The 557,566-nt window shown below is 44.2% G+C and overlaps 17 protein-coding genes and 1 long non-coding RNA gene across 36 annotated transcripts; 7 read left to right on the plus strand and 11 right to left on the minus strand.

Annotated features, from left to right (window-relative positions):
• Positions 1-13,981: 13,981 nt before the first annotated feature.
• GP1BB (glycoprotein Ib platelet subunit beta) lies at positions 13,982-17,880 on the minus strand. The gene has a single exon (XM_063416299.1). The coding sequence runs from the start codon at positions 15,446-15,448 to the stop codon at positions 14,849-14,851; it is 600 nt and encodes a 199-aa protein (XP_063272369.1). The 5' UTR covers positions 15,449-17,880; the 3' UTR covers positions 13,982-14,848.
• A 3,323-nt stretch (positions 17,881-21,203) lies between these two features.
• Positions 21,204-60,439, minus strand: SEPTIN5 (septin 5). Of its 6 annotated transcripts, none has more exons than XM_063416293.1 (12): positions 60,139-60,439; positions 39,663-39,726; positions 28,557-28,653; positions 27,992-28,078; positions 27,322-27,445; positions 27,083-27,217; positions 26,292-26,409; positions 25,858-25,959; positions 24,866-24,962; positions 23,464-23,599; positions 21,822-21,924; positions 21,204-21,524 (listed from the first exon to the last, which is right to left on the minus strand). In XM_063416293.1, exons 2-12 carry the CDS (start codon positions 39,675-39,677, stop codon positions 21,468-21,470), a joined length of 1,071 nt encoding a protein of 356 aa, XP_063272363.1. In that variant the 5' UTR covers positions 39,678-39,726; positions 60,139-60,439; the 3' UTR covers positions 21,204-21,467. The 6 variants fall into 6 exon arrangements, with proteins under 6 accessions (XP_063272363.1, XP_063272362.1, XP_063272364.1 ...); XM_063416292.1 differs by lacking the exon at positions 60,139-60,439 and adding an exon at positions 59,995-60,013; XM_063416294.1 differs by lacking the exon at positions 39,663-39,726 and having other exon boundaries at positions 60,139-60,438.
• Positions 60,440-63,082: 2,643 nt separating this feature from the next.
• Positions 63,083-96,652, minus strand: LOC134560370 (septin-2). Of its 2 annotated transcripts, none has more exons than XM_063416297.1 (13): positions 96,555-96,652; positions 91,694-91,745; positions 90,515-90,614; positions 88,978-89,064; positions 88,260-88,383; positions 83,708-83,842; positions 83,170-83,287; positions 79,892-79,993; positions 78,927-79,072; positions 77,847-77,930; positions 76,863-76,920; positions 70,365-70,458; positions 63,083-63,876 (listed from the first exon to the last, which is right to left on the minus strand). In XM_063416297.1, the coding sequence occupies exons 2-12, from the start codon at positions 91,718-91,720 to the stop codon at positions 70,390-70,392; spliced, it is 1,050 nt and encodes a 349-aa protein (XP_063272367.1). In that variant the 5' UTR covers positions 91,721-91,745; positions 96,555-96,652; the 3' UTR covers positions 63,083-63,876; positions 70,365-70,389. The 2 variants fall into 2 exon arrangements, with proteins under 2 accessions (XP_063272367.1, XP_063272368.1); XM_063416298.1 differs by having other exon boundaries at positions 63,083-63,879.
• Positions 96,653-105,389: 8,737 nt separating this feature from the next.
• On the plus strand, positions 105,390-106,274 carry CLDN5 (claudin 5). The gene has a single exon (XM_063415937.1). The coding sequence runs from the start codon at positions 105,488-105,490 to the stop codon at positions 106,136-106,138; it is 651 nt and encodes a 216-aa protein (XP_063272007.1). The 5' UTR covers positions 105,390-105,487; the 3' UTR covers positions 106,139-106,274.
• Positions 106,275-122,327: 16,053 nt separating this feature from the next.
• Positions 122,328-134,734, minus strand: CDC45 (cell division cycle 45). The gene is made up of 19 exons (XM_063415788.1): positions 134,555-134,734; positions 133,245-133,304; positions 132,855-132,947; positions 132,270-132,407; positions 131,561-131,704; positions 130,578-130,633; positions 129,934-129,982; positions 129,262-129,323; positions 128,822-128,872; positions 128,052-128,171; positions 127,548-127,679; positions 127,055-127,153; positions 126,645-126,806; positions 126,291-126,429; positions 125,839-125,922; positions 125,255-125,373; positions 124,759-124,835; positions 123,979-124,045; positions 122,328-123,317 (listed from the first exon to the last, which is right to left on the minus strand). The coding sequence occupies exons 1-18, from the start codon at positions 134,603-134,605 to the stop codon at positions 123,981-123,983; spliced, it is 1,701 nt and encodes a 566-aa protein (XP_063271858.1). The 5' UTR covers positions 134,606-134,734; the 3' UTR covers positions 122,328-123,317; positions 123,979-123,980.
• Positions 134,735-135,078: 344 nt separating this feature from the next.
• Positions 135,079-141,293, plus strand: UFD1 (ubiquitin recognition factor in ER associated degradation 1). Of its 2 annotated transcripts, none has more exons than XM_063415789.1 (12): positions 135,079-135,226; positions 135,367-135,499; positions 136,210-136,242; positions 136,652-136,773; positions 137,064-137,194; positions 137,599-137,671; positions 138,162-138,230; positions 138,755-138,820; positions 139,107-139,154; positions 139,542-139,630; positions 140,006-140,087; positions 140,499-141,293. In XM_063415789.1, the coding sequence occupies exons 1-12, from the start codon at positions 135,224-135,226 to the stop codon at positions 140,571-140,573; spliced, it is 924 nt and encodes a 307-aa protein (XP_063271859.1). In that variant the 5' UTR covers positions 135,079-135,223; the 3' UTR covers positions 140,574-141,293. The 2 variants fall into 2 exon arrangements, with proteins under 2 accessions (XP_063271859.1, XP_063271860.1); XM_063415790.1 differs by having other exon boundaries at positions 135,198-135,226; positions 135,367-135,473.
• A 37-nt stretch (positions 141,294-141,330) lies between these two features.
• On the plus strand, positions 141,331-142,537 carry C19H22orf39 (chromosome 19 C22orf39 homolog). Its single transcript, XM_063415792.1, has 3 exons — positions 141,331-141,510; positions 141,609-141,776; positions 142,361-142,537. The coding sequence occupies exons 1-3, from the start codon at positions 141,484-141,486 to the stop codon at positions 142,484-142,486; spliced, it is 321 nt and encodes a 106-aa protein (XP_063271862.1). The 5' UTR covers positions 141,331-141,483; the 3' UTR covers positions 142,487-142,537.
• Positions 142,538-143,182: 645 nt separating this feature from the next.
• MRPL40 (mitochondrial ribosomal protein L40) lies at positions 143,183-145,993 on the minus strand. Its single transcript, XM_063415791.1, has 4 exons — positions 145,838-145,993; positions 145,154-145,237; positions 143,961-144,116; positions 143,183-143,607 (listed from the first exon to the last, which is right to left on the minus strand). The coding sequence occupies exons 1-4, from the start codon at positions 145,888-145,890 to the stop codon at positions 143,298-143,300; spliced, it is 603 nt and encodes a 200-aa protein (XP_063271861.1). The 5' UTR covers positions 145,891-145,993; the 3' UTR covers positions 143,183-143,297.
• Positions 145,994-146,077: 84 nt separating this feature from the next.
• Positions 146,078-178,213, plus strand: LOC134560186 (protein HIRA). 4 transcript variants are annotated; one of them, XM_063415894.1, is made up of 25 exons: positions 146,078-146,461; positions 153,250-153,312; positions 154,062-154,172; positions 154,971-155,061; positions 155,525-155,619; positions 156,443-156,538; positions 157,354-157,514; positions 158,407-158,574; positions 159,102-159,215; positions 160,717-160,787; positions 162,688-162,793; positions 163,367-163,585; positions 164,195-164,280; positions 164,735-164,929; positions 166,281-166,451; positions 168,389-168,608; positions 169,365-169,469; positions 170,267-170,415; positions 171,137-171,298; positions 172,045-172,103; positions 173,059-173,164; positions 174,319-174,441; positions 175,397-175,560; positions 177,230-177,318; positions 177,802-178,213. In XM_063415894.1, exons 1-25 carry the CDS (start codon positions 146,356-146,358, stop codon positions 177,916-177,918), a joined length of 3,147 nt encoding a protein of 1,048 aa, XP_063271964.1. In that variant the 5' UTR covers positions 146,078-146,355; the 3' UTR covers positions 177,919-178,213. The 4 variants fall into 4 exon arrangements, with proteins under 4 accessions (XP_063271964.1, XP_063271965.1, XP_063271966.1 ...); XM_063415895.1 differs by having other exon boundaries at positions 168,404-168,608; XM_063415896.1 differs by having other exon boundaries at positions 146,079-146,392.
• Positions 178,214-180,080: 1,867 nt separating this feature from the next.
• Positions 180,081-248,220, plus strand: PPIL2 (peptidylprolyl isomerase like 2). The gene is made up of 20 exons (XM_063415822.1): positions 180,081-180,198; positions 180,278-180,327; positions 180,725-180,770; positions 181,336-181,398; positions 181,560-181,611; positions 194,710-194,761; positions 197,422-197,513; positions 198,949-199,038; positions 207,228-207,303; positions 208,095-208,255; positions 209,795-209,870; positions 211,049-211,155; positions 222,657-222,746; positions 224,078-224,111; positions 232,112-232,229; positions 234,785-234,841; positions 244,323-244,395; positions 244,533-244,595; positions 245,079-245,218; positions 246,882-248,220. The coding sequence occupies exons 1-20, from the start codon at positions 180,167-180,169 to the stop codon at positions 246,973-246,975; spliced, it is 1,566 nt and encodes a 521-aa protein (XP_063271892.1). The 5' UTR covers positions 180,081-180,166; the 3' UTR covers positions 246,976-248,220.
• A 16,062-nt stretch (positions 248,221-264,282) lies between these two features.
• On the minus strand, positions 264,283-285,876 carry YPEL1 (yippee like 1). Of its 3 annotated transcripts, none has more exons than XM_063415754.1 (5): positions 285,427-285,876; positions 281,578-281,860; positions 271,164-271,207; positions 269,637-269,745; positions 264,283-268,710 (listed from the first exon to the last, which is right to left on the minus strand). In XM_063415754.1, the coding sequence occupies exons 2-5, from the start codon at positions 281,692-281,694 to the stop codon at positions 268,621-268,623; spliced, it is 360 nt and encodes a 119-aa protein (XP_063271824.1). In that variant the 5' UTR covers positions 281,695-281,860; positions 285,427-285,876; the 3' UTR covers positions 264,283-268,620. The 3 variants fall into 3 exon arrangements, with proteins under 3 accessions (XP_063271824.1, XP_063271827.1, XP_063271826.1); XM_063415757.1 differs by lacking the exon at positions 285,427-285,876 and adding an exon at positions 284,840-285,028; XM_063415756.1 differs by lacking the exon at positions 285,427-285,876 and adding an exon at positions 284,303-284,439.
• Positions 285,877-286,078: 202 nt separating this feature from the next.
• Positions 286,079-318,678, plus strand: LOC134560120 (uncharacterized). The gene is made up of 3 exons (XR_010082675.1): positions 286,079-286,278; positions 317,841-317,960; positions 318,458-318,678. It is a non-coding gene; the product is annotated as an uncharacterized LOC134560120 (long non-coding RNA).
• MAPK1 (mitogen-activated protein kinase 1) lies at positions 302,478-337,408 on the minus strand. The gene is made up of 9 exons (XM_063415758.1): positions 337,018-337,408; positions 320,422-320,604; positions 319,206-319,395; positions 314,948-315,064; positions 313,196-313,310; positions 312,522-312,653; positions 310,367-310,476; positions 309,510-309,637; positions 302,478-307,320 (listed from the first exon to the last, which is right to left on the minus strand). Exons 1-8 carry the CDS (start codon positions 337,158-337,160, stop codon positions 309,521-309,523), a joined length of 1,107 nt encoding a protein of 368 aa, XP_063271828.1. The 5' UTR covers positions 337,161-337,408; the 3' UTR covers positions 302,478-307,320; positions 309,510-309,520.
• Positions 337,409-356,584: 19,176 nt separating this feature from the next.
• On the minus strand, positions 356,585-382,619 carry PPM1F (protein phosphatase, Mg2+/Mn2+ dependent 1F). 6 transcript variants are annotated; one of them, XR_010082679.1, is made up of 9 exons: positions 382,398-382,619; positions 372,808-372,941; positions 369,075-369,274; positions 367,784-367,972; positions 366,500-366,643; positions 365,528-365,621; positions 363,739-364,413; positions 362,923-362,995; positions 356,585-357,670 (listed from the first exon to the last, which is right to left on the minus strand). XR_010082679.1 is itself a non-coding variant. In XM_063415760.1 (7 exons), exons 1-7 carry the CDS (start codon positions 382,571-382,573, stop codon positions 364,040-364,042), a joined length of 1,308 nt encoding a protein of 435 aa, XP_063271830.1. In that variant the 5' UTR covers positions 382,574-382,619; the 3' UTR covers positions 356,585-364,039. The 6 variants fall into 6 exon arrangements, 2 of the variants coding, with proteins under 2 accessions (XP_063271830.1, XP_063271829.1); XR_010082678.1 differs by lacking the exon at positions 362,923-362,995; XR_010082676.1 differs by having other exon boundaries at positions 356,585-362,995.
• A 2,253-nt stretch (positions 382,620-384,872) lies between these two features.
• On the minus strand, positions 384,873-396,409 carry TOP3B (DNA topoisomerase III beta). The gene is made up of 17 exons (XM_063415955.1): positions 396,054-396,409; positions 395,251-395,382; positions 394,918-395,024; positions 394,423-394,497; positions 393,311-393,507; positions 392,522-392,678; positions 391,656-391,769; positions 390,663-390,753; positions 390,208-390,362; positions 389,906-390,011; positions 389,426-389,572; positions 388,870-389,043; positions 387,546-387,674; positions 387,213-387,362; positions 386,690-386,790; positions 386,250-386,451; positions 384,873-385,389 (listed from the first exon to the last, which is right to left on the minus strand). The coding sequence occupies exons 1-17, from the start codon at positions 396,121-396,123 to the stop codon at positions 384,908-384,910; spliced, it is 2,589 nt and encodes an 862-aa protein (XP_063272025.1). The 5' UTR covers positions 396,124-396,409; the 3' UTR covers positions 384,873-384,907.
• Positions 396,410-469,307: 72,898 nt separating this feature from the next.
• Positions 469,308-472,410, minus strand: SDF2L1 (stromal cell derived factor 2 like 1). The gene is made up of 3 exons (XM_063415953.1): positions 472,141-472,410; positions 471,201-471,397; positions 469,308-469,982 (listed from the first exon to the last, which is right to left on the minus strand). Exons 1-3 carry the CDS (start codon positions 472,307-472,309, stop codon positions 469,704-469,706), a joined length of 645 nt encoding a protein of 214 aa, XP_063272023.1. The 5' UTR covers positions 472,310-472,410; the 3' UTR covers positions 469,308-469,703.
• A 7,780-nt stretch (positions 472,411-480,190) lies between these two features.
• YDJC (YdjC chitooligosaccharide deacetylase homolog) lies at positions 480,191-493,903 on the plus strand. Of its 2 annotated transcripts, none has more exons than XM_063416415.1 (6): positions 480,191-480,420; positions 481,032-481,204; positions 488,964-489,123; positions 489,807-489,906; positions 490,901-491,078; positions 492,505-493,903. In XM_063416415.1, exons 2-6 carry the CDS (start codon positions 481,047-481,049, stop codon positions 492,812-492,814), a joined length of 906 nt encoding a protein of 301 aa, XP_063272485.1. In that variant the 5' UTR covers positions 480,191-480,420; positions 481,032-481,046; the 3' UTR covers positions 492,815-493,903. The 2 variants fall into 2 exon arrangements, with proteins under 2 accessions (XP_063272485.1, XP_063272486.1); XM_063416416.1 differs by lacking the exon at positions 480,191-480,420 and adding an exon at positions 480,504-480,948.
• An 872-nt stretch (positions 493,904-494,775) lies between these two features.
• Positions 494,776-512,334, minus strand: UBE2L3 (ubiquitin conjugating enzyme E2 L3). Its single transcript, XM_063416417.1, has 4 exons — positions 512,265-512,334; positions 503,890-503,985; positions 500,436-500,622; positions 494,776-497,398 (listed from the first exon to the last, which is right to left on the minus strand). The coding sequence occupies exons 1-4, from the start codon at positions 512,289-512,291 to the stop codon at positions 497,244-497,246; spliced, it is 465 nt and encodes a 154-aa protein (XP_063272487.1). The 5' UTR covers positions 512,292-512,334; the 3' UTR covers positions 494,776-497,243.
• Positions 512,335-557,566: the final 45,232 nt, after the last annotated feature.

The raw sequence follows: 557,566 nt of genomic DNA on the forward strand, positions 1-557,566 counted from the left end.
CCCTTGTAGCTCATAATCCAGCCCCAGGGAGTGTCTAACTCATAAAAAGACTGTTTGCTTGGAGCTAAATCCTCTGCACATTATCGTTAAGAAATGGTGAGGCAACTGTAGCCTGTTTTCATTAGCAGAGGGTCAAAAGCCTGTTCAGAACTGAGCTGCTCCTTGCATTAGGGAGTGAGTGACCATATGTGCACACACCCACAGTGGAATGAGAAGGGTTAAAATCCTTAGGTCTATCCTTTTGTGGCCACTCTTTCTGTGTTATTGTTGGTTCAAAAAGAAGTGCTCATTCAGGGAAGCAGGTGAGACATCTTTAGAGTCATGAGATGGATCAGAAGATACAGAAAAAAAGAGTTCAAGAGAAGAAGAAAAAGCTGAAGGGGACTGAAATCTTCATTCAGGTCTTTGTCCCTCTCTATAAATGGGGAACTGTGACAATGCTCCTGTAGTTTGTCCAGTTAATTATAGAACAAAACGAGGACCTGGGCTGTGATGGATTGGTGATTTACAAGATAGGAGTGTGAGAGCAGAGAATGGCAATTACACCAGCGCTTCCACACTGCCTGTATGGCAGTGTTTGACTAAGGAACAGAATCCCTCCTATCTGCCTTCCCCTGATGATAACAGCTGAATGCCTCACAGGCCCAGGTAAACAACAGTTTGGCTTCACTCAGTTTGGATGGGGTGCCCGTTATCCTTCCCCCCTGCTCCTGGAGAGGCACCTAGGGAGAAGGTGCAGCCCTGGCAACTGCTCACCTTTCCTGCAGGAGTGGATGCCCAGCACCGAGATAAGAATCACTGAGGTAAGGCCACAGGCAGTGGACAATGGCAGGGCTTGGGCCACAAAGCCATCCATCACCTGGGAAACAAAGCTGTTGTCAGCAGGGGCGGCTGCATCCTCCAGGCATGTCACTTGTCGAGTGAGTTGGATGACAGGCACCAAGAACTGAGGAGGCCTCCAGGGAGATGCCAGGAGGAGGAGAAAGACCATAGAGTGATTGTCACTACTCCAAACCAGTGCCAGGAAAGGCCACACTGCTTCACAGATTCCTTCCAGGTGAAGAAAGCATAAATCTCTTGGTATCAGTTTTGATTTTTCTTACCTGAAGTATTTCTCCAGTAGCTGAGGATGCAGCATTTTTCCTTGGCACAAGGGAGTATTGTAACTGCACAAATTAAGGCCCTTCATATTTTCTAACCAAAAAATCCAGGCTCAAAATATTCAGGGAATTTTCTTTCCTCTTTTCTGAATAGTGTGAATTCTCCCTGTAGTCTCTGAGTACCCACACAAGAATCCACACCTGCCTGCAGCTCTGATATAAGTTTGCTCCAGTTACCCCATCACAAAACAGAGGAACATTGGAGAGCAGAGATGGCTCCACAGAGGGGTTGCAGGGGAAGCGAGCTGTAAGGTGGTGTACACATCTCCTTCACACTTCATGCATATCCCCACCATTACTTAGAGCTTGCCTGAGTTTATCTGTTATCAGTTTATCTGATGAGCCCCTTCAATGATTACTCTTATTTCAGCTCAGTTTGACTTTCCAACTCACTCATGCCTGATTGCCCCATGCAGACAAGCCCTTGCACAAGCAGCTTGGTGTATCTGTAGTTCCACCAAATGATCCACCTTGAGGGAAGAAGCAAATTTCCAGCAGGTCTGGCTTCCACATGAAAGTGATACAAGAAGAGTCTTTCCGAGTTCAGTACTGGCCAGAAGACAAGAATGAAACACATGTTTCTGATCATTTCAGAAGCTCTAAAAGAGGTCTGGTTCAGAGAATGGGCAAGAGTTCGAAGGGGAAGAGGGGAAACGTGTCCTGTTTGAAGTGTAAGGTCTCATTTTTTTATTAAGCCATCTTAGTCACTCTTAACACATGCACATGAAGTGTCAGCCCAGGGCAACATGCAGAGTAGTTCATAGATGCAAATATTAGAAGTTAAGACATCCCAGAGCTTGGAAAGTGCTGAATTCATCAATGTGGTCTGAGCTCATTGTAAAGTAAGATAAAAATGAAGATGAGAGTCTGAACTTGGACTCACAAGTACCAGGGCTTAGAGCAGGGCACATCTCAAGTTATAGGCTGGTCTCTCTCCTTTCTTTCTCCTTGTTGCAGCTCCCAGGACTTGCCTTCTCTGTGTCATGTTCGGTGACTTTTTGCTTATTTTTCTGCAGTCGGGAGAGATGCCACAAACCTGGAGCTGGGCCCTTCCACCCATTAATCAAAAGCTACAAGTGCTCTGCAGGGAGACAAAACCTCTGTGTGTTTTCTCTGATATTTCTGGAGCAAGGCATGGAGGGCAGGGGGCTGGGCCAAGGACCCCTAGTTAGATTAACATTTTATTCAGAGACCTATTAATCAAAGTCAGAAGTGGCGTGAAGCAGCACCAAGGGAGAAAAATAGCTGGACAATCAAGGCCCTTTCAAAAAAAAACCCCAACCAACCACCCAACAAAAAAAACCCTCAGTTTGTCCTGATTTACTGCAACTCACTCACAGAACTAGGTGGGAAAGGGGGGATTTGCAGCCTCTATCCAAACAGGACTGGACCATGCAGGTAAATTCTGGCTTTTTTCACTTTAAGCAAACAACTCTCTGTATCCTGCCCTCAGCACCAGTCAAAAAGGTCCCTATCTTTCTTTCTCCAGAGCATAACGTGCTTTCATGCAAGCTTATACTTTTTAATTATTATTTTTGGAAGACTGCACAATTACACTCCTTTTTCTTACAAGGAAAGACAGGCACAGTTAACGGGAACAGGTCTGGCCAGGGCTCTGCAGGGCCTTTTGGGGGGGAGATAAATGACCTTAACAGCACAACACGGACAGGAGTCAGATACTCTTGTGCTGGGAGCCTGAACAACGCCGAGTTTGTTCCCTCTGGCACCAGCATTAACTCACCGTGAGACGAAGCACAGGGGCACAGGTGGTACAGGCCTGAAAACACAGAGATGCACTGGGCACACTGCAAAAGGGCCACTTTGTTCTGAGACAGAGATCAGCCAGGGAAGAATTCAACCCTCAGCTCTACAGTTTTCCTCAAGAGCAGCCACTGAAGCTCTGCATGTCTCAGTGAGAGTCCAGTCCATCCCTGACTGCTGTCTCCTCAGGCTGCTGGAGGATGGTACCTCAAGAGCCTCTGAAACCTCAGGGCACTGAAGGGAATTAGGCCCCACGACCCCAAAGGGTGATGGCATTAAGAACATTATTCTGTAGGGGCTCAGCCAGTAGAACCACACAAATTAAACAGTTCCCAGAGAAAAACCTTGTGCTTTCCTCTGAAAGTGGGGCAAGCCTCCTGGAAGACAGAGGGCAAGGACCAAGCTGGACAGCAATAATATAACCATGTGAGGCAGTTTGTGAGAAGCTATAGCAGCTGCCTTATACAAAGGCAACTTTGCCTTATACAAAGACAAGGAAGAGGCGATGGGGAAAACTGTATCCATGCATTCTCTGCCCAGGAAAAACCAAGGCATCTCCAGCAGCTTTGGGTTGGTTTTCTCCCATGGCAAGTTCCTGGCAGCTGATGACAGCAAGAAAACTTAGGGAACTTGATCCCTTCTCTCTTCCTCAGGCTTCTGCCTGCTCCAACCCCAAAACACAAATATATGGAGGAAGAAACAGATTTTCCCTGTACAGATACACAAGACGCCAGGCAAAGAGAGGCTTGTGGAATGCACAGCCCAATGGATCTGGTTTCCCAGAAAGACTGGCCTGGCCTTAGCAGAGGGTTAATTAACTCTGGCAGCTCAGGGCTGGAAAACGTCCACTTCATGCACTGCAGTGCCTGGCCACGGGTGAAGAGAGGGCCAGGCAAACCAGGGGGGCAAAGGTCCATTGCAAACACATACAAAAGCTTGGCTGGGCTTGTGCCTGGGCCCTGCGGGAGGAACACAAGGAAGATTTAGCCAATTGCTTCAGCCAGTGCAGGGTCTTGTGGGTGCAAGGGGAGAGCAGCAAAACCACAAAAGAGCTAGAAAAACACAGCCATGCCAGGCGTAGGTGGAGATGCATTATCACATGAGGCAGCCGTGCACTCTGCCCTCCCTTCTCTGGGCATCTTTGTACCTCAGCCCCCAGAAATAATGGCTGAGGGCTTGATGGGGCTTAGAGACACATTCCTCAGTGGCTGTTGGGGTGCACAAGCAGGGAAGCCAAGTGCATCACTGCGGCATAACAAAGAAATGAAGGTACTCCAAGGCCATGCAGAGCTGATGAAAGCAGGATTTGGCTTCCCTTGCACACTCTGAAAGAGAACACTGTCCCATATCTCTGTGCACGCTTGAGTGAAGTGTGTTCAGGACAGGAGACCTCTGTTCCCATTGCTAGTTTTGCACACTGCCAGACTGCAGGATACATTTCATGGTCAACAAGAGCAAAGTCAGAGAGATCTTTTCCCAGTGTAGCAGCTCCCAGCTGCATCACACGTGAAAAAATGCCCTTGTTCCCTCTAGCATCTAGGATCTGAGTACTTTGAGAAGACTCCTGGCAGCATTTCACAAGACTGCTGTGAGGTGGCAGCAGCTGCCTACGTAAGCCCAGGTCTGGAGACAGACACTGCTTCCCAGACCCTGGTGTCAGCCTGTAACACCAACTCTTCCATCCTCTGGCTTACTGAAACCTAGAGGGAGCTTGGCAATTACCTTATCCATGAAGAGCAGGAGAGCATGGAGCCTCTTCTGCAGTGTGCCAGCTATTGGGAAGGAGGCAAGGAGGAACTACATGCAAAAAATACATCCTGGGCTGTGCATCCTTCCCTCTCAGTTCTGAGGAAGGTGGTGCAAAATGCAGGGGAGTTCAGTCCCAGCTTTGCTGCGGATGTGTTCTGGGACAGCAGGCTCCCTTCCCCTGCTTCAGTTTCTCCATCTTTGCAATAGGTGTAACAACTGGTATCCAGATTGGCAAAGCCCTCCAAGACCCACTGATGAGAAGGACCAATGAGACAGCTGGAATTATTTACTAATTGTGTTCCTCACACTTCCTAAAACAGCAGGTTCATCACAAGGTAGGAAGAGAAGGAACAGCACCTGGAGCTATTTTAAAGTGTCCCACCATCCAAAAGATAAGAGACTAATCCTTTATGCTGTGTTAGGACAGAGCAAGGAGCAAGTTGGAAGCTCATCCATCTGCCCAGGAAAGCCACTGTGCAGCAAAAGGAGAGTGAGAAATTAACACAGAATTTCTGTGATTCCTTGGCTTGCTACTCAAGATGAGTATCACAGCCTTAAATATTTGAGGGAAATACTAAACCTAAACAAAGGAAAGTAAAGTTCAAATGGAATTGTTTGCAAAGAATAGGGAAGAAAAAGAGAATGAACGCAGGCCAGGAGGTATTGGACAAGCCAAGGAAAACACTTGGAGAACACCATGCCACTTAGTACAGTCAAATGTATTTCAAAAGCAAAGAAATAGCTTTTCAGAAGTTACTGCAGAGCCCAGCTGTAGGCAGGAGGTATCTGTTGTCCCTGCTTTGAACCAGACATATCCTCTCCTTCTGCCCAGCATTTTTCACTCACAATTTTCAAAGCACTTGCAGATGTTCAAACTTAGCATACTTCCGAGATTAACTTTCTAGATTAGGTTTCTTGATAACTCTACTCAATAAAATAGATTTCAACGTTTTCCTTCTGCTTACAAAGGTCTGCAAAAGCTGCTTTGCTATGAAGTATTCATGGCAACCCTCAAGTTCTACTGCTTTCATCTCCATTGCAAGTGCAGCAGCTCAAATATATTTCCTATTTTATGTACAACTTGGCAAAGACTGGCTTGGGTGTAGTGACTCCCACAGAAGAGCCTTCCTCTCCTGTGCTCTGAAATAGGGCTGGATTAGCCAGAAAGGTAGGAGGGCAGGGCAAGAGGAGAGAAAGCGAGCACCAAGACAGCCAAGGGAATCCTGGCATTCCTCTCTGAGCCTGTAACCAGATCCTCCCTCCTCTGTTATTCTTGCCACTCATTCTCCATCTGTAGATATTGCTGAGGAGACAACCAGGCCAGCTCAGCAGGCACTGATTCAGCATTTGTAAATGCTCAGTAATCGGCCCAGATCAAGCTCTTGCTGCTGGGAAACTGCCCACAGCTCTGCTTCTTCATTCTGCTCACTGCCGTCTTCTCGTGGTTGTGTGCACAGACTTCATCCTGAGGGCTGTTTGCTGTCAGCTCTGCAGTGAGGCTCTTCCTCAGCTGAGCAAGGAAAGCTTTTCCAGGCAGCTCACAGTGGCAAACAAACAGCCAGCAGGGAATGCTTCCACAGACCTGCCAGGGACCCCTTCATCTTTGCAGAGCTCAGGGCAGAGCTTCCTGGCTCAGGAAAGCCGAGGGGAAGCTGCCAGGTGGAGAGCAACCACTTCATCCCATATGAGGATCATGGGGGAAGCCACTGGTGGCCCAAGCATTCTGGGGACTGGTCTCAGAAGACAGTGCCCCATGGCCTGGGCCACCTCCCTCAGCAGCAGGCCATGAGCACTACCAGAGACCATGTACCCCATCCTCCTCTTCCTGCTCACTCTCACCACACACAGTCAAAGACACTTCAGCACACAGAGCCTTCTGGCTGTGCAAGATACAGAGCTGCTGGAAATAATTCCATGAACGGTTTTTTAATACAAAACCCTCAGCTTGGCGTGACCAAGGAACAGTTGGTATATGCATCTATTTTTAAGACACAGATTGAAAAACATATAAATCAGCAGACCTGTTTAGATGTCTGTTTTCCACTTAATATGAAGCTCCAATTTTTGGATTAGAGTTATTTTTCACTTAGAAAGTCAAGTGTGTTGCTAATAGGCAGGCGAGTGAGCATGAAGATCAATGCACCAATTGTATGCTCCAGGTTTCAACTGAATTGCTTCCAAGACAGATTTTTTTTCCTCTAAGATGGGAAACATCCGAGATAATTTCCCATCCCACATGGATTTCACAATTTCCCATCCCTGGGAACACAGAGTGCCTAGTACATGGGGCCCTACAGACAGCTATAGATAAAGGCAAGGCAAGGTAGGAATGCTGGAAACTCACAGACAAACAAGGATTGAAATTACATGCTAATTTTTCCACAGCTAATTAATCACTGGAACAAGTTTAGGGAATACAGTGCCCAGCCTTCATCCCAATTTTCTTTCATTTTGACAGGACTCAGATGCTTTCTGTGGTTTTAGGAATACTTGCCTTACTGTACCTAACTAACATTACACTACCAAGACGTGCACAACGCAGTGCTCCTGCCCCACTGCTGGCCCCCCTGCACTGGATCTTCTGGAGGAGATTCCTCTTGGCAGTTTGTGTGCACAGCCCAGCACACACTCCAGAGGCTGAGCCCTGCCTTACTGAAGTCAGTGGCACAACAGAGCAGGGCTACGATTTCACTCCACTGCCTTCAGCTTTCACATCTTTCCAGCAGCTGCATCTCCAAATTATTTTTTTCCTGCACATCTGGAACACAAAGTAGGGCGCTGGATTATTGCAACACAGAACAACTTACCCACAGCTGACTTCTTCCAGAGCATGAACACCACCACAGAGTTCTGCACTTACTGAGGAGCTTTCTTTCAGATATACACACAGGAAAACACATCTCATGATGTATTTTCAAATTACAGACAATACAATGCCCTCTCTCCATCTCTACCTGATGTAAGCATATCTCTTTATTCCTCTCAACACAGAAACTGAAAGCAATGCAGTATTTTTTCTTTTTTTTTTGCTCAAATCCAGCAATGGACAGAATATAAAACATTACCTGATGTGCTGTAGGAAACTCATGGGAATTAGCACACTGAAATTCACACGCAGCACTTGGAGAGAGCTTCCCTTCATTTAGGCAGTACAGAAATGACAATGCTGCTTCTTGTGCTCTTTGAAGTCTCAGGAAAAAAGGAAAAGAAGCAAAGGGATCATTAAAATGCCGTTTTTGATGGATAGTGGCGAGAGGGGATGACAGGAGAGGAAGTAATCAAGAACACCAAGGTCTTGCTTTCAATGCCTCCTGCACTGGATGATCAAATGGATAAGTTTGGTGAGTTTGCTGCAGCTCAGCCACCAGAGAGCCAAACACAGGAAAGCACCAAGCTGTATTTCATGTACAGCTCGGGAAATGCCAACAGCAGCGGGAAGGGCGTGGAAGAGCAGGTACCAACAGAACAGGCAGCAGCTCACAGCAGAGCTGAGGATGAGACAAGAAGGACAACAGCACTTTTGGCTGGAAATGGGCAGCCAGCCCAGGCAGGAGGCTTTGGGCTGGACCTAGAAGTGTCTAAAGGCAGAAAAACACATACAACTGCACAGGGAGATTGCCCTCCACTTTGTAGGTGTTAATAGTGACAAATTCCCTCCAGCACATGGGGATTTATGGAAACTAAACATAAAGGCCGAGTCCCACTGACTGTCATTTTGTCTCAGTCCCTACAGAAAAAAGATTTCATGTTTTACTTCCCTTCTCTCTCCCTGCAGGAATCAAGGCAGCTGACCTAATATGAAGATTCACCTGTGAGAAGTACAAAACAGCCCGGGGAAAAGCCTTCATTTCACCAGCAGGTTCATTCAGAGAGATCACGACACAGCACATAAGAGGGCCATTGTTTCTGGAATAAAATCTCCATTTGAGCTCTCTTCTTTGGCCATGATCAATGGGAGGGAATTAAAGTCTCAACCTGGGAAAAAACCAGCTTGCTAACACTGTGTTGAAAGATCAGGTAATGGAGATGCAGAGCAAGTGTGGGCATCCACATAATCCTTTGGTGAGCTTGAGAATACTGGAAGTAAAAGCTCCTGGTGAAAAAAGCTCCCCAAATACAGGCACATCCCTTATCATACCCTATGAGAGACAACCAAGTGAAGGACTAGGAGTCCTAACAGGAGTTGTTAGTATTTCACAGTCCTTTGATCCAGATTTCAGCTCCCCACAGCTCTTCCCAGTGCAGGGGCATTTAAATTCAACAGGTGCTTACACAGCTGCCTGCTCAGCCTCTGCATTTTCTGTCCCACAGATGCACAGAGCCAACCCCAATAATTCTGAGCCCTCTGTCCTTCATAGTCCTGGGGTATTCTGAGAGCACTTGACCTTCCACCCATACTCCAGGCACCCTCCCATCTCCAGCAGGCAAGTGAAAACCCACTGCTCCTACCACTCAGTGATGATGGCAAGGGCTTTTTCTACCACCTGCCAAAAGATGGATTTCCACCCTCTAAAGCTCATCAGACTAAACACCCTCGGAGAACCAACCCTATTTCCATCACAGCCACAATATCAGAATGACCACCTCCTCCCCCTCTCTGTTTCATGCTGATGCTTTAAACAACAACCAGAAAATGAGCTTTTAACCTAGTAGTTACTGGTTCAAAAAGCAATGTCTGCTGCTTGGTCAACTAAGTCTGCAGCATCCCTGTCAGCCTCTGGGCAGACACATCACGCTTGCCTTCACCCTCTCCCAGGCCCAGTTATCCCATGTGTATTTCACCAGTCAAAGCAAACAGGAGATTAAAGGGGATTTGCTGCCCTCTCCCGAGCGAGCCCCGGCGGCTGTCAGTACTGCGGTGCCTCTGGAGACAGGCTCTGCTGCAGCGAGCACAGCTGCCCGGCAGAAGGAATGGCACTGATGTGGCACCCAGCTGCTGTGACAGGGCAGGTCAGCAGTGATCCTCGGCTGTGACAGAGGCGGGTGGCACATCAGCCTCACAGCCTGAACCATTTGGCACCCACAGAGGGCATTCCTGGCGTTTGGTTTTGTAACTCTCAGGGTAACCTTCCTCTGGGGAAATACAAATACCTTCCAGCATATTCTGTTCTCAGTAGTCACTGACATTTCAGAGCAGAAGCAGAACATGAGATATATAAAGAAATAGGAAAAAAAAATTACTTGTAGACTTTATTTGTAGGGTAATTGAAGGGGTTTTTTTGGACTAAACCCACTTAAATCTTTTATGTTCTCTGGTAGTGCTCTATCCTGTCCTTCCAGGGAGCATGTAACTTTAGCTAGACATACAGTATGTGCACACACACTATCTTCAGAACAAATCACTGCAACCTGCTGCTTTCAATCCACATCCCCAAGATACCTAATCTTTTGCAGAAACCTGTTAAATTAATTGTGCTCTCCATTAATGCCCTCCAAAATAAGGGCTATGAACCTGAGGGGGCCTTTGTTTTCATATGCAAATATACACATTTAAAAAAAGCAAAAGCCACTTCTAAGCATTTCTAAAATACTTGTTTTCCCATGTACCCAGGACAGATTATCTGTCCCATGATGTGGAATCCACACTGTTTTCTTGGCACTCTCTCTGGGATGCCCTTCATGCTTCAGTGCTGAAGGGAAATGAGGGGTTTAGAGAAGGCCAGATAGCCTCATGTTCATAACCAAGAAAAATGCCTCTTACAATTTGTGAACGATGCAACAAATCCCAGACCAGGCTGCCACCAAGGCATCCACAGAAAGTTCTCCCTCGGGCACAGGCACAGCTCTGACCTCAGGAGAGGGATGTGCCTGCCTCTCCAGCTCTTTCCTCTGCACTGTCTCCAAGCACAGCCTAATCTCCAGGTGCTGCCTGGGACTGGCCTGGCCCAGTGAGCAAGCCCTGCAGTGGGTGGTAACGAGTTGTTGTCTGTGTGTGACAATGTGATATTTCCATTGCACACCTGAGGGTGCAGAACCCACAGAAGTGTAAGCAGAAGAGCAGGGAGAGGTTCCCAAGGGTCACATGGATCCAGGCAATCTATGAACAAAGGCCTGCAGTGATCTTGAAGCAAAATAGAACCACTATCACCATGTGGTACAGGGACTGGGGAATTACGGGTTACAATTCTCAAAGCTCCAAAATCAGCTTGCTTTGCTTTCAAGCCTTCTTTTTCTCTGCAAAACATGCAGAAGTCACCATGAAGATAACTGTGAAACAAGGCATTTGGAAGAAGAAAAAAGCAGTGTGCCTTCCCCAATGTCATCTACCAACCATTTGGTCCTTCACTTAAGGAGTGCTGACCAATCTTTTAGACACCTCAGGTTTGGAGATCTGCATCATAGAGGCTGCAAACACCTTGGTCTGGTCTCCCAGGCTTCTTTAACCTGGTAACTTTCAGAGAAAGGAGCTCTTTGGAAGCATCTGAACCTTTGGGAAGGCGTAGACTGTCCAGCAGGCCTGGCAGTCCAACCCTGCATGCCATGGGTTTGGACTGGCCTTGATACTAGAAAATTATTTGCAAAGCAGCTTAATAGCTTGTGTTTATCTTTGCCATATTTCACTGCTACTTCCCCTTCAAAACATCTGTGCATTCTTGGGCAGTGTCTCCCTTCAGAATGAAAGCCAGTTCTCCTTTCAACAACATCCCAGCAGATCCTCCACTGGGTAGCAGAGCAAGAAAGCATCTGTGACATGCAGACTCCTGAGCCAGGAGAAGGCAAGATATGCAGGCTCTAGATTTATGGGTTGGACATGCTGCCATAGCACACAAATCACTCTGCATCCAGTGCAACTCATTATCACAGTGCCGTGGTTGGTCACAGGTGCAAACAATACCAAAAAGGCTTTTTAACTTCCATGTGCCAAGACTTAAAGGTGCAGAGTCAGGAGTCCTCCTGCCTGCTCAGGAAAGCAAAACCAAAGCCAGCAGTTGTTCTGTCTCTCTGGACACACTGAGCCCTGAAGGTTTTCCAGCACCCCGTGGCAGTGTTAACAGACTAAGCAGTCACAGGGCTGGGATTGTGCCTGCTCCCAGTCCAGCCTCTCCCAGCAGCTGAAGCTGTGCCTGTCAGCACTGCCCACATGCACCAGCAGGGGTCTCTAACCCAGGTAAATTCAGCAAAAAATCTGCGGGCAAACCTGGGGATTCATTCTGTCACACCAGTACACTCTGCAAAGTCTTGGGCAAGGAAAGGGTCTTCTACATCCCTTACATGTACTAATAAAGGAAAAGGACTTCAACAACATGCATAAAATACTAAAATAACAGTATAACTGTCCAATAGGAATGAGAAGGAAGGTGTGAGGAGACAACAGTGGCTTGTGCTACTTCCTTACACAGCTGCATCTTGATTCTGGAGAAAGGAGTACGGGGACAAAAAACTCAGAAAATGGGCTTATTATTCCCGTGGAAAGTTAGTTCCTCAGGGGTAAAAAATAATTTTAAGAATACAACACTACTTGAAAATCAGATTTGAGGGCATTGCAGCACCAATTTGGATCTCTCCACAGAGGAGACTCCTGGGTGGACCTGTGTCCCTCCTTGGAGGTCATGGTTACGGTGGTATCGCAGGGGATAGTGGTGCAAGGGGTGCATTGGGTAAAGTCCAGCATCGTGCAATCCCCAGAAGAAAAATAAATCTGAGCTGGGCCCCCATTTCCTTGGGTGCCTCACTGCCACACCAGTCAGGCCAATGCCACAGGGGTTAGTGCTGGAGGGACACGGGGCACAGCAAGGAAACAGCAGCAGGAGATCCCCAGGGCAGAGCCCCGTGTCCGTCAGGCTGGCCCCGGCACACAGAGCACGGGGAACGTCCTTCTCAGCCATCGGTCCCGCCCGTGCGCCCGTGAGGGAACCGCAGCCCTCCATCGGCCCCAGCCGTGAGGGAACCACGGCCCTCCATCGGCCCCACCCGTGAGGGAACCGCAGCCCTCCATCGGCCCCAGCCATGAGGGAACCACAGCCCTCCATCGGCCCCACCCGTGAGGGAACCACAGCCCTCCATCGGCCCCACCCGTGAGGGGAACCACAGCCCTCCATCGGCCCCACCCGTGAGGGGAACCACAGCCCTCCATCGGCCCCACCCGTGAGAAGAACCACAACCCTCCATCGGCCCCACCCGTGAGGGGAACCACAACCCTCCATCGGCCCCACCCGTGAGGGAACCACAGCCCTCCATCGGCCCCACCCGTGAGAGGAACCACAGCCCTCCATCGGCCCCACCCGTGCCCGTGAGGGGAACCACAGCCCTCCATCGGCCCCACCCGTGCCCGTGAGGGGAACCACGGCCCTCCATCGGCCCCACCCGTGAGGGGAACCACAGCCCTCCATCGGCCCCACCCGTGAGGGAACCACAGCCCTCCATCGGCCCCACCCGTGAGGGAACCACAGCCCTCCATCGGCCCCACCCGTGCCCGTGAGGGGAACCACAGCCCTCCATCGGCCCCACCCGTGCCCGTGAGGGAACCACAGCCCTCCATCGGCCCCACCCGTGCCCGTGAGGGAACCACAGCCCTCCATCGGCCCCGCCCGTGCCCGTGAGGGAACCACAGCCCTCCATCGGCCCCGCCCGTGCCCGTGAGGGAACCACGGCCCTTCATGGCCCCAGCTCCATCGTCCCCGCCCGTGAGGGGAACCACAGACCTCCACCGGCCCCGCCCGTGTGCCTGTGAGGGGAACCACAGGCGTCCATCGGCCCAGCTCCGTCGGCCCCGCCGCGCTGAGGGCCGGCCTGTGCTCCGCCACTGCCCCGGGTCCCGCCGCTGTCCCTGCCTGTCCCGTGTCCCGCTGTCCTCACCTGTGCCGTGTCCCCTTCTTCCCCCGCTGTTCGGTCGCTGTCCCGGCCTGCCCCGTCAGCAGCACTGCCCGCAGCCCCCGGGCACAGGGCTCTCCTCGCGGCCGAGCTCCGCTCGTGTGTGAGCTGAGAGGGGAATGGAGCCCGCCTGATTTGGGTTTGGGGGCTGAAGGGCGCAGCTCGATCACCTGCTGGTCTCCCCTCAGCCTGCCGGCCCCACCAAACCTGACCGGCCCTCTCCATCCCAGCTGCCTCACAAAATAAGCAGCCACGCAGTGGCTTTAGAAGAAACTCCTGTTTCTCCTGGTCCATGGTAGAAGCCCACAGCTGCCAGAGTGTAACCCTACTGTGCACTCCACTAATTTCTCCACCCACCCTCAGGATTTGTTTTGCTTGGCACAAAGTCTGAGGGTGAGGAACTCCAGGGAGTACAACAGCATGCAAGACACCCAGTGAAGAATAGAAAAAAAAAAGAAAAAAAAAGAAAAAAAAAAGAAAAAAAATAAAAAGGAAAGCCATTTGCATCATCATGCATCATTTTATTTCAATTTTGTTTTAGTTAAAAATAATTAAAGGACACCATAAACAGCAGTAGCACATCAGTGGGGGTTGCAGGATGAGTCTCTCAAGACCAGATCTCTTGTACCAGGTGCCAGGTGCCACACAGGCACAGTCAATTCTTGTCTTCAGGATGAACTTCTCATAAAGATTCAGGGCCCCAGTCTCACTCATTTAAGTCAGTATTAAAACTAAAGTAGATTAAAAGGAATGCAGATAAGGTAAAATGAGTGGGCTTCTAGACATGTCCTCCCTCCCCCAGAAGAACATTGGAAAAGATGCATCAAGCAAGAAGAGATTTCCTTTTCCTTTTACTTGGGAAACCAAGGCAGGAGAAGATTAAACCCATAGTCCAAAGCTCTTAATGTTGTCTGTGGTGGCAGAAGGAAACTATTTCTCCATTGTCCTAGCTCAGTACTCAAACAGTTTGCTGTCCACCTCTGTCCTCACCTGCCCCAGCACAGCAGAAAGATCCTGGGAAATATGGCTGGAATACTGTAGGAGGGGAGGGATCGAGCACTGGAGCCCCTGGGAGCTTATGAACTGTTTGAGTCAGTCCTGGTCACTGCAGTTTATGACTTCCTTAGTCCACTGAACCACTTCCAGCCCAGACAAGTAGTCAAGTTCATTGACTAAAGAATTTAAAGCATTGAAAAAATACAAGATTGATTCTTTATGAATGCAGCAAGTGTCTGATCGGTTCAAGTTCTGCTTCAGACTACAGTCAGGATTAGATGCTATACTGAATTGTCCCCTCTGGGTATCACAAACTACAGAACTTTGGCACAGCATCCCCCAAAGGGAGGAGGGTCTTCTGTCTTGTGATGTTAATTATTTATTGAAGAAGATACCCAAGGGTCTACCTGCTGGTTTAGTTCTCGGGTGGTGCTCCGGACTTCAGCTGTCATTCTCCGAAATTTCTGCAGGTAGACAATGATGAAGATAACCAAGATACCCTGAAGGAAAAGGAGGATGAAGAGAGAGAGCTGAGAGAGGAGAGCCAGGCTGCAGTACCAGTGCTGGCACGTGGAGACGATCTCATCTTCTGTCAGGTAGGCAATGATCCGGCCCTGCAGGTGCTTGGGGGAGCTGCATCTCACATCCCTGTACAGGCTGCGGTTCTGCTGCCACTGCAGCCAGGAGCGCAGGTAAAGGATGTCACAGCTGCAGTCCCAAGGGTTGCCCTGCAGGTAGACCACCTGGAGGCTCCTCAGGTTGTCAAAGAGCCCGCTGGGGATAGAGGTGAGCCTGTTGGAACCGAGGTGGATGATTTCAGCCGAAGGACGGAAAGCAGTGGGCAGGTTTTCTACAGTCAGGTTTTTTGAGGAGCAGTCAGTAATGTTGGTGGTGCACTTGCAGGGCACAGGGCATATGGGTGTCACGAGTGGGAGGAAGCCAAGGAGGGACAAAAGAATTCCACTGTTCATTTTCACCTGCAAACACTTCCCTGGTGAGACTGGGTGAGGTGGACACCAGACACCACGCACTCTAGGACTGACACCACAGCCAAGGACTTTTGTTGTTTTGTTCTGAGGATGAGTTTCTAAAGTTGAGTGAATTTGGTGTCCTCCACTGGAGTTCTGAAAAGAACAGAATTAAAAGAGAGCAAATTCTTGATCTCTCGCTATAGGAGAAGGAATTTTAATGGTCTTCCAACCCTGGATTTGAGGAGGGATAGGAATACATGGCTACTGGAAGGCTTAGCTGCAGCCATCAAATACATTTTCACTAGTCCTCAGAAGTGTACAAGAGCTGCTTGTGTTTTCAGCATTACTGGAGGTGCATTATTAGGGTAGCCAAGAAAGTTTCTGCCAAGGAATCAAAAACTAGAATATGAAATTTCTCATGCCTTATCATAGCTCTAGATTACATCTGTAAGCAAAGCTTCGTTCATGCAAACTGCAGGAGAAGATTCAGAAATAAATTTACTGTTACCACAAGTAAAAAATAGCCTTTCCAGCCTTGAAAAGGAGTGATTAACAGTCTTTGGCTGCAGAGAGAGTGCAGACCACTGAGGATGGAGGCCAGTGGAGTTTTTCATGTTAGACACTGCTCCAGCAGGTGAATAATCACCTGTGCTGGGAGACATGGTCAATGAGGTTTTTCATATTACAGTCTCATGCCACTGCTGGACAGGAGCTGCTGTAACTTCTGCAGGAGAACAACACATACCTGCAACAGGGCAGCATTTTTCTGTGCTTGACAAACTGTAATTGTCAATCAGTTAAAAATAAAAAAAGAGTAGAAGGTAGCATTGTTGACTTACCAGAGTAGCTCAATCCTTGTTTTCTCGCTGCCTTTACAACACAAGAGAAAGGTCTCGAGGCAGTCCAGGCAGTGCAGGAGTGTGTGCATAGCTGCGTTCCCGGATCACCCCTTGCAGCTGGCTGGCAAGATAAGGGCAGGCTCATCCCAGGGACACCTCCCACATGAGGCCTTCCTGCAAGCCTGCTGCATGCCAGCGGAAACTGAGGCTTCACTGAGCAAGCCTTCCAAGAAACGGGAGCTGATGCTGCCCACAAGAACTTGTTTGCTGGGAGAGATGCTGCCCGGACTGGTAACTGTGATTCTGGGCCCGCAGGCTCAGCCCAACAGAAATGTTACAAAGTCTCAGTGGCATAATAACTCAAAATGCACTTCAGGCTGGAAGGTGATGTTACTGGTTTGTGCCATACTCCCTGAGCACTGGGACCTTTGGTTTCCCATCTCATCAGGAAAACTTGGCAGAGTGGTGACACCTAGCACTTTCTGGGTGCTGACCCTCAGGTTTCCCTTGGAGCAGGGACACAAATCTACTACTTATTAGTGAAAGATCTGCTGGTAGACTTGGTCTTCCAGTCCATCCATCTTTCCAGAGAAAGATGTTTCAGACATTTGCACCCTCTCATGATCGGTATAGGGGTGAAATATAACTCTTGGCATTTCACTGTCTACATCAAAAAAAGCTAGTTGGATTCACAGGGAGGCCAACAGACTGGGATAGACATTCCTCTGAGGAGCTGCTCTTCAGGCTGCCAAGTGAGCCCACAGCCCCTGACAAGAGCAGTTTCTGAGACAGACTGACCACATGCTTTATTCAGAAGCTGCATTACATGAATATTTTAACAGGTAAGTCCAAGGGTCAAAACTACATTCAGGCAGAATCACGTCTTCTCACGGCCATGGCATCTGCACAGACATTGCTCTGCCATCAGCCTGACCAGGCACACACTACACTCCTTAGCCTAAGGCCACCAGAATCACGGTGTGAAACTGTTGCCCCATTGAACTCAACTCTTTTACATGGTACTGTGGACATTTTGGAGAACAGGAATGATGAATGCCCTGAATATGCTCATGTTAAGAGAACTGAGGGTACAAAAATGGCAGAATGTGGCCCTAACTAAGGGAAATTCTTTATGCTCTAAAGAAAACAAATTTTAAATTTCTACAAAATTGGAGCAGACAATTCCAGTTGTTTCACCGTGGTGGCCATGCAGAGTGGGGAAGAGATCTTAGGCTAACAAAGTAACCCAGTTTTTCCTGCAGGGCCTGCTTTCCACTTGGGAGCAGCTCGGCTAGTGCAGGGTGAGTTTGTTCAGCAAACTGACCTCGTCTCAGGTGTTTGGTGCTGTGTTTATTCACAGGCAGGTGTTCAGGCCAGGTGTGGCACGGAGCTGATCTAGAGCCAGGCCCATTGTGGCTCTGCATGCAGCATGGACTTGGCAATGCTCTCCTGGCTGCTTACAGACTGCATTTCCTGGGGCTGGGCCTTGTCCAGCTGACCACTGATGATTTAAGACACCACTCCCAGGGGAAGCTTGAATATAGAAAAACCTTCAAGATCATCTTGCTAGCTTCTGGAATAAACAGGCCAGAAATTCCATGCAGGAAACCTGCCTGAAACCTGCTCTGACTGAAATAGATAAAATGAGAAATAGGGTCAGTTTTGCTCTCTCCTGCCCATAATGTATCACCAATGTTGCTCAAGGGGGCTGAAAATTAAACAGAGAGGTTGGATTTTTGAATGTATTTATTTCACTGATCAATTCAGGTAGTAAACATTAATAATAATAACAATAATCATTTAATAAAATGGATATGTTTAAAAGGTTTTGTTTTCTTTGTTCACAATGACAAAATGTTCAAACAGAAATTTACAAAAAAATATAATTATAATAACCCAACAGATGGACAGGAAACATAGAGCCTAGGAATGGAGCAGGGGGTGAGGAAGGTGCATGGCAGGAGCAAGCCAGCATTAAAGCACAGCAGAGTTTGTGAGGAAGAGCAGGGAATGCCACTGCAGAGCACGAGGAGTGGGAGCCCCTCCTTTGAGGGGAGGCATGCAAGGAGGCAGCACGGACTGCACAGGCAGGACCAGCACAGCAGCAGCACACAAGGAGTTCATGCCATGGATCCATCCTGTCAGGCACAGGGGCCAAGATGTACCAACAGCCCCAGCTGCAGCCTGGGGTAGCTGTGGAGTGGGACACCATCCCTGCAGCCCCTCACTCAGCAGGGCAAAGCTTGGCAGAGGCATGGGAATGTGCCAGGGGGTACAGGGATTGCATGTGAGGTTGTGGAGGGTTGCATAAGGGGAGGTGGTAATTTACTTTCCTGTCCACACTTCTCACTGCCAGAGCCACATGGACAAGCTCTGTGTGCTCAGAAGCCTCTTCTCCACTTACTGTGAGAATTGATGCCACAGTACAACACACTCCTTAAATAAACAGATTCCACATTCCAGGCCAGAATCTGAACCCCTGATGTCCCCTAAAATCAGTCTCTAATCCCTTTCCAAGCAGTCCCTAAATTCTGGCACTCAGGGCAGGAAACCTCCTACACAGAGACACGATTTCAGTGGAACCATCATCCCTCTGCAGAAGCCATCTGTGGTGCCTCACTCCTGTGTGTTTTTTCCTAAATGCAGCTTGAACCATCTTTGCCAGCTGGTAGCCAAAGGCTTCAGCTCTCTGTAGAGGACAGGCTTGTGACCACTGACTTGAGGCACGTGCACCGAGCTGATGGAGACTCCCCAGCTGGAGGGATGGGCAGATCCACCCTCAGCAACCCTGCCTGCCTGTGACCAGTGCACCCTGTGCTTTCACCAGCACACAGCACCTCTGGGCACAGCCCAGCATGAAAGGTCAGCTGCTGCTCTATGTCCATGCTAAAGGGAAAAGGTCTCCTTTATCTTCGAGGAATGAATCTGAAAGAGGAAGATCTCCAGGTGGACAGGGCTCATTTGCAACAGAACATCCTCCTCACCAAGATTAGTGTAAGAAAACAGGGGGCAGGTACTTCAAGATGTTTCCTTTTATGCTAGCACAGACAAAACCAAGAACTCAGCTGTCCATCTTTTTGGAAAACCTGGAGGAAGCTCCTGTTTCAGGCTACTCCAGTGCTCAAGTAAGCACATCATGCAAAGAAAGGTTACACTTCCCCTCAGGTGCCTGGTCCTTCGTGTTACTGAAGTCAAGCTGTGTCCCTCTGCTCTCCTAGGATGGCACTGCCACTTATGAGCCCAAAACGGGAGCATGAAAAAAAAAACCCAAACATTGTTGAACACTGCTCTTACCCAGCTTGCACAGTTCTGCCAAAGGGCTTCTTTCCTTACTTACATGGTGCCAGGGTCTCTCCCCTGCCCCTACAGCCTATGCTCTGGCTAAGCAGAGGCTCTGTACAGTGAATAACTGGAACCAGCCAACCTACTCACCACCTGCACAAAGCCTGACTGGGACTCTAAAGGCCCGGGGAGGAACCAGACAAATGCAGTGCCCAGTGACAGAAGGGAGGGCCTGGCTATTCCTGGCCAACACTGTGCTTCCACCCAGGGAGATCTGCTGGGGAGAGCCAGAGATGGAGAAGCGGATACAAAAGGGGAAAGGGGACAGAGGAGTCAGCCAAGGAGCAGAAGGGCCCAGCCCATGGCTGCACTCCCTGGAGTCAGAGGGAAGAGCCAAGTGTCTCTCCCTCCAACAGCCCTGACTCCTGTGAGCGTGGCAGTGTTGCTGGCGAGCCCTGCCCAGCACATCACACTGCAGGGCTCTGCTCCGGCTGGACTCAAGTTAAAAATACTGCAGGAAGCAAGAACAGGACAGGAGCTGCTGCCCAAAGAGTGCTTTTATCTCTGCCCAGCAGACCCACCAGCCTTCCCAGCACTAAGGCAGGAAGAGCCAAGAAATAAGGAGGGGGAGAAGGGCTGAGTGCCTGGGGGAAAGGCAGGAGAGCAAGAGCCAAGCCTGCTGGGCTGTGCTCAGCCCCACTCAGTGACAGTCCTGCACGTGCCCATACAGACTGCCTGCAGATCTTGGAAATGAGCCTACAAAAACTGCCCCTTCCCCCAGGAGAAGTTTGGAGCCAGCCATGGGCTCATGGGACTGCAAAGCCTGGGGCAGGGGATAGTCTGCACTTGGGGTTGGATTTCAGCCCTAGGGTTTCTACCCCCTCCAAAGCAGTCTTGGCCAAGTGCTCTGGATGCCACAGTGCTTTTCAGAGCAGACACTAAAGACACTGCAGCTGCTGACAAGTGCTAAACCAATGAAACACCCTCACCCAGCTACTGCAAGGCCTTAGGGTTCCTCTACCAGCCTGCCGTGGGAGGAAACCATGGCACAGAAGGTGCTCACTCCCATCACCTCCTTGCAGGCAATATCTACAACACAACCTCTCTGCCAGAAAGATGTAACTGAGAACAGTTTTCTTCTAACCAGCCTTGAGGCACTCAGTCTTTTGCTGCTCAGCACAAATATCCTGGAGTTTTCTTGACAGAAAGAACAAAACCAACCAACTAAACAAAAAACCCAGAAACACCTGGACAGGATACCAGGCAATCGTCAGGACTCCTGAGCAGGTCAGTGCACAGAGAAACTCCCAGCCCCAGCTCTCTGGGCCAGCACTGTCCCCAGGCTGAGAAGCCCAAGCAGTGCAGGTCAGAGACACAGGAGGGTATGGCTGCCTTTACAATGCTTGTGCTGGCCCCACACAAGGGGAACAGGGACAGGAGCACAGCACCTCAGCTGGGAGTAAACACTTACGTGCATTGACATGGATACTTTATAGGTTTGTACACCAGAGAAACCAGGACTTGAAACACCAGAGCATTCCCAAACAAGAGATTAGTACATAGGAAAAGGGGATCTTTTTCTTTTCTTATTTTTTAGGATGCCTTAGAGATGTCCCAGGCTAGTTTCTTAAAAAAAAAAAAAAAAAAGGAGAAAAAAAAGAAATGAAAGAATAATTATTTAAAAAGAAATACACATCAGTAAACTGTTAAGTGAACAGCCTCCTCCATGATCCAGCTGGCCGAAAAGCCAGCACTGCTGCTAATAAATTAGAGGGTGCGGGTGCAGCTCTTGCCCACAAGTCTCTATACAATAGGAAACCTTTTCTAAACCTTCACAGCTCTTGCCAGGTCTCAGATGGTCACCGGGGGATCCCCTCTGCCCTCTGGGTACCTGCCTCTCACTGATCCTGCATCTGCTGCTGCATCTTCTGCAGCATCTCTTGCATCCGTCGTAACTGCAGGAGACACAGAAGAGAGAGTCAGAAAGGGACCAGTGGATCCATGCTGAGGCAGCCCCTTGGAGCTGACAGGGCGATCTCAGGGAGTATGAACTCCTGCCTGAGCACACAGGCACCTGTGTCTGGGGCTGTGTTTCCCTGACAGAGGAAGCCAGAGCTTTCACACCCTGTCCTCCACCCCAGGAGCCTACCAGGGGACACAGGACGGGGAAGCCTCAGGATTGCCTCTATGGGGCAACCTTGGAGAAACTCCTGGGATTTCAGCTCCAAGACCCAGGCAGAAATGGCACTCACCTCCTCATCCTTCATCTTAATCAGCTTCTCTGTCTCAGTATCTGGTGTTGGGAGAGGCAGGATAGGAATGGGGCTTTCTATCCTGTTGTCCTGAGTCAGCTTGCTAGAGAGATGGAGAGAGGGGGTAAGAGCAGTCACTCGGGGTTCAGGATGACTGGATTTGGTGTCACCACACAATGACTGTCACTCCCCAAGGCAGAGCCACCAGCAATGCAGCATCACACACCCAACCAGGCGGAGGGGCCGTAGGGCAATACATTCCAGAGCTGTGGCATGCACTTGGATGGAGAATGAGACCTCCTGTTAGGAGGTGGGAGGCATGGGACAGGCACAGCACAGCAGCATTGCTCTGAGGGCTGGGTGCCCATGATTGCAGGTAGGGGACACAGGAAGGAGGTGATTTTCTTTCAAAGGACAGGAGCTGTCAGTACATGAGGAGGGAATGGCAGTAGCCAAAGAAGGCTGGGCTGAAACTGGACCTTCAACATGCCACTTGCACGTGTTCACCACTTGGAGTCACCACTGGCTCATTACTGAGACAACTCCAGCCTTGGAGCTCAGGATCTCCTACCAAAATGACTCTCTAGAAATGGCCCTGTGCTGGTTTCATGAAACTTGTTCTCTGGCAAGGAACTAATCATGGCGTGAGGAATGGTACCAAACTGAAGCTTTCTCTAGGCGTAGCAACCACTTTTTCACTGTGCTCTTCTTTTAATAGACACACAGCCTACCTAAATAGCAGCTGTGACACTGCTCACCCAGCTCTAGCATTTAACATAGTTATTTTGGGACTCCATATACTTGCTGCTGAAAAAAACAGGCTTGTCTGCTATGCAAAAGGACTGGGATACGCTGTGTGTCAGGAGAATGTGCCAACCTGCACGTCAGCACACATGCAGGACTGCTCCTTGCTGAAGCACGGCCATTCTGCTGTGCAACGTGGCAGCACAGAGCCACCCAGCCAGGGCTGGCAGGAAGTGAAGGGAATGGTTCACAACAGAGGAGCCAAGACCTCCTTAAACCCAAATTTTTTCACCAGTGTATCAGCCATGGAAGGGAGAAGGATAAATAGAGGTCTCGAATGAGAAGCCTGTGAGCGCTCTCTCTTCTGTTTTCTGATCATTCTGACTAAAACCACAGAGCATCAAATGCAAAGGGAAGACAATGCAGAGAAATCTTTGGAGATGTGTTGTCTTACCAGTTCCCTGGGCCCCATTGTCTGAGAAACAGCAGCATCCCAAGGGTCATGTTATTATTTAGACATAACTGCAGACCACTGAATGCATTCCTTTTCAGCAATGCACACAGCCATCATTCACCAGAGAGATGGTTTATACCATTTTATTAGGCTAGATGTATTTCACCCACTGCTAGAAACAGCTCTTCAAAAGAATCTCCAGGCCTATTTCTCTCTATCTGCCTGGGGAATCCTGAGACAGGAATGTGGATTCTCAGAAGCATTCCTGCCTTGGGTTCAGGCTGTGGGAAACATGCTTGGATTTGCTATTTTAGTTCCCAGTGCCATTTCTGGAGGCTGCAGCCCAGCAAGTCCCCAGCAGATCCACAGCCCCCTGACCAGTGAGCTGCTGTGAGAGCAACCACAGAGGGTGACAGCCCCCTCCCACCAGAGGTGGGGACCCACCTGGTCATTTGCTGGATGCACTGAGCTCGATAGTTCTCGTAGTGGACATCGCAAGTGACGTCCTTCAGGTCGTGCATGTGTGTCCGGATCAGCATGTTCCGCAGCTTCACAAAGTCGCAGTGGGCCTGGTTTTCCACTGTGGAAGCAACAACGGGAGAGGGTTTGGATGCCACACCTCACCAGACCTCTCCAGGGAGCCCTTTCTCAGCTCCTGGACACATAGACTGGACTAAAACCCCACCCCAGGGCTCCTCCCTCATCATCCCCTGCCACTGCCCTGGCACAGGCCTCAGTGGTGCTCTGCACCTCTCAACACTGAGGCCAGGCTGCTCAGGGCACTGCGCTCCCAGGACTTTTTCTGTGTAAAAGGATTAATTAAGCACAGAGAGCAGAGCCCTGAGAGAGGATCCCATGTACATGGGATGTTATAACCACAGTGAGCACAGCTGGGGCTGGAGGGAAATTGCTTGTCTCATCAGAATTTAGGACTTATCAAAAGGCCCCTGCAGACAAAATCAGCCCCTGAGGGGCAAAGCCAAGAGCAGGCAATGGAGAGCTGAAAGAGCTGCTGTTGCCATGGGGAGCCTGGCTCCACACAGTGCTGTGGGAAGCACTGTACTGCTGTGATGGTCTCCTTTTGCCTCTCTGCAGGGCTGGGGAAAATCAGCTGTATCAGGCACAGGGGTTCACAGAGTTGGTCCTACTGCCAAATGCCAGCATCCCAACAGGCACAGCCTCCTCTGGAGCCATTGAGGGAGCAGAGCCAACAGCTGGGCAGCCCAAGCAGCCAGCATGAGCCCATGATTGCAAACACAAGCTTTTGGGATCTAAAGCTGCAAGGTCTTAAAGCAACAAACCAGCAAGGGCAAATCAGCAACAGCAGCAAAAGCCATTCCAGCGTTATTCTGCCTAAGGGCTTTATGAAATTTCTCCCTTTAGAAAGGAAAAAAGTTGGAGACAAACATTGTGCATCAGCACAGCCTCCAGCCCAGGAATTCCAGCACTTACAGGAACAGCAGCAGAGGAAGGAGTACACAAGGGTTTGTGATTTTTTGGCTGAGGGCAATAGCTTCTCCCAGAAAATAAACGGGCAATGCCCAGCCTCCTCTGCTTAATAAGAAGCCATGTCCTGGTGCACATTAAAGCTTAGGCATTCATCCACTCACACTGGAGCCTCTCCTCCTCATCTGCAATGGGAGGGTGGTTGATAAGCTCCCAGTAACACAGATCTCCTGAGCCAGTCCTGGTGCCACTGTCCCTACCCCTCCTTGTCCCCTGCCATGTGTCAAAGGCAGCACAGGCAGGCCCAGCTCTGCCCTGCCATCCCTGCTGGAAATGCCCATCTGTCCCTGCCCCACCCCTGCCTGCCCCTCCTCCCGGTGCTCCCAGGCTCCGTGCTTACCTTCCACGATGCCCCAGGGGTAGAGCCGCCCCCGCACCCGCTGGCCTTTCGCCTCCACCACCGTGTTGCTGCCGATGACGGCGAAGGGAGCGCTCTCCTGGAATGAGAGATCCCGCTGAGCCCAGCCCGCCCCGAGCTGCCCGGGGATCCCTTCACAGGGCCAGGCTCAGGCACAGCAGGAGGAAGGTGCTGGCAGGGAAGACACGGGGACATCCACGTGTGCCACAGAGAGGGAACCACAACCCAGTGGCAGAGAAAAGCCTAAGGCACTGGGACCTACAGGTAGCCTAGCCTGGTTCACAACAGATCTACAGCCCAGCCTGGCCTCAGCTGTCCTGAGGGAAGCTGTGTCTCTGCAGGTGCCTGCATCTCTTCATTAAGGAGAAGCTCTACAAGGAAGCCAGAGCAATGAGGCTGGGACACCAAGCAAATGGGACAATATATGCCAAGAGCAGGAATGTACAGGCTGTGCTCCTCTCGCTCAGGAGGGAGTCAAAGCCCATTGTGCCTCTCTGACAGGAGAAACAAGGCTGTACTGCATGCACACACAGGTTTGAGAGGCGGTGAGGACTGGGCTGCTGGGGGCTCCAGATATGCCTGTATGGTCATACTGTGTCCCCCAGTGCAACTGATGTGTCACAGGAGTGCCTGATCACTCATAAATCTCTCCTCCTTGCTGATGGCATCACCCAGAAACGGGTACTCAGAACTGCTGTACAACCCAGCTCACACCTTAAACACACAGGCTGGGCCAGATGAGGAAAGACTGACACTGCCTGCAGGGAGAGCAGAGGGGCCGTGGGTTCATGCCACACTTGACTTTATGGCACCAGCAGGGACATCAGCACCTTCTTCAGGCCACCCACCACAGGAGCCCAGGCTGCTCCCTGGGCAGCACCAGCACAGGCCTTCAGGGCAGCGGTGGTTCCTTCTGGACTGACCCATAAACCCATGAGCCTGATTCCCCAGACCCCGCTGAGCAGATTCCTTACCTTCAGCTCTCTGTCTTGCTGCTTGAACTCCTCATCTTCATCAGAGTCACACTCAGGAAACTGGTACACTTTAATGCCAAATTTATCAATCTCTTCCCGGATCTGTGTCCGTGCAAGACAAAACCAAAAGGATGTAAAATTGAACAATACAGAAATGCTGGGTTTATTCTGTTTATGCTACCATGGCTTGCTATAGCCTACAGATGGTAAAAGGATTTGATGTTTCTTCTGCAGTCAGCCTCTCTGCTGACTTCCCTTCTCACAGCAGAGCACAGCTGCAGCTGTATGTGCAGATACTGTGTATGTGTGTGTGTGTATATATATATACAAACACACTGTACAGACACATAAATCCATATATCTATCTCCCCTCCCTCCTCAGCTCATCCCTGCCACTACTTCAGGTATAACTCTGTACAGAAAGAGCATCTCACCCTCTCTTTTAGCTTGCGGATCTCGGAGGGGATCAGGCAGTCAGCTTTGGCAATCAGGGGCACAATGTTGACCTTCTCATGCAGAGCCTTCATGAACTCAACATCCACAGGCCTCAGCCTGCAGCAGGGATGAGGGACACTGTTAGCAAAGACCCTCTGGGCAGCTCCCCCTCCAGCCTCCCTCACTCACCCAGCACAAAGGGAAAGGACAGCACTGTCACGAGAGCCTGCAGGAGCACGGGGACAGCCCTCAGCTAGGGCTGTACCTTCAGGAAAGCTGTGTCCAATTTTAGCTGCTCAGTGTCTCATACAGACACTGGCTGGGTATTTGCTTCCTGGGAAGCCAAACACTGCCCAGGCCACAGCCTGGGGTCTCCCTCCAGCTGTCCTGTGCCACAGGCAGCCAACACAGCCCCTTCAGCTGCTCCAGGCTAGGCTGACACATGAGCCAGCAAGGGGCAGGGACTGAAGGCAGCTTGAAACTCCCTTTCCTACACATCAGTCCAGCTTAGCTAGATAGGAACATACAAGTCTGCATGGCATCATTTCTCCTGATTTTCAAATCAGGCTGTAAGGCCTGAGGGAGATCTGCTCTGCCTGCTCATAGGCAGTCTGTCCTGCCAATGAGGGGAAGGGAGTGCTGTGATGTTTAGCAGAGGGAGAACCCCCAGACAGCTCCTCTCCTGTGCCAACACCCCTGGCAGTGTACAAACTCTACAGAGCAATCCTGGGGCACAAGGGTCCTCCCTCTGGACTGAGTCACCCCCTAGGCCTGGAGCGTGGGCTCTCACCCGTGCCCAAAGGGAGAGATGAAGTAAAGGCAGCAATGCACTCGGTTGTCCTGGATGTTCTTCCGGTTCAGGCCACTCTCATCACGGAAATACTGCTCAAACTGCTGGTCAATGTAGTCAGTGATGGGCTTCCAGCTGGGAAGGGCAATTCAATCAAAACAAAATCATCAGTACTGTCTCCTTTCTCCTAATGACTGTGAGGTCAAGGACAAAAAGGAAGGCAGCAGTGCCCTGCTCACCACTCAGTGTTGTTGACAGCATCTCCAAAGCCTGGTGTGTCCACTATGGTCAGCTTCAGCTTGACACCCTTCTCCTCAATGTCCACCGTGTGCTTGATGATCTCCACTGTCTGGTTGATCCTCTCTTTGAACAGGAGCACAGGAGTTAAAGCCAGGCTTTAATGCTGGGGTCCCCAGTGCACCCACGACAAGCCAGCTCCCTCTCATCACTGAACAAAGGGCATGACACAGGTTTCAAAAACCCCACATCATGCTCTAAGGAGCCTCAAGGGGGTGGTACTGCAGGAGGCCAGCAGCAGGCAGGCAGACTCCGAGAGTATACACAAACCTCTGAAGTGTCTGTAGCCCAGCTGTTCTGAATATTTTTTTCAGTCACTGGGGAAGGGGAATCCTTGCCATACTCCAGCATCCAAGAACAAAAGACAAATCTCAATATCTCATCCCAAAGGGCTACTGCTGCTACACAGCCTCATCTTCCCTTCAAAGGAGAGAAGAGCCCTACAGCCAAACCATTTTTGCTCGATTCTAGTGCCTTAGCAGACACAAACGAGAGCAGAGCCACAAACAAGAGGGCTGGGATCCAGCCAAGCTTGTAGCTGCTGCTGAAGCAAAGACCCAAAGTGCCAGTCCTTAGAACAGTCCCATTCACCCTGCTTTGCCCCCAACTCACCCTCTGCATTGAGGAGCTTTCTGTCTTTGTAGAGGTCTGTCAGGAACAGGCTGTTCACCAGCGTGGATTTGCCCAGACCCGACTCTCCTAATTGACAGCGCAAAGGGGAGGAGGAAAAAGCAAGCAACATGACCCACTAATTGACTTACAAATGAAACTTTGAACGAGGCTTTGAATCCTGAGCCAGAGGAAGTGAGAGAGACGAGCTGTCAGGAGCTGTTCATTGCCACTACATTTTTCCAGCAGTGGAAAGACTTCTGCTGCAAAATGTCTCAATCCTTGTACAAATGTGATCTCCCAGCTCCCCCATTCTCCCTCTACCGCCTTTCCCTCGGTCCCTGTTTGACCCTGCCTTCACCACCCAGAGCAGTCACTGTGGGAGGAAAAGCTTGTTCGAGTGGGTTGTGAGGGGTCAGGAGGGGCCTGCTCCTCCTGGGGGAACTGCCACAGGCTGGGGAGCAAAGCAAGGCCTGAGACAAGGACCAGAACAGAGCGAGGGGAGGATCCAGGTTCCCTCCACACACCCACCAAGGGCCCAGCCCCCTCCATCCACGGGCAGTCTCACCTGCAACCATCAGGGTGAAGTCGAAGCCCTTCTTCACGGATTTCCTGTGCACCTGGTTCGGCAGAGTGGCAAAGCCCACGTACTGCTTCTCATGGTCCTGCGGGGCAGAGGGGACGGCAGAGGTCAGAGTGTGCCACTCCCTCTGCTTGAGCCTCACACAGTGACAGGGAGGGGGACTCAAAAAGCCCCTGGGGCAGAGCCAAGGGCTGCAGGAGAGGCTGGTCCCTGCCCTGGCAGCAGTGCAGGGCTAGGCACACACCTCCTCTGGCTTAGGGACTTGGCCCTTCCCACAGGTGGGCACAAAGGGAATGTCCCAGCCACAGCCCTGCTTGGCCACGCTCCCAGCAGCTTCCCAGCACAGAGAGCACAAGGAAATGGCACATCCCACCATCCCCACCGGTGAGCACATCCAGGGCTGTTGCTGAGCTGACAGACAGCCTTCCTAACTCTGCTTCATCTGCAGTCACAGGCTCCCTTCTCAGCAGGTCACCAAATGCCACCTTCCCCCAGGCCATTTCCACATCTTTCCCACCAGAGGCACCTGTGCTGTAATTGCACTGTCCTGAGCCATGTCTAGAGGAAGGTACAGTGGCTCAGCTTCTGCTTGACCTGCGAGGGGATTATTTCTTGCTGTGTCACAGCCACTCCTGGCTGAATAAGAGGAAATCCTGAGTAATCTCTTGTGTTATTTTTGAAGAGACTAAAGTTCAAGGAGCACGGGAAGTGGAAGGATGTGGAAATATTGATAATAGAACTAAGGTGATTTTGGTGAGGGTATTACATTTAGTATTATTGGAGTGTTACCTACCACCCAACCACCCCCCAGACACAGCCCCTCGTCACTGAGCGCTCTCTCACAGCACAAAATCCACAGGCACGCCACAAGCATGGCCCGTGCTCTGTACAAGCACACTAAGCCATTCACAAATGCCTGAGCTAGAGACATGCTAGACTCTGCATTTCAACATCACTGAATATAATCATACCATTGGGGTTCACACCACAGATACATCCACGGAGCCAAGAGTTTCTCAAAACTGGCTCTAGCTCTTTTATTCTATGGATGCCTTCAAGCACATGACTGCCCTCATCCATGCTCCACAGCAGGGAACACCTCAGTTCATAAGTTTAACTATCTCCACTCCTGGGCCACACAATCAAAGAAATACAAAATATGATCCAGGGTGCTGAGCTTAGGGCAATGCTGACTTGTACCTATTTCTACACTGCAGGTGGGCAACGTCACTCCCAAGCAGCTCTCTACAGCTGCATAACCACCTGCGTGAGAATCCCTGGGCATCTTCAGTCTGACAGACTGCAAAGTTCCACTGGGGACAGCGAGCAGGGAAGACAGACAACCTCCTCCTACCAATTTATGGCTGCTCTGGAGCTGCCCACTGAGATGGAATGGATGTGGCTGATGGCCATCGTGGCCCAAGGACTCTGTTCTTCAGCACTGTCACTACCTTCCAGCAATTGAGGTTTGGTTTGGGTCTGAAACTTGGTCATTTTAGCCCTGAGTGATTGTAGGTTCTGATCTCCCTCACCTCCCATAGCTGAAGGAATGTTGTTTCACCACCCCACAGTCCAGAAAGGTAGGAAGGAACAGAGAAAATGAAATTAGAGAAAAGGGGAGAATTAGAGAGTGCCCAAAGTGCTCCACTGGCAGCTGTAATGACTGATCTAAAAGGCAGTGACATCCCAAGCAGCAGTGCAGCGAGCGGCAGCGCGACCCCGCGTGATGAGCGATGGCAGCTCTGACAAGCTGCATGCAGCAAAGCAGTGCCTGCCTGGGGGACACACAAACTGCCACCCAAAGGGCTCAGCAGAGGGCAAACGAGGTGCACAAAGCAGAGAGAGAAACATGATAATGGCAAGGTCACAAAAACATGGAAGAAAAGACAGCTTCCAGCCTCTGTGTCTCGGTACCAGAGCTGTCTCATAGCTGCTTCACTTCCATGGTAAAGCACATCCATGAGCACAGCCAAAGTGGACACGTAGCAGCCAACACCTCACAGTAAAAGGTCCAGTGTTTCCCAGCAAGCACCACAAATGCACAATATACTTCCCTTTTGTGCTTCTCCTGCCCTGATCTTTACCAGACTTTGGAAAGACAACAATCACCTGTTCTCTCCAGTGACTTGATGTGTGAAATAGTACTAGTAATGTGCTAGTGAAACCATAGCTGAGGCTTGGGGTGTGTTTCTCTTGTTTTGTTTGGTTTTTAACGTAGATGACTAAGGGCTGTCAATGGAGTCACTGGAGAGCTGCGCTCTGGTGCAACCCCACTTCTGCCAGGTGTAACTGGCTGAACCTGATCTCATTTCTGTTCAGTCCAACCAAGAGAGTGTGGATTTGCTGTACCTCTGGCTGCCTCCCCACAGCTCTGTGGAATCATGATATTCAAAATGTGCAAATCACAGCTGGTGCAGGACACTGCCCTTTACCCGTGACTCATGCAGTCATTTCCCTTGCAGAAAGGAAGGTCAGTGCTGAGTGCCATACCAACAGAAGAGCTTCCCTTGCTATGGGGGCAGCCAGACCTGTGAGGGGAAAAACCCTGTCCCCAGCCATGTCTCCCTCTGACCAGCCAGGGACACACTGCAGAGCCCTGTCAAGAGTGAAGGCAAGAGATGCAAGGTGAGCTGTGAGGAGGGATCCCCTTCTTATAACAGCCCTCTCTCAGGAACGGCAGCGTGGTCTCTGCACCAGCCTTGACTCGTGGCTCTTCACCTTTGCTTTGAGACACTCAGTGTGTGCTCCTATCCCAGTCATATTTGGGCACCGTGACAGGCACATAACACCACCTCTGCCAGCATGGCAACATCAGCATGGCACTCAAGGAGCCCAAGTAGCCTCCTGAGCCTGGTGTGTGCCTCGCTCAAAGCTCTACACCACTCACCACCTCCAGGTACTATCTGCAGAGCAACCATGCATGGGGTGGAGAGGTCTGGGAGGGCTACTGACAGAGACAGGGCCTTTCTGGGGTATGAAAAGCTAAAATCCATTCATTAGATGAGAGGTTTGGATGGAGGGAGTTCCTAAATACATCACAGCCCCCTCCCCATGGGCTCACAAGCCAGGTCCCATCAAGCTGACAAAAGCCAGGACAGCTGGTTCCTACACTGTGCTTCCCTTGCCAGCTCCAGCTGTCGGGAAAGGGCCTCAGCCAGCCAAGCCAGCGGCACTCTGGCACAAGGAGCCCCTCTCCCACTGCTGCTCCACGCTGCTGCCTTTGTTCCCGCTGGCATCCTGCTACCAGGCACCTGGGAATGTGCCCCACACACCACAGAGGCCACCAAGAGCTGTGACCAATCTTTGGGACCCAGTCACAAACCAAAGCACCCCAGGCCAAGCAAAACACACCGGTACCCTCCTTTGGCACACGCTTGCTGGTTCACCAGACATTACAGCAACATGTCACATCCTCACATCCTCCAACACCCGGCCGGGGTGGCCAGGGCTCCCCTGGCACCCAGTGCTCTCCTTGGGAGTTCAAGCCAAGCAACAAAACCCTGGGTGGCCTCAAGCCCTGTTCCTGTTGAAAGCATAGAAACATTCAGGATGTGTTGCACAGAGGAGAAGCTGTCCAGTTACTGAGGTGTTCACAGGGCTGTCTGCACCTCCAAGTACAGCCTCCATCACTCCTGTCCTTCCCAATTCCCTCCTCACGTCTCCGGTAGATGTGCTGTTTAAACCAACCCAGATCTGACGTGACTTCACCATTCAGCCTGGGGATAAAGGGGGCCTTGCTGAATATATTCAAAAGGGCTAAAATTAAACATCATGAGACCACAGCAAATTTGAAGAATAATCCCTATCAAGGTCTGGAGCAAGCCCCAGAAATGATGGAGCTGTGCTAGTACCCTGGCGCCTCTGCCTCTGCAGGGGGAAGGGGCCCTCTCGGTGTCACAGCCCTCAGCACACGGCATCCAGCTCCCTCCTCGCAGCCCTTCCTCCAACCCTTCCCCTCCGCCGCCACATCTGCGTCTGCACGAACCAGCACAGCCCAGCCCTGGAGGACAGCAGACCCTCTGCTTTCCGTCATTGCAGAAAGCTGCATAAATTCATAACACAAACAGCCCCCGAGGCATCTGCCACGGACATCTGCTCCTCGGGCCTGGGGCTGAGCACCGGACTATCGGCAACACCACTCGCCCACCAGCATTTGCCGAAGAGAAGGAAAGCGGCCAGCAAAGCACAGCATTAACACAGTGTTAATTAACACAAATCGGACTGCGTGTGGGCATACACGGCGCTGACTCCTGTCCTGAGCCCCCCCATGCATACAAACGCCATTCAGACAGGGAATCACCGCAGCGAACAACCGCACAAAGCGCCGCGCATCTGGCAGCTGCCCCCGCGCCCCTCGGCGCTGCGCCCGCGGGGGCTGCTCCCCTCCTTTCGCCGCCCGCCGTCCCTCCCTTACCGGCGTCTTTCCGCTCCTCTGCTCCTCAGAGCCCTCATCTTGCGCTGCGCGCGTCTTCTCGGGCACCATCCTCCCCCCTCGCGTCCCCGCTGCTCCCCGGCTCGCAGTGCTATAAATACATCCCTGTACCTTCAGCTTGCCGGGGTGGCTCCGCTGTGCCTGCGTCCGCGGAGACAGCAGCCGCTCCACTAACCGCTCCTGAAGAATGATCGAATCCATAACCGCGGCTGGCGGGACGGACGGACAGCCACCGCGGGCCAAGGGAAAAACCCCAACCCATGTGTTCCCTCCCAGCCTTCGCTAAATCCATGCGGCAGCCCCCCCGCCTACGCGTGCACACACACGCGGGGCTGGCTCGGCTCGCCTCGGTGCGAGGAGGAGAGCCGAGGAGAGGCGAGGAAAGGCGAGGAGGCTCCCAGGCAGCTGCCCGGGATTTCCTGCCTCCGCCTGTGCCGCGGGAGGAGCCTGCCAGCGAGGACAGGACAAAGGCCACCGCGGCCGCAGGCCAGAGGCGATGTCTGTCGCCCCGCCAGTGTCCCGCGGAGAGGCCGCGCACGTACCGGATGCTGTCCCTGCCATCGGCTGACTCCGAGTGACAGATGGGCCTATTCAGCTGCAGGATTTCTTGCATGCCTTGTCTGACGCAGTCGAGACAAAGGTTTGCTGGAGGAAACCTGCTCTCAGCAAAACTGTGCGGCTTCTGGCTGTGTGGGTGAAGGTCTCAAGGGTCCCCCAAAAGCAGGGTTCAAATATAACCCCCAGATCACAGTCCTGGTTGAGGCGGATCTGTCCCCACGTGGTGCAGGCTGATCTCTTGTCTAGTCCAGGCTCTATTGCAGCCTCGTCTCTGAATCCAATTGGAATAGCAGCAGATGCATTCTGGATCTTACAGCAACCATGCAAGGTCTGAAGACGTTTCAGAATAAGGAAGTATCCGTGTGTTCATTAAGCAGATGAACCCAACCCAACAACAGCCTAGCATATCAAAAAAGTCATTCAAATCTCAAGGTTGGGTTCTGAACCTTTCCATAAAATATGCCTTCCAGCTTTTCTGTGCAGCCACAGAAACTGAGCAGGAACTTATATAAAACAGACAAAAAGCTCCTAATTTCATATAAAACACCATTCTGGAAGCCAGGGGGTTAATACCACAGCATGTATAATGAAGTGACAGGAGATGACAGCACTGGTGGTGCTGGAGGAACCTGTCCCTTGCCCCACGGGTTCCTGAGCAGAAAGCTCACCAATGGGAAGGACACAGGCTGCAGCCACACTCCTGCCTTGCTCTCAGCCAGAGCTCCTGCGGCTTCGCTGGGATCTGCAGGGCTCCAGCAGTGACTGCACAGAGTGCCAGACCAGCAGGGCCTGCCCTGGTCACCTTGGCCACAACCCAGGCCCTCCACTATGTCCCCCAAGTCTGGCTGACACCAGGTTCTGTTATGAGGTACTATAAGGTCCAGTGGCCTGAAGTCTGGGAGCAGCTGTGAGTGTGCAAAGGAAAGAAAAGGGGAAAATCCCCATTGTTTTACCTACACTGCCATCCTGCAAGCTGACAGAGGGTGATGTCAGAAGTCACAGGCACAGAGTCCTAAAGGCTGATAAAAATAAATGGAAGAGAACTGGGAAGCACTCCCAGAGCAGGAAATCTGCGATACAACAGCTGTCATACGACGCGCATGAAACCCTTCTCCAAACCACCCTGCTCTGCCAGCAGCATCCTCAATTACACCCACTGAGTTTTGTCCCAGTTGTTTCTGTGTGTAGCAGCCAAGCAGAAGGCCTGGACTGAGATCCAGGTGTGGCAGGAATTGCCACTGCTCAGGACATGTCCCTGTTTGACGGCTCTGCCCTCACTCTGCAGCATTGCTCCATTCCCCAGGGAGCTGACAGCCCTGCTTTGGTCTCCCAGTTCAGTGGCAGGTCAGGCCATGCTCATGACACCTTTTTTCCTCCTAGATTCACCCAATCCTTGCTTTCCAGGACTGGGGGAGTCTCCCACCAGGCTCTGCAACTGGCACATGACTGAGGAGCAGTGACAGCACCGTGCTGCCTGCACTGGGCAGCAAGAGCAATGGCTTGTGGCACACCCAAGGTGCACCCAAACCTTCTTAAGATAACAGGAGGTTTCACCAGTCCTTCCACACCACAAACCACAGTAGCTGCAAGCAAACCCTCTCCAACCCCCATGAATTCTCATGGCTTGGAAAACCCTTGTCTGAGGGCCACAGGCCACATGGCCACCAACCACAAGCATCTCCCAAAAGCACATGGAGACACACTCTGTACCCACGAGCCCACTGAACCCAATCAGAACATTCTTTTGGGCTGGGATCACAGATGAAGTCAACGATGATTTAGTTGTGACAAAACCACAGTGTTGTTCATGGCCCCAGGAGCTGTGCTGACAGTGCAGGGAGGAACAAGGAACCACTGTCTCCTGAGCGCCTTGAGCTCTCACACATCACACACGCTCTCAGGACTGGCAGCCAGGGAGGAATTCCAGTCAGAAGGCCATGCCTGACAACTCAGGGAGCAGATTAAGAGAAGAAACAGAAAAGTAGGTCTTGGCTACAGAGATCATCTTAAGGCTGAGTGGCCAATGCTATGGCTTCCAAAATGCTGAAGGGTGGTCAACTGGTCTCAGCCTCTCCTGTGCCTCCTAGAGATGCTCATCTGTCATCCTCAGTCACCAAACCGTAAATGACAGACTCGTCTGTGTCCCTCAGATGTGCTGCATGACACACCCAGAGCTGTTGGCTCAGGCTGATTTGTGTCCAAACTTCCCTGATGTACACCATCCTTAAAAGAAGAAAAACAGAGGACATCTCATGCAGTTTGCAGACGAGCTCAGCAGAGAAAAACTTGGCACTTCCAAGATCTAGAGCAAATCCAAAGTGTTTTCTTCCACTGGCACCTCTAAAGCTCCTCGGTCCAGGCAGGTGCCCACAGCAGCAGCTTGGGGGTCGAACTGGCTGCAGGGTCCAGGTTTGTGAGTGTCAGAGCAGACAACCCCAACCTGCCAAACAGTCAGCAAGGGCAACACAGGCATGGGGTGCACCAAGTCCATCCCACCTCACAGAGCAGCTCTTTGTCAAACCGTGGAGGACAGCACAGGAGTCCTCCACCTGCAGGGGAGCTGTTTTCTGGCAGAGATGCTGTGGCTTAGGGACTGCAGTGCTCAGGCTCCATCCTTGGTGAACAACCAGGAGCATGTCATGGAAGGAAAAAACTTCAGCCTGATCCAGACAGATGCTCTTGAGCAGCACAGAGCCAGGCAACAGGGTCCTGCCAGGGATGCACCCAGCCAGCCTGGCCTGCATGGAAGAGTGGTGAAACTGCACATCCATGGCTTGGCATGGTCAGCACAGTCATGTAATAACAGCATTTATGTTTCTTCCTCTGAAGCAACTAAGCTATTTTCAGAATTCCCCACAGAAGGGAAATTTTCTTCCTGGCTGTTTTCTAGGATGAAGGGAGGGGCAGTTCCAGAGGAGCTGTTTGCTCAGGCTGAACAGGAGCAGCAGCAGGCAGCAAACCCATTTCCAGCTTGGACCAGGGCAATGGAGGCATAGGAACAGCTGATGCCCTCCTTGCAGGTTCCAGCTGGGAACCTCCAGGGCTCAGTTACCACCTTCTCCTGCTGCTGCCTCCTCTCCCACTATAAGGAACATCAGTGCTGACTTCAGACAGATAAATCTCACGGGCATTGCAAGGTCTGAACTCTGCTGCTCCATCACCAGCAGAGCTGCACACTCTCCCTGAGGCTTCTGCTGACCTGATCCAAGGGAAAAAACCTTGCTGATCTAAACTCTGATGAATAATTTAACCTCAAACTTGCAAGCAAGGCTCCATAAGTGGCTTCTGGGAACATCAGAGCCCTGATGCTTTAGCCAGGCTTCATCCTGTGATGCTCAGGAAAAAACAAGATACCAGACAAGAAATGCAGAAATCCCAAAGCACAGGATTAATCCCCTGCATGTTCAGTGCCACAAGCACAATCTGCACAGCAGTCAGATCTCATCTTTTCTTTTACCTATCCCACAGGTCAAACTTTTAATTTCCGCTCAAGGATCACTGCTGCTTTGTCATGTAATCCCTCCAGAAATGTATAAAATTCTATTTCAAAGGTATTCATGCTCCCTGCTTCCACTTGAAGTGCCTCGTGCTTCCCAAGAAGCACTGTGTGACTCATGCCATGCCTCCACTTCCAGCTCTTAAAAAAGAGCCACGACCGTAATTTGCCTCTTGCTTGTTTAAACTCGTGACTTGCTCTGGAGCGAGTTCACAGAGCTTCTCACACCCAGCTCCTCGTTTAGGATAATCTGCACGATATAACAAACCGGGCAGACGTGGAGCTGGCTGGATGTTTTCCAGCAGCCCCTCGGTGGCGTCCCGCTCCTCCCCAGGGCGGGGCCGCGGTGCGGTACCGGAGCGTTCCGGGCGGCTGCCCCGGCCAGGGCCGCTCGGAAATCAGCGTGCGGGTCAAACCAAACCTGCCGCCCTCGCTGCTTCCTCCGACTGCGAACACATTCCTCAGCACAGGACAGAGGTTTCCAAATTTAGCCCGTTAGGACAGAAGGAGAAACCAGGTGGTGCAGGAAGGTCTGCGGCAGTCTCGGCACTGCTGCTGCTCATCTCCCTCCGATTCATCCTCCAGCTCTGCACAAACCAGGCTGAAATATATGCCTGGCCTTTCATCTCAAAGCTACAGCTGGGAAAACCAGGGAGCGGCAGAGCAGAGCCCTGCCAGCCCTGGGAAGCCGGGAACGTGTTTGGGAGACAAACAGGTACACATTGCTCTGGGGCACAGAAGCTGGGCTGAGAGCGGTTTGGTGGAAGAGGATGTAAAATAATGGTGGTTTATCCTCTGCAATGGAAAGGCACTGCTTCTTCCGCTCTCATCCAAATGACAAGAACATCAGCTTTGGAAGTTCTTGACGCATGTTAACACACATGAATAGGAAAAGGCTGGGGACAGGATCCTACAGAAGATGCAGTTTACGTTACAGGTAGTGGTCCCAGTCCTGCGATCCTTACTCACCGAGTAGTCCCTTTGAAATGGAGACGACTGCTCACGTGAGTAAGGGATGCAGGATCAGGCCTGTCTACCAAAGAGGCTGAATCCTGACCTGGACAGGCCGTCACAGCCTCTGAGCACTGTGAGACACCTACGCTTGATCCAGCAGGAGCTAATCCAAGGGCATCCCAGGGGAAGACAGTCCAGGCTGGGGCACCACACCTGCAAACAGCACACTGAGCACACCATGGAGAGCAAGACGGTGGACAACAAAGATGTTCCACGCAAGCAGAAATTCTCCTAATTCATTCCCAATTCGCCCATCTCATGGATACTCCCAGGTCTGCAAGGAGATCATTCTTAACCCTGCTATCATCCCAGCAGGCTCCTGAAAACTTTATTGAGAGAATGAAAGCCAACTGTCTTGGGAGAATTCCCAACCTCTATCTTCCAGCTACAATTAACATAACTTTAGGAGTAGCTGATGCCCACAAGAGAGGAGAATAAGCCCACTCAGTTCACCAAATAATTTAAAATTTCATTAATGAAGGTGGGAAAGGCAGCTCTCTAAAGCAACCTTCCGTTCTGGGAGGCACCCAAGGAGCAAAAAGCTGGCCTCAAACTATGTGAGCAATAACCCCAAAAAGCTCTGCAGAACAAGGAGGCAGAGGAACCTTCTCTTTCCTAGGGGGTCTCCTGCAGGTCTTCCAACAAGGACTGAAACACCCAGGCTCCAGCCCCACACCCTCCCTCCCTGCTGTCAGCTGCCTCTGCACACTCAGTAACACGAAGCAGGGTCCTTGTGCACCTTGAGACAGCAGAGGCACACAGGACCTTCCCCTTCCTTCCATCCTCCCCCCGGGCTTGCAGCCCCAGCCCACTTGACCAGGATGAGCCTGCTGAGAGGGAGCCATGCACTCACCCTCCTCCCTGTGCACCAGCACAGCTCTGCCTGAGCTCCAGCTCCATCTCCACACAGCCGTACCTGACTGTGAAGTGCCGTCCCTCGGAGCCCAGCACAGGCCAGTGTTCCTGGGAAAAGCAGCCGTGTGCCTCCCAGTCTGCCCGGCTCGCTGGGATGTGTGCTGGACCATCTGCTGTCCCAGAGGAACCCCCAGGAGCCTGTTTCCCAGCCCCACCATAAAAACAGTCTGTGCAAACGTCACTGCCCACATCAGTCTGCCCAGGGCTGGGCCCTGTGTTGGGACCAGCATCTGTCTTTGCAGATGGATAATTAGATTCCCTTTCCATTTCCTTTCCCCTCCTCATGGTTTCTCTGGCTGGCAGTTCCCCCGCAGCCCTGCACAGTCCAGCAGAATTAGTCAGAGGGAAATTCTGCTCCCTTCCTCCCCAGGATGTTGTTCTTGGTTCAATATGAACAGCAAAATGAACTGCACAATGATTTGAGTGCTTCACTGCAGTAGCATTTGTCCTTTTCAGCCTGGCAAACACAGGCTTCCCTCCCATAGCTGCCCCCTGCTCCTTTTCCCCAGGTGACACAGAAATCACAGCATGCATTCAATGAGTGTGGTGTTGGCAATGGGAAGCAATTAGCTGATCTGCAGGAATATGCAATCAGCTGGACGGGGGTTGCAGCACACCTCCATTTATGAGCAGTGGTGCCAAACACTCCTTTTGGGCAGGGCCTAAAGAAGCGTACCTGATTCTCAGCCATGGTGTGAGATGCTCTCAGAAAAAGATCATAACACCCTCCTGCAGGAAACCTAAGGGAGAGACGGAGCAATGATGAAATTGGGGTAATTTAACACAGAGCTGTACCTCAGAGCTCCCAGAGGAGAGGACTGTGTGCCCAGATGAGTATCCAAAGAGATCCTCACTGAGCATACAAGATTGGCTGTCCTCCCCTGCCACTAAGAAGTGGCTTTCTGGGAAGCAGTACTGAAACCTGAAGCCCTGATGTTTGCACAAGCATCCTCAGGGCCTGCAGAGATGCACAGACACATCAGTTCCACCTGACAGAGAGGATTTATCCTTCTGGGATCCACAACTTTCCCCACAGTTTCTGCCTCACAGGAGACGTACAGAATGAAACTTTTAGAGACAATCTGTCAATTCTGCCCTCCTGTACCCTGTGACATCCTGTGTTCTCCATGGGCAATGTCCTGAATCCATGTAGAGCATGGAGCTTACAGCCCTCCAGTGCAAACCATCGAGACTTCCAGCAGCCCCCATCACTGCCTGGGCTCGGTACCTTCTATTCTGAATCTGCTGCAAAACCCAAACTGCTGCCTGCTCCATGCAAGGGGCTTTGAAATGCCTTCCAGAAGATTCCAGGAGCTTGGAAGAGCCGACTCTCTCCCCTGTGATCCATGCCAGCCCACTGCTGTCTCCCGCCATGAGCTGATGGAGCGTTACCCAGCTGTGCCAGGCTTGCAGGCCACAAGGCCGAGACACTGCAGCCATCAAGCAGCCAGCTCCTCTTGCACCATTTGTGGCCTGCCTGGGCTCCCTAGGGCCTGGCACATGCCCTGGCACACGCCGGTGCCCACGCCGGATCACGGTGGCGGACGCGCGGCGTTCCCAAAGGGCATCACAGCCACGGCTGCCCGAGGAGGTCCCAGCACAGCTGTGTTGTGGGCCACTGGCACAGCTGTGGGGCCACCCAGGCAGATGCAGAGCCGGGCGTTTGCTGCATGAATGAAGGAGAAAAGGTAAGGGCAGCAAGGCAGCTGGGGAGCAGGATTGTTCCCCACTTGCCTGTGGTTGTGCAGCCATCCAGCATTCACCTCGGCTCCTTGTGCCCTGCCATCGCAGACACTGAGGCCGTGCCTGGGGGGCAGCCGTCAGAATAATCAAAAACAGAATCAAGAAATGCTTTCCAACACCTTTCTCTCCCCTTCTCCATCACCTGCTTGCTCCAGCAAACACCAAGCCTGGTTACACCTTTGCTGCACAACTCATCACTTCCCTGTACCCTGCAGTGTGACTGGAGATTCACATTTTGTGTGATGATGGGAGAAAACTTCAAGTCACTGAACATCTAAATCAAACTGTGCTGTCAAAGGGAATTTAAATGAAGTTTCTTCCAAGCTTAAGAGTAATAGTCAGTAATTGCTGAGTGTTGCTTCTCCTTATCAGGGAGATGTTGACCAGTATGGCAAAAATAAGACCAGTTAGTTTGTAGTGAAACAGAGCAAAGAATCTTAGATGAAGTAATTATCTGGCTCAGAGTCTCAGCAGAGATTGTGTCAGATACTAGAGGGCTCCCCATGCCTTTCCATAAAACAAGTGTGAATTGCAAGGTCTGGAACCCACAGTAAGGATGACCACAGAGAACATTTACCCAGACTGGTGGACACTGACAGTCCTGGTGGCTCTGCAGTAGCCAGAGGAACACCCTGCCTGAGACTGCTGCAGGACACAGCACAGTTTGCCAGGCTGGGGGTCAGCTCAGCAGTCCTGGTGCTTCTGTGGCAGAGGGGCAGTAAGAGGCACCCCAGCACTGAGCCAGGAGCCCCCCACAGCCCACCAGCACAGCAGCCTTGCATGCTTCAGTCAAGCCCCAGACTTCATTAGCAGTTTTGCAGCAGTGAGAGATTCCTACTAACCACTGAGATGGAGCCATCTGTTTCCATTTATGTGCTGGCTCACAGGAGCAGCTACACAGCAAAAGGACTCTAGAGAGGGTTTGCTCTCCTGAGCACACAGGGAGTGAACAGCCAGCCAGCTGGGACAGAGGATGAATTCACCCTCCCTAGTGAGCTAATACCTCCCTGCTGCAAAATGAACACCTGGGAGGCCCTGCAGCCCTTCCCCTTTGATTTTGTGACCAAACTCCATCATTAACTCACCTACAGGCCACTTCCCCGAAGGCACAGAGGACCTGCTCCCCAGCACAACTACACCAAATTACTGCTCTGAGTGGCACCACAGCAGAAGAGGGGTTGATGAAGCTGTTCCTACATCTCTTGGCCTGCTTTCTCAAAGCCAAAAGGAATCTGCCACTGATAAGCCAAGATCCCTAAATTAACAGCTACCAGGTCCTAGTTTTTTCTATATCAGGGACCTGCAGAAATCATGTTATGTAAAGAATGGAGATGAAAATGGCAGCAGGTACCATGAGAGAGTCTAGGCAGCTTCCAAAAGAGGTAGAAGAGGGATGTGATAAAACTGGGGTCATCCTATGTGGGAAGGGTTGTGGAAGTATTGGTCCTGTCTGGCAGCTGAACTTTGGCAGGACTTTGCCACCTTGCTTTACCAGTCACACCTGCTTGGGAGGGAAAATAGTCTTCTTGCTCAACAGGAGGTTTCATACTATAAAACAGATTGCTTAAGTCTTGGCAGTTTGTGTTCAGCAACTTCCCTTTCCCTGTGTTTGCTGCTTCCTCTCCGAGTACACATTTTTTCAGAGCCAGAAGAGACATTATGCTCCTCTCAGCCTGCCCATGGGCCCTGCAATTCCCTTCAGAGATTCTTTCTATTTGGAAGATTTGGTGCCTGTGGTGGACTCACAACAACAGCAGAGAGCAGCAGAACATACACTAAGTTCTCCTTTCCTCCACAAAAAAATCTTCCTAATCTTGACTGGAGAGAGCAGAACTGAGAGTTCTTAGAGAACTGAGTGTTCCTGGAGAACACTGCTCTTAGGTGAGAAAGGACAGAATATAAGGACACAGCATGAACAAAACACAGTAACACCCTGTGATACTGCAGTAGCAGCAACTGGCTGAACAAAACTGGCACAAAACCAAAATCCTAAAGCATCCTACACAGCTTCATGGAGGGATCCTTCCCAACATGATCTTGTTTTACTGCCCCAATCCCACCACCAGCGTCTCTGCCCCACTGTGTTTTGATTATCTGACCTCCAACCATCCCCCTCTGGAGAGGGCAGTTCTGATCACCTGGCAGGCACCACCATGCTCAGCCCCCAACAACACAGCACGGATGCTGCAGCCAGAGGTGGGAGAGCAGCCAGACCTCAGGTCCATTCTTAATAGCTGGAAAAGAGCTTTCTCTAAAGTGTATCCTCCTGTAGCTCTGGTGTGTGGTGTAACAGCCCAAGCACAGGAGCTTCCCTTGCTCTCCAATCTGCCTTTGCTTTGCTATCACATATTGTCAAGCTGTCCCACTCAGCCCTGCTCTGCTGAACTCTTCCCAGGAGACATTTCTCCTCAAAGCTCCAGACAGAGTGACATTGCCATCCTGGTCCACTCCAGCCCTGTCCCAGTCACCCTGAGGCCACTCCCAGGGACTTAATACATTGCAGAGAGCATATAGAGCCTCAGGGCACAGAGCATAGGGCTGCTGAACATGAGAGACCAGGGGAGCCCTGCTCCTGCAGTTCCCAGCCCACCGGGCAGAGCTGAGCTCAGGATCTGCTGCCAAGACCTCCCCCAGTGAAGGAAGAACCAGTGACCCTGGCCCGAATCAGGGGAGGCCCTGAGCAGCACGGCAGGGCTGGCACAGAGCCCTGAGTTACCATCCCAGCTCCAGAGCTGACAAACCTCCCAGCACAGGCAGCGCCTGGTACAAAGCCTCTTTTGTTCCTGGCACACGAGCCCGCTCCAGGCTGCTGCCGGGACACATCTTTATTGTGCCCCCCTGACTTGGGCAGCAGGCAAGGCTTGGGGACAATGGGCCCTTTCTGGGGTGCTGCTGGGGCTCACACACAGAGGCTGCAGATGCAGGGGCCTGCCAAGGTCCTGAGCCCTGCCAGGCAGCCAGCACTGTCACCATGCATCCATCACCACTGACAGCAGCACACACCTCTGCTGGGGCTCCACTCACCCAAACTCCCTCTCAAAGACAAGGCAGAGCTCCTCTGTCACCCAGCCAGCGCCTGTCACCCGTCACTGCTCTTCAGTGTCATGGGCACAGCTCTGGGATGCTGAGCAGAGGGGAAAAAAGGGGTGTTTTAAACACAAAATACCACTTTGTCCACACACTTTGAGGTTGTTTCATCATGTACAGGCATGGAGGCAATTCTGAGGCAGGAAGGAGGAAACTCTACAAACTCTTGTCCTCACTGTGACATGGTCACAACAGGATTCATTTTCAATCCCTGCTCCTAGTGCAACAGGGAAGAGGGGCAGGAGGGCTGGAGAAAGTGTCTTGATAGATCCCAAAAATGGGTAAACTCTCCCTATTTAGCAGTAGTGGGAGGGGAATTTATATCCAAGCAAGAGTCTTGATGCCATCTGGGACAAGGCCAAGAGAAAAGCAATTTCTTCCAGTCAATTTATCCCCCATCCAATACTGCCTACCCATCTACAGGGAATTTCTGCAGCCGCACAGCCACAGAGACATGAGAAAGGACTGCTTTTATTTTCCCAGCTGTAGCCTACCACAGCCCAGCATCTCTTCAGCTGGAGCTGGAGCCAGAAGACAACTAAGCTGAAGGGGAAGTGGCTGGACACCCCCACACAGCTTGTGAGACAGCACTCGGAAGCTGTCCTTACTGAAAAACATGGACATTTACTGAAGTCCAGAACTGCATCTGGCAGACCAGCTCCAGTATCCAGGACAGAGCTGGGCTTGCTGGACACCAGCAGAGTCCAAGGACTCCAGGCTCCATCTGTGCAACAGAAAATCTTGGCCACCTCAAAATAGCTGACATCAAGGCAGGAGGAAGGGCCCTTTGCCATGTCAGGAAGCAAAATTATCTGGTAGTTTCTGCAAGTAGCATCTGTGGTCTCATGTGCTCCTCATCACTATCTGGACCTGCAGCTGACACCCCAGCTGGCCCCCACCCCATGCTCCAGATCCTCAGATCTCCCAGGTTTCTCACTGACATCCTGGGTTCTAAAAAGCAAAGCCTTCAGGAGGGCTCTGATCCCCTTTCCTGCCAATCCACAGGGTCCTCAGATTCAAAGAACCCAGCAGGGACTCTTCCATCCGTGCACACACCATCAGCACCTTTCCACACAGCACATGATCACACTCAGTGTGTTTTCCAGCTGGGCACAGCTCAGCACCCTGCTGGACAGGGCTGGGCCTTTCATCAGGAACTAACTGCTCTGATATGTGACATGTCCAGCTGTGTTTTTCAGACTCTGCTTCTCCTTCCTACTTCCCTTCACTCTCGCATGTAGAAAGATGAGAACTGAATGATAGAAAGCCCCACAGCCATTACCCACTTCCCACCCCCTTGTACAGCTGTTCCCCACTGGGCAGGAGGCACAGGGCTCTCCTGGAGCCTCAGCCCCTTGCCTGCATCATTTAAAGAGCATCATAAGCTCTGGCTGGGCCTCCAAACCCTGCTCCACCTCAGAGCTGGAGACGGATGAGGTCACCTCCAGTCTGAAATCACTTCCGTTCTCAAACTGCTCCCAAGACTGGCACAGATTAAAAAGAGTGGGATGGGTGGGGAGGGAAACCCAAACCAATGGAGCATGTTCCCCATTAAGAGTTCAACACTTAATTTATCTCTGCCTCCCAGTCGACTGCCATCCGAACCCTCCACCCTCCCTCCTTCCCCTGCAAGAACAAACCTGGCAGAAACTGATTTGAATTATCAGCAGGGTATGGCACAAGCTGCACAGAACTATGCTTGACCCCCAAATCCCCAAATCCAAACCCAAGCAGAGCAGTGGGGAAGGGTCACAGCTTGGTGTTGTCAGATGAGCTCAGCCACACTGCTCTGCCTTGTGCCAGCTCCAATTGCTGGTCTCCAGCTGCAGCAGCCCAGCTCTATCTCCCCACACACACACAGGGTTGGAAATGGATTGTACTGGCAACGCAGCACTGAGCACCAGCACCACAACCCTGTGGTTTCCTCGGCACAGCCCCATTCTCCACTGTACAAGTGGCCACACTGGCCAAGGTGGCAGCAGGATTCTCCCACCTGGATCAGACAGCACAAATGCCTGAGGAAGCAGACTGAGAAAGGAAAATGAAAATTAAGGTTACCAGGAAGTGGGAGTCCTAAGGAAAAGAGCCTTGGAGAGGCCACACTTGGCCAGGAGAAACCAAACTGACAGTTCAGTGTCATTCTTTTAAAAACACATTGACCACAGATGAATCAGTGTCTCATTGTTAGAGGCTCTAACCCGACCACAGAACCCAGCAGTGCCTCGGGCAGTAATGGCCACCACACATCACTGTCACACACACACACTCCGACACAGTCATGGGTTTTTCCCCTCACCCCAGACTTTGCTCAACACAGGAAGGCACCCAGGTTTTGTGGGTCTCTTCCAGTATTCCCATCTTGTTGCTTTGGCAGCCATTGGATGGGGCCATTTTGTCAGCAGATACAGCTGCTGTGATCCATGCCCAGTTCAGAATCCAGTCCAGTTCACACATGCACATGGCCCTGGCCTCACTGGTGACACGGCAGCCACTGGGTGCAGCCCTATGGGGTGATGTGAGCTATTGCAAATGCAGTGGATAGAGGAACAAGGGGCAGAGCTTGCTCGAGTGCAGCTATGGATCACATGCTGCATAATTTTAGACTGCCTTCAAGCAGATGGAAGATTGAGTTGTGTGTGCTGCCAATCCTGTGAGTTTCTTTGTATCACACAACAACCTTAGGGCTGAACAGCAGGAGAAGTACAGCATGACTGCATTTCCCAGGGAGCACTTTGCTCCTCAGCCTCTTTCCAGAGGCCAGCCCTGGACAACAACCAGTCAAAACTGCAATGAAAGTGAGACCTTTCTTCCTTGTGGGCTTCAGCCCTTCTAGAGGCAGTGGGCACTAAAGAAAGGAATCTCTCTCAACCCCTGGCACCAGGCATGGACCTGGGCTGTTCAGGTAGCTGCTCTTCAGCACAGACTAGGAATAAACACACTGCAGGACAAACAGGTTTCAGCAGATGAAGCAGCAGGCTGTTCCCACCTGGCTGCATTCCCACAGCTTCTTTCTGCCAGTTCTGGCTTCACACCTGTAACTCAGTGAGAAGCCAGCAGAAGTCAGCAACACCGTGAGGACTCGGTGGGGCAGCGACCGTCCAACAGACAGGCTGCCTTGCTGGGGAGATGAGGAGCCACAGAGCTTCTACACAGCAGAGCCTGCACTTCCCAATAGGAGAATTCCAGTACCAATGTGTGGGGCAGGGTGTGCTTCACACCCACTGCCCTGAGGAGCACCAACCCCCACAGGGAAGGAACAGGTCTGAAGTTGAACATTTGGGCTAAGGGGAATCCTGAGGCTCAAGTGCCTCTGGGAAGCTTTAGTTGTGGTGTGATTGACTCACAGGGGAGCAGAGCCACTCCTTCATCAAAGTAAGCTGCGTATCCCTAAAAATCATGGCCTGCAGACAGAAATGCCTCTAGACAGAGCTGCTGTATCCTGGGCTTCAGTTCCACCACCTCTGAGCATAGAGAACTTCACTGCAAACACCCACACCTGCCCTGGCTGGGCCAGTGCTGTCTGCTGAGCCCTAAAGGATCCTATGCTCCACCCAGACCCTGGAGAGCTCCAAGCCATGTTTCTGTCCCCAAAAGGTATCAACACTGCAAAAGATAAGAAAAGATCTGCAAGAGCAAAGCCTGTGTGAGTTTTCCATGCTGTGATGAGTCTGGATGAAGCAGAGACAGGCACATGGGAGCACAAGGCCTCAGGGCAATGCGCTGCCTGGCTCCTCAGCCCTGCATTTGTCATCCAGAGAGCAGACTGCAGTCAGCTCCACACTCCCAGGGAGCACATCCCTGTGTCAGGGTGCTGAGCCACAGCACAGAGGCAACCCCAGGTGCAGAGGGCCTGTGCTCAGCACACGAGACACTGCCAGGCACACAGAGCAGTCAGAAAGCAGCACAGCCACTGTGATAAACAGTGACTATCCACCAGCCAGCTCCTGCCTGGGAGACACAGGAGGGGTTTAAGGAGCAGTCTGAAGGAAAATAAAGAGAACAATTTTCAAAAGAAGGTGGGGTGAGCTTAGGATATTAATCTGCAGTGGAACATCTCTACTGAATAGGTCCCTAAAATAGAAGCAGCATTGTAGAAGTTTCAGTTCCAATACAGAAACTAAAATGTTAAATGGGTCTGTCACTCCTGAGCACAGCCATGATCTTTTCACAGAGCTACAACTCTCACTGATTTTTTTGAGGCAAAGATGAAAGGGCCATTCAGAGCAGCCTGGAACATACCTCTTGAAGTATTTTCAGTTATTTTCCTTCAGCAACCCCTTTCCTGGACCTAATCCATGGACCACAGCACATGAAAGGCAACTGTAAGCCTGGCACCAGGTGTGTAAATGCCGAGGCAGCAGCAGCCTCCTCTTGGGAGATGGTGAGAGCTCTTGCTACACAGCAACTTAGATCAGAGAGGGATGGTGGGGGAGAGCAGTGACAAGGCTGCTCACCAGAGCCAAATTTATAAAAATACAGGAGGTATCCAGCTCTTCGGTTTTAAAGGAGTTAGGCACTTTCATCTGTATTAAAAGAAGGCTGGCCCTTGGTTCCTATTATTGCAAATTGCCTAAAAATTTTGCCTTTTAAATGACTACTCTGTACAATGGCATTTGTGGAAAAGCTCATGTTTCAGCCTAGTGCCTTTCATCTCCACACCACCAACCCAGAGCAGAGGAATGTGTCGGCTCCTTGGTTAATCCAGAATGTGCCGACAATTCCAGAGGCGCTGCAAGCAGGATCGCTTCATCTGTGGCAGGAACAGCCCACAGTCCTGGACTGGCACAGGGGGAAATGCGAGGCTGTGGCCCAGGAGAGGCTCCACAGACACCATTGCCATGCAAACACTCAGTAACTGCCACCACCTCACAAGGCCCCACTGAGCTTCATATACTGGAACAAGAAGATCAGAGCTGCTATTGTCTGACAAAAATAAGGCACTGGGTTTACAGCCAGTAATTCTGGCAAATCTCACCCCTGATAATTCAGTATAAAATACTGCAGCCAGACCAGGCAACCCAGTTTGACCAAGTCAGATGTGGAATGTGAGTATTGTCCTGACAAGGTTCTCAGGGATGGTATTTTCTGCTGAATTCAAGACTGCCATTTTGCCTCTCTCCTCATCAAAAATTACAGCCTTAGGAACAAACCTTATCACCCAACTGGACTGCAGGAGACATACACTAAAGCTGTACATCTTGCAGAAGATTATTAAAAGACATTCGAAAGTGCATTCTCTACACCTCCTAAAATCCTTTCCACCTTAAGATAACAATTTCTTCCCTGAAAAACTGAGAGAGAAAGCAATCACAAAAGGTCAGTGTCCCAAGCTGAATAGCTACTGTCCTTGCATCAGGACCACAGCCCAGTCATTGAACAAGCAGGGTTCTCCATAAGATTTGTTCTTTGCTGATAGTATCACTGTGGCACTGGTTTTTGCTGCTATTTCAGTCTTGGTTTCCACTGTAAAGTTTATCCAGTCAGTCATTGATATACTCTCTACTTGCCCTGTAGAAAAACTGTTATCAGCAGCTCACTAATACAGTCCTGATTGTAAGGAACAGATAACTGTGGAATCCTCCCTCCTGAGAATTTTTCTGTGGTATTGCTGATTTCATAAATTTCTTTCTGGGCTTATCTGAAAATAACAAAAATGGTGAAGTACATGAGATGCAAGATGAGAGGTGCTAACAGAACAGGCACTGGTATAGCAGAGTTCATGAAGATGTCACCTTTGAGATGATTACATTGGATTTCTAGAAGTCAGAATGAAACCAGATTAAAAAGATATTAGAGAAGACAGAAAGTCATTTGACTGTAAACTGTGGCTGTTGGACACACAAGGGGCAGCAACACGCAATGTTAGAAAGAACTTGGAAGCAATGGAGTGGAAAAAATTGCATTTGCTAGACGGTGTTTTCCTACGAGGCAACCCAAAGGAAATGGAAACAGCCGCGTGGGTAAGGAGAGGAGCGAGGCAGCGTGGGGAATGCTCTGCTCAGTCCCTGGGTGAGCAGAGAGCCAGCACCCCCTGCAATGTCAGCTCAAGTGACAGCCACAACAGGCCAAGAGTGATTTGTCACTCGCAGCCCTTTGACGAGAACTGGGTGCAAAATCAAATTAGATACCCACAAACAGCTCCTGGGACGTGCAGCACAGTGGGAAGTCAAACCTTTGTTTTAGGAACCCAAAGGTAACTATCTTGAAGCAAAGCCTGGAACCACTGTCATATGCAAAATGAGGAGGGGTTCTCTTGGGCTTCTAGCCTGGGCTCTGAGTTGCTAGGCCAAACAATCTCTTGGGATGTATCTTCTGGGATTTATTTTCTCAGATTTATTCTTTGTATGGGTTCTCATCCCACTGCCCTTCGCAGGCTTTTCAGGCTCATTTATAAATCATTGCCTTGAAAATACAAAGTAAGACCTGCTTCCTCTTCTGAAGAAAACACATGCTGGCCTATTACTGCAGGATGCCAGCCAAGAGGTGGGTGGATGCCCTAATTATTTTATTTTTTGAAAAATAATGAAGAAAAATAGTTATTTGTCATGAGGGAAAATCCCTAATCAGCTAAGGGACAAACTCTAGGTACCCAGTACACATGGATTGACTGGAGCCACAAGGAAGCTCAGCCCTCGAGCACAGGGAGGGTGTCTGAGGAAACGAGAGCAGCAGTCTCATCCAGACATTTCCTGGATGTCCACTGCCATTAATGTCATGATAAATGGGATCTGAGGCCTCCAAAATGCCCAGTATGTGCTGTGAGCTCTAACTCACAGGGACACACTTCAGTACCAAACACCCCCAAGAGCAAGATGAGCACAGGAGCAGCTGATGGGAAGAAGCATCCAGACACTTCACAAAGAACCAGAAGATGGCTCATTAAGCTTTCAGACTATCAAGCCCCATGATATCCCTCATTAGCAACCCCTGCACACACTGCACTGCTGCCAGATGAGGGGCAGCTCCAATAACAACATCACTTGTTTACCAAGAGAACAATTCTGCTATTGCCTGGCACCTGCCCATGACAGTGCGACCACGGGAGGAGCAGGGAGATGTTCAGATGACACTGGGCATTCAAACGAGGCAGCAAAATGCCTGGCACTGGCTGGAACGTCTGAGCAGCTGCTGAGGACCAGTCCCACCATCTCAAACAGAAAGGCTTTCACTGACATTACTGAGAGCTCTGCAAATAATGCCATCCCACAGCTCTGAGATGGCATGCCAGTGCATTCGGGGACTGGCAGCTGAACAGAGCAGGCACTGAGGAACAGGAACGCTGGGCTCCATCCAGTTGCTTCTGGTTTACTCGAATTGCTGTGAGATCCAGTGCTGTGAGCCTGGTGTGAGCCAAGCATGGTGGGGCACAGCACATGAGGCTTATCCAGGTGACAAGAGGACACACATCCTGCACAGCGGATGGCCATCCATCATGGCCATCAGGGTCCCAAGCAGGTCCATGGGTGTATGCAGCAAACAGGTCTCTAACTCGCTGACCTCCGTGGGCCTGCTCTGAGCCTCTGAAGCGTCAGCCCCAGGGCTGTTGGCACACTAGAGCTGATCCAGAGGCTCCAGCTGCTCAGTGAACCTGGAGGGCTTCCCAAGCATGTGCCTGGATTAACTGCTCAGTAAAAGTACCAAGTTGTGCTAAATGGCTGTCCTCCCCAATACCCACTTCCCTCATAAATACACACTGCCAAGGGCTCCTTCCAAGGGGAGGGGAGCTCTTTAAAGCAGCTGAACAGCACAGGTATAAACCTTGGGATGAGACACAAGCAGTGTCTCTTCTGCTTGCTACAGCTCCAGTGCACTGCTCCAGCTGCATCACAGAAACCCTCTCTGAGAGCTGAGAATGCAAGAACCGCCGGGAGACAAGAGATCATCCCTGACAGCATCTCTCACTGTCCCAATGACACATTCCTGCTCATCTTGGCCCTGTGCAATCATGGCAAGGCTTTGCTGCAGAGCAGCTGCATCTCTTGAATTAACTCCTGCTGCCTTGATTCAGCCCACTGCCTACAAAACAGGGCAAATTCCAGTTTCTGAAGGCTCTGATGCTTCTTCCATTACTGTCTGATCCCAGCTGGCACCAGACTCTCTAAGCAGCAGGAACCTCTGAGAATCTATAGGATCTTAAAAGCCATAAATCTCCCTGACATTTTTTACAGCAGGCCTTGAGCAGAGGGAAATTACTATTGGTCTAGATGGGCATTTCCAGTACTGCCTACCTACACTTCCAGACTTCATATCACTTGCAGAGACTCAGGAGAGCTTTAAACGAAACACAAAGCACAGCCAAGGGGACCATGCGTAGGGCAGGCAGATGGCTTTGTGACTCACATTTCACCTGAATATATAATTAATGTAGTATGTAATTTATTTCAAAATAAAAGTGGATGGAAGACTGTAGGAGCTAGAGACTACACATGTGTACATATCACAGCAAGAATGAGCTCAGCACGTCAGGAAGGATTAAAATAGTTCTCACACTGAGGAAACAGCAAGAAGACACTACAAAAAGCTGAAAGCAAAGTGACTTGCCTGGGAAGTAACCTTAAAAATAATTGCAATACAAACTATAGCAGTAGCTGGCCTGGCTTGTGCTCTCAAGTGTATTCTCACAGCTTCATGCATCAGGGGTCTGCATGGAAAAATGAAATGTAATCATTGGAGCCACATCTGTACTGCCATGGGCTTTGCCTCACAGAAGGCAGAGGGAAGATGTTAAGCCCTTGGAGCCTCTTTTCCCACAAGCTGAGTGGATCACTTTCCCCTCCCCTGCTTCTGCACTGAGAACGTCCAGAGGTCAGTGGGACGGGCTCACTCCTCATGGCCAGTCTCCAGGAGCTAGCACTCATGATCCTGTGGTTTATTTGCTCTCAGCCTGCACTCCCAGCTCCCAGTTTCCCTGCCAGGAGTCATTCTGGGAGAAGGCACCAACTGCCTCGGGTGGGGTCAGGCAGAGAGGGGCCATCCCAGCTCCCTACACACACCCCGGACACACTGGATAACAAGCTGCAAGACAAACAGGGCACTCCCAAAGATCCCCGGAAGAGCAAAGGGCACAAAGCTCAGGTCTCCCTCTCCTTGGCACCCAGCAGTCACACAGCACAGGCAGGGCCAGGCAGCCCCTCTCTCCCCAGCAGGAGTCAGGGCAGGGCGAGCACGGCTGTTCCTGCCACCAGCCACTGCCACAGTGCACGGAAACAGCCCAGACTTAAGAGCTGAGTGAACAACTGGAGTTAACTTCTGCTAAGGGCTTCCCACCTCTGACTGACTTAAAACTACACTGGCTCACACCCACAGAGCCCCAGGCTTGCATGAGCCACAACCCAAGATCCTCCAGTGCTGCATTTCCAAGTGTTAACCCTGAGCCTCCCTCAGCCTGGCTACCATGGCACAGCACCAGCCTGGGGCAGGCCGAGGGCTCCACAGCTCCATCCTGAGCATCCCTGCACTGCCCTGCCCAGCACAGCTACATTCCTCTTCCAGAACTCAACTTCAGCCTCAACTTCTCTTATTTCTTTTGACTTCAAGAGTGGACAGCTGTACTCAAGCCAGAAGCTAAACAATTCTCCTCCCCCACTTGGCGTTACACCCATGCAGATGCTTGTGCAGGGTTTCACTTCCTCTTCAGGTCTTGGCCAATACTTAGCCAAGCTTTGCTTGTTAGCAAAACAGTTCCTGCATCTTCTCAGCACTCTCCCTTCCAGCCACCCCCGGCACTTGGCTGCTGTGATGCTGCTGGGTACCAGCCTTGTGGGCAGGGAGCAGGGACTGAGGGAAGGGATAGCAGTCTAGAGCTGAATGTCAGCAGGTCAGGACAGATTTCAACTGATGCACTGGAAGTACAAAGGAGAAGGAATGAAGAATATCACCCCATTCAGTCCTTAAACAAAGACAGCTCTTACTTAAGTCAGAAGCAACAGACCTGTTCCACTTCCTACAGCCCATCCCTATGGTCAGCACTGCACATCCAAATCTTCCCTCTCAGCGTGCAGTGCTGCCTTCCACTGTTCATGCTGAACAGCGTTTCTGCAAAGCCAAGTCATGGATGAACAGCAGCACACATACATACTGATGAAGAGCATATGTTCTGGCATCTGATCCCAGCACCACACACAAATCCAGCTCCTGAACACTTCTGTGGGAACAAGATGACTGCAAACCTCTTCACAGCTCCAGGGACAAATCTCTGGGAGAAAAGGAATGTGTAACAGCAGACAAACATTTTTTCCTGTGCTTCAAGGCTAACCACACAGTAGACATGCACAAACGCACACAAAATCCATCCCTCATGGGAATTATTCCAGTATGCCATGAAACAACTTGCATACACTTCACAAACATCTGAAGTCACACACATATTAGAGGTGCCTCGTATTTCTTTTATGAGTAAAGCATTATCCTGCGTGGTTTCACTGTCACAGGGAAACCTCTGCCTTGGGCAAGAAGGGGAAAAACTGTTGGTCAGGGAAGAAAACTCTACAGATAAGCAAAGAATGTGCCCTCCAGTTTATGCTCTGTTATACAAGAAAAAAGGTAACACAGAGGCCACTTGAACTGGAAGAGAAATGGGAATAGGAGAGGAGCCCTCTCAGCTTAGCCAAGAGGTATCTCAGCAAGAAGCACCTGAAATATTAAGGATGGAGCTGATCTCCCCAGGCTTGGTTTCAGCACATATGAGCAGTAACTGCAGCATGATTATGGGAGCCACCACTGTGGGGTGTCCCAAAAGAGCTGGGGAACCCCCTTGGACTGAACATTTAAAACTAATTTGGCAAAGTTCTAGAATACACAGCAGGCACCACCTGGCCTGGCACAGCGACCAACCAGCTGGCTGAGATGGAATCTCCTCTGGATTTCCAAGGTGTCCATTTCATTGGGTATTTAATGAACAACACCTTAGACTGAAAATGGGCAATATGGGTTCCAGAAGACACTGAACTCCACCAGCTGTTTCTCTCGACTTGCCTCTCCTCAGCTTTTCCAGGGAACTGTCATTACACAAGCCTCTTACATTTATTGCTAGAATCATCAAATGAAGAACAGCATCAGCGTGAAGCCAGTAACATTTTTGAGAACATAAGTGGTCGTAAGAGGCTCCTTGACTTTGGAGACTGAAAGCACCCAGGGACTGTGTTTCTCCTTTGTTCAAAAGGCAGCAACATTTTCCCCTTTGCAATTGCAAGCCATCTTTTGCAAAGCCCCAGCAGTCTGGAACCCAGCACCAGAACAAGTGTTGGGGTCTTCAGCATCTCTTGGGGTTAAATGAAGGTTGTTCCTGCTTCCTTAACATCAGCAAGGATCAGGCCCTAACATCTGCTGAACTTACACATTTTGTTAATGTGCCTGGAACAACCCTGTACAACTCTCATAAGTGCAGCAGAATTCTGGAGTTGTGCACAAGTAGCTGGGCTGGGAAATTGCAGTGACAAAAATCCTGTGCAGGAAGCACTTACTTCTCCTTTCCATAAACTGCAGATTGGTACTTGCACCAAGAGGGCTGAACCTCTCCCCTGCCCTGCACTCACAACTGTTTCATCCATCTGGACCATAAATAATTGAAGAGAGACAGCAGCAGCAGCGGCAGGAGACAGAATCTGTGCCCAGTTCTCCAGTGGTTCTGTTTCACCATGAAGTCCATGCACTGACCTCCTTTTACAGCCCTTTCCCAAGTAGCCAAGCAGACAAAGAATGAGGAAAAAAAAGTCCAAGTGCCCGGGATGAACTTCCCTTCCCAGCCCAGAACAGCCCATCTGTGACAGGGCCTCCTGCAGCCAGGCTGTTTAGACAGATGCACAGCAGAGACGGGCAGGGCTGAGCCTCCGGACCTGCTGCAGTCCCACCCAGCCCCGACACTGTTCTGAGCACTGAGCCTCTGCCCAGCTCCGAGGGCAAGGGACCAACGCTGCCTTTTGAAATGGGCCAAAAGAAATTAATGAAACACACAAGGCTTTTCACAGAGAAGTAAAAGCTTCCACTCCTATGCTACGTCTGGCCAAGATACACTGGGACATCAGAAAAACAAGCAGAGATGTGCTGCTTTAAGAGTGTTTCCAGTATTTACCTCCAGATTCTGTGACTAATTTGCTACTCCCTTTCTGGCAGAAGCATCTTCGTAGCCAGGATGCATGACCAGGGTTGGAAAACACAGAGGTTGGAAGAGACATTAATGTGGGGAGTCAAAGAGAAACAGCCTCACCCAGGGCAAGCTATGACACAGTGAGAGACTATCCAGCTGTGGTGAAATATCCCATTATACAGCTGCAAACATAATTTTGCTTTCTCCAAGGAGGAAAAAAAAAAGCCACCTCACCACAACCACCCTGAACTGACAGAGAGCAGGAACACAGATCCATACTGCTACTCTCAGTGACTCAAAGAATCACAATTATAAAATAATTAGTTTAATTCTGAGAAAATTAAAGACTCAGTGGTAGTCTGTTCTCCTTCCAGGTTCCATACTTTTCTGCACAAGCAAGAACGTTCCTCTAGTCACAAGACTACAAGAACTGTTATTGTAAGAAAAACATTTAGGTTAAAGATGGCAATGCCACAAAGGAACAGTGCAGGTACAAATCCTCCAAGCTACTCCAGCAGAGGCTTTGGGGAGATTCTGTAAAGACTAAGCTCTGCTTATGGTCTTTGTTGTACAGTTGCTGTACAAGAGAACCTACCACTCCAGTGATACTTCTTATCACACGTTTCACAAAACTCAGTTAATTTTCCCCACATAGGTATCCACATAGAAATTGAGGGTCACGTTAGGTCATGTTCAACCAGCTCAAGGCACAAGGAATCACCACTTTTCCCTCCTCTTAATCTGTTCTTGGTCATCAGCAGCTGCCTGCACTGGCGTTGTCCTCAGTGTGACAGGCAGTACCTACCCTGCTCCAGGTGCCTCAGCTCCAGGCAGAGTGCAGCCTTTCAGGGGATACACTTTCCTGTAGCCCAGCTGGGCTTATTTCTCCAGAAGCACAGTAGAGAAAAGGAGAAGGCAGTTCAGCACACATGAACAGGGAACTGGGGGATTTCCATCAGCCAGCGTTCTCTGCTAGGCAAGGCTGGGGTTGAAAGTTGACCTTAAAAATGATGCTCTGTGTTGGCACAGTTGCTATTTTAGATAGAAGACATCTCTGCTGTTGCAATATCTGCTGTTCCAGGAATGATAGAAATCTCTGTTCCACTTTTTATAAGAAAAAAATCAAAGGAGTCCGAATGTAAGTTTTTAACATATAAAACTCAGATTCTCAAAAACTGAAACACAAAGGCAATGAATTCAGTTTTCAATGACTTGCACTGAAACCACTCCTCCAATCGAAGTACCTTTTGCACAGCATCTTCTCTATACACAGCCCCCCTACATATTTTTAATGACACACAGACCACTTCCAAATAAGTTCAAGTAAAAAGTAAAAAAGGACTAAGCTGAATGCAAAAGGCACAGCCCTGTAATTTCAAACCCACTGAAAGAACTGGATCCACCAGATAGTCTCTGCTCCCACACCCAAACAACTTTGCAAGTTGATGGGGTGGGGAGAGAGATCAGCTTGGGAAGGAGAGGTTCCCATCCTAGTGATTTAAAAAGAAACAATGACTTCAAAGAACATGAGAGACATGAGGCTGAATGAGCAGAAGCCAGCTTCAGAGACACAGCAAGGTAACACCCCAAACACACACACGCCAACACCATGAGCTAGGAGGCATGTTCTGGAGGAGTGTGCCAGGAGACTCCAGTTTAACCAGGTACTTGGGAGGTTTCACCTTTACTCCTCCCACAGCAACACCTCTGGCTTTGGCAGAGCATCCATCTGCTGTACTTGCCCTGTCAAACTCTTGACAAATTGCTGGGTTTCCCTACATGGGGCCTACTTCTCTGCACATGGGACGTTAGTCATTGCTTCATTTCCTACCCAGCTTCAACCAGGAGAATCCCTTAGTGAGCCAGTGGTAAATAAATTGCTAGGACAGAAACCATCCCTCTCCAAGAGGTGCTGAACTGAGGTATAATAAAACTGAGGAGCTTGGTGTCACCAGGCAATCTGCCATAGAGCTCCACACCAGCCCAAGCTCTTAAAGCACAGCCCTGGGAATGCTGGATGCTCTTCACAGAGGGACCAGGATGAAATCTCCACTGACTTCAGTAATTACGAGGTCATTCCTTGGAAATCAGAGAGGTGCAGAATCTACCGTTATTTTTTTTCCTGATGAATGGTAGTAATTAGGAGCCCAATCTGCAAATCAGAGCACCCTGAACCCAGACAATGCATCAGCCCTGACCATGCTGTGAGGGAGGATGAACATGCATTCTTTGACACCACATTGTTCCATTCTATGGACTTGGTAAATCATGAATATTATTAAGACCTTACCAAAGGCAACCCTACTTACATGCAATCTATTGTACTGCCCTCTCAGAAGCTCGCTTCATTTCCCAAATAACCATTTAAAATAGCTTTTATAATAATTTTTTAAAAATTAATTCAGACAAGAGCTATAGCTTTAGTAAATCCTTTAAATTGTTATCTGCTGTCAGATGCAAGAAGACTGGAAAAAAGCGGCACAGGAAGAAAAATTCTACTCTTAAAAAAATGCTAAATAAAAATAATTTATGCTTTTGCGTGTTCACTTCAATTTTAATAGATTGGTTTGTGTTTACAGCTTAGTTTCCCTTTCCATCCACAAGTAACAGGGCTGGCCCAAATCCATGATGAACTGTGCTCTGTCATGCAAGACCCACTCTACAGCCAGCGTAAGACACGCGGTTTCACACACACCCCTCCACACTGGAGGAAACACCTCCTGTGCCCCAGCAGGAGCTGCACTGCCCTGCACACACGGGCTCTTTGGAGTACAGACTCCAGCCTGCTTTTGCCTATGCAGTGTGACAAGAGCCTTCAGGAGTGATGCTAAGATCTACAACTCACTCCTCTGATCTCTACCTTGCTTCTTCCCCTAGGGAATGCACAGAGAGGAGCCTTCTGCATAACCCGCTTCCCTCTTAACTTAAAAACATGAACTGAAGAACAGTGTAGTTCTAAGGGGGATCACAAAGCTTCTCCCCACTTCACAGCTTACACTAGATGTTCCACAGTGTCAGAACACATTCTGGATTGCTTTCATCCAGTAATAAAACAAGAATTAACTGCAATATTCACAAACAACTACAAAATACTAGCAAAATTTCAAGTACCTTGGGAAAAATGCATCTGGTGATCCTATTATCCTATTAGCCCTAGATTTACTTTGCTCTTCTCATCACTGTGATCAGCAGCTCACAAAAATGCACAGTGCCAAGCCTGCATTATATAGGGAAACACCATCTCTTGCCATGGCCAGGTAAATACCCAAGCTGCCACAAAGCTAATTTGCTTTTCTGTGCCCTGAAAAGACTGTGCAGTACCAGGGTCTTAGCAGGCAAGGTGTTTGCTTCACACAGAATTGGAGCCTCAGAGAAAGACTGGACCCAAAGGCAAGTGTAAGCCAGGCTGGGAACGGATGAGATTCTTCCCATGCACTGCTGTGCTGTGTTAACATCACCTCCATCCCCACCCTCGTGAGACAGAGAGGCTCTTCCATTTACAGCAGACTTCCCTAGAGCATGATGATGGGTGCTGAGGGACGCACAGGACCCTGATAACCCCTTACCTAAGCATTCAAGCGCTGCAGAGGAGGATCCCTCTTCTTTTCAAACATCCTAAATCCCTCCAAATACCAAACAGACAACAAAAAAACCTGTCGATGTCATCTGATTGCATCACCCCTCCTCTCTCCCCAGGACTCAAAGGCACGTCTCCAAAGAGCTATTAGCTTTGCAAAGCAAACCAGATGTTTCCTAACACCCAAATCCTGGCCGCCTGCGAGGTGCCGCTCGGCTGCAGCACCAAGGAGCGGCAGGAGCGGGGCTGTGTCTGCGCATCTGTGCTGCGGAGGGGAGAGGGATGCGAGACGTGCTCCCAATACCCAAACGCCTGTGCCAGCCCCGCGCTGCCTTCCTCCATCCGAACCCGCTCGACACACCCAAAGGCAGCGACAAAAAAGAAACCCAAGCCAAAGCCCGGGGGGATGCGGCAGGCAAAGCGCCTGATTCCCGGATGAATGCGGCCAAGCCGCCGCTGTGCCCAGGTAGCTGCCGCGTCCCCGCCGAGAGCCGTGCCCGCCGGGAGCCCACCTACCTGCTTCTCCTCTGCGGGGCGGCGCGGCCAGGGCGGGATGCCCGCGGAGGGGACCGGCAGCGGGGAGAGAAAAGGAGAGAGAGTGAGGCGAGAGGGACGCGCCGGGCCGCGGGGCGGAGCGGCCGCGCGTCCCCGCCGCCTCACCTGGGTTGACCAGCTTGCTCTTGTACCGCATGCCCGTGCTCATGGTGCCCGCCCGGAGCGACGGCCGTGCCCGTGTGTGCGAGGCTGGGTGGGGGACGGAGGGAGTGCGAGCGGCGGGGCCGCCCCCCCGCCGCCGAGGGGCCGGGGCCGCCCGGGGCCGCCAATCCCGGGAGCCGAGCCCGCCCCGGGCCCGCCCCCGCCGGTGACAGCCGGGCCGGGGGCTGCCGGAGCCGGGCAGGGCAGCGGCACCGCGGCCCCGGCACCGCAGCGATGCCCCCCGCCAGCCCCGCCCCGAGCTGGCGGGCACAGCGCTGATGTGCAGGGATAACCCCCCCGCACCCCGGCGGGCTACACCTCCCTGGAGGTTTAAACACTATAAAAGGCAGCACTCCCCGCTCTCGAACAGAAACACAGCACTGAGAAGGAGGAATACGGTATTAAAAACAAAATACAAAACCCAAACACAAATGGAATAAATAGGAAATGTGTTTTCAGATTTAGCATCTCAAAATACAGTGGGAAGTCCTGAATCATAGTGCAACCATGCTGTGTGGAGTACGAATGTGTGCTCTGCTTCCATTAAAAATTTTTAAAGTGGTTGTATGGGAAGTTATTTTAGGTAAAAGCTGTCAGCATAACTCTTTAAGACAAGGCAAGAGAGAACTTAAATGAAAAGCAGCAGTTGCACATGACATGAGAACAACTCACAGAAAACAACAGAGAAGGAAGGAGAATGGGATGTAGAGACTAAGGACACCCAGATCCTTCTCCTGATTCCAAGGCTGCAGGGAGGGGTCATGTCTTCCCCATTTCAAGGACAGACAAATTACCAGACCTGAAACTCTTCTGAATTCGGGACAGGATAAGCTTGGCAGGGTGACGGCTGCATAACTGAAGGGCACTGCCCTGCCTGGGAACCAATCTGACACCAATGCCACAATACCAACTTCTCAAATCCTTGTAGTCATCACAGCATTTATCTTGGCATTTCTTCCACCTTCTTATTCAAAACATCCCTCACAACAAAACAAGGAGACGCTTCCAAGGCCTGGCAATCCAAGGTAGTACATTTTAAAACCACATTAACTCACCCTGAGCCCACTTTTAGCCATTGATTCAAAGCATCAGAAAAAAATGAATCAGGTAATTGTCAGCAAACTTCCTTGTTTTTAAATGCTAGAAAGCCACAGACCATTAGAGACTCTACATCACAATTAAAGGCACCAATCAGCCAACCAGCCTTTCATGAGTTGTTTTATAAGTCTGCCACAGTGTTTTAAAACTAATGAAGACTGAAAGGTCTGCGGTCAAATGCTCTTTGATCCTGCTGAACAGTCATTTAAAAAGTTATATGTGGGTACTTTGTCCCAGTGCTGGAAAACGTCAGGATGAAATTCAGAGAAAGGGACTTGTCCTCCAAGGCCCTGGCACTGCCAGCACCTATGGGAGTTGAAATGTAAAGTCAGAAAGCAGGCTCTAGCCAGTGTCCTCTATCCAGACAGCTCCACAGTACAAAGACTTGGCTTAACGACTATATATTCCCCCAGTAAGCTGTTAAGTATTTTAACAAAACCAAGTTCAAATGTAACTGAAAACTAACATCAGTCAACATCAAAGAAGTGGTAGAAAGCATAAAAAAAAATACATTGAAAGGAAAGTACTCACATATGGAATCAGCAGCTCTACAAGCCCTTCTTGGACAATTATTAAAATAGATCTCAAATTTTGAGCCAAAATGCTCCATCTGGAATCCACAAACCCAAAGAAAGTGTGGACTGTCAAACGGTACTCGGTATCCCCAAGTAAAAATCTTTTCACTGAGGCTTCTCACACAAGAACTGTGACAGTGACTTCAGGTGCCTTGCTTTAAAGAGACATAAAAACCTACTCTGTTTTTAATAAAATTAAAGACTAAATGCTTTTGACAGTCTGCTTCCCCCATTGTCCTAGCTGGCTTTGAAAGGCAAATTTTCATGCCACCTTTGCTCAGAGAGCTAATCTAGCTTGTAACTAAGGTCTCCAGCTGCAGCCTGGGTTTCTCAGGAGGGGTGTGGCTGTCCTGACTTTCACAAGCACAAACAGACTGCACATAATTAAGAGGGTTGCAAAATATGATGCAAAATCCTGCAAGAAAAACAACAAGGAAGGTGCAAATAACAGCAAACAAATGATGAGAAAAAGTTTGCCATGAAATCTCTCACCTTGGCCCTCTGGACAGACATGGTTAAATTCAAATCTTCATTAAAATGGTAGAAAATTTGTGTGAATGCAAATCTGGCACTCCATTTCTTCTTTCAACTTCGTTATAGCAGCCACTGAAGTAACAATGTAACGTCCATATTATGCAGTTCAACTCCAAGCAAGCCAAATATGCATCCCAGTGATGCCAATCATTTGTGAATCCTATCCTGATTAAACACTCATTGCTAGACAGCAAAATTAGGGGCAATCATTACATGAAAGACACCTCAATTTAGTGCAGAAGACAAAGTGTCTCAATCCCATATTTGGAAAGTAGCTTACACTTGTGCATATATAAAACACACAAGACTACAAAAGCATGCAGAAGAGAGCTATAACTCAGCAGTGATGTAAAGGAAATAACAATATTCATGAATTTATACAGTAAGATGTGTGATCAGATTTTCCAAGATATTCACCCACCTAAAGACATCAGTAGGTGCCTAATGAACTTTGGAAAAAGAGTAGATGTGAAGCTTTGCTACCTAACTTATAGGTAAAACACTTTGAAAGTTGTTTTGAAATTAAATCAAAGCAGTTTGCAGATAGACAAATTTTAGAAAACACCTTCATAACCTAGAGTAAACAACATAATTCCTTTGAAAATGCACTGTGCCCAACACCATTACAGCATTTCATACATTAGATTGAAAGGGCAAAATAAAATAAAACAAGAAAAATCACCCCAAAAAGAAAACCAACGTTTTCCACATTCATACAATTTATTACAAAACTTCAATGAAAAGTAGTGCTATGGTATATATAAAAAATCAGTACATGCCATCGCTCAGCTGACAGATAGAAATGCCTGTGACAAATTTTTGCCATCCATACTTGAGACCTGAAGTCAAACTCCAGAGGCATCCACACAAGTTGGTGGTGTGTGGAGTGTTTACGGTGTTTTAAGGCACGGCGATTTAGGAAAGTCAGCTTTTTCCAAGCACTGGTGAATCATCGGCGTTTCGTACATTTTCTCATACATCACACAAACGCAAATCACCAGAGATGAAGCTTCAAAAGCAACAAAAGCACAGAGAAAGTTCTGGAAAATTGATAGGATACATAATAACCTAAAATGGCAGGTGAAAGTTATAATACTGTGCAAACACACATACGTTTACTGTAAACAGGCCACAAAGTCTTAGTATTAACCACGAAACCGTTCAGAACAGCCTAGCAGATAAATGATTAATTCCTTAAACCCACCACAAGGACTAGTTCAAACAGTGTACTCTTGGCAGTTTCGGAATAAAAAGGTATAGGAAGGATAATAAAACCACGTTGGTAAGTATGAAGACAGTGTTACCAAAAGAATCAAAAAAGATACACTATAAGTTGAATAACATTGATTATATAAAACAAGCAGTTTTACAACCCGATCTTCAATTTTGTGTTTGTTTTAACGCAGGTCTTGGTCTGTGGCATCCAGCTTTTGCATTTGAACGTTACCACTCGGGCAAAGAAAAGAGAGCACCCATCCACTTAGAGAACCGTGTGCTGCTGGGAACAAAAGTGGAAAACAGAGCATTAGAAAGGACAAACTCTCTGGCAGAGCCCCTCCGAGCAAAGCAGCACAATCCAGGAATAGGGAGTTTCAGTTCCTGCAGCACAAGGACCTGCATTACAATAATAATTGTCCCAAATACTTCTCACAAATGATAAGACCTTATCAATGAGAGCTTATTTTTAGCTACATAGTTTCTTAGGCACCCATACCCCCCTCAGCCTGCAAGAACACAAGGAGAGTGTTACAGCCCCTCTCAACAGTCCTGCACACATCAAGCACATCGACCTTGGCCTGTTCTGTGAGGCATTATTGCTGCTGAGGGAAACAAACCACGCAGCTCAACAGGGTTAGCACTGGGCAGCAAGCTCAACAGCATGCACCAACACTGCTGAGGTAGAGCAGGAAAGCAGACAGTTTTTCAAGTGTTCATATAGCAGTGTTCCTGTGGCTGAAAAAAGGGATACTGGGCTGTAATTTCAACAATAACTATCAGGTTTGGATATTTCTACAGTTACTTGCCTATCAAAAAGGCTGCTACAAAGAAAGCAGAATCTCAGCCTTCCCTGAAAGTTGGATCCCGCTTAAGAAGTTGTGTTGGACTTGGAACTCAGGGGAAACACCTCAAATTCTCCAGTCCCAAAAACACTCATTCCTGACAGAAAAAATTAGCTTAATCTAAATGCTCATCTAGATGGAAAAAATAGAAATACAGTAGAAAATACTGTTGTGCCAACTTACTTGTAAAATACACTGTACCACTCATCCAGACTACAGTGAGGATAAGGAGCAATGTGCTCTGCTTTTTGCCATTCTCACTGTGGGAGTTCTGTTCAATATACAATTCCCATTTTAAGCAGCCCATCACTTCTAATAACCACTAAAACAAGCAAGCTAGCAATAAGGCTTTAAAGCCAGAGTCCATAAATTACTAAGCAAATTCAATATTCAAATTCAAAATCAACCTGTTGTACTACACTGCTACTTCGAGTTTGAAAGAGAAACTTGGTTTCTGTCACTGCCTGCCCAACTCTAATCTGTTACAGAAGACACCTCTAGAAGAAACTGTAACTCATGTTTCAGACTCACAAAAAGACTGGAATTTCCTATAAAAAGGAAGGCTTGGGTTCTAAGCACAGCTGTGCATTGATGTTAGCAGCATCAGCTACACAATACCCACATTTTATAAGCTCATAGAACACACTCGGGCAAAGTATGTGTGTACTTTTAACATGGATTCATTTCACTGCTCTTTCTTCCTCATCTCCTTGTAAGGCAATATTTTATGATACAATTAGGTTGATACTATTCTTGACAAGTCTGACCTCCAGCTTTACTAGACCAACCTTACAGTCCCCCATGCTCATTTCACCAACACACAGAGTTAACAAATGCCTCCATCTGCAATATGAGTTCATTGAACAAAGAGGATATTTCTCCAGTGTGCCATTAAAACAAAACTCTCTCAGTAAGCAGCATAACTAGCAAGTACTACAAACACCTGCACCCTGATCATGTGGTCACATAGCTCAGAATCCTGTATGTGTGAAAATTTTGAGCACTTTGTAAAGGAAATGGGTTTGTCTCCCCCTCAGCTCCTCCAAGAACACCACTACAATGCAGGGTGACTTGACACCTCTGTGTTCACTTCTGAACTCCAAATGAGAGAAATTTGCTTGATAAGCAGCTGCATTTTCTCACTCATCTCAGTTGTTTTTCTTCAAATAGCACCCATTTGATAACTACAGCCCTTTGAGTGTCCCATTGTCAGCAAGAACTTTGAGAAATGGCAGCTTTCCAAAAGGCAGAGGAGTACTGGATGACACCAGTGCTCTGCTGCAGGTTTTGACTCATTTTGTCACCGCACCCCAAACATTTTGGTTTTCTGGTGTTTCAGGCACCCTTTGTTGACTTCACTGCTTCAAGTTTGTTCCCTTCCTTTTGCTGCTCTGTAGCGAGACCAAACATCATCAGCCAAGTTCACAGTAAGTTATAAAATTGGCCTTTGAACTGATTACCAATGCTCATCAGATAAATATGTTAATAGGGATGATAACCACAGAGTCACATCTACATACCAGGATCCAAGCTTCAAAACTATCAGAAATATTTCTGTTTCTTTAGGAAAAAGTGGCCCTGACACTTTTCAGGCTCCCCATGTAACCGCACAATTTCCAACAGAAGTCTGTTCTCCAAAGGTGAAAAAACTTGTGCCAGCCCATCAGTGCAGGGTTTACTGAACAACTCCACAGTCAGAAGAGCTGAGGAGAGCTGGACACTGACAGCACTCCCCTGGTCTAGTTTCTAGCCACAGAAACATCCACTGGCAGTGCCAGGCAGCTGTTCCAAATATTACAAATTTGCCCAAGCTTCACATTCTCTACACTCTCAATTTCAGCTGCCAAAAAACTACAACATCATCTCTACATCCTCAAATGACATCTCTCATCAGATCAATTCAGCATTCAGCAGCATCATTTTAGAAGGCTGGTTGCTATGACAATGCTTTGTGTTCTGTTAAATGATGTCAATTCACTGGTAGAAAGAAGGAGCTGTTTGGTGTCTTTAGCACTGTTCTTATCAAGAACCAGAACAGTGTTAATGTGCTCAGGAGGCTTTAAAATACTTGTGAAAATCATAAGCTATACTAAAACAATTTTCAGCATCCTACAGATATTTTAAGTGCAAGATGCTTGGGTTTCTTTTTTGTCTGAACAAAAGTTGTATTTCCCTAACTATAACTACATTTCCAGATGGCTGTATTAGCATTCCACAGCCTGGCTTCTGTTACTGATTTGTCCCAGTATGATCTTGAGACTGAATGAAGACAGACAAATCAGATTTGTAAGAATAACAAGGGGAAAACAGATTGCAAAGAGATACACTTTGAGAAACAGAGAATGAAAGGGAAGAAACATCCATCAATAACCATTTCACTGGGTACAATTATTCCAGCTTTTCATAATAATTGCTCATCTGAGATGGACAAGTTCACAAACTAGTAAATATGCTATTGGAGTTACTGCAGGCTTATTTTAAAAGCATTTCGTATTTCAGCATCTAAACAAAATTAAATCTGTCTTAGGTTTTGCTACCTTATTCCACCCTTCCATCTTTCTCTTCAATCCTTCATGTGAACTGTTAAATATAAGAACCAATAAGCTCCTACACTTTAAAGCAGTGCCTTGTGTTTAACAAGAAAAAAAAATGAGGAAGATTAGCAAGCAAATATATCAAAAGTCAGGGTAAAAATTTTGTTATTTCTTATTCTAAGAATATTCTGGTGTCTAGCTGTGCTCCCATTTCCTGCTCCACCTGCATTAGTTGCACACAGAAGCCATTAAATGTTTAGAGGAAAGAGACAAAAGCACAGGTCAATACACCTCTGTCAGGCTGTACTCAAAAGATCTTAATCACCACAATCTGTTCTCACAGGCTTTTGTCAGAAACTGCAGGTGGAAACAGGAATGACCAGAGTGCCAAAACCATCTTCCTTTCCTACCTCTAACCCAGTCTCCACCAGCATTCATCTTCATTCCTTTTCAGGATTCTGCTTCTCCACAGCAAGAAATCTGTCTGCCCTCTTTGTATTATGTATTCCCTGCATCTAATCTTTGCTTTTGTCATTCCCCTTATTCTTCTCCTATTCCAGCCTTGAAAGCAAAGGAAACTACTTGAAGAGAATCCTCCCTTTGCTCTTTCCATAAAACCTTTAAAGATGGCCCTGTTCAAAAGGGATCAGGCAAACCAGATCTTCCAGTCATCCCATCTGTGTAGCACTTTCTGGTAACACAGACTTGTCAGTCTTTTTGGTGAGGATTTGAGTTTAGCACCTTTTAATCATTATGCAATGCTCCTCCTAGAAAACCCCAAAATACAACTGCAATCAGAAGTGGGTATTTCACATATTTGGATATTAACACATTTCATTATCCTACTGTTTATTCTTCAGCTCTTACCTATGAAGGTCTTCATACCATAGCATACCCCACTTTTCCCAAAATAGCTGAAAACATTCATATATCTGTGCTTTATGTAGGGGAAAATATTTTAAGGGACTTTTGAAGAAAACACAAAAATTAGGTGCGTATCCAAAATAAAAAGAGTTTTTATATAAACTCTCTGTTTATAAAGTCACATTTTTCTCAGCACAAAGTAAATTTGCAAAGGAGCAATGGGAGGAGAGACTGTGCTTTCAGCAGCAGAGGTGATCCTTTAAAGTTCTTGTAAAACTAGAACCTGAGAGATGTTGAAGATAAACTGTGATAGAATAAAAAAATTAATACCAACTACATTTAAATTTGTTGGCACTTTGGTTCAGTTAACCACTGTGTTAATTACAAGTCTCCTGGTTTCTCTAGAAATAATAATTTGAATAAAATACAGCAAATAAATCTGATGGGAATGGTGGAGGTTGAACTCATCACTCCTCCTAAGTTGCAAAGTCAGTTAACATGCATGAGAGAAACTTCCCTAAGCTAAGCTTGGATGAGGATTCCCTTCCACATGCTGCCAGGATAACACAGCACCACCCTGGTTTAGGAGGACTGCATACTGACCAACAAATTACACTAAAAAACAATCTATCTCTCACTCTCTCTCTCAAGGGTAACAAAAGCAGAAGTTCAAAAGTCTTTCCTGAAAGCAATCTGTCAAACATGATTTCCACAGCAGCTGCAGAAATGTAGCTTAGCAAATTCCAAAGTAACAGCAGGACCTCCTCGTATGAGGATCTCATTCAAATCCTTCTCAAAATCATCCATACCCAGTATTTCAGCCCAATTAACTTGACCTCCTGATTTAGTTCAAATCATAACAAGACCATGGGAACACTCAGTTAAATCTGCAAAGTCTCCTGCTTAACACACAGAGTGGTCCAAGCTGCACTCCAGATTAGCAGTGTGAGGTATCCACAGAGAACATTTCCCTTGCACAGACAAGAGCATGCTCAGAACTCTGTTTACTTATGTAGCCATGGCTGCAAATTCAGCCTGGGACAAACCATGCTCCAGTTCCTTTTTATAAAGACCATATCCAGTATTGCCAGAAGCTGTGAAACACAGGGGATGTGGGGCCATTTCTGGCTAACCATTAATGGGAATCCTACATCCCATCAGCCCTCAGATACTGATTTCACAGCAAAGGCAACATCTAGGAGCTGAGGAAAGAACTCTGTGTATATTTGTACCCCTTGCCATCCTCTGCTCTGCCAACAACCGTGGACAAGGGTAAATTTATGGTGTTTTATTCTCATTGGGTATCAGTTTGAAGGTGTCGTGTGATTAAACATGATTCCTATCTCCTACAAAGACCTGAGCTCCTTAGCAAAAAACATTTACACTAAAAAAGCTTTCCTACACCAAATAACAGTTTCCACAAGTGGTAAGGATTTGGCCACATGACAACAAAGTCACAGTGAAAACTTGGAACCTTCAATTCGGACTATAGAATTTAACAATATTGAACAGGCTGCAAAATGACCAGTTCCTGGGCAGGGAATGAGAGCTCACTGCCAGACACTGCTGTCACACACACCGTGTGGCCAGCCACAAAATTATCCTCAGTGTTTAGATTTCCAGCTCTGGGAAAACATATCTTAGGATGGAGGCTGGAAGACATGATGTGAAGACTCCTCCATCTGCAACAGCTGAAACTGTGACAGTAAGAAACCTGAGTCTGAATTACTTGTTTCTCCAAAAATACTTCACACAAAGATAACAGTGCACATACCAATAAAACCATCAACTTCTGCTTAAGTGAGAATCCAGTGAATAAGTTTATTTCTTAATTTTTTTTTCTTCTTTTTATGTAAACAGGAAGACTGAAGGTTCAAATAAAGGCAACAAAAAATCTCCTTATTTTAGACTTGGAATGTTGGCAGCTGACACAAGGTCATAAGGGATAATATAATCCATTTTATTCAAGCTTTACATTCCACAAGACCAGCAATCACAACTAGAGTATTAAACTGAAGTATTGAGCAACAAGACTTCCCATATCCCTCCATTTTTTGTTCTTGCATTTAAAAGAAAAATTCTACCAGCAGAAAGAACGAGTGCTACAGGAATTTTTGTCTTCACTCACTCTGATCTCCCCTAGTACATCACATACATGTCAAGGGAGTCTGTATTCAGTACACCTGACCAAAACTCTGTCTAGCTCTTTGAGAAAACTGTTTAAAACTCAGCAGCCTACATACCCCAAAGCACTCTAACTAATATGTTTTGTTTACTAAATTAACTTTCTGAACAGCTTCAGCTTGTGCTAACAGAAGCAAAGCCTGATGATCCAAAAGTAAGGCACTGAAGAGGTCTTACAAACAGCTGGAAGGTAATGCTGGCATTTATCTTTTCTAGTCTGCTCATGACACTGCTTTTTTTTTTCCTGTTAAGTACAGCAAATGCAAGCCCAAAGTGCAAAATTAACAATAATTATTGCCAAAATCTTATGTAAGGGGTGAAAACAAGTCAGAAAGCAATACCTGATGCATGCAGATGTTAAGCACCTTAGTCATCACCAGGCTTCATCCTCATCTGGGCCTGCATCTGGGCGATCATCTCCTGCATGCGGCGCAGCTGGAACAGAAAGACACCCAAGAGTTTACAACAGTTCCAAGAGAAGCCCAAAAATCCAGGAAATGGGTTTTTTTTCCCATGGTAGAACCCAGATCCTATTTTCCTCTGCACAAACTGGAAATGTTCAATAATTCACATAACTGAATACTTTGGTTTTCTCCATCTCATAGTCTTCAGTTCAGTACATCTAACTTTCATAAAAGATTTGTAAGAATGCTTATAATGAAAATTATAAGCATTCTTAAATCTTTTGAAGCCAGCTATGCTTGCAGACCTGTGACTCAACATTTAGCCCATAATAAGGAAAGCAGGTCCTTTAGGTGTGCACAGAGCTACACCTGAGTGAGCTGAGGCAGCTTTGTTCTGATACAGGTGCTCAGGGTATAAGATCATGTAGGAATATTCATCCTGTGAGTATCAGAGAACTCTGCAAATTTTCAGCAGCAGTAACAGCCAAACATGTAAACAAGATTTAAAAACTATTTCAAAAGAGAAATACAAAAATGTTTATAAAATTTGAAACGCCAGACTAAACATATTAAGCACTAATATTTTTTACATCTAAACAATTACTTTTCCTGGAAATAACTGTTTTCTTAAGGCATTTTCTTGTAACACTTAAAAGTTAGTTTCCATCTCATAAAAGGCCAGTTTTGTATAATGCTTTGTTGCTGGTTGTTTTTTTCCAAAAAAAAAAATAATATTAATCAGAACAAATGTTCCTAAGAAGAAAGAACACTAAAACGGATTTTCGAAGTACATATGCAAATACCTCTAATTTGCTTTACAAATGACTGGGTACTTCCTTCCAAATGCAGGTGGGGAAGTTCCACATACAGAACTACAAGAAGGAAATGGGCTGCTATTTCCATGCACACTGTATAACCTCTGAGTCCAACTCAAACCAGAGATCATGTAAAAATCTGAGGCTTGTATAGCAAGTTCTCTTTTTTTAAAATTATGTAGAGAGCTGCTTTCATTTATTTTCAGGGGGAAAACAAACTGAAAAAGCACTCTGTCTAAACAATTATACTCTATTTTCATCCAGTCAACCACATTAACTATTGTGATACTTGTTACTCCACCAGGTTCAAAAGAACCCAGGACAAATTCTTGAATACATGCATGTGGTGTTGAGCTGCTATTTTGTTTTGTTTAAAGAAACCCAACAAACTGAAAGAAACAGGACAAGAAAAACTAACTGCAGGTGCCTACATCACTTTTTTTGCCTGCTCTCAGACATAGATTTAGGAAAGAGTAAGAAATGGAAGATTAACTAAAGAGTAAAAAAAATTGCAGCACAGCCAGCAGTACCAGAGCTTGTGTAAAACTCATTGGCTTATGTGCTTATCCTTTTGCTGCAGCAGCACAGGGTTCAGGAGAGGCTAATTCAGGTTCCTGTGACTGCTGCAGAGATGCCCTCTGACAAAAGGAGATTCACACAGGAACAGATGAGATACAGCTAAATCTGTGAGGATTATTAGAAACCCATCTACATCTTTCTGCTAAGTACTTAAAACAAAAAGCTTCTGATCAAGAAGATGGCATAACATTGCAGGAAGGAGGGAAAAAAAAGCAGAAAGTTCCCAAAATGAGTGCTGCATTCATTTCATGACACTAGAAAAAAAGAAAAGCTTCAAAGATCAACTTGTAAAAATGTAAGACACCTGGTCTTTTGAACTGCCTCTCTGCAGATTTACCATTGGAATAAAACTAGCTTTTTGGAAGCTCTCCTACTTGAGCTTTCCCAAGAGCACTCCAAGCTGAGCCATGAAACATTCCCAAAATAGAAACCATCCAGTAATCACAGAGGGAGATACTGCTGCACACATATTATGGTGATTGCTCAAATGCAGAATTCTGCTAATAGCCAACATCATGTTTTAAGTCTTAAATACAGCACTGAGAATTGCATTTTATTAACTTTAACTGATAAAAATATGACCATAGCACAAAATAAATCAGAGGCTGCATATGACACAAATATAAGGCAGCACAAAAGCCCCAAGAAACCTACTCTGCTCCAATGTTAAGACTGTAAAAGATTTTCCTTTTCCATCTTCATGTGGTGTTTTTGAGACCTGTTGGTGAAGGCTTAGTCTTTTCCATTAGGCAAGGAATGGCAAGTTTCTGAAGCTATTTTACAATAATTCAGAAGAAAAACTTTCAGGCACAAGGCCTGTGAAAAAAACTAGGTAAAGTTAAAAAGAGAGAATGCAGCTGTATTGTGCTCAAGTGGTAACCATGCCAGTCTCTTCAACAATTCCTCTTGGAGTGGAGGACAGGACACAAGAGCTGTTCCTCCACACTACACTACAAACCAAAACCAGCTCATGTTCACCTTACTGGATCCACTGAATACACAGAAAAAACTCTGCTCTTAAAAAAGGAGAATGTAAAAGAATCACACCAAAGACTGAAATTGATGTCATATCAACATCTGCCTTCCCTTTGCTGTTGGGGACTGCAAGCATCAAGGGCAGAAAATAACTTTGATCTTTCTCAGCAGCGAGTCCTCTCACTTGCAAGATCAGCACTGAGATATCTGTGCTCATCCCCTAAAGAACGGATGCTACAACATGACAGCATAGGGCCAATGCACATCATGAAAAGGAAGCTAGGAAACAATGTTTGGAAATCTCTTAAAACAAATAATTCCTGTCAATTCTCAGATAACAAAAGGCAAAAGAATAAACGTAACCTTGGTATAAATGCCCCTTAGTTTACTTATGTCAGGTCTACAATTTAGTTCAAATGATCATGTAACTGCTGCAGCAAAGGAAACAAACATTTCAAATGAGAGCTAAGGTTACAGAGTTGAAAGTGAACCATACATGTCACAAACAGCTTCCACACCCTAACAGAAACCACAGACACACAGCTCTGCTGTACCTACAGAATCTCACCACAACACCAACAGACACTGTTTAAACAAAGGGCTTCTCAGTGAACAACATGCAGGTAGCACAGGAAAAGAAATATGAGGAAACAAACAATATTTACTTCCCACTGATATGTTTTCCCTCTACCAAGTCTGATTATTTCTGCCCATGCCTTTACATAAGAAAGGCATAAGTGAAGAGGCTGCAAGAATAGGGGAAGATGGAAAACTGCAGACAGTGGATTTTCTAGTGAATGTTCCCGTAAGAGCTCTTTTGATTAAAAATACTTCCAATACCACAGAAAACAAGTGATTTTGTTAAACTAAAGACAAGAAAAATATTCCTGACAATTTGGAAATGGGGCTACCATTAGGATAAATGTCTTCCACAGGACATGTTGACAATGACAAAGAGCAGAAGTCACTCTGGCCACAGCCATTGCAGTAAATGAGTAGCATGCACTGTTCCTTAAAAAAACAGCTAAAAACAACCAATAAAAAGCAATTATTCAAAAATAATAAAAAAAATCTTTTTCATTATAATTCCTCAAGGGTTCCCATTGCTAATTGGGGTTTTCTTCCTGGGAAGTTCCCCAGCACTAAGACTGCACATTTCACAGGGCACGGCTGAAGGATTCTCCCCACTGCTCTGGGCAATAACGCCCCACAAAATTAATTAAACTTCAGACCTGTTTTTACTTCCCTCAGGTCTGTGGCTCTTCATCAGCAGTCATGCTGTCTCTTCCCATAAAGGTTTGTCCCTTCTCTCTCAGGACAATGCTTTCCCAAACCCCAGCAGCAGCAGGCAGTGACCTGCATGCATCAGTCCCATCCTCACTCCCCACAGCCCCACTGCTGCTCCCCCTCCTGACTCCCACACCAACCCAGAGCTCTTTATCTCATCTGCCAAAGGGTTCCACATGTGCACAAAGTGGAAGGACAGAGAAAACAATTTTAACACTGTGTTCATTCTACTATCCACAGCCCACTGCTGACCAACTCTACTGAAAACACAAGCATGGAGAGATTTGCCCAAAGTCTCAGAGCAGCTCACTAAAGAAACCCAGAGGTGTTTATTCCTTGCTGTTTTCATGTAATCACAGCCCTAACATTTTTTCTGGAAGTACTACCTCTCAAAACCTTGAAAGGTTTTTATTAACAAGACACTTTCAGAGTAGAAAAAATATGGCAAAAAGCTATAAATGTGAAGTTTGTGCTCACTTACACTACAACATCAAAATAATCTGTTCTGCATCATATTTACAATAAGGAACAAGAAAATCCTTATGCCTGATTTCATTTCCAGCTCTAAAAAACAGGTTATCACTTGCAAATGAGCAAAAGCACAACCAGACTAAGCAATAAATCCAAAATGACAGATTAGCTATTCCAAATTGGCCGAACTGGGGACCACATCCTTTGGCATAATAAAAGACCATTTAGCAAAAGTGATGCCTTGATAAAGATGATCCTGGCACTAGTTCAAGCATTCATTCCTTCCAAGGTTATATAAACCTCACGAAACTGTAAATAGAACATCAAGCACCGTTACTGATGGGAATGCAGAACAGGAGGGGAAATGGATATTTGTTTTCTCTGTGAAGGCCGTGGAATGCAAGCCCATTTCCTCTGTGCCTCTTTCCTCCACAGATTTTTCCCAGTCTGAACCTTAGGGATGATTTGGAGATGAAGGGACTTCATACCAGCTTATCTACAGAAGATTCAGCAAAGCCTCTTGATCTCTTTGGAACAATAGAATGCAGAAGTTAAAAATGTATTTGTTTTTCCAAGTTCTAACCTAATCCCCCGCAACTTCAGCAGCAATTATTCAGAGATGATTAGCCCCAGAGGAAACTTTCAAAGACTGTCCCCTGAGAAATTCAAAATTTCATCCCTTTAGCCATGTTACATAAAAGACACATTACATATTTATATAGTGGTCTATTTTGACCATTCTGTGTCAATGAATAAATGGAAAAAATATATATATGTGTGTGTGTATATGTATATGTATATATATAGTGCCTGTCATTTCAACAGTTTCCAGGGAAACTATTTATAGGAAACTTTTTTCAGATGTTAAGTCTTAAAACAAATAGCTCTACAAGGATACCCAAGATTCTACTTAACCACTAGGCATGTACAATTTACATAGTTCAAATAACAGAAGAAAGTTACAACTTAAATTCTTTAAGTCTACTTGTCTGCTTGGAATCTTTAAGGAAAAATAGAAAAACAAAAAAAATTTTCAAAAAATGCTCTTGACTTTTCTGAAGTGTTCAGTACTGCTGGCTATCAGCTGATGGGCTCCTGCTGCTTTGCACATGCCCCAGTAAATGGCAGGCAGTTAATTTGTGTACAGAACACTTGCAGAAGTTCCACTCTTGTGTGTGCACAGCCATCAAGTGTGCTTATGCTGCTGAAATGCAGTTATAGAGTGATAAATATGCAGCTCACTCCATCTCCAGTAATTCGTATTATTAACTACTAATTATGGTGGTAATCAGCTGCTTCTGCATTTCCTTGTAGGAAAATTTTTTGCTATTTATATCAACGTGCCAGGGTTAGCCAATAGCTAACCAGGGTTAGTTATTTTTAAATATGGATGCTATAAGGGAAAAAGGAAATGCACAGACCAAAGTAAATTTCAAAAATTTCCATGTATGGGAGTCAATCTTCCACCTCAGAAACACAAAAACTGCTTGTAGTTTTTTATTTTTATTCCAAATCACAGCACATGTGAAATGATCTTTCCAGTCATGCTTTCCTGCAGTTATGGATGTGGATACGAGCTGAATTGGATAAAAGGATAAAGAGAAAAAAATCCACTATCTTACAATTGGCAGCAAGTCTTCAGTTTTCACACTGCAACTGGCAGCATATTGCTAGAATTTAAATACCAGGCTCAAAATTTCTGAATCTTTACAACTTCAACATAAAAATACTAAATTAAAAGGCCTAGCAATAACTTGGAACCTGAGTGAGAAATCAGTTTGAAAACACCAAATCCATAAACTGACAGGTGCAACAAAGATATTATGATTTAAGTCAAGATAAAAAACAGATGTATTAATTATATTATGGGATTTTTAAGAGCATCTTTCTACTCCACAGCCACAAGACATAAGAATAAATTGACTGGTGATGTGCTTGCAGTAAGGACATGCACATCTGAAATGACATGAGACTGTCAGTTTTATCCCACCACAGCACACAGCATGTGTAGCTGACAAACACAAATTAATTCCAATACTTAAAATACCAAATATCTTTATGGAAAATTAGCATCCAGACAGGAAGTGACGAACATTCTGCCTACAACCAAGAGTGCACACACTGCCTCCCATCCACAATGCGAGTCACTATTAACAAAACACTGTAAGGGCAACTTGTATGGTCAGGTTGGGTCTGTCATTTTGCTCAGCTCCAATCCTGCCTGCCACAGGCAGTAGCTCATGCAGAAAACTGAAATTGGAACACAGCATGTTATATTAAAGAACAAGTTTTAGAAAGTTCCTCTTACCTCAGCCTCTTTCTGCTGGAGGATTCTGTCCTTGTCTACCACTTCCTCTTCAACGGGCCTATTGAGGAAAAGAAAGCATTGACAGCATGAAATACAGAAGTAAAAATCTCCAAGAACAGATTCAAAACTCATATTTCAATTATTATAACATCATCAAAGTTTACATTCTTCCATCCAGGGGAAGTTAGGACATTTAAAAAAGCAAGCTTCCCTTTTGTAAAAGGCCATCTTTACCTCACAGACTCCTGCTATTCACTCTCCATTTTTTAAAAACTGACTTCTTTACTGCTGTATGGATTTTTTCTTTTGCAATTTACTTTAATGAAGAGATTTCCTTCAGTATCTATCCATGGTACAAAAAGCAACCACTAAAAAGCTGTGTAGGCTATTTCCTTTCTTCTTTAACATCAGGATGCTTTGCTGAATACTTGAAGAACAAGTGAAATGTGGACAAGAGAAAGATGCTATCCCAAAAGATGCAGCAAAGGTAGGTGTGGATTTTTTCCATTAAGTTTCTAAAGGACAACCTTGCCAAGAATTAAAAAGAGATAATAAACTCCATTAAAAAATTATCAGAAAAAAATTGTTTGGTCTAAACTTCTCTCTTTAGCTACATATGAAGGAGCAAGAGAAGCAATACCTAAGCAATATTTAATCTATCTCCCTAAGCAGATAGACTGGGGCCTATTGAAATTTGCCCACTAGTGTTCATTTTCTTTAAGCAGACATCATTACATAAAACCTATCTTGCCTGTAGGCACCTTCCTCCTGCACATTCCAATTAAAAGCATAGAGAAAAGGAGATTTAAATCGTTTATAAGCACAGCACTTTGCTAGATATTCTTCCTCTTCCAGAAGAGCATTTCATACAGATTTCAGCATTCCTCAGACTGCAATCTCATCAAAAATCATTATTTACAGGAGGGATTAGTTGGGAGGAAGAGGAGTCCCCTGTCACGGGCAGGGGGAGCAGCACACACTCACTTGCCCGTGCGTTTTAGCCTCTCGGAGCGGAAGTTCTCGTAGTGCAAGTCTTGGGTCACCTCCTGCAGGTCCTGCATGTGTGTCCTAGAACATGCAAAGGGCTGTTGGACACTGTCATTCTCAGCAAAGAAAAACACCCTTTAATCTTCTCTTTCTGTTTTATCTAATGGATGTATTTGCCAGAAAAGTAAATCCTTACAGAGCAAGCCAGCCAGAACTCTGCTATCAAGTTCATTGATCTTTAATTCATTCCTAAGTGCCCCACCAACATTATTCGAAGACCCAAAATATGCTGTCCTCCTCTTGGTCATTAATTACTTCAGACAAGCTGTTTATACCAGTTTTTGCAGTGTTAAGAACCTTGCAAAGATAGTTATTCAGAAAGCTACTTTAATTCCAAAGGTATTTTATTACTCTTAAGTGCTGTCAAATATAATTTGTAACTCTGAACTAGGTGGAGCTGCTTGGCTCACACAACAGCTGACATTGCTTAACAATTTCCAATTGCCAAGACAAGAAAGGAAAACCTGCTTGCTCCCAATGCCCAGCAGAGGGCAATCCCTGCCCAGTGCAGACTGAATTTGAAATGACACGACGGAATTCATTTCCAACAATAGCAAAACATCGTTTTGTAAAATAATCACTTCAAACCATTTACGCAGGCAGAATATCCGTATCGGCTAAAATCATAATGGGGTGGGGTACCATATTTAACAAAGGATTTCCCACACTGCCAAGAAAATTGCATTTGCTTTCAGAATATTCCTCACTTTGAAGAGTATTTTTAAAGCCTCTCTGCCCCACCAACTGCACTACAACAAAACCTCATTGGGTATGTAGAGCCATCAGAGCAGTTCACATAAGGCATAAAACCATCACATATATCTGGCAACACAAAATACAGAAAATATTCCCTGAATTCAGAGACCAGAGGGTACAGCAGGAAAACTGGGGACTACATGTAACTCTACACTGCCATCAAGGCTAGTTTTAAATGAAGGAATTAACGTTGCTATAGGCTTTTAGTCATTGTGGCAGTTACGTCAGCACAGGAGATGGGATCACTTTACCATTACTCACACCAGCATTGTGCGCAGCTTGAGGAAATCGTTGTGCTCTGGATTTTCAACCTCAACAACTCCCCAGGGATACAGGCGGCCTCTGATTTTTTTCCCCTTCACCTCAATCAGTTGATTGGATCCAATAACAGCGAAGGGAATGCTAGCCTAGTTGAGACAGATAAAACAAGTTACTGTTTTGATTTTTGGCTGGTTAGTGTTTGTATTTTGCTTTGTCTTTCTTTCAAAGAAAAATTCAAAGATTACAAAGATTCAAGTAACAGGCAAGAGAGGGGGAAAAGAAATGTTGACAAATACTCTCTACTAAAACCCTCTCACATCAGAAAACCAATGAATCCCATTCTAGGCAATGCAACCTCTCCTTACGAGCACCTGCAGCTTTGTTTGGATCAATTTGTTTTAACAGAGGCCCAGAAGGAAATGACGCTCTGCTTTAGGAACACTTGACTGTTGTTCAAGTCCAGTTTGGGCATAATGTGTCATCTGACATAACATCATGCATGGAGAACAGCCAACAGAAACATACTTCAGATGCAGAGTGAAGTAGCTAGAAAGAGAATTTCAGACACATTCTTCAAACACCTTTGCAAGCACAAAGAGGAAATTACTTCACTAAAACCTTGATTATCTGCTTTAACACGAGGCAAGATGTTAATTAGTACAGCAACCATAACACACACAATCTCTCTCCCTGCTCACATGTTAAAACGTTTGAGTCAGAAAACAGACTGCAAATAACAGTTCATGGTGAACAGTGGGTTACACTTAAAAGAGAAAAGAAGAGAAAGTCGTGACACACTGCACTTGGAATTCTGAAGAAGCAGAATAAAAGGGATTGTAATTCAGAGTCAACATACAAAGGAAACTGAAATTTTTGACACCTTGTAAAAGGAATAAAGTACCTTTAGGCATGTTGTAGATTGAAGAACTACAGAGACAAAATGATAAATTAGGAGTGAAACTTGCCTTTAAAACTCTAGTTTGTTCTTTAAACTCCTCATCTTCATCAGAATCTGCATCGGGGAGCTGATAAATCCTAATGCCATGTTCAGAAATCTCATCCAAAACCTGACAGTTTGCAAAAAAGAAAGAATAGTACTCTTATTTCATCAAAGGGGTATTCAGTTAAAAATATATAAAAATTATTTACATAAAAATTATTTACTAGTCTGTAACAGATATCTACCTGACTCAGTGTCCAAACTGTGAAATAACACAGGCTTGAAGACTTTTTAAAAGGCACAAAAGATAAATGTATTTAATATAGCAAGTAAATAATTAAAAAATGCCAGAAGACTTACAAGGCAAATACAGAAGCAAAGTGAGGTTAAAATGAAAAAAGAGTAAAAGTAACAAGAAGGAAATCATTAGTTACAGAATCAAAACCATTAACCCCATGTCAAAGTACATTTTTGTGTATTTGATATCTTCAAAAATTTAGAAGACAGTGCCTGATGCCTCTTGAATAAAAAAAATAAAAGCTTATTATCCACTTAAACTGGAGAAAGTCATTAAAAATCCACTACAGAAAAGACCCTGTTCTTAAGCAGTTTTCTTTGTCATTAATGTCCGAGGTTAACATAAAAAATACAGTATCTGTATTCCTGGGCACATTCTTTTCCTAATGAAATCACTGCAGGGGTGAGCAGCCAGCATAACTCCAGGCCTTTGGCAGTTTCAAAAGGTGGCACAAGGCAATTCCTTTTGCAAAACCAAAGGGAATTTTGTGCTGCCACACTACTGAACACACTTAAGTCAGCTCTTGTCACTGCATCAAATGTACTGCTGAGTTATTTTCAATAAAGGAAGTGTGGTGGGATAAGGAGAGCATGAAGAATGCTGAGATTCCACAATGACTCTCTCCAAAGGGATCTTGGATGTTTCAGCAGAAAAGGGGAACTGTGCAAACTTCCTAGAGCAGCAACTGTAACCCCACCAACAGCACCTGAACCAAGCAGCTGCCCTGCTGAATGAACTCTCAGCATAGAAAAACTCCAGGCAAATTTAGGGAGAGTTTTAAAGTAATGGTAAAAATATTCAGAAGAGCCTGTGTAAGGACTTGTGATGCCATTACTGTGTATACAACTGGAGATTAACTTGATTAACTTGATTAACTTGGTGGCACAAAAACAAGCAGACTTCAAACAGAGAGGTCTTCATAAGCCTTCCCTGAGTATTGCTGGGTTCCTCCACCCTCTGTCATGACGGCAACTGACAGCTACAGTACAAATGAAAATGGTCCAACCAGAATGTGCTTATGGAACAGGTGTTTAAAAGAAAACAATTCTCCATTAGCAGAGGATGGAGCCTGCACGAGCCACAGCTGTTCCCTGACAGTGCTTTCCTGCCAGGTACACAAACAGCCCCCGCACTCGCACACGCGCTCGCTGAGTGAAGTACGAGCCCCCACTTACACAGGGAGCAATAATTCACAGAGAGGAAAGAAATTTGGGAGTAAGTGTTGCCAATAAGCAATTAAGACATTCATACAATGAATGTCTTAATGCATCCATGGATGCTGTTACTGTTTTGCAAAATGAAAGAGACCTGAACTGTCACCAAATGACAATAAAAGATGCACAGCTGGGATGGGTGGGGCAGCACTGCAGTTCGATGCTTTTCAGTAGTTGCATAAAACAAGAAAGCACATTTAACCTGGCTGAGATCTTTGAGATAAAATGCAAGTGGAACAATACCGGGAAAGCCGACAGCAAGGGGTGCTAGAATAATATATTACAGCTGTTAAACCTAGTGCTTTCCTGAAAGGAAAAAGAATTGCAATAAAAACAAACTCTATTTTATGCTCCTAACAATGAAACAGCATTTTGCTTCTTCAAATCTGAATTTTATTGGCCTCAGAGGATTCTGTGTTCCTAAAGATTAGCCTTCCCATGGGAAATCAAAAAAAAAGTCAAAATATTAGTTCCCCTAGCATGAAGTCATTCTTTTGAGCATGTTTCCTTAGCAGCCTTGCATGGCACAGCTTGTGAAACTGTCGTGCATTTCTTCCCACTCAAGAGTTTTAAAAAATAACTTTGAATTCCAGAAAGCCCAAACAGGAATTACTCCAAGCTGGGTTTCCTTTGCAAGCACCACAAGCTAATCTTGCTGCTTAGTCCACAGCGGCAAAACAAAAACATTTTACTTCAGATTGACGGCCAAATGGCAGAAACATCTAAAAAAAGTAAGACTTCAAGCTGCGTCAGCAAAGCAGGGCTTTGATTCCTACTCTTGATTAGAGACTCTGTTGGCCAAGATGCTTTGAGTTAGAACAATATACAGTAGCTTTGATTTTCAAAGCTTTGGAAGCACATTATACATTTGACTTAATATAAACTCAGTTTGCAGAGTGACCTTTGCCAGCAGTATAAAAATAATGAAAACTTGTTTATCTGCTCCCTAACCACTCCCTCAGATTACAGATGCCCTTCATCTTGTGGGACTTAGCCAGTGCATAAATGTGGTGTCCATATGTCTATATCCAGATTGTTTTAAAGGTTAGTCAGCTACAAGTTAGTTAAATTCCCAATCAATTCTATTTTAAAATAATTAATGGTCTACTTAAATGCCTCCTTCAAATCTTTCAACATCATTCTGCTCCCAAATGCTGAAGCAAAAAACAAGCAACTATGAACACTGAGCCTGAAGTACACTGCTGAAAGAGTGAATACAGGAGCTTTTTATAAAAAGTAGCAGTTCCACAAACAGTGTGAGATAAAAATCTTCCACAGTGTCAGTAGAGTAACAGAAAAGGAAAAGCAATAAAACCTGTACAATCAGCCACATTTTTGCTTTATGATTTCCCTATCAGTTCTTTCAATTTGAGTGCAGTGTACCTGTTGTTACCTTTTAGTATTTGTGGAGGAACAAAATTAAAGCTCAAGAGCCTGGACAGAATTTCTCCCAGCAAGATCTACAGTCCTTCTTGTCTCAATGAATGAACTTTTTTTAATTTCCTTCCTCCTTTCACCTGGTTCACCATAAAGCTGCTCATTTCTACACACACACAGGAATCTCCTCCCCACTCCAGTGGATGTTTGCCTGCACTGCAGACAAGGTTCATACAGTCACAACTGTCCCCACTTTTAACCTTCTCAGCTATGAATGATTTATTCCATTTCTTGGGGTGGGAAGATTAGGTCCTTGGCCAGTATCATTCACCCCTCTTCAGTTTGAAATTACTTTATATTTGGCTTTAACACTGGATGGGCTGCTCTGTTCTCATGATCAAGAGTTAGACCTACTCTTCTCTTCAGCCTCTCTCTCTCCTTCAGCGTCAGGGTGTCAGCCTTGGCAATCACAGGGACAATGTTGACTTTTCCATGAAGGGCCTTCATGAACTCCACATCTAATGGCTTCAGTCTGCCAAGAAGCAGGGGAAAAAAAAGATTTAAAACAGGCATGAGTTAAAATACTGAAAACAGTATTTTCATAATAAATTAAGCCATTAAGCTTATTGCCCTTGCTTATAAGTTTGCTTGTGCAAAGTTTAAGTTGTAGTTAGAACTGTCACTATATAATGAAGTGGATATTAAAAGCATTTATGTTTCTGGGTGATAAACAATGCAGTACTGACTACCTTGAAACAGTATTAAATGCCCAAGGGGACAAAGGAAAGGAGAGCACTAATCTCCAAAGACTGTTTTAACTGCACTGGCTAACTGACAGGTTGGTAACTCAATTACCATTACTGCTAAGTTACCAGTTCAAGCAATGAACAGACTTATGCACTGTTATGAAGGCCCAACACCCTAAAACAGAAAAGCCTGAGCTTTCTCTTACCCATGCCCGAAAGGAGAGATGAAGTAGAAGCAGCAGTGCACTCTGTTGTCGATGATGTGGCGCCTGTTCAGGCCACTCTCGTCGTGCAGGTATCGCTCAAACTGGTTGTCAATGTAGTGGATAATGGTTTTGAAGCTGTGGTGTGGGAGGGGGGGAAAGAGAGGCATCTTACATCAGCTTTAAATAATAAGGAAAGAATCATGAAAAGATAAGAACAGGAGGAGAAACACACTTTTAATAAAAACATTACTGTTACAAAAAAGTCAACTTCCTAGCATTTTATCTAGTACTGAGGGAAAATATTTTGATAATGCAAAAGGGTGTTTTCATAACAACCACCAAGTGTCAACTTATGCCTAGAGCCAGTTTCAAGTGTTACTTTGTTCACTGGATAAAAAGTTCAAGTGCAAGCTCAGAAAAAAGCACTCAGTGATGACAACACAGGAACAAAAGACAGGATTTTTCTGCCTTTTTTCTGGGGGTAGGGGCTGAAGATCTGTTTTTAAACTGGTTGACAAATGACATATCCCGGATATCCCCTTGATTTACAATCCTGACCCTAGAGCCAGGTTTCTATAGTTACCTATGAAAATTCTGGTATTCTAGTCTGTTTGAATTAAGTACAAATACATTTGCAAGTCATGCACTCAAGCATCACATGATTTATTAAGCTATTTTGGTTACCTTACAGAATTCTTTTCTGTTGGCAAAGAAAAATAATTCCTACTTAGTTCAAGACAATTTAAAATATTCCTACAAAGAAGTAAATGAGCACAAAATCTGATCACATAGATTAATCAGACACAGAGAGCAATGACTAGACAGAGACAAAAGAAAACACAATGCATAACTAAGATAGTTTTAAGCTATTCCAGAGCATGCAGACACCTGCAAACACCATTAATATGAAAGGACACTTTATATTACGTACTGCAGGGGAAGGGAAATTAACAGATTGACGTAAATAAGGTTAGGCAGATGATTGTGTATCGTGAACATGCCTTAAACTACTTGAGAAAAAACTAACAGAAAGCTTAACTTGAGAAATAAGAACATCTGTATTTCTTTTGATGAGAAAGCACAAAGTTGATGAGATACATTTAAGGAGGGAAAAGAGCAGATAACAGAACAGAAAACTAATAATTTGGAAAATGAACACAGAATGCTGGCAAACACTGCAATAGGCAGCAACGTTTGACCCAGGGCTGCATGGCTGGAAAGGAGATAATCAAAGAAAGTAACAAGAATGATGGAAGAGATCTGGAGGGAATTTGATTCTCCAAAGCTAAGTAAGCTTTTGGATTGCAAAGGAATAAATGCACAGTAGAATATACATTTAACACATACATTTAAATCATTGCAAGATTTGGCTGTTCCAAGTCATATTACAGAAGACAACAAAGCAAAAGATGGAATTTACTGGGTTTTGACCTTGGTGCTACTCATTAGGAAACAGCATCTTAACACCTAAACATGCTGAAACACATCAACACAGTTTTTGTTCCTGTTACTCTTCAGTACTTCTCTTAGCATGTAAAAGGTAACAAGACTGAAGACACACAAGTATCAGGACAGAAACCAAACACTAACAATGGGAAAGAACCATCACACATTCCTCTGGCAATGTAATTAGTTTACGTGCAGGTTTCTAGGTCTAACAGCTCTAATTTTCCCTATAAATGCGGTGTTGGTGTCCTGTACCTCCTGATTTCCGGGAAACACCTGCCTTACACCACAGTGCTGTCACTGCTTAGGGGATAGCACATCCTGTATTGGAACAGCAAACAACACAAACGCTGCATTGAAGCCCACTGGGGAAAAAAGAGCAATATTATCAAGCTGCCAAAACTCACAGAATATAACCTTAGTCAGTTTATTAAAAAAAAAAAAAAAATATAGCAGCAGCCAAAGAGCAGAGAGAGCAGCTATCAAAGAATGACCTGTGGCACTGCAAGCAAGATGAAATCAAGAGTGTGATCAGCAATATCTAACAAGTTCACCTGGAGTCTGTTTTTGTCAACCACTTTTTGGAGGCCAGATATCAAAGCAAATCTAAGCATCAAGCAATTTTTTCCTCCCCTGATTAGATCCCCTCTCTTCTCATGTAAGATGTGATTTTAAGGACATGCTGCTCTCATGATCCCAATGTACTTACGCATGGAAAGATGTTAAATGTGTCAAACATCCCATCATAAAGAATTTTGCTGTTCTCTAAACGTACCCCTAAACTGATGCCACAAGCAATCCTAGGTGTGGGTCTGATTCTAAAATACAGAACTCCATCCAGCACTACAGCTTCCCACAGAATATTAAAGAAAATCACCATGGTTAACTGTGGTTCACCTCCACCTTTCCTTTCACATTGTTTTACGTACAGCAGCATCCAGAAAACTCTGCTTCAGAAAATGTGTTGTATTAAATCTATAGCAAATCCAGTCCAACATCATTGTTTTTCCAATCCAGCAGACCTCCTGGACACACTCCTAGTAGCACAAAATCCTTATCAGTCCTTCTTCTTTGACACAAAATACATAATTTACCTCAGGTCCCATCCATGAAAGTCAAACTCTAAAATTTAGCCCTTACATCAACGCACAGGGAGTAAAAGCAATTAGGGAACCTACTCAGCAGAAAGATATTTGAAACACTCCTAGCTATTGCTGTGCCAGTTTGATTTACCTGTGTTCAAAAATAGCCTTAGTAAAATCTGTCACCTCGAAAAACAAATAGCCTGCACACATTGTAGCCTTCCCAAAAAAGAGCCTTTCTAAACCTTGAATCATCATCAGCACTATCTACCACTGAACCTTGACTGCAGTAAGTGCTCCTGAACACAAACATAAGTTCAAGAACATGAACTTGCTCCTTCCTCTAAACTACCAAGGAAGGAAGGTGGTTGCACTGGGTTAGTCCTCACTACGGCTCAAAACAAAGAGTCTGTCCATCCAAGTCCCTGAGACATCCTGTAAAGATTAACAGACTTTGTCAAAATGACACTTGCCATGGCTGAAGGGCTTTCCATATGACGTAAGTAGTCTAAAGAGACACCATTAACTGCATCTTTTTATTTTGTAGGCTGTAAGTACTTTTTGTTCCTGCAGCGTATTTGATGTTTCAGATTTGTCACAGAAAATTACATATAAATTGTTCTAGTCGGGTCTGAATCACCACGGATGATCCTATTCAGAAAACCTCCAAAAAGAAAGGGGAAAATCTGAACACGTAGGTCTCTAAGAAACATCTGAGCAGAATAAACAAAGGGCATTAGAACACAATCAACAGGAAGAGCTCTCTATAACACAATGCACAGGCTGCAGAGCTCTCAGCTCCAGCGGAAGGAAGCTCTAGTCAACAGTGCACAAAATAAGCAAGACCATGATGCAGCCCAGAAAGATGCCTTTGTGTTATTTCAGAAGTTCAATTTTTTTCAACTTACTAAAGTAGGAAAAGTGTGAGGAAAATAAAAATCTCACTAGAGCTTCACTTTCAGACTTTCATTTAGTGTATTACAGAACTTCACTGCCTTCACTTTTGCTGTGTTCCTACACCACAGAAAGGAGAAAAACCATCTGACAACAGGAACACTGCAGATACATCATTCTGTCAATGAAAGACTGGAAAACATTCTACTAGCATTATATATGTTTATTTTATCTGCTATTTTTCTCTTTCCTGGTCTTTAATTTATTGTGAAGGACTCAAATCAACCTGTATTAGCTTTATGCTCCATTTCTCTGCACAGTGATCCCTGTTTGCCTTGGGATTACCATCACCACTACCACAAATAAAGTGTCAACAAACTTAACAACTAAGTAAAATAAATATTGTTAGTACTTAGAAGACAACCATGTGAAAATTCAAAGTTTTAATCCACTGAAATTAGAAGCATCCCAATAAGGATATATCATCTTTATTTGAAAAAATTCACCAGCTTTCCACAGTTAAAGAGAATTACCTGAATGTGATTATCTGGAAATTACATTTATGAACTTAGTAATTCTAACTTTGTTATAAATTGCCCCGTTCCTTTCTAGCTGCTCTATAAATCTCTTTGTTTATGATCATTATGCTAAAGCATTATGTGTATTTTCCAGTGTATCTGCTGACAATTATTTCATCCACCAAAGAGTGTTGGTGGTATTTAGGCCAGAGAGAGCCAAGTGGTAACTTCATCATAAAAAACCACCAGCTCTACCCAAATTGCTGGTAGTACATATAGAGGACAAGGAATGAAAAGAACTGTCTTAAAAACATGGAAACTGGATGGGCCAGAGACAGAGAAAGTAAAAGACAAGAAGATTTCCTCCACCAGAATTTTGTCTTATTGGAATATCCATAGAGACAAAAAGGTGACTGCAGTGCTCAGAGAAACTGTTTGAAGGAGAGGCTGTTAATTTTGAGGCAGAATCATAGACACAGCCTACAAAACTTTTAAAAGCATCAAAAGCGGTTGGAAAATTGAAACTGGAAGTTGTAGAAAGTACCAGAGCCACTAGAATAGTGTTTGTGGAAGACACACACTTCATTAACAAAGCAGTATTTACACACATACCAGTCCTGGCTGTTAATGGCATCTCCATATCCTGGTGTGTCAACTACAGTTAAACGCAGCTTCACCCCTCGCTCCTCTATCTCTACTGTAGAAGCTTCGATTTGAACTGTCCTCTCTATTTTCTCTAAAATAAAGGAACATTTGGATTGTTATTTGCCTATCAATTCCTGCAGAGACCTCCACAGGAGAGAGCAATAGAGGAGGAACTGCAAGCTCAAGTGTGTTGTAACCTCCGTGACATAAAATATTTTATCAAAATACACAAAGTAGTAAGCAGAATTTAATGCCACGTTTTTGTAAGTAAACAAGAAACAATGAACTAAACCATGTGTTTACTTACGATAATATGCAATAATAATATCAAAAGCACAATAGATTCTTTCTCAAAAGGTTATTTACACCTCTAACCAGGACTTAAGGCACTACAGACAAAAAGCAGTAAGGAGAAATGGGGATTAGAGCAAAATCACATTTAGGTATATTGATATTTTAAAGGTTTGGGAGCTGTTTTTTGTAATAGCAACTGATAAAGAAACAAAAGCTGTCTTTGAAAGGAAATCTAAATAAGAAAATTACAGCTCAACAAAACATAATTTAGAAAATTTGAATACAGCATGACAAAGTGGTGTAATGGGTGAAGAATGAAGCAATATTAACTGAAAGAACATGAAATTTTATAGGGTGGAGTGTGCTGGAGGAACTGTAAAATCACATTTACCTGCAGCTCCAGGAATATAACGCTCTGGATAAAGATCAGTCAGGAACAGACTGTTAATTAAAGTGGATTTTCCTAAGCCAGACTCACCTACAAATAAAATAATTCATGTTATTAAGCATATACACTTTTTACTCCAAGATTTTTAAAGCACCTTGTCTTTTTACAAGCCCACATTATGGAGGAAAAATAATTTGTTCATCAGGACCCACCCTAGCTTTTGATATAAAAACATCAAAGGTTCAGCTTCAGCACTTTGAAAACACCGGAAAAACAAGTCTCCAGTGTTTTCATAAATGTTACATGAAAATTGTTACGTTTACTGTAACAGATGTCACAATAAAAGCTGAAAGGTCATACAGCACTTGGACTACAGATCTAGAGATAGTTCAGTTACTTGAGGGAAATTACAGCTTTTTTATTTAAACTTACAAAATCAGGAGCTGTAACTCTCCTGCTGAAAATTTCTGAGAGCTTGAAGGTTTTCCTAAGCTCGAAATTGAACCTGGAACACTGCTGGGAAGATGAACGAGTAAAACAATCCCAAACCAGTAGTCAGGTTTTGCACCCTTACAATGAAGCCCATATAGGTTCTATGAAACTGAAAATCATAAAGCAAATTATTCAAAATTCACCTGAGAAGTTTCATAGTTCTGTAACTTCAAATGATACAAATTTTGTCCTACATCTAAGTAATGAAGTTAAATGTGTAAATTTAACTACTAAATCTGAGTTTCAACAAAATCACTTGTTTCCTAACTCAAGGAACAAAGGAGTCAGCGTTTACACCAACTAGCTGTATTATTTGAGATGCTACTAACTTGATGTTAGAGATGAAAGAGTTATCTGTATTTCTCATCTCAAACTACATGACACAAGAACCCTACAATTACCACAAATTACCTATTTATCTTACAAACACTGCTGAATACTGTCACCAAGTAATCCCAAATGGTACTACAGAGCACATTTTCATTTTTCACTAACTGCTACAAAAGGGTGACAGTACTGTGGACTCCCTTTGCACATGCACATCATTAAACTGATTTAATGTAAATATAATTGAACACTTGGAAGAGCTTTGTGCCTAAAGGACTCTCCATCAAAGAGACTCAGAGGTGCTCATTGACAGAACAGGCAAATTACAGGTTTATCTCTGACACCAGAGTGAGTCAGTACAGAACAGCAGAAAACACAACTGCAGCAGCATCATTTCAACAGCAAGATACTCACCGTGGGCATTCTTGTTTCAATGGGGAAACAAGAGTGAAAGAAAGATTAAACAACTACCCCTGTCATCTGACCATGAATTAGGAATGCAAAAATGTCCTCTTGGCTCCAAGTCATCATCTTTATTCACTATAAATATTCTCTCCTACTAAACATGGCAAAATAGTTACAGATGTAACTAGAAAGTGTACAGAGGTTCAAAGCTTTTTCCACTGTGTAAGTCAATCGCTAAGCAGGAAGATGTATGCATGTATGTGAGAGAAATGTTGTTGTTGTGTAACAGTCAAAAATACTTAAAGAACTAACTTACCAACCACCATGAGTGTGAATTCAAAGCCTTTCTTCACAGATTTCCTGTGAACCTGGTTGGGCAGATTAGCAAATCCCACATAGCCTGCCGAGTCGGAAAACTGACAGGAAAACAAAGGTTGAATATAAATGAGATCCCTTTCCCCCTAAAAAGCTGAAAAAGAGTTTACTTGTTTCTACACAATAAAGTGCAGGGCATATAAAACATAAGGAAGAATAGAGAATGAAAGATTTTTTGCTGCAATAGCAAGGCAGACCTTGAAAAGGCTCATTTACCAAGCAGGCTGATATAAATAGAAATCAGATAAGTACCTTGAGCTACACAAACAGTCTCCCCTTGGATAAAATAAAAATCTGCAAGCTTGCAAGAGCACACTATTATTAATCTTAGGAAATAAATACAGCTCAAAATAAAAAATTCTGTTCAAATTTAGTGTCTGCTGCTACAATCTTCTATAAAAATAACTCATATGCTTACAGGTAAAAAACAAGAACATTGTACTAAAGGGGGTTTACTGAGATACAATCACATAAAGATGTATCTTTTGCTCATTAAGCTGTTCACCTATCTTCACAATCTTTAACTTCCAACACAAAAGCAGGAAAAAGCAACATGCCTGAAAAACTTATCAAAGAGACAGGGCTATAAACAGGGCAGTCTGTCCACCATCTGTGACCCACTGACTGAAAACCTAACAGGAGCCTAAATAAGAACTGAGGCCACCTGATTTAGGGACCCATGGGCTACCTGGGACCAGATGACTTTTTCACACGAGTTTATGATGAGAACAGGTTTTTTACAATGCCATACACTTCCAGTGGGGTAGGGGTATACAAGGGAAATCATTTAAAATGTAATTATTTATTTGGTAACAATCCTTTTAAAGCCCATCCAGGTGAGCAAAAACATTAGAAATGAAGGTTTGTTATATCAAATTTCCGTAGGTGAAGGTAGCATCTTAACTTTGTAAGAGAGACTGAATGTCTGGTGAACATCAGAAAGTCTGTCACTAGGATCACATACAATCTCTGTTTTTACTAAGCAGTTCCTTTTAAGAAACACATCTGAAGCAATAAGGTATCATTCATTCACAATTTTAGCACTTCAGTAAAACTACAAATGTTTCCTCAAGTTAAACAGATTCTAGACAAAACTCTGGCTACAGAGCCATCTCTTTACCTTTACTTTTTCACCTGACTGAGACATGTTTCTTCACTTCAAGTTTCAAACACTGGAAGAAAAAAAGCCATAGTGCATGTTAGCTGACTTGAAGATTACATTACTCTTAATTTTGAACTGATCAATTGCATGTAACAATCACATTTTATTCTAATATAATGAAATTCCACATACTTAAGGATTACCAGAACAAACAAGCCATAATCAAAATGTCTTCCTTCTGAAATAAATCACAGGAGTACTTAATTTAAGTACTTAAAAAATTCAAAACAGAAATATTCCTTTAAAATGCAAAATATTAAAATTTAGTATCATAACAAACTTTCACCCATCCTGTCTTTACAAAAGGATGGTTCACAGATAGGTGAGTGTAATGCAAATGTTGTCCAAATATGACATTTCAGAATTATTACCACGTCCAAAACTCTCATGAGAACAGGACACCCACATGATTCCCAGGTAAGGGTCAGAACACAACATTATTTTCAGTGACTTCAAAGCGCTGTTGCTGGATAGGACACTACACTTGGCTAACCCATGCTGGACACAAAAATTCATGCCAGTGTGAAGGACTATCAAAAGAAATTTGTTCTTCAGCTTCCGACACCCAGAAGAGCTGGACTTTGGCAAGGCCTTATCTCCCTCCTCAAGGATGTTAGCTGTGCTATAGATTAGTTATCAGGGCAATAGCAAGGCCCTTTCATTTCGAGCAGCCCCAGAGCAGGGACAGGAAGCGCAGGAGCGGCAGGAGCACTTCACAGCTTGCTCTGGTGACAATGCAGCTCTTGGCCTGGGAAAGCAGGGAAGTGACCTGTGCAGGCACCTGTGTGTTCAGACTTTCCTGTTGGGGAGCAGGAGTCATTTTAGCAGGATACAGTCCAATTTCTGACACTGGCAGTTTGACAGTCAAATCCTGGCAGAGATATACCAAGCTCTGGACTGAAGGAAAAGTCAAAGTTAGTGTAATTGCTGCTTGGAGTTTTAAAGAAAACAGATCTTCAGATCCCATGGTATTTCATTTGCCCTGCAGCAGGCATTTAAAATCCTGGCAGCTGTGCCAGTATCTGCTATCCTATGAACAAGGAAAGTTGGTTTTTTCCTCCTCCAACTGCTTTTCTCCCATACGCAGCTCATTTGCTTACTAATGAAAGCCCAATGCATCCATTGCCTGGAAAATAGGGAGGACCTGATTCTAATCATCTGTCAGCCTCTAATTGTGTATTCCTCAAAACATTCTGAAAAACATCCCTTAAGAATGGTTTTTAAAACCAGAGCCTATTTTCCTTTCACCAGTACACAAGGGCTCATTCCAGCCTTCAGCTAAGCATTGTCACGGATCCTTAAAGACACTCACAATGCCACTGAGAAGTAACTCATTGCTCTGTTGACATCTTGTTTCTAAGTTTGGAAACCTCTGTTGTCACCTTGTCAATAAAATTAGTAACAAAGTTCAAGAGTTTAGCAAAGCTGTAGTTACTGAGTGCTGGTGTAGATATACCTGACCCATTTCTCACAGTAATGCCAGAGAAGTCACCCAGAGCCACTGTCCCCAGATAAAGCAGAGACAGGGGAATGACTCAGGTTTCAATATCTATGGCAAATTCCCTACTCCTCCTTCAAACTGACAGCATAGTCACATCCATTGTAGTATTATTCTTGATTAAAAAGCAGAAGAATCAAAATTGTTGTCAATTGACTATGACACATTCATCTTGAAAATTAGTCTGTCATCTCATAAAAAACATTTTTTCATAAAATTATCTGTTCCACAAATACAGCTTACAGAACCTGTTTCCTACAAGGCAAACCACATCACCTTGTGTCTTACTCTGACTGAAAAGTTGCTGTAGCCAAGGCAGCAGCCCAGCTGCTCTGATCACATCATGACTGCAGCTCACACTTCCAGTTAGTAATTTCCCAATGTCTTTTGTTAGAATAGAAATGTGCTAGCTAAAATTACCTCAACAACAACAAAAAACCCACAGAAACACCTGCTGTTCTACAACACTTAAGGCACCGGGGTTCATTTGGGAGCTCGGCTGCTCAGCCTTGACATTTTGCAATTCCTAATACTGCCCTCATGAGGTTTCCTCGAAAATCATTCCACCAAACAACTTCCCCGGATGAGCATGTGCTGCCTTCCCGAAGCTCCACCATCCAGCACAAATCAAAACCCTGGAATTAACAAAGCATTAAACCTCCTTACAGCACCAAACAACCACAGCAGTGTCAGCACTGCTCACAAGGAGAGCTTGGCACTGGAGCAGTCCCCGCTGCGCATCAGTGCCCACGGAAACTCACAGCTCTGTCTGCACACAGCTGACTCAAACATCAAAACAACATGAAACTCGGTCTCTGACAACATCTAGGTAATTCCCACACCTGGAAATTGTAACATCTGATTTCTTATCAATTGTCCAGAGCAAAATGTATTAAAAAAAAATACACAACTAAGGCAAATCAGAGCAAGAGCTCTATCTGTTCTAGGTTCTTTTAGATTTTTAAAGTACTCTTTCAATCAGTATGAGATAAGCAAAACAGCACATACAAAACAATTCAAGGAGAAAGGAACAGATAAGATACATTTACAACAACTTGCAAAAAGCAGTGAAACTTTATCTGTAAATAATGCTGGGCCCTACTTAGCAGGCCTAGCAGAAAACAAGGGACACTGTGCTACAGCACAGGATGTCCAAATCTGGTTTTGAACAGACCAAGTTTCATTTTGGGTTCCAACAAATTCCTATCCTTTACAATATGATGTTGACAATGTAAAGGAGCAAAGTGCCACCAGGCTCAGCTGCAGCTGGAACGTGCCATCCCCCCGTCCCCTGCTAAGAGCAGAGTTCTGGTGAGAGAGAAAGAGGGGGGAAGGAAAATGGGTCATTTCCTCTGTTCCTGCCAGGATGCAAGAAGTAAACTGTGAGCAGCAGGCAGACTGGGAGCTTCTTAATAGCAACCAGCACAAAGAAAGCACTGCTGAACGTGTACAAAGAGCGTGCCCATATAAGGATATCAAACAACATTTTCAAATAACCACTTCAGAGTGACCTTACAACCATCTCGACAAGCAGATCAGCCCTCCTGATTTCTCAAATGAGGCTTCTTTCTTTCCATCAGAAGCTACAGAAATCAGATAAATTTTTTGGCAGTTTTTAATAGCCACAGACAGGAGTGAAGACTTAAACAGGTTTCCTCAGTGCTGAGAATGGGCTCAACAACATCAGCATTCTGAACTTTTCAGAATTAAAGCACAGAAACACCAAGACATGTCAGTTAAAACACAGTATTTGTGGTTTCTCACTAAAAGAACTACAAAACCCAAGGAAAAAATTTCAAATACTGAGTCACATCAATAATAATAGAAAAAAATTGCATGATTCTGTGAATCAGAGCTCTAACAAGTGTGTCCAGCACGGCCTATTCTGTGTGCCATGCCTTGTTCCTGGCATGTCCTCACCTCCACCGTGGGAAACCCCCTCCCCTCTCTCCCTCTAGATCAACAATCCCAGATGATTTCATTTTTCCTCATTAGAAACAGATATTATCAACTGAAAGAACACTCTTTTACACACTGACAACTCTGCTTTACTCTTATTCAGGAAAATGACACTATCACTTCCACCAAACACAGAATTTACAGAAAATGCAACAACCCAGCTGTGACCTTTGCAGACAGGCCACGCTCAGTGTGAGCCATTGCTCTGGCTTGGAACTGATGTTCAGAGCTCCTAAGTTCTACAGACTTCCTTCTGGTATTGTATTTGAACCAAGGAAACTGTCCAGGGATTACTACCGGGAATGCATCAGAATTTGGAACATGCCTGGGACTCAACAGCACACATAAGCACAGCAAAAGGAACGAGAATTATGCAAGAGTTCTGCATGAGCACTATTCTTAAATGGTCAAGAAAAAGCAACACACAAAACTAAAGCTCTAAACCTAAATATTTTATTTAAAGTTCCATTTCAACGCTAACATATGACTCTAAACTTCCCTTCATACTGGTTTTTTTCAGTGAATTCGGTTACTTGAAACACAAAGAGGCAGTGATACCGTTCTTGTAAATGATCAGTTTTAGGGATGATGTTGTTTCTGTGCAAGCAGCTTTTGACAGCATTTTTGCCGAGTTACTGTGTCAAAAAGCACTGTAAAACAGACCTGTAATTGTGAAAAACTGGGGCTTTTTAAAATTAAAAATATGAACATATTAGCCACGATCACTCATCAGGAGATAGGCAGCTCTGCCTCACACCCACAGAGCTTAAGTACAACTGTGTACAGCCTGCCAACGCACAGCAAACTGGTAAGTTTCTATTTCAATCATTTCCAAGTCATGCTCAAGTCTCACGATACTGTGAAGTCTCTGACCTACACGTGAACAGTAATTAAAGACAAAAAATTTAAAAAAAGAGTAAAGGCCGGCTCGGGTGTGTTGCCAAAGCAGGTACACCGCTCCGTGCATTCCCCGCCGCGTCCCCGGCAGCCGCAGTTCCATGGTGGCTGCTGCAGTTTCAAAAGCATCCGAGGAATGCTTGGTGGAGACAGCACTTCCTGCTCCATCCTCTCCTCGCATCTCCGGCCACCCCAGCACCGCGGCCTTGTCCGCATCTCAAATTAATCCTCGCCCTGCTCCAAAACCAAACCAAGGTGTGCGCGAAACGGCCCGACCGCGGCTTGCCGGGGCTCCTGCCCCCGGTGCGCTTCTCCCGTCCCCACACACCGGCCGCACAAACCTCCCCGCAGGCGGCGGCGGGAGGCAGGGCCGCGGCCGTGCCCTGCACGGGGGAGCCCCTGGAGCGCTGTGGGGCGGAGGCGCCGCCGCCGCCGCGGGGGACGCGGCCCCTTCCCGGCGCTCACCTGAGGCCGCGGCCGCTCCCGCCGCCAGGCCGCGATCCGCCGCTCCGCCCACAGCCCTCCCGCATCCCACCAGGCACCGCGCGGCGCGCCCGCCTACCCCGCGCCACTCTATGGTCCGGGCCCTGCAGCGAGAGGCGGCTCCGGGAGCAGCGAGAGGAGGGACAGAGCGTCCCCCGCGCGCCCCGCGGGCCAGGGCCGCCGCCGAACCGTGCTCAGAAGTGCCACATCTACACTTCATGGCTTGGTTTCTGTTTTCTACCCAAACATCGTTGAGTTTTGGGATTGCTGCACTTACAGCGGGTTTTAGCGACACTTCTCAGTGGAAAACCTGGCTGGCGTGATAACCGGGGGAGAAATCGAGCTTAAACTTAGTGCAGTTTGACTGTAATGCAGTGTGTAACACCAGCCCGGCTGGTTTGCAGATGCTCATTCACACATGGAGCAAATTCCTCTCCCGAACATTGTACGAAAGATCCCAGGTACTCACACTGTTCCCTCACGGCTTTCTCTGGTTGTGTGGGAGCCTTTTGGTCGCTGTCACCGCCGAGGGGCCGAGTGCGGTTCTCGCCTGGGTTCCTCCCTCTGAGGTACCGGGGACTCCCGCGGGCAAACCTGGGGTGTGAACAATTACAGAAACACATCACTTTCTCGTGTGAAACAGTGTTAATTAGTCCAAACTCTAAATGCGACACTGTCTAAACTAAAACACATACTAGCAGAAGTACTGGAAAGGCTTTTTGCAACCTTCCAGCTGCAAGAACTGTGTTCAGGAAAGTTCCCAGACACCCACCCACAGAATTTGAGAGGGCAGCTTGTGTGTGTGTGACCTAGCAGCAAATCTTTTAACTTAAAATTCTGAATACCAAGAAACAAATTTCTCTTGTGTCTATTCCCATCCACTAAGCAAACAGGGTTGCAGCTCACAACAGGAAAACGTGGAAGTGAAACAAATGCTGCTGAAGGCAGACTGGAGTTATTTGTAATTCACATTGTGCTCGTATTATCAACTGAGCATTGATGGGATCTGAGTAAGAACAAGATAAAAGCCAGTGAAAGCACAAGCACATTCTATTTCCTAGGACAAAATGTAATGTTATAACTCAGAGTTCTGATACACACTTCCTTCCTGGAGGAGTTAAAAGATGACATTTCAGTCTTCCTTAGAAATTAAGGTTTTATTTTAAATTATTCCATGGATTTCCATACAGGTGTTTTGTACTATCACCAGAGGAACAACTGCAGCAGTTTTTCTTTCACTAACTAAGAGCACTGTGATGGACACAAGATTTTGCATACATGCACTGCAGTTACAAACAACTGCTTAGTGTTTGAAGAAATTATAAGAAATTGGCACAGACAATGCCAAACTACAGACTGCCATCCACACAGAGACGGGTGGAAGGCAGTGCTTTCCCATGACTGTCACTCCTTTCCTTTGGCAGGATTTAGTGCAAGGGGTGAAAGAGTCTCCAGAAATTTAAAATCCTTTGCTACTGAGGCATACCAATAACTCTCCCAAGTCACGGCTGAATCCGATCACTGACCAATGGTCACACAAAATGTTCAGGGAAGCAACAATCCTTTCAAAGCAGTTCCATTAGGCCAGAAAGTGAGGTAAGGAAGGGCAATTGGGGTAAGAGGCGAGGTCAGTCGTAGCCAGTGCCCTGCCTCTGCAGTGCCCGGGAGCAGATGCTTAGGAAAAGATAAAAGTGGAACGGTGCCTGTGTATCCTCCCAGCTTCCGGCAATCTGGAGCTCGGCAGCTTCCTGAGCCAGAAGTTTTATCTTGATAGTTCTCTCTTCCATGAATTTTTCTTCTTGCTTTTTGAACCCATCCCAACTTCTGGCATTAAAGAGCATCCTGTGACAATGAGTGTTACAGTGTGTTACTCACTTGAAGAAAGTGTACTTTTGTTCCTTTCGAAACGTGTCATGAGGCTCGTTATGAAACTGCAGCTCACAGGGATGTCAGGCAGAACTGGAGTGGTGTGAGGTGTGTGGCTGAGCAGTGCTGCACTGCGCACACCTACAGCAAAGGCAGCCCCCCAAAGACTGCTGCATGTTTGTCTCTCACACCACTATTAGCAGAGGTGCAAACAGAAGAAGTACTAAAGAACACTGGTTCGACAGTCCAGAAATGTTCCTGCTGTGAACCATGAATCACTCATTCCCTGAATTACTATTTTTGAAAGAATTTTGTTTCATTTTTGCTTGGAAGTTACAATGCTTTTTCTTAAAGTTCCTGACACATCGGGGTTTACATTATCAAAAGCACAAAATTCCTTCCGTGAATTTAAATCTCAGCTTTGTGTAGAGTCACATCCTAGTAAGGGAGAAATACCTCATACATTCAGCAAAAGGCATTACGTGTCTTTTGTTCCAGTTCTTACCAGAGAAAATGGTGATACTGATTATAATGAAATTAATACAGCCATAAACTAAAACTTAAATTATTTAATTGAGTTTTAATAGATAAACCAACTCCACAATCCTTGGCATTACTTTCCTTAAGATACGCTGCTTAAAACTGTCTCTTTTTTTCTGTTCTTTTTTTTTTAAGTTGTGAGATCCCTTTTAACTCGATTTTCTTTCAATGCAGTCTTTTCCTCACATAGATGAATGTTTGGTTTTGAGCCTAAAATTCTGTGTGATTGCTGTAATGGCTGCACTATGAAAGCAGTTCATGGAGATATTGACTCACTACTGTAAAACACTGAGCATCTTGAACTCTCCCAATCCTCTTTGGAGATAAAATTGCCCAAGGGCTCATTGAAAAACTTAATCATATATATAAATCCTTTTCATTTCCATGAGATTTCAGTTTGTATTTGATTCAAAGTATTTATATATGTTTTGACAAGTTACAGTACATGGCTCCAGGTCCAAACCTTTTAGAAATAAATCTGCTGCACACTGTGGGTGACATATTCTTTTAAAGGATTACCAGAGAAAAAAGTACTTTGAATTTAGCTAGTGGGAATGTCAGATGAAGCCATTTAGATATTCCCTGGGTTGATTTGTAGGATTTGGGTGTGCTGAAAGACAGAAAATTAAAGGCTAAGTTCCCATAGATTTAATCAAAATACTCTTTTGTGTAGGGCTTTATCTATGGAATCACCAATGGGGAGAACCATTCTAACATCTGAATGTCCTCATTTTTGCAGACATGCTGCATCAGCAATCAGAGATGTCACTGATGAGTCCTTCTGAGACCCAGCTCAGACTGGGCAGGGTACGAACAGGAAGCCGCTGTGTGTGCATGCACCAGGATTTACTGACACAAGCTACTTCACATGAAAATCTGCAAGAGATAAGTATTTTCCCTTGCTGCAAAAAACACCCAAGCCTCATTTGCAGTGACACACTACAGGAAATGAAGATTATATTTGATTTATAGTAGTCTCAGAGGAACAGAAGTGTTTCTTTTGCATTTACAAGTGCATACAAGCCCTCCTTTTCAAGATGCTACTTATGTCAGTGAAGAAGCAATAAAAGACGCCTACAAAAGTTCTCTGGTATAAGAGACATTTTGCACCTTTTCACCAATAACTGCTTCTTACTGGAAGCAAATTTCCCTTTTAAGAAGGAAATCAGGATTGACCAAACAGATGTGTGTTATTCCCAAAAGCAGAGCTTGTCTGAGACATGCAGGGGCTGCACTGCCAAGAAGAGATGTCCCAAACCTCCCACCTCTTCTCAGCAATGCATATTTCTTGAAACACGAGATAAATGTAGTATATTTCCCATCACTAACCCTGAATAGTTTTCAGTAACTTCATGGTCATGTCTTTACTAATTACTTTCGACATCTGCAATATGTATTTAAAACAATGGCATTTGTCCTTGCTGACAACCTGACAGTTCATGTGATTTCCCAAGAATTACATGGGAAAGAGATCTACCAGGATCCTGGTACACCACAATCTGTGGAAGGAGGCTAACTCTGGAAGAGGACAAAATTAAACTATAGTTGTCCTGAAGGAAACGTGCTGTAGAATGGACCATTAGGCATGAAACAATGTGTATTTCCTATAGCTTCCCCCCATCCTGCCTATACAAGCATTTTAATATGTTATGCTCTCAAGATCTATCCATAGCATTAAAGAGAAGTATTTGAGGTGGTATGGCCTAAGCATATGATGAGTGGGATGATCAAACTCATCTATGTGACATTCTAAACTTTGGGAAAGGGCCTTCATTGCCTGGATTAACTGCCCTGCAACACCACTAACACAAGATTATGGCTGCCCAGTGACACTACAATGTTCTCTGCAAAGCTAAATCCAGAAAAGGAGGTGCTGAAGGGTTGGGTGCACAGCAGCTCAGCAGTGCAGCCCAGCTGGTCCTGACTGTGGTGACTGGAAATGTTCCCAGCAGGGCTTTAACAGAGCCATGAAGATCAATTCCCACATGGGAAGTTTCAAGTGAGGCTCCAGAAGTTTGTGTGCAAAGAAATTCAAGAGGGGGCATGTGGAACTTAGTTCAAATGATGGTTTACCACTGCTATTTTCCTTATTCAGTGAGAAAAGCACTGTGACACTGTCTCAGCATTCCCACCATGTGTAGCCCTGGCTGGCCCCAGGCAGTGGGTGTGTGTAAAGAGCAGAGGCTGATACAGGGCTAGGGCCACTGTGTCTGGAAAGGGATCTACAGCAGCAAATATATGCAGGCTGGAAACACATTTACAACTTCTTTCAGTGTTTTTCCAGCTACATATATCCGTTTCCTTCCTTTCTTTTACCTGAGTCTAGTCACGTCACTACTGAGAGGGAGCAGGCATCCATTTCTCAATCCTGAGGGGCAGCAGCAACACTTGTACTAAAAAAAGTGTTGGATTCCACGTCAGCAGCACTCGTCACTGAGAATACTACTTGTTCTTGCAAAATTCTAGTCTGGTTTTCTCTTTGCTCATAAGATGATCTAAGAGAAGAAGTGAAAATTTTGTGTTAACCACTTCAGCTTGTTTCCAAAATATATGATCCTGAAATAAATCCTGTGGTGAAATTGAGCACTTTCGTTTTGTAATAACCTGCTCATTTGACAAGAACTCATTTCCTCTGTGCCAGTCTTCTGATGTGTCACACTGAAGACACATTGGCACTTCTGACACACAAGAACTTTCTGGAGCCCTATCCCAGTATGGAATCTCTTCTGTTGGGAAAATAATTGCATTTTAATGGAAAATTCACTGAGAAACCTCAGGCTTTCTAAATAAAGAACAGCCTTTGCCTAACCCCTCTGTGTTTGTAAATCTCCCTGCCTTTATTTCAGCACTAATTAGAATACAAAATATGGCACAAAATCTATCCCTAATAGGATTCCTAATTCTTCACCTTTGCTTATGTCTGATCCAAAAGTTATGGTAAGCTGCCTTGAGATCATTGGGATTTAATTAATCTTTTGACTCATTCCCCATCTTATACACACAAACAATACGAGGTTTGTGCATAAGATTGATCCCAAATGTCATTTTCCCCTCTGTCTTCCAGATGCTTAATATTGTAGGGATTAGAAAGAGCAGAAGCACTTTGGTAAGGGACACTCCACAAATTATAAACCAAGTACGCTCTGCACACTACATTACAGGTCCCCAAAGGCAAATCTATCCAAACATTGCTGGTGGGGCTGAGCAAAGCCCTGGCAAGGCTGGAGGGCTGGGCAGAGCAGGTCTGTGCCATGGGACAGGGTTCATACCCCAGGACAAGCAATGCTGGTGAGAGCCTGGACCCCCCATTCACAGCCCTCCCAGTAACTGCGCCTGGTGTTTGTCCTGATTGTCAGGAAAGGAGCAAAACCACAATCACCTCTAATCCCAGAGCCCCTCTTGCTATGCTATGGCTCCTGTGCAATTGTTCTCAGCTTGAATGCCACTTCCGCCCATTTTCACAGGCTGTAAAGCCCCCCATGTATCCCCTCAGAACGATTTAATTAATACATAGCTGAAGCAGAAATAGATGTAATGACAGGAATGGTCATTTGTTAAAGAGCTGCTTTGCTGTAAGAACATCAAGCCTTTGAGTTTAAAGGAATCCAGACTTTTCCAGCAAGGGTTTAACTTACAAGGAGGGATTTTCTTTACTTAACACGCCAAATAAAACATCATGCTGATTTGTATTTCCTTTTTAAGAAAGTAGAACCTTTTCATTTCTGGGAGGTTAATTTCCAGTGTTTTGACATTAACACATAAGAAACCACAATGTGCTGAAGCTGGTGGTGTCCTCAGGCCCCTAGCAGCTGTCAGTCAAGGTAGCAGTAAGTCAAGTAAGCAAACCTCTGAGCACCTTGCACCAGTGCTCTCATTAAATGTAGACTGTACAACAAACTTTTAGGATCAACGAACAGAGTAATTAAAAATGGAGGTTGTTGCCAGTAACCAGGATAAAATCTAATATCTGGGAAATAATCACAAAAGTGAAATACCAGGAATGGAAATGCCTCTCAGCAGAAAGCTTCAGTTGCCCTGTGATTATTAAGCATGTATGTCCCCAGAGAAATAATTGCCTTGGATTAAGTGATTTGTAGGACTCTGTTGCTGGGTTACAGGTAGCAAGGGAAGGTGGGGTGAGGGTTGCAGAGGTAAAACAAGCCCTGGGCTGGTTTCCCTTCTCAGCCCAAAGAGCCAGGCAGCTGCGCCGGCCCCGAGTGCCTCCCTGGCAGCACAGGAGCACACACAGGCCGTGTATCAGAGGAAACCCGGAGTTCCGTGCTCCTGGGCAAGTGGCAAGGGTGGGGCTTTCCTGTGCTCATGGGCTAAGATAACTGGCATTTCTCCCCCCTTTCTTAATTGTTCTTCTGGGCTCTTTTCTATATAATCATTATTATCATCATAAATACAGATGTATTCAGTTTCAGCCTGTGTTCTGAGTTTCTTCCTGTTCCCCTCTGAGATATCTCTGCCTCTATGGATGGCTTTTTTGCACATTCTCCTCTCCCTGACACCAGGGACTCTTCTGAGTGATTGTAAGCAGCCCCACTTTGACAAACTGCACAGCCCCAGTCACACATTCCTCCTGGACTTGCACACTGGAATTTGCAGTTTTGAATAATTGAAGTAAACTCTATGTATTTTATATACAACTGGAAGAGGAGATAAATCCTCTGAACTCTGTTTAACAGGCAGTCTTTGTTAGGAAGACATTTTCCATGCTAGAATTGTTTACAGCTTCTCAGGCAGAGATAATCTAAAGGCTGCAGTCATCATGTGTCAGCATGTCCAACTCCATGATGGTCCAGAACCTCCTGATGTTCTTGTATTTCTTTTTTTGGGTGTCTTGTGGCTATTTGGGTGTCTTGTGGCTAAAGTTCATCCTCTGGCTGTTAAAAAAAGGAAGTGAAAGGCCGTATTCAGTGTGCTGTGACCTTGTTGTCATCCTCCTGTTACCACACGGGTCCTCTGCTGAAGTCACCTGTCAGGATGTGCGCAGGGCATTGCTCCGTGTTACCTCAGCATTACATCCTCAGCTGTCAATCTATGTGGTTCCTTTAACCTTTGCTTGTTCCTTCTTCTGCTGCTTCTGCTTCACATGTGCGCTTTTCCATTCATGCTGCATTCATATCAGTCTTAAGATTTGGATCACAAACCTCTGCATGCCACAGTACGTGCTGTGCATTTTTGTACAACAGAGAGAACTGCTTATATAGGGGCAGGAAATGTGTTCTTTTCAACTCTGCAATCTGCTCCACACTGGAAGGACACTTTGGGCTAACTGAAACTAAATCTAGTCAAACCAATTCAAATGTCACTGTGAATACAACTTTCAATTTTGTCTAAAACATTTAAACCTATTGCAATCAAAACAAGCTTTTCTCTCAAGACCCAGTGCAAAGCCACTGGGGCACAGCTCCTTGCGAGTGCTGTGAGGCAGCTGGTGAGGTCTGTTCTCTGCTGTACCTGCAGCCTTCACAGCACAGACACTCCCTGCCTCTGCCAGCCTCAGAGGGCTGAGACCTGCTGCTGGCTGCAGGGGCTGAACCAAGGCTCCAAGAACAATCCAGGACACCAGTGATCCACAAAGAGACTGTAGCAATTACAATGTCTGCCCAGCCTGATGATAAAACCTCTTGTAAATACAGCGGTTTTGACACGGGCATTTAACTCCTTAACACACCATAAAGATTCAAAATGCACTCAAACAATTAAAACAGTAAAGTCAAGTTTGGAATCTTTGTGAAAGCATGTTTAAATTGGATACCTTGCTCATGGCTCCAGGATCAGAGCCAACAGAGTTTCATGCCTGGTGTAAGCTAAGAGCAGTTATTCTTACTGGACCAGTCTAAGAATCTGTCTGCTGGTACTGACAGGTGCCATGCAGATCCCGTCTCCAAGGCTCTTCTGTTTTCTGTGTGGTTCCTAAGCGTTTGACGCTGTTTTTTAAACATTTGCCTGAAGCAGTGTGCAGGAGAGAGCTGTGCCTGTCCATCAGTGCTTAGTCTTCTGAAAAATTATTAATTAGACTCCAATAACCAGGACTTCCACACTTCTGGGTGCCTGTATTGGCAAGCCCTCTCCGAAAGTCTGGCTGCGGACTTTATCAGTAAATAGGAAATGCACAGATAACAGCACTAAAAGGAATGTGAGCAGCCGAAATCCGAGATGCCTCCCGCCCCATGCTTAACTGGGAACGGGCAGCGTCCCTGCCTGCGAGCTCCTCCCGGAGCAGGGTGCCGGGGGGAACAGAGCGAAGGGACCCCCGAGCAGGAGGGAGGGAGGGAGGGCCGCACACCGGCCCCGGCCCGCGGCGGGCGGTGCTGCTGCCGGCAGGGCCGGGCCGGGCCGGGCGGGACGGGGGCGGAGGGCGGGCGCCCCGCGGCTCCTCATATAGCAGTGCCCGCGGCCGCGGCGCTCAGAGCCGGCTCGGCAGCCGCCCGGGGCAGCGGAGCACACTCGCCGCGCGTTCCTTCCTGCGGAGCTCGTGGGACAGCGCCGGCAGCAGCATGACTTCGGCAGCGGTGGAAGTTTTGGGGCTGGGACTGGGCATCCTGGGCTGGGTGGGGGTGATCCTGGCCTGCGGGTTGCCCATGTGGCAGGTGTCGGCCTTCATCGAGGCGAACATCGTGGTGGCGCAGACCACCTGGGAAGGGCTGTGGATGAAATGCGTGGTGCAGAGCACGGGGCAGATGCAGTGCAAAGTGTACGACTCCATCCTGGCGCTGACGCCCGAGGTGCAGGCGGGCCGGGCGCTCACCGTCATCGTGGCACTGCTGGGGCTGGTGGCGCTGATGGTGACCGTGGTGGGCTCGCAGTGCACCAACTGCATCCGACCCGGCAAGATGAAGTCCCGCATCGTGATCGTCGGCGGGGCCATCTACATCCTCTGCGGGGTCCTGGTCCTCATTCCGCTCTGCTGGTTCGCCAACATCATCATCAGCGACTTCTACGACCCCACCGTGCCATCGTCCTGGAAGCGGGAGATGGGGGCCTCGCTTTACATCGGCTGGGCGGCCACGGCCCTGCTGCTCTTCGGGGGCTGCCTCATCTCCTGCTGCTCCTGCTCCCAGCGCGACGAGACCTCTTTCCCCGTCAAGTACTCGGCGCCGCGGCGGCCCACGTCCAACGGCGAGTACGACAAGAAGAACTACGTCTGAGCCGGGCTGGCCCGCTGCGCGGCCCCGCGGGGCACGGACACGGCTGCGGGCCGGCAGCGTCTGCGGGGAGCTCCAGCGCTCCCCTGCCTGGAGGCTTTTCCTAACGGGACCCCCGTGAAGCGGCGGCCCTAGGCAGGGCAGCGCCCCGCTGCCCTCCAGCCCGGCTCCCCGGCGGGTCCGGCCGCTCCGCTGCGGGCAGCGCCGCGCCCGGCGCCGCCGGCTCCCGGTACTGCCGGCCGAGCAAAGCCCTCCGCGGCTGCCCAGAGCGGGCGAACCAGCGTCTCCCTGGCCCGGGGCTGCCGGGGGAACCGAGGAGCCCGGGCGAGTCACGGCGGCGTTTACCGGGACGCCCCGTCCGGGCTTCGTCGCCGCCCGGCTCCTGCCGGAGGCCGCGGCCCTTCCCCGGCGTTACCGTACACTTGTGAGTACTTCACGGCCCGCTGTCGCTGCCGGTGCCTCGGGGCACCGCCTGCCTGCTGGGACCGGCTGTCGGTGCGCACCGTACCGAGGAGCAGCTCCCCGTCCTCTTCATCTCTTCCAAAGGCTGCAGCTGGCAGTTCCTGCTCGGACTGATAAGGGAGGGTTTGATCTATCTGGACAATTTAAATAGGGGTCCTGTCCGAAGCATGACACTAACCTTGGTCCTTAATCCCATAAGCAGTAACTGTTTGGAGAAAGTTATTTGACTTTCTTAGTTGTTTCAGTCCCTCAGTGAAGTGTATTGGTCTGTGTGTATTTGAAACCTTGAAAGAGATTTCAGGTCATTGCTGTCCTTTAGTGGAGTACAAATCAGATAACAGTAGGTTGTCTCTTGAGGTTCTTCATCTCTTCTTCAGCTTATGCTCTGTTTTTACTTGAATATGAACTCATTGCCAGAATTATTTGAGGACTAGATTAAGAAATTTAGACGATCACTGTATGTCCTGCTCAGGCAGGGCCTCTGCTCCTCTCATCTGCTCTACAGGAGACTGGAAACATAAAAATTGCCCCAGATACTGGTGGTGGGGGGAATGATGTCTTTTATAGCCTTTTTGCCAAGCTCTGTTTGCTGCCAGCTTTGAAATTTGTGTTCAGTTGGACGTGTGCTGGGTTGGCTCCCCACCATGGTTTTGTTAGCACGTGCTTTCCTTCATTTACCAAATCAAGCAAAAAATTGCTAGAAGAATTTTACCAAAAATATCTTGACTGAGACTTTGTGCCAGCCGATCAGTTTTGAAGTCATGACTCTCACAGCCCTCAGCTCCTCTGCACTGCCCTGATAACACTCTGCAGACTGGAAGGAAGATGGTTTGGGCAACATAATTCTAATTTTCCTGAGGTCAACACTCCTGATCTTCACCACATTCTGAAATATTAGCTTACACTTTTTCATTTTATACTGCAGAGACAAACTTGGTTAAGGGAGGGACTTGAGGGGATGGTGTGATACTTCTCCAATCTAATTACTTGTAAATCCACACAGGATTATGCTACCGACTGTGGCAGCATCTGCATTGCCATAAGGAGATTTCTGCCAAGAGTTAGGGAGGAAATGTTCTGTTTATACTCCTCAGAGAGCAACGTTACGACCTCACAGGTCCTCACAACCACACAGCAGTACAGTGCACACCTGACCTGAGCATTAACCCTTACAGCTTTCTTATAATACCAAACTTATGGGCAGACCATAACTGCGGGTCTGACAGATTTACACTGATTCTGTTCTTGCCTTGCTTAGCAAACTTAAAACCCTGGAGGTATCAGAAATTCGTAAACTGGAATAAGAGACTAAAGCCTTGCCCCTGTAAATTTTGATGTTGAATATTGAGCACATTATCTACCCTTTTGAAGATAACTGCTTTTGTTTTATAAACATAAATAGCAGGGTCTGAGCTCATCAGAGAATACAAAAGCAGAGCAATATGTCTACAACTATTTCTGCTCTATAAAGAGGTGCAGTTCTAATACTGTCTCAATTTAAATAAAAGCTGTAATATTGTTTTTATGATGTGATATGTAGTTTTGGTACAAGAGTGAAATATTCTGTATTTCATCTTTTTAAAAGCTTTTAAAAAACAGTGTAACCTTGTAAACTGTAAATGTATTTAAATGCATATATTTTGCAAGAAATCTACCAAAGTCGGCTTGTTATGTGGTTTGGTGCCTTTATTTGTTTCATGACTGCTTTATTTCAAATTGTAACATCCAAGTGTATTTGTCACTCACCCTGACTCAGCTCTTTGGTGTCTAGCAAATGAGTCCACAGATATTAGCCCAAATTCTGGACCTCACTCTTTTTTGTCTCAAGTTAAAGAATTAAACCCCACTGACAAAAATGTCTGCATGTCTGTGAACAGTGGAGCCTTCAGAAGTGCTGCAGAATTTGGGGTCTGGCCAAAAGATGAAATCTTTCTGGACAATGCATCACTAGCATTTCAAATCAAAACTGGTGTCTTTGGAGAGGGAGGGAAACCCATGTCTTAGAAGGGAATTTTAACAAGCCAAATTTCTTGTATCAAGGCAGGGCTGGATTCTCTTATAACCAAAATCTGAAAAAAATTACAGAGACCTCTTGGAAGAAGCCCATGCTAACTGTGCATGTGCTGCTAACCACAGCATCATCCTACCAAAACTGTAACTTGTGGCTGAGATCAGTGGGGCAGCACCCAACAACACTAGCAGGAAGTGGGGCCCATTTTAAAAAATATTTTTATATTTAATCTCATCCTTCGGTATCCTTAGTTGTTGCTGTGCTTTAAAAGATAACCTGAGAGAACGCTGTTACTGATGTCACTGGCTTCAGGATAAAAGTCTAAGCTGGTTTTTGCTATGATTTGTTTTCTAAGAACGAAGACCTAGTCCTGAACTTAAAACCTTGGAAGTGCTCAGGATCAGGCCTGAACCTCATCCCAATGAAAAGATAAATCTATAGCACTTGTTTACTATTTTTATTTTGTATTTATAATTTCTCATAAAAATAAAAACATGTAAACCAATCCCTGAACAGGGTCCATGTGTTTTGTGAAAGCCACTGGATTGCTTGGGCTCAGGAAGGTGGGGTGTGATATTGGTGCCCAGAGAGAAATTACCTGGGCTACTTTTGGGGAGAAGAGCTGGGTCACCTCTGGGGGAGAAGGAAGGGCTGCTCCTGAGCAGAGCAAAGCAGAACAGAGCAGAGCAGGGCAGGGCAGGCAGCATCCCAGCTCTCCACTGAAGCCTCAGACAAAAGAGAGCAAGTAGCAGCAGTTGGTCTTGTGATGTGAGCACATTAGGAAGCGGAGTGTGAGTCCCAGCTATTTTGGGAACAGCTCTAAGCATGAAGCTTTTAAGGCTTTCAATTTCTACACGTTTAAACTAAAAGGAACAAAATCCTGCTGCTTGGACCAGCCCCAACCTGACCTGATACCCTAATTCTTTCTGCCAACCATTTCTTTTTTTTTTTCAAAAGTGCATTCAAGCTGGGTAAAAACATTTTCACAGATGCAGCAGAACAGACCCTTTAAAAATCCCCCAAAACCAATAAAGACTGGTAAAGTGAACTATACAGACTAATTGCTAGTGGAGAAATTCGCCTAAGTTACATAACTGCCAGGGAGGACATTCAGTATTTTGCAGATTTTTAAGCTTTGTTCTAACAAACTGTTGCTTTAAAAATGAAGAAAAAAACATCTTCAAAGCCTTCATTTTGCAGCATACTTGCCAGCTCGGTTGAGATTAACAAAAGCTCCTTGCCACCCTCCCATTGCTATGCACATGCTGAGCTGGAAAAAGGGTGTCTGTCGGCTTGGCCTTTGTCCTGCTAAACGAACCATTTCATAGTTATGAATTTGAAAGTAACCTGCAGTTCATACCCTGCAAATCTGGTTAGATCCTGTCTGTGCAAAGAAGGGAAATGCACCAGGCAGAGGGAAAAGGAAGCTCAATCAGTCACGTTTGCTGCAGGATGTTTAAGGAAATATTTCCTTTTCCTGTACAAAGATGTTTGTTGAGCATCTGCTCTTTGAAACATACAAAACATTTTACTCTTGAAGTGAGAAAGCAGTGTAACTTCAGATTTTTATTAAAAATCTATTCTCTGATCAAATATTATGCAAGGAATTTGTTCTTTTTCCTTGGCCATCTTTCAAACCCCAAATGCAGGTCTCCTCCACCTCATCCATATATCTGTAATGCTAGAAGAGGGTCCTGCCTGGCAGGAGCCATATGCCACATGTAAGTGCCACATTCATGCATATATTGAACAATATTTTAATGCAGCATTCAGCATCAGATGGTAAGCACAAAACATCTCTTCTTGTGTGTGCACCAAAGAAGAAAATCATTAATTAAGTACATGTGTTTGAGGATTTGCTTTTATACATCTGCTTGGTAAGACATAACAAATATTCCTGCTGTATTAGATTAATAGGGTGAGAGCAGGTGAATTATCTTTTAAGGTCAAATACTGCATTTGTTTTATTTGTAGCCTGATTGTGATAAGAAAAATCATTCCAAAAACAAACCTTCAAGAGGTTCTTATATTTACATTTTAGATGTGACTGATTCTATAATTTTTATTCTGATCAGACCTTTGTGTCTGTGTCTGTGTGTCTGCTCCAGACTGTTCCTTGCTGACTCTGCAATAAGCTCTCTGTCTAGAAACCCCCTTCTTCTACCTATTGCAATCCTCAGCTAGAGGAAAAGGAGATCTTCAACCACTGCATCATTGACAAAACCTCCCATAGCAACTGTGAAGGCTTTACAGTTGCTTGGATACACAAGACTTGCCTCACCTTTTTCTTAAACACAGATTGAGACATCATGAATCAATTTAGCAGCGTCCCTTGTCTGTGGCATTTGTGGATTTTGTTTACAACACTGAGCTTTCCCCTCCTTCCAAAGCTCACCATGTGGATTCAACCCAAAACGGGACAGAGAAAGGTAAGGAGTAGCAGGACTCAGCATGGAAACACAAGTGTTGTGCTGAAGGACCTGCCCAGGGCTCACACCAATCTTCTCATCGTGCCTGAGCCCAGCTGCACCCTGGCCGCTCCTGTACTGCCCTGAGAGCTTTGCCTCTGAAACTGGCCCCTATGGTTTGGGTTGCTGGTATCCAGATAAGCTCAGGATAATGGGGGATCAAATCATACAAACCTCAAATGTGTAAATACTCATCAGCATCAGAGTCTGTTTTAAAAGTGATACAGGAAAATGAATGTATGAATGAGTCTGGATGTCAACCATCCTGACAAGAATTAACTGGTGCATTAACTGAACTACTGGCTTTAGGTTTTGGATTTGAGAACAATAGAATCAGACAGCATGAGGTACTGTACATACAGCACTGATTAAAGCAAAAGAAGAATTAGCCTTGAGACTACTATCCAGCTGTTTTGGTCTCAGGCTACAAAAGGAAAAAGAAAGGAAAACACACCTTACCCCACAAGCCCCAGCCTTTTGAACAAGGCACCCAAATCTCATTACATTAAGAGTGGAGAGTAAATGACAAGACCACCTCTGATACCCAGTACAGAAGGATTTTGAGCATCTAGAAAACCAGGCAGAAAATAAAGTGAGCTGCATCTTTTACTCTGATCCTCCTTAGAGCATCCTGAACGGCAAAAGGCCCTCACATTGACTAAAGCCCTGGCAGCAGCTGGCAGGGTATTCACAGCAGGTACAAAGTGTTCCTGAAGCCCAGCTGACACGTCATCCACACAAGTTACTCCTTTTGGAAAAAACAGCCTTAGTTTAGGCCTGATGAAGTGACTCAGTGCTATTATCTACAGCAATAGCAGTGGATCCATTCCTTACTGCACCTCAGCTCCAAACCCAGGGATGTTCCCTTCGGGTGCATCCTCCAGGCTGCACCAGCCAGGCAGAGGGTTTGCATGGCCCAGGGAGGTGCTCTGGTGTACACAAACAAAACAGATGAGATGAAGCCTGTTCATGTTTATTTACAGTGGAGAACAAAAGTAAATGTTTAAAATAGCTGATTTTTCCAGGCAAACAACAGATAACCCTCCCAGGATGACTGATCCAGTGAGCAAGCTATGAACTCTGTGCCAGTTGTGTCATCCTGTGCATCTCATTGCTGGCTACATCCTGCAAGGAGGTAAATTACACATGTGCACATTTTAGGTCTTTAGCACCAGCTGTGCCATCTGTGCAACATTTTTGGGTCTTTTAAGATAAGCAGAAAAATTTTATGGGTTGAACAAATGCACTAAAAGCTAGGAGATGCACAAAACCAGATGCCACAACAACAGTTTTAATCTGGTAGCAAAAATAGTCTGCAATGGTAAATGCATGTTGGGTTTCAGCTGTGTATGTTCCTAAGGTTCCAACGAAGCAGGTTAGAGCTGTGAGTGACATTCCTCTTGATCCCATGCCAGGTACTCTGACAATTAATCTAACCATATGTGGGTGTCTCTGGGCTCTGTTCCCACTCTCAAACACATTCTGAGCTGAATTGATTCCCTTCTGTTACACTCACACCTAACTCATTAGCATTAACTGTGTTTGTTCTCAGAACACTTCCACAGAAGGTTAAACCTTAAGAGAATTTAGGCTTGGGCACAAAGGATCACTCAGGAAAGAAAAATAGGCACTGCTTCACAAGAACACATGTGAAATCTCAAAACTGTAGGATTCAGTTTCAATATACCTTCACATGTTTGAAGGATTGGGACAGAAACCAACAATCACCAATTCTTATCAGCTCTAAAAAGTGCCTAACACGGCAGAATTCTCGCACTATGTATATTTTTAGATTACTCTTCCAGTTATAATGTTCTGTCCTTACTGTATATCTTTTGTTAGAATTAGGATATCTGCTGCAGCAGCCTGGATAACCTTTAGCCTGAGCTACAAAACCTTTAACAGTTTCCAATTATAACAGCAATCTTTCATTCTATAATACAAATAAACCCAAGTGTTATCTCGACACAGAAGACTCACATGAATACCCAATGACTACAGAATGATTTCACCATTTTTTTCCTCTATAATTTCCTGCTATTATTTCATTGGAAGTGACTGCCAAGATCCAAGCAACATAATACATTTCACTGTTTACATCTACTTTATTTTTGTTATACTGTTGACATTTCAAAATGTTGACATGCAAGGCAAGTTTTCAAAATTTATCATCTACTTGAATTCCATTATGCTCTTGAATCCTAAATTATTTTTAGGCTGTTCCATTTTCTTCTGATTTTCTTGTCTTGACCAGTTGAGACTATCTATGCACCCAAATACCTGTCAAATTTATAAAGTCTTAACTCCCACAGCTTGTGCCATGGAAGAAGAATCTCAGTTTGTCAGAAAGGTATATGACACATTAATGTCCCTTTTCATGCATATGGAACTAGTTTCCCCATAAATATAATCTTTGTCTACTTTGTAACAATGTGTATTGGGCTGCAGTTTGGAGAAGGAGAGAGTTCCATTGGGTGGGAATTCCATCAGGAAGAAACTAAACAAAGACATCATTAAAGCAGTTATTCTGCAACTATAGATAGTGGATATTCCCAGAAGCCAATATCATACTGAGACTCTCGGGGTAAAATGCTGTTGTTTGGATAATATTAAAAGTAACTTCTTGTCTACCTGAGGTTATTAATGACCACAACTATTTAAGACATCCATATCATCATTATAGTGTCCCTCCTAAAAGGAAAGCTGTTATCCATGGCATCCTGCCCAGATTCCTGCAGAGATGATTACATTCTTCAGGACCTGCACTTTTAGTTCAGTACAGCAGTCCTGACTGCATACCTGGATGCTGTATGGGCTCATTTCACACTCTGAGGCTGATCATTGGTGGTGGGAAGAACAATCCCTTTTTTTCCTGCCTCTCTCACAGGGTTGGAGATTTTTTTGGTTTTTTTTTGCTTTCTGGCAAGATGCACCCACAGCCTTGCAGAAATGGCCTCTGGCAGGGTGCAGTGCGAGTATTGAACTGCACTGGTGTATAGAAAACAAGTCCACTTCAAAGACAGGGTGGGAGAGGGTGTTAATTGTAAGACCAAGTTTTTTCCCCCTTAACAGAGTTAATGAAATCTGAGTCACGTCACAATAAGAAATTGAGAATTTCAGTTTTAAGAATTCAGATTGTGAAGGAAAGGGCAAACTGCAATCTTTCTCCTGAACCAAAATATCTTAGGTCTGTCCTGGCCTTCTAACACGGGCAGGCAGGAGCTCTTAAACTGCTGTGAAACTTCACTTTGTGACCTTGCAAGGAAGTCTGAATCAAACAGATGGGTCTTAACTCAGAGGAAGAAAAAGGAAAGACATAATGTTAGTGCTTTGAAATGAACAAAGTGGGGTAAGATCCCACACTGCTGTAGGCACCAAACTGAGTGTCTGAGGTGACAGTGAAAGCACTGACACTGCACACTGATAAACATTAACAGGAATGAGAGCCTGGAAATGGAAATGAACATATCCAGGGCAGAAGCAAAAACTAAAGAGCTCCATTAACTTAAAATGTAAATGTAGAACTACAATTAACTTTGTTTCAGATTGTACTCAAGTTGAAAGTACAATAGGAAAGGATTTTTTTAACAGACTAGAAAATAGTACACGTAACACGTGTGTAGGTAAGATGGTGAATGCCCTGGACAGTGAGAGGGTTTTTAATTGATCTTAGCAATGTACAAGTTTTTTTGTTCTAAAAACAAAAGGAGAGAACTAATATGAGTGATTTGACACTGGATAAAAACCAGCACAAGAGACTAAATATAAAGGCATGAGATGAGACTAGATACTGCTTAGCTAATACCTAATTAATCTGTCACAATAATGTCCTTTTGGGTCTCCCTGTGCATTTGCATGAGGCACTCTCTAACATCCATCCTGACGAAAGAAGAAAGTGAGGCAAAGAGAAATACAAAGGTTAATAAAAGAAAAGGCCACAAAAATGTGCTGAATAACAAAAAAATGAGGGGTCATCACATTTCTTTCCTAAGAGCTGTAATCAGGGAGGAGGAGGGATAGCAGTGATCCTTGAATAGTTTCTGCCAAGTCAGTGCAGTACTCTTGGAGCCATACACTGCGTTTGTATCTGTGAAAGGCTCAGGGAAGATACCCTTTCTGAAAGGAATCCTTTACTGGTTATTTGGAGATAATGGGACAGATGAGTAAGCAGATATATACATACACGGAGACTTGTCAGAGTGTGGTATTGGTCCAGAACACAAACAATATCTACATTTACTGGCAAAAACTCCCCATGAGAATTGAGATAGCTGAGAGTTTATTAGATGAGTTACAATAAAAAGAAGACAAGTTAGTAAGACAACAATGCTGGCTTTAGCTTCTAACCATTCCAAAAAGGTGTATCTCTTCCAAACAGAGCTTGTTGGCTCCTATCACCTATTTGTGGAATGAGATGAAGGTTTTCAGACCGGGTAGATGACCCCTGTGCAGTTGTGCTGCATTTCATTCTCTCCTTTGTTGCACAGACAGTTTAGTGGGACACACTCCTGTATCCTATTCCCTTTCCCTTGTTATTCACAGCAGAACCTTTCACTTAGCATTTCTAATAGCGCCATGTAGCGCTGTCGCTTCAGGAAATGCCTGCTGTATTCACTGCTAAATCAAGCAGGAGTCGTGCTGGCAATTCAAGGAACACCTCATCAGAGGGAAAAAAGCAATTGCTGCTGAGCTATTGTTTTCCATTTCATTTCACACACTCAAAGAGCTCTGGTGACCACCCAGTGGGTGCCCTGAAACACAGATTCCAAGACACCTTCCTGAGCTAGAAAGGCAAACCGGATTTACTGCTACCCTCTATTGTTACTCAGTCTCTCTTTTCCTCTTAGTTCTTTATTTTCTATTTTTGTACTTCACCCTGTCATTTTCAGTCCTTTTCACGTCCCTTTCTCAGTTTTGTATGCAACAGTTGGAAAGCTCTGTCCCTTTGACACAGTGCTCAGGGACTTTCCTAAGGGGATATTCTACAACAGGAGCCAGCAATTCAATATGAGTCAGAAAAAAAGAGTCAGAATTCAGTGGCTTTTGCAAGGAAAAAGTCTCATTAAAAGGATATGTTCATTAAGTTATTGTTTTAATTATTCTATCCTTAACAGTGATATCAGCTAATCTACTTACATGGCGACACAGCAAGTGGAACCAGCTGAAACAACAATACTCTTCCCCTTCTTCATGAAACAGCACACACTGGATTTGCAAAGCAGGTAAGCAAATCCAACACCCATGTATGCTGTTTTTGTGGGTGTGAACAAACTGCAGCCCAATAACAGGATAAAGAAACCTAAACACTGGAGGGAGATTCAGTCCTGTGGTAAAAGAATGGGAGGCAGTTTTGCTTAACATCAGAGGCAGATAAATCTCACAAGGAGAGAAAACAGGCAGGCAGAGAGGGAAAAAACTGTAGGGTGGTTTGGCTTTTCCTCAGAATGTTTTAGGGGGACAGTATTTCCCTCCCTAGAGCAGACATGTCTGGGAAATTCCACAAGTGCTTTACAATATGTGCATACAGGTCTTTAAAGGACTGTGCATAATTTTTCAAAATGTAGCTTTTACACAGTCCAGAAATGGTGCTGTTCTGATAGCACACACTTGCAGAGCCATTAACCCTGGAGGGTAATGCATTATACTGACAAGAGCTATAAATATTGAGGAGCATACCAGGACTCACATTTTTAAAGTAGAAAATGTTTTCAGCCACAAAGATTTTGGCAAGTAAGAAAGTAAAGCTTGACAGACAATATCTTAAATATTGACAGACAATATCTTAAACTTCCCAAGGAAAATACCACAATCAGTGGTAATCTGGTCTGGTACTAGATAGTTACCTGACCTCTCAATTATAGACAAAATTGGATTTCTAGAAATCTGGATATTGATTTAACCTAGTAAGCAATGACTGTGTAATTGAGACAAACATGGACAGTGTAAATTAAACACTAAACAAGCCCAGACTCTGTTTAGAAAGCAATTATTTGAGCAGTGAGGCACATACTAAATGGGACCATGAAACACCACAGTTCTCAGCTAGACGATCAGGTTGCAGAATTATATTACAGTTAGTAATTAGTTCTGCAGCTGTTGAGATCTTGTTTCCATTGTAGGGCAACAACTTTTCAAATTTGAGATCCTGTAAAAAAAGCTCCCAAGACAGTCTGCCCCCGCATGGGTAATTAGCTGGACATAGCCAAAGACTCTCTTGAGTTTCTTTGAACTTGGCAGTTACCACTGGAAAAGCCCTGAACTGTTTGGAGAGCATCTCTTTTTTAATTTTAATTTTAATTTATTGATTTGAACAGCTTCCATATGATGTAACAAAGCCATTTCCAGTTAAGAGACCTCCCTGAAGGAAGCACAGCAGCCTCAGGAAAAAAATTGCAGTGCTAATTTTTTAAAGATTAATGTCATCCTGTACAATAGGGAGGGGACATTTTGGTCAGTGCATGGTCTCAGAGGAGGAACTTAGCCAGGGCCCAAGAAGGTAATCTCAGACCTCAGAGCATGCTTGATCCAGGGCATGCTGTATTCTGCTATTTGAGTCCTGGATTACTACACTGACCACACCAGTGTTTAAAGAAAACACCACTCTACGTGCCCCTTCCTTCTAGACTACTGATCCAGTTAGACTTTCAGATCAGACAATAGATCATTATTAATGGCATATTTATTTTGAGAGTTCCTTGGCGAATCCTTTCAGAAAATAAAAACATCCTAAGAGCTGACTGTCCCTGTGAATTCTTTCCAATTCAGTGGCAGGTACCTCCGATTTTCCACTGACATGCTGCAAATGAATGATTAAATGAAAGTAAATTCCACTGAGCCAAACAGTGGAAAGAGACACCAGCACCACAGGGACTGACAGGCAAGCTGCAGCAATGAGGTGACTCTAAGGGCTATAAAAGACAGCACCCTTTTGTTGTAAGGGAGTATTATCTCTTTTGCAAGGGCCAGAAAGGAATCATCTCAATTAAAACTGGTTTTGAAAAGAAAACAAAGGACCCAGAATGTCATGGTAGTTGTCTAACACAGCCAACCTAGTCATTAACATGAAGGAATACCCAGAGAAGTCATCTACAGTTCTTAAGCAAGTGACAAAGGCTTCAGAGAAGGATGTTGTTGAACCAAGGAATAAAAAATGCCCAGATTTCTTAATAAAATAAACCCAGATTCAGCACTGGAAGGAACAATGTTGTGATACAGCTTATGTATACATTTTACCTTAGCTTAGTTCATGAGTTATGATTAGGCTTGCCCACAAATCCCTATGGGATTGGTTCCAATTCTGATTTCAGAATGGCTTGAGAGCCTTCAGCTCATTGAGAACAGCATGCATCAGCAACTCTGCTAAATGCTTGTTGTGATACCAAATGACCAGACAGGTCTTTATCTCTGCTTACTGAGATCTTTGTGTATTGCCCACATCCACACCACGGGAGCAGACAGCAAGTCCTGGTAACACATGCCAGGATGACAACCCAGCAGGCACAGCTGCCTTGGGGGGGCAGAGGAAATCAAAATTATTCTATCACACAGCAGCAGTGACAGGGAAACCCACATGCTCTGCTCTGTCAGACCCAGGGATGTCGTGAGTTTAGGTACCATCAAGTTAGGGATTTCTTGCCTATTTTCAACATGTTTGACCTTTGCGTTTCTTCTCTAATTCTGCATCTTCTGAATGACAAAAAACAAAACTCAAATGCTTTAAAAGAATGGCATCCAGTCTGAAATAAAAAGCTCCCACGATTTTCTTTCCCTAGTGAATGTTCTGCAATATTTCCTGCTAAGTGTGTGTTCATAACCCAAATGTTTGTACATAAAGGTGGCATTTTGGAGCTCCACCCTGGGCAGCACATTTTTCAGTTCTTGAATCTGCTCCAAGGGAACTTTTAGTACCACCTTGAAGCCAACAATGGTACACAAGTGCCAAGAGGGATTTCAATTTTTCCATTTAAAGAAACAAACATTTTACTGCTTTCTTTCCCTCAAGCCAGACTGACTCACAAAGGAAATTTCAGAGGAATGTTTTCAAGAATATTCCTTCTATGAGGGAATCAAAACCATTGATTGACAGATGTACACATAAAATCAACAAATGATGCTGTTTATTGCAGTGAAAACAGTCCTGGTGTTTTATGTTTTGATTCCTCCTCACTCATGTTTACTACGTTTCCCTTTTAATAAGTACTGCTCCCCTCTTTACAAGTTAGCACACCCTAAGAGGCCAATTCAACACAACAAAACCATCTTCAAAGAACTCCTGTACAAAAGACTGGTTTTAAAACTTCCTCTTCTGGACTTTACAACTGGGGTACCCCAGACTAGTGATTAGAGTGATGTAAAGTTTTATTTCTCTTGTATTTCTGGACAGGTGTGCACTGGAAATGTTGTCCTGAAAACAGGAGTGGGAAAAGTGAAATAGAAGCATAAAAGATGGTCAAACATGACAATTCTAAGGTACTTTTCCTGTCTGAGTTCTCCAGAGTACATAGGATTTAATTACACAATCAACCAGCTCTGCTGCAAACCATTCAGCATTAACAGACTGCAATGGCTCTCTCAGATCCTGTCAGGTTTACAAGTGATGATTGCTGTTTACTGTTGTAAACTCAGATTGCTGATAGAGCAGCTAAAACCATCAGATTCTGAAATACCTCTGATTTATTGCTTCTGCCACAAAAGCAGAGCAGTAGGCTCTAAGAGAGTAGTCACAGGAAACAGTGGCAAGGAATAGCAGATACTGTAGCTAAATTTGATATGGCTCATGAACTAGAGCTCCTGTTGTTGTAGGACCAACTGTATTTTCATCTAAGTACCAAAGCATAAAAGTCTGAAGATAAACATACACACTCCTGTAGATCAAGGTAAAACCCCCTGATATCTCCCAATATTCAACCCAGGAATATTTTCTGTCCTTTATAATAAAAGGTTTTACCAGAGCAAGTAAAATAACGCATCTTTGCAAAATAACTTGCTTAGAGATCATTGTAGAAATTTTAACTTCCAGTAATAAGAACAATCAGCACTCTTACACTGTTTCACAGGGTTGTAGCTGTTCATACAATATCTAGGCTGCAGATCTACTCACCACAAATACGGCACAGGCTGGGATTTTGCACGGATGTGGGAGGAAGCGAATCCAGATTCCCAGATTATGACTGACAGTGACCAAACACCCAGAAACCACACCTGGCTCAGGATGGCCTCGAGCACAAGGACTGGGACAGGACTTGTTTGTGTCTGGAAGGAAGCATCAAATCCACTGCTTTGTTCCTCTACCTTCTCTAGCACCTGCTTCTGACATTAGAGAGGCCAAGAACTGACCAAAGCCCACTGGCCTCCCCCTGTGGCTGTTACTGCCACAATCAAACTGGCACAGACCGGGTAAGCCTTTCATATAAGGCAGTTGTAACATTCCTTAATTTTCTTTTTATCTTTTTTTTTCCCTAAAGAGAAATAGGAAAAAAGGTAAGAATTAATTCTTACCCACTCTGCAACCTTGACATTGGTAAGTACAAAACTGTTAAGTCACCACAATTCTTTTGTGGAAGGGGATTCACTTCCAATTCCCTTCGATTCCAACCAAATCAGGTCCTTACTGTGCAATTTCAATTATGTTTAAAATTACCTCCCTATAAAGAAAACAGCCATGAATCACTGAGCAGGAATGGTATAAAATCAGCTTGTTCAGCTGCTTCAGGACTTTGGTATTTAAGGATTTTCATCATTTTATTTTGTTAAGAAAAACTAAAACATTTTAAAGGATTTGTTTCATGCTGCTATTGTTCTCAGATTAGCAGCAGCAGAAATATTTAAAGAACTGATTAGGAGGCTACTATTAGAGCAAGCAAACAGATTGGAAGAGTTAGTGCAGCTTCAGTGTAATCCTTAGGGAATGTTTCTATTGGCATTCAGACATGGCTAGGTGGAATATGACTGTACATTTAACAGGCTAAGTTGATTTCTCAGTGCTCTATTTATTTTAAAATTACTCATTAGAGCCACAATTTCTGTGTGGGATAATCAAAAACATAATTATCTCTTCAGGCAGAGATGTCAAGTGACCATTTCACCCACACAAATTTCAATGGGCCACTCAAACCACCAAGTTACTGCCGCTGAATGAAACTGCTCCACAATTTCCTCCTACAATTATTCTGCAGGTAGTTTTAACATATTAATCAAGAAATTCAATAGCATAAACTAACAAGGAGCATTGGATTCTAGTGCCCACTTTGTAAAATGCTAACATGCAAAATTTTTATCTATTGGCAGAGATTTCTTCAGGTGTCCATATAGATTTAATAATTTTCTTTTTACACAGCATCCCACACTCCTGACTGATTTATGGCCACATTTGGATGGCCTTGGAATCATTTTAACAGCTGATCAATTCTAAAATTTGCAAAAGCATTCTTGGCACTTCCAGCAGATCCTGGGAAAAATTGAACCCTAAAATCCAGCAAAAACCAACCAAGAAAAAAAATAAAGGAGGGACAAGGAAATGGTATGTTTTATGTTAAACACATTGTTTAGTTGAAGAACCTGGCAGTAAAGCAATTACCAGCACATCCCAGCAAAAAACCAGCTCCCACTCTTCATCCTCCCAGTATGACACAACATGCTGAAGCTGAAGGGTGCTTGTGCCTGAAAATGTGTCCCTTTTTCAAAACATGACAGTCACTTAGTAAAAGAAATCTTAAATATGTGATAGGGCTGAACTAGTTAGTCATTGAATGCTGTGGAAATGGCAGTGATTCTTTTGTGATAAATAAATGAATTTCCTACATTTATCTTAAACTTCACTCACTCAGCAGTTTGCAACTGAAAGATAAAGTGAAAATATTTAGAAGTGCACTTCAGTGTCACTAAACACTCCTACCTTTTGCATATTAATTCGCCTGGCACTACATGTTCAAAAGACAGCAAAAACTTCTGTGTTTCCATTTCCAGAGACCTAAAGCCCAGCGAAGTACTTTAGAAAAAGTGACAAAATTTCTGTATGCTGTGTAAACCCCAAAATGTTCTGGTAAGGGGCAGTATAATTTATTGCTGATACTGCCTAGTAAGCATGCAAACCCAAAAGGCAGCATTGCTTTGTTTTAGGAAGCACAATTTTTTGGCCATTCCAGCTTGGCACAGGGATTTTTATTCAGATAAGATGACAACATATAAAAAATATTTTTAAAAATCCAAACCAACTTTCTTTTTTTGAATAAAAATAGTTTAATTAGGTTTCTGTTGGCTACATTTAAATCACATTTAGTATTAAATTAATCTGTATTAAAATATGTACAAAGAATGATGTAATGACACATAACCTCTAGGTATTTGTTATAATACATGAAAACATGGAAGTCACAGTGAATTCAGGCAAACATTTCAAGTAGAAGAGCATTCCACATGTACACATATACACAGCCAGCAATGCATAGCAGGGTAAGGCCAACAAGCCATTTCATATGACCAAAGTAAAATGAAATCTGCTATGGAACAGGAAAAGCTACTCTGTCAATATTTATAGTGCTACAGTCTACACAGAATTATCATAGTACTTCAGCCTCCTTCCAGGAAAATTATTCTCAGAGTCAATCTACAGGTGACAACAGAGTACCACAATGCATGACTAAAAGGGCTTTACTGACACTGGCATTCCCCAGATTTTTCATTTGGTATTTGGTTACTCAGTATTTGGATTTTTAAAACCCTAAAATCCTAAAACTCCCCTCACAAAACAAGCCTTTCAATTAAGCCACAAGACTTCAATCTGATGATACTAACAAACATTTTCAACATTCTAGAACTTCAAGGAGTTTCAAACAGTTTGAGTAAAAAAATAAAAAAGCAATCAAGACAATTTTAAAAGCACATTTGAATAGTAATATAAATATGGAATTTCAAAACCTATTTTTGTTATCAGTCGACAACTCAACATTACAAGAATATATCTAGAATAAAAGCAGGGTCGATATACAGAAATCCAATGTACAAATACCAGGTGACAGCTTTTGCCATTACCAGGGTGGGACGTTTAGCAAAAGAAGAGTCCAATATCTCTGTGCTGAGATCAAAATCCTTTTGACCTCCCAAAAGCCATAAAAACACCAGTCCAGGCCTGTACTTGTACCTAAGAGACACCAGAACTGCAGCACCATGAACTTTGGAACAGCCAAAATAATTTCAGAGGGTCTCATCCTCAGCGTCCAGCACAAGGAGCCAAAAGGCACCACTGCATAACGAGAGCAGAAGACAAAACAATCAATAGTCAAAGAGTAAGGAAACAAATGGGTGTAGAAATCCTGTAAGCCATGCATGCCTCTGCTGTCTAACAAGCAGCTCTGAACTAGTGTAAAGATACTTTTCAGAACTAAAAAAAAAGTCTTGTATCCCCATCTCTGTTCCAAATAAAAACTACACACCAACCTAGGCCACAACCCTAACACTGGGAAAGAAAAAAGCAAATTCTGCATTAACATCAAAGTCAGTGGCACTGCTGTGGCCAAAATTCCATCCTGAGCTCAAACTCAAGCCATCAGAACTAAATATCAGCAATAGTAATGGCTACAATTAGGTGATATTGCCATTTCTCTCACAACACAAACAGATGCTCCTTTTCCACCCTGAGTTAAAAAGCCACAAAAAGTTAAGAACAAAGAAAGAGAAGCTCATGGACAATGAAACGTAAATAAATCTCTTAAGGAAGAAAACATTTTGCTTTTACATTGTCTGCTGCCTCCTCCTCCAAAGGAAAACAATTCTCTTTGTAAGAAACTCTCAGCTTCAATTTATATTTTCACTAAAGGTTGCCACACTTTTTAAAAATATTCTACAGATAGTAGCAGATTACTTGGTTTGTAATAATTTTTAAATTAATCCTTATAGTGTCTTACCTTTAAGACAAGAGAGAAATAAGTGCATCCAGAAATTTGCTCCGATCTTCTGTTTTCAATTCAATTACTAAAATATGAAATATTTTATTACAGGATGCAAATAACTGAAAGATATATCAGATGTCACACTTGAAGAACAATAAGCCTGAGTATACCAGCTTATATGGTTACTCACCTTTAAGAAGGAGAAGCTACTTGGACAAAATGCAAAGTACATTGTTTATTTTGTTTAACCCTAAATATTAGCAAATTAATTTGCAGGTGCTCACTCTACAATAGAGCAGGCACTTCTTAAATCTAAGAATATTTCTAAGAATATTCTTAGAATATTTTTATTCTAAGAATAACAGGCCGTCTCCATTTTAAGCATTAAGATAGGCTGATTGTATTGCCTAAGTGTTGCTTTAACACCACGCTTGTTTCGGCTGCTAAAATTAAAGCCTTGACACACAACATCACGGACTGTAAAGCGAAATGCACACATGCAAGCCGACCGTGCATGCAAAACCCAGATATCTCGAGAAGCTCCGCGGGGCGGATTGTGCCTCCTGCCTCGGGAGGCAGCGCCGTGGGCAGGGCAGAGCATCCCGCGGGTGTGACCGCCGGGCCCCCGCCCACCGCCACCGCCACCGGCCCCACCGCCACCGCCACCGCCACCGGCCCCGGCCCCGGCCCCGGCCCCGGCCCCGGCCCCGGCCCCGGCCCCGGCCCCCGGCCCCCGGCCCCGGCCCCGGCCCCCGGCCCCCGGCCCCGGCCCCGGCCCCCGGCCCCGGCACTCACTGGACATGTCAAAGTGGTTGTGCAGCGTCCGGGAGTTTGTGCTCTCCGCAGCCTTCTCAAAGGCTCTTCCAAAAAAGCTGCGGCAGGAGCAGAAATGGGAATGAGCCTCACAGGAAAGGATGTTTACGAAGGTAGGAGCAAGGAGCGTTTTCCTGGCTGAGAGGTGGAAATGGCTTCCAGATGTTTTTACAGGTGCCGTGTGTTTAATGCACGCTTCACTTATTCACACATAAAAATCTTTACATTGGAGGCTTTGAGAAATGAAGTCATGGGCCATATGAGCTATTTCCCTCTTTTAAGAGGGAAGAAAAAGGAAAAGCCTTGCAAGGAAGGTCTGAAGATCTGTATCCTCTCAAAGTACCTCATGCACACTGTATGCAGAAGGTGTGTTTTTGAGAAGGATACAATTCAAGTCAACATAATCAGTGTTAAATAGGTACAGGAAAGATATATTTGCTTCAGAGACAGGTTTAGAACTTGTAAACACTTTGCTTACTTCTTTTTGTCCGAGCTTTCTGTCTCTGGAGGAATCCCCACCATGATCACAGTTCCCTGTTCAACATCCATGGGTGCAGCCATGACCAGGGGCAGCAGCTTGCAGCGCTTGTTTTTTGTCTGAAAGTCAGAAAACTTTGTTACACAAGGCTCAGAAGACAATTTAATATCAGTTCTCCCCATGGGAGAGCATTACAAACAGGCACCTAAGGATACAGATATTCTGCAGTTCAACAGAAGGTGATTTCTTTACAGGATCTCTTAATCCACTTGTTCCTTACAGTAAAAGTCACTTTAAGGACTAATAGAAATTACAGTGATGTACTCCTCAAAACTTACAAAATTACACGAACGTTTAGATTTTAACTATTTTAGTAATGAAAGCTCAATGCTATGAAGTCTCCAAATACATATCTTCCCTAGACCAGCATTCACAAACCTGCTAAAATCATCCAATCCATCAGCAGAAAAATATTATAAATAGTTTCCTATAATACTATTAATAATCAATTGTGAGTATCTGACAGAACAGTAAGTACTGCACCAGCCAGAAGTTTGTGAGTTGAATGCTTTTAATTTACTTACAGAGCACACGAATGATTTCAGCAAGTATTTACTAAGCAGACACAGAGACACAGGTTTGGAGAACAGTTTCACATCTGGTGTGCCCTAGGAAAAAAAGAATTATTTTAATTTCAACAACGGATGATTCTTACACTTACTCACTCTTATTATCTACTGACAAGCCTAGAAGCTTTGTGTGGCCCAAGGAACACCAACAAGAACCATTACAACACAGGAGGCTGAGCTGACCCAGCTTTGCAGCAAAGCCCTCTCCCCTGTGTGAGGGCTGATTCTGCCTTTGGGAAGTTCAGATTCAATGTCAATATTGACCCGTCACAGGACAGCACAGTACAGAGAAAGGTTCTTTCTTACAGAGTAATTCTTGCTATGCCAAGCACTGAGGGAAACTGCTACTCAAGGATGATATAGTCAAAAAGGAGAGTCAAATGAGAGCCCAAACACACAGTTCTGACCTCCATGAGGGAGCAGTAGAGGAATGGTCCCTGAGAAATGACAAGGTTGGTGCAAATACAGCTGGCCACTGTCTGCTGAATAGCACGCAACTGCTTTTTGGCTAGGTCCAGTCCTTGGTGCAGCTTGTCCAGGTTACCCCTGCAACAAAAAGAATAAAAAATTTTTATTTTTATTACACTTTCTTAGTAAAATAAAGTTTTCCACATAAAAATTGTATTTAAACACTATTCATAGGGATATTTTGTTTCTTTCTTCAATAGCTTACAAAGCAACAATTAATATTTTAGATCTACAGTCCCAATACATTTCCCTAAACAAAACTGCAAAATACTGAAAATGCATATTTTCAGTACCTGGAGAGACTGTCCAAAGCCTTAATGAAATTAGTTGTTTCAGGCCCCTCTTTCTCTATGTTCTCCATGAGAGAAGTGGTTGCATAAACGATGTCACTTGCTGAGAACTTGTTCTTAAAGCCAAAGTGAATGCTGAAAGTCTGAACTCGTAAATCTTTCATTCTGCAAAATGAAATAAACCCAGGAGAGTTTATAAACATTATCAACATTGACCAGCTGTCTTCCCAGTATGTAAATCTTCAGAACATGAAGAAAAACCTTATCCTAACATTTGCAACATATCTAGTGTTACTTTGTCATTTTAAGAATAACATTTGAAAAACAACATATTAGATCTTCTTCATACAAAAATATTTGAACTTAATTAAAAAGTATTTTCAAAGAAAAGCTTTGTGTTTAAAACAATTTACCCAAATTTATTTGCAGATTCTTCAATCATCTCCCGCAGATTTTCTTTCAAAGACATGTCCATGGAATTAAACTTCTGTTTCACTTGCTTCAAGGGCAAACTAAGAACAGGAGGAAAAAATAATTATAATTGACAGGTACACCAGAAAAAACAAGTATTCTGCCTTTTTCTCACAGGACTTTAAAAATTGTTAGATAATTTAACAAGGTTAAGTCTGACTAAACTTGCATGCATTCATTTTTTCAGTCATTGAAAAGTGGATGGAAGGAAGCAGAGGTTACTTCACTGAGCTGCCATTCCATGAAGGCATACAGCAAAAATGTTCCTTGTAAACCAATACACCAACTGTGTAACTCAGAGACACTGCCATCTACTCAGAGCCCCACAATCATGTTTAAAAATCAACAGCTTGAGTATTTGCACGCTATATTCTGAATATCTTCCTGGAAGTCATTGGGAAAAAAAAAAAAAAGGTCCAGATTTTTATAACTCACCCCATGTCAGCCAAAAACTCCTGGAGCCTCTTCTGCCCTTGTACAGACCAAAGCTTGAGGCTGGCAGAGGTGTAGGAGGTGTTACAGAGGCTTTCATAGAGAGACCAGTGCTGGTAGAGTGCCAGGCGCAGGCTGAGCAGGAGTTACAGCAAATAACTGCACACACAAATATCCTCTGAGCCCACAAACCCCACAAGTAGGAAAGGATTCAGCTGCACTCCATATTGCATGTCTGTGCTGCATAAAATGCAGTGAGAAGCTCAGGTGATGCACCACAAGAGTAGCAATGCTGGCTTGTAGCCAGTTCTGAAAGGTAACGCTGAACTGAAGCCCCACGAGCTGCTGAAAGAGGGATTCACGCACAAAACCTTTGGGTTTCCCTTTATTTTATTTCCATTCTCAGCAGAGACAGTGCTGGGATTTTTTGTTCCCTAGATAAAAGGGGAAAGAGGAGTTCACCAGAGGGGTGAGTGTGCATTTTCCCCAGACCTTCTCTAAGGATACTCATATTCAAATGCAATCCTCATGCAGTCGATGGACAGAGAGTTCTCCTCGTCCTCGTTGCGGTGGTTGTGGCGGGACACGTGGCGCTGCAGGACCCCGATGTCGGTCACGTACTTCATCCTGCAACAGAAACAACAACAAAAAATAAAAACAAACAATAGACTGACCAATGAAGGCAGTTACTTATTACATTTATCTCTTTTCAAGTGTCCATGTATTAGTAAAAATATAACACCAGAATTAAAGGTGTTGATTAGGTGTTAGGTGTCTACACGTGTAATACTAGAATTCTGATCATATCTTGTAGGAAATAACAAAAAATAAAAAGAGAAAAAACTGTCTGAAACTTGTTAAATAAAACTGTAAAGGAACCTGGAAGATACAGAACACACAAAACTTTCTTCCTTTAATAAAACTGTATCAAGTTCATGATTAGGTAAACTACCATTAAACACAATTTCCTCCCAGATCAGAAGTGACTGATTTATGATTTTGTGAAAGACAAAGTTAGCTTAAACATTCTAAATTTAAAAAGTAATTTTTTAAAGATATATATTCCTATTTTTGGAAGGCAACAGATCACATTCAGGCATTAATATATTTAATATTACCATTAGTTAATTACTTATATCTGTTATAATAATACCCTTATGTTTCCTGATCTCTACTAATTGCTGCTAGCTACCCCGAAAAATAAAATTCTAAAAGATAGACAAATAAATAAGAAAGAATAATAATAAAAAATATAATTTTTAAAAAAACTTTCTTACTGAGTGATTTTGTCTTGGACCCATTGATCTGTTAGGCCAACAATAGCCCACCTAATTTTTTTAAAAAAAAAAGAAATAGGAAAAAAAAGTTAAACCACCAAATATTGCAATAGAGTATATTATATTTAACCCCATAAATATGTAAGAGAACAAATCAGAAACATTGTTTACCAGCAGCACAGAGAAGTTAATAACAAAGTCATCTATCATTATTCCCTCTTTTGCAGACACAGACACATAGCACCATTCTCCCTTTTTCCATGCAAAATCTGTTGTTGCTTTTAATTAATTTCCACAGATGCATCCCCTAGTTGAAGACAAGCATCCACTCCCAAAACAACCTGGAATCTCATAGTGAAACCAATAATTCTGGGAAATTTTATCTGTCTTTGTGACAGGTTAAAGCTTCCAATCTCTACAAAAAAATGATGGGAACCTACCACAACATGTCATTCAAATCCTTTGACATTATCCAGGCCAGATCAAACATCACCATGGCAGACTACAGGAGGGAGAAGCAAAAAGACAAATGAGCACAAGGCACAGTTCACCAAACAAATAGAACAGTTCAATCTGCCAAGCACCAGCACATGTTACTGAAGCCTAGAAATCACTTTGGAGGCTGAAAATCTGCCAGCTTCTTCCTAAGATATAGAGTAGAAAGAAAAATATTCTGGAGAGCTCTATAAACCTGCATTGTATATAAAGCAAACACTTAATGAAATATAAATAATCAGAGGGGTCAAATAACAGAAAGAACAGTTTGATGTCCTAAGTGCTACGTTTGGGATATCCTGACTCTTTGAAAGACAAACAGCCTCCCTACATGCTCGACTCTTTTTGTGACACTGTTTTGTAAATAGATAGATACCCTTGAAAAGATTTTAAAAAACCCCATAAAACATTAAACTAAGTTAAACTACTTGTATATATATGATGCAGTTTATATATATAAAAGTAAGATACAAAAATAGTGAGATGCAGCAATATCATATTGAATAGTATTATTAGATAATTGTATAACTGTAATAGATAATTATAACATTGGATATTGTCCAATTACCTTTACACTGTCACCTTGAAGTTTTATGGCAAACAGAGTTTATACTTACTGAGGTCCCGTGGTATTCATATTGTTCATAATCAAAAAGAATTTCTCGTCTAAAATGGGGAAAAAAAAATCATATTTAACTAAGTGGTGAACTGGTCATTGGAGCCAATTAAAAATATAAGCCAGAAATGGTGATTAATATTTAAATTTCATTTTAACAATTAAAAATATTCAGCTTGGGCTAGAAATTGTTTATCTGCAAGGCAATTACACTTTAGTAACAACATGGAAACCACACTGAAATGTACTCATAAAGCAAAAAGGAAAAAATTTTACATCACTGTTCCTCAAATCCCATTTTATCTGATTTGTTCCTACTCTTTCCTATTGGCTACAGTGGGACTGTAAAAGTAGAAAACAGGACAAATTTCACCCCAAGATAGACAAGATAAGAGTATTACAGATATTTGAAATGAGCCAATGCACATATTGGTACTCAAATTTTAAATTACTATTTACAGTTTCCTCCGTTTAAAGATTTTATTTTTATATACTAAGTACCTCTCTCGACTTTCTAAACAAAATTATGACTAAAGCATCTTGCAAATCACATCTTGGTATCTTGTGCTTGTATTCTTAACACAATTTTAATCAAAGAATGAAAGAAAAAGAGAGAAGCAACAGAAGAAAAACCTCTTTACACACCTGCGTGCCTCCCATTCTCGCCTTTGTCGCCTTTTCATTGTCCTCTCTATCACCTCCTGTAAATTAATTTCCAGCATGTTAAAAAGCTAGAAAAAATATTCTAATAGATTAGCATCTAGATACTTCAGTTATTAAACCTTAATTAAAAAAAATGTAATTCAGATTTTCATTAAAAATATTTTTCTTAAAAAAAATTGCTATTAAGAACATCTAATGGGGAAAGTATTATAAAAATATTTCCAAGGAACACACATAAGATTTTTGTGACATCTTTTAACAGATCTGAGAACGGCTTTTGTGTAATTTGTAATTTTCCTTTGAATTGAGTAGCTTCTTTGGCTAAGATAGTGACCTTTTTATGTCTCTAGGAAAAAATGTACAATGCTAATGGGAAGATAACAAAAATAACATGAACTATATATTAAATCTAAGGATGTCTTTATATTTACTTGTCCCTTAATGTTGCTGGTCTCATGCCTTTGCTTGCTTCTATAATATAAATAGAAAATATTCTACAAGTAACACGGCAAATTTAATTTCATGTGTACACTTCATATACTTTTGTTATTTTACTGCTACAAGCACAAAATGTGTTGCTAAACCATTTGTGAGCTTGTATCTTCTCAAACATTTTATTTGTAAAAGGAGTTAATATCTAAACAAGTTCTATTGCCAGAGGGCCAAGCCCACAGCACATATTAGGAGATAGATCTATCCAAGTCACTGATTATGGAATGAGTTATGCAGAAGTAAGCTCAAAACAGGGTTGTTTTTATTTGGAGAAAATATTTCTATGTAGTTCAGATAAATAAATATTTTGTTTATGTGAAACTACCTGTTGTAGTAGATTATTTTTAATTCTTGCACTTGGATTTATGATCTGATGGAACACAATTTTTTAAACTCAGCTATTATTATGATGTAAAATATATGTAATAGCAGTGTTATTTTTCTTCCCTTCACAGCACAGCAGTGAAACAAACCTCTTCAAAACGCCTGCGCTTCTCTGAGGGCTCTGAGCCATCACTTTCATTCTCTGAGTCCTCTTCCTCATCCTCCTCATCTCTGAAGATGTCATCATAAGCAGGAACATCCAGATCATCATCTTGCTTGACTAACAGCTTAATCTAGCAAGAGCAAAACTGTATTTTAGGGTAAGTATCTTATTCAGTGAGCAAAATGCTCTCTTAGTAAAAGAAACCAAAAATTCATTTAGGCTGTATTAATTCCTGGCATAACAAAACATTGGGTTTTAATACAAATACCATACTGATTAACAGAAAATAAGAGTAAAGATCCATATTCCTTTGTTAGAGCATTACTGAAAGAATTATCATTTTAATGCTTGTTAAAATAATTTGTGCTTAATACTTTAAATTCTAGGTGCTGCTAGATGCTGAGATATAGTACATGTTACATTCTGGAGGATGTTTGTCCTCTGATTTATGGCAGTTTGATTTATAGCAAGAAGATTAACAGGTGCTTACTACTAACAACTACCACACTGCAAAGATTAGAGATTTTACTACTGGAAAAAGGACTTTTTCTGGTCATGTACATCACTACTGCAAATATTTATTTATTAATGCTGCTTTTTGACCTACAAGCTAATGTTCTAACCAGTTTTGCAAATACAGACAGGCATTCCATCACTCTGTGGTGAGGTGTTTATTATGAAAGAAAAGCTTTTACCTGTGTGTCATTGTAAACATTCACTACATTGATCGGTCTGTGACTGTCACATACAAAAAATAAAATGTCTTCTTCAGGCTGCAAGATTTCCAGGAGGTCAACATTGGCACCACAATTAATAAGAACAAAGTATTTGAACTGGAAACAAGAGCAGAAAAAAATAAGGAGCTTGTTAATTAAATTGCCAGGAGACATGGAAAGCCGAAAACATGTTCACAAATCCTCCAAAGCACTCATCATTGCCAAAACTTTTGTTTAGTTTCTGATATTTGATGTCTGTGAGGCAGAAAATTTATTTAAGGCAAAACACACAATTCAGGGATGTTGCACATCCAATAGCAGCACCTTCATATCTCAAAATGTGTGCAAACTTCTGCCTCTATCAACATTTTAGCACAGTTGTTGGAGGTGATGTTAAAAACTAGACAAGTTCATTACTGCTGTGTTAAAATATAACCACAGTTTTGAAGTAATCACTAATAATTATAATGAGCTTCAGTGTTGACATTTTAAATTAGGGAAGGGAAGACGTTTATCTCTACAAAAGATGAGTTGCTGATTAAAAATTTTCCAGTATTTCTTCACCTGATCTTTATGCTCCAGAAAGGCAGTTTCCAGCTCTTGCCAGCCAGCCACAGGCACGAGTGTGTATTGCACATGGTCACACTGAAACAAAGCCTGCAAGGAAGCCAGAGCTGTTAGAAATGGGAGGGGAACAGCCTCCCCTGCAGTGCTGCACCAGGCTACGATTCCATTCCATACAAAACCGTAAAATGAAGGCATCTCCCAAATTACAAATCTACACGAACCCTGAGACTACAACTCACCAGTTCTCAATGCCATAACTCATGGAAACAAATGTTACAAAAGCAGAGGAAACCTTCCCCCGTTCCCCAGGTCACAGCCATTTACAGGATCCCAGGGCATGGAAATTTTCTCACTGTCAGCCTGCAGTGATAACGAACCAGGACTTACTTGGAGTATTTTACAAGCACATAATGCATCAACGTCTGAGGCAACAAGAAGAAGAACACGCTGTAAAAATAACAAAATGATAGCATTAATATAGGAGCCAAATAAAGTGTGCTGGTATATGAAATGCATAGAGCACTGAGACACCAGAAATTCAGACAGAGATCAACGTAAGCATAAAACAGGATTGCTCCTGAATGGACACTGCAACCGAAATGAACCAGTTTGGATATCCTGCATATCAAAACCAAGCAACTCCACATACCCAAAACATGTCAGCTCCTTCAGGGATGTGTAATTACTCAGACTCCTCTGAACCTCACATACTTTTGAAGTTTCACACCTAGTCAAGTCCTACAATTATTTTCATTGCCTTTAGAGTGGCCTTCATTTTCAGCACAGATCTGCAACAGTTTTGACTGAAAATCTGTGGCAAAAGCAAGAGTAAGGCAACTCAGGGAAGAAATTCTTTCATCTGATTTAAGGTTGGTTGGTTGGGGTTTTTTGGAGGGAAAGGGTTGGCTGTTTTTTATTTGTTTTCTGAGAGCATTGTTTTTGGTCTTGGGGGAAGGGTGCTTTGAGATTTTGCTCACAGCTGGATAAATTAAGATAAACACTTTCATTTGGACACTCCATAATATAATTTCATTGGTAGAAACGCCATAAGACTGTCCAACAAAAGCTTCACCACCTTACCGTACATATCGGCAGTGAACGGAGTTAAGCAAACCCTGAGTTAAAAATAAAAGTAGCAGACAGATGTGCTACAAGAAAGACTGAAAGAAAAACATTAAAGATGACAGAACACCAAAACGGCTAGAAAGATATTTTTAAAAATAGTCCAGAAGTGTCATGGTTAAGCATTAGATGCAGAAGACACAAAAACACTTTTGTGGAGGTGAACCATATGCGAAATCCCTGGCGAAACCTCACCGCGCTGACACAGCTTTGTCACAAGTTCCAATGGGTAGGGAAGGGGAAAAATACCCTGGAAAGGGATTTTTACGACCGGAGCGACTGCCGGACCCGCCGCCCTCAGCGCCGCCTGTCCGGTGCTCCCCGCCGCCGACCCCGCCCCGCAGCCCCCGGAGCGAGGCCACCACCGCCCCAGAGCGCCTCAGCCGCCGCCGGCAGAGCCGGGGACGCCCCGCACCAGCCCCGGGCCGTGAGGCGGCGGGAACCGCGGCACCCAGAGAAGGGAGAGCCGTAAGGGGAGAGAGCCCGAGGGGAGGCTGCTCCGCCCGCCGCCGCGGCGCTCGGGATGCCGGGGCGCTCGGGTGCCACCCGGCCCGGTCACGGCCCGCTGCCCGCACCTGGGTGACGATCAGGTCGTAGAACTCCCGGCGGCAGTCGGAGACGAACATGGCGGGAACGGGAGCGCGCGGCGGGAACGGGCGGCAGCCGCAGCCCGCCCCCGCTCGAACTGGGCGCCAAAGCAGCGCCGTGTCCCATTGGTCCGCGCCTCACGGAGCGCTGGCCAATAGGAACGCGCCCACGCCCCCTCTACGGGGCGAGCAGCCCAATCCTTTCCGGGGCTTCGCCAATGAGATGCGGAGAAGGCCGTGACGATGCGCGCTGCGGGCCAATCCCGAGAGGGCTTCGGCCGGAAGCATCCTGCCGGGTGTTGTCTCCGGCTCCGACATCTTTGCTGAGGGCGAGTTGTTTTCTTTGCCATTGAAGTGAGCGCGGCGAAAGGGCAGCAAGGCCTCATCAACACATGGTGACCTAAAAGAAGTCGAGCGGGCAGAAGGAGCTCCCAGCGGTGGCCGTCTCGGAGGCTGCCAGGGCAGTTTTCCGCCCTCACCCGCAATGGCCGCCCGAGCGGCCGGCGGCGCGCGGCACGCCGGGAGGGGCGGGGCGGTGGGCGGGGCCCGGCACGGTCCGTGAGGCGAGCGAACCCGGCCCGGCCCGGCCCGTGAGGCGAGCGAGCGGCCCCGGCCCGGCACGGCCCCGAGGGAGCGCCCGCCGCCGCCGCTGCCGCCATGGTGAGGCCGGGGGGCGGCCGGGGAGGGGCCGCGTCACGGCGGCGACACTTCAGGAGTCCGCAGCGGGTGCTGTGATACTTTGTGTGCTGTCGATACTGATAATTGCGTTCTTCTGTGTGTGTTGTTTTTTCCCCCTGTAGTTCTCTTTTAATATGTTTGACCACCCCATCCCCCGGGTGTTCCAGAACCGTTTCTCAACCCAGTACCGCTGCTTCTCGGTATCCATGCTTGCCGGACCTAATGACAGGTCAGATGTGGAGAAAGGCGGGAAGAGTATGTGCATGTTTTATTTTGACTAATAAACCTGTTGGAAGAGTGTTTGTGAATAGTGTCAAGTAATGCAGCTTTTGGCCAAGGCAGCAGGAACACTGAAAAGATGGTGACAGAGTGCTGAGCACCCTGGGTGGGGCTTTGAGGAAGGAGGAGGGGTCATCGTCCATTGCGTTACTCGGTAATTAAAAATGTTTACCGAGTGAGCCGGGGTTTATCAGTATAGGAGACAGTCTTCTTCTATAAAGTTTCTTGTTACAGTCTTGTATCTAGTGTGAGCCATGGAAGTTTAGGATTAAGGAGTTTCTCCCCTCACCGTGTTGTTATTTAATTTATATAAAGAAAGTAAAAGATTGGCCAACTTCCTTTTCCGGCTGTCAGACTAATGCTATGTTTTTTTGAGTTGGTGTGGATTGAAGAGCACCTGTGAGCCCAAACAAATAAAATTAGATTTGGGAAAAATTTTCTTTAGGGATAGTATTGTAAAACCTTCTCTTTTGTTTTTCCCTGATTATAATTCTGAAATCTCCACACAGCAGGGATATTTGTCAAGACTGATTCTACTGAAGTCTCTGTCTAAAAATGAATATGCAGATTTTAGAATCTGTCCTTTTTTAAAAGATATTTTAGAGAAAGAAGAGATAAAATTGTGTGTTATGTACTATCATACAGATGTACTTTTCCTAATTTTACATTCTTATTCATTTCTGCAGTAATTATGCCACCATCAGCTTTGGATCAACTCAGTAAGTGAATACTTTATTCTGAAATAACAAAATTAGAAGTAGGAGCAAATGTGTAGGGAAATACCACAGGATTTTAGTTATTTATTTAAGTCTTAAATAGACACTATGAGAGTAATTAGTTTAAAAAATGTATTTTGAAGGTATTTTTTGTGTCAGAATTAATGGGGCTTGTCTGCCTTCAGACAAGGTACAAACATCTGAAGTGTTGGGCTCCCTGAGCATTTAAAGTTCTGAGTGCGATGCCAGCGCTGTGTTTGCGTATCTGGTTCCTCTGCAGTTTTAGCAACTGGAATAATGCTGTGAAGGGAGTCCTCTCCTATAGTCTGGCCCGTTTTCTTGGTGGTGTTTGAGCTCAGAAGGGTTCTAGGGGCATTTAACAAAGAAATCCTTTTTTCTCCTTTCTTGCCAGGCCGCCTTAACATTACCTACCCCATGCTGTTCAAGCTGACCAACAAGAACTCCGACCGCATGACGCACTGCGGTGTGCTCGAGTTCGTGGCTGATGAGGGCATCTGTTACCTTCCACACTGGGTGAGTTGCCTCATGCTGGACTGCCAGAACCTGAAAAGTGGGATTAGCGAGTTGCCAAGTTGAATATTAAGGAGGTGGAACACTTCCTGACAGTGCCTGTCTCTGCTGCTCTCTACAACAGCCTTCAGTTCTGGCTCAGGCTTCCCTCTGTAGTTTAACTAAGCAAAGCAGACTGCTTTTAACATGCACCTGACTGTTCTTCCTGAAATTGAATATACACTCTGAGGGGAGAGGTTTGAAAACATCAGACACGTTGACAGGGCTTTGTGTGTTTGTTTCCATTCTTGCAGATGATGCAGAATTTGCTGCTGGAAGAAGGAGGCCTGGTCCAAGTGGAGAGTGTGAATCTGCAAGTTGCTACTTACTCAAAATTTCAGCCACAGAGTCCAGATTTTCTTGACATCACCAATCCCAAAGCTGTGTATCCTTCCTATTCAATCATGGAGTAAGGGGAAAAAACGTTTCTTCCAAATTGGAACAATCAAACAGAGCTAGCTTTTCAGGTGTGGCTCAGACATTTCCAGTAGTGTGTGGCCACTGCTGCTCCTTCTGAAAACAAAAGGGATGGAGAGCTGATACACAGAGATGTGGTCAGCTGCTGGTACAAAGTGTAATCTGAAGAAGGAGAAGTATTGGATTCTCCATATATGCAGTGAGTTTTGAGTGTCCCTTTGAAGAACTTGTACATCCTATTATTTACTAAAATCCTATCTGGAGTACTGATGACATGTTTGAGAAAGTAAGGATCAGAGACCTACAGTATGGTAACTTTAAGGCTTTGATGTTTCACTGAAAACAAATATTTCATCTTAACATACTCCAAAGACTGGAAAATGCACTGAGAAACTTTGCCTGTCTAACTACGGGGGATGTTATTGCCATCAACTACAATGAAAAGGTACAGTTTGGGCTTGAGAGTTACAGACTGAGTTCAGTTGTTGGATGTTGGTACTAAAACAATGAACCCAGAGCTGTGCAGTGTTTTGGACAAGTAATCCCACATGGCAGATTTCACAGTTGGTTTTCTGTTAGAGGGAAAAAGGAGTCAGCTAAGTCTTTTTTTGAGCTGCTGTTTAAATTTTTTTGGACTCACAAGAAAATAAATGTTTGTGCTGCTGAAGGTTTTACAAGTCACGGGAAAGAAATTATCCTAAATTCTGAATTTGTTTTCAAAAAGGCAGATTAAAAAGAGTCCAACAAGTTACAGTAATGGGTTCTCTGGCTTCTAAGTAAAAACTTTTGCTTTTAAGTTCTGTAGACACCCTGTAGTATCTAGTCCTCAAGTAAAGAGTACTTACTTCAGTTTCCTTCAAGCTGTGTGGAGGGAAGGGTTTAGACATGCGTTCCTTACACATAATGCAATCTTAAAATATCTGTGACTGTTTCAGATCTATGAGCTTCGGGTAATGGAGACCAAACCAGATAAGGCTGTGTCCATCATAGAGTGTGATATGAACGTAAGTAAAGCTGATGGGGGAAGCTGCCCTGGCTGTGTCCTCCCAAGAGGAGAGGGCACTTGTGCAGTGATAGCTCTGCACGCCCAGCCCTGGTGCTGCAAGAAAGGTGCAATCCATGGGGCAGGGAAGATCACTCAACTGAGAGTACTCACATGCCTTTGTAACCCCATCTCTGATCCTGATTAGCACTTCTTGTACCATCTGGTGACTGCAGTGCCTGGAATTTAATGTTTAGCTTCAGCATGTTTTAGCTGAGTTTTATTTTATAGCCTTGTCTCGACTCAAATTCCACTGATATTGTGGAGCTGTTTTACTGCTCTGTTTCCATTACATTACATGTTCATCCTTAGGAGTCTTGGTCTTTTTTTAGTTCTCAGTTAAAATGTTTAACAAGCAAACCTTAGTTCTTTTTAGATCAAATGTAGTGATAATAGTTCGTGGAGTTTTGAGGAATATTGGTATAAAGCTTATGATTTAAAGAAAAATATTAATCATGGGATTTTTCATGCTTTTTGTGTAAATAGGTGGATTTTGATGCTCCTTTGGGATACAAAGAGCCAGAAAGAAGTGCACAACACGAAGAGACCACAGTAGGTTCATCTTTTACTCTTCCAAAATGCATTCCCTAGAAGTCAGCATGGATTGTGAGGGGAGCAGTCAGTGGCAACATACATTTTTTTATTTAAACAAGTTCTTAGTGGTAAATTGTACTTACCAGAAGCTTTTGCATATGTTACTTAGGAGACAGTTGTTTACAAACTGTTGCTTTGGGAAAGGGATTGTTCTGAAATTTGTTTAGTCAGAAATACTTGGACTGTTTTCATGTCATGTGCATGTCAGAACAGTAACAGAGTGAACTTGTTTTTTCCCTCACAGGATGTGGAAGCAGAGCACAGTGGGTATGTGAGTGACATAGGATTTCGTGTAAGTCCCCTATTTCTGCTGGTTTCAAAATGCTGTAAAATGGTGAGGGAAAGCTGTTCTGAACAACTGCAAAATATTAGTAGCTGTTCTTAGAGATGTTAATAATGTTAATAATAATGTTCTCAGTTATTTAACTGGCATGTACTTGGGAAGGTTTTGTGTGATCACAGCCAGGAACAGCATGACTTGCTCTCTGCAAAGGGGGCCAGATAGGAGGCTGACACAGACCCCTACACCCACGATTCATCAGCTTATATGTACCAAAAAAAGCATGCTGAATTAAAGAAATAAATAAAAATTGCTGTAAGATTTTACAGGCTATTATGTCCTTGTGCAGTGTGCTTTCAAATGCCAGGAGGTAAATGAAAACTCATTATGTATTACCAGGCGTTCTCTGGGTCTGGGAACAGATTGGATGGCAAGAAGAAAGGTGTGGAGCCCAGCCCCTCACCAATTAAACCAGGAGACATCCGAAGGTATGTCTGCATCATTCAAATGAAAGATCACTGTTTGGGCAGAGTTCTAGGTTTTTTTCCTTGCTCCTGCAATATAAACAAACTAATTTCGTCATGAGTTTGCTTTTAGAAAATAAATAGTGTTTTTTATTCACAGGCTAGTGGAAACATGCCTGTGGCCAAGCTTCCACAACAACTCCAATATCTGATTATTTACTTCTGCAATCTGTGCCTAGCTTCAGAAAATAATTCTCAGTAGTTTAGCTTTGGAATTATTTAGAAATGAAAATGTGCAGTCAGTATTGGTCTTACACTGACAGACCCAGAATAGGCCTCTCTGTATGTACAATTCAGTGGTGGGTATAAAACTTATCATATTCTTATGCTTATTTCCAGAGGAATTCCCAACTATGACTTCAAGATCGGTAGAATCACATTCATTAGGAATTCACGTCCACTGGTTAAGAAAGTGGAAGAGGTAAATAAAGATGAATCCTCCTCAGTTTTGCACAGAACTAGAACATTAGAACTAAGATCCAAGTTTGTGGCCCCTCTTTCCTCCCCCTTGATTTTTTTATAGCATGCTTCCATTAAAAAGTAGTAGTAGTTTAGAATGGTTGGAGTTACATGAGGCAACCTCTGATGTCCTTGTTACTGATGGAAAAGGTTGGCCTGGTGTCAGTTTATTAAGCCATTTGGCTGACAGGTCACCAAAATGCTGCTGTTTTATTCTCAGGAAGAAAGGGGATTTTATCTAGGTTAAGCATGTGAAACGTCTACAGTCAGTGGCTGCTCTGATGGAATTATTCTTGCTAGCAATCGTTCAGCTTTCATCACACAAGCAGCGAGCAAAGAAGTAAAACCTTTTTTCCCCTCTTTCTTTTTGCAGGATGAATCTGGAAGCCGTTTTATTGCCTTTTCAGGAGAGGGCCAGTCCCTGCGCAAAAAAGGAAGAAAGCCCTAAGCTGTGGTACCTTCAGCTAGTTAGGGGGAAAATAAAGTAACAGTTGCAGCATCTTGGATCTTAGTAAATGCAGCTGAGAGATCGTTTTGCAACACAGGAACACTTAATAGGTGTTTTGGTTTCATGTTTAGAGGTGGAGCTGTCAGACTTGGCTTAATTTTCAGTTGAAAATTAAGTTCTGGGATATTGGAAGAAGCTTTTTGTATGTGTTGTAAAGAGGGGAACGTAGATCTGTGATAGACCAGAGAAGCAAAAGTAACAAGCTCTACCTTACTAAGGGTCCAGTTCTTACATCCTCCCCTCATCTCCTGAGTGATGATGATCTCCTGTTGCTCTGTGCTTGGTATTTTCCTCACTTTATATATATTTTGCCACAATTTCAGATCAGCTTTTTGGTGTGGTGCAAATGAAGGGTGAGTTTGGTGTTTAGGATTTTAGTGCAGGGAGTCTCTTTAAGCTTAGCTTCAGGTGTTGGGTTATTAATCATTCTAAGCAAACCCCCTGTAACTGCTTTTTATATTTATAATTAATAACATGCCTTTTAATAGTTCAGATCCTCTAAAGTAGCGTAGCAATCTCTTGGCACGTGTAGGGAGAGGAGAGACCCAGCTGCACTGCGCGGTGCCGCTTTGGGACGGGTCGTGTATCCTGTGTGCCGGGGGGGTACCCGGGTGCAACCGTGCTGTGCTGAGAGCCCGAGTAAAAGCCGCTCGTACCCTGCGTGCTGTGTGTGCTGCTTTCGTTCCGAGCCGTGCCGGGCTCCCGGCGCCTCCTCCGCCGGCCGCGCTCGTCACGCGCCGCCCGCCGCGCCGCCATTGGCTGCCGGGCCCGGGCCGCGTTGTGCCGCCCCTCGCCATTGGCCGCGCCCGCGGTGCCGCTGTAAGCGCGGCGGCCATTGGCGGGGCGCAGCATGGCGGGCGCGGACGGCTCCTGGCGGGTGAGCGGGGGAGCGGGGCCGGGGCCGGGGCCGGGGCCGGGAGCGGGCGGGCGGGCGGGCGGCGGGACTCGGTTCAGCCCGGCCGTGTCCGTCCGCAGCCGCCGCGGTCGTGCGAGGATTACTGGGGGGAGTGGAAGCACTGCCGCGGGCTGCGCCACGCCTTCCACCACTACTACGCGCACGGGGAGCTGCCGGACTGCAGCCGCTGGCGGGAGGACTACGAGGCCTGCCGCGCCTGGGAGAGGGACCGCGCCGCCGCCGCGCAGGTACCGGGCCCGCTCCCGAGGCTGCCCGGGCTGCTGGGCCGGAAACGCCGCAGCCGCGGGGCGGGGGAGGGTTTGGAGAAGCAGGCGCCGGCGCGGAGCGGAGGTGGGTCGGATCGTGTTAAAATCCAGTGAAGGATCCAGGGAGTATTTTCAGTTTTCAGCTGTAAAAGGTCGTGATTTCTGTTACTCTGACATTTCCTTCCCAATAGGAAAAGCCGCCAGGTTACAGGGAAAAGGCGTTCCTGGGCTGTCTGGAAATGCCGCTGGCCACAGCCCCGCTGGAGGACGCGAGCCCTGCGGCACAGGCACAGCCTCGCTCCTCCCTGCAGCCAGCGGGGACAGCGGCTGCCGGGAGGGTTCCACAGCAGTGGGAGTTCCCTCCGGAACTTAGCAGCCAGAGGCAAAATATAAATCTAACTGAGTTAAAAACTTGTATTCTGGCTTACTTGGATAACATTTAGCACTTCTGCTTAAGCATGATAATTTTTTTTTCTTTTATCTCAAATATTCACAGCAGGAAATCAGCTCTGTACGACTGGAACATGCAACACTATTATGGTAATATTATTTTTCCTGTATTTCAGGAAGCTTTGTGCAAGAGTGAAAGAGCTCGAGTTATGGAAAAACAGAAATATGCTCCAGTGTGGGAGCTCAGGAAGAGCCCACCATCTGACTGGTATCTACCACTTGACCATGACAAATCAAATTAACAAGACTGTTTTCTGTGTTTCGTCAGTAAAATAATAGACAATTCAGAATTATGCTGGCTTTTTTTTCCTTCCACATCATACTGTAGCTCTGCCTTGCAATACTTTAGCACTCATTCAAAAATACTGACATTTTGTTTAAACACAGAGTATTTTAAAGGGAAATTTGAGGTGGTTAATTTGATTGTGGTCTTCTACTGCTGTTTTACACTTCAGGATTTCATCTCAGCAGGCAGCTTCCAAATCATGCTCTAGCTCTGGGGGCCTTACCCTGCCAGCTGGCAGTGAGCACTGTGGAACTGTACCCACCCCAGGCCTGCCAGATGGGGAGAAAAAACCAGGGTGGGGCTTTCCTTGCCAGCTCAGGCCAATCCCAAACACTGGCATTTAAAAGACATTTCCCAGAATCAGGACTGTGGTGGCTGAAGAGCTTTTCACCTGGGATCTGCACACGCTGAAACTGCCCCTTTGTTAGAACTGCTCTCAAATTTGTGGTGTGTGTTGTGGCAGTATTCAAAACTCCTAAAAAATAAAGGTTTAAACGATTTTAGAGAGACATCTGGTTTGTATTAGGGCAAACCCATGGAAACTTAGTTACAACAGTTACATGGCAAGGTAAGAAAATTTAAAAAAAATTGGCTTTGCCACTATGTGAGGTCACGTAGCTTTGCTAGGTGTGTTATTACCTGGATAGTCATCAAAACACAGAGATACTTCATTTATTTTTTTACAGTCACCTCCTGCAGTGTTGGAACCCACAGGAACAATTGTTTATTATCCCAATCTTCCTCCAGCCGGCTCAGGAGCTCCCCCCTCACTGCGTGTACACCTTGGTGATGTCGATGCACTTCCCCTCGGGGGGATCATAGCCGGGGAGGGGCGGGGTGTAGCGGGGTCCGTCCCTCTCGAAGGGGAACAGCTCCTCGTCCCTGCGGATCGCTGCCTCGTACAGCTCCTCGTTTTCCAGGCGCAGCTCCTTCAGCGCCTCCTGCTGAGATTCCACAAGCGCCTTGATGCCTTTCTTCTCTGCCTCATCTTGTTTCTGCTTAAACAAACACCACTTCTTCAGCAGTAAAACTCTTCTTTCAGACTCTTCAGGAGAAAGGGCAGGAAGGCTTCGCACCCTGAGGAAGAGAAGGATAACACTGAAACAGAGAGAGCCTGACTCCAAAGACCAAACTAAGAAAAACAAAATGCTGAAACCAAAAATCAACCACCAAGCAAAAAAGTCCCACCAAACCTAGAGTATAGATTGAATTCACTAATAATTTAGTCAGCCCGTGAGGCCTTCCAGTCTCTAACAGGAAATGCGCTGGTTTTTATTATTTTTAGCGAGAACAAATAATATTTCCTTTCCATATTTTTGTCCTGATGGAAGTGGGCAACGTTTTGTACCAAGGCTGACACTATGTTGCAGTTGTGCAGAGAAAGATTCACTGTGAGTGCAGGTGCATGCTGAAAGACAAGACCTCCTGACCTGTTGCTCTCAGAGTACTTCAGTGGTGTTATAAAATCCTCAATTGGAATCAGTTCTGGGGCAGCTTTTTCCAACTTTTTAAGCTTTTTCTTCATACGCTCCTTCTGTGCTTGCTCTTTCTTCACATCCACTTTCTTTTTCTTCTTTGGTTGTGCTCTGCAAGGGAAATAGTAAATGAAAGAAGGTATTTTGTCCTTTAATTCAACACCAGCAACTTTCTTTTCCATTGCTTAACTTGGTCCCTGACACCAATTCCAGCCATTAGCTTTATTCAAGTAATGTAATTTCCAGGAGCCAGTGACATGTCTGCTGAGATTTTCTGCAGAGAGAGAACTGTAACTGCCTGGGAAAAGCAATTTTGTGCTGAACATCAGAATGACCTGAGCAAGTTCCAGAAAAATTGAATTAGAATTGTTTTAAGTGGCTCAGAGTGCAGCACAGCAGGTTTACCATAAAAGTGGCTTGTGTTGGAAAGGACCTTAAACCTCATGTGGTTCTGCCATAGGCAGGGAAACCTTTCACAAGACCAGGCTCCTCCAAGCCCCATCCAACCTGGCCTTGAACAAATATTCCTGTTATTTCACATTAAAGAAGATTGCAAGTGGTTTTATACATGCTTCTAAAATTTCTGCATTTGGAGCCAAGTTCAGGCTGCAGATGTTACTTCTCCATGCGGATCCAAGATATTGCACACCCCACAAACAAACTGACCCTCATTCCTGCCTGGCAGACTGAACACACAACATTTATGGTGTGAAAGTCCCTCTCCAGCAGTACCTAAGCGCTACCCGGGTATTTTAAATCAAGCTGCATCAAAACAAAACCAGACACTGAAATGTGGCACAGAAATACACGTGGGCTGCCTCTGCCTTCACAGCAAAGCATTTCTGGTTCAGCCAGGCTTTCACTGGTGTTGCCCAGCAGGGAATTCTGGAGCACTGCATAACCCCCAACATTTCCAGCTGCGCTCTGTGGTTGTGCTACTCCCAAGCACAAAGTGGTAATTGTATCACCTCTGAACTCTCCACAAAAGGCCAGCAGTTCCTAACTGCTTTGGCATACAGAGACTTAAACATGAACAGTTGAAGGTTACATTTAGACTTGGGAGAGTCTGTGAGAGACTGAGAGTCTGTCTGAGAGTTCCCGCAGTGGATGAGAATACTTCAGTGTAACTCCAGGAAAGCCACACTCACCTCACAGGGAGGGATGTCCTCAGCTCCAGCAGTGAGCTCCGCCAGTGACTCCCTCGGAGCGGGACCCTCTGGGGCAGCCAGGAGCTGCAGGAGGAAAAGTAACATGAAGCGTGAGGAGAAACTGGCTCTGGTGTCATTGACTCTGCACAAGAGCTATTTGTTATCCATATATTCACATATCAGTGATGAGTTTTGAACCATCCTCGGCCACTTCGTTCATGGCAGGATACAGCGTTTGCCCAGAGATGGCCTCAAACTCTTCAGCTAGGAAACTGATCCCGAATATGGACTGGTCGGTGTGAGCCCACAGGATAGCGAGGGGTGAAACAGATGCAGGTTTTGGATAGGTTATAGCAGTTTTATTTTTAAGCTCTGACAGTGACCCCTTTGAGAAGCTGTATGGGATAGGTCAGACCACCGCCGTTCAAATTAAGAGAGCGATGCTGTTTTTCACAATGCCGACTGTCGTATCTCGGCAGGGGTCACGGGAGGCCGAACCGGCCCAGGTGCCAAGGCACCGGCTTCTCCAGCGCGGGGGCCCAGCGCGGGCCCAGCCCGCTGCGGGAGCCCGGGGGCAGACGAGCCCCAGGAACGGGCGGGAGCGGGCTGGGCAGGCACCGCGGCTACGGGGCGCTTCCCGGGCTCCCTCCCCGCGGTCCCGGGGCAGGGCGGCCCCAGCCCTACCTGAGCCGGGCCCCACGGAGGCCCCGCGCCGCCGCCGCTGCCGCCGCCCACATGGCCCGCGCTGCGCCGCGCCCCCGCCGCCCGCGCTCCGAGCCCGCGTCCCCCGTTCCGGGGCACAAAGGTTCCGGCGGGCGCCCTACGCGCAGCGCCGGCACCGCCCCGCTCGGCCCGGCAGGGGGCGCCCGCCCGCGCTCTGGGGGGCGGCGCCTGGCGGGGGAACGGCGGGGTCGCGGGCGCTGTTTCCCGCCGGGCCGGTTTGGCGGTTGCCAGGCGCCGAGTTCCGGCGGTGCCGGATCGCCGGCGGCGCCGGGCGGGGGATGCGGCGGGGCGGCGGCGGCACCGGGACATGGAGCGGCGCTGAGGCGGCTCGGGCCGGCCGGGGGCGCGGGCACTGCGGCGCCGGGCGCGGGCCCATGGTGGCCGGCGGCCGCTGAGCGCCGCGGCCGCGGAGGCAGCCCGGGCGGAGCCGCCCTGGGGTCCCGAGGGCGGAGGCCGGCGGGGGCCCCGGGCGGGGAACAATGAAGCTGCTGAAGCCGACCTGGGTCAACCACAATGGTGAGGGCCGGCCGGGCAGCAGGTGCCGCGGGCCGGCGGGGCAGCAGGTGCCGCGGGCCGGCCGGGCAGGTGCGGCGGGGGAACGGGCGGGCGGCACACGCGGGGGGCGCGGGCGGGCGGGGCCTCGGGCGCTCCCGGAGCGGCCGCGGGTGCCGGAGCCCCGCCGCCCCGGGAACGGCGCCCGCGGCCGGGGACAGCGGCAGCAACAAGTCCGCAGCCCGCTGTCCCGGCGGCCGGGAGCGGGAGCGGAGCCCGTTCTGTGGAGCCGGGCGGGCGGGGAGAGCTCGTTCCCCGGAGCGGGCTGGAGCGGCCGTGCCGCGGCAGCCCCGGGACCGGCCCGCCCGGCGCGGCGTGTTGGGGGGCACAGCGGGCACAGCAGGGAGGGCTGCGGGCTCTGAGGGAGCCCTGAGCTCCTTCCGCCGGCCGGGCACAGCCGCTGGGCCGCTGCGTGCCTGGGACAGTGCGGAGGGAGTGCTTGACTCGAGCAGAGCCCGTGCAGAAGAGAGGAGGAGGAGCTTTGGGCAGAGGTCGGGGTCTCCTCGGGGTGAGGGTCCAGGCAGGAGGAGGGGGTGTCCAGTGCTCTGCACTGACCAGCCCGGTCTCACATTGCTGAGATAAATACAGTGTTAAAAGTCCTCAAATGCACTGAGCTGTGCTGTCGTTCTCCACGGAGGGAAAAGTTTCTTCCAACAGTTCTTTTGAAACATCTCCCTGAATTTATGTAGCATCCTGTGTGCCAGTCCTCTGGTGATGTTGAAGAGCTGTGTGAGCTGAAAAAGCTTAGAGTAAAGTGCTGATATTGACAGAAGGCTCTGTGCTTTCCTTGTGTGGCCAATACAGGACAGCATCAGTGTTTATGTCATATTTACACTGCTTGGGATGCATTTCTGGACTAATACCTGCACTATTCCTGGTGAAGCAGTGAGAAGAAATCTAACATGAAGAGCTCATTTCTGTTTATGCAAGTTTTGCCCTCAGATTCATGGGTACAGCTTTATTTCAACTGCAAATTTTACACTCTGTCCATGTGTAACTGTCATTAGCTGGGCTACTGTATCCGATTGCTGTGTAGAGTAAAACTAAGACCAGTCTATTCAAGCTGGCAAAGCATGCTTGAGTTAAAAACCCCAGGCACAACTTTACAGCTGCCTTTCTGCATGTGTTGTGTTCTTTGTGTTCATGCTGCAGATTCTGATAACAATTTATGTCTTGAGTTGCCATCCGTGTGATTTTTTGCTTGGCCTGCTCTCCAGGGACTCTACAGGCAGCAGATGGACTCAACCTTGTAACCAAAGGTTGTGGTGAACTGAAAAAAAAGTGGAAGTGCTTTATTTGAGATGTTTTTTACATTTCTGCTTGGTTACTCTAAACAAATGTAGCATTTACATCTTAATCTCTGGCTGCCTGTGGTCAGGCTGTCCTGTGCCTCTGTGTATCTTCAGTGGGAGCACAGGAGCAGCTGAATAAAAACTTTCAGCCTAAGTCCTTGGAGATCACAGAGATCAGATCTGTAACTTCTTTCCTTATTTTTTTAACGGGTGCACCTTTTGGTATGGGCATGTATTTGAAATCTGTGGCAATTTAGAACACATCCAACCATTGCAGAACACAGGCTTCATGTACAGAGCCCTGTGATAATGGACAATGCACTACACAGGGCCTTGATATCCTGAATTTTCCTCCTGTTTCTGCCGCTGGCCTTTTGGGATGAGTTTGGCCAAGACATTTGGTTGTAATTTCACCACGTGTAAAACAAACATTCACCACCAGCTCCGTTTGGGAGGTCCTGTGAGGGCTGCAGAGGTGTGCAGGACGGTGTGACAGTCACACATCCCTGTCCTTGGGGCAGGGAGTGCGGGATAAAAACCGCTGAGTTTAGTCAGCCTCTTGTACCGTCCCCGGGTTCCGGATCCTCCAGGCATCGCTGCCTGTGAGGAGCCTCCATCACTGCTGATGGGCCTCTCTGGTGGCTCTGGAACCTCTCCAGAAACAGGGTGAGGAGAGTTTACACTGTGTGTGCTGCAGCCTCTGTGAGAATTGTTATTCCTTGGGTTTCTGCACGGGCACACGGGGCTGCCTTGCTGTTCTCACTTGTGAGTGAGCCCTGCAAGCAGGGCTGGCTCTTCCACACACCACATCCAGCTGCTGACATTTCAGCCTTTACCTCTCCCCACTCAGTTTTGGGAGTTTTGTTTTCCTGAATGGACTAGAATGGTGCTTCCAGGCATACATTCTCCAGGAGATAATAGACACTGGAAGTGAGTGTTGTAGCCAGGAAATCCAGCACACCTGGGAATTGTGTGCTGCACAGCCGAGGTGCTGCACTTATGGTTTATTTATGGTAAAAGCACTTCAGCACATTTGGGCTCTACAGGTTTTTGCGGTGGAGTTCTTCATTTAACTTTTTCCGAGTGCTTACTGGAATTATTTCTTGCTCAGATGCATTTTCTCTAAGCTTTCCACACACTTAATGTGGGTTTATTAGATTTTGCATGAAATTCTCATTATTGTTGTGTTCTTCTCTTCCATGTGCCTTTGACTTAGGACAAGGAAGAATATTCAAAAGTGCAGTGTAATGGGGGCAGGATCAGATGACTCTAAGATTCAAGTGATGTTCTTGGCTTCTCCTTGCCAGGGTTGCATTCAGTGCCTCTGTACAGATGCATCCAGCAGCTGCCTTTCCATGCTCAGGGGTTTGAGAGCCCAGGTGCTTAAAGACAGCTCATGCAGGCAAACACTGATCCCTGTGGGAAAGGAAATCCCTTGCTGTTCCAAGAAACCCTTGAAAGCCCCAAGGTGCTGCTCATGTAGAGCAGCTTGTGGAAACTGGAGCCTGCTGTTGTTTAAATGTAGGCATGGGGTTTATCTCTCCAAGCTGTAATGGTGGAATGTAAATATTTGAATTAATTTCTGAGTCACGTTGAATGTTGTGTATTAGGTGGGCTGGAAGCAAATTGAATAGCAAATCATTCATTTTGAGGTAAAAATTCACCTAAAACTGTTCTTATAGTTAATTGATTATTGTATAAAGTTAAACAACAAGCAAAAATGATGCAATATTTAAAATTGTTTTTATTCTTCACTGTTTTTGTTTTTTTTTAAGATGGGACCTTCTCCTTGGATTTCAGTTATCTTACTTAGATCTTTTTGTTCCAAGCTTGTTTCATTATCAGTATTTCTTTAAGTACAGAATGTATATTTGGGTTCTTTAAACAAATAAGCCCACAGGACATCTGGTATATCATAAGGTGTTCTGTTTTTAATGAACCTGGTTTGCCTCCTCCTGCAATGTGATTCTGGGAGCTTCAATAATTTAAGCTTATCTTTTTTTAGAAATTATTGCAGGAGGTCAGAATGTCTTAAAACACACTGTGTTAGATTTTACTGTTGCTGCTTAAATATCACATTTTGTTTTGGTGCATCATTACTGTTGGGAAACTCAACACATCTCCAATTAGGAGCATGGAGAGCTTCAGTCACTTTGAAGCAGGGACCTTGTGCCTTTTGGCTTGTTTCAACAGGAGCTAACATCATCTGATAAAGACATGAACCCAGGGAAGAAGGTGATTGCTATCAAACAATGGCTCTGTCTTCATTATTTTGAGAAATTGAAGGAAGTGGAGAAAAACCCATTATCTGTGCTCTATTTGTAAACCACAAATATTATGGAACAAGTCTTATAGCTTTAAACTGTTGCAGTTACCCAGCACTGTAGATGGCATTCTCTCGACAGTGGTACCCTGGAGGAAAGAGCACCCTGGCAATGACTTTGTCGTGCTGAATTTCTGTCCTGTGATCAGTTTATCTGTTCTTTTTTTTTTAATTAGTAATTGGACATTGAGTACTGGGCAGGTCATTGTGTGTCATTAGTTACCTGTGGAATAAGATCCCTTCCTGGATCACAGTAGGAAACTGTTGTCCAGGGCTTCATTTATTACTGCTGCCTTTCCTGGGTGCAAAGTCCATACCCTCTTTCAACTCCACGTATAAAATAATGCCCTGTCACCTGACAACTTCCACTGAGGTCTGAGTTTTTAGGATTATAACCATTTATGAAAATCTGCTCAGTGCTTATTTGATTGAACCCCAAATCTATGCTAGGAAAAACCTAAAAATAAAATGTTATCCTGCTATGTGTTTGGCTAGTTTGTGTTTGAACATGTGGTCTTCAATGCCAGTTCCCATTCATGTTGTAAAACAGAGGAGAACTGAAAGTGGCTTGGGGTGACCAGGGTGATCAGAAGTGTGACACTCCCTTTGTAGCAGGAACAAGGGAGTAGAGTTGGACTCTTTGGGCAAGGAGTGGGAACATTGGGCTGGGGGCGTGATGAACACAGTTGTGAGTGGCAGAAAAGGGATCAGTGTTGAGAGATTTCCATTCACTGCCCTTCTGTACAAGGATTAATTGTGTTACAGTAACAAATAGCTGGCGCAGATCCGTGGAATAGGAGGGTCCTCACAGAGCCCATGGCTGAGCAGTGGATCTCGTTCTGTAGGGGTTGTTGATGGTAATTGTGGATCTGAGAAATGGCTGATTAAATTTATGGAAGAAAGTCCATTGAGGGCCCCTGATTCAAGAAGTCAGAACTGTAATTTCTTTGGAGTTGGAAGATTATCCTAGGAAGAAGCATTGTGTGCTCACCATTGTACAGATCCCTAGGGACTTACCTAGTGCTGGGTTCTGAACACAGAGTGCTGGGCTTGGTGGCCATTTTCCCTGGTGTGGCTAATTTTAAGCTCTTATGGTCAATTTGTAGCTAAGTTACCTCTGGCTCTTTAGGCAAAGTAATTTGCTGAGTTTTTTTCAACCCCATATGTAGATCTGTGAAAAATCCTTGCCCAGGAGAAGGGAAAGAGCTGATGTTACTGCTTCTGTAGAGTTGTCCTCTTAAGGCAGAAATTACAGAGGCTGTGGTAGTTTTAAACATGTAGTAAAGGAATGGAAAATTATATCAGTAATTTTTGCAAAGCAATGAATGCAATGACAATTTTTTTAATGTGTAGCATACCTGCTTTGTGTTAATAGTAATGGTAGAGGTGGCTGGGTTGCTGTCCTTTCTGATTTGCAAGTGTTCTCTTGGTGTGAATGGTACAGAGGCAAAATGAGCCAGGTTATTACAATTCAAAGGTCTTTGATAGCTGGCTTCCCACTCTCCCCTGCACATCTAATGGCAAATATTAGAGTATATGAGCTCCTCTTGCCCAAGACTTGATGCAGATTGAAAAGGTCACCTCTTCCACCTCTAAGGTCTCCAGAATGGCCTTCTCAGTAGGTGTCAGCGGGCTCAACTATTTCAAATGATGGTTTAATTTAAGGAAACTTGCACATTTTGGAAAGGGTAAAATAAATGTTTGTTTCTTGCTTGTGCTTCTCTAAGTATTCAGCTTAGCCCTGAATGTTGCATTTGGGTTAACAAAGTGGGAATCAGGCACAACAAGCTGAAGGAAAACCACAGCTCATGTGTGTCTTAGCTCATGTGTGCTGTGTGGTCTGAAGGACTTGGAAGGAATGTGAGTTGAGGGCCATCTTTCTGTGCTTAAGGTCTTTGCTTGGCTGCCTGTAAAAGTTTTAAGGGAAGTCACATGTCAGAGTTGCAATATAAATCCAAATAAAACAAACCTTAAAACAAGTCAACATAAAGGATGCAAAAGTCAAAATGAAGCTGAATGTGTATCCCTCAAAAAGCAAGAAATTGTGGGTATTTGGATGAGGATTTTATTAGGAGTTTAGTGTCAAGGTTTCAGTTGCTACAGTTGGACATAAAACTTGCTGTTGGATAAGATCTCCAGGTTTTAGTCATTTATGTCTTAACATCTCATGAAGATACAGCACAAGATTGATACTTTTGGGAATTTTGTCAAGTAATCTTGGTGTGTGGGTCCTGGTACTTTTGGCTGCTTGATAATTTGCCTTATTTTATAGTGGCATATGTGATCTTGCTTGCAGAGGCACTCCACGTTGAAAGGGTTGGAAGTGCTGCCAGGAATTGTTTGGATGTGGAAATCGCATGCGTGTTCTTGCAGATAATCCTTCGTGGTGGCTCTGTGAGCATCACTGAAAGGCAGGAAGCTTGCTGCTCCCCTCTTCCTTTTCCTCTGCAAAGGTTAAAACAACTGTGAGCATACAGAGAGTGAATACGAGCCAGTGGTTAGAGCACAACATGTTGGAAGTGAGGCCTTTCTGCTTTCCAAAGCTGTTCCCAGCTATGTTATTTGTTACAGAGTTTACATTCTAGTAAAGTAAAGCTTTCTTCTGAAAGATGTAGCATATGGAGAATGGAAGGATTTAAGAGTAATACTGCTGTTGGTTAGTCCTCCTCTTTCTATACGGAAGCCATAAAATCAAAACTAGTCTTTGGGTAGAAGAGTTTCACTAAGAGAATTGTAATTTGAGACAGGTAATTGTGTGACCAACAGATCCAGCCTGAGACTGGGAAGGATTGAAAACAAACAAACAACAACAAAACCAGAAACCAAAAGAAGACTTGCTGCAGGTCATCAGCTAATGAACTGTAGAAACCTGGGAGAAATTCCATACTCAAATACAGTTTTGCCTTGTTGGCACTTGCTTTGTGGTATTACTTTGCTTTGAGGTATTTGGCATGTCCTGCTGGATTTAGTGTCCCTGATTATTGTTGGTTTTTGTGGCATGGTAACTTCCATACAGGCTTTTAATGGGCTGCCATTTCTGTCAGCAAGCTCTTCTCAGCTCTTTAGTCAGCTGTAATTCTTACAACTGCAGCCTTTAGAAGAAGAAAGTGGCTTGCCAGCCAGAAGAGTTATGGTGGTTCTGGTGTTGTTGCATTCCCTTGAATATAAAACAATTCAGTATATTGCTGCTTGTTCTCTAATTCCAGGAAAGCCAATATTTTCAGTGGACATTCACCCAGATGGGACCAAGTTTGCAACAGGAGGACAAGGTGAGTCTGTGTACTGATAGGAGGCAGAATTGTGGGTAATAATAATAATAATAATAATAATACTCATCTTGTGCCCCCACAGCACTTGAATAGGTTTGACCCTTTTAAAAAGACATCACTTTTATCTCTAAGAAACAGATAATTATGTAAGCTATTAAAATGTATTGGGAAGTGCTGCTGCTCCTGCAGAAGGCAGGGTTGCATGTTCTGATGTCCTCATCCCCTTGGACGTCATCGAGATGGTAGCTGCTATCAGTGATTGAGTCGTGGCCATATGGGCCAAATTTCCTTTTCATTTGAAGAGGAATTGGATGTGCAGTTGAGCTATTAGGACAGAAAAATCCAATTATATAAATAGAATAGCTTAAGAAAAATGTGCAAAAATATTATTTGCTTCACAATAGTGAATAATTTTATGTTGGCTACAATCATTGGAATTTAGTATTTGAATACGTATATTTTCTCTTTTAAAATACAATTTTATTACAAGTAGTTGTCCTCATAGTTGGTATTGATTCTGTACAGTATGACTTTTGTACAAGGCTCTATAAATTTATTTTTAATAGCTTCAAGAAAAATAAAGCACTTCTGAATTGGTCTAATTATATCAAAGCGACATCTGTATTCAGACATTTCCAAAGTCCCCACTGCAGTCATGCCTACATTCTCACATCTGTTCTGGAACTGAGATAAATTTGAAAAGCTTTTTTGCATGTATTTAGAAGGAGGGGCTTTTTGATCTCTTCCAGGTCAGGATTCTGGCAAAGTTGTGATCTGGAATATGGCTCCAGTCCTGAAAGAGGAAGATGAAAAGAATGAAAATATCCCCAAGATGCTTTGTCAGATGGACAATCACTTAGGTAACAAAGTTGGTTGGTTGAGGTTTTTTTTTACTGACTATTGATAATTTGCCAAAGCTTAAGACTTACATGTCTGTAATTGTAAAAATCATTCCTGTTCAGTGGTGGAGAATCAATAAAACACAGCAGAGTGGTGTCATACTTTGGCTGTATACTTTTCAAGATACTCAGCAGAAAATGTTTAAAGGTGAGGAAATGTGCAGAGGATCATAGATACCTTTGGAAATCTCCTCCCTCTAAGCTTTTTTCAGCTGTGGCCATAAAGTCTTTGATAATGCACATTCTGATACACTGGGGAGCTCTGAAGGAAAGGACAGGAGAACAAGTGAGTGTAAAAGATACATCACATGAAGTATATTGATTTTAGTTATGAATTATTACATTTATTGCATTATAAATCATTAAATTTGAAATTAGTATGGTCACGTGACAAGTTGTCCCTTCTTTTCTTCAAAATATACCTTTCCTTCTTTGCCCTCTTAATCCCACTTTATTTACCAGAATAAGTTACCTTCATTAGAGGAATATTAATCTTTCTTCCTTCAAGCCTCTTTTGGTGAAGCTTCTTTAGATAAGGAATAGGGGTTTTTAAGTCAGAAATTCCTCAGCTGCTACTGAAAGATAAGTACCAATTCATTTATCTAAAGCAGACAGAATAACTGCTTTGAGTGGAAAAAGCCCACTTAAATCCTAAATGTCTCCTGTCAAGTTTTGCTTATTTGTATTATAAATCCTGTCTGCACTCCAGACCCCCTTATCCCCATATTTCATCTTGCAAACTCTCTTTTTTCATTTCAGCGTGTGTGAACTGTGTGCGATGGTCAAACAATGGCGTTTACTTGGCCTCGGGGGGAGATGACAAGTTGATTATGGTGTGGAAACGAGCTGCGTAAGGATCCTTCTCCCTTTCTATTTCATTTCGAGAGTTACTCTGTGACATCTCAGTGCTTTTTCCCTTTGGTGAGCTCAGTGCTCCTCCTGCTGTGTGAGGAGCTGGGCTTGGCATTGGCCTGGTGTCCTTTGGGCTGGAGGCTGCCTGGGCAGTCTCTCTCCTCTGCAGGAGCTGAGACATTTTCTTCTGTCCTTGAAGAAAGCTCCCTGATGAGATTTGAAGAGTCACTTTAAATGTTATCATTTTATGCTATCTGTAGAAATTCTATATTTTATCAAGGCTATTTTTTAATAACTGGAATTATTCTCTCTAAAAAAATACTTCTTCCCCCCTTTTGTATTGTAGGAATAACTGACTATAAAACAGAAGTACTGTGCAGCTGATTTTCTTTAAAAAAAGTGAAGAGCTTGTGGTGGTTCTTTTAATAACTTTCTATTTTATTTAATTTTTTATTCATTAGGTACATTGGACCTAGCACTGTGTTTGGTTCTAGTAGCAAACTTACTAATGTTGAGCAGTGGAGGTGTGTGTCGATTCTCAGAAGCCATTCAGGGGGTAAGTTTAAAGGTGTTGAACAAACATAATTTGCATGTATTTGGAAAAAAAATTGCTTTTTAGCATCAGATTTTCCTATTTGAAATATATATATTTGGTGGCAGGTCAGTGACTAATTTTAAGAGCAACAATGAAAATCATAAAAAATAGAATTTTTAATGAAATGGAGTTTTCATACAAGTAACTTCTGGCAAGTTTGGTATGTAGGAGAAAAATTAACAACTAAGAAACTTATATTTTGCTATTTTCTAGCTTAAAAATGAATCTGAATAAAGGAAGCTAATCTGTATCTTTAATTAAATGTTCACTCTAGCAATAAACAATCTCATTGGCAAAAAAACATGTTCTTGTAAACCAAAGAATATCAGTGTTTATTTAGAAGAAAAGTATCTCAAGAGCAATGCAAAAGTTGAAGAAATAAATAATTCCAAATGTATTTTGCATCTGCTGACATGAGCTGTGATTAAAATCAAGATGTAAATCGCTTTGATCACTCCACGTGTGTTGGAATGAAGTGAGTGCATTATAATAGGTTCTTTTTTTATTCAAAACAAGACAAATTTCTTTGTGCAGGCATTAGTACTTCCTACAATCACTAAACATTGCATTGTTTTTTTTTTCCTTGACGTCCATTGAACATTGGAAGTTGGGGAGTCTCACTCCCAAGGAGTGTTGCTTTCTTACCTTCCACTTTAGTGAATGATAATCATTTCTCAATGATAGCAAAACATTGCTGCAGAGAACACAAGTTCTTTGTACAAAGACTTCTTGATTTTCTGATTACTATCAACCTCTTAAATGGAAACTTCCTTTTCCCAAACAGATGTGATGGATGTAGCATGGTCTCCACATGATGCCTGGCTGGCATCCTGTAGTGTTGATAACACTGTTGTCATCTGGAATGCTGTCAAATTCCCAGGTGAGAGCTCTAAAGATGTGCCAGGATGTAAAGCTCTGTGTCAGTCTTCTCTCCTTGGGGGTATTTCACCAACTCTTCAAATCCCTAGGAGTGGGTTGACTGCAGGAGGTGCCACACCTGCAGTCTGGCAGCTCAGACCTTCTTCCAGGTCTGGCTGGCAATGAGCAGGGGATCCCACACTGCTGCAGACAGCAGCTGCATTCAGGCTGTGCTGCTCATTTTACATGAAAGTCATGATTGCATGTGTTTATTTACGTGCCATTTCTTTTAAGGTGACTTGCAATATTGAGAGCAGAGATTTTAGACTTTGAAGCTAACTGTGCACCCTCTCAGCCTCTCCTCCCACAGGCTGATAAGCAGGAGTGTGACTGAAAGTAGGTTACCAGGTCTGCCAGCCTTGTGTGTCTGTTGAGTCACAACTTTGCCTTGGTTCACACTTGCACAAAGCTGGATTAGTTGTGATAATCTTTGGGTGTGGAGGAAAGGGTGAATGTTTAACCAAAATTCCAGTTCAAGTGCTGCTTTCCACAGCCTCAAAGTGCTACTCTGAAGCACTGGGACTCTGCTGCTCTTCCTGCTATGACCTGTCTTCCAAACAGTTTTGCACCTCTTATTCTGGCCAGAATTCTCCTTAGCACTTTTTTATATCAGTTTTTTCTTCAGTACAGGTTCCAATTTGGTTGATGTTGTTTCTGCACTAAAGGAGGTTATACTTAATATGCTGTTTCAAAAAGATGTTGTAAATTTTCTCAACCCTCTACCCTAAAGGGGATAGTGGTAACTGTTCTCTGTTCTCATTTTTTTTGTGTGTACAGAAATTCTTGCCACTTTGAAGGGGCATTCTGGCTTGGTGAAAGGGCTGACCTGGGATCCAGTTGGGAAATACATTGCTTCTCAGGCTGATGATCGCAGTTTGAAGGTGTGGCGGACCATGGACTGGCAGCTGGAAACCAGCATCACAAAGCCCTTCGATGAGGTACTTCAGAATGTGATGTTCAAAGTGAATTCCCTCAGAATGAATAAAACTAGAAGAATAACTCTGATTCTGCACAAACATGAATTAATTGAACAGTGCTGAATCAAATGAAGCTCTCAGACAGCAGCTTCAAAAGAGGGAAAAAAAAAAGAATTACTTTCTCATAAAAATATGATTGACTAGAGACTCTTCTTGCCATTTGTTATAGTGGATGTCAAAGATTTACATGGGTTATGTAAACAATTAAGTAATCTGGAAATGTAGTGGTTATTCTGGGAAAGTGTTGCCACAGTGATCACAATAGTCTGACGTTTTTCCCTATGCATCTTCTGTGGGCCACTGGCAGAAATGAGGAAAGTACTTAGGAGGGATCTTTGGTCTGGCATCACAGGGCTGTTAGGTGATGGCTTTGATGAAGAGCTTGGGTTTCTGGGGACAGAAGCTGGTGCTTGGTGAGTGGAGTGAGTGATCTGCAGTATCTGAGGGTATTGATGCAACTGCTCTTTGTAATACACCTGATCTGCCTCAGTTCCCTCAGAGCTGGTGTGGCAAGCTGAAGTCTCATCATTACTGGTTGCTGTGTTGGACCCCCATTACTAACTAGGACTGTGATAAATGCTGGGGAAACAGTATCCAAAAAGATGTAACATTTATGTTTCCTTTTAAAAATTTCTCTGAGTTCCTTTCCCTCCTTTTGATAGTTTCTTAAGTTACACTACATCACATGTGTAAACATGGCCAAGTGCTGGGAATTGTGTGTGAAATGATTCTTTCATATTCACAGGAAACTTTGTAATCATATTCCCTAAATCTGAAATTTAAATAGTTTGTATTACAACCCCTTTGTTTGCCAAACACTTTGACAGCTCTGGTATGTTGGTTTTTTTGTCAGTGTGGAGGGACGACTCACGTGCTGCGCCTCAGCTGGTCACCCGATGGTCACTACCTTGTTTCTGCTCATGCCATGAACAATTCTGGACCCACTGCTCAGATCATTGAGAGGGATGGATGGAAAACCAACATGGATTTTGTAGGGCATCGGAAGGCAGTTACAGTAGTGGTGAGTGAGTGATAGTAATTTATCCCTGAAGCTAAAACTTGTATGTGCTTTTTGATAGTTTTATGTATAAATGGGACAAGAGGTGAAGATGGGTGTCAAGATTAGTAAAGCAAATGCATGGTTGTGATTAAAAAATGTCGACTTTACGTGTTGGAAGCAATCAGGTTGCTCTTGTGATAAGAGAGTTGAATGTAGATGAACGAGACAAGGGGAGTAGAGGAGCATGCTAGGAATGTCAAACATCAGCTTTGTTGGCTCTTCAGTGACTTGATTAAAATGATTTTGGTTTCTAGTGGGTTTCTGATCCCTAGTAAAATTAATTTTGTTTGCCTTTCCTGTGAAGGCATTCAGAAAGCCCATTCAGAAAGCCTCTGCAGCTTTTGTCAGTGCTCTTACAGAGTCTGGTTCAGGACTTTATTTATATGAAATGTTGATTTTTCACTCTTAAGTAGAAAATTTGCTTTGAAAGTAGATCTCCTGCTAAAATGTAATTACTGTGATAAAATTTGGGCATCTCATTTGTTTAGAAATTCAATCCAAAAATCTTCAAAAAGAAACAAAAGAATGGGAGCTCCACCAAGTCAAGTTGTCCCTACTGCTGTTGTGCTGTTGGTAGCAAAGATCGATCTCTTTCTGTCTGGGTAAGTGGTTTCTTTGCTGCCTTTGAACTAAAGTCATTGGATAACTTGGGGGTTTAGCACAGAGGTCACATGTACAGCATTAGGTCCTTCATTTCATTTCATGTTTAGGAGGTTTTTTTTGTCTCTGTTGTTACAGGTTTAGCTGGAGGGGAAGGAAGTGGATTGGTGTTAGTTCATTTCTTTAAAGGCAAGAGCAGTTAGTGGCCAGTGGCAGAGTGTGCCCTGGTAAGGGGGAGCAGTTGTTAGGAGATAAAACATTTTACTACAGTTAATAAATGCAACCTTATTTTCTTCCTTTTATTTGTCATCTGTCTTTGTGAAGGAAAGGGATGTGAAAGTGAATGAGCTTTTTAGGTATTCTTTCAAGTTTTTGATATCTAGTTTGTGTTTTACTTTAAAATCTACACTAAAATTTTTCTTCTGGCTAAGAGAAGAGTAGCTATTTTTACATTTTTAAATGCAACTGGAAAATACTGGGAGTCAGTTTAACTGATTTGCAAAGCTTTGTGATGAGAACTCCTGCCAGAACACACCAATAACTGTAGTCTACTATTTATAGATTCCAGTGTGATATTTATCCATCAGTCTCTGGATGCATAACTAAATCTTCTTCTGGTAATGGCTACCAGTTCATACTCATATGACAGTATCACTCAATATATTTTATTTTCTGTTTCTGTGATGAAGATTTCATTTGGAGTGGCTGTTGAGGTGACAGAAGGTAGTACAGAGATGCAAAGTTATAGGCTGGTTTTGCCCTGAGGAGCTTAATAAACATACAGAGCACAGACCTATGGAAGCATAAATAACTACTGAAGATGACAGTGACCCTGTGAACATAAAACCTCCTTGACCATATCTGAATGAACCTCTGCTTCATTTCATATTCATTCATTTATAGTGTACTGTACACTAGAGATACTAAATCCATTGGTTTGACATCAAAGAGCTTAGAATGCCTAATTTAGAGGAGGTTATTGGAGTTTTCATATTCAGTTATTTATTACTAAGCTGATTCTTAAGTGCAGAGAAATCCTCTTTAAGAGTAATTGTGAGTCAAATTCCCTTTGCTCTTGATAGGTTTCACTTTCTCAGACAAGTAGTCCAAGTGAGGACATGGAAACCTAATCTGTTTTCTGTCCTGTGCTGGCAGTTTGCAGCATCCTTATCTCAGTACAGCTTAGAATAGGAAGCTGTCTTTTGCATCTTTTGGAGTGGCAGAGAGTGTTTTATGGCTGTGGTGTAAAGGCAGAGTTGATTAAGAAATTCAGTCTGTGTTTCAGAAAGGAGAGGTGAATGTCAGCTGTTCTGTTCCAGAGCTTTCCTGTCCCAGCAGTGGAACAGGTGACTTGGTGCTTCAGATGCAGCACCAGGCATGCAGCTGTTTACTGGCCAGGTCTTGTCTGGTGCCTATTGTGAGGCTCTGGGAGAGTGTTAATGTTGTACTACCTGTGGTAGTGCAGAACTTCTACATTTCTGAGCATTTTCTTGTTTTCTTAAGCTCACGTGTCTGAAGCGACCTTTAGTTGTCATACATGAGCTGTTTGACAAGTCAATCATGGACATCTCCTGGTAAGTTGATTTCTGCTGTTTGTTATGGGAGCCAAAGAATTATTACAACTTTAGGTGTACTTGCTAGGTGGAAATGCCTTAACACAGTGCACATTGTGGTTGTTGGAACACAACAAATTGGTTGCTGAAGGTTTTGTTGCTGCTGCAGCATCTTTGGTAGTAATATGAGCAATAGCACATGGTCAGAGATTATTAACTGAACAAATAGTGATGTATTTAGAACACGACACAGTAGAACAGCTGTGGAATGAGTTCCTACTCATTGTGATTCTCTGACAAAGGCTGTCTAAATTCTATCACTTCCTCACTTCTGAAATTCTCCCTTAATAGTTAAAACAATCTCTTGGTGGGTTTACACTGTGAATTTTAACGCTTACATTTGTGTAACTGCTTGGTTTCTATGTGCCCATGTGGATTTTGACATGAAGCTCAGTGAACCACAATAAAGTTTCCAAAACCAAAACATTTTTCTTTCATTAACAGATTAAGGCTAGAAAGCCTGCAAGTGGAATATTTCATGAGAAGTGCTGCTATTGTTATAGTACAATAGTTTTGCATAGTTTAGTTTTCCTGTAGTGTTTTTTATTTCTCCATCTGCAATTTGCACATTTTTCATGGCATGAAGTCATTGGGAGTAATAGCTGGTTAACATTGTGCAGTTTCTGAGGAAATGGTTTTGTGGGATATTTGAGAGACAAAGGATCATCAGGCAGCTTGATATTTTATATCCATATAAAATAAGAATTATAGCCATTACTTTGATATTTTGTATGTGAAACAGATAGATAAAATGTCAGTAATATCGAGTGTTCCCAGAAAAGTGCTCCATTCTGAAAACAGACTGAGTAAATTCTGAGAAACCTGATACTAATATATTGTTATATCCGTATAATTTCTGTTTTAGAATTTTAGACCTGGATCTGTCAATATAATACATGCAAATGATTATATTTTCATGGAACAATTGCTTGGATCCAGAGGTCAATAGGAGCTCAGCAATTTTCTCTGCTAAGCAAGCAGAAAACTGAACGTGATTTTACTGTTTTCTAACTTGGAGTGCTGTGTGTACCTTGTTTCATGGTGCTGAGGCTGATTTCTCTGGATGTGATGCTATCAGGGTGCCACTATAGCTGTGGTAGTTGTAATAGATTTTTAATAGCTTGGATAGGACTTTGGAATTGTGCCAGATTTCCTTCCCTCTTCCCTTCTGTGTAATTCTATCTGTAACCCACTGTGTCACTGCCCCTGTGAGCTCTGTATTTGAAAGTGTCTGCAGTAGAAGTCAAAAGTCATCAAGTATTTTTTCAAATGTGCAATAATAGGTTACATGTGCAAGATTATAATTCTGTTAAAATGGAAGGCATAGTTTCTCCTCTCTATTTTTGCTAAGAAAACCTGATCTCCACAAGAGGGTTACTATGTGTCCCCATTAATAATCATATGTGCAATTTGCTTAAAAACCCAAATAATGAACAGTAACAAAATCAAACCTGTTTTCTTGCCTAGTACCAAGATTTTTGGCCTGCTTGTCAGCTGTCACCCTTTCTTCACCCACTTCCATTAGCACAAAAATTTTGTTCATCTGTTGAAGGAAATTCACTCCTAATTTCCTCTCAGTGTTCATTGTGAACACTACTCTGGTTTACCCCTTCAGGAAAGTTTTCCTGGTGCTGCTCATGCCATGGGCAGGTGTTCTGTCATCCTTCTGCAGTCTGCAGAGGAGCTTTGGCACAGGGGCTCTGCTGCCTGTCATCCTGTCTCCTCACTGTCCCACTTCTTTGGTTCCATGAGTTAGTGCTGTGATAATAAATCTTAAGATGAGATTTTTATTGAACAATCTATCAGATTGCTGCTTTGCATGAATGAAAGAGATTAAAAACAAAACCTTTCTTTCCCTCAGGACCCTTAATGGACTGGGAATTCTGGTGTGTTCCATGGATGGATCAGTGGCATTTTTGGACTTTTCCCAAGATGAACTTGGGGATCCACTCAGTGAGGAGGAAAAGGTACAGTAACCATTCAGAAAACTTTTGATCATATTTCAGGGATGTATTGATTCAATTCAAATACTGGCCTGTTTATAGAAGGATGTAGTAATTGATTTCCATATTACAGAAAATGTATTCCTCTTATCTGCTTTACAAATCATCAAAAAAGAGTAATCAAGAAGTGAATTTGCAGTATGAGTTTCTGTTCTGGAAAGAAAGAATTTGGAAAACATCCACTCGCTTACACATCATTATACATCTGAAGTAATTATTTGGCCAAGGAGACAAGAAGTGGGTGCTTCAAAACACTGTAAAATTCCTCTTTCACTTGCATATATGCAAGTCTTTTTAAACTGATTGATTGCTTTTGGCTGGTTTTCTTCTCATTGCTATTAGCAACTAGACCTTTGAATTTCATTTATTTTACATATTGATTTAGTGGTAGTAGAAAACACAAAGAAAAAAAAATCTGGTGTTTCAGTGATACAGAGGGCATTTTATGGATTCCATTAGATTTGTGTGATCCCCTTGCGTTACAATGAGTGATGTCACAGTAGCACTTGTATTCACTCACATCTTCAATGCCCACAGAGCAACATTCACCAGTCCACCTATGGCAAAAGCCTGGCCATCATGACTGAGGCTCAGCTGTCCACCACCATCATTGAGAATCCAGAGATGCTCAAGTACCAGCAGAGGCAGCAGCAGGGGGAGCAGAAGAACGCGTCCATTCGGGAGGGCTCTGGGAATGCCACAGCGCCCAAGGTGGCAAGCATGGTTAACGGGGAGAGCCTGGAGGACATCAGGAAGGTACGTGCTCTTGGGCACTGTCAAATACTGAGTCACTAAATACCAAACTGTTAGGAAAGAACCAGCTCCTGTGCCCTTATTTGTGGTGAATGGCACCTTTCAGCCTGTGTGTGGCCCAGCTGATCAGCTCAGTGGGTCATTTACTGGGACTTGTTGGAAGTTAAATTCTTTTAAGCAGGGGTAAGGCTGTGTGGAAGCAGGCGTGTGGATATTTCTGTGATGGGTGCAAAATTCTTGGTGTGCAGAAAGGAAATCAAGAGTAACTAATGACAGAGAAGCTGTAGAGGTGTTTCAGTTTCTCGGTGACAGAGGTTGAAAGCATTGTTTAATTCTGTCCTAAACATAAAACACAATGTTTAATTAAAGATTTGATATGCACAATGTTTTAGACTTCATTCTAAAGGGGAGAGCAGATTACATTCTGTACAAATGCCTTTTCTACAGATGGACAGATTGAAAGTTGGAAGTGTTTGAGTTTATGGGGAAAAGTCTTTGCTGACAGATTTTTAATTGAAGCACCTCTTCTAATATATCTATGCTTGTCAGTTTGAAAAAAAAATTAACATTTCCCATTTATCAGAAATCATGATAAAATGTATTTCCCAACAGAATCTCTTGAAAAAGCAAGTTGAAACGCGAACTGCAGATGGTCGGAGAAGGATCACACCTCTCTGCATAGCTCAACTGGACACTGGGTATGTTTGAAAGAAATCTTTTAAATCCTTCTTTACATCCTTATCTTATTTTTTGGGGTTTTTTTCCTGTTCTAAACTTGGCATTCCATCTTAGGGCATCATAAAGCCTTTACTGGAAATAAGTGTGTATTCTTATGAAATACAGCTTCAACCAGTGTTCTTTGGCCACAAGGTCTCATTTCTAATAGATCAGGTCAATTCTCATTATTTACTGTTATAGACAAACAATGCTGTAATGTATTGTTGATTCATCTCTATACTGGTACCAGCTTTCACATCCTTTGGACATGAGAAATTACTCTAGAAAGTAATTGGGAATTTATTTAGGTTGTATATGGGTATCCACATGTGGAAAAAGGAAGAATGGAATAAATATTTTAGCTAAAACGACTATTTTTGAATTCTCTTTAAAGTGGTTTTGAGAAATGTATTTGTTGTTTGTCTTTTTGTTTAGGGATTTTTCTACAGCCTTTTTCAATAGCATCCCAATATCTGGAACTCTGTCTGGCTCAATGATGTCTTCTCAAAGTAACCAGCAGCTCATGTCACTGGATTCTAACGCAGCAAATTCCCTTAATACTTCAAAGCCTTCTGTAGAGCCAACAGCAGCCAGTATAAAACCAACAGATGATGCAGCCAATAAAGATGGGTCAGTATTTGCTGGTTTGTTTTTCACTTACATGAGTCTGTTTAGTTTTTTATTCTTGTTTATAATTTTATAATGAAGAAATATTAAAGTGGTTTCCTTAGTGCAAAACCCTAAGAATCTAACCTTCCTGAAACCATTGAGATTTTATCAGTGTTTGATTACTTTAAGTATTGATAAATGGGAAATTAATAAATCCATGTGCATAGTTCTGGCAGTGAACTTCAGTGCAATGAGGTGCACAGCTGATTGCTTTAACAAAATGACTTGCTTATGGGTTAGTGGGTTGCCATTAGCAAACAATAGAAGGTGTTCCAGTAGTGGAAGTAATGAAACCTACTTTACATCAAATTCTGACCTGTGTCTTCCCTGCAGACATGGTGATCCTTCTTTCCTGTGTAACAGCCCCATCAGAGCACAGTGACCCTGTCAGTGCACATTTGCTGATGGCCAGTGTGTCTTTCCAATTAATTACAGAACAACTGAGTTTTATTTGCATTTCCCTTAGTGGTAGCACTGACCTGACTTCTTCTCAGTGTGTTTTTGTAGCATTTGTAGCAGCATAGTGTCATGAAACCTCTGCTTCTTTATCAAATTCAGTTGAAATTGGCCACAGATTTAAAAATGAGTGGGTGGACTATGAAAAATGATTGACAGATGAAAATATTAAGTATCCTTTTCTTTGTAAATTGTACTTCTAGCAGCTTTTTAGTACAAGCATCAGTTATTTTAGAGCTATTAATTCTCTGAATGCACTGAAAAATCTCTAAAGTAAACAGCTATTGAAATAATAGATCCCGGAATGTTTTAGTGTGGGGAAAACACATTCCTTTGCCCTGGAGTTATGCTTGGAAAGGCCTAATAATCTGGTTGGATTTTTCAATAACAAAATCTAAAGCTGGCATAAATTGTGTCATCCCAAATTGTTTGATGGATAAACACTGAAATATTATAATATTGTAATGGAAATATTTGGTAACCTGAATGAGGGGTAAAAGCGGGAACCCCTGTGATCATTTTAAAAACTGATCCTTTCCCAGTAAGTACCAGCTGAAAGTATCATTGCCTTCCTGAATTTAAAATACACAATACATGAATTAGGGTCTTTTAATCCAGATATGCAGCCACACGGAGCTCTGAGGTGTATCATAGACAGCTTTTGAGAGTAGGCAAAGCTTGCAAAACACTGATGCATGAAAGAGTGGAAAAAGAATATCATAACTGATTATGTACTTGAGTGAAAGCTTTTCACCGTGGTTTCTAGCCAGCATCATGAATGCTAGTTGTTATGAGCAATGCAGCTTACCAGTACTGAATTTTTCAATCCTTCTTTTGCTGGATCTTCTCTTGACAGTGTAAATGCTACCTCTGCCTCAGCTGCTCCTTCTGCATCGTCTTCCTCCGTGTTGACAACTCCATCCAAGATTGAGCCCATGAAAGCGTTTGATTCTCGATTCACAGAACGATCCAAAGCCACCTCAGGGACTGCTGTTGTAACAAACACAAATCAGACTGTTGTGGACAGGTGAGACACAGCCTGGGGAGGGAGGAAGGTAATAATAACACAGAGCTGAAACACCAATTCTCTGCGGTGTAGATGTCACACTGCTGACACTCTAGAAGTTGTCTTGGGTTTCTTTCACTCTTGGAAGGAAGGGGGCAACTACAAATAGGTAAATTCTGTGCTGGTGTTATCCCTTTGCACATTTGTGCTTGGCATTTTGGTATCAAGCAGATTCTCCAAGATATTCCAAGCTAAAATTATTGTTGTAAGAGGCTGTGTGTGACTGAGTGCAGCTGGACTCCTTAGAAGACAAAACCAGCCCAAAATAGCCATCCTGCATCTCTGTACAAGAGAGATTTACTTCAAGATAAATTACCATACATGTCAGCAGACAACCTCTCATCATCATAGCTCCAGTTAGATTTCAATTTTATGCCTTGAAGGCATGCAGAGAAGACTCTCTGATTTTAAAGAGTTTTGGCTCTGGATCCCTGTGACAAAAAAAAAAGGCATTTTGTTTTGTGACATAGTGCTATGGCATAAATATTCCCGTTTCACCAAAAAAATTATAAAAAAGTAGCAATCTTGAGAAAGAAGTATGTAACTCCCTAGTTATTATCAGTAAAACATGTTTTTATACATCAATATTTTTATGTCAAAGAGCTTGACCATGCGATGCAGAAGCAAGATGTATTAAATTACTCTCAAAATTGCTTCTAATGTAGCATTTGTAGTGAAATATGGATAAAAGTGTATTGTTTGGCATAATTCAGGTGCCAGAGAAAAAAGGTTTGGATCGTGCAAGGTATTTCTCTGAAGCCAAGTAGTTAAAGATGCAAAACAGTGTGAGTTAATAGCCAGCTATTGGAGGGAAGGGGAAGAGTGTGATTAAATGACCTATTTTAGGGTATAATGGTTAACAAGAGAGTTCACAGGGATTGTACTTTGAATTAGTTATATTATATTTAGTTATATAGGGACATGGACCTGTTGGAGCAAGCAAGAGGAGGCCACAAAGATAATGAGAGGGCTGGAGCAGCTCTGCTGTGGAGACAGGCTGAGAGCTGGGGCTGTTCAGCCTGGGGAAGAGAAGGCTCAGGGTGACCTTACTGCAGCCCTCCAGTGCCTAAAGGGGCTGCAAAAGAACTGGAGAGGGACTTTTCACAGGGGCATGTAGTGACAGGACAAGGGACAATGGCTTCAGACTGAAAGAGGACACGTTTAGATGAGACATTAGGAAAAATCCCTCACTGTGAGGGTGATAGACACTGGAGCAGGTTGCCCAGAGAAAATGTTGATGTCTCATCCCTGGGAGTGTTCAAGGCTGAGTGGGAAGGGGCTTGGAGCAACCTGGCCTAGTGCAAGGTGTCCCTGCCCATGGCAGGGGGTTGGAATCAGATGTCTTTAAGGTCTCCTCCAACTCCAACCATTCTGTGATTCCACAGTTATGTTTCCTGGAATGGAAGCTGGAGCAGTGAAGTCATTGTGTGGTTTGCAGATACACATTTTGCAGCAGTCAGAACTGAACAGAACAACTTCTGGGGTTAGACAACAGAATGACAAAAGTTCTACATGAATAAGCAGAAAGTCTAATGTCCACTGAAGGGGAAAAGTTTAACAGCTCTTGCATCTTAGAGTGCTGAATTATTTGTATCAGCTCAGGGAAAGAGATCTGATGGTAATTGGAACTGAATGCTAAAATAAAGTTGCTATTTCCAGCTTTATCCCGTGGCTAACTGTTGGTTTGATTAATTTTTTTAAAGGGGAGAATATGTCTGATTGGTTTACATATATATTGCAGATTGCACTTTTGGAAAGGGTTTGCCATACCTCTTCACCTTCCTCCTGCCTTTGTGCATTTGAAATACACTCAAAGAGGACTCAGAAATGTCGTCTTATCTGCAAAAATGCAATGTGTAGGATACATGGCAACTTTTGGAATCAGCTTTTTTTTACAGACTTCTTTTTTACAGACTGAAGGATCAGAATTTAATTAAAGACAATAAGCCCAAGGATATTCTGGAGAGCAGCAGTGACAGTGAAGAGAAGATTCCAGCTGTTAAACCACTGAGTGTACCCAAACGGAAACTGGAACTTGAGGGAGAAACAGTAGAAAAGAAGAAAAAGGGAAGGCCTCGGAAAGACTCCAGACTTGTACCAGTAACTTTAACTGTTCAGGTGAAATATATGGGATTCACTGTGGCTTTCAGAGTTCATGTAATAAAGTCAGTCCCACTTTGACTTGTTCCATCAACTCAGGGAAACACAAGTAGTATCAGTCCCTCAGAATTTTTAGCCATCCCTCTTCCATACCTTTAAACTTACTGGTTTGGGAATTTAAGCTTAGAAAAAGCAGGTGCACATGGTGTGGCAATTGTGTTTATATTTTGTGTAGGTATGTAGCTTCTTACTAAAGGTCCCAGCATGCTCAGTAATGCTAGCCTGCCAAATGACTGTATAGAATAAAATGAAATGCCATCAGTTTTTGGTGGTGTATGATGGAGAGTGGTCCAAGAAGACGAAAGGGACTTGGATATAGTGACTTAAATGGTTATGAATTTCCTCAGAACCCTAAAGTGGTTGCATCAGAGTTTCCATCATTTTAGGGCCTATAGATACCTGTGTTTTCAGTAGCTAGAGCTTAAAATTTCCATGTAATATATCAGACTTTTCATGAATTAGTTGCAGCTGAACGTAGGGCTATTTAAAAAAAAAAACAAACCACACTTCAAGTTTTTGTTTTTCTTTGATTCTTAGAAGCTATATTAAAAAACTTGTATTCATACAACTAACTGGAACAAGACTAATGTTTTGCAATTGGCATTATTTGGAATATTAAGAAATTCTTTTTCATATCAGTCTGTTTGATAGAATATATCTGGGTTTCACTTTTTTTAATAGAAAAATGTAACTATTTCTGCAATTTTTTTCCAGTCCCCCGCTGCACTGGCCTCTGAGAAGGATGCTGCTTGCATCTCTGCACCAGCATTAGCACTTAAACTGCCAACCCCAATCCCACAGAAATCGTTTACTTTGCAAGTAAGTGGACTATAAGGAAAAAAACTTAATACTTTAAAAACAAACAAAAATATCCTGCTTTCTTTTAAATATCCTAAGGTTGTTCACATCCTTTGATGAGTTAACGTTTGAATGCGTGTATTTGTTGAAGCAAGCGAGATGGTAATGCTTCAGCTTCTAAGAATGTCTGTATGAGGAAAGATAATGGGAAATCAGCTAAAAATAGGGCACTTCTGACCCAGCTGAACTCCAAAGAGGAGTGAGTGCCTCTGGTTCAGCAGTCCCTCCTGGTTAGCCAAAGTGTGTGGTGGAGATAAGAGTCTCTGTGGGAGTGGCTGCTGCACAGTTACTGCAGAGCTGTTGGGAGTACAGCAGTACTGAAAAATAAAACCAGGGCTTTTCTGAGAGCCCTCTGGAGGTGCTCTGCATCTGAACAGGCTGGAAACAGTAATGCTTTAGGCATTTATTAAACAGTTTTTAGGTGTACTCAGGCTGTGGTAGTCTGGGTCCAATTGCAAGGCTGTGGGGAGACTGGGCACATACAGACTTGATCTGGTGCCCATAATTAGGAAGCAGAGACAGACTAGCACAGCCTTTCCATATGTTTGTGCTTCAAATACTTGTGTTTTAGGCAAGGCTGATTTTCAGAGGTCTGCTTCTTTTGAAGTGCCATGGTATATTTTGAAGCCACATTAAACAGAGAATGCCAGACTCAAATCTGTTCTTAGAGACAGCATTGTTTTGGTTCTGTAGTAGTTGCTGCTTTTTTGAGTAGTTCCCTTCCCCTTCCAAAAATTCTTTTATTTTTTGTATTTCAGATAAGTTCAGACCCATCAATGTACCTGGAAGTGGAGAATGAAATGACCACAGTGGGGGGCTCAAAGTTGAGCAGGTTAAAGTGTAATCGAGAAGGGAAGGAGTGGGAGACAGTCCTCACCAGTCGCATCCTCGCTGCAGCAGGAAGCTGGTAAGGGAGGATCTTTTGGAGGAAGGAGGTCCTGAAGGCCAGAAGACATTTTTAGGTGTACAAAATACAGTTTGCAGTTATTTTTCATAATAAATATTTATGGGTAAAAGTGTGCACCGCTCTTAGCCTCAGGTTTTGCTTCAAGTATTAACTCTATGCAGTCTTAAAACATCACAATTTGCATTAGCCAGTTACAAGTATTTTCCTGTATTTTTACATTTCTCCTTTAAATTTCTTCATTAAAGTTGACTAAATCATAAGTGACAAGTTTTCAAGTGCTAACTATTAAAGAGTGAAAAATTTGAAATGGCATTTTTGGTCGTGTCAAAGTATTTTCCTGAGTCTTTTGCTATTTTTTCTCTTATTTTTTCTCAATTTTGCCTAATTCCAACTTCAGGGTTAAAACTGAAAGTGTATTTCTGAAGCCTGAGCCCTGTCTAGGTTTGGAAAAGAAAGAGCAGATTTTAAAGCTAAGTCCAAGTCCAGGCTTGAGGGAGAGCTTGTGTATAACCAAAAGCTTTACTTATATTTCCAGCTATGCCCCTTGGTCTGTTTAGTTTACGACTTCTCTTGGTATTGAAATTTTTTTTCTAAAGCTGCAATAGTTATTTTTCAGGCAATTTACCCAAGTTATATGATAGCTCAAGAATTCAGCCTGTTTTAATCCTACTTTAATTTGACAACATGCAAATATTTCTTGTTTGTTTTGTTTTGTTTCCAGTGAGATTGTGACTGTGGCCTGTGAGAAACGAACACTGTCAGTATTTTCAGCTTGTGGCCGTCGCCTTCTTCCTCCCATCGTGCTGAACACACCCATTTCCACCCTGCACTGCACAGGTTCTTGCATCATGGCTCTCACCACTGCTGCTACTCTCTCTGTTTGGTAAGGCCACGTTGGCTGCACAGCTGCCCCAGGCCATGCTCAGGTCCCTTCAGCTGTGTCACTGCACTGCTGCTGGGACAGGAGCTGCAACCACATCAGCTCTGAGCACAACTCCACTGCTGAGTGGAATATGCAGAGTTAACTGGGCAGGACTGTTTCTGTTTGAGCAGAATCCTGTTTCTGTTCTAGGACAGTCCAGAATATTCAACTTTATTCTAGAGTGAAGAGAAAGAATCAGCTAGAAGTCACTGGTTTAAGGGGTTGTGGTGCATGTGGAATGGAATGGGGGGTGGGGAGGAGAAGTGTGGATGCTTCCATCTTCCATCACACTGAACTAGTGAAGCACACGAGTGTCAGAGTTAAAGTACTCCAGCCATTTTCAAGATGCCAAGATAAAAACACTGGTAACTCGTTTACAGTTCTTGAATTCAATCTAATGTCTCAGGCAAGTCAGAGCTCCTAAAGGAGCTATTTGGATCCCCACTGTTTGCTTTGTTGTAATGAGGTTTTCTGGTGCAGAGCCATAAAAATTGTTCTCTGCTGTTAACTTCTGTCTCGCCTTAAGGGGTTTGAGTTTGCCAAAATAATTTTGTCGGAGCGATGAAGAAAATGTCAAAACAAAAAAACCCTAAACAAACTCCCCAGTCCCCCACTTTGACATGAGTAGTGAAGAAGTGCATTTGTTAAAAGATTTTGGAGTTTTCAGTTGTTTGTTGACTGCAGACTTATTCTTTGGTCTTTTTCAGGGATGTTCACAAGCAGATAGCCATTGTTAGAGATGAGTCTTTGCAAACAATATTTTCAGGTAATAAAAAAATCCTTTAATTACCAACCTTTGAGCCCTCCTGTCATGTTTAGTGCCATTTATGAATATGCTGAAATTTTATGAAACCTAAAAAGCCTAAACAAATAATTTCTCTTCATGATTGTGTAAAAAAGGGAAGTTCTTGAAATAACAGTGAGGACAATATCAGTGAGCAGCAAACTTGTTTGAGATTCTGTAGCTCATAGGCTGCCTTGCTTCTGAATGTGGAAGTTCAGTGTTGTGAAGATCACAAAATAAACACTTAATGTAAATCTGCTATTACAGCAATTTCTCTGTGTAATTTGTATGTTTATTGTCTTAGTGATGAACAACAATCTGATTCATTACTTAAAAACCTTCAGTTGCAATCACTGCACTATCTGGCACAACACGAAGCATCAAAAAGCAGTCTCAGAGTCCATTAGCTTCTGTTTTAGCTTAATCCATACTGTACTAATCCCAACTAGCTAGAAAGCAGTTGTATTAGCACTTTGCAAATGTCATCATGAGAAGTTACAGCACAAGCCCTGGGCTTGGAATAATGCTGGGAAATGAGACTCCAGCTATCCCACTTACACTGTGCTTGTAGAGAGCACACTTCTCTAAATCTGCTGGGGTTTATAATTTAACTTAATGGGAAAAAGAAAGCTAAAGGCTTCTTGGGTTACAAAAGACATGGCAGAATTGCTGAAGATTTTCCCTAGGTAGGGAGAATGTTCCTGATTAAGCCCATGTTCTATATAAATTGCAGCATCAAGATTGATAATGTATTTTGCAAAATTAATGTTAATGCTACTGCACTGAGCCATCATTAGCTTGTGTCTTGACCTTCCTATCAGTGCTTGAGAACAACATGAAACCTTTTTCTGATAATTAATGGTGGATACAATTTTTTACCATTATGAGTCTTAGGCAAGACTCCAAAAGAAACACTTTGGTCTGGTTTGACTTGCAGGAAGTGATGCAACTGTGTCTCAGATCTTGCTGACTCAGCATGGGATTCCTGTCATGAGCATGTCTGATGGGAAGGCATACTGCTTTAATCCTTCTCTTTCTACCTGGTAAGTCATGGATTATTTCCTGCTTTCGCAACCCAGAGGAACTGATGTGTTCTGATTTACTAGGAAGAAATCCTTCTGCCTCAGAGTCATGGAAGAGTCATTACTAAACACAGGAAAAGGCTGCACAAGGGGCTGTGTCTTGCTGGGGATCAGATGGGCTTTCCCCATGGAAGGGCATAAGTTCCTATGAAAAATTTCCATGGGTAAATTATTTAGAGTTCCAAAGCAGGTTTTTTGTTGTCTTCCTAAGAAGAAAAAAACCAACATGTTGTAATCCTAATATAATTGTTGTAATTAGTGTAATGAGCCTGCTGGATGAAAGGGCTTATTGTTTTAACTCCTCCTTAGAATAATAGTTGTTATTCAACTACTTGAAGCAAATCCTCTGGAAAAGGAAAAATACCTTATTTGTTCTTTTTATTAAGGGAGTAAGGAGCAGGGGACAGGCTCTCCAGCCATAATTCTGAATTTGCTGCCATTTCTTAATTTGTACCATAACTTGGGAAATAAATAAAATAGCAATGCCTTTAGTCATCATACAAATTTAAACATGATAAAGCAGCAAAGGGTAATTTAAATATTTGTACCATTTTACCCCTGTGCTGTCTGAAGTCTAAACTTAGCATTGGTTTGAGCCACTCTTTCTCCTGACCAGTGAAGATGATATCCTTAATTAGGTGTGGGAATGGCAGCTGTAATGTCAGCTCCCTCTATATGAAGGGATTGGTGTAATTATGGAAAAGATTGTCAATGTGTGTGTGTCTGGTGGGGCAGGGGGAGACCTGGCTTAAGGTAAAATCAAGTGCTCAATGAGAAAGTCATTACCTGTGTTCACTCCAGGCATCATTCCGGGTCATGGCTTCTTATTACATTGTAAAATGGCAAGGAGAAAGTTAATTTCCTTCCAAACTAATGGTAAATTATGTTATGTAATTAGTATTTTTAGCTTTGGGGGTAGGAGGGACATGGCACAAGCAGAATTTGGACATGTAGTGGGAAAATCAGGGTCCCTGGAGTTCCTGAGCCACTTCAGTGATATTTTTTTGGTGATCTGTGAAAACACAGATCAGGTTTTGAGGCAGAACAGAGCTGGATCTGCTGACATTGCTGTTTGCACTCCTCAGACTCATCTTTTGGTTGTTTGCTTTTTCCAGGAACCTTGTTTCTGACAAACAGGACTCTCTGGCACAATGTGCAGACTTCAGGACCAGTTTGCCCTCCCAGGAAGCCATGCTGTGCTCTGGGCCCTTGGCTGTCATACAGGGACGCACCTCAAAGTAGGCACACGTGGCATCAGCATCTCTGGCCTCTGTCTTGTTCTTCACTCACGTGCCTGAATCACTGAGATCCTTCTTGAAATGGCTCTGAAATGATCAGCCCTTCATACAGTGGTTTTTTAATCCTTTGCATGTTTATAGTCTGTATCTTCATGTTGTTATGAGATTGGTTGGTGGGCAGGAAAGCATACTCTAAAAATAATCATTTTAAGGCTCCTCTTTATTGGATGGGTAAGGTATTGGACAATTCTGTTGTACTTTTATTAGCTAGGCTGTATTTTTTTTACATTTTGTATTTTAATTTTTAGTTTACTGGCTTTCTGGAGTAGGCCTATGATTTTTGAGTTAGTTCAGTTGGCCTCAAAGAATCTATATTTATTTATATCTATTATTTAGTTAATATTTAATGAAGTTTTGAGAAAGTTGAGATATTAGTCATCTAGTGAGTATTTTTAACATGTGAAAATATCACCAAGGAATTGTGTGAGCCAGAGCAGATTCCTGTAAGTAGCTTAATAGCCCATCCTCATTTAGATTTGAATTAGATTTCCCAGACAGATTTTTTTTCTATTTCTGCCCTTCACATCAATGTTTAGTTTTTTTCTGGAGAGAAACTGTGTAGAATTGTATGATTTTATTGCTGCTCTCTTGAGGGGAAGGGCAATTCGTTGTGGAAAGCATTGGAAATATAAACAAACAACACTCTCTTTTAGAGATGGAGAGGCAATAACAGAATGAAAAATTCCCTTTTTGAAAAAAATCCTAACAACTAGCTACTTTTTCAAATTAGCTTTCTTATGACAATGTGTTTATAGGCAAAAAATCCTTTAAATGCTTTAACTTTATATCTTGTGTGCCTCTAAAAGATCAGTGCAGTATAGCCAGAGCTACAAAAAGATGTATTCCTTAAACTTGTATCTGATTTTATGGCACATTAATCTCTTTGTTTTTGCAGTTCAGGAAGGCAAGCTGCAAGATTGTTCTCCATGCCTCATTTAGTGCAACAAGAAACAACCCTTGCATACCTGGAGAACCAGATAGCAGCAGCACTTATCTTACAGTCCAGTCACGAGTATCACCACTGGCTCCTTATCTATGCACGGTACCTAGTTAATGAAGGTGAGACCTGCCAGGCTCTGGTGCTTCTCTGCAGCCCTGATGGGCTTCTAAAAACACTCTGTTCATGTCATGTATCTGTCTGATTGCCCTCAACGTCCTCCTTTTAGCACTTGGCTTCTGGTTTGCTTAAAACCAGAACAAATTGCATTTGCTGAGTCCTCAGGAATCCTGTTTTGTGACAGTGGCTGGGGACAGAGCATGGTCTGGGGAGGCAGGGCCAGCTGCAGGCTCCAGTAATGGCAATGGCATTGTGGAAAAGCCCCGTGGGCTGTCAATACCTATCCTGGGTATTGTCTGGCAGCTGCTACAGGTGATTCAGGGAAGCCAGCAGCACCCTGTAAAATGCATAACCCTCCTCAGGCAGCTGACAATTGCTGCCTGATGTGAGATGGAGGGGTCGCTCAGTCTCTGACACTTTGTACCCAAGAACATAAAATTGCAGAGAATTTACTTGTATTGCTTGCACTTTATTCTTTTGTTACATTCTAACATTCCAACTGCCTCTACTGGTGAATTCCATGTGTTAAATTCTGTGAGAAAAGAAACACATAAGAAAGATTCCTTGTGTCTATTTTATATTTGAATACCTTATGCTATTATGTTAAATAAGGTTAACAACTGATTTTATACTTTTGGGTTCTAAAGATCTCTGTTGTATCTCTGCCTGTATCTCTGCATTCATAATTTAGTAGTTCCCTTTGCATTAATTCAGCCTTACTCCTCACCTTGCCTCATCATTCTGCACAGAGGGAAATGAAATGGTTCACGTTACGCCACCTAGTAGGTGTTGGCAGAATTAAAATCAAACTCAATTATTCTTGCCCTTTGACCCTTACCTTATTTAACAAGAGAGCTTGTTGAACTGTGTGTGGTTCTCTCTGTCCTTCCCCAGCTGAAATTAAAATATTCATCTTGGGTCATGTGTTGAAGAGAGGTTGTACTTCTAAAGCCTTCACTAACTGAGAACCTCTGCTGCATGCACTGGGTTCCTCTGGCACCTCCAAATGTTGCTGCCATGGATGGATGGATGTCACAAAAACTGCTTTGCCAGATGTGTATTGCTGCTTCACTCTAGTTTTCTAGAGCTACTGAACTTTGAGAATTGCACATCCTATTATTAACTCTTTAGTCTTATGATTATTTCAACATCTACTTAATTATAATCCATTAAAATACTTGATTTATTATATGTTAATTGGCAAGTTACTCTTGAATAGACTTTGTTTCCTGTAAGGGAATTCCCCCTCTGATTTTTGGGTAAATAAAGGTGGCCTGGGAACTGTGTGTGGGTTTATTAAAGGTGTTTTGGTTTTTTAAAAGCTGGTATGTTTGTGTGGGAGGGGAGAGTGAGGTTGAGATCAGGGCAGCTCTTAAAACAAGCTGGAGTAATTACTTCAGACTTGAGTTTTTCTCCCTGTTGTAGATCATCTTGAGTAGTGGGTTTGGTTTTGAGAACCATGAATAAGACGCTTCAGAGCTCTAAAAATCATCTTATATTTCCAAAGAATTGCTGTAAGAACAGTTATATAACTTTCCAGAAATCAATGTTTTGGGCCTTATCTTATTCCACATACTTGTAATTCTTCCCTGAATGTTGTCTGCTGCATTGTGGAGTGGTTATATGTAGTGAAATGCTGTCAAATCTGATTTTATTTCTGACTATCTCCAGGGTTTGAATATCGTTTGCGAGAATTATGCAAGGATTTACTGGGTCCAGTCCATTACTCAGCTGGAAGTCAGTGGGAATCAACAGTTATGGTAAGTCCTGATAATAGTTTAATGAAGAGCAAGGAAGAGTTTCCCATAAAAATTAGAGGGTGTTATCCTTTCCATGCTCTGCTCTGATCACATAAGCAGATTTACTCCATGGGAAAGCACAGGCAGGTGCTTGTTGCCCCAGTGTGAGCTCTGGTGCTGTCTTGAGTATCACACAGATAAAGCAGAGTTGCATTTTCAGCTCTCTACATTGTTCAGACAGGAACTTTGAAACAGGGACATGCCAAAGACATCTCTTCTCTCTCAGAGCACAGCTTGGAGTCTGGAACTGCAGAGCTGCTCCAGCTTCATGAGTGTGGAAATGTGAAGACAGTTTTTGTTCTGGGAGTCATGGAAGCAGAGTGAGAACATAAAGTACACAGCTCTCTAGGCAGGGAAAAGGGCATGAGGCTTAGAGAGCTCTGTGGAACACGTTAAGGATAACAAATGATAGATTCTGAGGATGCTGTTGTGTTTTCTGTGCAGGGTTTACGGAAGAGAGAACTATTGAAAGAGCTTCTTCCTGTTATTGGACAGAACCTCCGCTTCCAGAGGCTTTTCACAGAGTATCAAGAGCAGCTGGACATCTTGAGAGACAAGTAGCATGTCCCCAGATTTTCCCTGTGGGGCCTGGAATGAGAGAAACTGCTGAACAGCATTAACCCGAGACAAAAGGAGCGAGAGCCCGGCCAGTGGGGACACTCCTGAAGAAGGGCTGTGCACAGAGGTCCCAGCAGATTCCTGGAAGTGCTGAGTGGAGGAGCTCGACAGTTTCCCAAGTGGAACTTGACCATTGAAGCTGTGACCTCTGTTTCTATGGAAAGTCATGGATATGTACTTCAGGGGGATCCTTTTGGATCTGGATCTCATTTAATATTAAAACTAGCTGAGAACTGTTTGTGCGGTTTCTTGGATGTCCTGTGAAAAGCACAGTACTTCAGAGTACACTGAACAGCATATTTAACCCTGTTTAGGGGTTTTTGCCTGAGGATTTATTGAGGCTCAACACTATATTGAATTAGATGAATGAGCCACGTAAAAAGAAATTTCATAAATATTAAGGTATTATGCAGCCAATAGACTCTTTCCTGTGAATATAATAATAATAAGAGGCTGTTCTAACACATGGACTATTTTTGTACTAGAATTTGCTAACTTGTAATAAGGAATTTTATTTGGCCAATAATCAGGCTATCACTACAAAGTCATCTTGTAGGAGTTTAATTTCAAAGGCTATGTTTCAAAGTAATTCTACCAAATTAACATGTCATCATCAGGTTTTTAATTTTTCAATGTTTGTAAAAGGCATTGGGGGGGGAGGGGGAGGGATACAATGGGGTGGCTCTTTTTGTAAGTACAAAATAAAAGAACATTGCATTGGTTAAAAAAAAAGCAAAAAGCAAAAACATGGTCTTGAATTATTACAAAGGGCACAGGCATCTCCCAGAATGTCAACACAGGCTGAATCACAGTAACGTGTCTGGAAATAAATAATCCTGTCTGGATGATCTTTCCTCTGCCAGTGTGATCAGACAGGTGCTGGTGATGTCTGTGGACAGCTACAGCGTTTGCCAGTGGAGCCCCATCCCGGCCGAGGGAGCAGGAGCTGTGTGGGAATGCTCATCCTCAGACAGAGCCACACGCTGCCCTCACACGGACCAGAGTGCCTGCACTGCTGCAAGGAGGGAGCTGTCTGCACTTCTGGCCACGTTCCTTGAGGAGTGCTGTTGGAATTCCACTGAAAACAAATCAAGTTGCTTTATTTTCCCAGAGTGTGCTTGGTGCTGGGAAAGGAGAGTGGAGGTGCTGCAGGCCCTGCTCTTTGGGTGTGCCTCAATGCCTTGCTTTGAAATGTTTTTGAGTAAGAGAATCAAAGTGATTAAGTGTATTTAAACCCTTGTAAAAGAGCAATTTCTCCCCTAAACATGTAACAAACAATATCCTTCACCCTCAGCCAGGACAAGGAGTAGCTGTGCTGTTGTGGCCAAAGAGTCCGATAGAGAGAAGCAGTTGTAATGTAAATAATTCATACCCTGTTGCCAGTTAGACTGCAGTCGTGGGAACAAGTATTGTGTTCCTCGGAGGAGAACTGGAACACAGAATCGTGGACTTTCAGCAATTGTTAGTACAACCCCCTGAAAGCAGAGCAGGCTGTGCTCACCTCGTGCTCAGGGATGGGATTAAAGCAGGAGCTGGACATCTCCTGGGGACAAGGGCAGTCAGTGGCAGTTTGCCTATCCACTTCCAGGGATGTCACTCCAGTGGCTCTCTGTAGGCACCTGCCAGGGTCATGGCTTTACAAGGAAAGAAAAAGGGACATGAATGGATTTGGAGGTGTTTGATAAGTGAAAGCTCCAGGACAACTGGCTGTTTGCTCCTGCTAAAGACGAGGGATCTGGACTCTGACCATCCTCTGTTCAGCCTTGTGCTGTTCATACGTCTTGTAATGGGATTTAAAGGTAATCAGCTAAGAACAGTAAATTCTTTGTCGTTAAGTCTTTGAAGAAACATTGAAATACTTTCTGTGAAGAGCTGTATCCATACTAAGACACCAAGTAGGTTTTTCCACCCATTTCTTGGGAGGTTCTGTCACTGCCCGACGGGGCAGGAATAGAAAGATTTTAAATTCCAGGCAGGAAAGCCTGTTTTGGTGAAGCGGGAGCCCTGGCAGGCTGCTCTGAGGCCCCGCCACCCTTCCCGGCTCTTTCCCGCCCGCTCCCTCGGGCCGGCGCGGCCCCGGAACGCCGCTGCCGCCGCCGCTGTTTCCGCCCGCGGCCGTTCCGCGGCGCACCCGGCGGAAGGCGCGGCGGGGCTGAGGCGCGGCGCGGGCCGGGCAGGCCGAGCCGCCAACATGGGCAAGCGGCAGCACCAGAAGGACAAAATGTGAGCGGGGGGCGCGGGCGGGGGCCGGGCGGGCCGGGCCGTGTCTGTGCTGTGCCTCAGTGACCCCCCTGTCTCGCAGGTACATCACGTGCGCCGAGTACACGCAGTTCTACGGCGGCAAGAAAGCAGGTGAGGCGGGACGGGCCCTCCCCTCAGGTGCCCGGGGCAGCGGGGGCCGAGCTCCGAGCCCCGGGCCGCGCCCTCAGCCCGCGGGGCCGCTCGGAAATGCCGCGTTTGTGTGGGGATGGGCGTCCCCGCCCGCTGCTGGGCACAGCCCGGGCGCTCAGCAGCGTTTGAACTCAGCGCTCTCGGGCTGTCACAGCCCTGCTTCGGTCTGTTCCCGCCAGTGTCATTGCAGTTCGGAAATTTTACTTACAGTTTCGCAAGCTTTAGGGTGTTTATGCTTGTCATCAGTAACTTGCCACCCTTTATGTAGCAATATGAAACTTTCAGATGTTTCTTTGTTACTTAGAATACCGTGTATTTATTGAAATCTGTTGTGTGCATCTTCTTTTTCCACAAACAGACCTTCCACGAACCAATTTTAGACGTTTATCATTTGATCACTGCAGGTAAGACAACAGATTCACATTATCATTATTTAATGGCACATCTGTTTCTCAGGCTGTTGACACTGAGTAAAGCCAGGTTCTTTTGAGGCAGTTCCTTTCATTGACTCGTGCCTGCTGTGGCAAGAAAAAGTTGAATAAGAACTGAAACAGAGTCTGCAGAGGTTGGAGCTGAAGGCTGAAAGGATTCACAAGTGATGAGATAATGCAGAACAATTACTGTGTACACCCCAGTCTTTAAAATCTGTGGCATCAGGGCTCAAATCTGCCTGTCCCTGCTCAGAATGTGCTTGGCCAGTCGCTCATCTTGCTAAAATAGAGATTAAGGTAGATTGGAGAATATTTCTGCTGGGTTTTTTTCTGTTTAGAGTTTACTGCTTGAAGTGCAGGAGTGAAGGAAGAGAGTTGGTAGGAGTGGGTTAGAAATCCTTGTAAATTGGGCACTTCAGGAAGTTGCCTTCCACACCTGTGAGCTCACAGCTGCCAGGACCATGGAAGCATCCCTAACAGAGGATGCTGAGTGTGATTTCCAGCTGGTTTTGCTAACATTGTGTTCTCTTTTTTCTAGTTTGTCCCTGCAGCCATTTGAATACCCAGTTTGCACCCCAGATGGGACAGTCTTTGACATCCTGTAAGTTCCTGTCTGTACTTAGCTTTATTTTTGTGGTATTGAACTGATTACAGCTCTGTAATCATCATTTGGTCTTAGCAAGCTGGCAAAACCAGTCATGGCCATCAGCAGAGGTTTCTGATGGTGCTTGTCATGAGTTACTTTATCCCTTCTCTTTTCAGGAGCATTGTACCTTGGATAAAGAAATATGGAACTAATCCAATCACGGGAGAAGTAAGTAATGATGGGTGGATTCACATCATGTCTTTGCTTTCTTTGTGCTCAGTTTTTAATTTAATGTGTTAGAGAAACAAAAATGCCTCAGTGAAAGCAGAAGTTGAATGGGAGTTCAGTTTTGAAGGTGTGTGGAAGAAAGGAGAACATTACCTCTATTTATTTTTGTAATATAATTGTAAATAGAGCAGAGGTGAGTGGTTTATTTCTATGAACTCCCAGGGTATCTTGCCTGCCCTCCAGCTGTGGCACAATGAACATTATGGAAATGCAAGCTGTTGTTGATGCTGGTGCTTTCCAGAAAGCTTCACTGGTCCCTGAGGGAAAGGCTCCACTGCTGCCTCCTCTAGGCAGAGTTCTGGTCCCTGCAGGGCGAGGGGCTGGCACCTCTCCACCAGGATTAAACTGCAGCAGTTTCCCAACCCAAAGGATATTTGGCATCATGCAGATTAAGGAGATTAATAGATGATATTATGAATGGTAATCCTACACTGCAAAATCTTTTTAGTCATCCTGGCAGTAGGTTTCAGAAAGCTTCTGTCATGATGGTTCACTGAGAGAAACCTTAGTGGGTTTCCCCCCGCTTTTTCTGCAGAAATGATAATTATGAAGGGATTACTTTCTGTAGCAACACAAAGTTGTAAAACACTGAATAAACATGAAGTACAGGAAGTATTTCCCTGTTGGGTTATCTGCTTTTCTGATGTGTTAAAGTGCATTGTTTGTGGCGACATAGAGGATAATTTTAAGCAGACACTGTTGCTTGAGCGACTGAGATTTGTCTTTTCCTTCAGTGTGTGCAGTTACCTTTCCGGGCACTGGGTGGCAGCCATCGCCCGCCATTGGGAGGTTTGCTGCCGTGAGATTATTCTGAAATACCTCGCGTTTCTTTAAAGATTTTCCCGTCAGACAGAGACGAGGAAAAGCTAAATACAGATGCTACATTCCAAACTCTAAACATGAACAGCCTGTCTGAGACTTAATATATTAATAAGCAGTGGTGTTTGTGCAATGGTGAGATGATTGAAGGTCTTTCTTCACACGTGAAGAGGCCAGTGTGTTGTTGAGAAGGAATTACATTTGTTACATTACATTATTTCATTACATTATTACATTATTTCTTTTCTTTTCGCCGGCCTCTCACCACCTTGCTGCTCTCTGCGTTGGTTGGGAGTTTTGGGGGGTTAGCAGATCAATTTTTTCACTCAGAGCAGCTCATGGCAGGCTGTAAACCATGATGTGGTTTAAAATTGCTTCGAGTAAGTGCTAAGCAAGAAGTGTAACATGCCTGACTGTGTTGTGTAATGGAGAGAGAGGGGGACTGTGCAGAATATACCAGGTGAACCTAAATGCTTAAATGAAGTCAGGCCTTGAGACATGTTAGTTTTTAGACTGTGCTTCTGTAGTTGATCTGCAGTGCTTTTCCAGCTCTCCTCAATGTGCATCCCTCTCCTTTTCATCTGTATCCCTGTCTGGGGAGCCCTTTCTTCCCCCCTCCTCTTCTGTGGTGGACTGGTGCTGTACAGCTTCTCCACAGGACCAAGGTGTTCCAGGTCAGTTGGAGGAAGGAGACATTTGTTCTCCAGAATGGCACACAGCCCTGCTGAATCCAGCCCTGGGGAGCTCTAAGTTGAAGAGTGGGGTTGAAAGAAGGATTGTAATTTAGACTTTATTTCCCAGAGGGGTAGCTCAGGGTTTTGGAAGAGGAGGGTGGCATTGGGCAGGAATGGGGTAGGAGTTCTAGGATAAGGCAGGGTAGGTGGCAGAGGAAGTCAGTGAATTGAGCTTGTGCATCTCTGGCCTCCTCTGTCCTCTGCTGAATCTGTCCCTGTGTGTGCACCCTCTGTTCCCTGAGCAGCTTGTTCATGGAAACCAGAAAGTGTCGTTTGTAATGGATTGGTGACTTAGAGAAACTCAGGAGTCTGGGTTTACTTCAAAAGGAGTTGAGCCAGATTAGCTGCAGTGCCACGTTGTGTACACTAACTTATGGAATTACTTTGCACAGGTTAGTGATGAAGCCCTGGAGGATTTTTCCATTTATTTGTCTCGAAGTAAAAATTAGTAATGGAACCCTTTGTGGCTTGTACTTCTCTAATTGTGGTTTGCTACAGGACAGATGCTTTAGAGAAGTCAATAGACTACTTGGAAATGGGGTGTTAATGGTGCACTCTTGGCACTCACTAGTTCTGTCTGGCTGTCTTATTTCTGAAGTGGAGCCCTCAGTGGAGAGCTGGAGAGCCTTGCAGTCATTAATATATTTATCTTTGCCGTGCTCCAGGGGACAGGACTGTGCTAGTCTTTTATTCATTGGATGTCAGTGAACTGATCTACAAGGGGCTTCTCTGATTCTTCTGAATCCTAAACTATTGGACTAGCCTTTGTTTTTAAAGAAATGCTGCAATGCATATCACTGTTAACTTTGTCTAGAATTTACCATGAACTGTTCTAGAAAATAACTTTAGATTAATCTCCCCCCCCTTTTAAACAATGTTTTGTGGTAAAAAATGCCTGTTTTACTGCTATATCAATCATTTTGGAAGAAGCAGTGCATTTCTCACACCTGAGCTACAGTCTGTCAGTGGGCATTGTCTCACTTTTTTTGTCAGCTTTGTCAGGACACTGCCCTGGCTTGTCCTTACGCTAAAATTGCAAAAAAAATAAAGCAAAAAGTGATAGTTAGCTCATTCCTTTTTACTGACAACAGGACTTTGGCTTCTTGGGCTTGCAGAGAGTTGCAGGCTTGCCAGGATGTTTCATGTGGTGACGTTCTGACAGCCTGACCAGCGTGCCCACACAAGGCAGCCAGCTGGGCTCGGGATACCTGTTTGAAGGAGTGAGATCGGCCAGAGCATGTCTGGAATCTCAAATATGAACAGATGACAGATCAGCGTGCCTTTTGACAGGAGTTTGAAGGAAATTGGGGGTTTTTTGTTGCGTGGATCTGTTCTTTGTGGGCTGAGCTATTTTTTCTCCCGTGCATTGTGATGTGTCTGATGTCAATACCTATTTTTTCCGCTCCGGTTCAGTGACACTCTGACTGTGTGTGGGCAGGCAGATTGTTGTGGCTGTACTTTCAGCCCCTATCAAGACTCTGTAACCTTGGGCAAATATCTCTGTTCCCTTGTCTCAGAAGTAGATACTGTCTTTGTCCCTGCTTCCCCCTTTTCTGTGGGAATTTAATTCTTTTGGGCACTGGAAAGGCAGTTAATTCGATTCACCCCAGTTAATTTAGCCTGGCCTATGAGTCAGGTTAGGAGACCTGAAGATGCTGTGGGGTGGATTTGTGAGGCTGAGAGTCCCATTTCATTCTGATCTGAATGAGGCAGAACAGAATTTGTGTTGTGCCCTGTCTTGTGTAAGGTTAGGATCCAGAGGCCAGAAGGGGCATTTTCTTAAGCTTCACAAGGTTTTAACTTCTCACTATGTTAAGAAGGAATTTTTTTATGAATTCTGAGTGTGTTTTACAGGTTAGAAAAGCCTTTTGCGTGGTGTGCCCCTGAAGATAACCATAGAGAGGAGTCTGGTGCATATGATGAAGTAATAGAAGGCAGAGCCACTGACATGGAAAATGAGAACCAGCTTTGGAGTCAGAAGGCTAAAAATCCCTGACTTTTCCCAGTGAGACATCTGCCTTCTAAAAAGAGAGAGCTGGACACAAAGCTTTGCTCTGTGTACAATATAAATATTTGTTATTTTTCTCCACACTCTTTAATCCTGTATTTACCAAATAAAGCTGACTTGGGGTGAAATTATGACTAACATGATCAAATAATTGTGGCAGTACAGGTGCCTGGCTCCTGCAGTAAGCCTGTCTGATCCAGGCTTTGGAAGCACCAGAGAGCTTGTACCTGCAATGGCAGCCTGCAGTGGCCACCTCCTCCCTCCAGCACTGCTCACTAGCAATGTGAACAGTGTCCTTTTTTTCAATCATTTGTTTGAAGTAAGGTTGGTAAGGTGATGCTTGCCATAATAATTACAGGCACTTTCAAAACCTGTAACTTCTTACCCACAAAAGAAAAAAAATTGCAAATCTGTTATTTCAAAACTTGGTAAATCATTCTCAAATGCATACCTTAAATATATCTTCCAAATGCTGGTGGCTATTGTTACTTCGTTTTGTTGCTGAAATCATGATTTCTTTTTGATTTGGTCAAGTAGATTACAGTGAGTCTCATAGATCCCATAGAAATCAGCTGCTGGTTTTGCAGTGAAGCTTGCTGACCTGGTTTAATGATGAGGATATGAAGAAGATTACTTCTTTTACTATTGATTTGTTAATCCCACTTAAAAAATGAACAAACAACCTTACAACACTTTTTTTTTATGCAGTAAAAAAATCTTTGGCTATCTAAGTAAGGGAAATCCTGTCTAAAAAGGATGCAGAAATTGGACCAAGGGTGAAACTTCCTTAAACATAAAAGTGTTTTTACCATGTTGGTATTTTGAAAGCATAGAGATAGAAATAGAAAACATTGATAATTGTTTCTTCACCTGGGGAGTGAACATAATGAGAAACAAGGCTTAGGTATTTTTTTCTACTTTTGCAGTATTCTGAATAAATAAACTGCAGTGTGTGAGCAATGTGGGAAATACCAAGTAGGAACAGGTGTTAAAGTACAGTTGAAGTTCCAGCCAGGACTTTATGGTTCACTACAAATTGCTTTCCACCTCTGTCACATAATCAGTGCAGGGTCCCCGTGTTTCAGGAATGGATTCCTGAGGGTGGGTTGGATGAGCTTTACAGGTTACTGAGTCAGAGGTGTTGAGATCACAGTCACAGACAAACCTCATCCAACCCTGAGTCAATGGAACAGATCTTGGCCTGAACTGGGAGGAGGACAAGTTCCAGTCCTCTGTGACCCTTACTGGCTAAATCAACCATCACAATGACTTTTAACTCAGCTCATATGGTCTTTGGGGTAATTTACTGTAGATGACTGCCTTAATTGTGTTGTTCCAGGTGTGTTTCTAGATAATGAGCAGCAAATAATGGATCTCATTAGACAAAACCCTGTGGTTTGAAGGTGCCTTCTTTCAGGGCAGTGCAGCAGTGTACACTGTCAGGAAAATGCAGCAGCTGTAGATAATGTTCAGTGGGATGCATTGTCAGAGAGTTTGATGAGACCTCTCTGTAGCCTGGTGGTAATGTTACCTCACGATTCTGATGATCATCTAAAAATGGCACATCGAAGCAGGGGTCAGATTTTCCTTGTGCTTTTTCATCTTTTTGTCTTGAAAAGTTTCCTTCACTTACTGTTTCCAAAGAGATTGTGTTTACTTTGAGCATTTTTGTCTTTTGTCTGGATACAAAATACCAGCAGGGAAATACAGCAGGAAAATGCTGTGGAGACTTCCACAGGCAGGCTACCTCCACATAAATTTTCCATATCTAGAGTGCTGGGATTGTCTAATTAAGAGCTAAATAGTTTGACCAGTTGAGATAATTTTCATTATGTAGAATTCAGGAGTGAGTCATATCCCTCTCATATTATTTTCTTCCTCAAGATCAGAGCACAGCACCTGAAATCCAAGTAGTCTGCTGTGTTTTCTCCTTGGGGCTTTGGAAATGAGTGATCATTTAGGTGGATCAGTAACTTCAGGCTTCATCTGGATGTAATATGAGTGATGTATAAATGAGAATTTTAATTTTTCTCTAGAGAACTCCTTTCACGTACATGTCAGAAGAAGTCGGCACATCTTCAGCTTTGAAATTCAAAGTATATTTCTTAATTTGTCTGATGCAACTCGGTCAGGTCTTCAGATATTGCATAAGTTTAAATGACAATTGCACCCTTTTTTTTCCTTTTGTTAAACTTACCATATTTTTCCTATTTATTTGAAGTGAGGGGTTTTTCTTGTTTATTTGTAAGAAAAGTTTCAGTGTGGGGTGGGAATACAGTTTTGTTCTGGGTGAGTAACAGCTTATTACAGAGCAGAGAACAAAGCTTGCAGAAATAAAGCCAAGGGAAGCTTTGTTGTAGAAAAATGATTCAGACAAATCCATCTTGGTTTTCATGTGTTGCAGAAAGGAGTGAAATGATCAGGAACAGAGCACTGGAAGACTGTCTGAGGTCTTTGGCTCTCAGTCTGCTCTGCAAACTGCGTGCTCTGTCTTGAGCCAGTGTTTGCTTTCTGCCTGCTATGGCTGCTGAGAGCTTCTGCTGATGGTTTTTCCTCTGATACATATCTTCTGTAAATTTTGGGGTTGACCAGCTTAGTCTTGTTTGTATTGGTGCCAAAGTTGTGCTTCTCTCTGTTAGTGTTTACAGCTGTGTATTTGGCACGGAGGAATTTAATGCTTTCTTGACGTTTTGTTGTTGAGACTTGTATTTTCCTCTCAGATGTTCTTCATGCCTTTAAGTTCTCCATACCCTACATGGTCACAGTTCCCCTCCACATCTGTTAAATTTTAATATATCTTCTTTGAACAGAGTTAATCTTAATCATACACAGTAAATGCTATGTGAATGCCTGGTACAGTGGTGGGAATATTTTCTAATCTCTTCCTGAAATCCTTTGATAATATTTAATATATTACACATGACAGTGTAAAACAAAAAAACATTTCAGTGTATGTGTTGGGACAGGAAGCATGCTTTGAGAAAATGAGAATTTGTTGCATTTTCTTTTGGTAGGCTGGGTCATTTCAGAAGCAGGTACTTATAAATAAGTTAGAATTAGCCAGGATGAGCAGTAGCTCTTCCTTTTCTCTTTTTGTTTTTGTTATTTCCAGTTGAAGGCTGCTGCCTGTATTTCTGTGGCAGTAGCAGCCTTTCAGACACGGATGGTTACAGCCACTGTTGTTAAGCATCTCTCTCCAGGTGCATTTCTGTCTGGGGCAGCAGACACAGGCTGCTGCTCAAATGCCCAGAATCCACTTTGAACAAGATGAACTCTTCAATATGCAGCAACTGAGCCGTGTCGTCTTACCTCATTGGCCTCAGAAATTATTAGCTTTTAGTCAACAGTCTAAATGAGTTAATATTTGACTAGTCACCATAAATTTTCAAGGCCCCTGGATAGAAACATATGAGGACATGATTTCTGCCCTGAGGAGTGACTGGGAAGTCCTGGGTCATAACAAAATGTCCATAAAACACAGGTTTTTTCCATAAAACATGGAAATCCCACTGAGTTGTATCCTGACAGATAACTCCTTCTTTGGTTGGGTTTTCTGAAAATTTCCCTCTGTCCTTTGTTGCTGACAAACATGGACAGCTGGTTCATTCTTTTCCAGAGTTGTTTTTGTGTTTTACAGCAGAGTACCCAGTACTACTAAGAGTTAGCCTTTATCTGTCCTAAAAAGGGGATTTATTTTTCAATTCCCTGTATCTCTGGGAAACAGCAAGGGTGAAGAAGATGAGATTTGCTTCTACTTACTGTTCAAGTGCTTTATCAAAAAAAGACACTTAAAACCTTCCAGTGTCATGAGTCACTGGCCAAGCTGCTGTTCCTCCTTCACACCTTGCTGACTGTGGTGGTGGTGGGCAGTGTTTGATGCAGTAACCCACCTCTGGGCACAGGCAGATAAACGTGTCTACCATTATTTCTAATGCATTATGTCCCTTACAGAAAAAGAGTATTTACATCTAGGTTTTACAGACTGAACAGATGGTCTCTTCTTTTCCTTTTCTGTGTTTTGGTGTAAGTGTGCACATTGGATGGGATTTTGTGACTGTGACACTTGAAAAACTAGCAGCTGTGAAGCGCTCTAGCCTTAAATGAGATGCAGCATGAGGTTTCCCACAGATCTGTACTTGCCTGTTTTTCACTAAAATTGGAGATTTTTGGTGTTTCTGCAAAGCTTTATTTTCCTTGAACTGTGCTGCATTTGGCTGTGGGTCTCTGGATTGGTAGAATCCTAGCTGCATTAGCACTGCAGGTTTGATCTTGCAATGCAGCTACACATCTTTTTCTCATGGTAATTTCTGCTAATGTGCTCTTAGAGCAACATTTTTGCTGTTATCTGTGAACCCTGTGTGTTATCAAGCATATCTTTATGGTTCTCTGGATAAGGCTTTGGTGACCATATGGTGTCAGTTTAAAATACAGTGGTCTAGAAGGGTATAATGAAGGATCTTGTGTGTCCATTTCCATTCTAGCTCAGCAGTACATGAAGACTGCAGTTAAACAGCAGCTTCTTCCAAGAATGTGAATTGAGGGTGTCTTTTTAGCATTAGGTAGGCAGCTGTGATAAATATTGAGCATTTTTGTTGTTGAATTAAACATAGAAATGATACCTTGAATTGCAAGACTGTTCTGGCCTCTTGGCTGCTGAGCCCAAATTTTTCATGGAGTGTTAAACTACACATAGATGGCTTATCTTGTTAAAACAGTGCTACTGTTTCCAGTTGCAAACCCTAATGTGTAGACTTGAGGATTTCCAATGCCCTTTACAGTCATTAAATCCATTTACTAAATCTGAAATAAGTAACTTTATACATGGAGTTTTTCCAGTGCTATTCATTGAACTCATGTCCCCAATTTTGGGGGAAGATTTTATAGCAAGGAAAATTGTAAGAGGACTTCTTAAAATGGGAAGTTGTATGTGAATTTACATGTAACAGGTCTCATCTTTAAAGGAACCAAAGAATGCAATACAAAATTCATTTGCTGTTGCTAAGCTAAGTTTGGTACTTGGTAGGCAACACTGCATTTCAATATTAGTATTTGTTCTGGCTTTCTCTTCTGCTTGAGGTTAACTCAGTGTTTCTTGTTTTGGTGGGATGAAAAACCATCAACTGGCCATGCCAGCTCTGAGTGATTTTTGACCTCATGTTATCAGCCAGTGCAGATGTGACATGTTAATTTTTCCCCATGTAGTGCATTGGTCCTGGCTGCTCCCCAGGCACTGCTGAAGCCCCTCTCTACTGCTCTCCACAACTGGACAGGGGAGAGAAAATGTCACTGGAGGGTCATGGGTTGAGATAAGGGCCAGGAGAGATTTTCTTCTTAGATACATTATCCCTGATGCCTTACCCACGTTTCTGATCGTCCCAACCTTGGCCAGCAGCATGTCCATCCTGGAGCCTGCTGGACACGGCAGAAGCTTCCAGCAGCCTCTCACAGAAGCCACCCCTGTAGCCTCCCACTACCAAAACCTGGCCACACAACCCCAGTACCAGCTTCTCTGGATTTCTGTGTTCCTGGCAGAGGCCGTTCGTGTGTCCGATCGGGGGCTCCAATCCCCAGGTGCTGAACATTTGAACACTTACACAGTTGTTGGTAAAGGTGGGAGAGTCTGTTTTTACTAAGCCCAGCTCTTGCTGCACGTCACCAGCTCTGCCCATGTGTGGGTAGAGAGTCAGTGGAGCCCCTTTTGATTGCTCAGGCTGCTGCATACCCAACAGGGTCAGAGCCTTATTAACAAGAGGAACGTGCAGCCACAGCCCAAAGAGATTCAGCGAGTGTAACTAATTGATGGTGGGGATTGTGGGTCATGTCTGCATGAGACGCCCGGCGACGACAGAGAGTGATTTAATTCGAAACACTGGGCGCGTTCCGCGCGCGGGCTGCCACAGTGCCCCACTAACCTCCGTGGCGTCAGCACCTCTGCCTGGGATCGATGGAGGATGCTGCCCTTCGGGGGCTGGCAGCTGACAGCCCAGAGCGTGCGGGGCGCTGGGGCTGCCTGCCGCAGCAAAGTAGGTCATGGCCAAAAGTAGCCTTGGCTGCCTTTGTGGAAGTGTGCCTGCGAGAGGGGAGTCAGCTGAGAAAAGAGCTCGCACGGTTTCGCGTTGGGGTTTTTTTTAGCCCTTCCTTGCTGTGGAGCAGCTGGCACTACGTGCCATGAAATGCGTCTGCTTTCCAGTATTTCTGCATAAAATATTTTTAGAAAGGAATATGCGGCTCTTGTTTCTGCTTAAGGGAAGTGGCAGATGCTTGTGGCCTTTTCATTGTCATTAGGAATTTAGAATTTAATTAGATTGAGTGTTTTTAATAAACCCTTTTTTTTCCTCTTGCTTTCTTAACTGGAGCATGGCTTTAGCTGGATGGTGGGTGTGTGTCAGGGAAACTCAGGTTGAAAATAGTTTTGAACTTGAGCTATGAATGCAATATTTGTTCTCTCTTAAGCATTATTAATAATAAAAAATACATGAAAACAAGTACTTTAACTCATTTTAGGATTCATTCACTCCTGCTGTCTCTTCCCATGAAGATCAGCGCCCGTTTGTGGCAAAACGGTCATTTCCATGGCAACAAACTGTGTGATGGTGCTTGGAAAGCTTCGACTTTTGATGGAGAATAAATAAAAGGAGATTCACCCACATGCAAGATAATCCTGTTTTTGTGTGAAATGAAGAACTTGAGAGGAAAAAAATGATATTACGCAGTTTGGCTGTATCATGTCCTTTTACACTTTCCTGAGTAATGTGTACGTGTTTCAAAACTGAACCTCCTGGAAGTCCTGGTTGTGGACCTCCTCCTCTGTGGCTGCTCTGTGTGCAGTTGCCAGATCCTGTAGCCTGGTCCTGGCCACTGAACAATCCTTTGCAGCACGTCATCATCTGGTTTTGCTCTTCCAAGGCTCCAGAGATTTCCTTTGATGAAACACTAAATCCCCTTCTTGCCTCACCACGCAAGCCGAAGCGCAGAGCTGCTCCAAAGGGCATGAGCTGACGTGCCAAGGTCACCTCTTCAAGAGGGGCCTGATAGAAGGCCAGCCTGTGGCAGTCAAAGTTTGTAATATTCATAGAGCACTTCACTACAGAGTTCTCACTCCAGGCACTATTTCAACTCCTGTGTGACAGTCACTGGTTTTTTATTTACTGTTGACATAAGACTGTGTAAGTGCTCTGTGAGGAGCGGGTCCAGCACAAGCAGCTGATGCACCATGAGTAACTGAGGCTGGAAAATAACCTTTTTCTATATTATGGGAAGATATGACCTGAAATACCATACTATTTCCCTGGGCATGGAGTGAGAGTCCGAGCACTTGGCAGCTCTTCTAACAATACATCATAGTTGGACAGATGAAACAGTGCACTGCAGCTTTTGCTACCTTTAAAGTCTGCACAGCAGTTTAGTCTTGTCTTTTCTGTGAAATTTCTGTCAAGGTATAAATCTGAATCTTCAGTCATGCTAAACTGTTTCTTACAGAGCTGTTTCCATTTTTCTTTAAAGATGCTGATATGTTTTGGGCATAGCTCAGGTCTGCCAGGAGGATAATTTAAGGACTTTTCTTGAATTATCAATGTTTCCAGTGGTTGTATTTCTAAATAAGCTTTTTCTGAAACATAATTTTTGGGCTGTTGCACAACATGTGCACAGATGGATGCTGCTTTGTGTTAATAATTGTTTAGGTTGAACAGATCTGTCCAGGATCAGATGTTCATTTTGGCAACTCTACAGTTCCCCTACTACTTATTTGACAAATTTGTTCTTATAAGAAGATAAATAAATAAATCTCTGCATTCACTTAGTCATTTCAGAATTTGTCACTGCCTTTGCTGTCCTTTGTACCCCAGCAGTGGGCAGATATTGGAGTGTTTGGGGTGGTTTTTTTGAGAATCCACTTAAGGAAAAGCAGGGGTACTGGTCTTCTATCGCTTAACTAAATATGACCGAACCTGGGTCTCTTTTTCCCTTCCCATCCCATTCCTACTAGCTCTCATTGCTCTTCCTGCTAATAAATTAGAGAGATGCTTACCTTTCTGGCAGCAAATGAACCTGCCAGTTGGTTGAGAGCAATTTGAGAAGCACCTTCCTATAAACAAACGAGTCCAGCTGTCATAACATGTACTCTGTAAACCAAGAATATGAATTTTGATTGGGCACAGAAAGCCCACTAACTTAGTTTCACACTTTTCTTTATTGCTCTTTGCCATAATGATTGAAGTAGCAGTGTTGGGGCTGGCAGATCTCCACTCGTAGCTGTTTATAAAGAGCTGTCTGGGTTATAAAAACCTCCCTAATCTCTTCAGGTGCATGTTTTGAGAAGAGAACCGATTGTTTCTTTTAAAAGGCCTGTGCTGTGTGTGCTTTTAAAGATCCATTTGGCAGTGAAACTGTCTCTGACAGCTGATACAATCAAAGGCTTTGTTTTTCAGAAGTCTCAGATCCTGACCCAGCCTTGCAGCTTGTTTGGGGTGGAGACTTTCTCCTGCAGCTGGGGGCCACAGTAAAGCCCTCCCTGACCATCCCAGGGGGCTGTGCTGGTGGGGTCACCCAGGCTGTGATGTACCAAATCACAGAGTGACCCCCTGGAATGACAGGGGGCCTGGCATGTTGCTGAAGGCTCACTGTTATTTTGGGGGTGTTGCAGCTTCCATGTCTTAGGGAAGGCTGCAGGGCAGGAGCAGCCTGATTGTCCAGAAAGGTTTGCCAGCCCAACAGCTCTTCTCTTCTCTTTCTGTGTCAGAGAACCCTTCCAGAGAGAGGGCAGCAGAAAAATGCCGTAGACATGCTTCTGATGAGGCATGGGAGAGCAGGAGTAGCTTGGTTTGCAGTGTCCTCTCTAGAGCTGGAGAACATTATCCTACCCTTGGCTGTCACCTCAGTTCCCCGTTCAGTGGAATTGTTACCTGGGCATTAAGTGGCTGAAAATCCCTCCTGGGACTCCCTTTGTGACCCCACGTGCCTCTCCAGAGAGCTTGTGCCTCTGTTTCTCTTTATCATTGTTGGCTGTCATGTGAGCTCTGCTGCACATTTCCTGAGTAAAAGGAAAATTACAGTTATTTCCGAAAAGGCATCAAATTTGATTGCCAAAATGGTTTGCTGCCTTTATGACTTTCATCAGAGATCCCTGCTGAACTGCCCTTTCTGATCAGTGGCAATGATCTTTGCCTCTTAGCTTTTCATGCAAACTCCCCTTTCAGTCTGTGCTAAGAGTTGTGCAACTCCTCTTGCTGATTCCCCGTGGTTAGCACTGTGCTGTGTCAAATACAGGCCTGTAAACAAACAGATCCCAGTTCTCAGGCTCCCTGAGCCTTGTTTTTTGTGGGCTTGAATTCCCAGGGTTCTGATGATTCAGACAACTTGCAATATATTATTAATAAATTATGTACTATTAAAATCTTAACAGTGATGTTAGTTTCCTTTTATTGCCATGGTTACGTTCTGTTGTGATTAATCTTTTTAATGCTTTATTTTCTTTAGAAACTAGATGCCAAATCACTTATAAAGCTGAATTTTGCTAAAAACAGTGAAGGTAAGTGCAGTCATTTTCTGTGGTGGTGTTTCGTTGGGGTTTTTTTTCCATAATGAGTGCTTTAATAAATTCTGATTTTCTTACTCATGGTGAACTTAAGGAGTTTGTGATCTCTATCATGCTTTTTATTTTTTGAGTAGAATAATTGCTTCTTGTGAGTGATATGTTTACCTTCAAAGGTCCATTTCTGTTTTTCTCTACACTGGGGAGCTGTAAATTATTCAGCAATTTCACTTTACTATAGCTGCTACTCCACTAAGGTACTGTTTACTTTAAGGAAAGAATCAGAAAAAGTGAAATTTCTGTAATGTTATCTTATTTCCAACTTGCCTGTGGCAATATTTGCTGTTCACTTGGTTTTGAACAGCTTTTTGTTTATAAAAGGGACTAGACTTAAATAAACATTTGGGATTTTATGAATAGAAGCACACAAGACAGCTGCCTCAAGTTTTATTTCTGTAAGGTATAAAATGAGCCTCCTAAGAGAGCATGGTGGGAACAAAAGAGAAGAGTGGAGATGAATTTATCTTCTACAAAGCAGATAAGGATTTCTTTGAAATGAAAATGGCTAAGATTAGGTGGGAATAAAATTCTGGAGTGTCTGTCTCCTTATCTTACCAAAATCTATGGATTACAAGCGCTTTTCTGTAGCTGATGGATTTCTTCTGTGCCTTTTGTTCCATCTGTCTCAAGAGCAGGGTGTTAAAAATTGATCAATAGTCAGTGTGGCCAAGGCTTTTGAAAGCTACCATGACATTGTGCTTCCCCTAAAGAAGTCCAGCTCATAATGCTGGGGTGGAACGACAACAGCCAGAGAGTCTTAGAAGCCTTTTCTTTAAAAAGGTGCATTCTGTGTCATTAGCCAATCAAAGGAAAATGCAACAAAAGACAAAGATTGAATGCTGCATTTCTGTCTGTCACCAGAGTTTTCTCTAAATCATAATGTGGAATGGTTGGTACATATGTAGGATCTTCTCTGTTCACACAGAAATATGATATAAAAGGTCTTTGGGCAATGCATTTTCTCACATTTAGTGATGACTTATGAGTTGAGTGCCTTCTATCCAGATCAACATGTGTGTGCCCTCAGCAGTTTTGCTTTTCCTAGGACTGAGAATGTGGTGATTTGTTCTTTTTTATGAAGCTGGAACGAGGCCTCCCATTTTACCAGTGTGTTTCTGTATCCATCAATTGGGCCATGCCCTGATGCCACGTGCAAAAATCCCTTTCTAAACTTCCCAAGTTTCAGTCCCTTGTGGCAGTGGCTGTCCTTCAGCCCTGGTGGCATTAACAAAAGTGTCCTCAGCTTTGACTTGAGCAGGGGGCTGATGCCTTGGGAAGGCTGACCTGGAACAGGGACTAGACAGAGCTAATGGAATAAAGTAGGTATTTATTAAAAGGCCTTTAAGGATACACCTTGGGCAGGACAAGAGCCCCAGTACAGGGCTACAGCCAAGATGGACCCAAAATGGTCACAAAATGGATGACTGGTCATGAGGGCTTACACTTTTATGAGTTTTGTTCCATTTGCATATTGGGGTTTAATTGTCCAATTACAGCTTCAGGTTATGAAGTTCCATCCCCCTTGTTCTCTCCCCTCAGCACTCTGTTGTTTATGTTGTTTTGGGTCTGAAACTTGTAAGGGTTGTCCTTGGTTCCAAGCTGGAAAAGGATTGTTTTGTCTCTCTGCCTTGTGCAGAGAGCTGATTAACACTTACCATGAGGCCCAGAGCTCCTCACCTAGGCAGCACAGAGTCTGAAATACATGAAAGCTAAAACTGGGGCCATCAGGGCAGAGCTGCCTCTGGTGGCACAGTGAGCAGCCAGTCTCTGCAGGTGTTTGCCTCCCCTGTCCCTGCAGGTGCTGTGAGCAGCCTGTTCTGGCCTCCCTGCTGCTTTAGATTTTCAAATGGTAATTAGGAAAAAAAGAATTAAATGGGCCCAGCTTATATCAAAAATTTCACCCAAACTCCCAGTTCTAGCAAACTGATCAAGTATTAATAACCTTCTTCTAATTGCTTTCTGCAGAGCTTATCCAGACATTTTTCTTTTTCCTCCAACATTGCCTCCCATCAGTTTGCTTGCTGTTGACTTGCTTAATATTTATGCTGACCCTCCTGGGAAAATTCACAGCTTGATTAGAGCAGAAGCTGGGTTCCTTATTGAGTAACGTGTTCAGATTTAATGGCATTCTGCTTGCCACATTTGAATAGAAAATGTTCCCCTCTGCTTAAAGCACAAGAGCTGTTGTGAACTTTTCTGTAGGCTATGAGCTAAACATTTATTCCTGGGAGCAAGGGCGGTACAGGGCACGGGACACAAGGTACAGGCTCACGTTATCAATAGATCTTTGATTGCAACAGTAACAATCATATTGTGGTGTTTCATAAACATCAGGCAACTTGGACAAAGTTCTGTGTTAGGGAATTGAAACTGCATTTTCCTTGCTTTTTTTATAGCTCTCTTAACTGTTCCTTTTTCTAGCACTTTTTCTGTCACTAGAGAATGAAAATGGTATTAAAACGCCATTAAATACACACTGAAGTTACACTTTATATTAAAAATTAATGTAAATGTCATCCACAGAGATCATAGAAATTAGCTATTTCAAAACAGTTACAGGTCTTCTGGAGAAATTTAAACTTTATTCCCTCTACCAGGCAAGTACCACTGTCCAGTGCTGTTTACTGTATTTACGAATAACTCCCATATTGTGGCCATCAAGACTACTGGAAATGTGTTTGCCTATGAGGTAGGTTCTCTGTTGCATTTCATTATTAATATTTTATGCTTGATGCATTTCAGTAAAAATCACAAAATGTTTTAGAAAGACAGGTAAATTTTATTCTTGTTTTACAGCCAGGGAAATGAAGGATGGGACATGAACTGACTTCACAAATTGTTGTCCAACTTTAGCCTTCAAAATAGGAACAACTTTAGAATATGAATTAAATAACATTTCTAAAACCTTTTCTTAAGTTAATATGCATGTACTGAATCTTGTGTTTCAAAATGAGTAGCTTTTATATGCCTCTCAGTTGAATTAATATACAAATTTTCTGTTGTCTTTCTGATACAGTGTCATCACAAAAACACAAATTGCCTCATTTCTATTCATGTCCTTGAATAAAAAAGAGCTTTTTAGCTCTCTGGTGCTGGGAGAATAGGAGAAAGAATCCCTTAATGGACACTTAAACTGCATTTTTATTCGTGTTTTGTGAACATTTATGTGAACCCAAGTGGAATTTTGACTGTGACTTCTTTGCATAGTCCTTACCATAAAAGCAAGGTTTATTTATTTTTTCAGTAGCAAATATATCCTTCAGTTAATGAATCCATATCCAGTGTTGTGAAAAGTCTGAACACTGGAACATCTCTTTGGGTTCTGCTGGGGCATCCTGACACTGAGGGAGGAACAGGCTGTAACCACTGCAGTCAAGGAAAGGGCTGGGTTCATTACAGTTTTGAAAACTCGTTCTGATGCAGTAGAGCTGTCCTCACCTGCGAGAGCAGTCAAGATCAGGTTAAAGTAGAAGGTATTTTCTGTTCTTTGTGCAAGCAGGAGGCTTTGGCTGCTGGGTTAACAGGCAAGGATGAGTTTGAGAGTGGTGTTTGTTAAGCCCTGGTCAGTCCTGCAGGACTCTGCTCTGTTTGCTGCAATCTGCAGCACTGGGCTTCCTGCATGGGCTGTGCCATGTGGTACCACATGAAGGAATAGCAGTTACTGGTTTATTATTAGCATGGAATTAATTTATGGACTTCTGGAGGTACTGGGAGAACATTATCCCTTCCATCTGAGGAGCACAGAGGATGTTTGGGTAAATAAGACAGATTCAGGGGTCTTTTGCAGGTAAGAGCTTAGAAAACTGAAAGCAAGAATTTCTTTTTTTAATTTTGGCAGTACTTTTATGTTTAATTTGATTTGAATGATAGACATAACTGTGGAATGGAGACTGCAAGGTTCCTCTTAAAAAAAAAACAACCCAGCAAACCACACAAAACTGTCAAGTTTTGTAGGGATGAGACACAAAAGCTTCTCACTTGTTAAAGCCCACAATGAAAATATTGCAGCTGCCAGCTGAGAAGGAGGTGATTTGTATTTTAAGATTTTATTGATACCACATATTTACATGGAATATTTACACACAAGAATCTGATTTTTGCTATCTGTTTTCCCTGGCTGTTAGGCAGTTGAGCAGCTGAACATAAAACCAAAGAGCTACAAGGATCTCCTGACAGATGAGCCCTTCACTCGGCAGGACATTGTCACTCTGCAGGTGAGCTCTTCTCTCTGCTGCACCTTACACCGTGCAGGGTTTATTTTGCAGAGGGTGAAATGCTGCTGTGCACACTGCTCTAGCAGGAAACTGGAGTTACTGAACAGAGAAACTTCACTGTCATTTCTTTGTTGTCCAGATGAGCCACAAAGATTCCATGTGACACAATCTGGATGAGTAGTAACACGGTCTGTGGTATCAAAAGAAACAGGGTTTAGAATGTGAAGTATTTAAACTTTTAGGAGCTTGGCATGTTACCTGAAGAATTAAGTGGATTGTCCATCTTACTCTTCCAAAGATGTATAAAAGAGTCAAAGGTTCAGAAAAGTGTTTTCCATGGAATGTTTCTCTAAATGTAGAGTAAGGCAGCAAACCAGAGGACTTTCTGTAATTGCTTGTTTGGAATGTTTTGCTTGTTAATAGATACCAATGTTGATTTTTTGCTGATTTTAAGAAAACTAAAACAAAAATTAAAAGAGCATTGTGAATTTTACAGTGTAAAAGGGAGTTATTTACGAATGAAGTTTAGTCTCGAAAGATCTAAAACTTTTGTTTAAAAGTAGGTATTTTTAAGCTTGCATAATTTCAAAACAGGAGAAAAAAGACTCCTGGATCATTATTATAGAAATTATGAATTAGTATGCATCTCAGGAACTCTTAATTGCCACTAGTGAAGACCAATACAGTCTAATTCAAATAGAAAAATATTTTTCATTTATGTTTAAATTTAAATAAAGTGTAAGCCTTCTTCCCTACTCCCCAGTGCTTAACAGCATGTTTTTAAATATTTTTCCTCTGTTCCTTTGGGCTTATTGGTGTTCAAGCTAATGCAACAAAGTAAAATGTTTTTATTCCAATGGATGGAAAAAATACAGCCTTTTTCTGATTGAGAACTCCCAACAGAATGTTATTTCTGTGTAACTGCATGGTTGCTAATGGATTTGGAAAAGTAAAAAAGGACAAGTGTCTAAAAATGTGTCTGTGCACCCATATGGAAAACTGAGTTATTTTGAACAAACAATTGAAATGTGTAGTCACTAAAAAAATATTTTGGTATGTTTTGTAGGGTTGGAGTTGAATGTATATATGAAGAGTGTATTCCTGTTACTTGCCTAGCTTTGATTTTTCACAGCTGCTCTAGTCCTCTAAATCTCAATGTGCAACATCTAAAAATGTAGTCGTTCTCTGTCTGAGTTTTTTATCAATATTTTTCATCTTCATTCTTGACATGGTGGGTTTCTGTCTTGCTTGGAGGGATCTGTCTAATATGAAACTAAGCAGGCTCTGATAGTTGTGCAGTCCAAGGTCACAGTTACACATTGCCTGCACCTCTCCCCTCCACTGAGGGTGGTGTTCATAATGTGTGAGTAGATTTGATCCTCCTGAGTGAACAGTTCATTGTGGATTGGTGTTAACTTCTCCAGTGTACACTCTTGTGCTGCATTCTTCTTAAATAAGTTTAGAAATAGCAAAGACACCTCCATCTTGGGATTGGACTGCAAGAGATTCAACCATGTGAATGCTGTTGACCAGATAAAGTTTGACCTTTTACCAGATCAGTTTTTAAATATTTTTTCAGAATTATTTCTAGCAGTCTAAAATGGCTTCAGGCTGTTGAGGTAGAAGTAAGAGCCATTTACTGCACTGCACAACACCCACTGCAAACTTGCACACAAAACTTGATTTCTCCTATTCAAATTCTGCCCTACCCTGACTTGCTTTGTTGAGGCCAGGATTCTACCTGAAGTGGCATGACTAACTAGCCTGGGTATTAGAATTACTTAAATAGATGTGGTAGAGAAATGTGTTGTTATTTTCTCACAGTGTTTTCTTCATATAAATTATTGAAAGACAGACCGGTGTCTCCTCTACAAGCTCTCTTGTTGACAACACTGCAGGCAGCGTGGTGGCTTCAGGCTTCACACTGCCAAGCTCCACCACCTGTGGCTCTGTTTCTTAGCCAGAGTTCATGACTGCAATCTGTTGTGTTTCAGAGCTCTACCCCAATTCCTCCTTCTCTAAAAAACCTTTCAGTTCTGTGTTGAAATTTATCACTTTGTTGTTTTCTCATTCCCCCATGTAAATTGAGTACTGTGGTATCCAAGAGAGCTGGAATTGAGATGGAGTTGGTATCACTGACCCTGCTGTTTGGCAAAAAAGTAGATGTGAAGGAAGTTGCTATAAAAAACATTCTTTGCTTTGCAAATAGCAGCTGAATAGGGCTGTCTGTAATAGCTGTGTTTAGCAATAGAAAATAGCATTTCCAGAGGCTGACTCTGAATGTCCTAGGAAACAGATGGGGTACCTGTGTTTGGGAGTGAAATACAATGTGACAAGTGGAAAATATGAATGATGGATGTTTACAGATTATTTGTATGATCACATTTTTCCTTATTGAGACATAAAGGACAATCCTACATCTGCTTGGATTTTAATAGCAATTGACCTCAAACTTGTCTTATCTCTCCTAATATATATAATTAAAAACAAAACAAGAAAGATTTACTCTTTTAGGAGGAGGCAGAATTGCATAATATGCTTGTCCTGTTCTTAGTGCTAAACATTGTTCAAACACAAGTCATAATCCACCCTGTTATCTTTTCTGCTAAGCACCACCTCATCTGGTTGCTTTGAATTTAGTAGCAGTTATTTATGTGCTATTTACTTGTTAAAAAGGACAACTTTTTCTTTTTGACTAACTAAAAAAAAGCAGTCACAACTTTAGTTGTTAATAATCCTGTCTTAGGTCTTTGATGTGTTTCTCTTTGTAAAGGAATCCACAGTGCTTCCTACACGTATACAGTCCATATACAGAAATTACTTTTTCCCCCGTTGAAATGCGAATGTCCTGGAGTGGAGCATGGCAGTTTTTCATCAGCATATGGCCATATTATCCAGCCAGTCAGGGCAGGAGGTAAAGAGCAATACCATACCCTGGTGTGCAAGATACATTAGCAGTGCTGGAATGGAGTTATTCAGGCGGAAGGAGTTGCGGATTCTAGTTTAGGATTTTGCTGATGATGACAGAAATGCACATGTCATTATTCCATATGATACCCTTCTAGATACAGCACTCCTAGTATGACTGGGTTTTTAGACTGTAGCTCTTTACACTAAAGTTTAAATTTCCTTGTCTTAGCTTTGTGATCTTGCTCCAAACTCAAGTTAAGCTTTCCATCTTCTGCACTGCAGGTCTTACATTTCTCAAAGTTTCTCTCTCCTTATCATTATTTCAGATAATTTTTCTCCCAACTTTACTGGTTCATGTCTCTTTTAAATAGAATTTGCTGTTATATGTTGTCTACCTTTCTCATAACTTTAAACCCACTTATAATCTTTACCTTGATGATGAGCTCAGCCTAACTCAGCATCCCTTGAAAATGTCATGAATGTGTTCCCAGCTGCCAGACAACTCGAGTACTGTAAGATTAATTAGTTACATTTAATGGGTAAGGCAGGATGTAGAGCACTTGGAGATCTGTGGGGATAGGGTGTCTATAATGGAAAAGCTGATATTGTTAACACTCGTTTGCAGTGTTCTTACCTCCCTCTTCTGCTTGCCATTCTGGTACATTGCTGTTCATCATTTCACTTTGCAATTGGTTTCAAGGTAGGATTGAGCAGAGCTCTTGAAATAATGGTGCATTAGACTTCGATTCAGATCTAGGCAGGCTGAAGCAGGTGTCTGCCCCAGCTCAGGGTGGAGACAGGAACGGGGTCAGGTACGGCTTTGCTGAACTTCCCATCCCAGCAAGTGTAAGAGGTCCTGAGGAGAGCAGAGAAAGAATATTGAAATACCCAGTTTTCACATCCCATTTGCTAGGAAGTGTTCAGAAGAGTGAAGAACAGTTTCCCCTTTAGCACCCTGTCAGTTTGTCATCCTCCACTGTGGCTCTGTTCACAAACAAGAGACGAACTCAAGTTTGTGAGGGTACGGCAGAAATTATTCCTGCTCTGGAAACTCTTCAAAGCTCTTGCTGAGCTGTGTGCTGGCAGGGGATTTAATGAGAAATGTGGCTGTGCTCAGTGGCAGTGCTGCAGGTGAGGCAGAGGCACGTGGGGGTTCCTCCTTGCCTAAGGAATTGCAATAAAGCCCCTGCCCTGCTGTGCCAGGGGGTGCAGGCACAGTGCTGTGGTGGCAGCCTGCAGAGAGCCTTCCCTGCTAGGTGCACACTGACAAATACATCTTTGCACTTCAGAAATGGAGGGGGGAAGAGAAGACAACACCAAGTCTGGCTAAATGCTAACAGGTTTGCTGCTGTGAAAGGGGAAAAAAGCCTCATACTGTTATGTGCTTCCTTATGTCAGTTTTATTGTTTCTGTATAACCTAATCAGCTGTGGACAAGACAAGCTGTTAAACACCACTGACATTTGTGGCAGGAAGCACAGCTAATGAGCAGAGCTGGAGGTAGCTGAGCTGCACACTGTTAATTGATATTTCACTCCTCAGCTATTCCTCATTTGCTCTTTGTGTGACAGAAGGTCAGAGCAGATTTCCTCACGGTTGTGGGTGAGGTCTCTGTGAGGGAGAATCCTGCACCAATGGACGTGCAGAGTAGCGGGTAAAGAAGTGGGACAGTGACAGTGAGGGTGACAGTCCTGAGGATAATTAGGGATGCAGCATGGCCAACCAAATGGTAAGAGAGAAATCAGCACTAAAAGAAATCACATGATTGAAACCTGCTGGTTTTAACCTGCTTTTTGGGGGCTTGTATGTGGTGCATAAGATTAACACAGTTCAAGCTGTTTCCCTGAGTAGGTAAAACCAGAAAATGACTGGAAAAAAACAAGTGGTATAAAACTTGAGACTAGCTGTTTTCAGAGCTCAGCTTTCAGGAAAACATTAAATATGAGATTTTTAATAGTGATGATAGTTAGCAACCTTTGAAGTCTATATCTGTGCTAGTAATTTGCTAAACTAAAGTTTATGGTTCATAACCTTAATTAGAAAAACCCTGAGACTGCCAGCCATGGTGTTTTGAATATGTATTTTTAAACATGCTCAGACAAACAAAAGTAGGCCATGGTTCATCTTCCTTTCTGGTTTCTGTGCACTTATAGAGAACTTATTTCTTTAGGTCTTTGGGCTCTAGGCTTTAATCTTAACAAGATTGGGAACAATCCCATGAGTCCAGCCTTTTTTTCTGACCAGGAGAGGCAATTAATTCATTAGAGCTTGAGGCTTTGACAATGCGAGTGTGTCTGTCTGCCTGTCCCTGTGGCATCTCGTTTGGACTGCTCTGATTCTGTGCCCAGTAACTGTCATGGATGCAATGAGAGGAGCTTGGCAGGCCAATTATTGGTGTTTAGACAGTTTTCTTCCTGAAGTGATGTGTCTAAAGACTGTGCAAACTTACAAAATGTTCATAGCTTTACCTTTAAAAAATGTGTATCTCATGTTGTAGGACTCGGTACCACCAGTAAGGAAATGGTTTGTGTCTTCTGCAGTACAGGTTGGACTGGTCAGATGTTCTTCTGCTCTTGGGGGCAGGTAGAAGCAACTGGTGTCTTGTGTTTGGCTTAGTATTCACTGCAGTACTTTCACAGTATGCTAATTCTGATTCACACAAATCCTAATCAAACGAATTCTAATCAAACTCCTCTAAGTATATCAAGATGCTGTATTTTAGAGGGAGGAATAAACATGTCCTAGGTGTCATGTACAAGATGATACTCAAATTTCAGTTTGAGGAGCCATTTTTGAGGGGCTGTTCCACTGACAGAGGGAAGTCTCTTTTGGGGTAGGAGTGTGGGTTGTCCCCCTTCTCGATGTGTGGTGAGACTTGCTTTGCAGAATCAGGAGTACAGGAGACAGCACTGTAAACCAAACCTTTGTCAGGGTTTCCCTTGGCACAGATGATCCACGTGGATGTGATGGAGGGACTTGTGCAGAGGACCTGGGTCCCGGTTCTGGCTTTGGAGTTCAGCTCTCCCAGAGGGCAGATGGGAGCTGCTGTGCAAGGAGAAGGAGCTGCCCTGTGGTCTTCTGGCCTTCATACAGCAATAGATGCACTGCCAAAGCAGGGCTGGTGACTGGAGAGCCCTGAGAAACCCCCTGCAAGAAAAGGGGCTGTAAAATATTCTGGAGTTGCTCGATGCCTGTGATCAGGCTGGTTAAGCCACACAGATGTTTGAATGAATTGTGGCTGTTAAACAGTGTGAACCAATCTGATTTGTGGTACCCTGAGCACAAGGCCCTGGGTTTTGTAAAGCACTGGCAATTGTGATGTCCTTTATTTATTTTTAAACAATCAATAAATCAATAAATGAAGAAGCTTTATTTAGAGGAACATCATGAAGGTGTTTTCTGTTTCATTTTTACTGCTGCCTTCCCTCCTGTCCATGAAAAATTGGTTTTAGAAGTTAGCCTTACCCTTCAGCTTTGCCATGAGCTGCAGACACGGATTGCTATAAATCCATTTATCTCTATTAATATTAATACACAGATATTTTTCCCCTTTTCTTCCTTCCTTCCTTCACCTTTTGAGGTGGTACATTTATGTGCAGAGCAGTGCTTGCTGTCTTGGAAAGCTGCAGCTCATGATTGCTGCAGAGCATTTGGGAGTGAAGATGTCTTTTGAAAACAGAGTTCTTTCTGCAGACTTTCTCTGTGCATCTTTTTGGCTGTCAGAAAGCAAGGCTCACAATCATCTCTATTCACATATATAAATATGTATGTAGGGTAATAAGTAATAAATACACCTGAGTGCTGCTGTCAGACGAAACAAAAATGGCTAAAAAATAGATCCGAATTTCCTAATTTTTTTAGTAGTTTTATTTAAAGATTGTCTGTTTCTAAAGCCAAATCTTAAAGATGTCATTTTCTGAGGCAGTTTTTTGTCTCAGTGAAGATCTGTTGGAGGGATATAGTGGGACAGCAAACAATAGCAAATTGTTATCTGGTGATTAGCAAAGGGGACAGCACAAAGCCAGGAGGTCACATTAAGGTACAGAATCACACAGCTTGATTTCATAAATGTGTTTTGGTTTTAGTACCAGCAGTAAAACTCAAAATGTACTCTCTGGTGGAAGCATACCATTTCAGGGATGAATGAAAGGCATAATTAGATCATTTTATAAATTATGGAGCTAGCAGCTCTGCTTGTATTAAGCATTCTGGCAGAGATGAAATTGTCAAACTTTTTATCAACCATGGTGGTCTGAGAAGCTTTGTTAAATTTTTTAGGATAATATGTTTAATACTATACATTAGGTCATGGGTTTTTGCATTATATGCTGCATTATTTTTATCCTGAACTAGAAACTATTGCATATTATTTTGTTAGTTTGGTATTTTAAAGTTTGAATCGTTTTCTGTAAGATAGACTTTCCATTAGTGACTGGGTGTCCTGGGCTGATGTTTTGACCTTTCTGTGCTGCAGAGGAGCTTGAGGAGAAAACCTTGAAATCATTGTAAGGAGAGGATTAAAGACTGTTTAATAATAGTATAAAGTGACCTAGATGACCCGTAGGCATTCCTTGTCTCACTCTCTCTAACGAAAGGTCAGAGTTCTGCAGAAAGTTGCCTAGAGAGAGCATAAAGAATCACAGTTAATGGACTGTGTGTTTTTGCTGTTTTCCTCCAGTGGCCACTAAATTGAATTTTCATAATAGTTTTTTTCTTTTTTTCATCATTTTTAAACATAGTTCTGTAAGCAGTAGTGAAAAAAACAACTGTCAAAACAGTTCTTGCTGCAGAGACTTGCTCTGAGGTTTTATTTGTATTTTGAAATGCATTGCAAAAGTTCACAGAGCATGTGCAAATCAGGCCTAGGATTATAAATAGCAGGAGAGAGCTGATGTGCTTTTGCATAGATCTTAGACCAAAGCTGAGAACAAAGGAAAGAACCAGGGGATTGCATTGTTCTTGCTTCTCTAGGATAGGGGAGATTTGGCTGAGTTCTGGTAGTAGCTTCTGTAGGTGATGTGTGTGCAATATTATGTTTGGAACTGAATTCCACATCCCTAAGGAGTCTGCTGTGAACAGGCTCATTGCTGATGCTGGTTGGGGTTGATTGCTTCATATTTTTTTCATTTTTCTGTGGTTTGGGGAGCATGGAAGTTATTCTGTCTCTCCCTGTTTATCGATTATGGTGTCTGCTCTTCAGTCTAGTCTGTTCCCTGGAATATGTGCCTACCAAGATCTCTGATATTAGTTTTTTTAAATTATTATTATTATTATTTTTAGGATCCAACAAACCTGGACAAGTTCAATGTCTCAAACTTCTTTCATGTTAAGAACAACATAAAAATAATTGATCCAGGTAAGGATGAATTGAAGGTAGGCTGAGAAAACACCAAGCCAAAATGGCAAAATCTGAAGATGATGTTGTGGAATTGACTCTGTTTTCTGGAAGATATCTCTCAGTGGTTAGCTTATTATGCTTATATCTGGTTTTGGGTTTTTTTAATCTACTATTGTGCAAGCAAGCATTTCTTTCTATTTCCCTGATCAGAATGAGTATTATCTCCGCTATGGAATGTGTAATATCCAGCAATTAATAAACATACCAAGACAGAAGACAAGTGAAACTTCTAAAAATTAAATATTAAATTAAAATATTAACTAAATCAAAGACCACAGTCCAGTCCAGCAACCTCCTCCTGCTACTGTCACATTAAATATCTGATCCTGGGATTTTTGTATCACAGGCCTGGCCATTCAGTGAGGAGATGAAAGACAGAAGTTTATATTGTACCCAACTGTATTTTGTCTTTATTGTTCTATAAAAATTTTACAAGACTTGAATGGACTTAGATAATTTTTAGTGGTTTCAAATAAATTCTTGTGATAGTTGGCTTGATTTATTTTTTCTTGTACATCATATTGGCATTTATTGTGCTATATTTTGGGTTACACTGTCATTAGTGTTATGCATTGCTATTTGTCATTGTGTCTGGAGGAATATGTATTTTTTTATTTTTAAACTTTTTGTTCTAAGAAAAAAGTAATATGTCTGGAAAGTTTTTGCATCATTAATTATGTAATAAACTGAAGGAGAACAAAATACAATGTTTCTTTTAATTCTCAGTGATTCAACTTTGTCTTACCTAGATGAAGAAAAAGCAAAATCAGACCCATCTTACTATTTGAAAAATACAAATACAGAGACCCGAGAAACTTTACTGGAGCTTTATAAGGAATTCAAAGGAGATGATATTTTAGCAGCTACTATGAAGGCCCCTGAAAAGAAGAAAGTGGATAAGCTGAATGCAGTAAGTTGATTTAATTTGTAGTTTGGTACTGATTGACTTCTTCAAGAGTGGTAATAGTTGTTTTTCTTCGTAGAGGCCGTATTGCAGTATAAACAAACACTGCTCCTTCTGTTTCCTCTCACACAGAAATTTGTCATAGATGAAAAGATGGGAATCATATCAGGATTCCTTAGACATGCATATATGTGTCAGTGAGTTTCTATTTGTTAAATCATTGCAAATGAATCTAAACATTTGAGAACTGAATCACAATAAGAAGGAGGAATCCTTATGATGTGGTTATTTATGTGTTGCCAGAACCTTTTTCCCAGGTTGTAATCTCACTTTGAGTTTGTTTATCATTGCTTCCTGCATTTATTGGCAGAGAGAGCACACCTTAAGGGTAGTGCAGGTGAGTCATTTCTGGTGTGGACAAATACATAAATCATCCCCAGCTGCTCCTCCATTTTCTTTTTCCACTGGAATGCAGGGTTTAGTGGAATATTTTAAACGATGTTCTTCCAGGTGCATGTTCATGGTTGTCAGGAGACAAAATTCATCTGCATCTAGATTTCCTACATCAAAGGCTGTTTGAAATGAGCAAGAGAGAGTATTCTTCTGTCCTTTAATAATTCTGGGATGTGTGTGCCTACTGGCTTGGATTACACTTACATGAAAACTAACAGCAGCACGCAGCTTTTAATGAGAGGGCTTAGGGACAGATTAGGGAGTGTATGTGACCAAGGAGTAGGATCACAAATGCCCCCTTTTTTGGGACATTGTGGTATTAAAAACAAAAACAAAAGTAAGGAGAAGAAAAAAGAGAGCAGAGGTAAGGCTGAGCTCTACAGTGTTGGGGAGTCAAATTGTCAGCTTATGACATGGCTGGGCATAGCTGTAAATTTGCTTAGGATGCAGTGAAACCTTAGGGAATGAGCACTGACCTGGCCTGGACTCATCACAGGCATTTCCCTGGAACTGCTGAACATGTCTCTGGGTTTATTAGATCTTTGTAATTTACTACAAAATCCATGTGTGACGTTAGCATTTCCCTTCTGCAGAATTACAGAGCTCAAAATAGACCTTGGGGATGATGGGCTGGTGCCTCTGCACGCAGCAGGGCCAGCTGTGGGAAGGGGCTGGTTTGCTCTCCCCTGCAGGATCTCTGTGGTTCACTGCATTCTCCTTCCACTCAGCAGCACTGGAGACGTCTACAGATGTCTTGGCAGAAATACTCCTTGCCTTTCTCCACCCGTGAACATACAAATAAATTCTGATAGTAGAATCTCTGCATAGTGATTATTAAATTGTAGTGCAAGCATTAAGCCCCTTTGGCTCAGCGCATGAGCAGCCTTAACTACAGTTCCATCAGAGCAAATGTGGGCAACAGATGGAGAATTATCGCTGTGCTGGGTATTTGTTTCCTTCAGTAGGAGCTACAGCAGAAAGTCTGCCTTCAGAAGGATGGCATTTGTGTGTTCCTAATGCTTATATAGTATCTTTGCTAGATAAATTCTAAGATCTAATGTCTTTTTCTCTTGCTTTTTCCTCTGCAAACAGGCTCACTATTCCACTGGAGCTGTAAGTGCTTCCTTCACCTCCACTGCAATGGTGCCTGAAACTACCCACGAAGCAGGTACCAGAACCAGCTACCTACAAACTGTTTCTTTATTTCTAAGTTTCCATGTGTGCTCCTTAGCACATACACATTTATGAGGGCTGAAGGAGTGCAGTGGTAATTGGTCAGTGCTGATGCCATGGAAATGTATTCCCTGACCAGATATATCCTTACTTTCCAGTGAGGTTGTTCTGAGAATATTGGAGCAATTATGATCAAGCTTTGGCTTTGAATGAAGGTTACTTCTCTTGAGTGAAAGTTAATGGGACATTTTCTATGCCTGGGGATGACAAATGGACATATCCCCTTTTCTAAGTTAGGAATGAAATACAATCTCTCCTCAGATACCGTACAAAACCTTGCCCACTCTTCTGGCCTACCACAGTATTAGGTAGAACAACAGCAATTTTGTGATGGTAACTTTTAGTTTACTGCTTTTCACATGAAAATACATTTCAATACAATAAAGTTTTCCTTTTATTCTCCAGCCTAAACACAAATGTATAAGATTTATTTAGTTTGGATATTGATTAAATAGCTGAGCCATTAGTATTTCCAGTTGAGAAATTTGGGCAGTAAAATTTAAATTGCACATACTTAAGCAAAGATTGAACTCATTGCTAAAACTGTTTACCAAATTCAGTTCCTTTTCTTGGTAAGCTACAGTGATCTGTAGGTGACTGAGTACTGAAAATGTCTGACTAACTGGAGGTTTTGACAAAATGGGAATGGAAACATCATAGATTAATCCTTTGGTTTGACTTACCAGTGATGTCTCCAGTAACAGCTTGAGCTGTTTTCAGGACTGGGTAGGTCTCTATGTCAGCAGTTTGTGGCTGACTGATGACTGCCTGCTTGGCTTGCAGCATTGACAAGGAGCAGTTTGGGTTCAAAGTAACGTTTGTGGTTGGCAGACATTGCTTGGAAATTATAGCTTGTAATACTGAATGCTTCTGGGATTTAAAATATACATTATTTGGTTGGTTCTCAAAGAGTTAGTGGTTTACTATTATGGAAAGTGTTTTAATGCAAGGTTATCATAGATCATAGATGAATTGCAGAGTAGGATCCCTCAAGACCTAGTAGCACAGGAGAAGAGGTCAGACAATAGGTTGTATGAATCATTTACTGATGATTGCTAAAGATCAATGAGCAAGCTTACAGAGAGCTAATTACTGTCTTCTGCTTTGATGCAGCTGCTATTGAAGAAGATGCTGTGAGATATCAGTATGTGAAGAAGAAGGGATATGTGAGACTTCACACTAACAAAGGAGACCTAAACCTGGAGCTGCACTGTGACATGGTACTGTGCCCCACAAGATCAATTTCTGTAGATAACAACCAGAATTGGAGCTGGCAGTGGAGATGTTTATATGTATTTATAAATTAATTGACTGTGTGTATTTACACTGTATGTGTAAGTGTTCTCTGTGAGTAATCCCATCATTTTCGTGGACTACATATGACATACCAAGGTGCATTTAGAGCTTCAAAGGGTCAGGGTTAATGACCCAAACAATGACCAGGAAGGAAGAGAGCAAAGAGAAGGCAGAGCACAGTGAGGAGGGAATAATCCAGGTTACACAGCAGCTTACTGACACAACCAGGAAACCAGGAAACCTCACTGAAACCAAGAGTAGTCTTTCAGTCTGATTCCATGCAGTTAAGATCCCCAACAATGGTTAGATTTGTTTCTAAAGCCTAAGTTTTATAGAACAAAACTAAATGAAAACCTTAGAATATGTTTTTACTTCCTGTTGTCCCTTCCTGTTGTTAAAGTTCAAGTTTTCAAACACCTTCCCTTTGCCATTAAGAGAAGCTGATCTAAAAAAACCAGCAGACTGGAGTTTTTTGTAGTCTATACAGTCTGATTCTGGTGGAAATCAGTGGCTCTTTAAATAATAAACATGGCAAGACTTCTGATAGATGAATGAGTTGGGACAACAGTGATGTTTCAGACATCACTGCTTAGGTAGTGTGTTTGCTTATTTGTTTGTACAGCCACTTCTGTGAAAGGAAGAAAGTTTTCAAACCTTCAATGGTTTACTGCGATTTTGGGATATTATAGGCCTCAAAGTTGGTATTTTAAAAAGTTGAAGGATGTGAATAGAGATTTAATTGGTAAAACTGCTGTTTCTTGTGAGCCTCACAAACCTTACGGGCAGCGGTGCTGGGTAGGAGCTGGGGTGCCTGGTGTGAAATCCAGATGTGCTGGGAGAATGCATCCATTTTTGTGTGCAAGGAAGAGAAAGGAGCAAACAGCATAAAGCTTTCTGGCCTTCCCTTCTCTTCCTTTCTCACACGAGTAAGAAGCAAGGTATGTGTAAACATCTCAAGCTGATCTGTGCAAACAGCATGAGAATTTCCACAGCAGCGTATCGTGTTAGTAGTTCTGTAGGTCTCTGTCATCCCTACAGGTGTTTTCCATGCTCTGAAATAGTAACACTGTAATAAGGCAAAAAGCAGAGGATGTGAGTACAGCAATATTTAGGGGAAGTGGCAGAACGAGCAGATTGCATTGAATCATTTGTTTTGCCATATGTTCTCAAAGTGGCTCCTGGCTAAAGCAGGCTGACTGCAGCTATTCTTATCAGTGTGGGCTTTCTGGCCACATGTGTGACCAGTGTCACTCAGTCCTGAGCACCCAGGCTCAATTGCTCATTATAAACTTCCTGTATGATATCCATTGTGCTTCCTTTTCTTCCAGATGAATTCCTATTCATCCACTCTTCACACACAAAGCTTCTTGGTGTACACGCTGTTAGTGTGTGCTGCTTTGCACAACAGACATGCTCAAACACTGGCCTCCAGCCATCTGCTCTTCGTGTCCATTAAATCTGTGTGAATTTAGCAGACCTTTGGCACTGCAGAGGGGAAAAAGATATATATTTAGAATAAAGAGAAAAACTTGCTGCTCTAGGGAGGTTTTCACAACATCCACCTTAGGTCATCATCTTAGGTCTGTGAAGTCAATGCTTTCCGGGAGGCACTTGTTTTTCTCCCTTTACTAAATAAGGAGTTTGTGCTTCTAATTTTGGTTTTCCTGAATCACACTGAGGTCAGCTCAGTGCAGACAGAGCAAACATTTTACAAACATATAGCACATACATAGGTCACAAACATATACACGAGTCAGCTACAATGAATCTGTTGAGGTCAATGTAGAAAATGGATAAGTGCCAAAATCTAAACATTGTTAAACACTTCCAGTTCACCCCTCTTGTGAATATGTGTGGCAATAGTCTTAATTAATCATATGTCAAGTTTTTATCAGCTTTTCTACCTTATCCAGTGCACAGGCTGGAGCAGTCCTGGGAGCTGATTGGAGCTGGTTTATATTCAGAATTTGGTTTTCCTGTCAAAGTCTATAATGTGGGTAAGGTCCTTGAATGCAGTCGGGAGAACAGGACTGTACCAAAATGCTCACTCAAACTAAACTGCACAGGGTTTTTTTAATTGCTGAGGAATATCGTGTGCTCTGGTCATTATGGAAGCCACCCTGGCAGTGATCAGAATTTCACAGTACTGCAAATATATGATTGTGAAATGTTTAAGGAAGCTTGAGGATGAAGTTGCTATATAAATATGACACATAAATTCCACTGTCCAGAGGTAGGACATGCAACATTTAAATTACACTTCAAAATAGTCTTATGGTTTAGATTTCGATACATACTTCGAGGTAAAGTCTCCTCACTAAAATAGAGAGCAGCAAGTGACATACTTGCTCTCTTACATGTACTGTCTTCAGTTGGATTTTCATGCCTCTTGTCTGTATTTAGGCAAAATATTCTTGCAGTTGTGCTGTCAGCACTCTGCACTGCTTCTGAAATCTGCCCAGTATCTGTTGCCTTCCATACTGTCCTTGGGTGCTCACTCCCTGTCCCTTCAGAGCTCTGTTGTCTCCTTTATTTTCTATTTTTTGTGAGCTATTTGCCAGCATGGATTGTTTGTAGCTCAGTCTATATGTACATGTGGAAACCTTTCTTTAAAAATAAATATAGGCTTCTTCATATACTAGTACTTTAAGATGCCAGTCGATAAGATTGATAGTGATGAAATTCTTCCTAGCACCAGAAACCTAATCAAGAAGTGTTTTGTATTGATCCAGGGCAGGAAATCAGTGTTGCAATGTGATTGAAGTCATCAGTTACTTTGTGACAAGATTCAGAAAGAGCATGAAATAGGACTAGAATCCAGATATTTTCAGTGTTTGAAATCACTTGTTCAGAGCACCAGAAAACTTCACTCAGGTTCCAGAAGGATGGTGTGTGGTTTCAATCATTGACCTGAAAAAAGGCAATAAAAAGGCTTTGGAAGATAAGCTGGATTTTTTCCCACCCTTTTGAATTTGTGCCTCAGATGAGCAAAGGTACTGTTCTCTCTTGAGATCATAGCAGTGTGCCTACTGCATTTTTTGGTCACTTGTTTTTCTCCCAATCCTCCTATTCAGATACAGTGTGTTCCTCCTGATGGGGACTAATCACATGGCCATTTGTGGGGACATTTTCCAGGAAGCTGAGTTCAGCTGCGCATAAGCAACATTTGTTGTATACACTAATTGGATAAAAATTTACAAAAATTCGACTTGCCAGAAGTAATTCTGGCAAGCACCAAAGATTTAACAACATCCAACAAGTGTTATTCTTTCAGTTCTAGTCCTGTGCATGTCAAACACATAAATTCTGAAGAAATAACTGATGAAAGGCAATGAATATCACTGAATTTCTTGAATTTTATTTACTGTGATTTTTCTATTCTCCTCAAGTTCTTTTAATTGCCTTAATCAGGGTGCTGCTGGGAACAACTGCATATTATCCATGTGCATTCTGCTGTATTAGTCACTATAGTGATGGAGTTTCACTTTGTAGGTGGTGGAGCAGCCATTTTTAAAAATATATATCTACATCTAGATAAATATGTAAATGTAATGCTCCAGAAGACCCTGGCAAAATGATGAACACATGGTTTGATGTTCCATCTTCCTTCTCTGCTGGGGGAGTCCTCTGCATACAAGTGATCCCTGGGGTGGTGGTCTGGAGGGTCAGCACATGCCAAGAGCTGTACTCAGATAAATACTGATCTGTAGCTGCCATGGCAGGTTTTGTAAATTCATTTATCTCTCTCAGGTTTAGTGCTTTAAGGCTTAAGGGCAAGATGGCAAAATAAAGAAGAGCGTGAGGTGGATTTCAAAGCTCCATCTGACACTCCACAAATGCTTTTTGAGATTTTAGTGCCTGGCAAACTCTGCTTAATGATGATGTCTTGGCATAGCTTTCCGAAGAAGCCGTTACTCTACAAACATTGATTTTTTAATCTTTTTAGGCCCTCTGACCTGTTAAATATGCCTGTGATCTATAAATGTGTAATCAAGCCCCTGTTCTTTGAAATCATCTCACCTTTTGTGTGAGGGACTGTTCTGAAGATCAGAAGCCTGTAAACTTCTTATCCATTTCCAGAGGCAAAGAAGTGAGTTGCTGAAAAAATCCTTTGACCTCCTGGCATGATGAGGTTCTCCAGTCTTCCTGAATCTCTCCTTTTCTTTCTGATTTAAACCTTCATTTTACTTGCTTTCTGTCAACATGATACAGGCACTGTCTGGGAAATAACTGGCTGATGTTTTACCAGTATCTGTTCATTTGATAATAGGATTGGAGGGATGAAATACAGTGGTCTTGGCATGGTTGTAGTGGCTTATTTCATTTTTTTTTCATCAAAATAGGCCATTATAGGGAGAGATGCAACTCTCAACTTTGAGAGTTCTTGTCAACAGAAACTAAGAACAAACAGAGCTGTGTTTTTCCAGTAGAAGAGCTGGATATACTTAAAAAAAGCATTTGTTAGGGAGGATGTTGTTACTTCTTGGTGTGTTTTTTCCTCCAAGTGGTACAATAGCAGACAGACCTATTGCTCTTTGGGGCTGAGAGGAGGATGGCTGTACACACACATCTTAATGAACAGGTCACATCTAGGTTCTTCTAAGTGATTGGAAGCTGATATTTTCATAATTTTAACTTCGGGGGCATAAAACCCTGTCCTGGTTTAACTCCAGTCAGCAGCTGAGCCCCACACAGCCACTCACTCACTCACTCCCTGACCAGTGGGATGGAGGAGAGGATCAGAAAAGGGGAAAACTTGTGGGCTGAGGTAAAGGCAGCTTAACAAGTAAAGCAAGAGCTGCACACACAAGCAGAGCAAAATAAGGAATTAATTCACCACTTCCCAAGGGCAGGCAGGTGTTCAGCCATCCTCAGGAAAGCTGGGCTCCATCACCATAACGTTTACTTGGGAAAACAAACATCATCTTTTGAATGTCCCCCCTTCCTCCTTATTCCCACAGCTTTATGTGCTGAGCCACCTCTCCATGAACCTGTCCCTGCTGCCCTGGGCTGTCTGTGTGTTTTCCTGGCAGCCTTTGGCACTGAGTATTTGGAGGAAAGGCATTTTGCACATTTGGACCCTTTCTGCCTTCCCAGCTGCCCTGGCAAGCTGGATGTGGGAAGGGAATTGATTGTTATTGGCTGGTGCCCCTTGATTTGTGACATTTGCAGACACGAGGTGCAGGCATCCCATACCAGCTGTGTCTGCCATTTAGTAACCCCAGCCCTGAGGATGGGCTGGGTGGTTTGGAGTTACACAGCTGCTGCTCTTCATCTTGCTCTGACGTGTTTCTTTTTTGTACCTTGGCTGCTCTGATGAGAGCGGGGTGACCTTGGGAGGTTGACAGCTACCAGAGCTTCTCTGTCTAGCGTGGAAATTGTTACAGGTTGCATCTTCTGAAAAGGTGGAATTTATGTGCAGTTGCAGATTGATGAAATGCCAGGAAGCTGCCATGGGACCTGCCTTATTCCAAGTTTTAAGCTGATGGAGGAGGTTGCTTGAGCAATTAAAAGTTGTATCCTCATTTAGACTGTACCCACTTGTGCTGTCCTGCTTCCAAGTCCATCCCCATCAGCACCCAGCCCTGCACTGTGCTGTCTGACAAGCTCCTTAACCTTTGTGTGACAACAGATTTGGAGGGGGCAGTGAGGTGGGGAGAGGATTGTTTTCTTTTCTACCACTGCAGGAAATATAAGTTAGAGGAAAAGTAGTAACTGTGGCTGACTCTGCCTCTGGAGAACTAGTAGTTAACTTTGACAAATTAGATGAGTGAATTAGATGCCTTGTTTAATTTGAGTTGTGCTCAGCTAAACTGATTGATTGTCCTTGTGTTTGCAAAAATGTGAGAAGTAAAAGTGAAGTGTGTCATCTTTTTACTGGTATCTTGTCTAAGCTGAGCATCTTGCTTAGACTTCAAAAAAGTTTTCAGTAACATCATGAACGTCAGTATTGTGGAAGAGATGCCTTTTAAAAGTGAAATTTAGCTATCTGCTGAAGTCTTTGCTAAATAGCTGATTAAATTACAGTGAGTTTCTGCATAATGAGAATGCATTAATTCTGCTCTTTGTTCTAAGCAAACTGGGAGGCTTTGAGGTAGCAAAATAGGCAAATGTTTGCTATCAAGTCAGCAATCTATTTCTCAAGGCGTAGTTAGCTTGTTCTGATTCTTTATTATCAGTAGGAGTCTGGCTGAGTGCTTTACCCCACAGTGCCCCAATGCTTTCATGTCTCCCAGTGCTCACTCTCTGGAACTGTGCTCGTCTGATCACGGCTCACAAATTGCCTGAACACGTTTGCTCTTGGTATACCCAGACTGAGAATTGTGTCCCTTAGATGAACTGTGGCTTTCTTGAGCTGAACCACCGTAGGCAGCTGTTGTTTGCCACCATCACCTGTCAGGGGTTCAGTCCCTCTCTCACACTGGGGAACTGTTAGCAGGAAAGTGGAGCTGGCAGGGAGTGCTGTTTAGGGCTGGAGTAAACGTTTCTCCTGCAGGAAATCTCCTGGGCTTCCCACAGTGAAATTCTTCCCGTGCTCTTGCAGTGGGCTTTGTGGAGTTTTGGGTTTTCTTGTCCCTCTTGCTGTGAAACAAATGGAATGTGCTCGTAGTTTATTGGTGCAGAGTGAAATGGGGTGGTTTAAATGGCCTTCCAGTACTGGACACTGAAACATTTGTGTGTTCCTTTCCATGGCTTGGAGGAGGGAACAGACACCTGCACCTGATAGATGGTGATTCCTGAAATTGTACCATTGCATTTAGCTCTGACTAAGCCCCAAATTAAGCCAACCTTTTATTGCTGAGTTCTTTTCTGTGTGATGGGTCGGCTGAGTACTACAGATTGAAAGGTAGGGGGAAACTGAGTGTAAAACCTTTACCAAATCACCTCTTTATGGGCTCAGGAATTAAGAGGAGTTGCTGAATGAACAATTACAAGATTGAAAATGCTCTGTGTAAAATATGTAAATGGATTAAAGCAAAACAAAATCCACCTTGCATTTTAAAGGAGATCTCTGTTAAGAAAATGGAAGGCTTCATTTGAAGCTTTAGAAATTTCCATCTCTAGTTCATACCTCTTAGTAGCAGAATTCTGGCATTTATGTGATAAGATGAAGGCAGTAAAATGCAATTTTGATCTGAGAGGAATGAGCTTTTCATTATTTCTTGCTTTGAAACATAGGGTTAATGAGCATATAGCAAGGCTCTGTAGTTTAGTGCCACTACTACAGTTCATCCAATTTATAGAGAAAAAAGAAATAAAAGGGAAGTGAAATTAGCACAAGAAAATTATACAGATGTGCGAATGACAGCTTCTGAATGCTTAGTGTGAAATTTCCCTTCAAGGTTCATGCACATCCTCAAGGGAGGGAGCATTTTGAAATGATTAGCTCTTCACATAGTAAAGCCTTTTTCCTTGCAGTCATGGCAACAACTCAGGAGCTCTCCCCTCTTTTCCCATCTCCTGCACCTTGGCAACAGGAGTGCTGCAGGTTTTTCATCTCCTCCTCTTTGGCTCTTCGCTGCCCAGTGCAGATTCTGAGTGAAGGTAACTTTTAAAATGTAATGACCCATTGTAACTAATGAGAAAGGACAGCTGCAGACTGGGAAATCAGATAGGGACCTGGCTTGGTTGGTCCCACCCTTCAGGTGTCAGGTTGCAGCAGGAGAGGTGAATTTTACCTGGCTTGGAGCCACCCCTTGCTGGCAAAATGGAAACTGAAATTGGCTCGGATAAAATCTGCATTTATCCTAGAAGTTTGTAGTAAGCAGTCAGGGGTTTTTTTTCTGTTTGCTTTGGTTTTCTAAATTGTATATTCCTTTTTTCAGTGTTCCCCCAGTATCATTATTTCACAGTCTCCTGTCTCTGCTATTTTTGCAGGGTCATTCTTTGTAGCAATCTCTCTTTAACTCTGAAATTTGTCTGGGCGTAGTAACTGGTAGAGTGCTGGAGTTTCCATGCAGAGTTACCTACTATGTGTTAGCTAAATGGAGACTAAAACCTACTTAGAAAACCATTGGGCTGTGGCCCTATTAAATATATATATCTGTAAGCCAAGCAAAGCATTTGTGGCATCTTCTGGGATAAGTGCTCTTCTGGATTCCTGTCTCAAAGCATTTATTAAAATTTTACTGCTTGTCTTGGGTGTGAATTTTCAGCAGTTGAAAGACAGTTATCTGGCATCTACAAAATAAATAGGGAGCACAGTTGGAGCAGGTGACTCATTTTTGGTATAAATAAGATTTTTCTTCTTACTAGTTGTCATTTGGGAGGAGAAGTGTCTTTAAGCTGAAGGACATCATAGAGACACTGAATTCACTTACATGGTCCCAACTGGACCTAAGAAAAGGAGGATTTCTCAGGGCTGTCCTACCACACTCTTTGGTCAGAAAAGCCTTCCACAATTTTTAAATTTTCCATTTTAAGACTGTCTCTGCAGCATTCTGAGGAGATATTGCAGTAGGTTCAAAACAGTGGGTTTTGTTGGTGGATTTCAGATCAAGTGAACACAGTGGCATTTTTCCCTTGACTTCCTTACATATAGGTATAAGTCATAGTCAGCAGAATAAAATAATTGAAGTCATTTCCTGCTTAATGTAAAAGGGATAAAGAGGGGAAAGTTAGCTGTTGCTGTTGAGGCCAGTTTAAGACAAAACCAGCCTGAATTAAAAAGAGAGTCTGGAGCACACAGTCAGTGGTGAGGGAACAAGAAACTGGAGTTACCTCCTGCATTTCCAGGTGCCCTGAGCATCCCCTCCTCCTTCAGCAAGGGTGGGAGGCAGGTGGTGTTCAGGAAATTCCTGAAGGAGACAGCTTTGCTTTCAGAGACTGGGAGTCTGACATCTGCCACAAGATCTTACATCCAATAACAAAGTCAGGTTTGTTTGTGTGTGTTTATATGTCATCAGTCTTTGTAGCTGGAACAAAGGCTTCAAAGACTGGCCTTGTTTGTATGGCCAGTGTGGAACACAACTTCATCACTGAGGATCTGCACCTTCCCCATAAACCTCAAGCCTTTTTCTCCTGCTTTGGACAGGATGCTGCTTTAAAAAATCCCTGAAATGTGCTTGGCAGTGTGAGATTTGGCAAGAACATGGACTGCTTTGAATAAATCAGATAATCTGGGCCAGATATTCTAGATCTACTGCATGACTGAAACTGGGGTTTATTACTGATTGAATGCAAACCCTTTTATTTGTGTCTACTAAAAAGCACTATAAAAGGTAGTGGCAATGTTGCTAAGAAACTGTTTACCTGCCAAATGTATCTCTGTCATGCATGAGGTGACCATGGGAACCAATTTGGTGGCAATTATTTAAAGAAAACCTTGCAGTGAAATGATTATTGCATGTATACTAAATATTTCTGAAGTTCCATTTGAAAAGCTTATTTCTGGGAAAGGGTATAATAGCTAGAAATCCATTTAGAGAGAAGGGTCAGCACCGGTCCTGCATAAAAAATACATTACTAGAGCCAATTTTTTTGATGTATAATTTACAAATCGTGTTTTGAAAATAAATAGGAAATCAGTTTGGGGTTATCAACTTTGTGCAAATTTAAAATGATTTGGTATCCATTCCTAGGGGACTCAGTCTTTTGCCTGGTTTCATTTTTTGTAAAAAATTAATTACAGGTTGCTGTATTCCCCCTCGAGAACTTATTAACTATGTCTCTCTCTCCAAAGAGTGCTTGGCTCTCATGAGATAAAGTGCCTTAGGCTAAAAGCTGCTGATTCCATTTGTGATTCATAAAGAAAATTTTTAAACTTATTTTTATCCTTACTGACATTTTTCACAAGTAATAATCAACAGCAAAACACTGGGACCAAGGCTGGTGTGATATTGTCTCATAAAGGAATCTTGTGCTGCACAAATGATTCCTCAGGGGTTGAATTTTACTAGAAAGTACAAAGATTATTTTAAAGCATATATGTTGAATTGAAAGGAAAAAAAAATCACATTTACTATAAACATTGAAACTGTAGGAAAACCTCCTGTTGCTTGATGCAATTTTTATGGAATATAGTTACTTATGAGCTGCCTTCAGGATGCCACCAAAGTCCATGTCTTGGTGACACTCTGCCATAAAGCCATTGTGGTACCATTGCCATTTAACTCAGTAATGAATTCTGTAGGAAATCTGAAATAATGCCTGGTGTAGAATTAGAATTTGCTAATTCCTTTTCACTTGTCCAGCTGACAACTGTCATCTGAGTAGAGTAATTACGAATCAATATAGAGAATTTATAATGACAGTTAAAGTTTGTTTGGAAAATTAAGAGGCATTTCAGTGTAAATAAAGAGGGGTGAGAATAATTGTGTTCCAGATGAGAAAAGAGAGAAAACTGAAGTTCTGTAGGGTTCTAGATGAATGCTTGTGTGGACTGGCTTTTCAAGAGACAGAGATAATTTCATCCTTAAATTATTATAATCAGGCTGGCCTTGGTTTGGTTTTTATTTTGCTTTTAAATCCCTTCAGGTTGCATGGCTCAGTCCCTGCCCCTCAGCAGCTCCCAGCCCAAGAGTGATGGCACAGCAGTGCAAAGGATGTTTTTAAGGCCTGTAAGAACTCAGTTGGATGTATTCTTTTGTAAAACTGAAACAGATTTATGCACATAATCCACAGTGGGGCTGGAAGACATGTCCAGGTGTAGAAAACAGCCTGTTTCTGTACTTGTGTTTGTGTGTTTGAAGCTATTTTAGTATTGCAGACAAAAGAATCCATACAATTACAGTGGAAGGATGATTAGGTGGAAAGCAAAGTTTTTCAGAAGGTACTGTTTGAATGTCATGGCTCATAAATTCACTAAATAACTTTAATTTGCCCTGTAAAAGTGAGTTAGAAGTTGGCAATATATTTAGCATCTTTTTTTATTTTATTTAGAATTTTGAAAACAATTTGGGTTTATTTTTCCTGTGTTCCAGTGACTTGGGTCAGTCCCATTGTTACTTCCAAGTGGTGAAGAGCTTCTCCCCCAGTTAGCTGCAATGTGTTCACTTTGAAATAGTGGAGCAGAGCAGTCAGGTTCTTTTTCACTCTGCTAAATTAACATTTTTCAGTGCTAGAAACCCCCCCCTTGGAACAGGATTGTGATGCACTGCTGGAACTCAGTTACCTGCAAGTCTCTGAGCTTGCCTGTGTTCACCATCATGATGTCAGCTGGGAGCTCCTGTTATCTGAGCTAATGTTCAACACTTCTTTGTGCTAATTGGAAGGTCTGGGTTTAATTTATTTCACACAGTGTGTGTCTCTCCAGTGTACCTTAAAAGAAGGCATCTTACAGGCCTTTTCTTGTAGACAGAGCCTCCGTCCTCTTCGAGTCCTGCACATTTATTTCTTTGTAAAGCACATATGAAAAGTGACTCTTGTAACCACTGTAATGATTGTTTAAAGGTTGTGCTTAATTAAAACTTCTCTTGTCTTTCAGACACCCCGGACATGTGAGAACTTTATCAAATTGTGCAAGAAGAACTATTACGATGGAACGATTTTTCACCGATCAATTCGGAATTTTGTGGTGAGTATTAAAAAGCTCCTGTGTAATGCACAACATGTGATGTACTCAAAATATCCCATCTATTTGGCTTATCTCAGGTTTAGGTTGTTCCATGCATGACAACTTGCAATAGATGTGTATTAAATATACATCAGAATGAGAGTTGTCCTAAGCTGTGCTGTGTGTACTTAAGGGTGTCACTAACAATTGTGACTGACGTTGTCACTGGGAGCATCACTGCATTCAGCACTGCATTTGCTGCCATTCCAGACAAAGCCTTAAAGAATCATTGCCTTGGCTCTTGTTATCTTCCCCAAGATGTGGGTGGGTGGTTAATGAACAGAAGGAGAGAGAGGGAAATGCTGATTTGGATAAGTAATACTGTGGTCTGTTGAACTCCCATTTAGATGAAACTTTAGCAAACATCTGAATTTCTGTTTCAGGTTGTGGTACTTGGATATTATCAGATCATCCTTTCCTATTGTACCCAGGCTTCCTTGTGTTCCAGAACTGTGTCTTTGGTAGTCAAAGATCTTTATTTACGGAGTTACAGTCCAGGCATCTTAGGATATTGTAGCTGCCCTGTAACTTCCTTTCAGAAGAATTAACAGCCTGATCCTGAAGGCAGAGCACATCTCACAAGGAACATCACTGCATGTTACTTTCCATCCTGTCATCCTACAAAAAGCGTTTTTTTCTTTTGACAGCACTGTATATTCCAGTTCACAGTTAAACTCACAACTAAAATTGTACTTGTGTGCTATTACTTTGAAAGTGATCATGTCACATTCCCTCCACTAAATTAAAACACTGAATATTACTTCTGTAGATCCTGCATGCACAGTGATTAATACAAGTAATTAATTTTGGTACTGAAAGATTGGTTTCACATGAGAATTTTTCCTACTGGAGATGGTGAGTGAGATACAGATTCAGATACAAAAAATATTCCATAGTCCCTCTTTTCTTGCTTCCCATCATGTGGAGGGTTGGTAGCAAAATGTAAAGCCTTTTCAGTTCCAAAAGCAGTGCATCCTCAGTTAAAAAGCAGGTTCTGATTCAGCACATAGTAAAAAGGATGATCTGGTTAACCCATTTGAGATTGGTTATTTTCCCTATTTACCCATAAAAGACCTGTTGTTTTTATAGAACTGCCATTCTGCTTATGGATAAGCAATGTCAGGGATGACAGCCAGCTGATAAATAAGCTCCAAAGAAGTAGTAATGGTTTCCTTGTTCCTGACTTGTCAACATGACAATATAGAAGACAGAAAATTGAGCAGAATTGGCTTTTATGGTTTGTATTTATTGTCTTTCACATATGTAACACTGATTTAATTTTAATTCTGCAGATCCAAGGAGGTGATCCGACTGGAACAGGAACAGGTAAGGTTGAGTTTGAATCATGTAAGTTGTTCTCACTTCATGGGCTGTGTTGTTACATTTATTCCAGACAATTTTAAATTAAAATGCTCTAAATGATGATATGTGGTACATTATATTTTCTTTAAAACAGAGGTTTCATTGATGTATTTTCATGACTATGTTGACTGTGTTCAAAATTTCATCTAATATATTCTCAGTCTAAAGCCTGGGCACTCTTCCACGCAGAATTCTTGCGGGATTTGCTTCCTTTTTCCTTCAGAAAATAAATAAATGAAAATTATAAAGATTTTACAGCTGGTCTTCCAGGGCAAAGAACAAAGAAAGAAACACATTCATGCAAAGTTGCTTTCAAATTCAGTGTTAATTAAATACTTGAGACCTGCTTCGGAATTGGTGATTGGCCAGACACCATCTGTTCTCCCAGCTAGTTGCCTTATAATGCCCAAGCTGCTCTTTTTCTAACTCCTAGGGATCACTGCCACAAAATCCTTCCTCCTGTTCTTCCTGCCTTGGTTGGAGACCTGGGGACAGTCATAGCAGGGAGGGTCAGGAGGCAGAGCAGTGAAGGGTGTCAGAACATTGCACAGGGGATAGGTCATGTCACACCTCGGGTCACTGCTGTAAATTTTTGCTCATTTTCCACTTGCACCTTCTATCTGCCCACCTGTGGCTGTCACCAGCATCCCCAGCTCCTTGCCTGCTTCAATACTTCAGCTCTATTTACTTTGTAAATTATGTTAGTGAGTGTTGCCCAACAACTTTTCTTGTTGTGTATGTGATAATCAACTGTTGCAGGATTGAGACTAGGTAAAGGTTCAGTGTTTTGGTGGCAAAAGCCCATTAACAAGAATTGTCACCATCTATGCTTGGACTGTCAAATGTGATTTGATTTTTTTATATATGGAAAGTTTTGGTTCAAATCCCAAAAGACATAATTAGGAACATCTTTTGAAATGAGAAATTAAAGAGGTGTCAGGAGATGGGACAGATTTAATAGCTTGGCTCAGACACCTCTCGCCCTTGCAGGGTGGAGTTCAGATCCTGCTGTGGAATGAAAATTAACTTGCTGGTGTCATTCCTGCTTCTGTTTGTGCAAGTGCTGTAAGACAGCAGAGTTAACAGAGGCAGAGGGCTGGCATCACTACTGCACTGAAGGGCAAGGCTCAGCTCCACTGGCTTTGCCAGTAGGAAATGAAATGGTAATAAGCACGTAGGATGAAAATCCTCCTACATATATTCTTTCACTTAAAAAAGGAGTCTAATGACCTCTAGTATTTTCCATCTTGTTTTCCTCCTTGTCGTTCTTAATTAAACATGAGTATATCACAGGCGAGATGTCTCGCAAACATCTGTCAGGACTATTAAAGTTCTAATGAAATGAACAGTCTGCACTCAAATAGACATGAGTCTTGCAGATATTTAGAGACTGGCTGCAATTATTGTAGAGTCCAAACGGTGCAAATGTCTTCTTTGCACCTGAATGGCTTTTATTTTTTGAAGAGAGTTGAATTTTATATGTCTTTACCTAATTGCTTGTTGAATATGATAATATCACAAGAAATCTAAATGGAGAGCCTGGTGGGCTGTAGATTGCTCTTGAACTGTCATGCCTTTGTGTTTAATACTTCAGTGAAGCTGCTTAGACAGTTCACAGAGTGCAAGAAGTCTGTCAGGATTTATTCCTGACTGCTGCATAGATCCAGGGCACTTCACTGTGAGGCAGAAATTCCACTTGTGTGTCTGGAGCTGTAAGAAGGTGGCCAGACCTGAGGCTTGATGTTCCCCTGGCAGCAGGGCAGCCAGAGGAGGGTTCAGCTCAGCCCTGCTAGAGCAGGGCACACGGACTGATGCTCTCCTGGGCTCCCATGCTGTAAAAGTGTTGGTCCATTGCTTTGTGTATTATTCATGTGATCACAGGCATTCACTTCAGGAAAGCTTTGGAGTAAAGCACTGGGATTCAGTACTTTGTATGTTTTTTGCCTGTGGCCTGTTTGTTATTTGCAGGATAAGCTTCCTTTTTTTTTTCTTCTGCTGGAAGGGATTTCAGTATTTTTTTGACTCACTGCTTCTTAGAAGAGAAAAAAAAAAGATGCACCTTTGAAAGCTAAAAAAAGTCTGTAAGATTAAATGGGGTTTAGAAGCAAATAGTTGACTTCTGTAATATCAGAGAAGCATATGAGAACAGAACAGGGCTTTCTTCCCAGATATTTCAATTGGCAATAGGGAGGACTATTTGGAGGTTACCCTTTAAATGTCAATATTATAAACTGTTTCTGTTAGAGCCTTTTGTAGGAAGACTTCAGAACAAAAAAAACATAATTTGTTTCCTCATCCACACAGAACCTTCTGCTTTAACTGATGGTTTCTAGCTAAGAGATTTGGCCTTTTTGTTGGTTTTTTTGAAAAAACCCAACCCTTTTCTAAACTGATGCATAGAAGATGAATTAAACCCGTATATATTCTTCTTCTATTTATTTAATTATTTCTGTTCATTAATTCAGGGATTAGAACAGACTTGTTCAATTATCTTCCCACCATTTGTTTTCTGTCATCTGACATTCATGCCATGTGTCAGGGTGTCAGGTTTATGGCTGCAGCCCCCAGATGCTGAGATCATCACCCACTCATTGCTAACTGAGCCCAGGACTGTTCATCTGCTGCGTGGATGTGGGCACAATTAGTACAACACGACAGAAGGTTATTTGTGACACACAGACTGTAACTGTGCCTTGGCTCACCTGGATTAAGTGTGCTTGTGTTTTGGAAACAGTTCACAGAGGGAAGGGCCAAGCTGGTTGTCACTGCCTGTCCTCTCCCGTGGCTGCTCCAGCTGAGCTGTTCTCTCTGTAGGCAGCCCTGAGCCTTGCTTTGCTTTGTTGTTTGTTATTCAGCTCCCAATTTGTCCTTTTTGAGTCTCTTTTGGACTGTTGTAAAAGTAAACGTGACCCAGCAGACACGTGAAGGACAACTAATTCCTGGTACTCAGCTGTTGCCCTTGGAATGGAGAAGGGTGGAAATGAGCATTATGGCATCTGGGAGTTGAGATCCCACCCTGGGAAAAGAGTGGGGAAGAGTTTAGCCTTAGCATAGCTGTCAGACCTGCACCAGAGCAGTCAGATGCACAGTCCTGCACTGGTTTGGAGGACCAGAATCATTTTCCTACAGCCTTGACCTTAATGTTTCACCAGACTACTGGGAGAAATTTTATTGTGGTGCAGCAGCTTATTTCTTCTCTAACACAATAACCACCCATAGAGGCAGTATTCAAAGCTATAAGCTGAGTCATGGTCATTCTTTGTAATGATTAATTATTTGAAAATGAATTTTAGATTTGTGATGTATCTCTTTTCCTGCTGCTCATAACAAGTAAGTGGTTGAACATTGTGAGTAATTCTAACTCATGGTCGTGCAAGTGGAGCAGCTGCTCTGTATTTTCAGTGTTCCAAATAATAGAAGAAAATTTGTGTGTAGAAAAAATAGGTTTAATATCCTAACCCTTTTGTATGAAAAGGGGAAAACTGTATGCAAAGCCTCAGATTTTCAAAGCAGCACAGGCTTTTTTCAGCTTCTCTTGCAACCTGGTGGAAGGTCTCATGAATCAGCCTGTGATTTATGAATCCAGGAGGACACAAAGGAGCCACATTATACTGTAAAATCCAGGATGAAATACCACTGGTAGATGGGAATTTTGTTTGGCAGCAAGAAGAGCTCCTCTGAAATGTCAACAGCAAAGGACTCTGGACAAACTTGATCAATGCATTGTGATTTCCTGAGATGGCAAGTTCCTAAACTGTAGCAGTTTCAGAGTCCCTTTTCTTGCGTGATTGGAGTTCAGCAAAAGGACAAGAGCAAGACCTTTTTATCTGGAATATACTCCTTTAAATCTGCAGCCCCTCTGCAAATCCACTCTCGGGTCTGCGGGGTTGGGTACCGTGTCCTCTTATGTGAGAGGAGAGAAGCACTTACTGCCTGAGCTGAGGCTTTAATGTTTGCAAAATGATTCCAGAATCTCTCTTGGAAAGCTCTACAGAAGTGTCAGATGTTATTATGTACCTCGTTGTTCCAAATGACAAGAAGAAAATTACAGAAAGTAAGCCATCATTTTTGTGAATCAGAACCCTCCTACTTCCTTACCACTGCTTAGCAATTTTTAAGCCAGAAAAAGGAAGGATTTATTTAAAATCACAACTGTCATGAATGATGATTCCCAGCCCACACCTGGCTTTTGGAATGCTACATTTCTGGAGCTTTAGATGCATCTCTCAGCTCTTTGCAAGAAAGTTGTACAAATTCTGTGTGCTTCAAAAAAAATTTTTATATGCTTTTAATGGGAACAAAGACTACCAAAGAGTAATCTGGTTTAGTTCAAAAGACAATCTGAAAATGTGGCTTTTTTCTGTGTAGTTGCTAATGTGTGATTGCCTCAGCTGTCAGTTTAGATCTGTTCACCTGTTTACTATCAGCACAGGATGCAGATACAAGACTAACTAACCATGCTTCAGTACAAGCTAAATATATCTTGCCACTCTGGATAGCCACAGAAATTATTAATGTTCTTTTCTAAGAGCTGTGTGGCCTGTTTCATTTCATCTCTGTGTGAGAATGAGTTAATCACATCTTTAATTTAATTTTTTTTAATGGAGAATGTGTGGAATTGTCTCTCAGCTTCCTGCAGCTTTGAATCATATGTATTTGAGTAGGGATGTGATTTTTATTTTACAGAATTGTACAAAAACTCTTTCTGGCTCCTGAAGGCATTGACACTGTACAGGTTAAATGCTGTCGAATGGCAGTGTGTTTCTGTGGCTGATCCCAAGTACATTTCCAGCTTTGTGCAAGCAGGAGATTCCCATGTGCAGGCTGTAATTATTATTATTCCCAACACCAATCCAGCCAGTGGCAGTACTGGGGCCATGGCTGCTGCCATGTGAACTGATTTTTAGCAGAGAACCCCACAGAATTCTTTCCCAGCACTTTTATAACATGATCTCAGAAACACTTGCAAGTCCAGTGGGCACACAGCTCCCCTTGGGCAGAAGATAAGCTGAGAGGGAGGTGAAGTGACAGGCAGTGCTGCCAGCCGTGAATCCAACACCCGGAGTCAATTCTTGTTTTCCGTGGGCTTTGCTTGTAGGCTGGTGCATCAGCACTGGGGTGAGGGGTTTGCATCATTGTGACTCCAAATATAGCCAGCAGAGATCTGTGTGCACTCTGAGGAGGATTTGGGGAGTGTCAGGAGGAGCCTCCTCTCTTTGTGGCACATACAGGGAGTGTAACATGAAAAGGCTGGAGCCAGACACTGTCGTGCTCCCACCTCCTCTGTCTGCATCCATTCTGCTTTCAGAAGATGTACAGCCACACCTCCCAACTGTGTTGAGATTAAACACAGTAAAATCTTCTAGATACTTACAAACACCTCATAATTATTAGTAGGTTTGGAACCTGTGAGTAGTTTTCCCAAGTTTACATTGAGCTCTCATGTGGAGAGTAAAAGGTAAGAATGTAAAATCCCTGTTCCAGCTGAGCATTAGGCACTGCGCTGCCGTGGCCCTAGACTGATGAGTCTGTACTTAATCTTCACAGAGAAAGTCATGCTGGGTTTCAGTAATTAAAGAAATGTATAGATGTAATTTGCCATCTTCTGGCTTGTTCTGTCTAGTCCTGCTTCAAGCAGATATTTGAAGCCTGGAACAATTCCAAAGGTTAGCAGGGGTTTGATGAAAAGCACATTCAGGCTATTTTTAATTTAAGGAGAATACTTTTGGGTTTTCCTTGAAAAAAAAACCCGAAGTATTCCCTTTAATTTCTTAAAAAAAACCCAAACCAAAACAACAACAAAACCCCTTAAGCTGTGCCTGCTCTGCTGAGTGCCTTTGCACCGCCCTTTGCCAGTCTGTGCTGCCAGGTCTCCACAGACACTTCAGTTGTGTCCTTCACAGGACGTCTGGCCTTTCAGGCAAGTGCTGCACAGGCCATTCCCTGTTCCTGCTGCAGCTCCCAGGCAGACAGAATTAGCCTTGCAAACAGCTGGATGGCAGACACAGCAGAGGCTGTAACTATCTGCTAAAATATTTGTGCTTATTTCCAGAGAACCGGAATGAACCAAACTTAGCTTTCATACATATGAGATTAATTCTGACCTGCAGTGCATGATCCGAAATGAAATCGTACAAAAATAAATATTCCAAAATCTAAAGATCATGGCTCATTGCTCCTGTCTGCAAGCTCTTGGGGCTGGCTGTTGTGCCACAAAGAGAGAGTCTCTCTGTCATTCACAATTTTTCTCTTTCCTTTTGAATTATTTTTCTGACCAGTGAAGGCTTCAGGCTTGATTCCACTCTCTTTCAGCAGCTTGGCTGTAATTCCAGCATCAGCTGGAAGCACACAAAGGTGCAGCAGGCTCACGGGTTTGGCCACTTGCTGCTGTGTCCTATCTCGACAAGCTGTGCTCATGTTCTGTATCCTCTGAAAACTTCAGACAGCACAAACTCCTCTAGAGCTGCCTACAACTGTACCATATCCCTGTCACCCACCACTGGAAAAGATTGGCATATGGGATCAGGCTGATGTAATTCAGCTGATTTAAAAATATTCAATAGCCAGAGATTGCTGAAGTAACCACTGCTGTACCCTGATTACAGAAAATCCCTGCGAGGTTTCTCCCCTTTTGCCACCTCTTGTCAAACTGCAGAGCAGGCAACACTCAATTAATAGGTCTTTTGAATATAATTAATTGGGTTTTTAAGTGGATCTGCTTCTTCCAGAATTTCTCACTTAGTTCCACTTGCAGCTGTCCATATGTGATGCTTTGTTTTCACGGAATCATCTGAACCTCTTTCCTCATTTAATGCACTCCTGTGATGTTTTGGGTAAGGTTTTCAGTAGGAGCCTGATTCACTCCTGGGTTTTATTTGCTGCTTTGGTGTGTAGCAATATCATCAAACTGCTTTCTGTGCTGTGTGTGCACATGGCTGTGGAGCACCACAGATCCCTCCTGAGCTGCTGCTTCTCTGGTGATACACTTACTTACTCTGGAGAGCTCTTGAGCCAGTTCTGCAGATGGACAAGGTTTACTGCCTCTTTGGATAGTTTAGTTTGGTTTATTTTTAATACTGTCCTAAGGTGAAATATTTTTTTCATGGTTTGTCAAAAAAGATTATGGATTTGACTACGAAACCATGACTCATCTCAGCCTTTGTTTTTCTTATTAAGGATGATCCTGGAGGAAAGTGCAAATGAAAATGTCAGATCTGTCATAAATAATGTAAAAATGACAGCCAGGAGGAGAACTCTCACGGACCCTCTCTCTGTCCACAGTCATAGAAAAGAAATCAGTTTTGGAGGGCTGGGGCTGGGGTTTGTGCAATTTTATCATTCTTTCACCTTCACTGCATATAAGTATTCCCATCATCCAGGTATCTAGTCCAAATATCTAATTTTTGTCTTTTAATTTGGAGCACCATATCTTGTCATTCTTCATTGTTTAGTCTGGGATTAAGCATTTAAGATTATAGCTCCTATTCTTAGTTGATTCTATGAATGTGTTTCATCTCCCTGATATTTTATTTCCAGAAGCAGTGCTATATCCAGAGTGCAATTTAACTGGTAACTCTTTGCTCTGTGTTTTGGAGCCAATTTTAAATTTTTGTTATGAAGCCAATTTTAAAGATTTAATGTCTCAAAAGAGAAAAATTATGGTGGACCAGGAGAAAAAAAATGGAATCCATGACTGTTCTTCAGCACAGGATACATAAAGCTGTTGATAAAGTGTGGTTTGTTGCAGCTGATAGTGTGAGGGCACAGAAATGTGTTGCCAGTTGCAAACAGCAGATTTCAAGGTCGTGCTCAAATACTGGCCTAGTGATAGGGGTGAGGTGACAATGTATTAACACATAGTGACTGCAAGTGCTGGAAACCTTGAATTTAATGTCACTGCCTGTTGCAAAACACAGTGAAAAACTAATAAAAAACAAATATTCTTTTTTTTTTTTTTTTTTTAGGAGGAGAGTCTTACTGGGGAAAACCTTTCAAAGATGAATTCAAGCCAAATTTGTCCCACACGGGACGTGGTGTTCTTAGTATGGCAAATTCGGGACCCAACACAAACAAATCACAGTTGTAAGTAGTCATTTGCTTTTTTGTGCTTTATTGTTTCCCTCTAGACATTGTGTCTCACTGTGTTAAGAAGAAAAATGACATTTTATGAGCTACTCTTAGAAGTTCAGTCAAGGGAAATATTCTGTTGAGTGGTGCATATTGCAAGCAGGGCTACAGCTGCTCTTAGCCAATCTATGAGCAAATTGAAGCACAGGAAGACCTCTGGGTTTGTTATATCACCAATAATTTGTCATCTTTGTTGTAAGGATTTGAAGTTTCTGTTTGTTTCTGTCAGTGTCCCTACCCATTGTTACCCCTATAATTATCATCATTCATCACACCTCTTAACTTTGTTTAAATTTAACTCTGTACTGAACTTTCTGAAGGAATTAGAGTTGAAGGAATTTGAAGGAATTAGAAACATAAACTCTATGGGAATATAACTTCATTTTAGTCATCTGATTTTAAATAAATGAGAACAGTTCTGCTCTGTTGAAATGTGTAGACCCAGACATGGCAGAGTGTACGACCTGGGATTGAGAATAACTTGTTTTGCAACGTACAAAAGCAGAATGAGGACTAAAATGAGGGAAAACTTTAAGATACTGAAGTTGTAATGGTCTTGCTCACGTGTAACATTAATACAGGTGTTTGCCTGCAGTCCTTTAAAAATATTCTGTGTCACTTTGAACCAACTGTGTATTGGTTGCTCTGTAAATATAAAAAATTGTTCTTTTATTGGGAGCCCCAGGAAAGAGTAAGAATCTGTGTGTGTGTGTGTGTAGTGCTGTGTCTTGGCTCTGAGGAGAGAGGGAGGGAGGGGGTCCTGGTGTTCGTGATGCTGAGTGTTCTGATGGCTTGTAAACCCTGCAGCAGCGTGGTTTGCTTTAATTAAACACCAGGGCTTGTCTCAGGGCCTCACATTCTTAGGCTTACTCACATTCTTAAGCCTAAGCACGTGTGGGGCAGTTTGCTGGATTGAGTTGCTGTACAACTTATTTTGGATTTGAATGTTACTGCCAGCTCTCACATGCTAAATTAGGGGAGAGTAGAGGCTTCTTTCCTCTTTTTATTTTTTATATATATATATTTTTTTTTAAGGGGGGGAGGGATTCTAAGAACAGAAGTTACAGAGACCATAAGTGATGTGCAATTTTGAGTTCCATCTTCTGCTGTTGTAAATGTAATTGTATGTGCTCCTAAAATTTGCAAATGAAATACAAAATTCCATTGTATGTAAGTCTTTAAGGGAGCCCAGCTGCCCATATTTATAAAGGTTCCTAGCCAGTGCTTAGACACATCTCCTCTAGCCTGAGGAACTCTGTGAACAGCTCTCCCCTTAGGTGGCAGGCACTACAGGGCAGAGGGAGCTGGGTCCCCTCTGCAAAGTGATGCTTGAATAGTGCTCAGGACTTCTCTGAGACCATCCTGAGTTATGTTAATTCTGTTGTCTTTCATTTTATTTTGACTGCAGTGAAAGATGAGCGGCTTTCCCTGTATATTTGCTACTTCTCAGGGGTTTTTTTATTACAGTGCTACATAACTGACCATGTGATGATTTTAAGTATTGATATCCAAGAATGAAGTGGTATCCAATGTAGGAGTTTGCATTCTGCACAGCATCCCAATGCTTTCCTAGGGCAAGCTACATCTTAATAGACTGTCTGGCACATTACAGCTGCTCCTATTTCCAATCATATAACTTCCTGGGGCAGTTGCTTATATGGAAAAGTGCTTTTGGAATGCTTATATATTTTTAGCTGTCTCCTATGTAGTGTAACAGATGGAGACAGGGAGGAGAGCCAGCACTGCATGTCCAGCCAAGACAGGCCATTGTGGTCTGCAGACCATAGTGTGGAAACCTTTGTCTCATACATTTGTAGTCCAAGGCTTCCAAAGAAGCATCGAGCTTTAGAGAAAAAGTTTGGTAGTAAAGGTTGCTTTGGATTAGTGCTTTAGTTCCCATGTTTATGTTTAGAAGTACAGCCCCCAAAATTAAAAGTACAATTAATTACTTTTGACACTTCAAAGTATTCTTCTGGGATGTTTGTATCTGGAGCACGAGTGTGCTCTGTCCAGAGGAGAAATGGATCACCGACAGGCCAGTTTAAGGGAAGAGAAATGCAAAAAGTAAATATCCAGAAAACAGAAGTTTACACTGGCAGAGGCTGTTGTGTGGTGTAACTTTATTTGCTGGATACGAGCTGCCCATCGTGCATGAGAAATGTCCTTCCCAAGCAGGACACACGTCTGCCTGCCTGCAGGGCCTGCATGGCCAGGGAGGCAGATGCTCAGATTCATTCTGGACATGCTGCAAGGCCCCACTCTTGGAGTGCTGTTTAAAAATGATGATGAGAAGTGAGAAGCCAAAACTCTAGAAATCCAGGTGGGACCCACAAAACTGAGGCGTTAAAGGATGTTTGGTCCAAAGGCCTTCCAGAGAGGAGCCAGAGAAAGAGGGGGGCTTTGCTTCTCTCTGAAAGCTTTTGCAGACACTTTGTGTTTTTAAGCATTACTGGCTGTTGTTGAGGGTCAGTGGGACAATGTGGTAACTGTTATATCTTAATTCTTTCTAGCTTCATCACATTCCGCTCTTGTGCGTATCTGGACAAGAAGCACACAGTTTTTGGAAGGTAAGTGAGGAATATTTTGGGCAGAAGCATCGCAGACATTCTCCCTTGTTTGTCTAAAGCCTAAAGAGAAGAATCTGGTGACTCGTGTAATTGAACTGGAGCAAAATCCGAGCTCACAATCCAGTTCTCCTGCTCATGAGTAGGTGGGCAACACTGCACCCGTGCCAGTCAGCAGACCCTGCCTTTTTTTGCTCCTTCCATCACTGTAAGTTCCATCACCCTTCCCTTCTGTGGGTGGCCCTCCAGGAGTCATGAGCAAAGTAATCATCGTCATGTAATGAGCCATGTTAATATTTGTGCATGTTAATTGCTGGGACACAAGAGATTAGCTCTTCAATACTGCTTTCATCCTCTTATGAGCCATCAACTGAAAAATTAGTCATGACAGGACTGCTCTGCATCATGGCATAAAGCTTCTGCACAGATTAGGTCTTTTGGCCCTTATTCTTTTTTATTTTGTTCTTCTTTTCTTTTCTTCCTGACAATTATCACTGGTACAAAATCTGTATATTTATGCACACATATATAAAGATACTACCAATGCCCAGACAGTGAGAGAACTTCATTCTTTATAAAGAATTCTCCTCTGAAAGTCTTTTCCAGTGAAGTCTTCACGTGATAAAGATTAAGGTATTTATGGAAGAAGAAGGTGCAAAATCTTTGTTACGGTTTGCTCTTTGCTTCCTCTGCTGCAGGTACTTGGTATTTACCAAGTCAAGCTGAGCTGTTCTCAGACATCCCTTGTACATGGCAGGAGTGGGAATGTTGCTAGCCTGCTGCACTGGGAGTTCCTGAGAATCCTACAATCTTTTTTACTTGTAGATTTGAGGTTTTATTATTTTCATGGTTTTATTCATTTGGAAGTTGGCAATGGAAAATAGAACCATGTGCTGTTTACTTTGATTGAATGACATACAACTGTGCTGAACAGTGAAAGTGTTATGTTTAATCCATCTTCCCTGCCTGCAAGTTTTTGAGGCAGAAACTGCTTCATTTTAATGGCACTTTATTTTAGTGCTGTTAGTTCCAATACTGATTCTTCAGTAACTGAACTCTTGGAAATGCATTTCTTTTTTCTTTCTCAGGTTTGTCCTAGAAAAATTCAAAGTTCCCTTGTCCTTTAGTGAAAGCAGATAAACAAAGCAAATTCTAATAGTACAAGCTGAGAGTCAGTATATTCTTGGAGGAGTAACCTTATCCAGATCTTAGGACTATTCCACTTAAGCTACAATTTGAGTCCACCTTGCAAAAACCCCTCCAAATCCCTGCCAGTAATGCTGTTAACCTGAGCTGGCCACCTCATCAAGTAATGTCTGTGTTAGGACAGCTCAGCTGAAAATGTGCCTGGTCTTCAGTTCTGGGTGCAGCCCAGCTCAGTGAGCATCCTGTGGAGTCCTCCAGTGGCTTTGCTGGGTTTCCCCAGTGTGCTCCAGTTTTACCAGAATTCACCAGGAAAGAATTGGGAGAGGAGCTGATCTTTCTGTGGTGCAGGGAGGGTGCTCCCCAAAACCTTCACACTGTGCTGAATATCTCAAGTATTTGTGAGCAAAATAGCTCACATGTTGTTTCACGCTGTATGTTGCCCTTTAGAGAGGAATTACTTAGTCCAGGGAAATCTGATTAAGCATTTATAGCAGAGATTTTTGGAGCTTTAGCAAAGACTGTCTTAATTTGTGAATTGTTTTTGCTGTAACAGAAATCTGAGCTTAGGTGCTAGAGTGAAGAAGTGGTGCTCCTTGTATTTTTAGCTGAAATACAATGGAAAAAGTTAATAAAAAGTGTTGCTTTAGAATTATATTTGGCTTCCTGCATGAAAACTGAGTGACATCTTCATATGAACACAGAGCAGGGAAATTTTACTCTGGTCTGCCTTGCATGTAAATGAGGATCAGTTTGAAGAAGGTAAAAATTAAGATGCTGGGATATACGTATCCCAGTCAGTCTGTATTAATCTAGAAATTTAATTGTTGAATAATTGAATTTACCTACAAATTAAATAATAAAAGGTTGATGTGTGTAGCTCTTAAGATCTGTATTTTGTTATCAAAATCCATCAACTGTTTTTACCTGTGTTGTTTTTAAAAGTCATAAAAGCCAGAAGGTGCCAGAGATTTGACCTCTAGTAAAACTCCAACTTCAGGTTGCTATTTTAGATCCTGGGAGATTCCAGGATTTGGTGACTGTATCTGAGCTGATTACAGCACAATAATATCTGGGAAGCATATCTAGGAATAATATCTAGGTTTAAGAGCAGAATGAACCCATGATATCAGGATTCTTTGTTTCCATCAGTGTTTAATTGTATTGTTAACTGGATGCTTACTGGCCTGTTTTGACTTTCATACAGATTTGAGGATGACTTAGTTAATATAAAAACCTAAATACTCTGATCTGAACTGTACTCCCAATTACTCCAGTGTGACTTTGGTTCATGTTAGTGTCACTCAGGTATCTTAGAGAGCACAGTTTGACCTGTTTGTAATTTGTATAGAACTTTTCAGCAGGCTTTCCACACTTTGAGAATAAAAAAGAGTGAGAGGCAACCATTCCCTAGGTCTTTCTTTGTTTCTTCGGTCGTGTGTGGGATGCAACATTGAAAAGTTCCTTCTGTGGAGATGCATCTCATTCATGTCCCCACTGGTTTGAAACATTTTTTTATGTAGGAGAATCTATTCATGCCCACACCTGGGCAGTGGGACAGTGAAGAGGTGACATGTCTGCCTTTCACATCTCAGGAGAAAGGTGTGGCTGGAGACAGGGAAGGGCTCTTCAGGATTGTGCTGCCCACCATGGCAGTGATGAGGATGCAGGTACTGAAAGGAAAGGAGATAATCTGGCATGGCTGGGGAGCAAAAACAGAGAGTGAGAGAAGAATGCCTTTCCTTGGAGGTGTGTTGCAGGCTGCATGGATTTCCTGCTCCAACAGAGCTGCCTAGATTAAATTAGTAATTACCATTTCTAGTAATTACTATTTCTTCTGACTTAGAGAATGATGTAATTACCATGAAAGCCAACTGGTGGCTTTTGTGGGCTTTTAGCTTGCTGGTAAGAGGTTTAATTTAGAAAGTGAGATAATGTAAACCAACTGATATGCCTTTGCTCTGCACAGAGGGGATGAGAAGTGTTTGCAGGGGGCTGCTGCGGGCAGAGGGTCCTGCCTGCTGCTGCCCTGGGCTCTGTGCCTGGGCTCTCTGCCCTGCCCGTGCTCCACGCAGGGCCTCAGCTCTGCTGTGACCTGCAGGAGCTACAGGAACACTACAGCCAAAACAGCATTTAGGTTCAGGCTCCTCTTTGGTGTGCTTTGGGAAATTTAGGTGCAAGCGTGTCCCATCCATGTTGTTATTATGTTTCTGTTGCAGTGGTTCACAGCTCCTGTGCATCAGAGACCTGCTACATTATATAAGCAGAAATAGAAACATAATCTCTGTCCCTGAGAGCTGTGTAAGTAGAAAAGGGATTGCATATAGATACAGGGGAGTTGTGACAGTGACCCATTTTAACCCACCTTCCACCACCTTTGGAAAAAGAAATCCTCAGGGAAAAAATGATGAAATTGCTTCATCGATGTTTTTGGGAGCCTGTTCCAAAGCTAAAGGCACATATTAAAAAGTGCATGTTTAAAATAGCAGTGGAAAATGATCAACAGAAGGAGAAAAATGCTTTCAGAATTTTGGGTGAGATTTAGGACAAGCAGAGCATGGTGGGCTTGAAAATGAGGGCATGTTGCAGATATGTGATGTGATAAAATGAAGGGCAATAAAGGGAGCAGACAGAAAAGTGTTGTGGTCAGAGTTTCAAAACTAGAAATGATCTGCACAGCAGTTCTGTGTGTTTATTAGAGCATCACTTGTGTTTGTCAAGAGCTGAGAAAAGAAAGAGGCAACTGAGACAGGAGATGAGTATGTCAAGGACAGTTTTCTCTTTTGTATGAGGCTGTACATATCTGCTTATGTGCATAACTGTCTCTCAAGGTTTCTGCTGCTCATTCTTCAATTCTCTTGTTCTCAGAAATAATGAACAAGGTGGTTTGGGAAACCTCAGGCTCCTCAGACTGGAGGCATCAGTCAGTAGCTGACATGCACTCAGCTTATTCTTCTCTTTTCTTCCTTTCTCCCCTTGCCAGATGCTTTTGTGGAAGAGAGTTCTTCCCTTGGATCAGTATCACTCTGTATTAAGTATTCCTTAACCTGTTTAATGCTTTCTACTGCAATTCTGTAGACTGGGGCAATGAAAGTAACTCTTGTCCTCTAAAGTAATTAACTCCATAAAGCAACTACCAGGCATTATCCAGTTCCCTGGGTACTGTTATATAACAGTGTCTGTTTGCACTTGCAGCATTCCCTGTATGATTTGAATCAGTGAATCCCGGTTGCTTCTAAGCTGGAAAACTCATGTTCTTGTGGATCTTGTACTTTAGTACATCTGAAGATCAGAGAAACTGTGTGACAGCAGAAGAGCTGATTCCGTGTCGGGAGCCTGACCTAATTTTGCACTGCAGAGTCTGCTCCCCAGACACTGGGACAGGAGCAAAGAGCAAGGTGGGGAAACAAGCCAGGCCTCCCTGTGGGGAGCAGCACAGCAGCACTGGGCTGCTGGAGCTGCATGAGGGCTGCTGTCATTTCCAAAACAGTTCTATGATCTCTGAAGAGGGACCTGTGCCAAGGCAGGGAAGTCCTTTCATGCCAAGTTCATCTGTAGAGTCTAGTTTCAATAAGCTTTTTTCCAAGTTGTTTTACTTTTTCAGCACCATTTATTACCGTGTCTTGCCTGCTAGATTAAGCCCTTATCTAGCAGAGAGCTGAGATGTTTTGGCTGCATTCTTGTTGCACATCTGAATTTCTCACTCCATTGCAGATGGGGTGTATGCATAGAAAACATTTTGTCCTGAGCGTACGTGTTCATGCACGTGTTGTTCTCTCTGTGTGTGTATATAAATGTATGTTCTCCTTTTTATAAAAATAACCTTCGGGGCAGAATGTGTTTACAAAAGAGTAATTTTTCTTTCTGGTTTCTGTTTGTAGTTTAAAGCTTTTTAAAAAAAAATAAGTCCAGACATTGTTCTTGTATCATTTTCTGACCAGGAAACTCTATCATGTTGGCCCGCTGCCATCCCCAGCATTGCAGAAGGCTTAATTCCTATAATTCTTCTAAACAAAACTATGAGAAATAGGTTCATGTCTGAATGTCTCTGGGCCTGCAGGGAGATGCAGTTTGCTTTGGGGCAGCACTAACTAATGTATAGTGAGATCTTCATTGGCATATTGCAAATGGATAGAGCCTGCTCCAGATATTTCACTTCTACATCATGCAAAGGCATTGGCAGTGGTTATGAAGCAGGGTTACTAGTTTACATAAAGGAGCCTTAACTGGAAGTAAGATTTTAATACCACATCTAAATGTGAAATGCAAAAATTTCCAGTGCTAACTTAGCCAGCTTTCAAGAAAGCAGAATTGCACCAGGGCACATTTTTGTTTTCATTCCTATGCGAACAGAAAAAAATACCCTAAATGTACCTGCCTTGTCGTTCATGCTTAAATGTAATGCAACATTTATCAAGCTCCTCTAAAAATACAAGCTGTCTCAGGGTTGCTGAGCTAAATATATAGTTGAGATCATCATTTCTCTGTTCAACATCTACTGGAAGCACACAGCAAACTCTCAGTTTCTCTGGTTGTTCTGATGTGAATGGTGTCTTGAAAGTGTCACCCTTTTCACTGTAGGGAATCATCTGAACACCTTTTTAAACCTCAGTTTAGGACAAAGGACACCTTATAAAAGGAATAGAGCCAGAAGCAGTGGAAAAGGTTAAACTTGTTTATGCCCTCTCCCTTCCCTTCTGTGCTGGCTCCCAGCTTGGCAGAAGTGACATTGCACGAGACCAGACACACAGTGAGAACAGTCACTGTCACGTTTAGCACGTGTAAAGAGTATAAAGGGATGTCAGGCTGAATTTCTGGAATCTGCATTTTCTTTTACTGAAGATTATATACAGATTTCCTTGAATATTAGAATAGTATTAATTAGTGGCTCACTCTTTAGAGAATTTTAAAAATGTTTTTGTATACTGATCCAATGGTCTTTTCTACATATAACTTGTATGGGCTTTTTTCTTGGCCCAAAGTATGTGTTGTTGGGCAGGCAAAGAATCCCAAAAACTTCTCTGGTGTATTGGTTTCCTCGTTCTGTGAGGAGCAGTTGCTGTGAGGGATGCCAGTGCATGGGCTTTGAGACATTATATCTCATCAAACTGATTGTAGTGCTGCAATGGAGCATCATGAGATTTGACAATAACAACATGTAATGTTTCAAGGGCCTGCGTGTACCTTGTCTCTTAGATCAGAGGAAAGCTTGCAAAAACCTTTACAGTTTGGAATATTCAATTTCTTTTGCATCCAGCTCTGACTGCCAGGTTAGTGTGTAGTTCAGTTTTTACTGGATGGGTGATGTTTGCAATCAGATCTTGTCCTTTTTGGATGTTAATTTTTAGTGGTGGGATACCAGCCTCAGCAGGGCCCGACCCTGACAAAGCTCCCAAGTGCTCCCTGAACAAAAGTGACTCGTGGATTATTTCCTGTCCCTCTGGTCAGAGCTCTCTCCTCTGAGCTGGTGGTTTGTATTCAAATTAGTTTTTATTTTTTGTCAGTATAGCAACAGTGTCTTTATAGAGACAAAAACATATATTGAGAGCTGACTGTGCTGACAGTGTAATACACAGAGATTCTCTGTGCAAAATGTTGGAGAATGCTAGGGAGAAAAAAGGAAGCAATTTTCCATTTGAGAGACAAGAAGTGAAGAAGAAAAGAGAATGATATGCTCTGCAGGCATAACAACTTTATCTTCTTCCCCCTTAGCCCTTTACAATCATGTCAAAATAGACTATTTAGGTCATTTACTGATGACCTGTGAATGCCATGTCTATCACAGCCTTTCAAAATGTACAAGTGACAAAATATTAGCAATGAAGTTTGATTAGCAGAGCAGCTGAAGATCTGGTAGCATCAGTAAAATGCATTAGGGCTAATATTGTGGGAGGTCTAGCTATGGGCTAAGGGATTACTCAGCTGAGATTGCCAGTGCACAGCTGATCAGGCCATTTCAAATTATCAGAAACCTAATTAAATGAAAACATACAAGCAGATAATGAGTCAGCTGTTGGCTAAAAAATCCTCCGATATTAAATCAGAAGTTTCCTTTGGGGCAGTTAAAATACAGCGACTATATCTTGGGCTGGGTGTTAATCAGCGTTATAAGTGAATCTGATATTGGCCTGGAGAGACATTTTAAAATTGATTTTTTGTTATGAACTTTCCAAAGTTCATACAGGGTCCTGAAGCCCTGTGCAGCCTCCCCCAGTCTGCTCCCTCCAGTCACAAATGACTGAGGCTGTTCTAGCCTGCATCCATGAGTTTTAATTGCACCTAAAAGTCACAGCCTGATTACAGAATATCAGCAGGCCCTTGGGGAATAACGTTTGGAGCAGCACTGAAACACGAGCAAGCCCAGCTGTGCTGGGTGTGAGAACACCCTCTGTGTCTCGGTTCATCCTCTGTGGTGAGGTTTGTCCTGCTGGTTGTGGTTACAGCGTGTCCCAGCCCACGGGGTGGCACTGGGGGCACTGGGGAGTGCTGTACAAAGGGGATTTCTCCATTGGATCAGCTCAGACCATGGCAGGTGACAGTCAGAGGCCTCTCCTGCTGTTGGCCAGGCAGACTCTGCCATGCTGGGACTGCACAGATGCCTTTGAGGGGGAAACACCCTGGCGTGAGTGTATAAAGTGTGTAAAGGTGACTGTGAATATCATGTGTATTTTGGTCAAGGCATTGCTTATTTCTTTGATATGAAAGCAGAGTTAGGTGATAAAATGCTCCACATATTCCACCAGTTTGGTATTCTTTTTCCACACCAGCTTCATTTAACTACATTTTCCCCCATGTCATCTGCCCATCCCTTGCCAGCCTACCCAAGCTGCTGCTGTAGTCCCAGTAACAATCTGGCTTCAAAACAGTTTCCCCCTGTGGAAGCTGGGGGATTGCTGGCTCTTGGCTTGTCCTGTCCCATGGGCAGCCCTGGACTCCTCAGGGCCAGTTCCTGCCTGTGTGCTGATTGCCTGGCCCCAGACTCCTCTGGCTCCTGGAGCAGTGTTTTGAGAATTATGGCTGCTTCTCATTGTCCCACAGCTGTTAATATGGGCTGTGTTTTTGGTTCCTGGCCATGTGGCTCAGCTCTATTAAAACAGATGTTGTCCAGCTACAGCCTCCTTTGCTAATGGATCTGGATCACTTGGCATCAACAGCCTGTCTTTATTTACTGCTCTTCTAAGAATAGCTGTTTGCAAATTTAATTGTGGATGATGAGGTGGATAAAAGTGTTGAATACCCTGGGACCAAGAGCTGATCCCAGCAGGACCCCTCTGAAAACATACTGACTCAGTGGTTCCTGTTTAAAATTAGATTTTGACACCTGTCAGCCAATTTTTTAATTTAATGTGTACTGTATTCACTTTATATCATTCTGGTTCCTCAATCAAAATATCAGCCGCCTTCCAGAAGTCTGTTCCATGGACACTGTTATCCCTGTTAACCACATCTGCTGTCTCAAAGATAGAAGGTTGTTTGACAGACACTGTTTCCCACAAAACCTTGTTGATTGCTGTTACTTGTTTCCTTTCTTTCTTAATCATGTCCTGTCTCCGCTATTCCATTATTTTGCTGGGATAAATGACAGGATGACAGGATTATAATTATCTGGGTTTCCCCATTTATCCTTTCTAAATATGCTTTTCTGGAACGTTCCCATTGTTCAACACTTTTTTTGTTAACAAACATGCAACAGTCCAGAAAACCTTCAGCCTTAAACATTTTCAAGCAAGTGTTTGGATATGTTGACTTGGAAAGTGAGAAGCCAGGCATCTCAGGCCCTTCTAGATGAAAACTGCTTTGAGAGGTGTCCTGGCCTTTCCCTGTGGCTGTGACTTGATGCTCTGCTGCCTTCCCAGAGCTCTCATGAGCTCACAGTCATGTTCTTCTGGAGGAATCCTGTGCTTTCAGTGCTAGTGGTGGTAGTGCACACAGCTCTGCCACTGCCCTGCTGTGCTGCTGTCATTACCACTCTCTTCCTGATAACACTCTTAGGTCTCACATACAATTTAAAAACAAAGAAAAGAAAAAGACTTGTTCTTCATCTGGCTGGTTTGTGTGGCTTCCAGGTTTTGGGCTTTGCTTTGCCTCTGTGTGTTGGACTTCTTCACGTTCTGTTTAATTTTAAATTCAAATTCCATATTTGAGGAATAATTCTTATCTTCCACACTGAATGACATTATCTTAGGTCTTCCAAACACAGATGCTGATTCCCCTCTCCCCAGTCATGATGATTTAAAAATCTGCTACAGTAATGGGCATAAATGAGATATATTAAAGGTAGGGGTGTAGGAATATTTTGAGTATGTTGTGACAACTGGATAACATGTTCTTCCTCTTTTAGGGTGGTTGGTGGCTTTGAAACCCTGACTGCTATGGAGAATGTGGAAAGTGACCCCAAAACAGACCGTCCCAAGGTATGTGTGAAGCACTGGGGGCAGTGGCCTCACATGGCAGTGCTGGTCACTCTGCTGACCCTTCTTGAAACCAAAACAGGGGATTTGGCACAACTTAATGAGCAGATGGAATTACTGTTCTTCTCTTCTGCTTCCAGGAGGAAATAAGAATTGAGACAACAACCGTTTTTGTTGATCCCTATGAAGAGGCAGATGCACAGGTGAGGTTGCTTGGTTGGTTGAGGTTTTTTTTCCAAAGGCCAAAAGCTTTTCTAGGGAGAACTTTGCAACTTAATGCCCTTTCTTTGCACATGGGCAGCCCCCTGGCCCATCTGGTTGCCAGCTAAGATTAAGCAGCTGCCATTCAACACTGCCTTTTTGCCAGGATCCTGGTCACTCTTTCAGTGGAGAGTTACACTTGTAACTGAGTCTGGCACAGCTCCCAGTCCATCAGGCTTCTGATGATTCCCTATCAAGTGCCCCCAGTAGCTGTGGGTAGCTGCAGGAGAGAAGGAGTCCTGCTATAATGGCTGCAGACAGCCTGTTTGTAGTGGCCCTTGAGGGCTGTCTCCTAAAGCCTGCCCTGTAATCTCAGTGGTGCTGATTGCTGGTTTGGAGTGCCTTAAAGCTTCAAAGAATTGTAGACATTTTCTCCTTATTCTGCACTATCTCTTGCAACAGATTGCACCCTTTGCTTCCCACAGGTCGCTGCTGAAAGAGAGAAGTTCCAGCAGGAAGAAGAAGCAGCCAAAATAAAGGCTGAAGTGGTTCCACCAAAGAAAGAGGTTCAGACCCCTAAAACTTACCGGCAGGGGATTGGAAAATACATCAATATGGCTGCAGCGTGAGTTCCCTGTCCTTCTGATTTTTGCTGAATTTTTTTTGGTGCCTTTCCTGCTGGACACTGGCCCTATCCAGTGCCATTGCTCAGAAGTTTGCTTTGGGCCAGCAAAGACACCCTCATGTAGTCCTAACAGTCAAGAGTTTACTTCACTTCTGTTGTTTTTCAAGGTCACCCATTAACTGAGCTTCACTTTTAGCCCTTGAACATGACCAAGCTGGTCTTTAAAAGTATTTGCTGACTTCAGAACTGTAGATACATATCCAGAATTCAGAAGTCTTTGAGGAACTGTACTGTGTCACTTCCTACACCATCTTTTATCCTCTTCCTTTTCTGCAGCTATTTCTGAAGGCCACAGTCCCACAGATGTTTCTCTTTTAGCAACTTCTGCCCTGCACAAAGTAGCTGCCCCAGGCCCCTGTCAGTTTGGTGCTCTGGTTCCCTGTTCAGCCACACAAGCAGCTGCACCAGCACAGCTGAAATGGCTGGAAAGGGCAGCAAGTTCCCAGGCTTGCTGTGGGGGCACAGGGCAGCTGGGTAGCTCCAGGGTACCTGGCTGGCTGGACAGGCTTATCCTAAAGCACCCTCTCCCAGACACCCTTTGTACCCTGTCAGGATTGGCAGCACTGCTTTCTTTCCTAAAGACAGCACAGAATCCTGGCTGAGCAGCAGGATGTGTTTTCCAGTGTTTTGGAAAATTAAAATAAATGCCTTCCACTTGATTTTTAGAAGACTTCTCTAAAAGCATTTGCAAAAATGCCATTGTCTGTCAGCTACATAAAGACCTGTATTTATGCATATACAGATCTGGGCAGCCATTTAATCAGCTTGTGTGTGCCTCTGTGACTTACATGCATTTGCATAACTGTGAGAACAGAAATATGTTAGCTCAGGTAGGTCAGTTTAGTGTGTCAGTAAAATTTTCCAGTTGCAGAATATTGAGTGTCCCTTAAAATACTATGTCCAGCTTAAAACTGCTGTCACACTGCACTTGTATTTACAGATGAAATCCAGTAGTTGTGGCTCTGTGGAAAAGACGAGGTAGCGCAGAAAGGACCTTCAGCCTGTTCTGGCAGATTTAGGGTTCTGTGTTCTCCCTATCAGCTACTGATATCTGACTAAAAACCACAGCATGTGAGCTGGCTGCTCAGCATTCCCTGGGGTTGCAAGCTCTGCTCAAGAGAGGCTGCTAACAGCAGCAGCAACAGCAACAGGCTGGGCTCAAGGAACAGGAAGGATCAGAAGAGCTCTCCCAGCTGCTTTATACCTAGTTCCCCATAAATCCTTTTGCTGCCACAAGTGCAGGTAGAAAGCAGGGGGAACTCATGGCTCATGTTTTCCTGACCATGCTAAAAAGGTACAGCTGTTAAATCTTCACCTCTGTCCTGGAGAATTTTCTGTGCTCTGAACGCATTCCTGGGAGTGTTCAAAGCCTGATCCAAACCATGCCCATGGATTCACTCTTTCTCTTTTAGGGTATGCCAAAGACCCCCAACCCCTGCAGTCCCCATGCTGGCATGGAGCTTGCACTCCTGTCTAGTTGATAAGGGGTGGGCTGGCTCCAGCATAGCTGGTGCTGGGAGAAAGCAGGGAGAACAGCATCCAAGCTGCCCTGGCCCCACTGGCAGTAAAGACTCCCTGAGAGTTGTTTTCATTCTGGCCACAGGAAGCGCAGCGCTGAGGATGACGGGCCCTCAACCAGCACAGCTGTGAAGAAAGAGAAGAAGAGCACAGGCTTCGGGGACTTCAGCTCCTGGTAGCAGCGTGGGGAGCCCAGCACTGGGGCAGCACAGCGCAAACAGGAGCCTCCCACGTGGCCCCAGAGAGCCCAAAAGACAGTCTGTCCTGGGGAGGGAAGGCACCAGCCTGCCCTTCCACCGGCAGAGAAAACTGCTGCTTTGTTGGGGCTGGTTAATGTGGCTTTGTTTTCTAGAGAGCACATTCCCCCACTGCATCTTCCTCGAAGGCTGTTTTGTTGTTGTTTTGCAAAGCAGGGAGCAGGCAGCCCAGCTCCCCAGGGATCAGCTGGAGCCTTTCTCTGTGTGGCTGGCAGCAGACCAGGCAGAGCCCAGCCTTGCAGGGCACTGCTGCAATGAGCAGCTACGGCGGTGAAAGAGCTTCTTTTACAGGTAATCGTTCCCAGACCAGCCAAGTGTGCCAAGTGAGAGAATGAATTCATGTGCTGGGAAGCTCCTGTGCTGCTGGAGAGCTCTGTGGCTCTGCCCTTACCTTCCAGGTGCCTCCTGCTGGTTCTCAACAAGGACCAATTTTGTCTGGAGTGACTGCTGTCATCTGAGGGGCCTCGCTCACTCCAAACCAGCCCTCTCTGTACCCGTTAAAGCCTCCAACAGCCTGAGAAGCTGCAAATCTACGTGGGGAGCCTGGGGCAGCTGCACCACTTACTCCTCACAGTGGCTGCCCTTCCCTGAGCCACTGAACAGCCAGGGGTGCCAGGATGCACCAGTTCACACCTGCCCTCAGGTGCCAGAAACTACAGCCTTGAGCAACTGAGCAGGAATAGAAACAACTCTTTTGTTTGTTTTAACACCCATCCCTAAAGCCTGGTCCTTGCAGGGTAACACATCCCATAGTCTGCGCCAATGTCAGGCTTCCCATCATTAGGAAAAACCACATAATGTAGCTGACAGGCATCTCAGATATTTCCATTACATACCCACAAATTATTAGGAATATTACTAAAGGCCTTATGAGGTAAAGATGTATCAGCCTATGAAGTTTTAATCTGAAAAGAATCTCTGTGTTACCACCACTTAGATGTAGCAGACTAGATCCTGAATATCACTTTCAGTTCATCTTAGGTGTTTTCAGATAAGAGAAATGCCCTCCATACCTCCTGTGTGGCTGAGGAGAAAGTTTTGTAATCCCCTTTGGAACAATACATTTGTATCGGTGATTTCATTCTTTAAGAAAATACTCCATTTATAGGAAATTGCTGTAAAAACTTTTGGAAATATTTTGCATTAAATGCTTTTATTTTCTTTTGAGTGGTTGACTTTGACTGTTCCACAGTTATTTCCAAGATCACAGCATTGCAAAGTTGATTGTTGTACAAGGAAATGATTCATTCCTGCTTTTTAAGATGCTCATAAGGAATTCTGGGATCTCTGCGGATGTGATTACATCTTTGTTAAATTATAGGAAGTTCAACTAATTTGAAAGAATAATAGGGGGAGTTTGTTTTGCAGACATCTAAGTTTGAAATAACACATTTGATTACTGGAATGGGGGATTTGATGGTACTTTCCTAAAGCTGAGTTTCTTCTGTCTTACTGGAACCTCTTGTTTCTCTTGCAGTGGCTCTTTCATGATAAATTGTTATTGATCCCCTTTACCTAACTCATACTTTTGAGTAGTCAGGTTCACAGCGTTGCTAGAGCTGGGATAGGCAGTTTTATGAATCCATAAGGATAAAATGCTGGGTTTGTACTAGATTAAAATGGAGCTTATTATGAAAGAAAGGAGCTTTTGATTACAGCAGAGGTGTGGTAAGGACTCCCACTTCAGCAAGTCCTTGCTGCAGATTGATCCAAAGGGCAGCAGGCTGTAGAAGTAACTGCCCGCTTTCCCATTCTGTTCCAGCTTTTTGGCAGAGCTCACTGCAGTCCCTGAAGGACCACTGCTGTGCACAGTGCAGAGGGACTGCTACCCTTCCAAGCACTGCCTTTGTACTGCCCCTTTGCTCACCATTTCCCACCATAACATCGGACACAAAAGAAAGAACAATTTCCTGGCTTCTAGGAAAGGCTGAGCGTGACCCTTTCAGTTCAGCTCCAAGCAGGGTTCACCTGTGCACCTGGATCCAGCCCTGTGGCCTGCTGGTGCTCCCAGCCGCTGTCGGTGGCTCCCAGGGTGGGGGACGCTGCCTCTGGTCTGTCCCCAGGGTGCTGCAGTGGCCCAAGGGTTTACCCAATGCCCAGTGTTGAGTCAGCAGCTGGACTGGGATTCATGAGAGCTCTGCAGGGCCAACACTGTCACTGTTCCACCACAGGCAGGCCCTGCAGTGGAGTTTTGTCCTGCAGAGCCCCACCTCTGTTCCCTCCCACACCCCTAACTTGTGTGTTCAAGTCAATTTGTTTTTAATTCCAACTTCCCTTCCAGTCATTGGAATCCACAGGGCCATTGTGACACAAGCTCTTCTCTGAAAGATGGCAGGGGCACAGAGAGCAAGGCAGTGGGCTGCATCCCTCAGTTTCCCAAAACCTGGCTCTTTTCAGGGTGACTTGTGGTTTCCACTACCTGAGCCAGGAAAGGAGAGGAAGGAGGTTATACTGAAACCCTTTTTTCCCCTTTCATCACTTGGTTCTCCTGCAAAAATGGTGTGTCAAGGGAATACCCAGCCAGCTCCTGCTATGGCCAGAGGGATCAGTAAGAATTGTGCAGCCTTCCTACAAGGAACTCACTCCTGGGAGCCACTGTGCAGTTTGTAAGCACATTTTTACATTCTTTGACACTTTTCCAGTAAATGTGCTTAGAGAGAAAAAGTAGGCTTTTAACCAGGGGCTGAAGAAGCTTTTGTCTGGCCTTGACTAGAATAACACCAGCCCTCTTGTACTTTGCAGTGCTCCATACCTGAGCTGTTCTGCTGAAAGGCACTGGGTGACCAGTGAATTCATTGTTTCTGGGATCTGGCACCATAGCAGAGAGCAAAACACCCTTGAGAAGGCAGTGGAGTGTGGTGGGGCTGGCATCTGGGGCTGATTGTTTCCATACACAAAGAGGGGGCTCATGGGGGACTCAGCTCTTCACCTCTGCTTTTTCTGGCATGAATTCAGCCTGGCCCCTCAAGGAGCGAAGTATTGTCTGTGTGGGAAACAGCACAGATTGAACAGTTTTTCAAGCCAAGTAGCTGCAACTCTGTTACCATATTTACTAAGAAAAAAAGCCAAAAATATTATTGTTCAGTTTAATTTTGCTTGTTCCCCGCTGGTTTGAATGGCTGCAGCCCAGGAGTTCAGACTACCAGTTGCTCTGCTTCAGCATCACATGGCTGATCATGGTGGTTCCCATCTCGTGTGGGGCCACGAACTGTGAGAAGTCAAAGTGTGTTTGAAGGTCTCCAAGGAAATCCTGCTTTTCCCTCCAGCCCCTTTCAAGACACAGCTGAGCCCAGCACGGTCTGTGAGTCCCCTCAGTTGTGGTAGAGTTACAGCCATGGCCGTGGCCGCCCTGCGGGTGCTGGGAGCAGCTGGTGGATAAACCACTGGTTTCTAAGTATCAAATACTTCTGGGATCCCCCTGCCACCCATGGCCAGCAACGTTTGGAAGGAACAGGATGTCGGGAATCTGGCACAGGAAGCATCTTTAATAAGCAAGAGGAGGGGATTTGCCAAGACACCCCCCAAGTTTCCACACTGTTTGCTTTGGAGGAGGCAAACAAACGCCCTCGGTCGGCACAGGAAGAGGCGGCAGCGCCGGGCCCGGCCAGGTTACAGCGCGGCGGCGCGGCCGGGGGCTCTCACTTCCTCTCTTTCTTTGGGAAGTGTATTTGTTATCACAGCCTCGTGGAGGATGTACCAGCCTGTGCTGGGACTGTGTGAGGGGGCCAGAGCCCTGAAGGGGCTGTTGGGGACAGGGCTGCTGGTGGCGGGAGCGCTGAGGGCAGGGCCCCCCGCGGTGCGGCCGTGAGGGGCCGCGGCCCTGCCGCCATCTTGTTTCAATGCCCGAAGCCCTCGGCCCGGGGGCTCCGACCATGGCGGCTGCTGTGGGGTGAGGGCCGCGCTCGGAGCCTCGGCACGGCCGGCACTGACTCAGCCTCCAGGGAGCTCAGCGCTGCAGCCCGGTGACTTCATCCTCTGGAAATAGCAACCGAGGAGGAGCCATCTCTGTCACTACCGTACCCGTACTGACACTCAGCCAATAATGGCTCCTTGGCTAAAATGTATATTCCAGAAAAGGCACCCGATTCCCTGCGAGGGCTTCAAGAGAAAATGACTCCTGCATTTCTGCTGGTTGCAAAGTAGAGCAAAGCCATGGCAGCAGCTGGCAGTGGCTGTCTCAGGTAACAGGGGCCTTCACTCTTATCACTGATGAGCTAAGTCTTCCTAAAGGTTTCTGTTGGGGCACCACAGAGAAACCCCTCATCATCCAAACTACGGCCCTGCCACAATGGCCAGGGATGCTTGAGTTCCCATGGAGGTGAGATAAATACACCCTGGCCGTGTCCAGTCTGGGTTTTTCCAGGGGAGCAGTGCAGGGACAGGACTTGTGGCACTGGGGCCAGTGTGAAGGGCTGGTGTGGGCACAAGGCCGGTGTCCCACAGGCTCCATCCCTGCATCCACCTGCCTGGTCAGCACTGCAGCCCTTGGCTGGCCACTGCAGGACAGGCTGGCAGGAGCTGCTGCTGCCAGCACAATGCCTCAACTGTGGTGAGAAAAGCCCTCCTTAGCCCCACATCCCCAAGCTGGGGCAAGCCCATGGCACAGGGTCAGCACTTGCCCCCTCCAGCATTGCTGTGGAGCTTTCAGAGGTTAAAGCATCTCTCCAGGCAGGTTTGGAGAAGGGCTGTAGGACATCACTGGATTGTGAGGGGCAGAGGAAGGACTGCAGGAGGGACATTTATCGATCTCACCAAGGGAGGAGGAAGCAGAGTGGGGATCAGGGCAGTTTCCTAGGCCCCTCCACCATTCCTGACATCACAAAGAAGCCAAATTTTCCCTTTCATACAGAAAAATAGGCTCATCAGCAATCACAGCAGGCTGGGTTTGACAGCTCATAACTTAATGGCTTTTAAAAAATAGCCACAGCCTGTTTTTAACACTGGTCAAGGTCTCCTCTGCCCTTCCCCCTGGAAAGCGTTCCCACCTCTCACTTTTCTGATATTACTTTCCCTAATCTTTGGCCTTCATTTATTAATGGCTAATTATATCTATTTGCTTTAGTGCCAACATTGTCCTTTAGCTTGAATAGCTTTTTTGCCTCCCTAATGTTTGCTTCCCAGTGCTATTTATAGGCAGCAATTGTATCCCCCTGCAGCCACTGTTGTGTTTGGCTACAGGGGCTCCTCAAAGAGCCCTCCTGCCTCCCCCAGTGTCCCGTTCACGGGTGTCCCATCAGTGTCCTGAGACAGGTCCCCAGCCAGTTCCTGGCTCTGGGAGAAACCAGTTTGGTGCCAGCACTGGGCACGATGCTTTTGGGACAGGAACCTGGAGGCAGAGCCGTGTGTCCCTAGGAAGTCCTGTGGGATTATTATTTTAGGCAGCCCCACGGGGTTATTTTTTCAGGCAAAGGCAGGAATCACTCCAGGCTCCTGTTTGCCTTCCTTGTCCCTCCTTCCACATTTCTGTGGGGGGAGAGGAGCGCCTGGCAGCACGGCCCACCAAGGCAGCGAGAGAAGGCGTGTGATTCCTTGCTGCACTTTCATCCCGGGATGAAAAGGATGATAGAAAACATTTGTTTTTGTGATAAAAGCAATTGACCCAGGAGGAATCCACCTCCCCAGGGTGGCCTGCAGCAAATCGTGGAGATAAGGCACAACAGGCAGCAAACACCAAGTGCGTCCAAGCCTGGGAGCAGCTGCAGAGCAAATCCCTCCCTGTGTGGAAGGAAACCCGCACTGGGCTTCCACAGCTGCTCCCAAGCCCGGACAGCACAGCCAGGGAGGGTTTTAGTGGATTTTGTTGGGAACGGGAAGGTCTGCAGAGAAGGTCGCTGTTTTGTTTGGGTTTTTTAATGAATGGCCAGATTTTTTTAGTGGAGACATCTTCACCAGAGGTCTCAGCCGAGCTTTTAATAGATGGGTTCCTCGCCAGCAGCAATTGCAAATTGATTGCAGCAGAAATGGCAAGTGAAGACAAATATAGTGCAGGCTGCCTGCAGGGAGAGTGCGCGGAGGAAACTTCGGATGCTATTTTTGGTGTTTTGCCTCCACTGCTTACAGTAGTTCTAATCTTTGGTTTTCCTTAAAAAACAGTTTGAGGTTAGGATGGTTTTTTCCTATTTGAATTTTGAGAGGTTAAAAAAAGTTCCATTCTCTGGAGAAAGTGTTGGGTGCCATGTCTATGCCCAGCTCTGGAGCTGCTGGGTGCTGTGGCCCAGGTTGGTGTGGCAGGAGGGTGAACTGGTGCTGCTGCTGCTGCCTCCATCCCTCCACTGGGACCAGAACCAGGCCTGTCTCACTCCCAGGCGCTGTGCGAGGGCTGACACAGAGCCAAACCCTGATTTCACCCCAATCCATGGGAACCTTGTGGGGGGCAGAAAAGAACAGCACTCTGGCTCATAAAGAAAGGAAATTCTCCCACGCTGCTGAGCCGTGGCTGCCCCACAGGGGCTGGCAGCAGTGATTTGCACTGCTCAGCACCAGTGCACTGGGTTGCCCTCAGTCCCAGCCAGGACTCAGCCCCTCCAGGAGCTGCAGCAGCCAGAGGCTCCTGCAGCACAGGGACACCCAGGGTGAACCGCTTCACCTGGAGGGTGTCAGCTCAGGGCTGCAAAGGCACAAATCCAGGTGTGACCAAGAGCGTGTGTGCTGGAGTCCAACTGCAGGGACACCAGGAGGAGGGTGCTGGGAGTCACTCAGGTTATTTGGCAGAGCAGAAAACACTGCCAGTTATTGCTGGGCTTGGGGAGCCACAGCTGGGTGACACTGGAGTGGTGTTAAAGGCTGATATCCTAACCTTCTCAGACCCAGGGGATGGTGAGGATGTGGTGGCAGATTGAGCCACAGTCCCTGGATGAAAAGCAGAGATGTCTCACTGACACATTGTGTCCATGGTTGTGAGAGATAAGGCTGTGGTTAGAAATAAAGGAGCAGAAATGCTCATAAAAGTGACAGACAAGGATGGGGGAAATCTGGGTTTAACTACAGAACAGTGAAATAAAAGCAGCCCACAGCAGGGCTGGCTGTGACCGCACAGCCAGTGTCCATCTGGCACTCTGGGGTGTTTGCAGCAACAGCTCAGGGGATTTTGGACCATGGCAGCATTTTGGACCATGGGATAGGGTTTATTTGCTGCATAGGAGACTTGCTGGTGTGAGAAGCCCCAGATGTTCTTCTGCCATCATTTTAAACACCCCTATTAGTGCACTCTGTTTTGCCTTGATTTGATCAAGCTGCAGTCTGTCATTCACTAAAAAAATCCCTCAATTTCCCATGCTTGCCTTTAAACAATGTAAAAGGCCCCTCTCCACCATCATGCTGGATGATGCTGGCATTGGAAGAAGGACAGCAAAAAAGAGGAAAACCAAATTGTTCCTCAGTGGCTCAGTGAGCCCTTTAGCAGAGGGCACCTGTGGCTCTGTCACCCCCAGCCAGGCTGATGTTTTATGTCCAGCACAGCCCAGGGCCCACCATGAGTCAGGAAGAAAAAAAATTGGAAAAAAAATTCTTAAAAACTTGACAAATGTTTTTAAGGCAGTCACTATCATCCACCTGTGATAACTCTGTAGCAGCCACCGAGCCTGCAGTACAGTGCAGGATCGGGATCCCAGTGCCTCATGGTGCTGCCTGTCCTGCCCCACTGAGCACCTCTGGGAGAAGAGGCTGAGTGCCAAAGTAGGCACATACCCCCTGCCTGGGGTTTCCCAGCTGGGAAGGTTTTCAGCTGGCCTCGCTGGGGCTGGAATGTGCAGATGTACCAGGGAGAAGCGCAGCAGCGCTTGGGAGCAGTCCAAGGTAAATGCATTTGGTGCCGCACGCGTCTGCCCGGCTCCACCACTGGCACAGGCACTGCCAGTGGAACTGCACCACTACAGGGTGAGGCTGCTGACCAGATCAACTCCCTTTTTGGGGCTGCAAAGGTCTCAGGGGCAGCACATGCCAGCTCAGCCCCCCCAGGAGGCTATTTCGCAAGGGAAGGCAGCTTGTGGAGGAGGTTTTGTGGCTGGGGATCAAAGTCCCTGGCAGCCGCCCAGATTCCCAGTATTTAGCTGTTGCACAGCCCGGTCTGCAGCTGGGTTTGTGTGCCAGGCCGCGGCAGGAGGCAGCAGGGAGGGGGAGCCCAGGGCTTGCGGGGGGTGGAGGGCTCGGCTATCCCAGTGCTGGAGTCTGCCCTCTTGTCTCTCCCCAGGAAACATGGAAACGGGGGTCAAGCCCCATGGCCACCCTGGGAAGGGCAGGGGGGAGGCAGGGATGCTTGGGAAAGGGGCTGACTGTGAACAGGATTCCCAGTCTCCAATAGTCACGGGAAAGCAGCTTTTCTTTGTCCGGGAATGGAGTTAAGTCCAGGTCCTGCAGCATCCCAGCTGGTGGGAGCATGGCTGGATCTTCCCTGTCCTGATTTGGGTAATGCCAGCCTCACCCCAGGCAGTAATCCTGCTTTCTTCATCCTGCTCCATATCTGTCAGTCCTGGGCTGTCTCCCGGTCCCCAGTGCTCCCAGGGTCTCAGCTGAATAAGCACATTTTTTACCGTGTTTGTGGCTGCAGACCTTGTGGAGCTCTGGGAGGAGGCCGACAGGGGCACAAGGAAGACGTCAACTGACTTTTACAGCTTTGATTAGTTAAGAGCATATATTTACATAGTGAATAACCTGGAGGGTCACATTTTAAGACACTGATGTATTTCCCCCTCCCAGGCAACGAGCATGCTTATCCCCGCCGGGTCTGTGGGGTGGGACGCAGAGCTCGGTTCCCTTGCCAGCTCCACTCCCAGTGCAGACAAGGAAACCAGTAACACCACCCACCCCACCTTGCCAAGGCTAAGTGAATGTTCCTGGTTTCTCCTCTGCCCATCACAGTGAGGCCTTTCCCAGGTCCGGTCTTGCAGGGGCGTAGTCGGTGCTCCCGCCCTTGTCTGTCTCTGTTGGTTTTCCATTTCATCCGGCCGTATTTCTATAACCAGCTGTTTGGGGTGGGGGGTGTCAGCTGTCGCCTCGCAGTGACTGTAAGTGGCAGCAAAGGGCTGGGTGTCACCCGCCATTCCCATCGCAAGCAGGGGCTGAGGGAGCACGGCTCGCCCGCACTATCGCTAATCCCGCCCACGTCGCTGCCGGACACTGTCAGCAGACACTGGGCTGGCAACAAACCAGGTTGGCACTTGACACAAAAAAAGGGTAAAAAACTGTCAGGTTTGGGGCCAGGAGCTGTCTCTGCTGTATTATTATTGGCAACCTCTGTTATAAGGAAAAACAACAAAATTAAGAATAGATGTAAAGAGCACCATGTCTTTTTCTTTGTTCAGCTGAGCTGTCGAGAATAAATCACTGGGTATTTTTGCAAACGCTTGGCAAGGCTGGGGAAATCTGCTGGGAGCCGGACTGCTCAGGTCAGGGCTGTCCTGCCAAGAGATGATTACAGCCTGTCCTGGGGACAGAGCAGCGGGGAAGGGGGCCAAGAGGTGTCTCAAGTCCAGGAGTAAGATTACAGGCTGCGGGGTCAGCAAAACCCTCCCGTGCTCTGGGCGGCACCTGAACCCTTTCCAGAAGGGAAACCACCCGGAGCACCGCTGGGCCTGGCAGAGGGCCTTTGGTGGGGGCAGGGGGCTCCAGCAGCCCTGCCAGGAGATGGCAGATGCTTGGGAGAATGAATCAGTCAACACCTGGCATTTCTGCCCAGCACTGAGATGAAGGGTCTTGGCTTCTGCCATCACACATGTCTTGGGAGTGGTGTGCTCCCCAGACCCACACCAGGCTGTGACCCACAACTCTGGGGCTGGAGTGTTTAGAAGTGGAGCCCCCTGCTCCTGACCCCTTTCCTGGAGTTGCACAGAGGCAAGGTGAACATCTTGGCAGATTGTGATCTCCCTCAGATGACGTTTGTAATGTTCCCGTCTTAAAAAAAAATAAGTCACTAGAGTAGGTTAAATATCCAGCCCAGCACAGTGCCTGGAGTCTATTGGAGTAGTTAATTTATAACAAAACAAGTTACACGTTGCTAGAGCTTGGCCTGTTGGGATGTTTTAGCATTTTTCCAAGGGAGGGGGCTTGCACACACACCACTCACAGAGCGTGGCTGCTGTGTTGAGGAATCGGTGCCAGCCAAGCTTCATTCCAGGGCCCAGCTCTGCCACCTCTGCACCCCTGCCACACTTTCACCTTCCCTTAAAATCCAGCTCACAGAGCAACAAGGCCACAGGGAGCAACAGCAGAGCCAAACCAGAGCCACTCAGAGCTCGTACCAAAGGGACACAGTTGGAGGTGGTGGCAGAGTGCTGAGGGAGGGGGAGCAGGGGGACAGTCCTCAGGTCTCCGTCTGTGCCCATCCAGTAAGTCCAGCATCCAGTGCTGACCACAGAGAGACTTCCCTTGGAGAACAGCAACAACCTTCACATCTCTATCCAGTGTCTGAAGAGATCAGAGATTTGTGTAGCTCAGCTTCATTAAACATGGAAAAAATGGGGAGGAGTGGTAATTACCAACTCTACTGATGTTGCTGCTGATACTCAGGGCAGATCTCACTGACCCGTGATGTGAGGGCTGGAGATCCTCACACAGGCCTGCTGCTGCTGCCTAGCTGGGAGGAGATGAGCTTGGTTTTCAGAGCTGACATGCAGAAACCAGAGAAGTTTCCATGAAGCCCTTCACACTGGCAGTGTTGGGTGAAGCTCTGGCTCTTGTTACAACTCCTGGGATTTTGGAGTGGCAAAACCATTGTGTGTTAATGTTCACAAACAGGCGCCAGAACGAGACCTTGTGTGGGCAGAGGGATAGGATGTTCTTTCTTGAACCAGCTCAGCTCCCTCCTAGGCACCAGCACCAATCCTGCCCTCAGGAAGGAATTGTGTCCCAGCCAGCATAGTCAGGCCATGGCACTGTTGGACATGAGCAGCTCACAAAGCAGTAACTGCTCCTGGCTGTCAGGCTTGTCTGATTGTGGCACAGCTGAAAGGACGAGCCAAGGAGAAGAGAGGAAAGGAGAAAAAAAAAAAGGAAAAAAAGAGAAAAAGAAAAGAGAGAGAAGAGGAGGAAAAAAAGAACAAACCAAAAAGCCAAAATATGCAAAGGAAAGCAATGGCAAGGGGCAGCTCTGCTGCATGACCAGGGAAGGCTGGAAAAAGTCCCACCCCCTGAGAAGGACAGCTGGGCATGCTGCTCATGTCCCATTGCTGCAGCTGCGTCTCTCATTGTGTTCATTGCACTGAAATAATTTTTCCTTTCAACACCAGGAGTGTGAGCATCGAACAGGCCCAGTGCAGTGCTCAGCAGTGCATGTTCCTGGGTTGGGGCAGGTTTCCAGCAGGAGCTCCCAACTCCATCGCCTGCTGCTCTGGACAATGCCCGGCAGCCAGGGAGCTGTGCCCAGGCACTGCTGGTCACAGGCAAGGCAAGCCCTGGGCTCCAGCAGCTGGACACAGCTCCAACACCCCACCTGTGTGTGCAGGCTGTGTCCCACCTCGCCATTCTTTTGTCTGTAGTGCAAATGGGAAAAGCAAAGATTAAAAACACTCCCCCCACCCTCTGGCATAGCTGCAAACACTTCGTCATGCAAACCTCTGCATGATGGTCACTGCTATGCTGATTTAACCGGCCCTGTGTGCTGGGTGTCTGCTTGCCAGGCCAGCTGCTGGATTTCTAGGAAACCAAGGGATGAGGCAGGTACCTTTAATGCAGGTTTGTGGCCTGATGTGATCAGGTGCAGAGCAGCGGACCAGGACCGTGAGTGCTTGGCCACCCCCCTGTGCCGTGCTGGGCAGGACTGAACCCCTTGAGCAGGGGGAGCTGCTGCTGCCAAGATGAGACGTGAGCGAGACATCCACACCCAGAGTCCCAAGCGGCAAATGAGTCACTGCCCTGTGCCGGCAGCATCCAGCACCGGGACGTGCTGGCTCCACACCCCCGTGGGTCTGCTCACCACAGGATGGGCAGCTGAGCAAGGTGGGGGCTCTTCTCTTGGCTACACTGCTCAGGACTTCAGCCAGCAGGACCCACGGTGTGGGGTGAATCATGATGCCAGCCCCACATCTGCCCTGCTCACTTGCATTAGCCTTTGGATAACAAGCCCTGGGGCACAGCAAGCACTGCCCACCAGCCTCAGCTCCCCACTGCCTGCCTGCCCCTTGGCATCGTCTTCCAGCTTGGCAGGGACACTGAGCTGCATGGCACGGCCCTACGGACCAGGAACCACCAAGGCAAATCCTCAGGTGGGGCTCAGCCGCAGCATTCCCTCCATGAGCAGTCAAGACACTGCTGAGCATCAGGACAGCCCCCACCGATCCCACAGCATCCTCCAGCCAAGCCCCTGTGAGAGCTGGATCTCTCCAACAAGCGCCTCAGTGTCTAAATATCACCGTGGGCCGCAAGGAGCCTCTGGAGCTTCCGTGGCAGGAGGAGATTTAGCAGCCCATTGCCTCGGTAACACCCCCTGCCCGCGGATGCTGCAGCACTTTGTGAGAGATGGGTTTGCCTATGTCCAGTGCTTTTTGCTGGAGGGATCTCCGGTAATGCTGCAAATGTCTCTTCTGTGGAGGCTGCACACATCGGTCACATCCCCTCACCTCTGCAACACATCAGGTCCTCCGAGATAGAATCACCTGGGGAATGGTGAAGAAGAGGCAGATGCGATTACCCCAGCTGGGGTTTAGTCAATACGTGGGCAAAACCTCTGTTCTTGTGAAGCTGCCCAGAAAGTTTTGACTGTCACACATCTTCAAGACATTCCCTTCTAATCTGAAACCAGTCAGACAGGACTAGGTTATTCTAGGTTATTACGTTTGTCTCCAGAAAAGCAGAGATTACTCTAAGTGTTTAGGAATTACCAAATTTGAGTTGATGTTGGGATGTATTTCTAAGCAGATGAGCCTTTGTTAAGTCCAGCACTCACAGGTAGGGTGCAGCCAGGTCTTGGCATTAACCACTGTCACAGATCTGTCTCACAAAATACATGGACAGCTATTCCTGCCCAGGCAAACGTGACAGTCCCCTGACCCAGTAAATGCTGTGACCAAGAGGAGTTTCTAATAAAGGCCTGGGGATCACAGCCTGTACAGTACGGACAGCTTTGCTGGATTAGAAACCTGATTAATGGCCTCAGGGGAGATTAGAAATTGCTATTTTGAGAGGGGGTTTTCATAGCAGGCTCTGTGTAATCCCCAGTGCCAGCGGGACAGCCTGGCTGTTTTCTAGGGGAGCCGACACTTCTGGGAGCCCCGGGAGGCCAGGCCAGGGAGAAACATTTGTCTCTCCTAATAGCTGTGTTTATGTTTGCTGCAGAGCTCATCGCTGGCTGACCACAGCAATTACACGGGGGAGGCATATTTACATGTTTTAACTCTGAAACACTGAGCAAACAAGGCAAGATAATCATTAACTTCGGGAGCTGTTAACCTTCAGTGTGAGTTTTGGCCAGTAAAGGAGAGATCTGCCAGAGCAAGGTCTCTATTTTAGTAAACATTGAAAGAATGACGTGAGAAAGCTTTTGTTTTTGTATATTATGAGTAGGTAATTAAAGGGCGTTACTTTGTGTCTCCAGTCTTGATGCTGGAGAAACTTCTCATTGCAGAAGAGAGGGACAAAGGGGTGGGGGGAAGCACTGTTAAAAAATAAAATAAAATCCATTGGCTTCATCAGCTTGGGAGCAGGAGGAGCAGGGGCAGTAAAGCAAAGCATTGCTGGGAGGCTATGGGTCTGCAGCTCATACATGCTCATTTGCTGCTTATCATGCCAAAGAAATTGTATTTAGCCCTAAAACTTGCTGCAGGAGCTTAATCAGTAAAGCAGCGATAGTTCAGGAGCAAAGAGCAGCACCTTGTCCTCTGCCCTTGAGGTTCAGGGACTGGCCATGCTGGCTCCCAGCACAGGGCTGCACAGGCAGCCAGGCAGGGTGGGAGCACAGTGGCTCCCTCGGGTTGGTTCGACACTAAATCAAACACCGTGAAATACCCGTCTCATGCCTGACCACAAATCATTATTGCTGCCCCTTGGGTAACACATTCTGTGGGGGAAAGAAGAGGAACAACAAAAAAGCAAAATTTTGCAGACTTTGGACTGTTATGGGCATCATAAAAAAGTGAGGAATTGAGGAAGGAGGACGATAAAAGAGGAAGAAAGGAAGGGAAGATAATTTAAGTAGACAAGCAGAAGCGGATTTCCAATCTTATCAGTTATAGCTGATAACAAAGTGGAGCGTGCCAGCCAGTCAATAGTGCTTGTTTGACCATCAGTGGGAAACAGATGACGAATTCATCTATAAGGAGATTATGGCCAGAAACAGCCTCTTGCCCCAGCGAGCAGCTGCTGGGAGCTGTGGGTTGCCAGTCCAGCCTGACCTCAGGCAATGCACAGGAGGCTCCGCTCGCTGCCCAGCACAGGCTGTTCGGGCAGGGGCACATCCTTCTCTGCAGGCCACACAAAAACCGGGTCATTTGCTATTTAATGCAAGGCATGGAGAGAGATAGTTTTGGGAGAGGCCTGAAGTGTCACAAAATGTCACGTTTTCCCACGGATTTGCACTTGTGCCTGGCCTGCAGGGCAGGCTGTCAGAGCCGTACCGATCCAGCTCTTTCCTGGGCAGAGCCACCCTCGGAGCACTCAGCAGTTCCTCACCCTCCTGTCCCAGTGCCCCACATACCTTTCACACACGGGCTTTATGGCACTCAGCATGTGCCCCTCTAAGTGGTTTCACAGTGTTCAGCAGTTCCAGTTTAACACAATAAAGGTTTACTGCGATAACATCAGCAGGTTTCCCCTGCGCATGGCAGAGAATCTATTAACATTTGTTTAGGAAATATATTTGTTTAGGAAAGCCCCCCCCAGACCTCAAAAGCACGTGCTTTACAGCTTCAACCCAGCCCCCAGATGTAGCAATTTCCCCAGGGCCCAGTTGCAAAACAAGCTGCTCTGGCCCTTGGCAGCCCTGCTCCCTGTCACAAGATTCCGGACTTCTAGTGGACTTTTAAAGAAAGTTTTGGAAAAAAGTTTGTTTGCACAGGCAATGCACAGAGCTCTTGCAGTTGGGGTGTTTTTTTTTTTTTTTCCTTTTAGTGTTACACCTCTGTGGAAGTGGTTTTATATGATCCCATACTGAAACATTTAGAATAATCTTTTCTGCTTGTATGATTTCACCTTTAAATAGACAAATACCTCAACTCACAATTCAAACACAGCTATTAGTGTCAACCAACAGCTAAAAAAACTTTTGCCATAATCAGGCAGTTCAATCCACTGGAGTTTTAATTCTACAATATTAGAAACATAAGAAAAACATTTTAGGTACCCAATACAGCTGCTCTGTCATCACCTCCAGGTCCCAAACTGGAAGGTTTTGCTCATGTTGTAAAACCAAGTTAACTTCTACCAAGTGTAAAAGAAAGTAGATGATCATAGCTAATCATGTCAAAAAGATGTTCTGAAAATTAAATAACATTCACAACCCTTCCTGCAGGTACAGGGCAAGCAATGATATTCCATACCAGAATGGACTTCACAGACGTGTACACGTTTTAATGTCAGGATGCAAAATCCATTTTGAATAAAGGGCTAGTTTGGCCCTTCCATTGTTTTTGCTTAAACTAGAAATCACTATTTGGGCAAGAAAGACAGTTAAGCTATGCTTACTATTAAAATACAGACAGCAGACTATGAAAAATCTACTCATTAATTAATTAAATACTGAAAAATATGTATTGTCTGCTTTCTAGAGTGATCTTTACTAAGTAAAATCTTCAGGCAATCAGGTTAGCATAGATTAAACTGCTACCAGCATGACAGAGCATCTCAGCTCCTCAGCTCCAATCTTACTCAGCAATACTACAGAAATGAATGAGCCAAACCCTGAGAACAGCTCAGCCTCTACCAGAGGAGAAACAGTTAATGCTCCTCAGTGCCAGGCTCAGCAGAGCTGCTTCACAGCCAGGAAGGGCTTTGTCCAGCCTCAGTTAATCCACAGCTGCTGTGTCTGCTGGAGGTGAGTGCCAGCGGCAGCACAGGTGCTCGCTCCCTGCTCAGACCCATCTGGGGCACAGCCAAGGGCAGGCAGCAGAGGAAGAGACAAAAGTGGAAAGAACCTCACATGGGCAGTGACCCAACTGCAGCCCTGTGCAGAGGATAAGCTCAGCTCTGGCTGTGGCTGTTTTCCAGTTCAGGCTACCTGGACTCAGGCGGTACAGACCTACTGCTGTCCCCAGTCACAACTGCAGTGCTTGGGGCAGAACCCTGAACTACACCACTGCCCAATTACTGAAATTTAACAGGGGCAAAGAGACATCTAGGGGAAGGTTCTCAAGCTTTAGTAAGGCACCTGCCCAGCCCTGTCTATCTGGAAGTCAGATATCCTGGTGTTTTCCAGCTGGTAAGACAGAAAACGGGAGTTCATATTGCCAAAATTATTCTGGTAACCCAGTTGCTGATGGTGTTTTAATAGTGCCTCTGATACACCAAAATGTAATGGCATGTAACTATGAACATCTCAAATCCAAAAGATACTTGTTATTTGGATCTTTATTACTTCAATTATATCCTGTCAAAAGGTAGTTTTTTATACAATGAAGATGATACATCTCACATAAAATGCCTTTTTATCCCTAGGGTTCAGGGTTTTTTTCCCATCTGGAAAGAACCTTATTTCATGCCCCTATGACAGCATTTCAGTAGGAAAAAGGGTAGCTGGCTATCTTCCATTTCCTCAAGATGGCAATAATATGTTTGATCTTGCATGAAGAGCATCCCGATCCCTCTGTGAGATGAAATGATGGATTATTGAAGACGCCACGTAAGCACGCACTGAATGACTTCACTCTGAGCCTCAGGCAGTCCAGAGGGATCATATCACTGACAAGACAAATCATCTGATCAGAGGAGCTGCAGGAGTTCCTCCCAGCCAAAGCACAATGAACAGAGGGAGTGCTGTGCTCAGAGTGCTCCTCAGGTCTACAGCTGATCGACCTGACACAACCAAAAGCACACCCACACTTCAGTTCCTCTCAGGATTCCTTTGGGGGTTGTGCAGACTGACTCTCACTCTGCAGAGGTCCCACAGTTGACTCAAAATAGGCAAATGCCATATGTAAAAGGAAAAAATCCCAACTGTTTTGTGGCAGTCCTAAAACCACATAAAAATCAGATTCAACCCATTCATGAGTTTTTAAGACCAACTAAGAGCACTGTCTTCTCTCTCTGGCCCTACCAGAGGATAAAGCCTGAGAACTCAGCAAGAACAGATAGCACAGAACCAACAGATAACCCAACAAAACAATTGAAAGCTTTTATTGTGATACCTTGAATAGATACAATATAGTGAAACAACAAATGATGTACAGTATTGCAAGGACAAAACAGCAACACAGCCATGTCACCTGTAAAAGAAAGCATTTTAAAGAGTTTAAGAAACAATGAGGCACAACTCAACTGCCATTTATGACTCATGCTTTAGACCTTAAACCACTTGTAACAGTCCTTTTAAAAGAAACCTCTGAAGCATCTGTTCCTTTTCCAGTAAGTTTATATTGCTGGTTGGCTTAACATGAGTCTCAGTGAAGTCCAATAAAGTGTCCAAGAAGTTTAACAGTAATTTGACAGCTTCTTCCTCTCATGGCCAATATCCAAGGCTGGAGATGAGTGAAGTTTGGTCTGTGAGTCTGGAGGTCGCTGCTGCTGCAGTCTGGCTGCTGAGATGAGCGGGCAGAGGAGCCCTACGAGCGGCGTTTGGAGGGACGTGCATGGCCACCAGCCCTGGTGCCCGGCCTCGGGGAACTCCTGCACTGGTCCAGCAGTGGGAAATAGAGATGACCTTTGGTTATGGGTGCAGTGGGGACTCGGGCAGAACCTCTGAGGCCAGTTTTTAACTCCAGGACACGTCATAACCCATATGGCTCCCAAGGACTGCAAGCACACAGGCACTGCCCACACTGGTCATTACGCTGGGCCTTGCTGCTGGGACATTACAATGGAGCCATAGCAATCTTCCTTCACGCAGTTTGTCATTGTACAGCTTACAACCAACACGGGAAATTCATATCCTGGCTCTTTTAACTGGCAGGTGAAATTAAGATTACCAGGCCACTAAAAGCATACAGCAGGAGTGGTTAGGCTGAGTGGTCAGCAATCCCTCACCAAATTCTGCAGCTGATTTCACAGCAAGTTTGCAATGTGACAATTTTTATACATGGCAGTATTGCCTTCTAGTAATCAAAAACATACTTAAAGTAACCAGCCAAAGAAGAACTCTAGGGTTTGGAGGCCAACTCAGTTCTGGAAAACCATTGTTACAACCATTATTTTGGACCTAGACAGAGAATGTGTGGTCAGATTACTAAAGTCACACCAAATTATGATTAATTACTTTAGGACAGGCGTGGCTTTAGAGGTTCAGTGGAAAAAAAAAACTTTCAATACATGTACATTTTTGCTAGCAAATTCCTATGCATCCCAATGAACATTTCTTCTAAGCCAGCTCATAGTCAGTTCATTTGGTCCAAGAAAGAGCCAGCAAGAAACAAAGGTTCACAAAAGCTTTTTGTTACAATTTATAAAAAACAAAATACAAAATAAATGTTAAGACCAAAAATAACCAGTACAAGTAACAAAAGTGCTCAAGTTGGAGGGGAAGTAAACTTGCCCAGAGCAAACACATACAAACTTTAAATATAATCTTTAATATATTACAAAAATTGGTTAGAGGGAAAATGCTTTAGTAAAATTTTTTTTCAAGTAAGTTTATTTTTCTTTCAAATGACTGCTGGAGGGTTCAGTGACCAGACTGACCTCTTCACATCAGCCAGCAGTCATTGCTATCTGGATTCGACTTTCACCAAAACCAATAACAAAAATTCTCTATACCTTTATGAGGGGAGAAAATAATCATTGATGCTGCCAAAGAACACGGGAAGAAAATTCACATATTCCCTCAAAAGAATGAGCCTCAAGAATTGTTACATGGCAGCATAAAATAGTGATTCTGTACTAGTTCTACTCTTTACTCCTTCAAAGCATCCACTCTTATTAAAAGACCAAAAAGAATATTGCTTTGTTTGGTTCTCTTAAAAGCCATAAACATCACATATAGGTCATTAACTCTTTATGCCAGTAGTCTGAAGCTCTACGTGCTGAGCACTTGAAGTCCCAACCTTTGGCATCAAAGTTAATTAAGGTTTTGGTGAAAATGTCCAGTTTGAAATATAAATAATGCACTGAAGAAAGAGGTTGAATTTTTAAGAATAAGACTGTGTTACAGACAGCATTAGCTTACTAACAAGAGCTAGCCAAACCCCCAATTTTGGAGAGAAAAATCTTTAATACTTTACATATTTTCTTTAATTTCAACTCTCTCTGGAAAAGCAGCCATTACTTTTGCCTTCAGTCCAGTGTACTGCCTCAGCAAGTCTGCAGCCAGGAAATAAGAAAAGCCCAAAGATACACAAACCTCACACAAGCTGTTCACAAGTATCAGCATTGCAACAGGACTCAGAAGCCAACACAAACTTTTTGCTGACAGAAGTTTAGCGCCTTCCTTGTTGGCAACATACATTGCAATGGTGGAAAACAAAATCCCAACAATTCCCAGGGCAAAAAGAGCACGAGACAGGCAACACCCAAGCCCATCTTGCATCAAGGACATTGTTAAAAATGAGACCTGATGTGAACACAAAGTAGCAACACGTAAGCTACAAAATCCATGTTGAACATAACTGTACCACCTCAGGCCTCTGGACTGAAACCCAACAGCTTGAACTACTTCTCTAATTTTTACATTTATAATTCATGGGTATCATTCATGACAACATCTGGCAGGCAGTTTAGCCAGCCTGCATCACAGAGAACGTGTACACCTGGGAGACTGCTCTTCTCACTCCTCCCCACAAAAACACTGGAAAGCTGGTTTTAAAGATTCGTATTGCCCCTACCCATTGGCATAACTTTTCATGTCTGACAATTTCTAAAGTGCAGCAGAGTTCAGAAAGCCTATGAGAGATTCCCAAAAACAGAACAGCAGCAGCAGCACCTGTGATTGATTTCACAGGTGCCATATTAGAATTGTTATTGAGAGAAAGGGATTTAGTATTGCAAGGCTTCTGTATTGTTCAGTTATAGGACTTATGTAGTGTTAAAGGGGTTTTTTTCCAAACAGTTTGTCCTCAAGCATTAAAATGATTAACATACAAAAAGTCTGTAGAGACTGTTTAATTTGAAAATTAAGTTAGCAAATTTATGTGAGCATTTCTTTCACAGTTGCTCTGTTTGCATACACAGATACCAACAGCTCATATTGTGCATATACTTTCCAGAAGTTTCTCTCATTAACTGATTCCATTAAAGAAACAGCATGAGAACAAAAGAGAAGGTGAGTTTCATATAAATTTTTATTATAAAAAGATACTTGGGGATGATTTAGCCAGCAAACCAGGAAAGCCTTTCCCCACCCCCGAATTTTAAAAACTATCTTGCTATTTTATTTTATGAAAAAAACAAGTCAAACTTTCCTTCCCTCTTATTACTCCTCCTTTTCCTACAGGTACTATATTAATTTTCATGTCATAGGCTCTGGCCATTTCTCACAAAAATAAATATTTTTGTTCAAATGTAGCAGAAGCAGAAGACTTCAATAAGCTTCCTTGACAACAACCTCTTTGTCCAGTGCATTAGGACTATACATGTAAATGGAACCAGCCATAAAAATTTACTGATGCACAAGTCCCTGTTACTGGCAAAGGTACAGTACCAAAACTTTGTTTTTTCCTAATATAGCAACTAATTTTTTTTTCAAAATAGAAGATGCATATATTTTTCTGTCTTTTTAATCTTGCAAGCTATAGTTTTATAAATGTTTTATCCAGCAAACTCCTTAGGGAATATGTTGGTCTTAAAGGAACATATTCTATAGCATTATTGATTTTAAATCCTTCTATGTTAAGATAATTAAGATAGCAAACCTCTGGCATAACCATTCCTAACAACTTGAGACCTGCTAACTTCAGTCAGTGCAATTGAAATATTTTTTGAAGTGAGCACTGTACCTTTAACCAATTCACCTACAAGATGTACATAGGTTGTGGTACACTCAAATTGGAAAAAGAAATTAATAACTACAATACTGCATCCTCTTCACTGCCAAACACATCAGAAAATGCTACATATAAAAAAGCACCCCATCCCATACATTCTTTCAGACTGCTCAGGTACAGAACGTCTACAGGACTGGAGTGTAGGTGTTTAGGCAAGAAGCATGCACAGCAGAAGTAGCATTAAAGGCATAGGTCAGAGAGATGCTAACCAGTAAAATCTGTTTTCAATTAGTGAACTGTTTCTCTAGTCTGAGAGAGTTTAGAAAAAGGTCATCCAAAATGTTCCAAAACAACTGTTCACACAATAATACACGTACAAAAAGAGGGAACTTACACAAGGAGAAAAGGCAAACATGGCCTGAAATAGCCACTTACACTACACTACTCATTTGTGAGGTTTCAGAGTTCAGTGATGTTCTCAGGGCCACTCTAGCCAAGCTCTTCCTTTACTTTGCAATAGTCTTTGTAAAGCCTGTTCCACAGAATATAGTCCAAAGAGAAGGAAAAAGGTTGTGGTTCACTCCCAGCCATTGTCTTTTATCATGTGGGCAAGTTCAATGATAAATTTTCCTTCTTTGTATTTCTGACTGCTCTCAAAAGCATGTTCCTGGAAAGGGGGGGAAAAAAACCAAGACAACACTGAATTAAGCTCAGGAAATGAAGTATTTTAAACATCAAACTTACATTAAAAATACAAACCAGGAGCCATTACAGTTAGCAACCCATATTGGTTACACTGAGTAAGGGGAGGGAAAAAAAGAGAGGTTGAAAAGCATTGGGAAGGAAACAGAAGCAAACTTCTCCTAAGTGGAATCAGCACATCTACTGCACAGATCCATGTACAACTGTCCACATTCTCTCTATGCTGAGGGAATTTTAATACTTTTTAAAGTGAAGGTTAGGAAATGGCATGTTTTATGTGTTATTTATTTATTCCCAGAAGTAATGAAAAGAGGGAATGTAAACCTCTTCAAAAACTCTCATCTATATTCATCATCGCATTAGAAAATCTTCTAAGATCTGAAGCTACACTGAATCAGTGAAAATCCCAGCCAGAATCTAACACTTTCAAAACCTCAAACTTGCAACACAGCTGCAAGTGCACAGGTAAATTTTCAAACAACAGAATTGAGTCCACATAATTTGTAAACAGTGTAATATGCTCAGTACCATTTATTGTAATTAATAATTTTGCTGTATAACCAAGTTGTGCAATCCAAGACACTACAGACTCACTTTGACAATTTCTCCCACCAGGTGTAGTGCATGTGTGCTTGGTAGTCTTGCCAAATACAGAATTTTTAGACATATTCAGTAGCACCTATAACTCATGCTTGATTTGCAGTCCAGAATAAAGTTATTATCTGCTACAGCACTTCTGCAGATGCAGGGAAGCAAGACTATACTAGAGCCTGATGTACACAAAAGCACCAGAGCTACCTCACCTATCAGCACAGGTGCCACTCAATGGCTACTCAAACATCTGTGCTTCAACATACAAATATTTATTGAGGATTTAAGTTTATTACTTACATATTTCCATCCAAGAGTGGTTTTACAGTTTTCACAATAGATATCTGCTACAGCATGTAAACCTGTCAGAAGAACTCTCTCCTCTGCTGGACCACAGCCCACATTTACCCTGGAAAAAGGGAGAAATTATGTTAAAAGATGAGTGTGTTTCTTCTCTTACTGTTCCCCACCTTTTCTCCAGCAGACAAAAAGAGTTTAAAAAATGCCTAATTCGTTCAATGCTGCAGAAGTAACTTCCTCAGTTACACTGAGCAGAAGGACAGGAAGCAAAAAAGGGCTTTGTTTTTAATTTTAAGTGGCTGTGGTGTCACTGTCAGTGATACCCACTTATTCCCAGCAACAAAGACAAGCTAAAGAGTTAAACTTCCAGAGAACAGAACACTACACAGTAACTGGACACTTCTACAGTTTCAGGCTTTACTTCAAAAACAATTTGAGACCTCTCTAATGGAAGGCTGTACCAGTGAATCAGCACCAACAGCTGAATTTAGAACCAGCTCCAAAATAGCAGCAAGGAAAAAGCCTCATAAATATTTCTTTGCTACAGATCAGCAGACAAAGTTCTGAAGAACGAACAGCAATTTCAAAACAAAACATCCCATGAAGTACTGCACCCAGCCAGTTTTTCCAGAAATGAGTCTATGCAGAAAACATGAGGGAAGACTAAACCAAGTTTTTAGATAGTTTTAGACAAGAGCAAAATTTTGCCATTTTTGCTGTTGTAGTACCAGATTCTTCCTATTAGAATTACAGCAGAAATCCCAAGTCACCACTGAACAACTACATATTAAACAGAATTTCAAGGATCTGCAATCAAATCCTTTGCAGTTACAGTTCCATTATCCTGGTCAAAAATAGACCAGGACACTCAACTGTATCTCTTTTTCAAAATGCTACAAACACAAAAAAACTGCTGAAAAATAAAGACAAAAATGCAATCCTGCATATTAAAAACTTAAAATACACCCACTAACAAATGCAAAGAGCCTCCTATCAAGGGAAGGACGTGCCTAAGATTGCAAATATTAGGCTTGATAAGATCACAGAGACCTTTTGCCTCTAGCACATTGCAATATTCAAGGTCATTTAAGATGTACCAAGTTTACTGAAACATTAACCTGTAAATGTATCCAACTGTCAGACTGGGAAATTCTTTAGACCACAGCAGAGTTGTCTAAAGAAAATCTACAGTCACTCAATACCTTGTGATTTCTGGAGTATCTCAGAATGGCAGCTCCTGCTCGAGACATCTACCATTACATACACAAAAGGAATTTCACATTAACACACTCCCCTAATCTTTCAGCTCTTAGCAGAATTGCTTGAAATGCAAGATAAACTCATATATGTGCACAGGAATGCTTCAGAATCAGTCCAGGAGCTCTTTAATAACTATTGCTGGTGAGTAAAGCCAGCATTAAAAAGAACAGGGCAAAGTACAGCTACATTAATTCCTACTGTTTTCCCTTTGGGAAGCATAAAGTTCCACTCTGCAGGTGGTGTGCAGAACCATAACCACATACTTACACAGAATTGAAGAGGTAGGCTCGTCCCTGGCTTCCCTGGAAGGACTGCATTAAAAAAAAAGAAATTGCACATGTTAAAAAACACAAGCCCCACCAAACAAACAAACACAGTTCCAGAATGATAATACAGATATAAACTATTTTGGATTAATTAATTTATACCAGTTCTTTATAGGAGAGTCTGGTCAGACATGTTTTCACCTACATTAGATTTTAAACAATTATTTTATTTTACTTTGTCAAGTGCTCTAAATTCAACATCAATAACACACAATTCTCATTTTCCTAGACATCCTTCATGCTAATTGAAATAATCTGCTTTTAACTCAAAGGGAATTACTCCCATCTCCTCTGTCTTCCTCTGCTGCAGCCAAAAGATGATTTATTTCAATTTCATTGCATCACTTGATATAAGAGCAGTGAAATTCTGGACCAAGCATAGAACCAGTATACTGTACTCAGAAAATGGATCTGATCAGTTTATAAGTCAGATAAGCTCAGATTCATTTTAGTAAGACAACTGTTACCATCAAATGCCTGACCACAGGCACATGCTTTTAAATCTCTCACATTCCTGACAAATTATGGACAAACGATGACTGTTAGATCTTCTCAGCTGGATCTAAATGAATGTTTTAGTTCAGAGCAGCAGCACAGTTTTGAATTAAAACCCCTAATCAGCCACATTTACTGCGGGCTGGTTTGGCTTGTGGGGCAGTTTCAGTTCCTGGGAACTGCACCCTTGATCCTTCTGAACCAACTAAATCAGCAGCTCATCTTCCAAGCACTCAGCAACGTTAATGGAGACACAGACCCAAACCTGTGCTCAGGCTGGGAGCTGCAGACATCCTGGGAGAACCTGTGAGCAGAGCAGAGCCAGCCACAGGTACAACATTCCAAACCTGTGTCAGACACATCACTGCTTTCATCTGGTTCCTTCTGCATTGAATTACTTGGTAATTTAGACACAGACATGATTTCCCATCCAAATAGGTTCACACTGGAACTCAGTTTTTCTTTTTTCTCTCTACCACACTGAATTCCATTTTTTAAAAAATCTGTAAACTTTTTTCTTCCAGCCTTTTCCTTCTCTAACTTACTTTCAAAGAAAATTAACTACTTTAACCATGATGCAGACAAAGTACAATTGTTTTTAAGAATCCCCGTGGTTCTAGTGTTGAACATCACAGACCAACTTTTCAGAAGGCTGCATTAGATAAACATGGAAGGTTTTTTGGAATGAAAATATCAACCTGAATACTTCTGCATGGTTTTGGTAACATCAGGCATGAAACCATAGTCAGAAGGTCCTTTCTGCACTAGATTCTTCTTCTCACACGTATTTAGTTATGTCATTACAAGGAATTTGACACTAAAATAGGTGTTTTGCCAGTCTACCAACTAGCAACACAACAGCAATAATTGTTGTCTTTTAATTCTCAGAACAGTTTGCATATAAACAGTTGCAAATAAAAATCTCCTTTCTTGTAAAAAGAAAAGGCATATAAATTAACCCTTTTTGATCCAACACTAACCAGATCATATACTGCAATAAAGAATGTTTAAAGAAATCCCTGACTCTGGACTACTCTAGGTTGCAATAGTGGCAGAGTAGTTACATACAACCCTTACATACTTGTATAATCTTTAATATAAGATGAGAAATTCTAACTTAACAGTTTATAGCACTAATATTTTATTATTTTAGCAATTATTTAAAAGTAGTATGGAGAGAACATATTACTGTTCTCCACAAATACTTGAAGGCAGGTAGTAGCAAGGTGGGGTCAGTGTCTTCTCCCTCCTAACAAGCAGGACCAGAAGAAATGGCCTCAGGTTGCACCAGGGGGGGTTCAGGCTGGAAACAAGGAAACATTTCCTCACCAAAAGGGTTGTCAAGCACTGGAACAAGCTACCCAGGGCAGCAGTGGAGTCACCACAGACACAGATGTGGCACCTGGGGACATGTTTAGTGGTAGACTTGTCACTGTTGGGTTTGTGGTTGGACTTGATGACCTTACAGGTCTTTTCCAACCTCAGTGATTCTACCTTTAGCAAAGACAAAAGATGAAGTACTGTCTCCACCAGGCAGAACTACAAGTCTTATTTTTCACCAGGCAAGGAAAACCAGATAGGCTGTGCAGGACAATGAAAGCTGAAACTTCAGGTGGGACTGACCCTGAAAAGGGGAGACTTGGTTGAGGACAGAGTCTGAACAGATCTGCCAGGAAGTCATTTATCCTTAGAGCTGTCTTTAAAACAAACAGCACCTTTAAGAAAAGGTAAAGGAAACACTTCAAAAATCCTCTTATTCAGTAAGAAGTAAACATAAAACTAGAACTTCCTTGTTTCATATACCTGAAATTATTAAAAAGAACTTCCAAAGCCAAGATGACCATGATATTTGGTTAAGCTACTGTAAAAAAAAAAATCTTAAAATTAGAAGAGTTGCAGCTATTTCCCCTTGTTTAAAAAACTCCATGTTGTGAATTAGAATTCACAAATCTTTTTCCAAACAGCACCAAGAAATACTCTCTATTAATCATGTGCTAGTTTCTCTATGCATATGTAAATACACATGCCAATCACATCATGTGGTGGGTTGGGATTTTTTTTGGTCTGGTCCTACATAATTTTTGAACTACTCATGTACCATACCTGAAGTTCCCCGGCAGCCTGGGGAAGAAAAAAGACTCCAGAAAGAAACAAGTCAGGAGACCTTCTGAACGATCATATGCAATTATTTCTGCCAAGTTTATGTTTAGTCTTGACTTAGTATCACCTAATAAAAGCTCTCCTTTGACCCTGCATTTTTCAAAATTAAGTAAAGGGCAGTAACAGGATGCCAGGAATAGCACAAAAGGCAGCTATTCCCCTCTCTTGTTTCATAAGCTGAAAAAAATTCAAGCCAAATGAAATATAAACCACTGGCTGGAAAGCACTGCTTTAGTTGTTTTTCTTTCCTAATATATTTTGAAAGATGACTTGACTTTTCTTGCACCCTTTGCTTTGTTGCCCTAGATATACTGTACTCTCCTAGGCTTGTTTTCCCTCAGAAATGGCCATTACCTTCTAATTTTTAGGATTATCAAGGTAGAGTGGAAGGAGGAACACAGAATCATTTCCTGTGACAGTGATTTTAGAAAGTCTGTTCACAAAAATCTCACTGTGAAAAGCTCCTCCTTTCCAGCCTTGCTTCCCATTGCCAGAGTATGAGTGATTCATTTGATACCATCTTTTCTTACCTACACTCATGTTTGGAGGCTAAGGATTGTATTTACATGCCACAGAACACTTGTTTCCTTGCCCAGCTGCAAAGAGCAAGTCCCTCCATGTATCACTCAGATAACTCAACAGGAGCCTGCAGCAACTTGTGTAACTGCATTCTGGAACACAGAGTGGGCCCAGGCAGCTCAGCCTTCCCTTCAAAACCAGTGCCCAACCACATCATGAGTGTTCCATGGAGCATTGAATGGTCTGCAATCAGCCATGCAGAACTCTTACACACTGACTGGCACAGCAGCACTGCAAAAATAGCAATTTTTAAATTCCCATGCCTTTTAATTTTTATTATCAATCTCTTGTCAGCACTTGGCAGTCAGTTTCTTATTCACGTGAACAGCTGAGATTTTTTTCCCCAAAACTGTATTCAAACATCACAAAAAGGTACATCTCTGTCACAGACGCATACTCTTAATGGTGTGTGAAAGATTTGTGATCAGAGTTCTACTTTCTGATGCATCTTACTACTTGAAACAAAAAGAGGACAACTCAGTTTGGTGCTTGGGTTGCTTGCTAAGCTTGTAATTTGGCTATAAACAGAATACTTTGCATAACCAGAAAACAATTAATGCTGAACATTTGTTTCTACCAGCACAAGGTTTCTCACACCCTGCACTGTATGATTCAGGTGCACTGATATGAATTTTAAGGGACTGACAGGTTGAACACCTTGTGTTCAACTCCTCAAAGAAAAAGAAAGTACTTTAAATGGCAGTGTCAAGGACTAACAGGCACAACTGTTCAAACCTGTCCCCAGACAAACCACTCTTCAATAGAATAAACATCACCTATGCAAACAAACTTTAACTTTGCAACATTTGTTCAGCACTCCCAAGATCACGAGCACTATACATAAATCAAAACTGAAGCAGAACACTCTATTCAAACTGAGTCTTAAATATATCTTACCCAGTGGAGAGGAATTAGAAGAGAGTGGCAAGTGTGACCAACTCTCATCAATAATGACTCACAGCAGCCAGAATTTTTACTCAGAAGCTGGGCAATTTATCAGTTCCACTAATATCTGCAGTTGAACTTGAAACTTGCTATAAGGCTGGCTTTTTATGGTCCTCAATTAATAATATTGTATTGATTTATGAGTTAATTTATTCCTTAGAAAATCCGTGTCTTTGACCAGCTGCCCATTTATACAGAAGGATGTACAAGATCTATCATGTTTTCTTGTTTCAGCACAGCTGGAAAGTATCCAGAATGTCCAACAGTATCAGCAATAATGTCCAACTGTGCTTACAAACTACAGGAAAGTCACCTGCAAGAACAGTTTGGAGCTAGGATCTTTCCAAGTCATCTGACAGACCTCTGTCACCGATCCATTGTGTAGTGAAGGAGCTTTATACGTGTTTCACTTGCACACACTCAGAATTAGGTACGATCTATGCTTGTAAATTAAACCCACCCTCACCTCTAACACCAGGATTAGCTGTTTTACCCAGGAGGAAAGGAAACATCAGTCAAGCAGAACATGTATTTACTGCCCTAAGGCACAGCTGAAGGCATGGCTGGAGGAAGGGATGCTACTGAAAGCTGATGCCATCAGTTATTCCCCAGAGATGGGATTAGGTTGCATGGCTAGAGATCACACTCCACAGCAAATACCCAGGGAAACTGCCATCCTAACAGGCATGGGGGCAAGGCAGGCGTTATTCTGAGCAAGCCCCAGGGGCATTACCAGGGTCTGCAAGCTACTCAAAACATAGAAATAAAATATTAAAGAAGGAAAATGAAAGAAGTCCATAGGTTTTTATTCAGCTTAATTTTCTTGAGTTTCCTTTCATTTACTGGAGTTCCCTTTACACGCTAAGATAGATCAAGTTGAATCAGTTCTTTGAACAAATAAGCAAATTCGGGAAATACAGAAAACTATATTTGTTAGGAGCAGCATTCTTAAAGTAAAGCAGAAACACAAGGACTCTGATGTTTAAAATTATCTCCTCAGCAAGATGCATCAAAGACCGTAAGGATATCCTCTCACTTCAAGACTCACAACAAATTCAGAAAACTGAATTCAACATAAGGTACAAAAAAAACAAACAAAAAAAAATTATCAGGGGAAAACCCTCCACATTTGTTCCAGCTGGTGTTTCCCTCACATCCAACCCAACAATGCAGACCACCAGAGATGCTGCTGCTCAGCTGCTTCCTAGGCAAGTTCTAGAGGACTCCATGAGAAATATGAAAAATGTTTAAAGTTCATTTTTATTCAAATATTTACTGAATTTGATTAAGCAAGTTATAAAGTTCAATATGTAGAGAATAACCTTAAAAAACTCTACCCTAAAAACTGCAAACCTGGCAAATGATATTTCCCCAAAGTGAAGACTTTGTCAGGCAGGACAAGTTATCTTGACCTATGCAGCTTCTTGAATAGATTTCAGAAATAATTATGTCAAAATACACAGAGTAGAACACTTCCCTTGCACTTTCCAACTCCTTTAAGCCTTCAAATCTATTCTTGGATGTTTTCCAAAGACTGCTTCTCTTTCAAAAAATAGATTCTTCCCCCACAAGAAAAAAACGAACCCAAAAAACTAGAACCCTTTTAGAAAAAATAATTATCACCAGGATATTTATGAATTTGGTACGGGAACAAAAACAGCCTTCAAGAATACATAGACCAGGGCCATCTATCTTTCTAAATACTCATTATATCATAAGCAAAGGAGGATTACAAATTGAACCAAGATAAGCATAGCATATTTACTTAAAGACAAAACACCCTTTTAAAAAATTCCTCTTGATCTCATCAGTTAAATAGTGGAGGACAAAACCACAGATTGCTAAGCAAGGCTAAAAATGTTTTAGCAACTATTTAGGCTTAAGACTCTTCCTTCTCATCAATAATAGAAGAACAATCATACTGAATGCCTTGGAGAACTAAACTTAAGCACTAAGATCATTCTTTCACCCACAAGGTGCAAGGATTTCCCAGTGCAGTCAATGATAGTTACATACATATATATATATGTATATACCCTTATGAAGAACTCATTCCTGAAAATATTGACACATCTAGTCTTGTCTTCACATGACATTTTTCCCCTCTGGTCAGATATGCTTGGCAATGAATGAGACAGAAGAAAGTGACACTATTTATACAGACATGTACACAAAGTAATCCAAATCCTCTCCATTCAAAGAATTAAGGCACACTGCAAGATCCTTCAACAGTCTTTCAAGCAGGTCAACCTTGAGCAACAAATCATTATCCTTTGCAGTATATCCAATAGGTTCCAAGATTCTATTAAGTACTTGTATTTTTTTGTAATTTGTTGGATCATACCTGAATGTCTAAACAATTATTGGAACTTAGTAGGTACAAGCCACTCTCAAGTGCTTTGGAACTTTGGCTCTTCAAGGAACATTTGTCTCCTATAAGATTAACTGCTCTTAAAAACCACTGTACATTTCCTACTATTACATAACAAATCCAAAGAAAGCTCTTTCAGTGAGGCCTTCCACAAAACTTACTCCAGAATTGCTCCCAGAGCAGCAAATGTACAACATTTCATTTAGGCCACACAAGTGGCAACCTCCCCTGTACTTCAAGGAGTCTTGTAGAAGTCCTCTCAAAATTAAATTATGTTTGGATTTTTAAAATTATTATTAACAGATACTGTTTGGTCACATTCTATGTGCTGTTTGAACATCTTAAATCCACAAGGTGCTTCCTATGGCATCAGCTCCTTGCCTTACTCTTCATTAAGACCTGTGGTTGCTTGTTCATAGTTTACTTCTCTTCTGTGCCTACAGTCAGAGTAGGATATGATTTTAAAAATATTCACTTCTTTAAAGAAATTTTAAAGAGCTATAGGTTCTTCCCCATCTTGTGAACATATCCCAGTGTAGTGATGATTGGTTTATTCCTTCTCATAGCATTTAAAAAATACTTTAACATCCTGACGGGCTCTGAAGTCTTCACCAAAGAAAGAAAATCCAGCATTTGCAGACCTGTTAGCAACACAAATCAGTCACATCCAAGATGCACCTGACACCACCTCAAACTTACACTTCAATCAAAAGTCACCTACAGTTTATTAGTTCTCTGTATCCTTCAAATCAATGGTTACCCCAAGACAACCTGGGAGTTGTAAATTATGATGGCAACTGTTCACACATGTGTGCACTGTACAGAATAACATTTGTCATTGCCTCTACTGCCAATGGCCTCCCAGTTTGGGGCTCCTCATCTCAACCAGTCCTCTTCCCACACCTTCCCTAAGCTCCTCCCCAGCTGCTGAAAACACAAGGTTATTACAGAGTGAGAACCTCTAGAAATGTATGTTCTAACCACCAACATCATATTGATTTCAACACTGGGGAACACACCCAGTCCTTTCGCAGCTGCAGAGAAAACTAAAGCCACAACTGAATTCACTTGAGCAGGTAACACTTTCTTGGCCTAGCTCATTAATCTCTGTTCTTATTTCTAAGGTATTGCCAAGACTCTTGGTTGCCATTTTATCACCAGCAAGGACTCAAGAAAAAGAAAGCTTTGTGATTCATTCCAGGGCAAGAAAGATCCTGCTGCTCAAACAGAACAGAATAAAATGAAAAGGTGATTCGTGTATGCTGCCATCCTTGTCACACAATTGACATCAACAGCTCTCAAAAGCAGAAGAATTGCAAATCTGTATTGAAGTCGGGTATTCTGAGGATCAGAATCAAAGGGATGATTGACAGAAATATGCAGCACTTTTTACTTTTCCATGACAGACCAACATTTAAGAGAAACACCACTCTGTTCGCAGCATATCTTATCTTTTCATCCTCATGTCAGAAACCACTACAGCGTAAGGTATAATAAATCCTTATACCTAAATGCACATTAGAAGGCCAGTTGGAGCTGCTTTAAATTAGAAGTGCACCACGCATTTTGGTTCATTTTCCCTGACCACACATGAGGAAGAAACCACCACCACGTACCCAGAAAAGGTGGGGTGAGGGACAACTCCCAAAGGAAGCAGCTACAGCCAGGCATTCAGTAAATACTGTTTGCCTCTATGTGCTGCAGAGCACCTGTGGCACTAGGTTCTGGCATGAGATGGTACAGGAAGCATTTGGAAGAAAGTGAGAATCTGCAACTAAAAATGGTATTTAGAGAATGTAACAGAGCTTTAGAACTAGGCCTTCAAGGTAAGGCAGTGGGGGAAAGTCAGGTTGAACAGTCTAAGTCTCTACTCCATCAGCAAATCCAAACCAGCCCAGGAACCACACTGTTCTTTGTTAACTTTAGATGGCATAGAATCAACTTGCTACACTTCAGGTTGGTTTGTGTTTGTTTGGGGTTTTTTTCCTGCATCTGAGTAGTTACAGTAACTAGGACCCCAGATATGTCAAAAAACCATCTCTAACCCAAGTTCATTGCATATAATGTGCCTCCTCCCCCACCCTCCCGAGGGCCAGCTGTACTTATTTTTAATGATCCTCTATTGCTTTGCAGTTGTTTCCATCAGAACTTCTCTGATGTTGGATTATGTAAAGCTTCAGCCTAAGGAAGATGGGTTTTCCAAAGCTATGTCTTAAATACAAGTACAATAGATGACAAACGTTTTTTATTTTAAAAACATACAAAAATATATTGCACATTTTAAAGCATTTCTCTTTTACTATACAGATTTAGACAATAGAATATGGTTAAAAAAATCTTAAATAGACAAAATATGAATCAGCTGTCAAATAAGCATATAGTCAATCTGCAAGTACAAATACTTTTGTAAAGTGTCTTCATCAAAAATTAAGGAAGCCAGAAATCAAGCAGAATCAACCTCTAACACCCTTTCCAACACCATTAGAAACAACTCAGATGTAATTATTTGTATTTACTATAGACTTTTTAAAGAGTCCTCCATGTTTTCTTTGAATTGAAAACTTGATTCTTAACACTTGAAATTATTTATGAAGCTGTAAAATGAACACATGATTTGCTTAACATATTCAGAGTATTCTGTCGACCAGAGCTCCCAAGCCCTTGGAGAAAACTGGCTCATGTAGCAACTGTGGCAGCTTAGTTGGCATGCAAAAACCTAATCCACAAAAATAAGAACTTCCTATTAAGTATGTGCTTGGATTGCATTTTCTCAATTAATTCTGAAATCAACATGGAAAAAAATTAAATTCAAGTAAAAAGAAAAAAAACCACATGGGGAAAACCCATTATTGCCTGATAGCCCTTGGATAAGCAAGCAGGTTTCCTCACACAAAGAAAACCTAAATTCAGAAGTAGCAGCATTTTCAAGCCCTCCCATCTCTTCAACACTGAAGAGCAGCATCACCTGAGGACTGCTGAACACACACACAGGCAACAGAGAGAACTTTTAGTGTCAAACCCTTTATAACTAACTTTATTTGACAAAATAGTCATATAGAGAACATTTTGTATTAAAAAGTTTGAAAAGCAACTAAAGTGTTTTCTCCATGACAGCATAGAGAGTAATTTAATCAGGAGTTTGTTTGCAGCAAAGAATGAACCAGTCTGTCAAGTATTTATCCCAAACTTCAAGCTTTCCTACATATTTTACACATTACAAGTCTTGGTTTCTTCCAGCAGCAGGGAAGAAAGGCAGGCCTAGCCTGTTTCAAGGTTCCACCTGTTCTCTAAGCTCAGACAGTCCGACTACTTTGAACATCTCTAGCTAATCATATTCCTTAGGAGCTGGTAGACAGCAGAAGTGTGTTTACAGATTTGATAACACAAGTGGGACATTCTGGAAACAGACAGATTTGTCACCTTCAGGCCAACAGAATCAGAAGAAATCTCTATCTGGAACAATCATAAGCAGAATAATTTCCTACCCAGAGATCCATGCTTTCTTCTGACAGTTCTCCTTAGCAGACTTTTCAGATACAACACAAATACACAAATAGTACCCACCTGACAGCAGACACAGGTTGTTAACATGGGAAATGGATTAGATCAACCTTTATGTCACATTCAGAAGTTTCCAGAATATATCCAGTTCTTAGCACACAACATGTACGACCCAAGAGTGAACCCAGGGAAGATACTCTGAAGTATGCACCAATTTGCATCCCTTATCTACTGGCAGTGGTGTCACAGTGACAACCATTTTGGTTAAGAAATAATTCATGAGGTCTCTAAAGAAACCACTTGCCTTGGAGATCAATTCATCGTGATTGGCGAGATGGGCTCTGCAGTGGATACAGCTGTAGGTTCGATGACAGTTTGGCAGGTAAGCCTGGAACGTTTTTGATTTTGTCATTTTTACCATCTCTGCTGGTGGCTCCTCACTCAGCTCAGGGCTGGCACTTGAAGAATTACAACTTTGCTGAACTCGCTGACAAAAGAAACACTGGAATATGCAAGCAAAAGCCGTTGTTGTTCTGGAGTGTGTGTGGCACTTTCCACACAAATGACAGAAGAGAAACAGTCACAACCTGTAGGTGAAAAGAGCACAACAATTAGCAGCTTACAACAAGACCAGAGTTAACTTGTTATTCAACAAATCCAGCCATAAAGCAAAGTGTTATTTGGAGCAAATGCCTGGCTGCACTACAGGCCCCTTTTTCTAAGGAACTGCACAGTTCAAGTTCCATTCAACACGGCAAAAAGCAGTTCTGTTCCACTAATGGCTTCTACTCCATCACACTTCTAATGAGGGACAAGATTCAAACAGTTCTCCACGAAACACAAGCACTTTCTACATTATATCAGGTGTACTCTTTAAGACATCCATGCAGAAAATCACACTAAAAAGGTAGGGAAGCAAAGGAAGTTAATTGTCTTTGAAGTTCTAGTGGTCAGTTCCAATATAGCAAGCAACAAGGAAAGCAATCTTGGAAAACACTTGTTCTGTCCAACAGTAAATATATTTTATGTATTTGCACTTCAGTTTTCAGCAAAAATCAGGATCACATCTGGCTTTAAGTGAAATACCAAGACACTGCCATCCTATTCAGGGATCCTGTCTACTCTCTCAAGCTCTGCAGAATTATGCCTTTAGGCAAAAACCTTCTTAACTGGTGTCCCGATCAAAGCTAATTAGGTACTTCCTCACTGTACCAGAATAGCCTTAATGGAAGCCACCAAACCCACAATCTGATACTGAAGTTAAATTCTGCACAGAGAGCACCAACTGCAGCCTTAATCCTCAGAGTGCATTTCAGAGACACTACATGTCAGAGCATGCCAGAGCCTCCTGCTGTGCTGGAAAGCAAACCTTTTTAGTTTGCCTGAAAACAAAACAGATGCTAAACACTGATAACATCTCCTGGTCTGCCAGAGGCCAGCAGTTCCCAGGCTGTGGCTGCACCGTGCTAATGAGCCCTCCAAACACTGCACAGTCAACTTATGTCATCGGCTGTCAGGTGACTGCCTGAGTAGGTCAATAGCACAAACAGAAATGAGACAATAGAAGGAATTTACAGTATGCTGATCCAGCTAGGAGCAGGCTACTGACTTATCACAGTTGTAAGCTGTGTGCAGGGCTGCACTAACCCCTCTTCTAGCAGTAGGATACTGATAACAGCTAGAGCAGATAGTGAAAGCCACATAAAACAAAGCCTGTTCATAGGAAGCAGTCACTGCGCTTCCTTGAGAAAGTAATCTGTACAGCAGGCCTAGCACATGAGACAACCACAGCAAAATTTCAAAGGGTTTCAGTTTAGATATTTTTTTTAATCCTAAGCAGGAGCAAACTCAAACTACTGAAAGACTTGCTAAAGAAAATTTCTCACACAAACAATTGCAAAGGCAGAGATAAGCCACAAACAAGACAGCACACAACAGGCAATCCAAAAAAATAAAGCAACAATGGGAACAAGTTGTCATCCAAAGTACGGATCTATGCATGAGAATGATCAGGAAAACACTTGATAAGAGATACATTTATATGCTTGAAATATTAACTAATTTGGCATGAAGAACAAGACTTAAATGTTAATAGTAATTTAAACAAATACTACATATTTAGTGTCCCAAGATAATTTAATTACAACTGCATAGGGAAGAATAATTACATTATTTGCAGAAAACAGTTTGCTCTTGTAGAACAGCTGAATATGAAGCCACATTTATTAGAAGTAAAATACACAAGAAAAGTGACCTAAGAACATGAGGTTTCTGTTAAACTCCCGGTTGAACTCAATGGTAGATACAGATCTTATTTAGGTTAACAGAAATAGACAAAACCAGAACAAAACAGCGTTTCAGAATGAAAGGCACCACGTGCTAAGATATTTTGACTTTAGCTTAAATTAAACTCTTCCACCAGTAATTGAAACACGAGTTCAATCCTTGCAGAAGTTCCATAAATGTGTAAATGTGGCACTCGGGGATGTGGGTTAGTGGTGGCCTTGGCAGTCCTGAGTTAATGGTTGAACTCTATGATCTTAGGGATCTTGTCTAACCTCAGCAATTCTGTGATCCAGAATGTAAAAAGAAAATACTTTTCTTCAAGGCATTCCTAGAAGTGTTTTTAATTCACACTTCTAATGGAAAATCTGGACTCTTACAGATTCAATGTACTTCAGCTACAGAAATCAAAATAATTCGAAGGCCCATTTAACAGAACCGTACCCGATATTGCTCTCTTCAAAAAGACGACTCTGTTTGATACACACCATAGGAACCACAGACTTGTTGTGCCGCTAACAGCAAAGTTCAAAACAAACCATTTCCTAGCTCGCCGTAACAATGGTCAATAAACCCACCCTCACTTCCCTCCCATAGCTACGAGCAGCTCCTCGGGCTGCTGCTCATTATTCGCACAGAACAGAGCAAAACCCCGAACTAACTATTTCTCTCTGGTTCTCTGGCCGCGGCACGGTCGGTGCAAGGCCAGGTGTGTCTCCTGAAGCGGTACTCGCGTTCGCACCTACCAGAGCGGCGCCCGGGGGCTGTGCGGCCGCAGGAGCCGGGCACGGCGATCTCCGCCGTCCCCGCGGGGCCGCGCCGACCCCCAGAGCCCCCGGCCGGGCGGACAGCGGCCCCGGCCCGCCGCCCGTGACGTCATCGGGGCGGGGCGCGGGGCGGCCAATGGGCGGGGCGGCCCCGCCCCGCGCGGGCCCCGGATGTGTAAACAAACACCCCGATAAGCGTGGCGGGGGGAACGGCCCCGCGCCGCCGGCCCGGAACAGCGGCTGCTGCCGCGCGGGGCACGGGAGGAGCAGGGTCAGGAACCGGCCTCTCCGCCGCTCCTGCGGGGCTCTGAGGAACGAGCGACACGAAATACGCTTAAAGAGTCTTTGAGCAGCTGCACAAAGCCGGACACAGCCTGTGTACGCACCCTCAGTAACCTGCGGTGAGCTTAGTCCAGCAGGGAAAAACCTCCAAGTTAAAGACTGAGCCACAGGAGCCTCATTTTCACCTTTACACACCAGGAAATAACAGCCGAAAAAAAGCGCGGAGAAAGTTACCGGCTGACACCCCGCTTCGCCGCCGGGAGGGAGCCGCTGGCCGTACGCCTTTAAAGCCGTTTCCTCTCTCTCTGCCGCGGCGGGTGACGCCGTCGCCTTTTCTGTCCCCCCCCCGCAGCTACTCCAGCAGGACACAGGCTCGTTCCCCTCTCTGGCCGCCGGCACGGCCGCGCCACCACCCGAACAGGGCCCCGCGCTACTCCGGCCACCGGCGCCGTGCAGAAACCCACGGCTGCCGGCCCCGCGGGGAAGAGCGCAGGGGAACCCCACCGGCCCCCGGCGCGCCGAGCTCAGCTTCGCCCCCCCTCAATTATGTAAACCGCCCTTACCCGCCCCGCACCGAGGAGGCTGCGGGCAGACAGCGCTGCCGTCATTTCCAGGCGCTATAAATAGCGCCCGAGCCTCCTCCCGCCAGCAAAGTTGCCTCGGCGGCCCCGCGCACGCGGGAGACGGCGGCCCCCCCCCCGGCCGGGGCACAGCACGGGGCTCCTCTCGCAGCCGCCTTCCGCCCGTCCCTCCCCCTCGCTCCAAAAAAATAAATCCCAGCACAGGGGAGAGGGGCCGCTTCTCACCCGCTCGGTACTCACCGCTGCGCCGCGCCGACTCCGCTCCCAGCCCGGGCTCCGAGCAGCCCCCGGGCCCCTCTCCCTTAGGGGGCACGGGTAGGAGGGGAGGCGGGACCGCCGGTCCTCGCGCGGCGGACAGCGAGAGCTCCGCGCCGGGCCTTCACCGAAAAACAAAGAGGGGGGATCGGGGGAGGGGGCAGGACACGACGGCTTCCCTCGCCTCGAAGGTACTGTCTCGGCGGTGGCCGCCGGGGGGGTCATAGACGGGGACCGGGCGCGCGTGTGCCGCGCTGAGGGCCGAGGGGCGGCCGAGGCATCGTGCCGTGCCCGTGCCGTGCGCTCCGCCCGGGCTCCCGCTCCCGCCGCCGCCGCCTTTGTTTTGCTTTGCCCCGGCCCGGGGGCGCAGTGGCCGTTAAACGCGCTCCCCCCGCCGCCGCCAGCCAATCGCCGCACGCCCTCGCGCCCGCGCGCGCGCGCCCCCCGCGCCAGCCCCGCCCCTCCCGAGGGGGGCGGGCAGAAGTGGCGCGCGCCCCTCCCCTCCTTCGCCCCCGGCTTTGTGGAGGAGGGAACGGGCTCGGGCCGGGGGGCGGGGCCAGAGCGCGAGCGACGGGGTGTGTCGCGGGCGTTGGCTCCGCCCCCCGTTTGGCCCCGCCCCCGCGGCCGTTGTGCGGGCGGAGGGGGCTGTGGGGGCACGCGCGTGCCGCTGGGCGCGTGCCGCGAGCGCCCCCCTCCCCTTCACCCCCGCTCCCGGCGGGGTCGCGCGCGCGCCGGCGCGCGGCGGGAAACGGGCGGCGCGCGCTCCCTGAGGGCTGAGGCGGGCCCGGCCCTGAGGGGAGAGCGGCGGGACGGCAGCGGGAACGGAACGAACGCCAGGTAATAAAGCCCCTGCCGAGGCTACTGGCTCGGTTTACGGTTTCATCGCCGAGTGCGGTTTCCACGTGAAAGCGCTGCAATCGACTTTGTCGGATTCCTAAAGGTGCGTTTTCACACCAGAAAGTATTTATCCTCCGCGTTTCTGCAGGAATTAGTAGAACCCTGGGAGGTGGTATTGGTCTGATAAAACTTAAGTGCTGCAGAAAAAACATTAAGGAAAAGAAGTCCAGGTAGAGACTGAAGAACGAGGAGGATCGGTTGGAGCACTTGATTGAAGAGAAAGAGTTTGGGAAAAGCTCATCACTTATAGAGAAAAAACACATAGGTTTTATGGTGTAAAAGAACAAATTTCAACGTTAAGGAACCAAAACACAACTCACATACAAGTAGTTTCCCGAGCATTTGAGGTCTGTTGGCAATGATCGTATTTTTCTTTAAAAAGTCAATAAAAGCCACCCCCTGGTTTGTTTTGGCTGTACCCTTGCTATTTCCACGGACAAAGAGTGTAGGGACACAAACTGCTGGAGCCCGTGACGAAGTTGTCATTTACACTGTCCCCGCAGGGCTCTGCTGTCACGCTATGAACACACACCATCAGGAACATGTTTGTTGCTTCCTTTTCTTGTCAGTCCTGACATAGTTTTCTTTTTTTTTTCCCAATCTTTACCAAGTGGTTTGTTTTCTTTACCCAAGGGGCTTTAGTACTTTGCAGAATACCAGAGAGAGGGAATCCATTACAATTCAGCTAGTGGCTATGATCAGTAAACCATGTGCTAGTTGATTTTATTCTGCCTATCCATTTTTAATATTATTCACATGTTTATGTGGGGGTTTTGTCATATCCTTCCTCCTTAATGACAAATTAGCAGCCAGTCTTGAACAGTACAAAAAAGCCACCCTTGCACAGTAAAGAAGAAATATGCTTTGTTAAAACAGCAGGACACAAAAATCTGTGAGAGTATTTCCAGTAGGGCTTTTATTGCAATTTTCCCATCATCTCTCCAGCTCCAGTGCTGGTAGCTGTAGTCTTGTACGAACAGGAGAAAGGTGATAATCCTTTGGATTTACTTAGCTACACTTCAGAGTGCACCAGATCCAGCTCCCTAATCCAGTTCCCACAAGATGAGTTAGATGAGGCAAATGCTAAAGATGAACAAGCTAATAATTGGAACAGAAAAAGGAGCAGGGATGTAGCATAGTTTGACAGAGAAATGACATGAAATTTGATACAGTGGATATTCAGCAATGAAAGTCATGGTACAAATGATGTTGATCTCTGAATCTGCCTCTGAATCTGGGAGGTGTCAGTCCAGCCAAGCCGTGAGTGACACCTCTCAAGTGACTGCAGCCAGAGGTGTCAGTCATGCCTTTCACAGCCTGGCATCCCCCTGTTCGCTGGAGCTGTGCAAAGCTCCCACACACCCCACAGCCCCTCCAGGCAATGGTGTCACACTGGCACAGCCTTCAGGGCTGCACGGCTCCCCATGCTGGGGTGCAGCAAATGCTGTGTACCCCTCACGCTCTCTGCAGTCCTGATTCAGTACAAGCTCAAAGTAGCACAAACCTGGCACTGTTAGTGCTGCTGTGTGTGCTTTTCTACAGGTATGAGCACAACATAGGGATTCTCTCTTCTATTTACCTCAGCAGACCTGCTGTGATCTTGGTTTAGGTGTTAGGAACTGACCAGGTTACACAAAATCAGGGATTAAAGCTTACATGACAAATAAAAAAACAACCAGCAGTCCAGTGTGGAATGTAGAAATGACTCTCCTTTTCAGAGGTGACAAGATGGACAAGGGGGAGAAAGAAGTGTCTGTCATTCAGCAAGGACAGCAAAGGATCCTGAAAGCTGAACAGTGTTTCCATTGTTTTAACACAAGCTCTGCTTCTCTACTGAAAGATCCAAATGACAAGGACACTAAGGCTTTCTTTCTCTTCGCTGTTTGTTTCCCTAGTAACAAATACACAAGCTGCACTGTTAGATACCATCCTTTCATCCTTTTCTCTTTTTTTAATTTTTTTTTAAGGTAAAGACATGTTAAGGATGTAGTCAGTGGTAGCAGGTTAAGGTTGCTTGTAAGAATGAACCTCTGATACAGCGTGATGTACTTGAGGGCATTGCATGCAGTCAGTGGCTGAGACAGTGAAATAACCTAAAAAGCATGGAAGGAAAACACTTGCATCTCAATGTCTGGATCATTACTTCCTTTGCTTCTGCAGGATATGTTAAGTCTCAAAAGTTTGGAGACTTTAACCAAGTTTAAAAAATCAATTGGTCTTAGAATTTCAAACTCTAGATTCTCTGTGTTAGCTGAAAGAAAACCACTGAAAGAAGGAAAAACTAATTTTTTAAAAAACTAATTTAACTACTTTCCTATATGCTTGCCATAAATGCAAGCTTAATAATGAAAAGTAAAAAATCTGATGTGTTCTCAGTTTACTCAGGTTTGTAACATTGTGTCCTCCAAAGTTCTCCAAGGAAAAGAAAAATGCATCCTTTTTCTTGGGACATGGCAGCAACTGATCTAAAGAGTGTAATGTAGAAATAACTGACAAAATTAATCTCAAACTTCTGATTATATAACATGAAAATTATACATTATGCATTAATTGTAAACCAGCTTGTTGCTAGGTCATAACTGGTATTTATCACAGTGTATTTTAGTTGCTTGTCTGGAACTGCTAGTGTAGGAGGTATTTCAGGTGAACAAATAAATTAGGATCCTTTGATTTGGAATGCTTTCTGAAATCAGTAGAACTATTAAACTGTACCACTTGGGCCAACATAAAACCTGCAAACCCCACAAAGATGCAGTGAAGCTGCATCTTCAGTGGATCAGGGAGTTTCAAGCGATGTGATCAGCTGTCCTGAAACACTTTGATGTCTCAAGCTTTCCTCAAGGGGAGAATAGGCAGGGGAATTTGTTTGGGGGCTGTGAATCAAACAAATCTGTATCATGATTTTTATGTGATGTAGACATCTGTTCATATACATATAAATGGATGTGATGTGGAAAAAAGTCAGAATCACCCAGAGCTCCAGATCCCTAATTTAGGAGAATATATGTTCTCTCTATCAGAGGGCTAAAATACAGACCACTGGAGGGCAATTTGTCTCTGCAAAATCTGAACTGCTCTGTTTATGCCCACCATCACTGTGGAACATCTACCTTATCTCTTGTGTGACTTTTGAAATAGCAAAACCAGATGTTAATTAAACTTTTCTAATATTCAGATTGACAGATATACAACTGTCCTAGCTAGAGAAGAGAGGTTCTCCAGGGAATTAGCCAGCATACACGCCCTTCAAGCATCAGCATGCTTTAGTAGCTAGGTTAAATTTTATAATCTTTTCCCCCTAAATTTGTTTTTTTAATAATTTAATATCAACTTTCAGTAGAAAATCTAGACCTTTCTCTACTTGATAACAGTAAGACTTGAGTTTTGTTTTATATTTCTTTTGGTCTTTAAACAAAAATATAAGGCCCACAAAAGAATCATCGTGCTATAAGCACAATAATGAAAATGGTGATCATAAGAACAAGTGACAGCTATATTTATTGTTGAAATTTGTGTTTTGTACTAACCAAGCTGTGGAGAGATGAAGTCTGTCCTCAAAAGTAGGTGTAACTGCAGGGACTGTGTCCAGGCTGTGTCAGTGGGGAAACCTGGGGTTGTCTCCTTCTCCTTATGGCTTTGGTTGCTGGCTTTGTGAAAGTCTGTCAAGAGACTCTGGAGCAGAACAGACAATTGTAGTGTCTAAATACCTGTGCGTATCTCTAAAACTTACCACACGTTTTCTAATGGGAGGATTTGTAACTGTTCCATTTGTGTTTATATCTGGCACAATCAATTACAGCCTCTGGAACTGCAGGAGTCACAGATCCTGTCTGTTCATTCTGTGCCTTCCCCCTCATCTCTGGAAAAGGAGCAGTAGTTCCTTTACGCTGTCTCAAGCTCCTTTGCAAGGGGTGGTGTCTAGATCACCTCTGGAGGCTGAAATGGCAGAACTGTTCTGCCCCCTCCCTGACAGTGGCTGTGTGACTCTGAATGCAGAGAGGGCTGGAGGCTGTGCTTCCAGCAGGAAACATTGAACTGTAGACAAGGAGCAGCCTGCATTTTACCAGGAGACTGGAAACAGCAGCATCACTTTTCCAGCTGCTCGCTCCTGGGAAGTAAATTACACAGTACAGTGGAATATTTAACATGCAAACAGGAGTGGCAACACAGTAAACCAGCACAACAACACGGAGAAACTAATTGCACTTGATGAGTACCACAGCATGTAAATCACAAAATCAGATGCTAGCAGGGACTGTCTGTATTTAGCAGAAGAGAAAACAGAAGTGTTTTTCTGAGGGAAAAGGAAAAGCTAGTAGAATAAAGATAACTATGTAAAGCTTTTCAGTGTATACATACGTGTTAAAACCTCCCCCCTAATGTAGGATTGCCATCTATTTCATGCAGCTATCAACTCCTTGGCTGACTGCTGGCCAGCTGTTGCTTATCTGGGAAGTTAAACCTGTGTTTTGTGAGCCATAGAAAAGCAGAGATTAAATTTAGTTGATATGTATTTTGTAGAAACATTCTGCATATGCTTGTCTATACATGCAAAACAGTTGGCTAGAGGCAGGGGTGCAGGCTTTTTCTGTGTTGGGATCGTTCAGTTTCCTTTTATTTTCCTTTCTTTTAAGAGATGTGTTTCTTATCTTAAAACCCAGGCTTATATTTCCATCTTCATTTTCTATCCTGCCCAGATTAGAGCACCCAGCACAAGCATATTCTGTCGTTTCACAGATAAATAGAGGCAGAGGATTATTGTAATCATGTGGTACAGCTCACCGTGGGACAGAAGCCATGTGACTGGTGATATTACTTGTCATTTAAACCAGAACATCCCTTAGGGAAACATGCCTTGGAACATCCTGCCTCTACAAATTGTTAATTCCTTGTTCCAGTCATTAATTACTCTCATTGACAGATATATATATCTTATTTCTCCCTTGAATGTGTTTAATTTTACCTTTCAGCTGCTGTTTCCTCTGTCTCTGTAAGATGGAGGAGACAGTAGGACTCACTGTAGACATGAGAGCATCCTTTTAAGTAATAGCATTTGATAAGCACATTTTTCATTTTCTAAGTTGATTCTGTATCTCTTCTCAGATCCTTTTCCAAGGTATCAAATGATTTCTTGAGCTGTGGATTCCAGCAGTGGATTCAAGCATGGGGCTGTCCTTTTCCTGTTCAGTCAGTCAGATGATCATATCTATCTGTGCAATTAATTGCCAGTTCAACTGATTCTTCATTGGGATCCCCAAAGGCATTTCAGAATTGCTGTTCCCACTTCAAAACCAGGAATGTCTTATTACAAGGGGCAAGCAAACCCAAAGTTAGCTAATTGATAGTAAAAACATTTTCATCTTGTTAGTGTTTTCTCATGAATCAGGCTAGACGTACCATACAAATGAAAAGCTTGGCCACATTCAGAAGGCATCTCTTATCAGGAATGACCAGGAGGTCACCTGGAGTTTTTCACAGAAGGTGAATTTCATTTTGTGTCAGAGATGAATTACAGATTTCCATAGCAAAGCAATACTCTGGGAAAAATAAATTGAAGAAGATTTTCATTAGGATTGACTTCCTGTGGTAGCCAGCCTATTGTTTACAGGGCAAAATGCAACAGGCATCAAATTATTCTCTGGAATTACATAAAGACAGATACTAAAGAGCTGATTCTTTTTGCAATGTTGAGATAAATATACAAGTAAAGAGTAATGTTGGCCATGGAAATTTTCTGAGAAGGACAAAAATAAAAGCTTTTATTGTAATTAATATGAATCTAGTGTAACTTGGAGTGAGAAGGAGACTGAAGAGAGGAACAGTATTAACAAGAGAAAACATAGATGTCCTGTGACTATCAGAGCACAGGGTTGTACACTGTAACTTGACACATGTTCTTTTTAGTAACTTATCTAAAAAGTGCCTAAAAGATTGCTGGAAGGAGTACATACAAAGCAACCCCTGTCTTCCCGCTCTTCACATTGGGGTTTTTAAATTCATTGTGGCAACTGCTAGAGCTGCCTCTGCATACATCTGATTCTGTAAGATTAACTCAAAGGCCTCATTTGCCACCCTGTAATTTTTCCCTCCTCTTAATCTTTCCTTCTTTTTTTTCCCTTAGGTCATTTAATTCCATAAACCCCTGGAGAATGCAGCTGAGTCTAAAGACTAGTTTTATTTAGACTTTATTTAGACAAGAAAAAGCATCACTGATTTTTATGTTTTGTGATCAGATTACCTGTATGTTTCATTTGTAGGTTGGAACAAGCTATATATGATTTCTGTACCCTAAATACCAGGTATTTCTGATTTTTGTTTTCTCCAATGGATTTTTATTTTCCCCAAGGCTATCTCAGTAACTGAGAAGTGAACAATCCTATTAAAACTGCTGAAGGATTTAGAGACAAAACAGCCTAACACTTTGTCCCACTGGGAAGGTGTGCCTGGTACTGTACTGGCTCCATCTTGTGGCTGAACCTGCACTGATTCCTTATACCAGGTTGACCCTTCATGCCATCATTCTTATTTAAATATTGATAAATAAGTGTGTGAACTTCCTTTATAACTTCTAGGACAAATGGCTCAAATGTTTTTGGTAACAGAGAAACGGGGAGGCAGGTTGAAGACAAGATTAGCCCAAGCAAGCATTGCCATTTCCCTGTGCAGCACTGCCAATCACAGTATTTGGTTACATCCTCCTGCTGACTGTCAGAGGAGCCCCAGCCATGCAGAGAACAAGCAAATACCAGCACTTTTTGACTCCAACCTGAGCTAATGGTGCTGTTCATTATTAACTTGCTGTGGCCAGTAAAGCAATTTACCGTTTACCTTCAAGAGTGGCCTCTGGTTTCTACCAAAACATAAACACAGATTAGTGTTGTTTATTTTGGCAGCATTCTTTTTTTCTAAAACAAATATTTTTTCAAGTGGTTGTCATTACAAAAATGCTAGCATTTGAAGGGAAGAAAAAAACAGATACCTTTCAATTAACCTTTTCCTGCCATCCCTGAACTGTGCTCAGTAAGTGCCTCGATTTGGTTGTTCAACCATCCAAACCATGAATTCAGCACAGGAAAGGAGAAAACACACAGCAGGAATTACAGAAGGCTGCCAAAACCCCGGCTCACTGACCACATGGCTCAGCTAGTGCCTGCATCATGTCCCAGTTATGTAAGTTCATGTTTTGGTGTATAGCACAACTAGGTATTTTCTAGGGACTGCAGAGAAGTAAATAGCTCATTTTTAGAACCTTCAGTGTTGGCAGCAGGAAGGCAGTGAGCTGCCAGGCCATGCTGGATGTTCTGTTCTGTTGTGTATCAGCTTGTGTGTTACAGGATAGAGCTTGCAACAGGCACATTCATCTCTAAAGCTATTGTCACAGTTGCAAGAGTGCAGAGATCAAGAGAATCCAGATTACAGTTGCAGAGACTGGTAGAGGGTTGGTTACTGGGTACGAGGCAGGATAAGGCTGGCTGCACCCCTATTTGGCAGTGTTAATATGAAAGACATATCCCCTGATCCATACATTGTGGATACAAAGCAAGTGCCTGTTTCCAAGGAGTCACAAGCCCCAGCAAAATATGCATGGCAAGAACAGTCTCTCTTTCTATGTCATACAAAGCATCCATGATATCCAGGCGTGAGTGACAAAGCAGCTTTACCTTGTAATGTAGCTGCCAAGCTGGAAAACATTCCATATCTAAAATTCCATTTTGTATCCCCTGCAGACATGCTCAGAAATCTGAAAATAAATACAGGTTTGCAAGACTGCCACAGTGAGTTAACAGTGTCAAAGTCTCTCTCTCTCTGCTGCACATCATACCCATTTCATAAAGCAAATCCGCTTAGAGCTGCATTACAGTTTTATTTGAAGGATTCCTTGCTAGATTTTGTACCAAGAAAAAAATCTGTGCATTAAGTGTGTCACTTGGTCAGGAGGCACTTTGCACACAGCACATACCTACTGTGCTGTGTGCCATGCAGCTGCTGAATGCTCTCTCTGTCCTGCTCTGGTACTGGCACGTCTGTCAGAATGTTTGCGGAGCCTGGCACAGGGACTGCTGCAGCTTGTGGCCCAGGGAGGCAGCACAGGAGAGGAGTGGGGTGGCCAGGCTGCTGCAACCACAGCATAATCAGTGTTTGAAATGACTGGAACAAGGGTGGGAGGAAGCTATAAAAGACTCTCTTACATCTGCTCAAGACAGCAGCATCCAGCACTATGCATAAAAGTTACCAGGCGTGTGTCATAGAATGTAATAACAATTGCTTAAAATAAAGGCAGAGGTAATGCTGCTGCTTCTTCTTCCGCAGTGTGCCAGGTTTGCAGGTTGTTGTCTGGTAACAGAGGGGTGAAATGCAAACACTGCAACACCATCTCAGCTGGTATCTAAGTCCTGGAGAGGCTGGTTGGATCAGAGGCTCAGGTGGATCTTACCCACACTAGCTGGGGGTCACAGTCTTCAACATCCCTCTCTGCATCCATATATTCCAGAAAAGTAGTGCCGATGCTGGCGTACCATGCAAAGGAACTGTCACAGGTGCCTTTGTCCTGTGTTTTTCTGAAACCCATTTTGCATCCTGTTCTGTTTTTGTATTCCCCAATATTCTTCAGGAGACCCTGTTCTGCCAGAAATATCCACATTCCAGTGCCTCTCTGGAGTATCTCAAACTTTGAGGTTCTAAAAAAATGTCACCCGAGGCCTGTGGATGGCTTAGGGGGCACAGGACAAAACCAAACCAGCTGCTCTGGCAGCAGCACACAAGCACAAGTCAACATAACTCACATTAGATCAGGAAACTGATACTTGCTCTCGTGTGAGCTAAAGAATTATGGAGCAGAGCAGACAGCACTAGGTGTGTGAGCAGGGTGCAAAGCAGGGCATGGATACTGACGGAAAAGCTGTTGGAACCAGCAAAATCCCCTGAGCATCAGTATCCAGGAACTTCCTGTAAGACACTTTGCTGCTGCTACAAACAAGATTCTGCAACCCCTTGGATATTGTTACAAGAGAGAAATGTGTCATCTTAGCTGGGGGTATAACACACAGCCACCGGCTGGTAAGGTTTATTTTTCATGTTACAAGCTGCAATACTGTTCTCTCAGTCCTCTATCTTGAATTGCTCTTTTAATACTTCTGCCAGTATGTATGGAACGGGTGGATGGGAATGGAGATAAGAAGAACAGATTGTACAGAGTTTGACAATCATAACTAGCATAATCATAATCATTAATATTCATACTAAGTTTCCAGTGCCTCACCTTGCTTCTGTGCTTCATTCCCTAGCACGGTGGTGTGCTTTTTTTCGTAGGTGGTTGGAATTGCTTGGACCTACACCAGAAATGGGGAAAAAAAGGAAGAATGATCAAATCAGTCCCACGCGACAAAATTGTCTTTAAATCCTCATTTCTACTGCCTTGACCAGTCATACTGTACACCCACTGTGAGACTCAGACTGCTTTAAAATAATACAACTAAACAAATAACCAAACTCAAAACAAAAGAACCCCCAAACCCACCACATAAACCCAGAAATTATTCATTCACAGTTTCAGAGCTATGTTTGTGTTGTACCCTGTCACTAGGTTAGCCTTTGACAAACACTGGGAGCTCTAAATCTAGAAGGCTTACATGATATTTTTCTAGACAGTCTGGATATTGTTATTGCTAAAAATTCTGCTTTTTAATGATTGCGTTTGAGTGCCGTCAGGAAGGTTTTTATTTGTATAACGCAGTTCATGGCAGCTTTCCCCCAGCAGATGGCCCGAGCACAGCCGTGACCATCCTGACAGCTCTGCAGGACTGGGCTAGGCAGGAGCGCTTTGCGGCACAGAGCTCTGAGCTACGGTTATGCTTTCTCATTGCCTTCTAAAGCTTTTATTTGGATTTTAATGGGGTAAGGTTTCTACTAGGAGGAAGAATAAAAAGTGTCATTACGTCATTTCTAGGGCCGGTTTTACTCTGTTATTTTTGCTTTCTGGAGACTGGATCACCATTGCTGAAAAATTTGGCCCACGGACAAAATGAATAGCAAACATACACAAAATGGGGTTTGATTTGTAGAAAATACATGTAAAACCCAGTACCTGAAACGTGCAAGGTGGCACAAGAACGAAAGCCCAGCCCGGGAGCAGGAACAGCACAAACTGTGGCGGTGACAGGAAGGGCAGCCTGTGCTGGCTGCGCCCATTTACTTCCTGAGGGAGACTGGGCACTGGGCTGGGGGGATGGTGTAAGAAAACCAACATGGCACTGGAAAATCCACCCAGCAGTATTGTAGTATTGTAGTATCCACTGCTGGTATTGTAGCAGCTGCTGACTACCAGGCCCTGCGAGCTGACAGCCCGTGGTGTGGTCTCCAGCAGGAGGAACTGTGCTCACAGGAAGAGAGCATGAGCTGGGTTTACATTCAAGCTTTTCAGAAGTTAGTTAGCTCTTCACTGCCTGAGTAGGTGCAAAGGCTTTACGGATGCAATTATTACTCCTAGACAGGACAAACAAAGAGTTTGTAATTTTTACCAGTTTACCTGAAGATTATTCCAAGGAATGGAAGGCTTCACGCTCCCTGCTCCAAGATCTAGCACAATTAGCAAGCAGGAGCAAGACAGATCACTGAAAGGCAATCACACTTCTTTTCACAGTGAAAATTACCAGATATTCAAATGATTCATGCATTCAAGTGAAACCAAAATATACACATGCAAAATTTCAGTGACTGAACACAAACATGTCATCATGAATCCATTCTCAGTGCAAGCAAATGCCAAGACAGTTCCTGAATATCCTGAAATGAGCACCTTAAGAGCTGAAATAGACTCTCCTGCCTTATTAATTGCTACCTTTGTTTGGGGAGGAGTATGGCAATTTGCAGATAGAAATATTTATACAAGAAATGCCATGGGCTTCATTGTTGCTGCCCACCTCTCTACCCACCAAACCCACCTGGATTATAATCACCACCTTCAGACAATCCCTGTTGCACATACAAATTTCATTCATTCAAGCACATTGATTTGGAGATATTTTTGTTTTCTGGTCCCATTTTTCCCCCCAGAGATTTAATTCAATAGCTATTACAGACATGGCATTTTATTCTGAAAAAGTCTGTATTTGTATTTATTCTTTGAGCTAAGTGTTTAGTTTAATATGCTTGTTGTAAATAAACTCTATTACCTCTTGTGGTAAAAGGCCACAAGTTCCTGCTTGGAGAAACTGTTTGATCCATGTTAAGTGAAATTGTTTCCAGATAAATGTTTCCATGTGGTATTTGCCTCTTAATTCACTGAGACTCAGGCTCCCAAAGATCGTATGTTACAGTTGCAGGGAACGAGGTTTAAAGGGAAGAAAACAGTGAAGAATTACAGAAGCAGTTGAAGGTTGGGAAGCAGAAATATTGTCACCTCCAAAAAGTGAGTTTTTCCCTGCATACATGAAAGACAGCTGACTGGAGCCTCAGGTAGTTGGGAATTACAAGCTGCTTCTCTCTTTGGCACTGCAGAAAATTCAGCCATTTGAATATTTCCTGAAAGTATTTTATATTCACCTCCCCAAAAAAAGACATGAAACCCCTTAAATTTTATCTGCTGCTGCACTGCCTGATGCCAGGCCTTCCACAACACATGGACACATGCGTTCATGAGGGCAAATTGTTCTGAAGGCCTTCACTCCTGGCTGCTCATTCCATCTCCTCAGGACCAATCTGTAGGAGAGGGAGCACTGCCCCCGAGCAATCTCCCAGCTCCCGGCATTCCTGCTGTCCCTCTGCTGCAGCCCAGCCACGCAGCCTCTGCTGCTGCACTGCTGGCCTCAACACCCGCAGAGCGCAGCAGAGCAGTGCATCTGGACTCTGAACTAAAGCAGCTCTTGGTGTTCTCCACACAGGTCACACCTCTCCATTCTTTCCCACCCCTCTCTCACTTGGATAGGAAACACACCACAGGCTCCAAGGACACCACGCCCCAGCAACAGCTTCCTCATCAGCTGCCCCCTGTAAATAATCCTGTGTTCTGTGCTTGCTATACAAATGGTTAGAGGTATTTAAATAAAACTATTTCCCACATGTATTATTGCTCCACTGACAAGCAGTCTGACAGAGGGGTTGATATGCTGTCAGCTGGCAAATGATGTGGCAACGTTCCTGCCTAGGAATAATTGCTGTCGATGCTAGAGTTGCTTGGAACTTGTTAATAGGACCAGATTGCTGCGGAGGCTGGTCAGCAAAAGGTTCCTCATACAAGGCACAGCCTCATCCTCTATAATCCCCAAGTGATCCTCCAGGGAAGGGCAGTGAGGATTGACAGCTAAGGCAGTGTCACATGTGTACAGAGCAGCACCACAAATAACTTGATTGTGCGTTTACAGTAATTTTATTTACAAGTTACCACATGACACCTGTAGTACTACAGTTTTTATAACACCATCAGCAGTAAAGTAAGTCACATCTAAGAAGAGTAGGAGGCAGCAGAGAAAAATGTGCAGAGAATGCAGAAAGGCTATTTAGCTATAACTGAAAGCAGGTAATTTTCTACAGACTTAGAAAGTGAGAAGGGATATATGTTGAGAAGAACAAGCTCTTCAGCCCTCTTATTTCTACAGCATGAAATTTTTTCTACTGTGAGAATTTAGTATGAGTACTACACTAGCAGTCAAATGCAAGTGATAGGGAGAAGACTGTCTTAATATTTTTGAGCACCCAGAAATGAACCCCAAAGCTTCCCTTTGAAGGGAGTTATCCAGGGCTGGTGTACTTGCAGAGCAGGTAGTGCAAAATTGCTACTGAGGGGCAGGAGGGAACAGAACTTATGACTAGAGAGTTCCCAAGCATTGCACATTGCCTGTGAGGCCTTATCTAGTCTTAGGTAGTTGGTGAGCAAAGCCAGTTGCAGCATTCCACAGGTCTTTTTACAGTGCCATGCTCTAAAGCTGAATTTGGCAGAATCCTGAAATCAAGCAGAGAAAAACACCCTTCTGCTCTCTTATCATCCTTGGCTCTAATGATGCTGGTGTTGAGGCTGCGCCTTTCTCAAGAGGAACAATGTGGAGGAGCAAATCTGGAGAAAGACTCTAGACTGAGATGTATTCTGATGACAAAACTCAGAAGAAAATAAACTTAATGCAGCACCAGGTGCAACCCTTTTCTGCCTCGAAGTACAGCAGCAGCTTCCAGCAAGCAAACAAGTGTTATTCAGGACCTGCTTTTCCCCCAGACGTCTTTAATAGCCTGGAGCGACTGACAGTGCACACAGTCCATGCTAGTGGCTGCAAAGACAATGAAAATACAAGCTACACAGTAATAATTATTTCCACTACTAACTACACACAGGATATATTGCTTTTGGTACAATGCCATTTATTGTCACAAGAAGAAAACCAGTGATTAAGTTGAGCACATGAATTATGCAGACCTTTGCCATGCTGGAACAACAGCGTATTTTACTTACAGAAATGTCACCAAGTCAGCTGCAAAAACAGCTTTACACAGTTCTTTCAAAATACCAAGCATATCCTCAAATCCAAGTTTATATTAAGTTTAGCTACAACAGAATGATTAAGAAATGGGTTTGTTTTCAGTCCCCACTTTTGTCTGGAGTGCTGCGCTTACACTGCATGAAGGGAAACAGAATCAAATCACGAGCTACAGTGACAGCCACAACACCCACTGAAATCCTTCTGAGTGGGCAAACTGGCCTGCAAGTTTGTGTCCCCTCCACACCTGTGCAAACCTGCTCAGAAAGCCTGCAAAGGTATGTGTGTGTACAAAAACTAACAAAGTTTTTCAAAAACACAGAATGCATTAGAAAATCTAAAATTTGAACTCTTGAGTCTGTGGTGCCTCAACTATAAGTTAGAGTATCTGTGAGTTTTAACACTTTCAGGAACAAAGAAAGGATTTTTAGTCCAAATTTCCTTTTCAGTACTAGCTATCAAAATTAAAGGTGACCTAGGAGAAAGGCTTGACTAAAAAACCTTCCAGCTCTCTTGTGGTATCTTCAGTTCAGTGAGTCTCAAGCCAAAATTCTGAATATTCAGCATTTTTGCATTTGCAGTTTTAAGGCAGAAAAAGATGTTCACAGCAGCCATTCAGTCTTGGGTGTTACAAAAAAAAATCACAAACAACAAAACAACAAAAACAAACAGACAACCTCACTGAAAGATGCATTTCAAGTCTTTTAGTAATAGCAAATTTTAAAAAATTCTATGGCATTCTCTTACAGCTTTAGGTTTATTGGGAGGGGGTTTGCTAAAAAAGCCTGGATTTTCAGACAGATCACACACCACATATAGAGAGGTTAACACCTTCCATTACTTCTAAGTTGTGTGTTCAAGGTCAGAATTGAACTCGCAAGGTGGAGTAAGAGATCCCGCACTGCCCCGCCCCGGCTGGTGCCATCCCAGGGCTGGCCCGGACTGCGGCTGCTCTGCGCGACCTCGGTTCTCTCCCAGAGCCAGCGGCTGAACCCGGGCTCCAGGGTCAGCTGTGCCCAGCTCTGTGCAGCACAACCGTGTCCTGGGCTCAGCTGTGCAGAGGCAGAAAATGAAACAAGTAAAAGCGGACCTGTGAGACTGCGGGAATCTAAAAGCGTGCAAGGTAAGGAAAAGTAAAAACAAAGGAGTGAAGTCATCAAGCCAGAGCAGACAAGGGACTGTGGAGAAAGATCCCAACATGGAAAGTGTAAACCCCTGAGGAAGAGTAGTCGCTGGAAGAGGAACTCGGTGAGATCAAAGGTCAGCAAGGCAAGGAGACAGGGAGGAGCACTGCTGCAGGCAGCAGCCAACAGCTGAGTGCACACAAACTCACAGACTGGGAAGAGAAATGGAAATATTTTTAATACTGTCTTTTTAGGTGAGAAAACACTGCAAACCCAAGACCCTGGTAAGGTGTTTCTTGCTCTTTTCAGGGAAATCAGGAATGGAAGACTTCAAGTCTCCTCTCTTCAGCCTTAAGGTACAAACATAAACTACCTCTGTACTGAGCTAGAGGGATCACACATTTCTATACCACACTAATTAATCAGCTGGAAAGAGAAGGAACTTCAGGAAAAATGGGCTCTGTGTGTGTGCATGTTGAGAAGAAAATGAGAGGCAGCTTTAGGGAAGTTGCAGGAAGTTTTCAGTATTCACAAGGTATATCAGTTTAACAAGATCTGCTGTTTATTATCAGATCTCACAAATCCTGTAAAGATTTTTTTAATAACAACTGGAACTTGTTTAGACTCACTTTAAGCACAAAGAAAAGTAAATTGCCAATAGCAAGATGTACTGAAAAAAAGACAGAGTTTTAGAAAACACATGAAGGAAAGTCATGCATGTAATTTATAAACTACAGGGAACAGACAGAGGGGTTACAGAACAGTCCTCACATCCAACTCCCAAGACCAGGCTTCACACAACCAGCTCACGAGCAGGGCCGCATTTCTGATGGGGATGTGAACACCTCTGACACCAGGAAGGTGTTCAGCAGACACACCAAAGCTGCCTTTGGAAGCAGAGCCAAGGCTCTAGAACTCCTTCTGAAGCTCCTGCACTCGAATGGTGACATCAGAGCAAGGCAACCACTGACAGATGCGGCACACGTTGATGTGATGATGCTCGTGAGTCTTCTACATGCCTCAAATGTTCTTGATTTTTTAAGCTTTTCAGTGTTACATATATGCAAATTAGTAGAAAGAATAACTGAAGATGAGACATGAACAACACAGAATTATCTTTGGTCTGCAGAGTCCCAGGCCAGAGTTCTCCACAGCTTGATGCCATCAGACCTACATTAATCTCTTCCAATAAACAGTTTGTACTCAGAAGCAGCTCCTTGCCAGCTCCTTCCTGAGTATTTGAGTGCAGCATCTGCCCAGCACCTGGGGCTGCTCACTGGAACCACCACCCTGACCCACATGCCCAGGAGTGCCCACTACAGATGGAGAGATAACAGCCGGTTCTGGTGAGACACAGGAAATCTGTGTTTCCATTCCCACTGAAACAAGGATCACAACAACGTTAAGTCAATCAGTTGCTTGTCAAAACCTTCCTGGAGCCAAGCAGCTGTGCTTGTACCCTGAAGTCCCTCCCTGAAGTGCATGCTATGGTGAACACACCTCCTGCCAGGGGAACAGCCACAGCCAAAAAAAATGTAAGAACACACAGAAACATGGTGAAAATGAAATTCTGTATTATTCTTGGGAGGAAAGAAATCTGTACTCTGCAGTGAAAGCCAAGGAGGGGAGTGAGAGATGAATTTTTACAAGCCAATTCTCAGAGCTGTTACAGAATGGTCAGTTATGGTTAAGCTTTCTTTAGTTACAGGTCACATTTTATGCATTTTCATATTAATTAGAGAAGTTTTTGGCTGCCATTATCCAGCAACACCTTTTAAGAGTTCAGTTCTTTGAAGAAGAATAAGAAGTCCATGACAACGATATGAACTTACTTGCACTGCTCCCAGAATTCCCACATTTCAAACCCCCGGTTAGAGAAGAACCCTTCCAGTACTAAAATGAAAACGTTTGGTTTCTACAGATTATGCAAGTAATAATTTTCAAGATTTCATGGGAACAGTGCAATATGAATATCCACATAAAGAGTGTCCAAAAAGCCCATGAACCATCAGAGACACTGAAACTGATTCGCATCACTCAGCAGGTCAAGATCTCATAATTTTCTCACACCAAAGACAAAACATTCCTGCCTGTCTATAAAGAAAGCTCATCTTTGTCTTTGTTTTTGATGCCTTCCCTAATTCAATTCCAAGCTGGTGCAGTTCCACAGGGGACACCGTGAGCAGTTCCAGCTCTTGCCTGCGCTGCTCCCCCTGCGCTTCCCCGCAGGGGCAGTTCTGGAGCAGCTCAGGGCAAAGCAGAGTCCCAGTCGCTCTAGATATGCACGGAACTATGCTGGTTTGGTAATACAGGGACACAATTTAATGATTTTCTTTGCATTTGTTTTTACAAGATTCAGATGCCAAAAACAAAACAGAACATTAAGTTACCTGATTTAAAAAAGAAAATCACAAACGTTTACAACATCAAAAGAATAAGACGAAATATAAACCTTTGCTACTTACAATTGATCTATACAGATTAACCAAATCACAAATCTGTCACAATATAAATGTTTAATTGTTACAATGAATAAGAACATACAGAAAATGATTTATTTTTTTATAAAATCTTCCTTTGCTTTTTTATTTTAAACTTACCATTAACTAAATTAGCTATGCAGGACTTGTGGGGTACATGACTAAGAAGGCACCAACAGTACAAAGCAAAGACAAAGCAGTTTGAGTATTTTAAGAGTGCTCTACACTGATACAACACGAGAAAAGGCAACAATAGTAAGTAAACCAGCTGCAACCTTTAGAAATTTGTTCTAGATTTACACATGTAGTCCCACTTCTACATTTCCGCCGATGTGTCACTTGGTTTGATCACAGCACATGCTACAAAAACCACTGTAAGCTTCACTTTACTAATGTGCACTTTTCACTAATTTAGTGTCTTGATTTCAATTGTTAACTAAACCATTTTGAACCACAAATGTATTTAAAACTTAGTTAAAAGGATTGTTTGGACTTTTTTGTTTAAACCACTGCATTTACAAAAATATTTCCCCTAAAATCTGGGATTGCTTGAAGACATTGCTGTACAAATATAAAAGTACTATGCAAGGGACCAAATTTGTAAGTATATGGTGTGTATGTATAGACCTATATTTATACCATATCACTGTGCTGTAACAACACAATAAATTTATTAATAACCAAGGACTATATAAACTACACTAACATAAGCAAATATATATTAATAAAGTTTAAATCTATAGTACAGTTGCTCAGCAAACAACTTCGACATGGTATAAATATATTGTAGCATATTAACAGTGGGCAGCAACAACAGGTTTTTCTTTCTCTCATTCTGCCAGGAAAGCCCTGCTCAGCTCCTCAGGTTTTGTTTGGCCACTGCAGAGTTCTGTCCCCACTGCCACTCCCGGACGCTCCCGGCGCGCACGGCCCGGCTCTGGTGTCACGGGGTGAGGAAGAGTCTGGCCACAGGCAGGACAGCAGAGTCAGAGCTTGTTTGCCAAAGCATCCATGAGAATTCTGTGTTTGCATATTTTTCTTCAGCTGTAAGGTTGGAATGTTTTTGACAGTGAACTGTTTACATTCCTTATTCCCAAAGCATCTTTACCATGAAATATGCATGCTACTTCGATTAAGAGTTGCTGTTCTCCGCTCTAAAATATAAAACTGCATAAAGAAAAGAACCCAATGTAAAATGATGAAATAACTGACCTAACACAGTGTTGTTAGAGGCACCTTCTTTACACTATTTTCAAAATCTGACCAAAAAAAATCATGCTTCAGCATTTGATGCATTAACAAATCAGCCCAGCAGTGTTTACTGCATTCAGTAAAAGATTGATGAATGTGGTTACAAATCCCGATGGATGCCAATTGGATTCAGCAAAAGTAGTTAAGGAAGAAAGCCCAGAAGCACCAGACATTAGGTAAAGCAAACCCTCGGCTTCTCATGCAGAAAGACAGGATGCAAGGGTAAGCCTACACCTCCCCAAACATCCCAAATTAAAGAAAGTATTAAAAAAAAAAAAAGAATTGGGAAAGAGAAGGGTGAAGTAAGCTGCCAAAGTTCTCCCTTAATAAATTAAAACTGAGGTGTTACAAACTAATTTCAGTAACAGTCATCTTTCCAACCATGCCAAAAATGATTCCTGTTGTAATGATGATCATGCAAGTAGCAGAGATTCTAGAAATATTTCAACTTTTCAAAACTGAGTGAGAAAAGCATTTTGGTAAAGATGTGTAGAAAGGTCAAGAGAAATTTCTACACTGGTATCAACAGTCAAGTGCATATTTCTTCTACAGAAATGTTTTTAGCATAGGTTCCATACCACGATTCCATGATCACTTGTGCAGTGTCCTGACAAAGCTCTGAATTTGTTCCCCACAACAGAGATTTATGTACCACAGGAACTTCCTAATAGAAAATGCCCTTTATTGATGAACCCTTGCTTATTAAAAATTAGTTTTGGCAGACTAACACTTAAACTATAGGAAAAAGAAAATTTTGAAATGGAATCTTGTAAGCACCCTTATCTACTGGAGTCTAAGTTAATGGCTTTCTAGATTTCTCTGAAGAGCAGACTAAATGGTATGAGGAAGCCTGGAGTTATTAACCAGCCAGCATCCTTATGTACTACAGTAGCAATTGAACCTGATTTCCATTCAAAGACATTACCCAAGAGGAAACCAAAAACTAATTCTTAATGTTAATGTGAAGATATAAGATTTAAATTTATTTCCAGGAATTACAAGTGCATTTTGTTCATATTAGCAAGCAGTCTTTATACAATCCATTCTTCACTGCTGCCAAAATAAAATGAGAAAAAGACAGCAGAGATATGAAAAGCTAAAAATAGAATGATTTTTCCTAAGTTATTTGTTGAATAGCATTTCAGTTGAACACAACTCAGAGGTAACAATAGATTATTTTTTTTCTCAATCATAGGCATGTGGCACTTAGACAATCATCTTTGCACAGAAAGCTTTAACAGTCATGCGAGGGCACAGTAATTATTTTAAACAAGGCAAATTTCTCACCACAGAGAGCAGTGGGGAAAGAAAAGGAGGCACTGCACTGGAACATAACACCTAGTAAACTCCACATTGTACAATTTCAGTAACAAATACTTGAAAAGATCATTAAAAGGTATACAATTTTAAATGTTATTTAGTGCTAGCTTTGTTTGGTTGTCCTAACTCAGCATTATCAGAAAAGTTTGATAGTACTTGACAACAGAACAGTACTTCATGTCACGAGCTCATGGAGGCTTGATTACAAATCACCATAGTGTAGGTTGCAAGAAATGAACTTGAGATGCTGACATGCTGTAGGAGCAAAAGTAAAATCAAACTTTCTCATTTGAAGATGCAGTGTTCCTCTCTGCAAGAATCTGAATGTCAGTGATTAGATTCAAATGTCAAAACTATCAATCCTCATTTGAAGCATTTCATTGGTATGCAGGATGTAGACTGAGTTAATTAACATCGTATTTTGGTTTCTTGCTTGCCATCAGGAGAAGCACTGGCCATGGGGTCACGCTGCCATCGTGGGCTGTGTTAACCCTTCAGCACCCAGGGAGCAAACACAGCTGCAGCTGCCACCTTGCCTTGGCACAGGCCGCACAAACACCACTGCGTGGTAGGAACCTGGGCAGTACTAAGCCTCCAACACGGGTAAACTTTAAATGATCTCTCTCAGAAAAAGCAGGGAGAAAAAAGTACAAATTTTGTCAATACATGGAAAAATGTTTCTTAGGTGAATTCATTTAAGTTGGGTTCCTATGTGGCTCTTACACTGGATAGAATTACCTGTATGTACAGCACAGGACACCCAAACAAGTGCATAAGCAAGATTAACATGAACACAACTTATGCTGCAATCCATAGCATAATGGTACACTCTGCTGGATGCTAACCAACCATTTCTATTTAAAAAGGACGTGCAAAAAAATTCTGGGATGTCACTGACTTAAAGTGCCCTGAATAGTAGCTTTTCTAAAAAAAAAAAAATGCCAGCGACTTCAGTAAAGTCAGAAAAACATAGTTCATGGTGTAAACGTCTTAGAGGTTTATTGAATTATCTTCTTGGATATTGATCCAGGAGTGAAAGGAACCACTGCATCTTTCAAACCAGAAAGCAAGCAGTTAAAACACGGGCAGCAGTAGGTGCACGTACAGTACAGTACTGCAACAGGTCAACAATGGGCATTACGCATAGGAGTGTCAATTACAATTCTTCAGGCTTAAAAGATTCATTGAAAGCATGAAAAGCCAAAACTACCAGGAACCGCCCTCCTGAATGGCTCAAAGGAGTTAGTGGATAAGCTGAGAGAGGCCACAAGACATGACCAACAATAAAGAACTGGGAAGAGGAACAGCAACGTTTGAGCATGCCCAGTCCTTTAAGTCCTTGTCCTACAAAAGAGAGCAGAGACATATTTCAGTAAAGGAAGCTTAACATCACCTTTTAAAACAAGCCCTTTCCTATTTCTGTGCTCTGTGCACACTGCGTTACCATGAGCCAGAGCCAGCAGGATCTACAGATGTTAAAAAAGAATTTGAAGACAGTGGGTATCAGGGCATTCCATTCTAAACTATTCTTCAAAAAATTAGGAAGATTAAACATAACAAATCAATGAAGTACATTGTTTGTCTGAACCAAAAATCTGTTATTTTCATATTGCTTCTCAGTTCCAAAACCCACAGCCCAGGGGACACTTTGAATCTTGAGAACAGCCCAGTGAGAAGAGCTGGTGGATAAAGCCCAGGGGAGTGTGCAGGGGGACAGGAATGCACAGCAGGACACTGTCACTGTGCATTTGAAGCCAGCTCCTGGGGAAGGGCCCTCACTAGGATGCCAAGCAGCTCTGTTTAAACTGAGGTATAGCTGACAATCCTAACCACAAATGACTCGGACAAATTACCAGCATATACTTATCAAGCTAAGTACAGCATTTCAATTTCAGTACTGTGCTGGCCAAATCAACTCTGCACAGCAGCATTTGAAGGTAACATTTATATCAAACCAGAAATTTCTGCGAGCAACAGATCCCTGATATCTTCATCCCTAATCCTTTTATCCTTTAATCCCTAATACAACCTAGGTAAAAATGGTCTGGGCAAAGAGGCAAACAAGAGATCATGAACTGTGATTTACCACAGCAGTAACCACTCACTGTCCTTCTTTCAGACTGCAGCCTATTAGCAACAGGCTTCATCTTGTTCCTCAAAATTTATGTAACTTTCTTGCACCATGTGTACATGCACAGCTGTATTCTCACACAGAAAACACGGGTGGGACATTAACACCAGCCACTTACTGTGTCCCAGGTCTGCTCTATCCACAATGCCAACTTACAGAGCCAGTGTGTGAACCTCAGATTGCCCTACCTTTTAATTATTGCAACAGTTCCAATATTACCTAGCAAGCTTAAATAAACCAAATGCACTATTTGTAAAAAATGAAAATCATTCATTTGCGAGCTTCTATACAACCAAGTATTCAAGCCAGTGGCAACAGCAGTTACCCTATTTAAGTAGAAACTATATTTTTAGGTTTCCCCCACTTTTTTTTTCTTTTTCTTTCCTATTAATTCATAATTAAATGAAAATCTAGGAGTATATGCAATGCAGAAACTGAGATCTCACTTTTAGTACAAAGCCACAAAGCTCCTGCACACTGCCAGCAGAGCCGTGGATTTCTGGCAGCAAGTGCCCTGGCTCAAACCTTCACCCTCCTGCTGGACTGCCCACACAAAGCAGTGACTGCAGGATGCTGCTCTGAGGGAGGAGAGCACACACAGCACAGCCCAGGCAACCCAGGGCAGCCTGCTGGATTGTTCTTCCCTTCCACTCATGAAACTTTGGCACTTTCCCCTATTAGTATGACAGAAGTTTCATGAGTACTGCAATCAAATCAGTGTTTGACCAATGTGGTATGAAACTCCTGAGACTTGCAAGCTTTGTGGTACAGGAAAACCAGTTAAGTTCATTGATTAAAAAAAAAAAGTTAGAGGCAGTACATTTCATTTTAAATTAAACTTTTAGACCTTCAAAATGCTACGAAGATTGTTCGAAATTGATTTAGGAATATTTAAATACCCTTCTTATTTACTCACTCTGTTTGGGAGCTACTTAAAACTAAAGGTAATTCATACTGAAATTCTATGTGTGGGTTTTTTCCTTTAAAATAATTTAAGAGATTTCTGCTCTGTACATTACATTTAGGAGGAAAGCATCTGAAGCCGTATGACGAAATTACATATCTTTAATATATGAAGAACATTGACCCCTAAAATATTTTTTTAATAAAATTTGCATTTCAAAGCTTTACCATTGCTTTTATTCTAAGCAGCACTACTGAAATGCAATTCTTCTTCCCTGAATGTAACCTACAAACAAAGTGAACACCTCGGGCAGTTGCCTGAATTCCACTTCAGTGCTGTGGGCAAACAGAACCTTCCTCAAAAACAGGACAGGACTGAGGTCAGGCCCTTGGGCAGGAAATCACTGGGCACTGGGAAAGGCAAATCCTGCATTCCACCAGCAGCACCAAAGTCCCAAATTTCCCCCTGCCCAGGTGTCCCCTGTTGGTGTCACTTTACCTATGCACGATTTAAGATCGGTATCCTGGCTGGAATCTTGCAGTTTCCTCAAAAATCAATTCTTTCAGCTTTTCCTTCGGCAAGTCATCCAACTCCATATCAAACTTGAAGGGTGCTTCAGCTACAGGCTTAATAATACAAAGAAATATGATTACTCTAATGTCACTGTGCTGTTGAATTTCATGTAAGCCTTTCATGGATGGGGAAAAAATCTGAAAATGTCCTTCACAAAAATATCTAACACTGAGCAGTCTTCAAGGCAGAACTCTTCCTGTTAGTCCTGTGTGTGCTTTACATATTAGTTGACCAAACTGTACATCAACCGCACTAAGTACCTGGGCAAATCCAAACCACAAGTTGAAATATTTATTTGAGGGTCACAACTCAGTATCTACTTTGAAGAAAAAAAATATCTTAAACATTTTTATTTCTTGGAATAAACATATCTGGCCCTTAAGGAAAACTAGCTTATTTCTTCCTCCCCTATTTCTTCACAAAGAGGAGCCAGGAATCTCCTCAGAATTGTACATAAACTACAGCCAGCTCCAATTCAGGGTTTTTAAAGCATAATCAGATGACAAACTCAGTCATTCTTCTCCTTTACCTCAGACATTATGAAACCAGGTCTCACATGAGTTGAGAATCTCCATTGTCTGGAGAGGGAGGGCACCTTAATATCTATTTATTGTGTGGCATCTCCTAAGTGTTGTACTAAAGTGAGAAATACAAATTTTGGTAAGTTGATGTAATTTGTTCTTCAACTCCATTAATGCAGCAGAAACATTACCCTTAAACTAAAGTAGAAAATAATCAGCTGTATCATTTTATCAATGTTTACATTTTAACAATATCTTTACCTCATCACTTGGATCATAATACTGCTCCAGATATGGATGGGCTAAAGCTTGCTCCACTTCAATCCGCTTATGAGGATTAAAGGTCAACATTTTATCCAACAAATCAAGTGCTAAGAGGAAAAAAAGTGAGCAAGAATTTAATACACACTCCACAGAAGTGTTACAAACCCTGAGCTTACCCAGACAATACCCAGAACCCAAGGTCTGTGCCAATGGCAGTGCACCCCTGCTGTAGCTGGGACCTGTAACCTGGGCAGAGGCTGTGCCTGCCCCAGCACTGGTGTGACCCTGCCAAAGGCCCTCCAGGCACACAGTGGGTGGGAAGGCAAAAACACATGGAATCCTACGGTACAACCTGGTTTGAACTACAACAGAAATTAAAGAAATGAGACTTTTTCATTTTTTCAAAGAAAAATGCTTTGGATTTTTGTGCCAAAATCCAAACTAAGATGGAGCTTTTCTGAAATAAATAATTATGATTATGTTTTTATTCTGAAAAGAAAACTTGGCTGTTTACAGATGAAAATACCATCCAGAAGTCATTAGGAGTTCTAGATCATCACAGTGAACTATTCTGGCACAACCAGCAGCACAGAAGATACTCTCCAGAGAAGATGCAAATGCATTTATATTCATGAGATTCAGACAAAATCTCTTGAAGACAACTTGTAAAGAATCCATAAAGAACCTGAAGATCCAGTAAGAGAGTGAGGTCTGGTGAAACTCTGGACAGACATCACAAATCAGTGCTACTGAAGTTGGTCAGCTACTTTGCTGTAACACATTTCCCTTTTCCAAGAAGAGAAAAAAACTGATTATAGGAGCAAGAAGCCCTAAGATATCTGCAGTATCCTAAATTCCATCACATTCCTCTTCCCACCACATCATTTATGAACCAGAGCTTTAACAGAGGCTTCTTGATGCAGTGCAGCAGTTGCAGCTTTGCACCAGGACGGGGAGCACGCCTGTGACCTCAGCTCACAGCGCAGCCTGGGGAGGGAGGATGCACCAGCACCCCGACACTGCAGCGGCTCCTCGGGGTCCCTGCAGCGCCCAGACTGCACAGGAGACCCAACTGCCTTCGAGGGCAGCTCCCAAAGCCCAGCCTGCCCTGTAACCACCACCAGCTGTGATGGTTTGGCTGTGGCTCCTCTGCTCAGCCCAGCCCGGTCCCTGCCCTGAGCGGCAGCCGGCCCTGAGGGCTGCCCTGGCACAGCTGCTCCCAGGGTGGCACTGCCCCCTCCGCTGGGGGACCAGCACTGCTGCCATCCGAGCTGTCAGAGCCCACGGGAGGACTCGCACACTGATGAGCACTGTTACAAAAGCAGAATAAATCACTGCTGTTTTCCTCAATGACAGGGATAATAAGCTCCATACAGTTCCATCCGCAGGAATCAGCTTTTACATGGTAATTCAGTACCTGATCATATCCACTAAGAGTAAATTATCATATCAGTTAAAAAAGAAGCGACTTACAAATTGTGCTAGAGCAGATACAAGAGCACTGTACTGTGAACACAACCACCCTTAAACTGTATGGAGTATAAAAGGTAAATTAATAGCTATCTAGCAAAACAAAATCATATTTACCCTTTACTGAAGTCTTGTTAAGAAAGGTTAGCAACTATTCTATTCCTTGCTTTTCTAACTTTTGCTCCACATATCCCAACTGAATTTTTTAACCCATTAAGTTTTAAGCTCTCATGGTGCTGAAGGACCCCGCTCACTGACAGACCCTGTTTGACCTAGAACTGATGCGGCCTGCACAAACCCTGCCCAGGGCAGCAGCAGCGGCTGCCTCCTGGCTGATGTCAGGAACAAAGCTCAAGACCTGTTTTGGTGCCAGCGTTGAAACTCAGTGCTGGTGTTCAGCACTCAGATAACATCTGTGCTTCCAAGGACACTGACAAGAGCTTGGATTTCACATGCACGTTAAAGACCAAACTCCACAACAGGTAATCCAAAGTTACTAAAAATTGCATTAAAAAGATTAACTAGTGTGAGGGCTTTGTGCTGGTTTATGATTTTATATGAGATTTACAGTGCTATTTTAAGGTGTCTGCATGTTGTATTTCCAATATAAAGATAAATTTTAAGGTTATAAAAGCTCTCATCCTGCCATTGCTTTGATACAACATAATAGAGTATAAAATACCTTTGGGGTCAGCGTTTGGAAACAGCCTGTTCCATGGTACCTTATTTTTGTGTGGTAGGGAAAGCAAGTAGTTTCTGGCCTTTAAATTTATTATACAGTTCAAATCTTCTTGGGAAGGGGATCCAAGTATACCTAAAAACATGAATACAAACAATAGTGCATACTGTGAAAAGCACATTAATACAGCTGTATCATATCTGCTAAAACTCAATATTAAAACTGCTGGAAAGGAGATTTCAGACCAAATGTTTTAAGGATACAGAATACCTGAGGAGTTTTAAAAACTTTTACTAAAAACCATTTTTAAAATAAATAAATGGATCTGAGTTTTCTAATGATCTGTAAACTCTTAAAAAGATCCCAGTAATTGATGTACCTACAGAAATTTTTTAAAAAATTGACCTGGACATAGTAATGTATGAGCTTTTAATTTTTTTAAAATTTTGTATTAAAAATGTATCTGCTGATGTAATAAATCAACTGGTAGTATTCTCTAGTTGTCCCCAAAACTATGATTACCTGTAGCAATCACTGCAAAAATAACTAGAGGGGACAGCAGACACAGCTGCAGATCCACACCTCACACAGTGACCCACTGGAGAAAGACCAGCCCAGCTGGCAGAAAGGATGGAGAGACAGATGGATGTGGGAATGCTGCTTTTCCACAAGCTTACCAAGGATGTGGTTAAGTTGGTCAAGGTAGTGTTTTCCTGGGAAGATGGGTCTGTTGGAGAGCATCTCTGCCAGAATGCAGCCCACTGACCAGATGTCAATAGACTTGGTGTAACCCTGCAAGCCAAGCACAAACACATTTTTGTCAAATTTTTGCATAATAGCAGATACATGTCACTTTAGTAAACTGTGAAAGTGCACACAAACCCTCTTCTTCTTTTTTAGATGAGTCATGCTTGCTCATGCTGCTTGGTGTTTCTGCACAAATGAAATAATTAAGAACCACATATTTAAACACTACTTTGAAGGGGGGGTAGCAAGAACTGAAGTCTCCAAGATATGGTTTTCCAAAAGGATTCTTTAAGTTTAGCTAAATCTGTTACCAAGTGCGAATTGTTGAGATTCCCTAATTTTACAACAAATTTCAACTAAAACATTTTGGAAACCAGGTATTCTGAATTGCACAGCCCCTGCACACAGTGAGTGTGAAAGCAGCCGTCCCTCCTGAGGGGATCTAAGCACTCCAGGAGGAGGCCTTAGGCCAAGGGGAAATGGCCAAAGCAGTGGCTGCTGCTGCCTGGGCTGTACAACGTGGCAGGCAGGAAGAGGCGGAGGTGCTGGGAGGAGGCCACACCAGTCACTGGGATACAATGGGAATGGAACAAACCGTGGGATATCCACGGGCATGGATCCATCCACAGGAAAAGGCACGGCAGTGACAGAGCCCCACTGTGCCTGCCCTGCTGCCACCAGCCCTCCCCTGGGGAGGCTCTGTCCCCACGGACCCCACAGCCAGGGGCACCAGCCCCTCAGCCTGTCAGCCCTTCACCATCTGTGCTCAAGGCACCAGAATTACAAAAGGAATCACACATTAAGCCAGCAACTTTTAGGTCAGCTTTGACCACCTCTTAAAAACACAAAATATTTTCTTTGTGAAAGCCTTTGATAAGTAGATGGCTCAATGCTGTGGCCTCAGTGAGGGTTTGAACTACATGAAGTGAGTTTAAAACACAAGAAGCTGGGGAAAAATCCCTCACTTGGTTCAATGTCTATTTTCTTAAAGTGCCTTGGACGTGCTAGGGCCACAACCAAACAAACCCACCACTGGAAAAGCTGCAAATCCCCAGGAACAACAGCCACCCCGGGATATAAAACACAGCCCCAGCAGTCAGCCAGGTGTTTTGCTAACACATGTCTGGCTGTGGGAGTGAACACAGGGCTTCTGATGGACACCCACCAGGCACACAGGGATTGGATGCACCTTAAAAAGGCCACAGAACACAACAGTAACTCCAAATATATAAAAACCAAAGGAATCATTTCATGAAGACTAAGGAAATGCCATTAAGACTGACACATAAGAAGGATCATATGCCTTCATTCAGACTCAGATTCACCCTCATTATACATTCTAAACCTAAATTAAGATGTCAAGATAACATTAAGGGAATGTTTGCAGCCTTGATGGAGGCAGCAATGGAATGCTCATTCCCACCACTCCTGTCCTGCTCAGTGGCACAGAAGGTGATGGAAGAAGTCTCGTGACTGGCAAGGAATTGGAGGTGTGGGAAGTGCAGCACGTGATTACCCAGTTCTAGTACCCAGAAATTGATTCTGGAATCACAACCCATGCCCAGCTCTCCCCAGGACTGTGCGTGTGCTCTGATCCTAAAAGCAGAGGGGGGAAGCACAGCTGGAACTCGCAAGGGAATCAGCAGCAACAGCAGCCCCCCAGCAGCTCCCTGTGGCCTTACCTTAGAATTCAGCATGATTTCAGGAGCCCTGTACCAGCGTGTGGCCACGTACTCTGTCAGGAATCCTGTGTGATCGTGATCGGGATCTGCAACGCGAGCCAATCCAAAGTCACAAATCTGGTTTTAGAGAAGTAAATAGGAAAAAAAGGCACATTAAACACACATTTCCAATACTATAATATCACTAATTCACCATTCCCCAATCAAGGATGTAACACCCACAAAGGCAGTGATGGCAACCTATGTTTTTAGGAACAAATTTTTGCACAAAGGTGAAGAAAAATGCTTTGGAATTATTACAAAGAACATACAACTGCCATTCAGGGGCCAGGAAGAAGAAATAGTTCACAATTTATGTCCCACTACAGGCTTGCTTACAGCACCTTTGCCAAACAGGCAATGATACGCTGCTCCAACCTCTCAGAAACTCAGCAGAAAACAAAAAGAAAGGCAATTAAGACTTCCAGAAAAACAAAATTAGCAACCAACACATTTGTAACCAATTTCAACACCCTATTTTACAAAAGCTATCATTGTAACTGCATCTTTGCATGAGAAACAACCTATCCAATCATGAGATAATGGTAGACTGGAGAGATTATGGGCTGTTGAACGAAGCATAAGCCTAAAAGAAAAAAAAATACCCCCAAAATCAAACACAAGCAAGAAAATATTTCTCAGCCCCTTACCAGGAAAACAGCTTTATCTAACTATGAAAAGAAAACCAAACACTGATTTAGACTAGTGAATTCGGCAAAAAGAAAAATGTGGTTTCAGTTATGCTCTGGTAAGGAGGCTCCATGCCTTTCAGAACTATTCAATATCTAGAGAGAAATTAAGAAAATTGAAAATGTGAAGACAGACTGCTGTAGAGCAGAGCAGCTGCTCCTTTCTTACCTTCCCACGGGTCAATGGCAAGGTTAGACACATTCAGAGGCTTCTGCTGCCCCCCAAAACCTGCCAGGTTATGATTGCCACACAAAGGGTATTTCCATGGAAGAATACATACTCTCAGGAAAACCAGGCATCAAATGCAGGAGTGGCAAACAGTGTGAGGTACCTCTGCTCCATTTGTTTTATAATATTTACACTTAGATAGTTAATTGTGTACAGTGATTATACTGAAAATGTGAAGTGAAAATAGGCTGTAGTCAATATAGTCAGTAATGGAAAATCCTACCAAAACCACAGAAACCTCACTTTGCCCTGGTAGATATTTCTTAATTTTCCTGTAGGGACAGCCTGTCAGTGAAGTAACTGATAGATCAGTTAGGGAAGGAATTCTTCAGCTGACTAAAAGCTACATCTGAAAGACAACATTCAGCAGCTGACTGTTACCCAGAGGGTCTGCAGAAAAGGCAATGATGAATGTCATAAGCCAAGCTGCATGCCATTACTTTAGCTACACATTAAAAAATGAACCCAGCTCCCTGAATCCTTAGAAAACAACCCCAAAAAGAACCTTTTTTGAGCATGGCAAGGTTCTCCCAGGCTACAGGAACAGAGCAGCTGCCTTGTGTGCAATTAGCAGCTTACACAAATAATCAGAAGAGCCTCCTCTAAAGACAGAAATGAAGAAACTGTAGAAGATAGCTTAGAGACTTCAGAAAATAATCATGGAGCAGGCAAAATTGTTGTAATCTCTTCCTCCTAACCTTGGAAAAAGCTAGATAAGATTACAGGCAAGGAAACTTGTGCAGAATTTCAGTATTACACAAAAGCAAAGCACTAGGGTTTGTTACTATTAAAACAAAAGAAGAAAGACTCTGGTCCACAGTGAAAAGCAAGAACTGAATTATAGAAGATGTCTCTGAATCTCTCAACTGAAGTAGAAAAATGCTCATGGGATGCAAAGGAAGAATAATGACAAAGAGAGCTCATTAAAATGACAAAAAGCCCCTGCTGACTGGAGCAGGAACAGGTTAAGCAGAAAAGCAGAAACACCATTAGTGAGAAAGACTTCAAGGCTGAAGCTGCAAGGAGAGGTTTTGGCTGCAGAGCTGACAGGAGCGATGGCACAGAGTGAAGGGAAGGCTGGAGAGCAGGGCCCTGCCTGCAGCCCCGGCTGGAGCCGGGCAGGGCAGACACTTCTCACCCGGGCACAGCGAGAGCAGGGCCCTGCTGGAGGGGCCTGCGGGGCCGCTGTGCCCGTACAGGTGATGGTGTCTGCCCGGCAAAGCACCAGGAGCTTCTCCGTGTGAGTGAAAACAACAAAAACAAATAATATCAGAGCAATATTGGAACAGGCACATTTTCTTGGCATTTTGACAAAGTCACAGCAGAGAATTAAAAGCTGTATAATGAAAGACCCAGGTATGTTAGTCAGTGCTTCATGCCTTGCAGAGACAGAACAGATGCTACTGAAACAGAAGAAATTACTTTCCAGCTAAATAAAGAAATAATTTTATAAATAAATAAATAAATAAATAAAACCAGTATTCTACTTCTATATTTAGCTTCCACGTCTTGAAAACAATGTTCTTGCAATCAGTATCAGGGTTTTTTTTAAACAGAGATGGCTTAAAATTGGATGAAGCTATCAAGCAGATGGGAAGATTTAGGAGGATCATGTACATAAGACCGTTTTCTAAGCAAATGAAATGACACCAACAGTACTACTAATATACTGAAATATCTGCAGTTTTATTGTTGAGTAGCCTGTGCCTCTTTGCATTTATATAAAAGGAATCAGACTCATTAAATTTAATTGTTACTGATAAGATGGTAGTTCAAACAGTTGCATCTCCAAAGCAATTGGTAAAATCCTGAAACAAACATAACTTGCAGTTTTCCTTAAAAAAAAAAATCGCTCCCACATCACCTTCTTTTTATGGCTGTCACAGTAGGTAACAATTCTTGGTCATTTTCATAATTGTGAGTTTTCATTATGTAGACAGAATTGATCCTGTATCCAGTCTTTAGAATGGACCAGCACATGAACAGCAAGGAACTGTGTGACCCTCTTGGAATTGTGACAAACCTGTACAGCCCACAACTGGTTCACATTTTGAAGGTGGGTTTTTGTTATTTGTTTATTGAGAAAGTTATAACTACACTAAAAAACAAAGGGTAATTAGGAGCAACACAGTATTCAGCTAAACCATTGTACCACCTCAGATCAAGCACTGTAAACTCTGCAATTCCACTCCATCAGTGGTCGGCAGCAAATACACAATGGACAGTGTAAAAGGGAATATATCCCAATACCTCTCCTCCTCCATGGATCTGCAACTGTGGGACTCTAAGCCACAGGAAGCTCTCAGTAAGGGTTTTTTCCTGCTAACTTGCTTGGTGGTTTTTTTAAAAACTGCAATATCTACAGTGCTCTGTGATACCAAATTCCACATTTAACAATGCTGCAAGAAAACTTCCCTGCTGCTTTCCTCCCCCCAGCCTTTCCCATGTGTAAGGACAGTGAACACAACTGCTCCCTATTCACCATCCCTATGCCACTGACAGTGTTATCAACATTATCAAATTCTGTTGGGTTTCTCTGGGTTTATCTTCCAGCAGAGGAGATCCAGGCTCCACAGCTCTCTGTGACATGGAGAGCAGCACTGTGAAACCCTGCTCTCCTCACATCGCAGGGAGGAGTGTGAGAACTGATCACACTGAAGACTCAAAACCAACTGAAAGGTACAGAATGGCATGTTTTCTGGTTTATTCTCTATTTCTGTTCTCATTCTTCACACTTGGTTTGCTTTACTGAATGCCACTAAGCATTGAGCTGACATTTTCCAAGAATCATAACAGCTCTAAGCTCATCCTTCTGTAGTATTAACGAGTACAGAGCCATCACTGGAAATGCAAATTAGGAACATTTTCTCCCTAAGTAATTGCCGTGCATTTAATCAGCATTGAATCTCACATGCAGCTTTAGCTGCCCACTAACACAAAGTCCTTTTCCAACAACAAAACATTAACAGTGTAAACAGAGAAACCAAATCTTGAAACATACCCAGAACTGAGTTTACTTTTGAGGTAAACATGATGCTGCTTTCAGTATTTTCACCCAGCTTTCTGAGAGGCTGTTTCCAAGTCGGCCTCCAGATGGAAACAGTGATGCACTCATTACAGCAGCCTAACAGACTCTTAGTCACTCAAATCTCGATAATTGTTTTATCAAACCAAATAATGTTTTGGCAATCTTTCCAGGACAAAAATCACATTAACACCCAGTAAAAACCCCACATTCACGGTTATAGCAATTTGTTTGTGAAGATCATGGCAGGAAAATCTGAAAGAAATTTCAGCTTACCTTGAGATCACACGTGGTGTTAAGCAGCAGGTTTGAAGGTTTGAGGTCACGGTGAAGCACGTTGGCTGAATGGATATATTTTAACCCTCTCAGAATCTGGTAAAGGAAGTAACAAATGTGGTCGTTGCTGAGGTGTTGAGTCTTTAAGAGCTTGTAAAGATCTGTCTCCATAAGATCTTGCACAATATATCTGTGAGGCATTAGATGTAAGGCAGCAAAAAAACCTGGTGTCATGCTAGGTATCAACATACAGTACCCAAGGAAACTCCTAGAACATTTTTTCTCTTTTATTTGCCTGTTTGATGACAATTATGAAACTTTGTAGTTGATTCTTGCTTTACAAGTCTGGAATCCAATCAATCCTGTTACATGATGCAGCCCTTTATAGAATAAAGAAGCACCAGCATGTGATCCTCTCCAATTAATCATCATAAACCTCGATTTCTTCATAGTAGAGCCTGACTTTTATTGGAATCTTAATTTCATCTGATTCCTATCCTGCTTGCCAAGAAACAAAGGGTGTTTTATTTGGTTAATGAGTAATAAGCTTCCAAGATACTTCTTTGCAGTTGCATAAAAGCAGGAATGTAGAAGATCTCACAATTTCTGATCAATTTTTTTCTACCATCTCCCACTTTAAAAATTCAGCTGTTCTTCTCTACAAAAATATGTATTATGCTACATTGAACACAGCAGTCCTCCTCTTAGCAAATTTAAATTCCAATATACTCAGTCAGGTGATTTTTTTAAATAATATCACAATGAATATTAAAGGAAGGATTCTTTTTTTTTTGCTTTGACAGGAATGAGTTAAGTAAAATTTTTCCTCCCTTAATTCAAGGAAATTTGTGACAATTATAGCAGTCTGGCCATTTTACTTTCTCCTCAAATCAACCAGCTCTAACAGCAGCTCTACTACGAGCAAATACAGTTTTAGAATTATATGACTGATATAAATCTTCCCTGTAATGTTGAGTTCTTTGCCTTGGAAGATAGAGATTAACATCTTTCTCTTTTCCTTGAAAAGAAATAAAACTAGTGGTCATCTACATCAAATCTATAAACTGATCAAATACTATTAACTTTCCTTTTGATTTAGAATAATAGAAGCCAACTTTTATTAATATTTAGGAAGGAAGAGGATGAAGGGGAAGAAACAATCAAAAAAGAGGAGGCAACCATTACTAATGATGCAAATAACACTTTGAAAGGATACACATCTTTCATCTGTTCAATAGTTGGAGCTCTGATAATGTCATTTATGCCAATAATATTCTCATGCCTGAAGCGCAGTAGGATCTTGATCTCTCTCAGAGTTCTCTGGCAGTACGTCTGATGCTCAAAAGGACTGATTTTCTTTATAGCAACTCGAACTTTGTTGACGTTATCATAAGCAGAGCTAGAAGAGAATCAGTAACATCGATTATAAGGAACATTAAATTCATTCAATTCAGAAGGAAAGAATGTGAATTCAGATGAATAAAGGGGTGGTGCACGTTGTTTAATTTACTTTTATCAGATGGGGAGAGGTGACAGTGACACATCTTTCAGTTTAGTGAATTGACAGAACACTGTTGTTCTTTCACCAGCCTGTCTGGCCTCTACAGCCATTGGCTTTCCCAGCTGCCTTGGACTCTGACTCGTGGGTACTGCACAAAGGAAAGGTGTTTGTCCTCATCAGCCTGTGCAACCAGAACATCTGAGGTTTGAGAAAGTTCATCTGGAGCTAACCCATTCACTTTGGGGTGCAGAAAACCCTTCAGGAATCATCTTTCAAGCAGTAGAATTCCATATCCTGTGTCCAGCTGTCAGAATCTTTCAGGCTTCCATCAACCTACACTGCCAGCACCTCTGTACCACACACGGAAGATCAAAGGGGATTTGTGGCAGTTCTTTCCAAGCTCAGTTCCATCGGTACCGAGAGTCTGAGGAAAGGAAGCTGCAGCCAGGCCCACACAGGGTGTGCAAGCAGGCAGCAGCACAATGAGAGCACAGTGACTGTGACCCACGGGAGCATCTCACTGCCTCCTACAGCTACACGACTTTCCAGGAGCTCACAACTCCACTCCCAGCTACACCAATAAATAGGCTCAATAAAGAGTATTTCTGTTCAACATGCCTACGCATTCATGAAGAATACCACAGCCTGAGCCTAATTAAAAGTCTCAGTAAAACATACCTAATTTTCTAAAATCTGGACTATGAATCCTAACAAGTTTTTGTATGTTTTCTATGGTTTTGCTTATATGAATGACAAAGCACCTCATTATCGTAACTTCTACTGTATTAGAAGTATATGGTAATTTAATTAATTAGAATTTAGATGTGTTTACATGATTATTGTCCCTACTCAAGCTCACTGCTGCATTATTAGGAAATTAAAAAATAATCAAATCTACATTCCATACATTTCTGTTAGCCTCAACTATTTCATATAAAAATATAATCATGTATTGGTGGGAGGCTTTACATCCCACCAATTTTCAATAATTGAGTCCCAGAACTTTCTTTGATACTCTTTTAATTTGCCTTACTCTGCTGAGATGTCTGGGTACCTGGTGACCAGGAAAAGCAGAATAAAATACAAAAATCCAATTAGAAAAGGAGACATCAGAGGGATTCAAATGCCTGGCCACATCAAGGCTCTACTACACCTAAGCAGAGATACAGTGCAACAAGGTGTTTTTGAGATGCCACTGTCCCCACTAGATGCAAACGGTTTGACACTCTCACTTTCGTTATTAAAATGGACACACAATTCAGTCAGCAAGGGTCATCAGTGAGATATTCTCACAGCACACACGTGTAAGGAGATCCTTTTTGCACGGTTTTCCCACAGAATCCCTTTGAGCTGCCTGCATCCCCAGCCTTGGCCTGTGCCCACAGACAGCACCGTTCCTGTGCCTCCCGAAACACCGAACTCAAACGCTCCACGGGGAGCTGCGAAATGCCACATGCAGAGCCAGTGTTCATCACAGCTGCTGCTGCTGCTGCCCGTGTACACATAACACATTAGCAGCTCCTCAGCCCTAAAACACAGAGCAACCAGCACCTAAGAGGAACTTGGCACCGCCTCCATGAGCACTTGGGCTCCAGTGATTTTCTCAGCTCATCACCTGTGGTGTTTACAATAGACCAGTGAGGTCGGGCACAAGCACGAAACAAAACCAGAAATAACTCTGAAGCACGAACAACCTGGATTTGGGAAAGAAACGAACGAATACTACGGGCCAGTTCATCATTATAAACCCCCTGGCTCCTCCCTTGTACTGACCTGAGCACGTTTTCTGCCACAATGCAGAATCTTACTTCCTTTCAAAGGACTGGACAGCAGCAGCTATGCAGAGTACAAAAAGGCAAAATGCCAATATTTACCTATTGATGCTGTTTAAACAGAAAGACTGCTCCCAGTCTCTTACAATATTTGATAAATTAGTTATTGCTTCTCAAGTAAAGGTTGCTTATTGATGGAAAATATGTTATCTTTCCTTGTACAGATTAAATGAACATGAATTTATCAATTAAATATACCAAGATTTCTACTCTTGTAGCTGTTTCATCTACAGTCCTTCAAGCATTTTCTTAGCAAAAGGTTTATGCTGTTATTTACAAAAGGACGGCTAATTTTGCGTTCTGATGGTTCAACTATAATACACATGATTCACTGAGGAAAAAAGCTGCGTATTTGGAATAAAGATGCAATCAGTTTCCTCTCCAGAGTACCTTTCCCATACAGTCATCTTTCTGTTTGTGTCAGATTTCCCCACACTAACACAGCTAAGCTTCCATTACCTCAGCTGAGGGGAGCAAAACTGGAATATTGTTTAGTTGAAACATTAAAAGGGACATTGGATTTATTTCTGATGTCACACCTTTTGAAAGATGAGATGATTAAACATCTGAGGGATTATCTCAATTTCTATGAGCAAGAAGCTAATCATACAAGCAGTCAGGTACACTTGCTGGTGCATATTTTAAATGTCATGCATAATACAGGTACACTGAGAATCTGTATTATCTAGTTAACACATTTCACATTCTCAGCCACAGCCCTTAAAGCACATATTGCTTTAAGTAAACTCTGTGACCCTTCAGAAATGCTTTCTCGATTTGACGTGTGCTATAGAAAAGTGTAAAAGCCTCACATCAGACTGAACTCAGCAGAACAGAGGAGTCAGGCTACAAGCAGACCCCTGTCTGGCCTGTGAAGCCCCACTGGAATAACTGATGGACTACGCAGGAAACAGCACAAACTCTCAAAGCTGGGTCCTTTGTAAGGCACACTGAACCATGGCCCAGGTTCTCCCCCCATCCAACTGTTCAGTGCCTGCCACCAGGCAGCAGATCCCTGCACCGCTCGCAGAGCTCTGCTGAAGAAATGCACTGCCCATAGTGTGCATCCCAGTACCTGCAAACAAAGCCACCCTGGAGGTGCAGATGCAGGCGCTGGTGCACCCCTGCAGCCCAAGCACCGGCTCATCTCTGCGGGTTCCAGCCGCAGCCGCAGTTACTGAGCTCATTTTACGGCTCCTGATGCCCCGTGCTCCCCCTGCAGTCCGACCAGGATCAGCTCCACAGCACATTCTAAATTTAGATTATTTGCGTTCTGGCAGTGCTGTCCCAGTGTGCACAGTGCAACCTATTTCTCTGGGCTGTCAGCTTCCCCTAAACCACAACAACTGGTTATATTTGCAATGAAGCAGTTAACTGGGACATCTTCTGAAGTCAGGAACTTTCTATTATCTTGACTTTTTTCCAGAGAAGATAAAAATACGTAAAGTAGGAACAGCAGTTCCCATGTTAACAACTCCTAGAGTGCCAGTTTATAGTTTTAGTTTCTGATCGTTAAGCACATGTACTGATCATCACCCACACAACTGTCCCATTATGATGAATCGAGTCACCAACACTTGAAATATTCAGAAGGAAGGATTTATTTCCATCCCAACAGTGTGCAGCCTCACAAGCTGAAGCAACTATTCATCTCTGCGTGCTATTTATCTGTAATGTTATAAATTTAAATACAGATTTTGCAACTGCCCAACTTTGTAGCCACAACATTATTCCTATTTCAAGATGTGGTTACTAACCTGAGACAGCCTGCAACAGCACCGTTATTTAGATACCTTTGCAACATCGTGTGAAAGTCAATACAAGTCCCAGCAGTAGAGTTTATCATTCCCAAATTTAAGTATCTTGTAAATACATAACAAAGTTTTGACTAAGTAAAACCCCAGGCACAGCTGTACAAAATAAACAAATGAACATTTATAACCCTACAAGTTGCACCACATAACTTTTAAAGCCAGTTTTTATCCTTCTACTCTCTGGTACCAACTTCCTTTTTAAACAGAAGCCCAGGGCGGGGCCGCTTCCAAGAGCAGTGACCAGGGAGGCACCGCAGCCCTGAGCCCACAGCGCCCCTGCCCAGAGGCCTTGGGCATGTGCCCCTGTGCCATGAACTCCTCCTGCCCAGCACCCTCGGGCATGTGCCCCTGTGCCATGAACTCCTCCTGCCCAGCACCCTCGGGCATGTGCCCCTGTGCCATGAACTCCTCCTGCCCAGCACCCTCGGGCATGTGCCCCTGTGCCATGAACTCCTCCTGCCCAGCACCCTCGGGCATGTGCCCCTGTGCCATGAACTCCTCCTGCCCAGCACCCTCGGGCATGTGCCCCTGTGCCATGAACTCCTCCTGCCCAGCACCCTCGGGCATGTGCCCCTGTGCCATGAACTCCTCCTGCCCAGCACCCTCGGGCATGTGCCCCTGTGCCAGGAACTCCTCCTGCCCAGCACCCTCGGGCATGTGCCTCTGTGCCCCTGTGCCATGAACTCCTGGTTGCCAGGGGAAGCTTTCACAGGCACGTGTGGCCCAGTGCCGAGGCGCAGCCCCTGCAGCCCACAGTGCCTGCTGCACGTTCTTGCAGCCGCTCCTCGCATGTTTCATTGGGGCAGACCCGGAACAAGTGCGAGCACGCTGCAGCTGCGGCAGGAGAGGAGCCAGCTCCTGGCAGTCCCTGCATCCACAGCGGGCCGGTCCTTCACGCTGACAAACAACTGCCTGCTCCTCTGCCACGCTGCCTGCAGGCTTCCCCCACCGCGGGATGTTCTTCCAACACTTCGAGGATTATTCACCTCGTGGCTGTTTCACAGGCTGCTCTCAGCACACACACACACAAAATACACAACGCTACCGGCAAACATCCTAATGACAACTCTAAAGAAAAGACTGATTTGAAGTTTAAAAGGGATTTTTTTTATCAGTAGCTTCGTGTTGCTGTGGAAACAGGATTCTGAGGGCATATCCAGAGACAAGAATCTTTGTGAGATATTGGATAATTCTGCTTACACTCAGAATAGAAAGGCAAAAATAATTCCCAGCAAGCAAGCTGATCTATGGAGATCTTTAATCTTTTCATTCCGTCTACATTTAGCTCAATCATGGACATTTCCACAACACACTGACATTTATCAAGTTACAATGCAAACAACTTAAACTTATTTTTAAGACTGCTGTAAATAAAACAATGCAATATTATGACACAGTAACAACCACCCTAACAGACTGTTCACTACAACTTTTGGGGCTGGGGGAAGGTGGTTGCAGAAGTGCAGATTTGCAGAGGGTTTGGGGTTTTTTGTTTGGGGCTTTTTTTTTTTTTTAATAATCAGATGTTAACCCTTCCAGATTCTTTAGAATAATTAGCTTCTGCTTCTACACTATTAAACCACAGAGAGCAGCTACAGTGTATGACTTTTTTAATAAAGAGAAAAGACTGGAAAAAGGATAAAAATAGTCAAAGACTATTCAAGGACACTGAGTAATGTGTCATTTTTACACTGCTGAATGTATTTTTTGTAGCCAGCTGTAAACACCTACGTTTACTAGAAATATTTGTTACTTTCCTCCATTTATTCATAATATTTTGTAGACAAGTGTATTATTCATTAGACTTTTTTATTAGCAGTAATTTACAAAATCAGCACCTGGTTTTAGAAGGAACAAGTGCCTACTCACATTGGGATACATCTGCCGTGTTTCAAGAAACCTCAGTTTATGAAACGACAACCCATGTCACACTCAGTTTCATTTTGATTTCTCAGCTTTCTCTAGAAGAGGTTCTCAATAACAAAGCATTTCTTAGGTTTGTCAGCTGAGAATTCAGGAAATAAACTATAGGAACAGGGGCATCCTAATATACTTCTACTTTTCTCCATAAAGATTTAGTTTTACAGACTAACTCCTACCATGTAGGAAAGTCAGCAATCTATGAAAATGGAGAGTTACCTCACTGTTAGATTCTTTAAAAAACAACAAACAAATAAAAAACCAACAAGGGAAAAAATAAATACAATTTCTAACTGAGTGCCCTTTATTTTACCACAAGTCCACAACAGGTGCCCCCTGCAGACCCCGCAGTGCTTTCAGTAACCCCTGGGGCTGACTGGGTCAGACTGGAACAGCTCTGCCTCCACCTCTGCCACCGACTGCCTCAGTCATCCTCCAAACAGCCCAACTCAGTCCTGGGAGTAAAGATCCTGCTACAATTACGCCAACTCCTTCCTCCCATGACAAAGGGGAATAATTACTCTCAAGTGATTTTACTCAGATCTGATCTACTACAGGTTATTGCCCTTCACACCACAAATTCTTAACGCACTTTCGTAACTTCCTAAGGAGATTTGCTTTCATTTCATTTCATTGTAGCTGCTCCAATAATTCTAATTAATACTGGTGGGACACTGGCACAGGCCTCCCAGAGCAGCTGTGGATGTCCCATCCCTGGAGGTGTTTCAGACCGGGCTGGAGAGGGCTTGGCACAATCTGGGCTAGTAGAACGTGTCCCTGCAGGGGGGTGGCTCTACCTGATCCCTAAGGTCCCTTCCAACTCAAACATTCTCGGCTCTAATAGGTTACAAAGGCACAACTTTATTTGTCAGAATTTGAAAAGCAGTATTTGATGGATCCTTCAAAAGAAAATCAGTTTTAAGCTACTTACTATACACATAATAATTACTTAATAGTACAATTCCTGAGATCACTCCTAGTATTTTGAAAACAAATAGCTAGTCATGCAAAATGGAGTCTGTTAAATTAATTACTTTTGCCAGAAGCTCAGTCAATTCATAATCCTGGGTGTGGCAGACCAGATGATTTGTGTTTTGTTAGCACTTACTAAACAGAACTATGAAGAGCAGCAGTTCTAGAACTACACCTTAATGCTGGCATTAGAACAATACTGGCTATTTCACCCAAGGTTCTGTACTGTTTGGCTAAAGATGCTATTTAATTTTATGGTGCTTTGATTAATGTTAGTTCTTTGGAAAAAAAAATCAATTTTCTCAAGCTCTTTTAATATGTATTTTTCTTTCCAAACCTTTATCTGTGGAACACTGACTTCAAACCACCACATATGCCTATTCTGTTTAGTGCCACTTCAAGTTAGTCTTCAGAAAATAGAAATTACATCTCACATCTTACATCTCACTTTATCTACTTCTTCCCTTCCCACTTCCCTATTTTAGAGGTTTACTGGTTTCTCCACTGCCAGTATTTCGTCTGACATCATCAATACCAAATTTAACAAACCTCGCTACATTTAAAGGCCTTTGGCATCTGTGAAATAAATTCATTCCAAAGGCACCCAAAGCTTTTGACAAAATATTATGATATTAAATATCACTATCTTTCTCCTCAGTATACAAATTCCTGTGGGAATGAATTTGGGCTAAAATTTTAAAAGCTTGACAACATGAGACAACCTAAGATCTCCATGAATTCAAAGGGGTGGTTGTGGTTCACTCTCCCTTGTATGCCTCACGTCCCTGCCCTTTCTCACTTTTTGGCTGGAGCAGTGCCTTTTTTGTGTCAGTTCAGAGAACTAAAGCAGCTCCAAGTTGAAGCAGGAATAGTAAAGAAGCCTTTACCTGCACAGTCCTATTCCCTTCCTGTGTCAGCAGCAGCACTCGCAGGGATTTGTGTCCATCATTTCAACTTCTCACCTTTCAGCTGTATTTTTTTATGAAGTCACTCTTGAGCTAAACCAGCTTTCCAACACAACAAATGCCCCAGCTGTGCAGGCCCCAGCCCAGGAGAGGAGGAAGGAATGACAGAGCAGAGGTGTGGAGGAAGAAGCTGCGCCTGCAGCAGCAGCACAGCCCAGGAGCAGCACAGGTCAGCCCCGCCAGGCTGAGCCCCGCCAGGCTGAGCCCCGCCAGGCTGAGCCCCGCCAGGCTGAGCCCCGCCAGGCTGAGCCCCGCCAGGCTGAGCCCCTCAAAGCTCGGCCCCGCCAGGCTGAGCCCCGCCAGGCTGAGCCCCTCAAAGCTCGGCCCCGCCAGGCTCGGCCCCGCCAGGCTCGGCCCCGCCAGGCTGAGCCCCTCAAAGCTCGGCCCCGCCAGGCTCGGCCCCGCCAGGCTCGGCCCCGCCAGGCTCGGCCCCGCCAGGCTCGGCCCCGCCAGGCTCGGCCCCGCCAGGCTCGGCCCCGCCAGGCTCGGCCCCGCCAGGCTCGGCTCGGGCGTCTGGGCCTCCAGGAGAGCTCAGCCTCCACACAGCCCATGAGGTGCACACCTCACCCCTGTGCCTAAGGCTCCTCAAGGGGCAACAAGCAGCCCGCAGGACAGCAAAGGACACCTCATAACATCACCACTGTTACTCCAGAGCCTGGAAAACAACCACCACATCCCCAAGCAGCAAAGCAGGAATCACAAAAGCGTGCAGGAAACATCTCCCCTTTCCTAGAGAGAAGGGAGAGCACTACGAGAGCTGTGAGTGGTGATGGGATTAACAAATTCTCCAGTGTAGTTCAGTCTTTTGTCTGCTAAGGTTCTAATTTGACTTATATCCCAGATATTCCTCCTAAAATCAGCTTATTTAATTGATTCCACACCATATAAATAGCTTATTTAATTGATTCCACACCACAAAGACCTTCAGAAGATATAGTTCACAGTATTTCATTCCGAGAGAAAATAGAACAAAATCATCTATGTACACTCAAAAGCAGAGATGTTCCTCAACCTGATGCAGAAACATCAGTGCAAAATGAAAACTATCCCAAAGCACTCATGAAAACAAGGTCATTGCCACTGTCCACTCTGCCATGGTTAGTTCAGTATTTCACTTGCAAACCAAAAACAACAAAACAACCAAACCAAAACTAGCACGGAGTGTGCATCTCACCACCATCAGAAGTTATTTCCCTCCGTATCAGATTACAAGGCATTTTCTGCATGTTTTTTCCACGTTTCTAACAAGACAAGCCTACAGTAAACCCTCGACATTCACAGCTTGGTGTTTTGTTCAGAGGAGGTATCAGCATTAGAACATGTTGGCTACACTAGCTGAAAGGAAGCTATTTCACAATTATGAAACACTAAAAAGAAATCCAATATAGAAGTCAACCTGAATGTCATTTGGGATATTCTGCAGCATCCAAATCCCAATAAAATTGGGCATATTCTGGACTGAAGCATTTTGGGGAGTATTGATTTGGAGTGCTCAAATGACCTGTAATTTTACTCAGAGCACATCAGCAATATTTGGTGGAGCAATCTGCCCTCCTGAAAAAGCAAGAAGTAAGGTACTGCAGCGGCAGCTGCTAATTTTAAGAGAAACTGCAAAATGAAGTAATTGCACATTATAAACTGTAAACCTAATTGCAAGTTGCTCGTACTTAAAACATACCCACAACACAGACAAATTACTTTCCACCATGAAACAAAAACTCTTATTTGCATCCTAATCACCGCAGAGTATTTCAGTATTTTATGAAAATTCTCTTAAAATACAAAAGAAGAACCTCCAAGAGAAGAGACTTCCTCTTAAGGGAACTTAGGTGGTTGTGATTTTGGGTACTGCAAACAGATGGGCAGCAGAAACATGTGCACAACTCTGCTAAAACTGGGCTGTTGTGAAGATTCTGCCCAAGTCTAACAAAAATATTTCCATTGCAGCCTTTCTACAAGACCTATCTACACAAACCAGTATTTAATCCAGCACTACGAGGTCCCTGGGCTGGGGGCCCAGCACAAGCCCAGGCAGTGTGGAGGCACCAGGAGGGTGCAGAAGGGGACCCGAGGCTGTCCCTGCGCTGGCTCTCCTCGGCGGAAACGGGTGGAGACAGGAATGCTTGTGAAACAGAAACCAACCCCTGCACCCCGATGGAGCACAGCAAACCCTGCCAAAGGAGCTACCAACAGCTCAGCAAATAACCCCACCTCAATCAGTGACATTTATCATGAGCTGTACATTACTAATCTACCTGCTCAAAGTGGACAATGAACTGTACTTGGGTTCTTGTGCAGCTTGCACAAAGATGAGCTGGAGAACAGCTTCTTCATATACCCGAAAGTTCTTCTAAAGCAAAGGAAAAGAAGCTCTCTCCTGAAAAGAAGATTCATCCACAAGCAAACCAGCATCTTTAATAACTGTTCTTTCTGTTAATAACCAATTAACAGAACATAGACTTCACATAGATAAATCACCTCAAATGAACTATACTGCTGAATTTCACACTATTACACTATTATTTTTATTTAACTTACAACACAATAGCACAGAAGTTATATTCTTGAATACATTTATAGCTCCTTACACTGCATTTGAGTGACCTGGAAATCAAAATCAAATACAATTGAAATCAATAAATGTTTCTGGGATCGGGATTTTTTTCCAGATATTATTTAAAGTTCTTAAAATACTTCACTTTTAGTGAAAGCCTTCTCCAAATCATCAGAACAACATCCAAGTTCACCCCTGGGCAGTGCCAGCTCCCAGGGATGAAGGCTGACCAAGGACTGGGCTGTTATGTGCACTGCCAGCAGGTCAGGAACTGATTCCCGCTGTGAGGGCACACCTGGAATTCTGCATCCAGCTTTCCTCCCTCTCAGTACTGCACCAAATCCAGCAGAAAACCACTAGAATTTCACAAAGAGCTGAAGGATGTGACATAAAAGAAACAAAAATTGAAGAAACTGGGTTTGTATAGGTTAGGAGGGGAAAAAGGGGTGGTGGTAAAAAACATCCAACTGCTCTTTTAAGTTACATGAAGGGGAACCACTGAGAAAAGAGATCCAGATTCTTTTCAGAGACAAAGAGTACAAAGGACATGAGGGGATGGTCCCAAGTTGCAGCAAGGCAAACTCTCATGTTTTTAAGGGGAAAAGTATCACTGGACAATTGGTTTAACACTGAAACCAGAAGTTTCCCATAGATGTTGTAGAATCTCCATCCCTGGAGATTTTGGAAATATTGAGTGGACACATTGAGCAACTTGATCTAATTTTGACATCAGCCCTGCTTTGAGTAGGAGGTTGGACTACATGACCTCAGAAAGTCCCTTTCAACCTACATTATGCTGTGAAATATTCCATTGCAAGATGTCATTAAATATTTTAATTAACTACCAAATCAATCAGTTATTTTCATTTCTAGATCACAGCTGAAAACTGACAAAGCATCAACAGAAAAAGCATTAAAAAACTACTATGTTGGCGAAGTACTAGTTTTCAACACAAGCTGAGCTCTACACCTACTCAGTTGGTAAAGCACCAACTCTTCTGTGGGCTGCAGATCCCCACCCCTGAACTAACAGAGCCTCGTGTCCTACAAATACACATTTCTCGTCTCAGGAGTACCAATAAATCCATCTGTGAAACTGGGGCATGTCAAGTCTCCTCGGGGAGTCTGACTTCTCACAAGTGACCTGATACAGTCTCTTCCCCAGGGGAGCAGCACACAGGATCTCTTCACTCCAGCAAAATACCTATTTTTGCAAAGCCTGCAGAATGACTTTACATCTTTAAGACTTTTACCATCTGTCAGATTTGACAGAAGGCAGGCAACAGGTACTAGAATTGTATGTAGGGGTATGGGAGATGGACTGATGCAGCCACATACACATACTGTGAACGTAAGCCTTATTTCCTTCATAAAGCATGCTTCAAAGAAAACGCGTAAGTTATCTCTGTTTCCATGGGCTGGATCATGCTGTGCTACAAAAATGTGTATTTATTTATAAAATGCAAGGGTCCACGAGCTGCATTCTTCAGCTAAGCCAGCATCCCATTGCTCTGAGCTGACAGAAAAAGTTGCTGCCTCTCCTCTTCCATAAACCTGGAAGCCAGCTCTGACAGGGAGCGAGCGGCTGCCGCCCATCTCTGTGGCACAGCCTGTGAGGGGCCACCTGTCCATCACCAGGGAGAGCAGGAAAAGCAGCTCCGATGTCTCCTTTGGGTTCCCACGCCAGGTTAGGCAAGTGCTAGAAGCCTGAGTGACTGAAGGGAAGTGCCTACATCTGCCTTCTCCCCAGAGGGAAGAAGCTGATAACTAGCCACCAATTACACTCCCTAATTCCCTCCTCTGATCCTTGCACTGGGGCGGGTTGGCTGGGTTGTATCAGCTCCCCGTTCTCCTTATCACACAGACAGAACATGTTAATTACCGGGTATGGACACCCATACCAGCCTGTGCTCCCTAAAAGCACAGGCAAACAGGGAGCCCCGCACTGGCTCCATCATTAAAGGGCTCCCTGGCTCAAGGCAAGGGTTAACAGAACAAACACAACAGGCTCCTTCTCATCACTGCCACTGAGCAGCCCACCAGAGCCACCAGGCTGACCCTCACACAGGCATGCAAAAGCCACCTTTTTATGTAACTCAAAAGAAACTATTATGCAACCAGAAATCCCATTCAAGTTTTATGTTTTAATATAAATATCTATGCCTTGCAGATTGTTCTATTCCTGATTTCTCACTGGTTTTAGTTTCTTTATTAAAATGCTTCTCTTCATTTTAATTTATTGATGCTTTAAGTGTAAGGCTGTTCCATGAGACAGTAGAGAGAAGTATAACTTTAAAGGATCTGCTGCCAAATGTTTTAAGTATTCTTTTCAGTATTACATTAGCATTTATCTATTGACTACCTAAACTTCTAATATCACTCTTCCACAGCACATCAGTAACACAAAGCTCTCTCTGTAACACAGCAAATTCAGAGCAAGAAATCCCAGATTTGAGCTTGCAGATTATTTTCTTCCAACTGCACTCATCTGCATTCAACTGCTTATTTATAAGCAGTTATTTGCAGCACTGATATCACTTCACATGCATATAAGCTTGACGACAAAAAAAGCTTCCAAAAACTAGGGTAAAAATGAGACCATCCCTATCACATTCAATTTACCATTTCTTTCCAAAAGGTTTATTTGCTTTTTACTGTCAAATTATCATCCTTGCCAAATTCCCACTGATCACTGATTACTGGATGAGGAATAAGTCACGTTGGAAATCTAAAGCTCAACTCTATCATGTTTTTGTTGCTGTTCCAGAGTGTTTGAAGTATGGCTTATTAACAGGCTGCTTTAAAAAAATACTACTAATAAAACCAAGCCCACATAAGGGGAGAAAGAAAGAACCCCAACAACCTTTCCCAAGTTGTTGTGTCTGAAAGGCATTTCTGAAACTTTCAGACCTGGTCTAAAGGTGGGTTCCATCTGACTCTGATGTCGATAACTCCCTATCACTGACTGAACGGGAAAGTCACTTAAAGAACTTTACACCAATGCCCCCCCTCAAAACAACTAACAGCTCTGAAGTGAAAGCAGAGGGGGAAAAGACAACACAACATTTACATATATTTGGATAAATTAAGTCAGAGTAACAAACATGACTGCATGACTAAGTAATTGCTCAAAGAATGTCCTGCAGTCCTAGGAAGTGCTGAGGATTTTGGCTCAAACTTTGCTCCGTGCTCAGCCCATAGTTTCACACGTAGAATGACCAAAAAAAAAAAAAGGGGTTAGAAAGGGGCTCTGACAGGGACCCACCTCCTGCCACTCCACCCTCTGCTACAAGAGTAAGGCACAGGCCTGAATCCCAGGCTGAACGTTTCTGGCAGAGTTGAACTGGAGGACATTAGGATGGGGTTTGGCCTGATAACCTGCCTTTTCTGCTTACGAAGCTGAGAAAGTGCAACCACAAAACAGCCATAAATACACTGCTCTGCTGAGTTTATTTTTACTCAAAACCTGATTATGTAAAAAAATGACTGCGCTAGGGAAAATAGTTAAATGCCTTTAAGGGTTTTCAAATCCAGATGAGACAACATTCACGTACAGTTTCTTCAGCCAACATCTTCCTCTATTTCCTGTACTGGTATTTTATGTTGTGATCAATATTTCTCAAACATTATTCTCTCTGCTGCAAAATCAAAATGGAAGATTGACCGTAACAGCACTATCCTAAGAATACTTCATTTGCCCTTTTACTCATATAATCGAAAGCATTTTACTGTTTTCAAATCCCTAATCAAATAATCTAAAAACCTAAGAATTAGGATAAAAATGAGAAAGAGAGTGAAGGATTTTAAGAGTCAAAAGACACTCGTTTGCTGTGTAACAAGCCTTATGGCACAGTGTATTTGTAAATAACCATCATCTCCGAAGAGGTCCACATTAGCTGTGGGTCTAAAACAAAAGCATCAGGGCTTGCTTTGCTTTCCTTTATTAAAGTGCACAAATTCAAATGGATTTTGCAGTCGCAGGAAACATCTCCATCTGCACACTCAGCTTGCCCTCTACCCCGCCCCCCGAGGGAGAAGCTTCTGCGGATCCTCGCTGCGTTAGCAACCAGAGCAAACACGAAACACAGAGCACTGAAGTGCCCGACCTGCGTGGCTGGCACTGACAGGCAATCACACCTCAGTGCAGTCACTACAACACAGCACAGCTGCCACGGCATGAGCTACGCGGGCATCCAAAACCTCCCTGACCAAGTACAGGCTATAAACTGAGACTTTGTTCCCTGTCACTTCACACCCAAGGCACAAGAGCAATAACCAAGAGCATAAAATATGTGATGTGGCATTTTATGTTAATAATTTCATAGTAGAAAATACAGGAGCCAAATGCGTATTTCAACTGAACCGGAAATTTGGAAATTTTGATAGTAATTTTGTGCAGCATTCACAGCAGACACAAAGTATCAGAAGAAGTTTTCAAATAAAAAATAACCTTTTGGATTTGGAGGGGAAACAGCTTCAGTGTAGAAGTTTACCACACACCATTTGGAGGGGCAGAGCTGGCCCTGTTTCCCCTGTGTCTGCTCACTGGCACAGGGATGCCAAAAAGGGCACCAACAGCCATCACACTGCTTCTGGCAGTCCTTACCTGTGGTGAAATATTTCAGCTTTTCACTTTGTTTGTGAGGCACAGTTTTCAACATCCCATTGATGTGAACTGGACTAGCACACACCTTGGCAATGCTGTTTCCCAGGACCTTCAAAAACCTGACTGTGAGTGCAAACCAGTGCAGCCAACACTGAGATTATCTGCATCCATTTCCTTGCCCTGGCTCAGATAATAAAATAACCATAATAAAATACAGTCTGTACCAGAAGCTACATCAACAAGTTTTGGACTGGATATATTGCTGCAATTTCTAACACTGAAACAATAACAAGGATATTTTTACACTTTAAACGGGATTTCTGATTTACATTTTAAAGGTTCTTCCCACAGCAAAACAAAAAAAGTGAAGGTCACAACATAAAACTCTGAGAGAGAGGCTCGTCTCCCAGCTAAACTCAGGCCTAGATGAAAGCTCCCTCCCTGAAACACACAATGACTTCATCCTGACAGGCCAGCACAGTTCAGTGACTATGTGCAAAAACCTACAGCTATAAAAATCTGTAACGCACAGCTGAAGGCTGTGAGGTGTCCTCGCTGAGAAATGCACTGCTTTACAAGAGATTCCTCATCAGAGAGAGGAATTAATGCTGACAAAGCTTTTATGAAGTCACAGCCTGTAAGTTGCTTTTAGCACCTATGGTCAAAAACCACATTGAAGAAATAGAGGCAGTGTTGCAAGAAAGTTGATAAAACAGCAACAAAAAAGAGTTTTTCATCTGCATCCCTCAAGTTATTTCAGGACTACGGGGTTTGTTTTTTTTTAACTAATGGAAGGAGCTTTACCAATGGAAGACAAAAATGAAATCCTAAGTAAGGTCACTGAGCATGCCAGGTTAATGACCCAGTCATTAGATACACAGATCACACAGCATCACCCCAGCTCACAGAGGCTGCTAAAAAATCCATCTCACACTCTTAATCCAGTTAGTTCACGTTTTTCATAGTTTGTCCACCTCGCTCTTTCAGACGGATGTTACCCACAGCAAATATAGATGACTGCTTTTGAGTGAGACTCAGTCTAAGTCTTTATAATACAATATAATTTAAAGCTAGGACAGCTGAAGAGAACTTTCACCTGCACACGTTAACGCAGGCACTAATCCAGCCGGCTCTGCAGCACAGACAGCACGTCCTGAGCAAAGTCAGGCAGCGGCAGCAACTCCTGTGCTCAGATTCACCTTTTTTATCCCCCACGACCTCGGGCTGCTGCAGCCAGCTGAGCCCTCGCAGGGCACTGGGAGGGACGCGGGGCTGCCAGCAGGATTTACCACCTTCCCCCCCTTCCCGAACGCCTGCAATCGTACTACGGAGACGGAAGAAATAGCGAGAGCGACCAACTCCAGAGGCAGAAGATATTAAAGAAAATAAACGCAGGAGCGAAACGAAACGAGACGCTCAGCTGCACCCACCGAAGGAGGGAGGGAGAGGAAAGAAGGGTGATGCCGGAGAGACAACCTCGGGACCACGGGGGGAGAGGCAGAGCTGAGGAGAGCGAGGCAGAGCTGCTCCCCCTCCCCGAGGGCAAGGGCGGGCCGGGCCCGCGGCCGGGCAGGGCGGCGGGAGGGAGGGAGAGAAGGGAGGAGGGAGTTGTCCGGGGCAAGGGCGCTGCCCCGGCGGCCGCACTCACCACACCATGCCGTAGGCCCCCTCGCCGATGTAGGAGAGGTTGGTGTAGCGCGGCCCCACGTCGAACACTTGTCCTCGCACCATCTCCGGGCCGCCGGCGCTGGCGGAGCCGCCCGCAGCCCCTGCCCCCGACGCCGCCGCCATGTTGTCCGTGCCGGGAACCGCGGTGCCTGCGTGAGGGGGGGCGGAGGCGGGCGAGGAGGGGGACGAGGAGGGGGACGAGGAGGAGGATGCGGGAGGGAGGAGAGAGGAGGAGGAAGGAAGAGGCGCCGCCTGCTCCGCCGGTCCCGACCCGTCGGCCCCGTCAGCGCCGAACCCGCCGCGGCCGCTCTGAGGAGGCGCCGCCGGCCGCGCGCGCGCGCACCGCCCGGCCCGGGAGGTGGAGGGGGGGAGCGGGGGGGCGGCGAGGGCGCGCGCGCAGGGAGCGGCGCGGGGCGGGGCCGCGCGCGCCAGGGGGCGGGGCCGGGGCGGGGCCGGGGACTGCGGTAACCGCAGCCGCTGGGGAGGGGGCGCGGCGGCCGCGGGTCACGTGGGCAGCGCGGCGGGTCACGTGGGCGCGCGGCCGCGCGGCGCCATTAGAGGCGTCAGGTGACGGGCGGGAAATGGAGCCGGGCCCGCCGCCCTCAGCGCCCTCAGCGCCCGGCGGCTCCAGCGAGCGCTCAGCCCGGGGACTGCCGTAAGGGCCAGTTCACTTGTGATACGCCTCGACTTCAGTGCAGTTTTGTAACCTGTTTTTAGCATGTTGTTTTTACATGTAGTTATGTTTTCCTGTTCGCTGCTTCCCGAATAAGTGTAAATAAACTTTGTAGAGGAGGTGAAATCTCAGCCGAAGGAAGGTTTGTCATGGTTTGATCACCGCTTGCAACAGTGTCATACCTTTTCTGTTTTTCTGCAGGGCAGAGTTTTCCTAAAATAGCTTTTCCTTGTTTGCGGGAGTTTACGCACAAGGATCTTAACTCTGCTTATGCCTTTTTTTTCTGCAGTTCTCTAATGACTCTGACATCAAGTGCTAACCCCTGGTCACTACTGACATTTCCTCTACCAGCATCTCTGCTGCGCTCATCTGTCCCTGCCTTGAAGCTGTCCCCACCCGTGTCCCTGACAGTGCCTGGCTTCTCCCAACTCCCCGAGGTCATTTCTGGCCTCCCACCTTCTTCTGGCCCTTCCTGCTCCCAACCTGCTTCCTTTGCCATCGGCCAAATCAGCGCAGCTTTCCGCAGCCGCTGCCAGCGGTGCAGTGCCCTGGTTCGCCTGGCCGGGCTCCGGGCAGCTGTGCCCGGGCTGGGGAGGGCAGGGCGCGGGTCGGGCTGGGGAGGGTAGTGCCCGGGCTGGGGAGGGCGGTGCCCGGGGTGGGGAGGGCAGTGCCCGGGTCGGGCTGGCTCTGGGTGCCCGGGCTGGGCAGGGCAGTGCCCGGGTCCGGCTGGGGAGGGCAGTGCCCGGGCTGGGCAAGGCAGTACCCGGGGTGGGGAGGGCAGTGCCCGGGTCGGGCTGGCTCTGGGTGCCCGGGCTGGGCAGGGCAGTGCCCGGGCTGGGCAGGGCAGTGCCCGGGCTGGGGAGGGCAGTGCCCGGGCTGGCTCTGGGTGCCCGGGCTGGGCAGGGCAGTGCCCGGGTCCGGCCGCGCACCCAGCGGTCCCCAAGGCCTCTCCCCCGGGCCTGCGGTGCCGGCTCCGGGTGCCCCCCAGCCCAGGCTGATGGAGGGAAAGCTGTCAGGGACAAGCATCAAAATCGAATAAACTCTCTGTATTTAACAGGCATTCAACTCTACAGCTCGTGTTTTTGTGTGTTTGAGTGGGATCGTTCTGATGCATTAATTTTTACGTGTGTATAATGCTTTTTGTTTCATGATGTGTTCTGCACTTCAGAAACACAGTGTTGTTTTTCTCAGAAATTTTAGACAGCAGTAAATGTGAGTGTTTAAATTTTCTGAAACCAAGTAAAATATTATTTTAAAGGTTCTCTTAACTCCAAAAATGAAAATTTGCTTACAGTTCTGATTACATACATAAATAAATCTGTCATCAGTAAATGCAAAACAAATTATTATGAAGAATGTAGCTTAAACACAGCCTGTCATACCAAATTTAATTAAAAACTGGTGTGTATCTAGATTGTTTTCTACCTTCACTGGGATGTGTCTGATCAAAAAGGAAACCGACCAGGCAGGCCAGGAAATTGTGGAAGGACTGTCAGCTCCTTTGAGTGCTGTGTTCATATAGATGTCTAATCCAATTAAGCCCAAATAAGTGGTCAGAGGCTATGGCATGCTTTCCCAACAACTCCTCCCGTGACAGAACTCAGTATTTCAGTGAAGCTCTGCAGTTGCTGAGATAGGCAGAGCAGATGGGAGTGGTATCAGTCGGTTTTCAGCCTACTTAAAGATGCTGCCATTACCTGCACTTAGTATTGGGTCTTTTGCCTTAACAAGGTGACATTAAAGCCTCCATTCTGGAAAGCACACAAACATGTTTTAAGAAAATTATGAGTTCCATGATCAAAATAAAGGGCTGTGTTGGGGGAGAAGAGGTGATACTAAAAATGATAGCAGATAATAAGAAGCAGGAGGAAAAAACCTTTTTATTTCCAACAGCAATCAAAGCACTGCTGAGAAGAGTTTGTGTAAGCAGAAACAGGAATAGCTAAGCCATAAGCTAAGTCAGTGTAAATACGCCATGGTTTGGACTGCCTCCATCTTCAGTCAAGTTCAGGAGTCAGATGAATGAGTTCATCCTACAACCAGGATCTAGAAATTCCCTGCACTGTTGCTCATTTCTGCTTTAACTGTTAATTCTTGTTCTGTAAAGAGGTCTCTTGAAAAGGGAACATTGTACCACAAGGCCCCCGAGCCCTGGGATCAGCAGTGCTGGGTCAGGCCAAGGACAAACACCACAGGGCTGCCCTGCAGTGCCCCTCTGCAGTGGGGGTGGGAGGCAGCTCACATCCTTGTGCTAAAGACTGAAGCCACATCTCCTAAGATTATCATAATTATACCGGTTCTGTGATTTGCGTGGGACATTGCAGCCATGGCTTTCTTGGAAGCTGCTGTATGAGTTTGTCAGCATGAACCTGAACCTCCCCATCATCCCAACAAAACACAGGCATTAAGTATCTACAATTTTACCAGAATTATTTAAAAAGACCTCAAGTCTTTGTGCGGGGGTGATGAGAGAGAGAAATAAGACATGTTAAAATGTTTTATAAAGATATATTTTAACTTCTAAGGCACTCAGGAACCATGGTGATGGTTCCTGAAATTGCTTGGATATGAGCTCTTATCCACAGGGGACTATCCTAAGATCCAGAAAGAGCATCAGCTGCTAATCACTTCCAGTCAGTACCTACCTGGGCTTGACCGACGGTGACACACAGCAGAAATGCCTTGAGGCTGGTCTTCATGGGAATGTTGACCTCTGCTTTGGCAGCGTAAAGCGACCTCAGCAAAAATGAGGCTCTCACTGTAATCTTGCACTGCTGGGAGGTAAAAAACAGCCTCTCATCGAGATTGCTGGGCACTTGGTGCCAGAACAAATTTACTTTTCCCTCCAGTATTTCCTTTTTTCCGCATTCAACATTCTGATGGACTTTGCATGGAGCTTACTGTGGCTTAGACACCATGGAGTTAAGATGAGTAAACAGATTGCTGTGGTTGTTCTGTGCATGCCAAGGGGAGCACAAAAGATTATTAATTGCAGAATGATTCTGTCAGTAACAGCCTTGATCCTGCACTGGGTATCATTCTGTCACTGTCAGAACCTGTCACTGTTGTAGGAGATGTCTTGTATTATCTATCATGTTCTGGTTAGATTTGCTGTTCACAAATATGGTTTGAAAACACAGTTGCAATTTCAAGTCATTTTTATGTTCCTTAGTCTTGAATAAGTAGTTTACAGTCATACTCTAAATATTGTTAAAGGGATCCATTTTTCAGCAACCTTAAAAGCTTATCATATAACTCTATCTATTTTAAATAAAATACTGGCATTCTGTTGCTATCTATATAAAATTAAGTTTCATTTATTTTTCAACTGCAGTAGTAGCAGTATCCAGGCACTGTCCTGCAGTTCAGTAATGGAAATTTCCCAGCCTCAAAGCACACTCTGTCTCAGTCAGCTGCAATAAAACTCTGAGTGATTTCAATATTGTTGTGTGCCTTACTTGTCCTCAGTTATCTGGAGCTTGTATCTTTTGAAAACCAGCTATTCCTCATGAGCTTGCTTCATCTTGCCCAAGACTTAAAATTCAGTAAACAAGCTGGGGATGATAAGAGAATTGAATCACCAGATAAGTTATTTTACAGGACTGACAAAACAAAACATATGTATATTCAGTATTTACACAGCATATTACAGCAACTTGTAACTGAGGTCCTGCTACATGACCCCTGTTTTCTTGTGCTGAAGCTTTATACACTGGAAGGCTATTAAATTCTTACAGTAAGATTTAGCTAGTACATAATATCAGTCTCTTTATCTCTGTGTTTCTGGTATGACTGATTGCTAAGAAAATAATAATTAAAAAAGCAGATAAAATTGTTACATAACCTCAGAAGTCTAATAATTTACAAATACTAGAACATGCAGTGTGTTTCCCCCACACTTATTCTTGGTTCAGTTGTAGGCAGGACAAGTGATGCCTCCAGCAGAGGCAGAAGTCAAAGCATGTAGAAACAGGATTATTAGGATTTTATGTTGTCCAAATATTGCATTTTTAATGCTTTTTGCTCATAGCTAAAAATGTAGGGGACTTTTGTAATGAAGAGGTTGTCTGATGTGAGGACGGAGGAAAAAGGGTGATGCAAGAATGAATAAAAGAGAATAAGGGGGGAGGAATGTAAATTAAAAGTAAAATGAACAGGTAGTGGGACTGAGCTGTGGGAATAGAAGGGTGCTGGTTGGAGGGCTGGTACTCAGACCCCACTGCACCTGGCTGTGTGCAAGTGAAGGTCCTGGCAGACAGACAAGGCTGCTCATGGAGAACCAGTTTGGGGAATGCTGCCAGGCCTTCGAACAAGAGCTCACCAGGACCTGCTCTCCCTGACGTCGGCGTCTGCTGGGGTGACGTTCATCACAAATGCGTGTGGCTGATGACTCTGATGGCACAAGGACGTGTCCTGCTTGTCTGTTATTAGATGTAATCTCAACCATGGGCAGTGGCTGAACACAAACAAGTGACAGGGGACAGTACACTGATGGCATTCTGAGGTTTTCACTGGGGTTGAACATTCAGCTGTACATCCTACGACAAGTGCATGGCAGCCTTTAGGGGCAAGCTGGAGGCCATGCACAGCAATTCTGGATGAAAGTTCCACATACAAACTGTCACACTGAGCTTCACTGGGCACACGACAAGGAAACAGGATTCCCCTTTCTCTGCTGGGCAGGTCTGACCTTGCTGACATGGAACTGCAGAAGAGGCAGCTCCAGGTTTATGGCGCAGGGAAATCTGCAGCTTTGCTGTCTACACTTATGCTGCTGGAGAGAGGGCAGGTATCAGTCTCCTTTACTTGCACATTGTTCAGTCCTGATCTGACAGCCCAAAGGGGTTTTACTGCTTATTTTTAATAGATTTTATATAAATTACAGACTTCAGTTTCTACAGTCCAAAACTGATGAATCATCATTTTTAAAATAAATATTTCTTTTGCAATTTTGCATATCTACAGCAGATAAAAGCTGTGAAGAGAAGAGAGATTTCCTAAAGGAAGTGGTGTCACCATATTTTGAGAAAAAGAGCCAAGCTGTTGGAATCTGTGTTGCATTATGGGGTAATGCAATACCTCTGAGCACTTCCTGTTTATCATGAGAGATATGGTTTTCACCACATCATAAAACTTGCAAGCATTTGTTAATAAACACTCCTGGAGAAAAAATAATATCCAAATATACAACTCCTGTGGCATCTGTCATTATAAACAAAAGGAGGTTTTCATTACATATATTGGAGGAAAATTTGTGTGAAAGCAGCAGATTCTGAGGGCCCCATCCAGCTCCTGCTGAAGGCCACGTTGCATCTCTCATTAGGTCATTGCAGCCCAGCACATGATTCTTGTTATATGTAAACAGCAAGAGGTTTGAATGAGCAAGTGTAATTTTTACTATCATCATTCGTCATTTTTTAAAACAATGTGGGGATACAGAGAACAAACATCTGCAGAACTGCAGTAGAGTTCTGTATGAAAATGGCAAAAGTAAGATTTGCTTTTAACAACAATAATCTGCCGGTGCTGAGGTACCTAATCAAATACACAAATTGTGCAGATGTTCAGAGTGGTGCTGTCTCGCTGTGTGGCCTTTCTCACTTAACAGCTTTGTTTCCTCAATTAATTCTTCTGGATAAATTAACCTGGCTGGGAAACGAAGAGCTGGGGAGCAGAAGGGTGCAGATTTTTCAACACCAGCCACCTTGATGGCACAATTTGCACCCCCAGCAGATAAAATCTTTGGCAAGGAAATGCAAATTATTGTGACTGATTCAGGATGTTCTTGTGATCCGCAGCTGGCAGACACACGGGGTGGGGGCTGGGGAGGGAATTCAAGGTTTCTGCCCTTCCAGGGGAATTAGGATTCTGATAGGTAACTGTACAACAACAACACCCTACAGTCAGACACAAGACAGGCTGGTGCCTCACACAGCTTCACCACTGTTAAGTTCATTTTCAAGTTCAAAGCAAACTACAAGGCTTATCTGTTTGCTCAAGATGGGAACATCTGAACTGCGGTTTCATGTGGTAAAGTCCTGCCGCATGGAAATGCAAGATGGGCAATGACTGTGTACAATTCTTACTTCTTTAAATGGCTATAGCATTTAAAACTCTGCCACACAGACTGTTATCAGTTAGACAAGAAGAAAAATTGAACCTCACAACGATGTTCCCTCCAGCTACCAGCACTAGATGTAGCAAAATTGAATTAATTATTAAGACATTTGTACCCTTTTGGATTTTGAAAGTTTTAACAATGGGAAAATGATCTGGCTCACATTATCTTTGTTTTACCTGACATATGGTGGTTATTATTGCAGCTACGCAGAGCCTCATGATAAGAGATGCCTTTTATAAGTGCAATACATCCACTGTAATCAGGCACTACATTTATCTTAATCCATTACCAAGTCTCTGGGTTTTGTACAAGTGACACAAAATTGTTGTGAGGATATATCATCAGTGTCCTGAATCTCAACTAACTTTTCAATATGATGTCTCATTTCTGTTAACTGACATTAACAGCCCACCTGAATCCCTGGCCTGGAAATCCTGAGAGACAAACAATAAAGCCTGCTTTAAAACAAACAAACAAACAAAACCACGCAAGAAAGAACATAATTCTTTTAGAAAGATGTGGCAAAATATCTGTAGGATAATGCTCTGCATCCAGCTTTCCACGTAGCATTCATGGTGGCAGGATAAGGTTCAGTGATCACGCTGTGCCAAGCAGCGCGTGCGGGGGAGCAGACAGCAGATGTGCAGCCACTTAGCCTATGCCTTGTGCACCAGACCGTGGTATGGAAATGCACGTGGATATTTAATTGCTATTCAACTGCAAGTTGCTTGGATTTATGAGTCTGGGAAGTGCAGATGCTGCAGTGAGGAGTGAGTGTTTATTAGCACAGTGGCTGTGCTGGCCTTTCCTGCAGAGAGGCAAAGTGCCCCCGTCTAGAGAAAATGGATTAAAAGGGGGCAGTGCACCACTCTCATGTCCCATTTACCTTTGTGAAGTGCAGCTGGAAAAATGCCAATATATGGATACATTTCCATCAGGAACTCTAAACAGATTTTACTGCTGCTTATCACAGATAATAAAAATGCAGCAGCTGTCCTCTTATCAAAACCCAGTTTAGAGAAATGTATGGCTAAATAAGGGACATAAGCACCTTCAGGGGCAGCTACATGGATACATGAGAATAAACCCTTTAAGAGCTAGATCAGGAAGATGGGACCATTGCCCTATACTCAAGCATTTTTCCAGTGGTAGTTGCAGTAACCTTCTGTGGTTACTCTGCATGTGTCCCCTTTCCTTCTTGTTCCTCTTGCACTGCACTCTTCCCCATGCCAGCATCCTGCTGAGCTGCTGCAGTCCCATTCAGCCCTCTCTCTGCCCAGGGAGGGGCTGGTGCTGCTGGTGACCTTCCTTCAGCTCTCCAGTCAGCCTCCATGCTCAGGTGTGTTCACCTGTGCCTTTTTGAGGGAAACCCCACCTAGGAGGTGCAGTGGGAGGTTAAGCATCAACCAGGAGCAAGGCACCCCCCAAAACACCCCAAATGTGCAGAAAAATTCTGCTGTTTGTACTTCTCCCACTCATTGCAATCTCCATTCTCACAGTGTCCAATTCTTCTCCTTTCCTGGGCTGGTATATTTTTTACTGAATTCATTTTCTTGCAGTTTACTGAGCTGCATGAGCTCATTAAAGAGTCAGACAAGCACCAGACCCGTACAAAGAAAGCAGCAGGACTGGAAGCAGAAGCATCATTTTGATACCAGCAGTCCTTTAGATTTGGCTCAGCTGCCAGGTGATATCACTCCCTAAGACTAGTTTCAGCTGCAAAATCAGGAGGTTTGACTGCACTGCTGAGAAGCCTTCAGACACCTCTCTTGCCTTTGCCATCCTTTGCTGCACTTTTCTCTGTTCTTGAAAAATGTGGGGAAAAGCAACCATGAGGGCACATCTGTAATGACTTCCTTAACCACCTCCTTTCTGCTCATCCTCTGCCTCTCCTGTTTCTGCCATTTTTGCTTCCCAAGGTCTCCCTGCTGTAATTCTCTGTGCTCCTGGTGACGTTGTCCTACCCTCCAGGAGCAGCCTGGAGCAGGAGAGCCTTTCCACTAGAAATGCCCTCCTCATCCAGGATCTTTTCCCTTGCAAACTGCACAAACAAGACAGACAAACCCAGTCCTCCTTTCTCAGGACAAGTGTCAAAAAAAAAGTATTACACAATCCCCAAGATATGCACATTACTCACCAAAACAGTCCTGGGTATCCTATTTGTGCCTCTCCTTTCTCTCCAGTGGTCCCAGTGCCCTGAAGGCAGGACCCAGTAGCAGGACTGTGGCTGTGTAAACCCAAAGCCTGCAATGGAGGGCACTGCTTTGTGCAATGATCAGCAGCCCTACTGTGAAGGACAGAAGTATCTTGCTGTGTTTGTTTTGTGATGTGTTCTGCTAATTTATACTGTTGGATTAATAAAAATAACAAGATAGAAGCTTTCCAAATGGAATCCATTGCTAACTGTCCTTCATAGCTCTATTCTTGTTCCACACACATTAGGAAGTGTGCATTATCTGGTAAATCAGGACATTAGAAACAAATAAATGCCTTTATATTGTAAGGGGGGAAAATGCCTTTCTAGAAATACTGTAGAAACAGTCACATCCTCTATTTCTGCCTTTTATAAAAGGCAGGCTGTGTCTTATTATCATCAAGGAAGAAGTAAACAAATGTAATTTAATCAGTTCTGTCTTTCGTTGATTTGCATCAGCAAGAATAAAAGACAAAGGCAGAATGGAAAACAGCAGCTTTGTGCTAAAAGTTTCAATGCACAAAATACTTCTTTCTCCAGCTGTCAAACATTAAAAAACGCTCTGCATACCAGTAATAATAAAAGTGTCAAACAATTGACCACAATGGGAATCACAATGCTTCATTAAAAGCTCTAAAGCAGAGTAGAAAAGCTTCCAGACATTTGCTAAACAGAACTAAATGCTCAGATACTTTCAAAAAGTGTCAGAAGATGCTTTCATCTAGTCTAGTCATGCAGATAAATATCTCCTTGCTTATTCCAGCCCAGGCTCTGAGCTCTTGCTGTTTCAGCAGTCACAGCTGCCTGTGCCACTTGCTGTCCTAAGGCCCAGGCAGCTCCAGTGCACCACAAGAGGTTAATGTCCTCTCCAGTGATGAGGCTCCATTGCATGTGGCATTGCAGGGACTTAATCAGTAATTTTGTATTTACATATGTAATTATGTATCATTTGAGAACCTAACCTATTTGTTCAGCTGACAGGCGATGTTGTGATAAGGAATTTCAGCAGACAGGATATTTATAGATCCTTTATCTCTATGTACAATCAGAGCTAAAACATCAAACAATACCCCGAATGAAGGGTTGTTCCAGTTCAACTTTTCCCCATTGTTGCTTTTCCTTTTTTTTTTCTCTCTCTGTCTGGTTAGTGCCTAAAACTTGGCAGTGAGAGAAAAAAGGGAATGTGACTCACACTGACAACTTCATTTGCTGTAAGAGACCTCAGTAATTGCTCTAACCCACTTACAGGAAAGCTACCCCTCCTCTTTCTCTCCTTCTCCACCCTTGGACAGACAGAGGCCACGCTTGTAACAGGAGCAGGGAGCTGCTCCCAGAGGCCAGGCTATCGCTTATGGAGTAACCCGGCCTTCCTTTTCACTTTTCTTCTTCTGCATTTCAAGTTAACCCCTCACAAGAATTCAGAGCAGCTTCAGCTTTAGGGGCATCTTCCCGCCGTGGCTTTTTCATGAACCTCATAATAAGCAGGGTTTGCAAAGGGCTCAGGGCTCAAACGCAGCAGGGTGAGGTGGCTGCTCCCACAACACGCAGGGCTTGGCAGCCAGCACGGCAGCTCCAGGATAAAGCTGCAGAGGAGTCAAACAATTGTTGCCTTTTCCTTTCCTTGTGGGATGGGGGCAGGGAACGGTAAACAGAAACAGGAGAAGAATCAGCACAGTGCCATGCAGCACTCTACCAAAATATATTTTCATTTTTACTTACATAATCAACATGAGAGCAGCATTCATAGTGAGGTGGCAGAACAGATGGCAAAGACTTAGTTTTCAGCAAGACATTAATTAACCACAACTTGGGTTTCTGCTAGAGAAGGAAGTTAGTTCTGCTCTAGCAGGGTTGAGATGGATGCTTACTACATAAAACAAAACTCAGTTTCCCCACACATAATTGTGATTTTTTCCCCCCACTACATCCCTGTTACTTTTCCAGGATACTCTCTAAAACACAGCAGCATCCCAAATGCAAAGCCTTATAAAAAGCCATGAGAAATTTGGGTCCTTCTTCCATGAGAAGCTTGGGATTCTTCTTGCAAATACTTTTGAATGCTCTGTGGACATATAAATACAAAGAGGAAAGGCAAGAACAGTCATGACTAAGAGAGTTGTGTGCAACTTACACTGCAGGTGAGGCTTGTGTTATGTGCAGCAGCTTTCACAGACTTATGATTGAAGCTAAAGTTTCTTAGATGCTCTGCATGATGTTCTCTCTCCCCTTTTCCTCTGTTTCACACACTTGGACTTCACATCTTCAGCACACTGATTCAGCTGAGCTGGAAAGAGGTGTCCCATGGGGGACTGAAGCAGAAAGTAGCCATGAAGGATATTTATTGAAACCACAGGCAGAGAATACATCACCCAGACACAATGAATAGGGGAAAGGCACATGAAACCGAAAAGTCTGGCCTGTTTTTCGTCTGACAGGCTGTCTGGACATCCAGGCACACTGAACAGTCACAGACATCCAGCTCTTCCCTCCCTGTGCTGCCAGGTGATGGGAGACTGCTCTTTCCTGCTTTGCATTCAGCATCAGTGCCTCTCCAGAGTCACACGCCCAAGTCCTGCAGAGGCCTGTGGGCCACATTCCTCCGGGGATTACAGCCATGGCAGCAGGAGACAGGCAAGAGATGCAGGCCAAGAGGGATGGGCAAGCAGTGGGGAGGGAGGAGCTGAGGGGAGCAATAGAGAACATCCAAATTAACCCAGGCAGGAGCTGCAGGGCAGTGCTGCAGGGAAGGGAGAGGGGAAGCAGTCATATACTCCTTTATGTAAAACAGCAATAGGGCCTCTAGACTGACCTGCTGTGGAGCTTGGAAATGAACCCATCATTCCCACATCTTAGCACTCATCCCTGTGCTGCTGCTGCAATACACAGCAAATCTCTAACCCCTGACAAGAAACATCTCTGCCCATTCTAGTGACATGCACATCCAGAAAGGGCACTTTTCCATTACTCCCATTTTCTCTGTGCAGTAGATGGCTGTGGGTCTGTGCTGGAAGATGAAAATCACACCCTACTCATTACCCAGAGGGAGTGAACAGTATTTTTGCAGATGATTGTTTATTTTCTTCCATGTGTGTGTTGAAAACATAATTGGGATGACTGAAAAACTACATTACAAGAATACTGCAGTCATCAAGTCCAACTAAAAATGAGTATGTGTTTGAACTAAAAGTGTCCCACCTTTCATCAGTTACTTTAATTCAAAATTTCAGGTAGGCTCCTGTGCCTATTGTTCTCAGCCACAAGAAAATAGATCCTGACACTGTTATACCGAGCACAACCAACCTGCAGAGTTGTGCAAGGCTATGGCCTCTGGTTGTGTTAAACCAGAAATGGGCCACAGAGGATATCTTGCATACATCAGATGGCAGAGATTCTTTGCAGGATGATTTTCAGAAGAAGTGCCAGATATCACAGAAACTGTGCTTAAGAGGTGCAAAGTAAGGGAAAGAACACCAAAATTGTATTCTGCTGAGCCTGTCCTCCTTTCGCAGGGGTTAAGAGGGAGATGTGAGAATCAGCAGAACTGCTTCTGTACTTAGGGCTGCTTTTTTGGGAGGAGAGAAGAGTGATGAAAATTCTTTGCAGATATTACCTTGAAAAATGTTATCAGCATAACAAGAAGTTAACTCTTCAAGCAAAACCAAAAAGAGAAGCGACCAACAGATGCACAGACAAGCACTGACTTCAGTGGAGCTGCAAGGCTGAATTTGGCTCCAATTCTGTGAAGTACTTTCAAAGCAGGAACATACTGCATACAAATGAGCATTAAATAATTCGCATCATTAAGAGAGCTCTGAGCAGCTCATCTGGACTCTGAAAAAAGCTAAAGCAAATGTAGATTGTTTGAGTACCATTAGGGACAGTCATTAACGAGCACTAAGGCATCTGCAGTATTGACACAGTGACCCATCCTCCTTCCCGGGTTATTTTCTTTATTGATTTGCAGAATTTCCTACACATGAGCTTTAGAGTGTGACAGAGCTCAGCAATTCATGTAGGAACACCCCTTAAAGGACTATAGAATGACATATTTTGTATAGTGCGTCTTTTAATTTTGGTTTTAGAGAAATTTGGCCATGTCTGTTTGGTGTAGATACCATAGACAATTTCAACAATGTATATCAAAGAAACAAAGGCAAATACATAAATGGATTTAAAATGGATTTATGCAGGGTGACACAGAAGGAGCTGTGTAAAGAAACAGTCCAAAGGCTCTGGCTGCCCAGTTTCCAGGTTGAAGCGTTTCACTTGATCACCTCTAAGCAGAGCTGCTGTAGCACTGGGATAAACTGTGGCCTCATACCATGTCTCAAATGCTGGGAGACATGGGGGACAGCGCGGGGACAGCGCGGGGACAGCGATCAGGTGAAGAGCACAAGTTGTGCCAAGAACCAAAGGCACAGTGTAGTTGAAGGTACTCAGGTGCCAGAGCTGCAGGAGTTGAGAAGTGATGGAATTCTGAGAGCTAAATACGTGCAGCAAAGTGCAAAGGGGGAGGCAGGGGCAGGCAGCAGCCTACAGGCAGTCGAAGGGGAGCTGGAAGGAATCTTTAATGAAGGCAGAAATCGTTCTGGGTGACTCAGAATATTGGTATTCACAAAGAGAATTGAGAACAGGCAAAAATAAATAAAGCTGAAAGCAAAACCCAAAGGCCAAATCTCTCTCAATAGCCAGAACACTGATATAATCTGAGCAACCAAACAACAGGTCCTTGTGAAAACCTCTCTCAGGCTACTTCCTGCACACCAACCTCTCTCCGGGGCTGTGGAGGGCTGCAGGCAGCTCCCACTGCCCAGCCCAGGAGCTTTACAGGCTGCTCTTGTGTTGACACCATTTTGCTGCAAAATGCAGCCCTGGTGGTCCTCCCTCCACACCCCCAGCCCTTGGCTTTCCTATGACATCTCAACTAGTGCATTGTGCAGCCTCACAAACTTCCCTGAGCAGCTCTGTGTGGCTTTCATTAGCTGCCAGCTTTTGTACATGACACAGGCACACACATCGGTCCTGACAGACCGAAAGGTGCAGTAGTTTTATTTATGAGTGGGTTTAATGCTTGCCAGCTTTGAGATCCTGCTGCCATCAGCCAAAAATGTATGCAGGCAGCATTTAACTAAAACCCCAAGTTCTACAAGTTTTACAGTGTAGACTGAAAACCAGGTTAGTTTCAGGGTTTTTTTTTTTTATACAAGTGTGATGATTTTTTTTTCCTTTCCCTTTTTTCTTTTTTTAACTTCTCATTGAAGGGCAGTCAAAGAAGTTACAGTTATATATTTTGGAGCTGAGATCAGTAAGACTGAAGAACAGGAAGGACTTCCTGACAGTGAGATCTATTAGTCAATGGAGCAGTCTCCCAGAGGAGGTGATGGAGCACAAGAAGTGCTTTAGCAGAGCTAAAGGCAGTATTAAGTGCTGGGAGTGATGCAGGCAGCTCCAGAGGATTTGGCCCGCAGCAAGGCAGGACGCTGCCATTAGCCTGCTAATGCACCTCCTGGCCTGGCCAGCTGCTAGTGGGAATAGCTCGCTGACTTAAAAGGTCATTAACAAGAAAATATTAGAAGACAATTTTCTAATGGCAGGGGCAGCCTCTGCAACATGTCTTCCATTACAAACGGTGATTATTAGTAGGGGGAAGAAACAAACAGTTTTCATTAGTGTCTGTATGAGGTCTTATTCATTAGCTCTTCCTTAAACTACCTAAAAGGTAAAAATCACTAAATTGCTCAGATCCCTTTCATGTCTGAATTGCCCTGCAGAAAACAGCCCTTCCCAATCTCTTGCGAGCATTACCAAGGAAATAAAAAAGTACAAACCACCAATTACAAAGACTTGGGACTGGGAGCACAGATCTACAATTTCTTTACCTTAGAAAGCAAATAAATCCAAGAGAAATTAAAATGCTACAATTCAGACAAAACCCAGCCTTATAAACTTTTCCACGAGGAAGAACATAACTGGTGGTGGGGGGAAGATTAAACTGTTTTCCAAAGGTTTTAGTGTCATTACAAAATCCAGCACTTGAAATGCTTTCCTAAAAAGTTTCTGGTATCACTGCACTGTGCAGCAGGAACATTGTCTCAGTGGTTTAGCTGGTAACTTTGTATTTAGACTTTAAATGTAACCTTAATACTGAGTGCCTGGAATTTGACACTCACTTTAGTGTCCTGATCCATCAGGACACTAAAAATGGTACAGAAAACCAGTGCTAGATCTATAGTACGAGGAAGGTCTGTCCATCTATGATTTCATATTTCTATAACTCTGAAGAAACAGAAATCCTTTGTAGGGGGACAAAGAGAGGGAAAGAATTACTGTTTGGTTTTAAAAGCAGACTCACCAGTGCAACACCAAAGCCTGCCTGCACTGTTGAATTTGACTGTCATCTCAATGGCAACATTTCTGTTCTTCAGAAAGATACGGAGTAGAAAGAAGGAATTGGCAGAGTCATCTCAGAGGCTGATCCATCCTCCCATCTCCACTCCTGTCATGGTAGGGGTTTAACAGGAGCAGGGCTGAAGCAGGTGTGCCCCAGGGAGCCTTCTGCCAGCCAGCATTAAGGAGGACACGGTGCCTGTAAAGACCAATGACCCTGGGCCTGTTAAGTCTGTCAGGGAAAACTCTTGATGTGCATCCACACTCACCCCATGCCGGTCATTCCAGCTGCTGGAACAGTTGTGTGGAATTAGCTGCATCAACAGAAAACAATTGGGTAAAATATCTGTTGTCAGTGGCCCAACTCGTGTTACCTGTGCTTGTCTGTAACCCAACAATTAGATCCATCGTTAGCAGCTTGGCTTAATTATAACTTAGAACTTCTCCAAGCATAGACTTTGCTCAAGATTTTAAATGACTATAATTAATTATGCAGAAAGCTTGAAGCATCTTCTCTCCATTGTTAAAATTATTTTTTCCTTTTTCCGCATTGTCACCAGAATGTGGTTTCATAAAGAAACTGGGCTGTCAACTAAAAGTTTAAAAAAAAAAAAGTCCCTCTTGTAGAAAAACACACAGAGAAACACCTTTTATATCCTACAGAAAGAGAAAGAAGACTTCAGGTTTTTTTAATCTTGACTAAGAGACGCAAAAATTGGACTGTCATTCTAACCTACACTTGTTTAGTCCCACTCCTTATAGGAACAATCTATTTCTTGCCTCCCATTTAAAAAGCCTTTTGGACCCTCCCAGAATTACTGCTGTTATCAGAGATCTGGTATTGGGCACAGCTGGACCTCAGCCTGAACCTGCTGCTTGCATCCTAACCAGTAAAAAAAAAATACACAATTAATGCCAGAAAACCGGCAACTTCTTAAAAGACACAGGGAGGAAGGAAGGTGTTACCATGCAAAGAAACGTTTCCCATTCGGCTTTCCAGTGCCCGGCAGCAAGATGGAAACATGAAGGGAAGGACACCACGCGCAGAGGGCTCTGTGCAGGTTGTGGGCACTGCCGAATTCCCGCACACTCTCCCGGCGTGTTTGGTTCGCTCCGGCCGAAGGAGGGCGGGAGCCCTCTAGGGGTGGCACACAGAGCCCCGAAGGGACACCGGGCACCTGCTGTGCCGTTCGCCTTTTCCGTGCCGAGCCCCTCCTGCCTTCCCTTGGCACAGGAGCGCTGCCCTGGCACCTGCAAGGGCTCGGCAGCTAAAGCTCTACACAGAAAATCAGGCCAGGTACAAGGAAGTCCCAGACTCTTTCCTGGAAGTGCTTACCCTACAGCCTGGACTACGATGTGGGAAGTCTCTTTTCTGTGGTTGCTTCAATGCTTTCAGGGAAAAAAAAAAAAGGAACATCACCTAAGTGCAGACTGCAGTTCTGGAGCTAGCCTGGCTCACCACAGCATTGCTGGAATTTTTTCTTCTAGACTATGCAAAAAGGACTTGATTTTGCCTTACTATGTGCCTCAAGCATACCGTGAACTCTTGTATAAAGTGAGCAGGTTTATCTTTGTCAAGGCTTGTTCAAAACAGTTCTTTCCAAGAGCTACTTCTATTTGAAGGCTAGGTAACAGCTGCAGCATTGAAACATTTAAATATTTTCTCATTCTAATGAGAACTTAAGATCCTTTCCAAACAGCTCAACATAACAACATGAGAATGTGGCAAACCCAAACTTCAAAACATTTTGACTCCAGTAAAGAAAAAACCAAACAACACCCAAAACAAAACACAAGCATCAAAAAGCATCTAACAAGATATTAAGAATTTGTTGTAGTGTAACCAACAACAGATTTTTTTTAGAGATCCAAACCAGAAGAGAGCAAGAACAGCTTAACACTTTGAAGAAACTCATCAAGGTTATTTGGTTTGGTTTTGTTGTTTGTTTTTTTTAGTGTAAGAGATATTGACCATAACAGACCTGCACAGTTACATGAACAAAACTACAGTATCAGGTTGGTGAAACAGGTAAATACCTATTATAGTCTCTACACATAATTTATAAACAACTTTCTGCATGACATATTCAAGGTTATGCTTGATTTCTTTTTTTTTTTTTTTTTAAAAAGAGACAGTAAGATGAAAGCCCATAATCTACATTGAATAGCAAACTTGATCTAGATGCAGAAAATGTTCTGTCCCTCACCAAACAGCAGAGATGTGAAGTCTGCATTATAGGAGAGCCCATATTTCTTAAAATGTTCCCAGTTTCTAAAGAAGCACTTCCACTGACTCCATTTCCTAGGTGGAGAGGACAGGCATTTCCAGGCTGTTGGCAGAGCCCTGCTTTTGGCTGGGATGGAGTTAATTTCCTTCCTAGTAGCTGGTACAGTGCTGTAGTTTAGATTCAGTGTGAGAATAATGTTGATAACACACTGATGCTGGAGTTGTTGCTAAGCAGTGCTTACTCTAAATCAAGGACATCTCAGTCTCCCAGGCTCTGCCAGTGAGGAGGTGCACAGGAGCTGGGAGGGAGCATGGCCAGAATAGCTGACCCAAACTGGCCAATTCCTTTACATTCACTTCCATAGGCTTATTGATTGTTTCTTGCTCAAACCCTTCAGCAACAGAGCCCGCAATGACTGGAATCCTGGAGCAGAAGGTTGGCTCTGAGCCCCATGTTGAACACATGGGTGGTGGGGATCTGTTGGATGAGAAGGAAAACAGTCACGAGTATGACAGCACTGCCAAGAATCAGCAATGCCTGGATTTCATCTCCAATTATTCAAAAGGAGACAGCAAAACCAATGTTGGGCACCAGCAAGGAGAAACAACAGTGATGCCCAGCCCTGTTCTCAGCTGCAGCTGGAACGGGCTCAGACCTAGAGGAGGGCAGGGCCCTTTTTGGGAAGCACCAGGGATGCCCATGAGACACTGCAGTGCCTGTGTTCAGCTCTGTGTTTTATTGGCAGAGATCAGCTGTAGCTGCCTGTGGACTGTGGAGTTACCTGGCTGATGGATTCCCACAGCTGCTTTACAAAACCACACAAGAACAGTGGCAGTCAGCTGCTGCCTGTGCTCCCTGGTGAGCCCAGTGAATCACAGGCTGGAAAATGCTGCTAAACCTAGTCAAGCAAATCCCCAGCCTACACTTTTCTGGGAATTTGCTGCTTTTTTAGAGAATATTACAAGTGAAGTTTCACCCCTGCAATTCTTACTGTTAAAAAAATAAAATAAAAACAAACCAAAAAAAGACATTTAGAACCATGAAATGGAAGATATTTTTAAGAGACTTGAGGTTTGATCTGAAGTGGGTTCAAGCATGCCCACAACATCTTGACCAAAATACACCTGATGATTCATTATGGTTATACTTATTCTTGTATTTCAAGAAATACTTTATCTGTTTTCCTGTGATGCAGCATTCTGGGGTTTTGTAGACTTGCATTCTCTTCTCTAGGACAAATACAAAAGCATTTAAGCAAACTTCTTGAAAGATTGCATCTCACATCTCCTTAGTAAAACTTGCCTTTTGTCAAGTCTCCTGTCTCTGTCCTGCTCGCCTTATGTCTCCCTCTCCCGAGGATATCAACACCTGCACTTCAGGAACAATCACACAGGTTAGCTCAGCTTCCAAGCCTTACTTGTATTTCAGGTTACCATTCCTCTTAGAACTTTATGTTCTATAGTAAATCAGCTCTAACATACTCTGAGAATTCATTCTCCAGCCTTCCACTTCAGTGGTCAAAGACCCACTTCTTTAACAAGTATGCAAATAAATGTCACCATGTCTGGCTGCAATAGTGTCTTTCAGATCATTGTCCTGTTAGTGCAGGACACAGGCAGCACATCCCCTTAACCTGCACTGTCACTGTGGCCAGCTGGGAAAAACAAGGAATGGATCAAATCAAGGAATTAGATGTGCACAATCCTGAAATGGTTTCAGTGACATTCAGCTTTTCAAGTAAGCACACTGCGTAATCCCAAGGACTGCTTCCTTCTAGTGCTTCCACTGATCTCTTTTCCCAGAAAAGCCCTATGGAAGAAGGAAACATGGTGAGACAGGGTAACCACTCAAAGATGTGCAACAAGACCTACATGAACAAAGTTGCAACATGAGGTACTTGAAAATTAGAATGAAATAGATGTTTAAGAAAGGAAACAAACAGTGTTTCAAATCACTATACTTTATTAATACTTCAGACCATCAGATCCTACAGTGGCAAGTTCTTATCCCCCCTCCCCGTTTCCAATCACTGTTTTGAAACAACTTCTTGCAATATGCAAATAGATACATGAGGCACTGTGTGAATACAAAAGTGACAGTACAAAAAAATCCCAACAATTAAACATCATGCAATACATACATATATAAAAAATATGGTAATGTAGCATAATACACACAAGCACTATTAGAACAATCCATGTAAATGAATGTACAATATGCATAGCATTTAATGATCAGTGACAACAGGTTTTCAACCTGTGCATAAAACCAGTCAGCTTAAATAAGAGTTTTAAGAGACTAGATCACTGGTTAAGCCACAGCTTATAAAACCTGCTGTACTGCAGCGTTTCTGCTCAGGGTCACAAGTGCAGATTAGCATACAAAATAAATAAGGACTATGATTCTACAAAATTCGGCTAACAGCTCCTATTTCAAAGTCACTGGCCCTCTTACTTTCATTCAAGGTTCATCAGCCAACACAGTGGCAAGAAATGTGCCTAAAGCAACAGCTCTGCTCTTGTGCTGTTTTAATACTGATAAGAAGATATATTTTGAAGTCAGCAGGAGTAGCTAGAGGTGTCACAGCACTCCTCAAGCACGGGACTGGCGTCACAGCACGGGGCAGAGCCTGGAGAATGGCACTGACTGGGAGGTGGCTGAGCCTCGGGCTGTGCTGCTGCTCCCACCCTGCTCAGCCACTGACAGGGAGCTGGGGAGGGCAGGGAAGGCAGAAAACCTCCCCCCCTCTCTCAACAGTGCAAATGTTTGCAAACACAAACAATCTGCAGGAATAGGGAAAGACAGGCAAGAAGGTTTCTCAAGTCCTGTAATCAGGGGGAGAGCTATTGTTACCTGAAATAAGTTTAAGTATTCCTATGGTGTGAGAGACAAATAACAGGATTTTCTTCTTGTATATCCAATACTGGTCCATACCAAAGCAACAGTTACTGTAGTCTCTTATCTTCCTAGCTGACATGGATCTTTTCACACTCTTGGTGTTGCAGGCCTCCAAAGATCAGACCAAATTCACTATGGACACAGATGAAGTGAAAATTACAAAGTGGCAACTAAACTGACTAAACAGCCAACAGTTTTTATAGCCTAAAAACAGCATTTTGGGGAGGGAGAGGGTGACAATGTTAAAGTACATAGAAGATAGAGAAAAAGAAAACTGGGAAGAAAATCGGGAGGACACAGAGCAAAACTGACCTTCAGAAGAGGAAGTTAAAAGTAATTAAAGTCATTGAGTTTAAGGAACTTGGAGTTAAAAACTTTATACTGGCCTTTTCTTTGGTCAGTGTAAAGTTTTGGCCCCAAATAAAACAAATATCTTGCTATTATTAAATACATGGAAGAAAAAAGTGGGAAAAACAGACAAAGCAGCATTAATCATGCAATATTCAGCTGAATGCCTTTTCAAAGTTATAAAGGGCACTCCAAAAAAAGAGTAAGTATTTTGATTGCCCTGAGAAGGTCCCCATAGGATCATCCTGGTTTCCTAGCTATTATCTCTTCATCCTTGGACATCCAAAAAGAACCATCATTGCTTAGATAAAAGGATAAATAGTTGCTGGCAGGAATGATGGCCACACATTCCAGCTCCATTTGCCAAAGCAACAAGCCTTTTACCTGCCTAATGTATGGCCTCAAAAGGGAAAAATAACTCCAAGGATTGATCCACTAGATCAGGAAGGACCAATGACATTCCTGTGCATGGAAATCCAGAACCATTTAATCAGTAATAACTTCAGTATTTGATCTATTAATATCTCCTGGAAATTAGTAATCAGGCTTAATAGTTGAGAGAAAATTCAGTAATTAGGATCTAGCTAGTCACAAAGTCCAGATATATTTAACTTTCTAAGGAGCTGAATGTATCTTGTCTCTTCAACTAAAAAGCACACAAGACATAAAACTCTGACTGAGAGTTTGTTATCAAAATAAAACAGACGTAACAAAGCAGCCAAATTCATTTGCTTGAAACAGTGGTTTTCAGCCGACAGTGCAGTGCCAACTCCTCTAGACTGCTTTTTTTTATTCCATTGTTTGCATTCCAAGAAGCTTGAAAACATTTCTTTTCCTATTGATTTTGTCCTCTTCTGCTTAACAAAAGCTGCATCTTGCTAAATTTTCTATGTGGCCAACACAGCTGTCCCTTGTTTATTTTTGTGTGCACCAGCAGCGATGTCGGAACACGCATTAAACCAGGGACACTGAACAGCTTGGGAGCGTTCAGGTCTGATGGGTCGCACCAAAATAAAGGTTTAAGTGATTCTGTGGAAGATTTTGGTTTCTGTTCCATGCAGAGATAAGATTATCTGTCACAAGAGCCTACCAGCTCATTTTAAGGCATTATTTTAACAAGTGTCTATGACAGATTCATGTTCAGAGGTGCAGTCACTCCTTCAAGTCTCCATTTGTTTACTTCTCAGCTGACATGACTTATATAAATAAAAACAGCTTTAAATTAAATAAAATCCAAGAAATATATTAAGCCCAACCAAAACATATGCAGAAAGCATTTCTAGCTTATCTCTGAAGAGCTGTCAGTGCTGCAAAACAAATACTCCATAGGGCTGGCTGGGTGAGTGGCTCAATTCAGTGACACAGAGGAGCAGCCTCTTGGATTTGGTGCTCTTTGAAAGGTTATGATGAGCTTGGCTGAAACCCCCCTGGTTTCCAGCACTCCTCAAATGCAACCAGACCTGCTATAAATTTGTGTATAGGGAGAATATATAACTTCATATAGATTGTGAAGTTTTGCATTCATTTGAAAGCTTGTTTCTCCTTCTCCAATCCTTCCTGGGTGGCCTTTTGTTCATCAGAAGCATTTGCTCCTCAGAAAGGGGGAACGGACCATTTTTTCCTTGTAGGAAGCTGTCTGAAGGCACAAGCCCAATTGCAAAAGGGACAGTAATAGAACTAACTAGGGAAATTTAATTCAGGCTTAACCAGAGCTAAATTATACATGAATCATCTTCAATCTGCTCTGTTGTGGCTAACATCCCCCACCTTCTCCCTAAAGCATTGCTTGATCCTTCAGTACCATAAGACTGGAAACAGACAATGGCTGGTGCTGCACATTCAGTACCTGCATCCAACAAGAACACAAATAATTTAACCAACAGAGTCAAACTTGCAGTAAGAGTACAGCTGGAATATTAACTTAGACTTTTATTGTCTATGCTCTTTATAGATTGAGGGTATTTGATGTTTACCTTTTCTGCAATGCCATCTACAAAAGCTCTTAGCCACTTGTTTTGGAAACACCTTTTTTATTTTAGTTTTTAGGTGTTGGTTTCGCAGGGTTTTTTTTTGGCCTGGGAGGGAAGCTTCAACCCCAAAACTGATTTAAACTATCAACTGAATACAGGTTTTCCAGTGCAGACAGCCAACTTATCTCCAGGATTCAGAAAACACGAGAAGCACTTTTCCCAATATCCACCAAAAAAGTGGAAATTTTAGTGGCTCCTCATGACAGAAGGTTAATGGCACTGGAAATGCTTTTTAAAAGAGCAGTATCACATCTGACTTTGAATTAATGTCTATTAAATGCTATTAAAGTCATCACTGTGATGAACACTGCTCTGCTGCCAGCACTGCTGTAACACTCAGTGCCCAGTTACTCATCCTGGGGCTCACCATCCCCTCCACCCAGTAACATACTCCACATTTACTCACAGCAGCACTGCACAGTGACCAGCAACTGCAGGGGCTGGGTGCTCCCTCTCAGCACTACTTTACATGGGGGGATGTTTAGAAAAATCCATTTAGGAGCATTAGCTCCCAAGGTAGCACCGAGGGGTCACAGTAAGTCACCTTGGATAGTTTCAGTGCTCTTCCTTCTTTGGCTGTTTGAAGACAGAGTTACCACAGCTGAGCTCTGCCTTTTTAATGGGTGTGTTTCTAATTCTTTCAAGCACTGGTATTTCACTCTAAAGAACTGACATTTGTACCTCTATTTTCCAGCCCACTTCCTTTTTAAAATAGGCATTAATAATACTTAAATGCATTCCTGTCTCTCTCTTTCACTCCTCCATCACTCAGAGGGTGGATTTTACTTAATCTCCCTCTGTTCTAATTTTTTTTCCTGTGTTTCTATCATCTGTATTCTTAGGGAAAAAAGAGCCAAAACGAACCCCCTCTCCACAAATGTTATTTGTAAAATTTTGATCTTGTCTCTGTCAAATCCAGAATATTCACTGTCTTAGGTGTGGCTTGGAAGGAGAGGATGGGAAAGGAAGGGAAGGTAGAAGCATCAATTACCCATAAGCAAAAGAGATGTTTGATACCCACTCAGCAGAACAACTGCAGCCAGTTTTCAATCAAACAACAAAAGAATCTAAGTGTGTTCTGTTTTAAAAATTCAGGCTCCTTTAAAGAGCAATTTTTCTGCTGCTAAGTGCTAAAATACAGCAGCAGACATTCATTTGGAGTTTAGTAAGACATGAAAATTATTGAACATTTGTCTTGAATCCATCAGCTAATTTCTACAGCTTCCCCCAAACCATATTTGGGATTTTCCTGTAGATGACACATTAGGAATTACTATTCTGGCAACAGGATAGCAACTGCCTCTTTTGACCCATCACAATTTCTGTTGACCTGACCAGACTTTTTAAAGCTAGTAAGAAGTCTCTGAAAATGAGAGAAATACTTTTAATCCATGCTGTAATCCCTATAGTTCTCAAAGACTGTTCCTATCCATTTACATCTCAAAGAAATGAAGCACTGTGTCAGTCAGAATGAATGCAAATGTAAGGGAACAGCTTCTAAGAATGCAGAATTTCTTCCCTAGAGCATTGCTTGAGAGTTAGATTTTATGATTGCCACAGACAGCTTTCTAAAGGCCCACTTCACTTAGCTCCCATAAAACAGAAATTATCAAATTTGAAACAGAAAAGGATATGCTCACATAGCTGCAAGCATCCATCAAAAGACTTAAGACTTTCTTTCCTCTGTAATGCAAATCTACCCAGAAAAGACTGAAAAAAAACAGAGCCATTACAAAGAGTTTGGCTTGTTCAGTCCCCTTCACCTTTGAGGAAATTTGGCAAATTTCAGAAACTAAACTATATCATGAACTTACCAACATTTCACATCTTCCTTCAAAATACAATAATTTTCCTCTCTTGATAACCCTCCAAAAACAACAAAATCAAACAATTCTGCATGATTCTTACTATATTAATAATAGAACTATTTCCAAGACACCAAGAGGCAACAATGGTCATCAAGATTGAGCATGGAACTGAGTATCTGCCTAGAAATCAAAGAGAGGAGTTGATAAATCCAAGGGGATCTCTGAACAAGTCTAAGGGCTTCCTTCACTGAAGAAGGTTCACTACAAACACTGATCCCACCCCACCAGGCTGCCATAATGGAAATCCTTCCCCATAAAGTTTCAGACAGAAAAGCTCCTGTGGCAAAACAAGGCAGTCACTGTCTGAGCTGCTGTGTGGTGAGAGAGGAGGTCAAGGAGGAGTTCCTGCATTAAGAACTGTAGGATTGTCCACAGTAATTCCAGCAAAAACTTTGGGTCACTGCACCATCTCACCCCAGAGGCTGTGGACATGGACAGTGCTGCTCTGTCCTTCCTCTGAGCCATTCTTCCGCCCAAACCTCCTCCCCAAGCACCACTAATGCTCACCATATTTTAGTCAACAGGACTGACATACTGCAGTGACACGTGCTTCTAAATGCGGCGTACAATCTTGCTGCCAGATGCAAAGCACTTTTTGTTTAGACACTGAAATTAATAACAAATTTACCATCGAGCCTTCAGATCTTGTTGAGTCCTGCTAGCCAGGCAACACAAAACACAACCACAGGCTCTAGCACATCATGAATGGAGCAGTTGTGCAACACCCTCACATATTCATTAGAATTCTTTCATCCTCTAAGCTTCACAGTTCCTTAGAAAGTTAGTAGGACCCAAGAGGTTCATGAAGTGTGGCCAAATTAACCTTCAATTAATAAAAAAATTGTTACTACGTGGTTTCTAGTTTGTGTTACTAAATTTTCTTGTGAAGGCCAGAAGTTACTACTTTTTAAATTAAATAATTACTCAGATTGTTACTTTATGATTAAATCTCTAGAGCTTTCTGCACAGGGCAGGGAGTAAGTCACAGTGAAGCTTTTACTACAAACCACAAGATTTGGCAACAATGAGAGATGTTTTCTTGAAACCTAGTTACCACTAAAATAATTCACAAACTGAAACATTTAAGTGCATCAATGAAAACAAAAAGTCACATTTTAAAAATTAGGAACTGGCTCACCAGACTGTGATAGGCAGCCAGCAATCCTTGGGTGAAATATTTAAGGCACTTGAGGGTAGTCAGTTTTTTTACACTAGATAATAAAGACAGAGCCACTTTAAAATTCCAGTTTAAATAAAAACCACAACAAAATAAAGTAACACTGCAAAACATTCCTCCAAATGTAAAGTTCAGAAAATTAACAAACACTTACAATAAAAATAAATTTCTCCTTTGTTATAGTACACAAAATAATGGCAGGAAGAGCACATTAACCTGCTTAAGCACACAAACTGTAAAAGATCTCTCTCAAATACCACATGAGGGGTCTTTTCAGGTTGTCAAATAGCCAATAAGCATGTTTGTTAGGGAGAAAAAAAATCCAGTGCAGTTAAATACCAGATTCCAGTTTATAAACCAGAGCATCCCAGAAAGCAGTTGATTTTCTATCATTTTCCCTGGGATATTTCTAGCTACTTTTCCTGCTTTTCTGGAGCACCCAGTTTTATTTTCTCCTCTCCCTACGCACAAATGTTAAATGTTTCTGTTTGGATAAAGAGGCTGTGTTGTTCTTGTAGTATCTTTGGTACAACCCAAAAGCTCCTTGCACAGCACGCTGGTGTCACCCAGTCCCTGCAGCCCGAGCATGTTCCTACAGAACACACACAGGTTTTTCTGTGCTGGGGACACGCGCTCCTCTCCCCTCCACCTTCCAAAGTAACATCACAGTTAAGTACAACGTTCAGTGCTCTTCTTAAGCACCAGTTTAAATTTTCACTCAGAATTCATGAAATGCATATTTTCATCCATTAGCTTATACCTATTATGGTTTCTTACCACTTCTAGGACAGAGGGATGTGACCAACAGCCCTGGGACACGCTGTAGTGTCTGCTCCCAGAGATGAAACAGCTGTACAAATCTCTGCATCTGCTCCGTATTTTTTGAGGGGAGGGGGGAAAAAAAGGGAGAAGGAAAAGACAAATGGGAACTCAGTAAAAGGGGTCTTGCCTTTCTGTTCCACGTTTGTCCATTTGTCTGTTTTCCTGATACATTTTGCCCACTGTATTAGAGGCTTCTTCAGTGGAAAGCAGTTCCTTACATGAACTTACTGGAGCATTCTGGACTAAACAGATTCTGTCACTGTGTGGCTGCTGCCTCGCTGCTGAGGAAGTTGAAGGGTGAGCTCTGAGCATCACCATCAGCCCTAGGGCTCTTGGAGTCTCTGACACAGTCTGCCAGGATGTCCTGAGGATCCCTCAAGAACACCACCAGAACTGTGATGTTGTCGCTGGATCCGTTGTCCTTGGCAGCAGCCACCAGTCTCTCTGCTGCCTTGAGCCCCTCTCCTTTGGTCTGCACCAAATGATCCAGAACCAGGTCCACAACCTCATGGGGCTTGATGGCATCAAAGAACCCATCACAGGCAAGGAGCAGGTAATCTTCTGAGCCTGTCAGCTCGAAGGAATCTCCATCTGCATCCCCAGAGACATAGGGCTTCTGGCAGATGTCACCTGGGACAAACAAGCACAGCAAAGGCTTTATTACTTCAGATGTAAACAAGTTCTTCTTTACCCACCAATAGCTTTTACCACCCTCAAGGATGGCCAGATCATGTTCCAGAGGTACCTGATGCAGGAGAAGAGTAGTCAAAAGCCATAGAATAAGCACAAAAGACTTGTTTCTTTAGGGATGCTTGGTACCTACTTAAATCCAGTGGGTTTCTAAGGAGCTACTTTAATTTATGCTCTCCTAATTTTGCAGGGAAAATAACAAATTTATTCCCAAGATTTTTTTTCTCTCAGAAATATATTTATGCAAGGAGATAGTCAGGCCTTCATTTTGTAGTTATGCTCCTGTACAGCCTTAGAATGCCATGAAAATAAGAATTTTCTCAGCTATCCAGATATACATGACAATGCCCTAAGAGTCTGCTCATTGTGTTTAGTTTATCAGTTTTGTATGGACATAATTATCAAACATGGCTTGCTACTGATCCAAATAGCATTATAAAAATTCCATACTAATCTGCTCCCTCTCATACATTACATTTATCTACTGTATTGCCCAGGGTTTTCTTCTCTTTTGCCCTAATTGGCAATTAGCAAAGTAAGCTCATTTTATATGATTGTGAGAATAATACAATTAAAATGCCCTAAATGCTGGCTACTGGAGGAGAATGCAGTGATTTGACTTAAGCAGAAAGACCCACAGTCAAGAGAAAGTTAAGTTCATATTAAAGTGGACAAAGTCCCCTCACAATTTAAACATCCAAGAACATAAAAAAGGCTAGACAAACATTTACTGCGTCTTCCACTTTTACAAATTAAATGCTGCATATTTGTTAAACTACTGTAAAACATTACAATAGTTTAGGCATTTATAGGAAGCAAAATCTTAGTAGTAGAAAAAAATAGGGCTGTCATGGCAAGTATGCAAAATAAAACATTTTATCCTCATGATAAAACCAATAAGCTGATATAAGTCCTTGTCTTATGGGAAAGACAGGGAGTTGTTTACTCTTTGTTTGATGCTGAACAAGACACCATTCACAGTAAACACAGTCTCAGGTGGTGTATTTCAATCAAATGTAATTCAAAGTTTACTGATTCTGATGGTTTATCTCACCAATTGCTCTGGAAACAGCCAAGGTACCATTAACCCGCCAGCAGTCCATGTAGGTTACACAACCACCCAGGGTCTCAATCCTTGCTCTCTCATCCTGAAAAACAGTGCAATACATTTTGTTTGCTGCTCCAGCTTCTGTATTTCTACAATGAATATAGCAAACACACACACAGGATTACTGGAAACAAGCCACTACTTTCCATCCCTGCTACGGCTTGTCCACAAAAAAAGCAGAATTATCAGGTTTTTGTATTGTCTTATGCTTTCCCATATGAATGAGTAACTTTTCCTGACACTTCTTCCCATTCCATATAGCAATCGGGTGAATATACAAATGTTCAGAATGAAATACATGATAACTAAACTAACTATGTGACAATAGTCATTGCATTGATACTCCTTTAACTACTCAGTTATTACAAATATTCATGCAATGAAGGCAAAGGGTCATGCAATGCCAGCAAAACTTGCAAAGTCCCCATCCAATTTCATGGAATAAAATATCTGGCTATTTAAAATAGATAGGAAATGCAATGCACTTTAAGCCAGTTAGGCCAGTAGATTAGCATTAGCTGTTCAATGACAGTACTGCATATAATGAATGATTTGCATTATGCTAACAATTTAAATTGCTATAATCTCAAATTACCAAAATGTTTTGTAACAGGCAGATTTAAATTCACACACAAAAATGCTGTGAAAGTCTTTACTGCAAATTTTGAATAGTCTGAGCAGGAACTGAAGTCAGGACTATCAGTACCTTTCATTAGTACTTCCCAGCAGGTAAGGTGTAAGGGTTCACCTTGTCAAGACACAGGAGTGGATGCAAAACAAGAAATTGTTAATTCTATGCATCCTAACATACAGTATATGTGATTATGTAAAGCACTTTAAAAGACTTGACTCCAAAAGGTTTCAAGAGAGACTCTGACATCACACACTTAAGAGGAAAAAAAAACAAGTCAGACTTACTTCTCTTTCTGGTTTGTGAGGTTCCATTAATGTCACAGCTTTCCCCTGCTGCACCAGCATCACCTGAGAGTCCCCCAGCCATGCTATGTGCAGTTTGTTCCCTACAATCAAGGCAGACACACCTGTGGTGCCACTCCGCAGCTTCTAGAGAAGGAAAACAGGAGTGTCAGGTGAATATTCAACAAGCCCTACCAGGATGTATGACAATATTGAAAACTTAGGTTTAATCACACTAAATGCAGTAGATTAGACCTGCTAATCCCTATTCAGGTACTTGAAAATAAGGTACAAGAGAGTAGAGAGACTTGATATAAACTGTAAACATATTTTCTAATAAGCAAATGTTAATACTGTCTCTTATGTTCTTCCTTCTCTTGCTATTAATTCCAAAACTGATCCAGGAGACTAAGAGCTCTGTTGTTTAAAACATGCAGATATGCAGTTGCATATCTGCAATATGCAGAAAAGCAAGGGGATCTGAATTTCAGTAGAATGAACATTTCACAAACAAACATCTCTCCAATCCCTTTCACATTCTCGACTCTACCACTAGCAGCTACAGACACCTTGCTCCACACAGATCTCCTTATCCTCAGGTATTTAAATGAGAATGTTCACAAAGGAAAAACATCTAACTTCCCTAGATTCCTTGTAAAGATGAGAGTCAGACCTTATGAACTGCTGGTCCCTTTTTTGTACCTCATTGACAGAAATGAAGATATTGACAATGAGTACTTCCACAGCACTGCTATAATAGGAGTTCTCAAACAGTGTAATGTAGATTTGAAGATAGAATGTTCATCGTACCAACTTAATTCAAAGTTTAATTAGGTTTAATGAACTGAGGCATCTGATTTAAATCACAGAACATTTTTCACTTACAATCACCAGTGACACTAGAAGTGGGACAAGAAAGAAGATAGCGACCATATTATCAGGAAGAAAGAAGTCTCTTTTCCAGGTAAGAGCTAGGACAACAGAACATCTAGAGGCTGCCTGGTTTAGACAATGAGGCACCAGTATTCTCTCAAATAATTGATATGTCAGTATCATTTAAAACACTTTAGCATTCCTTCTCAATTACTCATCTTGAACTTCCAAGTACTGGTTTTCCTTAAAATAAGAAGTAATTTGATCAAACAAAACCTTTATATGTAGCATAATTTCATAAAGAAGCCAGTGATTTAAATAAACTCCACTGTCAGAATTTTCTGGATAATACCTCCTTGTCCAACAGTTCTCAATGTTATTTAAATACAATGGAATTAATATCTACCCACTCACCTCTCTTTTGGCTTTGAAAAGAAACATTTCATCTGTCTTCTGGAAAGAGCATTTCAAGGCCTCAGCTGGATTCTTAACAATCTCCTCATGCAACCCAACATTCACATGTAAGTGGGTTGCTGAGTAATTGGCAGCATCCACTCCACCATGGCCATCGAATACGGCAAAGTAAGCACGATCAACATCGTCCTTTTGCAGGGAGGGAGAGAGAGGAAGACATTCACGTTCCAAACCAAAACAGCTCACAGACTGGTACCAACAAGCAAAGACTCTTTATTCTGGGCTTTGTTCCATACAAATGGCAATTTAAGTCCATTTACACATATACAAAATGGATAAAATGGGTACTTTGCAGATCAATTACTTTTATTTGGTGTTAGTCACTTAATGTCCTTCAAAATAACCTGGCATTGCAGCAGCAGACTGCTGGTCATATAGTCCTCTGGCAGTTTCATGAACTGGTACTTGTACAACTGCTGTTCTCCATATCATAGAATGGTTTGGGTTGGAAGGGACCTTACAGAGTATCTAATCCCAGCCCCTGTGCCGTGGGAAGGGACACCTCCTGTTAGGCCAGGTTGCTCCAAGCCCCTCTCCTATAGCCCCTTTAAGCACTGGGAGTTGCTATAAGGTGTCCCCAGAGCCTTCTCTTCTCCAGGCTGAACAACCCCAGCTCTCAGCCTGTCTTCACAACAGAGGTGCTCCAGCCCTCTCATTGTCTTTGTGGCCTCCTCTGGACTCGCTCCAGCAGGTCCATCTCATTTTTATGTAGTGAGCCCCAGAGCTGGACACAGCTCTGCAGGTGGAGTCTCATCAGAGCAGGGTAGAGGGGCAGGTTCCCCTTCCTCAGGCTGCTGCCCTCACTGCTTTTGATTCAGCCAAGACATGTTTGGCTTTCTGGGCTGCAGGTACACATCACTGGGTCACACTGAGCTTCTCATCAACAAACACCCTCAAGTCCTGCTCCTCAGGGCTGCTCTCAATCTGTATATAAGTTGTGTCAGTCACAAGAACATTGTAGCTCCAGCAATACAACACTAAGTGAACTTCCCATCTTCTCATATCATAACGTGGGACACGAATCCCAAAGTCACAAGATCCTCCCTGCATCCCTTCTTTATCAGGGCAGTAGCTGCCCCCCAGCAATCTGAGTCACTAAGTCCTTGCTCCAGTGCAGACATGATAAATAACTCATGGCACCAAATTCACAGCGCATCCATCACCAGGGCCCTGTGCTTGGAGCAACGTTTCAAAGCTGCCCAGGCTGCCCCGCGGTTGTGCCCACACTCACCGAGAGGCCGAAGAGCTGGTTGAACTCGGGCAGCAGCACGTGGCGATCCTCCATCTTGCGGCGCGCGTTGCGGATGGCGTGGATGGACACCAGCAGGAAGCGCGCCAGCGGCCGCAGAGGCGGCGGCTGCTTCTGCCACTCGCAGCACACGTCCCGCAGCTTGTTAAAAAAGCAGCGCTGCAGCGACTCCCCGTCCAGCACTGACAGCACAGAGACAAACAGTGAGTGCTGGGTCCCACCTTCCTGCACTGTCTCATCTCTTGGCCTGTCCTTCCTTCAAGTTTCTTTCCCTACAGCTACATCCATCTAGTACCCTGCCTTTACAGGCTCTGCAAGAAATAAAATGAGGTCCTGAGAATCACCTGGAGAGAAAGTTGCAATGGAAAACAGTGTAACATTAAGGATAATAGCAGCTTGTTTACTTGCTAGTTCTTTTTCAAAATTAAGGCTTATCAAGTCAGTGATTACATTACAAAAATCATAACAAAGACCAAAAAAATCGGTCTAGTATATTAGGCATGAATGTTATTATTATGTAAGTAAAACTAGTAAAATATAGTGGTAGGAGTTTGTACATACAAACTCCTGAAAAATAAATGGGAATCATCAAGTGAGCAGAAAAACCTTCAAGATGAGATTGCTGTTGTCTTGGACACAAGGGCTGAACAAGCACTGGCCTGGCTTTGGGTCAGGTTATGCCCTACCAAACCACTTCCACTGAAACAACAAGGAAGTCTGAAAATGTTTGCTGAGGTCAATGGCTCAACTCATAGTTGAGCTGAACAGATTAGAATTGTAAGCTGTTATCTTTATCTTTTTAAATACTCATGGTTGTAGGAGCTGCAGGGACAGAACACTTCCGCTGCTCTCCAGCTTCGTCATTACAAAGCAGAACTGTAAACACCCATTGGGCATAGCCTGAAAAGCTCCAGCCAGACACTCAAATCCTTTTCTGGATAGATCCCAAAGATCAATTAATCCAAACTTGTTCATCAGACTGAATGCTTGGTGCTTGGCATTGTGTCTAGCTTTGTAGCAACAGTATCCCTCCAAACAGGTAACAATTTCAAGTTTTATCTGAGTAGGAAACCTGCCTCAATGCTAAATCAACTAACTTCAAAACGCACTGAAAAGAACGTTCATAGAGCAAAAAATAATTGCTGGTCACTAGTGTATATTCTAAAGAACTGCAGTGCGTGAACTCTCTTTCCTATATCTATTTTATCCTGACTCCTGCTGACACTGCCAGCATTAAAGCTTCCTCAGAACTCCTTTGTATAACTCCTGGTTCACGAGTTGTTTTTTCTTTTTTTTTCCTCAGCAACAGAGGCTGGCCAGATTCAGATGCATCTCTGGGCTTGAAGAATTGTAAGATTAAATTTAAACACACATGTTTGATTAGCAGCCACTACATACTAACCAAAGTTAGTTGTGATTTGCTTAATATGTAGGTGTTAATGGGCAAGCTATAAAAAACCTTAAATATTAAATTATCCCATACACAAAATAACTAAATAGGACAGCATCTCAAGACAGCCTTGCCTACAGCTGTTAGTTTACATATTTGTAAATATCTAGACTAATACTGATCAGAAGACACATATTGCTGTTTAGATATTAAGCTTGTGAAATCTGACAAAGAATTTAGTAGCTTAACAGCAGAAATGCTTCTGCAGTGTACCACAAACAGTGGTACTCACACATGCACACACCCCCACCGTTGCTTTTATATAATCACTTCTCTTTCATTCCAAGAATGCTTTTTTTTTTAGCAGATTTATTACTGCAGTGCAGGAAGAGAGTCCATGCTGTGCTGTAGCATGAGGAACAGCTTTCCTTCTAGTTGTACAGTCAAAGTGATGTAATAGCAATTACAAGATAGGGGAAAACAAATACAGTCCAAGGGTGCAGAAAAATGAACACCTTTGAAGTAGCCGTTCCTTGCTGAGATCAGGCAACACAAATACCTGAACAATGAGCAGATTTCTATCCTGTTTGATAGGGGAATGAATGGTCAATAGAGGTTTGATCTAAATGGCAACAGTGACACAAGAACGAACAAACAAAATAGACAGGAATATGTAAAATGGAAATTAAAGAACGTTTCAATGTTCAGAACAGGGAGGGCTCTGGGGTATTTGTCAACAAGGACTAGTGAGAGAGAATGTGAACTAGTTCATCATGAAACTTATCCAAGGACTTTCCAACTTTGTCTGCACTATCTTAAAAGTGCACTCTGGTCTTATCTTTACGGCCTTCATAGTAAAACAGCAGCCTGAATATTCTACAAATGTCCCAAATACATGGTAACCAGAGACATCAGATGCCTGTGACCAAGAAAATGTCCATGTCCTATCAAGTTCTTCATTACTCCTTGTTTCTAAACATTATTTCTTTATTATTCAGACAGGGTTCATTTTGGTTTGTGAGCCCAAGATTTACACAAGACACAGAACTACAGATTACAATCCTAGGCTCACAAATGTGTAGTAGTTCATGTCTCACATTACTGCTATAGTTCACCTCAAAGGTAATTACATGGGACTTAAAGAGTCTGCAGCACAGTGACTGCAGGATGCTCTGATAACAGTTTCCAACTGCTTTGTGCAAACCGATGTAATTATCCTGGGTGAGTTACAATGGGCTGCCTCTGACTTTCCTGTAGAGGCTGCAGTGACCTGGTCACACTGAACTCGTATTTGCCAGCTTCCCCTCAAGGCAGAGTCCTGCTCCAGGCCAGATTAGCAGCAGTGAGTGAAGGCCACAAGCACTAAGGTGAGGGATGACATAATGAGGGTGCAGCACGACTTAATTAACCGAGTTCCCCCTCCTGCCGATTCAGACTTGGACATGAATGCTGAGAGAGGCTTCTGGGCAGTGTCATATCCTGGCCATTGCACTGCTCTGTTTGGGGCACACTCAGCTGCCTTTCAAGCCATCCCAGGGAAATGGAAGGGTGAATATTTCCTCTTACAGAACAGACTGGTTTGCCTAAGACATCTCTTCTCCATTTTTATCTTCTACTCTGCCTGTATCCTGCTCCATTTGAATTCTTGGCACTGAGACTGAAGGTTTGGTGAAGTCTAATGTTAAACAATTCAGCACGTAAATGCAATAGGACCATCTGTTACACAAGGCACAAACCCAGTACTCAGTCACCAAGGTCTGTTCTCTTTGCAGTTCACTCAAGAGAAAATGCAGGCATCAGGTAGAAGACACATGCAAGGCTCCTCTTCCCTCAGCATCCTACCTTTACAGGGGAGAGTGGAAAGAAAAGAAAGTATTGATAAACACACAGACTACTGAGCAACTCGCCAAGAGAAAGATCTGGAGGCTCCAGGATGTGCAAGATGTGGAGGAGCCAGAATCTGGTTGCCAAGACAAAAGCAAGATGGTTTATATGGATGAATGGAAGGTGCTGGTCTGGCTGTACAACAGCTTGCAGTAGTCAATGTCAAAATACAGAGTAATTAGCTAAGGTCACGTTACCAAAGGGAAAAGGGCACTCTCTCTCCTTTCAAAAAGCCAAACCACAGGATCAGTCAGGCTCCAGACACCGTGCTTGCATGTTGCCCACAAAACTAGCACAGCTTCACTTCATCCCACAGATACACAGCAAAAGCAACTGCTTGTCAGGCAGCCTAACCAAATAAATCTGGGAAACATTTCAAAACACTCAAGTCTTTCGGAAGACAGCCTCTGGGAAAACCACAGACAGAAGAAGAATACTTACAGGTGAACCTTTCCTCATCTCCTTCTCCCTCTGTTTCCACATTTTGCAGCTTAAATTCAGTCAAGTCTGTTTGGAGAACTTCTTCAACTGCAGCATGGATCAATGATGCCGCAAGAAGTGGTGAAACATCTCTGCTGGTAAGAAAAAAAAGAGAAAGCAAAACAGACTGCGTTAGTTTAAACTGAGCTACAACCTTGCAGTGTATGGCTGGTGACCTCAGACTTAGAAACCATTACACACGATAATACAAACTTCATTAGTAAACTAGTAGAGCAAACCATATGTTCAATATTTATTCACACAAATCTTTAGTAAGATCCTCAGTTAGACAACTGCTTTCCCAAGAATGTAAAGAGGAAGAAGTGTATGAATCATATTTTCAAACTGTTGCCTCACACTCCAGTCACAGATGGTACCTCTTGAGCTCTCAGATGGGAACTGCTACCTTCAATTCCAGCCTCTGAACATGCATATTTTGTTTCTACTCACTACACAGCATTTCTTGCTTGCAGTCAACAATCTCACCACAAACAGTATCAAGATCTCGGCGCTGTGGTAGATGCAAATCTCTAAAAAAGTTACTTGGAACTCTCCTTCCCTTCACAAGAAAATCATGCTTCGTGCTAACCTCCAGCCCTTATCATTCAGTTTATTCTGACTGGAGTTTTCCAAAGAAACCACCCAGGTAAAAGATGCCAAGAGCTGAGACTGGGGACTAGGATGAGAAGACTCCAAGCCTTGAGATTTAGACAAAGCTTTTAGGTAGGCATCTAGAAGACAATAATGCTACATGATCTGATCACCGTCTCCTGACTCATTCACTCAACGCTTTATTCAAGCCACATGCTTCATAAGAAGCACACACTTACTATAATATTTTTGAATCTGTAAACAAGTAAGTGCAATCCAACTCCAAAAGGAAGCTACTATAAAACAACTCCCATATTCACTGTAGTCTTCTGGCAAGCACTAAACTACAGTACACAACACATGTTTCAGCCATTTTCTATGAGCACAATGAAGAATAAGCATCGACATCTATAAAAAGCCACTTTATCCATTGTTCATGGAGTGTTTGATCCCCACAAGGTATCGAATTACACAACCAAAGGAAATCCCACATTAAGGCACCTACAGCAAGTCAAGTACAAGACTCTGTTCTGCCAGGAAACACTTAGAAGGTTCTGCCTAAATCTGGTTTGCTGGGGAGTACAAAATGGTGGAAGGAACTGTTCTGTGATGCTGCTCAGTGATGAGTGGTTTGTGAATACAGAGGGGCAGGGAGGGGCAGACTGCGGGGTTTTAGATCCCAGTGACAACAAGCTGAAATGCATTTTGCCATTGTGCTCCTGAAAGACAGGCCTTGTCACATCCCCACAGCCGTGTATGAGTACCTCCCATGGCAGCAAACAGAAGGCATTGTGTCAGTCAGCAGGCTCCAACACAGGCCTGCTTTATGCCACGCATTCTGTGGCAGTGACGGCCCAATTTAATGAGTTATTTCGGTACTTCAAATAGATGGCAATGTGTTTGCAGTCCTTTCAGTGCTAGCTGCAGTCATGTCACATCAAGGGAAAACAGAATGTGGCTTTTTATTTCTTTTTTAAGGCTAATATGTTTATGGAACTCAGATCCTTTCCTAGCTTACTTAAAGTAACAATGCCTGCTTATAATGACTGTGACAGTGACAGACAACCTTTTAAAAGGTCAGGCAAGAAATACATCCAAAACAGATATTGCACCCCCTGCCCTGCAAAATCCTTCTTCCTATTGTTGTTTGCATAAGACAAAGACTATGGAAATATAAGCCTCACAAACAATGTCAGATGAGTTGTTGATGCTGCTGAAAGTCAGAGGCTTTAGTCAAAGCACGTTTCAGCTCCACAAATAGAGACAAGAAACATTAAAAAACAGCAATGCATTTAACTGCACAGTGAGAGCCACAGCTTCAGACATCTTCAGAATTTCTCTGCTATGCTGGAGAAAAAAATCAAATCTAGCCTGGGTTCACAGCTCAGCAACAGAAGGGGGCTTGAAACTTTGATTTTAAACTTTGTACATTTCTGCTTTCCAGAGTCCAGGATTGCTGAATTGGGTCCATAAAAAACAGCTTAAACAAAAGGAAATCTAAGTGCAATAATGCACAAGTTCTGTATAAACGTCTGCTTTCAGGATGCCTGTAACAAAGAAAAGATTTACAAATTATGTCACATCCTTCAACTTTTTCCAGTAGCCACCCAGTTCCTAAAAAGAAAATTCCCTGATTCCTCAGTACAAGTATGCTTCAGTCAGCTTTGCTTCCTATGTATTTCCTGCCCCTCCACAGTTCTGCAAATCTATAAGAAAGTGGTTGTTTATTGGGATTTTGTTATGCAGACAGCAACAACATCAAACAGTTGATTCTGACACACTGGAAAGAGATAAAAGTCTAAAAAAATACCCAACCTATTTAGTTCAATCTGAGTTCTGAACAGAACATATTAATAATTATTTTATTAACTCTATTATAGCATTACCATAGTGGCAAGACTGGTTTTCACTTGAGCTCAAGTAAACAGAGCTCCAAGGAACGGCATCTTTCATTCAGGTTCAACATTTAACAGTTCTAGGTTCATCTTCTAAATCAGAGACTTTAAGAGTTAACAAAATGTGTCATTAAAAAAGAGCAAGAACTGCTGCTTTAGTTGAGAGCTACAAGGTCTCACTTGGCTGGAGAGTATCTGGAAACAGCCACAGTACCTATGGCAACCAGTGCAGAAGTAACCCACTGCAATTACCATTGCAGACTTCAAACCTTTCCTGTAAGCAAAGAAGAATGTCACTTATTGTTAAAACCTTCCTTTCAAAGAAGCCCAAGACACCCTGGTGATGAGCTGAACCAAGCATAATTTAATCTCCATGAATCAGAAGGAAGACTGGAGCTATTTCCTAAGTGGAAAACCAATGAGAAGAGGGAAGAAGAGGAAAGCTGGTGGGGTGTGTTGCATGCACAGGATGCTGCTTTAGGGGAATCTGAGGAGAAACACGTTAGCCCCATTTCTCTGACACGCAACACTAAACACTCAGCCTCAGCATACACAGGCTAGTAGCAAACAGACCTTGAATTCCTTGGCTGCAGGCTATTTCTTTGCTAACATACAGGGTGTGTTTTGACCACAATAAAAAAAATTTAAAAGAATTAAAGCATGTCAAGTGCAGACAAGGCATTGTATCTTCACCAGCAGCTGAAGTCAGATCAGCAGTGGCTGGAACATGAAGCTTGTATCCTACAGCCACTCACAGTAAAATACAAGACTTGTTTCAAAAACCTGAGTACAGACAAAAGAGGTAAATTAAATAGTAAAGCAATGCTTATGCTAATAAAGATGACATTTAAATTTATATGCCACCCTCATCCTCAAAAGATTCTGGACTGCTGGACACACGCAGTACTGGTAAAAGGAGCTATGCAAAGCTCCTGCTGATACACATATCTCTGGGCCAAAATAAAGTTACACACGGAAGTAGGATGCAATTATGATATTTTGCATACTTTAGATTTGGCATAAATTACAGACCAGAACTTGCTTCTCTTGTTCACCTTGTTTCTCTTCTGCAATACAGTTTAGTCATCTATTTTATTTAATTTCAAAAGACCAGCTGTCACACCACCACGGCCACAGTGTAACCACGTATGTCAGGTCAATTATGAGACTGTTACTTACCCTTTTAGTACTAATCTTCAGAACAAAAAAACCCAAATATTCACATTCTTTTGGGACACAGAAACACAATAAGATAACTTCTTACTTGTTTTTATTTGGGTCATTAAATCCCCACTACACTTGCAGTAAGTGTTGCAAACAAGTCACCAGTTCAAAGATGATCCCACCTCTTCCTCCCCTCCAGTTTAAGAGGGCACATGCAGAAGTTTCTAGCAAATGGTGTTTTGGGTAAGGGGGAAACATCCAGAGCATCAAGGGACAGGCCACCAGAGCTCGGCCAGAGCCTCAGCTACAACTCCACTTTTTACAAAGGCTTGAAAACAACTGACAGACTGCCTGCAGTGCTCCATGCCCAGCTTGCAGTGGCTTTGAGAGCTCCGAGTAGTGCAGCAGATGGCAGGACCCAAAAAGCTGCTCCTCAGCACTGGGAGCAGAGCAGTGAGGTTGCTCTCAGTGCAGTGAGGGTGGTACACAGCCCCTCTAGGACACACCAAACACCCCATGTTTACACAAAGCCGCCTGCATTTTTATTTACCTATTTTGCAAGCAAAAGAATTCATATCCCCCCCACCCCAAGGACACACATTCTGCCACAGTACTGACAGGAAATCTGTTTGTGTAAAATAAAGCACAAGAGATTACCAACGGTCTTGGCCAAGTATTGATCACTTATCTTTCAGATTAAAAAAAAGTGACACGATTTTGATTCTAGACATTACCAAAGTCATGGCAACAAGGCAGCAGTGGTATTGCAGGCCAGAGCACCAATCCTCTTTTCCTTTCAGACTGTGCATACACTCATATCCTGGGGAGAAAGAAGTGTTATATCTGCAAGCACAAGCTCTAGCACAAGTCAGCTGCCTTCTGTCCAAGGGAAGATGTGCCCCCATTTGCTCCACGGGCTCTGTAGCAGCAGATCACACCCAGCCCTGCTGTGCCCCTGCAGGCTCAGGGGGTGTTTCCAGCACGTTTCAGCTCTATCAGCAGCGGGTTTACTGCAGACCTGCAAATGCCAGCAGTTCTCCAGCAAATGAAAGATCCTCTCACACTGCCAAAATAATAGCGGGTCACAAGTTTCCTCATAAACAAAAGCTGCTTGTATTCAGTATTTTCTCCTCTATTTGCTACTTTTATTTCCCTCTTTTTATTCTTATAATCAACTACAGAATGTTTCCACTCAAGCAGCTTTAAGCATTAGCGTTTATTAGAGCAGTACTCAGAGTTCCCAGGGTGATGGTGGCCAGAAAAGTACAAATATATATCCATTAAGGAGGGAACATCTGACATTCTACAATGCACAGGAAGTTGTTTCTTGTGCTAATGACATCAGGTCATTAAAGGAGATGAACATGAGGGAATCAAAACAAATACATAAACAGTGCCACACACAGAATTTCCACCTCTTATGGTTACATGAAGTGGATTTTTTTCCCCAGCTTTTCTTATAAAACTACCAGAAGCAGCAGCTTTAGAATCCAGAATCCATCTGTTCCAACCCTTCAGTCATTACTGAACACTTTTCATACAAAATGTGCAATGAAGAGTCACCTGCTACTTCCATTTCACTCTCAGCAGGAAGAAAAACCCCACAGGAGAACAGGAGAGGCTTAATTCCACAAAAGCCACTTTTCAATTAAGCCCTAAACATGTTGTTTCAAAATTGAGTATTTACCCTGAAATAACAACAGAAAGGGTGTTTCACACAGGTTATAAGAGCAAAATATGCAAACATATTCCCAAGCAAGAAGCACCAGTGCATTACATCAAATTGTTCAAATTAGGAATAAGCAAGTAAGTTTTAGGGAATTTATTAAAAGCAGAGGTCACGGTAGAAAGTAGTTTACACAGAGGAAGAGACTAAAGAGCGTTTTAAGAAGAGACTGGGAAATCAGAAGCAAGATAAGATTTTCTTTTCCCTCTCCTCATACTTAAATCACATTGAAACATCAAAATATCAGAATTTGAATTAATTAATATAAAATAAAGGAATACTGGAAATAAAGATGCCAGGGCCACACCTTGATATGAACACTACAGTGTAAAGCACAAAGACACAAAACAGGATGCTGAGGCAACAGCAGATCGCTTGGGAGGGGGCAGAACAGGAAGCACAAGTCTCTCAATTGTTGTAGTAAATCTCCTCCAACAGGAAGGCTGCAGGAATTTCACATTGTTCTTTGGATATGTCACAGGATGGCCATACAAGTTGCAGCTCCTATCAAGGGGAAGACAAAATTTCTATATTTGGGGGTCTGATCTCATCCATGTTCTGTTGCAGTGAAAATCAGGAATATTTCACGTTAATTTCTGAAGCTTGGGAAGTAACTAACAGCCACTTCACTCACATTCACCTATTTTCATAGACTATCAGAACACAGCTATTACCCAAAAGTGTATGTTAATTAAAATTCTGCAAAACAAGACTACTTAAGCCTGCTCTGATTCTTCAAAATGTGATGTATGTATTCAGCTGCAGTTAGCAGCAGGCAGTTCCACTGATTTAAAAGAACTATTCAAAGTAGAAATAACTGCAAAGCTTCACCAGATTAGTGATTTAGGGGCAAGGCCTGCCAGAGAGCAAAATGGTTTGCTGTTTTAGCTGGTGTTTTGCTACAGCGGCTACATTTGCAGAAATTTGTTAAAATAATTCATTTTAGATTAGGACATTCAGGGATTAGCCTGACATATTCAGCTGCTTCCATGTAAAAAGATGTGTGCAGCATTGGAGAAGCAACAGCATTCAGAAACTCCTTGTTGGAGTGAACCAAAGTCATTTCTTGGGCCATTCTCTTCTCAACAGAAATCCTGATCAGTAGTAGAGGAACAACGTTCCTCACTGCAAAGGCACAAAGGTCTGTGCCTCCAAGCAACTGGAAGAACGAGCTAAGCATCACCATATGTTGTCTCATGAGCCAAGGATATTGCTGGGCCTTTATTGCCTGATTAGCTTGGGCCCTTCTGGGCATGACCCAAACATCTGTGCACGTGTGAATGAAGTACCTGACAACACAGAAATGAAAAGCAGAACAGCAGAACTGAGCGTCAAACTCCATTCCCAATAACACTTTGATCTACAGAGAAATCCTTCATCAGTACTAATCACCATGTAAAATACATTCTGTGATGCTGGAGTGCTAGAGAAATCCCTCACTCAGGAAACAGAGATCAAGCAACAATGCCAGGAATCAGCAAGGTACATCCAATAACACCTTCATGGTGTTAAACCCGTGTAGAACAACACAGTGATGTGTGAGGGTGTGTGTTTTTCACTGAGCTGCCGCCCGTGTGTTTGGGATGGTGCCACAACAGCCTGAAGATCGCTGGATCTCAACTACAGTGACCTGCACAGTGACTAATCTGACACCACTTCTGCATCTTCAACTTTTATACAAACATTTAAATGTCTTCTAATGTCAGTCCTTGCCCTTATTCTTCCACTTCTTGAAATCTGTAACATCCTTCTTTCCCTTATTTTCTTACTATTACCTCATCTATTTTATTGAGGATTCACATCAACAGAAAAGTTTATTCAGCCTTCAAAGCTGCACTTGGAATTGATCCACAGTGGCAAACATGGGAAAAAAAATGTAATGTTGGCAATTTCTCACACAGAGACTTCAGTTTTAGTTCCTAATTACAGAGATTATAAGAAGGCCTGTAATTTCAAAACATAAGATTCCTGTCTTGGCCTTGGGCTGTATCAGTCTTTCTCCACATGCAAGAACTTAGCCTATCCAACAGGAAAATGCAGCCTTTTTGCAACTGCAAGATGAGGTTTCTCTTTGTCATAGGAGTCCAAAACTGAGCTATAATTCTGCAGAGATCCCTATATTTGACACTTCAGGTACACTACATTGCACCCAAACTCATGGCTTCACCCCAACACAGAGCTGCCTGCAGCCAGCCATGAGAATTCATAAAAACACTTCTCTCATCTATTTCTGTTTTTCACAAATATTTCATGAAAAGAAAAATTAATAAATAGATTGCTGCACTTCAATTCCGCTTTACTTTTTTTAGCTCTCTTTCTCTTCCTTTGTTTTTTTAATTGCCAGCTCAGGACTTGGGCAGCTCCACAAGAGAGGCTGCGGAGCCAGGATTGGCTGCAGGGCAGGAATGTGAAAAATGCAGCTCCTGACACAGGCTCCTCTCAGTGTAAACACCAGGGATGACAGGTGAGGTGAAAGTATTGCAAAACCATCACTCCTCTTCTGTTTCCACTTGTTACCGTGCCCAATAGACAACAACAGAACGTCAGCAGATATGCAGCTCAGAAATTCCGATTTTTAAAGCACTGCAGGTTTGAGTAACACATCCCATAACTCTACAGCCTCGTACCTTCCCCTCTAAATCCACTGTAGAGAGCATCAGCCTTGCCCACGTGGCAGAGTGGGTGCCATGTGATAAGTATTTGTTCAAGACTGGCATTACCCTGCTCTTTAAAGCACTCACCCAGAACCACTCTTGCTCCACAGAGTTCAAAGATTCAAAGCACGTGATGAATTTGCAATCTCACTGTGGAATGCAACAGCTGTGTTTTGTTCAAGAGCAATTTAGTCAAAGCACAACTAAATAATGCAAGTATTATCTGGGCCTTTTTAAACTACAGACTAAGAAATTATATTTCTTTGGTATGCATTTCTCACCTTCAGATTTAGGCACACCATTTAAGTGAGTGATATTATGTGCATAATCATCTCTGTAATTTGTAAGAATAACTTGATTTTTAAGGCAAATTTCCCAGACAATTTAAATATCTAAAAATCACCTATACACTTAAACAACAACAAATCTATTTGGTGTTCATAATCTCACCAGATGGTAATTAAAAAGGTAAGTAATTCAAACCATGTTTACTATCTATCAAATTCCTCTAGTAACCAGGTAACATTCAGCATGTACCAAACCAGAAGCAGTCTCCTCCACACCCCAGTACCACAGCACGGTTTGATCACCACTCGTGTTCTTTCAGACCATCCACAATCCCTGCTCCTGACGATTAAAAGCAGGTTAGTGAAGCAGATTGTGGTAGGAACTCTGTAACAGCTGGAGTGCACAGGCCCCACTGCCAAAGTGCAGTAACAGTGGAGTATCAGGGGACAAGACATAGGTGGGAGATAACTTGTTCTTGATGAAGCACTAACTTGCCAAAAGAAGTAAGCCACATCCAAATTCTTAGTATTAAAGAGGAAGTCTAAACTGTTCAGGATGAAGGTTACAAGGATGCAATCGGGGGAGACAGAAGCATCACTGATGAGCAGCTGTGTGTTCCAGCAGTGGTGTGATTATGCTCCTGAAGTTTTAAGAAAACATCAGCTTGAGAAACCCACACAAGCACATCCCGCTCGGGAGCGCTGGCTCGCTGAACACCCCTGGAGCTGGCTCGCTTCTCACCCCTGGCACCCTGCGAGGCACCTCACGGCCTCCCTCCCGCCAGACCTCCGAGCTGCCCCACACAGGGGCCCTGAGGGAGCCAATTCCCGCTGCTGGCGCTCCCCCACAGGAATCGCCCCACCGCGCTAATTGCAGGCGTCTAACTGAACCCGCACCGAGGGTGGGAGAGGAGTATTTTTGAAAAGAACGCACAAACAATACTATGAAGGCACGGGGCCGAAGGCCTATGGCCTGAATAGAAGCATGCTATTAACAGTCACCAAAAGTAATTTAGAAGGGAATAACAATAAATACATCTCCAAGCCTAGAATTCCCTGGAGACGCAGAGGGCTCTCCCCCGCCCCCGGCGGGCCCCGTGTCAGGAAGAAGCGCCTCCCGCGCCTGCACCTGCTGCGGCCCCGCTGCCGGCCCGGCCCCGCTCCCTCACAGCGGCCGCCAGCGGCGCCCCGGGGCGGCCCGGCCGGACCCCCGCCCGCCCCGCCGCCCCCTCACCTGCTGCCCAGGAGGCTCCGCGCTCGCTCGGCCAGCGCGCCCGGCACCTCGGGCCTGCTCAGGGCGCCGCTCCCCGCGGAGCTCCACGGCAGCGGCTCCCCCGGGCCCAGCGGCGCCGGGAAGTCCCTCAGGAAGGAGCTCAGGGGAGCCGCGGACGGCTCCAATTCCAGCGCCATGGCGGCGCTGCCCGGCCGGGAGGGGAGCGCTGGGCGGGGCCGGAGCTGAGGGAGCCGTGCCGGCCCCTTTAAGGCGCGCGCGGGGGCGGGGCCGGGGGCGGGGCCCCGAGCGAGGCGGGGCCGCACACAATGCCCGGAGCGCGGGCACGGGGCCGGGGCGGCCGCGGCGCCTCTGCCCGGGGCGGCTCCCGGTGCCCTCCTCGCACGCAGCCTCTGCCCGGCGCGGCTCCCGGCGCCCTCCTCGCACACAGCCCCTGCCCGGCGCGGCTCCGGGCGCCCTCCTCGCACACAGCCTCTGCCATCAGAGCAAGGCTGAGCGCAGCACGGAGCAGCAGCAGGGGGTTTCCCAGGGATGCCTCTTCACTGAGCCCTCCCCGCGCTCAGCACTCGTGGAATCCTAGAATAACCTCAGTCGGAAGGGACCATCAGGATCACCCCAAAAATCTCACCATGTGCCTGACAGCATTGTCCACCCCTCCTATGGCTTCCCCTCCAGAACCTTCCCCACTCTCGTGGCTCTCCTTTGGATGCTTCCTAATAGCTTAATGTATTTTTTACATTGTGGTGTCCAAAACTGCTCACAGTTCTCTAGAAGAGTAGTGACCCAGGTGAGTGGCTTTTCCATCCTAAAATACTCTACACTAGATTATGAAGAATTACATACTCTGACAAATCACACATGGAGACACATGCAAGTGAGAAAGGTGCAAAGAGATTTTACAAGCAAAAGGTTGTCTGCAAATAACCAAAGTAAAAGCCATGCTTGGAGGAAGAGCAAAGCATTCCCACTCAGCTCAGAAGCCATGGAGAATGACCAATGACAGGTTTCCCGTGCTTCCAGGACCATCTCCAAGAATTACAGGAATCCCAGGCAGCAGCAGCAGCCAGCTGGGCACACAGGGATGTTCAGAGCAGCTCCTGGTGTGCAAACCAGACTACACATAAGAGAGAACCTGAATCAGGACAAGCACCCTGCAAGCTGCTGTAGTTTATGCCAAGACCTACGACTCCGAGGCACCACATCAACTTCATTTTTTAAACAATCTCGTGGTTCTTCTTGAAAAGAAGCTATTTGCTCCAGCCTGCTTTTACCAGAAAGAACTAAAAAGAACTACAGAAAAAAACCCTTTTACCTATGGCTGCATCTTCTAAGCAGTACTACTAAAAACATAGTTCATGTTTGAGCTGTAACTGTATAAACAAACATTTGATCAGAGGAACAGGCTTGGTGCTGTGGTATTTGGGCTGTGTTCTCTGGTTCAGTAAATGCACACACTGTGCCAACTAAAACAGCAGAGTTGTAACTTACCTTTGCAGGGACTTGTCTTTCCTCTCTGTTGCCAGTGCATACCATGTCAGGTCACATTCTGCACATTCTGTGTTAAAATGCAGCAGCCTTTGCACCTCCCATCTGAGCACAACTAGTGCTGAAACTGTTTTGGGGCTATAGATAACACAAACTGTGTGTGACCAGATGACCAGACACGCTCAGCCATGGGCACATGGAAGGCACAATGAGATTTTGCAATGTGGCACCCAGTGCTGCAGTGGGTTAGATACAGCTCCACACAAAAGCAAAACTAACCAACACTGAAATGTCAATTCAGAGAACAGATAGGACAAACTGTATTTTATCAGATATGATCTGCTGTGTGGCAACAGAGGAATAAATTAGCATGGATACTCAATCTGTCTTCAGCAGCAGGAGGAGGTCTCATTTAACTGGGCCCCATTGACCAAGAGATACAAACTTGTCTGCACAGGCCATAATTTGGGAATCACTGCTCAAGGCAGATATTCCCCTTCACATTTATAATTTCCATTTTGTATGTCTCTTGGCATTATTCAGTTATGCAGCAGAATGACAGACTTGAAGCAGTACTCTTGCTATTGCAAATGTAATTTAAAAATCTGACAGCTACTAATCATTTCTTATTTTTGAAGATTCAAAGTCAGATGAAGCAAGTCTCATGCCACACTTAAAGACTACGGCAGTATAACACTGATATTAATCAGTTCTTATATTCCTGGCACTTGCATTGCTAACACAGGCCCCAGAAATATCAGAAGAGACAAATTTCATTTCCTTTCTACTGGCCACAGTTAACAGTCCAAGTAGACCTCTTGAATCTCCTACTATTTGTGAGCTCTCATCATATCAATGAATCCCAATTAAAAGCTTAAAGGCTTACTCAGTTACTGACAGATCATCCAGAACAGTTTGTTTTGGGAGCAAGTGCTAAGAACAGGAAAGCAGTGAAACATCAAAGACATTTAAAAACGAACTCAAAGAGAAACCCACTTTTATAAGAAGTTTATTTTGTTGTGTGGCCATTATACAAAGTAAGCAGCCAGAGCTGCCATTTTGTCCTTGGGTTTCTTTGGGTTGAGCCTCCCTCCAGGCCTGCGGCCTTTGCCCCTTCCCCGGCCCTGCCTCTTCCCTTGTCCCCCCCGGTGCATGGGGTGCCTCATGGCCGCGTGTTTCAGCTCCACCAGGTCCTGAAACACGGGGTCACAGAACACACAGCCCGAGTGCTGCGTCTCGTCGCCAGGTAAGGGGGACTTGGCCTTGTTAAAATCCACGTCCACGAGCGCCGCCTCACACGAGTCGCACGTCTCGGGCGACACCCGCACCTTGTGGGCGTTCTCGAAGAAGTGCACGACCACGTTGCACTTGTTGCAGGCCATCTTCCACTTGGGACCCGACGTGGAGTCCAGCACCAGAACCCCGCTCTCACACTCCACGCACTGCCCAATTCCAAGCATGTTTAGGGAATGCTGGCACGTGGGGTGAGTGCACTCATTGCAGCCCATGCCTGGGGAAGAACAGTGAAACCACACCACCTTTATCTCACTACTCACACCACCCAGGCTGAAGGAAGTGAGATACAGGAGCCAGAGACACTTCAGTACACTGTAGATTTTCTAAATCACTAAAGAATGGAACTGCTCCCAAAATGGCAACTTGCCTCTTCACAGTTTCAGAATAATCCCCTGCTGAAAAATTTTTCTGTAACCGCTTTCAGAATTGCCATACACTGCCACTGTACAGTACAGGCACTTTAGACAGATTAGTGATGAAAACTCATTACATTTTCAATTAAATGTATGGCTCCTGCTTAACTGTTATTTTACACTTGAACTACCCACTGTTGGTTCAAGATATTTTTAATTAAAAGATGGTAATAAAAAGATGCAAAAAAGCTTCAGTGCACTATTTTAAGTAAGTTTCAGTCCCACAGTTACTAAACTATCTGCAACTTCTTCTTATATCCTTCAACAGCTTTTGACACACCATTTATCTCTATCAAAACATCCCCAAGACCTGGTCTTTGTTTATACTCCTATCCAAGCCTACTCAAATTTGCAAGGCATCAGTATCTTGGTGTCCTTCACTGCATGCTGAGGGTTGTGAAGGTCACCTACAGTGCATACAGATAAATTATTTTCTTACTTCTTCTGAGAAAAAAACCCTCAAAATTTTTTCACTAATAAATTTTGGTCAGTAAGTTTAACGTGAATTTGTTGTATCTAGACTCTAACTTGAACAGCACTTTATACTAAGCAACACTGATTTTAAAACTCCTAAAAAAAACCTCCTAAAAAGCCCATTGTATAGACTGTACCTAATCTATTTCAAGTGAGGATGATACCTGCATGTTTGCAGAACTCCTACCTTTCTTCATGTCCCTGAAGGGAGGGTGGTTGTAACAGTATGGACACAGTGGATAGCTCTTTCCTCTGGATCCAGACGACCACAGCACCAGCTCAAAGTCATCCAGGGGACAACGCAGCTCCTTGTAGAGTTTGATGGTGCCATTCTGGGGGAGACTGTAGGTGTCATCACAGTGAGAGCAGTGCAGGCGACTCGGCTTGGCCTGGAAACAGAACACAAATCTCCTGAGGAACTGCAGGGTCCACAGAGTTCAAACCTTGTGCTAAACCCAGCTGGAGCTGCTCTCTGGTTTGTGCCCCAAGGCAAAACCCTACCAGCCTTTTTGTTTTAGAAAGGCACCCGTGATGACCACATTTGAACCCAAGTTCAAGAATAGAAAAGTTTATACTCAATGCCCCCCAGCAAGTGAAATTCAAATTCCAAGAATGAGGTAAACTGACCTGAATATACTTCATGAAACGATGGCATTTACCACAGCGGGAGATGGGTTTGCCTGTGGCAGCCAAGGGTGAAAAAGACACTTCCATCAGTTCATCCATACCTGCAAAAGGAATAACCATACTGATGTTAGAATTCTAGTTCTTAAAAGGAAACTTTGCACAAAATCATCTGTAGACCTGTGAAGAAGTGAGAATCACAGAATTTTACTCACAATGCTCTTCCTTGTCTGTAAAGACAAATACATAGCATTTTGCAATGAACATACACAAACACACTGGTTCAGCTAATCTCAAGTTTTCAAAAACTCACCACTGCACTGGCAGAAAATAAACCTGAAGTAGAGTTTTGGAGACATAATTCAGTCCATCTCTCTTTGGAGGGCAAACTAATTTGACTGGAAACTTCCAGTCCCAGCACAACACTTCAGAAAGCCTAAACCTTTGAAAGGAGCCTAATATATATAAGCATTTTCTATGCAACAACTAAGTAATTGTAGGGAACTTCACATGTAGAAGGTTTTACCTGCAATGGAATCCACAAAATAGTGAAATTTCCTTTTGAAAATGTCAAGGGTGTGCTCCAGGACCTGATGATAATTTGCTTTTCCCAGAGCTATCAAGTTGAGTTGCTTCTCCACAGCACTGCGGATTGTAGGAAGAACCAATTCTGCATCTAACAGGAAACAAGAGATAGCAGCAATGAAAGGTCAAAAACAGAAGTGGGAAACCATTCATACATAAACTGACATCCAAATAAGCATTATTTGAGACAGAAATGTTACTTACACATTGACATAAGCCTTTGATATAGTTAGAGGAAGGTAAGAGGATGGAAAGGGAAGAGCATTTAACTGACCTATTTTGTAATAACCATGAACCAGAACAATGCCAAGGTTTGTAGGCTTTAGTCTTCGACCACTCTCCACTATGACATAGTTTCGCTGGCAGATGTTGTTAATGTGGACTGGAATACTGGCATCAGTTCCTGCCACACAAAGAAAAATAATATATCCACCCTGAACAGAACAGAGCTTTCATCAAATGACTCGCTTCTGGCTTCTCTGGTTTAATGCCAAATTACAGGGCTCCAAACACTGCTTAAATTCAGATACCTTCTTACTGTTACCCAACTTCCAGTGCATAACTTCTGTCTCTCTAGTAACTCTGATATTCCTTTGCAATTCTGATAAATCTGAAACATATGGTTTAACCTTAACCCTTGCATCTCTTCCAAGAAATTACTATTGGGAAGACATCTATTCTTCACAGTTATTTACTCTGGAAAAACACAGTAGAGTAAGAGACTGTGTGTTGCCCTGGTTTTTCTGAGATTTTTTAAAGCCTTCTACTTGCTTATAAGATGGAGTCACTTCTTTAGCTACTGTTGCGATATTAAGGGTCAGTTTTTCACTTTCTCACGCTTTGGAACATAAACAACCTTTCTTGTTTTTGTTCACTGTCCTTTGCTTACATATTTCCAGCCTGAAAACAATGTTGGTTGACAGCTGGTCTGGCCAGTGGGGTGAAGGGGTAGTAACCCCAAGAGCCAATATGCTTCCAGACCCACAAGATTATAAAAGGAAAGAAATAAACAGGCTGGCCCCCTTTTTTCGGTGGGGAGCAGCTTTCACTGAAGACCTTTGCCTCCGTGTCGTTGATTATTGCGTTCCGGGCAACAACTGTGTTTGCTCTGATGGGGTAAATTAATGAAAATACATTAAAAGAAACAAGTCAGATTGATATAAAGTAGAACTGTGGTAAATTGTGTAATAAGATATAGAAGGATTACTGAAGAGAGTGAGCTAAAGCAAGCTGTAAAGACAAGAAATCATTCCTAAGCATAGGGAGGTGCTTCCTTCCACACATCAGCTCTTTCTGACAGAGAAGTGACAGGGATGTGTTATGAAAGGATACTGCTTTGGCCAGAATTGTTTGGCCAGAAACCAGAAACTACTAAAAAGGAGGATAAGAAAGGGAAAGGAACGTGGGGGAAGAAACAATCTACCATCTGCTGAGGGGAGCTACAGGCATGGTGGTTTGAAGGGGAAGAGATGAGCACTGTACATATCCAAAGGAATACTGAGAGCTCATTCCTGACAGAGACAGTGCAGAGGAGTGACTCAGACTCTGCACTCTTGGTGGATGTGCTGCAGAACAATGTGAGTTAAGCAAGTTCCTACCAATGCCATGCTTTTCCATCAGAGTGATCAGTTCTGCTTCTGTCAGGTAATCAGGAGGGCTGGTTTGCTTTTCCAGCAACTTTATTTCACCAATAGGAAAAAGATCTCCTTTCTCACAGTGGGGAAGGCTCTCTTCTAATGGGATGCTGTGCCAAGGCATAATTTCTGTGAACCCTGTAGTAAATAAAGAGACAAACATCTTGCCAGTTTACCATAAAAGTCTCAGTACTGCTGCCACATTCTTTTTACAGAGGCCTAAGAAAAAATTTCTGCCTTTGTGTAATTTATCCCCCAGAAGGCATTTACTGTTTGTAAAAAGACTGGTGTTCACACTGGCAAATGTGGCATTAAATCTGACTAGTGAATGAAAAATAACAATTTTTCTATCATAATGGAAGTATGAAAATTAGAACAAGATTTGGTCTCTGGTTTTGAGAGCTCAAAAAAGTCTCCACAATTGCACTTGTCCCCAAAGCTTCACTTTTATATCCATTCAGTGTATTAATGGGGAAAAAAAATTAAACTGCAGCTAATACTTACTGCTGATTTGTCTCACCTGGTGAAGTTACCACCTTCCCAACACAGGTAAATCTTTCAGGCCCAATACTGAAGGAGATGGTGGTTTGTAGGTACTTGCAGTCAGCACTGACAGTGGCAATGAAGTGCCGACTTATGTACTCGTACAGTCGCCAACTGTCTCCACCTGTGGAGAAACAACACCTCAGCCACAAAATATAATCAAATTTCAGTACTTGGAAGCTGGTGTTCTGGGACAAATTTCTCCTAGGAACGTAGGCATTAAGTTGTTTTCTTTTTCTTGGCAGTGCCATTGTCCCAGGGATCGATTGCTGAAGCAGCTCTGAACTTCACTGTCACCAGAAGTTTCAGTGAGGATCAAGTTTGCTCTCTCTTCACTTCTTGCCATTCAAATAATTTTATTTTCTGTTGAAACTCAGTGATTTTCAAACTGGTACCTTACACCTCAAGGCACTGATTTCCTCACACAGTGTCCCAACACTCCCAAATTTGCCTGTACCTAGTTCTGCTTCTGTTGCAGCTCTCATTGGGGTGATGGGAGGATGGTCTCCTGCATCGTGGCCTTTCCTGGGACGATTGATGCCTTCTGACAGCAATGCCTTTACCTGGGTGAAGAAAGAACTGCCTTACTCAGGCCAAATCCATAACAACACAACATAAATAAAAGAAGAATACAACGTAAATAAGAATTAAAAGAGATATTTAAAGTTTCTGAAGGCCTATAGGTTATAATACACCAAGCAAGATCTAATCTAGAACAGACTAAAGAATGACAGTACAGCTTTTGCTGCATGTACTCACAGTTTCTGCCCAGTAAGGATTATTGGCTTGTTGTCTCAAACATCCCTTCAGGTCGAAGTTTTCTGGGTAATGGGTGGTTTCTGTTCGAGGGTAGCTGATATAGCCCTGGGTGTAAAGACGCTCTGCTATTTGCATGGCGTGTTGGGGACCCATTCCTGAGAGGGGACAGGAGGAAACAAAAATCATATACATATCCCTGGGATGATGGGTTGCTGCATCTTACAGCTGCATCTACATCTTACAGGTGGGATGTACACCTTACCCAAGTATTGAAATAAATTATGGTTTATCTTTCCACAAGATTTTTGTCGCCTTGATCTTGCCAAACATTTCATTTTTGACAAGCAGCTTTCTAAGCTTGATCCTTTGCCCAAAATGATGCATTATTTGCTTTGTTTGAGAGGCCAAAATATTTTGCTTTAAAACAGTGTGAAAATCTGAACTTTTGTACCTACCTAAAGCTGCACTGGCCACTCGGAGCATTTCTACTGTGTTGAGAGCCAGTGGTCTCTGCTTCACCTTCTCTTTTTTACTCACAGATTCTACCTAGAAAACACCATTTTCACAGTAGAAGTTCTAACATTTGGGAAATGCATAATTTTAACCATGCCTATAAATATGTATCATACCTACCACTGTCTATTCTTATCGTATATGCTTTGTTCTCTTAAAACAGCAACCACCAATATATTTTTACTTTAGAAAATCTGACTGGGGATATTTTTATCAAGTTCTAAAATTAAAGTCTGAAAGTCTCTTTGTGCCAGAACTAGATCAGGTCTATAGCTAAGTGGGAACACAGCAAGGCAGCTTGTTGCTGTCTTTACTTCCCACTTACCTCAGCAGCACCTACTTTCAGTGCTACAAGGATCTAGTGCTCATTCCAAGCAACAGTCCTAGCTGTAAGAATGCAGATTTTTAAAAGCTTCAAGCAGTCTTTGAACCTTGATGTCTATAAGCACTTAAACCCAAACACACTGTCCAACAAGTATTGAACAGGGCAGAGTTATAAGTTAATTGGCTATGAAGACTCTACCATACACATCATTAAATATTTAACTGCAGGAATATTGCCCTACACATAATTAAATTCCGATTTGTTCAGTGTCTCAGGGGAAATAAGAGGTCTGCTTGGAGACATCTGAACATTATTTCCTAGCAGGTTTAGTAATGAAGAGTTCCTATCTTGAGTGATGAGCATTTCCAAAGCCAATATTAAGAGGCTTCTGCTGAAATGACCACACCAGCACAGTACAATCTACAGTAAAAAAATCTCTTGCCTTTTATTCTCATTTATGCAAAGCTGAATGAAGTAAAAACCAAAATACAGATATTCTACACTTTTTAACAAAAACAACTGAAAGGCTCAATATGCAGCAAATGAAAAATTAAATTGTATTTCCTTTATATGAAACATGGATCTATTGGCTCTTGGTAAATATTCTTACCTTTGCTTCTTTTGCCGTCTTTGTTATATTCAGGAACATTTGAGCAACCTCACGATCAAACACCCTCACTCTATCCCAATCCAAAGTGAGGGAACTTTCTTTTTCAGGGTTCACCTATTGGAAAAAAAAATTAATTCCCACCAACTCTACTCCCAGAAGTGTGAGAATGCACATTCCCAACAAGAGTCCAGCAAGCAAATCCCAGGACATACAGGATTTGTCAGAACAAACCCACACCAGGACTGCAGAGCTCAAACATGCAGTTGTGCTCTTTTTGGGGGGGGGGGCTTTTGAAAAGGATTTCTGTTACTTTTAAAATACAAAAATGGCAACTTTTTACCAATAAGAAATCCTTTATTTGCTTAAAAAATCCTTGCTATAAAACCCTGTTGGTTTGCTCTCAGAGCTTGGACAGCAGCGAGGCTGTAAAACAACTCTAAGCTGCCAAAGTACTCTGAGGACTCAATTGCCAATTAACACAATGAGCATTTTATTTGCTTTAAAATTCCAATACTCTGCAATGCCAATGTTTGTTGGCAGGCTAATTAATTCCTGGATTCAAATTAACAACAGTCAGTCCAAGGACCCCGGGGAACAAAAGAGAACCATTTTAAGTAGTCTTTTTGGCTGAATCTAAGCACAGATGATTAGCACTGAAGAATTCTTATAAGCAACAGGCAATAAGCACTTTAATACAGAACTGACATCCTGGAATCTGTTCTTGAGAGTGGTGACACACATGTGAACAGAATGAGAACACAGGAGTAAACTATAGGCATTGTCAATTCTTGTCAGCAGCTACAAATTTATGAATGAACAAAGTACAAATGCATTTCTTTTGTAAAAACAAGTACTGTAAAACTTACTTTAGCTTGTAACACCCAGTAAGCCTCAGGCTTAAAGGACTGGATTTTGTCATGCCTTTCAACACAGAATCCAAGTGTTGGGGTCTGACATGGCCCAAAAGAGATGAGGGAGCTGTCTAAATTCCCATATTTCCCCTGAAAATATTTAGTCTGGAACCTAAGAGAAGGGAGGAGGGGGAAAAAATGAGGAATGTATACATTAATATCCTCATTCCCATGAAAATGGGAGTTTTCATTATCTTACATGCACAAAATATGAGTAATCTACAAAATCTTTCAGGCATTAGGAAAAAAACATTCTGAGAAACACCATCTCTTACAGCTAATTAAGATATAATCATTTTGCCTCACAAGGAGCTGGGAGGGGACACAGCCAGGACAGCTGATCCCAGCTGACTACAGGGATATCCCAGATCATGTGGTATGCTCAGCATATAAAGCTGGGGGAATAAGTAGGAAGGGGGGAACACTTGGGGTGATGGTATTTGTTTTCCCAAGTAAACGTAATGGTGATAGAGCCCAGCTTTCCTGGGCATGGCTGAACACCTGCCTGCCCCTGGGGAGCGGTGAATGAATTCCTAATTTTGCTTTGCTTGTGTGTGCAGCTTTTGTTTATCTATTAAACTGTCTTTATCTCACAGCCATGAGTTTTCCCACTTCTACCCAGTACTCTCCCCCACCCCGGGGGTGGGGAGGCAGTGAGTGGCTGTGTGAGGCTGGGGTTAAACCATGAGGGCACAGAGCCACTCCTGAACCTCTCACAAAAGCTCCTGCAGTCTGTGCTGTCACCTTGTGAAGGCACAGCCAATCCTCAGATCCAGCTCCTGGCGGGCGTCCACGGACAGAGCCTCGTTGCGGCTGGGCTCTCCCAAGTGATTCATGGCATTGCAGATGTCTGTGTCGGTGATGGAGCTGAATTTAGCTCTGTAAATCGTCCTCTCCGTGCCACGAGGCTTGTTCATGACAGGAAGAACAGCATCAAGAACCTAAGGAAAATCAGAAGTGTAGTTAAAGAGGATTGGAAAGGTAAAGGCTTTCTAAACATAAAAAAAACCAATCCCCATGAAATACTTGTTTCTGTGTCACTGCTTTCTTAATTCAGCAAGATGTCACGCCAATACATTAACTGATAAGCCAGAGCAGTATTTGTCTGTCCAAAAGCATATGATGAATTAACAAAACTGAAGGGTTTATTTAATATACAGCAACTGCTGGGAGTAAATCAGTATTTTGGCTAAGGGCAGACATCCACCAGTGCAGCTGCAGCACCTTTTGGTGAACATGCACCAGTGTCTATCTGGGTTTATTCTACTCATTGCTAAGGCACAAGTAATGATACAGGGGCATGGAAAGAACTCAAAACAATCACTTGATGAAACGTGTTTCTTTAAACTAAAGAAAATCCCCAAACAAATATTCTTCATGTAGACTTCTGGGAATAGGATGTTAAAAAAAAATCTTAGCAAAGTTTTAGTTCTATGCTTTTTATGTGCAGAGGCCGAATTTCTGCAGTAAGCCTACACTTACAAGCAGCTTCTGTGCTCTAAAGCATCTAATTGCTTAGTAAACAAAAGATAACAGAGATTAAGCTTTACAAGGACATAAAAATAACTGCTCCTGCTGTGGAATACAGACTAATGCTTGAAGCACTGGAATGTTCTAACACTTAAGAGGCCTGATTGTTCATCTGAGATGAGCAACACGGCTGAAATTTATTTATACTCTTTAACTGACATCTTACAGAGTTCAAAGCATGTGAGTTCTTCCACCAAGGCCCTCCATGCCTTTAAAACTTTGTTCAACTTTAGTTTGAATTTTACTGTATACTCATAAAACAATGTATTGATAGTCTTGTCAGACATATATTATGGTATTGTGAGTCTTAAAAATGGAAACCTTACTTCAAAACAGATGTTTTCTCCTTCCTTATCGCAATCCAGCCACAAGACAATACAATCACAGCCTCTTCCCTCCACCTGTGAGAAAAATTAGCACAGTTCTTCAGCAACTCAATAAAAACACCTCCCCCCTCCCTATCTGTATATTTCTTTTACTGGTTTCAGCAGGGTGTGTGAAGTTTGAACAGTAACCAACACAGACTTATTTAAAAGGCAGCATTTATAAGCTGGGCCTTGCACTTGCTGTTAAAGCTAAACTTGCATCCAATGCTCCAATTCTGAGATGCAGGATATCAACTGTCAAAAAACTCAGAAGGCAACGGCAAAACTGAATTTAACAAAGACTTTAGACAGAGTAAGAACCAGCAAAAATAAAATATTATTTATACTATGTTAATAAAATAGATCTAACTATGACAAAAAGCTACTCCCTGGAAGAATTCTTATTTAGGAACATAGAAAATGATAACTCTGAATATTACTTATAAGAAAGAATACCTGTAAAAACTTGACCATGGTTAGTTTGGGATTAGCTTCTTTCTTTTCTGTGGGAGCTTTGCTAAAAAGCTCTGCTGGATCCACTTTGTCCCAGCTGTTATATTTTCCTGAAAAGCAAAAGTATATTAGAAGGGAAGTGGAGCTCTGAAGGAATATTTATTTAAAAAAGAGTTTTACCTTGCAAAACACTTGGCTTTCAAAATTGGCATGGAAAATTTTCTACCCTAACACATCTTGCTTTACAGCATACCAAGCGACCTCTCAGCTTTTCCTGAAGGACCTGGCAGCTCTACAAGCTGTATTAGTGAAAACATCTGATGAGCAGGCAAATACCTATGAAATCCAAAGTCATGACGTGACCACACACCGATGTCATCTTGAAGTGGGCACTCTGTCCCAGGAAGGAGCCGGTGTACTCGTGCACAGAGCACACACCGTTGAGCCCCTTGCGAGAGGACATGTTCCCTGTGGAAACAGGATCAGAAATATTAATGAGGTAAAAAAAACCTAGCTATTCAAACAAATTATTTTGTGTGAAATTACATCCCCCTTTCCTTAGATCTTTCAGCTAGGTCTTTCTGATCACAAAAATTCTACTAATTGATCAAATTTTTATTTCATTCAGTATCAATTCAGGGCTTTCCTAAAGTATCTTTCATCTTCAAATTAAACTATCTATTATCTCCACCAGCCTTTCCTTCCTGCCACAAAACCTTACAAAAATACAGCTAGTTTTCTAGAACACACACTTACAATACACTTATTTTCCAGATTTACGAAACTTTTACTTCAAAAATCTCAGAACAGCAACTTGCTACTTGATTGGCACTTTCCAGACACCGTATGCTCTAAGGCACACTAGAGCTACACAAAATGTCGAAACCAAATTTCTTTATTCTTGGATTAAACAGGCATTATCCCATAAAAAGAATCAGAACGTGATGGGACATCCCGTTCTTTTATGAAGCCACCGTCCCCAGGAGGCTCCGGGCCCAAGACAACCCCGCCGCTGCCCAGGGTGTTCCTCACCCTCACCGCACTGACGGCAAAGCCCGGCAGATGCAGCTCGCACACAGCCTCGAGCTCCGGCCGTGCCCGCAGGTGCGGCGGCACCGGCACCCGCCCCGCTGCCCTACCTCTCGAGAGGATCTTGGCGATGGACTGCGCCAGGGACGGCTTCTCCGCCACCATGAGCACGGTCCTCATCTTGGGCCGCTGCGGCGCGGGGCCGCGGGCACGGGCGGGCGGAGAGGCGGCGCGGCGGCTCCCGCGCCTGAGGGGACCGAGCGCCGCTCAGCCCGCCCGCCGCGGGGCACGGCGGCACCGCAGGCCGGGCCCGCTTCCACCCGAGCGCCAACCACGCAGCGCGGCCGCCAAGGAGCCGCCGCCCGCCGAGGAGCCGCCGCCCGCCCCGCTCCGCTCCGCTCCGCCCCGCCGGGCTCGGCCGCGCTCCGCGCCTCAGCGGGCGGCCATGGCCGCGTCACTGCCGGGTCACGGCGCCGGAAGGCGCGGGCGGCTCCACAGGGCTGCGGCGGCGCGGGCGGGCGCGGAACACACAGACATACACACGGAAACACGTGCGGACACACGGACACTGATACACGGACACACGGACACAGACACACACACGGACACACGGGCACACACTGACATACACACACTGACATACACACACTGACATACACACACTGACACACGTGCGGACACACAGACACACGGACACTGACACACGGACACACAGACTGACACACGGACACACGGACACTGACACACGGACACACGTGCGGGCACACAGACACTGACACACGGACACACGGACTGACATACACACACTGAGACACGTGCGGACACACGGACACACACACTGACACACGGACACACACAGACATACACACTGAGACACGTGCGGACACACGGACACACACTGACACACGGACACACGGACATGACACACACACTGACATACACACTGAGACACGTGCGGACACACGGACACACAGACGGACACACGAACATACACTCTGAGATACACACACTGAGACACGTGCGGACACGGACACACGGACACTGACACACGGACACACACACTGATATACACTGAGACACGTGCGGACAAACGGACATACACACTGACACACACACACAGAGCTACATGTACGGACACACACACACATGGACACACACACACACATAGGGACACTCATACACAGACACACAAATACACATATTCACGGACATATGCATGCATGGATATACATGCAGAGACATACACACGTATAGACTAACATACACCCCGATATTGATATTGATATTGATATTGATATTGATATTGATATTGATATTGATATTGATATTGATATTGATATTGATATTGATATTGATATTGATATTGATATTGATATACACACGCATTCACACCCAGACCCTGCCGGGGCTGGCGCCCGCCCGCTCTGGCGCCCCCTGGCGGCGCGGGGCGGCGCGACCGCCCTGCGCCGCCGGGGCCGGGGCCGGGGCCGGGGCCGGGGCCGGGGCCGGGGCCGGGGCCGGGGCCGGGGCCGGGGCCGGGGCCGGGGCCGGGGCCGGGGCCGGGGCCGGGCTGGGCGCGGCCACAGCTCGGGTCACACTCGGTGCCCGGCACAAGGACATGGGCAAAACGCACCGCCACCCCTTCCTCCCAAAGCCCGTGTGCAAAGCTGTGCTGCGGGGAGCGCTGGTACCGGGCCGTACGGTGCACAGATGCCCCCCTCCTTCATCCACACAGGTGCACAGAACGTGTATGGCAGAACTCCTCTAGGAGAACATGCACACAAATTGTATCTGCTCTGTTCTAGTGACACGGACCTCTGTGCCTATGCCCGGTCTGTCACTCAGGTTCCAGTTTCTGTAGACCTGAAACACTACTAACAGTGTCAGACACTGACATCTCCTTCAACGCAAATAAATTTGCCTCAGGAGTCCAGGAGCACCTGGTTGCCTTGCATGCTGATGAGATAATGGAAACAATATTGAATGATTCTTGGAAAAGTGCGGTTTTTGCACATTAAATTTTAGTTGAATGTTTACATCTCATTTAGGCAGACATAAAAAGAAGAGAAAAGACAGTGGGCAGAGAAGGCTTAGGCCAGGCAGAAGCACCCCCTTCCCTCATCCCACCTTTCCCCAGGTAGAAAGCAAGGGCTGCCCCAGGCATTTTCCCCCTGAGAGCTGCAGCTCCTTTCCCCAAGTCCTGGAGGGGCTCTTTGCCCTGTCTGTTGCTTCCTGGGGATGCTGGGCTCTGTTAAGGAGATCTGGTCAGTGGACTGAAGCTGTTTCCAACCTTTCCTACAGCTTTCAACTCTTCCACACATCATGAAATCTGTCAAGGGAAAAGCTAAAGAGGGAAACCCCAAGTGGATGGATTTTATAAGCACTTTGTGGAAGAGCTCAGCTCTCTATTTTTACCTCCGTGGTTGTGCATCGATCACTGACAATGTTTATAGCACTTTTCCCAGAGCTGCTCAGTACCATACAAACCCAGAGAGAAGAGATTGGGAAGCAGCCAGGATCAGGATGTATATCAACCTCATGCTGTCTGAAATAAAAAGGAACTAATTCACCTTCAATTTGATTAGTAGACAATTAATAGACATTGAAGTTACTAGTGAAAGGAAAAATCAAAACAAACTCAGGCCTTTTAATTCCTTGGCAATACTAAAGTTAGAACATATTAAAACAAATGTGTTCTGCTGTTTCAATGCCTGGTTCCCTTTGACATCTGGGAAACATCTGGAACAATCAGGATGCAAGTTAAAACCAAGTCTTCAGATATGTCAGATACATATTTTTTAATTTCCTCTGGTAAAAGCCCTCTACAAAATCCAACCTTCCTTTTCTTTTTGACTGCTCAATGAAACATGAAATTTCAACTTGCGGTCACCCGGGAAAGCACAGTCGGGACTCTCCCCCCCACGGCCGAGGGACTGCGGACATTCTGAGTCCCGGAGCGCCCCCGGGCTGGTTCCTGGGGCCGCACAGAGGCTCCCCCGGCCCGAAGGGATCCCGCTGCCGGACACCCACCAGCCCTGCTGGGCCACCAGGTCACAAAGTCTCTTGAAGCGCTTTGAAAATTGTCCTGAAAGCCTCATCCCATTCCCAGTCCTCCGGCACAGAGCTGCGTCAGTCCAGAAGCGCGAAGGGACCGGGACAGGGCGGGAGCAGGAGCGGGAGTGGCCCGGGCCGGCCGCTGGGGGGCGCTGCCGCCGCAGGAGCCGCCGCGGGCCCGGGGCGAGGCCGGGACTGGCGGGGACGGGCGGGGACCGTCCTGATACAGACACACCGCACTGCTGCCACACACCGCACTGCTGAACCTCTGCCACACACCGCACTGCTGCCACACACCGCACTGCTGAACCTCTGCCACACACCGCACTGCTGCCACACACCGCACTGCTGCCACACACCGCACTGCTGCCACCCGTCCCACCGCTGCCACCCCTCTCAGCCCTCACGCCGCTCCCCCGGCACAGCCCCGGTCCCCTCGCCCGGCTCCGAGCCGCGGTGTTTTCCCCGGGATTGGGCTCCCGCCCGCCGCGCCCCCGGGGAGCCCCGCGGAGCCCCGCTCACACCGCCGCCTCCTCGCAGAGGCTCCTCTCCGCTCTGTGCTACTGCCAGCACAGGCTTGGGCGCCCTGTCCCCAGAAGTGCTTCTCACCATACTGAGAAGGCTCCAAAAAGACCCCACCAGCCCCATGGCAAGCACCCTCATTTCTCTGGAGGAGAAACTCCAGGGAGGAGTGTCCCTGCTTGCCAACACAGCAGCTGTCCCCAGAGCTGGGGCAGGCTTCATCCAGGACTACTGACACCAAAACCTTTATTTCAGCCAGCTCTGGCTGGTGTTCCTCCACTTTTCCTTTGATGATGTGAAGTCTCTCCATCTGTACCAACAGGACAGAACAATGAAACCCCAAAGTAAGCAGCCTCTCCTGCTGTCTTCTCAAAGAAAATGCAGTTCGTTTCCACGTTTAAATAATTAGCAAGATTTTGGTTTACATCACCTTGGTAAGTGTATCAAATCAAGAAAGCTACAGTTCTGGTTAAGCACTTTGCACACTGTGGACTCTTCAGCCTCACCAGTCCTGCTGCCTGTCTGACTCCCAAGTTTTTCAACACCAATTATCCCCCAGGTTATTCCAGTGCATGGTTATTTCAGCAGTCAAAGCCCTCACCCTGACTGAGACATTCGTGTTTCACTTGTCCATCAGAAGAGCTTGTGAAGGATTAAAGCTCTGGACCTCCTTGCTCTGCCACTGATTCACTGATTTGCTTTGGTAACATGCCTTGGTTCCTCCTCTCACCTCCAGGATTCGAGTAGCAGCTTCCCTCTTCAGGGATGCTTTATTGATCTATGCACTGAGCTTCCTTTAAGAGCAAGATAGAAAAAGCTGCAGAAATATCATACTCTCAATTGTAGTGAGCATGATCATTCCTGTTTCACCTCCCTGGGCTCATTCTTGACCTTAGAGTAACTTTTCCCTGTTTGTTTCCAAACACACTTGAAAAGATTGTCATGAAATTAATAAGTATTGACAGGAGGGTCAGGCAGGCAAAACCACATCTGGATGGATACCACAGACATTAGAAATTATTAAAATGCAGGTCAGATTGTTAAAATAGCTTTTTTTCCCTTTCCTTTTAAAAAACTAAATAAGAACTATGAGGCCACAAAATTGTGCCTGAAATTTCAATTACAAATCTGGGCTCCAGATACTTCAGTGCTGGGAAGAAGGAGACAGAGTCTACCACATACAGAGCAACACCAGCACTTGAAGTGTTGTGCTGGAGTGAAACTCATGCTTGTGCCCTTATAAGAACTTCTTTTTTTTTTTTTTTTTTTTTAATCTTTGAATAATAGGAGGGACAGAAAAGGGTGATGAAACAGGATATTGCTGGGACACACACACACATGACACAACACATCACTGGATCTTGGCTGTTGACAGTTGTCCTGTCAGAGCTCCAGCGCTGCTCTGGCAGAACAGATCTCATGTGCTCTGGCCATGCTGTGTCTGCACTGGGTATTGGCCATATTTGCAGTTTCAAAGTTCTTGTTTGAGTGATAGAAAAATCTAGATAACAAAATAGCATACCATGAACAACCTCACTGCCGAAAAATAATACCTGGATGTGAGCAAATCCGTGATTTGTAATTCATCACCATACAGGGAGGTTGAGACATTGCAATGTTTGCTGTCTATCTCACTGTTCATGTCTCTGCTTTCTAAGCATCCAAGTTGTGTAAATTAGGGGTGAGGTAAATTCTTGTCTGTCACTTTGCAGAAATAACTTCATTTTGAACAACAGTTTCTATTGTGTTTGGAATTTGGAATTTCTTCTTTGAATTGCATTGAATCCTCAGTGCTAAGGGCCAGCTGAACCCAGCTGGAGCCAGCCAAAATCTCATCTTTGCCTGAGTTTCACATCTCACTCATCACATATTTTCATATATTCTCTCCTTCTTGTTGCAATCACATTTTCTTATGGTCTTTCTCTACCCCACATCTTTGAAGTTAAAATGATCAAAACAAGTGTAGCTACACTGCTCTTTCTTTGGAAAGGATCACTCATCTCCCCTCAGGTCTAAGAGCTTGCTGAGGTTGAAGTAGCTGTGAAAAAAATTAAGGACCAGCTTTAAAAAAAGCCAACCCAACAAACTCTAAGATCCCTCATTACAAGAAGCCTCTCAGAATTCACGTCACACATTACAAAGTATTTTAAATTATACCTACACAAGAGGTTCTTATGGCCTCTTCCTTCTGCTGACTAACTTTTCCATCTAGCTTAATCCCAAGATTTGTGAGTTGTGGTGTTGCTACTTCCCTGCCTGTGGCCCTGGCCTTTGAGCTGTGAGTTGATTTTGCATTGTACATTTTTAGCTGACACCCACACTTGTGCTGAAGTCCAAATTTGCCTTGCATCTCTACTGTTTGGAGGTTGCTTTGGATCTGGATCCGTGCCATACCTCCCTCACCTCCAGCTCTGAGCACACACAGAGTCCAGGGAAAAGAGCCCCTCTTGTCGACCAACCCAGTTGCTCGTTATAAAACCTTTTACTTCACTCCTACAGAAAACAGCTCTGACCTTGCTCTTTCCAATTTGAAGTAAAACCAAAAAGCAGCTGGGTAGAAATGCAATAGAGAGGAAAGGGTCTGACATTTAGTGCTGGATACAGACTGTCCTGCTTTGCAGCTCTAGCCAGCACGTGGGGGTGTGTGTTGGTACAAACTGCCTTCAAAATCCTCTCAGGTACAGAGCTCAGCGTCCTCTTCCTGAGGTGTTACCTGCAGTCTACACTGAGCAATACACACTGAGAAAGAGCCTCAAGTATTGGTTCCTCCTGTAAGGCTCATGTCAGTGCCTGCCCAGCCCTGACCTCTCTGCACACTTCTGCCCCGTCCCAAGGCACCTCCGTCCTTCCTGGGTCTTTTCTCCTCACCTCACAACTCTGAACTACTGCAGTGCTTAGTGGAGCAGCTAAACGGGGAGATTTCTCAAGCCTAAACTGCTGAGAGTTTGATTAACAGAACTGCTGCATCGTGGCTCTGGCTTGCAGCAGTGTTGTCACTTTTTGGAACTCATCCTATCCATATGTTTTACTACAACAATGAAGACCTCTTTACCTGCTTTTTTTCTTCAGCTGAGGCTACCTAACTCCACCTGGATAGTAAAGGCTGTACAACCTCCATTCAGACTGCCTTCAATGAGTTTGTTAGCCCATAAATAACATCAATCAGCAGTTGTTTTTGAGGTAGGGAAGTAACTTGACAGATTCTTTCAAAGGAGAATTAGATTCCTGATTATCTGTGACCTTGCGTGTTTCAGAATCATTACAGCCATTACAGGACATCACTTGTCTTTACTTTGACCGTTCCTGCTTCCTTTGCATTCTCCAACATTTTTCCTATTGATTTTCAAAGAAACCGATGGGGTCACGCTGTGGCCCTCAGCAGACACGAATGCTTAGTGCCTCCAGCAGCTCATAATCAGCCTGTGGAATGAAAAGCCATATATCGCAGGACCAGTTAAACCCCGCGTCTCTGCTGGGAGACTGAGGCACGAGCAACATCCACCGAGGGGCCTTGCCAGTTAGGGCAATTGCCTGGAAAATGGGCTAACACCCAGGGGAACTGCTGGGATAATTCAGCCTTCCTGGGACCCTCCTGATTGTGCTGCAGTTAAACCAATGCCCTGCAAAAGCCACGCTCAGGCACACAGCCCATATTTTCACAGATTTCCCAATTGCCTGCCACAGGCACTTGGCAGGAGTAAGAGCTGTAGCTCTCACGACAAAACCTGAGCGGAGCGGAGAGCTCGGTGCGGTGACAGGGTGGTGTGACTGGTCCTGAGTGTTTTGAAAGCACTGCCGTGTTTGCAGTGTGATAGCTCTGGAGGTATTTTAATGCACAGCCTGCTGCTGTCGTGGTATCACCTGGAGTCCAGGGGAGAGAGGCTGGATGAGCCAGTGAAATGCGGGGTTCTGCACTTTTACTGGCTCTGAGCTCGAGCTGAAATCGAGGAGCAGCCAACTGTCTTGAACACTTCCATGGGAGGTGCCTGAGGTAATTTTTCTGTAGTTTTCAGAATAACTCAACATCTCTGCAGAATTGTCTGGAAAATGCTGTGTGTGAGACACTCTCTCCCCATTTCTGAGCCTCCATGGGTGCAGTGATGGAAGGGGTTAACTGGGCGAGAGGCGAGGGAATTCTGGAGACTTTTTCAGATACCTGAGGTACCTTGGGCTCCGAAATGTTGACCTCTGACTCTCTAAGTTTATCAGCACGTTCACTAATCAGGGGTGTTTAATGGAACAGCCACAGGGATTCCTGGCATTCTTGAAACGTTATGACCCTGTCAGTTGTATGAAGACTGAAAGTCTCTTGCTTTTGAACTCACTAGAGTTTGCACTGTCTTAGAAGCCTTTGATAAATACTTGCTGGATTTCTTACCTAGCTGCTCTAATCTGCCCAAGGTCATCATTCCAGAAAAAAAAAGGTTTCATTTTGTGGGCATTCATCACTTAAATGGATCAAATTAATGCTTTCTCTAATTCTGGAATGGTAAAGAGTGTTGTGTGTCATGTTTTAAAAAACCCAACAGATAAAAGATTTATTTTCCTGTTATATGTGAGGGGATTTGTGTTCACTGTCAGTCTCTAAAGACCAGTGAAAAGCAAATGCAAAATGTTTTTCCATGAAAAACCCTAACATTACTGAAATAGATCTCCCTCAAGTACCCAAAGGTTTTATCAACAGTGTCCATGTGCACATTTTTCCTTTACAGTTCACACCAGAGGGTTTTAGCACAAAGGCCTGGATTCAGTTAAATCAGAGATCCAAGCCTGGAGGTATATGTGATCCAAGCCTTGTCCAGAATTTAAATGGACCCAAATTCAAATGGGTTGAATTCACCATGAACGAAGTATCCAAGTCACTTTTAAAAATTAAACTGGAATTTAGCTGTCATTTTAACACATGTAAAATTTTCCCTCAAGTCCAGGGTACAAACATAATAGTGAAGGCCAAGTAAGATGGTTTGAATTTTGAGCAATAAATATTTTTTTAATTTCTTGTGAATAAGCTCCATACAGAGCAAGCCTTGCTGGGCCAGATAAGACTAGATAACTCATCAGTGTAAGAAAGCCTTGTAATCAAGGTACTGGCAACATGCAAAGAAAAGAGGCTGGAAATATCAAGAGTTAGCAGCTGACATGATATGGATGGCAGTCTCTGCTATGAGGCTTTTAAAAGCAAACAGTTCATATAATTTATAAATGGTTTCATAGGAAGGCTCACATTTATCCAAGAGGCCATGCCTCAGCATATCAGACCTCCCAGGAGACTTTTCAGGTGACTCTTCCTTTATCAACATCATTTTATTACTCCTAGTTCTGTTCTGCTATTTCTCATCGTATCTCTCGATATTTTTAAACTCATCTCCTACTGGCAGTTTGTCATTAGAGTACATTGTTCAGCTGAGCTACACACCCTTATTTTGAAATGGGCAACAGCAAGAGCCTGACCCTTGCCAGGGCAGGGGAAAAGCACATGAAAGGAGCTGAGGAGGTCAGATCCCGAGCACGGTGGGAGCCGAGGAGCTGCAGTTAAGCCAGCATTGAGTAAAAGCCTCTCACTTACAGGCTGACAGAAGAGTCACCTGTGGTTCCACACGCACCATCCTCTGCTTTTACCTGCTGTTGTGAGGAGCTGAGGAATGGGGACACAGTGAACAAGTTTAGATCCCTGAACCTGACGCAGTACCCAGGCAGACTCCACTCACACGTGGTGCAGCCCAGCTACCTTGTGTTTCCTGGTGAGCTGCCTTAGGTGGGCTCAAAACCTTGGAGGAATCTTGTAGCAGTCCTAGGGATGTCTTGTCCTCCTCATTACCTCCCTTGACCTAGCAAATGGGGGGCAGGATGGGAATGATCTTGGTATCTAGGTCAGATCTTAGTCTTTTTTTTTTCCTTTACTGAGGAATCACTCCCTCCTTTTTCCTCTAGTTCAGATCTGCCTTTCAACTCTGGTTGAGCAATTGCTGTCATTCTCTCCTGCCCTCTTCAGCCCAGGGCAGAATCATTTGTACTAACACAATGGCACTTTTCTTCATTTTCTGTATCACACATTTCTTTTTCACCCTATCATATCCCCACTTCTGACTGATGCAATACAATGAGATATTTAAAACCAGAGACACTGTGCAAATCAATTTTTTTCCCTTATCTAATGACGCAGGAAGGAAACCAGCTGGGGACCCACTGATGTAAAACTCACTTTGCCAGTGACACTCACTTACCTGCGTGCAGCCTCATGTTCCTCTGGTCAGTGGAGCAGGTACAACCACTCCACTTTCTGTTCAGCAACAGCTTTACCCAGTACAGAAGCCTGATGTTGGGCATAACTCTGCTGCCTGACCCCTCTCCCTGCTCTGGGATGTGTTACTGTGAACACAGCGTTCACAGCTGCCCTTCCAAGTGACTTGGTCCTGTGTTGGCACACAGCTTCCCTGGCACTTGCCCCACAAATATATAAACCCCTGGGCAAGCCTGCTCCCTGGAGCCTCAGTTTTCCCTTGGGTAAGTGTCAGTCTGATGCACTCATATTGCTGATAAAATCATGGCACACAACGTGAAGCTTTGAGTAAAGTAAAATATAGTCAAAGATTTAATGAGTATCAAAATAAAACTTAAAAAAAAATGACAGTACAGGAAATTGCAGAGCAATGGCAACCACAGGAGGAAGGCAGGAGAATATCACAAAGGCCCTGAAAGTCTTCAGAGGCCAGACAGACACATGGCTCTTCCTGACCCCTCTCTCCTGGCAGAAGGAGGAAAACTCTCCTCCTCCGCTCAGCCAGGGGCCCAGCCTGCTGTTAGTCACCCATTTTGAACTACTACAAATACATTAATTTAGCCAACTAGAGAGAAATAAAGCTTTTGAAAGAAGCAGCAAATAAATCACAGAAGCCCATGTATAAAAACCAGGCAGTGTGACGTGACACCTCCGCACAGGGCAGCTGTGACCTGTGTTAACCTGCCCGGGCTCAGGCACTTGAAAAACACAAGTGAGAAAACTTTAGAGACAACAAACTCACCCAAGAACTGCTGCTACAAACATCCTCCTCTATCTACCCCTCCTCAGGAAGGGGCTGGCAGGGCAACCCCAGCTGCTTTTCTTCTGCTGTGCTTGTGGACTCTGATCTACAGCACGCAGCAGAGCCAGGCTGTGGGCACGCAGCCCTTCCCAGCTGCTCGTGTTTCAGCCGAGAGGTAGCTTCCCTGGTTTGCACTCATTTCTCATCTCTACAGCCTCCTCTTGACTTATAGAGATTATTGCTATATGAGAGCTAAGCATCTTGTGTGGCATTCAAGAGGAGATGAGGTAGTTTCAAGCAGCAGAGCTTTGCTGAGCTGACCTGGCCCTTCTAAATCAGACTACGCCATGAAGGGAGCAATCAACTCCAGCAAAGGGAAGGACAGCGAGCAGATTAGAGCTGGGGAAGGCTGGAAGAGGAATCAGACAGGGAATGAATCTACAGACACAACAGCTAAGAGGGCCCTGACTGCCAGACCCAGACTCTTCAATCAACAGAGACAAGTAGGTCCTGTATTTTGACCAGGTACTTATTGGCTATTGCGGTTTCTTTGTGTGTACAGGGAGGTGACAGTGCCAAGCAGCAGGCAGGATACATGGTCAGCTTGGACCTCATCCCACCACTTAAGAAATGCGTGGCAGAGTGGGAAATCTGCAGGGAAGGCAGGGAGCCCCCATCTCATGCCTCTCTCAACTTGTCCTCCAAGAGTGGGTTCTGTTTTCCTGGCTGTACACTGAATCCTCAGTAATATGAAGAAGTACTGAGTTTTATTTCTTCACATTTATCCTTTCCTTCCTGGTTCATTTTAGGGAAAGGGCAGGAAAGCAAATTCTAGGAAGTGTGTGAAACCTGTCAGTCCCTAAGAGGCTGAATAGCTTTCCACTCACACCACTGTTACTGATTTGAGACTCTTGGGGAAATTGCTCATTTCTGACAAAGCTCGTGTGGCTGTACCTCTGCTAAGGCTGCAGAGTACTTTGCCTACTGATGGAACTTTGCACATCCAGGCTTAAGTGACAATTCAGCTGAAGTGAACAGTTGGTTTCATGCTTCACCTGTGGAAGTGCTCTGAGCTCTGAGGCTTCCCTTTTGCTATGGCTTGCTCTCCACCTGTGTTGCTTGTGTCTGCTGCTCTGATTCTGGTGTGCACTGTTAAACTGGAGCAGTGAGAGACTTTAAAGCAGACAAGCGATAGCTGGGGACTTCAGTCACTGCCCAACAGTTGGCACTCGTGGAAAGCACCACAATCTCTGTGGCTGCCAGCAGAGAGGAAGTTCAGGCATAGGATGGATGGCTGGGTCCAGCTGTGCACTTGAAGGCAGAGGCTGCTTGCACAGCTCCTCTGCTCCAGCACCTGCAGAGCTCTCCCTCTTTTGCTCCTTGGACAAGAAGTTATTTTTGGCTGTGGCTTGCTATATTAAATATTAGCTCTAGGCTTTCCCCTATGTACTGTGTAATCCTGTTCTGTGTGGGCTTTATATATTGTTCTTTTGACATTATCACTATTGCATATTAATAAATTAAACTTTCAATTCGTGTTACTCTCTTGGGCCAATGTATATTGCTAGGGGGTGAAAAGAAGGGATTAAACTGGCTTACAGTGTTCTGCTCTTGTACCATGTTACAGCAGAAGCATAAGAAGGATCAAGGAGCTTTCTTGGCTTGGAATTGTTATATTAATAGCAGAATTGCAGGGTCATAATTTTTATTACACTCTTTTAATAAGCTATTGATGCAGACACCTTTTACACCTATGGGAAAATATAATTATGCTGGAACTGTAACACTGGATGTTCTTAGCAGAATATCACAAGGTATTAAGAGGAGAATGAGTCTTCAGTTATGTTGAATGAAGTTTTAGCAAGCCTAATGGGTAGTGAAGGTTCAAGATAGAGAAAGAGGAGTAAAATCAGCCTGAATGTCTCTAAGTTTAGGCTTTAAGTTGCTAATAAGCATAGCCATTGGGGAGCTGGTGACAGACTGAACTCTCCTGAACTCCTCAACAGGAGCATACACAGGTGCACGATGCAATGCTGCACAGAGTCAACAAGCTCCAAAAATAAGAATGCACTGAGAAGAGCTCCCTGTAGGGCACAGCTTATGCTGGGGCTTCAAGACAGAGGTTGCATCTCTGCCTTTTAAAATGCAGTGTCGACTAGTGGAAAGGTGAGGCAGGAAATGAACCAATGCCAGATGCAAGAGACCCTTAAGCCAATTCCAAAATAATGGAAAAGTTGAAGCTGACTAAAAAGTTGTCTTTGGGATGGGATTTGATGAGGTAAAAGATATTAGATACTCCATGAAAGTTTGAATAAAAAAGCAGGATGACAGGGCTGAAAGCCACAGATGAGGAGAGGCAGAAAGCTCTGAGGTGGGCAGCTACTTTCTGTGAACTCCCACCCACCAGAGGAGCCGGTGCTCATCCAGATGCTCTGCAAACACAGCCTCTGTGCAGCCACCTCCACCTCCTCAATTAAAAAAAAAGAATAAACTAAACAATGGAGCTGAAGCCACATACCAGAAATCACACACCCTGTTAGGCTGTAGCAGGGTGTCTGCTGGAAAAGGTAACTTGTATTAAACATATTTGATAGTTCCTACAGCCATTCTTACTCCAGTTTGGTTTATACTCAAGTAACAAACCACATAAAAGCCCTGCATCTGCACTGTCAAATATGTTCTGTCTGTGGTTTAAAGACACTGCCCTCAGAAGATCAGATTTATTATCATACGTCTAAAATATGTACAGTGTCATAAGTAGACAAATACAACTTATTTTTATTGTGACTGTTGGCTTTTTATATCCTGTAGCACTACAGATATGACAAGCTCTTTACAACCATTACAGGAAGTCACTTCCTTGCTCTGAAAATCTCTTCAAGATTAACTCTTGGTCTTAATTCTAATTTTGTGGTTTAGCACTTGCCACCACACAACAGCTGAGATACAGCTTCGTTCTATAGACAACTTTACATTTATGTCCCAGCCAGTGGCTCCTGGGTTATGATTCCTGCTTGAAGTCCTGTCAAACTTATCTTAATTTGTTAACAGTTTTGTTCCACTAGGCTGACTCTGCTAAAAGGCTATAAAAAGTAATAGTCCATTTGTGAGTTTACTGCTATTAGCTACAAGTGTTAATTCATGCTCAAAAACCTGTGCAGCTGTATACCTGCAGTCCGGAGCAGAGGAGAGGGGGTTACGTGCTGGGTGAGGAAATTATTCCTGTTGTAGATTTGGTGCATATTCCTCTGCAAACAGTCACCCCTCCTGCCTCAAGAAAGGAGTGATAACTTCTTGTTTGTAATCACAAGCTGCCAGTTCTAATTGCTTTACAAACAGCATCAAGGGGAGGGTAATTGGACCCTTCTCCATCATAACAGTGTGACTATTCCAGAAAGGAAAACAAATCTTCACCCATTCCAAAAGCTAAAATAAAATGAGTGATGGAAAAGGAGATTTCTAATTTCTGTGCAAGGTAACATACACATGTTAATGCTTAATAAAAAAAGTAAGAACAGGGGTGCCCCCAGTGAACGACTTGCCAGGGGATGCACAGACAAAATTATTGCATTTGGAAAAGCACAGCTTCAAGCCTGCACTTACTTTCACACCCTTGCAAGGAGAGATGAGCTCATTGCCACCTTTCACTGCCCTGCCTGCCAGTGCTTTTCCTTTCCCCAGGACATCCAGAGAGGACAACAGAGCCTGGCAGGTGCTGGGCAGTAAATTCTTCTGCAGAAGTGTCTGTTGCTTCCCCAAGCTTTGACACTACAGCCTCTGCTCTCCTGCTTCAGCACTGCCTGCCAGCCCTGGGCAGAGCAGCACTGCAGCAGGTCTGCAGCAGCAGCAGGTCTTTCTGTGATAGCCCCGGGCAGGGTGACATCACCAAGCACTACTTCTCTCAAATTAAACCCCTAAACTAATGGGAAATACTAGGGATCTTTTTTTCCCCAGCAAGAACAAAATCCTGCAGAAGTCAAATCCATCAGAATACCGATTGAACTCAGTCTTCTTATCCTGTAGGGCAAAGAGCTGTAATTTCCTAAGATGATTCCTAATTCTATGCCATTTCAGGAGATCACAGAATGAGCAAAGCCTGACAACTCAGTGTCCCATTGCTTCAGCAAAATAATTGCTCAAATGCATTGCAAAGCTGCATCAAGGAAAAGCCCCAAGCCAGCAAAGCGCTGTGTGTGCACCCAGCCTCACTGGAGTCTGTAAGCCTCCAGTGTTTCTGAGGAGCGTTTTCTGGCTTTTGGGGTACCCCTACATCAGCACTGGAACACCAAGACATTTTGCCTGGCTTTACATAGGAAAAATAAATGTGGCTGGGAAGATAAGATAGAATAGGAAAACAAAGGAACTTATCGTAGTTAAAACAAGACTCAAGTGAGACCACATGGAATGAGACAACAGGGAAGCTGAACAAAGGAAAATATTAGAAAAATGCAGGTTGTATTTGATGGAACAAGATCTTGAAAATCTGAGGATGTTTGCAAAGCAGTGTTAGTTCCTGTGGATACCAAGTACTAAAAACCTGCCAGAATTCGGTATCCTGAGTTTAAAAAAAAAAAAAATAAAAAAAAAAAAAAACCCAATGGCTTTATTTATTTGATTTTTAAAAAGTAGCAGTTCTCTGGACAAAGGTCTCCAGAAGAAGAGAAAAACAGGTTGTGGCTATGGGTGCCAAGAAAACATTTAAGAAGCAATGTACATTGTACATACAAGAATCTCAGACTAAATCACACAGAGCAGAATCCTCACAGGGAGCGTTACCTTGACTGTCCAGTGTATCAAAGCAGGAGACATTGAACCCCATTTCAGCATATATCTGCAGAAATGTATAAGCCTTAGGGGAACTATTCTCACCTCATCCTACAAAAAGGGGAAAACCAGGACTAATCCTATGACACGAGGGTCTCAGTGGGATGCAGACATTTATTTGCTGTGCACTCCAGCCTTTTTTATGGTCATATGTAAATAAGCATTACAGTGCCTTCTCCATGTTAAATTTGCCCTGACTGGAACTGTCCTGGAAATACTTTGTTCAATGCTTAGACCCTGAAAAACAACATTTGCTATGTCCAAACTTCCAGCTCATTCTTAAATGCATTTTAAGAGGGTAACATTCGATGATGTTGTTGTTGAATTCAACCTTGTTTGCATTACATCACACAAAAATGCACTGCAGAAAGGTTTTTCATAGTGCCATTATGCTATTAGTGATAGTGGGAGAAATAGTGATATTTAAGTATCAACAGAAATGGCTCCATTGGCTTTCAGAAGAGATGGGGAAGGAAAGAGAAAAAGGGACAATCAGCTGATACGTCAAACATCCATATACAAATGATGATTCAGAGAAGGGTTATGATGGTACTGAGGCTAATGAGACACTACAGATAATACAAGAGACACAAAATCGAGTTCACTTTATAATCTGAGTATATTATAGAGCTAATCAAGAGGAAGGAAGAAAACAAATCATTGCTTGTAGAAGTGAAGAGGAGGGGGAAAATGCCAGCAGATGACTCAATGCTCCTGAGTCATTCCAGTCCCAACTCTCTATTGACCAGCCTGGGGAAATTTGAAGAACACTTTTTAAAATGTTTTAAGTCTGCCCTATACTTTCTTGACTGAAAAGGCAAAACCAGGACAAGAGACAGACTTCTAGATCTGCCATTTACAGCCAGGGAAAAAACAGAGGCAATCTTGACTGTAGCTGGTGGAGATGGCTGTGCCTGCTGCATTAAGGGTGCCCTCACTGCCTACCTTGCTCTGTTGATCAAAATATTTTTATATATAAAAAAGTTTTGCATGCACTGGTCTTTTAATAAGACAATGTATTTGCTTTTAAATTTACATCTCTTTCATCACCCTGCTTTCCCTGGGAAGGAACTTTCAGTGCTTTTACACTTTCTATGCACTCCCCTGGTAGCCAGACCTGTGACAACAGCAAGCAGCCATCAGTCAGGCAGCTGAAGGATTTGAAAACACCTATCCAAAATTCACATCTGAATACTGGAAATGAAAACCAGCCCAGCTCATGGTACAGTCAGTTTCCCATATCTCCTGGAACAGAACCCAGAACAGTGAAAATCTGAGTTTCTGCTTGCCTGTCTGTGTCCTGGGCTTCCCTGAATGCTTGTTACTAAGTGCTGAAAGTAAGAAACTCTTCTCATGCTTCTCCTTCCGGATTTCACAGAAGCAAAGAAACCATTTTGCAACTTCTGTAACAAAGCATCTGGTGTTGTTTGGTTACATCGAGTACCTGCACTGGGTTTAGGTTCTCCCAGGAAAACAATCTGAAAGCTTCTGTAACTGGAACTGAACCATCCTGTATCCAGTTAAAGAGAAATCCACTAATACATAGTAGCCCTGTGTAGACAATGCATTATATTAGCCTGTGTGTCTTGTCATAATATATTCCAAGTGATGTGTGATGATGGCAAATCTGTTATCCATTAAAAAGGTGCTGAAGACCAGCCTGTCGGAAGACATTTTTCCCCCAATTTTACTCCTCATTAGTTTTTGAAGCCTGGAAGTTACAGAACAAAGTTCATGTTAAAGGCTACCACTAATATTATCATGCTGCTTTAATGCTGGAGTAATCAAATACGTGAAAACTATATTCCCGATTCCTAGCACCACATTTTTATTCTAAACATTAGAAAAGCACACACATCCTGGAGAGAAAAATGTTTGCAGCTGACTGATATTTATCCAAAAAGTGTGATTTCCTCAAAAGCAGCTTGGTGCAGCTTCCTGCCTGCACGGCTCACACTGCTGGGGCTCTGCTTCAAGACTTGCACACTCTGCAAGTGGACACTAAGGGGTGTAAATTCATCAACTTCTGCTGAACTTTATATTCACACACTGCCGTAAATTGAGGTCAGAATAAGACTGCACACCTCATACAGAAGTGCAATTCTATTTTCATGTGCTTAGAAGGGGTGCAGTGGCTTTTTTTGTTTTGGAGTATTTTTTGTTTGGTTTGTTGGTTTGTTTTTGTGTGTATTTGGGTTGTTGGGGTTTTTTTAATAAAAAATGCAAAGAAGCAGAATTAGGTTTCCTCTCTTAAAAATTAATTTTTTTTTTTTTTGGAAGAGGAAATTATTTATATTTAGATGTCAGACATCCTCCTCTGACCTGAGTCAGGTCCCTACTGCTCCAACCTTCACATACCAAATTTTTAGAACTAATTTTTAGAGCTTTCTCTTTACATCAGCTAGGAAGACATTTTGGCCATCCAGCCCTTCCTTTGGGGGTTCAAGATTCATAACCAAAGATTTTCCACATCCATCATTTGGAAAAAATGCCTCCATGGCTAAGTTTTACATTCATCTTTGCATGTTGCTTCTATGCCTTAATACATCTGATGAAAAGTCTGTAATATACTTCCATGGGATATTTTTGGAGAGATAGCTCAATGCTACAGATCAGAATTTGTGATGATTTAGAACTATTTTCTAAATCAAATGAAGATCGGCAAAGAAATTAGTATATCCCAGTATAATCTTATTCTGAATGATGCTATTAGGAAGTGTCAGACTGGAGATTAGCAAGAAACTTGTGGAATTCAGAGTTCCCTGGCAAAGCTACAGTCCCTGGCTGTACTGAGGGCAGGATGGAGATCACAAATATCTGATAGAGAAGGTTTCTGTCAAGGACTTGGGCACAAAATTTCTTATGGTAAACACACAATTTACAGGCTTTGCTTGGTGCAGATGACACTTCTCCCAAAAATCTATATTCCAGAATGTCTGTTTTTAAGCACTCAATAATCAGCATTATTCAGTTCCCCCAGCTGAGAGACTCACCAGGACCGGTGCCTGCCCATGCAGCTGTGCACAGCTACCACAGTAGGAGTGAGCTCTGTCATGGTGACACAGAAGTGACTCTTGGACCTCTCTCTGCTCCCATGAGAAAAGCAAGCCTTGAAAGAGACCCTCAGAAAGCTTTCCTGGTCAGACACCCCTATTCTTCTCTCCCGAACAGCAGCTATTCTAAAACACCTCATTGTAAGGACAATCCTGGAGAGCACATGGCAGCCTTCCAGTACCAACATGCTTTACAAAAGGTAAAAGAACTTTATCAAGTAGTTGGGCTTTTCTGATCTATTAAATGATAGCTTGCAAATCCCTCCCTATTTTCGTAGGGGTTTTAAAAGAGATGTCTTTAAAAGAGGGAAACACAACAGTAGAAGATCTCTCTGTGGCAGGGCTCCCAGAAAGAAAATTTTACACTTCTATTTCCCAGTAGTCACCTTCAGCCCCGCTCTTGCCTAGGAAGTGCCGGAGACCTTCGCTCACATCTCTGAGCACAAAGAAGCTCCAGCACTGTTTTAAAGGGTGGGAGCTGACAGCAGGCACCACCTCCAGATAGGAGTGTTTATGCTGAGGCGGGATAAATGGATGGAGATCTCCATTAGCTGTGAGCACTGGAGTAAAGCTGGAAGCGTTTCCTCGCACAGAGATAGCAGTGCAGGCAAGTAGCACAGGGGGAGCCGCGCTGTGGCTGCAGCCGGCTCCTTGCAAGGAAGGTTCCTGCTATTAATACCACGGCTATCACAGCAGATAACACTGTAAAAGGCGGCAGCTTACAGGAAGGCTTAGGTTAGAATAAACCGAGAGTACTCTTTGGATTACAGGGCGGGTAAAGTCCGCAGGGTGCTCTGTCTCTGCCAGCCGAAGAGCCGCGGTGCAGCGGGGCCGTCCTGCGGTTGGTGCTGCAGTGACACCGACAGGCTGCCCTGCCCTGCCCTGCCCTGCCCTGGGTGGGGAACAGCCAGGGCCGGGCTTGCGCCTGCCTCAGAACACAGGGACAAGATAAAGGTCACGAAATGGGAAAAAAAAACCCCTGTTTGTTGATCACAGTGTGCTGAGACAGATCCTGATCCCTCCAGGACGGGCAGGTGTCCTGTGACCTACCACGAAAGGCAGACGAGCTCCCCCTGAGAGGACAGTGATGGTGACTGGGACCGGTTCCACCCGTCCCTGGCAGTGCTCTTGGTGGCAGAGGGATGTTGTTTGTCTTAACCAAGCTTTGAACCCCTGGGAGAAGTGCAGTTCTTCTCTTCATGCACCAGTCTTTCCTGATCTATTTTCAGTTCCTTCCTCAAAGCTGCCCTGTGCAGCAGGCAAGTCAGGGATGGAGAACTTCCTTCCCTGCTTGAGCCCTTTGGAAATGGCTAATTTACTACAACACAGGGAGAGAAAGGAAGAAGGATAGTGAAACACAGTCCAGCCTGGACCTCGGGGCCATCCCAGGTTCAGGAGGAAAGGAAAGGACAAAGAGCTCAGAGACCCCCCAGTCTGGCTTTTTGCAGGACCTCAACATATCAAATTGAAATGGGCCTCTTTTTGCCCCTGGCTGTTCCTATAGTTTAAATGCTTTAACCTTTAAAGGTAGCCTTCAGGAACCATGGTACTTAAGTGTTAAAGCTAACTTGGAGGCTATTTTTGCAGAAGGGAAGGAGTTTTACAGAGTCTTTTACCTACCAGGCTTGCATTTCATTTCAGCACAGGTCATGTGCAGTGCTGGCTCCATATATACCCTGCCCATGGTCCCTCATCTCACCAGTTTCCTCAGTCTTGTCCCGAGGAGATCAACAGATTAGGAACAGGGAAGGTTTGAGGCTTCTTTCCCATTGGTGCTGAGTGCCTGCTGCTCCTCATAGTCCTGATAGAAAGAGTGCTCAGCACTGCTGCAGGAGGCAGCAATTCATCTCTGTCTGTGCTGCTCTTTGCCCTGGTCTTAAAGATTATTTGAGACACTGGACAAAAAAATGAAGAAAAGCCTTTCCCTATCAAAAACTATCAGAACTCTCCTCAATTTAGAGAGACCCAGTATATCTAACCACAGACCCTGTTCATTCTCAGAGCAGGCTCTGAGCCTTTCTTCCTCGTAAACTTTCTTCTTGTTCTGCTATTAAGAAAGCCCACATCAGATGTGTCACTTTCTCTTTGCTCATGTAGTTGCTCATCCAGTCCTTTAATTCCCTGGTTTTGATCTCCCTGTACTTCTCTCCCATTTCATCTCCGTTATTATTTTCTGTTTCCTTTGTTTGCTCCTGTATGTACAGACCTTAGAAAAGCCTGTCTTGACATAATCAGCCTTCTATCTCTTCCTTCCTGTTGTTTTCTAAACTTTGCTGTTTTTCTGCATTGAATTGCTTCTCCATTCCTCCCATGTGGCTTGAAATGTCTCCTTTCCACAGCCACTATCAGAGGTAGCAGTGGCCTTCTCACAACCAAGCTCCTGTTTTCTTCTCACACTTGTAAATCCCATCCTCCCTGGACACAGGTCAGTGTTCCTTTTTTTCCAGACCTCCTCAACTACTCATTTTACTGTCTGATGCTCAGGCTGCAGCAATTTATCTTCTGTCCTGCCAGTATCCTGGCAGTATCCATGGAATTCTGTCCATCTGCTAAGCTCTATTATGCAGGTTTTTTCTGCATGTTTTACCTACCAAGGTCTATCTCTGTAGGTGACACCCCAATCATCCAGCAGCAAGGAAGGAGCTTGTTTTCTGGACAATTCACCCATTAGAGTGTGTTTGCTGAGCCCATTGAGAGGACACATTTTCTGGCAAGGACACCTCTACGTTAAAAACAACAATCAATTAGTTTGTTTCATGCTCTGATTGTCATTGCAGTTTTTAGGTTTGGCGTTTGCAAGTCACAACCTGCATTCCTTAAATAACGTGGATACAGCAGGATTTCAGCAGCAGTCTCCTCAGACAGGGTAGTCACCAGAAAACAGCCTGCCTTGCATGTGAGGGCAGGCTGGGAGGTGAACACCTCTGTGTGACAGTACAAACCAGTTTTCCTGGCTGCCACAGCAGCCAACAGCTTCCCCATGTTTCCATGACTGTGCATCACAAAGTGTGTAACTGAGCACACACACTGCACAACCAACCCCAACCACACACACTCAGTTTCAGGAAAGAATTAGCTCAGTATTTCAGGTTCTTAGCTAATTCTTCTCCAGCACTGGAAAAGAACGTGGGATACTTCTACTTAACCAGGTACAACAAGTTAAACATACTGCCACCAACCCTTCAGCAAAGTGTCTCCTACTCCTCTCATACCCCCATGATTTTACTATTTATGACTTCTCAGGGCAGAGGAAGCCAAAGCAAGAGATTAACTATATTAGAAACCAAAGCAGGAATTATTAGGAGGGGCTTAAAGGCATGTGGACATAGACTGCAGTCAGGTTCCAGAAACCCACAAGACATTCCCCCGTTAATAAGGTGGGGGAGCCGAGGCCACTCGTCTGCCTCTTCCTCCAACCAAGAAATGCAGCCAGGACTCACAAGCACATTCAGGAGTTAAGATACATGCAAATTGCTTCTGGAATAAAAACAAAGATGCACAAACAGACCTAGAGCAGCCCCACTGAGTCCCAGGCTAACCAGCCCCCAGCACTCTCCAGATGCCTCTAGACAGCCCTGGAGTCGCCAGGCTCTCAGCAAAGAGCAGAGGCTGCCTGAACTCTGCACCCCTGGATGCTCCAGTGCTTGAGACACAAGCAAGTCTCACAGAATTGGTATCCCAAGAAGACATAGCAGCTGCCCAGAAAAAAAAAAAACAACAAAACACCTTAAAAATGCATTAATTGCCTGTAGAGTTGCATCAGATCACTACTAACAAGCCTTAATACATTTTCAAATCAAAGGTGGTTGATTGCATTTTGCCTTGGTTTTCCTCTTCTTTTTTTTTTTAAGTAGTTTTTTACTAAATAATCTTCATCTCTCCTAAATTCTTATTTCCCCTCTTTTCCTCTTGTTGGTTAAATCTGGGCTGAGGTTGATTGCTGTAGGACAGAGGTATGTTAGGAAATTTGATGCAAAGGACAAGAAAACAAAAATCAGAGGTATTTGGTCTGAAAAGAGGCTTTGTCCAAGGCATAATTCTTGTGTGTTTAAGGACAGAGTAATAGATTTGGAAGGATAAGTCATATATCTTAGGATTTTCTTCCCTGCCCCCTTTGATTGATTAATTCCAGTCTCTTCAGATCTTTGCCTGTTCCCACAAACCTGGAATCTCAGGATTGTTTGATTAAGTCATGGTTACCATGACAATGGTAAGTGCCTCTGGCCAGTTTGACCTTTGACTGGATTCAATTCACTGAGAGGAATGGACAGAGACTATAGAAAAAGCTTCAGCTTCATGTCCACTACTGCATAAAACGGGCTCTCCTGCACTTTGAAAGTGTGAGCTGGCTGCCCTTTTAAAGATATAAATTGGGCTGGAATGCTTTGCAAAGCGTTTCTAAGATTTTGTAACCAATTTCTTGATGAATATCACTTCAGATATAAAACGCACACAGTGGCATGGTTGGAGATTTATTTTAAAATGTGGCATTTAGAACAACAAAAGCAAAAGCTGAAATCAGACTTTGCATGTCCGATCTATATCCACAGAATTTGAAAATCATGTCATATCCATATCCATCAAATATTTTATAGGTATTTGCAAATACCTGGCTCTTTGTAAGTATGTACACACGTATAAAAGCAAATTTCAGACTTAGAGCTCATTTCCTCTGCTGGTAGCCCACCCCGCCTCTGCAGGCATTGTGCTGCTGTTGCTCATATAGATAATTATTCCTTTTCAAATACTTTCATTGTAAATCCATTTCAGCAAAAATAAGGAGGGGAGCATGGGGGGGAGAAGAGAGAGATTTCAAAATTAAACCCGTTATGCGATTTGTAAATGGGCCTGACAGAATGACAGCCCAGTGGCCGTTGCAAGGCAATTCATGCATGCAAGATTGCCAGATCCCTGGTGGGAGAGTCCGCGGTGCCCGCGCACGTGTGGGGGCTCCGCTGGTGCTGCTCTCCACCTTCCTGGCCTGGACAGCCCCCTTGTTTCACTGCTTCCCCTTTGCAAAGGAGACAAAGGTATTCTTTGGTCTAGCTTAGAACAGTAATTCAAGTTAAAAAGGGGGCCTGCTTCTAGAGCTGCTGGCTCCCCAGAATGCAGGTGACAGGAGGAATCAGTGGCTCGAGCCATTTGGGAAGAGTGGGCTTCACTGGGCACACCACGGAGAGGGCAGTGAGCAGCCCTTCCCTGGTACATGCAGCCAAGGTGAATGTTAGCCAATGAAATGGCATGGAGCCAAGCAGAGGGAAGTAAAATAAACCCAAGCACTGTGAAAATGAGGGAAAAAAGGGTGTCTGGGCTGGGCAATAGTTGCATTGATCTTACTTGGGTAATAGACAATGCTGGTTTAAAAGACAGACCCAAGTGGGCAAGCTGGAAATTAGAAATTATTTTCCCCTCATTTTTGTTTGATTTATTGCTCATTTACTGTCATAAAGTTCTTCCTTCTTCTCACCTAGTTACCTTGAGTTCTGAAGCCATAGGAAATAACTGAAGGGGATTATTTGAGCCCTCCCACACAGGCTCGCAGACGCAGAATCCTCCTGTTCCCGTGCTGGCCATCAGGACCAGATCCTGTCAAGGGGCACAGTTTCAACAAGTTCAGTAAAGAGCTGCCATTGTCACAGGATTTTGGTTCCCAGACCAAGAATTGGAAGAGAGATTTGTCTGGGCAGGAATAGGGAACAGAGAATTCTGTTTGTCACTTTCCCCCCACCTTCTTTTTTGGTGAAAGACAACAGGGAAAATGTCAAGAAATGTATACAGGAAAATGATCTATCTGAAGAAATCTGTCTCTACTGGAAAAAACATTTTTGCTTCCAAGAGAAGGCAAAGTAAAATTTTGAAAGGTACTTACCTGACTTTCAAGGAATACAAAGTCCTAGAGATCCTCTGGCTTTGGAAAAATGTCTGAATCTTCCATAGTTCATAAATGGAACTCTGATTTGGATGAGGATGATTTCCTCTCTGAAGAAATAGCAGGCACCCACCCAATGGCTTGTTCACCATCCCTTGCTAAAGGACAGGAGACCACTAATAAGCACTGAATATGCCTGATCCATCTTGGCCTTTCCCTCCCCTCATTCATTTGATGCTGAGTGCTTCCAGTTGTGTCAGTCTGTAAACTCTCTGCAATATTTTGTATTCTCCTTCAGGCTCTCTCTCCCTCTCTGCAAGATTTCACCAGCCTATTAGTGTTAGAAGGTGAGTGTTTATTAAATCCAGATATCTATTTATCTATTGCTCTATCTTTATGCAATTCATATACATGTATGTCTACTGAGGCATGGTCCTGGGTATAATGTTCCATTAGAGTGAAATGTTTACATAAAGGAAACTGAGGAGTTTAGCTATTATAAACCTGGACACTGTCAGTTTACTTACAAGAATGTCACACGCAGCCCATGGCCAACCTTAAACTGAGACCCTATCACATCTCTCCTTTCATATCTGTGCCTTTATGTCTTCACTTGTGTCCCATCACAGACATATTGTGGATTAGTTCAGATGCAACAAGAATCTTAATATCAGCGAGTAGCACCATTATTGGAAACACACTGTGTCTGTACAGGGTGAATACCAGACCATTCCTTTTTTTTCTGAGAGGGTACCTATTCCCATAAACTCAGGAAATTATCACACAGTCTGTTACATCTGTCTCTCCCTCAGAAAAAACTTTACATACAAGAATTAATTCTTTTTCCTTCTTGACCAAAAAGCTACATGTCAAGCCCCCAGTCCCCATCCATGGAAGGTAAGCAGGGATTTGAGAAGGATTAGAGGAGCAGCAAGGATTGTTAGATGAACCAGAGGTACCTACCACATGGAAAGCAATTTGGAAATACCTGCTTTTCCTACAAACTGGATTCTCTGCTCTGGGAAAACACAATTCATTTTTAGATCCAGTAAATAACAAGATGTTGGGTGACCACCAAAGACAGGCACTGCTCTGTTTAAAACCCTGCCAGCTAGCCATACTCATTTCCAGAGTAACTCCTGGCACAACCGCAGGCTGGTGTGATTTCAAACGTGAGTGCCTGGCTGTGGCCAGCACTGCCTTCAGCTGAGGAGAGGGAAATCCAGCCTTTTCCCCCGGTCCCCCTGCCGGAGCCTGCCGATCGCAGCGATGCTCCTGCCTGCCCCCTCGGCAGCACAGCTCCCTCCTGCCTCACCCCCTGAAAGGCGGCAGAGCTCTAATGACCTCCCATGCACTTACAGCTAACAGATACGTTTTTGAAAACAGAATCAGACCTCACACATCTACCATCACTTTAAAAGGCTTCTCACTCCACCTTCTGCTCTCTGTTCTCTACACTCAAGTGGAAGAATGGCACAGAGCCCCCCTCTCCCCACCCTTTTCACCCAGTTCCTCCTGACAGCAAGAAAATCTTAGAAGAGCCAAAGGAAAGCTAAAGAAACAACTCTGGGTCCTGTCTGCTCAGGGAACAATTTCCACATACGGCTTTTGCTGCTGGTAGAGGGCTGAGTACAGCTTTACTATCACTTCTCTCCCTCTGTGTCCTCTGCTTTCCATGGATCCATGTGGACATTGTTTCTTGAGTCAAGCCAGTCAACAGGGGAATCTTTCCATCACCAATTCCCATAGCCCATCCTTCTTTCCCTCAGATGCTCACCCAGTCATGAAAACGGGAAACAACAAAAAAAGAAAACACAGAATCAGTCTTGGTCCACTTCTTCTTTCTTTGTTACTCTCACCCATCAGTTTTATGGACTATCTTTTATTGAACAGTGTGGGCTGAGTAACGCCAGGACAAATTTGCAGGGATGCATTAGACACACCATGTGCCACAAAAGGTGCATGATCAGAGGCTGAAGACAAACATGTGCACTGCTGATGCCTTACTGGGACTGTTCACAATTGCACTGGTTAATGGGAATAGTCAAAACTGGGCAAGAGCATAAAAGCTCTCCACACTGAAATAAACAAAAGCTCTGTGGGAGTGAGCCATGGTATCCCACCTTAGCTGGCACCATCTCTGTGGCAGAGAACTCAGATGATGCGTTATACCTCTTGACACAGAAAGCAAAGCCAAGAGGGCTACTCTTAGATCAGTCAGTAATAAAGAGGGAAACTAGTTGAGAGGTTTCAATCATTGATTCAGAAAAGCTATAGTCTGATTAAAATCACTGCTTGGATATAAATCCAATCTATGAATTATTAATTGATAACAGTTTGCTAGGGCAGTGCTTGTGTTGAGATGTTTTACACCAGCTTAGGCATCATCTGTCTGTGCCTTTTCCTTGGTGCCGTGCCAGGTGTGCAAAGCCAGCAAAGCATCTGCTGAGTGCTCTGTGGAATTCAGTGGGACCACAACCATGAGGCCATGCCCAGAGTCTGGTGGCGCCCAATGACACCTGAGGTACTGTCCTTTACTTACTCTAATTGTGACTTCTCCAAATAAATAATTCAGAAAGTTATTTTGTGAAAGTAGACCAAAAAGACGGCTATAATCCATTTACACTCAACTAGGGGAGCACAACACACCTTTCTCCATGAGCTCCTCTGCTTTGTTATGATCCCCTCCTTCCCACCAGTCACTCCCAGGGCTCTCTCAGTCCAGTACCACCTGAACCCAAATGGGTTCTTGGGAAATGATTTCCCATCCCCAGATGAAGACCTGAGCTGCTGGTTGCTTCTTACAAACCTCATTTCTCCCACTAATTATTGCCCTCACTTTTGCCTGCTCATTCCTCCTTTTTAGTCATCCATTCCCTAATACCTCTTTGGTGACTGGAGGAGAACAGAAGCAGAGGAGATGATTCACACAAACTAAATTGGGGGTTGAACTTTGTTCAGTTCTGCATTTTTTTCTGAAACACAGCAGGGGAAACTGCCAGCAGAGCCTCCCCAACCAGTCCATTCCCTCGCTGCCACCCCAACACTACCCCCATTTTTCTGCAAGCCATAAGAGCCACTGTAAAGAAGATGGTGATTTTTCTGTCGTTCTGAGCCCAAAGAAAGTCCCTGGCCTGGCTGCATACAAGGTGGCAAATTTAATTCTCTTCTCTTAACTGCCTCTTCACTAAATCTATGCTGCCTGCTAATCTCCTGCATCCCTGTAGAAAAGTCACGACTGAAGACTCAAGTTGTCAAAACATCACTTGTCTTTTCCACCAAGGCTGGTGGAAGCATGGCTGTGCTGAGCCAGAGCAGAGTTGAGTGAGCTTTGAGAAAGTCCCTGTTTCCAATTTAGCACAGCTCCCAGGAGGTATTACATTTCCTGGTGCAGAGCAGAAAACGCTTTGAGATCCTCAAGCACAAAGCCTTGTTGTTTTATTCATTTGTACTGCTGAGCACATTCTCTTTTCAAGGCTTCCAGTGGAGAAGTTTCCTCCAGTTTCTCCATAGCAGAGTCCAGATTAAAGCTACCTCTATCCTTTTAAGGTATAGAAACCATGATTTTTCAAAGACAGCCTTTATTTCCTGTACTCCTGGAAGATCTACTTAATTGCAAGAAATACTGTCTTCCTAATTACAAAAGCATTTGAGCTCATCCTCCATTCAGTTGTGTTGGCAGGGCCCCTGGAAGAGTTCTCCAACCTGAAACTTCCAAGGAATCTGTTAGGAAACCCATCACAGCTTCCAGATAACACGCTGCCAGTTTTATTAAAAGAGCAATGCTGGAGCAGGCTTGCACTCGCATTGCAGTCATTCTTGGCACTCCTGCAGCCTCCTCCATCCAAGAATTCTGCACCGCTCATTCCACCGGCTGCCTCTTCCTACCACAGCGAATGTACCGAGCACCTCCCAGGATCACCTGGAGCACGTGGTTCTTGCAGCACCTCATTTTTACACAGACTCTGATGTCCTGCCCACTCATCCCCCGGGAGCGGAGGGGGCTTTGCAGCAGCAGCGTGTGCAGGGTGGCTTCTCATGATCTCAGGACAGCCTCTCTGATGTCCCACACGTTTAAAACCACTCTGTCCCCAAGCACTGGGCTATAGTTAACCAACCAGATCCCAAGGTATTTCTGGAGTTTTCCCCAGATTAAAACAAGGGCAAGTTTGCTGCTGCTTCAAAACGATGTTTCTCTGATTACAACCTAGGCTGACAATTATAGTGATTTAAACCCTAACTAATTGTGAAGTACTTTGATCATGCTTAGCACAACTTGCGGTTTGTAGGCTGCAAAGTTGAAAGGAACTCGAGTTCACAATTTCCTTGAATATAAATTTTATTTTGATATATAAGGTATGATTTAAATATTCAAATAAAGTTTGCATTTGTTTTTTTCCCTCATCCCATTTCTTCTTTGAATATTATTGCTGGAATAATTTTCTCTCCCCGAGCTCAATATTTACCACACAATTTGTTTTAACCTAAACCTGCTTTCCTTGTTCATTTGTTTTATTAAGACTAATTTTATAAAGGTGTTGTGGTTTTCTTTCAGGGTTTTTGTTTTGTTGGTTTGGGTTTTTTTAGCTGTGAAAGTTTTTCTTTTGGGCTTTTTTTTGGTGTTGTTGCTCAGAGAACACGGGTTGGCAGCACAAATGTCTTTCTCTGGGGCAGAGAGAAGGTAGGAGTCAGCACTTGCCTGACTCCAGGCTCCAGGGTTCCTGAGAGGATCTCTGCAGGCTTTGCAAAAGTCCCAGCCACAATTTGCACTGCTCCAATTCAGCCCATACAGTTTTTGTTAACGTAGTATATGGGCAGTAAATCCTTCTATTTCTCTCTCCTTTCTTTGCATTTTTAAGAGTTTAGGACACTTGTTTTTACAACAGCAATGAGCTGCATCCTTTGGTTTTAGCCAAAGCTCCTGTAAACGCTCCTTGCCAGGATCTGCACATGGATCTGCACTGCAGGTCACATTTGCCTGCAGCATTCCTTGAGTACAATGAAAAAGTGGTGCAGATGCTGATCCTCTTTGGGAAATTTTTATCTTTCACTCCGTTATGTTCTGCTGCTCCAGCCCACTGCTGGCACAAGCCTCCATCCAGGGCAGCCCTGGACCTTTCCCATCTCCAGCCCAGTGCTTGCTTTCGAGGGGTTGCAGGTACGAGTGGCTGGTTCAAAGGGAGGTGCACATGTTGGCCCCATCCCCGAACTGGCGCCTCTCTGCCTGGGAAACCTGAGAGTTTCTGTCCTTGCTTATGAACCGTGACATCTGCACATTCCTCGGGCGCTGACCCCCGGGGGCCAGAGGTCACCCCAAGGTCAAGCAGTTTCCTCTTTCACCACCAATAGAGACCTTGACTAGAGGTAAATTATGTTGCAGTTTAAGGAAATAATTTGAAACACTCTTGTAATTATAATAAATTTTGCTGTTTACATTTTAATCTTCAACCCTTTCACCCTCTGGTTCTCTTGTTTAAGAAAAAAAAAGTGGGGAATTACATATTTAACAGAAAAATTCCTGCCATGGTGGACAGTTGAATAAATAGATGAAGTTCCAATAGCACAACAGCTCCAAGGTCTTTGTCTGCCTTCAGCATGAGCATGCACTTTTTAAAGTGCAAAATCTACTTTTCAGATAAGTATGTTCATGCAGCAAGAATGGAAACATAATATTGTGTCAGGAATGTCACGTGATTCCCAATTCTCCATGTCGAGTAACTGTAAAGTTACTTGAAGAAAAATCTCGAGCACCTTACTCAGGCAAAATTCCAGTTGACGCCAATGAAATTTTACAGTACAGCAGATTTTGAGTCATGGCTATAGCAAGAGCAGCTGTTTTCCTGAGCATACGTTGTCATTTGATCGTTTTCTCTTGCAGCTCACAAGTGCTGATGGGCTTGGAAAACCTTTCCTTCAAAGGAGAATGATCAAATAATCACAATAAAGTCTGGTTACTTTTCAGCTGGGTACCATTATTCCATGTGATATTTTAAAACAAGACTCTGGACATGTACAACAATTCCTCGTTTATCCAATACATACTGTCATCTGAAAACTAAATTTAGTGCAACACAAAGGAGAAGCAGAGTAATTACAGCAGTAAGGTCTATGGTGATGTTCAGCGTTGAGAGAATGAACACTTGAGGAAAGCAGAGAAAACAACAAAACTACTTGGCACAAACAAACACACTGGGCTTTCCTTACAGGGAGGTCTGAACTTTGTGCCAGTCACTAGTCTGAAAGAGAATGTACTCAGGTTCCATCTGTAGGTGTGGGGGCGTTTGCAGCCCTGCCTCGCTCCAAGGACCCTGTTTGTGTGCTCCCACAGCATAAGCACAACACAACGAGGCCAAGGAAGCAAACAGAGCAAGAGCAGTTGAGATCTGCACTCCAGCATCTGTGTTCTGTCCCAGATGAGAGGCGTGTCTGAGGGCAGGCAACTGCACCTCTCTGCTGTAGAAACAACACTTGCAAAGGGGATGCAAAAATCACCTTCATAAGATGCCCTGAGACTTACAACTGTACGCTGCTACTCTGAGCACTATTGTGCCTGTGTCTATTATTGCAGAGTCCACGTGTTTTGAGAACCTTGGATAACAACAGCTCATGAGGTGATAGACATTGCGTTTAGCAAAGGAAAAAAGAGAAACACAGAGAAATAAAGGGTAAAGGTACTCACTCACTCATCAGCAAGCAGAGAGGAGTCTGCAGCAAGGAACAGTCAGAATAAAGAGAGGTGGCCTGGACCTGCCAAACTTAAACCTTAAACCCTAACCCCCAGTGCAGCAAGGCTCTCTGGGAAGGAGTTCCTATAATGGGAGGCTCCGTGCATCTGGGTAAGTGCTGAGGGCTTTGCCTGCTGTAATGAATAACTCACTAACACCAGGTGATCCTAAAGCATAGGCAAGATAAGGCACAACACAGCTTACTGGAGAGAGAAAAGAGAATATATGGAATCCCTGACCAATCAATTTTTTTGATCTTCACTTACTTGCTCCTGGGCTGGCCTGTGTGAGTGAATGGTCTCAGCCATAGGAAGCTGCTGCCTGTCAATGCAGCTCTCTGCAGGGACAGGGCCAAGGGGCTGCTTCAGTTCATCCCCTCCCCAGCACAGCCCTGGCTGCCCCACTGCTGCTCCCTCCCCACACCGAATTCTGGGAGCTGAGCAAGTGATGGGCACACAGGGCATTGTCTTTCTGTCCTCAAACAAAAGAATTTCTGCCCTGAAGGGGTAACGGTGGCAGAAAATAAGAGTGGACCTCTTCCTCCACAGGAAGACGAGAGTAAGGTGTCTCTTCTCTGCTTGAGAGCACAGGGAACAGCAAGACACTGCTCTGAAATGTGGCACAATTCTGTAGCCAGTGAGTGCCATCTCTGTGTTGGCATGACATGATCTAAGTCTCTCTATCCTTTCTTTTTCATCCTAGGCTGCCCTTCTCTGGCCACCTGGAACAGGGTACCCATGTCTTGGTCTCTTATCTTGCCAGAGAAAAAAAATCACCTTGTAGCAAGTCCTGAGGACAGTGTTTGAATAGACACTCTCCTTTGAGACACACAGGAAGCCTCCTCAACGACAACAGTTTTGTCCAGAAGTGAAGTTCCACTCCTCAACTCATCCACATCAATGATTTCAACAGGAGATACTGTTGGCTGGGTAGGAGCTGGAAGCTCTCCAGACCTCTGTTCTGGACTTTAGCGGAAAATCTGTTTCTTTAACACTCTGGTGTACTTTTTGTGCTGCACTGACACAGCCTGACAATGTAATTCTACCTGCATTCAAAATCAGCAGCTAAAGTCTCAGTGCTTTCAGATGGAAACTGTTCCAAGCTCTTAATCTTAATTAAGTGTCCAAATTAGAAATTAATCAGCCTTCCATGTTCAAAGAGCTGGAAACAGCGATACTCTGTGTCTTCTTAAAACATGACAAATGAACCGTTTCTAAACACAGTGTATAAAACAAACCTGTACAGAAAAGCATTGGACTGGTACCCAGGCAGTAAAATAGAAACTCCTCTACATTGGACAGTGCTGCTAAATCTGGTCAGTTCCCAGATCTGGCGTTACTGACAGTCTGTGCAGAGTATGGGAAATGAAACTTTGCTTCTGCAGTCCACACTTTCCATTCATAATTCCCATGTGCTGCTGAAAGATTTCTGAAAAGCAAACTCCACCTCTCAGTGCAGAGGATGTCCCAGTAATAGCTGAAATATGACTACAGGGAGAGAGAGGCTTCCCCATCCTCAGTTTCTATGAGTACATTAAAATAAAACTGTCTCTTGATTTGGGACAAACCTAAGTAAATTACTCTTTTGGTGTACCGTGGCCTAAGTTCCTCTGATGGTAGGATATCACAGAAATCATGCAGGAGTTTCTGAGGATCCTCCCAAGGAGTAGCAAATATCTGTCATTCCTATCAGTAGTACTCAGAAAACTCAGCGGCAGTGCTGATCCAGAGTCCCACTGCACAGATGTGCATCAGTAGAAACAGTATCAGACTCTTCATAAAAATGAAATGTTTTATTGTTTAACTCCTATGAGGGTTTGGGAAACGATGTCAAGGAAGAAAAGGTAAGCAAAACCCTGTCAATAGGCTGGACCACATTTTTGTCTAGCCTTGGGCTGAACTCAGAATCCCACAGTTACTTTTCCTACAGGAGATGGTGTCTCAGTCAAATTCTAGAGACGAGTTTCTCTGGGAATTCAGCCATGGGGCTCCTGTCCTGCATTAGCTGCAAGCATGAGACAAAAGGATATAACTGAAATCCAAGAAGCCTGGACTGTGGACACGCCAGATTAGGAAAGCATCAGGGTACTGTGATCATTGGCAATCTCAGTGTCAAGTGCTAAGAACATGTATTTAAGCAGATCCACGTTCTGAGGATCCTCTCATTTGTTCTTCTGCTGACCAAGACACAGTTTATAAGATTCATGATCGAAACTTCAGCTCCTATTCCCATCTTCTCTCCGGAGAGCTGCATGCCCCTCACACAGCTAACCAGCTGGCATGGATGTGACAAGTAGAAACAAAGATGTTTGCTTTCCCAGGAACATATAAGTACAGGACAGATCAGGGTAAGATGTGTCTGTGGTTTTTTCCTCCAAGAAGGAAGCAAATGTCCCAGTGACAGACTCACAGGAACCCAGTATTACTCAGAGCATTTTCTCTTTTTTCATCCAAACATACACGATCATACATGACCAAGCTTTAGTCACGGCACAATTGTGATGTTCCCCCATGGGGAGATGGATGGAGGGGCAGAAGGATGGATGTGAGGACATTCCTCTCAGAAACCTTTCTACCCAGCTGAGCCACGTCCAAAGTGCCAGTGATGGCACAGGAAAAGGCAAATGGAGCTTCTCTACAAGGAGTACCCAAGTTCTTTTCCCTTTCCTAGCAGAATGATTTTAGAAACCTGCTCTTCCCTATCTGGAGGCATCTGAAGTCTTTATTTTCCATGTCATTGTGTGAAAGTTTTTAGGTTGGTCTGGAGAATACTTCCATCCCTCCTTTCTGATCATTTGTTCTCTTCTCTTACCTCCCCTAGTTTTAGTTCCATTCTTACAATTGATCACTGTATCTCTAGCTTTCCTTTTAGTTTAGTGACTAGAAGTCAGACAGAGAGGGTTTTGGATCACAGAGTCTAAGGCTCAATTTCATTCATTTTAGTTACTTTATCTTTCTTGAAATAGCGAAGTTAGCTATTAAAGTACTTTGGTGGATATTCAAGCAGAGTCAAAACTTAGCTGGAGTTCAGGTATTCCTGTGGACCACAGCAGAGCATGGTGAGGAAGGGAATGGAGAGAGCAGCTGATTCATCTTTCTAACCCCCAGGTTTCTGTCAGTGTTTAGTACTCAGATGGGAAGCTAAATATGCTGCCTGCTCTCAGTGTGTTGCCATGGTCACCTGCAAACCAAAAACTGGTTGTGTTGGGATCAACTCCTTGCCTGAGCTCTAAAGAAGTCACAGGAGCAGGAGTGGTCAGTCCCAGCCAACACTCAAAGGGAAACCAGAGCACAGAGAAGGCTGTGGCACAGAGCAGCTGAGCTGACACACCTCATGTTCGCTTGTGCCTGGCTCCAATGAGCACTCAGCTGTGCAGCCAGGGCTGCCTGCAGCAGTAAAAGGGCTCAGACGCCCGTGGTGCTTGCACTGGATAAACTTTGCCCACTCCCTGCTTTATCGAAGCAGCTATTCCTCTCCCAAATGAGTGCGAGCTGCTTGGGCTCTGACATTTCTCTCACCCTTCCTGAGAGACACACAGTTCAGGAACCCACTCCTGCTTCTGTTCAGTGCAGATTATTCATGTCTCTGTTGTCTGACTTAACCCTTCTCAGCTCCTGTACCCCCACCAAATGCAGAACTTTTGTTCTGTTGTGTATGACAGTGCTGTTGGGAACTAGCATGTCCTGATGCACACTGATGTCTAAAGGAGGGAGCTGCAAATTTTCACAGGAACTGAAAAAAACACAGTAGAGAAAAGAAGGATTTCAGTCACATCTCATACACAAGGGTTGCCTTACAATGAGCATGTAAAGCACCTGGCACCAGAAGCCCCCAGCGCATCGGCTGCTGGGAGGCACGTTGGCAATGTGGCAACAGTGGAAATCTCACCAGGACAGATATTTATGCGAGTGACCTGTTCAGCCAGTGAAATCATTTTGAACAACAAGACAGCTTTTTTCAGTCTGAAGAAATTGGTACGTTCACCCCAGCCATTATTTATTTTATAAGTGTCCTGCATATAATGAAAGGAACAATCTTTCTTACCATCTGCCTTGCTGAAAGGCACATTTTGTGTGTCGAACAGTTTCAGAGAGCTAATGGCAAAGTGCACATTACTAGCTCAGCAGTGAAAGCATTTGTAAACATCATCATCATCAAAGAGGCCTAGAGCTGCAAAGGCTGTTTTTTGCCTTGTGAGTTTATGTCTGTAAATGACTAATTGGCAAAGTTTTATCTGCAGAAGGTGGTTGGTGGTGGAAGATATTTACAAGAAAGAAAAGCAGGAAATAATTCATCTTGAGAAGCTGAATCTAATCTGTGATGTTCGTGAATTAAAATGAGCTCTAAAAATGGGTCTATTTTCTTTTAAAAAATATATAAAAATACGATTTTACTTTTCATGTAATGAGAAATGGGAAGGGACAGTCAGAGGGTGTAAAAAATTGGAAAACAGGTGAGAGTGAGACCATGTGTCTCTGTCACTGAGATCATGCAGGAGACACCACACAGGAGTGTTTTGGGATGGAGGAGCTGAGCACTTGCTCCCACTTGCTGCACTTGCCATTAATTTATTAAAGCCAAAGAAGATACCACATTTTGAAGGGAACAACAGCTTCTCTGTGGAAATAACCACTTAGATGTTGTTGCATTATTTAGTGCAACCTCTAAATATTCTTCTCTGAAACAAAACCAAAAAGGAAGAAAAATTTATTGCAGGCTGGAGAGCAGTGTTTTCCTTTAGTTGTTGAAGTAATTTCAGATGAGCTTAGTGTTTAGTCTCCACTGCAGGAAATATTGCTGTACCTGTCTAAAACAGTTCTTATCAGGAAAATAATGCTCACTACCTTACTGAAAAATCAAAAGGTGACTCTTTAAAACAGATATATGACCTCTAAAAAGTAACCAAAATAAAGGGACTACAAGGATGCTGGAATCCCCGTTAGCTAAAGGGCCTCCTAGGCTTTCATTGGGTTATGGATGTGTTTAACTAATAGAAAACATTGCCCAGTCTGATTCCTGTCCTAGAAGCAAAATAGGGATAATTTAGTATCAGGAGTGATTAATGTCATTTACTTACCCATTTTGTTATAGCTGTTACTGAATTTAAAATGCTACTCACAAATTAAATATTTTACAACCATTTTGCTCCTAATTAGTTGCAGATCACAGATTTCCTTTAAACATAATGGCTGTTTAGGTGGTGGGGTTTGCAATGCACATTGTTTTTTTACAATCGCTTCTGACATTTTGAGAATTTGTTTAATTTTGATTAATTTCAGTTAAATGAGATGAGAGTGTACAATCTCTTTGGAATGGTCTGTTGTTTCAAAGGGTGGTTTAAGTGCACAACATCCTTTAGCTATTAATTTGCACACTTTGCCATATACATGTTGGACTTTGGGAGTCTGAATTAATGTAGCTTAAAGAGATGTTATCTTGATTGTTATTTGGATTAGGATAGTTTAACATACCCTTAATAAAAACAAATATCCTGTCATATAATGACCCTAAACTTTTTAGGGGTTTCTTTTGATGATATCTTTTAATAAAGAGTTTGATTTGAATGAGAAATATTGAAGTGCACATCCTCTATATGAGCAGCAGAAGAAAGCTGGTTATTTTTTTCCAGCCACTAATAAACAGCAATTTTAACGTGCCAGGGACTTCTGAAGGTTGTGCTGAAGCCAAGGCAGGTCTGCCAAGAGACAGGTAAAAGTAGTAAACAAACTTGATACTCTATTTGAGTCTTCCCTGTTAGAACAAAGTTTATATGCATACTTGCAACAAACCTTAACAGTTTGTTTAAAATGTTATCAAGGTGTTCTGACTGTGTGGTGGTTTTTTTGTTTTGCTTTTGTCTTCTGTTATTTTGTTTCGGTTTAAATCACAGTTGTTCGACACCTTTATTCTCTTGAAAGTTTACATGGCAAAGAGAAAAACTGTCTGAACCGGAACATAATGATGACTGAAGTTTGTACTGTCAGGTCTTAACAGAGAAAATTTTCTCTTAAATTCTGGACTTTTAAAAGGATTTTGGTGATGTTCACAGCACCAAAGTAGTTTCCTTCTGAGCTTAGATCAAAAAATTGTGCTGTCTCTGGTTTCTGCCACGAAGGCACCTCTTCATTGGTGATATTAAATCAAGTATTTGGAGGAATCGCTGAACTGATCCTGCCCCAAGAATCTCTAGTTCCCTGTTAATATTGTCCACACAAAACCCAAAGCTTCCTTGAAGGTAGTGCTAATTCCTCCCAGTTTTAATCTGCCTGGTGGAATTGCCCAGTCATGAAATCCTTCAAACCTCCTCTGACCATTTAGTAGCTGCTGTCCCCTCCTCTCCTTCCAGCTCTGCCATGTGACAACCTTTGCCCATCTCATATCGTGTGTGATGTGCTACAGCAACCACGCACAGGCGACATTCGCCCCTTCCCTCCCAAATTCAAACATTTGCTCCCTGATCATCCAAATATTGATTTAAACAGTCTTTGATGGCATTTGGGGAAAAGCATTTGGATGTTTTAAATGTGGACTCAGCCCACTACAAGGAATACTCAGAGGGTTGAGACAAACAGGGACCCTTTGCACTCTGTTAGCTAATGTCATATTCTCTGCAGCATTTGCTAAAATCATTTAGTCACAAAGATAGCAGTGTGGATAAGGAATATTTTTAAATGTTCTGAAAAGACACTGTTATCTGTTTGATCTTAACAGATGAGTTCTACAATCTGAATTCCCTCTCCATGATAGAAAAGGCTCCTATTCTGTAAGAGAGTGTTTACAGAGCACTGCACATATCTGAATTTGCCCTGGGTTTGGTCACAGGCTCTTGACCAGTTTGAGCTCTGATTGAAAAATTAGTTCTTCTTGTGGGTTTTTATTTTCCAGGTACAGATTTCAATTAACAAGAAGAAGCTCTCATTCTCACATAAATGTTCCCAGCTTCAGATTGGTATATTTAACCAGGACTTCCCAGCTCCTAGGTGTATAAACACCAAAATTTCATTGCTATTTTTCCCCCATTGACATGAAAGGCAAACATAAACATGCTCAAGAGCCAGGAGTGTTGACTGAAATATTTCTAAAGGGTCTTTTACACCTAAAGCACCCTCCACTTTTCCTGTGGTTAAATGCACAATGTGTGTGAGATATGAAGCAAAGAAATTCTGTAATTAAAAAGATAATTTCTCAGGGCTTGTTAATTCATTTATTTTCATTTTTCCTCTTGCTCCAATAAAGTCTTGCTTAACTAATTCAGCATCTTTCATTATAAGTGAGGAGGAACACTAAATTATAACGAAAGCTAGGTGCTCTCCTTGGTTAACCAGCGGTGCCTGGAAACTGGGTGTGAACTTATAAGTGATATTTTAAATATAATTGAACCATTAATCCTTGATGTACTTGAATAACTGGCACACAACCTCAGAAAAAATAATTTAGCAAAATGCTAATAATTATTGGTTTGGATTTGTGAGAAGAGCAAACCACACAAGTTGTAAGGGAAGGGGAAATTAATCTTGAAACAAAGTTTTTAATAAACATTGTTTAAAATTAAACTTCACTGGTGCTAGTGAGGAAAACAAAGATTAAATTTAACTTTGGAAGCATTCACTAAGTCTGCAAGCTTAAAACAAAGTTATATTGGTTAACAGCTAAAAGCAATGGAAATGAGTTTTCAGTTCGGTTCTAGGCTGCAATTTAGTAGCAAGCCAAGCAAAGCTGAGAACATTTCTAGCTGCAGTTTTCTACTTTGTTTTGAAAGGACAGTTTATGAGATATTCCAACTGAGATCACAGCCACATGTTCACCCCTCAAAACACCCAAATTTAAGCTGAAGCTTCATGAGCCCTTGAAACTAAACGGTTTGAGAAGCAAACCATAATTTCATAATTCCATTTTTATATATCAGCTCTTTTTAAATATACCAAGTGCATCTGCACAAGTGTTTACTGATGGGATTTTAGAACTAGAAAAGGGGAGGCTGATTTCAAAATTTAGCAGAGAAACAAAAAGCTCTGCTAACTCTGCCCAGAGATTGCTCTGACACCTCAACAAACACAGAAGTATCTTCATGTTTAGCACCTATTTTACAGCTAAGAAAAGAAAGAGAAAACCTTTATAATTATTTCTTTTCATATTAAATTCTTAACTCAGAAGTGAGATGTGACCCTTAGATAAATCTCCCATAATACCTCACTGATTCCTCCCATTTGGTCAGGACTAACAGAATTATATTAATTGGCAATTCTGCTTGGGGGTGGGAAAGAGGTGGGTTTTCCTTCAGTTGCTTTTCTTGAATGTCAAAGAGATTAGTGCCCTAAAATGCCTGGGAGATAAATATGCTGCAGTTTTCAAACAAATGAAATTCCAAAATAATTTGTTAAGGTGAATTCAGTGAATGAAGGAAATAACCATCCTTTTTTTTTTACTCTCTCTGAACTGCAAGTCGTTTACTTTACTTTATTTTATGTTGGTGTTGAGGGTTTTTTTTAACTATTTAGGGAAAAAAAAGAAATAAAATAACTAAGAAACAGATTTGGAAAGAAGGAAAGAACTGAATCCTATATTCTGCTTAAGTTTTGTGGATTGTCTTAATTTTAAAAATAATAAAAAAAAATAATCTGCATGTTCTTCTTGACACTAAAACAAAGAATACTCTCCTGAAACACTGGGAGTGTAGGTTTTGTAGCTGTAGTGCCCTCTTAAAACAATGCCTCAAATCCGTCACAGCCCAGCTCCCTCCTCTCCCTGCCTGTCTGAAAGCACATTTTAATTGTTTGCTAAAGCAAAATGACCTTTTAAATTTTGTTCCAAAAAGAGCTGAAAATATAAACCCACAGAATTTTGGAGATGAGAATATCCTAGGGATTTTAGAAAAGCATTTTATTTTGTAAATATTTTGTTTTAAAATGTATGTACAAAAGCTTGTAGAATGTTGATGGAATGAACTTCCTGAAATTATCTAATAATGAAAAAGGTTATTTCTATTTAAAATCTTTTTCTTGTTACTAAGAAACATGAGGTTTCTTAAAAAGAAATTCATTGTGGAAAATTTTCTACTGCATATTCTGGACAAGATTGAAATAATTGTTGTACATTAGTATGAATTAATACAAAATATTTGGGCAGTTTGTTGCAATAAAATCATTAAATAAAATTAGTAAGCATTTGAACTAGGATTTAAATAAGAACTTTGAACTAGGATTTTTACACTAAACTGTATATTAAAACAAGCTCTTTAATTCTGATTGTATTAGATTAAAAATATTTTAAATACTCTTCATGGGTTTTTTTCCATGTACAGCTCCACTTAAATTATCTCGTTTAAAGTAGTGCACTTTTGAACCACTAAACTCATTCTTAAGTTAGTGTTACACTGATAAACTAATTTCAAACAAATGTTACTCAGTGCCAACACACAATTTCAACAACAAGAAGAATTACAACAACAAATACCAAACAAACAATTTGACTGCTTGAGCCTCTGTGAAATCTGAGAAAGGTGGATTTCTCAAACAATTATTTTAGGAACTTTGGGTTGTTTGCTCATTTGGAGCTTTTTTCTGTTTGATGCAGACCTTTTACTGATGAAACACTTTCAAGTTAGATTTTGATTTTAAATTCTAGATGAAAATGAAGCTTCAAGGCACAGCTATGAATTTTCTTTTAAACGATGACTCAAAATTACTTGCTTTCTAAGGAGAGAACATAACTATTTGCTTTTATACCCATGCCAAACCTCTGCAGTATTTCTTTGAGCTAACCTTTATCCCCTTTCTGGACTTGTATTGGTCTCTGCTAGAAAGCAAGTCAGCTGTAATTACTTACAGGTGAGTTATTCCATCCTAATGAAATAGCTCTATGAAAACGATGTTATTGAATTGAAATGTAGATGGCAGAAACACATTGATTTATTTTGCATGGATTTTTAAACGCTTAACAATCGTTCCCTCTCCCCTCAGTGCTAAAGAAATTAAGATCCAGCAGAGAGAGAAGTGAACGGGAAGTTCACTTGTAACTTGGACTGGTATCATTGCACACAATTTGGGGACAGAATGAAAAATAAACTCGGCTTAACAGTTTCCTAATAGAATGTCTCAATTTTTTCTTTCAAAAAGCCCAGTGCTGGTCACAGTGAGGCACAACATGTTTTCACTCTTACCTTCCTCCTGACATTAACTGAAAGATGAATTTGTTTACTCTGTTGTGCTTTTTTAAAAAGTGTGGATAACTCCACCCATAACCCTACAACTTCCCACTCACACAGTCCTTTTTTAACCTTTTAAGCACTGCTTCTGACCCTCCATGCTCCTTGCCACTGGAGCAGGCATTTTCAAGCCACATCCATTTTTATTGACCAGAACCACACTGAAACCTTCAGTTCCCAACTGCAGCCTCCTCTGAAAGTGTCCCCAACAGCTGTAAAAATAGGGGCTCTTTCCACACCAGCCTGACACTGCCTCTGCCCTGCTTTGGTAAAAGGAACCAACTGCCCCCTGCATTTGTCTGCAGGGAGGGGTGGCTGTCCTGGGGCTCTTTTTCCCCTCTTTCTCTCCCTCTATAGGTGTATGTGTGTGTGTATATATATAAAAAATTATTTTTTGTGTGAGGGAGGGACAGGATTTTGTTTTGTTTTTACAGCAGCCATCCAGAGCCCTGGGTATTGATTTTCGGGCACATGAAAGGGATTTTTTACAGGCCTTCCCTGTGGAAGGGAGCAGCAGTAAAAGGTGATACCACCCACTCCGAAGGAATGCTGTGCATGCAATTAGGAGCAAGCTCCCAGCCAGGGGGTTAGAATTCAAAGCAAGGGAAAAGCTCCCCACCTCCCACAAACAACAAATCCATTAAAACTACCAAAACCATCAATACTAATCAATGCATCCAGGGGCCATTAACTATTTCGGTGCTCGGGGTCTTTCCCCCTCGCTCCTTCACACTCCTCCTCCCCACTGCCCCGTAGTCCCGGGGCTGTACCCCTGTGCTGAGTGCCCCCACTTTCGGCTCTCCGGCGGATGGTTGGACCGCTTCTCCCGGCTCCCGGAGCCGTCGGGGCACTGTCGGCGCTGCAGCAGCCTCATTAAATACCATTACTGCCACTGACTTCAAAGGGCTGGTCAGGAGCGGCGGGAGCGCGGGGCCGGCTGCGGGCGCTGGGGCAGCGGCCCCGGGGCAGCCCCGGCCGCCCCCGCCCGCGGCCCCGGCGCTGCCGAGCGCGGCTGTCCCGGCCCGGCCCGGCCCGGCCCGAGGCAGGCAGCGCCCAGGGGTAGCAGCGAAGTGGTTAATCAATACCAGGGCTGCAGGCAGAGGAGGGGCGGGGTGGAAGGGGGATAAAAAATGCAGAAAGGAAGGAAATGGAGGTAGTGAGAATTAGACTCACTATAAAACCTCCTCATTCTGATTTACAAAAGAGGGAGGGGGGAGAGATGGGGGACGAGTAAAGAGGGGGGAAAGAAAATGTGAGCCGAGGAGCACAATGCCCCTCTTTCCTGCAGCGGGGATGTGCGCGGGGGTTTGGGCTGGAGATGGCTTTAACTGCGGGTCCGCAGCCGCCGTGGGATCCGGGGGCAAAAGCACATCAATGTAAAACCGATGGAATTAAACTGATTTTTGCATTAGCTGCGTCCCCCCGCTTTTTTTTTCCCTCCCATCCAATCCCTCATTCATAACTCGCATTTAGTGACTGGTTTTCTCATTGCCGCTCCCCTCCCTCTCGGACACTGTCAAGTCGAGCACAAGAGCCTGCTTTGTAGAGGTTTGATCAGGAGAGAGCTGAGCTCTCTGGGCTGGCTGCATTTCGCTTACGTTCAATCACTTTTGAAGCTATCGATTGGATTTGTTTATGGAAACACGTAAGGTATTTTTGGCCATCTGCTAGCTAGGAAATTATTAAGATTATTTATTTATAGTGAAAGGTATGAGGTTTCTCTGCCTTTCTTGTTTTCAATCCTGCAGAGAGGAAAATATCCTGAAGAAAATATTGCAATTTTTTTCACATTAAAACGATTGTTAGGTCTAAATAAAGATGTGGTTGGCGGGAATGAGTTTGGGTGCATTTTAAACTTCTAGAAATCGTTTCTGACAGCTTTTAAATTGCTAAAATGTTTTGGGGGATGCCTTTTTGTTATGAATAGTGCTTTTGTTTTTGTTTGGGTTTCTTTTTCACTTAAAAAAAACTTTAACATGTTGCATTTGTTGAAAAACTGTAAGAATCTGGGGAAAATAAAGAAACAATTTGAATTTCAGTGATATGTAGACACATATATCTAGAGATGGATATGCATACATGTAATAATTTTAAACTGTTTTATTCTTATGTGTCTAAATGAAAGCCCATTCAAAGAAAACATTTTTTTTGTAAACCACTTGGGTGAAAATATGGGAATACTGAAATCTCCCATATTTAAGGGGCAAGTTTTAGGATCATTCAAATCAATGTTTAAATAAAGGATCCACTTAATTTTTCGTGTTAATGTGTTAAACCAGAAAAGTCAAGGTATCTGTACTAAACGAGAAGAGAATTACAATTTTAGCTGATCTCAGAAGGGACCTTGATTTCCAGCCCCTCTAAAGGAGTGGTACTAATTTTTTGAAGTTGAAGCAAACCAAAAGTCCAATCTGTTTAAGTTTAAACATGAATAGTCAATGCTGCCCTGTGAACACTTTATGAATCTCTGTGTTCCTGTCTCCCATGGAGTTTTATCAATTAGTTTTGAATCCAACCTTATAGTTTCATTCACAGAAGCAACTGTTTGCAGCTAGGGAGCTGGGAATAAAAGACAAAACACAACCCCCAAATCTATCCTTCCTATATGTAGCAATCTTCCACAAGGATGAAATTTCAAGTTAATTTATAACTGCTTCTGTAAATATCTTTGGAAACTCCTGTGAAATTTTCCCTGCCCTCCTCTCTTCTCTTTGTTTCTGCCTGTCACCCACACCCACAAAGCATATGCATGTTCAAGACCTAATTAAGAGGGGTTTATATGAGTTTGTACATGTGTTTTCACACAGACAGTAACGGTGGAGCGTGTTACTGTGCTGCTCGTGTGGGACTGCATTAACCTTGCAGATGGGGAGAGTATTATGAAAGAAATCGTAATTAATAGCATTAAGAAGCTGATTAAAATAAAAAACGCGTTATTGCAGCGGGGGTCTCATTAAGGAATAGTCATGCCTGTCTGCCACAGATTTAAGAACTTTCAGCCACAAGGCCTTGAACTGAGGCAGCTCCAGTTTAAGCAAACGCAGCGGAGACTCCACCCCCAGTGACATCAGATTGAGTTACACTGCAAAAACACCCCAAGATCTGGAGAAAAAAAATCAGCTTTTCTCCCTCCCCTCCTTGATGTTTAAAAATTATAAAAACGCCATTCTTCTCCAGCATTGGACAGTTGCAAGGAGCCCTTCTTGAAAGCAAACTAACAGCAGAACAAATGTCTTTCCACAGCCTTCCTTTCCAAAGGGAGGGGACACATTTGCAGCAAAACACCACCAAAAAAAATTCCAAAGAATTCCCCAGTGTCCCCCAGCCCTGAAACACAAAAATTAAATCAATTAATCCAACATTACAACAGAGCAATCCTCCGTTCACAGAGCAGGAAAGAGCCCGTAGAAAGGGCTGTGGTGCACAGTGACAGATCTGGGGCTGGGGACTGAGGGTGGGCAATGGGGATCTTTCATTCATTTTATCTGCAGTTTGCTCAAAGTTAAACTGACAAACCCGTTTGGAGTTTGCTGTAAAGTTACACATTTTTCACGTAAACATCCAAGGCAGTTGCCTTTCTCTAGGATGTGTCATTTCCTGTGTAGCTCTAATAATATATTAAGTAAAGGGATAGCAATGAATTTACATATTTACATATGTATAGATGCTGTGCATAAGAAAGATAGCAGCACGTTGTGTAGATACAACAGCAGAAATCGCAGAAAGCATTCTGTTAAAAAGTTTGGGAAATGACCACACTGAAATAAGAAACAGGCTTCAAATATTCTTGGCATTCAAGACAAGGCTGGTAAGGAAAGATTTACAGAGAAGTGTGTGGGACAGGAAAGACTCAATGTTTAAAGATTCGGGGAGGTGGATGTCATGCTCAGGACACAGGTCACCAAAAAGAGCTACAAAACCAACTTAGTCCTTACCTGCTCCCCACGGGCTTTATTTTACTCTGAATCGTGCAATGCTAAACGTGTGGCAGGGCATAAGGAGACTCTCTGGCGACTGATAGCGAGCTGAAGGAATTAACTGCAGGGATATAGGGGCTCACCTTTGCTCCAGGAAGGACATCTTTCTTTTTGCTCTAAGATATCTACATTTTTTTTCCCAAGCAGTAAAGTGTCAAACCCACAAAGGAAGCGATATAATTAGTGCTGGTACCTACTACAAACTCGGATCTCTGAAGAGAGACCAGTGCAGCTTTTCAAATGTCTACCATTTTGAAATCAGAAAAACATTTTCTAACAGACAGAAGAATCCCTCTTGAATCCCCCCTGGCCCTTTTGAATTCACGCCCTGCCTTACATCAAACGCTTTTTTGCTGATTAACTGCACAATCAGGTCCCTGCAGATCAGGGGAAGAATGGAGAAGAGAAAAGCAACCTCTTTTCCAGAGAACAATACCATTATTTCAGCTCCATTGGACAGGAATGTGTGATTTCACAGCCCACTGCCCTTCTCTCCCATCTCCAAAAACACTGCCAGAGATCCACTGCTCCAAGTCCCCACCCATTAGTACCCAGATCCAGCATTTACAACTTGGGTTCAATGTTTGTGCGTGGGGGGCTACACACATATATGCATACATATATGGAGAAAATATCCAAATCCGAACCAACTCTCAAGCCCAAGAATAGATACAAAGGAAGTTTAGTTTATTTTTAAAAATAGCTAATATCTTTCTTCTTGTATAATGAAAAATGTTAGTTCACACGGACACAAGTTGTATTTTTGGGCTGGATTTGGTATGAAACAATTAAAGGAAAGGATATTTTAAAATTAAAATAATACAATAATTTAGAAAGAAATACACTTGTTTTGTTTTGTTTTGTTTAGTCTTTAAAGACAGGTAACTTAATAAAATGCCAGTAAAAGCAGTTGAAATAATAATAAAAAAAGCCTTCATACCCACAAAAGTGTATGAAAGTTTAGTGTTTTCTTACTCAGTTTGCTGATAAATTGTTCTCACTGATGTATGGAAACATTTCCATTTTACAAACATCTGTTGAAATCGATTGTTGAAGAACTGAGGAACTCTGTATTTGGAAAGGGAAGCAACTGCACAGTCGTGAGTTTGTTAGTTAACAATATGGCAGAAACCTTTCCAAAAAAGAGACTCACCAAGACCTTTCCCTGTGAGAGGGACTCCCATAGTCAATGTCTCTCTCAGTCTTTTTTGATTAATGTTTCAACGATTCCTGTGCTTTACAATTTGCAGGGCAAGAGAAATGCTAGAGATCTTCCCTCCCTAGCCCTTAAACTTTGATATCTCCTAATTTCAGCTCACCCGCGCGTACAAAAGGAAAAGCTCTTGTCATGAAAGTGCACTGAAGTGACCTGTTGTGTTTCAGTCGGTCACAATTAAATCCCCTGCCTGGCTCAGCCCGCGGCTGCGGGAGGAGCGGGAGGGGAGCGCGGCCGTGCAGGCGCTGCCCGCCGCTCCGGGAGGGAGCGGAGCCGCCTCTCCCGTGGGCACGCACTCACCGAGCCCCCCCGCCAACGCTCCCCACCCACGGCAATAATTACTATTCTAAATTTGACTAATTTAGCGGTTTGCTTTGCCCGGGCAGAGGTTGCTTTTCTAACTGCGGGAAAGAGGTCCAGCTTTGGAACCGAAATAGACACAAAATAGTTGCAACCTCTTGGGCAGAGCAGCACCCACCCCCTCCCCCCCTCCCCCCGACCACACCTCTCCGATCCGGGACGGCTGGGGATCAGTTTTGTTCCCCCAACACCAGCACTGCAGAACAAAAGAGAGAAAGAGAGAGAAAATAATATTTGCTCAGGTCCCCCCTCCGTTCGCCTTTGATTTATCTGTTTACAACCGGGACCCCCTCAGTTGAAACAAAAAATCAATGAAAATGTAGTTGGAGAAAAGGCGGGCAAACTACTGAAAAAAAAAAAAAAATTTGTGAATGGAAGAATGTGTTTGTGCATTCATTGTTAAAATAAAGAGCGTGCCGTGACGTGGCCGCCGGCGCGCCAATGGGCGGCCGGGTAATATTTTTAAACATCCTCCCCGGGAGCCAATGGCGGAGGCGGTGGCAAAGACTAGCGCAGGGCCGGGCCAATGGCGGGGGAGGTATGCTAATGAGGAGTTGGTCAGGCAGGAGCTGAATGTCAACTAGTCAAAGATGGAGGCTGGAGCGGGGAGGCCATGAGGTTGGTACCGGAGGATTTGCCCACGTTCGGATCGATCAGGGACCCGCGCCGAGGCGCGCCCGGGGCGGCGGCGGCGGGAGGCGGGCGGGGGGCCGCGGAGCCGCGCCGCTCTCGCCGCCTCTTTTGCGCCTCTTTTGGCAACTTTCCCCCCCGCGGCGCGGGGACCCGTCCGCCGTCCCTCCCGCCGCCAGGTACCGCGCGGGGCCCGGGGCCCGCCGGCCCCGCCGCCGCCCGCGGCCGCATCCGCCCGCCCGGGCGGAAATGGCGGGAGCGCGGGCCCGGGGGGGCGTGGGGTGCCGGGGGGCGCGGCGCTGACAATGGCCCGCGGGGCGAGCGGCGGCGGGACGGGGGCCCAGCGGCGCCCCCCGCCCGGGGCAGCGAGGGCGCGGGGCGGGGGGACCCGGCGGGGAGCGCGGGGCCGGGCGGGGGAGGGGGAACCGCTTGACGGCGGCGCCCCTCGCCCACCTCCCGTGCGGAGGCTCCCCGGCGGGGCCGTGCGCTTCCCGGAGAGGTTTCCCCGCGGAGCGGGCGGTGCGGGAACCCTTTCCTCCCGCATTGTAAGTGTGGCGATTCCCCGAGTGAAGTTTGGCTGGTCGGTTCGCGTTCTGGCGTGCGATCGATACGAGGTGTTGAAAGCAGCGGGCGGCCGGAGCCGCCGAGGGCGGCAGCGGGGCTGGGGATAAAACTTGGGAGCGGCAGGAGCGGGGACTGGGCGCCTGTGCCCGCCGGGAGCGGAGCGGGGAGCGGGGACGGCACGGAGCGCATCGCCCGTGCGCCGAGAGCGCCGGGAGAGAGACGAGTGCCGGCGGGCTGGGCTGAAATCTCGAGATAGTGGTGAGCCTTTTTTTTTCCTCCCTTTCCTCCTCTCAAACATTTCACCTATGCAAACACTCCTGAGAAACTGAGTGGGATCCCACGAATGAAATTCCCGTCCCCGGAGCCGAGCGCTCCGTCCCCACCCCCAGCTCGCGGCAGGGCTGTTTCACGGGAGGGTTCGCGGCTGCTGCCCGCTCATTGTGCCACAGCGCTCCTCCTGCAAAATACTATCCACATTTTCAAATGTAGCAAAACTCCTATCTGTCTAGATACTACGTAGAATTGTGTTGCTAAAAGATCCTGTTTTAGAAGCTCCCTCCTTTTTTTTTTTACTTTTTTTTTTTTTTTTTGGTAAAACCCCCAAAGAGCGAGGCAATAAGTCACATGCTATCTCCAGCCAGTATTTATATTGGCTTAATATTTAAATCTCGTAAAAGTAATGCTTTGCTTAAATAGTCCAGAGTTTTTGCAATAAACCAGGGTGCACAGCCCAAAGTGTTTCTTTGGCATTCTTGCACTTTGCCCCAATTCCGCTCCGTTTCCCTCCAGTGTGTGGTCTTTGAGTTGTGTAAGGAAAGCTCGTACCCTCAAACACAGACCTGGGGCTTTGGAATTAAAAGAAACTTCCTAAAGTTTAACGCAAATCCTTTTAGTTTTCTTCATATTTTCTTTTCCTTTCCTTGTTTCTCTCTCTTTCGTTTTTCTTTTCTTTTTTCTTTTTTTTTTTTTAAACATCTCTGAATCAGCCTAGGTTTCTGGATTAGGGGTAAATTTTTGTTGAAAAAAAAAAAAGGTGGAAAAATTAAAATGAAGGGAGAAAACAATAATGATACAATTTAAGATTCTAATTGGGTTGGGATATTTCCAAATCAATTGGATTTGTGTTGATACTAGTATGATAAAGTGACAACTAGAATTCATGTAGTGTATTTTCTCACTCAGCCCAAATGCCCCCAGAACTGAATTAGTTTAATTCATTTTAGAATTTGATATGATTCTTACTTGTCTATACAGTTCATGGAAAGTTGCTTTCAAGTTTGGATTTCATTGCATAGAATTTCTTTGCATTGTTTGAAATAAAATAATTTTGTAATTTCTCAAGTGATTCTTATTTAACAAATAGTTATATTTACCAGCTTTAAGTTTGAAATTGTCTAGAGAAACACATGGTAAATAGTTTGAGCCTAAAGACTGAGTTGACTTTTAAATGTTACTTATTGCTAAAATTATTTGGAATGTCTGATTTGTAATGATTAACTGATGTTTTCTCCTAACTACCCATATATTCTTTTTGAAAAAGGAAAAATTACAATAGTAATGTTTTCATGATGAAAGTAGGTGGTTGTTTTCATGATGCAAGTAGATTTTTAAAGGTCTCTCACTGCTGGATGGCAGTTGTTTTGAAAGCTTGTTTAGATGCCTCTAAAATAGCAAGACTTCCTTGGCAATTAGAAGTGAATAAGTTAAGGTACTAGAAGCATGTATGTAATAAATACCAATTATTTTAACAGCTGATTCAGATGAAAGCAAGAGAAAGGATATTAACTTATCCTCCATTGTGTCTTTTAGTTCATTACACCTACTTTTGTAAAATACTGGGGTGCTAAAATGCAAGCAGGACAATCCCAGTTCTGGTATTTGCTTTCACATGCTCTAATGCAGTACATTTACTATTGATAAGGAAAAAAAAAGTCCCTAAAGCAAGCTTATCTAAATTCTTGCTGAAGTTAATTGAAGAAGCAGTTGTGAAATATTAAAATCTAATTTTAAAGAATGACATTGATTCAATGTGATTGTTGAAGAAACTCCTTTTTTTCTTTTTAATGTAACAAATCTGTTTTAGACTAAAACATGCACAGAAGCCATCACTTGGAGAAGTTTCTAACTTATTTATCATTTATTTTGGAAAGTCTCTGAAGTATGCTGTTGTCCAGAGCCCTTTTTCTGTTGTACTACTGGCAATTATGATGAGCAGTGCAATATTAAAAGGGCATTGGCTGGCAGAAACATGACCCCCTTTAGCAGCCCACCCTCTTCAGAGTGGGCAAACAACCCTAAAATAGATGCCTCCTCCAGTGTATTTATGCACGTGTGTGAAATGAGGTTTTATACATGTGGGAGTGGTTTTAAATAAGGAGAGAGATTCTGGGTTATACATTTTTATGTGTCTGTCTATAGAAATGGGCTGGAATAATTTAAACATCCTATTTCAAACATAAGCTCCCAAAATTCCTGAGAGCTTTCAAGGCATCCCGTTACCTGCTTTGTTTACAAATAGTGAGTAATTAGTTACTAATTTCTACACTCTTGCATACAATATCTACACTGAAAATTTTTATGATTTCCTTATAGTTTTTCCCCTTAGATAAACTTTCTCCTCTATGTTTCATGTGGTCCATATCAATGTCTACAGGGATTTAATGCTGTTGATTTGTTTCTAAGAACCTGTGGTGTTTATGCAGTAATTTTTGAGTGGTCACACACACAGATATGTGTGAGATTGAAGCACAGGCACTAGATATTTTTGTACACAGGTCTCATCATTTCTGTAACATTTTCCATAGCAAATCAAAGCACTGTGTATTTATACCATTCTATATCTACACCACACCCCCCAGGCTTTTTCATCTGTACTGGTCAACCATGATAAAATCACAGCACAATTAAGAAAACTTCTAAAGGCACAGGAAAGGGTTGGCACTCTCTGTGATTTATTTAAATTGTCTAGTTCAGATTCATTGACTGACCAATTTGGGTTTTATGGAAGCACATGCGTTTGGGGATACTGAATTATGTCCCTTCTTGTTTTATTCTCCATTACAGTAGAAAAATATTTTATTGTATAAAACCTTTATAACGTACCGTGCCTAGATATGCTGGGTATGTAGCAGAAGACTTGAATGGTTTGTTTAACAAGCCATACTAATAGTGCTCTTTTTCTATCCCTCCCTTTTTTTCTTCTCTTTCTGTCATTTTTAAACTAACTTTTTGTTGTTTTCTTTTTTTTCTCTTTTTTTTTTTACCTTGTCTAATTACGATTGCAAATAAACTTTGTCATGCAGAGTTTTATTGGGGCTAAACATAAAAACGTTATTGTGGTTAACACTGTAATGTAACAGTCCCTTACAAAAGGATGCAGGGACAGCTGTGCAGAACGTGACAGTGGCTGCTGGTATCGCTGGCTCTGACAATGTTGCACTACTGTCTGCACAAATAAAGCAGTGCAATAATATTGTCAAAGCATTTGGTTCCAGTCCTAATACATCCTTTATGATCAGTTACTGTTGCACACCCAGCCCCTGACATTATGGCATTCTGTAGTTATTTAATGCATTTTAGTAGGGAACCAGCCCCCTACTCTGATTTCTTCCTTCCACCACAAAGGCTCAAACGAGCATTAAAATGCTAAGATCATGTAGAAACTGCTTTAAAAAATCCCTACCCTTGTGTTTGTTTGTTTATTTTGTGTTTGGGTTGAGCGATCTGTATGGCAATTCCTTGGGTTTTGTTCCCCGTTTTGACTGCTTCAGTGTACAAAATGGATTGCCCTTTCTGCCACTAGCTTGGGTTTGTGTGTCCAAGTTGTAAAATAAAAAGCTGGCCTATTCACATTTTAAAGCCCTCTTGTCCTCCTTCAGAGCAATCACCACCTTTAAAAATATCCTGACCAGCTATGAATGTTTTCTTCCTTCTGCTCTAAAAATTAGAGGTTTATGAACCTAAAGATGTTACTGTTGTGTATAGAATTCAGTGACTTTAATATATACCCATGTATTTACAGACAATTTAATTTTTGCTTCCTATTGATGTATTTTTCAAGTTCCATCGTATTTCACTTTTAGAGAAATTACTGCTAAGATTAAAGGAATATTGATACCTTCATTTTCATTCAAAAAAAATATAATAGTACAAGATACCTAAATAATAATCAATAGGATTTGAAAGACAATCCATCCCTGCGCTTCCCAATAGCGACATGGAGCGAGGCTGAGAGATGTGAGGATGATGTAGGCCTAGGAACAGGAACACTGCATTCAGAATTGATCTTTAAATAACAATATGTTGGTGACTGTCACTCCCGGTGTAGTTGGAGGCAGATGTGGTATTTTCGCTTGCAGCTGCTAAGAAAGGGGTTTGGAGGGCTGGGGGATGGGACCTTCCTCTCTCTCTCTCTCTCTCTCTCTCTCTCTCTCTCTTTTTTTTTTCCTGAAGCCTTGAGCTGTTACCTTGGGAGCAAAGGGTGGGGGTGGGGAGAGCCGTCATATTGGAAATCAAATCTAGGTAAACGAGTGCTTTCAGATTGCACAGCACATCCCAAGCCAGGCCAGGATGTGCTGGTGAGCGAGCCATGGGGAGGCAGAAAATGGAGGACCACATCCTGACACGGGGAGCGTGTCCCCCATTTTAGAGAGTTGAGGAGAAGCCGAATCCTCAATAAGGCTCTCCAGTTCTCCAATGACCGAGGGAGCAGACAAAAGACACCTTTTCAGCCCTTCTGTTTCTGGGGTGAGCTGGAGGCTGTGTCCCTTTCATGGCCAGAGGAGGAGGCTCAGCCTCCGTGCCCGAACCGGAGGCATGGTGCTGGTGGCCCATGTGGTGCATTCCCAGGCCTCAGTGGAGGTAACTCGAGCCGCCATGGCTCCCTTTCTCTAGAGCTTTTCATCCAGCTCTGCATTGTAGCATGGTTGCCATTTTTGTATGTGTTAAGGAACGGGGAGGCTTTGGCACTTTCCCCTCTTCTTCCTTCTAATTATTAATGAATTAGATTATTGATTAATGAAGAGGTAGAAAAGAGTGAAATCTCTGAGGGATTTTAGGGGCTTTCTCCCCCCCCCACCACCATCAATAGGAGTGCAAGAGTGACCAGAGTGGGAGCACGAAGGGCCCTTTGCTGCCCCTGGCCAGGGCAGATGGGAAGGAGGATGGAGCAGCGAGGAGCTGGAAGCCACCCTGGAGCAGGGCAGCGCTTTGTTCTGTGTGTGTGCGCTCGTGTGAGCCCATCAGCGAGTGGAAATAAGTGCTAGTGAAAGCCTTGGTGGGGCTGATGCTGGGCTGTAAGATGGCCTCTCAGACATGTGAGCCAGCCTTGTTTGGAGGTGGAGAAATCACAGGGGGAATAGATGCATAGTTATTTTCCTGTATGAAGTTATGTCTTTAAAAATAATATGGTCACTACGCTTCAAAACCTCCCCTGGGCGTGGGGGGAATTTGAGGCGTGTGATACAGGGAAAGGCCTGTGTGATGACAAGGACCACATCCCATTCGGAGAGGGACAACCTTCTGAAGCTCCTGGCTCTGGCTGGGCCGGTGGAGCCCACAAACGCCCTTTGCTGAGCGCCAGCCCTGTGGAAGGCAGGCCCCAGGGGTGTGAGGGCAGAGGACGGGGTTCCCTGCAGATTTGGGCCTGGGATGGAGGTTACACATTCCAAACCCTCCCTTCCCCACTTTTCTTTTTCTTTTTTTTTTTTTTTTTTAACCCTGCCTGGCTGAGGAATGTAACAGCGAAAAAAAAAAAAAGCACTGGAGGAAAGAAAAAAAAAAGAGAGGGGGGATTCGGAAGCAAAGGCCCCTTCAGGAGTCTGTATTTGTGCAAGGGAAACCATTTGCATGTGTGTGGAGATGCCAGAGTTTGTCTCCAGTTGGGTCGGAGGGGGAGGGCGCGGGAGGAATGCGGGGAATCAGGTCGGGCTGCGGGGGGAAGGGCTCCGGCAGAGCCTCCATCCTGTTGTTGCATAAACTTGTTAAAAGAACCCCTCCTCTGTGGAGGCAGCACACATAGGGTATTAGTGTGGTGGAGGAGGCCAGACCTGCGCCCTGGCTACACAACCAATTGGAGCGGAAAGTGAAATCAGATGGTTTAAGTTTTCAGAGGGATTTTTTTCTTTTTTTTTTCCTTTTTTTTTTTTTTTTTTTTTTCAGGGGGACTTTTTGAGTCATTGCATTGAGTGCTAGATCCGTGTTAAGGTCGCTCCCGCTCTGGCCGCTCTTGGGTGGTTTGGGGAAGGGAGGCGGCCGGGCGGGGGCAGGAGGTGCCGCTTCCCCTCGTGCCGTGCCACTGCCCCGGCGGCTGAACCCGGGCTGGGGGCCCCGCGCAGAGACCACAGCGCTGCCCCTGCGGGCACGGGGGGGAGCCCGGCCCTTGCACGAAAGAGTTATTGGGGACCCCACGTTTCTCTTCCCCAGCCAAGGCAACTACAAGGCCTTTCACTTGCCCTGTGCAGGCAGGGCCGACAGTGGGATCGGCACTTCCAGGGTGATAGTATTTAGCCCTATTTTCCTCCTGCATTTAGTCCCACAAGTCCTCTTTTTTTTCTTTTTTTTTTTTTTTTTTTTCCGTCAGACAGCAGAGAGCTGGTAAACACCATGCAGAAAAGCCGTATTGTGGGGTTACAAAGTCTGGGCTGTTTAAGGAGCTCTGTCATTCCTTTTAATGGAGCTCACTGACGCAGATCTGGGTTCTGCCAGCCGAGGAAATATTGCTGCTGAGAAAAGGGTTATTGAAACCCACAAACTAAATATTATGAACAAGAATCAAATGGCAGGACATTCTGGAGTGTAATCCCTCCTGATTTCGGGAGAAGGGGAATGTATTGGTAAGTGGCTGTGGGTGACAGAATCCTGGAGCTCGGTGGGTGAAACACACTTGGGAAGGTGATGTTTTCAGAGAGGATTATCAGCCCTTACTCTCTGGAGTCTCACACCTGGACAAGTTGACTCTTGCATGGAAGCAAGAATCCGCTTTTTCTCTGGACAGATTTGTACAAACTTGCTAGATAGACTTAAGGAGCCAGGACTGGAATGCTAAGAATTTTCTCTCTCTTAAAAAAAAAAAAAAAAGGCAACACTTCCCAGTTTTAAAACAATGATAAAATTATTAAATAGGATGGAAAACTCTAAATCAGCTTTCAGCCTACAGCTGTTTAAAGTGTTTGCTTTGACCTTTGGTGATAGTGTCAATTCCACTGCAGAAAATATATTGTAAACTATATAATGTATTTAATTGCAAGATGTCTTTTAAATGGTCTCCTTTCCTCAGGCTAGAGAACTGGCTGTGACCAGGGAAACAAGGCTGGACTGTGCCCTTCTATGTTTTGTGAGATTGTAACTGAGATGAAAATTTAAAAAAACCGCTTGCCCCGAGTGGCATCTTTAACCACAAGAGAAATAAACAAACAAAACAGCAACAAACAGCAACAAAGGGAAGGAGAAATGGCTCCCTAAGCTAAACCAGGGAAGGCAAGGTCTGATCTCACAAAGAGCAGAGGCCTCTCAGCTCCAGAGACGCAGCTCATTACTTTATTTATCCCAAGGCTTCATCGTAAGGACACTTCAGTCTTTTTGTCTCCTAACATCAGAAAAAGGGGCCTTAAACACATAGCAAAGGCTCCATTGCAGTAAGATTCCCCCACATGCACTGCCAAAAAAAGAGCTTCCATTATTGAGCAATATATAAAGTGTTATTTCCATACTAGTCTGGGTGACATTTCCATTTAGTTTCTATAACTGTGATTAAAGGCAAGAGAGGTTTCTAAACATATCTAGAGATGCTGAGCCTCACAGTGTATAAATAGCATGCATTTCATAATCTCGTGTTTAAACGTTTATTTTAAAATAACCCCCATATACATTCCAGAGAGTCTCCCTGCTATAGGACATAGTGCAACCCAGGCTTCACATATCGTTTGCAAACTCGGTGGAATACTATTGGAATACTACTGAAGGCTGATTCAGTCTTTATTTTTCCTGTTTTGTTAAAAAAAAAAAAAAAATTAAAAAGGCAACTTGTGGGGAGGCCTGTGCCAATACACCACTTAGAGATAAGGACATTTTTGAGACACATCTAGGCTCTCAGCACAGATCCAGAAACATAAAGTAACTTAATTGCCTTTGCTTGGAACTTGCTGCTGACATTTCTAATTACATCCCTTACCCTCCCCTGCCAGTTGTAGCTTCTGCAACTACTGAGGTATTTAAGTTGTGAGGAAGTCGTCAAATTGTGCTTTCCCCCACACTATCCATGCATCAGTAACATCACTTCATGTGCAGATTGTGTGTTTCCACTGTAAACTTGCCAGTAGGTTTGTCTCTTGGGCCACTGGAGAAGTTAAATTGTGTGTATTATGTCTAAGTCTTGTTTGAGATAACATCGAGGCTGAAGAGTGGAAAAGACATGGTAAACAATAAACAAAATAGACTGGACGGGAATAGATGGAAAGGTAAGGCTGAGCCTAGTTGAATCTTTTTTTATGTTCTCAGTCCAACTGGATGTCTAGGTTGCAGGGATTTTTGAGAAGCAATGGCAGGATTAAACCTGAGGTTTTGCCAAGGTAACAAGAATACAGAAGTTTGATAAAACTCAATTCTGAGCTGCTTTCAGCAGTCTGTGAATATGGCCTTTTAATTAGTGTGAGCAAGTACTTAATATAAATAAATAATGTGGTAAAAAGATCCCTGTTTTCTTCCACAAGCATCACAAAGGATGGGGAGAAGGAGGGGTTGGGACAGATTGGAGATTTTTATTATTGGGCATTAGAATAAAACCAAACACTGAATGGAGTTTGCCTAGTTCCTTTTTCTTTGGCAAGTGAGGCAGCATCAAAGAGGATGCAGGGCTGCCTCACACCAGCATGCCAAAAGCCAGGGACCTCTAATGGCAAAGACCAGATCAATGTGGCATGGATAAATTAGCCAGGAATCCATGAATTAGGGGATTGTCCCTTCATTACACTCCTATTTAATCCACTGGAAAGCAGACTGAGGAAAGAGAAGCTTAATGTGTCAAAATCATGACCTGGTTTGGGATGGTCTGGGAATGAAGTTTCCTTCCCCTTCCTCTGGACTCTCAAGTGTTCCTACATGACAAATGCTGTGGGGCAGGTTAATTGGGAGCCGGAGTGCAGAGGAAGAGTCTATTTGGCAAAGCACCCCTGAAGCTGGAGGTGTCTCAGCCCTTCCCTGGGAGTAATTTCCGTGGCTGTTGGTGTGTTCAACACTAAGCCAGCCCCAGCTGAAGATTGTGCCTTCCAGCCTTGGACAGAAAAGGTGCTGGGGAGGGGGAAGAGAAGAAAAAGCCAAACAAAACAAGCTAGGGCAAAACACGCGTGCGTCTCCAAACACTCTTTAACCTGTGTGCATAAATGTGAAGTCAGTGCTGGAGAGCCAGCCCTGGAGATCCTGTTTTGCTTTCTAATTTTTGGTGTGTACTTAATCCCGTGATTTCCAGTGAAGGGAGGGATATTTAAAACACTGGGCTCTCCAAGTAGGACAGTCCTAGAAAGGAAGTTCTCTGAGGGCTTGATGCCTGTTACTAAGAGGCTCAAAATACAACTATCAGTTAATCAAATAAATAGCACTTCCCAGCCTCTGACAGCTAGGCAGCTAATTGACTGAGGCTATTAATAAAGGAGAGAAATTTACACAGAAGAAAGTGAGAACTGGGGATGGAGGTACAAAAACCTGGATAGAATCCATACTGGAGTTAAATGTGTCCTGGAAGAAAGGAGTAGTGCCTATGCATGGATTCTGTGGGTCAGAGATTTACTCCATTCCTGCATCCTCACTCTCCCAGGAGCACATAGTGCTGTGATCCATAGGGGCAAGTGCACTGCTTTCTAACTTTTTACCCCTTCCCCATTTGCAGGCATGGAATGAAGCTCCCTCCAGTCACCTGCTGCAAGACACATTATCCAGCTTCCTAACCTTAAGGATGAGACCCTATCAATATTGCCTCTGCTTTTGTGATCAGGGTAGTAGTGCAATATTGCTTATAGGGTCTTTTCTTTTGAGGGTTATTCTTCATGGAGAGAAGAAAGCCACAGCAGGAAAAAAATAATCCCATGTGCCCACCGAGTTGAGGGAGAAGTTGTGAAATGCTGAGGTTTGTCAGATAGGCGAGTAATTGTACAGAGATGTTATTTGTGACAAATAATCGTGCTATTCTGGTGACTCAGGTTGTGAGTAATGGGCATATTTTTGATGGTATCACAGGATTCAAAACAGGCTCGTGTTTAAAACACAAGCAGTGATTGAAACCAGAGAAACCCATCATGGTTCCTTTTTAAAATAGTATGAGTTCTGAGTCGTTTGAAGGGTGTCTATATTGCATACTGATGTAAACACCCACCAAAGGATGGGAGGAGATACATTGCCATACTCGCTGTTTCTGTGCCTGATCCCAGCCCGAAACCCAGTGTGGTGCAAAGCAGAGCACAGCACAAAGAGGCCGAGGCTCTAATCCCAATAACCTGCGCGAAACAAAGCTCATGCCTCTGCCCGGCGAGTGCGGCCCGCCGGGCTCCGCCACCGTGCCCCGCAGCCGGGGCTATTCCAAGGTCGGGCGGCGCAGCGGGGCCGGGCACTGCCTGCGGCCCTTCCCGAGAGCTGCTCTCTGAGGTACGTGGGAACGGGGCAGGGATGGGGGTGTTAAATCTCCTCTCCGCTTTGTGAGGATCAGCTGGGGGCTGACAGCAGCCGGGATGGCCGAGTGGGTGGCCCTGCCTTCCATTTCAGGTGGTCCCCGCGGTCCCTTTCGGGACCTCAGGGGCCCAGGGAAAGGGGTGGTGGGAGGGGACTGAGGGCCGGATCAGGGCGCGGCGGAGCAGCCGCTGCCGCGCGTCTCCCCGGGGCGGCCGGGCTCGCCTCGCCGGCCCGGCGGGCTACGGGCAGGGCCCGGAGCCATACTACGGGGCCGAGCCCGCTGCCTTCCCGTTGTACAGCTGCCGCTGCCCTCGGTTTAACACCCCCAGCCCGAGCTGCCCCCCAGCATCATTCCAGTGGGAGGCGGCCAGCTCGGGGACAAAGCCAGGACCTTTCCACCCCACCCGAGCTCTCCGTTCGTGCCCCCAGCCCGGCAGCCGCCGCAGCTGCTGTGCCAGCGCTGGGACCACCGGCCGGGCTGCCCCTCTTTCCCTGTTGCACTACTGTCACGGTCGCAGCGAGCAGTGCAATAATGAAAGGGCGTCAGAGCGCCGGGGAGCGGCGAGAGCCGGGGACGAGCCGGTGACAGCGCGCGGGGACGGGACGTCCCGCCGCCCCCCCAGAGCCACCTTAACGGGGCGGAGGGGATACACACGACACTGACGGACGGACTTTGGTTGTGCAACTTTCTTTGTTTAAACACGCAGCGGCGGAGAGCGTGCGCGCAGGGGCAGGGCAAGGTGAGCGGCTCCGCGCACCGCTTGCCCCGGTTCTGCCGCCGCTCCCCGCGCCCGCGGAGCCTGGGGCAGCCCCTCTGCTGTACCCGGCCAGCAGCAAATAAATAAAGTGACCCCCGAATCCCCTGTCCCTGCTTTTTCTTCCTGGGGGGTTTCTTGCAGGTCAGGAGCCCCTCCTGCCTCCCTGGAGCCCCTCACAGATAAAAATCCCCTCGACGAGTTTTTGCCCTGCGATCTGGTGTGCTGCTCACCCGTTTGGTCTTGTGGGGAGAGGCCGAAAATGCGAATAGGAAACGAGCGTCTTCCTTCATTGTGGAGCCTGAAAAACTCGAGTCGTGCCCTAGTGCTGGGTTCAGCCACGGGGAAGCAAGGGTAGGGAAGTGAGTGAGATGGGAGGGGAAGGGTTTGCAATAATGGAGATGACAGCAGTGCTTTGCATGTGGGAGCTGTGCTGGGAAGGCCGGGAAATAGCCCTTTGATTATTAGTGGCCATGGCAAAATTGATACTTCTATAAAAGAGGGGTGGGGAGGGGTATTTCCTTAGCAAAGGACCTTTCTGCTCTGGCCTTTTGAACCTGTGCTTCTCCCTGGAACTATTTCTGCTTCATCATGACTTTTTGCAGAGGAAGGTGAGTGCAGAAAGCAGGCTGGCTGTCGGAGAGGGATGCAATCTAATCCTGATGAAAAGGCTTTTACAGTCCATGCTTCATTTCCTATTTCTTTTGGGTTCTCTCTGTCTTCCATCCCTCACATGCACAAGCAGATACAAAAGCTGAATCCTTCCCTGCAGTCTTTCTCCCAGGCAAAAGTCAGCCCCCTCCCCAGCTTCACCTTCAGGCTTTGCGCACACAAAATGGCTGCAGCAGCCTGTGGGTGGGCATGGAGAGCTCAGGAAGCTGCTTTTCTTTTTCCCACCCTGCCTGCCCAGGAAGCCCTTCTGCTTTTATTTTCTGTGGCATTTTGCTCTTGCATAGCTCTGTGCAAATCCAAGGGGGTCTCCAATGTGTAATCTATGCATGGAATGGGAGCTGGGGAGGGAAATGGCCAGTTTGCATGAGAAGGGGACCTGTCGGGCCCCAGTGTTTATTTTTTTGCTGACCTTCTGGGGATATGGTCAGTGAGAGCTGTGACAGCTGCTGGAAGCGGCAGGGGCTTTGAAGATTGTGAAGGTTGTGACCTCGAGGCCCCTTTCCTCTCTCTGTCCCAGGAGCTGCTGAGTCAATCAGGGAAAAGGGGAGGTGAAATGGGGGCTGCTCTTTAGCCATTTTTCAATCGGTGAATGAAACAGGAAAGGACAAATGCAAGAAGAAAAAAGAGCGATTACTTCCACTTTGGTGCATTACTGAGAAGAGGGAATCTCTCTTTGGCAAAAGATTATAACAATAATGGGAAACCACTGTGCTCCTAAGATCCAGCACCTTGAATAAAGGATTTAACTGGGCAAGGAGCTGATGGCAGATCAATAACAGTAAATTAGGGGGAAAGCTTACGAACTCCTCTTGGTTCAAAGCAAGAGGAAATCCACCTCTTGTTTCCACCAGATATCAGCTCTAGATGTAGCAGCAGCAATGTTCCCAGTTGGCCCACTAGCTCCCACCATCTCCTTGACCCTACGTAACACATCTTCATCTTTGCTGAGCTCAGCTGAACCCTGGGGCTGAGATTGCAGAGGCCGCTGACAACGGCTGCACCACACATGCCAAAATAAAGAGACAAAGTACATTGTGCGGGGCTGTATCCTTGATGTGCAAGTGCTTTCAAATGGCACAAGCTCCCCTGGCAATAGACACCCCTGGGCAGCCCACGAGAGGGCTCTCACTCAGCCCCAGATCCCTCTCTTAAGCCCGGTGAAAGGGGTTTAAGTCTTTTTCAATTTCTGGATAACATGATCCTATGGATCTTTCCTTTTAAAATAGTAATCAGAACAGCAAACAGAGCACCCGGCTTCGGTTGACCAATACACAACAGAGGCAAAGAAAGCAAACAGCAGGCTTTTCACTTAGTTTACACAGGGGGCACTTAAATACTGTATTGGTTACATAATACCATTTGGGGGTTGGGGTTTTTACACATTCTTCTACTAAATATATCTGTGAGATTTGTTTTAAAGTGATCAACATAAATCCAGCCACAGCTTTGAGGCTATGATTAGACCTAATACCACTAGGTAGCTCATAACATATTTACTGAAAACCAAGGCACAACAGAATTTTTTCCCTAGACCTGCTGATCCGCACTGCGCTCGCTCCGCTGTGGCGGAGGGTGTGCATTGCCTCTGGAAGGGCTGCCATGGACAGCCACTTCCCTGCAGGAAGCACAAGTTGCTGGACTTTAGGGCCATATCCTGCCACTGCTCCACATCCAGTCCTCAGAATTCATTTCAGCACAGACTGGACAGGGCATGTTCTAGCAATTACAACAAACTAAGTGCTAAGAAAAAGGATGAAGCGTATAAAGAAATCTAAATCTTACCTGTAATTGATCAGGAAAAAAGATATAGACTGTTAACTCCTCCAAAGAAACCCGTTCAGATTTGGTACCTGAAAGTACATTCCCTTCCTGAGAATCCCTCCAGTAAACATCCTGTTTCTATCCAAAGGGAGTAGCAGGTGGTCAAACTGCTCCACTGGAAGTTTGACAATGGCATTATCTATCCAGCTTTTCAGCTGAAGCCTGGCTAAATCTGTACACAATTTCTGAGACTCCAGCTAAACCCTTCCTGGGAATGGAAAGCTTCCCCAGGCAAAGGTTGGATCTAGCAGCCCTGCATTCTTGCAAAGGACGCATCCCTCGGCTCAGAAGTGAACAGATGGGGAGAAAAGTCTCAAAGCATCAGAGCTTTAAAACAGTGCTCTTCTCTTTAGTGTATTGTCACCAGAAGCTCCATGGGCAGGGATCTCTGCCATAAGGAACTAGCGGGTGGGTGGCTAATTGAGAATTTGGCTCCTTGGGGCAAACCAAAATAGTCTTTGTGGCACTGCATGAAACTAGGTACAGTTCCTGGGCTCAGTATCAGACACCAACTCTGTAAAATTCCTGCTTACTCACTCATCTGGGAGGTAGGTGAGCCTTTTAAATATCTTGAGACACACAGCATAATCAGATGACAGGGATAAGACACTGCCACAGTGCAAACTAGAATGTATCATTTTGCATGAATGTAATAAGTCAAATATTTTAAAGTCACCCTGCTACTACTACAACAAATAGCAGAGCCCTGCCTTCCTCAAATACTAAAAAGTAACGCCTTTGCCAGGAGCCACTACATCTTTGTGAGCAATTTGCCCAATTAAAATTATGGGAAGTTACACTCAGTACAAAAGCCACCATCACACGGTGCTAGAAACAAACTGGTTTGTTCCATCACTGTGAATTCCTGTCATATTTCAGAACAAGGTTGGGATGATGGCCCTCTGGGTTTACACAGCCCTCCAGCACAAGATTCTGTTACTTGGTTTTCTTTTCACAGTGAGTACACCTTTTACACATCTCTAAATTATCCTGAAGAATTCAAACAAGAAGGGAGGATGTGTTCTGAGAGAAGGGGAAAATCAAAATCTTCCCATTCTGAAGGAAAAGGGGATCTCTCACCAACCCTAGACAAGTATGGAGGTCATCTTCATGGGCAAACTATTGCAGACACCAAGAAGGAGCAAAGCAAAGGATTTCTTGCTGCCTATCCCCAAACACCAAGTGATTAACTTGGGACATTTACAGCAGTGTTTGGAGCACGTGAAAGGGTAGTTACACACACACACACACAAAAAAAAAAAAAAAAAACAAAAAAACAAAAAACAGACACAGAGAGAGAAAATTTAATTAGGGGCGGGAGAATCAGGATAATACTTAAATCGGGAGAAGTGAAGCCGAATTGTTTTCCATTTGCACCCTGTATTGCGGAAGCCAGTGAGGTAAGGGGTCTTCTCTAAAGCCTGGACCAGCTGAAGAATGAGTCTTGGCACTACAGCGGGTGGGGTAAAGCCCCAGCCTGCCTTCCCCGTCCGGCGGCGGAGCGGCTCCCCGGGCCGGGGGGAGGCTCGCCCGGGCTGCGCTCGGCGCCGCTGCCCCGACGGGGCGGTGAGCACCCGTGCGGCCGCCGAGCGGCACGGGCAGCCCCAGCCGCGCTGCCGCCGGCAGGAGGAAAGGCTTTCGGTGCCGGGGGCCCATTGTCGGTGCCCGGCAAAGGCCAGCGCACCATAGCCGGCTGAGCCCGACAGCTGCTGCCAGGTGAAATTGGCCCCCGCAAAGCAATCGTTCGGGGATCCCGAGGGTCTCTGGCTCGCGGCTCCTGAGAGGAGCCCTCGACAGTCGGTCCCGCCGCTTTGTTCGCAGGCTCTGACCGAAAGGAAGGCTTCAAGCCTGAGGATCTTCCCCCACCGTGACATAGGGGGGCAGAGGGCGGCCCCCCTTCCGTCGGGGAAGGTGTGCTTGAAGCCACTGCCTTCACCCACCCCGGGAAAGACTGACGCGGAAAGTCGCGTCTGCCAGCACAGACGGGGAGGGCAGGCTCAGCGCGGGGGCAATGGGACACCGGCTAAAACCACTCTCGACATACACCTTTTGAATTTTTTTATGAACTTGGGGGCACAAAATAAACATAAATTTGGGGTGGGGAGACACAGCAGGAGTAAGTATTGCTCAGTCTATCCAGTCACACATTATCGACTATCCCTGCCCAAAATACCTCAGCCCGAAATCCAAGAACATCCTTCTCTGGCTCTATTCAGTTTAAATCCACTGATGTATATAAATGCCCTGGAGGGAGCCCGCTGCAGCTCCGACCCTGCCGTTGGGAAAGCCCCTCCCGGGCCCTCCGAGGGGCTTGGGGGTAAATCCCCGTACTGTGTTTTGCCGCATTTCCCTCAAAGAAGCGAGTGAGAGTCTCCCACCTGCAGCCGGTCCATCCCGGCGGTGAAAGCACCGAGGGGCGAAGGGCTGCGAGGTGTGAGGAACCCCTGTCACCCCATAGGTCCGAGCAGGGGCCACAGCACACCAGGCCAAAGAGGTGCTGGCTCCCGTCAGAACACCCAGGCTCCCTCAGCCGTGCCCAGGCTCCCACCCACGGCCCGGTCACTGTGTAACCCCTGGACAGCCGGGCAGGGACAGACAGCAGTCCCTGCCTTCGAGGGACAGGGCGGCTGTGGCCATTTTAACCTGCTCCGAGCAGGCCCACAGCAGAGAGGCAGCGGGTGATCTTCCACCGCTCTGGGGGCCGTGGGACAAGGATATTGGGAAGGGCAGGGATTCACCTGGGCAGCCCTGGGCATGTCACCCAGTCTTCCTGCTGGCTTCTTGGACACTTGCCCCGGAGCCCAGGGCGCTGCTCAGAGACAAGGCAAAGAAAGCCTATAATTTTCTCTTCCAGATGGGACGAAGAAGCACCAACATGTTTTTGGGATCAGTCAGTTCTGCAGCTACAAACTGAGTGCTGCTCGTCAGTTTCCAGTTCAGTACCTAAAGCATAGCTCCACCTATTCATTCCAAAGATCCCCAGACTTTAGCTAATACCTTATGAGGATGGAATTTTATTTTTTGTTAAGTATTAAGGAATTCTTGCACTATCAACCACAGTGTCTCAGACTGAACAGCAAACATCTTTCCTTTGGTTTCTTAAGGCACTATAAGAAAATATGAACTAATGTCAAGGTGGTTTTCTGACAAGAACGATCTAGACCAGCAACCTTCCTATGCAAAAGAGCACAGAGAGCAGGCTGGAAAGAAAAGCGACATTCCGCATTTATGATTATTTTCCCTTCAAAGCATCTTTTAATGCAGCATCCCACTCAGCATCAGCCTTCCCAGCGCCGCCCCGCGCAGCATCTCCTCCCCGGTGGAGACCGTGCCCTGGCACGCAGCCGGCGCAGCCTCCGCCGCCGGAGCTCCGCCGCGGGGTCCCGCCCAGGAGCGTGCTGTGGGTACAGCAGGAGCAGCCCCGGCGGCAGGTTGGTGCTGAGGATGCTGAACCACCCTCCCCAGGCTGCCATGGTACGTCCGCTCCACGCCTGCGCCCTGCCCCACGCAGCCCCCGGCCCGCCCTGTGGGCGCCGCCGGGCTCGGAAACCCTCGCTCTCCGTCACTGACACGCATATCCACTTCGCTCTGATCTTCCCCACGTTCGGGACCCCACTCCCCGTCCTGGCAGAACAAGAGTTGCGGGGCTCGCTCGGTCCCCGACTCGGCTATCGGGTGGCACTGGGAAGGAAGCCGAAAAAAGCTGCTATGTCAAATTTTCAGCCTTGGGAGGGTTCTCAGGTTTTTCTCTGCCACCCACCTGTGCTCTCCCGGAGAGCGATGCCCCTTCAACTCCAGCTGCGGCTTCCAAAACATCCCAAGTACCGCTACCTTTTCGAGTAGGGAGGAGGGGAGTTGTGCCCTCCCAACTGCGAATTTACCCCTTAAAGAGCGAATCTGTTCCCGCCGGTCGGATCGCCCCTCCCCGCCCCTTGCCGAGCAGCATCCCTCCTGTGCTCCGGCGCTCGGCTTTAGCCCTGGGAATGGCAGCTTTCCTAAGGGGCGTCACGAAGCACTTTTCCCTCTAGAGCCGAGACCGAGGGGCTCGGAGGCTGCTGGGACTTCTTAAACAAGATTTCAGTTAATTGCTCACAATAAACAGCGCCCATAGAGAGAGACAAATATTTTAACATTTTAAACTATTTTGCCCTCGAGACTGGAGTCTCTAAGCTCGACTGAGAGCCAATCTCAGACCGTGGGTTTGTATTGCTGAGGAAACGCAGCACAACGTAAACGTGTTTTGCTGTACAGCTTTATAGAAAATTGCCTGCAGCTCGGCAGTAATCATCTGCACATCCGCACCCAGCGAAGGCAGAGGTAATACGTTCAAAAGTGTAGTATTTGCAAGAGAGAGCAGATGGTGCTCCCTTGGGTGCAATTTCAAGAGAAGCCTCTCATTCTGCACTTCTCGAGGTCTGTTTTACCCGCACAGACTTAATAAGAGCTCTACATCTTTTTTCTTTGGCGATGGAGTCACAAGCACACCCAACGCTAGCCCAGATGTTGCTGGCACACGTCATGACCCTTCCCATTTTGAACAAGCAGAGAGGATACGAGCGGAGCAGACAGGTGATTAAGCAAGTGCCTAGATGATTATTTTACCGCATCACCTTCCAAGTGCCCGCCGAAGCCAGTTACCGAGCTAAACGGGTTTGTACTAGGATGGGAACCGCTGAGAATGCATTACGGCGTGTTTCTCTCACAGTGTCAGCAGGCGGACAGGGCCGGAAGCCCTCTCACAAGCCGTATAAAAGCACGGTTGGAACACCCCTAAGCACGAAGGCCTCCGGGCGTCCTTGGTGCGGGATAAGCGCTCCGGGCGCCCGTGAACCTATCGGCTCCCTCTCCCGGACAGGTACTGACTGAGTCGCCGCTGTGTTTGTCGGCGCAAGGAGGCACAACGATTCGGTTTCGCAGCCTTTGGGGCTCTTGAGCTACCGGGCTTTAAACTTGCCGCCTGGCTAGCGGAAGTCGGGAGAAGGCAGCGGAGGAATCGCCCTCTCCGCCGGCCCCTCGGACACAGGCGCTGCACAACGCAGCCCCGTCCCTGGGCGTCGGCCCTGCGGCCAAGCATCGCCGCGCCCGGCCGCCCAGCTCTCCCGCGGGAGACGCGCCGCGCCCGGGCTCTGCCCGCAGCCGGGGGCTCCGGCGGGGCCGGCGCACACCGTGGGACCTCCCCGCTCCCTCCACGCCCCGCTGCGGCGGGCGAGGCTGAATAAAGAGACACCGATCGTGCCCGGCAGACAGGAGAGGGATGGGGCAGCCGTGAGCACAATTTCGCTACGAGAATGAGGGTCTTCTACCAGCACCCGAGGGTGGCTGTTAGCAGCGGCTGGCACACAAATACCGGTACCAGGGATCGCGGAAGGCTCCTGTGCCAGAGCATCTTTCCGCTAGACATGAAAGAATATCGGCAGGCGGCGGATGCTGAGAAACCCATATTGCACCGCCAGGCAGACATGCAGGAAAAAAAAAATCTACGTTCTTTTGGCACGTGAACAAAGCCCTCGGCAATGACTGCGCTGGCAGAAAGGGGAGCTGGACCCGCCGCTTGCTGTCCCCACTGCGGACGGCTGCTGGGGCGCGACGTGGGTGACCCACGAAGCCAGCGGGAGCTGCATCCCCGCACGATGGCTGGGAGAAGTCTCGCAGCGGCTCGCAAACCGATACCCTGTCGGTAAAAGACGGCAGCTCGGCTTTCATCCTCATGCCAAAGGGAATCCTCGGCGGATGGCACAGGATCTACTCCAAGGGAAGCGGTGCAGCAAGAGCCGAGGAGAGCCAGGTGAGCTACATGAGGGGTAAGAGGTGTTCCTGTAACTACCACTGACGTGCAGCCTGTTCTAGTTAGGAACGGATAGTTTCGTTTTAGCTTTTACTGTCGTGATCTTGCGAAATGCAATGCGGGTTTTTTTGTACATGACAGGACAAGGAGAGCTCCGTTTTAACGATCCTTTTGTGCATTTTGTCCCCCCACCGAGCAGAAACCGGTATTTAATTTTACAATACAGATAACTGCCTTAAATGTAGACTGTAAGCAAACAGACTTCATCCTTGGCAGCACTTCAACGATCCTAAAGAAAAATAGTAAACAGAAACGCCTGAAGCACCGCTTCAGAGCTTATGCTAATGTTTTAAACTTCCCTTTCGAATAACCGAGCAGTACATGACTTGGCAGAGCGCACCTAAGGAGGCACGGCCGCACGGGCGGTCTTGCAGCAGCTGATCGCCTTAGCAGTGTAACGCGGGGGAAGCGGATGTTATTTGTTTCCCCCCGAAGAGTATAAATCTGCGGCGATCAAAGCTGCGCTGCTGAAACCCTGCCGGGCTGCCAAAGGCACACGGCTCGCAGACAGGCAGCGCTGGAGAGCGGCGCGGAAGGCGGAGGAGCAGCGCTGACTAGCGGCCGCGGCTCCAGCACCGAGAGAACGAGACGCACCCGCCCCTTTCTCAGAACGGCCCTGCTCGCATCCACCCCACGCAAGTTTTTATACAGCTCGGCCACAGGGCTGTTCCCTAGGCAGGACAGAGTAGCCACCAGCACTTAAGCGCACAGAAGAGAAACTCTCGTGTAGGGGCTGTTTGCGGGCACCGGCCAGGCCAGGCAGCCGTGGGAAGGAGGCTGAAGTCAGCCCGACTCTTCCAGGCTGCGGCGGCCGGGCAGGCAGGGACGGGGCTGTGAGGGCATCAGCGGAAGAAAAAATAACATCGGGCACCTGCTGCGTCTTATGCTCAGCTGTGGTTTGAGCTGCACTTGGATTCATCCCACCTACTTCCATCTTCAGTACAGCACATGCTTGAACTAATAATGAGTACTGTCAGAAAATGAAGCTGAGGTGGATAAATAATGATCACAAAGATCAAGCAAAGAGCCACAGAACCGAGCCAAAGCTCAACAGTCCTCCAGACAGCCAAAGCCAGCACCCACACATTATTTTTACAATTCAAAAAAAGCACATAGGAAGTAATCACCCAGCTTTACAGCTTGTATGCATTCTGATTAATTTGTAATGTGTTTCATAAGGGTTTGGAACTCCTGAGATGTCATACAGCTTCTAACACTTCTTATCCTAATGAAGCAGGACACCATTTTCCCAAAGGACAGGAGACAGATGAATCCCTCACGGAACAGCAGCTTGAATCAGTATCAAAGCTATCAAAGGATTTCACTGTGAACTTTATGCTAATTTAGAATTAGCACAATACCAAATATAGTAAAAAGGTTTTTACAATCAGTTCAATTTGATGCAATTTAAATAGAAAGAAGCACTGAACAGTGCAGCTGCTGAAGTCTACTTTTCAAGGTGCTCACTATATTCCCTCCTTGCTCATACACATCCAAAATAAACCAGTACTGTCCTCAGAGGAATTGGTTGACCGTGTCTCAATCAATTCCTATGCATTGTTGCAATTACAGCAAGTTTGACTTGAGAAACAGATGAGAAGGAGCTAATGCTGGGCTTCCATCTTTTCCATAGAAAGTTAAAAAAAAAAAAAAAAATTAGGTGTAAATACTGCATACCCTATCAAAGTATTTATAAACGTGGGAACACTCAGATGCTTAGAATATCCCTGGAAGGAAAAGGAAGTGGTATGAAATATTTATTCCTTTAGAGTCCTAAGGTTTTAATAAATGCCTGAAGTTTATTACTGTTTGTGACCTGCATGCATAATAAACCCTAAGGTAATGTTCGAATTGCCTTGTGTTTCCCCTGTAACTCCACGTTGGTAAGGTTGAATCTTCTACTCTTCTCTGAGGAAGAGAACCATCCCCTGTGCTTCCCACCCCACAGGACAGAACTAAGCACAGTGAAGAGGAAAGCACTCCCTTAGCTTCAAGCATTCCTGTTTAACTGCTTTTTTTGCTTCCTTAAAAACCTTAATGACACAACCACAAGTGCTGTCTTGTAACCCCAAAACATGGGTTCCTGAAAGGCAGCTGATGAAACAGCCATGTTATGAAGCAATTAATTATCAAAGATAATTGATTGGCAGCCCAGGACTGGATTACATGAGATGTTTTTGAAGAGAAAATTGCAAACCCAGAAGGGCACAGGTGCAAACTCAAAACTAGGAAAGCGGGGCATTAGCATCAGCCACCCTACACACAGAAATCTGTGACAGGCTCTCAGGCAGCTCTCAGCTGCCAGCAGGGAATTTACCAGAGGCAGCAAGGATGCCAAGCAGGGAGTCAGACCCCAGCAGGACACTGCTGCTGGAAGGAGACACTGCTGCAGTTCAGCCTCGGTCTAGGCCAGGTGTGAAATGTGCTGCATCTACAGAGCCAGTCACTGCTTCAGTGCTGGGGAAGGCAGGCAGAAGACAGAGAAGATCCAGCAAAACCAACAGGCTTAAAAATACCGCTGAGTAAGTCATTGTTACAGGCTTGTTTTGACTGTATTTTTTTTCTCTTTAAAAAGATATGCTAATTTAACCTAATAAGAACAGATATACCCAATTAGTATTCCTAAACACAATAAATTAAATTATGGTTATACCATTTAAATACAAACACTGGTTTATATTTAGCCTCAACATTCAGAATGAAGAATCAATGAGCAGCACTTCCCGTCCAGCACATTGGAAGAACTAAACCCAGGTCTCATTCATCCTGACCAAAAAGTCAAAACATGTGGCGAGTGTTCATGTGCTGAGCAGTTGTACAGAGCTTTAAAGAGCCTCCAGAAATAGAGTAAAAATATCTGTAGGCACACACTTGCCTCCAAAATTAACACATCTAAGGAACTCCTTGTCATTTTGTATTGAACTAGATATATACATATGTGTAAAATGCACTGTTTGACAGATTGCTTTGAAGACTGACTAGTCTTTAGCAACTATTCCTGCTGAGAACAATTATAAATACAGATCTCTCCAATTCTTTCCCCAAACCCTTTCTGGTTTCTTAAAAGAAGAGTACAAAGCAACATTGGTGCACCTTTGCAGAGAATTCTTATAGTAGAAAAGCAAGAAACCTGTCAGTTATTTGAAAGAATTATTTCCTGCTAGCATCAGAAGTCAAAATAAACAGGTTTCATTTAATCTTGAAGCATACAGAGAATTTTGATAGACGGTATAAAATTTATCACCTTAAAATAAAGGAAAATAAAGAAACAAAACAGCCTTCATAACTTTTATATCTACATCTCTCAGTATTTCATGTTTTACCCTGGAGCCCCAACAGCTTTAGGCAGATGATAAAATCATACAGAGAACAAACACCACCACACTGCAATACAAAAACATTCTCCAAGTCTCTAATCCTCACCCATGCGGGCAGGATGAAAAAGCTGAATTATGAGCAGCCAAAGTAAACAAAAACACCTAAATCACACTCTGAAATCTCAGTACTTGCACAGGAGCACAAGCCACCATTTTTCACAGCTACAATTTTTGCACTTCCTACATTAACATAACTTTTTTAGCCAGAATTGAGCATGGTAGGAGTACCAGTAGTCCTTGAAGTATTGTATTAGACCTTTCCAAAAGAAGATGGCCTTCAACCAGCCTTACTTGAGAGCCCTTCAGAACAACACTTACAGTGATAAAAATTGGGGGAAAAACCCCAACCCAACAAACGCCCCCCCAACTACTGTGACACACACCCAAATGAAATATGAGGGCTAAGTGACTTTTGCACTTTGGTCAGAACCAAAAGTGGAGGAAACTCAGCTCACAGGAATATTGTTGAACATGTCTTTAAAAAAAGCATTCATGGGTATATTTGTGTGTGGCAGCTTGCTTCTTTAGGAACAAAAAGTACAAATATTCTTCAAAACAGAACATGCTAGAAAGTAATCAATAAGGACTAAAAATAAGCTTTTTCACAGCCTCACCAAACCAATTTGGTTCAAATCCAGAACAGAAAGCCAAAGGTCCAGTGAGATCCCACTGAAGCATAATAAATAGGATTGAAAACCACCTTTGCTAGGGACAGAAGCATCCAGGCACAGACAATCATTGGGTGGGGATAATACCTGGCACACAGACTGAGAGAAGCCCCACAGCTCTAACCCTTCTCAGCCAATTTAGTATTCCCCAAGTGCACAAACACTAAGCCCATATGGTGTAGGCACAAAGCATTTTAGCTCTTAGTGACAGAGAACTCATTGCCAAGACTATTTCTTCTTCCTGTCAAATGCTATCACATTTTTTGTGTTTATGTATATACCACCTTCAAAAGAAAAGCTCTCCTTAAATGAAAAGCTTGTTTATGCAGGTTTGTTTTGTTTTTAAATAGTTCTCCTTTTATAGCTATAACCTCAATACCAATTAGTCTGGAGTATCAGTGAACCTGAAATACTAATTAAGTGAAAGTTTATTTCTAATACAAAACAGCAAAAACCGGTCTATTTAAGCTTCAAAATGCCTGCAGTCCTTAAATACATACATGCAACTAAAATGAGTAGAAAAACATTCTTACCTTTTTGTTTGGAGAAAAACAGTGAGATACCCAGAGATGCTGTTACAGATGATCCTTGTTCCATAGGGTTTGGACAGATCTTCCCTAGCAGGACACCCTTAAATAAAACCTGGAGCCAGCCTGAGGAGCTGCATGAGGCACACAGTGCAGCCACTGGATTTGTAAAGCTGAGCTCAGCTGCCTGCTGCACCCTCTCTACACAACACCAACACTGCAGCTCCAACCCTGCTTCTTTAACTGACTGACTAACGAGCAGTAAAGCATTTACACATGCAAACAACAACAACTGAATGTTATTACTTTTCTCACTCATTTGGTGAGCTTTTCAATTTGAAACAAAATCACAAAAATACGGTATTTTGAATTTTAATCAAAAATTTTTGCACAGTAATACTGTGCAAAAAGTGCACTGAAGAATTAATTTCTCTTTTCACAGTGGAACACAGGAATTCTTAACTTGCTCAGTAAAGATCCCTTGCTGGCAACCCAGTGCATACCAAGAAATCCATGACCAAGCCATTTCTTTTGTCTTCTGGATTCACACACAAAACCCCCACATAGGTGTATACCTCACTATTTATTCACCTGGATTGTCATACTGATCTTGTAGAGTGATACAGAAGTAAGCCAAATTCAACCGTTCCTTTGCACCATAAGAAACTTTGTAAAATTGTAATATTAATTAAGCAAGCAGCACCTGTTCATAGAGCAGAGCAGCCTTACCAATGGACAGCACCATCACTACTACAACATCTGAATTTCTTGGATTAAGTGAAAATATTAAAATTTTGTCCTCTTACTCCAACATACACAATATTTTCAAGTCTCCCAATATAATACAGAATGAAACTCTCATAAGACATTCGATGCAGTTTTCAGATGGATACTTTTTTTAACTCAAAGACTGAATAGCGGACTGCAAGTCATTCAAAAATCACCATATTTCAGAACCACTTTTCCATTTCTAGACCAAATCCATCTCTTCATCAATAACATTCTTTCACTAGCACATAGAAATCAGTTTCCAAATATTTAATTATAGTTGGAAAAAGATTACAAAATACAAAGTTTTATTGTACTTGAGACTAGAGAAAAGTACTACTTTCATTTTTTCACTTCCTTCAAATTCGACAAAAAGTAACAAGCAAACAAATGACAACAAAACCTAACAGATGTATGAACTAGTTTCACCTATAAAGCTTTGAAATTCAGCAGGGATTTCACCAAATAAATGTCAGTGGCTGAACCTGGCAGAAGCCATTCCCCACAGAAGTGCTGCATTCCTAGAATGAACTAATGCCCTCCAGTAATACAGAAAGTCAGTCACTCAGGCAAGGCAGGACTTAGAAGAGACCAAGGGTTAGCAGCTCCGAACACTGGAGTCAAATGAAGCATTTTGGATCCCGTGTCAATTCAGAGCTCATCGTGTTTTGCAGGGTCCAGACTGGGTTTGATGAAGACTCCCTCCATGGCCTTCCAATAGTTGTGGTGGTTGGCAGCGGGCATGCCATGGACTTCCCTCTGGCCTCTAATGGGGTGGCCGTACTGCTCGCCCGTGATGGACAGGAACACCTCGGTCCCCACGTGCCTGAAGCGCACGGCATCCTCCCGCTCCCAGTAAGTGCCACTGCACTGCACAATCCAGAAATCCAGGTCATCTCCTTCACCATCATCCCCAAAGGCACTCACTTCCTGTGAGAGACACAAGCCTCCTGAAGTGAAAGTGTAAGCAAACACCTCCGGGACACACAAATATCAACCACGGACTTGGCAGAGTTCAAAGACAAGGATGGGAAAGAAGTGCTGTTGTTTTGCTTTGTCAACAGTTACCCAAGCCAGAAGCAGTGAGGTTCTACCACTACGATCTAAACACAAAGTGCCAACAAATTCCAACCTGAGCAAAATTCCAATCTGAGCAAAAAGTGCTTAAAAAACCCCAAACAAAACAAAACCCCGCTATGGCAGTTGAACATTCTCACCTTAAAGACAATATATGAGGTGTCTACACTGAAAAATGAAACCCAGGGGAAGGTTTTAGAGTCAATCTTTCCCTTAAACAATTCTTTTGAAATGTTATTTTTCCATCACTTCTTTTAATAATCAGGTTATCTAAACACCCTACACAGAGCTGGACCTTATTGTTTCAGCCACTTTATTCATGGTGAAAGAAAAACTTTTCCACAAAGAGTCAGTACTTCCAAGTTTGAATGTGACAACGTATCTACACAGCCTGATGGAAGATGACATGACTAACAACAAAAATCTTCCAAAACCTGCATTATTTAAGAGAGATTTTCAATCCTGGAGATGCAGTTGTTCAAGAACAAGACTGGGGCAGAATTATGGTTAGAAATTACACTCTTCTAGATATGTACAAAATTAGAAATATGATTGCAAGAGCAGATTCAGTTTTCCTGTGGAAGGATGATAGATAAATGAGAAAAGTAAAATGAAATAGGGATAGTAAGAAGACAACTGAGAGTAACAGATTGGATCACCAAGGAACATGGACACAGGAATGCCTGATGTTATAACACATGATTAGTGCCTGGATCTACAGCAATCTTCACAATGTTGAGGGAGATACTCAATCTCCTGCATCTTAAAAACATCAAGCATTTCAGGACAGTCTTCTCAGTAGCAACGGTGCAGAAAAAAAAACCAACCAGATTTGTTTAAAGTACTGTGAAATACCAGTACTGGCACATACTAAACCTTACCTCTGTTGAGAACTGAAATACATCATTTCAAGATGCAGAAAAGCCGATACTTGAATCTGGATATGCACAGACATACTGCTTCTGGCAGCTGGTACTCAAGCCTGATTCTCCAAAAACCCAAGTAACTGGAGAGACTATTGTCAATAGCATGCAGTACTTATACGAAAGCTCAAGATTTAAACCAACTCACTTGGTTATTGGAGAGTGGTGATGGGAAGTGATGAGTGTGCAAATTCTTCCCAGTGTTGACATGGGTAAGCCGTATGGCTTGCCCACATTTCACTGGAGTCCCACGCTGGCAACTGCTGTCGCTCTTCCCACGGATCCGCCAGTAGCTGTTGGCATCATCTGAAGCTTCAACTCCTGTCACCGACTGCTGCCCGCTTCCTGTTTGAAAAGAATTAAACGACACAAGACTTATCCTGCTTCCCCAGTTCAAAAAGACATGAGAAAACTACAGAAATTTGCTTTAGTGTTGTCATGCCTTCATGTTCACGAGAGGCTTAATCCTCACAGTCCATTTGCTGCCTGCAAAAGGAATGCAGATACCAAATAATCTTCCAGATGGAGGCAGTGAAACACAGCGTGTGTTAGCAGATGCAAACTGTCAAAGTTCACGGTGAACACGAAAAGAAAAACACGAACAAGAAAAAAATCTGATCCATGACAGGTACTATTCACACCACCCCACCTTCATTAAAAATACTGTCAAGATCTTTGTGTTCCCGAATAGACCAGCACCCTGGTGCCAGAACAGACACTGGGAAGGTCCTGCTGAGGCCCTTGACACTAAGCTTTCCTCAGGGACGAGGGCAAAGCACCCTGTCACATCCCCACTCCAGGGCCCACAGAGCAGCTGACACGTCTTCCTGTCCCACAGGCCTCAGCATCTCCCTGTCCCTGCCGTGTCTCCAGCCCACCCCTACACCCCATCCCTGGCCTGCCGCTTCCCTCTGCACCAAGGACACGAACCTCGGGAAGCTCCAAACTTCTTCCACCTTCCCCACCACCCTCACTGCCTGCCCACCCCCGCCATTCCCCTGCCAGGCACCGCCTGTCCCTCCCGCTTCCTCGCAGCCCTCACAGCCCGTACCCCGCCATTTCCCAGCTCCCGGCCGGGCCCTGCTCACCGGAGCCGTACTTGACCTCGTGCGAGTGGAGCCGCACGCTGTGGCGGGTGTTGAGCAGCTTCAGCACCGAGCCGCAAGTCACGGCGCCCGGCGCGGGCTCCCTGCCGTGGCACAGCCCGGGCAGCAGCGCCAGGAGCAGCAGCGGGAAGAGGCGGCGGCCGCCCCGCATCGCGCCGCACCCGGCCGGCCCCACCGCCCCCTCAGCCCGGCCGCCACAGCCGCCCTCAGAGCGCCGCTTCCGCTCCCCGCGCGGGCCCACCGACCGCCCCGCCCACCGCCGCGCTCAGCCAATCCCCACCCGCCGCCCGCCCCGCCGAGCACTCTCATTGGGCGGCGACGAACCGGCAAGAGGGAAGTGGCCAATCAGAGCCCGCGGCGTGGCGGCCCTCAGGGGAGGACGCGAAGGAGAACTGCGGGCGCCGCTCCCTCACGGGGTCGGGTCGGGGTTGCGCTGCCGCCGCCCCCGGGGGAATTCGCCCCCGGGCCCGGAGCGGTGTCACCTCCGGCGGCTGGGCACCCCCGGGGAAGCGCTGACACGACTCTGCAGTTTGCCCTTGCTGAGAACGTAGGAGGAGAGGCCAGGTCTGTCACTGCTGCCCTCTCGTCAACTGTCTGGACTATATGAGAAATTAGGGCCAGGTCAGGCTGAGGGTTTGTTAAAGGGCGGGAAACGTGCTGTGCCTAGGACTGCTGGGTTATCGTCTGAGCCAGGGAAGGACTAATGTCCTCACAGCGAGAGCAGTGCCAGAGACAAGCCGGCTCTGAGTCAGAGCCCAGGTACGGGCAGTGTTCAGATCCAGCCTCGGGGAGCCGCACTTGGCACTGCCAGGTCAATCAGCCCCTGCTGTTCCGTTCAGGCCGCTTCTAGCCCAGAGCTGGCAGGCGGCACATTTAGGTCTGCTCCTCCCTGCAGTTCTGGCTCTTAGAACGGAGTAAATATCTACCCATTTGGGGGATTTACAGAGAAAAGTAACACAGTGTTGAAAAACAAAGGGAATTCATGTTTGTGAAGTGACTTGGATGATACATCACAGCTCCAGTAATTTCTGGATTATATTAGAGCTTCTAATTACAGGGCATAAACACTACACAAAGAAGAACTAACAATAGTTGCTGTAATATTAAACTGTAGCAATAACATAACATCTTTGCTTTTGGATCCCAAAATTCACCTGCTGTGCTTCAGTGTCTTGCAAAGTTCTTATAACAAAGAAATTATTAAGCTCTACTCTGTAGAAAAAAAACCCTGCATAAATTAACATACATACTGTCCTTTATTACATATTGCAAACTGAAGAAATACCCTCCCCCTCCAAAAAACAAACAAACAAACCAACCACAAAAAAACCCACCTCAGTAAGAGGCAGCCACTGACAAAGGACACTTGAACTCCTGCATAGTTCTTTTGCCTCTGAAACTGCTCCTTGGATTGACCCATGTACCACATCACAGCCTTGTGTGAGTCCCACTTAAAACTGAGGAATTCAAGGTGATTAGAAAGAGCAAAAAGATTTTGATCTTCTTAGTGGCAAGGAAACAGGTAGAAAGGCTCCAGTCTTGAGACTTAAATCTTTGTACTAATGGTATTTTGTCTTTGCAACAGCAGAGAACTGAAACACTGCACTTGATATTACAGGATGATTTAGAAAGCACGTTAGTGTTGCTGGGTAGTGCAAACATCATAAGATGCTCAGCTGACTCTCTCTTCCACCAGTCCTGAAGATGCAAGGATTTTTCCTGCCCACGTGGCACCACTCAATTGAATGGTTCAGGGTTTTTGTGCTGGCTTTGGCTTGTTTTTCTTAGCTATACCTACATTTAAGAAAACTCTCTGACTTAAATGCCAGGCCAGCATTAAAACAAGCCCAAGTACTAAACTCAGTCACATACACGTGTCTACACACACATACACATACACAGAGTGTGCTTTTCTCAGGACTAAAAACTCATTTCCTAATGCTGGAGGTATAAAGCTTTACTCACAGAAAAGCAAAATATCCCTCACTGATAGTCAAATGCCATATTTTTATGTCATTCTAAGCAGCCTTGCTGTTCTAAGACAACAGCTCACATTTGCTTCTGTTGTTATAACTGGGGCAAAACCAGATGTCTGTGGTTGCCATTTTAGCCATGGAAAATCAATCATATGGGGCTTTAGCTGGCACCTGTCGATCTTTCTGGGAGGTCGCTCAGTCTCGGTGCACTTAGTGCCGTTTACATGGTGCTCCCTACAATGCTTTTCAGTCCCACTTTAGAAACATAATTGGGTTAGAACGGTTGCCAACAAAGAGCCCATCAACGCCAAACACCCGCGGCAATTAACAACTACCTCGTTGCGACAGGGCCCTCTATTGTTTCTGGTAGATTGCTGTAAGCTCCAGGTAAAATTGCCTCAGAAATTATGTGGCTTCACCTCGGTCATGGGAACATCAGCGTTTTTTGATAGGAATCTCTTTGTGATTCTTGTTTATCCACAGAAACAAAATAATTCAACGGTGCTGTAAAAGAGGAGAATGTAAAATGTAACTACAAAGCCTTCAATCACTAAATATCCCCTCCCTTCTCCCTCACCCCCCGTTTGCACAATTGATTTTCAAGCGTTTTGGAAACTCCTGCCATTTCCACTCAGGTGCAGCTGTAGGTATAACCCGGCCCTCCCTGAAAAAATGGTTGAGCAGTGCCAAATGCTTTTAACACGCAGGAATGAAAAATCTGTGGCAAAGGAAAATTTCAGAGGGTGTATGCTTACCCAAAGCAACAGGTTATAGAAAAACACACAGTTTTTATGTTGGCCTTTGTTTAAGATGCTTTAAACTTTCTGTTTGCTTTACATGACTGGAGCAATTACTGACAACTAAAGTAGCAGAGCTGGCAACTCCTGGGTGTGATCTACAGCCCAAAAAGCATTGGTGCATCTTTTAATAGACACAGCCCTTGATTTATGGAGAACACTGCAGCAACACCTGGGTTCTTTCTCAGACCAGCATAAACCTCAGGCAAAACAGACAGGGACAGTTCTAAAGCCTTTAGTACCTGATACAGAAACAAGCCTGCATGAGCTCTTCCACTGCCTTTTTCTCTGCATCTGGTCCCTTCTCTGATGTCAATAAAGATGAACTATACTGAACTCAGCAGAATAACTGTAGACAATCAGGCTTGCGAAGATTCTGTGCTTTTTTCCTGTCTCCTTCTTTCACTCCACACTGAGGCACAGCTGGTTATAAACCTCACTTCAGATGAAACATTTGTCTGCACTGGCACGCCTTCCAACAGGGCTGTCCCAGCTGTGACCCCTGAGCCCCCTACAAACAGTGAACAGGAGTAATAATGCTAGCATGCTGTCACCCGGGGAGAAATCCAAGGGACAAAAAGGGGCTTGCCAACATTTATAGAATTCCAGTTTCTTATCACTCAGCCTAAGTTTTTTAAGGACTACATAACCAAAATAATTTGCTTAGATTTTTGCAGTAGATATAAATATAATGGAAGAATAAACAGAGTAAGTAAATAAGCAGAAGACATTTGACAAAAAAGTATTGACATATGCATATTTACATATTTAAATTGAAGATTTTTTCATCTGGAGGAGAAGATTTGATGTTTTTTAATTGCTGTCTTCTATTTCTAGTCTCAGGGGTAGAGAGGATTTCGTGGGAAGTTCTGCAGAGTCCTGGCAATCTGTGTGGATCACTGTCACCATCTCTCAGCCACTCTCCTGCCTGATGCTTGTCCTTCAAGAGCAGGGGATGTCCCCTCAGAACCCAAAAGGAATTAATCTGCATTTCCATTCAATCAACTGAGATTTTTCACATGTTTTCAGTGGTGCTGGGAGGCGACAACAATCACTGTAAGTGATCTGGCAGATTAACTTCCATGTGTAGTGATATTACTGATGTTTGCATTAATTCCTTTTTATTTTCCTTAACACAAGGACCTGCCTCTGCTATCTTTGTTTTAATGACCCTTGATCAACATTTGTAAAAATCAGGTTCAGGCTTAACTCTGCTTTCATTTAGACAGTGTAAGTTGAAGCTGAGGAAGTTATTTAGAATTTGTAGGCATGGATTTGAATTGTTGTTTTGATGATTATCTTTATTTTAGAAAAAGAATTCAATATATGTTGCATAATTCAGGCAGCTTTTAAAATAACTTAGTTCTTCATGGGATTTGAAAAATCTCTAGACATCTGTTTCAGTGGTAGGTAAATATTAATGTAATTCTGAAAATTCCACTGAATATCTCTGCATCTTTTATATAACCTGCTCTTTTCTGACCTCAATAGAGATAATTTCCTCTAGGAACTTTTATTATAAATGCCAAGAAATGAGCTCCAGATAGTATAATAACTTCCAGAGAGGTCAAACTGAGTTCCTGATGTAATCAAACAGTTAATGGAATCAGATAGTCTAGGTTTAGCTATTAATGTGCACATTTAAACAGTGCCTATTTTGGACCCATCATTTAATTGTCTAGGAGAAATATTCCCCATCTTAACTCTTTTTTGATCAGGTGTCTTTGTATATTTAATAGACCTCAACATCAGGCAAAGAGGCAGGAATGTGTGGGCTTTACATCAGTTAGAAGTCACAGAATGCTGTAGCTTAGTTCATATTCAAACATTAATTTTTACCACACATTAGACTCTGAAGGAAATGCAACAGAGAGAAAATAACCCTCTGAAAAAGAGAGAGTGGCTTAAAATTCACCATCAATGAGCCACAGTGTCACCAAGGACCAGAGGCTGGTTGGGGCATCAGGAGGGATTTGAGTTTGGTGCTTTTAGCAGTCTTCCATAATTTAATGCTGAGTGTCAAGCTAATAAGGTCACAATGGCAAATTTTGCCTTTCAGCCACCTTGCTAGGGCCACACACCTTGCCAGGTACTGGCATTATTTTGTGCAGGTGTAAATTCAGGTATTTCTGACATAGGGGAGGGAAGGTGACAGGTACGGCCTGGCTGTGTCACATGGGAACCAGGGAAGCCTTTCACTCTTAGCAGATGTACCCCAGAATTTGGGGATTTCAGCTCTTTTTGATGGAGGAAGCTGTTCAATGGATGAAAAACTATAGTTTAAGTATTTCTACAGAAGCCACTGAACTTCAAAGATTTATGAAATCTTTGAGGCTGGGGCAGAGAAGAAAATGTTTACATCCTTTCATTTAAAAATGTATTTTACTTTGTCTCATATTAATGCCTTTTACAGTTCACACTTTCAACAAAATTTCATGTGAGGAAAAGACAAACAAAGTCCTACTGTGCTACCATTGTAATCCCAAATGAACTAACTAACTGCAGCCAAGGGAACAAGAAAAAATAAACACATTTTTTATGTCAACATGTAAACAGATGCCTTACTGGAAGTAGTAATTGTTAGAAAACACTTTCATGAAATACAGGAAACCTTGAAATTTGGTACTGATTAACTTAAAGCTCAGGGAAAGAAATTCAGGCTTGAAAGCAGAGAAGCACTTGAGGATGGTGAGAGCTCTTGCTGGCTTTTGAAGCTAAGCTGTTGTTTTAGTTCAGCTGGAAGACGCAGCCTCTTCTCAGTCCATGTCCTGGCTTATGCAGCTCCACCAGAAATACTGGCCAATGTGCCTGTCTTGACTGCAGAGGAAAGGCTGTCCAGAGGAAGTCTGCCCTGCCTTTCAGCTCCAGGCTGAATTCGTAAGGGCCTTTCCCCTCTGGGCTCTGGGGATCAGCTGCAAGGGCTGTCCTGGCAGCCAGCTGCGGGTGCAGGCTGCAGAGGGGGCACTGCTGCTCTCTAAGGGCATGTGGCACAGGGGCAAGGTTTGCTTCCAGTGGCAGGAAGGAGAGCTGGATAAACAGGTATGAAATCAGAAAAGAAAAGCCTCCAGGAAGTGCATTAAATATTTAAGAAGGATGTTACCGTTAATAGCATTAAATGCATACTAAGGTTAAGAAGGCTGAGAAGCCAGGCTTTGTCTAAGATTCTTATGTCGTGCCTCTCACCTGTGCAGAGTCAGGGAGCACTGGCAGTTCTAGAAAGAGACAGAAAACCTCAGAGTTTGCAGTGGCAAAGAGAGGAGGTACTTATTTTATGATTCATGACATTACTTCAGAGTTGTGCTGACTTCAGCTGTTACAGTACAGCACTCATCACTAAGTGAAGCCTCTTGGGGAATGTGGGCAGGCTGTGACGTTCATCTCCCAGAAGGGGAAGCAAGTAGCAGTTGCACAAATATCCTCTCTGAAATGCCAAGGGCACTGGAAACCTTCATAGAGCATCAAAAGCTTTTCTGTAACAGAGCCATACAAGTATCAAGTGACAGAAAAGCTCACAGGAATTGCCTGAATGAAGATTTAGCAAGTTGTCTACAGCATTTTGGCAAGATGTGTTTTGAATTTCATTTCATATAATTTTTTTCTAAGAGAAAATATCACTAAAGAGGCAGGAGGCTCTCTCTTGGTCTCATCATCATTTCCAGTAGTCATTGCTTGTTTACATGAACAGGGAAGAGCAAGAAAGAGTAAGAAAGTGACAAAGAGCTGATGTCCCCTCTTGATGCAGCAGAAGTCTTCCATACTCCCGGTCTCCCAATGCTGTCCATTTTAGGGCCTATAGGGAGAACACAGCCTAGGAACCAAATTCTCCCATGGATAATATTGCTACAACCCATTCTGGTTTTATTTTTCTCCTTCAAAGTATCAAAATAAACTTACAAATTGTCATCCAAAACTTAGCTGCCCCTCAAAGTACCCTCAGGCTAATGGAAACAAAGTACAGTAGCAGTTTGCTACCTGAACAGCAATAGATGGGAGCCTAAAGACAACAGGACTGCAACCTACCTCACCTCAGTGATTCCAAATTCCTTGTTAGGAGACAGACCTGGAAAACCACTACTCTCACAGGTGTTCATGCCCCCATGCAGGTGTTTCAAACTTCAGGTGTGAAAAGAGTGCAATTTCCTCTGCTGGAGTGAGGTTCTATGTCTCCAGACTGATGGCTCTTCCTTTGCTGAGGACAGTCAGTCTCTGGCTGTGCCTACAAGTCATGTCCTTGACTTTGGGGCATGGGCACGCTGGCTGTGTTTTAGGAATTGAATTCTGCTGAAAAAGGAGGCACCTGGAGGCTTTGGTTTCTTTATGCATTCTTTATACATGAATTAAGCAGCAGGACTGTCAGTCCATTCCTGCAGAAACGACCCTTAAAGCCTTTTCCAACCCGTCTCACTCCAGCTGCTCTTCCAAGAAGCCAATGTTTGGCTTACCAGCAGTTTCTGCACTTACCTCCATGCTGGCACAGGTTTGGAGGTGGAAATCACCATCCATGCAAGAGTCCCATCCCAGTGTGACCCCGGCACTTTCTGAACTGTCATTCTCCTACACCAAAAATGAGTTTGTTGTTTCTCCTGCCATATCAGAAGTGGGTGAATGTTTTGAGATAACACTACAGACCAAGAAGGGCGTTGTTCTGCTTTGACAGAACTTCATCCTCTTCCACAGGTAAAAAATGCAGGCTAACAGTATCTTCCATTCTCCATTTCAAGCTGAGTACTTGGCAATTTCAATTTCATTCTGGTAGATCCAGAATAGCTTTTCTGCAGTAAGAAAAAGCAGTTCAATGCCAGGACAAAAAGGATTTTACATGCAGCCTGGAGAACTGGCTGACATCCAGCACTGAATGACAGCATGTTAGAAGCCGGCCTTTGTGAAACTCTTGTCTGTTCTCCCTGCCCTTCTCTAGCCCAGCACCAAGAGTCATGGGACCTCCTGCTCAGAGTTTGCTGCCCTGTGGCTCACAAGTCAGACTGAGTGCACACTGCCAGCAAACCAAGGTGGGGGAAAGCATGCAAGCGGCTACTGTGACAGTCACCGACTGCACGATTATATATCCGTGCCGTCAGTTTCGGGCTGAAGCCAGCACAGAGCACGAACTGAATTGCTTGTCCCACCCCCAGCCACAGGCGAGTCTCCCTGGGGAGTCTGGAGCAGACACCGCCACAGCGAGCGGCACGGGGGGCCGTACCGGGCCCGGGCCGTGCGGCGCTGCGGGCCGCCGCCGCCAGGGGCCGCCGCCGGGGCCGCCCCGCTGCTCTCGGCGCTCGGAGGCGCCGGCGCCGCGGCGGGGCCGCCCCGCGCTCGCCTGGCGGCGGGAGCTCCCGCCCGGGGCCGCTCGGAGCGCGGGCGGGGGGATGCGCGGCCGGGCGGCGCGGACACAGCTCCGCCGCCGGGGACAGCGTCCCCCCCGGGGCAGCGGCGGCCGCGGCCCCCACACCTGGCGGCGGCCCTGGGACCCGGAGCGGGCCGGAGCGGAGGTACGCAGCGCCCCGGGAGCGGGAGGAGGGCTGGCGGGCCCTGGGCCCCCGCCGCAGCGGGAAGGGAAGGCACGGCCGGGCCGCCGGAGGCCGCTCCGGCCCGGTTCTCCCCGGGGACACGGCCCGCACCCATCTGGCCGCGCCCGGCGCAGCCGGGGATCGGTGGCCGCGAGGACGTCACGGCTGCGGGGTTGCCTCAGGTGATCCGCGCCCGTGCCATTGCACCGCGGGCCAGGGTGTGCCCGGCAATGGAATTTGACCCTCTGACGCACCCTCGATTGATTCACTCATCCCACCACGTCCCCGAGCTTTCGCTCTCTCATCTTCGCCGGCGGTACAAAGTGCGCGCAAGGGTTTGCCCCCTCAGGGGAGGGCACGGCTGCTGCTCTCGGGCAGGAGCAGGCAGGGACAGTGTGAGCCCGGGGCCACACGGAAACCCGGCCGCTGTGCGAGCTGCGAGACAGCGGCGGGCCGAGGTGGAGCAGGAGGAGTTAGTCAGGGGCTGAGTCACCACTGGGTTCGCCCCCGGTAAGCCTGTCTTTTCCTGTTTGCCTGTGATCCGCAGACTGCCGAGTGTTCCGATTTAACCTCCTTTTACTTTTTTTTGCCAGGGATGACATCTAAGGATGCTTCAGGTGAAGCTAATAATAACTGGAGATGACTTCGGCTATTGTCCTCGGAGAAACCAAGGCATTGTGGACTGTTTCCTGGCTGGTGCGATATCTAACGTGTCCCTTCTAGTCAACGGAAGTGCTGCAGCAGATGCAGCAGAGCTGGCAAGGAGGTAAGCTACTTTCTTTAGCTCCTTTGTGGACAGCCTCCACGAAAAACCAAGCCTGGAAAATTTAGTATTTTGTAGCCCCAGAATAAACACTGTATCATAGCTCAGGCTGGTATAAAAAAAGTGTATTCAGACACATTTACCAAGACTCTTCATAGTAAAACCAGTGATCTGCTAGCTAGTACCAACTAGCTAGTACTAACATTAGAGAAAGAGGTCTTTCTCTAATGTTAGCTACTGCACCTTTTCCCCCTCAGGATAGGAAGACATTTCCACTATATGACTAGTAGAATTTGGGCTTGTCAGACTTTCTCCTTCCACACTTCTAAAAGATGCATCATCAGAAGGAAAGTGCACATTATATACTCAGATCAATCTGCTACCCCTAAAACTATAAGAGCATAAAAGCACAAGTCTTTAAATCTCTTTTAATTGATCCATTTCACCCAGGCTGAACACAAGGTCAGCCAGGCTCATTGCAGAATCAAGGAAAGGTGTGATTCTGCAAAGGCTTATTTATAAATCTGGGCAGTGGAAAGCTTGACTTTTTCCTCACCCCTTAAACCTTTTTTAAAAAGCACATCATTATTTCTGTTAATTCTAGGCTCGATAAACACATCTGTAAAAAATGCATACATAAATAAAGGGACAATACCTTGTACCTACCACCTTTACTTCTTGACCATCTTCAGAGGGTGCTGGCACAGTTAGCTCTGCAGCAGATCAAACGCTGTGTGTCAGTCTCATGGTCTAGTCCAGCAAATCCTTTAATAGGAAGCATTATTTGTATTTAGAAGGTAAAACCCAGCTAATGCTTCAGCTCTGGTGTGGGCAGGTACTTGGAAGCAGGAGTATGTCCTGAAAGAGAACATCAGGGTTAAGAAACAATTTAGGAAAGCAGAAAAGGAAGGGAGCCATACTGCTGCTAAATAAACTAAGACCTTATGCTTCAAATGCAGCTGCTGTGGGAGAGAGTTTCATAAGAATCGCGCTATCCTTGTTCTCACTGAGCATCTCTCCTCAATTTGCTGTGGTTTTAGGGGTACCTGGAAATTGCTTGTAGCTTCTTTGGGGTAGGATAGTGGAAGAAAGCCAGAGTGTGGTGTTAGTGGCAAACTGGTCTGTAAAAAGCCTGGAGATTCCCTACAAATATCGAGGGAGGAACTGCCTGGGAATGAGAAGGTGAGGGGCATGACACCGGTAAGGTTCCTAAAATCCTATTAGTAAACGAAATATAAAACACAGAGATGAAGCCAACACACCTCTCAGACACAGGCACTGTGAAACCCTTTAAGCCCAGTGGTCTGGTAATGTTGTCAGCTTTTAGCCACGGTCTTTAGCAGGCTTTTAAATAGCATCCACCTGGCCTCATTTCCATAGCCAGGAAGTAGGACATGTAATTAAGGGCTCAAAAGCATCTTTGAATCCAGGTCATGACACTTGTGCTGGCAGCTGATACTGGTGTGAAAAGCCAGGTTGGAGGGCAGGGGACAGCAGAGGCTGCAGCATGCTGCTATGATTTGATTTTTTTTTGTGGGGGATGTGTGTGGGGGAATGTAATTTTGAATTGTCAATGTGAATGAAATGGATTTTAATCTATTTCTGAGCACATAAGCAGGGTGACTTCGGGAACATCTGCCAGCTCTGTAGATCTACAGCCCAGTTTCTACAGTTTGTGTAACTCTGCAGGTGTATTCAGCCCTGCCCAGGCATGGGGGGAGCACCAGCAGGTGTGGACAAGAGGTTTCCTCATGTTGTAATGCAAGCCCAGGTTCAGCTGCTGCTAATTGGCACCTGTGTGTGTAAACAAACCCCTGTGTCACCTTGAGATATTTGTTCTTGTTGCAAAGGCTGACGCAAACTTTCTACGCAGGTGACAAATAGGTCAGATTTGCCAGAAATGTCACCGAGTCCTCCTCATCTTCTCGTGCAGAAATTGGAGAGCATCACTCGCTTGACTGCCTTGCCAATATTATTCCCTCTTTCCCCTGCTTGGTGTCATCTCCCATCCCACTGTAAATATTGAAGCTCTTTATTTTGTGGGATGAAAGTCTGCCTGGTTTTTTTTTCCTTTTTTTTTTATCCACATGTTTGTCTCCCCCTATTCAGCCTTGACCAGTGTAAACAGGAAGAGTGGATCTATCCCCAGCTGAGAGAAGAGGCTTGAAGCAAGTAGCTTGTCCTTTCCTGGGGGCACATTCCAGTGCTGTGGAATTTGGTCTTTCACACACAGTGTGCCAGGATTGTCAGTGATGGACTGCTTTTATGGCTTCTTGATAAACTGTCTATGACATGATTGCCTGTCACTGCAAGTCCTAAGCTCTGACTCCTCACCTGGTTTTCAGTTAATTTGACATAGGCAGAGTTAATTAATAAGTAGACAACTTTTCCTCCCTAAGCACCTCATGCTGCTCTACAGTGTTAGGACTCAGCATCCTTCAGAAAGGAACACAGTTCCTCTGAAATTTCTTTCTTTTCATTTCTGCAATAATTCTGTAGTTTCTGGGTATACCATCTGTTGCCCTGAGTCTTGATTAAAAGCCTTGGCAAACATGTGATGATAATCAGCAGATCTTTGTATCAGCTCTAACACAAGCCAACTGCAGAACAGCAGAACCAAGCAGAACCTTCCTCAACATTCAGGCTCAGCACCTTGGCTTTCCCCATCCGCTGTCACAACTGGGTGAAAGAAGGGGCACACTCATTTCTGGCAACAGAGGAGTTTCAGCAGAGGCCTGATCCATCACCAAATGTCAAACCTATTGATAGCATCTGCCAGAGCAGAACATAACCAGAGCAGCAGGTGGGAGAACAGACTGCCATTGTGGGTTGACGGGTTTTTTTCAGTAATTCAAAGCTTTTCTCTTTATGGGGCCTCAACTGACTCTGATTTCCTGTTTATCCATATAATGTAATCTCAGTTTTCTACTTAACAGGCCCTGCCTTGAAGTCAGCCAGACTTCCTGGTGATTATTCTTGAGCCTTTCCCAGAAACTGGAAGAGTACTTTTGTAACTTGAAATGAAGAGATGCCTTAATTTTTCCTTAGAAATATGGAGGTAGAAATAGAGACACCTAAGACAGTTTGCTGCCATCTCCCCTTTACATCAAACAGCTCAGGTGTCACTGAGCCTTAGGACCTTCTTCCATTTGATTGTGTCCAAATAGCTTAATAAGAGTGCCATATTTTAGGACACAACCTCAGCCTTCCTGGGTGTTTTTTTGCAGTTTAAATATTGTACATCAGCTGAAGCCCCCACAACATCTGGGTACATTTAACAGAAGAATCTAACAAAGCCACATTTAATTACTCTCTCTGTTTTCACTTCCTTTGCCATCAACACTAATTGCTAAATGTGTGTGTAGATTGTGACTTAATTCTGACCCTCCCAGTGAATATCAGACTAATTTAGAAATCTCTCCTGCTTTCTCATCACCCTTTTATGTGCTGTTAATCACACAGCAGACAGTTCCTCTGCTGAACTGTTTGGATAGGGGTGGGACCCAATCTGAAGCCTTGCACTAGAATCCCACATCATATTGACTTTACTGGCAACAGCCCGTTTTACTGACGAAGGCTACTGACACAGGAGCTGCACTTGATACAAAGATGTAATTACAACAGAAACTCAAGTCCATAAGCTGTGCTACAGCACCAGCTCTTAACACTGCAGAGGGTTTAGAGCATTTCTGGCAGAAGAAATAGGTTTTTAGCAGTAATAGAGCAAGGAAATATGCTATTTGATGAAAGACAGATATTACTGAATGGTGAGAGTGTGTGAAGTGAGGAAATATGCACATGCCAACATGAGGAAACTCAGAAGTGCACATTTTTGCTCAAAGCCTTGCTTTGTCTGGCCTCAGACACTTGGGTGTGCACTGAAGTGAGGTGTTTAGATACAGATATTTACATGAGGCTCTGACTTGGGCCACACTTGGGCTGAAGCCTGATGATCAGCATTTTCCTGGATGATACAAATAGGATGGTGAAGATGGGATCTGTTTACCCATCAAGGGAAAGGGTGAAGTGCCATGCTTATGCCAGAGCATGCAGCCTTCTGCAAGGCAGTTGGAACAGTGCTAGGCAAATCTCATAATTCCCACAGCCACTGCAACTCCCAGGAATACACAGAGTCCTGTGGCGTGGCCAGGCAGGGCCCAGGACCCTGTTACCATCCAGCAGCCTCAGAGTGACTCAGTGCAGCACCCATAAACAGGAATTGCAGCTGCACATGGCCTCAGCAGAGACATTTGTTCAGAGCACTCATGCGGCAAAACAAGCAACTACTTGAGAAGGAAGTAGTTTAAGCAGTTTAACTGATTATATTTCTTCTCTCTTTGATAACTGGACTGGGCCTGCTGGCTCAGAAATCTTTCCAGAGTGAGTTCCTTCTTGCTCCTTCTAGCACTTGCTGTAAGGATATTTCCTCCTGCACAAGCCTCTCCTTTTTTCCCCGTACCTCTACAGGGAATGCTGAGAAGAGAAGCACAGAGCTAACAGCCAGCTTTGAGTGCAAACACCTTACTAGTGCTTTAACCTCAGTGGCCTGAACCTCTTCTCTACAGGTTGCCAGGCAGCTCAGTCTAGTGCTGCTCCTGCTGTAGGAGCACACACCTGCAGCCAGTGTCCTGTGCCTTTATCAGGAGTGAACCCCTGTGCTAAATCCTGCTTCACTCTCTGCATTCCCCGGGGCACTGGGACGGACCTGCAAACACAGAGGGGCTCTCCAAACACACTGGAAGGGTCATTGCAGCTTGAAAGGGTCACCAAAAAAGATTTAGGGACACCAAGTAGATTCTTCACATAATTTTGTTTTGGCAGTGGTAAGTATATGCAGTAACTAAACTGTTGCCTGAAGCCCAATGCCAATCCTTTTATTTTGCATCTCGTGTGAGCAATTAGCAGTTAATGACCAGCAGGGCTCACCCTGTCCCATCTGGAAAGGGCTTGGCCAGAGGAGTGGGTACGAGGCCAAGCCCACAACAGCTGAGCTCTGGTCCCAGGGCAGCATCACAAGCTATGTAAGCTGCTTGAGCTGCTGGTCTCTGCTTCAGTATTTCAGCCAACGAATTAGCAGGTATTTTACAGTCTTTTGAAAGATGTGGGCAACTACAAAGTAATTTTCTGTAGCAGAAACAATCATATGTGCTCTGAAAAGTGTGCCCCTTTCAGGATATTCCTGCACCTTAACTTTTCTCCCTGCGAGCTTGTAGTAGAACTCAGCTGTACCCACTGGACTGTCCTCCTCTCCATATCCTTACAACCTTCCCAGTGTGCCGCCTTCTGTGCACCTCCCACAGATGAATATTTCTGAACAAGTTTCTCATGTGCAGCACTTTGAGTTTTGCTGTCAGTGCCTGTATCCCAGAGCCATTAAACACGAGCAATTCCTCTCCAGGCACATCAGCATGCACAGTCTGTCAAACCAGGACTGACTCCACGAGAAAACTATTAAGATATTCAGCTGGTGTTAGGCAAAGCTCTGAAACATGCTCTAATGTTACAGTGAGGGTCTCCTCTTACCCGAGGACAAGGCCAGCTCTCTCTGCACTTCCACATTCTGCGCATTCCCCAGCTCCGGGGCTGGGCTTGGCTGTGGCCAGGAGCTGCTCTCATGTTCCCCAGTGCAGCCCTTGGCTCCTCGGTGTCCCACACCTGTCAGAGGGACTTGCCTTCTCCTGGAAATAGCCTCCCTCACAGCGTTTGAGGCATTGCACCATCGGGGGCAGTTCATTTGATGCTCCTGGGAGACAGCACTGAGAGGCTCAGCTGTTCATTTCTTGCCCTCCCACAACACATGAGAAAGAGAGTACTCGACAGAAACAGTCCATCTGCTGATTCATGGTAACACAGGAATCCTTTTTTTCTTGCAAACACCACTGGCTGTGGTACAAATAATACTCCAGCTGATGCTGTCAAGAGCTTCCCAGAGACACAATAAAGAATCTGGGGCGGACTTCTTCTAAAAGAAAACCGAAACAAACCCACAGGGTTCCCCTCTGCTTTTGAGCTCATGCAGGGTGCCAAGCAGGTCACAGGATGGAGGGAAAGCTCTCCTGCCAAGCACCTATTCTGCACCTGTAGCTGCCTCCTGTGCTGCCTTGCAGCCTGTCACCCCCAGTGACAAACCTCCCACTTCTTGTGTTAGCCAGGAGTTGGTGTGCACGTGTGCTCAGGCCCCTGCTATAATGAACATTTATCATCAGTGAAACAATCAGGCCCTGCTACACAGAAATCACCAGATCAAAAAAGCCAGCGAGGACCTTTTTCTCCACAAGCTGTTTTGCTTTGTTGAACAAACATTCAGGCTCCTAAATCATGCAATGGACTCATTTTGTTCCACAGAACTCTCCATGCAACTTGACTTCTAACATTTATGTCTTTGGGAAGTAGTATCTAGCAACTGACTGCACCATCTACCTGGATCACAAAACATAGAAGAGCCAGGAAAAAAAGACTTTCAGTCCTGCAAGGGCCAAAGCCTTAGGACCTGAACGAGCTAAATGACTTTGACTTGGTCCAATCCATCCACAGTCCTGTCTCCACTGAGCTGATGTTTCACCAGTGAGCTTCAGATGTCAGACAGAAGGGCAAGATCTCAGCTTTGTGCCCTTTGCCTAAATGGAGATTGTTTTTGTTTTCTCCTTGTGCCACAAGGGCTGTACCAGGGACACACCCGCTTTAAACAGCTCCATGCAGAAGTTCCAAGAAGGTTTTAAAGCATCACAGACTTGTTGCCTTGAAATTCACTCTGCAGCATGACTCAGACTGGGCAGCACAGACGGAACATTGCAGTTCTGTCATCCACTCACTGGGTCAGCCAGAGGCCACGGGGTGTCTTGGAAAAAGTTTCAAAGCATCATTTTGGCTACTGATTCTGAGGATTTCCAGAAATGCTAACGAGACCCAGCACGAATCCAAGCACGCACAAGTCCTGTTCTCATTGTAGGGGAATCCACAGCACAGAGCACGAAGGAAACACTTAGCTCTGCTAAGCCCTGTGCCTGAGGGGAGCTCTGCAGCCACACCAGCTCCAGAGTTCTTTATGTTTTTTTAGAATGGTGCAGAGTGCAACTGGGTAATCAATCATACCCCTGTGACTCCTTAGCAAGGCTCTACACTTCACTGTGGGCCTCCTTGCACTAATCCTTCTTAGGCTGTGCCAGGGAGATGCTCTGGTAGACAGAAGCCTGGCCACTGCAGGCAATTCCAGCTGCAGCCCCTTCTATTTACACCTGAAGCCTGGGCTGTTGCCATAACAGCTGCCTTGGGCACTGTTTATATATAAATCACAGGATTCTGCTTAAGGGCAGCTTTAGGAGTCTTCAAGTAAAACTCAAATATCTCATAAATGTACCATCTTTAGCAGGGTGAACAACTCAAGGGGATACCTGGCAAGGGCTGATGAAGCACTTTAGAAAAAGCTGCAAGATCTGGATTTTCAGTTACCACTGACTGCAGTTACTGGAGTGCAGTTACAGCATTTAGCCCAAGATACCTGGTGCTGTGAGCCAGGGCAGGGGCAGGGTTTGGGGGCACTCACAGGCTGGCCTTGGGCAGAGTGCTCAGGGTGGTTATCTGGAGATGTCCTGCTCTGGGTGGGGTCACTGCCATCCTTTCTGGCAGAGCAGAGATACAAAGATGTACTCCAGTGAGTACTGCAACACCTCGAAGATCAGTCTGCTTCTTACACTCAAATCTCCCCCTCTTTGACCACAGTGAGGGAGGTGCAAAGCTTGGCAGACATTTCACTCTCTTCCAGACACAACATCCCAATAGGCCTGCATGCCAACCTCTCCGAGGGCTCCCCTGTGTGTGAGGTGCTCAAGAGGAACTCGTCTCTGCTCAACCAAGATGGATTCTTCCATGGAAAAATGGGATTCAGAACAGCTCTATCAAAAGGTCTCCTGAAGATGTCAGAGGTAGGAGAAGGCCACATACAGCTGTACAGCTTGCCTGCCTGATACAAACCAGCCTGCATTTATCCCAGCACACAACAGCTGAGGACCCTCCCCAGATCCCAGCTGTGAGCAGGCTCAGACATGAATCCTGCCTGTGCTGCCTGTGCAGCTTGAGCTGGATTTTAGGTCCTGGGCCTCATTCTCTCAAAGGCTCTGCAGCCTTTGAGAACCCATTCCTCCCTGATTCAGTGCCTGTGTACACTGTTAACTGAGTGTTATCTGAGGAGGTATCAGGGGCATTGGAACAGGTATTTACAAAGAACCTAGAGATCAGAAAAGAGCAATCGACAGAAAAGTCCTAAGTAGGCACCAGGCTTTTCATCAGCTTGTGAGAGGTTCTGGTTCTCTAGGGAGATGGCTGGTTTTGCCCCATGAGCAAGGATGAACATGTTCAGGTGATCAAAACTGCATCCATTTAAAACAGAAATGGGTGTTCAAATGTCCTATGTATTTAGAACATCCCCATAAGCAATACCACAGAGCCCCATGGCCAGGGGAGGCTCTGGGCAGCCCAGCAGTGCTGCACATCCCCGTACAACCACAGCACCTGCTGCTTCCCAGAGCCCAGTGAGGTCCCAGCAGCCCCAACACTCCCCTCTCTCAGCCTCTGCCAGGTCTTGCTCTGACCCTTTTCTGCTGCACAGGTGAAGCAGGAGCTGAAGGCGCAGGTGGAGCTGTTCCATGAGCTGACAGGTCACCTACCTCCTCACATGGATGGGCACCAGCATGTCCATGTTCTCCCAGGTAAGAAGGAAATCTTCCCAGCACCAAGCAGGCGAGACAGCTGGCTCAGAGGGGACTCCCCTGCCACAGCTCCTGTGTGGGCAGTAACCCCACCAGGAGACACCTGCTGGCAGTTGCACTTTGAGTGTTCCCACCTGACCCCACAGTCTTGCCCACACCCACACTCTGCATGGAGCCCTGGGTCTTCCCACAGCAGCACCAGGGAACTGATGGCACAACTGGCCCAGGTTACACCTCCTCCTCCAAGGACCAATAATTCTCCTCAGCACTCTAATTCCATGTTCTCACCCATACTGAAGGAGGCAGACCAAAGCCAGCAGCAGACTGGCCAGCTGGAATGTTGGAGCTGGAATGTTAAACTGGAGTGTTGGAGTTGGAATGTTAAACTGGAATGTTGGAGCTGGAATGTTAAACTGGAGTGTTTGAGCTTGCAGTAGCTGGTGGCTCTTTCAGGTGCTACAAAAAATCCATCCTGTCCATTGTGTTCCCACCCCAGTCCCTCCCTGCAGGTCTCAGCTTTAGAGATGAGCAAGGATCTTTTGTCCTTGTTTTGCAAATAAAGTCATTGTGGTGTACAGATGGAAAATGGAGTGACAAAAGAATCCTGGTTTTCCCACTCCAGTACTGACTGCCTCCAGATAACATTGCTCTGGCTGTACAAGGAGTTGAGGAAGAATTTCTGTTCAATGTTCCTGACAGTGCCGTCCCCTGTGGTGCACTCAAAGACCAGAGTCACTCACTTAGAAGGGGGGCTGGATTAAAGGCTCAGTGCTGACAGGAGGAAGGACAAGGCACCTACAGCAGAAGTTCAGGGAGAAATGTTTCCAGTGCAGAAGGTGGCTCCCATACAGATGGATTTCAGCAGAAGATAAACCAAATGGAATTTTACTTTCTTAAACACAGAGAGGAAAGAAGGCTCTGTGCTAACAGCTTGCAGGGGCCATGAGAAGCTGTTTGTCCAACTCCTGACTGCAGTCTCTGGTTTTACTTGCAGAGGTCAGACACGTGTTTGCAGAGGTGTTAGAGGAATATGGGATTAAGTACACACGTGTCCCAATAGAGCCAGGCCTCCATAACTGTGACTGGATTCCACCATCCCTGATGGACTTCTACCTGGGAGTAGAAGAAGATTCTTTTAACACAGTGGATGTGTTTACAAAGCATGGAATAAGGTAAGACAGGTATTACTCATCCTTTTTTGGACTAAAACATCAAGATTTTATCAATTCCTGTTAGCATCTTTCAAAAATGGAACACCACCTTTCTCTTTCCTCTTAGAACTTATAGAGAGGTTCAGGAGGAGCACAAAGTGCCAGGGGCACAAGGGCTTAGGAGGTTTTGTTTGAACAGAGATGAGTCACCTTCCACTTGAAAAGGAATGTTCTTTTCAGGGTATGCTTCTCAGCCTTTCTAGTGAAGCTGCATCAGCCTGGCATCTGGAATGTCAAGAGAAATGCTGCATCAACGCTCGAATTTTAAAAGTATTATCTAAGGAAAGTTTTCAAGAACTAAATTTTCATCTTTCTGTTGTAGTAAAGAAAGGGTTTTAAGTAGCAGGAAAGAGACTAATTAGAAGCTGGTATTTGTTATAGAAGCAGGTATTTTTTAAGGGGAAGCAATAAGCTCTGAGAGCTGCCAGTCACAGCAGGTCATCATTGCTGTAAGCAAACAGCCTGGTCAGTGTCCTGCATCTCAGAGGCAAACCCAGAAAGCTCAGCCAGTAAAATCCTTCTCTCAAAAGCTTAGACAGTGTTTTATGTATTAAAGGCCTTTCACTAGAGACTCTTGCAATCTCCTGTCCTTTGGAGCAGATGTCATTACTTCCTCAGTCCACTGGAAACTTTATTTTCTGGGGTTTATATTTATCTATTTTTTTGTATCAGTTATTCTGAACACCAGCAGCAGGCTGGCATTTCTCCCTTCTCAACAAGAGCTGAGCTGGGCTCTTCTGTGATCGTTCAGGTAAAGGTTCCAGCCACAATTTCTTCCAAAAACCTCTTCATCCTGCCCTCACATGCAGTGCTCAGCTCTCCTGGACTCGTCCAGGCCACACTAGAACTGACACTTGAAGCCAGACTTGAACAAAGAATTGTGTGAAGCTAAGAAACAGAGTTAGGTGGGGTCCTGTAGGAGTAACAGTTTGTCCAGTTGTTACGGCTCTTTGATACATTCTGGCAGAAGGCTTCTTTAGCTGCGTGGTTGCCATTTTATTTCGGTCACTTTTGTTTCTACTTAGCTGAGGGTTATTATTGAGGCTTAAGTTATTTTTGATAGTGTGGCATTTCTCAGTTCAGCGCTGCTCTTCCCTTTTGGGACCCAAAGTGCACCTGTAAGCTCTCAGATGCCAAACACCCCATGTGCTGCCACACTGTGCTGGGGCTGTGCTGGGCCTGCAGAACTGCTGCATGAAATAGGATCTTGGTTTCAAACAGGAAAAGTTCAGGTTCTAGTTCTGTCTATAGGTAAAAGTTTTAAAAAACTCCTTCCCCTTTTCCATCTTAAAATTTAGATAAATTTTGGTTCCTATTCCACTGGACGTGACACAATTCTCTACCTACCTGTGCAGCACTAACAGCCGCGTTCCTCCTCTGGCTGCAGGTGGGCAGACATTTACATCGGCCTGAGCACCATGGGCAGGAGCATGTCTGTCAGCAGCCTCCGCAGCGCCCTCGGCAGCGCCATCCTGCGGCTCACGGCCGGGGCGGCGCACGGCAGCACAGCCGCCATCGAGCTGATGGTGCACCCCGGCTACCCCAGCGTCCCGCCCGCCGGCGGCTGCGGGCAAGGACCGGACGATTTCTCACAGTCCTGGGAACGCCTCCACGAACTCCAGACATTAATTAAGCCGGAGCTGCAGAGCTACTACAAAAGCAGGAACATTCAGTTGTGTTCATTCAAAGATCTTTAAATAAACGACCATCCATCCATCCATCCACCCATCCATCCATCCATCCATCCATCCATCCATCCATCCATCCATCCTCTGAACACAGGCAGTTGCTAACAGATCACTGCTATCAGTGTCACAGCTCACAGGAGCTGTGAACAGCCTGGGAATGGACACCACCGCCCTGTGAGCAGCTCCAGGCAGTGTCCCAAAGCCCAGCTGCCAGTTTTAAGGCCACATCATCTGCTCAAAATGTGCCAAACTCCTCCTGTGACAGCTCCTCCACGGCCTCCCAGTGCAGCACAGGCACCCAGGCTCAGCTCCTGCCAGCAGAGGAGCAGCACAGGGCCAGACTTGGCTGTGACACTGCAGCACAGCACCCTGACGGGTCTGATCACTTCTCCTGCCAGACTGATGGCAAAACAAGAACCGTGCTGGGGAGCGGGCGCTGCTCTGGAGCAGCCACTCGGTGTCAGTCACCCACAGGAGGCCTGGACACCTTCAGCATTTGGTTCTCTGCCAGTCCCTGCCCCTCCTGTCACACCTGCTCACCGACAGTGAGGGCTGCAGGGACACGTCACCCTCAGAGCCTTCCTCTGTTGGGGCAGTCGGGTCACACGTGGCCCATGGGGTCTGCAGCCACCTCAGCCGGCAGGAGTTGTGTCTCTGCCTGTTTACGTTGCCTCTTGGCACTAAGCGCCCCTAGGACAGTAACATCAGCCACAGGCCTTTTGGAGAGGCTGCTCATTGTTTGGATGACTTTGCAGGAGCAGCAACTGTTGACCCATCTGCTATTTCAGTCACTGCTGTGTGTGAGAGCAGCAGCAACTGGTCCTGCACCACCCACTGCCCCTCAGGACAACCACGAGCTGTGCCGGGCACGAGCACGGCTGCCAGGGGAGAAGGTCCCTCTGTTTGTCCCTTTTATTGCTGTCACCAGAGCATTCCCACTCCAACTCAAGCCCCAGCAGTGCTGATATGTTCATAACTGCAGCCCTGTCATTCCTGTAAGGACATTCACATGGGGAAAACCGATTTTAGATTGTTTACGCTCATTCTCTGCACAACAGTGATCTATTTAACATAATTGGTTTTGTTAACCTCGTTTTTTAATATAAAAAACCATCAGTATGATCATCATTCTTTTCAATAGAAAAATAAACTCAGGCCTTTTCTATGGCAAAGCTTCAGAAGGCTTTTGGGTTTAGTTCACTCACCAGATGTAACTAAACCCACTCACCTGTCTGCTCCCACAAGGCTGGAAGGGCCTCCCTGTCTGTCATTAACGGGAACAGTCTGACCTTTCCTATAACACAGCTGAAAGGAAAGTAGGAAAACCATCAAGGATGCGGTAGAAAATATTCTCTTCTTTCCTGTATTATAGCAAATGCCTTAGAGGTCAGACGGGGCGGGTGAGAGCAGGGCAGGGGTTACCCCGGCGATGCGGCACAGACGGGCCCGGCGCGCTCGCCCCCCTGCGCCCGCCGGGCCGCACTGCAGCCGCTGCGGGCCGCGGGGCTCCATCGGGCAGGGAACGTCACCGGCTCCCAGGGGTACTTTTAAACCTCATTATAAACATTCAAACTGCTCCATGTTCTTAGCGCTGCACTGGCTGTGATCGCACCCAGCAGGACGTTACACACCTGTGGAATTTTGGATGCATTTCCTGGCAGATGAGCGCTGATGACCTCAGGGCAGCCTTTACCCGAGCGCTGTACTGAAAAAAATTGATTTTGTAAATTCCTTTTTTTTAAATGAAGATCATTAACCCCCAAATTTGCATTTAATCAGAGAAATGAATAATGAACTACTAAAAGACTACTCAACAGGGAGCCTTTCAATTGCATAAAATAGAGGGAGATAAGGAAATTTCTCAGTAATTCTGTGAAAGCTTTAAAGACAACCCAAGTTCAAATTAAAACACTACTACAATCCCAGTTAAATCCCAGACGTCTGTGAAAATAAAACCATGCCACAAAGCCTTTGAGAGCAATTTTTATTAGGGTAGCAGAATGGACTTGCAGAAAGCCTATACCAGTACTCCTGGGTGTAGTTTCACCAGTGCGCTGCTTTCATTGTGGATGTTCAACTGCACGTTTAGAATTCAGCATGGCTTAGGGAACCAGAGAGAACAAGAGCTTGATTTCCTGAGTTATCATAGGACTTTGCACTTGGATTTCTCCTCCTCAGCCTTCAGCCACACAGGTGCCGGATCCCTTTGTTCAGAGGGTGCCCCAGACACGCCAGCATTTTGTTTACAGGTCTCAGTTAGCAATGGGACTACGAAGAACACACCAAGAGAGCTGATAGCGGGATCTGTCTGTGAGCTCTGCAGCCGGCTGGGAGCGGCCGCCCGGCCCGAGGTCCTTCCGTCCCTTCCGCGGCATCCGAGCGCAGCCGGGCAGACAGACGCAGTCTTTGACCTGAGAGGCTTTACAACCACAGAGTAACTATTGAGTAGCAAGGAGGGCAGCAGACTAGTGCTACAGTTTCGTTTCAAATAAAATTTAGAGAATGGTAGGTTTCCATGCCAACAGACATGATCAAAGGTACAGTGACTCAGGTGATGCAGAAGTTACACACTTCGGTTTGACAGATAATTTGGCATTATTTTATTATGGATCTGAGTGAGCGTGAACGAAACAAAATCAGTACCAACTTTCTGCAAATGAAGACACAAAGATGTGAAATTTGGTAATAGTGCTCTCACAAGCCTGAAAACACTTAGGAAATGCAAGTTTCCGTAAATAAGGTGAATGTGGTTTAACTTTATTTACCTGCCAAAGAATCTGTCTAAGAACACTTAAACATAAAATTTCTTAGCTCCCTAACTTATAAAAAAATTTACTTTCAACAGAGGTGAGGTACTGGGCTGTCATTGTTTACACTAAATTGGAAATGAAAGCCAGAGGAGAGGGACGAATGAGGACATAGCAAATACACAAGACATTAAAACCAAGAGAGATCTACTGCTTGACACACTAGTTCTGAAAGGTTGCAAAGGCAGAGGCTGTATTAAAACTGAATTTAGGAGTAGCGGCAACCACCTAGGTGTCAGGGTTTTTTAACTCAGCTTCCCGCACATAGAACTGATATGTGCTCGCAGATAGCAATGGATTTCTGGAAATCATCCATTGGCTCAGCAGCAGAGCCCAGCTGCAGAGGGGGAGCCAGCAGGTTGACTGTGTGGCAGTTTGACTGTGGAGCCAGAATCGCGCTCTGGGCTGGGGAGGAAAGGCAGCAGAAGCAGCAGAGGCACGGCAGAGGATGCTCAGCTCTGAACAGAAAGGGCTCCTTTCCTTCAGCAGGAGAGCCCCGGGGCGGCCCAGAGCGGCTGTGCCCGACACAGCTCCAGTGCCACTGAGCACTCGCCAATCCCTGCCCTGTGCTGAACAGCAGCCAAGCACCCTCTGCCTGTGCCCCTCACTGCCCAGGCCTGGCCTCGCCGGCTCAAGGGCCAGCCCACAAACACTGATGCTCCTGATGCATCCTGAGGGGAAACCTGCAGAGGGGACAGCAGTGCTGTCAGATTTAGTTACTGAGTTCAGAATTAACGTTTCCAAAATAGTGATTTGAAACTCAGAAGACAGTTTGTCACTTTAGTACTCTTGGTCCCCAGTTTCTGGAACTCTCCTGGATTGGATGCAATGTTGTTCTGTGCACATTTCCTGCTACTCTGCATATGTTTAAAGACAGAAGCAAAGGGAGTTTGCAATCACATTCCATTACTTGTTTGCTATGGATTTTTTTTCCCAAAATTTTCCAAGAGCAGAACGTAAGCCATATTCTAATTCAATGACGCACACAAGAACTTGGGTTTCCCCGTTTAATAGACATTGGCCAGATTTACATCAGACCCAGACATTATTTCTGATTGGTTTTGTGGGGTTGGATTTTGTTTATTATGTTACAAACTGAAGTTCAGGGGAACTTGCAACAAGTCCCACAAAGCACAGTGCAACATTTAGAAAGAAAAGTAAAAGAAACTGCCACTCACTCAATCATTTTCTGCTGGAACTGGGATATTTTTCCTAAGACATCACTTTGAGGTGGGGGTTAAAATTCAATGAAAGAACTCAAGATAGTGGGAACTGCAAGGAAAAATAAGAAATGACAGCCACAACCTTTTCAATTTAAGGGCAGAATATAAGTCTAAGATATTTTTGATAAATTCTGACAAGAAAAAGAAAACAGCATACTTTAAAGTATATTGAAGCAGTGATTTTTAAACAAAGAAAGCAGAACTAGAACATCTTAAATTTTAATCCTTTCTTTACAGGTTACCTAGCCCACTTTTGATTAAGAAAACTGTAGAAAGTTAGTAACAGCCACAAGTTCACACCGAAAGGTGGCACTTGTCAATTTTCCATAGAGTCCTGCTTTACGGGGTGTCTCAAATGCACTGCTCCGATCTTCTATCATAGGTTGCTGACAGCACTTGTGTCAGATTTTAGTCCACTGGTCGCTTTTCACCATATTTCTTTGTAAACTCTTCAGCGTTCTTACAGAATTTTTTACGGTCCTTAGAGTATTCTTCAGCTAGGTCAGCCCGGAGGGGGTGCTCGGGCTGTGGATCATTCACCAGTGCTATGAGGGACTGGATTACTGTCAAGAGAAGTATAAATACCGTCAGAGACTTAGATGGTTAATTTTGCAAAATCAAAATGTAAGCAGAATTCCCCTGTAAGAAAAGAGCTTTAACTGCATTTAAATACATCCCCATAAATCTCAGCCCTTTTCAAGCGCAGGGCGTGAGTAAGCTGCAGTGATATGCCAAGATTTAGTTCAATGACCATGAATGAACACCAGAAAATCGTATTTGTAAACAAAATCAACATGAATAGAGACCAAAGTGCACTACAAATTATTTCCCACGTAATTGGCATCCCATCTCAAATCCTCTCCTATGGCCGAGAACGAATCCAAGTTCTCAGCCAGGTTCACTGAGGGATTGGGTAAAGATGGAATTTGCACCATGAAGGATTTCCCAACACCTGTCACAGTGACACAGCTGTGACTGAGCCTCTTCTGGAAACTCTTTTTTCCAGTTTTATTTCCCTGTCATTCTCACTTCTCCTATGAACAGCAGGCAAGTTTTCCCCTTACTCTCAACTGCCCAGGGCAGCCCCCAGTAGAGACGTACTGGGCAAACAACGGGGTGAGGGTGGCAGGATGCTCACAGCAATGTCACCAATGGCCCTGTCACCTTCTGAAGAGAAGTCACTCTTCAGGAAATGGAAATGCTCCTGACATTCACACAGCAACCCTCACACCCCACAGAGCCATTTACTGCTACATTTTCCTCACACACATCCTCAGAGCCATTGGCAGCTCTCAAGGGTCAGGGTTCACTGCCCAAAGGTGTCAGTGTTCCTGGGCAGGAGTGCAAGCTCATACAGGGATGGTCACTCCTGCAGATGCTGCAACACCAGAGTGGCTTCATTTGGGGCACTGATCTCAGTCTTTTCCACCCATGAACAAATCTCAAAACAAATACTCAAAGCCACACTCAAATCTGATGTTTGTCTCTAAACTGCTAAACGCGAACATCTCTTACTACAAATCCAAGTTTAAACTGCAACAAACTATCTCAGCACCGCAGAATTGATACCAGCTTCCTTCACAGAAACTCACAGTCCTGGCCTTACAACAACTGCCACCACATGGCTGAAACCAATGAGTGCCAATCCCCTCTCCCAGAGCAAAGCATGCAAAAAACACTGCAGGGAAAAGGTCTGTTCAATAACCTTAACAACAGTAACAAGCCTGGCAGACCAGGAGCTGCCTCAATACCCACAGCACTTGAAAACTATCCTGCCATAACAGTTGTTTTTATATTCAGCATAAATTAACAGACAGTGCAGCAGTAAGATGCACATTTGGGATGCGAAAGGTACATTAATGATTTATGATTAACTTAATCTGTTCACTTTTTTGACAGTTGCATGAACAAAACCAATCACTTTGATGCTGTACTAATGATGTCACATCATTTCATTGAGAAGAGCTGAGAGTGATTTTTCAGTGCAGAAGAAATTTGAAGAAAAAGGAACAGACATTTAAGCAGGGTTTTAGTAACACTGTCACAGGTTTATACATCCATGCAGTAACAACAGATGTTGACACTAAAACAACTTCTTGAAGAAAGAGTTAAGACAAACAAAACCTCACAACACAGCAGACCTTGAGAGATTTGCAGTATTTTGACACCCAGGATTGGTTCCAAATTCTGATTTTAGCACAGTTTTTATTCACTCTCTCAGATAAAGGGAATTGCTGCTTCTCAGGGAGACACTGACCATGTTCTGCATGCACAGTGGTTTCAGTAGTTCCAGCTAATGGCAGCTTGTTTTTCAAGCTGGTAGAGACACGTGAGTCCTTTAGTTCACGAGCAGGGGCTGAGAGCACCAATGCAGCTGCTCAGGTGTGCAACAGAACAGGAACCTTCCACACCTTCTTTCCATCTCCTCTCTCCCCAGGATCTTTGTGCTGGATAATCAGGGATAAATCTACAACTAATCTAAGATCTTGGCCGTCCTGTTTCACAGGTTCTTTTTGCTGCCACCTCCGTTTTCACCAATATTCAGCTGCTTCATCTCTTCTAAAACAACTACAGGAATTTTCCTGTTTTGTCTTTGGGCAGGATCACACAACTGAAGTACTTTCTTTAGCATGCAGGGGCACACAGAAAAAAGAAATCTTAAGTACAGCATGGTTTCCTATCAGGAACACAGATCATGTGAAAATAATCTTAAAGAAGAGCCTGGGAGAGAGAAGTATTTTCTCCTATGGAAGAAGATACTTCAGTGTCACTGAAGATCCAGCACTGCCCTAAACTGCTACTCATTTGAATTAATACTCTAAAAAAATTAAGCTTTTTTTTGCAAGGATGTTTGCTTTCTGTATGTATAATAACAAAAGCTTAATACCCAACTAATCATTACCTGCCAGACAACACAAAATTCTCACTCCAACAGCTCATGCAAGCAACAACAGGAAAAAAACCTCTACTTATATTACACTTAAGTCTACCACAGAACCCTACAAAACTTTTTTCCCTACAATATTTAGATTCTTATCAAAGACACTCTACACAGCAAGCCTGACAGCAATGATCTTTTAAGAACTTCAAGTTAATCTGTATTATTTCAGATTTTGTTTAAGACTCCTGTGATATTTCAAGCCATATGTTCAAATCACTGAACCACATGGCAGATTATAAAATATAGAAAGCTTTGAGGGTTTTGACCCTTTCTTTCAAACATCCAGGAATTTACTGAACACCTTTGGATTCTAAAGTCATTGTTTAAAAAGAAACCCAGAATAACCTCCACACAAACTACCAGCAAAATTGTGAAGTATGCTGAGGACACTTCCTTAATAAACTCCTTAGTCACGAAGGGTTTGGTGGTTTCCTGGAGGTGGAAATGCCACTTCAGTGCCAGTACCTCCCATTCCAGTAACAAAATGAGATTCCACAAGGGTTGTGCTCTGTGCTCACCACGTGATTCATGACACAAACCTTACAGTGAATACACCCTCAGAGCACTGGGAAGCTGACATGTGAAACATCATTAGCTTTAAATTCAAACACTCTACAAAGTTTCTCCATACCCAGCTCTTTCTCCACACGGAGTCCTACCTTGGTCAGTTTTGGTTGCTGGCTTCCAGTTTTCAGCACTAATTACTGGCAGACAAACCTGCCCCTTTTCATCGATGTTAGGGTGATAGATCTTTGTTTTAAATGTAATCTTAGGAGGTTTGAATGGATATTCTGCTGGGAAGTTGATTTCAATTCTGAAGGCTCCTTTATCATATGGAGGATTGTCCTGCAACAAGAAGGCAGAATGTCAGGAATGTGGCACATGCTAATGGATACAAGTGAAAAGCAGCACGGTACAGACCTGCATGTTTCTGATCTCTTGGATGACCTCTTTGAAAGGCATTTTCTACCAACACTACTGCCGGGTTTATGTGGCAAGAAACATCAAAACCTATGTGAGAGGCAACACAACCTGCACACATTTGCATCCACCCTGGAAAAAGCAGGTTGTTATTGTCCTGCAGCTGCTGACATTTCTGTGGGTAAGAAAGCGTCCAGCTCCATTTACCTCCAACTCAAGGCCCTCTCTGGTAAGTAGTTTTATTCCCAGCTTTGTGTTTTCAAAAAACACAGTGAACCCTTTCCAAGACACAAACACAAGCCTGACAAGGGAAATGGGTTTCTGAAGCGTTATTTTGTGTGTCTCACAACATGGTGGCATCAACAGCAACGCAATTTGGTTTGCTAGATCTCCCTAAACGTTTCGAGAATGTTTTTGTGCTGACTCTACAAAAATCTGCTGAGCATTCATTGGTACTAAAGATAGATATTCACTGTGTTTGCTGATGAGAACATTCTGAATTTGTGTGCAGTTTTAGCACCCACTTTTATCAGATCAGTTTTGAAGGAGCAGGATGAGAGAACTGTGAAGTGAGCAAAGCAGTTCTTCATGCTGAAACAGAAAAAACAATGCCCAACAAAGAATTTCACTAAGAAAAACCTGTTAGACTATTGATACTGATGCTTCAGATACTGCACAAGACAGGCAGAACAAAAATAAACTATTGCTGCATTTAAAGCCTATGAAAATATCATTCTACACTGAAAACAGTAACTATGGAATGAAGCCTTTCCAGACACTTTGGGAACTAGAATTAAAGGATGAGAGTTTCCAGTTGGTGCAAAGTACAATCACACACATTCTTCAATAGCAACCAGACCCTTCCCTGCAATCAATTCCACTCCACAATTTACCAATACTTGGGGGTGGGGAGTGTTCTATTAAAATATCTGTCAACAGAAAACATTTAATTTTAGGCTCATCCACGTGGAGAATCTGGCCGTGTGTCTGTAAGAAATACAGCGGTTTCTGCTGGGGGAGAGGCAGCCACAGCAGCTTTAAAATCACTTTTTACCCAAGCAATCCTAAAAGCTTTGGAAGCTGAACTAGTAACTGGTGTGGTGGTGACAACTTAGGCAGCCACTGCCCTCTCCCCCCACAGCTCAATTGTTCTTTCCTCCATCACAGGCTGTGATTTGTGAGGATGTTCAGTGAGCTGACACGAGCAGTGACCTGCCTTGAAAACACCCCCTTCCTTCACTGTGCCTCTCACACGAACAAGGAGCCCGGGCTACACAGTCTTGTTTTGATGCTGAAATCAAACCAACAGTTTACCTTGGCCACCCACAGGACACTAACTCCTTCATTCTACAATTCAGAACAGGAAAAGAAGTTGACCAGGTATCTTCAATTTGCTTCTCAATTGAGTGAACACCCTTAAAAACTAACATTTGTTCTGAAGAACAAAATATGTTACAAACAAGAGCTTTTAAAGCTTTACAGCTCGCCTTTACATGATCTTTCACAGTAATTCTGTATGAACACTACATTAAAAATAATAAGCATTATCTCTCACACCTTCATTAAGCAGCTGACCAAGAAATGCCCAGTTATAGCATTTAGTTAGTCCTACTGAAGTCTGTGTCTTTAAGCCCTAAGCAAGAACATTTGCTAAAATGGAAACAGCACGTGAAGCAAAAACAAAGAGAAAATGTTTAACTTTCAACGAGCTCATGTACTCCATTTTTAAGCCATCAACTCTGGTACCAAAAATAGCTAGAAAGACAGTAACACCAAAACCTCTATAGCATAACCTCAGAATAAAAACTCATACTACTTTTTGAACACAAACAACACATTTGAAATTACTACAGGAAATGTAATTTCATAACAAAACTCTCCCTTAACTACACCAACAGTGAATTTGAGGCTATTTCCCCTGTAACAGGACATTTAACAACCCAAAAGGCAGGTCTGGAGCACAGTTCACTGCACCAACATTTAAACACTTGTGATGCTGCAAAGCTTTGCAAAACAAACCCCATGCTCATCCTCTGCTGAGCAGAAACTGTTAAAAATAGCTGCTGTACACTGCACATTCCTAATCTTAACAGGAATAAACAAGTATTTTTGTGTTTTGCTTTATCAGTCATATTTACCAAGCTTATACTGCTTCAAAGTATTATCAAAGCACTAAACTGTTACACACGAACCACAAAGTGGCTGATTAAAGCAGGTTGTTCTCAGCTCTGTCACACTGCAGTGTCAGATCCGCTTGCTTTGTTTGCAGGAGCAGTGTCAGTGACTCCAAGGAATCCCTTGCAGGCACTAAGTGAGCAGCAAACTCCACATATTCCACAGGATTTGAAGAGTAAGGCCCAGGCATTGCCTCAGCCTGAGCCGTGTGAGCTCTGGAGCAGCCTCTGACTAAGGAGGCAGAGGCGCTGCTGCGGAGATGGCTCCAAGCCTTACTCATGTAACACAGAGACTCACAGGGCTGGGGAGGCTGCTGTGAGCACCCACAGAAAACCACAAGTGCCTCCCTCACGGCCCAGCCCCGACTGCTGCACACTAAAAATAGCTCCTGGAACCACGGCAGCCATTTCCCACTGCTGTGGGCCACAGAGTGGGAAACACACCAGGTGAAAAGCCAAGTGACTTTCAATCAAGAAACCAACACATCACATTTCCCGCTTTGCCCTTAGTAACACATCCCTCTCTGTTTGACTAATAAAATGGTTATCTACTTCCATTAAACATTCCCTAAGAAGACTGTAATGCTTTTAAAAAAATTAAGTGGAATAGGTTTGTTTTGGCACCAACTAAAGCCTAAATAAAGATACTACTTTCTTTTAAAGAGTTCACTTTTCCTTGCATCAAATTTTTCCCAATAATCAGTTTTATCCTCGTAATAAATCTAGTAAATTAAAAAAACACATATTAAGGAGTAAAAGTATTTAATATTTCCTTTCTTTTCCCTATGATCATGTAGATTTTTTACTTTAGGCTCAATGCAAAAACAAACTTCACTTGCTTCCCCTTTCCAACAGCTCTCCCAGCAGCCCGGTACCACGGAGCTCCAGCCATGTGTCAGCCCAGGCTACAATAACAAATTATTTCATGGTCACCAGCAGCAATACTGAGCTGTGGATTTATGAGACACAAATGATCCTCGTTTTATTTTAAAGCTCATAAGGAGTAGTCTATACTCACAGGAACAATAAGCCCTTGCCAGGTCAATAAATTAGCTTCATCAACCTGGATATTACGGAAGTTTTTCATTCCACATTTGCGAATTTCTTCAAGCTCCTGAAAAGCAAAGCAAAGTGTTACGTGTAAGATAACAACTGTATTAAGCAAGATGCTCACATTTATTTTTCAAAATGCTTAAGGGTCAATGTAGGTCTCTAGGGGTGGCAACCCACATAAATAATAAAATCTTGTACCTGTAAAAAGTAAAATTCTTTGAGATAAAATATTAAAATCCTTATTTTCTGATATGTGAGGAAAACACAACATGTCTTGTTATTAACATCATTATGGACACAATGAAGCAGAAGTATTAAAAAAACTACATCTAAAAATGTTTTTCTATCTCAAATGTAAATCAGTGCCTTTGGTCACACACTATTGATAATACTCTGAGGTGCAGAAATAAAATGCATCTTATAGGATTTGTGTGGAGGAGAACAGTGATTTGGAAGAACGATTTCATAACAGTTTAAACCAGGGATAAAACCACTGAACAGGCCAATTATTTCAACTGCAAATGAACAAATTCCTGCATGAACAGCTTAAATTGATCCAAACCCAGAAAAATATCAATCTAAGCCAAACAAGCCTTGTTTAGAGCAGTAACTTGAAAAGATTCAGCTTCCTCTCTGTTTAGTACCTCAAAGCTCACAGTACACATCAGGATTCCTCTCTGTAAGCTGTGGCAGTCTTGAGCAAGGTTATCTCTCTGCACCAGTCAAACTATTTTTAATCAGTTAGTGAACCAGGTATCAACAAACAAGTATTTCAGCATTTTTATATTTAAAATGATGGATAAGCCCTACTGCAGGGTCTGTTTCCTGGAGTATTTCATAAGACCTAAGAAGAAACACCTCAAGGTTCCACTTTCATTTACCCCACAACAATTACAGTTCTTTGTGGCTGAACTCCGCCACGTTATCTTTAAAGAGAATTTAATCAAATACGAATTCAAAACTCATCCACAGAGAAACATAAAAGTTTCCCAGTGCTTTCAAATCTGCAGCACATGCCTGGTGGCTGCATAGGTTAGGAAAAATATTGCTTATACAGCAGCACTGGGGGGGCTCTGCCAGTGCTCAGCTCTGCACTGGGTGCAGGGCATCTTGCAAAATTAGGTTGGATATAATTATGATAAACCCAGCAATTACAAGCAAAGGCAACTACACAATGAAAAACAAAAGAGATCCGTTTTCCTGCTACAAGTGCTGTACTGTCCATGGTTTGTTTTCTAAAATAACTCTATGTTCATCTTGGACCAAACCTTTCTGCTCTTGACTGGCAGATTTAATACTTCCAGTAACCTCTTGCATAAATAAATTCAGCATCATGATAAAATTCAAACCCAAAGGGAAAACGAGAATTCCAAATGCATGTGAAACGAAGATCACAAGAGCCACATATCAGCAAATGAACATTTATATTCCTACCCTCTGCACCTCCTAAAGCAAGAGCACACTCCGAACACAGAAGTTTAACCTTGGAGGCTTGGGTACTGAATTGATCTAACACTGTCTCCATGACACTAACACTGACTTTTTAGTCTAGACCCATGGAATAATCCCCAAATTCCACTGCTGCTCGATTTATGCAATGTCACAGACAGTTAGAGTGGTTTTTTTAAGAGCTAAGAGGATTATCCTATTTCCTTAGAACAGAAAAACATAAACCCCCCCCCCCCCCAAAATAATCCCACGAAACGTATTTATAGGGATAGAGAGCAAACCAAAATATTCCAAAGAAAATAACCTTTCTGACGGCAGCTCTAAGAGGTGCTTTACCATCACTCAGTGCAGATCCCCACAGGGCCTCGAGTGCTCCTGCACAAAGCAGCAGCTCAGGGAGAGCCGGGCTGACTCTGCCCAGGGTCAGGAGAGGAGCCTGCTCTGGATGAGCTTTGCTGCTCACTCCCATCACACACAGAACTGCAAGTCCTGGCAAACAGAACTCCACAGCACGTGAAAGAATAAATTCCACTCTACTCTAGATGTAACACATCAAACACTGGGAACAAAATAAGCTAAATTAAGCAGTAAGTATTTAAGCATGAATAAATGTGCATCGTGCCTTCACTCTAAAACAAGGCAAGGAAAACGGGCTTAGACTATTTTCTATTACTACAGTAAAAACGTTCTGCACATGACAAATCTCCATTATGCCCAGTGGGACTGCAGCTCCCATGCAGCAGCTTTTGTCCCAGGTTCAGACAACAGCATTGCACTGCTGCTGGCCCAGACAACAATTGTCCACATGCAAAAAAGGAAGGACTGTGACTCTATAATTCAGGTATGTTATTAAGCTAATAAAACAAATTAGAAAAGTGTGGCTTCACACTGCTGGAAAATCAAACACCTACATTTTATAGTTAGATTCAGGTTAAAAAATTCTATGCTGAATTAAGAAATGCAAGAATCCCATACAGAGATCATTATAAAACTGTAAAACTTTGTATGCCATCAATGAAAAGTTAAAATAAATATGCAAATTGTTCCCACTTTTTCTCAAGTCCACCATATGAGAGAGGGAATTAAACAGTACAGAGGCACTAAACTAGACAGGAATTATTCAGGCCATCTTCCTCTTTAAGCTGCCACGGGAGGCCCTTGCAGGAAGCCGTTTCCAAAGCCCAAGCCGCGGTAATGACGGGAGTGTGTCGGGCTGTCCTCTGCCCCTCTCCGGGAGGAGCTGCCAGCGGTGAGGGACAGGCGGGGTGAGGCCGGCACTGCAGGGCTCGGGGACACCCAGCCCTCAGCAGGGACCGCACCTCAACTGCGGCCTCAGATTGCAATTTACACCAGAAATGAGTTTTCTTATGGCGGGAGTGTTTGTCACTCCAGATGAATCAATCCCGTGGAGTTGTTCACAAACAGCTTTTCCCCCCTGCTGTCCCCACCACGGCAGTGTCCCTGCACAGGCCGGGCTTTCAGGGGCGGTAAAGCCTCACCATTCACAGTCTGAGGGTGTGAGGGGAGGCTGTTTTGGTGTTTTAGTTCTGGCAACTGCCAAAACCCATAATAAAGCTCGAACTGCCTCAGGGCTAGGGAGACAGACACAACTGCAGTATAAAACTACTGTTCAAAAAGTGAATGAGCCACTGAATACCTTCAACAGCACAGATTAAAAGCTAACAATACATTTAACATGGGCTTGAGCAACTCTAAAGGGACAAAAACTACTTCATGGGGTAAAAGTATACAGTCCAGATATTTATGTCAAAGTAATACTTATGAGTCTAGGCAGACAGTAAATAGATTAATTCCTTTTCTTCTTCTCCACCCCTTAATTTTGTCAAGTAACATAATTAAAGGAGCACAGGAGGAGTATAACTAAAGGTTAGGTGCCTGCAGTGAGAATTTCAATCAATCTTCATTCCCCACTCCTTTATCAACCTTGCAGGTGACCTTGCTGCATTGGTTTATCCACTTGAAAAATGTCTCAGTTCATGGGGCTCTCTTGAAAGATGATGTTTGTAATTTGGAAATGTTCAGACAAAGTGTTCTACACAGCACACGAAATGGAGAAAACACTGGTTCAGAGGTGGGACGTGATCTTCAAGCACATAATGCTGAAGGTAGTATAAAAGTACATACTACTTCTCATATATAACCATTAAAGGTTTAAATTGGTCATTTTCAAAACTGTGTAATTGTTTGTGCTGTTCAAATAAAAAATTAAATGTTTGAAAGCAGGAAGAAAAGTGGCATCACCTTAAAATGTAGCAAAGTCTTTTTAAAAACCTTCAACTGTTTTGTCTGTGCATCTTTCAAGTTTTGGGATTCTCTAACAACCCAAGCCAGACAGGAAAATGCAGTGAAGGCAAATACTCGTAAGAGGGCAATCCCAGAATACAGGAATAAGTGTAAGAGCTCACACTGACTTTAGTAAGTTCTACATCAAGCCCAGAATGCTACTAAACTCACAAATAAAACCGAAAGTCTCGTCTCCCAAAATAACTCTAAATCATTATTACAATTTATATTTATCTGTTTATGAATACATTCTCTAAAAAATGCCTATAAGTCAAACAGGCTCCAAAACACTGATCAGGAACTGGCCAGTTTCACTTTCTGGGAACACCTTAAAATCTGATCCTACCACACACAAAAAAATCCATCACAAATCCAAAAACAGAAATAGAATTTACTTCCTTGAAGAATCAGCAGGAAGTTTCCTCTGCAACATTACAATCCTGTACACTCACATCTTATTGACTGAGAAATTCTACTTTTTGGCTAAGTATCTTCATTTGATTAAAAATCCTTTTGTCAGTTCTCAGTTTCAAAAAGGGAAAATGCATCGATATTCTCACATCTGCCTAAGGACAATCATAAGCTGCTCAAAACTATATTTCCCTTGTTACTAAGAACTGAAGTTTGGATCAAGTTAGAATTACATTTTAAGTATCAGAGTTGTTTAAAACCCCTTTATTTGAGAGCACTACAGTGTTTACAAGACCACAGCATCCCGGAGATTGCAACCTACCTGGGTGTGGTCCAGTGTTTGTATTTTATCACGGAGTTCAACAGTTGCATAAATGTTTGACTATGCTACTATGGAAGCAGAGTAAAAACAATAAAATTAGAATAATTGTCTACATATCCTTTCTATCGCTAAAGGTGCTTTTGAACACCTAAAACCAGGCAACCTAGGCATGGATCTTACAGACACCTGAGCTCTGTCCCAGGCCGTCACCACGGAAGGGCCAGCACAGCCCTCTCCAGCACCCAGGCACTCAGTGGGAGGTGCAGCTCAGCACCACACGGCGAGTGTCCCCTCACACTGCGAGCGTCCCCTCACACTGCGAGCGTCCCCTCACACTGCGAGCGTCCCCTCACACTGCGAGCGTCCCCTCACAGGAACAGCCTTCCCTGTGCCCCTCCCACACCTGGCTGCAGATCCAGCACGGAGAACCTCCGCTGCAGGTGGCAGCTGTGCAGAGCCTTTCCTTGAAGCCTCTGGCAGGTCTCCAGGAGATCCGTGTTCCCCATCACACACCTGCAGACAATTTCCTTGCTATGAGAAAGGGCCAGGAAGCCCAGTACCCCCTTCAAAGAAAAGGCTCAGATCCTCTCCTAAATATAATCAATCCATATTTGCCTGTTTTAACCCTGAAAGTCTGTCCACAACATCACATCTTTGACAAAGATTGCTTCATCTTCACTGTTCACATGTCACAAGAAGCCAGGGTTCAACAACTGGAGCTCTTTGAAAAGATGTAATGGTGGCTCACAGATCCAACCTCCACCTCAGATGTCACTGGAATATGAGTCATTAGGCATGTCAGGCATGTTTATTTCACGCTTTTTGCTAAGCTAGGTGTGCTCCTGGAAGGACACACCTCCACGGCGCTGCTGTGAATCAGGGGAGGAGACTTCAGTTAGGTGGCACTATTTGATGGGATAAAGCTCAGCAAAAAGAGGCCATAAAAAAGGTCTTTGGCCTAGGGAAGGTGATTTGCTCAAACACACCCTCAGATAACAAACCAATCTTGTTGTCTTTATAACTTGAATTCATGTTTAAAATTGAATGGTACAACAGCAAAATTTGTAGTGTTTGTTCCACACAGAGGTTTGTGAACTCAAGATGGAAATGGCTTCCCCAGGAGGAAAAGGGCATCCATTCCCAGCTGGACACCGGACACGACTCCCAGTTTTCCACAGCAGACAGTGAGTTATTATGGATGTACTGCATCCAGCCTCTTTGAGCCATGGTGATTAATATGAATAACTATGATGCATGACTTGAGTCCAGAAAAAATGCAGCACTTCAAAACGTTGGCAAGACCTTAAGGAAACCGGAATTGCTTAATTTTATATAACTATAAAAGGTTTAAGATTTAGTCTCATTTATCAAAGACAAGCTTGATTATTTTGCTCAAAGAAAGGAGTTAATGCTTATTCTAAATTATTTCAAAGGTAATTGACTGACACAGTGAAAACCCTATTTCCTTTAGCTATAATCACTCATCATCCCAAGACCCTGCCAAAGACACCCCAAAGACTCCTCCCAATTGCGAAACTTCACCAGTGGAAGACTTTAAATCAAAGCAGACCTGTGGCTGTGGGGCTGTAACAGGGCTATTAGGTTGATACACATGTGAGCCCGGACCTCCACATCATGCTGCAGCAATCCCGATGACATCATCCCTACTCTGAAGAGAGCTCCACTTTGTTCCTGTCGAGATGAATGGCAAAAGCAGAGCCTCTGGGGCTGCCCCGGCTCCCAGAGCAGGCGGGGAACTGCTGATTTAACAGCCCCTGCAAGTGTGGGACACAGCATCCCACAGCTCCTCAGCGGCATAAAACCCACACAGCATCAACAACCCACAGACGTGAGGCAACAAAAACAAAAGTGAAAATATAATGGGTGAGTTATCGATGTCTCCTTCATTCCCACACCACTCCCTGCAAGAAACAACTGCCACACCAATTTTCTAGAAAATAAGGTCACATTATCAGAACTCCTTTTTAGTGTGTTTTAGTCTGAAGTACTAACTAATCTTTTGGAAGTATAGTGAAAATGAGGAGGGGGCTGAAAAGCAAGAGGCACTGAAAATATTAAGAACAAATTTTTTTGCCTTTCAGATTTTTATTTCCTATTTTAAATTAACAACAACAACAACAAAGATTGAAAATATATATTATTACTACCAGAACAGTAGTGATGTGCTTCTGAACAACTCATGTATTTTTTCAGAACAGGCAGAAAACCTGCCTTACAAAAATAGTAAACAACTAATTAATTTTATGTCTGAAACTAAGAGAAACCTTATTTGAGTATAAAGCAACAGCCATAGTGATTATGATACTAAAACCCTGAGAAAATATAGAGCTATCAAAAACGAAATAAAAAATGAATTCCATCTCACCAGGATCCTTAAGGACAATTAAATGTTTATGCCTACTGATTTTTAATATATATGAATGACACTGCACACAATCTATCTACTATTTAATTTTTAAAGGCTCCAACAAAACAAATCTTACAGAAGCACTGCTGAGCTATTGGTTTCTTCCAAAATACTCAAGTTATAATGGTTATTTATATATCTGCACCATAAGGAAATGCAACTTCAGGACATGCCAGGAACATGTCCTGGTGAAATCCCAGCCCTACTGGGGGTCCACATCCTTGAAGGCAGCTGTAAAACTGGTATTAAACGATTAAAGTGAACAGAATCACCCCAAGTATCTGTCAAATGCAGCGCAGGGTTGCTCTGCACCCCACAGGGGCAGGATTTTTAATAAGGCTGAAACATTGCTCAACAGTTACGGGGTCTTTCCCCTCCAGTTCCCAGGACTGGCCTGTGAAGTTCATTGATTTCCCCACAGGCACTCTGCATGCAAATCTGGGTTCTGCCCCAACATTTTACAGATGAACAAATTTTATGCCACTACGTACGTGTGTCCTAGGCAAACCCCACTGCTTACAGTTTGTGATGTTAATTGGCAATTATATACAGCACACAAAACAAATTTGTGTGCTTTGGGGGCAATGGTTACTATTTTCCTTCTAGGAAGTACCTTTCTCCTCAAAGAAAATAACAAGAAACATAATCCCGAGTGGTATTTAACCATAAACTATACGTGCTCTTGGTTACAGCCCAACCGAGGCCCAGTTTCTATTTCCAAGTAACATCCACGGTTCAGAACAAATAAGAGTGAAGACAAAAACATCACCACGTCCGCAGCGGATGAAGAAACTTCTGAACCCAGAACCCTGTTTCTGAATGATAAACCTCTTACTCATACAAGGAAGAGGTTACTCTCCGAAACAACAAAAACGAAATTATTTCATCCCTGGGTGTCTGGGGACGGCTCCTCACCGGGGAGAGCGCGGGGGAGCGGCGAACCTCCCCCCGCAGGGCGGGAGCGAGGAGAGGGCGCTTCCCCGCCGAGCCCTCCCCCGGCAGGGCCGCCGAGCGCTCCCGCCGCCCCGGGGATGCCCCGGCCCCGGGCGGCGGCGTTTCCTTCCCCCCGTCCCTTCCTCTTTGCTTAGTCACCCTGGAGCCCCCCGAGCGAGGGGGTCGGGGCGGCCCGCGGCGCCCGCCCAGCGCCCCCGCCCAGCCTCGGGCGGCAGCCGGGCCCGCGGGGCGCTGCCGGAGCGCGGGGCGGCGGCGGCGGGGAGGCGGCGCGGCCCCTCACGGCCGCGGCCCGAGTGCCGGCTGCTCCCGCTCCGGCCGCTCGGGCGTGGGGCGCCGCCGAGGGGCGCGGAGGAGGCCGCCCCGCCGGAGCGCGGCGGGAGAGGCGGCCCCGCGCCGCCGGAGGGGGCCGGGGCGGAGGGGCAGCCGCGGGAGCCGGGGCCGCCCGCCCGGCGGCCCTGCCCGGCGCTGTTACCTTCATCAGCCTCCTGCTGGCCGCCATCTTGGCTCTGCTGCTGCGCCCCACAATGCATCGCGGCGCGGGCCGGCCGCTAAACCCTGCGCTTCCTGGGGCGGTGCGCGGGCGGGGCGGGGCGTGCGCTCGGCTCGGCTCGGCTCGGCTCGGCTCGGCTCGGCTCGGCTCGGCTCGGCTCGGCTCGGCTCGGCTCGGCTCGGCTCGGCTCGGCTCGGCTCGGCTCGGCTCGGCTCGGCTCGGCTCGGCTCGGCTCGGACCGGACCGGACCGGACCGGACCGGACCGGACCAATTCGGCCCGGCTCGCCTGTGTTCGGCTGCGCTCGGCTGTGCTCGGTTCGGCCCGGCTCGGCCCCGCCGCCCTGAGGTGTCGGTGGTGCGCTTTCAATCACCAGTCATGATTTAAAAGTGTTGCTGTGCCGTTTTCTCTTTACTGGGCATCCCCAAATTCGGTACCGTCTTCCTCGGTGTGGAAGAGACAACCACCTGTAGTTACAGGCTCTCTCAAACAAGCCCCTATCCTCTTCAAAGCCCTTCATAAGGTTTATTTCTTAGTTTCTTCAAATACTCTGATGGAGGACGGAAGGGTGATTTCTGAAGAGGCGTCTGACCACAGAACCATCCTCAGCTCTGCTGGTCTCTGATGAAACCATCCTTGGCCTTACCTCGCCTTGGGCAGCCCAGTCCAGCCTCACCCACTGCTTCCAGTGCCCTGCCACGATCTCCGAGAGAAAAGTGCTGTGGAAGAGGAGAGAATCCCCTGTCAGTATCAGTCAGGCCCGTCATTTGCCATGTGCTGTTCAGCCCCTTAGTGCAGCTCTCAGTGCAGCTGCTCCCCAGCTCTGATCCAGGGGATCCAGCATCGGTGCAGGCGTCCTCAGGTATCAGTGCAGGTATCCAGGATGCAGGGCTGGCAGATAGAAGTTACTGCATGGGCCTGGGACATAAGTTACTACACCAAATCTAAAATGCCAGCAGACATCTGTGTTCAGACTGGTACCTGACCTGCTCCCTAGAACCTTCTCCACTGACCCAGTGTACTCAGGAATTACTGCAGGCTGCTGGATGTGTGGCCTCAATTCCCCTGTCCCCACCCTAGTGTGGGTTCTTGTCCTCACTTGATCCAACCCCTGTTCTACAGAACAAGTCACCAACAAAGCTCTAAGCTCTAAAATAAACTTACATATTCATACAAACCTGAAAAAGGAAATGTTGTGGTTATTACAACAAGCTTCCAAAAACTTGTAAAAATGCAACAGAAGTTTTTAATTATGAAGCACAGGATTATAATCTTAAAATTAGTCCTTGAATAAGCTATTTGCTAATCAATATTTACATTGATGTAGTGCTTATTGCTACAAAACTCAATCAACATTTGTTAATGAAATAAGCCATACAGCACCTACAGGAATCAGCTTAATCCTCACCTACTTCATATACATATTATGAAATAGTTTGTAAATAGTTATTAAATGTATTTGATGACCATGGTAACTTTATTCTATTAGATACGTAAAGATTTTTGCATTCATTTTGCTCCAGGAAAATGGAGTCAGAGGCAGCTGCAAGAGGCAGACCCTCGTGGGGAAGCAGTGCAGAGATGCAAAGTGAGCCTGTGCTGACTGGGTGGAGAAGTTACACACACAGCCAGGACTGGGCTGTGAGAAACCAGGAGCTGCAGAGACCCTCTGAGGATTCTTGATGTACTGCTCAAGTGAGATGCTGGTGAGGAAGATTTAAAAATGCTGACATCTGATAAAAGAACTAGTTCAAATTCTGTGATTGTGAAATGCAGAAATACCTAAATCTGATACCATGGTAACTTGGAAGAAGAGTTCTTACAACTGATTATCCAGATGTCTACAAATATGAAAAACAAGCTGCTTCAGATACTATCTTGATTTCTTTATTTGCCAAAACTCTATTTATATCTTCAGCTCATCTTTATTTGACTGCACAATTTTCCAAGACTTTCCAAGATATCTTTGCATATTCTCTAAAGATTGTTTCTCCAAAATACAATTATTCTGTCCCTCATCGATACCTGCACTGAGACACAGAGCAACCAAACACCAGAGAGTACTACAAGTACCACAGGGAATTCTGAAATTACTGTCTCTAATTTTAATCCATGAATTTACAGCTTGTAAGAGAGTGTCAGAAGTAGCTGGGATAATTACAAGATAATCCACATTTCCTTTAACAAGACAAAAAACCTCCCACACTATAACTAACAACAGCCCTGCCAGCTCTTGAGAAATTGGTGTTGAGTACAACTGTCCTCACAAATTGACACTTAATGTTGAAATCATTTATTACAGCAGTGTTTGAGAAGTTTACACAGGACTGGGCACATCTCGCACACCTGCTGCCAGCACCCTGGATCCTTCCAATGCCCGAGCCAGGCTGGATCCAGAGCAGATCTGCTGGTGCCAACACTCACGGGCATCTTGTGGGTGACCAGGGACTGCAGTCCTGCTCCCAGTGCTGCTTCTCACCTGGGTGCCAGTTATTAAGTCAGGACACGCTGTTGTACAGTCCTGGAGAAGCAGCAGGAATTTCTTTTCAGACAGAATTTAATCAATTATACCTCCTACTCCTCTGTCAGCAGCAGAATCCAGGCCATTTGTTACATAGCTTGGAAGATGGTTCTGCATTTTTAAACTTGCCTTTTGGTATGGTTTCTAGGTTGTATCCATTATTTTACTTGACACTTCAGAGTGTCCAGAATGCAGGTTTTAGTGTTTATCCTGTAATATCTTCGAAAGATTGGACACTATGATTACGTCTGCCTCTGCCAAAGATAACTTCCTATCACATTTCCACTTTTTCAAGTAACTTAACGGTTCCACTTCTACAAAAGAAATTATGCAAACAGACCTTGGGAACAAGTGAGCCACAAGAGCCCAACCCTTGAAAACTTCAGAAAAAATTGCCTGGCTACTTTACTGTTATGAAATGGCCATCTGAAAGAGAACAAAAAACCTAATGAAAACTGAAGGGAAGAGGAAAGAATAAGAATAACGTGGTTGCTGTAGGAAACCTTGGTACCCTCACATTGTGCTTACAAGAGGGAGACATCACTGCACCACCAGGACAACACAACAGAACCAGGGAAGGTAAAGAGAAGGGCAGAGGTGCTGATCAAGAGAGTGCAACAGTGATGTAGTGAGAGAGATTAAAGTGGCTGAGGCTCTTCCACCTGCAGGGGAGGAGGCTGAGAAAATATGATCAAGGCTTAAGAAACCATAAAGGCAGGGCTGAGATGAACACGAAGCTGTTATTTGTCAGACTGGAAGGAAGGTGCACACACAGAGACTGATCAGGCATTACAAACTGCCCAAAGACAGGGCCTTTTTCCACAGCAGGTGATGAATGTTTGGAACTCCCTACCACAGGCTGCAGTAAAGGCAACAGGCAGCAGGTTCAAAAAGAAATTAGTCCAGCTGGGTAACAGGTCTATACATGGATTAAAAAAGAGAATAGGCATGGAATAACCATCTAACATCTCCAATTGGTGCCTGGTCATAATTGTGGATACTTGGAGGTGTGAGGTGTCAGACTGCTGGCTATGGTGGTCCCTAAATAAACCACCCTCCCCTGCCATGGACAGAAAGAGAGGGTTTGGGTAGGTGGACCTCTCTCCTGGTCCAACTGGACCCTTCACACATTCAGGATTCCTTGGATATGATGGTTTCCAGAATATAGACAGAATTCAGATTTCAAATGGGTTCCAATAGCTTGAAAATACATCAAAGGGACCTGCAATCCACAATGGTAAAATTAATCTCTAGGAGCAAGGTAAAAGGTAAAATGATAAGTTTAAAAAATAATTAATGCCTTAATAATCACATGCCTCTCCACTGGAATTGTTAAATCTAAAATGGTAAAAAAAAAAATAAAAGGAGAACAAAAGGAGAAGACATAGTTTATTATTCTGTTGACAATCCTCCATCCTTTATTCCTGGCCAACAATTTAAAGTTTTTGTGTAGGTTTTCCTGTCTCTTCACTCTCTTAGATCTCTAATGACAAGCATTTAAAAGCAATTAATTATGTATGATGATTGTCATCTGACATTTGTTCTGTCTAGTAAGTATCCATTATAGAATTATAAACTCATTGTCTTCCTCCTGCATTTTGTGTTTCATGAATGTTATTAAAGTGATTCTGTCCTATACAGACGCCTTTCCCCTTGAAAGCAATATTTCTTAATAAAATACTAAACACGTTAAGTCCCCTTTGATGCTGGAAGCTGGTCTGGAGAGGGAGAGAGGAATGTACAAATATTACAACAATAATACCACGAACTTTATGCTCCTTTCTATTCATGCTTCATCAGCTTCTATCAGCCTGAATCAGAGACAAGGTCTCATGGTGCTATAGAAACCCTGAATATCAAAGTGAAAAAGACCATGTCTCTTTGAAAAAAACCCTCAGCAGCTGTGATAGTTGGGGACAATCATTCCCAGAGAGACCTAAAGGGCCTGGAGGAACTATGGAGTGTTCTTCAAAATAAGAACTGCCTTGGAGGCTTGGAATCTCTCTGGAAGTGTGGCAGGAGGCAAAGCAGCACAAGGACACGGAACTGCTTCTACTGCCCAGCAGCTGGAAGAAAGGCAGTGACACAAGACCACTTTCAGGGCAACTGGGTCTTGGCTTCTTTCAGATGAGGCCACTGAGACACAGTAATCAGCAGCAGACGAGTGTTCCTTAACCCTGGAGTCTCCAAGAGAGTAGGCTGCAAATCTGGAGTATTCTTAGCTCAACATGGCTATGACCCTTTTGATGGACCCAAGGAGTACCCTGAATAGAGCTTTCTCTAACTACTGGAGAAATGCCTTACAGCTTTGGAGACTTGGATGAGGATGGGTGACTTGAGGGAGAGCTGACAGATGGCAGAGGAGAACAGGTCCTCTCTAATGGGATAGAACTTTCAAAGGACGACATGGTGAGCATTGAGCCTCCATAGCCAAGTGAGCTCCTGCAGAATGCAGATCATGAAGTGAGATTTTGCAGCAGAGGCACGAGCAATGGAGGAAAAAGGGATGGTCTTGACAAATAAATCTGTGTCATTGTGTTGGCTGATAGGCCAGGAGCTACAGAGATTCCCCTTAATCATGTGTCAGTATCTTACCCAAGAAATCTCACTGTAGTCAAACAGTTTGGAAGAAGTATTGCTGTTGGCTGGGAGCCTCCACTTGTGCTGGCTGTGTAGATATTAAATGTGGTTTCTATAGCTGGACAGTCAGCTGAGACTCAAGCAGTGATCGAAGACTTGGATTTTGAAAAGTGTAATATAAAAAGGAAAGTCCTGTTAGAGGCAACGCACCATCCTAGTAGGGAGAGACTTCCAAACAGCTCCGAAATGTTTAACACTTAGGAGCATCATCCTGTTTCACCAGAGGTCACTTGAATGCCTAGCAGTGATTATTTACGTGCTGTGTACCCTAATGAAAGGTACATGCCCTGAGGCAGAGGTCTGTGTTCCAAAGCTTGCAACCTAAGCCTCAGCAAAGAGCAAAAGTGGAAGTGTGACCTCCAGATGTGAAATGACACATTAACCAAGGGCAGCAGGAGCAAAACTCAGCACCAGTGGGGTTTGTTACTCCATCCATGCATCATCAATGAACATTTTGTATATCAGCTCGTAACAAGCTGGAAGATCTTCCAAAGAATTGATGTAACGGTTGACTCACAGCTAAATTGTATGTGGAAAATTTTAGAATAAGTGAATATTCAAATATTTAAATTTAAATAACATTATTTAATATGATTATTTATTTAGACCAGTGGAAGGTTTACTGGTTTTTAAAGCATTGTTGGTTTTTGTATCTATCTCATTATTTGTTTTAAGATACACATGTGTTTCATATTTGGCTTTTGCAAACATGGATGTTGGGGACAGCTTCCTTGTGATACAGGTTTACTTACAGCAATATATTGTAGTTTTTCAGCATTTGCTTTTAAACCCACTATGCAGTAGTGAAGGGTAAACTTGTAAAACCTTATGAGACTTATCCTGCCCTTGCATTGTGTTTAGTTTCACAGTTAACTCATGAATGAATCTGATAAGAATGGGATTTTGGAGGTGTAAAGAGACAAGGTTTAGTGTGGGTTCTACTGATGTGTGTGGAGAAGCCAATCTGTCCCTCGCAGAGGTGGGGACACTTGTGTGCCAGTGACATCCTGACATTCACACTGCCCAGGAGCTGGCCTGGCTTCTGGCCTGCCTGTACGAGTACCTAAAGCTCTATCAGTGATTTCGCAGGTGCTTTTAAAATCTTTTCAATTTGTGAGCCTTGGGTGGTTTTACAGCGAGGTGCAGAATACGGGAAACTTCTCCTTGCTGCTGGCACTGAACTGCCGCTCGTTCCTCACTGCCGATGTGTGAGAGACGGCCCGCAAGGCGCTGGGTGTCAGATCCGAGGGAAAAGGGAACAATCGCCCCATCCCCGGCACGGAGCGGGTTCCAGGACTCGGGGCTGTGGGGGCACCGTTAGGTGGCAGCAGAGCCCGGAGAACGAGACCCCGCGTCCCTCGAGCCCCAAATGTCCCTTCTCTCCTCCACGGCCCCAGTGTCGCCTTCGGGGGATTTTTAAAAGGAACTTTTAAAGCAAAACACGCGCTCTTCATCTGTGTAACACACTTTGTCCTCTTACAGCACAGAAACTCTAGAGAGTTTCCAGTCTTTAAAATACTTCGGTATTTTCCCCTGCTGCCGGTACGTTCAGCCCATTGAGAACACAGGGCTGCAGAATGACCAGGGCTGGGTGGCTCTGCCAGACTCACACAGGACAATCCACAGGGTGGCCCCAAGGAATCCCAGGAACTGAAACCCACCCTGGTGCTCGCCCCACTGCATGAAATGCTCTTTTACAGCAAAGCTGACACAGGCTGGAGGCACTGAGGAGTGCCTTTCTCTCCTCTACTCTTAGCTCAGTTTGATGGAGCAGACCCTGTGGAATAACATAACATATAACATAAGATAACCCCAAGTCCAGTTTATAATTCCAGTATTTCAACCCCCTGATGTTGTTCCTTCCAAGAAGAAGCAGGAGTGTCATCCACTTTGCTGTGCCTTTTCCCCCTGACCTTTCCTGCACAGCACATTTTGTTCCTGTGACCCAAGCACGACTGTTAAGCTGTCACATCCATGCAGAAGGAGGACTTGGAGCTGCCATTAGCAATTCGCTGCTTATTCATGGACTGTGACAAGAAGACAGATCCACAAAGTAGGATCCAGCCCTTCAAGCTGGCAAATTTAGAGCATGCTGGTTGGCGAAAGGATGGATTTGTATTAGTTATTTGTCTTCATAGTGTTCAGTGGGTATGCTTTTACTCCTTATTGCCTGTAGGTAGGGATGTGATGAACATGGTTTGGCAGGGAAAAGTTTAAATTGGATCTTACAATAAATCACCAAAGAAAATCAATCCTTATGTGACTTATTCCCTCCATGTGACCGAAAGCATGTCCCCAGTGAAAGTGGCATCCTCCATCCTGTAATGGGTTCAGTTCTGTGCAAGGGGACAAATACCTCCAGCCCCTGTGTCCATGGGTGCCTGCCCAGCCACAGGGAGCTCATCCTGTCACATGTTAAAATAAGGGAGTAACACACAGGGCAGTCAAACCACAAGTGGACTTTTGACCACATGACTGAGAAAGCATGGAGTGAGTCAGAGGGATTGTTCTGCCACTTTGCATCTGGCTCCCAGTCCATGATTCTTCACATTTGCTTTACCTGAAGGATCCTTTCCATAACAGGTGGAATAACAATGTTTCTCAGGTCTAACTGCTCCTTCTGCATTCCCCAATTCCCCTTCAGAAAAACAGAGGAGTGGCAGAAGTATTGCCAGAGCAAGCAGTGACTGTCAACTTCTGCTGTCTCTCCTCATAGCTCCTAGAGATTCAATTATTAAAAATTTAAGAATACTTCACATTTTAAGTCATCTTAATATCTAGTCCTTCATCACTAAACATTGTCATAATTTTCCTTCAGATCATACCAGTGACTTCAGAAAGATCCAGCACAACAGTGTCTGTAACTGATCTGTGAAACCCCAGGATCAAGAAGTTGTTCTTTTTTTATTAATGCTATTTATCTCAGAATCAGAGGACATGAAGAAAGTTCTTAATGCTTCAAATAATCAAATCACAAGGTAGGAAACTATTTAAGTTTTGAATCAAACTCATCAAACGTGATCTCTGAAAGGGCTCCCAGGTGACAAGAAACATGGTAAAGATAAAAATAATTTTTCAGCAGCATTTACATTGTATTCTGTATTGCAAAATAGCTCTCCAAATTCTAACAGAGTTCTCCATTGCTTACCTTACCCTACTAAAGAAAGACAAAGAGCCCAGGGAGAACAGAGCTTCCATGGCTTATGGCTTTTAGAAATTACCTGCTAAGTGTGTAATTTTAAAGTGATTGTCTTCCATTAGGGCTACAATAAACAGCATGGTGGAAAATTCTATCTGATTAGCTTTTCTAATGAGCTGCAGGAGGTTGTGGAAGCCAGAGCTGTAGAATCTTAAACATTGCATCACTGATTACAAACCTACCTCTGAATTAATCAGATAATGAAGTGCATAGATTTAATGAACCTTATGCTGATCAACAAATTATCAGTGATTCTTGCAGATTTTTGGCAGGCTAAACACCTTTTTAATAAGATTTCCTAAAGCAGAAAGTTTATAAAAAGTATGTGCTCTATATATAGTTTTTAATGCAATAACCAGTAGATATAAACTTTATAATTTACACAATTATTTAATTTACTCACAGTGTGTTCAGGTTCCTGTTGGGGCTCCGGGGGGCTGTTATTATCACAGATGCAATTTAATTGAGACAGCAGCAATTAAAGATGAGCTAAATCTTGAGAACTTTTAACTACAATCTCACTGGAACGAGTGGAACTCTGACCTGGAAATGAGAGAACAGGTTTTAGGCATTGCTAATATTGGTACTGTGGGCAAATCCACGTTCCTAAACCCAAACCATCCCTTTTGGGACAGCTACTCCCCATGGCAGCATCACACTGCCCCTGCCCTGATCTCCTGGTGTCCACCCTGCATTGCTCCCCCTCCAGCCATTGCTTTTCTCCCCATGTTTCATTCCTGTTGCTGGAGTTTGATCACACTTCCATTTTGCCCAGTTCCCAGGCCATTGTGCCTGGCTGGGCAGGAGAACCGAACAAGGGGGTGCCATTGGGGCACCCCCACATCTGCCCTGTGCTGTCCCGGCCAGCCCGGGGCCCTCCCTGGGAGCACAGCCAGGAACGGCCTCACCTGCTCTATCTCCGGAGTTCTGGCATGTTCTGCTCCTGGGATCGCTTTGATTTTCTGCTTAGTCACCAACTGAATACTCACTGAAAGATCAAAGTCATTACTGTTAAAATCTAATATACTGCTCTTGGCTGCTGACGGGTGTGGGGTATGGACCAGCTAGACCTCTGCTCTGATCCAGCATGGCACGTCTTATGTTCCTATTATCACTTAAGATTTACTTTTCCCAAAGGGATGTGCTTGTAGAAGTCCATCTGTCAAATGATTCATGAGAAGTGGACATAAAAGAGAACCGAATATGACTAACTGAATACATTAAAAAAATTAAACAGTATCCCTGGCAAATGAATACTTGAAAGATCCTAAGTAAAAACACTAAGAACTTGAATTTATCACCTCTCTAGTCTCTGTTTTGCATTTTAAATGGTTGCACCTTTGATGAAACATTTTTTTAATGTTATGTATTGCCCTTTTCTTATAAAAACATATGTGGCTTTTCCTTTCTATCTCAGTTGTTTTGAATTAAAAGAAGAAGAGGCAATTACAGAAATATCAAAGAAAGAGACAGAAGCAATGGCATGGATCAAATTATTATCTCATTGAAATCCAGGGGCCTGTTATTTGCAAGTTCAGTCAGACCAGGATTCATCCTCAGTGCCTGGAACAGTGGCAAATTGGTTTTAATCTCTGCACATTTCTCATCTGTGCCCAATATGATTTATCCTGCAATCCTAGGTTCTTGGTTTTTCTCTGAAGGCTTTTAATAAAGATTGAATAAAAATGCCAAATGCCTTTTGTAAAACAAATTCTGTAAGAAATTTCATTTTTATTTCAATTCCAACTTCAAATGTTCAGAGTCACTGTGAAAGTAGAGCACCCTGACAGACTTTTTGAAAGTATATTTTACAATGTTTGCTGTTGAAGAGTAGGAATAAGCTCAATTTTATGACAACAACCATTTTACACATTATGCCCAACATCGGTGTGTGTTGTAAACAAGGTATTGTGATTCTGATAGGGCACAACCAGAACAGATCAGCCAAGAGATATGTGAGAGGTGGAATGACACTGACACTTCAATAAAATAATCAGATAATTCAAATTTTCTGCCAAATGCAGACAAAGTTTTGCTTACTGTGGCTTTTAGGGTGACACATGTCTCTCAAATGTCTTTTTCTAAGCACAATTTTGAACATCAGTTGTCTCATTGCTTTGGAGTTTTCATGAAAGGCTTAATTCATAATGTTCGAAACCAAGATCTTACCAGTTTCAGGAGATAAAGGTACATATATGGAAACAGGAGATTGTGTTTATCCTCAGCAAATATCCACACACTCAGAAATGAAGCCTCACTATTTGACATAGTACCCTTTGCTATAAATTAGCCCACTATCTCTTATCCTTAGGTGTTAGCATACCTAAAGAGTGATGATTTTAAAATATAAATGTAAATATAAATATAAAATAGAAACACCATTTACATTTTTGGAGTCTTGCAGCTTCCCTCCTTACTTTTCTAAATGTAATGAAGACAATTCTTTCAGCCTTTCCTCACAGGCCATGTTTTCTCAGTCTCTTGGTGCTTCAGCTCTCCCTCTCCTTCTCTGCCTGCCACTTTTGCTCTTTTCAGACTGCAGAGTCCAGACGAGGTGCAGCAATCTGCCTCGAGTCTCACAAGTGCTAAATCGAGCAGAGCAGCCCTCTCTGTTTCCATATGTGCCTTTTGCAGACACATTCAGGCTGGGATGGAGGACAGCTCTTCATGCCATGCAGCTACTAACCAAGAGGAAAAATCATTCTTGATTTTCAGCTGATTAAATGGCTGAGAGTTACCAAATCTCCGTGTGTGCCAGTGCTGAGCAGGCTGGGTGCCATCCCAGCTGTGGACTGTGGTAAGAAGGCTGAAGAGAGATCTGTTTGCTACAGCATCATGATGGGTCAAAGAAAGTTCTTGGCAGGCAACACAAGCTCTTGGTCAGATGTTATGCAGTCCTGTTTTATATCTTGTCTTTTATGTATGAAATTCTTGTGAAGTTCTCAATAACAAAATTCTGCTGCTCTTCTGCATGTTGTTCCAATGTCTGAAAATCCACAGACTGAAAATCTAGGTGCTTTTGTTTATAGATGCTTGAATTCACATATTTGCCATTGAAAGTTATTGCCCATCGATTTAACAAATCTAACATTTCCACATGGCTCCCAAATTCCCTCACCTCAAGGTCCTTCAGGGCACATAGTTAAAATCAGATGGGAAGTCTGTAAATGGTGTAGACAGATTTATCTCTAAATCTTTAAACAATGGAAGATATGCAGAACACTAATGGGTCAATGTATATTCATTATATGAAGTTGAGAATGCAGGCAAGTCTATAAAGTGTTTTCTTCTTTGTAATTTTCTCTAATTTTCCTATGTCTTCCTTGAAAACATTTTGGGGCATTCAGTGGACATTTGCAAGCAAAAACTATTGCTATGCAAGTGGATTAGAATGTGGGTGGGACTTTAAAGAGAACAGAATAGATGATAAACAGGAATAGAATAGAATAGAAAAGAAGAAAAAGAAATCAGTTTGTAATTATAATACATGCATGGAGAAGGCTAAATTCTCTGCTGCCACCAGTTGCTTTAACTCTCTTAATTTAATTAATTTCTGTCCATTTACTCCAACCTGCCCAGATGTGCTGGCCAAGCACATCTGAAAGCTTCCAGGGTATCTGGTCACACAGCTGAGCACTCTCTGGATGAAGCTGAGGACTCTCTAAATGAAGTGCCTGTGCAGATTTGAGTGACCCAAGCACGACACACTCACCAATCACTCTCTGCTGGCACCCCGGACCTGTGGCTGCTTTCTGAGCTGTGCAGAACTGTGAAGGCTGCAAGTCAAATCTATTTTAGCTGAGCAAAGTGCCTCAGATGCCAGTTTTTGAGTGTATAACTCTATAAATCTCAGTATGGCCTTTTGAACTGTGTATTACTATAGAACTGTGGGAAATCCCTTTTGGGAGAGAAGTGGCACAGTTGATATTTATCACTACAAAGTCTATTGCAACATACTGTCTCTTTCCTTTGAAATAAAAGCTTTTGAATTACAGATGATCAACTATATTCCCACCCCAAGCGAAACCTGAATATTTCTGGCATTTTGCCAGTATCGGCTTGGGTGTGAAATATTTGACATTTTGCATTAATTTTTTACAGTAGTGAAAGCACTTTCTCAGCTAAAATCTCCTTTGCCATCCAGGAAGTGCCACTGGGCTTGCAGCTGCTGCAGCCTCCCCCTCAGTAAATCTGTGTCCCATGACTGAAGGGAGCTGCAGTCCTGGCATTGAGTGCCCTGAGCACAGACAGATGCCACCGTGGTACAATCATCGACCCCACCTACCCTGTGACAGGTTAGCAAGAAGCAATGCTTTGGGATATATTTTGATAAAGGTAATTGCATTAATCTATGCACATGACCAGTGAAACAAGGCTGCTGCACAGCCTGTGTGCAATGTGGCTGAGCTAGCACCGACACAGGCATCTTACCTCAGCAGTTCCAAACTGTCTAGCTCTGCAACCTGAATGTAGCATTAACTTATCTTCCTCTCTCGTGTATTGGCATTTCTCTCCTTTGGGGAAGGAGGCCTAAGATTTTAATGAACTGAGAAAGAAGATGTTAACCTTGTAACAGGGATCAGTCACAGAGTGAGTTCATTTCTATCAGCAGTGGTCATTCGAGTGTTGCTGCTGCCAGGGTCAGTGTTCCTCTCTCCAGGAGATGAGCTCACCCCATTAAACCCCACTTTAGGGCAGTTTTGGGAACAGAGGCTGGCCAGTCTGTAAGGACCCATGGAGCAAAGGCTGACAGATTTCAGACCATTGAGCTGCCCAGCTCCTGCTGAGGTGCAGTGAGGGAACAGATCACACCATCTCTGCAGGACCGTCCTGAGAAATCAGAGCTGTCAGTCCACTTCCAATGTCTCAAACTGTCTTAGCTGTAATTAAGTAGAAATAGAGAGGAGGAATAAATATTTCTCTCCCTACTACAACAGTCAGTTCTAATTTCATCTCCAAGCAGCGGTCTGCCACTTGGAATTTCACAGGACACAAAGAATGCTGCCACTTGTGGATATGAATTTTTACAAGGGAACACTTGTAGGTGTGAGGTTTAGGCTCTCACTTGTGGCTCATTTAAAGACAGCTACCCTGGGCTTGATTTACAAAGGCATGAAAGCCCCTCGTGATGCAAACAGAAACCCAAGATCCTTGACCCTCTAAAGCCATGGTCTGAACAAAAGTTTTGTGCTTAAATTGCTTAGAAGAATTTTTAACCACTTCAGGACTTCTATCCTCTTCCTATAGCTGAATAAGGAATGGTTTCATACTTCAAATGCTCTCTTACTTGAAAGGAGCAAAAAACTGGATTTTGCCTCTTTAAACAGGAAAATTGCACCATGAGACACAGTCCCATGAGATCTCCAAGTTATGTGAGCTTCCCTTGTGGTCAGTGGACACTGTCAGCAGCAGAATTGCAGTCTGTAAAAGTTCGCATTTGGATGCTCCTAACTTCCACCTAACCCTATCCTACAATTATATTTCTACCAAAAATTAATAGGAAAAAAGTGTAAAAGGAAAGAAGTCCCTGTACCTTGAAGGTGTTTAATTCTATGATAATGGATGTACATAGGCATCTGCTGGCCAGAAGAGTTCCCTGCTCTTTATATTGTTAAGAGTTGGGATCCATGACCCAGTGGGCAGGAAATGAGGCACACACAGAGCTTGCCCTCTTTGTGACTCACACAGAAACAGGATACACAAAAGCTGAGGGGGGAGTGGGGAGGAGGATGGAGCAAGAGGGAATGAGAGACAGAACGATCACAGTGGTTCCAGCTCCTCACACATCGTTTTTATCCGTGACCACCTCCAGTGCTGGACGCTTTGCAAGGGATGCCTTGGGAGAGCCCTGGCCTTGTGAACAACCATGGGCATGAGATGCTCAGATGAGAACAAAAGGCACTGAGAAACACATGTACACTCCATGCTGCCTGAAATACTGAAAGCCACTTTTAGGAGACAATTTACAGAAAAATAAAAAAGTTTACAAACTGGTTTACGAGACAGTTAAATGGTTCTTGAGGGGGGGTCTTTATAATTGAATTATAGGAACAAAAGAAATCTGAGGAGCAGGCAGAGGCCTTAAGGCCCAACGTGCTTGACCTCGTTTGGTTTAATTGCACTGCTGGCTCTCTCACTATAACCTTCACTTGGACAGCAGTCTCTGGAAATCATTTAAACTCCTTGCTTCAGTTGCCTTTGCTAGTGATTTAGTCAATAATTTTATTGCCTCTTTGGTAAAGTAGCTCTGAGTGCCCCAGTCTTTAATTAAAAACCTCTTAGGTTTGAATCTTTTAGCAATATGAATATATTTATTCAAGATCCTTATCAGAACCTTCTGTAAATTTTAAAACTTCCTCCTAATCATCTTGAGGATGCTGTTTTCCATTGTGGGTGAACCCAGGTCCCTTTGCACTGTCCCTCTGTCCGGAGCAGGGCACAGAGCCCAGGGCAGGCTGAGCTCTGCAGAGCTCCTGGAGGAACATGAGGTGCCAGCAGGAGGTGACCAGGACAGCAGGGACAGCAGGGACAACAAGGACAGCAGGGGCAGAAGGGACAGCAGGGACAGCAGGGACAGCAGGGACAGCAGCGACAGCAAGGACAGCAGGGACAGCAGGGACAGCAGGGACAGAAGGGGCAGCAGGGACAGCAGGGACAGCAAGGACAGCAGGGACAGCAGGGACAGCAGGGACAGAAGGGGCAGCAGGGACAGCAGGGACAGCAGAGGCAGCAGGGGCAGCAGGGGCAGCAGAGGCAGCAGGGGCAGCAGGGGCAGGAGGGGCAGCAGGGGCAGGAGGGGCAGAAGGGACAGCAGGGACAGCAGGGACAGCAGGGGTAGAAGGGGCAGAAGGGGCAGCAGGGGAAGCAGGGACAGTAAGGGCAGGAGGGACAGCAGGGACAGAAGGGGCAGCAGGGACAGCAGGGGCAGCAGGGACAGCAGGGGTAGAAGGGGCAGAAGGGGCAGCAGGGACAGCAGGGACAGCAGGGACAGTAAGGGCAGCAGGGACAGCAGGGACAGCAGGGGCAGCAGGGGCAGCAGGGACAGCAGGGACAGCAGGGGCAGCAGGGACAGCAGGGGCAGCAAGGGCAGCAGGGACAGCAGGGGCAGCAGGGACAGCAGGGGCAGCAAGGACAGCAGGGAAGTGTCTGCAACAGCTGAATGGGGCCAAGGGGGTACCACAGCACTGGGAATCCCGGTGCCACCCCTGCCACCTTTGTTACTATAGCCAGGGCTAGCAGGGTGCAGATTTTGTCTTCCTGTGTGCTGCTACAGTGTAACAATGATGTCACAGTCCCCAAGACTTTTCCCTTCCCTTGTACATTGCAAGTGTTAAATCTGAAGCAAGCCCTTCTTGAGAGTCGTAGCTTCAGACTGACTTTTTCATATCTGCCCTCCATTAACTTTATTTTTAATATTTAGGTTATTTTTTTAAAAATCGGCTCCTGTTCTTCAGGAGGGTTTCTGTTCAGCCAGTGACCTTCCTGAATCACAAATTCAGTGCCATGTGATTTCAGCTCCAAGTGATTGGAAGTGAATGCTTGCAAAGTTGGAGAAAGTCATTCCTCTTCTGAACATGGTAGTGATGTTCAGTTTTCTGGAAGCAGAGCAGGGCTAGCAATGAAATGGGCACCACTAAGACTCTAAAACTCCTGGCAAACTGATTCTGTTAAGGCTCAGTGCTGCTGTGAGAGGGCTGGGAGGGATGGTTGTCTTGGGAGCATGTTTCAGGTCTGATCCTGCCTGTGTCATGCTCTGAATCCTTTTATAAAGTGTGCCCACCGTGGTCCCTGGGCAGCCCTGCTCAGCCTGACTGTAAGGGTGGGGCTGGGAAAGACATGAGCAGTGCCAAGTGGGACTGTCCCCATGGTCTCCAGTGAGGAATGACAAGGGAGCTCATCTTCCTTGCCACAATATACTCAGAGATGGCTCTTTTTTCACCAGGCCGTGGTCTTCCAGCCTTCTTCCAGGGCAGGATCCACCCAGGCAGAGCTGAAGAGGATTTTTTGGAGGCTACAGCACCCAGAAGCAACTCTGAGCTACTCTGGCTCCCCTCTGCCTGCAGGCAGTGGGAATGCTCAGCAGTTCCCTGTGGAGGTTCTCCAAGGCTGGAGAAACCTTCCTTGCACCTCTGTTCCCACATCAAATTTGAGAACAGCCCGATTCCTACCATCAGATGTTCAGCCAGCTGTCTCGTAGGGAGGATCCTGAGCACTAGGGCTGGCTGTCACACTGTCCTCCAGCCCCAGGATAAGGCCCAACCTTTCTGCCTCAGTTTCCCTTTCTGCAAAATTCCAGTAATTGTGGTGGGCATCTCAACGGGAGGGGGTTCAGAGAGATTAATGAGCTCTTTGTAAAGTGCTTTGAATATGAATATTGCTAAGGCTAGTAAGTGCTAACTATCAATTATTAAGTGGGAGTCAGGTTTCAGGAGCTTTATATCAGGGAAAGGTTAAGGCAGTGTAAGAGCAGAAGACATGTAATGAAGCTCAGCACTGCCCCATAGCACTGGCTAAGAAAAGCTAATATCCACAGTAAAATTCCAGCTCTGTAGCCTATGCAGAGTATTTTGCTCTGCTGCTATAATGATGACACTTAGAATTAGACCGACATAACCTAGAGAGCTCTGGGGACTCATCATCTCTGAGATTTCACTTAATTATTGGCAAACTCTGTCATTTAGTATCCCAAGCAGGCTGCACTATGTATAACCAACACATCTAATTTGATTTCATCTTGAATTGCTCCTATGAGTGGTCTTGAATGGGACCACATCTGGTATCTTGGCAACGTCCCTTCTTCTCGTGGAGAGAGCTGTCCTTGAATCTATAAAATGGATCTCCTACGGCAGGGGGGTGAGCGTGCACGTGTGGGGGAACCCTCTGTGAGCACACAAAGGAAGGCTTGGCTCACTTGCACATTTGACACATTTAGGCTTTTAATACTTTTTTTTTTTCATATAAATTATATCCATGAATCTTGGTGTAATTTTTTTTTTTTTTTTTTTTTTTTTTGAGCTGGGGCAGCGGATTTAAGAAGCACTTAGGATACTTGATCCTTAATTGAAGCTTTCAAGAAGGAACTGGTGGCTGGTTTGTATGGACAAAACATTATTGCTTTCCTCTCTGTGATATACAGTTGGGGGGGGTGGGGGATCAAGTGTACATTTCAAGGAGAAAAACAAACTAATCATAAAAGTATAGTCAGAAGGTGATTTTTCTGTGTAACTGAATGAGGTTCAGAATTCTGGCATGCAGGACATAAGGATCACTCAGCTTCCCACTAACTCAGGATTTCTCTGTCCAGTCAGCCCTCCCTCCTGGCAGCTGGCTTGTGAAGAGGAAAATCATTCCAAATTTTCATGCACAGCATAGAAATGAGTGACAATTCACAACTCATTTCCCTCTTCACGGTTTTGAGTCTTACAGTTTACATAGGGATAAGCTTAGGTGAAGGAATGAGTGGTTTCCATTGAGGATGTGTGTTCTGCTGTGCTCATGGGGAAATGTTCAGGTAGAGAATATACATATATATGTGTGCCACAGTTTCAGTAACTTCTCTCAATTTCTATAGTCTGTGATAAAATGACATTTTCTGAATTACAGGAACTTATCTGCCACTTAAGACTTGCTGTTCCCTTTTGCTACAGCAAACTTAAATCACTGCATTATCCTACTGGTCAATAAGACCTAATCCTGTAAAGCAGAAAGCACGAGGACTCTTGCTCTGTATTTCCAGAGGAGGAGTGTCTTACAACATTTGTGATCTAAATTGGCACAAAACTCTCCCTTTGTGTCACAAATTGAATGTCCTTAGGAGTCATGGGTCAGGAGAAGTATGGTCCTTCCAGCTGTGAAAGACAGAGGCACATCAAGAGGAAGCTCAGGACTAAAATGAATTAACAGTTCAGGTTTTGTTTTATGCTCTGTAACTCAGAAAGTGACACTTTTTTCTGTCTTCTCTTGGTCATTCCCAGACTACCAAGTTAAAAGTTCAGTAGGACTAAAATACAGATTAGAACCTTGAACATTACCAACTTCTTGGTAACTTGGTGAACTACTTGCTTACTTGATAAGCTCACAGAACTTTTTATTTTCCCGCAGGAAGATCCAATCTTTTCCTATTCAAAAGAAAGCTGTGTTCATTTCTTGCTTTAAAGACAGACCTAGGATTTAAAGACAGCATCTAGGATTGCAGAAACTGCTTATTTGCACTGATAGTGTCTATTTACTGCTTTACCTTGCTCAGTTCTCTCCTGCAGAGTGAAACCACAGTACCACGTGCACTTGTGAATATACTGTGTTTGAGTGGTTAAAGTACATTCATCAGCTCTAATAAAGTGCTCAGTGCTTCCTGGATGTGCAGGATATGAATCACATAATGTGAAGGAGATGACCACACAGCATCCTCATTGCTGAGCTGGGCTGGAGCTGTGCTGCCTGCAGAGCAGCTGTGCTGGTGTGTTACTCTGCACATTGCAACAGGCTGAGCAAAGGGAGGGAGGTGGATGCAATCCTCTCCTCAGGCACACAGGAGTTAGTTAATGATGAAAAGGTGGGATTTTTGATTGGTATTTTCTTGTGTAATTCCATCCCTGACTTAACATGGCTCCGTTCTGACTGTTCCTCCCAGTAACAGCATGGTTCCCAGTACAGAGTGATAATTGTTATTGATATTTGCACTTCAGGCTTGGTCAGATGGAGGAACCTCTATGACCTTCCAAATAAATGGATAAAAAAGTGATGCTAACAACAGGATATTTTTGTGATTAATAAGGGGGGCAATGTTTGGAATCAGGATGGAGTTGGCAGTGTTGCTGGGAGATCTCCAAGTAACCCCACTGCAGCAGAGTTCCTGCAGCCTGAGAGCTACACTGAGTGGGACACTTCCAGTTCATGCACTGGTTCCACTACACTTCAACATAGCTGGACAAACTAGCAAAGAAAACATTTATAGGCATCTATGAAAATAAGTGATGTCAGGATAAAGCTAATCAGACCAAAGGGACTTGTGCCTATTTTAAAGTATAAGCAGATCTGGCTTTAATTGCTTTTTTGAAAACTTTTGCTCAACATGGGTCTTTCTTCAATTTAGAGAATAAAATGCAATTTTTGGTTACTTTAGATTTAAACCATTGCTGGCACTGTGCAATGGAACAGTTTTTTTAAAAAAGTTCCAGGGCAGTCGTTTGATTAAAAAAATTGATGATTGCCAGACTAGACAATCTCTCGGGGTGTCTGCCAGCCTTATGGTTCCACAATTTGTCATCACTCTGGAAAAGTCTCTGCTCTCATTCCTATCTGTGTAGCTTCATTTTACTCAAAGAGGAGATGTGGAGAGGCTGAAGTAGCTTGCCAAGAACCAAAAGGGGATCGGTGATCAAATCTGGGCAGCACTCAGCCGTCTTTTTCCTCTGTATAACCAAAGGGCATGGCCTCTGACAGAACTGCTCAGCTCTTGGAGCTACCTTCTCTACCAATCTGATCTTTCCTGTCAAATACCAATTCCACAAACAATGGTTTTCATTAATTTCTTTAGCATTCCTTCGTCCTCCCTCCTCCTTCCCATGTTTTTCCTAATTCCATCTCTTCACACACCCATGACATCGCCTGCACGCCTCCCTGGCCTCCATTGCCGCTCTGTGCTCCAGGTCAGCATTCCCATCACTTCCTTCCCAATGGCTTTTGGGGTCACAGAAAGAGTGAACACATGTGCAGAGGTAGGAAGGAGAATTGGAGACAGGTTTCATTTGTGGGAAAGGAAAAAAGGCTGAAGAAGACCCAGACTGTGCTGGCCATACCATAAACTGAACTTTATGAAAATTCTCATGAAAGAATTTAACACAGAATTACCAGGAAATGCCAGGAACATTTCAGACTCCCTCCTCCCTTTCACCAACAGGTACAGCATGCCAATGCATATGACACACTCACAGCCACAAGACTGCAGAGTTCCTGTCCTTATTTAAATCAAACCTGCAACAACCCCTTAGTATTTGGCTTCTGAGAAGAATGAGGACTGTACAGTCATTTTGTCTGTCTGTTCCTTGTCCCAGTAATGTTTCAAATGGATGGCCAATTTCTAGGAAAGTGTTTCAAAGCTATTAAGTTCCCACATGTTTCATGAAAGTGTCTGGACAGAAGATGAAAGCCTTTGCCATAAAAAGTTCTTATGCCTCATAACAAAGATCTGGAAGAGGATGTGTGGTTGCCCATCCTGCTCTGAGTTAGGCTCAAACATCTACATTTTCCTCAGTGAATGGTTTCTGAGTTTGAATCCATTCTGGAAAGCCTCTAGCAAGGGGATGCCTCATCACCCCCTGACCAACCCAGAACTGCCACCAAAGCTTTTCCTTCACATGCTGCTCTCACATCAGCTTGGTATGGAAGACAGTTTTAGGGAAATGTATAAAAAGAAGGAAAATAGAAAAGGGAAAATACTTCTGGGTAATGGCAATGTCAGCTCTGTATCCTGATACAGATAACACAGCAGCTGTCTGTAGAGACAGATCCTTTCAAAATTTAAAAGATTATTTGGAGAAATCAGTCCCAATAGTCCCATGAGCACTGAACAACATACAGCAGCGCTGGATGATGCCCATTTGCTGACAATGCTTTGTGTCACTACCCTCATTTAGGACCATGAGCTGGAAAACACAGCCCTAATATCTACTTATCTCAAATAGCCTCTGCCCCTTGTTCATTTCGTTTTTCGTGTAAATCTACTCTACCTGCCACATCCCTCTGTGAGAGCGAGGGACCTGGGGCTCAATGTATATAAACATCACCCAGAGCGTTCTTAGCCTTGAATGCAGGCCGGGCAGCACTACTGCAGTTCGAAGTGCGGGAGGTCAGAGCACACCCCTAAACCCATAGGAGCACACCGCCAAACCCATAGGAGCACACCCCTAAACCCATAGGAGCACACCGCTAAACCCATAGGAGCACACCCCTAAACCCATAGGAGCACACCGCCAAACCCATCTCCGCTCCGGCCCTGGCAGGCCCCCGGTGCTGAGCGCTCCGGGCTCCCGGCGCACCGAGCCCGCCCCGCGGGCAGCGAGAGCCGCGCCCGGCGCGGGGGGCTCCGCACGGGGCGCTCCTGAACAGCCCCGGGAGCTCTCCCGGGCCAAAGCCGCTTCGGGATCTCGCTCCGTCTGGCCAACTCGCCTTTCACACACACAGGCGCATCCCGAGCGGAAATCCTGACAGAAAATCCTGAACTTTCTGGGGGAAAAGCAGAGACATTCCCTGGCGCGTTGCTGCCCCGATGAGTGTTTGGTTTGCCAGGGGAAAAAGTGACCCTTTTCCATCTCCTCCAGCTGATGGCTGCGGCTCTGAGGGAAGTATTTCTGCCAGGTTTTCTGGCAGTGTCTAAGAGAGAGGTGCTGTATTTCAACATGTATTAAAACAAAAGAATATAGGGAGGGGCAAAAAAAATTTATTCTTTTCATGGGAAAGGAGAAGGCAAATGCACAATCTGCAGCCGTTGTTTTCTTTACATTTTGTACAAACTGGTCACTTACTGGTTAATCTTCCCCTGTCACTGCCATCCTGCCAGACCAGCTCATGTTGCCCTTCCAACCACACTGCAGTGAAAAGGAGGTTTAAAAATCCATCAGCACTCACAGAATGCGTTCAGCAGTGCTGCTCAGTCCCCCTGCCTGCAGCAGCAGCTCCTGTGCTTTGACTGCACTCCGTGGGTCACAACTGTCCCAGGATAATTAGGAAGTACCGAGGGGGTTTAGTTCTGGCTTTCCCATTTCAGAGCTGTCCTTTTCTCTGCTTTCAACTGCTTGTTTTATTTACTCTATGTAGAATACTCTGTCCCTTGACCTTTCACCTTTCTAGGAAAGTCACTTTAGGATTTTGCCAAACGTGCCCGGGTAGGGCAGAGGCTGAGCGGGGAGGAAGTCAGGCACTGCCCCTTCTTCCCAGCACCAGGCTCTGCGTGTGCCAGCTCACAGGAAATCTTGCTGCCACTTGCCAGTGGGCACTGCCTCCACACATAAACATCACAGCAAAGGTGTAAGAAAGGTTTTGTTAAATCTTTTGGGAAACAGGATGCCATTTAGAGGTTAATCCCAGAGATTCAGGGAGAGTTGTAGCCAGCAGAAGGGTGTAGGAAAGTGGAGGAGAGGAGTTCTAAATACAGCTTAAATTTATACCTCTCTTCCCCTCGTCCAGGAGAGAAGTGACAAGTATAAAAAACTTCAGCTGAATTTGGGGAAATAAAGGCACTAAGAATCAACTCTACCTATGCTCCTTTGGCTTCAGGTTTAAGTTAAAATCACTTCTTTCTATCAGTAGGTTTCGTTCTCTTTTAAATGACAGCAAAGTTTATTGTGGCTCAGCCTGGCTGCACAAAGGCTTGTCCATCTATTGCTGGGTGGTTAAATTCTCAGGTTTTGAATTCTTGCAGGTGACTCAAGGAAATAAAATTTAGTGGCTTTAAAAAAAATATTACTTGTAAGAGACAGACATTGCAAACAAAGGGCTGGTTCCTGCTCCTGTTGAAAGCATGGAGCTGAGGCACCAGAGATCGTTCCTGACTGCCTTGGGTGTTCAGGGAGAAAGAAAGAAGAGAGAGCTGTAAGGCTAAAAGCAAGCACTGACTTGCTGTGAGACCTTCATGATTACCTCTGAGGGGAGAAACACAGCTTGTAAAAAAAAATATAAGAGGATAACTGCACCTTCTTCATGAAAATGAGCAAATTCCAGAGTGTTTCTTCTGCCTGCTATGCGATTTGCTTCAGCTTCATTTCATGTGCTGTCTCACACAACAGCCTCCGGGGATTCTCAGGGAAAAAAATTTAGCTGCCTCACCTTCTATGCCCAGCTCCTGCCTTCCTGCAAGGAAATTATTTGCTGCTTCCCTAACAAACCTGCTTCAGTTGTCACTGTAGGTAAGGTTATGTCAACGCTTCTATTATAAACTCCTCTTGTCAGGAATTTACAAGTCTGCTGTAAAAATTCCCTTTGCACTTAATTCTGGCAGAGATGAAAAAATGCCAGGAGCGCATTTAAAAAAATTAAAAATCAACATTTACATATTAGATTTTAACACTTTCCAAGAAATGAATACTTCAGTGTTGATACAGACACTCTATGACCAGACAAAGACCCAAACGAATGGGTCCAGTCAGGGAGAGAATCCTACTGAAATAAGTCACCTTGGAGTGCCCTGCACACCAGAGCTGCAAATATGGAAATGTCACTCTGAGTGCCACCAGAGGAATAAGAACAAAAGTACCCTAGAAAAACTTCATCTACTTACACTGCAATGATAAATGCAAGCCATTCTGTCATACCAAGAAGCTGAGTTTAATGTTTGAAGGTTTCACTGCAGTTGAGGAAGGTTTTTTTTATCTATCTAGAGTATTTATCTCACTTTCATCCTCCTCTGAGCCCCTCGCAATCACCAGTACCTTCAGCTTTCCTGGTGCCGTTTGTTTTCATTTCAGAGACAGAACAGTGATACAGAGAGAGGTTAAATGATTTGCCCAAGGTCACAGAGGACAAGCCTCTGCTCTGGGAAAGGCACCCACCCATGTCTGGGATCCACCCCAGAAGACTGTCCATCCTCTCATGCCTTGCTAAGGGTAAGAGCAATTCACCCTGCCCAATGCAGCTCTGAGCCTGCAGCTCCTTTTCTCTCCCCTGGGCTACTACTTGGCAGGATTTAACACTTACTGGCTTCACTCTCCCCCTCCACTCCCACCCTTGTTTTTTACAGGTCTAACAGGAACCTGGAAAGGTCTGATTTTGGATCTGAGGAATTGAAGAGAATGCGAATTCTTTGTGTAAAAGAAACGTTGCTGCTTAGTGGCTGGAACAGAGACAGGCCAGGATTTGCTGCGTGTGCAGAGTTTACTTTTACATTCTGTCAGTCCCATAATGGAAAGGAGGACTACACGACACTGAACTAAACTCTGGAAGTCTTGAGAAAAAAAAGGGGAAAGCCAGGAAAAGGAAAAAGAAGATAGAGAATAAGCAGTAAGTGTTTTTGATACAGTCTTTAGTTCATTTTCAAATGCTACAGAGAATCAACAACTGAAAGAAATTATAATAATCCAGTTAGAACTAGTGCAGCTTCAATAAGACCACATTTTTAAAAGTATGATTCCAGCTCTCTAAACTCTTCCACATATTTAATGCATGCAAATATCTACACCCATGTGTATGACTCTGCAAAGTTATGTTTGCAGCCTTGCAAACCACATTTTAAACAAAGCCTCAGATCTCCATCTTTCCCCTCCCCCTGACTGCTCAGCACTCACACAAGGAGTGCTGCTTCCCCCAGTGACACCAGGCAGGACATGAACTAACCTGGGACAGCCCAGGCCCAGTTCTGAGTGAACAATGGTGTCAGTCTTCCGAGGGAAGGACCAAATTGTGTCCAACAGAACAGGCTCAAGAAGTGCAAAAGGAATTTACAAAGCAAGATTTTCTGTAATATGGTCCATTGGCTTTTGATAATAAAAACCACATTGTAAATGGCCAAGAAATTAATCTTTAAAAGGCAGCTGTAGTCCATGTGTATTAACTATTTTTCAAAGACATTTCCTCTGGATTTTTGTTACCTTCTTTAATACATGTTTCCAGCCAGCAGAGATGTTATGCTCTGTGGGTGAAATATAATATGCATTTTTAAAACATTTATAAATATGTATGCACCCTATGGATTCACGCGGCACTGTAGGAACTGTGTCCTGGTCTGCAGTCTTTAAAAATTAATTACAAATATACTAAGGTGTATGTTCAACACAATGCATGGGGATTTAGCCACATAAATTTCATTAAGGCTGATGAGAGGTGTGCAGTTAAAGCCCTGCATATCAAGACATCATGCATAAAGAAAAGCCTGTCTAATTATGTATTTACTTATTAAACCAGAACAGCTCTGAAGGGCATGCATGTTTATCTAATTTTATTTATTCCTTTTCAAAACAAACGAAAAGCACACATGAGCACGTGTGCACATGCACACCTGTATTCTGCAGAATGTGGAATTTTTCAATTTGATATGTTAATAAGTTGAAAAATCAATTAAAACTATTCTTCGTCTACTGTTATTTTTTTGGAACAAGCAAGATTAAAACATCCCTCGAGGTCATAAGCTAGGAACATGTAGATAACCCGACTCTGTGGAATGGCAATTTTTGTGGTAATAAAGGCATTGGTGGCACATTTTAGCAGAGTTGCAATTGTGACACACAGTACTCAAAACTGGGAAATTCTCAGTTCCCCTACCTCGTTTCCTCTGGTCTCACTTTTGTCACTATAAAACTTCTTTCCTCTTCTTGACAGTGGGGCCTGTAGATGGCACACAGCCTGCATTAAGGTAAAGCTTTGGGTTTAGCACATGCATGTGGGTAGAAAGTGGTTATTTTGCATCAGTTTTGTTAATTCCTGGACATGAAGGAATGCATTTCATACAACTGTTTATTTTCTTCTCTAGATTACTGAATGGCTCCAACATGTGCTCGCTGCCAAGTTCAGGAGCCAAAGATGCTGCTCCAATGTCTCCTCTGCACACTTTGATGCCATCTAGTAGATCATTGTGTTAGGGGCCAAGTTAAGGCCAGCAGGGTAAAGGCAATTTATAACCCACATAGTGACATCAGTCTAACCTAGCAACCTCCCTAGCAACACTGCCAAAGCATCACAATGTGGCCCCATAGCTCAGATGATATGAAGATAGCAGCATTGTTAGGGTGGGAGGCTGCCACTTTGGCCTAGCAACAAATAACAGCCTGACCTTGGGATCTATTGAAAGCTGAGAAGCCAAGCAGAACAGAGGGAGAACCACCAAATGAAAACCCAAGGGTTCCTGTCTATTTATTTTATGTAACCTAAACAAATTCTTCAGAGAAAAATACGGCAATGCTCCCAGACACACTGTGTGCTTATATATTCAGCATTGCTTTTCCACACGGCTTGTTAAGAGCTGAATAGATTTTACATTGTGATTTGGAAATCACAAACCCAGTGTGCAGAAAGAGGATGAATAAAGAAATCACTGCAGCCAGCTCAGGGTGGTGACAAACAGGCTGCAGGTTGCTGCTGTGCACTGATGTGAGGCTCCCACCCCCAGGCATCGCACGGGGGGATCTGGGAGCTGCACCCACACCGGGCTGTGGGCTCACCCACAAAATCCAGCTGTAACCAGCCTACATGCAGCATTTTGTCACTGCAAATAATGAAATGGATATAAATCACACCCCCCCTTCCTTCTCTTTCTTCTTGTTGCCCATTCAAATCAGCCCCTTGTCCACGCCATTGTGCCAGCTCTGCACAGGCAGCTGCTGAAGCAGGGGAACACTTCTCTCTCCCAGACTCACATCAAGAGTTGGGCATCCTCCACAGACACTGAGGAGCTGGACCTGATCTGCTTGATGGTTCTAGTTTCTAGCAATGATCCCATGCTCCTGCTGTTTGTAAGTGAATACCACTTACAGCATCTTGACAGGTACAGTGATCCAAAGGCAACCAAGAGAAACAAATGGCAAGTATGGAAAAAGTAAGTGATGCATTTGTTCCTGTGCTGCTGGCCCTGAGCCAGTGTGTGGTGCTGGAGGTTGCCTGATGCTGAGCTTCCATTTGGCCTTCAGAAAATATAAAACGGTATTAGCCCAACAGTCCCTAGGAGAATCATAACCCTCAGAATTCCTAAGATATCCTGTACAGTGACTTCTAAGACCAACCAGTGGGGATAATTCACCTCCCCCTTCTGGTTTGCTGGCCAGTGCAGAGAAGCTCCAATTGCAGCTGCCTTCACTCTCTTTAGCTGTCAAGATAAACAGATGACTTTGATTTGCAGCAACAGAACATCAAATATATATTTTAAAGAATGTAATTTCTTTTGGAATTTCAGTGAAACACGCTTTCACATATGTGTGGCTTTGCGTGTGGGTGTGTGAATACACACACATTCTTATATAATTACATTTTTAGTAGGTATTTTTAAAAACAATTTTAATTCCTTTCATTTTTGTGCATTGGTTCCCCTTGTATAACACTTGGTATAACTTTCAGTTTATAACTTCTCTTGAGAGAGGAGCCACGAGCCACTAATAGCCAACTGTCTACTTGCAGCAGCCTTTTACAAAGGGACTGATGGAGCTGAACTGGACATGGTCTGTCTGTCCTGCTGTCACTGCTGCAGTAGCCACAATTGTCATGTGGGTAACACCAAGTGAGGGGCAATTTATCCTATAAAACCTCAGTGCATGTTTCATCACAGAACACAGCATCTTCCCATTAGCTCAATTGCTATTTTCAGCCAAGACTGTGACACATTCAAAGGCATTGTATGAAGTGTGTGAAAGTTTACTCCTTTCAATCTTTCTTAAATTATGAGCTGCAAGTACATTGAAAAATAAAGAGTATTGGGAGAAACCTCTTGTGTTAGTGCCACTTCCTCTATTCCACACTTTTGCAAACTCAAACCGGCCAGCTGAAGCTTTTTTAACTCTCTGGCTTTCCCATAACAGCCCTTGCTGGAGATATGTGTATCCAAATGGTGAAGTGGAGGCTGCAGTGGTATCCGGACTGGTGTGCCTACCTCCCTGTGATGCAGATGTGCTGGAAATCACACAGACACGAGGGAAAAGGAAATTTCAGCTTCTCACAGTGCTTCCCAGCCACACTGCCCTGTCTCCTTCTGCTGCCATCTCTGCACTATGGTGTCCTCAGAGGTTAACTTCCAAACTGTGAAAGAATGGGAGGAGAACGGGAATGAGGATGAATTCTTACAAACTGACTTTCTCCAGGTATTTCCTGCTAAGCATCTTGGAAAGTGCTGATAATCTTTCTGAAGTCCCAGTGCTGGCCACAGGTCTCCCTCTCTCCCTTTTCCATGTAATTTCCTTCCCTCTTTGAACTGTGCTAGTTGAGGGAAAGGAGCAGGGTGGGGAAGCAACCCCTCCACACAGGGCTGCCAGAGAATGAATGGTCAATACTGGCCGTGTGTCTTCTCCTCAGCACCATATTTCACCAATCTATAGAATAAAATGTGTTAAATACACTGGTAAAAAATAGCTGAGGAGCTCATTTCCTCCTCCTTCCCCATCACTCAACAGCTCTTTGACTCCAGCCTGAGCTTTCGGCAGTCCCAGCCACGGTGTTCAAAAGCTCCAGCCCCAGCTCTGGCTGTCCTCTGCCCTCCCACTGCAAACCAAGCCCAGAGTAAGGGCTTGGTGTAATGAGTAACCCAGAGGAGATTCACTGAGACCAACACCAGGAAAATTGCTTGATTTCTCTGCTTACACAATTCAGCGTATTCATCATTTTGCCAGTTCTGAAACTGAGTAACTTTGGCAAATACCAGAGTCAGTCTCAGCTCCTGAGGGGAGACAAAAGACTTTACCATCAATATTTCCAGAGCCAGCTATATTTTTAGACAATGGAGGCTAGGACTGCATTGTGTGGGTTTCTCTATGTATATAAATTTAACATTCTGGATGTCCATGCCATTTAAAAAATGTAATCAGTGTTGAAAAATAAATGCACCTTATTAAATACTTAAAATTCCTATCCTTCCCTCTAGAGATCATGCATGACTAGGACTGAAGCTGGGTCATTGTAACAACAAAAAAAAAAAAGAGCAATTCCGATCAGCAGACCATGATTGCATCAGTGGTCTGGTGGGGCTGGGGAGATTATACCAAAATTGGGATGTTTGGATCTGGGTTTTGTTCCATCAGTTAATCACAGATGCAGAATCTGGGATCCAGTTTAGGTAGACTGTTCCATGCCAATTTAGGTGCCTCTTTGGTGTAAATCTGAGTAAACCTCACACACAAGTGCTGGGCACAGCAGGCTCACCCGAGCCCCCTCATTGTTGCCCAGCAGGGAAGAGCAGCGGCCTGTATTTGTGAGCGGAATGCAGGGAGATACAAGGATCTCCAGCGGCTGCAGTTAATGCCAAGGTCAGCTCCAGCTGACACCCGCGCCTGGGGATGTGGGGGAAGGGACGGCTGTGCTCTTCGGCCAAGCCACAAGATGTCAGGAGACTGCTGTGCTGAGCTGTGCCGTGCCGTGCCACGGCTGTGCTGGGCTGTGCTGAGCTGTGCTAACACTGAGCTGTGCTGTGCTGAGCTGTGCCGTGCTGTGCTGTGCCATGCTGTTCTACTGCTGTGCTGAGCTGTGCTAACACTGAACTGTGCTGAGCTGTGCCGTGCTGTGCTATGGCTGTGCTGGGCTGTGCTGAGCCATGCTAACACTGAACTGTGCTGAGCTGTGCTAACACCGAGCTGTGCTGTGCTAACACTGAGCTGTGCTAACACTGAACTGTGCTGGGCTGAGCCGTGCTAACACTGAGCTGTGCTGTGCTGAGCTGTGCTGTGCTGTGCTGTGCCATGCTGTTCTACTGCTGTGCTGAGCTGTGCTAACACTGAACTGTGCTGAGCTGTGCCGTGCTGTGCCACGGCTGTGCTGGGCTGTGCTGAGCCGTGCTAACACTGAACTGTGCTGTGCTGAGCTGTGCCGTGCTACGGCTGTGCTGAGCTGTGCTAACACTGAGCTGTGCTGTGCTAACACTGAGCTGTGCTGTGCTAACACTGAGCTGTGCTAACATTGAACTGTGCTGTGCTGAGCTGTGCTAACACTGAACTGTGCCGTGCTAACACTGAGCTGTGCTGTGCTGAGCTGTGCCGTGCTGTGCTATGGCTGTGCTGAGCTGTGCTAACACTGAACCGTGCTGTGCTGAGCTGTGCTAACACTGAGCTGTGCTGTGCTAGCACCGAGCTGTGCTTTGCTGCCCTGCTGCACTGCTGCCCTGGCAAGGCATTCTGCACTGGGGCCTGGGAGCAGCCTGGAAGCTCCTGCCATCATTTTTCAGCCCTCCATGCTATTCTGCATCCTCACCACACCACTCTACTTCAGGTAGTGAAGTATCTTTCTCTACAGATGTGAGAAAGAAAATGAAGAACTTCTCAATTTTCATTACTTTTCCCAAGTCCCTATTTTACAGCTTGCCAACTCCCTTGCTGTATATTTATGTGCAGGTTCCTCTCTTATATCTCACTTTACATGGTTAATTGTGTTTGCATTCTCTGCAGGGTTCCTGGCATTCACAGCACACTGCGAGGTCACTGATTTGCCACTGTGTTTTCAGAAACCTGCCTCACCATCCCCATGTAAAACTGAAAACGAGTCGAAAGTGAGAAAGCAGCAGTTTGCAGGACTGCTCACGATGAAAGGGTAAACAAGATCTTACACAGCCCCGTGCCTGGGCTTGCATCCAAACACAGTGTGTTACAGCTTTAATGGAAAGGGATGGCTGTAAGATGCATTTCATTCTCGCTGCATGCACTCTGCTCGTGAATACTCTGATCACCAGACACTAACTGTGTGTTGTGCACAAATCCTGCAGGAACCTGCTGGTGGAATAAATCCTCTTCCCACAATCACAGTATACCCCTGCACCAGTTTTTGCATGTCAAGCAGCCGGAGCACAGCCATGTGTGTTTCTAAAGCAGCAAATCCATGAGGTCCAGTTCCAGCAGGTGGTATTTGGGGTGGACACAATTGCTGGGAAAGTTCATCTAATTTAATTCCTTTAAAATATTCCTTCAGGTCCAGTTTGGTTCCTAGTGAATATCTACCTCATGGATTGATAGAGCACTGTCCAAGTGATTCCCATTTTGTTGCCATTGTCAGTTCAATCCCCAAATGGTGTCTTGCTGCATCCCTCTCCCTCTCACACCAACTCACTGCCACTTATTTGCCTATACTTGCAGAGTGAAATTCTTTTATGGAGAAGTAATTTTTCCAAGTGCAAAGCTGCCACGCACAGAGGATACATGTGGCTGAGATCTGCACAATTCACAAACTGGACAGGAAATTTCAGGTCCCAGTTTTTTATTATTCCCTTCATACCCTTGCTTTGGCTGTAAGGGATATGGTAACTCTGAACTGGTAACTCTGATCACTCTCTGTGTGAAGGTGTAAACAGAAACACAAGTCACTGACATGCAGGGAAGAGTCAGTCCCTTATTTTTTCACACTAGAAACTGTAGTACCATTCATTGTGCTTTTGCAGCATGCAGAATGTCCTGCAAAAGCTCAATGGCTTTAGACAACTCCAAGCTGAAGACACTTTCTAGTATATGTTGTGCCAGATTTCCCAAATGGTTGCAGCACTCCCCACCAGCCTCCCTCCACTGATTTTGGTGAGACCTGCCAACCTACACTGCATGCCAGCACCAGAGGTGCCCTGAGAGGATGAGCCGGGGCCACTGTGAGTGTAGGAACTGCTGTGAAGCTGGGTGTGCTGTGTCTGGCCATCCTTATGAAACCTCAGGAATCTCAGGAGTCTGTGCAGCAAGGGATTCACTGTTTGTCAGCACTGCATCTCCTGTGCCACACCACCACTTCTCCTTGGGTTACATTTTCAAGGATTTGTGAAAAGCACATCTAAAAACCTCTGCCACTGTCCTGTACTGCTATTAATGTACAACAAACAGCTTTCTGAGTCTCCTTGCTGCTAAGCTCAGCTCTGGTCTAGCAGGAATCCCATCCTGCTCAACACCTTATTTTGCTTCTGTGTCCAAGTGCCCGAGTTTCTGGATACTAAATGGACACAGTGTAGCCTCCCTTTTGATATTTAGTGGCATCTGCACACCCAGGTCTTGGGTGTCCTACTAAGAGCTGAGAAAATCAAAAAACATCAGAAAAAAAAGAGTATCAGCGTTGTTAGGGTAATAGCTCATTTGCCAGAGCAACATCAAGAAATACAGCACAGCCCTCAGAGTGTCATGCTGCAGTTTCAAGAAGATTCATTGCCATGGATGTTGAGGCAGAATTCAGAAATTGGTGTCAGATACAAAACACAGGTACCATCATATAGGATGTTTGCACACATTAAACACTGAAATGTTCAGTTTGGAAGTGACTGGAAGTTTTCCTTCTACAGATTTGGAGTTGCTGTATGAAGTGACATGAAACCCACCAAGTTCATGTTCACATTAAAAAAAAAAAAAAAAAAGAAAGGACAGATGGCACCTTGTCTTTCTGGCAGTGTCAGCAGGTTGGACAAGGATTAAGCAGGTAAGATGAGTGGAACAGAGCTCTGTGGCTGTCACTCATAGAGCTCCCTGCTAGAACAGAACAGAATTTAAAGAATTATGATTCTTTCTGAACATACCACAGCCCTGTGCTGTCCCCTCCATGTCCACCCTCTCCATCAGGCCTGCAGCTCATTAGTGGGGCAGCACAGGACCCCTGCACTGTCACTCTGCATTTGGCACCCTGTAACCAGAAAATTTCATCATTCAGCTCTGTCAGCCCAGCGCCCAACCAGCAAGTCAGTCATGAAAATGAGTTCCTTTGGAAACACGGTGTGGGGATGAGAGCAGGCAGGAGTTAATGAGGAGTGAGCACTGAATGCAATTGAGGAAGGAAGATGTTCACAGGTAGGATCCCACAACCCTGTAAATCAAGTTCTCTGTCCAAGCTGCTACTGTACCTGCATTTGGCACTGAGCACGGATGTGTAAGGACGAGCACCGGCTCTGCAGGGCAAGGCTGCAAATCCTGAGCTTCTGTGCAATGGCTCCTACCCTGCATTTGATATCATCATCAAGTAATCATGTTTTAATGAGGGAATAGAACATGCTAATTGTTTTTCTTCTGCTATTCTACATGGCTGCAAATTAAAGGGACACCAGGGGAGCAAGAAGCACAGCCCTGTGTTTTAGGATGGGGCACACTTGCTCAATACAGCTTGAGTGTTTTGTCACAGCCACTTCATTTGTACCATGTGCTTTGTAGCCTATGGCTCCTAACAAAAAAAAGATGGATTGCTTTTGTCATTGTGGCACCAGACTGCTGAGGAAAATACTAATGGATTTGGTAGCTTAAAGTGAGTATACATCAGGAAGTTATGGCATTTTCATTTTATCTTAACAGCACATTTCCTGAGACCACCTAGAGAAAAGCTGCTAGATACCAACTACATTCCCATATTTTAAAAAGAATAGCAAGAAAGTAAAAATAATTCTAAGATGAGTTGCTAGGTACAATTCTGGTGCATAACTAATGTAAATTTGTCTTCTATTATAAATGAAATGTTTGGTTCTGTAAATTCTGACCTCTGTTTCAATAGGTCTACAATTGATATTCAGGGACACATTTTAGAATTGTCCAGTAAAAACTGCTTGGAATTTGGTGAATCTTAAATATTTCAGCTAAGACCTTCCTCCCATGCACTGAGTCCCTAGCACACCTCAGGCACTGCAGTACCTCCCTGTCAGGGCTCTCTGGCTCTTGCAGAACCCTTAAAAAATGGATTCCTGCTTGAAGCAAAATTTCTGTTGATTGGTAACTTGTCACCATTGCATGCTGGTGGTACCTTGTCTGAGCAGCAAACTGAGGGCTGGTTGCTTGCAGGGCTGCAAGCAAATAAAAAATAACATTAATTTCTGTGATATTTATTTCTATGTCCAGGACAAGACAAGGGAAAGAGACAGCAGGTTTGAAAACAACTTCCCTGTAAATATTGGCAATTATTTTAAAAAAGTAATTTTTATTACCCAGTAAAACCTTGCTGTCATATATGACACTAAACATTTGAACAAGTGAATTTCCACACTGCACAGAAGGATTTAGCACTTTCTTACCTTCTGGGAAAGTTTTTTAGCAAAGCCAGCAGGCTGGGGCTGAGTACTGGCATGATGGATCTTTTTAGAAATAACTGTTAAAGGAAACTGTGTTCTGCGAGTCCAACCCTTTTACAGGGGAACAAGGACAGCAATGTGTGAGCACTGCTGTGTGCCGTGGTGTGGTTTTGTGCTTCATGTTGGCGGAAAAAACAAGTCGATGGTGGCACAATTTGTAAAGCAATTACTGCTCCTGGAATTGATAGTCTGGCACTGCTGACTGGGGTCTGAGGGAATCAGGTGTTTGATGGCAGCACTGCCCAAACTAGGACAGACAGCAAATTAAGGGCTCCCCTGAACAGCAAAGAAAATATGACCTTTTTTTCCTCTAAATTAGCAACACTGTAGTTTTTATTTGGACTTCAAAGGCTTGCATAGAGACCAAAGCAGGGTGTTGCTCTGTGGTCAGTTTACATTAAAAAAAAAGTAACAATGCTAGATTGAAAAGAAAACAAGAAGTCACTGAATTTGCTCTTGCACGGAAAAGACCACAAACTTCAGGATTATTTGCCACTGGGCCGTGTGACCGCCCCTCCCCTGCCCGTGGAGGGTCGATTACCATCAAAGCCACTTGGGAATATGCACATGACCTCACAAAAATGTGCACTAGCAAAAATATACCTCTTCTCAAGTCAAAAAGGGAACAAAATTTTTCATAAAATAGACCTAAGACTTGTTCTTATGCTAGTGATTGGATTAAGTAATGACTAATTAGATGAGGTCATCACTTTCTGTGTCATATATATCCAGTATTTATGGAGAATTTACTCATTCTAATTAACAGAGTAGAAATAGTTTCTTGACAAACTTCATTTTCCTGAAACTAAGAGCCTTGAATTTGTTCCACTTTTGATCTTTCTTTGGTGGCTATGTTTGCTTTACATTAAAATAACTTCTAACATTCCCATTAAGGATAATCCCTCCAGCAGCCACAGTATGACATTTCTATATTAATCTTTTAAGCATTTTAGAAAAGCAAGGTTTCATGTTTTAATAATCACAGTGTTTTTCTCCGAGGAGTTGTAAAAATTTATGGGGCTTTTCTATCCTATTTGACTTCTACATCTTTAGAGTTTGGTGCTAATGGCCCATTCAGCCTGCTTACTCTTTGACTCCTTTTTTATTTCTTTTTCATCTTCTTACAAAAGAAAAATTGCTTCCGTGCCTTACGCCGTTGCAGATGCTGTTCAAGTGGTAAGTAATTTCAATCCAACTAGCTGAAAAAAAATCCAGTTCACCCTCATCTCAGAATCACTTGGGGGTCTCCAATGTAGACGTGCATACAAACCCTTTAATTCATCATTAAGAACAAAATGTAGCCAGTTGTTTAAAGCAGAAAGAGCAGCAACGTCAATATATGTACACACATTTTTAACAGCTTATCAGTTTGTCTTCAAAAGTTACATTTTCTTTTATTTCCTTTTTGCTTTTTTAGCAGAAAAATAAAAATACTTGATTAACTATGTTTATTATAACTATAAGATGATCACAAAAATGGCTCTCCAGTGCCCTGGAAGCATTTTTGCCCCATATTACTCATACTTTGTTCTTTGCAGAGCCAGGTAAGACATTGCAACTAATAAAAATCCAGCCATGCAATCACAGTAACAAAACAAGCAAACTCCCCACTCTGTCACTGAGACCTCTCTCACTGTTCATGCTTTCACTTTCACTGAAAGCCGAAAAATCTGAGCCCTTTTGAACAAGGTAATTTCCAAAGAAGAGAGAAAACATGCCTGCCTTAAGTCAAGATTGCTCCTGGTGATTTCCATTGCTGAAATCCCTGCAGAAGAGGAGCTATGGCATCTCAATTAGGCAAGTCTCAAAGCATTTGTGGTTACAGAGAATAAAACAACATTCTCAGTTCCAATGCAAGACACTTAGTGAGATCAGTTTCTTGGGAGATGTTTCACTTGATTTGCTCGAGCAGCAAAGTGTCAGTAACAGGGGCTTACGCCTTGGCTGCCCCATAGAGAATCAAGGGGGTCAAAAAGGATGAGAAGATAAAGAACAGAGCAGTCAGCAGCACATCAGAATGTGTGATAATGAAGGAGACAGGAGTTTCAGGGGCTGAAACTATAGAGTGGGAAAATGGAGTTTCTGTTGCATATTCAAGACAGTAATTGAAGAGATAAGTGCCAAAAGATCTGCAGCATCCAGAAATTGTCAGAGTTGTCTTGCCACAGGTTCCTCAGTGATCTTATCCCGAGTGTTTCATAACAGATGGAAAGATAGCTGGAATGCATGTTTAAGAATAGACAAGGAAACAGCAGCTCTGTTTTGTACCACAAGACTCAAGCCTTGTTCAAAACCAGCAAGCAAGGGCACGGTGGCAGCTCAGTCCCCACCAGCAGCACCAGCCCTGCTCACAGCCCCGGTAGCCAGCAGCAGATGGGTCTCCCCTCAGCACAGCTCTGATTTACTGCACACACACAAAGCTGAGTAACTCGAGTGCCTCCCATGATTTATAGAGGCGTGGGTTGCTCATCTAAGCAGAGGAGTGGGATGCAGAAATGCTTGTGCTCTAACCAGTTTCCGATGTGGAATCCTGCGGCCCAAGGCACGTCAGGTTTCTCAGCCTCTGCGCAAGTTCCCAAATCTCAAAGTAAAGCTCAAGCCTTTTAAGATGTGGTGTTAAAGGTTCCAGCAGAATGGAAAGAGCTTGCAGAAGGGTCCAGCTGTTCCAGTCCCTCTCCTCCTGTGTATCCAGCTCTCCCCTAATTCAGCTCCTAAGAGCGAGCGAGTGCTTGCTATGCACGAAGGGGCAGGGATTTCTTCCAGCAGCCTCTGGAGAGCCAGTGCAGCAGATCTGCTGTGCACGATGCAAAGGGCAGTGTTGTTGTTGCTCACTGGTTTCACAACCACACAATTCTGGTCCTTCATCACTCCACAATCTTCCTTCAGCTCTTGTTTTTCTGAGCACCTGGAACAAATATTTACTCCTTTGTTTCTTTATTTGCACAATTATAATGCAACATTTCTTGCTCTGCATCCTTCTCCAGTGTTTGTAAAGCCACTGAAAAATGTTACATTTTCACTGACAAGCGAAAGATATTTTTCTTTAGCGTTGATGATGCAAATAGTGTTGATGATGTCTATTGTTTTATGCTCTACGTCAGGCTGATGTACATTTCGGATAAGTAGACTATTACTTGGCAAATTTTATACTGAGGAGTGGGGCCAGCATTATGGTTCAGAATACTGAATTTGTCATGAGAAGTTAAGCAAAAGTTGAAAAGATTTTTCTCTGATTCAGCCCAGTCCTGCAAGGGACACTCTTAGCCTGTGAACACCACATGGGTGGTACTAGGTGGTCTTTTGTGTTCCCAGTCAATAATATCTGTGGTTGCCTGTCCCTGCACCATCCTGTCACCCATCACTGGTTAGAGTAGGCTAAAAGCTGCTGTAAATGATGCACTGGCCCAAGGGCAATAGAAGAGCACCAGGAATTCCACCTTTAATTGGATTTCCAATATGTTGCTTTTTTACTTGCATTGACCTTAAGCTAAAATGAGAATACTGCTGGAGATTTGTGCCTCCAAGAGAAACAGAAAGAAAAAACCCAATGCAAACACAAAAAAGAGGGAGCAGCAGAGTCCCAGTTCCCATGCATGACCTCTGAACTGGTACTGGAGATCTGCAAGAAAGCTCCACTCAGCCCTCGGTGCTGATACAGACAACAATGAAAGGAGAGCGCCCCAAACATTCATAACCAGCCCTCTGTCTGCCCCTGAAAAAACCCCAATCTCACATTCTTTGTCCCCTGAACTACAGTCACCTTGCATTACACGGTAGGAAATGACTGGCCAGGCTTTCCATTGCCACTGGCACTAATCACAGAAGATGAATATGAACTGACCAATGGTGTTTATAACCTTGTTTAACAATGTCAGGCAGTGGGCTGCAGTCTCTCTCCCTCTCATCCATATCATTCCAGTGCCTCCAGTGCAGTAATTTCAACTTACCCCAGCACCAGTGAATTCAGACTCAAATGGAAAGGTGCTTTAGGACAGAAAAATCCAACCATATTTTTGAAAAGTAAAAAGAGTGAGAAATATCAGAACCCTGAGTCAGAAGTATCAGAAACAGTGATTTTCTTTGCTTGGCAGCTCAGGTGTACCCATGAAAACAGCACAGTGCATACCAGAGTGAGAGGGTCTGGCCTCTGAAGCAGATCCCCTTGCCAGCATTAAGCAAAACATGTTTCACCCCTGTATATTTTCATGAACACTTGAAAAAATCACAGTAAATACAGTTCATATAGGTACCAAACATGAAAACGTATCTCTGGTAGTAGACAAACTTTTATCTTGGGTCACCAGTGCCCTGCTGGCACTGTAACATATTTATTTTTTAGCATTCAGTGACCTTTGATACCAGTAGCTATGAGGCTGCCAAGCTGCCCATGGGCTCTTCCATGCCAGTCTTTATCTGCTCTGGGCAGCTGGAACTGAACCCTGCCTGTTTGTGAGGGAGTGGGCAGGGGAGGGAGCAAACCCTGTGGGGACTCTGCCCTGCCATGTGTGCCTGAGTGTGTGACACTGGTTCTGAGCCCCCTGGCATCAGCTGATACACACCAGTGTCTGTGTGCATATATTCGAGGGCCCTGGAGTTTCTTTCTCTTATACAATATGAAGAGTGGTATTTGCATGGCTGTTGGCTTTAAAGGACAGCCCTCAGCTGAGCTACAACACATCCAGTATTCTGGGGTCCTCTTTGGATGGAAAAGAGTCTTTTTGTTGTTCTTGTGGTTATCTTCTCTACCACATTAATTAAAAACACTGCTGTGACCTGTCCAAAATCAGAGTGCTCCCTGGGTTTGTACTTTACCCTGTGCAGTGCCAGCCTTTGGGCAGTTTGCACAGCCTACAGTTTGCTCTAGTACTGTTCCAATATTTCAGCTAAATTCCCAGGTGGAGAGGCACATGTCACCCTGATCCAGCTGTCCCAGCAACAACAGGACATGGCTCACGTTCACCTAGAACATGTTCTCACTCACCGAGAAAATGCCGAGCTAGGCAGGGAGGAAAAGGTGCTTTTTAGTTAGACCTCCACCAACTAAATCAAGCTAAAATTACAGTTACCCTTTGCTTAAGTGCCAGTGCTTGAGAAGCAATCTCATTATGTGTGGTAACACGTAAGCTTAAAAGCATTCAGCTAAAACCAATCCTTCTGCTGTCCCTGGTCACCAACTGGCAACACAGCTCCACACTGACACCAATCTGGCAACCTGTAGAGTTTGCCCTCCATTACATTTTGCTTCTATAAGCACAGCTATTATTGGAACTGCTTACTTGACCATATTGCATGCTTTACCTCCATCTGACAATAATTCATTCTTCCAGCTTGCAACATTAATTACTTATGCATACTATACACACTGCCTCTCTAAGTACATACACGTGAAGAAAGCAAGAAGATTTTCTGTACAGCTGAATTTGGTGGTGGTTTTCCTATTATTTTTACCTAATATGAGGACAAGAAGAGATTTTTATGACTTGAAAGTCATCACCAGAAATACTCAGGAATGCAGTGTATCAACAAATACTGGCTGGCTCCGTGGGTTATTACAGAAAACACAAAATATACCTCTGTGTTACTATGCTGCCCAATAAATAATAGAAGGAACACTTCACTTAAATATGTATTTATGGATGGATATGTGTACACACACATATGTACTTACATGTAAACAACAACAACAACAACAACAACAACAACAACAAACCCACAAAAAACCACCCACCCAAAAACATGACCAAGAAAAAGCTGGTCATAAATATAACACGTTCTTGATGGTTAACACTTTCCTATCTGTAAAATTAGAAAGATAAGACTGGAGGACATCCTGGCACCTCGGAAATTCCCAGCCACCACCAGCAAGGTATTGCCCACCCCTCACACCCAGGGTCAGTATCTGCAGAGCAGAGTTTTCAGCTCTCTCCTCTTGTTAGAAAGCTCAAGTCTGTTATGATTCCATGGAGCATCCTGATACCTGTCCTGCCACCTGTGACAAGATCCTGCAACAGACAGGATGGTCCAGCAGTGCCCTGTGCAGCCAGCACTGCCTTCCCACTGCTGCTGCAAGAATTTTGTCTGGGATCACATTTGTCATTTCTCTCACAGCCTCATGCACCGATGGTTCACAGTCATCCACTGCCAGACTAACACAGAGATCTTCTGCATAAAGTTCTGTGTGGTTGATGGAGAGTCTGACATATCCACACAATATGGATATGTCTGACATATCTTGATTTAGGATAAGTTCCTCTTATCCTAAATCAAGAACCCAGAAGAGGCAGGATAGACCTCCATTCTCAGGGAATCTTCATCTTTTCTGTGCCTGCAGAAGAAGCCCTGGACTAGATTATCTTGAAGAAGATGCTTGATTTTCAATTGTCAATGGTGAAGTGCATCCCAAATGTATGTTTGTTTTTGTATGGAATTGCATCCCATTTCCATCACTTTCACCATCTTCCAGCTCACCAGCCACGATACCCTGATGCTGTTAATGACTGTGCCTCGACTTTTTCATCAGAACATTTCCTTGCCATTCTCCATCTTAAATGCCAATAGACCACTAGAGTGAATATTAAACAAGTTCAACCTTGAATTACTAGAAATCTCTATCCCAATAGCAGTCTATTGGCATCTCTCCTTCAGACAGCTTCTTACACATTTTACTGCTCTTGTACTAATCCCCATCTTCTCCATCTTAATGAATAACTTCCCATGTGGCTTCATATCAAATGCTTGACTAAAATCCATATAGATTAGATCTACTACATTTCCCCTTGCTTAGTTATCTCTCCAAAGCTAAAGTGTCCAGGACACTCAGCAAAATCAGCATTTTGGTTGCATTTTATCCTGTTTATCTTCTCTTGCCATCTTTTAAAAAAATATATTAAATATGTTAAATATATTTTTTGTCAAAACTCTCCTGAAAGTCTGAGGTGGTCTCAAAACCAATGAACTCAGTGGCTTCTTAGACAACTTTCTAATAATTTTAAAAATAAAAGACATTGTTTAATACAGAGGTTTTGGAGATAGGTACAGAGTGAACATATCTGCAATGAAATTCATGGGCCAACAGAAATCAAAGATCTTGTTATAGTGGAAGCAGTGTTTTTATCTAATTAGAGTTGCAAAACTCCTTGTCTCAGCCCTGCCTATGCCAGAACGTCTCACAAAACATTTCAGCTTCAAGCAACAAAACCAGTGCAAGTTTCTTCTCTTCCAAGGAAATGAAAACTTCTATCAGAATGAACAGAGGCAGAAGTGGATAAAACAGTACCTTGTACTAAACCACTAACCTAATTTTTTTGTTGTTTTTGTTTTTGTTTTTTTGTTATTGGGTTCTAAGCTCATGATTTTGAGCAGAACCCTCACAAGGCAGAACAGTGCAGAACTGAGGGAACCTCTGATCAGCCACAGCATAGAATCAGCTCTGAAGTGAGGACCTTTATGGCAATTTTTGATACTAAGGATTCAGGTTACATTTACTGTTTCTGATTTTCCTTCATTACAAATGTAGTTTCAAAAATATTTTCTTTCCCTTTTCAGATGTGGAAAAATTATTTTCAATTTTGTGTTCTATCAAGTTCTGAATTAGTAAGACCAGGAACAGATATGAGAAATTAAGACAACATTACACAAAGGTCAAAATGTAATGCTCTGTGCATCATCAACCGACTGAAGTCAAAAGAGCAGAAGTAGCAGAGTGGGGAAACCAACTAATCCCGTGAATGATGAAGGAGCTTTACTGAGGATGTACACTCAAGCACAGCATGCTTGCAGCTAGGAGAGAAAGATTTTCCAAACCCATCTTAGCATAAAATTGGAATCTCCTCCATGGGCACTTCTGAGTCTGTTGGACAAGACCTTCCAGACACACACATCTGACTGTAGAGGAGTATTTCTATGGAGGGGACAGTGAAATATCTTTTCCATTTCATGAGCTATCCCCAGCTGTTCTGATACTATTCAAGCACAGTTTCCTGGGTCATTGCAATGCCTCACACGGTGCCTCTTTCAGTTCCAGACCGACATCCTGGCCCTCAGCATTATTCGTGGAGCTGTCAGGACTACCCCACTGCAGAGACAAGGAGTGCAAACCTCTGCTAAGAAACTTCCTTTAATTTTATTTTTAGAGGTAAATCATCTATTCTTGAGGAGCAGGCTGGTTACCCCTTGCTTTAACTTTGCTTTCAGACATAAGCCCAAAACTGGCATTCTCTGCCCTGTACATTTTGCGTAGTTCCTTGAATTGCAGTTTTTTGCTTTCGTGTGAGCTCTTCTGCCCAGCTTTACCCATCGGTTCCTGCTGTAAACAACTGTTTCTCTGCTAGGTGGCACTGGCCATCCACCAGCGCTGGGCTGAAGGCAGGTGGCACTGAAGAGCCGTGAGGGCACATGGCCACCCTTTGGTCCTTATTCTGTTTACTTTCTGCAATAGCATTTTCTTTGCTCAGATTACTTCACTCGTCACCCACAGCACCAGCTTGCCACGACAATAATTGTAGCCATGTCCTCTTCCTGTGCTAGGATGAGTATAAACTTGCTGTTAGCACTGCTGCAAAGGGCTGGAGCTGTTCTGAACCCATCAGTTTGTTGAAAATTGAAATGAAACCAAAGCCCTGAAATTCCTCTGGGTTTCAGTCACTGACTTGAGTCTAAGTATTAGGGGGAGGAGGGGAGATACAATTAATTAAACTTGTCTGCTTGAAAACAGCATTACAGAGCTACTGTGAATAGATACTAAGGACTAAGATACAAGAATGGTGTGAAATCTGCTTGTTCTTTGTATTCTGTTCTAAATTTTTGGTATATTGTTAGGGCAAAAATCTGTTTGTCAAAGCTCCCTTGGATGTGTTGCATTCAAGGTACTCATCAACACACTGAGGAGGAAGATGAAGCTTTCAGCTGTGTCTGCAGAGCACCCAGCACCATTCACTGCTGCCAATCCTCTTTGTGTTCTTTTCAGTATAAGTGCTAAAAACCTCAGTCAAACAAAACTACAAAACTAAGTTAATGACCAGTGTCCAGCTGGAAATAGAAGAGTCTCTTTCTTCAAAGTATTCACAAGCCCAAACCATTCCCCAGAATGTGCCCATTGTGCCACAGTGTCTGCAGGCAGTGCCACCATCACCTGTCTGATCCAGCCTTTCATCTGAGCATGCTGCTCTCCGCACCCGAGCAACCCGTTTGCTTTTCACACACAGGGGCACGTTTTACCAGTGCCAGATGTGCCCACAGTGGGCGTGATTTCTCAGAACTTGAGGGTGTACCCTCTGTTTGGATGGCAAATCCTCTGACTGTGGTTGCTTGGAGACATTACAGGTATCATGGTATCTGCCTTGCGTGCCTGTAGATGTTTTCCAGGTAGGTGTGGCCATACTTCAACTTGGCTCATCAGATTCTCCACAGATGTCCTTGGTTCTAGCGACAGTGCCAGGTCAAACTTTCTCATTAGTTCTTTTCCAACCTTATAATTATCACCTGTATATGAAGCTGAATGCAGTGCTGTATCATACCATATCATTTCCAGGTGCCAGACACCTAATTTCTATCTTTATTTTTTTGTCTCCTCTCTACTGTAAATGTGTCCATCTCTCCATTTCCTGAGGGATGCTGCAAAGTAATCATTCCCAAACCTAGAGAAGACTCAAATACAAGTAAAGCATTTTAGACTAAATCTTGTGGTCACATTTTAGGATGTTTCTGTCCATCTTCCCAAGCTTCTTTCTCCCCTTCACTCTCAAAAGTTAACACCTGCCTAGCAAAGTTGGCAGACAGGCTGAAATGCTTGTGCCTCGAGCCATTCCTGTGAAAAACCTGGCACCTTTGTTCAAATGTCTGATGAAAGCGGGTTTGAACAAAGATGTTGGTTTGTGAACTGGCAGGGGCACACAGATTGTGCTGGGGTGGAAAACTTCAGCGGAAGGAAGGAAGATGAGGGCAGATGGTGGCATTGTTGAGGTCTTGAAATGCCACACAAAGATTCACAAATGTGGGTCTTTCTAAACACAAATGTCGAAACTTACCTGAAAAAATATATATGATGCATTTAGCCCCATTTAGATAGTGCAGGCACTTCTGTGTGTTTGCCTACCAATTCCTCTGGCACAGCGTGAAACAAATGGCGTGAAACACCTCCCTGGATATTTGCAAGGCCACTTAACTTTAAAATACAGCTCAGAGCAGCACCACCGATCTTAAATTAACTTTCCTGGTGGGGGAAGAGTCTTGAATTGATCCTTATCTACTTCACTGGGTCTTGTGCTGACAGTCAGGTTTGCTGTTCTCACCACTGTTAGTGTTCTGCTCTTTATTGGGTGTACTGTGAACAAACCACCAGTCCAGACCCTTCTGATATGGCTGTTGTGATTTGCCTTATCTTTATTTGCTCCTCAAGCCACTTTGGTAAAGCTGAAGAAACCATGTCCTGCAAAAACTTTGAACTCTGGATGAGCAACTAGAAAATATCTTTATTATCAGGGATGGAGAGCTTAGGCTGCAGCTGGGATCCAGCTGAAGGGCACGCAGACTGCAGGGATCTGCACAGGAAGTGGCTGAGAGAGTCACTGGCATTGTGGCTATTAGGGAATTATTAGACATGTGTTAAACGTAGGCTTAGCTTCACTAATGAATCGCCTTGCTGAGGCTACAGAGAGTTTTGGTTATGGGTGGCTGTGAGGGCACAGAAGGAAAGGAAATATCATCTCATTCTTGGAGCTAATACAGTGATTCCTACATGGGATAGTGGAAGTCCTCCCGTGCATGATTACAATAAAAATGTTTATGTGCATCTCTCCTGTTATTATAGATTAATTAGCTATGGAAGGGAGAGAGTGCTACAAAGGGGTAATTCAGATTTCTGCACAGTGGCACTTTGTGGCAACGATCTGTAAAATTAAGATGTAAAATGTTAAGTGAACTTAACATTTTACAAAGTAATAGGTTGAGTTTGCAGGCTGGGCACACTCTCAGTGTAAGCATCTGAGTAGTCCTTCTTACTCAGTGTGATTACCGATGTTCTTTAAATTAAGCATGCATGGAAATCTTGCAGGACCAGGGACACATAACACACTTTTCCCTCCGATATACTTCTGATAGGTAAATAACTAAAAAAGAAATTCACAACAAAAAACTTCAGATTCTGCGGGTGCAAAGGCCATGTCTGTATCTGTGCCCTGAATGATGCAAAATGCAGTGGCAGTCCTTAATACACAGATCTGAGTGAAAAAAGCTAATATGCAAATAGTG

The sequence above is a fragment of the Prinia subflava genome, chromosome 19 (assembly GCF_021018805.1).
Source record: "Prinia subflava isolate CZ2003 ecotype Zambia chromosome 19, Cam_Psub_1.2, whole genome shotgun sequence".
NCBI classification, from domain to species: domain Eukaryota; kingdom Metazoa; phylum Chordata; class Aves; order Passeriformes; family Cisticolidae; genus Prinia; species Prinia subflava.

Bases quoted from the DNA above. Each gene is read 5' to 3' on its own strand.
- GP1BB (XM_063416299.1), bottom strand. From the start codon at position 15,448: ATGAACAGTGGAATTCTTTTGTCCCTCCTTGGCTTCCTCCCACTCGTG.
- SEPTIN5 (XM_063416290.1), bottom strand. From the start codon at position 33,204: ATGGATTCGATCATTCTTCAGGAGCGGTTAGTGGAGCGGCTGCTGTCT. The intron at 27,218-27,321 runs GTGAGCAGGGCA...TGCCCTTCCCAG, and splicing joins GCTGTCAACAACACTGAGTG to CTGGAAGCCCATCACTGACT. The intron at 25,960-26,291 runs GTGAGATGCTCT...GCACGGACACAG, and splicing joins TCCGCAAGCTAAAAGAGAGG to ATCCGGGAAGAGATTGATAA.
- LOC134560370 (XM_063416297.1), bottom strand. From the start codon at position 91,720: ATGTCTCAGTCAGGTGAAAAAGTAAAG. The intron at 83,288-83,707 runs GTAAGAGAAAGC...GCTTCTTGGCAG, and splicing joins ATCTCTCCTTTCGGGCATGG to ACTGAAGCCATTAGATGTGG. The intron at 79,994-83,169 runs GTAGGTCTAACT...GCAAACTGTCAG, and splicing joins GAGAGAGGCTGAAGAGAAGA to GTTTTGGATGAGATTTCTGA.
- CLDN5 (XM_063415937.1), top strand. From the start codon at position 105,488: ATGACTTCGGCAGCGGTGGAAGTTTTGGGGCTGGGACTGGGCATCCTG.
- CDC45 (XM_063415788.1), bottom strand. From the start codon at position 134,605: ATGTTCGTCTCCGACTGCCGCCGGGAGTTCTACGACCTGATCGTCACC. The intron at 127,680-128,051 runs GTATCCTTAGAG...ACTCCTGCTCAG, and splicing joins AGGATTGCATTTGAATATGA to CCTGCGCCTGGCACTCTACC. The intron at 124,046-124,758 runs GTGAGTGCCGGG...TTCATATTTTAG, and splicing joins CAACCACTTTGACATGTCCA to TAATTGAATTGAAAACAGAA.
- UFD1 (XM_063415789.1), top strand. The intron at 136,774-137,063 runs GTGAGTTGCCTC...CCATTCTTGCAG, and splicing joins TCTGTTACCTTCCACACTGG to ATGATGCAGAATTTGCTGCT. The intron at 138,821-139,106 runs GTAGGTTCATCT...TTTCCCTCACAG, and splicing joins CACAACACGAAGAGACCACA to GATGTGGAAGCAGAGCACAG.
- C19H22orf39 (XM_063415792.1), top strand. From the start codon at position 141,484: ATGGCGGGCGCGGACGGCTCCTGGCGG. The intron at 141,511-141,608 runs GTGAGCGGGGGA...GTCCGTCCGCAG, and splicing joins GCGCGGACGGCTCCTGGCGG to CCGCCGCGGTCGTGCGAGGA. The intron at 141,777-142,360 runs GTACCGGGCCCG...CCTGTATTTCAG, and splicing joins ACCGCGCCGCCGCCGCGCAG to GAAGCTTTGTGCAAGAGTGA.
- MRPL40 (XM_063415791.1), bottom strand. From the start codon at position 145,890: ATGTGGGCGGCGGCAGCGGCGGCGGCGCGGGGCCTCCGTGGGGCCCGG. The intron at 144,117-145,153 runs GTGAGTGTGGCT...TTTCCCTTGCAG, and splicing joins AGGACATCCCTCCCTGTGAG to AGCACAACCAAAGAAGAAAA. The intron at 143,608-143,960 runs GTCAGGAGGTCT...TCTCTTCCTCAG, and splicing joins AAGTACTCTGAGAGCAACAG to GGTGCGAAGCCTTCCTGCCC.
- LOC134560186 (XM_063415894.1), top strand. From the start codon at position 146,356: ATGAAGCTGCTGAAGCCGACCTGGGTCAACCACAATGGTGAGGGCCGG. The intron at 164,930-166,280 runs GTCAGTATTTGC...TTCTCTTGACAG, and splicing joins GATGCAGCCAATAAAGATGG to TGTAAATGCTACCTCTGCCT. The intron at 170,416-171,136 runs GTAAGGGAGGAT...TTTTGTTTCCAG, and splicing joins CTCGCTGCAGCAGGAAGCTG to TGAGATTGTGACTGTGGCCT.
- PPIL2 (XM_063415822.1), top strand. From the start codon at position 180,167: ATGGGCAAGCGGCAGCACCAGAAGGACAAAAT. The intron at 180,771-181,335 runs GTAAGACAACAG...TCTTTTTTCTAG, and splicing joins TTATCATTTGATCACTGCAG to TTTGTCCCTGCAGCCATTTG. The intron at 244,596-245,078 runs GTGAGGTTGCTT...TGCTTCCCACAG, and splicing joins ATGAAGAGGCAGATGCACAG to GTCGCTGCTGAAAGAGAGAA.
- YPEL1 (XM_063415754.1), bottom strand. From the start codon at position 281,694: ATGGTAAAAATGACAAAATCAAAAACGTTCCAGGCTTACCTGCCAAAC. The intron at 271,208-281,577 runs GCAAGTGGTTTC...TTTTTAATGCAG, and splicing joins ACGATGAATTGATCTCCAAG to TCCTTCCAGGGAAGCCAGGG. The intron at 268,711-269,636 runs GTAAGTAATAAA...CCCCCTTTCCAG, and splicing joins CCACTCTTGGATGGAAATAT to GAACATGCTTTTGAGAGCAG.
- MAPK1 (XM_063415758.1), bottom strand. From the start codon at position 337,160: ATGGCGGCGGCGTCGGGGGCAGGGGCTGCGGGCGGCTCCGCCAGCGCC. The intron at 319,396-320,421 runs GTATCCTTTCAA...AATGCCTCACAG, and splicing joins ATTGAACAGATGAAAGATGT to ATATATTGTGCAAGATCTTA. The intron at 309,638-310,366 runs GTAAAGATATTG...TGTATTATTAAG, and splicing joins ATTATGATCCAAGTGATGAG to CCTGTAGCTGAAGCACCCTT.
- PPM1F (XM_063415759.1), bottom strand. From the start codon at position 382,573: ATGGCGCTGGAATTGGAGCCGTCCGCGGCTCCCCTGAGCTCCTTCCTG. The intron at 365,622-366,499 runs GTAAGTCTGACT...ACTGTTTTTCAG, and splicing joins CTCACAAACCAGAAAGAGAA to GATGAGAGAGCAAGGATTGA. The intron at 364,414-365,527 runs GTGAGATAAACC...TGTTTGTCCCAG, and splicing joins GGCTGTTTCCAGAGCAATTG to GTGACATCTGCCAGAAGCCC.
- TOP3B (XM_063415955.1), bottom strand. From the start codon at position 396,123: ATGAGGACCGTGCTCATGGTGGCGGAGAAGCCGTCCCTGGCGCAGTCC. The intron at 394,498-394,917 runs GTATTCTTTCTT...TTTTTCTCACAG, and splicing joins CCATGGTCAAGTTTTTACAG to GTGGAGGGAAGAGGCTGTGA. The intron at 392,679-393,310 runs GTGACAGCACAG...CCCTTCTCTTAG, and splicing joins ATTGGCTGTGCCTTCACAAG to GTTCCAGACTAAATATTTTC.
- SDF2L1 (XM_063415953.1), bottom strand. From the start codon at position 472,309: ATGCGGGGCGGCCGCCGCCTCTTCCCGCTGCTGCTCCTGGCGCTGCTG. The intron at 471,398-472,140 runs GTGAGCAGGGCC...CTTTTCAAACAG, and splicing joins CGAGGTCAAGTACGGCTCCG to GAAGCGGGCAGCAGTCGGTG. The intron at 469,983-471,200 runs GTGAGTTGGTTT...TGTCTCTCACAG, and splicing joins CACCACTCTCCAATAACCAA to GAAGTGAGTGCCTTTGGGGA.
- YDJC (XM_063416415.1), top strand. From the start codon at position 481,047: ATGCTTCAGGTGAAGCTAATAATAACTGGAGATGACTTCGGCTATTGT. The intron at 489,124-489,806 runs GTAGGAGAAGGC...TCTGCTGCACAG, and splicing joins GTCTCCTGAAGATGTCAGAG to GTGAAGCAGGAGCTGAAGGC. The intron at 489,907-490,900 runs GTAAGAAGGAAA...TTTTACTTGCAG, and splicing joins GCATGTCCATGTTCTCCCAG to AGGTCAGACACGTGTTTGCA.
- UBE2L3 (XM_063416417.1), bottom strand. From the start codon at position 512,291: ATGGCGGCCAGCAGGAGGCTGATGAAG. The intron at 500,623-503,889 runs GTGAGTATAGAC...TTCTTGTTGCAG, and splicing joins GGCAAGGGCTTATTGTTCCT to GACAATCCTCCATATGATAA. The intron at 497,399-500,435 runs GTAGGACTCCGT...TTCTCTTGACAG, and splicing joins AGCAACCAAAACTGACCAAG to TAATCCAGTCCCTCATAGCA.